This window comes from Homo sapiens, chromosome 19, assembly GCF_000001405.40.
Source record: "Homo sapiens chromosome 19, GRCh38.p14 Primary Assembly".
NCBI classification, from domain to species: domain Eukaryota; kingdom Metazoa; phylum Chordata; class Mammalia; order Primates; family Hominidae; genus Homo; species Homo sapiens.
The window spans coordinates 11,623,376-12,128,002 of NC_000019.10; the positions used below are offsets into that span (position 1 = coordinate 11,623,376).

Genomic DNA, 504,627 nt, shown 5'->3' on the forward strand with positions numbered 1-504,627 from the left:
ATCCTGGATTATCAAAGTTTTCATTTGTAAGTCTCCTATCCCATGCTGTAAGTCTCGACCCCATAAATTGATGGCTATATTTGCAACATAAGGCTGCAAAGTCCAGAGCAAGCTTAAAGTTGTAAAAGTTCTTTAATAAATAAACAGAGTAACCTGATAGGACGGGCGCGGTGGCCCACGCCTGTAATCCCAGCACTTTGGGAGGCCGAGGCGAGCGGATCACGAGGTCAGGAGATCCAGACCATCCTGGCTAACACAGCGAAACCCCGTCTCTACTAAAAATACAAAAAATTAGCCGGGCGCGGTGGCAGGTGCCTGTAGTCCCAGCTACTCGGGAGGCTGAGGCAGGAGAATGGCGTGAACCCGGGAGGCGGAGCTTGCAGTGAGTGGAGATCGCACCACTGCACTCCAGACTGAGCGACAGAGCGAGCCTCCGTCTCAAAAATAAATAAATAAATAAATAAACAGAGTAACCTTAGCTCTCTGAGTGCTAGTAAACTCAGATCGAGTGATTGAATTATGTGGTCTCTACTAGCCTGCTGCTTTTCCATGTTTACCAGACCCATCAGTAAACCGTGTTAAAGCCTTAGGTATGGGGGAGTGAAATACCGCTTCGAATTGCCTTTTACTTAAACGAATCCTGATGATATGAGGGTCATAACTTAGCATTTGGACTGCATTAATCATTAAGATTGCTAGCTGAAATAGTAATAAGTTTAAAAAGAAAATCTGAACGCGTCTCTAGAAGCAGAGACTTAAATGATATACTTTAACCATGTGCTTAAAACCACGGGCGGAATAGCTTAAATCTTGTAATTGAGTTTTTGGGCTGACCAAGTTTATGGACTTTAATCTGGCAAACAGTCTTGAAAACAGTGACTCACTGGCTGGGGAACTCAATTTAGGACTCTTTTAGCAAGTACAAATCACACTATCTGTAATCAGTGGGTAAGACAGTCATTCATGCATAAGTTTTCACTACACTTACAACTTTTCTTCACTTTCTGAGAAGGACACAACATTTTTACCTTCTAATTTGACAAATATCATTTAATTAGGTTTAAAGTTCTCCTTTAAAGGGTAATGTGTGGTTTTACATGCCTAGCTTTTAATTACTCATTAATGAATTCGTGGGCCCTCTGTAATCTCTTTCCCTTCAGAGGTTACTGTTTTACTTAAATTGAATTTGGAAAGCTACCTTAGGGGTAGGAGAGAGATAACAGTGGCCATTATTAGAAAAGAGGTTTTTCAAATTCTTACATTTTACTTAAATCTTAGCAGAGAATCATAGTCTGGGACGTACGTAACACATGAACTTTTGCTATGGGCTGCTCACAGAGCCAGAGGGCTGCGGTGCAGGTCCTTGGCGGCGGCCGCATTGTACTTGCTCAGGTTTTGCCTGTGTCTGCGCCGCTCCCTCCCTCCTTTGCCGGGGGTGGGGCATGCTGCCAGCCTGGGCGGACCTTGTGGGCTTGGTCGCTGCCAGCTTTTCTGCTGCTGAACCTTCTATTCCGCCCACCGCTTGCTTGGTCGCGCGGTTTCGGCTTCTAATGCCTTTTTTCTTTCTTTTTTTTTGAGACGGAGTTTTTGCTCTTGTTGCCCAGGCTGGAGTGCAATGGCGCGATCTCGGCTCACCGCAACCTCCGCCTTCCAAGTTCAAGCGATTCTCCTGCCTCAGCCTCCCGAGTAGCTGGGATTACAGGCACTTGCCACCACGCCCGGCTAATTTTGTATTTTTAGTAGAGACAGGGTTTCTCCATGTTGCTCAGGCTGGTTTCGAACTCCCGACCTCAGGTGATCTGCCCACCTCAGGTGATCTGCCCGCCTCAGCCTCCCAAAGTGCTGGGATTACAGGCATGAGCCACCTCGCCCGGCCTTTCTTATCTTTTTACAGACATACACCTGCTTGCCTTGCCGATTTTGCATTACTGAGCAGGTTAAGAGCTCTCCTTCTAATGCTGCCTGCTCAAGACAGGGACTGATAGCTGTAGCGTATCCTCTGTCCTTTTTCCTATCTATTGGAGGAGGAGGCTTAGGTAAGACCTCTGTTTCCTCTTTGTTATTTTTGGCCCAGTGATATTGGGGCTGAGGGAAGAGAAGGTGATAAGGCAGGTGACGTTTTCTCCTCCTTCCTCTTTTTAGGCTCTTCTGTGTGTAAACTGAGCCAGGACTGCTCTAATTAAAGCCCATAACGTTAAAGATTTTACTGGGACCTGATGCCTTTGCACCTGATGTTGTTCAAGATTTCTCCCCACTCATTCCCAGAGTTCTAAGCCTAGCGTTCCTTCTTCCGGGAACCATGGGCTTATGTACTCCATTATTGACCACACTAGTTTTTAATTCCTTCAACAACTTAAATTCTAGTGGGGTGTGTTCATGAATAAACTGCTGTGGATTATTTGAATCGGGCCTTACGGAAATAGGAAAAGTGCAAGGTCCTAAGGGCTCTCCAGCTATGGCAGCAGAGCATAAAGTTGTTTGTTTTGGGGTCTCTATTTCTGCTACTGAAGGAGGCAGTACAGATGTTTCTGCGATTGGAGGAGGCGGTATAGGCCAATTTTTATCCTCCCTCACCTGTTTTTTATTTTCAGTTGGCGCTGTGGGTGGGACAACAGATTCTTTCAGATTTTTAGACTCAGCCTGCTGTCCCGCAGAATAATAAGGAGCTAATGGCAGAAGTACAGTATGAACTAAACTCCAAGTGGAGAAAACTGAAGAATCAACTTTAAAACCTTTTTGATGAGCCTGTTTTAATCCTTCTCCTGCTCTGTCCCAATTTTCCGCATCAAGAGTGCCTGCCTGTGGAAACCATGGGTGATGCGTGAATAACCATTTGTGGCTTCTGCAGGAGGTTAGTTAGTGCCTGCGAATTAACCTGAGCTCCAGACTGTCTCAACAGAAACTTAAGCAAGTGCACATAATGTTTTTCTTCAGTAGACAAATTCTTCCCCTTGTTAACCTGATTCAGAAAACTTCCCCTTCCCAGTACTTCTTTAAAGCACTGCCCCCAGTACTTCTTTAGGGCACTGACCTTACATACGCTATCGGCAGACTCATCCCGGAGTCCCCGTGCGTCTTGTCAATTTCAGTTCCTCTACTCCAGCAGACCTTCTTCGTTCACGTCCTCATAGTCCCGTGTTTGGACTGCCGCCTGTTCGAGTGCCACTTATAGAGCTTCCGATCCTGTCGCTGTTTGGGGTGCCACTGTGTAACCTGCACGGACCTAGGGGGACTGAACAAAGGGGGGCGAACGTGGGAATAAAAGACAAGAGACAAAAGAGTATATTTGGAAGAAGGGATGGGGGCAGCACCTTGCCTCTAGTGGACAAGGGCCCCGAGCTTTACACAGTCCTCCGTATTTATTAGGCCAAAGGGATAGTGAGAAAAGAGGGAGTGATTGTCGGGTAATTGTCAGTTGGCCGTTTGGTTCTGTTTGGTTCACAGCAGGCTTGTGAGACTGCATCCTTTGGACAATAGGCACTAATTTTCTCAGTAGATAACTTCAAGGAGCCCGGTGCCAGGGAGTGATGTCCCTCAGCAAACCTTTTGGTGGCAGGGCAGTGTGAGTTTGCCCACAACCTGCATTCATGATAAACAGTTTGCTGTTTGATCATATAGACTCCTGCGGAATGCTGAGTTTGTCGTGTCCCAGCGGCCTTTGGCTCCCTGCACTGACCATCATGGAGAAACCCCGCCTCTACTAAAAATACAAAATTAGCCAGGTGTGGTTGCGCATACCTGTAATCCCCGCTACTTGGGAGGCTGAGACAGGAGAATCGCTTGAACTCTGGAGGTGGAGGTTGCGGTGAGCTGTGATCACGCCATTGCACTCCAGCCTGGGCAAAAGCGAAATTCTGTCTCCAAAAAAAAAAAAAAAAAAAAAAAAAAAAAAGAAAGAAAGAAAGAAAAGAAAAGAAAAAAGAAAAGCAACGCTGCAGTTTGTAAGTTTCAACAATTTAGAATTAAAAGTTATTTTGGCAATCTAGGACTCATTCTTCATTCTGGCTGCAGACAGAGCTATGGATAGGGAATGTCACACATATTTTTAAGGTTATGTTGTCTTTTATGTTAAATGGATAACATTTCCACTTTGCGTTTCCATATGCAATGGAAGGCCAAGGCAGCAGAATCCCTTGAGGCCAAGACTTCAAGACCAGCCGGGCAATATAGTCAGACTGTGTCTCTACAAAATATTTTTTAAATTGTTTATATAATTTATGAGATTCCAGTGTCATGCTGTCAGCTAATATTAGGAAATTAGTAGGTGTGACTATGGTATTCTGGTTATGAGAAATGCTTCAATTTATTTTATTTTATTTTTTTTTTGAGACGGAGTTTCGCTCTTGTTGCCCAGGCTGGAGTGCAGTGGTGTGATCTCAGCTCACTGCAACCTCCGCCTCCTGGGTTCAAACGATTCTCCTGCCACAGCCTCTCAAGTAGCTGGGATTACAGGCATGCGCCACCAGGCGCAGCTAATTTTTGTAGTTTTAGTAGAGACGGGTTTCACCGTGTTGGCCAGGATGATCTCCATCTCTTGACCTCGTGATCCGCTCGCCTCAGCTTCCCAAAGCGCTGGGATTACAGGCATGAGCCACCGCGCCCAGCCTTTTTTTTCTTTTCTTTTCTTTTTTTTTTTTTTTTTGAGACGGAGTCTTGCTCTGTCGCCCAGGCTGGAGTGCAGTGACGCGATATCCGCTTACTGCAAGCTCCGCCTCCCGGGTTCACGCCATTCTCCTGCCTCAGCATCCCGAGTAGCTGGGACTACAGGCGCCCGCCACCACGCCCGGCTAATTTTTTGTATTTTTAGTAGAGACGGGGTTTCACCGTGTTAGCCAGGATGGTCTCGATCTCCAGACCTCGTGATCTGCCCCCCTCGGCCTCCCAAAGTGCTGGGATTACTTACATGCTTGAGCCACCGCGCCCGGCTTTTTTTTTTTTAACAGTCTCGCTCTGTCACCCAGGCTGGAGTGCAGTGGCGTGATTTCGGCTCACTGCAACCTCCGCCTACCAGATTCAAGCGATTCTCGTGCCTCAGTCTCCTGAGTAGCTGGAATTATAGGCGTGTGCCACCACTCCTGACTAATTTTTGAATTTTTGGTAGAGATGAGGTTTCACCATGTTGGCCAGGCTGGTCTCAAATTCCAGACCCCATGTGATCCGCCTGCTGTGGCCTCCCAAAGTGCTGGGATTACAGGTATGAGCCACTGTGCCCAGCCTCAGAAGTGCTTCCGTTCTTGAGATGTGAAAATTGCCTTTTTAGATATACGTTAAAAAAAAAAAAATAGAGATGGAGCCTTAGTATGTTGACCAGGCCGGTCTGGAACTCCTGGCATTAAGCGATCATCCCATCTAGGCCCCCCATAGTGCTAGGATTACAGGCATGAGTAACCACACCTGAGATGTTTTATATTTGCAGTTTTTAATAAAGCAAAGTCAAAAAGAACAATTTTTAGGATAAATGACCTTAGGTTGAAAACATTTTTATTTTCAAGGAAAAATTTGTGAATTCATTCCTGTACCAAAAAATTACATCCAGTTCATTTACTACAGCATGAAATTTTATTGAAAAGAACTTAATAATTTCAAATGTGAGCAGAGGTTATTTTATTCTTTCCTTTCACTTACTGTCTGTCTCCCTGAGTTTCTTTCTTTTTTTTTTTTTTTTTTTTGAGACAGAGTTTCACTCTTGTTGCCCAGGTTGGAGTACAATGGCGTGATCTTGGCTGACTGCAGTCTCTGCCTCCTGGGTTCAAGCAATTTTCCTGCCTCAGCCTCCCGAGTAGCTGGGATTACAGGCATGCACCACCATGCCCGGCTAATTTTGTATTTTTAGTAGAGACGGGGTTTCTCCATATTGAGGCTGGTCTCGAACTCCTGACCTCAGGTGATCCTCCCGCCTCAGCCTCCCAAAGTGCTGGGATTACAGGCGTGAGCCATCACACCTGGCTGGATCTTTTACCTACCATATAGGTAAAACCATGGTCAAAAGTGATACAGAAGCAGGAGGAGCAAGATGGCCAAATAGAACCCTCCAGTGATTGTTCCCCCAACAAGAACACCAAATTGAACAGCTATCCACACAAAAAGTAACTTAGGCTGGGCGCAGTGGCTCACACCGGTAATCCCAGCAGTTTGGGAGGCTGAGGCAGGCAAATCACGAGGTCAGGAGTTCAAGACCAGCTTGGCCAATATGGTGAAACACCGTCTCTAGTAAAAAATACAAAATTAGCTGGGCATGGTGGTGTGCACCTGTAATCCCAGCTACTCAGGAGGCTGAGGCAGGAGGATCGCTTGAACCCGGGAGGTGGAGGTTGCAGTGAGCCGAGATCGTGCCACTGCACTCCAGCCTGGGTGACAGAGTGAGACTCTGTATCAAAAAAGAGAAGAAGAAGGAGACGGAGAAGGAGAAGAAGAAGAAGAAGAAAGGAGAAGAAAGAGGAGAAGAAGAAGAAGAACCAAACATCAGCTGTGCAATCACAGTGCCTGGTCTTATATTAAGTAAAGAGGCACGGAAGAGGGTGGGAAAGCAGCCTTGAATTGCCTATGCCACCACTTTCCCATCCTCTCGCAGAGGCCAAATGGCATAGAGAGTGAATCTGTAAGCTTGGGAGAGGGAGAGCGCAGTGATTGTGGCACTTTGCATTGGAACTCAGTGCTGCCCTGTCATTAGCAGAAAGCAATATGGGGCAGAACTCAGCCAGTGCCCATGGAGGGAGCGTTTAGATCAGCCTTAGCCAGAGTTGAATTGTCCATCCCAATTGCCAGAACCTGAGTTCTGGCAAGCCCTGTCACCGTGGGCTAAAATGTTCTGGTGTCCTGAAGAAACTTGAAAGGTAGTCAGGATCACAAGGACTGCAATTCCTGTGTAAGTCTTGGTGTTGGGTGGGCTTGGACCCAGCGGACTTGGTGTGCACATGACCTAGTGAGACACTAGCTGGGGTGGCAAAGGGAATACTTGTGCCACCACTCTCCTGACCCCAGGCAGTACAGCCAGCAGCTCAGGGAGAGACTACTTCCTTCTACTTGAGAAGAAAGGGGAGAGTAAAGAGGACTTATATTGCAACTTGGATGCAAGCTCAGCAACAGTATAATAGGGCACCAGGCAGAGGCGTGAGGCCTCTATTCCAGGCCCTAGCTCCTGGACATTTCTAGATACACCCTGGGCCAGAAGGGAACCTACTGCCTTGAAAAGAAGGACCCAGTCCTGGCAGAATTCATCACCTTCTGAACCCCTGGGCCCTGAGTGATCAGCAGGGGTAGCCAGGCTGTACTTGTATGGGCCTTGGGTAAGACTTAGAGCTGTACTGGCTTCAGGTGTGACCCAGCACCTTTCTACCTGTGGTGGCTATGGGGAGAGATTCCTGCTGCTGGAGGAAAGGAGAGGGAAGAATAGGCCAGGCGCAGTAGCTCATGCCTGTAATCCCAGCACTTTCAGAGGCTGAGCCCAGGAGTTCAAGACAACATGAAAAAATCCCATCTCTACAAAAAATACAAAAGATTAGCCAGGTGTGGTGGTATGCACCTGTAGTCCCAGCTACTTGGGAGGCTGAGGTGGGAGAATCACTTGAGCCCAGGAGGTCAGGGATGCAGTGAGTCAAGATGGCACCACTGCACTCCAGCCTGAGAGACAGAGCAAACCCCTGTCTCAGAAAAAAAAACAAAAAAAAATTTCTGTACAGCAAAAGAAACAGTCACAGTCAACAAAGTGAAGAGACAACCCACAAAATGGGAGAAAACATTTGCAAACAATCCATCTGACAAGGGATTAATAAACAATATAGAGGGAGCTCAAATACCTCAATAGGAAAAAAAGTCTAATAATTCAAATTAAAAATGGGCAAAATATCTGAATAGACATTTCTCAAAAAAAGACATAAAAATGAAAATCAGACATATGAAAAGGTGCTCCACATCATCAGAGAAGTGAAAAGACAACAGCAATACCACATCATCTCACCGCAATTAAAATGGCTTTTATCCCAAAGAGAGGTAATAACAAATGATGGCAAGGATGTGAAAAAAAGAGACCCTTGTACACTGTTGGTGGAAATGTAAAATACTAAGCCACTGTGGAGAACAGTTTGGAGGCTCCTCAAAAATCTGGAATTAGAACTACCCTATGATCCAGCAATCACATTGCTAGGTGTATTCCAAAAAGAAAGGAAATCAGCATATCGAAGAGCTTTCTGCACTCTGATGTTTATTGCAGCACTATTCACAATAGCCAAGATTCAGAAGCAGCCTAAATGTTCATCAAAAGATGAATCGATAAAGAAAATGTGATACATATTGGCTGGGTACGGTGGCTTACACCTGTAATCCCAGCACTTTGGGAGGCCGAGGCAGGCGGATCACGAGGTCAGGAGATCGAGACCATCCTGGCTAACATGGTGAAACCCCGTCTCTACTGAACATACAAAAAAAATTAGCCGGGCGTGGTGGAGGGCACCTGCAGTCCCAGCTACTCAGGAGGCTGAGGCAGGAGAATGGCGTGAACCCAGGAGCCGGAGCTTGCAGTAAGCCGAGATCGCACCACTGCACTCCAGCCTGGGTGACAGAGTGAGACTCCATCTCAAAATAGAAAAGAAAAGAAATGAAAAGAAAATGTGGTACATATACATAGTGGAGTACTATTCAGCCATGAAAAAGACTGAGATCCTGTCATGTGCGACATCATGGATGGAACTGGAAGTCATTATGTTAAGTGAAATAAACCAGGCACGGAAAGGCAAACTTCACATGCTCTCACTAATTTCTGGGAGCTAAAAATAAAACAATTGAACTCATGGAGATAAAGAGCAGAAGAATGGTTACCAGAGGCTAGGAAGGGTAGTGGAGGAGGCAGGAAAATAGGGGTGGTTAATGGGTAGAAAATTATACTTAGAATGAATAAAATCTAGTATTTGATAGCACACAGGGTGACTACAGTCAACAATAATTTATTTTACATTTAAAAATAAAAGAGTATAATTGGATTGTTTGTAACACAAGGAAACAATAAATGCTTGAGGTGATGAATACCTGATTTATCCTGATGTGATTTGATATGGCTTGGCTGTGTCCCCACCCAAATCTCAACTTGAATTCTGTCTTCCAGAATTCCCAGGTGTTATGGGAGGGACCCAGGGGGAGGTAATTGAATCATGGGGGCTGGTCTTTCCCATGCTATTCTCACAATAGTGACTAAGTCTCACAAGATCTGATGGATTTATCTGGGGTTTCCGCTTTTGTTTCCTCCTCATTTTCTCTTGCCACCACCATGTAAGAAGTGCCTTTTGCCTCCCACCATGATTCTGAGGCCTCCCCAGCCATGTGGAACTGTAAGCCCAATTACACTTCTTTTTCTTTCCAGTTTTGGGTATGTCTTTATTAGTAGCTTGCAAATGGACTAATACAGTAAATTGGTACCAGCAGTGGGTTGTTGCTGAAAAGATATCCAAAAATGTGGAAGTGACTTTGGAACTGGGTAACAGGCAGAGGTTGGAACAGTTTGGAAAGCTCAGAAGACAGAAGATGTGGGAAAGTTTGGAACCTCCTACAGATGTGTTGAATGGCTTTGACAAAAATACTGATAGTGATATGAACAAGAAGATCCAGGCTGAGGTGGTCTCAGATGGAGATGAGGAACTTGTTGGGAACTGGAGCAAAGGTGACTCTTATTATGTTTTAGCAGAGACTGGTGGCATTTTGCCCCTGCCCTAGAGATTTGTGGAACTTTGAACTTGAGAGAGATGATTTAGGGTATCTGGAGGAAGAAATTTCTAAGCAGAAAAGCATTCAAGAGGTGACTAGGTGACCTGGGTGCTGTTAAAAGCGTTCGTTTTAAAAGGGAAACAGAACATAAAACTCTGGAAAGTTTGCAGCCTGATGATGCGGTAGAAAAGAAAAACCCATTTTTAAAGGAGAAATTCAAGCTGGCTGCAGAAATTTGCCTAAGTAGCAAGGAGCCAAATGTTAATCCCCAAGACCATGGGGAAAATGTCTCCAGGCCACATCAGACACGTTTACACAGCCCTTCCCATCACAGGCCCGGAGGCCCAGGAGGAAAAAGTGGTTTCACGGGCCAGGCCCAGGGTCCCCGTGCTGTGTGCAATGTAGGGACTTGGTGCCCTGTGTCCCAGCCACTCCAGCCGTGACTGAAAGGGGCGAACGTACAGCTTGGGCTGTGGCTTCAAAGGGTTGAAGCCCCAAGCCTTGGCAGCTTCCGCATGGTGTTGAGCCTGCAGGTACAAAGAAGTCATGAACTGAGGTTTGGGAACCTCCACCTAGATTTCAGAAGATGTATGGAAACACTTGGATGTCCAGGCAAAAGTTTACTGCAGAGGTGGGGTGCTCATGGAGAACCTCTGCTAGGGCAGTGCAGAAGGGAAATGTGGGGTCAGAGCCCCCCCTACAGAGTCTTTACTGGGGGCACTGCCTAGTGGAGCTGTGAGAAGAGGGCTACCATCCTCCAGACCCCAGAATGGTCGATCCACTGACAGCTTGCACTGTGCACCTGGAAAAGCTGCAGACACTCAACACCAGCCCGTGAAAGCAGCTGGGAGGGAGGCTGTACCTGCAAAGCCACAGGGGCAGAGCTGCCCAAGACCATGGGAACCCACCTCTTGCATCAGTGTGACCTGGATGTGAGACCTGGAGTCAAAGGAGATCATTTTGGAGCTTTAAAATTTGAGTGCCCTGCTGGATTTCAGACTTGCATGGGCCCTGTAACTCCTTTGTTTTGGCCAATTTCTCCCCTTTGGAATGGCTGTATTTACCCAATACCTGTACCCCCATTGTATCTAGGAAGCAACTAGCTTGCCTTTGATTTTACAGGCTCATAGGCGGGAGGGACTTGCCTTGTCTCAGATGAGACTTTGGACTGTGGACTTTGGGATTAATGCTGAAATGTGTTAAGACTTTGGGGTACTGTTGGGAAAGCATGATTGATTTTGAAATGTGAGGACATGAGATTTGGAGGGGTCAGGGGTAGAATGATATGGTTTGGCTGTGTCCACACCCAGATCTCAGCTTGAATTATATCTCCCAGAATTCCCACATGTTGTGGGAGGAATCCAGAGGTAGTAATTGAATCATGGGGGATGGTCTTTCCCCTGCTGTTCTCATAGTAGTGAGATGGGTTTATCAGGGATTTCTGCTTTTCCTTTTTCCTCATTTTCTCTTGCCGCTGCCATGTAAGAAGTGTCTTTTGCCTCCCGCCATGATTCTGAGGCCTCCCCAGCCATGTGAAACTGTAAGTCCAATTAAATATCTTTTTCTTTTTTTCTTTTCTTTTCTTTTCTTTCTTTTTTTTTTTTTTTGAGATGCAGTCTTGCTCTGTCACCCAGGCTGGAGTGCAGTGGCATGATGTCAGCTCACTGCAACCTCCGCCTCCCGGGTTCAAGCAATTCTTCTGCCTCAGCCTCCTGAGTAGCTGGGACTATAGGCTTGCACCACCATGCCTGGCTAATTTTTGTATTTTTAGTAGAGACGGGGTTTCACCATCTTGGCCAGGCTGGTCTCGAACTCCTGACCTCATGATCTGCCCACCTCAGCCTCCCAAAGCGTTGGGATTACAGACGTGAGCCACCGTGCCCGACCAACATCTTTTTCTTCCCAGCCTCAGGTATGTCTTTATCAGCAGTGTGAAAACGGACTAATACATGGTTATTACACATTGTATGCCTGTATTAAAATATCTCTTGTACCCAATAAATATATACACCTACTATGTACCCCCCCACACACAAAAGATAGCGTTCTTTGTGTTTTTAAATAGGTTTTGCCTTAAAGTCTAGTCAAGTATGATAATGGCATATCCACTCTTGTTCTCTTTTGGTTACTATTTGCGTGGAATACCTTTTTACCTCTGTATTAGGCTTTTCTTGCTTTGCCATAAAAATACCTGAGGCTGGATAATTGATAAAGAAATGTTTTATCAACTCATGTTTCTGCAAGCTTTATAGGAAGCATGGTGCTGGCATCTGCTCAGGTTCTGGGGAGGCCTCAGAGTTTTTACTTTTGGTGGAGGGTGAAGCCGGAGCAGGCCTCTCACGTGGCAAAATAGGAACGAGAGAGAGAGGTAGAGGGGAGGTGCCACACACTTTCAAACCACCAGACCTTGTGCGAACTCAGAAGAAGAGCTCACCTATCACTAAGGGGATGGCCCAAGCCATTCATTAGAGATCTGTCCCCATGATCCAAACACCTCCCACCAGGCCCTGCTTCCAACCTTGGGGATTGCAATTCAATGTGAGATTTTGCGGGGATGTACATTTAAAGTATATCATCTTCCATTCCATTTCGAGTATTTTTTGTCTTGGGGTATAAAATGAGTGTCTTGGTCATGCATTATGGCTCATGCCTGTAATCCCAGCATTTTTATTTTTTTAAGACGGAGTCTCGGCCGGGCGTGGTGGCTCAAGCCTGTAATCCCAGCACTTTGGGAGGCCGAGGCGGGCGGATCATGAGGTCAGAAGTTCAAGGCCGGCCTGACCAACATAGTGAAACCCTGTCTCTACTAAAAATACAAAAAATTAGCCGGGTGTGGTGGTGTGCACCTGTAATCCCAGCTACTCAGGAGGCTGAGGCAGGAGAATCGTGTGAACCCGGGATGCAGAAGTTGCAGTGAGCCGAGATTGTGACATTGCACTCCAGCCTGGGCGACAGTGGGAGACACTGTCTCAAAAAAAAAAAAAAAAAAAGATGGAGTCTCACTCTCGCCAGGCTGGAGTGCAGTGGCGTGATCTTGGCTCACAGCAACATCCGCCTCCCAGGTTCAAGTGATTCTCCTGCCTCAGCCTCCTGAGTAGCTGGGATTACAGGCTCGCGCCACCACACCCAGCTAATTTTTGTATTTTTAGTAGAGATAGGGTTTCACCATGTTGGTCAAGATGGCCTCGATCTCTTGACCTCGTGATCCACACGCCTCAGCCTCCCAAAGTGCTGGGATTACAGGCGTGAGCCACCGTGCCCGGCCATTCCTAGCATTTCTGGAGACTGAGGTGGGAAGACTGCTGGAGGCCAAGACTTCAAGTTCAGCGTGGGCAACATGGTGAGATCTTGTGTTGAGAAGAAATTTTTTAAAATTTACACAATTAATGACATTTTAATGTCATTCTATCAATCAATATTAGGTAAGTATTAGGTGTGACTGATATTCTGGATATGTATAAAATTAACTCAATATTTGAGATATGAAAGCTGCCAGGGCCAGGCGTGGTGGCTCACACCTGCAATCCCAGCACTTTGGGAGGCTGAGGCAGGCGGATCACCTGAGGTTAGGAGTTTGAGACCAGCCTGGCCAACATGGTGAAATCCCATCTCTACTAAAGATACAAAAAATTAGCCCAGCATGGTAGCATGCACCTGTAATCCCAGCTACTGGGGAGGCTGAGGCAGGAGAATCGCTTGAACCCAGGAGGTGGAGGTTGCAGTGAGCTGATATCGTGCCACTGCACTCCAGCCTGGGCAACAGAGTGAGACTCTGTCTCAAAAAAAAGAAAAGAAAACTGCCTTTTATTTTTAATTTTTTGTATTTTTATTTTTGAGACAGAATCTCACTCTGTCACCCAGGCTGGAATGCAGTGGCTCAATCACTCATCACTGCAACCCCAACTGATTCTGGGCTCAAGTGATTCTCCTGCCTCAACCACCCTAGTAGCTGGGACTATAGGCACATGCCACTACGCCTGGCTATTATTTAACTTAATTTTTTTTGGGGGGGGATGGAGTCTTGCTCTGTCACCTAGGCTGGAGTGCAGAGGCGTGAACTTGGCTCACTGCAACCTCTGCCTCCTGGGTTCAAGCAATTCTCCTGCCTCAGCCTCCCAAGTAGCTGGAATAACAGGTGGCCACCACCATGCCTGGCTAATTTTTGTTTTGTATTTTTAGTAGAGATGGAGTTTCACCATGTTGGCCAGACTGGTCTCAAACTCCTGACTTCAGGTATCCACCCACCTCAACCGCCCAAAGTGCTGGGATTACAGGCATGTGTCACCGCACCTGGCCCCGCCAATGTTTTTAACTTAAATTTTCATACTCATGCACGTAACTCCACATTCTCCTCTATTCACAGGCCCTGATAATCTCTATTCTACTTTATCCCTTTATGAATTTGACTATTCTAGGCACCTCATATAAGTGAAAGTATACAATATTTATTCTGGTGTCTCTGGCTTATTTCACTTAGCATAATGTTTTCAAGTTGCATGCATGTGTTAACGTGTCAGTAATTCATTGCTTTTTTGTGCCTGAAAATATTCTATTGTAGGGATAAATCACCCTTTGCTCATCCATTTGTTTGTTGATAAACATGTGGGTTTTTTCCACAGTAATATTCTGAATAAGGCTGCTATGAAATTGGTGTACATGTGTCTCTGTGTGTTGTGCTTTTGATTTTTTAGGATATATACCTAGGAGTTGAATAGTCACAGGGGAATTCTAAATTCACCTTTTTAAGGAACAGCCATACTGTTTTACACAGTGGCTGCAATGTTTTACATTCTCTACATCAGTGCACAAGGATTCCCGTTTCTCCATGTCCTCATCCACACTTATTATAATTTTTTTTTTTTTTTTTGAGACGGAGTCTCACTCTGTCGCCCAGGCTGGAGTGCAGTGGCACAATCACAGCTCACTGCAGCCTTGACTTCCCTGGCTCAAGTGATCCTCCCACTTGAGGATCACTGGGACCATAGGTGCTAAGATGGGACTACCGGTCTGACCCCTGCTTTCCATCGTGGCCTGAACTAGATTTCTAGATTTTCAGGTTTACTTTGGGATGCCCTTAGCCGAGAGGGGAATCCTTCAGTTTGGGAGAGAGGGGTGGGCTTTGAATTTTATTTTTGGTTTACACATAGAATAGCTGGAGTCGGAGTGTGATTTGATATATGTAGAAAATCTGTTAAGGTCAAGACCCATTGGATTACCTTATGGAGAAAAGGTTTATGAATTTGACAATTTATGTCAGTCAGTACCTTAAACTGACTCCAGGTGAGTTTCCTGCTGGTGAAAATGAAGGTCTGGGGCTGGGCGCGGTGTCCTTGTCTCTACAAAAATACCAACATTAGCCAGGCATGATGGCGGGTGTCTGTAATCCCAGCTACTCTGGAGGCTGAGGCGGGAGAATCCCTTGAACTCGGAAGGCGGAGGTTGCAGTGAGCGGAGATCGCGCTATCGCACCCCAGCCTGGGCGACAGAGCGAGACTCTGTCTCAAAAAAAAAAAAAAAAAAAAAAAAAGAGAGAATATGATGAAGGTCTGGAAGGAGAGAGTGTTGCCACACTATGCAGACAGGACAGGAAGGCATGTTGAGAGCCTAGAGTTAAATCCTTCAGTGTTCAGGCCTCATCACCAGGTTCTGATCGGTTCTGGGGCTCTGTTTCAGCAGTCAGAACCTGGCTCCCAAGAATCTGTTTAACCTCCTGAATAGGGGGTTTCCTGCTGAACAGTGGCTGAAAAACTGCTTCTCTGAGCTAGTTCATGTTTTTGCTTTTCTTCTCTTTTGATTCCTTCATAGAATATTGCTGCCATATAATTCCAGTTTTTCCACACATTTAACAATTTTATTCCATTGTTGCTGTGTTTTTATTTTCTTGGTGAAAACGAGTAGACTCCAGGGCGCGGTAGCTCACGCCTGTAATCCCAGCACTTTGGGAGGCCGAGGGGGGCGGATCACGAGTCAGGAGATTGAGACCATCCTGGCCAACATGGTGAAACCCCGCCTCTACTAAAAATACAAAAATTAGCTGGGGGTGGTGGCGCGTGCCTGTAATCCCAGCTACTCAGGAGGCTGAGGCACGAGAATCGCTTGAACCCAGAAGGCGGAGGTTGCAGGGAGCCGAGATCGCGCCACTGCACTTCAGCCTGGCGACAGAGCGAGACTCCGTCAAAAAATAAAATAAAAAATAAAAAAATAAGACTGAGAGATCAGGTGGGAGAAAGGCTTGGTCATGCAGCCAGCAGCTTCATCCCAAATTCCTGATCCCTGGAGGACATCAGACCCCCTCTCCTACTGCAGTGTGGCCTGTGTGGCCTCGGCTCCCCTTCTGCTCCGAGGCCAGGGGATGTCTCCACTGGACAGTGAGTCTGGGATTCCCTGCACACAGTTGTGACCCCCCAGTCCCGGAGGAAGAAGCAGGAAGGGCTCGCAGACTATTGGCAGGAATTCTTCTTAAATGCAGATATTCCCCGGGAGGGGTCAGGTCACTGCCCAGGGAGGAACCCCCCCTCCCCCGCCCGCCCCATGCCAAGAGCTGTGTCTGCAACCTGTTCATCTGGCTCCACTCAGCACTGGGAGATCACTTCTTCTGTCGCTCAGTGCCTAGGGGGCGGGACCTGGAGTACTATCCAATCAGAGCCGCTGGGCGGGGCCGTGAGAACTGTCAATCAGGCGTCCAGGAGGCTGGAGGATGCGAGGTTGAAAAAGCCCGCGGCGTCTTCTCTGTCACCCGCGCTCGGCTCCCTGCTCGGTCGGGCTGGAACCTGTACTGGCAGCCGGAGGTGTAGGTAGGAACCGGAATACCTCGGAAGCCGGGAAATGGTGAGTGTCCGAGGCCGGGGTTCCCGAGACAGGGTACAGCTGGTTGTAACCGACCGGAACCGGCTGTGGCGGGACCCAGACCTCCTCGCTGTTGTCTCTGGGGTCTGAGGACCCGAGTGCCCTGGCCCAGCTCGGTCCTCGGTCCTCTCGGCCTCAGGGTGGGGCTGGGCCTGCAGCCAGGACTCCGGGCGTCCTGTCCGGTCCCCGCGCGGCAACTGCGGCCCAGGTTCCGGAGTCCTCTCTGGGCAGCTCCGCGTCCGCAGCCCCGCGTCTCCCTAGATTGTGCGGGGACACGGGAGGGTCATGGGGGGAATCCTCCTCGGGTGTGGGGTTCATGTGGAAGGAGCAGCGGTCTGTGGGGTCCCCAGTTCCTCCTTTGTCTCCAAGGGGCTCGAGTTTTTACTGAGATATCCAGATATATGCGAAGCAGGGTCTCAAATCCGCAACTGTGATCCCTGGCCTAGCTTCTCCTAGGGCTGCCAGCAAATCCCTGGATTTCCAGATCCCGCTCCGCGTTTTAGAGCTGGCCTCCTCTTCAGTTCACCACAACAATGTCAACTCTTCGTCCCCCAGGCTTTGTTTCAAACATAGCCATATATATGTGTGTGTGTGTGTATATATATATATGTGTATATATATATATATGTGTATATATGTATATATGTGTGTGTATATATATATATATATATATATATATATTTTTTTTTTTTTTTTTTTTTTTTTTTTTTTTTTGTGACAGAGTCTCGCTGTGTCGCCCAGGCTGGAGTGCAGTGGCGCAATCTCGGCTCACTGAAACCTCCGCTTCCTGGGTTCAAGCGATTCTCCTGTCTCAGACTCCCGAGTAGCTGGGATTACAGGCGCCCGCCACCACGCGCGGCTAATTCATGTATTTTTAGTAGAGACGGGTTTTCACCGTGTTGGCCAGGCTGGTCTCAAACTCCTGACCTCAGGTGATCCACCCTCCTCAGCCACCCAAAGTGCTGGGATTACAGGCATGAGCCACTGCAACCGTCCTCACACGTTTTTCATGTATATATGAATTATATATATATTAAATATATATATATAATTTTTTTTTTTTTGGTGGAGACGGAGCCTCACTCTGTTGCCCAGGCTGGAGTGCAGTGGCACGATCTTGGCTCACTGCAACCTCTACCTCGCGGGTCTCCTGCCTCAGCCTCCCGAGTAGCCGGGACTGCAGGCGCGTGCCACCATGCCCGGCTAATTTTTGTATTTTAGTAGAAACGGGGTTTCACCATGTTGGCCAGGCTGGTCTTGAACTCCTGACCTCAGGTGATCCGCCCGTCTAGGCCTCCCAAAGTGCTGGGATTATAGGTGTGAGCCATGGCGCCTGGCCACACGCAATATTTTAATAGGCTTTTTTTTTTTTAAGAGGGCAAAATATGGCTCTTTTTGTAAAGATTTGTTGTGTGTTTGTGAACATTTCACACTTGAGGAAGCGGAGAAAAAGCACCTGACACTTGCTGTAAACAATCTTTATGCCTCTCCTCCTTTTATCTGCCCGAGGCACGGACACCTTCTGAGAATGTCTTTGGGTTGAGGTTTATCTTTGGAAACTTTACAGGGCGATGTGTCCTCAACTCACCCTCCATCTTATCCTGGTCCTGGGTTTCAGAACTGCCTGGGGCTGACTGAAGATGCCCACAGCTACCATGTTTCTTGGAGGGTGGGTCACTCCTCCCAGAGGACAACCTGAGGCGTGGAGTTGGGGCTTCCCAGGAGAGGAGCTAGGTGCCCTGGGGTGGGAGAAGTCCCCTGGTATTCCCCTCCTTAAAAAGCTAATCCTGGGCCAGGAACAGTCTCTCACACCTGTAATCCCACCATTTTGGGAAGCCTGTAATCCCACCACTTTGGGAAGCCGAGGCGGGTGGACCCCTTGAGTCCAGGAGTTCGAGACCAGCCTAGGCAACATGGCGAAACCCCGTCTCTACTAAAAATACAAAAAAACTAGCCGGGTATGGTGGTGCGTGCCTCTAGTCCCAGCTCCTGGGGAGGCTGAGGTGGGAGGATCACCTGAGCCAGGGAGGTCAAAGCTGCAGTCAGCTGCGATCGCACCACTGCACTCCAGCCTGGGCAACTGGAGTGAGACCCAGTCTCAAAAAAAAGCTCTAATCCCCTGGGACACTCAGCTTTTCTTCCCCAAATCCAGATTCCATTCCTTGGGGACACTTGGCTCATCAGCCAGTTGGATGGTGGTATTGAAGGGACAGGACAGAAATGATTCCTGTTTTCTGGATGCTCTCAGCATAGTTAAGGGAGAAAACTATTCCTAAGGACAGGAAAACCCACCCCACTGAGATGGTGCAAGAACCTGAAAAGCAAAATGCACTTTAGGAACACAGGGGACGCACAATGTGTCGTCTCCTGGGAGGGTGGTCACTGAGCACTTCAGTGAGCAGGATGGGGATGGGGGATGCCCCTGGTGACAGGAGGATACGATGTGACACTTGAGTTAGACTTGTCTGTGTTCTAGGTCCTTACTGTCTCTCTCTGGGCTTGTCACCTTGCAAAGATTGGTTCACCTATTTCAGCTGCAGATTAAATCTCTACTTTTGGAAGCTTTTCAACTATCTTTTGGTTATCAATTTCTAGTTTAATATGATTTGATTGCATACTTTATAGCATTTCTGTTCAATTTGTTAAGGCATATTTTATGCTTCCAGTGTAGTTTACTGTGGTGAATATTTCATGTGAACTTGAGAGGAATGTGTATTCTGCTGGTGTTGAATGAAGGATTCTATAAATACATATTAATTAAATGCAGTTGATTAATTGATACAGTTTGGCTGTGTCCCCACCCAAATCTCATGTTGAATTGTAGTTCCCATAATCCTCACCTGTTGTGGAAGGGACCTGGTGGAGATAATTGAATCATGGGGGTGTTTTTCCCCATCCTGTTCTGGTGATAGTGAGTTAGTTCTCAAGAGATCTGATGGTTTTATAAGGGGCTTCCTTCTTCGCTGGGCACTCGTTCTTCTCCTTCCTGCCACCATGTGAAGAAGGACGTGTTTGCTTTCCCTTCCGCCATGATTGTAAGTTTCCTGAAGCATGTCTTTATTAGCTGAATGAGAACGGACTAATACATTATTGATGCTGTTGAGTTTAGCTATATCATTAGTGATTTTTTTGTTGTATTGACCTATTAATTATGGATAGAGGTGAACTGTTGGCTTCCAACTATAATTTTGGATTTGTATATTTTGTCTTATAGTTTTATGTTTTTGTCTTGTATCTTGATGTTATATTTTATGGGCATACATATAAGTAATAAAGATTATTATACCTTATGTCTTTTTTTTTTGAGACAGGGTCCCCATCTGTCTCCCAGGCTGGAGTGCAGTGGCACAATCACAGCTCACTGCAGCTTTGACCTCCCAGTGCCCAGGCTCAAGTGATCCTTCAGCCTCAGCCTCCTGAGTAGCTGGTACTACAGGCATGTACCACGATGCCTAGCTAATTTTTGTTTTTTTTTGTTTTTTTTTTGTAGAGACAAGGCTTCGCCATGTTGCCCAGGCTGGCCTCGAGCTCCTGGACTCAAGCATTCTGCTCACCTTGGCCTCCCAAAGTGCTGGGATTACAGGTGTGAGTCATTGCGCCTGGTCCTATTATGTCTTCTTGCAGGATTGACCTCTTCACTGTTACAAAATCTCTTTTACAAGGCAATGATGGTCCGGCGTGGTGGCTCACACCTGAAATCCCAGCACTTTGGGAGGCCAAGGCAGGTGGATCACCTGAGGTCAGGAGTTCGAGACCAGCCTGGCCAACACGGCGAAACCCTGTCTCTACTAAAAATACAGAAAATAGCCGGGTGTGGTGGCAGTCACCTGTAATCCCAGCTACTCGGGAGGCTCAGGCAGGAGAATCACTTGAACCTGGGAGGTGGAGGTTGCAGTGAGCCGAGATTGCACCATTGCACTCCAGCCTGGGCAACAGAATGAGACTCTGTCTCAAAAAAAAAAAAAAAAAGCAAGCCCAAGGCAATTATGAGGAAAATTCCTTGCCATTTTCCTTGATCTAAAATGTGGTTTGTCTGAGTTTTATAAAACTATTGCACATTTCTTTTGATTAGTGTTAGAATGGCTTATCTTTCTTCATACCTTTTTATTTAATCTATTCACTTCTTTTTGTTTGAAATGATTTTCTTGTACACATTACTGAGGCTTGTTTAATCTACTATGTCAATCTGTGTCTCTTTTTTGTGTATATAAGTAACAGACATTTAAAGTGGTAATTGATATAATTGTATTAATATGTATATATGTAATTGTTCTCTGTTTGTTGTACTTGTTTTCTTCTTTCTTTCTTTCTTTTTTTTTTTTAGACGGAGTTTCATTCTTGTTGCCCAGGCTGGAGTGCAATGGCGCGATCTCAGCTCACCACAACCTCTGCCTCCCACATTCAAGCGATTCTCCTGCCTCAGCCTCCCGAGTAGCTGGGATTACAGGCATGTGCCACCATGCCCAGCTAATTTTGTATTTTTTAGTAGAGACGGGGTTTCTCCATGTTGGTCAGGCTGGTCACAAACTCCCGACCTTAGGTGATCTGTCCACCTCGACCTTCCAAAGTGCTGGGATTACAGGCATGAGACACTGCTCCCGGCCTCGTTTTCTATTTTTAAAACTTTCTCTTTTTCTACCTTCTGTAGTTTTTGCTTGTTTGTTTGTTTTTTTGAGATGGAGTCTCGCTCTGTTGCCCAGCCTGGAGTGTAGTGGCGTGATCTCATCTCACTGCAACCTTCACCTCCTCCTGGGTTCAAATGATTCTCGTGCCTCAGTCTCCCGAGTAGCTGGTATTACAGGCGTGCGCCACCATGCCCGGCTAATTTTAATAATTTTAGTAGAGACAGGGTTTCGCCATGTTGGCCACGCTGGTCTTGAACTCTTGACCTCAAGTGATCCATCTGCCTCGGCCTCCCAAAGTGCTGGCATTACAGGGGTGAGCCACTGTGCCTGGTAGTAACTTTTTCAAAGTATGTTTACAGAGATGTATTCCCTGTCCTCTCTAGTCAATGAAGGCTCTGTTCCTTTAACTTGTGTTCATCTAGTGTTTTGAGAGAGGTTTCCTGAATGCTAGGAGCTAAAATAAAACAGACCTGGCCGGGTGCTGTGGCTCATGCCTGTAATCCCGGCACTTTGGGAGGCCAAGGCGGGTGGATCACCTGAGGTCAGGAGTTCGAGGCCAGCCTGGCCAACATGGCGAAACCCTGTCTCTACTAAAAATACAAAAATTAGCCAGGCGTGGTGGTGGGCCCCTGTAATCCCAGCTACTGGGGAGGCTGAGGCTGGAGAATCACTTGAACCTGGGAGGCAGAGGTTGCAGTGAGCTGAGATCTTACCACTGCACTCCAGCCTGGGCAGCAAGAGCAGAACTCTGTCTCAAAAAACAAACAAACAAACAAACAATCAAACAAAAAGAGGCCCAAACCTGACTTCTTCCAGGCTTTGTGGATGGCTTTGTCGTGCAGCATTCCTTGAACACTCGGCCTGAGTTTTGTTTGTTTTTTTTTTTTTTTTGAGACGGAGTCTCGCTCTGTCACCCAAGCTGGAGTGCAGTGGCGTGGTCCTGGCTCACTGCCAGCTCTGCCTCCCGGGTTCACACCATTCTCCTGCATCAGCCTCCTGAGTAGCTGGGCCTACAGGTGCCCGCCACCACACCCGGCTAAGTTTTGTAGTTTTAGTAGAGACAGGGTTTCACCGTGTTAGCCAGGATGGTCTGGATCTCCTGACCTCTTGATCTGCCCGCCTCAGCCTCCCAAAGTGCTGGGATTACAGGCGTGAGCCACCGCGCCCGGCCGACTGTTTAAAACTCTGCGTTAGCCTCCAATTTCTGCTGAACTGAGCCTAGAGATCAGCCAGTGCCGAAACTTAGGGCCTCCTCAGGTTTTTTCTAGAAATGTGTTATTTCCTGGGCAGACGTGAGGCTTTCTCAATTCCCCAGGATACCAAAGTGCTTTTGATTAGCCTAATTTCTGAAGCTAATTTTCTCTCCAGATTGTTTTCCTGGGTCTTAGATGGTCTATTCTGTCTCAGTCATAGACTGTTGTTCCAGATGGTTGCAGGCTTTTTGTTGACAATATTTTTATGTAGTCCCTGCCAATTTTTGACCCCAGTTAGGCTTTAGTGTAGTTGAAACAGAGAAGAGAGCCTTATTTCAGACTTTTCGTAGGCCCAGGAGAAATTGGAGTATATGAAGATAATATTTGCAAATAAATATAATATTTGCAAATAAGATGGTAGAATAGGTCACCGCACCTGGCCTGTTCTACATTTTCACTTACCTTTTTCTCTTTGTTCATCTTTCTGTCAACAGTGTGGTGTGTTGAATATTATAGTTTCAAAATCCTTCATGTGTGTTAGGTAAGCTGTCACTTTCTGGTTTAGAAGATTTTTAGCATTTTTAGACATTTGTTACCTCCATTAGTTTTGTTTAAGTAGCTTTTATTGACTACTAACAGGTCTGTTTTAATGATTTAAGGAATTTCATAAATATTCATGAGAGATGACACCTTGGTGACATGCAGTTCTTTTTTTTTTTTTTTTTTTTTTGAGATGGAGTCTTACTCTTGTCGCCCAGGTTGGAGTGCAATGGCGCAGTCCCAGCTCACTGCAACCTCCACTTCCCGGGTTCAAACGATTCTCCTGCCTCAGCCTCCCGAGTAGCTGGGATTATAGGCACCTGCCACCACGCCCGGCTAATTTTTGTATTTTTAGTAGAGATGGGTTTTCACCATGTTGGCCAGGCTGGTCTCGAACTCCTGGCTTTGTGATCTGCCCACCTCGGCCTCCTGAAGTGCTGGGATTGCAGGTGTGAGCCCCTGCGCCTGGCTGACAAGCGGTTCTTTAGAAGAACGTGTACAATCTTTATCCATCTTTCATTCTCCTTTGATGTTACCTAGTATTTAAAAATTTTCCTTTAGGATGATGAAATACATTTCATTAACCTTACGTTACACTTCATTAAATTTAGTTTACGGAAAACCGGTTGCCAGCTTCCAGGTGTTCTCTTATTGTAATCACATAGAATGGGCTAAATCCCCCAAGTAACAAGTGTTGACAGAACATATGAAATGTTACGTACCAAGGTCACTCAGACACTTAGTACCCAGAGTTTTTTTTTCATGGCCATCTTAGTCTGTTTTATGTTCATTAGAATAGAATGCCTGAAATTGGGTAATATACAAGAAATGATATTTGTTTTGTACAATTCTGGAGTTTGGGAAGTCTAAGGGCACGGTGGCACATCTGGTGAAAGCCTTGCTGGTGGGGACTCTTCACTATCTGAGGCAATGGAAGAAGGGTATTCCTAGGGGAGGGGGTGCTAGCTTAGGGGTCTCTTCCTCTTCTTCTGAGGCCACCAGTCTTACTCCCAGGATATCTCATTTACTCATTAACCCTTTCATCCATCAGTGAATGAACCCATTCATGAGGCAGAGCCCTCATGACATAGTCACCTCTTCAAGGCCCCACTTTTGAATACTGACACCTTGGGGATAAAGTTTCAGTATGAGTTTTGGAGGGGACAAACATTCAAACCTAGCAGTGACTGATCAGGTATGCTTCTCTGCTGATTATATCACAAAATTTCAAACTCTCAGAAGGATGATGGAAATTAAGCAAATACCATATTATTTACTTATTTATTTATTTTTCAATTTAATTTGAGACAGGGCCTCGCTCTGTCACCCAGGCCGGAGGTCAGTGTCACACTCATGGCTCACTGCAGCCTCTACCTCCTGGGTTCAAGCAATCCTCCCAGCTCAACCTCCCTAGTAGCTGGGACTACAGACATGCGCCATTATGCCTGGCTAATTTTTGTATGTTTTGTAGAGATGGGGTTTCACCATGTTGCCCAGGCTTGTCCTGAACTCCTGAGCTCAAGCAATCCACTCGTCTCAGCCTCCTAAAGTGCTGGCATTACAGGTGTGAGCCACTATGCCCAGTGGCAAATATCATATTGTTTTAATAAATAGTTGAGGCACACAGCTCCTTTTCTTTGTTATGCTGGTGCAGCTCTCCTTAAATCTAGCTCTGAGATACCATCATAGTTCAACTTTCTAAATAAACGTGTGTAGGGATATGTTGTCTTAGAGCTGCTAATATTGTCTCTTGTAGACAACACATAGTAGGACTTTGTCACGAGAGTTAGTATAGACCCACTAGACAGAAAGACACTAGAGGTGATCTGGGCAGCATATCTCAACTCCCTGAAATCATGAATGAGAGGCTTGTCCGTATTGGCTATTACTTTACTGAATGTGTTCAATTCTAGCATCAGAATTGCTGTGCTGGAGAAAATGAGTATAGACAGAGGATAAGAGTCTGATGACCAAATCATTGAATAAATGTTTGGAGTCTATAGCATTGTGTGAACTTCCTCTAGAGTGTAGCTTCCTAGTGCTGTCAGCCTGAACCTTCCTCCTCTGCCATGTGGGATGTTTCAGGACTCAATGATCTTTGAGGATGTGGCTGTGAACTTTACCCAGGAGGAGTGGGCTTTGCTGGATCCGTCCCAGAAGAAACTCTACAGAGATGTGATGTGGGAAATCATCAGGAACCTGATGTCTGTAGGTAAGGATGACATCATTTCTTCACTTAGTCAATTACAGAACAAGTGTTTCTTGGTCATCTACACTGCTCAATGATTTGAAACATGGTAGGGAATACAGTAGACTGGCCTGATGCAGTGGCTCACGGCTGCAATCTTAGCACTTTGGGAGGCCAAGGTGGGTGGATCACTTGAGGTCATGAGTTCGAGACCAGCCTGGCCAACATGATGATACCCCGTCTCTACTAAAAATACAAAAATTAGCCACGCGTGGTAGTGCACGCCTGTAGTCCCAGCTACTCAGGAGGCTGAGGTGGAAGAATTGCTTGAACTTGGGAGGCAGAGGTTGCAGTGAGCCAAGATTGTGCCACTGCACTCAAGCCTTGGCCACAGAGCAAGACTCCATCTGAAAAAAAAAGGAATACCGTAAGGCCGGGCATGGTGGCTCACACCTATAATCCCAGCACTTTGGGAGGCCGAGGTGGGTAGATCATGAGGTCAGGAGATTGAGACCATCCTGGCTAACATGGTGAAACCCCATCTCTACTAAAAATACAAAAAAAAATTAGCCGGGTGTGGTGGCGGGCACCTGTAGTCCCAGCTACTCGGGAGGCTGAGGCAGGAGAATGGCGTGAACCCAGGAGGCTGAGCTTGCAGTGAGCCGAGATAGCGCCACTGCACTCTGGCCTGGGTGAAAGAGCGAGACTCCGTCTCAAAAAAAAAAAAAAAAAAAAAAAAGAATACAGTAGACCCTTGAACAAAGTGGGTGTCAGAGACTCTTAACCTCTGCACAGTTGATGATCTGGTTTTAACTTTTGACTCTATAAAATGTTAACTGTTGGCCGGGTGCAGGGGCTCACACCTGTAATCCCAGCACTTTGGGAGGCCGAGGTGGGTGGATCCCTTGAGGTTAGGAGTTTGAGACCAGCCTGGCCAATGTGAAACCCCATCTCTACTAAAAATACAAAAAATTAACCAAGCATGGTGCCAGGCACCTGTAATCCTGGCTACTCAGGAGGCTGAGACAGGAGAACTGCTTCAACCTGGGAGGTGGAGGTTGCAGCGAGCTGAGATCATGCCACTGCACTCCAGTCTGGGCAACGAGAGTGAAACTTCGTCTCAAATAAAAAGAAAAAAAGCTAAATGTTAATAGCCTATTGTTGACTGGAAGCTTTATCAGTAACATAACCAGTCAATTAATACATATTTTGTGTGTTGGTGTGTATGTGTAAGTGTATATTAGGACAGTGTCTCACTTTGTTACTCAGGCTGGAGTGTAGGGGCATGGTCATAGCTTAATACAACTTAGAACTCCTGGGGTCAAGCAATCCTCCTGCCTCAGACTCTTGAGTAGCTAGGATTGTAGGCAAGTGCCACCATGCTGGGCTGATTTTTAAATTATTTTTTGTGGAGATGGAGGTCTTGCTATGTTGCCCAGGCTGGTCTCAAACTCTTAGCCTCAAGCAGTCCTCCCACCTCATCCCTAAGTGCTGGGATTATAGGTATAAACCACCATGCCTGGTCTGTTTGGTCTATTATATATGGTATTCTTATAATAAAGTAAGCTAGAAAAAAGAAATATTATCAAGAAAATCATAAGGAAGTGAAAACATATTGACTTGATTAAGTGGATCATCCTAAAGGAATCCTTTTCATTGTTTTCACATTGAGTAGCCTGAAGAGGAGGGGTTGGTCTTGTTCCCTCAGAGGCAGCAGAGGTTGATAAAAGTTTGCATATGAGTGGACTTGTGCCATGCAAGCCCATTTTGTTCAAGGGTCAATAATATTTTGGTGAATAAGTCAGGCATGGTCACAGTGTCCCATGAACATAGAATCTAAAATGTTTCTATAATTTTGTAATCATTTATCATGACTTTTATGGGTCTACATTTTAGGAATAAAATGGGAAGACCGGAACATTGAAGATCAGTACAAAAATTCCAGGAGAAATCCAAGGTAATTTGCACTTATAACATGAAGCTGTGTCCCTTGAGATAATGTTAGAGTGATAGGAAATTATATTTATTTACTTATGTATTCATGTATCTGAGACAAGGCTTAATCTGTCACATAGGCTAGAGTGCAGTGGCATGATCATAGCTTACTGCAGCCTTGAACCCCTGGACTCAAGCCATCCTCCTTTCTTGGCTTCCCAGAATGCTAGGATTACAGGCATGAGCCACTGTGCCCAGTGGAAATTTAAAGAACAAGCAAACAAAGTGAAGCAGCCCAGCTTCAAATTTGTTAATTTTTAGAATGTTTTCTCCAAAAATATATACTTAAATACATACACATTCATTGTTTGCAAAATAGTTGCCTTGGAAACAGTATTAAGAAATCCCATAGTGGCCGGGTGCGGTGGCTCACGCCTTTAATCCCAGCACTTTGGGAGGCTGAGGAGGGCGGATCACGAGGTCAGGAGATCGAGACCATCCTGGCTAACATGGTGAAACCCCATCTCTACTAAAAATACAAAAAAATTAGCTAGGCATGGTGGTGGGCGCCTGTAGTCCCAGCTGCTTGGGAGGCTGAGGCAGGAGAATGGCGTGAACCCAGGAGGTGGAGCTTGCAGTGAGCCGAGATGGTGCCACTGCACTCCAGCCTGAGTGACAGAGTGAAACTCCGTCTCAAAAATAAAATAAAATAAAAAAATAAAGAAACCCCATAGTGGCCAGATGTGGTGGTTGATGCTTGTAATCCCAGTACTTTGGGAGTCTGAATGGGAAGATTGCTTGAGCCCAGGAGTTTGAGACCAGCCTGGGCAATGCAGTGAGAACTCATCTCTACAAGAAATAAAAAAAATCAGCCAAGCCTGGTGGCGCATGCCTGTAGGCCCAGCTACTTGGGAGGCTGAGGTGGGAGGACTGTCTGAGCCTGGAAGGTGGAGGCTGCAGCGAGCTGTGGTCATACCACTGCATTCCAGCCTGCGCAACAGAGTGAGACCCTGTTTCAGGAAAAAAAAAAAAAAAAAAAGAATAAGAAAAAAGAAACTGCCTAGTAACATCACTGTTTTGATAATAGCTGTAATAGAGCCCCTTTGCAGAGAATTCAGTCCACTCACTGTCAGACACTTCAGACAGAACATAAAGCCTACATTTCTCATGATAATGTAAAATATGCAAATCAAATGCTTGCTAATATAAAATTATTTATCAACAAATTCTTTGTAATGTGCTTCTTATTTTTTATAGAAATCATATGGCAGAGAGACTCTGTGAATGTAAAGATGGTCAATGTGGAGAAACTTTCAGCCTGATTCCAGATGGTATAATGAACAAGAACACTCTTCCTGGGGTAAAACCATGTGAAAGCAGTGTGTGTGGAGAAGGCAACGTGGATCATTCATCTCTGAATTGCTACATCAGAGCTGACACTGGACACAAACCGTATGAGTGTCAGGAACATGGAGAGAAGCCACATAAATGTAAGCAGTGTGTAAAAACCTTCAGCTGCCTCCACTCCTTCCAAACACATGAAAAGCCTCACACAGGAGAGAAACCCTATGATTGTAAGGAATGGGAAAAAACCTTCGATTCTCCCCAAACCGTTCGAAGATACAGGGTAGTGCACAGTGGAGATGGACCTTATAAATGTAAGTTTTGTGGGAAAGCCTTTGATAATCTCAGTTTATATCTCACACATGAAAGATCTCATACTGGACAGAAGCCATATGAATGTAATGAATGTGGGAAAGCCTTTGGTTTTCCCAGCTCCTTTCATAGACATGAAAGAATGCACACCGGGGAGAAACCATATGAATGTAAGCAATGTGGGAAAACCTTTAGTTGTTCCAGTTCCATTAAAAAACATGAAAGAATCCACACTGGAGAGAAGCCCTATGAATGCAAGCAATGTGGGAAAGCCTTCGCTTCTTCCAATTCCTTTCAGTATCATGAAAGGACTCACACTGGAGAGAAACCCTATGAATGTAAGCAATGTGGGAAAGCCTTTAATTGTTCCAGTTCCCTTAGAAAACATGCAAGAATTCACACTGGAGAGAAACCCTATATATGTAAACAATGTGGTAAAGCTTTTAGATTTCCCAGTTCTATTAAAAATCATGAAAAGACTCACACTGGAGAGAAGCCCTATGAATGTCAGGAATGTGGGAAAGCCTTCAGATATTCCAGTTCACTTCGAGTACATAAAAGAATTCACACTGGAGAGAAGCCGTATGAATGTGAGGACTGTGGGAAAGCCTTCAGTCATCCCACGACCTTTCATAGACATAAAATTACCCACACTGCAGAGAAACCTTATGAATGTCAGGAATGTGGGGAAGCCTTCCGTTATCCTGTTGCTTTTCGTAGACATAAAATTACCCACACTGCAGAGAAACTTTGAGTGTAAGGAATGTGGGAAAGCCTTCTGTTATCACAGTTCCCTTCAAAGACATGAAAGGACTCACAACGGAGAAAAGTTGTGTGGATATAAAAAATGTAAAGCCGGCTGGGTGCGGTGGCTGACGCCTGTAATCCCAGCACTTTGGGAGGCCAAGGCGGGCGGATCATGAGGTCAAGAGATTGAGACCATCATGGCCAACATGGTAAAACCCCATCTCTACTAAAAATACAAAAATTAGCTGGGCGTGGTGGCATGTGCCTGTAGTACCAGCTACTTGGGAGGCTGAGGCAGGAGAATTGCTTGAACCTGGGAGGTGGAGGTTGCAGTGAACCGAGATTGTGCCACTGTACTCCAGCCAGGTGACAGAGTGAGACTCCGTCTCAAAAAAAAAAAAAAAAAAAGTAAAGCCTTCCACTATTCCAGTACCTTCTGAAACCATGAAAGAACTGACACTTGAGAAAAACAATGATGTTAGGAACATGGGAAACCTTTCCTTTCTCTCTCAATCGTTTGAAGGCATATGGTGTGACATGCTGGCGATAGACCTCATAACTGTAAGGAACATGGAAAACGATTCTTGTTTTCCATGCTCCTTGTTTATTTTAGATACATGAAAGAATTTACTCTGGAGAGAAACTATGAGTGTAAAAAATGTGGTAACGCCTTGTGTAGTTTCTGTTTCTCTGAAATACTGTCATGTCCTGGTATTCTCAGGGGATTAGTTGCAGGCACCCCGCTCCCCACTTCAGAACATCTAAATCTGAAGATGCTCAAGTGCTTTATATAAAATGGTGTATTTTCCTAGAACCTAAGCACATCCTCTTGTACACTTTAAATCATCTCTAGGTTATCCATACTGCCTAATGCATTGTAAACGATATAAAAATAGTTGTTTCATTGTGTTATTTAGGGAATGCTGACAAGAAAAAACATCTGTAGATGTTTAATACAGATAACCATCACATGCCCACCTCCATAGTACAGGCCCACCTCATAGTATATGTCAGCTACAATGAAACATTTTCTTTTTTTTTTAAAAAACGTTTTGGATTGGTTTCATTTAATGGCCTCAAAAACACGTGTTAACATTCTCCAAATCCTTGGTTCTTCTCTCCTGATAACCCTCATGTGATGATTGCTCTGTGGTTCCTAAAGCTGCAGTGTGTTGAGGTGCTTAGATATGTGGCAGTGTAGATAAGTCAGGGGACATCAGTTTAACTTGAATTTTCTTTTTTTTTTTTTTTGAGATGGAGTCTTGCTCTGTCACCCAGGCTGGAGTGCAATGGTGTGATCTCGGCTCACTGCAACCTCCACCTCCTGGGCTCAAGTGATTCTCCTGCCTCAGCCTCCCAACCAGCTGGGATTACAGGTGCCCGCCACCACACCCGGCTAATTTTTGTATTTTTAGAAGAGATGGGGTTTCACCATGTTGGCCAGGCTGGTCTTGAACTCCTGACGTCGTGATCTGCCCACCTTGACCTCCCAAAGTGCTGGGACTACAGGAATGAGCCACCCTGCCCGGCCAGAATTTTCTTTCAGGACATCAGGAGGATCCTCTGCTGGAAGAACCAACATCTGATTGCAGATGTTGCCTCTTTGGTGGAAGGTCAGTAACACAAATCTTGGATCTGTGGTGTTTGAGGGCTGAAAATATTTAAGCATCGAACTTTCAGTCCTTTTTTTTTTTCTTTTTTTTTGAGATGGAGTCTCTGTCGCCCAGGCTGGAGTGCAGTGGCACGATCTCAGCTCACTGCAACCTCTGCCTCCCAGGTTCAAGCGATTCTCCTGCCTCAGCCTCCCAAATAGCTGGGATTACAGGCGCACACCACCATCCCCAGCTAAATTTTGTATTTGTAGCAGAGACAGGGTTTCATCATGTTGGCCAGGCTGGTCTTGAACTCCTGATCTCTGATGATCTGCCCACCTTGGCCTCCCAAAGTGCTGGGATTATAGGCGTGAGCCACCGCACCCTGCTGAAGTTTCAGTCTTCATAATTGCAGATGCTTTAGTTGGAAACGTTGTCATAGGAAAAGCTGTTTTTTCTTTCTCTTTGAATCATCAAACACATCTTGCAATGGTTTTGGCCATGTTATCTCTGGTGACCTGGAAGCGACTTTGATATTAAGCTTCAGAGTATGCTGAAACAAGTCAAGACTTTTGGTGATGTTAGGATGGTAAGCATGTATTTTGCATGTGAGGTCATAAATTTAGGGAGCAGGTAGAAAATTATTGCTTTATTTGTCCCCTGAAATTCATATTATTATTATTTTTTTGAGAGAGTTTTGCTCTTGTTGCCTAGGCTGGAGCGCAATGGCACAATCTTGGCTCAATGCAACCTCCACCTCCTGGTTTCAAGCGATTCTCCTGCCTCAGCCTCCCAAGTAGCTGAGACTGTAGGCATACGCCACCGTACCCGGCTAATTTTTTGTATTTAGTAGAGACAGGGTTTCACCATGTTGGTCAGGCTGGTCTCCAACTCCTGACCTCAGGTGATCCATGCACCTCGGCCTCCCAAAGTGCCGGGATTATAGAGATGCGCCACCACGCCCAGCCCTGAAATTCATATTTTGAAACCTTACTCCCTAATGTATGGAATGAGGAGATAGGATGCCTGGGAGGTAATTAGGATTACTTGGGATCATGAGGGTAGAGTTCTCAGGAATGGGACTATAAGGTTCCCTAGAGAGCTTGCATTTGCTCTCTATTATGTGAGGACACAATGAGATGAAAGCCTTCTTTGAACAAGGAAGCTTGCCCTTACCAGGCACTGAATCTACTATCACTTTGATCTTGGAGTTCACAATCTCCTGTATACTGAGGAGCAAATGTTAGGTGTTTAATACACCCAGCTTATGTCATTTTGTTTTAGGAGCCCCTGGTGGATAAAGCACAACCCCATTAAAAAATAGGTGAAGGAGTTGAATAGACATTTCTCTAATGAGGATGTACAAATAGACAATAATTACATAAAGAAGATGTTCAGCATCACTCATGGTTTAGGGACATGCAAATCAAGAGCAAAATGACATCTATATCCCCTCACCCTCATTAGTTTGCTTCTGTCCAAGAACAAAATAACATGCTGGCAACGATGTGGAATAGTGAGGACCCTTGTACACTATTGATGGAAATGCAAAATGTCACAACTACTTTTGAAAACTATATGGCAGGCCGGGTGCGGTGGCTCATGCCTGTAATCCCAGCACTTTGGGAGCCTGAAGTGGGCAGATCACCTGAGATTGGGAGTTGAAGACCAGCCTGACCAAGATGGAGAAACCCCATCTCTACTAAAAATACAAAAAAATTAGCCGGGCATGGTGGCCCATGCTTGTAATCCCAGCTACTCAGGAGGCTGAGGCAGGAGAATCACTTGAACCCGGGAGGCGGAGGTTACAGTGAGTGGAGATCGCGCCATTGCACTCCAGCCTGGGCAACAAGAGCGAAAGTCCATCTCAAAAAAAAAAACAAAAAAACAAAAAAAAAAACAACTGTGTGGCAGGTAATCAATACATTGAAAAAATGGAAATAACATCCACCATTTTTCCCTTCTGGGAATATAAGCAAAAGAATAGAGACGGGGGCCTGAAATGGGTATTTGTATACATGGTATAGCAGTATAACTTACCAATAGGGAAAATGTGGAAGCAACTCTCTTGTATATTGACAGATGGATGAATAAGCAAAAGGTAGTATATGCATAGGATAGACTATTACTCTGCCTTCAAACGGAAGGGTGACCTGACAAATGCTACAGCATTGATGAACTTGGAGCACATTATGCTAAGTGAAATAGTCCATTCATATAAAGACACACCTTATAAGGTCGAGTCACTTGATTTTTTACAACCTGTCTCCAGACATGGGCTCCTTAAACTCCAGACCCAAAATGTTTTTGCTTATATGAGGTACTCAGAGGAGTCAAATTCATAAAGAAAGTAGAATGGTGATTGTGTGGAATAGGGGAAGTGGGTAATGGAGACTTATGATTTAATGGCATAAAGTTTCAATATTGCAAGATGAAAAGGGTTCTGGAGATAGATGGTGGTGATGGCTGCACACCAATATGAACGTACTGAAAGCCAGTAATTCTACACTTAAAAATTAAGATGGGCCGGGCACAGTGGCTCACGCTTGTAATCCCAGCACTTTGGGAGGCCGAGGTGGGTGGATCACCTGAGGTCAGGAGTTGGAGACCAGCCTGGCCAAAATGGCAAAACCCCGTCTCTACTAAAAATACAAAAATGAGCTGGGCATGGTGGTGCATGCCTGTAAGCCCAGTTACTCAGGAGGCTGAGGCAGGAGGATCTCTTGAACCCGGGAGGCTGAGGTTGCAGTGAGCTGAGATTGTGCCACTGCACTCCAGCCTGGGAGACAGAGCAAGACTCCATCTCAACAACAACAACAAAAAATTGTTAAGATGATAAATTGTATTTTTTCTGTATTTTAGTACCATTAAAATACGTGGGATTGGTCAGAGTGGTGGATAGGGAAAGGACGCAAACCTTCTGAGAGGTTGGAAGGTTCTGCAGAGCCCTGGGGGAGAATAGCTGAAGGTGGCTGTTCTATAACCCTGAGGCAGAGGGCATGGAGTAGGTACAAGGGAGTGTGGGGGAATTTATCTTAAACAGGCTTGTTTACTTGTGTTGACCAGGAACTGACCTTTCATCATCCCTGTGCCTGACGTTCCCTGAAAGGGGAACAATAAGTGTTAATTACCTACAGGTTGTGTTGGCTCCAGGTTTTTGGCATTGTGCCTAGACTGAATAAAAGCAAGCAGCTCCAGCTTCTTGGGGCTGCTTTCTGGCCACTAGAGCCAGGCAGTCACCTAGTTGCTGTTACACTGAATACCTGTGTCTGAGTCCTCATTTCATCCGTTGGCCAGGGTCTGCAGGACAGACCCGGCATTAAAAGAGTGGGGAGCCACAGTAGTGCAAAGACCCCACTGGACCACCAACATACCAAGCAGTTCTTGGTTCAATCCCTCCTTGTCCTCAACACTGTTTTTCCATTTTCCTTGTCCATAAAGGACCTGTTTCCACATGCTTGCTTTGACTCTGATGTCACCTTTAGAGTTGATGCTCAGGCATAGCTCACTTAACTGCCTCACCTTTTCTCTCCTGATCTGGTTGTTGATGGCTGTTGTGAGACATTGGTTGTTGCCTTTTTAGTTTAAAAGGATTCAAATGACACACAGCAATGGAGATGCAGTATATGGCAATTTATTGCAAACGAAAAAGTATTTTGAAAGTTAAGTGCAGAACAGACAGTATGCCCTGAGAGAGAGAGGAGGATTCAGGGCAGGCTGCTCATAAGGATGAGACAGCAAACAGTGGCACTAGGGAGACTTTTTAAAAAAATTTTAATAGTTAGATTTCAGCTCTTTTGAGTGGTTTCAAGTCTGCTGTGGAGGAAGGGGGTAGGGGGAAGGTGGGCATAGCCCGAGAGGCAACAGACTCCAGAACATTCCAGACACAGTCCTTCAGAGGCTGGCTAGTATTAAGGAAAGTGGTTAGGTTTGTGAGGTGAAACAGTGGATGCTTGTGGCTTTTCCGCAGTGTGTGCAGTCAGGCCAGCTTGACTTGGAGGAAAGCCATTCAACACAAAAATGGCACCACAGTTACCCTGGAGGTAACTGTGAAGCACAGGGTTTGAGCCACCTCCATCATCCTCAGGGCACTGTGTGTTTCAGGATACTCTGTGGCACTGCTTTCTTTTCTTTTCTTTTCTTTTTTTTTTTTTTTTTTGGACGGAGTCTCGCTCTGTCGTCCAGGCTGGAGTGCAGTGGTGCGATCTCGGCTCACTGCAAGCTCCGCCTCCCGGGTTCTCGCCATTCTCCTGCCTCAGCCTCCCGAGTAGCTGGGATTACAGGCGCCCGCCACCGCGCCCAGCTAATTTCTTTTTGTATTTTTAGTAGAGACGAGGTTTCACTGTGTTAGCCAGGGATGGTCTCAATCTCCTGACCTTGTGATCCGCCCGCCTCGGCCTCCCAAAGTGCTGGGATTACAGGCGTGAGCCACAGCGCCTGGCCGAGAGACTCCTTTTATGGGAATCTTACATGATTATTCATAAGGGGCTGGGAAGAGGTGTTACTAGTAAGCACATTCTGGGTGGTCTTCTGGGTGCACATGCACAGTAGCTGCCCATTCTTGTTCATACGTCACATCTCATTAGCATCTTAAATCTCCACCCAGGGATGTGGTTTTTACTATTATAATGAGCAAAGGGTCAATCTGAAGACAGGTAAAATAAAAATACGCGTGCTCCCTACAGGGGAAATTCCCTACTGGAGAGAGCTTTGCTTGAATGAGCTTGACTACAATGCGAATGCTGAGGCTTATTGTGTTGACTGTACGATTGCCAAGTCTCCAGGACATGGTTACTTCCTTGGCTACCTATCCTGTCTCATGGTCCTCAGTCACTTCACACCCATGATGTATGCTAACACCCTTCGGTTATCTGTTTAGAAGGGATAATTATTATTTTTTTCTTTTTGAGACAGAGTCTCGCTCTGTTGCCAGGCTGGAGTGCAGTGGCACGATCTCAGCTCCCTGCAACCTCTGCCTTCTGTGTTCAAGCAATTCTCCTGCCTCAGCCTCCCGAGTAGCTGGAACTATAGGCATGTGCCACCATACCCAGCTAATTTTTGTATTTTTAGTAGACGAGGTTTCACCATGTTGGCCAGGATGGTGTCGATCTTCTGACCTCGTGATCCACTCGCCTCGGCCTCCCAATGTGCTGGGATTACAGGCATGAGCCACCGCGCCCAGTCTAGAAGTTATAATTTTAACTTTCCCTGAAGAACACTCATAAACATAAGTTAAGGATTGCAATGTTTTGTTCATGAACAAATCTTCCAGACTGTGAGAATTAAGCAAGATAAACTGAAAATAATAATAATGCGATACAGATTTTCCTAACTACAGAAAATTGAGGAAACATACTACAAAATGTGGAATGACTGACCTTTAATTCTACCTGGGCTGGAGGTTCAAGAAATGGACAGAAGGGGTCACTACATGCACAGGAAAGAATTTCCTAATTTTACCAGTAGAGCTGATGTTGAAGGAGAAATATGTGCTGTAACAAGAGAACTTCAAAGTAGGATGAATGAAGGAAATCTTACCCCCCTAATAATATGGAATTTATGCAGAATCAATTTTTACTTCAGAAGGTCAGTAAATTCTGCTTTCATCCAATGTCTTTACATGTAGAATTATTTTTCATTATCATTGTTCTTACCTTTTGTAGTGATTACTCTGTTGTTTATCAAGTAAATGATAACCCGTTACCATCAGCATCACTTTTCTTGTGATATATAGCTAACTTTCAGTGATGTACAAAAATATTTATCAACTATAGCTTTCATATTTTTGCATTCTTGGGGTATTTTGTTACATGTATAACAACTCTTGAGATTCCACACATAACAATACATTCTTAGGATTATTACTTTGCCATTGGTAGTCACTGGGTTTGTCCACTTCCTGTATGGTGTTATTTGCAAATGAAATACACACATACTACATTTTTATATGTGGTAGGTCCAACAACCTATCAACTGATTATTTTACAGGTGAAGAAATACACATTTAGTCTGTCTTTTATAGTTATAATATTCTTTAATAGTCATCTTTGTTTTCTCTTGTTTTTTGCCATCATTTGATGTCAGACTGAAGAACTTTCTTTGGTCTTTCTTGTAAGGCTTGTGTGCTGGAAATAAGTTCTCTTAGTATGTATGCTTAAACCTGGGAAAGTCTTTGTTTTGACTTCTGATTTGAATGTGAGCTTTGGTGGATATAGAAATGTTCTATTATATATGTTTCAGAGCAGAGGAATAGCATCTAACTAAAAGCAAATATGTCTATTTCACCCAAACACTTATCATTACACTAGTTTATATAAGTTAATGTCAAAAAACAATGAGCAATAAATAGGAATAGGATGGAAGAAGGAAATATTGTGATTGAAGATGAAACCGTTGTTTGGGAAAGTAAAGACAAAACAACTGGAAAAAAATTTTAAGCTGGGGAAGGAGGCAATTTGCTGTGTATGGAGCAAACATACTATTGAATTAAAATCACATTTCTTGAAAATGTATATTAATTTCTAAGAATAGCACTAATACCCTATGCCGTATCTGTGGAAAGGTATGAGTATTTCCTGATGAAATGACCTGAGTGTCACCTCTATAGATTTATATATAACTTTGATGGATTGAAGGTTCCTCATCCCAGTCCTCACTGTAGAGAAATGGTTTAAATATAAGTAATTCAGGAATCTGATCCAAATTAACTCGTGTATAATATTCCAGAAAAATTCACAACATCAAAGAAATGTTTTGAAATTTATACTTTTTTTTCTGACAGAGGGCCTCACTGTGTCACCCAGGCTGGAGTGCAGTGGTGTGATCTCACCTCATTGCAGCCTTGACTTAGTGGACTCCAGAAAGCCTCTTGCCTCAGCCTCCCAAATAGCAGGGACTACAGGCATAGGCCATCACACCTGACTCATTTTTTAATTTTAATTTTTTTTTTTGGTAGAGACAGGGTCTCACTATGTTGTCCAGTCCAGGCTGCCTCAAACCCCTGGGCTCAAGCAATCCTCCCAACTCAGCCTCCCAAAGTGCTGGGATTATAGGCCATTGCTCCCAGCTTATTTTTTATTTATTATTATTATTATTATTATTTTTTTTTTTTTGAGACAGAGTCTCACTCTTTTGCCCAGGCTGGAGTGCAGTGGCGCTATCTCGGCTCACTGCAAGCTCCGCCTCCCGGATTCACTCCATTCTCCTGGCTCAGCCTCCCGAGTAGCTGGGACTACAGGCGCCCGCCATCGCGCCCGATTGAGGTTTTGTATTTTTAATAGAGACAGGGTTTCACCGTGTTAGCCAGGATGGTCTCGATCTCCTGACCTCGTGATCCGCCCACCTCGGCCTCCCAAAGTGCTGGGATTACACGCGTAAGCCACCGCGCCCGGCCTATTTTTAATTTTTTTTAGTCATGGTTTAGCTTGATCACCCAGGCTGTTCTAAAACTCCTGGGCTCAAAAGATCCTTCCCGCCTCAGCCTCCCTCTGGGGTAGCTGGGACCACAAGTACTTGCCAACTCACCCAGCCTTTTATTATCAGTGCCTAATGCTTAAGGAGGATGTGGGCTACCTTTTACTTTCAGATAAAAAACATTGAGGTGAGATAATTCTGTTAATTTTTTTTAACACAAAGGTTCATAACTTGAATAGGTAGTTTCTTGCCTAAATCATTTAATTAAAAAATTTCGTTTTCATTTTGTAGTCTCTTGGATCTTGGAGTTGATTGAAATGTATTTTTAATAGCCAAGTAGATTCACTTTTATATGGTTTTAAAATTGTTGTGTATATAAGGGGCATTTGAAACATTAGATTTTTGTATTTGCTGTGACTTTCCTACTGGCCAGTGTGCCAGGTACCGGATATCCTCCGGGAACTGCAGGCAGGCCCGTCTCTCTTTCACGGGTGAGAGCCGCAGCCTACTCTTGGCGGAAGCGGAAACCCTTTCCTCCATCACGTTTCGCCCATTCCAGGCCAGAAGCAGGCCCCGCTCCTTGCTGCTCGCCTGTGAGCATATTTCGTCGAATCCCGGCTGGGCGGCTTGGTCGCAGTGTGCCTGTGCTGGGCCCGGAGCGCGTTCATCGCCCACAGCCGCTCCAGTTCTTGCGAGTGGTTGTTCCTGCACGCCAGGAGCCGTGGGCCGGGCCATCAGGCCATACAAGTGCTGCGAAAGCGGCCTCGCCTTCGGCTGCATCATCTCGGGGATGTTTCACTTGTCTCTTCTCCCAGTTCCAGCCCCAGCCCCTCGAACTCACCGGGTCTCCACAGCACACTCTGATCAATATCCCACAGGTGAGGAATATAAAATACTCTTTATAAAGTGGAAGCTAGTAAGTCGTTCTTTTCAAACTTTCACAAGAAACTACAGATCTTTTTAAAAGATTCTGATTCAGCAGGTCATTGGGGAAGGCCTGATCCTCTGCATTTCTGACTCGGTCCCCAGTGTCGTCCATGCTGCTGGTCCGCGGACCGCAGTTAGAGTGCTGAGGTAGTAATAGACCTGGTTAGGCAGGCAGGCAGGCAAGGGACTGATCCCATGGAGCCTGGTGGGCCGTATTAAGGACTTTTATTGGATTTCGAGCAGAGAAGCGACGTTTGGGTTGTGTTTTAAGAAGCTACAGAACAAGTTCTGCCAAAGTGGAAGCAAAGACAGGTTACCCACTCCTCTTTTGCCTCCTCGCCTCTTGCCTCGTCGCGGGTGAGCTATGACTATCTGGGGCAGTGGTGCGCCGGGGGTAAAAGTATTTACCAAGACAATTGTAGGTAAAGGAAGGCAGGTTTATCGGAGAAAGTATGAAAATTCGTTGCGAGGCAGCAACAGGCAGGTCAGCAGAAGAGAAGCTGAATGCAGGGAAACAGGCTTGCTGAGGATTTTATGGACTGGAACTTTGGCTGATTGATAACGCCAAGGCAGCAGGGGGCTAATTTGCATTTTTCTGGCCGCTGTGGTGTTTGATAAATTGAAGCGTTTGTTGATAAGCAGGAAGTTTGAGTTATGTATGTTATCTGAGCAGGAGGGCCATATGTCCTGGGCCATAAAGCAGACCTATAACTTATCTGCCTCTTTTTGTTTATATGTCCTGGACCATGAAGAAAGGCAGATTTGTAGCTTATTTACTTTATCTCTTTGCTTTCTGCGGCTCTCGCCAGCCTGATTTTTTTCTCCCCTAATTAGGACTCTGCGTGCCTGATTGCTTTTCTCTGCCTTCCTTACTTGCAACTCCCAAGGTCATGTGTCCGTGAGAGTGGACCTAACTCAGCCGCTAACTCAGCCTCGAGCTACACAAAAAAGGGACTGGACTGGGCTAAGGCTTCAAAAAAGGGTGGGCCTTGGGTAAGATGTTCCAGCTGGTCCAGCACCCTCCTGTCCCATTTCCCAGGCCCTGGCAGTCCAGAATTGAGTAAAACATACTGAGATAACCCTCCACTGGTGAACCTGGAGGAAGATCCATCCTGTAGGAGGTGAGAGCCTGGGAAAGGACATCACTATGGAGGGAACTGAAGTTGGGGTGGAGGTCGGTGGATGGGGTATTGGAAGTGGCTTGAGACCAGGAGATGAGTTTAAAGTCCTCAGGTGCCTGTGGGTAAAGTTCTGACAAAGGAACCAGGAAGAAATAAGAGTCAGATGATGAAAAGGATCAGGACTGGGGGAAAAAACAAGGACCCAACCTGGTGATCGGGATTAAACAATTATTCTGGGCAGGCAAGGGCAAGAAATAGATAATAAACTGGAAAAAGAAATCGCTGGTGTAGGAGGGATATCAGCTGAGAAGAGTTGGTCCAAGGCTCTTGGTCTACACTCCACATCCTGTGGGGTGCACCTGGTGGGCAACTAGGAGAGAAGAAGGGCCCGACGTCCAGTAAGGGAATCAGAATGTGAATGCCGTATTGCTGTGGGGAAGGATCACAGGCCACCTGGAGCCACCTAAGTGAAAACCAGGGTCAGTGCCTGGGGATGGAAGGATCTGAATGGAAACTCACTTAAGGCCAGGTGGGGTGACCTGAGTAGCAAACAGGTAAAAGTTGGGTAGGAGGACCTGATTTGGATGGGGCTGCTCACTGTGATGTCTATGAAGCTATCATTCCAGCTGCTGTCCACCTAGGAGCAGTTGGTCAGTACAGTCAGCTGCGTGTTCCCATCTTGTGTATGAGGGCAGTACTGAAGGCTGCCCTTCATGCCTGCCTTGATCACTGGCAGGAGACAGAGGACGTGGAAGTATGGGTTGTTTGGGGGGATGGTGCCTATGAGGAAGGTCTGATCCCAAATCTAGAGAATGGGAGGGTGGGATGTATCATGGAGGGTCAGGCCGGGGGTCTGGAGGATATCATGTCCTAAATGCAGATGTTCTCTGGGTCTCAGGTCCCTGCTACCAGCCCAGCCTGGTGAGGCTCCAGATGAGTCAATAACCCTGGCTCAGGAGAGCTGGTGTAGGATCTGTTAGGCCAAGGGGTCTGGCTTCCTTACTACCTCCCACTTCTACCTCTGTAGAAATGTCTGTCTCCAGCATCATGTCAAAGCAACTGATGACTTCCCTACCCCAGGCATCACTGAGCTAAACTGGGTGGCAGGAAGGTGATCACCACCTAAGTACTATCTTTTTTTTTATTTTGTATTTTGAGACAGAGTCTCACTGTGTTGCCCAGGCTGGAGTGTAGTGGCTCCATCTTGGCTCACTGCAAGTTCCACCTCCCAGGTTCACGCCATTCTCCTGCCTCAGCCTCCCGAGTAGCTGGGACTATAGGCGCCCGCCACCATGCCTGGCTAATTTTTTGTATTTTTAGTAGAGACGGGGTTTCACCATGTTAGCCAGGATGGTCTCGATCTCCTGACCTCGTGATCCACCTGCCTCGGCCTCTCAAAGTGCTGGGATTACAGGTGTGAGCCACTGTGCCTGGCCCACCCAAGTAGTATCTTATCCCTTCTCTCCTTTTCATCCCAGCCTGTGCCCACTGATCGCTTGGTTACCGGTCCCATTATCCACTCCAGCTCCTGGTACTTCTCTTCTGGGTACAGCTGAACCACCTGGGAAGAGCAAGCTAAGAAGTTCTGGTGCCCCCCTTGCAGCAAGGCTATCAGTGGGCACAAGAGGATGGGGGGATGGGCTGGAGTAAGCCCTACCCAGAGCAGGAGGGAGCCCCACACAGTTCTCCCTCAGCTGTTAACTTCCTAGAGACCCACCTCACAGTCAAGAGCACCAACGGGCACTCCTCCCTCCACTCCCCTTACTGGGGCACCAGTTTCTTTCCACCCCAGGTGTTCACTATCCCCGTTATTTCAATTCTCATGGCTCACAGGAAGAAATAGGTATATTGTACTGAGATTTTTCTTTCTTTTTTTTTTTTTAAAAAAAAAAGACATTTATTCAGCATCACGATCAGACTATTACATTTAGCAATCAACAGCATGGGGTGCAAAAAGAAATCTACGTTAAAACCCTTTGTTGGAATGCTTTACACTTTCCACAGAACAGAAACTAAAATAACCTGTTATACAATTAGTCACAAATACAGTCCTCGAGTTTTTTGCCCATACACATGAGTATTTGTCTAAAACATGTCTTCTTTGTAGCAGCTAGGCCCTGCCACCACTGTGCTTGGCTGAGTTCACAAATCTATTGTAACCTGTAGCTTCCCTGTCACTTCTCTGGCTCTCCTCTCCTGCTAAGCTTTGTTTCCTAATTAAAATCTTCTGCCACTGCCATAGCTACTGCTGCTGCTGGAACCGCCATAGCCACTTGGTTTCGTGGTTTTGCAAAGTATTGGCCTCCACCGCCATAGGGGCCAGAGCTTCTGCCTCCAAAATTTCCTCCCTTCATGGGTCCAAAATTTGAAGACTGATTGTTGTAATTGCCAAAATCATTGTAGCTTCCACCACCTCCAAAATTGCTTCCATCATTACCAAATCCATTATAGCCATCCCCACTGCCACCATATCCACCACCACCATGGCTGCCACCAAAGCCACCACGACCACTGAAGTTTCCTCCACGACCGAAGTTGTCATTCCCACCGAAACCACCTCCACGACCACCACCAAAGTTTCCAGAACCACTTCGACCTCTTTGGCTGGATGAAGCACTAGCCATCTCTTGCTTTGACAGGGCTTTTCTAACTTCACAGTTGTGGCCATTCACAGTATGGTATTTCTGAATGACAGTCTTATCCACGGAGTCATGGTCGTCAAAGGTTACAAAGGCAAAGCCCCTTTTCTTGCCACTGCCTCGGTCAGTCATGATTTCAATCACTTCAATTTTTCCATACTGTTCAAAATAATCTCTTAGGTGATGTTCTTCAGTGTCTTCTTTAATGCCACCAACAAATATCTTTTTCACAGTTAAGTGGGCACCTGGTCTTTGAGAATCTTCTCTGGAGACAGCTCTCTTTGGTTCCACAACTCTTCCATCCACCTTGTGTGGCCTTGCATTCATAGCTGCATCCACCTCCTCCACAGTGGCATACGTGACAAACCCAAAGCCCCTGGAGCGCTTGGTGTTTGGATCTCTCATTACCACACAGTCCGTGAGCGTTCCCCATTGCTCAAAATGGCTCCTCAGGCTCTCATCAGTTGTTTCAAAGCTCAACCCTCCAATGAAGAGCTTCCTCAGCTGTTCGGGCTCTTTAGGAGACTCTGACTTAGACATGACGGCAGGGTGAAGAGAGACTTTAACGATGCTTCTTCGGCGGTGTCCACGGGCAGAAAAGCGAGATTTTTCTAAATGACATAAAAATATGTATTCGTGAAACAGTCTTTTCAAGATAAGGATCCCATCCATCGGACTCAAACATTACCCGCTGGTCCTTGGTAATCTTGCCCCACCCTAGTGCTTCTTCTCTCTCAGCCACCCCTGATGGAATCCTGCAGTTTGTACTGTTCTGTGTCAGGCATCTTTCACTCAGCATAATTGAGCTTCATCCAATAGTTCTTTATTGTACATGAATAATATTCCATCTTCAGAGGAAGCAAAATTTATTTCTCCAGCTGTTGATGGATATTTGGGTTAATTTCAGTTTTTGGCTATTAAGAATTAAACATATGAATATTCACATACCAGTGTTTGTAAGAACATATGATATTTCTTTTTTGTTTGTTTGAGACAGCCTCGCTCTGTCACCAGGCTGAAGTGTAGTGGCGCAATCTTGGCTCACTGCAACCTCCGCCTCCCAGGTTCAAGCCATTCTCCTGCTTCAGCCTTCTGAGTAGTTGGGACTACAGGTGCGTGCCACCACGCCCAGCTAATTTTTGTATTTTTAGTAGAGGTGGAGTTTCACTATGTTGGCCAGGCTGGCCTTGATCTCTTGAACCTCGTGATCCGCCCACCTCAGCCTCCTAAAGTGCTGGGATTACAGGCATGAGCCACTGTGCCCAGCTGATTATTTCTTTAGAAGATTTTATTTTATTCTACCTAGGAATAAAATGGCTGGGTGTTGTGACAGGTGTATGTTTAACTTCTTAGGAAACTTCCAAACTGTTTTCCAAGTGGCTGTTCCATTTTGTATTCCCACCAACGTCATAAGAGTTCCAGTTGCTTCGCATTGTCACCAACATTTGATATAGCCAATCTTACTAATTTTAGACTCCCAAATATGTGTAGTGGTATTAGAATTGTGGCTTAATGCCAGGCACAGTGGCTCACGCCTGTAATCCCAGCACTTTGGGAGGCCAAGGCGGGCGGATCACGAGGTCAGGAGATCGAGACCATCCTGGCTAACACGGTGAAACCCCATCTCTACTAAAAATACAAACAATTAGCCAGGTGTGGTGGTGGGCGCCTGTTGTCCCAGCTACTCCGGAGGCTGAGGCAGGAGAATGGTGTGAACCTGGGAGGCGGAGCTTGCAGTGAGCCGAGATAGTGCCACTGCACTCCAGCCTGGGTGACAGATCGAGACTCCACCTCAAAAAAAAAAAAAATTGTGGCTTAAGTTTGTGTTTACTTAATGAATGATGATGTTGAATGATATTTCATGTTTTTATTTGTCACTGAAAAATATTCTGTGGTCAAGTATTAATGACATTGATTGTTTTCAGATTATTAGTTTTTGAGAGTTCTTTATATATTCTGGATATAATTGCTGCATCAGATTATGGTTTGTATGTATTTTCTCCCATCTACGGCTATTCTTTAAAAATCCTTAGCAGTCTCTAGGCCGGGAGTGGTGGCTCATGCCTGTAATCCCAGCACTTTGGGAGGCCAAGGCGGGCAGATCACTTGAGGTCGGGAGTTCGAGACCAGCCTGACCAACATGGAGAAACCCCATCTCTACTAAAAACACAAAATTAGCCAGGCATGGTGGCACATGCCTGTAATCCCAGCTACTCGGGAGGCTGAGGTAGGAGAATCGCTTGAAGCTGAGAGGCAGAGGTTGCGGTGAGCCGAGATTGCGCCATTGCACTCCAGCCTGGGCAACAAGAGCAAAACTCCGTCTCAAAAAAAAAAAAAAAAAATCCTTAGCAGTCTTATGCCTATAATTCCAGTACTTTGGGAGGCCAAGGCGGGCAGATCACTTGAGGTCAGGAGTTCGAGACCAGCCTGGCCAACATGGTGAAACCCCATCTCTACTAAAAATAGAAAAATTAACCAGGCATGATGGTGTGTGCCTGTACTCCCAGCTACTTGGGAGGCTGTGGTGGGAGAATTACTTGAACCTGGGAGGCGGAGGTTGCAGTGAGCCGAGATCATGACACTGTACTCCAGCCTGGGTGACAGAGCGAGACTCTGTCTCAAAAAAAAAAAAAAAAAAAATTCCTTAACTGTATCCTTCACAAAGCAAATTTTTATTTTAATGAAGTTTAATTTCTCAATTTTTAATGGATTCTGCATCTTTGTCATATGTATGCAATTGTAACGTAACCCAAGGTCAAATAATTTCACCCACATTTTCTTTACATTTTATAGTTTAGATTATACATTCAGTTTTGTGATCCATTTTGAGTTAATGTTTGTATATAGTGCAAGACACAGATCTACAGTCTTTACTTTTTGCATATGCATATTCTATTTTTTAGCATTATTTGTTGAGAAGAGAAATTTTGACTCAATTGTTCACTTTGATTAAAAAAAACTACTGGACCACATGTGTAGAAATGTTACTGGAACATTTATTCTGTTCCATGGATATATTTGTCTACTTGCCAAAGACATTGTCTTGATTAGGATTGCTAAATTTTCTTTGTTTTTTTTTCAGAATTATTTGGCTATTTGTTTGGTTATTTCAGGTACTTTTCACCTTTTTTTTTTTTTTTTTTTTGAGATGGAGTTTCACTCTTGTTGCCCAGGCTGGACAACAACGACAACGCGATCTCGGCTCACCGCAACCTCCGCCTCCCGAGTTCAAGTGATTCTCCTGTCTCAGCATCCCAAGTAGCTGGGATTATAGGCATGCGCCACCATGCCCAGCTAATTTTGTGTTTTTAGTAGAGATGGAGTTTCTCCATGTTGGTCAGGCTGGTTTCAAACTCCCGACCTCAGGTGATCCTCCTGCCTCGGCCTCCCAAAGTGCTTGGGATTACAGGCATGAGCCACCACGCCCGGCCTTCATCATAATTTTATAACTTCATAATACATTGTTCTTTTTCTTTTTCTTTTTTAAAAGATTCAATGATTTTTTTTAAAGCAATAAAAAATAGTAAAAAACCCTTTGTGTTTACTGAAGTGGTTATCATTTCTGGTCCTCTTCTTTCTTTCCGGATTTCCACTTGGCTTCATTTTTCTTTGCACCCATGCAGTTTAGGGATGTCTCTTATGGAGCAAGTATGCTGATTACAAACACTTTCACTATGGCTGAATTAATAATTTATTTTCCCTTCATTTGGAAAGATATTGTTTGCTGGATATAGGATTCTCAGTTGATATACTTGTTCTTTCATTACTTTAAGGTAGTTGTTCTATGGTCTCCTGATCTGCGCTGTTGCTGGTAATAAGTATGTAATGAATCCTATCTTTGGTTCAGTGTAGTTAATGTGTCTTTTTCCTGTTGCCTTAAAGCTATTTTAATTGTTCTTGCTGTGAAGTAGTTTACTGATGATGTGCTTGGTGTAGATTTATATACATATATGCTCATGGTTTGTTGAACTTTTTTGATTTCTGGGTTTATAATTTTCATCCAGTTTGGCAAATGTGAAACCAGTATTTGTTGAAATATTTTTTGTCATGCTCTTTCCTCTGCCAAAGAGTCTTGTTATTTGCATATTATGTCACTTGTAATTTTCCCACTACACAGCTCACTGATTTTCTGTTTTTTGTTGTTGTTGTTTTTTTTGCTGGGTGCTTCATTTGGGATAGTTTCTACTGCTAGGTCACAAGGTTCACTCGTCTTCTTCTCTGCAGTATCTGATTTGCTGTTTATTCCACTCAGTGTAATTTGTTATCCCAGATGTTGTTTTCATGCCTAGTAGCTTGAATCATGTTTTTTTCTTTAGTTTTTAGATTGTTTGGAGGTAAAATATACTAACAGAGAATTTGCCATTTCGATCATTTTTAAAATGTGCCATTTAGTTGTAGTAAATAAATTTACGATGTGGTGTAACCAACGCAGCTATTGATCTCTAGCATTCTCTCATCACTCTAAACAGAAATTGGGTACTCATTAAACACGTCCCCAGTCTCCCTTCCCCCCAGCTCCTGATAATGTCTATCCTACTTTCTCTATGAATTTGGCTATTCTAGGCACCTCATATAACGGGAAGGATACAATATTTGTCCTTGTGCTGGGCATGGTGGTTTATGCCTGTAATCCCAGCACTTTGGGAGGCTGAGGCAGGCAGATCACGAGGTCAGGAGTTCGAGACCAGCCTGACCAACATGGTGAAACCCCGTCTCTACTAAAAATACAAAAATTAGCCAGGTATGGTGGTGTGCACCTGTAATCCCAGCTACTCAGGAGGCTGAGGCAGGAGAATCGCTTGAACCTGGGAGGCAGAGATTGCAGTGAGCCAAGATCACACCACTGCACTCCAGCCTGGATGACAGAGTGAGACTCTGTCTCAAAACAAAACAAAACAAAAAATTTGTCCTTGTGTGTCTGGCTTATTTCACTTAGCATAATGTTTTCCAGGTTCATTCGGGTTGTATCATGTATGAGGAATTCATTGCTTTTTCTGTCTGAATGATACTTCATTGCACGGAGAAACCACACTTTGTGTGTCTACTCTAAACACTTTTCTTTTTTTGTAAAGATTTTAAAAATATATTTAAAAACTAGTTTGAGAGTAATTGAATTAAATCATTGACTGGAAGAGTTGTTTCTACAGTAATATTTTGGCTACTGTGAATTAAGATGGCTATGAAATTGGTATACATGTGTCTGTGTAAGACCCTGCTTTTACTTCTTTTGGGTATATACCTAGAAGTGGAATTGCTGGTGTAAAGAGTAATGGATGTTTCCCTTTTCTTTTTTTCTTTTTTCTTTTTTTTGAGACGGAGTCTTGCTCTGTCACCCAGGCTGGAGTGCAGTGGTGCGATCTTGGCTCACTGCAAGCTCCGCCTCCCGGGTTCACACCATTCTCCTGCTTCAGCTTCCCGAGTAGCTGGGACTACAGGCGCCCGCCACCAGGCCTGGCTAATTTTTTGTATTTTTAGTAGAGACGGGGTTTCACCATGTTAGCCAGGTTGGTCTCGAACTCCTGACCTCATGATCCACCCGCCTCAGCCTCCCAAAGTGCTGGGATTACAGGCATGAGCCGCTGTGCCTGTCCTGTTTTTGTTTTTGTTTTTGAGATGGAGTTTCGTTCTTGCTGCCCAGGCTAGAGTGCAATGGCGTGATCTCGGCTCATGGCAACCTCTGCCTCCCGGGTTCAAGTGATTCTCCTGCCTCAGCCTCCCGAGTAGCTGGGATTACAGGCATGCACCACCACGCCCGGCTAATTTATTTTGTATTTTTAGTAGAGACGGGGTTTCTCCACGTTGGTCTGGTTGGTCTCAAACTCCCGACCTCAGGTGATCCACCCACCTCGGCCTCCCAAAGTGCTGGGATTACAGGGGTGAGCCACCACACCTGACCTTCCTTTTAAATTTTTAAAATGTTTGCTTCATATATTTTGGGCCTCTGTTATTTAGTGCAATTATATTTATAACTGTTATATATTCTGTATGATTTGAGCCTTTTATAGTGCTCTTCTTTGTGTCTTTTAACAGTTTTTGACTTAGTCTATTTTGTGTGACAATTGTATAGCCACCCCTGCTCTCTTTACATTACTATTTGCATGGAATATCTTTTTCTTTCATTCTCTTTCAACTGACTTGGGTATTGAGATCTACAATGAATGTGCTGTAGACAGGATACAATTTGATCATATTTTAAAGATTCATTCTCCCTGCCTCTGTCTTTTGTTTGGCAAGTTTATTCCATTTAATTACCGATAACGAAGGCATTATGTCTGCCATTGTACTATTCGTGTTCTGTATGACTAATAGCTTTGTTTTTCATAAAATACGAGGAATTCCTTATGTTTTCAAAATCAGTGTCTAGTTTCTTGGCTTTTGATTGGAAACTTTTATTAACACTTAAAGGAGGGAGCATAGCCACACTCTGCAGAGGGGACAAGAGGGCAAGTTGAACTCCCAGAGCTGAATCCTTATGTATCTTGCCTCATCACCATGACTTGGTAATGAGGCAGGGACACTCTGGGGACCCATTTCTTTTTCTTATCTTTTTTCTTTTTTGAGACAGAGTTTTGCTCTTTCGCCCAGGCTGGAGTGAAGTGGCACAATCTTGGCTCACTGCAACCTCTGTCCGCTCCCCCCGCCGCCCCACCCCGGGTTCAAGCGATTCTCCTGCCTCAGCCTCCTGAGTAGCTGGGATTACAGGCGCCCACCATCATGCCTGGCTAATTTTTGTATTTTTAGTAGAGACGGGGTTTCACCGTATTGGCAAGGTTTGTCTCGAACTCCTGACCTCAGGTGATCCATCCGCATTGGCCTCCCAAAATGCTGGGATTACAGGTGTGAGCCACCGCACCCGGCCTCTGGGGACCCATTTCAACAGTCTGGCACCCATGGTTGGGAATATGTTTAACCTCTAAATTGGGGTTTTCCTGCTGAACTGCGTCTGAAAGACTGCTTCTCTGAGCTAGCTCATGTTTTTGCTTTTTCTCTCTATTGATTCCTTTATAGAATATTGCTGTCATATAAGTCCAGCTTTTCCGTGAATTTAACAGTTTTATCCTGTTATCGATGTGTTTTTATTTTCTTGAAAATAAGCAGATTGAGACATCAGATGGGAGAAAGGCTTGACTATGTCGCCAGCAGCCTCATGCCAAATTCCTGATTCCTGGAGGACAGAGCCCCCCTCCTGCTCCAAGGCCAGGAGATGGCGCCACTGGACAGTGAGTCTGGGATTCCTAGCACACACTTGTGATTGCTGGTCCAGGAAAAAGAAGCAGGAAGGGCCATTAGTACAATCAGTCAGGAAATTCTGCTTAAGTGCACATTTCTCCCCAGGAGAGTCGGGTCACTGCACTGGGAGGAAGCCCGCCTGCCAAGGGCTGTGTCTGGAACCTGTTCATCGCGCTCCACTCAGCACAGTGAGATCGCCTCTTCTGTTACTCGGTCTCCAGGGGGCGGGACCTGGAGCCGTATCCAATCAGGGCCATGGGGTGGGGTCGTGAGAACTGTGGATCAGGCGCACTGCAGGGAGGTGGGTGCGCGGCATCTTCACCCCTCTAAATGCGGCTCCTACTCTGTAGCTGACAGACACCCACAGACGTGTCTGTAGCATCCTCTGTCACACTGGGACCCGTACTGGCAGCAGGAGCCGTAGGGAGGACTGGGACACCTGGAAGCCAGGAATTGGTGAGTGTGCGGGGCTGAGGGTCCCGAGACTAGGATGGGACTGGTTGGAACCGGCAGGAATAGACCGTGGCGGGACCCGGGCCTCTTCGTAGTTGACTCTGGGTTCTGAGACCCAAGTCCCCCTGGCGCACCTCGGCCCTGGTTCCTCTCAGGCCGCAGGGTGGGGCTGCGACGGCAGCCGAGACCCCTAGCCGTCCGGTCCAGTCCCTGTGCAACTGACTGTGGCCCCAGGCCCAGCGCCCTCTCTGGTCAGCTCCGCGCCCGCTGCCCCAGTCACGCCCGCTGCCTCCGTGTCTCCCCAGATTGTACGGGGGCCACTAGAGGGTCATGGGGGAAATCCTGCCTCGAGTATGGGGTTCGTGTGAGAGGAGCTGTAGGCTGTGGGGTCCCCAGTTCCCTCTTTCTCACCAGGGGCTTTTGTATTTTATCTGAGTTTCCCAAATATACGCGAAGCAGGGTCTCAAATCCGCGACTGTGGTCCCTAGGCTACCTTCTCCTAAGGCTGGCAGCAAATTTGGGATTTCCTGATCCCTTTCCGCATTTTATAACACGGATTTCCTTTAGTTCACAACAGTATCACTTCTTCGTCCTCCAGGCTATGTTTCAAACACAGGCAGTATTTTAATCGTCATTTTTTTAGAGGGCAGTATATGGCCGTTTTAAAAATATTTGTTTTGTGTTTGTGAACGTTTCAGAGAAAAACCACCTGACACTCCGCTGTAAACAATCTTTGTGTCTCTTTTTATCTGCCCTAGGCACAGACACCTTCTGAGAATGTCTTGGGTTGAGATTCCCCTTTGGAAACTTTACAGTGATGCGACCTCAGCCCACCCTCTGCCTTTTCCTGATCCTGGGTTTCAGGACTACCTGGGGCTGGCCCAAGATGCCTACAGCTGCCAAGTCTCTTGGGAAAGTCTAGTGAATATCAGCCCCTAGGTCGTTCCTCCCAAAGAGCCTGAGGTGTGGCGGTGAGGCCTCCCCAGGGAGCAGCTGGATGCTATGGGGTGGGACCAGTCTCCTATATCATTATTGTAAAAAACTAATCCCTTGGGACACGCCTTTTCTTCTCCAACCCGTTTCCATTCCTTGGGGACACATGGCTAGTCAGCCAATCAAATTCTGGTATGGAGGAAACCAAATTATTTCTGTCCTGTAATCCTAGCACTTTGGGAGGCCAAGGTGGGTGGATCACCTGAGGTCAGGAGTTCAAGACCAGCCTGGCCAACATGGTGAAACCCCGACTCTACTAAAAATCCAAAAATTAGCTGGGCGTGGTGGTGCACCCTTGTAATCTCAGCTACTCGTGAGGCTGAGGCAGAATTGCTAGAACCCGGGAGGTGGAGGTTGCAGTGAGCTGAGATTGCGCCACTGCACTCCAGCCTGGGCGACAGGGCAAGACTCCGTCTCAAAAAAAAAAAAAAAAAAAGAAGAAATGATTTCTGTCCTCTGGATTCTCTCAGTCTAGTGAAAGAAGAAAACCACCCCCAATGAGTTGTTGCAAGGACCTGAAAAGCACACAGTTGAGTGTCTTCTGGGAGGGTGGTCACTGAGCACTTCAGGGAGCAGCTTGGAGGTGGGGGGATGTCCCAAGTGATAGGATGATGTGACCTGACACTTGAGTCAGACACTTGAGTGTTTCAGGTCAGCACTGCCCCTCCCTGGGTTTATCACCTTGAAAAAATTGGTTTACTCATTTCAGCTTCAGGTTTTTTTTTTTTTTTTTGAGACGGAGTTTCACTGTTGTTGCCCAGGCTGGAGTGCAATGACGCGATCTCGGTTTGCCGCAACCTCCGCCTCCCAGGTTCAAGTAATTCTTCTGCCTCAGTCTCCCAGGTAGCTGGGATTACAGGCATGTGCCACAATGCCCACCTAATTTTGTATGTTTAGTAGAGATGGGGTTTCACCATGTTGGTCAGGCTGGTCTCGAACTCCCGACCTCAGGTGATCTGCCCACCTCAGCCTCCCAAAGTGCTGGGATTACAGGCGTGAGCCACCATGCCCAGCCATCAGCTTCAGTTTTTTTTTTTTTTTTCTTTTAGGATTGCTTTTATGAGCTAGGCATATTTGTATGGGAAGGGGGAATTTTTTTTTCTTTTTTTAGTATTTATTTATCATTCTTGGGTGTTTCTCGGAGAGGGGGATTTGGCAGGGTCATAGGACAATAGTGGAGGGAAGGTCGGCAGATAAACAGTTGTGAACAAGGGTCTCTGGTTTTCCTAGGCAGAGGATCCTGCGGCCTTCTGCAGTGTTTGTGTTCCTGGGTACTTGAGATTGGGGAGTGGTGATGACTCTTAACGAGCATGCTGCCTTGAAGCATCTGTTTAACAAAGCGCATCTTGCACTGCCCTTAATCCATTTAAACCTGAGTGGACACAGCACATGTTTCAGAGAGCACGGGGTTGGGGGTAAGGTTATAGATAACAGCATCCCAAGGCAGAAGAATTTTTCTTAGTATAGAACAAAATGGAGTCTCCTATGTCTACTACTATCTACACAGACACAGTAACAATCTTATCTTTCTTTTCCCCACATTTCCCCCTTTTCTATTCGACAAAACTGCCATCGTCATCATGGCCCGTTCTCAGTGAGCTGTTGGGTACACCTCCCAGACGGGGTGGAGGCCAGGCGGAGGCGCCCCCCCACCTCCCAGACGGGGCGGCTGGCCAGGCGGGGGCTGCCCCCCACCTCCCTTCCTCCTGGACAGGGCAGCTGGCTGGTCGGGGGCTGCCCCCCACCTCCCTCCCGGACGGGGCAGCTGCCGGGCGGAGACCCTCCTCACTTCCCAGACGGGGCAGCTGCCAGGCAGAGGGGCTCCTCACTTTCCCAGACAGGGCAGCTGCTGGGCGGAGGGGCTCCTCACTTCTCAGACGGGGTGGCCAGGCAGAGACGCTCGTCACCTCCCAGACGGGGTGGTGTTCAGGCAGAGACACTCCTCAGTTCCCAGACGGGGTCACGGCCGGGTAGAGGCGCTCCTCACATCCTAGACAGGGCAGTGGGGCAGAGGCGCTCCCCACATCTCAGACGATGGGCGGCAAGGCAGAGACGCTCCTCACTTCCTAGATGGGATGGCGCCGGGAAGAGGCGCTCCTCACTTCCCAGACTGGGCGGCAGGGCAGAGGCGCTCCTCACATCCCAGACCATGGGCGGCCAGGCAGAGACACTCCTCACTTCCTAGATGGGATGGTGGCCGGGAAGAGGCGCTCCTCACTTCCCAGACTGGGCAGCCGGGCAGAGGGGCTCCTCGCATCCCAGATGATGGGCGGCCAGGCAGAGACGCTCCTCACTTCCCAGACGGGGTGGCGGCCGGGCAGAGGCTGCAATCTCGGCACTTTGGGAGGCCAAGGCAGGCGGCTGGGAGGTGGAGGTTGTAGCAAGCCCAGGTCACGCCACTGCACTCCAGCCTGGGCAAGATTGAGCACTGCGTGAGCGAGACTCCGTCTGCAATCCCGGCACCTCGGGAGGCCAAGGCGGGCAGATCACTCGCGGTCAGGAGCTGGAGACCAGCCCAGCCAACACGGCGAAACCCCGTCTCCACCAAAAAATACAAAAACCAGTCAGGCGTGGTGGCGCACGCCTGCAATCCCAGGCACTCGGCAGTCTGAGGCAGGAGAATGAGGCAGGGAGGTTGCAGTGAGCCGAGATGGCGGCAGTACAGTCCAGCCTCGGCTCGGCATCAGAGGGAGACCATGGAAAGTGGGAGACGAGGGAGAGGCTCAGCATCAGAGGGAGACCGTGGAAAGTGGGAGACGAGGGAGAGCAGCTTCAGTTTTTTAATAACTGTAAAATGCACTATATTATTAGAGATGGATGGAGAAGTTAAAGTATTTCCAAACATGCCAGAAGAAGGTAGGTTTTGGTAGGTTTTAGGAAAAAAAAAGTCTAGTCTTGTATTCCCTTATAAAAATTCTTATTTTTCTTCCCAGAGCCTGGGTAGTAAGTTTCTCAGCTCCTTTTTCTATTGGGTGATTTCAAATGGAATTCTAGGCCTTAGCATGAAAATACTACCAGGGAAAAGAAATAGGGAAAAAAACCTCTCTTCCATTTTGGTTACAGAAAAAATGAGTTGTTTTCAAAAGAAAGTGTGGTGGATTATACTGGTGAATTACAAAGATGTTCCATAACCTCAGTTCTTCTCCTTCTCAGGTTGAAGAATTTGTGACCGTGGATAAGTTCGTTTCCTGTTATGTGAACTTGGCAGATTAATGCTAAATCCTGTGGGACAGCATTTAGCAACACCTAAAAAAGTACTCAATTATGATTTTTTGTGTACTAAATGATTATGGAAATACTAATTCTGTGTGGAAAGAACACACTCAAAGGGCTTTTTCTATTCTTTCAATAACAACAATCAACACAGAAGACTTTTGTGACCAAAAGCGTGGGTTTTCTCCCTACCAAAAGGCAAGCAGTGTATCCTGCAGTGGACAGCAACTGGGTCTCTTCCAATTCAGTTTTGACATTCTCTACCCTGGAGATAGTTTCAGAGCCCATAGGTTGATGGCTCAGTCCCCACATCCCTCCCTCCCTGCCTGCCACTCCCTACCATTCAGGTATCAGTGGTAAGTCTGGACCAATTATAACCCACAGGTTTCAAGTTGGAGTTCTTGTGCTCTCTTTGGGTTTAACTTGCTATTGTGGCTTGCAGAACTCAGGGAAACACTTACTCATCTTCACAGTCTTCTTTCATTTCTTTTTTTGTAGAGATGGAGTCTCTCTATGTTGCCCAGGCTGAACTCCTGGCCTCAAGTGATCTTCCCATCTTGGTCTCCCAAAGTGCTGGGATTACAGGTGTGAGCCACCATACCTAACTCTCAGGTTTCTTTCTTTTTATTTTTTTTTTTTGAGACAAGAGTCTCACACTCTGTGGCCCATGCTGGAGTGCAGTGGTGCGATCTCAGCTCGCTGTAACCTCCACTGCCCGGATTCAAGCTATTCTCCTGCCTTGGCCTCCCGAGTAGCTGGGATTATAGGTGCACACCACCACGCCTGGCTAATTTTTGTATTTTTAGTAGAGACGGGGCTTCACCATGTTGGCCAGGCTGGTCACGAGCTCCTGACCTCAAGTGATCCACCCACCTTGGCCCCCCAAAGTGCTGGGATTACAGGCACGAGCCACTGCACCCAGCCAAGGATATTTTAAAGGATACAAATAAACATCCAGGTGAAGAGATACATAGGGTGAGGTCTAGAAGGGTCTTGAGCACAGTAGCTTCTGTCTCTGGGGTTAGGGTGTGCCACCCTCCCAGCTGATGGATAAGTTCTTGTTTACCTTCCTATAAGCCTGCATGTGTTGAGCTGTCTGGGAGCTTTCTGAATCCTGTACTCTGGGGCCTTTTCTTGAGACCTCATTGGATAGGCATGATTCATAACTATGTAGAAATTAGCTGGACAAAAAAGGTAGAATCTAATACTGATAGACTGAATGGGAAAATCCACCAAGCCCTGTCTGTTCAGATTCTTTTTGGCTTCTCTATGTAGCATTCCTTCCTCCAGGGTATGAGACAGGACCCCTTCTGAAATGAGCGTCTGATGACCCACAATCAGAAAAGCTGGGAAGATTAGACTCCTTCCTTGGGCAGGTGAAGGACAGCAGGAGGTCAGTGAGAGAAATTCTGTCTTCTCAGTCCTGCCTCTGAAGCCTACAGTGCCACAGCACTATAACAGGGGCTGTGACAGTTACGAGCCAGGAAAAATGCAAAAATTAGCCAGGTGTGGTGGCGCATGCCTATAAACCCAGCTACCCGGGAGGCTGAGGCGGGAGAAGTGCTGGAACCAAGGAGGCGGAGGCTGCAGTGAGCCGAGATTGTGCCACTGCACTCCAGCCTGGGTGACAGTGTGACTTGGTCGAAATTAAAAAAAAAAAAGTTCCACATATCCCTAGGGCAGAGGCACACTGCAGCCAAGCTCTTTGCTAAGGAAAAACAAAAGTGACCTGTGCTTCAGTTCCCAATAAATACTTATAAGTATTGTCCTTTCCATCTGAGACCTCCTCAGCCTGAACTTTATATCACTATCAGCATTTTGGTCACAACCATTCAGCAAGCCTCTACAAAGTCTCAAACTCCCTCATCTTCCTGTTGTCTTCTGAGCCCTCCACACTCTTCCAAACCTCTGCCTGTTAAGAAGTTCCAAAACCAATTCCACATTTTCAGATATCTTGATAGCAATGCGCCACTTCTCAGTACCAATTTTCTTGTATTATTCCATTCTTGCAGCATGATAAAGAAATACCTGAGACTGGGTAATTTATAAAGAAAAGAGGTTGAATTGGCCCATGATTCTGCAGACTGCACAGGAAGCATGGTACTGGAAGGATGGCATCTGCTCAGCTTCTAGGGAGGCCTCAGGAAACTGACAATCATGGTGGAAGGCAAAGGGGGAGCAGCAGTTCACACGGCCAGAGAAGGAGCAAGAGAGAGCAGGGCAAGGTGCCACAGACTTTTAAATGACCGGTTCTCACAAGAACTTACCATCTCAAGAACAGCACCACAGGGATAGTGCTAAACCATTCATGAAGGACCACCATCCAGTCACCTCCCACAAGGCCCCACCTTCAATATTGGGAATTACAATTCGACATGAGATTTGGGTGGAGATTCAAATCCAAACCATGTCCTTTTGCTTTTTTCTGTTTTGTTTGTGGAGTAGATTTTTCTCCATCCCTTTACTTTGAGCCTAAGGGTGCCATTGCATGTGAGATGGGTCTCTTGAAGACAGCATACCATTGGATCTTGCTTTTTTATCCAAGTCACCACTGTGCCTTTTAATTGGGGCATTTAGCCTGCTTACATTCAAGGTTAGTATTTATATGTGTAGATTTGATCCTATCATGTTGTTAGCTGGTTATTATGCAGACTTGTTTGTGTGGTTGTTTTATAGTGTCACTGGTCTATGTATTTAAGTGTGCTTTTGTGGTGGCTGGTAATGGTTTTTTCTTTCCATATTTAGCACTCCCTTCAGGACCTCTTGTACAGATGTTCTCTTTCATTGTAATCACACAGGATGGGCTATGTCACCCAAATAACATGTGGTGGTGATTAACATGTGAAATGTTACCTGCCAGGGTCACGCATTACAGACTCTGTGCCCAGAGTATTTTTTCATGGCTCTTGTTTTCTGTTAGTTGTAATAGAATACCTGAAATTTGGCTGGGCGCGGTGGCTCGTGCCTGTAATCCCAACACTTTGGGAGGCTGAGGCAGGTGGATCATTTGAGACCAGGAGTTTGTGACCAGCTCAGCCAACATGGTGAAACCCCATCTCTACTGAAATATAAAAACAAAGCCGGGCATGGTCATGCATGCCTGTAATCCCAGCTACTTGGGAGGCTGAAGCATGGGAATTACTTGAACTGGGAGGTCGAGGCTGCAGTGAGCCAAGATTGCCCCCCCTGCATTCCAGCCTGTGCAACAGAGCAAGACTGTTTCCAAAAACAAAAAAAAACAAAAAACCCTGAATTTGGGTTAATATATAAAAAATACTTATTTTGTACAATTCTCAAAGTTTGGAAATCCAAGGGCAAATGGGGTACATCTGGTGAAAGCTTCTTGCTCTTTACTGTCTGAGGCAGTGGAGATCACTAGGCACGGGGGCTGATTGTGCTAACTCTGGTCTCTTTCTCTTCTTACAAGGCCACAAGTCTTATTTGTAGGATAACCCATTCATTCATTACCTCTTCAATTCGTCAGTGGATTAATCCATTCATGAGGCAGAGCCCTCATGCCTCTTAAAGGGCCCTGCTTTCAGTACTGACACATTGGGGATCAAATTTCGTTATGAGTTTTGGAAGGGGAAATTATTCACACTTAGCAAGGGCTGATTAGGTACACTGCTTCTGCTGAAAATACCACACTCTCAGAGGGAAAATGGGAATTAGGCAAATACCATATTGTTTGCATAAGTAGTTAAGGCACACACAACCCCATTTATTAGTTATGTTGGTGCAGATCTTCCCAAATCTAGCCCCTAGATACCATCAAAGTTCAACTTTCTAAATAAACGTGTAAGAATATGCAGTCTCAGAACTGCTAATTTGTCTCTTATAGACAGTATGTTTGGGACTTTCTCATGAGAGGTAATACTGACCCACTATACAGAGAGACACTAGAGGTGATCCAGGCAGCATATCTCAGTCTCTGAAATCACCAATGAGAGGCATGTCCTTGTTGGCTGTCACTTTACTGAATATATTCAATTCTAGCATCAGAATTGCTGTGATGGAGAAAGTGAGTGTAGACAGAAGACAAGAGGCTGACCAAGTCATTGAATAAATTTTTGGAGTCCACAGCATCGTGTGAACTTCTGAAGTGAGTATAGATTCCTAATGCTGTTGGTCTGAACCTTCCTCCTCTGCCATGTGGGATGTTTCAGGACTCAGTGACCTTTGAGGATGTGGCTGTGAACTTCACCCAGGAGGAGTGGGCTTTGCTGGGTCCTTCCCAGAAGAATCTCTACAGAGATGTGATGTGGGAAACCTTCAGGAACCTGATGTCTGTAGGTAAGGGTGACATCATTTCTTCACTTAGTCAATTATAGAACAAGTGTTTCTTGGTCTTCTGCATTGCTCAATGATTTGGAACATGGTAGGGAATACAGCAGACCCTTGAACAAGGTGGGGGTTAGAGACTCTGATCGTCCACACAGTCTGTTAGGTGCCTGTGAATTTAGAGTCCCTAAAGAGTTAACTACTAATAGACTGCTGTTGACCAAAGCTGTATTGATAACAGAAAGTCAATTAATACATTTTGTATGTTTGGTATATATCTATATACATATATATGGCCAGGTGTGGGGGCTCACACCTGTAATTCCAGTACTTTGGGAGGCTGAAGTGGGAGGATTGCTTGAGCTCAGGATTTTGAGACTGGCTGTAGCAATGAAGTGATACCCTGTCTGTATAAAAAATAAAAAAAGTAGCCATGGATGGTGGCACACCTGTGTTCCTAGCTATTCAGAAGGTTGAGGCAGTAGGTTCGCTTGAACTGGGGAGGTTGAGCTTGCAGTGAACCATGATTGCACCACTACAGTTTAGCCTGGGCAACAGAGTGAGTCCTTGTCTCACTCTGTGTGTGGCTGGGCATGGTGACTTGCGCCTGTAATCCCATCACTTTAGAAGGCTGAGGCAGGTGCATCACTTGATGTCAGGAGTTTGAGACCAGCCTGGCCAACGTGGTGAAACCCCATCTCTACTAAAAATACAAAAATTAGCTTGGTGTGGTGGCATGCACCTGTAATCCCAGCTACCTGGGAGGGTAAGGGAGGAGAATCACTTGAACCTGGGAGGCAGAGGTTGCAGTGAGCCAAGACCACGCCACTGCACTCTAGCCTGGGCAAGAGAGAGAGACTCCGTCTCAAAAAAAAAAAAAGTGCGTATGTGTATATATGTTTAAGACAGGGTCCCTTGCTAGGTCTAGAGGCGAGTGCCACCATCCCCAGCTAATTTTTGTATAATTTTTTTGTAAGGTGGAGGGTCGTGAACTCCTGGCCTCAAGCATTCCTCCTCCCTAGCATCCCAAAGTGCAGGGATTACAGGCATGAGCCACCATGCCAAGCCTGTTTGGTATGTTATGTACTGTATTCTTATAATACAGTAAGCTTTTCTTTTGAAAAGGTTATCAAAAAAATTAGAAGAGAAGATATGTTGACTTTAGTAAGTGCAAGTAGATTATCAAGGTGTTCTTCCTTGGTTGTCTTCATATTGAGTAACCTGAGCAAAAAAGGAGGGTTTGGTCTTGCTCTCTTAGAGATGGCAAGAGCTGATGAAAATGTGCATGAGTGAACTGTGCAGTTCAAAACCATGTTGGTCAAGGTTCAACTGAACTTTGGTGAATAAATCAGCCATGGCCACAGTGTCCCATGAACATAGAATCTAATAATTTTTCTATAATTTTGTAATAACTTATGATGACTTTTATGGGTCTGCATTTTAGGAATAAAATGTGAAGACCAGATCATTGAAGATCAGTACAATAATTCCAAAAGAAATCTAAGGTCATTTGCACTTACAACCTAGAGCTATGTCCCTTAAGATATTGTTAGAATGACAACAAATGTTAAAAGCAAGCAAAGAAAATGAAGCAGCCCAGCTTCAAATTCATTCATTTTTAGAAAAAATTTTCCAGGCTGGGCATGGTGGCTCACACCTGTAATCCCAGCACTTTGGGAGGTCAAGGGAGGCAGATTGCTTGAGCCCAGGAGTTCAAGACCAGCCTGGGCAACATGGTGAAACTCCATCTGTACAAAAATCTAAAAGTTAGCCAGGCATGGTGGCATGCACCTGAGGTCCCAGCTACTAGGGAGGTTAAGGTGGGAGGATGGCTTGAACCCAGGAGGTCAAGGCTGTGATGAATCGTGAACATGCCACTGTACTTCAGCCTGGGTGACAGAGTGAGACCTTGTCTCCAAAAAAAAAAATAACTATTTTCCAAAAACAATATACTTACACAAGACATAAATATCCAGTGTTTTCAAAATAGTTGCCTTGGAGCCAGTGTTAAGAAATTGATTATGAATATCAATGTTTTGATAATAAGTGTAATGCAGCCCTTTTGCAGAGTATTCAGTCCATTGATGTTTACACAGTTCAGACAAGCCAGAAAACCTACTTTCCATCATAATGCAAAATATGTAAATCAAATACCTACTAATGAATATAAAATCATTTATAAACCAGCCCTTGGTATTGTGCTTATTTCTCACAGAAGTCATATGGTAGAGAGAGTCTGAAGGTAAGGAAGATGGTCAATGTGAAGAGATCTTCAGCCTTGTTCCAAATGGTATAGTGAAGACGACTTTTACTGGAGTCAAATCATGTGAAAGCAGTGTGTGTGAAGAAGGCAATATGGATCATTCATCTCTTAATTGCTGCATCAGAGCTGACACTGGACACAAATCAGATGAGTGTCAGCAACATAGAAGCCACATAAGCAGTGTGTGAAAACCTTCAGCTATTGCCACTCCTTTCAAACACATGAAAGGCCTCACACTGGAAAGAAACTCCATGTAAGAAATGTGGAAAAACCTTCATTTCTGTTCAAACCTTTTGAAGATACATGGTAATGCACAGTGAAGATGAACCTTATAAATGTAAGTTTTGTGGGAAGGCCTTTGATAATCTACATTTATATCTTACACATGAAAGAACTCACACTGGAGAGAAACCCTATGAATGTAATAAATGTGGGAAAGCCTTCAGTTGTTCCAGTTCCATTCGAAAACATGCAAGAATTCACACTGGAGAGAAACCCTATATATGTAAACAATGTGGCAAAGCCTTTAGATATTCCAGTTCTATTCGAAATCATGAAAACACTCACACTGGTGAAAAACCCTGTGAATGTAAGCAATGTGGGAAAGCCTTTAGTTATTCCAGTTACTTTCGAATACATGAAAGAATTCACACTGGAGAGCAGGTGTATAAATGTAAGGAATGTGGGAAAACATTCACTTATCCCAGTGCCTTTCATAAACATAAAAGTACCCACACTTCACAGAAACTTTATGAATGTAAGGAATGTGGGAAAGCATTTGATTGTTTTAGTTCCTTTCATAGTCATGAAGGGGTTCACACTGGAGAGAAACCCTATGAATGCAGAACGTGGAAAAGCCTTCAGTAGTTCTAAGTACTTAAAAATACATGGAAGAACTCACACTGGAGAGAAGTCCTATGCAGTAAAGAATGAGGGAAAGTATTTTATTGTCTCAGTCCCCTTCAAAGACATGAAAGGACTCACATCAGAGAAAAGTTGTATGAATGTAAAAAATGTGATAAAGCCTTCCATTCGTCCAGTACTGTTAGAAACCATGAAAGAAGTCACATTTAAGAAAAACACAGTGATGTTAGGAATATGGGGAACCTTTCCTTTCTCTTCCAGTCTTTGGAAGGCACAGGGTATGACACACTGGTGACCTTATAACTGTAAGGAGTGTGGATAAGTATTTATTAGTCCTTGTGTGTTTTAGATACATGAAAGAATTTACTCAAAAGGAAACTCTATGAATGTAAAGAATGTGGTAAAACCTGTGTAGTTTCAGTTTCTCTTGAATAAAGTCATTTCCTGGTATTCTCAGGGGATTGGTTCCAGCACCCCTTGAGAATATATAATTTTGCTCAAGTGCTTTACAGAAAAGTGTATTTGCCTATAACTAGGCAATCCTGTATACTTTAAATCATCTCTAGATTACTTATAATACCTAATGCATTGTAAATGCTATGAAGACAACTGTTTTATTGTATTTAGGGAAGTATGACAAGAAAAAACATCTGTACATATTCAGTACAGACACAACCACCATACGGCTACCTACCTAGTACACATCATCTACAATATAACATTTTCTTTTTAAAAAACAGTTATGGATTGGTTTCATTAAATGACCTGCAAGCGTGTGTTAACCTTCTGTAAAACCCTGGTTATTTTCTCCTGGTAGCCCACACATGATGATGATGAGGATGATGGTGATTGCTCTGTGGTGCCTAAAGTTGCAACATGTTGAGGTGCCAAGATATGTGGCAGTGTCGATAAGCAATGAGATGTCAATTAAACTAGAATCATCTGACAGGACATTAGAAGTATCATCTATGTTGGAGGTACCAACTTCTGACTGCAGATGTTGACTCTTTCATCAATAATACAAATGTTGGATCTACGGAATTTGAGGGTCAAAGATATTTAAGCATTGATGGTCCCACAGATTCTAGTTGGGGACATTATCAAGGATGCAGTTTACCCAGAGCGATTAACCCTAGTGGAGGAGCTAGATTAGGAAAGTTTCTGGGGTCATGGTTAAGTCTAGGTTCTACTTGGAATGGATATCTAACCAGAAATCTTTCTTGTATCATTAGTAGAGTTGCCCATTTCACCACCGAAGCCATCAGGACACAAGAGAAGTCTCTAGGTTCCCTTGCCTGCATGGCCCTAGACAACCACATTGCAGCTATCTCCCTACTTTACAGGGTAGTGTCTGTGCTAACCCTTGCTTCTGCATCTGGGTAAAATACTTCCAGTCAGACTGAATTGGGAACATATAAGATCTTAAAACCAGCCAAATCTCTGAAAGGGACACCTTCAGAAACCCTCCTGTCTAGACTTACTGGGTTACATTTCCAATTTCCAGATATTTTCAGCTGGCTCTTCCCCTGGTATAGGATTTCTTCTCCATTCTGCCCTACAAGTCTCAATGATCCTATTTAAAATATGCATTTGGCTCCTCTTTAAAATTGTTCTATCTTGTTTCAACAGATGCCTCCAAGAGACCCCCACTAGGTTCTTGCTGACCTAATACTTGAGATTTTAAACTCACTCCAGCTGGCCACTGAAACCAACTTAACCCAAGAGATTTTGGCTAAAATTTAACAGGTTCCTGAGAACCTCTTATAAGTAAATGGCTATAGTTGCCCAACTGGCCACTGCCCTGCCATTAGGATCCCTGCATGGGATGGACCCACAGCAGGTCACTGGTACCATGATAGAACACACACAAAAACTTATGAATGCTGTCTGTGGACGGGTTAGAGTCAGTCCTTCACACTGGCTAACTGGGCCTAAGTTTTAAAAAGAGCTAAGCCGCCACTTGTTAACTAGGGGTCACAAGCACTGTGAGTTTCCTGAAAACCAACACCTTTTTAACTTTGGGGGCTCACCTGAGCTAGTCAATCAGAGCTCAGCTGTATCAACCAATCAGAACTGAGTTTCAAGTTTCAGATCTTCATTTGCATAAAAGCACTTGACTAGGAACCCAGATGGGAACTTTTGCTATAAAACCTAAGCTTTCCCTTGTTCTCTGGAACAAATAATGTTTAGGTTGCAAACTCCTTATGCCTTTTCCCCAGAACTATGTAGAAATAACGCCTTCTAAAATGTGATCTTGATACCAGGGAACTCCTTTTTTTTTTTTTTTTTTTTTTTTTTTTTGAGTCGGAGTCTTGCTCTGTTGCCCAGGCTGGAGTGCAGTGGCGTGATCTCAGCTCACTGCAAGCTCCGCCTCCCAAGTGGCTGAGAGACAGGTGCGCACCACCACGCCCAGCTAATTTTTTGTCATTTAGTAGAGATGGGGTTTCACCCTGTTGGCCAAGATGGTCTCAATCGACCTGACCTTGTGATCTACGTGCCTCGGCCTCCCAAAGTGCTGGGATTACAGGCGTGAGCCACCGCACCTGGCTGATACCAGGGAACTCCCAGAGCAAAGCACTAAATACTTTCATTCCTCTAAGGTCTATGACTCTAATCAGCAGAAAGTAGTTAGAGCAGTTATCATTCCTTTTCCTTCAAGACTTAGGAATGAACATAATAGGAGGGATTTGTAACCACAACAGATTATGTGGTACAACTTCTATATAACAAAGCTGAGTTTTCAGTTGCCATGGACCCAACACTCAAGGTCACATAATCTGAGCATGCCCAGATGAACCAAATGTGTAACCATGGGTGGAACCTATATGCTTGGACTGAGGTGTGGAGATTAAAGTAAAAAGTAGATGCTGGGCACGGTGACTCATGCCTGTAATCCCAGCACTTTGGGAGGCTGAGGTGGGTGGATTGCCTGAGCTCAAGAGTTCAAGACCACCCAGAGCAACATGGTAAAACCCTGTCTCTGTGAAAGATACAAAATATTAACCAGGTGTGGTGGCGCACACCTGTAGTCCCAGCTACTTGGGAGGCTGAGGCAGAATTGCTTGAGCTCCAGAGGTGAAGGTTGCAGTGAGCGAGATCATGCCACTGCATTCCAGCTTGGGCTACAGAGTGAGGCTCTGTCTCAAAAAAAAAAAAAAAAAAAAGATACCACATGGTGGAATCTAGGATCTAATCAGGTTGGGCCCCGGTATCATCCCATGGCAGGATCCAATCGAGTCACATTAACCTGGCATGAGATCATTGCAAGATGCAGTGAGTTCATGTCTTATTACCCCACGCTTATAAAACTTGCCAAAGCCCCCAGCTCAGGGAGACATATTTGAGCATTTCTTCCTTTCTCCTTGCCAGTCAAACTTGTAGTAAAGCTTTTCTTTCTTCAAAAGCTGGTGCCATGCTATTGGCTTGTGTGTACATCTGGAAGTGAGCCAATTCACTACTTGCTAACATAACAAAGAATCAGCAACTGTGAAGATGAAACAATTAAAATTATCCAGTCTGGGCCAGGCGCGGTGGCTCACACCTGTAATCCCAGCACTTTGGGAGGTCCAGGTGGGTGGATCACCTGAGGTCGGGAGTTCGAGACCAGCCTGACCAACATGGAGAAACCCTGTCTCTACTAAAAATACAGAATTAGCTGGGTGTGGTGGTGCATGCCTGTAATCCCAGTTACTTGGGAGGCTGAGGTAGAAGAATAGCTTGAACCAAGGAGGTGGAGGTAGCAGTGAACCGAGATTACGCCATTGCACACCAGCCTGGGCAACGAGAGTGAAACTCCATCTCAAAAAAAAAAAAAAAAAAAAAGAAAGAAAAAAATTACCAGTCTGTGGAAAAGAAAGAGGAAAGAAATTGAGAGAATGTGTTACTAGTATACCTGCCTTGCCAGTCATGTTAAAGTTCTTCAGAGCGAAGGAAACTGATACAGGTTAGGAAAGCAGATGTTTCAGAAATAAAACTTGTTAGAAAATAATTAAATGAGGGCACAAATATGATTATCTTTTCTTCTCCTTCATAGATAAATGTTTGTTCAAATGAATATCAACAATGTATTGGGTGGTTATAGCTTCTAACAGGTCAAATGCGTGACAGTGATATTATATGGGATTGGAAAGAGGAATTCAGAACACTCTTAACATATTGGCACTACCCCAGACACCAGTATAGTGTTATTTGAAAATGAAAGTCCATTAGTTGCAAATGTATACTGCAAACTATGGAATTCACTAATAAAATTTAAGAAACAAGTAGACTTACTACACTAATAGAAGCAAGCAAATGGAATCATATAGAACGCTCAATTAAAAGGCAGAAAAATAGAGCAAGTAGAAAAAAAGCACAAGTACAACAAACAATATATATGAACATATTAATCTATGTCAATTACCACTTTGAATGTGTATTTTTTTTTTTTTTTGAGATGGAGTCTCGCTCCATCGCCCAGGCTGGAGTGCAGTGGTGCCATCTCGGCTCACTGCAAGCTCCGCCTCCCGGGTTCACGCCATTCTCCTGCCTCAGCCTCCCGAGTAGCTGGGACTACAGGTGCCCACCAACACGCCTGGCTAATTTTTTATATTTTTAGTAGAGACGGGGTTTCACCATGCTAGCCAGGATGGTCTCAATCTCCTGACCTCGTGATTCATCTCAGGAAGACAAGATGGGTGGATCACTTGAGCCCAGGAGTTCTCAAGACCAGCTGAGCAACATGGAGAGACCCTGTCTCTACAAAAAATAAATACAAAAATTAGCCAGGCATGGTAGCACACGCCTGTAGTCCCAGATGAGGTGGGAGGATTGCTTGAGTTCGGGAGGCACAGGTTGCTGTGATCACACCACTGCACCCCAGCCTGGGTGCCAGAGACCCTGTCTCGAAAAATAAATAAATAAATAAATAAACCAAAAAACCTGATTTATCTGAATTTAATATAGCCGTTCCATACTTTTGAGTAGGGCTAGAATGGCATATATTTCACCATACCTTTCTATTTAAGGTATCTGTGTCTTTCTGTTGAAAATGGTTATCTTTTACACATTGCTGGGCCTTGTTTTTAATTCTACTCTGCCAGTGCCTGTCTTTTTTACTGGTGTATATAGATAATACACATTCAGGCCGGGCGCGGCGGCTCATGCCTGTAATCCCAGCACTTTGGGAGGCCGAGGTGGGTGGATCAACTGAGATCAAGAGTTTGAGACCAGCCTAACCAACATGGTGAAACCCTGTCTCTACTAAAAATACAAAAATTAGCCGGGTGTGGTGGCATGCACCTGTAGTCCCAGCTACTCAGGAGGCTGAAACAGGAGACCATGGAATATTCACCAAGGCAGACCACATAGCATAAAACATACCTTAACAAATTTAAAAAAATCAAATTCCATAAAATACGAAATCAAACCGTATTAGCATTAAACTAGAGATCAATAGCAGAAGCATAGTTTAAAAGCCTCCAGAAAGTAAAGATTTAAACCACAAACTTCTAAACTATGCAACAGACAGAATTCTCCAGAGATACTTAAATATTCCAAAAATTGAAAAAAACTTTTAGCAAAATTTGTAGAATACAGCAAAGGCAGTGCTTAGAGAGCTATTTAAATAATTAAATGCAAACTCTTGAAAGTAAAGATCTAAAAAACAATGCTGTAAATTCCACCCCAGGAAACTAGAGAAAGAAGAGCACGATAAATGTAAATTAAGGAGAGGAAAACAACGAGAGAAGATATTAATGAAATTGCAAACAGGAAATCAATGGAAAACATCAACAAATCCAAATCCTGGTTTTCTGAAATGAATAAAATTGATAAACACCCATGCTAACTCACAAAAGGGTGGGCATCTCTAAGATTTCCATGAACATTAAAAGAACCATAAAGGAATATTAACTCCATGCCCATAGATCTGATAAATTACAAGATGAGGCCGGGCGCGGGGTGGCTCACGCCTGTAATCTCAGCACCTTGGGAGGCCGAGGCGGGCGGATCACGAGGTCAGGAGATCAAGACCATCCTGGCTAACACAGTGAAACCCTGTCTCTACTAAAAAAAATACAAAAAATTATCCGGGCGTGGTGGCTGGCACCTGTAGTCCCAGCTACTCGGGAGGCTGAGGCAGGAGAATGGCGTGAACCTGGGAGGCGCAGCTTGCAGTGAGCCAAGATGGCGCCACTGCACTCCAGCCTGGGCGACAGAGCGAGACTCCGTCTCAAAAAAAAAAAAAAAGTAAATCTGAGATGAGTTACAGATGTCTTCAAGGTGACAAATCCATGGAGGTGCAGTGCTGACTGAAAACAGACAAGTCTGACTCAAGTATCAGGTCAGGTTCTCCTATCATCTGAGACATACCCCTTCCCATGCTGCTCACTGAAGTGCTGAGTGACCGCCCTCCCAGGAGACACTGCACTGTGTGCTTTTGAGGTTCTTGTACCACATCATTGGGGGGTGGGTTTTCCTTTCCTTAGGGTTAGTTTTTACCCTTCACTATGTGGCAGGCCAGAGTCTCACTAACACAGGCTTCCATAACAACTGTTTCAGCACTGAGTGGTTAAATATTAAAAGTCGAGAGAGCCGATGCCTCTAAACAAAGGCTGGAATGTAACAAAAGCCCAACAAGAGTTTTGCCCAGGCCTTTCCTGGGCCTTGAAGCATGACAAGATAACGAAGGAATTCCTTTTTTTTTTTTTTTTTTTTTTTTTTGGAGACGGAGTCTTGCTCTGGGACTATAAGTGCATGCCACCATGCCCAGCTAATTTTCGTATTTTTAGTAGAGATGGGGTTTCACCATATTGGCAAGGCTGGCCTTGAATTCCTGACCTCAGGTGATCCACCCAAAGTGCTGGTATTACAGGCGTGAGCCACCGCGCCTGGCCCAGAAAACAGCGTTTTGATTGAATACTATGACTTAAGAAATGTACACAAACACTCGATTCTAATGGGTATTTTTCCCTAGAAGGGTATGGATTAGCAATTCTGAAACTATTTTACATGTTAGAATATATGTTGTTATGTTATCTACAATATATGTTGTAGATAATTAGTGCCTGTTTCTCACTGGAGTTGAAAAAAGTAAAAGAAATAAAGGGACACTGCTAGAATGAACCCAGTGGTGCTAGAAATACAGCACCAGGGAAAAAGAATGTTTAATGTTGCTGTGAACTGAGGAGATGAAATCAGAGTCACAAAATGCAGGGAAAGAGCTTAAAAACCAAGGGATTTTAAGCCCTCGGAGGAGTTAGTTGAGGGAAGAGAGTGGTGGATTAGAAACCCTGATTCCCAAACCTTTGGAAGATGCAGAGGGATACCACTTGCCATTTAGGAATGTGAACTCAAAAGTATCTGAGACATGTTTCAATTTAGAAAGTTTATTGGCTGGGCGTGGTGGCTTACGCCTGTAATCCCAGCACTTTGGGAGGCAGAGGCAGGTGGATCACCTGAGGCCCAGAGTTCGAGACCAGCCTGACCAACAGGGAGAAACCCCGTCTCTACTAAAAATACAAAATTAGCCAGGCGTGGTGGTGCATGCCTGTAATCCCAGCTACTCGGGAGGCTGAGGCAGGAGAATCACTTGAACCCGGGAGGCAGAGGTTGTACCGAGCCAAGATGGCACCACTGCACTCTAGCCTGGGCAAGAAGAGTGAAACTCCATCTCAGAAAAAAAAGTTTATTTTGCCAAGGTTAAGGACACATCCATGATACAGCCTCAGGAGGTCCTGACCACATGTGTCCAAGGTGGTTGGGGTACAGCTTGCTTTTATATTAATACATTTTGGGGAGACATAATACATCAGTCAATACATGTAAGAGGTACATTGGTTCTACTTGGAAAGGAGGGACAACACAAAGTGGGCGGGGGAGGGGTCTGGTTCCCAGGTCACAGGTGGATTTTCCCATAAATGGTTGTGGAGACCAAAGTTTCATAATGCAGATGAAGCCTCCAGGTGGCAGGCTTCAGAGAGAATAGATTGTAAATGCTTCTTATCAGACTTAAGTTCTGTGTTGATGTTAATACTGATAGGCTTTTCCTGGGTTCCAAAAGGGAGGCAAATATAATGGGGCACGTCCAGCTGATACAGTTTGACTGTGTCCCCATCTAAATTGCATCTGGTATTGTAATCCTTTCGATTTAGGCTATTGCGCCACAGAGCCTGCTTGCAGGAATTGTAATCCTATTTGTAATCCCCATATGTTGAGGGAGGGACCTGCTGGGAGGTGATTGGATCATGGGGGTGGTTTCCCCCATGCTGTTCTCCTGATACAGTGTTCTCACGAGATCTGGTTACTGGATAAGTGTCTGGGCTCCTCCCTTCTCTCTCTCCCTCTCCTCCCTTCTCTCTCTCCCTCCTGCCACCCCGTAAGACGTGCCTTGCTTCCCCTTCTGCCATGATTGTAAGTTTCCTAAGGCCATGTGGAACAGTGAGTCAATTAAAAACTTTTTTTAAAAATAAATTACCCAGTCTCAGGTAGTATCTTTCCAGCAGTGTGAGAACAGACGAATACACAGACCACCCTTCCATGATGGCCTGAACAAGTTTTTCAGGTTAATTTTGTAGTGCCTTCGCCGGGAGGAGGGATCTGTTCAAAATGACTGGGGGGCTTAGAATTTTATATTTGGTTTAAAAAAGGAATAAAGGAATAAAGAAGGAACTGGGGACCCCGGACCGTAGCTCCTTCCACGCATGAACCCCGCACACGAGTCGGGATTCCCCCCATGACCCTCCCGTGGCCCCCGCACAATCTGGAGAGACGCGGGGCTGCGGGCGCGGAGCTGCCCAGAGAGGACTCCTGCCCGGGCCCGCAGTCGCCGCGAAGGGACGGGACAGGACGCCCGGGGTCCCGGCTGCCAGCCCAGCCCCACCCTGCGGCCGAGGGGACCGAGGGCCGAGCTCCGCCAGCGGTACTCCGGTCCACAGAGCCCGGAGTCGCTGGCTGGGAGGCCGGGGACCCGCCACGGCCAGTTCCAACCAGCCCCTCCTCCCGTCTCGGGATCCCTGGCCCCTCACGCTCACCATTTTCCGAATTCCTCCGTGTCCCGGGGGCCTCTCTGCGGCTCCCACGACCAGTGCAGGTCCCTGTGTGACAGAGGCTGCCGCAGACTCTCCAGAGTGCCTCTCAGCGACAGAGACAGGAGCCCAGCGAAGTGGCGTGTAGAAGACGCCGCGGGCTTTTTCAATCTCGCACCCTCTTAGCTGAAGTGCGCCTGATTGACAGTTCCCACGACCCCGCCCCACGGCCCTGATTGGATAGTGCGACAGATCCCGCCCCCTGACGACTGAGTTACAGAAGCGATCTCACGCTGGGGAGTGGAGACTGATGAACGAGTTCTTGACACAGCCCTTGGCAGGGCGGGCTTCTTCCCTGCGCTGTGACCTGACCCCTCCCAGGGGACATCTGCATTTAAGCAGGATCCCCCATCTGTACTCAGTGTGACCTTCCTGCTTTTTCCTCCTAGACTGGGGATCACAAGTGTGTGCAGGGAAACCCAGACACATTGTCCAGTGGAGCCATTCCCTGGCCTCGGAGTAGGAGGAGAGCCGAGGCCATACGGGCCACACTGCAACAAGAATAAGGGCTTAGGCTGGGCGTGATAGCTCATAGCCGTAATCCTAACACTTTGGGAGGCCGAGGCCGGTGCATTGCTTGAGCCCAGGAGTTCGAGACCATCCTGGACAACATAGTGAGAGCCTGTCTCTACAAAAAAATACAAAAATTAGCCTGGAATGGTGGCCTGTACCTGTAGTCCTAGCTACTCGGAAGGCTGAGGTGGGAGGATCACTTGAGCCTGGGAGGTCAAGGCTGCAGTGAGTCAAGATCGTGCCACTGCACTCCAGCCTGGGCGACAGAGTGAGACACCATCTCAAAAAAAAAAAAAAAAAAAAAAAAAAAATAAGGGCCCGATGTGTTCCAGGGATCAGGAATTTTGGATAAGTCTGTTGGCTGCATGGCCAAGCCTTTCTCCCACCTTATCTCTCAATCTACTGATTTTCAGCCAAGGAAGTAATAACATGCCAACAACGGAATAAAATCATTAAATGTATGGAAAAAGTGGAATCACATAGTAGCAATATTTTATAAGGAAATCGAAAGACAAGAAAAGCAAACACTCGAACTAGTTGAGATAAGTAGCCTGCTGCACCCACAGTTCACAAACCTGCAGTCAGAAGGTGATACACGTTCCCAAGCTTGTGAGTCAAACTCTGATGAGGCAGGGGCACTTAAAGATTTAACTCTGGGAACTCAACGTGGCCTCCTACTCCTTCTCCAGAGTGTGGAAATGCTCCTTCCTTCAAGACCTTCATTTTCTTTCTTTCTTTTTCTTTTTTTTTTTTTTTTTGAGACGGAGTCTCTCTCTGTCGCCCAGGCTGGAGTGTAGTGGCGTGATCTTGGCTCGCAACCTTCGCCTCCCGGGTTCAAGCGATCCTCCTACCTTAGCCACCCAAGGAGCTGGGACTACAGGCATGTGCTACCACGCCCAGCTAATTTTTTTTTTTGAGACACAGTCTCGCTCTGTTGCCCAGGCTGGAATGCAGTGGCACGATCTCGGCTCACTGCAACCTCCGCCTCCCAGGCTCAAGCAATTCTCCTGCCTCAGCCTCCCGAGTAGCTGGGACTACAGGCGCACGCCGCCATGTCCGGCTAATTTTTTGTATTTTAGTAGAGACGGGATTTCACCGTGTTGCCCAGGCTGGTCGCGAACTCCTGAGCTCAGGCAATTTGCCCACCTTGGCCTCCGAAAGTGATGAGATTACAGGTGTGAGCCACTGCACTCGGCCCACTAATTTTTATATTTTTAGAGAGACGAGGTTTTACCATGTTGGCCAGGCTGGTCTTGAATTCCTGACATCGGGTGATCCACCCACCTCAGCCTCTCAAAATGTTGGGATTACAGGTGTGAACCACCGTGCCGGCCAAGACCTTCCTTTTTGCCAGCAGGAAACTCTCATCTAAAAATCAGTTTAATGCATTGACCTATATAAACTGTCAAATTCATAACTCCTTTTCCAGAAGGCAATCTAATGAGTCTTTAAGTCTGACCTTCACAGATTTTCCTCCTATATACAAATGACAGCCTGCCTCCTGTGACTCTGTGCATGCCCAAGGCAAAGCACTTGAATGTACTGAGATCTTCAATATTTACAAAAGAAGATGGTCAGATTAAAATATTCTGTCTATGCCCTCAATGAGCAGGTAGTATAACAGGTTAGAGAGGACAAAATCAAATAAAATGGACATGGAACTTACCCATGATATCACAGTCTATCCTGGAGGATTTTTGTGGTTGTTTTGTTTTGTTTTGGAGACAGGGTCTCTGTGTCACCAAGGCTGGAGGGCAGTGAGTGGTGTGATCCCAGCTCACTGCAGCCTCAAGCTCCTGGGTTCAAGCCATCCTCCCACCTCAGCCTCCCAAGGAGCTGGAACTGCAGGCGTGCACCACCAGCTTGGCTAATTTAAAAAAATTTTTTGAGGTAGACACGGCGTGGCGGGGGGATGGGGGAGTCTCACCATGTTGCCCAGGCTGGTCTTGAACCCCTGGGCTCAAGCAACCCTCCCCCCTCAGCCTTCCACAGTGCTGGGAATACAGGTGTGAGCCACCGTGCCTGGCGATGGTTTCTAAAAAGCACTTTGCTTCAAAGGATTTAGAGAGCCACAGGTGGGTTCATCTGGGGCCAGTTAGACTGCTTGAAAAGGAAAGCTATTTATGCAATCTGCAGCTGCCTAGGAAATGGCCCCAAAGTTCCCAGAGTTACAGTCTCAAAAAGGACGCAACCCCCTAGCTGCATCTACATGTGGGTTTCCCGCTTTCCAGGGCACTGCAGCTTCTCAGAATCCACAGTCCTTAGCTGTTCTGAGCAGCTGGAGGCCATCCGCAAGGGTAGGCAGGATGCCCAGCTCCATTCTCCTCCCTTTGTAGGCTTAAGACTGGTGTCAGCTTAAAGTCACTGTCCTCAGGCTCTGCTGCCCACTCCAGGTTTTTAGGGCTCCGAAAACAATGATCCTCAAAACAGGTCTCAGAAGCAGAAGTTTTTCTCTGACCTTCTCTTGCCCTCCTGTCTCTCAGTCCCATTCTCCACCAAGGGTAGCCATAGAAGCTAGAATCCCTCTTCCCCAAGGCAGGTCATAGAATCCAGAACCCCTATTCCCCAAGGGCAGCCATAAAATGCAAACAGATAACTTTCCCTGTGCCTTCCTTTGGAAAAACTGGTCACAAAGAATTTATCTGACCTACCTTATTTGACTGTAGGTCATAAGACTGTCATTTAAGAGAGGATTCTGGCCAGGTGCGGTGGCTCACACCTGTAATCCCAGCACTTTGGGAGGCCAAGACAGGTGGATCACGAGGTCAGGAGATCAAGACCATCTGGCCAACATGGTGAAACCCCGTCTCTACTAAAATACAAAAAATTAGCTGGGCATGGTGGCACGCGCCTGTAGTCCCAGCTACTCGGGAGGCTGAGGCAGGGGAATGGCTTGAACCCAGGAAGCGGAGGTTGCAGTGGGCCGAGATCGCGCCACTGCACTCCAGCCTGGAGACAGAGTAAGACTCCGTCTCAAAAAAAAAAAAAAAAGATTCTGTCTCATACCTAGAAGGAAGGAATGCTACTCAGAGAGACCAAGAAAAATCTAGACAGACAGGCCTTCTGGGTTTCCTCACTCAGTCTGTTAGCATTCAATCATACCTTTTTTGTTCAATCAGGTTTCTTCATAGCTGTTCACACATTGTTAAACCCAAGCACAAAAATGTACAACTTACCCTGTATCTCTGAGTCTTCATTCTGAAGGCTCCTGTGTATATACATTAAATAAAATGTGTATGCCTTTTCTCCAATTAATCAGTCTTTTGTGAGTTGATTTTTCAGTGCAACATGAGAGGGTAAAGGAGAACTTTCCCCATGGCCCCTACAAGGTTATTCACCTGCCTTTCACTGATAAGTTAAATGAGACAAAGACCCTCAATCCCACTGTTTGAATAAGAAGCCAGCAGACTCCTGGGTTTTCTCCTATGTTTATATATAAAGTAGAGGAAGAAAATTCTAAGATATTTTATATGGGTTAAAAAAAAAAAAAAGCCTGGAGTCCGGGTGCGGTGGCTCACGCCTGTAATTCCAGTACTTTGGGAGGCTGAGGCGGGCGGATCACAAGGTCAGGAGATCAAGACCATCCTGGCTAACACGGTGAAACCCCGTCTCTACTAAAAATACAAAAAATTAGCCGGGCGTGGTGGCGGGCGCCTGTAGTCCCAGCTACTTGGGAGACTGAGGCAGGAGAATGGCGTGAACCTGGGAGGCGCAGCTTGCTGAGATCGCGCCACTGCACTCCAGCCTGGGCGACAGAGTGAGACTCTGTCTCAAACAAAACAAAACAAAAAAACCCTGAAAATGGTTGGCTATGGTGGTTCAAGCCTGTCATCCCAGCACTTTGGGAGGCAGATCACTTGAGGCTAGGAGTTCAAGACTAGCCTGGCCAACATAGTGAAACCTTATTTCTACTAAAAATACAAAATTAGCCGGGCATGGTGGCCCATGTCTGTAGTCCCAGCTACTCGGGAGGCTGAGGCATGAGGATTGCTTGAACCCAAGAGGCGGAGGTTGCAGTGAGCCAAGATTGTGCCACTACACTCCAGCCTGGGTGACAGAGCCAGACTCTGTCTCGAAAAAAAGAAAAAAAATTAAAAACCACCTGGATATAATTATTCCTTTGAGAAAACAAACTGTTATTTTCCTCCTAACAGTTGTATAAAACAACTAATCAGGCTGGGCACGGTGGCTCACGCCTGTAATCCCAGCACTTTGGGAGGCCAAGGTGGGCAGATCACTTGAGGTCAGGAGTTCAAGACCAGTCTGGTCAACATGGTGAAACCCCATCTGTACTAAAAATACAAAAATTAGCAGGGTGTGGTCGTGCATGCCTGTAATCCCAGCTGCTTGGGAGGCTAAGGCACGAGAATCACTTGAACCTGGGGAGGTGGAGGTTGTAGTGAGCCGAGATTGAGCCACTGCACCCCAGCCTGGGTGAAAGAGCGAGGCTCTGTCACAAAACAAAAAAAACAAAAACACACACACGCACACGCACACACTAATCAAAAGTGAACTCTCCCCTTTTTCCTCTGTTTCAGCAGCTCCCCAACCTTCACAGTTCATGGTTGTCATCACGTGCTCTGTACCTGGTAATGGACATGTTCAGTTTACCCATCTGAAACTCTCAACCCCACTCCATCACCACTGACCCATCCAATCATTTCTGCAGCTAAATTCTAAGCATTGTATAAATACCTCTTCCCTTTCAGCAGTCCAGCTGGCCCAGGTTGAATCCACCTGTGGCTCTCTCATTTCCCTCAATTTCAATTATTCATTTGAAACTATCTTCCAGGATCGACTGTGATATCTTGTATGATGACCACATTCCCTTTATTTGCTTCTGTTCTTCCTAACCCATGTCGCCACCTGTTCATTGAGGGCACAGACAGAATATTCTAAGCTGACTATCACCTGCTGTAAATTCTGGAGTCTCAGCACAACCTGGAGAAATCCACAGCCCAGAGAGGATGTTAATGCCATCCTTACCACAAGAGGGAGCTTCTTATTTTCACTTCTGGAAAATGGCTAAAAACAGAATTTTGGAGTTTTACATAGCACAATATAGATGATAGAAGTAAAGGTAACACCATTCAATTTTGTTTCATTTTCTTTCTTTTTTTTTTTCTTTGAGACAGGGTCTCACTCTATTGCCCAGGCAGGAGTGCATTGTCACGATCACAGCTCACTGCAGCCTCAACCTCCTGGGCTCCAGTGATGCTCCTGCCTCAACCTCCAGTTAGCTGGGACCACGGGTGTGTACCACCATGCCTGGCTTATTTTTTAAAAAGTTATTTGTAGAGGTAGGGGTCTCACTATGTTGCCCAGGTGGTCTTGAACTCTGGGCTCAAGTGGTCCTCTTGCCTCGGCCTCCCAAAGTGTTAGGATTACAGGTGTGAGCCACTGTGGCCAACCTGGTTTCATTTTTATGATTTAACTTTTCCTAGGTTAAAAAAGCAAATAAGTCCATGCACAGTGGCTCACCTCTGTAATCCTAGCACTTCGGGAGGTCGAGGCTGGAGGATCACTTGAGCCAAGGAGTTTGAGACCAGCCTGGAGCCTGGGCAACCTAGTGACACCCTGTCTCCACCAAAGAAAGAAAGAAAGAGAAAGAGAGAGAGGGAGAGCAAAAAAGTCTGTGAATCTTAACTGAATTTCTCTGAATATGAGAAGTGCAAGGAAATATCTCTACAAACGGAAAGATGTAGGAGTAACTGAGGTGGTACAAAGGATTCTCTCTGAGATGGTGACATTTACTGTGAGACCTGAAATAATATATTAGGGCAGTAAAACGTTAGGGCAGAGGATTCAGGGAAGATGGCAGAGTAGCAAGCATAAAAAAGCTTTCTCAGGCCGGGCGCAGTGGCTCACGCTTGTAATCCCAGCACTTTGGGAGACTGAGGCGGGCAGATCATGAGGTCAGGAGTTTGAGACCAGCCTGACCAGCATGGTGAAACTCCGTCTCTACTAAAAATACAAAATTTAGCTGGGCATGGTGGCCTGCACCTGTAATCCCAGCTACTTGGGAGGCTGAGGCAGGAGAATCGCTTGAACCCGGGTGTCAGAGGTTGCAGTGAGCAGAGATTGCACCACTGCACTCCAGCCGACAGAGCGAGACTCCATCTAAAAACAAAAGCAAAAACAAAAACAAAAACAAAACCAAGCTGTCTCAGCCGGGTGTGGTGGCTCACAGCTATAATCCCAGCACTTTGGGAGGCTGAGGTGGGCAGATCACCCGGGGTCGGGAATTCGAGACCAGCCTGACCAATGTGGAGAAACCTCATCTCTACTAAAAATACAAAATTAGCCGGGTGCGGTGGTGCATGCCTGTAATCCCAGCTACTTGGGAGGCTGAGGCAGGAGAATCGCTTGAACCCGGGAGGCAGAGGTTGCGGTGAGCCGAGATCGCACCATTGCACTCCAGCCTGGGCAACAAGAGCGAAACTCTGTCTTAAAAAAAAAAAAAAAGCTGTCTCCCCACCTAGACAACCACTGGACTGACAGAATCATCTGATGTAGCAATGTTATAACTGTGGAGGCTATTGAAGCTTTGCAACTTCCATAAAAAGGATTAGACAGTAAACTATGGCTAATTGTGGTCATTTTATCACTTAGCACAATACAAGCTATCATCCCCACCCTTACCCCTGTTGCAGGCAGCTGCACATGGAGTGTTTTCCTCTAATTTGGCCTCGGGATCTCTCTCAGAAGCGTGGCTATAAACTTTAGTGCTGGCCAGGCGGGGTAGCTCATGCCTGTAATCCCAGCACTTTGGGAGGCCGAGGCGGGCGGATCACAAGGTCAGGAGATCAAGACCATCCTGGCTAACCTGGTGAAACCCAGTCTCTACTAAAAAAAATACAAAAAATTAGCCAGGCATGGTGGCGGGCGCCTGTAGTCCCAGCTACTCAGGAAGCTGAGGCAGGAGAATGGCGTGAACCCGGGAGGCAGAGCTTGCAGTGAGCCGAGATTGCACCACTGCACACCAGCCTGGGCCACTGAGTGAGACTCTGTCTCAAAAAAAGCAAAAACAAAAACAAACAAAAAGAACTTTAGTGCTGCATTGACGGGGCTCCAGGACACTTGGTTGTGGATATTTACAGTGTGACTTTCATGGGGTCTAATATTTAAGTGTTAACCCATAACCAAATGTCCTTCACAGGAAACTTGATTATACTGGCAGATGCCCTTATGGTTCTACCTCTGCCAAGTTAATCTCTACCAAGATAGCCAGATACCCACTCTCTACAGAGCCCTGACCTGGTAATAAGCTAGACATAGGTGTGGCAGTCAGGTGAGACGTGTGAGACAGCATCAGGCAGGCCAATATATGCACTGTGGGAGTTTCAGAAGGAGAAGAGACAGAGAAAGGTCAGGGGAGACTATTTGGAGAAATAATAGCTGCAAATATTCCAAATTAGATAAAAGCCATGAATGAATGCTGTCATCCAAGAAGCTCAATGAACTCCAGGTAGGATGAATGCAAAGAGAAGGACATGAAGACATATTATACTCAAATTGTCAAAGCCAAACATAAAGGGAGAACCTTGAAGGCAGCAAGAAAGAAGTGAATCATCACATATAAATGATCTTTCATAAGATCATCAGCAGATTTCTCATCAGAAGCGCTGAAGGCCAGAGGTAGTGGGCTGATGTATTCAAGGTACTTAAAAAAAAATGGCCACGGTGGCACATCCCTGCAGTCCCAGCTATTCCGGAGTCTGAAGTGGGAGGATCAGTTAAGGCCCAAGAGTTCAAGGCCAGCCTAGGTAACATGGCAAGACTCCATCTCAGAAACAAAGACAGCCAAGAATCCAATATCTGGCAACATTGTCTTTCAAAAGTGAGGAGGAAATTAAGGCATGCTCACATGAACAAAAACTGAGGTAGTTTTGTTCTTTTTGTTTTTGCCATTAGATGTACCCTGTGAGAAACGCAAAAGCCTTCTACAGGTTGAAATAGAACACTGGACAATATCTGGAAGGCGTAAGCCCAAATAAAGATCTCAGTAGAAACAAATGCATGGACAATTATAAATGCTAATATTATTGTACAATAATTGTGAACTCCAGTTTTTGTCTTTACATAATTGAAGATACAAATCCATTAAAAATTATTAGTCTAAAAGCTAGCATTTTAGACTTGGCTTTTGAACTCTATATTTTGTTTTTTTACACAGTTTAAGAGACTAATAAAAAAGAAACTAGGTTGGGCGTGGTGGCTCACGCCTGCAATCCCAACACTTTGGGAGGCTGAGGCAGGCAGATCACGAGGTCAAGAGATTGAGTCCATCCTTACCAACATGGAGAAATCCCATCTCTACTAAAAAAAGAAATACAAAAATTAGTTGGGCGTGGTGGCGCACGCCTGTAATCTCAGTTACTTGGGAGGCTGAGGCAGTAGAATCACTTGAACCCAGGAGGCGGAGGTTGCAGTGAGCCGAGATTGCACCACTGCACTGCAGCCTGGAGACAGAGAGAGACTCCGTCTCAAAAAAAAAAAAAAAGAAAGAAAGAAACGAATGCACCGAAAATATGTTTGCGTTTTTGAATACATAAAGTATAAAGATGTAAATTTATGACACCAAACTGAAAGGGGTGTGAACAGGCATGCCATGGAGCATTGTATTTGCATGCTATTTATGTTAAATTGGCATAAATTTAGAATGTTATGGCCTTAGGATGGTAAACGCAATCCCCATGGTAATTAACAGAGCAGTAGTGTATACACAAAAGGAAACAATAAAGAAATTTAAATGTTTCACTACAAAAAGCAATTAAAAGCAAAATAATGCAGAAATGCATGAAATGAGAAGAAAAAAGCTACAAGGCATATTGAAAACAAATAGGAAAATGACAAAACCAAGTCCTTTCTTATCAGGAATTACTTTATCTATTTATTCATTTTGAGACACAGTGTTGCTCTGTCGTCCAGGCTGGAGTGCAGTGGTACGATCTCGGCTCACTGCAACCTCTGCCTCCTAGGTTCAAGTGATTCTCATACCTCCAAAGTAGCTGGGATTACAGGCATGCAATTCTCCTGCCTCAGCCTCCCAAGTAGCTGGGATTACAGGCATGCGTCACCACACCCGGCTAATTTATTTCTATTTTTAGTAGAGACAGGGTTTCACTGTGTTGGCCAGGCTGGTCTGGAACTCCTGGCCTCAAGGGATCTGCTCACTTCGGCTTCCCCAAGTGCTGGGATTACAGGCGTGAGCCGCAGCGCCTGGCAATGTGAGTTAATTTTAGTGTATAATGTGAGAAAGGTTCTCAGTTCATCTTTCTGCAGGTCAATATCCCATTTTCCCAGCACATTGTTGAAAACCCATTCCCTATGAAAGCATCTTGGCCCATTTGTTGAAAATCAATGAGCCATAAACAAAGAGTGTCTTAGTCCATTTGTGCTGCTATCGTGGAATACCACAGACTGGGTAATTTATAAAGAATAGAAATTGACTTTCTCACAGTTCAGAAGGCTTAGAAATCCAAGAAGACACTGGCATCTGGCTTCAGCATTGCTGCATTCTCACAGGGTGGAAGACAGGAGGGCAAGAGAGGGCAAATTGCATTCATCAAACCCTGTATAATGCCATTAATCTATTCACGAGGGCAGAGTCCTCATGATCTAATCACCAAAAGGCCCCTCCTCCCAATAGTGTTGCAGTGGGAATTAAGTTCTGACTTATAAATTTTAGAGAGTACACAAATATTTAAACCATAGCTAAGGGACTCTCAATTCTGCCCTGCTGGTCTATATAGCTGACAATTTGCCAGTAAGTCTGGTTACTTTACTACCCACCCTGATGCTGAAGCATCCCATTCCGTCCCACATGATAGTCATGCAGGCATAGAAATGGTTCTAAAGCCGCAAGAGCATCCCTTAGACAACCTAGATGTACTTCTATTTTAGGATACATCCTGTAAAAGAAATTTTCTGAAGAACATAATAATGGGTCATGCCATGGTTGCTCCACATGAAACGCTCGGGGCACTGTCTTCACTCACTGTAAAATCAGCCCAAGGACTGAACTCATAGCTCTTAGGAAAGCTTGCACATTGGCAAACAAGAAAACTGACACAGAGAGTAAGCTTCCACACCCACAATCTCAGCTACTCAGGAGGCTGAGGCAAGGGGATTCTTGAGGCCAGGAGTTTGAGGCCAGTTTGAACCACACAGCCAGATTCCACCTCAAAAAGAAAAAAGAAAAAGAAAACGGCTACAATTTACACGGATACCAGATACGCTTTGGGAGTCTTTCATGCAGTGGACACAGTCTCAAAACCTGGAGGATTTACAACTTGTTCTGGTTACTTATTACCTATCATCTATTACCAATGGACATGTAATACATGCACTATTACAGGCTATTCATCTCCCTCCCAAAGTGGCTACTGTTCACTGTTCAGTCCATATTAAGGAGACTTATCCTATGTCTTTCAGGAATGATAGGGCTTAAATACTGTTAAATAGAAAGACAGACATGTACCCCTTTATCCTTTCTCCCCCCAATTTATAAGCCTGCCTTTTTTTTTTTTTTTTTTTTGAGGTGGGGTCTTGCTCTGTCACCCAGGCTGCAGGGCAGTGGCATGATCACAGCTCAGTGCAGCCTCAACCTTCCAGGCTCAAGTGATCCTCCAACTTCAGCCTCCAAAGTAGCTGAGATCACAGACATGTGCCACCATGCCCAAATAATTTACTTTTTTATTTTTATTTATTTATTTATTTATTTTTATTTTTATTTTTTTTGAGACAGAGTCTCGCTCTGTCGCCCAGGCTGGAGTGCAGTGGCGCGATCTCGGCTCACTACAAGCTCCGCCTCCCGGGTTCACGCCATTCTCCTGCCTCAGCCTCCAGAGTAGCTGGGACTACAGGCGCCCACCACCACGCCTGGCTAATTGTTTGTATTTTTAGTAGAGATGGGGTTTCACCGTGTTAGCCAGTATGGTCTCGATCTCCTGACCTCGTGATCTGCCCACCTTGGCCTCCCAAAGTGCTGGGATTACAGGCGTGAGCCACCGCGGCCGGCCATTTTTTTATTTTTTGTAAAGGCTGTCTTTAACTCTGGTTGATATTACTATCAGGTAAATGTCCCATAATCTGAAGGAGACCAATAGATACAAAAGAGAGACAAACAATTGTTGGAGAGATTATATATGCCTCATGATTAGTAATTATAGTAACTTGTTAACAATTGTCATTGTTAATGAAAATCAGATTATACCAAACATACTCCTTGTAGCCCCTTTCTCTCTCTCTTTTTTTTTTTTTTCTTTTTTTTGAGATAGAGTTTCACTCTTATTGCCTGGGCTGGAGTGCAATGGCACGATCTCAGCTCATTGCAACCTCCGCCTCCTGGGTTCAAGCAATTCTCCTGCCTCAGCCTCCCAAGTAGCTGGGATTACAGGCATGCGCCACCACGCCCGGTTAATTTTTTGTATTTTTTAGTGGAGACAGTGTTTCTCCATGTTGGTCAGGTGGTCTCAAACCCCCTACCTCAGGTGATCCACCCGCCTCGGCCTCCCAAAGTGCTAGGATTACAGGTGTGAGCCACCATGCCCGACCAGCCCCTTTCTTTTGATATTTTGCTTTGCACTAATCTCCTACCAGCTGGGACATTTACAGAGATAGGAAATAGTTAAGAAAATTAAAAAAAGAAAAAAAAAGAAAAAAAAGAAAAGAAAACTGGCTGTGCCCTGGCATTTACAAAATTTCTGACCCAATTATTTCTCACAACACTACTTACTTGTAAATCTCACACAACACTGCTTACTTGTAAATCTCACACAATTTCATTCCCATGTATATATTCAAGAGAATTGAGGGCAGGGACTCACACAGACACATGTATTCTAATTCTATAGCAGCCTTATTCACAGTAGTCAAAATGTGATTGTGGAAACCCACATGTTTATCAACATATAAATGGATGAGAACAGTGTGTTTTAACTATACAATGGAAAATTATTCAAGCACTAAACAAGAATTTCTGATATGTGCCACCACATGGATGGATCTTGGAAATATTATGCTAAGTGAAATTAGCCAGATATAGAAGCACAAATACTGTATGCTTTCACTTATATGAGGTGCCTAGCATAGTCAAATTCACACAGAGAGAAAATAGAATAGAGATTATCAGGACCTGGGGGTGGGAGAGAATAGGGAATTATGTGTATGTATATGGGATGCTAAGTAGAAATAGCAAGTGGTATGGTAACATGTATAGTATAATCCCATCCAGTATGTATTTTAGTTTGTACCAGCATTGAAGAAGGGTCTTCCAGATGGACAGTCCCAGTGGTTACACTTGCCATAGGCAACAATGCCCCTGGGCCACATCTTGGAAGTCTATTTGAATTACATTTCAATGCAATTTATTCTTATGAATACTCTAATGAAACAGCTCTTATCAAGGCACCCAGTGACCAAACACTTGTCAAAATCTACGTCAACCCTGTTTCCTTGTCTTATTCAAACTCTCAGTTACCTGTGACAGAGTTGGCCACTCTCTCATCTTTAGATACTTTCTTCTGGAGGCTTCCAGGAGAGGACATCCACCTGTTACTCCTCCTGCCTCACCAGCCTGCCCAGTCTCTTCCAGGCTCTTCCTCCTGCTAACCTCAGGGGTTGCCAGCACTTGGACTCCTCTTGAGCACTCAATTTTTAAATTTATTTTTTATTTTTATTTTTGAGATGGAGTCTCGCTCTGTTGCCCAGGTTGAAGTGCAGTGGCACTATCTCGGCTCACTGCAACCTCCACTTCCTGGGTTCAAGCAATTCTCCTGCCTCACCCTCCCAAGTAGCTGGGACTACAGGCAAACGCCACCAAAGCCGGCTAATTTTTGTATTTTTATTAGAGATGGGGTTTCACCATATTGGCCAGGCTGGTCTCGAACTCCTGACCTCATGATCTGCCTGCCTCGGCCTCCCAAAGTGCTGGGATTACAAGCGTGAGCCACTGCACCTGGCTGAGCAGTCATTTTCTGTTATAATTCGCTCCTAACTCTGAAACCAGTTGGCCTGTTCTGGACCCGGGGCTTCAAATAACTTCCGCATGATAATATTCTCAACATTCCATCCAGATCTCCCTTGCAAGCTCCAGACTCCCAGGTCCAGTGGCCTGCTGAAAAATCTTCCCTTGTTTGGCTCAAATATGTCATGGCTGAACATGAAACGTAACCCTTGACTTCCCCTCCTGTCAACTCCCCTGAGCCTTGTTCCTCTGAGTAAGAGGCAGCACCCAGGAGCTCTGAACAGTAGGACACATCCTTGACTCTTCTCTCTTTTCACATCATCAGAAGTTCTACAGGAGCTACCTCTGCCTGGTTCACTCCCACTCAGGTTTCAGGTTTTAATTTGAGCATCAGTCCCCACACCAGGGAAGCCTCCACTAACCTCTCAGACTCGTTTGGGAACCCCCTCCATCATCATATGCTCTCAGATCCACACACCCTTCTGTACTGCACTGAACACTATCAGCACCGGTCCTTTATGTTTATGTCCAGACTCCACTAAATAGTGGGAATGGTAGGGCCTTTCTCTACCATCCCACCCAGCTCCAAAAACACTGCTCAGGTTCATATCTAGATTTCGAAATACACAACCTTCTGTTAACATCCACTAACACTAGCCAAGTCCAGGCCAGCACGACCTATCTTGCAACTACTACTGTGGTTTTCAAACTGGTCTTCCAGCTCCCCTCTAGCATCTTTTTTTCCCAACCAAGAGAAGGAGTAAACTTCTTCAAACACTAATGAAAACTGCTGCTTTGCTCAAAATCCAGTAACTGTCTATAACATGGCGACAAGATCCCATGTGATCTGGCCCCTGCCTACCTATTGAAGCCCATCTATTATTACCTTGGCACTCTAGCTGTGGTCCAAGGATCAACAACACAGATGACACCTGGAAGCAAGTTAGGAAGGCAGACTTTCTTTCATTTTTGAGACAGAGTTTCGTTCTTGTTGCCCAAGCTGGAGTGCAATGGCAAGATCTCGGCTCACTGCAACCTCCACTTCCCGGGTTCAAGTGATTCTCCTGTCTCAGCCTCCCGAGTAGCTGGGATTACAGGCGTGCACCACCATGCCCGGCTAATTTTTTGTATTTTTAGTAGAGATTGGGTTTCACCATGTTGGCCAGGCTGGTCTCGAACTCCTGACCTCAGGCAATCCACCTGCCTCGGCCTCCCAAAGTGCTGGGATTACAGGCGTGAGCCACTGCGCCCGGCCAGGAATGCAGACTTTCATGCCCTACTCTTAATCTGCTGAGTCAGAAGCTGAATTTGAAGATCCATATTTCCTGTGAAAGTTTGAGAAGTACATCTCATAAGCTTCCCCCTCCACCTGATTCAGCCCTAAGGGTATTGCATATTCCTCACCACTGAGGTATTTGAATCAACAAAATGTCTTAGGTGGCGTAGACCCAGGAGGGCTGCAAAATGCTTGGGCTTGAACTGGGAGAGGACACTAGAGAGACAGTCCCAAGAAGACCATGCGGCCACGGCCGAGCCTGCCTTTCCAGCACTGCCATGGCATGTCCCACTGCTCCTGAAGTACAGGAATGGCCACTCATGGGAACTGACCGGGAGTGACTGTGTGCGCAGTCAGCAACACACTGAGGCTGGAGTGCTTGTAGCAGGATGAGCCGCAGACGAAACCCCTCAGACATCACGTTAAAGAAGGAAGGGCTTTATTCAGCCAGGAGCATCGGCAAGACTCACATCTTAAAAACCGAACTCCCCGAGTGAGCAATTCCTGTCCCTCTTAAGGGCTCACAACTCTAAGGGGGTCCGCATGAGAGGGTCGTGATTGATTGAGCAAACAGGGAGTACGTGACTAGGTGCTGCATGCACTGGCAATTAGAACAGAACAGAACAGGACAGGGATTTTCACAGTGCTTTTCTCTTCAATGTCTGTAATCTACAGATAACATAACCGATTAGGTCAGGGGTAGATCTTTAACTACCAGGCCTAGGGTGAGGCGCCGGGCTGTCTGCCTGCGGATTTCATTTCTGCCTTTTAGTTTTTACTTCTTCTTTCTTTGGAGGCAGAAATCGGGCATAAGACAATATGAAGGGGTGTCTCCTCCCTTCTGCTCACACACTGAGGCTGGAGTGCTCGCACCCTGCTACCCATGTGCTCACCCTGGGATTCGGGGAAGCATGCACACAGGCAAGCAGGAAAAACACGAGGATCCTGGAAGGGGATGGGCAGAACGTGATGGAGGAGAGAGGTTTCTGCTTCCTCCAAGGGCCAAAAGTCACTGTCTGACATGTGAACGAGATACTCTAACAGAGTTCGGGGTTGGGGTAGGGGCAGATACCCAGTACCTGCTACAAAAGGCCAGTAGTAAAGTCACAACAAATACCAAAATGTCATGTTTCAAAGGCTCTTTAGATAAGCATCGATTTTAAAACCATATAAGAATTAAACTTGTTGCCAGGCAGCATGACTCATGCCTGCAATCACAACACTTTGGGAAACCGAGGCGGGAAGATGGCTCGAGGCCAGGAGTTCAAGACCAGCCTGAGCAAGATAGCAAGACCTCATTTCTCCAAAAAAAAAAAAAAAAAAAAAAAAAAATTAGCTGAGTTTGGTACCATGCACCAGTAGTCTTAACTACTTGGGAGACTGAGGCAGGAGGATGTCATGAGCCCAGGTGCTCAAAGCTGCTGTGAGCTATGATTACACCACTGCATTCCAGCCTGGATAACAGAATAAGATGCGATCTCTAAAAATTAAAAAAAAAAGAATTAAATCTACTTGTCTATTACACATAAACTTCAAGCAACTCAAGGATCCAAGAGAATACAAAATTGAAAGAAAAATTTTATCAACTGACTTTACCAAAACAAACCCACCACCTATTCAACTTATGAAAGCTCTTTTTAAAATCAACTTTTATTTTAGATTCAGGGAGTACACATGCAGGTTTGTTACTTGGGTATTTTGCATGATGCTGAGGTTTAAAGTATGATTGATTCCATCACCCAGGTAGCGAGCATAGTTCCCAACAGGTGGTTTTTCAACCTTTCACCTCCCTCCCTCCCCCGTCTACTAGTCCCCAGTATGTATTGTTCCCATCTTTATGTCCATGTTTACTCAATGTTTAACTCCCCCCTTTTTTTTTTTTTGAGATGGAGTCTCGCCCTGTCACCCAGGCTGGAGTGCAATGGCACGATCTTGGCTCACTGCAACCTCCACTTCCTGGGTTCAAATGATTCTCCTGCCTCAGCCTCCCGAGTAGCTTGGATTACAGGCACCTGCCACCACGCCCAGCTAATTTTTGTATTTTTAGTAGAGACAGGGTTTCACCATGTTGGCCAGGTTGGTCTTGAACTCCTGACCTCGTGATCCACCTGCTTCGGCCTCCCAAAGTGCTGGGATTACAGGCGTGAGCCACTGCACCCAGCTGTTTAACTCCCATTTCTAAGTGAGAATATGTGGTATTTGGCTTTCTGTTCCTGTGTTAATTTGTTTAGGGTAACAGCCTCCAGCTGCATCCATGTTGCATCAAACGACATGATTTTATTCTTTTTTTTTTTTTTTTTGAGACAGAGTCTTGCTCTGTTGCCCAGGCTGGAGGGCAGTGGCACAATCTCGGCTCACTGTAACTTCCACCAGGTTCAAGCAATTCTCCTGCCTCAGCTTCTCGAGTAGCTGGGACCACAGGCATGCACCACCACAGTCGGCTAATTTTTGTATTTTTACTAGAGACGGGGTTTCACCATGTTGGCCAGGCTAGTCTCGAACTCCTGACCTCAGGTGATCCACGCCTCCCAAAATGCTGGGATTATAGGTGTGAGCCATTGCCCCTGGCTGATTTTTTTTTTTTTTTATGGTTGTGATGAACCTTTGTGTAAAGAAAATTTACAAAGATATCTCACATTAATTTTTTAATATAAGACTTAGGAATCCAGAGTGAAGATCTATTTTGTCAATGAGCCACTGATAAAGACAATATTTATGTATTTTATAACATTTCTTTGATGTGGCAAATTTTCTGGAACATTATACATGAGTAAATTTGGTTAAGAATTTCCTGAATTACTTACGTACATTTACCTCCAGTCGTGTGAGGATGAGGAGCCTTCAAGCCAACAAAGTTGTAGACCTATATCCATGGAAGTGACGAGCAGGTCATTTCATCAGGAAACTCTCACACTTGTCAGCAGATAGATGCTGCACATGGAATTAGTTCTATTCCTCAGAAATTTATATATATTTGTAAGAAATGTGATTTAAATTCAATACTATATAGTTTATGTTATTGTGTACACAGCATATGTTTACTCCATAAGCAGGACCTTGACTCCATTATCAGGTTTAATACTTTTCCAGGTGTTTTGTTTTTAGTTTCCTGGGCAAATAGTGCTATCATCTCCAATCACGATACTTGCTTCTTCCATCTGGTTCTTCATAGTGATCTTTTTTTTTTGTTTTTGTTTGGAGACTGAGTCTCGCACTGTCACCCAGGCTGGAGTGCAGTGGTGCAATCTCAGCTCACTGCAAACTCTGCCTCCCGGGTTCAAGCGATTCTCCCACTTCAGCCTCCCAAGTAGCTGGGATTATAAGCGGCCGCCACCATGCCTGGCTAATTTCTGTATTTTTAGGAGATATGGGGTTGCACCATGTTGGCCAGGCTGGTCTTGAACTCCTGACCTCAGGTGATCTGCCCGCCCCGGCCTGCCAACATAATGATCATTTTTTGACAGTAAGTACTATAGACTACCGTAATAATAAGTGGGGTTAAACAGACATATTTGCTTTCATTAGATTCTGTTCCTCCTTTCACTGGGAAGCCTCTCACCTACCGGTTCCTCATCGTGCTGTGCTCTGAAACATACCTTAATGAAGAATCTGATATCCAAAAAATTCATCTTCAAAATGGAAGACAAAAGAAAAACTATCCCAGGCTTAAAATATATATATTGAGAGAATGTGTTCCTACTACACCAGACCTACAAGAAAGATCAAAGGAGGGTCTTCAATTTGAAATTAAAAAAAGTCAAAATCCACAGGGAAAAACAAAGAGCACCATTAGAGATTATGTAAGTGGGAACGACAAATGGTATGTGTATTTCTTCATCTTTCTTCTCGTTATAGATTTAAAAGGCAACTGTGTAAAATAATAAGTAGTCAATGGATTGTTGGGCCTACAACATAGAAGAATGTAACATGTGCATTATATTTACAAATGAAACCATAAAAAAGTGAGCTAACTAAATGACTACCAAAGCAAAGTAGAAAGAATGTATTGTTGGATGTGTAAACCTAAGGATTGTTACACATGCAACAAAATACCCCAGAAAGGCAAAAAATATAATAGGGCTTTAGAGGATAAATATGTTTGTATATCACTGGAATTTATCCATAGATCACTGGAAAATTGACCCTGATTGGGATAAGTTATTTACATGATAAACACTTGAGTAAACACTACAGAACCTCAAGTCATCCTACATTGTAAAGACGTATTGGATGAAAGCAGAATTTACTGTCCTTCCTAAATTAAAAATGGACACTACATACATTCTATAACATTATGAGGACAAGATTTCCCTCATTCATCCAACTTGGAAGTTTCCATGTTATATTACATATTTCCCCTTCAACATTCACTCTACAATTAGAATCAGAAAATTGTTTCTTGTGCAGGTCGTGATCTCTCTATATCCATTTCTTGAACTTCTAGCCCAGGTACAGAATTACATTTCAACGATCCCTTATTTTGCATTATATGTTCTCAAAAAATTTTTTTTTTTTGAGACAGAGTCTCGCTCTGTCACCCAGGCTGGAGTGCAGTGGCGCAATCTCGGCTCACTGCAAGCTCCGCCTTCTGGGATCACGCCATTCTCCTGCCTCAGCCTCCCGAGTAGCTGGGACTACAGGCGCCTGCCACCACGCCCAGCTAATTTTTTGTATTTTTAGTAGAGACGGGGTTTCACCGTGTTCGCCAGGGTGGTCTTGATCTCCTGACCTTGTGATCCACCCCCCTCGGCCTCCCAAAGTGCTGGGATTACAGGCGTGAGCCACCAGGCCCGGCCTCCCTGACTTTTTTTATGGTGCAAAAATACACATAAAATAAAATTTACCCTCTTTTTTTTTTTTTTTGAGAAGGGGTCTCACTCTGTCACCAAGTTGGAGTGCAGTGGCACGATCTCTGTTCACTGCAATCTCTGCCTCCTGGGTTCAAGCAATTCTCCTGCCTCAGCCTCCCCAGTAGCTGGGACTATAGGCGTGCGCCACCACACCCAGCTAATTTTTGTATTTTTAGTATAGATGGGGTTTCACCATGTTGGCCAGGATGGTCTCGATCTCCTGACCTTGTGATCCCCCTGCCTCGGCCTCCCAAAAGTTCTGAGATTACAGGCATGAGCCACTGTGCCTGGACAAAATTTACCCTCTTAACCCTATTCATGAGGGCCCTACCCTCATGGTCTCATTTCATCCTAATGTCCTCCCAGAGATCCCATCTCCTCATTCCATACATTAGAGAGTAGTCTTTCAACGTATGAATTTCAGGGGACAAATAAACTCAATAATATTGTAATCTCCACCCCAATGTATTTCCTCACATGCAAAATACATTTATTCCATCCCAACACCATCAAAAGTCTTGACTCATTCTATCATTAACTCTGAAGCCTAAAATCAAAGTCTCATTTAAATAGCATCTGAATCAGATAAGGGTGAGAGTCAATGTAACATTCATGCTGAGCCAACATTCTTCTCCAGATGTAAAATCAAATCAGTTGTGTACTTTTAAATTATAATGGTGGAACAGTTATAAGATAAACAATGCTATTCCGAAGGGGAGCCATATAAGGGGTGGAAGAGTGACAGTTCCCAAGCAAGTCCAAAACCTGGAAAGGTAAACTTCATGAGATTTTTTTTTTTTTTTTTGAGATGGAGTTTCGCTCTTGTTGCCAAGGCTAGAGTGTAATGGCGCGATCTCAGCTCACTGCAACCTCTGCCTGCCGGGTTCAAGCGATTCTCCTGCCTCAGACCCCTGAGTAGCTTGGATTACAGCCATGTGCCACCACGCCTGGCTAATTTTGTATTTTTAGTAGAGATGGGGTTTCTCCATGTTAGTCAGGCTGGTCTCGAACTCCCAACCTCAGGTAATCCGCCCGCCTCGGCCTCCCAAAGTGCTGGGATTACAAGTGTGAGCCACTGCGCCCGGCCAGGATCTTAAGGCTAAATAATAATCCCTTTTCATTCAATACTCTGCCCTCAAGGAATTGTGACACAGCAATTGTGTCCCAGCATCTCTGTTAGACATGGATCAAACCCAAATAGCGTTTGATGGCACTGCATCCACACTTCTGGGTTTAGCTCATCTTGTTTGTGGAAACTCCAAAATGTCCCCTACTGTTGATGCTCAGGAGGCAGCCTTCATGACCTCTAAACAGCTACTGGGATCCTTCTTCTCTTGTCTCTAAGAATACCATGCATTCAGCTCTATGGATGGTTCCTGTAAAATCATACAGGTCCAACAACTTTCATTTTTTCCTGTGACCTTCACTTTCAGTTCAAAGGGGCTATTTTACTGCTGAGGTGGCTAAGTCCATGGTTAACAAGAATACCACTCTTCCTATCAAAAGGTCTTGGACACACCCTTGGTGCTGTCTTCCCAGCATGCCTTTTCATCTTTGCGATAATTGTTTTCTAAACATTTTCATTTCAATTTCTCAATTTCTTCTTGCTTAATAATTCCATCTCCAACATTTTTCTCTACTCACATTTTATTTATTTATTTATTGAGACAGAATCTCACTCTGTCGCCCAGGCTGGAGTGCACTGTTGCGATCTCGGCTCACTGCAACCTCTGCCACTTGAGTTCAAGCGATTCTCCTGCCTTAGCCTCCCGAGCAGCTGGGATTACAGGCATGTGACACCACATCTGGCTAATTTTTGTATTTTTAGCAGAGACAGGGTTTTACCATGTTGGTCAGGCTGGACTCGAACTCCTAACCTCAAGTGGTCTGCCTGCCTCAGCCTCCCAAAGTGCTGGGATTACAGGTGTGAGCCACCGCGCCCGGCCTCTCCTCACATTTAGTATATGCAGTCAAGAGGATCCAAGTTGTTTTTTTTTTCCTTTTTTTTTTTTTTTGAGACAGAGTCTGGCTTTGTCACCCAGGCTGGAGTGCAGTGGCGCAATCTCGGCTCACTGCAAGCTCCACCTCCTGGGTTCTCACCATTCTCCTGCCTCAGCCTCCCGAGTAGCTGGGACTACAGGCGCCCGCCACCATGCCCGGCTATTTTTTTTGTATTTTTAGTAGAGACGGGGTTTCACTGTGTTAGCCAGGATGGTCTCAATCTCCTGACCTCGTGATCCACCTGCCTCGGCCTCCCAAAGTGCTGGGATTACAGGCGTGAACCCACCACGCCCGGCCCAGGTTGTTTTTTTCAACACTTCTAAGAAATATTGTCAGCTCAATATCAAGTTTCATCACTTCCTAGTTCTAGTTTCCCCAAAACAGTAGCACCGGAGTACAATGCACCAAGTTCTTTGCCACTTTCTGCAACGGTTCATCTTTTCTCTATTATGCAGTAATATTGTCCTCAATTCTGAGACCTCATTAGTATTGCCTTTATTGTCCATATATCCACCAAAATTTTGTACATGATTTTTTATGTGCCCTAGTAAGATGGAAGCTTTCTCTATTCCTCTTTTTATTTTATTTTTTTAGAGAAGGGGTCTTGCCACACTGCCTAGGCTGGTCTTGAACTGCTAGGCTCAAGCGATCCTCCTGCCTCACCCTCCCAAAGTTCTGGCATTATAGGCATGAACCACCATACCCCGCCTGCCTGTCCTCTTTTGTGAGCTCTTACCAGCGTCCAAAGACAAAATTACAACAAATTTAGGTACTGGCAGATTTAGTGTCTGATGAGGGCCTGTTTTCTGATTCACAGACAGCTGTCTTTTTTGTTTATTTTTTGAGGCAGAGTCTCACTCTGTCACCCAGGCTGCAGTGCAGTGGTGTGATCACGGCTCACTGCAGCCTCGGCTTCCCTGGGCTTGGGTGATCCTCCCACCTCAGCCTCTTAAGTAGCTGGAACTACAGGCGTGTGCCACCATGCCCAGCTCATTTTTGTATTTTTTGTAGAAATGGGGCTTTATCATGTTGCCCAGGCTGGTCTTGAACTCCTGGGCTCAAGTGATCTGCCCACCTCAGCCTCCCAGAGTGCTGGGATTACAGGCATGAACCACCAGGCCTAGCCTCATAGATAACTATCTTAATGTATCCTCCAAGGCAGAGAGCAAAAAAGCAAGCTGCTGGGCGGACTCACAATAGGTAACCAATTTCATTATTGAGGCTCCACTCTCATGGTCTAATCCAATCTGTATTATATTCCAAAGAAGACGTTCCCTAATCTGTCACGTTAGGGAAATGGATTAGAATGAGTGGATTTTATGAAGACATTTATTCCCTAACAGGTGGTATGCTTTTTGTTGTTGACTTTTTAGAGTTCTCTAAGCAGTCTGCATATTAATTTCTTGTCAGATACATGATTTGGAAATACTTTCTCTCATTCTATGGGTTGTCTATTTTGATGCCGAAAGTTTAAAAATTCCATATATTTCCATTTATTCTCTTATGGGTCATGCCTTTGGTGTCATATCTAGGAAATCATTGGAAAATCCAGGTTCATAAAGCTTTTGCCTTATACTTTTTTTTTTTTTTTTTGAGACGGAGTCTCACTCTGTCACCAGGCTGGAGTGCAGTGGCGCGATCTCAGCTCACTGCAACCTCTGCCTCCTGGGTTCAAGTGATTGTCCTGCCTCAGCCTCCTGAGTAGTGGGATTACAGGCATGAGCTACCATGCCCGGCTAATTTTGTATTTTTAATGGAGACGGGGTTTCTCCATGTTGGTCAGGCTGGTTTCAAACTCTTGAACTCAGGTGATCTGCCAGCCTTGGCCTCCCAAAGTGCTGGGATTACAGGCGTGAGCCACCGTGCCTGGACAGGGAAGGGTACATTTTCATTCTGTTGCATATGGATGTGCATTTTTCCCCAGCATCATTCTATGGAAATACTGTCCTATCCTCCATTGTATCGTCATAGTACGCTTGTCAAAAATTGTTGGACTCACTATGCAAACGTGTATTTCTGTGCTGTCTATTTTGTCACAATGGTCTATTTCTTTGTCAGTATGCTGATATTAAATTTTTTTATTAGTATAAATTTGCTCTAAGTTTTGAAATCAGGAAGTGTCAATCTACCAACTTTGCTCTTGTTTTTCAATTTTATTTTTTATTTATTTATTTTTTTGAGACGGAGTCTCGCTCTGTCGCCCAGGTTGGAATGCAGTGGCGCGATCTTGGCTCACTGCAAGCTCCACCTCCCAGGTTCAAGCCATTCTCCTGGCTCAGCCTCCCGCCCGAGTAGCTGGGACTACAGGTGCCCGCCACTGTGCCCGGCTAATTTTTTGTATTTTTAGTAGAGACGGGGTTTCACCGTGTTAGCCAGGATGGTCTGGATCTCCTGAACTCGTGATCCGCCCGCCTCGGCCTCCCAAAGTGCTGGGATTACAGGCGTGAGCCACTGCACCCGACGTTTTTCAATTCTTGTTTTGTATATTCAGAGTCCCTTAAGATGCCATATGTAAAACAATGGAAAAATGGGTCCTAAAAACTAATCAAGTGGTCAAAGCTATCCCTAAAAGGCTAGCAGGGAGCAAAAAGTGCTATTTCTCAATGAGAAAATAAAAATCTTAGAGAGATGTTTTGAAAAATGCCATGTCACTTTTGAAAGTGGGCCACATGGTAAGAACAAACTAAGCATTCACACACTAAAGCAGAAAGAAGCTGAAATTCTTGGAAGTCTTAGAGCTGCCTCTACAATGGGAAAAATGACCCCTCTGCTTCATGATAAACTGAGTAAAAAGACTGAGAAAGCATTAAGTATGTGGCTAGAGGACACATCGCTGAACAACATCTCTTTTGATAATAAAATAAAGTGGGAAAAAACAGCCTCTATAAATACCACTGTGAGAAGGCTGAGGAGAGCAAGGAAAAGGAGTTTCAGGCCAGTATTGTCTGGCTGGGCTAGCTACATAAAGCGCCAGAGCCTCAAAAATTTAAAGACCACAGGAGAATTGACACTGGCTTATGCCAAGGCAATATTAGCATTCCCAGCAGAGCTCACAAAACTCATAAAAAGGAAGTCTACCTTCCAGAGCAAGTCCTCCATTCCAATGAATTGGGCAAGCCCTAGAAAAAGAAAGCGGTCCAGTGGTACCTACATCCATGACTGCCAAGGAGGCCCTGGGGCTCAGGGCCTGGAAAGATCACCTACTCTGGTGCAGTGTGGCAATGTGGCAGGTCACAAGAACAAGCCAGGCCTTGGCTACTGAGCAAACAATCCCTAGGTCCTTTAGAACCAAAGCAAAACTTGCCTGCCTCCTTTCTGGCAAAAATATAAGAAGGCTTGGGTGATGATCATCTTGTCCTTGGAATGGTTCTACCAAGGCTTCATTCCTGATGTGAAGAAATATCTTGAAGAGAAGGGGCTGCCACTCAAGGTCCTTCTCATAATTGACAATGTTCCTGGCCATCTCCAATCTCTCTACTTTGCCACAAAGAATGTGGAAGTGATGTCCCTGCTGCCTAACACTACATCACAGTGAAAGCTACTCAATCAAGGCATAATCAAGTAGATCCTGACCTTCGGGAGGATTCATGCCATCCTGATGCTAACTCTGACTGTACCATAGTGGATTTATGAAAGCACTTCACAATTGCACATGCAACTGTCCTTATTGCAGAGGCTATAGATGTCCCAGAGCTCAAGAAACTCAAAGCATGCTGGAAGCCATTATGGAGTGAGGGAGTCAATAATTTTAGGGGCTTCCCCACTATTGATGCAGTAGTTAGGAATATCTTAAATACTGCAAGGGGAGTTGGTAAGAAAGGCTATCTCTGACAGGATTGAAGACGATGTTGAGTAACACACAGAAGGGCATAAATTCTTACAACAAGGAACTCAAAGATCTGCTCAAATGCTCTATAGATTGATGATGATAATGATGACTTAAAAAAGGTAGTGCCACAGATTTGGACACTTGAAAAATTTGCAGTAGTTTTTTTTATTTTTTTTGAGACGGAGTCTCGCTCTGTCTCCCAGGTTGGAGTGCAGTGGCGCCATCTCGGCTCACTGCAAGCTCCGCCTCCTGGGTTCACACCATTCTCCTGCCTCAGCCTCCTGAGTAGCTGGGACTACAGGCGCCTGCCACCATGCCCAGCTATTTTTTTGTATTTTTAGTAGAGACAGGGTTTCACTGTGTTAGCCAGGATGGTCTCAATCTCCTGACCTCGTGATCCACCTGTCTCAGCCTCCCAAAGTGCTGGGAATATAGGTGTGAGCCACCTCGCCTGACCTGCAGCAGTTTTTCAATAGGCAAAACTGTTAAGAAAGTTCATCATCCTCAAGTAAGATCCTTCGATGGAACAAAGCCTCCATGTCACCCATGGAATAACATGCCAACAAACAGTGCAAGATTTTTTTGATGACTCAAAAAAAAAGAAAAAAAGAAAAACTAGCTTCCTACACTTCTCACTAAGCACCTGCAAATATAAACACAGAGCCTTCCATGGTTAAGGATCTGCAGCCCTGAAGCTGAACAGATCTTGACATTAGTATTATTTGGCCTCCTCCAACAAGTCAACATCTGCATCAGAACCTAGTTCTTTGAACACTGATGATCATCCTGATATTCTGTCAAGGTTCAAGTTAGCCTGATGTCTCCTGCTTGTCTATAATGCTACAACACATGACAATGTTAGGCACCATCCAGCAATCATCATCATCATCATTATACTTGGGTTATCAAGAGAGAAGCAGGATTTTGATAAGTGTTGACATGCTCATTCAGGTCACAAAACAAAAGCAATCTGTGAATGTTAAAACAAATTTTAATGTTCTGGGTGACATATACCACGTAGGTGGGCCTGCAATGGTTGTGTCTGCATCGAACATGTAGAGACTATTTTTCTTGTCATGATTCTCTAAACAATACAATCAAACAACTATTTACATAGCTTTTACAATGCATGAGGTATTAAAAGTCATCTAGAGATGATTTACACAGTATACTGGAAGATATGCATAGGTTACATGCAAATATGCCATATAACAAAGGACTTGGCATCTGTGGATTTAGAGGGTGCTGGAACCAATCCCCTGCAATATATTGGGGGATAACTGTATTTAAAAAAATTGAAACTACTTAAGGCTTTATCCCATGTTTACATTCATAGGGTCTATCTCCAAAGTGAGTTCTTTCAAGTTTCTGAAATTAAAGTACTGAATGTTTTCCCACATTCCATACATTTAGAGAGTATCTTTCCAGTGAGTCCTTTTATGTCTATGCAAGGAACGGAGAGAACTCAATGCTTTCCCACATTCCTTACATTCATACAGCTTCTCTCCAGTGTGAGTTTTTTCATGTCCTCGAAGGAAACGGGAACGAGTGAAGGCTTTACCACATTGTAGACATTCATAGGGTTTCTCTCCAGTGTGAATTCTTTCATGTCGTAGAAGGCAAGTGAGCCAAGAGAATGCTTTTCCACATTCCTTACATTCATATGGCTTCTCTCCAGAGTGAATCCTTTCATGGACTTTTAAGTTACTGAAATGACTGAAGGCTTTTCTACATGTTTTACACTCATAAGGTTTTTCTACTGTGTGGGTCCTTTTATGTTGAGAAAGGTATTTGAAACAACTGAATGCTTTCCCACATTCCTTACACTCATATGGCTTCTCTCCAGTGTGAGTTGTCTCATGATTTTGAAAGGAAGAGAGATCACTAAAGGCTTTCCCACACTGACATTTATAGGGTTTCACTCCAGTGTGAGTTGCTTCATGTCTTCGAAGGGAACCGGCAAGACTGAAGGCTTTACCACATTGTTTACATTGATAGGGTTTCTCTCCAGTGTGAGTCCTTTCATGTCTTTGAAATAAACTGGGACAACCAAAGGCTTTCCCACATATCTTGCATTTCTGGGGTCCATCTCCTGTGTGTGTTATCATGTGACTTCGAAAGCTCGAGCTATGAGATAACACTTTCCCACACTGCTTACATTCATAGGGTTTCTCTCCAGTGTGAGTAGTTTCATGATTTCGAACTGAACTAGGACAATCAAAGCCTTTCCCACATATCTTACATTTATGTGGTCCGTCTCCAGTGTGCCTTATCATGTGTCTTCGAAAGCTTGTGTGATGATAAAACGTTTTCCCACATTGCTTACATGCATAGGGTTGTTCTCCCGTGTGAGTCCTTTCATGTAGTCGAGTGTAATAGTAACAGCTGAAGGCTTTCCCACATTGTGTACATTTATAGGGTTTCTCTCCGGTGTGAGTTCTCTCATGTCTTAGATAGGTACTGTAATCAGGAAAGGCTTTGGAACACTGCTTACATTCATACGCTTTCTCTCCCGTGTGGATTCTTTCATGTCTTAGATAGGAACTGTAAAAAGGAAAGGCTTTAGAACACTGCTTACATTCATACGGTTTCTCTCCAGTGTGTGTTCTTTCGTGCAAATGAAATAAACTGGGCCAAACAAAGGCTTTCCCACACAACTTACATTTATAAGGTCCATCTCCATGGTGTGCCGCCATGTGTCTTCGGAGGTTTCCAAGAGAACTAAAGGTTTTTGCACATTCTTTACAATCGAAGGGTTTCTTTCCGGTGGGGGGCCTTTCATGTGTCTGGAAGGAGTGCTGATGACTGATGGCTTTCCCACGTTGTTTATGTGTATATGGCTTCTCTCCATATTCCTGATGCTCACATGATTTGTGTCCAGTGTCAACTCTGATGTTGCAATTAAGAGACGAATGACCCAAGACGACTTCTCCACACTCACCACTGTCACATGGATTTACTCGAGGAGTGTTCTTGTTCACAATACTATCTGGAATCTGGCCAAAAGTTTCTCCACATTGACTGTCATCTTTAATTTCACATGTATGACTTCTGTAACAAATAAGAAATATATTACTAAAGGTTTGTTTATAAGTGATTTTCTATATATTGAAGTACTAGATTTATATTTGTAACATTATCATGCAAAGTACAGGCTTCATCCCCTGTTTGAATGTGAAGTGACAGTGCTGTGTAAGATGGTCCCATCACAGCTATTAGCAAAACAGTGATATTCACATGGAGATTCTTTCTTTCTTTCTTTCTTTTTTTTGAGACGGAGCTTCACTCTTGTTGCCCAGGTTGGAGTGCAATGGCACAGTCTCGGCTCACTGCAACCTCTGCCTCTCGGATTCAAGCAATTCTTCTGCCTCAGCCTCCCAAGTAGCTGGGATTACAGGCATGCGCCACCACGCCCTGCTAATTTTGTATTTTTAGTAGAGACAGGGTTTCTCCATGTTGGCCAGGCTGGTCTTGAACTCCCGACCTCAGGTGATCCACCCGCCTTGGCCTCCTAAAGTGCTGGGATTACAGGCGTGAGCCACCGCTCCTGGCCCACATGGAGATTCTTAATACCATTTCCAAGGGAACTATTTTGCAAAGACTGAATAGCTATGTCACATTTAACTATATGTTCCTCGGGAAAATTTTTTTTTATAGAGATGGGGATCTCACTATGTTGCCCAGGCTGATCTCAAACTCCTAGGCTCAAGTAATCCTCCCACCTTGGCCTCCCAAAGTGCTGGGATTACATGTGCGAGTCACTGTGCTTGGTCAGAAAAAGAATTATTGGAATGAATAAATTTAAGCTGGGCTTGTTCATTTTCTCTGCTCGTTTTTAAAATTTTCTTATCATTCTATGAACCACTGCAGGGACATAGCTTTCTTTTGTGGGTGCAAATTACCTTAGATTTCTCTTGGCATTTTGGCACTGATCTCCAATGTTCTGGTCCTCCCATTTCATTTCTAAAAGGTAGACCCAGGAAAATCACTAAAAATGTTTACAAAATTATAGAAAAACTCTAAGATTTTACGCGTACTGCAATCATGCATGATTCATTCACCAAAGTACATGTGACTCTTCAACAACACAGGTTTGAACTGCACAGCTCCACTCATACATGAATGTTCTTCAGTCTCTGCTACCCCTGGGACAGCAAGACCAACCCCTCCCCTTCCTCAGCCCACTCAGTGTGAAGACAACAAGGGTGAAAACCTTTATGAAGATCTACTTCCACTTAATGAATAGTAAATATAGTTTCTCATCTTTTTTTTTTTTTTTTTTTTTGAGACAGAGTCCCGCTCTGTCGCCCAGGCTGGAGTGCAGTGGCGCGATCTCAGCTCACTGCAAACTCTGCCTCCCAGGTTCACGTCATTCTCCTGCCTCAGCCTCCCGAGTAGCTGGGGCTACAGGTGTCCGCCATCACGCCCGGCTAATTTTTTTTGTGTTTTTAGTAGAGACGGGGTTTCACCATGTTAGCCAGGATGGTCTCGATCTCCTGACCTCATGATCTTCCCGCCTCGGCCTCCCAAAGTGCTGGGATTACAGGTGTGAGTCACCGCACCCGGCCAGTTTCTCTTCTTATGATTCTCATCAACATTTTCCTTCCCAAGCCCACTTTACTGTGACAGTACAGTATGTAATACATATGACATACAATATATGGATTAATCTAATGTTTATGTTATCCATAAGTGGGCCAGTCAACAATAGGTTATTAGTGGTTAAGTTGCGGGGGACAAAAAAAGTTATTAGAGGATGTAAGACTGTTTGAGGGGCTGACACCTCTAAACCCTGTGTTGTTCAAGGGTCAACCATATCCTCTTTCCATATTTCAAATCATGAACAGCGTTGATGGCCAGGAAACAAATGTCTCTAATTGACTAAGTGAAGAGATGATGTCATCCTTACCTATACAGTCCAGGTTCCTAATGGTTTCCTGCATGACATTTCTGTAGAGACTCTTCTGTGATGGACCCAGCAAAGCCCACTCCTCTTGTGTGAAGTTCACAGCCACATCTTCAAAGGCCACTGAGTCCTGAAACATCCCACATGTGCAGAGGAGGAAGGTTGAGATGGACAGCACTGAGAATCCATACTCACTGCATAAACTTTGCATGATGCTGTGGTTTCCAAGCATTTATTCGATGACATAGTAAACCCACTCTTATTTTGTCTACACTCACTTTTTCCCACAAAGCCATTGTGATGCTTTAGTTGAATGTGTTTGGTAAAGTAACAGTCGAATAGGAACCTGCCTCTTGTTGGTGAGTTAAGTGAGTGAGTCTTATTGCCTGCGTCACCCCTGATGTCTATTTCTACAGCGGTCTGTGTAGTTCTTATCATGACAAAGTACAACTACCTATTGTGTAGAAGAGTTACCACTCCCAGTCCTGAAACTGCATATCCTGACAAATGCTCATTTGCAAACTTGGATCTTTCATGGTGTCTAGGCACCGGATCCCACTAATGTAACTAATAACAGAGGCTGAGTGTGCCTAAACTGTTTATGCAAAATATAGGGGCCAGGCATGGTGACTTAGGCCTGCAATCCCATCACTTTGCAGGGCCAAAGTGGAAGGATCACTTAAGAACAGGAGTTTAGGACCAGCATGGGCAACATAGTGAGCCCTTTTCTCAACAAAAAATAAAACTAGGTCTGACTCAGTGGCTCATGCCTATAATCCCAGCACTTTGGAAGGCCAAGACAGGTGGATCACTTAAGCCCAGGAGTTTGAGACCAGCCTGGGAAACATGGTGAGACCTTGTCTCTATAAAAAATACAAAAAAAAAAAAAAAAAAAAATAGCAAGATGTGGTGGCGCATGCCTGTAGTCCCAGCTACCCAGGATGCTGAGGTGAGAGGATCACCCAAGCGCAGGAGGTTGGGGCTGCAGTGAGCCGTGATCATGCCGCTGTACTCCCTCCAGCCTAAGCAACAGAATGAGATCCTGTCTCAAAAAATATAATAAAAGTAAAAAACAAAAAATAAAAAATACATATATATATATATATATATAAATTTTTTTTTAACTTAACTCCTATTCCCCCTCTGAGAGTTTGGAAGTTTGTTACATGATCAGCAGAGAGAGAATACCTGTTAGCCACAGCACAAGTTAGAATGCTTGTGCTCTCCAAAACTCATGCTGAAACTTCATCCTCAATATGACAATAATGAAATGTGGGGCTTTAAGACTTGATTGGATCTTGAGGTACTAATCCATTCATAGATTAATGGCTTAATGAATAAATGGGGTATCTCAGGAGTAGGCCTAGTGTCCTTAAGAGACGAGGAAGAGACCTGAATTAACACTGGGCCCCTGGCCATGCGATACCCTGTGCCACCTAGGGACTCTGCAGAGTCCCCACCAGCAAGGAGGCTCTTACCAGATGCTAAGCCTTGACCTTGGGCTTCTCAGTCTCCAGAAGTATAAAAAAATAATGTTTGTTTGTTTTTATAAATTACCCAGGCTCAGGTAATCCTGTTATAAGTAACAAAAACCAGACTAAGACAGTTATGAAGAAACACTCTGGACACTGGATCACTACTGACGGACCCTAGTAGCTAACGTTTCACGTGTTTGGTTGCAACTTGTTACATGGGATATTTAGCCCATCCTATGCAATTACACTAAGAGAGAACATTTGGAAACTGGCAACTGGTTTCCATTAGACCAAATGTAGTTAAGCGTGACAAAAGACTAATAAAAAATATCTCACTATCTCAATGGAAAAATTACACATTTTTCATTGGATAATGACAAAGGAGGAGGAAAGACAGGGAAAGATTGCACATGTTCTAACAAAAAACTCAGTGTCACCTCTCATGATTATCTATAATATTTCCTAAATTCCTAAAGAGACTTTTAGCAGTCAACAAAGATTATATTACCAAATCTAATAAAAGTCACAAATATCTGAAAAGGTTAAAAACCTAACCGGCAGGGTGTGGTGGCTCACGACTGTAATCCCAGCACTTCGGGAGGCCTAGGGGGGCGGATCAAAAGGTCAGGAGATCGAGACCATCCTGGCCAACATGGTGAAACCCCGTCTCTACTAAAAATACAAAAAAAATTAGCTGGGTGTGGTGGCGCACCTGTCATCCCAGCTACTCAGGAGGCTGAGGCAGGAGAATCGCTTGAACCTGGGAGGCGGATACTGCAATGAGCCAAGATCATGCCACTGCACTCCAGCCTGGAGACAGAGTGAGACTCCATCTCAAAACAAACAAACAAACAAAAAACAATAACAACAAAAAAAGAAACCGCCCAAAAAAACCTTCTAACCAAGAAAGTTACAGCTTTCCAAAAACAGATAAAGGATTTTTAAACTATAATATTCGGCATCCTATACTATTAACAGGGAGATAAACAAACAGAAAAAGGAAAGCAAAAAATGGTTGAAAAGCTTTGTGGAGTTTTTATTTGCCCTTGTCCCAATCCCTCCTCACATCAGAGCCCGTCTTGAAGACAGCAGACCAAGTTTTCAATGTGGATCCCTAGAGACAGCAGATCAGGTCTTACTTGCAAATTATTGCCTTTGTATTTTCCAGTTGGTACAAGGACTATCCAAAGGTCTGAAACAGGCTCTCTTTTCTTTCTTTCTTTTTTTTTTTTGAGACGGGAGTCTCGCTCTGTAGCCCAGGCTGGAGTTCAGTGTCTCGCTGCAAGCTCCGCCTCCTGGGTTCACGCCATTCTCCTGCCTCAGCCTCCCAAGTAGTTGGGACTACAGGCACATGCCACCACGATTAGCTAATTTTTTTGTATTTTTAGTAGAGACGGGGTTTCACCGTGTTAGCCAGGATGGTCTCGATCTCCTGACCTCGTAATCCGCCCGCCTCGGCCTCCCAAAGTGCTGGGGTTACAGGCGTGAGCCACAGCGCCCGGCCAAGACTCTCTTTTCCATTTAATCAGTGATGGAACCCAATCAGGGTCAAACATGGCAAGAACTGCTTCAAAATGTTGCAAAATACACAGAAAGCCTTCAACCACCTGGAACAACAGATTACGGTTAAGACGAACAGCAGACCTACTAAGTCTTGGGAAGAAAAGCTGGAGATAAAATTTCCTTCAGAAATTAGGGTACTGAAAAGCACACAGGTATATTATGGCATACTTTTCTTATACTACCTGATCTAACAGATACAAATTTGTTTGAAATAATACTAGCAATGTATTGGGTAGTAACAGCTTCCGATAGGGCAAATGAATAACAGTGTGTTATATGGGATGGGAGGATGGAATTTGGAACAGTAAGTAATACCAGCACTACTCCCAAAGCCAGTATAGCATTATTTGAAACTGAAGGTCCATTAGTTATAAATGGTATACTACAAACTATAGGGAATTCACTAATAAAATTTAAGAAACAAGTAGACTTACTATACTAATAGAAGCAAGCAAATAGAATCATATAGAATGCTCAGTTAAAATGAAAGCAGAAAAAGTGGAGAAGTTGAAAAAACAGTCAAGTATAAGAATAGAAAACAATTGACATATGTACATATTAATCCAATTATGTCAATACCACTTTGAATGTGTATATCTACATATACCAGTTAAAAAGACATGGACTGGCTGAATAGAATTAAAAAAACAAGGCTGGAAGGGCACAGTGGCTCACGCCTGTAATCCCAGCATTTTGGAATGCTGAGGCGGGCACATTGCTTGAGGCCAGGAGTTTGAGACCAGCCTGTCCAACATGATGAAACCCCGTCTCTACTAAAAATACAAAAAAATTAGCCAGGCGTGGCAGTGCATGCCTGTAATCTCAGCTACTTGGGAGGCTGAGGCATGAGAATCACTTGAACCCGGGAGGCGGAGGCTGCAGTGAGCCGAGATTGTGCCACCTCATTTCAGCCTGGGCAACAGAGCAAGACTCTGTCTCAAAAAAAAAAAAAACAACAAATAAAACAAGGCCCAGCAATGTGTACATGAAAACCATTTTAAACTGAAAGATGCAAATACATTAAATATAAAGGTATGGAGGAATATATGCCATTCTAGCCCTAATCAAAAGAAATATGGACTAGCTATTTTAAATTTAGATAAATCAGGTTTTAGGTCAAGGAAAGATACAGGGGATGAAGAGATTTCATAAAGATAAAGAAGTCAGTTATACAAGAAGACATAATAATCATTAATATCTATGCTCATAAAACAAATCATCAAAATACATAAGGCAAAACTTATAAAACCACATAGCAAAATACACATGTACTAGATGGCTTCCCAGTACCTACTGGCTTTCAATGTGTGCTAACCTCTTCTTTCTGGGATCTCTAAATAATACATAGTTTCTGTTATTTCTTGCATTTTGTTGAGTTGCTTCCTCTGTGTCTTACCTGACCAATATACCTGAATCTAATTTCTACCCAGTCAGGGCTTTCTTTGTAAGATTATTTTGGCAGTGGCTATCTTGGTAGTAATAAAAGAAAAACTGGTCAGACAATGGGCCATAAGGTGTCTACCAGGAAAAACAAGTTTCCTCTAAGACGGAAACTTGGTCACTGGTCTGATATTTAGGCATTAGGTCACCTTGTACTATCCTACAAGTTACGTTTGGAAGGCTTTCAAATTAACCTGTTTGGGGAGGTCTTATGATCCAGGGCTTATATCTTGTCCCTGAGTAAAGAATCTTTTTTTTTTTTTTTCCTTTGAGACGGAGTTTCGCACTTGTTGCCCAGGCTGGAGTGCAATGGCATGATCTTGGCTCACTGCAACCTCTGTCGCCTGGGTTCAAGTGATTCTTCTGCCTTGGCCTCCCAAGTAGCTGGGATTACAGGCCTGTGCCATCATGCCCAGCTAATTTTGTATTTTTAGTAGAGACAGGGTTTCACCATGTTGGTCAGGGTGGTCTCAAACTCCCGACCTCAGATGATCCGCCTGCCTCGGCCTCCCAACGTGCTGGGATTACAAGTGTGAGCCACCGTGCCTGGCCGTTTTCTTATGTAAGAAAATAAAGTAGATCCCAAAGGAAGGGACTCAGAAATTCAACTCTGAAAATTAAGAAGAAGAGTTGTGCGTGACTTATGCCTGTCATCCCAATACTCTGGGAGGTTGGAGTGGGAGGACTGCTTGAGTTTGAGAACAGCCTAAGCAACATGGCAAAACCTCATCTCTACAAAAAATTTAAAAATTAGCCAGGGATGGTAGCATGTGCCTGTAGTTCCAGCTACATAGGAGACGAAGGCAGGAGGATTGTTTGAGCCCAGGAATCTGAGGCTGTGGTGAGCCATGATCCCAGAACTGCACTCCAACCTGGGTGATAGTGCAAGACCCTGACTTAAAAATTAATTAATTAATTAATGAGAAAATGGCTGAAAATTATTTCACAGTAGATGAAAGGCCATACAGAAAAAATGCTCAACACCGATGTTAATCAGTAAAAAGCAACATCTAATCACATGGAGATAAATATTTATAAGGAATAAACACACATGCACACATGGTCTGCCAGTTAATCCATACATGCCAACGGGTTTTCCTAGCACATTTAAATTTATCCATAATCCACAACCCAGCACATTTCCCCCTATATGTACAAAATGTATAAAGTGTTAGCATTTGGGGACAAAAACAAAGATGACATTGTCAACAAAGTCCAGCAAAAATGAAACAATTCAAGTCCTATGAGCCGTGGAATATGAGAGTGAAGTGGGTGACCCACACCTCAGACAGCAGCATGAATCAAACAGACTGAGGCAAAGAAACTAAAAAAAAAAAAAAAAAAAAACCGCCCGCAGCCGGGTGAGGTGGCTCACGCCTGTAATCCCAGCACTTTGGGAGGCTGAGGCGGGTGGATCACCTGAGGTCGGGAGTTCGAGACCAGCCTGATAAATATGGAGAAACCCTGTCTCTACTAAAAATACAAAATTAGCCAGGCGTGGTGGTGCATGCCTGTAATCGCAGCTTCTCGGGAGGCTGAGGCAGGAGAATCGCTTGAACCCGGGAGGCAGAGGTTGCGGTGAGCCGAGATCACGCCATTGCACTCCAGCCTGGGCAATAACAAGAGCAAAACTCCATCTCAAAAAAACAAAAAAACCTTTTCAGCATCATATTAATGGAATATTAAGTGTAATATTAATTAACTGAAAACTCAGAAGAGAGAAAACTATGCATCTGGATTCATACATGATAAACATATACTGAATAACAGTCAGTCGGTTTAAGGCTCTGACCTGTGGTGCCTCTGACTTCTGATAACAAAGGTGTGCCGTTCGCTGAACACCAACCAATTCTCCAGCAATAACTGGGTGTCCAGTAGTTCAATTCTTATACCACCCAGAATTAACACAGATCCCATAAGTTTCTTGCTAGAGGGCTCAGTCCCACAACAGGCCCCCACTGCAGATGTCATTTGTAAGCCCCAGGAACTAACCTTTTAACCAACTGTGTATAAATACAACAGCACCATCCTCTGGTTCAATAACTGGCTAAAGGCCAGGCGCAGTGGCTCACGCCTGTAATCCCAGCATTTTGAGAGGCTGAGGCAGGTGGATCACCTGAGGTCAGGAGTTCGAGACCTGCCTGGCCAACATGGAGAAACCCCACCTCTACTAAAAATGCAAAATTAGCCATGCATGGTGGCGCATGCCTGTAGTCCCAGCTACTCGGGAGGCTGAGACAGGAGAATCGTTTGAACCCGTGAGGCAGAGGTTGCGATGAGCCGAGATCGTGCCATTGCACTCCAGCTTGGGTAACAAGAGTGAAACTCCGTCTCAAAAAAAAAAAAAAAAAAAATTGGCTAAAATAACTCATGAAACTCAGCAAAACACTAGTAACTTAAGGTTACTAGTTTGTTATAAAGGATTTCTCAACAACAGCCAAATGGAAAAGAGGTATTCAGCAAGGGAAAGGGCAGGGATGGTTAAAGGTTTCCCTTTTTTTTTTTTTGAGATGGAGTCTCGCTCTGTCGCCCAGGCTGGAGTGCAGTGGTATGATCTCGGCTCACTGCAAGCTCCGCCTCCCGGGCTCACGCCATTCTCCTGCCTCAGCCTCCCGAGCAGCCGGGACTACAGGCAACTGCCACCACGCCCAGCTAATTTTTTTGTATTTTTAGTAGAAACGGGGTTTCACCGTGTTAGCCAGGATGGTCTCGATCTCCAGACCTCATGATCCGCCCGCCTCAGCCTCCCAAAGTGCCGGGATTACAGGCATGAGCCACCGCGCCCGGCCATTTTTTTGTATTTTTAGTAGAAACGGGGTTTCACCGTGTTAGCCAGGATGGTCTCGATCTCCAGACCTCGTGATCGGCCCGCCTCAGCCTCCCAAAGTGCCGGGATTACAGGCGTGAGCCACCGCGCCCGGCCATTTTTTTGTATTTTTAGTAGAGACGGGGTTTCACGGTGTTAGCCAGGATGGTCTCGATCTCCTGACTTCGTGATCTGCCCACCTCGGCCTCCCAATGTGCTGGGATTACAGGCGGGAGCCACCGCGCCCGGCAAAGCTTTCCCTCTTGACACCACCTTCCTAGCGCATCCACGTGTTCACCAACCTGGAAGCTGTCCCGATGTCTTTGTTCAATAAATTTTATTCAACTTAATTTCTAGCCTCCCTCCCTTTCCTGGGGTCAGAAGATGGGGCTTAAAGTTCCAGTCCTGTCATCATGTGTTTGCTCTTTCAGGTCACCAGTCCCCATCCTCAAGTTAGTTACCTAGTGACCTCATGCTGAGTCACCTCATTAGCATAACTTCACCTAAGGTCTGACAAGAGCTGGGAATAACAAAACACATTCCCATCACTCGGAAAAATCCAAGGAGTTTAGGACTACTTTGCCAGGACCTAGAAATAATGACCAAGGCGGGTGCAGCCGCTCACGCCTGTAATCCCAGCACTTTGGGAGGCTGAGGTGGGCAGATCATGAGGTCAAGAGATCAAGACCATGCTGGCCAACATGGTGAAACCCCGTCTCTAATAAAAATACAAAAATTAGTTGGGCGTGGTGGCACGCGCCTGTAGTCCCAGCTACTCAGGAGACTGAGGCAGGAGAATAGCTAGAACTCAGGAGTCGGAGGTTGCAGCGAGCTGAGATTTCGCCACTGCACTCCAGCCTAGCGACAGAGTGAGACTCCATCTCAAAAAAAAAAAAAAAAAGAAAAAGAAAAAGAAACAATGACCAAATATGTTTTAGGCTGGGCATGGTGACTCACGCTTGTATTCTCAGCACTTTGGGAGGCCGAGGTAGGAGAATCATCTGAGGTCAGGAGTTCAAGATCAGCCTGGGCAACATGGCGAAACTGTCTTTACAAAAAATACAAAAATTGGCTGGGCGTGGTGGTGCACGCTTGAAGTTCCAGCTACTTGGGGGGCTGAGGCAAAAAGATTGTTTGAGCCCAGGAGATGGAGGTTGCAGTGAGCCGAGATCATGCCACTGCACTTCAGCCTAGATGGCAGAACAAGACTCTGTTTCAAAAATTAAAAAGGACCAAATATTTTTAAAAATTATATCACAGACCCAAATAAACTCTCAGATTCATAAACCCTTTGTCCAGCAGGCAGAACCAAAAGGTGTCTTTCTCTAAGTCAGCCCCAACAGACTTTCAAATTTGTACAATATTCTGATTAAACAAACACAGTGAATGTAAAACCAGACTTCTAATAATGTTGAATTTAACCCCAGCTCTGTAATCCTGGTTAATAGCTAGAATTAAATAAATCACCTTAGGCCAGGTGAGGCGGCTCACATCTGTAATCTCAGTACTTAGGGAGGCCGAGGCAGCCGGATCACTTGAGCCCACGAGTTCAAGACCAGCCTGGGCAACATGGTGAAACCTCATCTCTATGAAAAATACAAAAATTAGCCGGGCCTAGTGGTGCATGCCTGTAGTCCCAGCTACTGGGGAGGCTGAGGTGGGAGGATCGCTTGAGGCTGGGAGGCGAGGTGGAGTTTTGTAGTGAGCTGAGATCATGCCACTGTACTCCAGCCTGGGAAACAGAGTGAGACTCTGTCTCAAAAAAAAAAAAAAGAAAGAAAGAAAAGAAATCACCTCAGTCTTCTACCACCTAAGTCCTGTGTGTTCTGAACAAACAGCTGAATGCAGTGTAACACTCTCCGCATTGCTTCGACTATGCCCCCTTTTTAAACCTGTAACAAGACCAAAAACCCCACCAAATTCCCACTTTGCCTCAGAAATGATTAGCTGAACAATTCTGTCTTCACCAACCAGGCTGCACAAAATTAATGTAGAGCAAACTTTCCTTAAGTTTCTCTTCCTCCTGCTGGACTCAGTCTGAGCCAGCACACAATTCCTCTCATTTATTTATTTTGAGATGGAGTCTTGCTCTGTCACCCAGGCTGGAGTGCAGTGGCACGATCTCAGCTCACTGCAACCTCCACCTCCCGGGTTCAAGCGATTCTCCTGCCTCAGCCTCCTGAGTAGCTGGGACTATAGGCGTGTGCCACCACACCTGGGTAATTTTTGTATTTTTTAGTAGAGATGGGGTTTTGCCATATTGGTCAGGCTGGTCTTGAACTCTTGACCTCAGGTGATCCACCTGCCTCAGCCTCCCAAAGTGCTGGGATTACAGGCGTGAGCCATGCGCCCATCCACAATCCCTCCTTTTTAACCTCTCCTAAGAACTGACTGAAGTCAAGGTGAAACATTCTGTGATGTAGGATCTGATTTTCACCTTCCATCTTACTCTCTCTCCTACCTTCTAGATTTCTAATATTGTTTGCTCTTCACTTTGAAAAGCAATTTTCTGGCTGGGCATGGTGGCTTATTCCTGTAATCCCACCACTTTGGGAGGCCGAGGTGGGCTGATCACTTGAGGTCAGGAGTTCGAGACCAGCCTGGCCAACATGGTGAAACCCCGTCTCTACTAAAAATATAAAAATTAGCTGGGCGTGGTGGTGGTCACCTGTAATCCCAGCTACTCAGGAGGCTGAGGCAGGAGAATCACTTGAACCTGGGAGGCAGAAATTGCAGTGAGCTGAGATCACGCCACTGCACTCCAGCCTGGGCAACAGAGCGAGACTCCATTTCAAAAAACAAAAAAAAAAAAAAAAAAAGAAAAGCAATTTTCTGCCTAAACTTTGAGATTCTTGTAGATCTTATAGTTGGTAGTTTTCTCCTTTTGCAATATGCTTTTAGAGTGAAGTCACTTCTTGCCCAAATCCAGATTTATTTTACTTGAGAATGTCTAGCAACAGTGCCACAACAGTAACAAAGACCTCAGACAGGGCATCACACCACATGTCTCTGCCTGTGGATCTCCAACTTTCCAGTGCTCTGCAGCTTCTCTCAGTATAAAAGGCTCCTCCCATGTTTGGAATGAACAGGTTGGGACACCTGCCAGGGAGGTTCCCCAGGAAGAACCAACTCAACTGGGTCTTCAATGACCTCCCTTTGCAGGCTCCAGATTGACCTTAGCTCAGAGTCAGTCGCCTCAGGCTTCTCCACCCCAGTCAAGGCTACTCACTTACCCTTACATGCCTTACATGGGTATTTAAAAAAAAAAATACCCATGTGTGATGAATCCAGTAAAATCACTCCAATCCAGCATTTATGTTTATAGGAGGGAAGAAAACCACAACGCATCTATATTTTATAGCTTAATAGAAAAAGCACAAGTATCTATCCGTTTCAGAAAACAAATGTCATTAATTTATCATTTTCCATAATAATAAATCATTTAGTAAATGAATAATGATATTTGAGTTCTTTAGCTGTTGGAAAGTCCTGTCCCACAGAATTTAGCATTAGTCTGTCAAGTCCACATAACAGGAACAGAATAGTTATCCACTGTCTCAAATTCTCCACTCTACAAAGGAGACGAACTAACATTTTGGTAAATCTTTATAATTCATCAATATATCCACCACACTTTCTTGCAAAAATGTATTCATTTTTCTGCAGTCATAAAGGAAAAGTTTTTCCCAATTTCTGTTCACTGCTAGGCCCTGAAATTCCGTTTGAAATCATCCAATAAAAAAACAGACCTGAGGCTGGGCACGGTGGCTCTCTCCTATAATCCCAGCAGTTTGGGAGGCCAAGGCAGGTGGATCACTTGAGGTCAGGAGTTCGAGACCAGCCTGGCCAATATGGTGAAACCTCGTCTCTACTAAAAATACAAAAGTTTTAGCTGGGCATGGTAGCATACGTCTGTAATCCTAGCTACTCAGGAGGCTGAGGTGGGATGATTGCTTGAACCCAGGAGGTTGAGGCTGCAGTGAGCCAAGATCCCACCACTGCACTCCAGCCTGGGTGACAGAGCGAGACTCCGTCTCAAAAAAAAGTAAATAAAAGTTTTAAAAAGAAATAAAATATAGGACTAAATATGTAATGAGTTTGCTGAAACCCAACTTGTTCTTGTCTCTTTGAACATACTTTATCTTCTTTATTAAGCTCTAATGATAAAATGCATTTTGCAGTTAATAAAAAGCTGAAATGAGTGAACAAATCTTTTCAAGATGACAAATGCAGGGAGGGGCTGACTGGAACACAGACAAATCTGACTACTTTAGTGTCAGTTCAGGTCCTCTTATCACTTGGGACATCTCCCACCCCAGTGCTGCTCACTGAACTGCTGAGTAATTACCCTCCAAGGAGAAGCTCCCTCAATACCGCCAACCAGCTGGCTCATCAGCCATGTGTCCCCAGGGAATGGAAACTGGGGTGGGGAAGAAAAGCTGAATGTCTTAAGGGCTTTGCTTTTTGAGGAACAGTATACCAGGAAACTCCTCCCACCCCACGACATCCAGCTGCTCCCCTATAAGGTCCCACCCCCCACCTCTGGCTGTCCTCTGGGAGGAGTGACTCAAAGCTGATATTCACTAGACACTACAAAAGACTTAGCAGCTATGAGCATCTTGGAGCAGCCCCAAACAGTTCTGTAACCCAGGACCAGGACACCATAGAGGGTGGGCTGACAGATCACCCTGTGCCATTTGCAAAGAGGAACCTCGACTGAAAATATTCGGGTATCTCTGTGTAGACAAGATAAAGGACAGCCACACATGCACTATTTTTTTTTTCTTTTTCTTTTTTCTGAGACGGAGTTTCACTCTTGTTGCCCAGGCTGGAGTGCAATGGCGTGATCTTGGCTCACCGCAACCTCCGCCTACCGGGTTCAAGCAATTCTCCTCCCTCAGCCTCCCAAGTAGCTGGGATTACAGGCATGAGCCACCACCCCGGCTAATTTTGTATTTTTAGTAGAGACGGAGTTCCTCCATGTTGGTCAGGCTGGTCTCGAACTCCCGACCTCAGGTGATCCGCCAGCCTTAGCCTCCCAAAGTGCTGGGATTACAGGCGTGAGCCACCGCGCCCGGCTTTTTTTTTTTTTTTTTTTTTTTCACACTGGAGTCAAGTGGTTATTCTTTGCTTCCTCACATGTGAAATGTTCACAAACACAAAAACACATCTTTTAAAAAGAGCCATACATTGCTATGTGAAAAGAAAGTGACAATTAAAATAATGCCTCTGTTTGAAATATTGCCTGAGGGACAAAGAGTTCATAAAGTTGCTGGGAATTGATGAGAGACAGTTAGCCTGGGGAAGGCTCTGAAAACCAAGAGATTTGCTGCCAGCCCTAGGAGGAGTTAGGATGAGGGGATAGGGTGGTGGATTTGAGACCCTGCTGCCCACATCTTTGGAAGACTCGGAGGGAAACCGGTCACCTTTGGGAAGAAAGAAGGGACTGGGGAACCCACAGATCACAGCTTCTCTTCCAAAGCACAAAGCCCACACACACGAGTCTGGATTCTGCCTGGTGACCCTCCGTTGTCACCGTGCAGCGTCCTCACCGGGTTCACAGGAACTGCGAGCCAGGCTGGAGGCGAGATTGCAGTTAGATATTAACCAGGTGCCCTCAGCCCCGCTGCCTCACGGGGCCGCCTCCCTGAGAGTCAGGTCACAGCAGACGCTGACCGCCGGCTTCCTCATCGTGCCCGGGGATAAGATCTCTTGAGAGTTGCTCACGGGTCGCCTCAGTTCTTTCTCGGATCCTGAATTGCAGCGGAAAGGCTGGCGCCAACCAGGCTGAAGACCCCACAAGGGAACCCACTCAGCAGAATGCGGTTTCTTCACCTCCAGTCCCAGGAGTCACCTCTCACTTCTCCACCAACCAGCGACCCCACACTCCAGCCGTCCCTGTCCACACCTCTAAACACCCCATCCCCAAACCTCTCAGGGAGGCGGATCTGGGGTGTCCTCCCCTCTCCCCCATTAAACTGTTTCTGCTGCAGCCTTCGGCGTCTCGGTGCAGTGACTCGGGCCGTGAACCTGTGCCGGTTACAACTGCACAATCTGGGGAGACGCGGAGCTGCGGGCGCGGAGCTGCCCAGAGAGGGCGCCGGGGCCGGGGCCGCAGCGGCCGAGCAGGGACGGGACAGGACGCCCGGGGTCCCGGCTGCCGCCCCAGCCCCATCTTGCGGCCCAGGGGACCAAGGGCAGAGCTGCGCCAGGGGCACTGGGATTTGCAGACCCCGGAGTCGCCCAGGGCGAGGCCCGGGTCCCCTCACGGTCGGTTCCGGCCGGTTCCAACCTGCCCCTTCTTTGCCTCGGGACGCCGGGCCCCGCACACTCACCATTTCCCAGCTTCCAGGTGTCCGGGTGTCCTCCTTAAAAGCCAGTGTGGGTCCCAGCGCGACAGACGCTGATACAGACCTTCCAGGGCGTCTCTCTCTCAGCGCCAGAGCCAGGACTCAGAGCGCAGGGGCGTGGAGAAGACTCCGCGGGCTCTTTGAACGTCGCACCCTCCTCCCTGCAGCGTGCCTGATTGACAGTTCTCACAATCCCCGCCCCCTCATCCCTGATTGGATAGTGCTCCAGGTCCCGCCCCTTGGTGGCTGATTGACAGAAGAAGCGATCTCACAGTGCTGAGTGGAGCCGGATGAACAGGTTCCAGGCACGACCCTTGGCAAGGCGGGCTTCCTCCCAACGGAGTGACCTGACCCCTCCCGAAGTGACGTTTGCATTTTAGAATTTCCTGATTGTATTCAGTGGGTTCTTCCTGCTTTTTCCTCCTGGACAGGGACTCACAAGTGTGTGCAGGGAATTCCAGGCTCCCTGTCCAGTGGAGCCATTCCCGGACCTCGGAGCAGGAGGGGAGCCCGGGGCACACAGGCCACCCTGCAGCAGGAGGGAGGGCCTGATGTCCTCCAGGGATCAGGAATTTGGGATGAGGCTGTTGGCGACGTTGCCAAGCCTTTCCCTCACCTTATCTCTCAATCTACTCATTTTCAGCCCAGAAGATAAAAACAGGACAACAAAATAAAATAGTTGAGTATGTGGAAAAACTGGAATTATATGGCAGCAATATTTCATAAAGAATCAAAAGAGAAGAAAAGCAAAAACTTGAACAAGCTCAGAGAAGCAGCCTACTGCACTCACAGTTCACAAGCAGACCCCCTTTCAGGAGGTCAAACATATCCCCAAGCTGGGAAGCCAGGCAATGATTCCTAAAATGGAGCTCCGGGGTGGATCAGAAGCTGGTGATAAGGGAGGGACAATTAAGAATTTTACTCTGAGGTCTCAAAATACCTGTCCCCTCTGCACAGCGTGGAAATGCTCCCTCCTTATGCCATTAAATGTTAATGAATTAAACGCTCCAATCAAAAGCCAAGACATCACACTTTGAATTTGAAAACATTAGCCTTTCTCCATATGTTTATGAAGTAAAAATACTAGACTTAAAAGCGTTATGGCCGGGCGCGGTGGCTCACGCCTGTAATCCCAGCACTTTGGGAGGCTGAGGCGGGTGGATCACCTGAGGTCGGGAGTTTGAGACCAGCCTGACAAACATGATGAAACCCCGTTTCTACTAAAAACGCAAAATTAGCCGGGTGTGGTGGCACGCTCCTGTAATCCCGGCTCCTCAGGAAGCTGAGGCAGGAGTATCGCTTGAACCCGGCAGGCAGAGGTTGCAGTGAGCCGACATCACACCACTGCACTCCAGCCTGGGCAACAGAGCGAGGAAAAAAAAAAACTCCATCTCAAAAAAAAAAAAAAAAAAGCGTTATGAACTAGAAGCTGGTAGCCATGGCTAAATAGAAAGGAGCTGAACATGAGATGTCAATAGATGAAATGAAATCTTCAATCAACTTCTAGAAACTATAGCATTTTCTGCCAGGACAAATGGGCACGTTTAGAAAATGAATGAAAAAAATGACGTCTGAGTATAACCTAATGCATAAATGATACTGTTTCCTTAAAAAAAAATAATAAGCACACACACAGACACACACACACACACTCCCACAGTCTATTATGCTAGAAACTGCTCTCTGAAGGATAAACTACTATTTTATGAAATGCTCCACCCCTCACTCCTCACATTAACTGCTCCTGGAACAATGTTCTATTTATTTGTTTCCACACATATTAAAAGAGGGCACAATGTATCAAACTAACTGATTGTCAGGGGTTTATATACAGATTCTGTATATTTTTACAAATGGCAACAAGTAAGTAGTTGATTTCTGCAATGATTTAAATACATATAAAAGCTTCCAGACAAAAATAGCTGTTCGCATTACCATGATGAAGGAAAAATCAACAATGGTGAGACCCACACCCCCTCCCCCAGAGAAAGTATAAAAGAAATCCTAAGAGAAGCTAGAAAGCCCAAAATTTGTATGTGCAAGTTTAAACACAATATAGAAAGTATTGCTGTTAGTTTCCTCACAGTCAGTTCTATGGCAACACCATGCTTTTCTGAGTTAGGATGTTTATTTCTGAGTTTGTCTTTTTTTTTTTTCTGAGATGGAGTTTTGCTCCTGTTGCCCAGACTGAAGTGCAATGGTGCAATCTCGGCTCACCGCAACCTCTGCCTCCGGGTTCAAGCAATTCTCCCACCTCAGCCTCCTGAGTAGCTGGGATTGCAGGCATGCGCCACCACATCTGGCTAATTTTATATTTTTAGTAGAGACAGGGTTTCTCCATATTGGTCAGGCTGGTCTCAAACTCCTGACCTCAGGTGATCTGCCTGCCTCGGCCACCCAAAGTGCTGGGATGACAGTTGTGAGCCACTGCACCCGGCTATTTCTGAGTTTTTTAAAAGAAAAGGAAACACAACTCCTTCCCCAACCCTCTGTCACGAAGATATCCTCTAATATCTGCTGCTAAATGTACCATTTCAGTGTGAGTTAACTTTAATGCATGCAGTAAGGAGCTCAGTTCGTGTTTCTGAAGGTCAATATTCAACTTCCTTAGTAGCTTGTTGAAAAGACTTTCCCCTTTAATTTATCTTGGCCTATTTGTTGAAGATTAATTAACTATCCATGAAGAGTGTCTTAGTCCATTTGTGCTGCTATAATGAACTACTGCCAAGTGGGCAATTTATAAAGAATATTAATTAGTTTTCTCGTAGTTCTGGATGCTGGGAATTCCAAGATAAAGGTGCCAGCACCTAGGGAGGGCCTTCTTACTGCATCTTCTGGAGGGAAGGAACACTGCATCCTCACAGGGCAGAAGACAGAAGGGCAAGAGAGGGCGAGCCCCATCCATCAAACCCTTTATAGTGGCATTAGTCTATTCATGAGGGCTCTGCCAAAAGACTAAAAGTCCCCAACTCCCAAAATTGTGGTGCTGGGGATTGAGTTCTCACCTATGAATTTTGAGGGGACACAAACATTCAAATGATAGCAAAGGGGGTTATTTCCGGACTCTCAATTCTGTCATATTATTTCTGACATCTTCCCAGTAAGTCTGGCTACTATACTACCTACCTGATGATGGAGAGCCCCACCCCATTCCTGACAGTCAAGCATGACACATGACTGTCATGCACAGATAGAAACGGTCCTAAAGCCACAGGAAGATCTCCTAGACACCTCCTTGGATGACCTAGACTTACTATCATTTTGAGAAGGCCTCTCTTAACACAATTGTAGGGAAAACATAGTAACTGGTTTTGCCATAATTTCTCCACATGAAACAATTGAGGCATACTCTTTACTCACTGTAAAATCAGCCTGAGCCTCTAGCTCATTGCTCTTACTAGATCTCGAATGTTGGCAAAGGGGAAACTGCCACCATTGACAATGATTCCAGATATGCTTTGGGAGTCTTTTTTGCCATTGGCACAATCTGAAAATCCTTTGCATTTACAACTTGTTCTGGTACACCCATTGCCAATGAACATACATAACTGGGGCACTATTACAGGTTGTTCACCTCTCTACTAAAATGGCTATTGTTCACTGTCTAGCCCATACTAAGGAGACTTCTACTACATCTCTGGGCATTAAAAGACTGCTAAACAAGGCGGGGCACAATGGCTCACGCCTGTAATCCCAACACTTTGGGAAGCTGAGGCAGGTGGATCACCTGAGGTCGAGAGTTCAAGACCAGCCTGGCCAACATGGAGAAAACCCATCTCTACCAAAAATACAAAATGAGCCGGCATGGTGGCGCATGCCTGTAATCCCAGCTACTTGGGAGGCTGAGGCAGGAGAATCACTTGAACCTGGGAGGTGGAGGATGCAGTGAGCTGAGATCTCAACATTGCACTCCAGCCTGGGCAATAAGAGCGAAACTCCATCTCAAAAACAAAACAAAACAAAACAAAAAAAGACTGCTAAACAGGAAGCCAAAAATGGCACCTTATCTCCGCTGAATTCACAAACCTGCCTTTAGCCTTGATTTATGTTATCAAGTAAAAGCTCAATAATCGGAAAAACATCAATAGGTACAAAGGGGAGACAACTATTGCACAGATTATACGTTAGGCCAATCACACTGTAGCTCCTTTCTTTTGATGTTCTGCCTTGTGCTAATCTTCCACTGGATTGGACATGGACGCAAATGATGGATACTTAATAGTCTAAAAGGCAACTGGCTCTGTCTGCCTTGGCATGCACAAAATATCTGACCCAATTATTTCCCAGTGTGCTGCTTGTAAACTTGCCCAATTGCTGGATGAAACCAACATACCTCAGAGAATCCTCCAATGCCCATGCTGCCCCTCACAATATTCCAGATGGATTAGCTTCTCTCCAGCTTGAGGCCATTCCCATTGTTTGGTGGTTGTCTGCATGTTTAATGGATGGGCTCAGTGCTGTACAGCTACACATGCTCATGTATGAATGGTGAAGTAATTAATAACTGAAATTATTTCTCATTTTGGCATGCCTTTGTAGGCTGAATCAGACCATGGAAGTAATTATTATTATTATTATTATTATTATTATTATTTTATTTTTTATTTTTTTTTTTGAGATGGAGTCTCGCTCTGTCACCTAGGCTTGAGTGCAGTGGCACAATCTCGGCTCACTGCAAGCTCCGTCTCCTGGGTTCACGCCATTCTCCTGCCTCAGCCTCCAGAGTAGCTGGGACTACAGGTGCCCGCCACCACGCTCGGCTAATTTTTGTATTTTTAGTAGAGACGGGGTTTCACCGTGTTAGCCAGGATGGTCTCGATCTCCTGACCTCGTGATCCTCCCGCCTTGGCCTCCCAAAGTGCTGGGATTACAGGCGTGAGCCACTGTACCCCATGGAAGTAATTTTATAGCTGATATAAAACACATTCTTCCAAAAACTATGGAGGACTTATTAAAATTTTACACCATCCTTAATCATCAGGGCAAATGTAAAAATCTAAACATACAGGGCAAGAGGGGCTTTAGGGTAATATCTGTCAGAACACAGGATATCAATGGCCAGAAGAAGAAAATATGAGCTGACACTTTGCTGGGTGGAACATTATGATGTACCCCTGCCTGCCATCAAAATAAGAGCCATTGTCATTCAAAATAAGAACCATGTTTTATATATAAGAGCTATGAATTCATGTAAGCCATGTCAAACTTGACATGTATCAGCATTTCAAGGACAATTGGAAGACCATTTCTACAGGTAACCACCAAGGAAGATCGTCAGAGCCAATTCCCAGGCTCCAGAAATAAATGGCATCACAAAATATAGATAAAAACAAACAAACAAACAAAATGACCTGACTCAAAATAAACAAAGGACTTGAAATAAAGTTGTTTGGCCAGGCACCGTGGCTCACGCCTGTAATCCCAGCACTTTGGGAGGCTGAGGCAGGCGGATCACCTGAGGTCGGGAGTTCGAGACCAGCCTGACCAACATGGAGAAACCCCATCTCTACTAAAAATACAAAAATTATCCAGGCGTGGTGGCGCATGCCTGTAATCCCAGCTACTCAGGAAGCTGAGGCAGGAGAATCGCTTGAACCTGGGAAGCGGAGGTTGCGGTGAGCCGAGATCATGCCATTGAACTCCAGCCTGGGCAATAAGAGCGAAACTCCGTCTCAAAAAGGAAAATAAATAAATAAACAAAGTTGTTCAAAGAAGTTATATAAATGACAATTATGTACATGAAATGATGGTCACCATCATTGATCGTTAAGGAAATGCAAATCAAAACCACAATGAAATTCCAATTCACACCCATTAGCATGGCTATTATACAGCCAATGTGGGAGAAGACGGAAGAAATGGCAACTCTTTTGCATTGCTGGGGAGAATGTTAAATACTGCAGCCACTGTGTAAAACAGGATAAGTATTCCTGACAAAGGTGAACTTAGAATTTCTCTGTAACCCAGCCATTCAACTCCTAAGTATACACCCAAATAAATAGAAATCAGAAACACACATGGACACACGTAACCCAATTTCATGGCAGCCTTATTCACAATTCCCAAAACAGTATTGTGGATATAACCCATACGTTCATCAGCCTATGAGTGAAGAAGCAAAGTGTGGTTTACCCATAAAATAGAATGTTCAGGCATAAAAAACTGAATCACTGGTACATTCTGCTGCATGGAAGAACCTTGAAAACATTTTGCTAAGTGAAATAAGTCAGACACAGAAGGACAAATATTGTAGGCTTTTACTTAGAATACCTAGAATAGTCAAATTCATGGAGCAAAAAAGTAGAAGAGAGATTATCAGGGCCTGACAATAAGGTGGAATGAGGAGTTCTTTTATTTACTGGGTGATGAGTTTCTATGTGGAGTGATGAAAAGTTCTGGAGATAGCTGCAGTGGTCACACTGAGTCATAAATGTATTTAGTGCTACTGAATTGCACACGCGGTTGCTCACACCTGCAATCCCAGCACTTTGGGAGGCCAAGGCGGGCAGATCATGAGGTCAGGAGATCGAGACCATCCTGGCCAACATGGTGAAACCCCGTCTCTACTAAAAATACAAAAATTAGCCGGGCGTGGTGGTGGGTGCCTGTAATCCCAGCTACTCAGGAGGCTGAGGCAGGAGAATCTCTTGAACCTGGGAGGCAGAGGTTGCAGTAAGTTGAGGTCGCGCCACTGCACTCCAGCCTGGCTACAGAGTGAGACTCCTCCTCAAAAAAAAAAAAAAACATTTCAATGGCAAATTTTATGTTAGTATGTGTTACTTCAACACAATTTATAAATGAAAGACAAGACACAATTCCAGTTATTAGAGATGAACGTAACTATATCTGGGATAAAAACATACACTGGATAGGACTGTGCATATTGGTATCTACCTGTAGCTACTCTGGAGTCTGAGGTGGCAAGATCACTTGAACTTAGGAATTAAAATCCAACTGTGGCAACATAGCCAGACCTCACCTCTAAAGAGAATAATAATAAAATAATAATAATACACTGGCTGAAGCCACATATGGTGGTTCATTTCTGTAATTCCAGCTACTTGGGAGGATGGTGTGGGAGGATCCCTTCAGGCCAGGAGTTCAAGACCTGCCTGGGCCACATAGTGAGACCTTGTCTCTAAATAAATTTTAAAACTTAGTACAGTGTGGTGGTGCATGCCTGTTGTCCCAGCAACTTGAAGGCTGAAGTGGGAGGATCACCTGAGCCCAGGAATTTGATGCTTCAGTGAGCATGATCACATCACTGCATACCAGCCTGGGTGAGAGAGCAAGACCACAACTTAAAAAAAAAAAAAAAACCAGAGAGAGAGAGAATAGCAGTAGAAAGTATTTAAAATGAAACACCAATCAAAAAAATGACCAAAAAATATGAACAGAACATCAGTGAGCTGTGTGGTGGTGACTACACAGCTACAAGTAACCTTTTTTTTTGAGACAGAGTCTCACTCTGTCGCCAGGCTGGAGTGCAGTGGCGTGATCTTGGCTCACTGCACCCTCCGCCTTCCAGGTTCAAGCAGTTCTCTGCCTCAGCCTCCTGAGTAACTGGAATTACAGGTGCCCACCACCACACCTGGCTAATTTTTGTATTTTTGGTAGAGACAGGGTTTCACCATCTTGGCCAGGCTGGTCTTGAATTCTTGGCCTCATGATCCACCTGCCTCGGGCTCCCAAAGTGCTGGGATTACAGGCGTGAACCACCGCACCTGGCCAACATGTAACTTTTAAAAAATGATCAGAGGCCGGGTGTGGCTCACGCCTGTAATCCCAGAACTTTGGGAGGCCAAAGCAGGTGGATCACCTGAGGTCAGGAGTTCAAGACCAGCCTGACTGACATGGTGAAACCCCGTCTCTACTAAAAATACAAAATTAGCTGGGTGTGGTGGCACGTGCCTGTAATCCCAGCTATTTGGGAGGCTGAGGCAGAAGAATTGCTTGAACCCAGGAGGTGGAGGTTGCAGTGAGCTGAGATCACGCCATTGCACTCCAGCCTGGGCAACAAGACGAAACTCTGTCTCAAAAAAAAAAAAAATCAGACTGTCAACAATCAGTTGTGTGATGGGACAACTACAAGGACTCCTAAAAAGGCAGGAGGAAACATAGAATAAAAATTTTTGTTAAAAATATATCAGCCATGGCCAGGTGCAGTGGCTCACTGCACTTTGGGAGGCCAAGGCGAACAGATCACTTAAGGCCAGGAGTTCGAGACCAGCCTGGCCAACACGGTGAAACCCCATCTCTACTAAAAAATACAAAAATTAGCCAGGTGTGGTGGCGCATGCCTGTAATTCCAGCTACTCCAGAGGCTGAGGCATGATAATCTCCTAAACCTGGGTTGTGGAGGTTGCCAGTGAGCTGAGATTGTGCCACTGCACTCCAGCCTGGGTGACAGAATGAGATGCTGTCTCAAAAAAAAAAAAAAAAATCAGCCACACATTTTCCAAATTGGATGAAAACTATAAACCTTGAAATACAAGAAGCTCAACAAACCACAAGCACAAAATGTATGAAAAAAATCTACACCAAGACACATCATCATCAAACTGCTGAAAGTCAGAGATAATGAAAAAATTTTAAAACTGGAGAAAAACGACACCTTAACTATAGAGACACAAAGACTGATTACATACTTATCATCAGAAACAGTCCAAACCAGAAGACCAGAGAAAAATTTTTAAGAAACTAAAAAAACAAATATGTCAACCAAGAATTCTATATTCAGCAAATATCTTTCCAAACAAAGAGAAAATAAATACTTTACTCAGTCATGCTAAAAGTGTTTGTAATCAGCATACTTGCTGATTGTCAATTGAATTCCCAGAGCAGAAGAAAAATGTTACCAGATGGAAATCTGTGAAGAATGAAAAGCATCAGAAATGCTAACTACTTGAGTAAATACAAAGAAGTTTTTACTACTGTCTATTTTTAGAATAAAAGATCACTGAATTTGTAAAAGAAAAAAAAGTTGGGGGAAAGCATGGGAAAAAATGGGGGAAGCATTTATCTTTTGGCTTACAAACAATCCAATTTTATGCTGTTAATTATTTTAAGTGCATAACTAGATTATTGTTAACTATAATCATCCTGTTATGTTATCAAACAGTAGGTATTATTTAATCTTTCTATTTTTGTGCCCATTAACTGTCCCCACCTCTCCATCACCACCCCACTAGTCTTCCCAGCCTGTAGTAACCATCCTTCTACTTTCTATCTCCATGAGTTCAATTGTTGTGAATTTTAGATCCACAGATGAGTGAGAATATGCAATGTTTGTATTTTTGTGCCTGGCTTATTTCATTTAACATAATGATCTCCAGTCACATCCATTTGTTGCAAATGACAGGATCTCATTCTGTTTTTTTAAGGGAAAATAAATTTATTAAGAAAGTGAAGGAATAAAACAATGGCTACTCCATAGGTAGAGCAGCCTTATTTTTTATGGCTGAATAATACTCCATTGTGTATGTGTAGCGTATTTTCTTTATCCATTTATCTGTTTATGGACACTTAGGTTCCAAATACTAGCTATTGTGAACAGTGCTGCAACAAACATGAGAGTGTAGATGTCTCTTGAATATACTGATTTCCTTTCTTTTGGGTATATACCCAACAGTGGGATTGCTGGATCATATAGTAGCTCTATTTTTCATTTTTTGAGGAACCTCAAAAATGTTCTCCATAGTGGTTGTACTAATTTACATTCCCACCAACAGTCCATGATGGTTCCCTTTTTCTACCTCCTCTCCATCATTTGTTATTGCTTGTCTTTTGAATATAAGCCATTTTAACTGGAGTGAGATGATATCACACTGTAGTTTTGATTTGGATTTCTCTGAAGATCAATGTTGTTGAGCACCTTTTCATATGCCTGTTTACCATTTGTATGTCTTCTTTTGAAAATGTCAGGCTGGGCCGGGTGCAGTGGGTCATGCCTGTAATCCCAGCACTTGGGGAGGCCGAGGCGGGCAGATCATGAGGTCAGGAGATTGAGACCGCAGTGAAACCCCGTCTCTACTAAAAATTAAAAAAAAAAAATTAGCCGGGCGCAGTGGCAGGCGCCTGTAGTCCCAGCTACTTGGGAGGCTGAGGCAGGAGAATGGCATGAACCTGGGAGGCAGAGCTTGCAGTGAGCCGGGATCCCACCACTGCACTCCAGCCTGGGTGACAGAGCGAGACTCTGTCTCCAAAAAAAAAAAAAAAAGAAAATGTCAGGCTGGGTGTGGTGGCTCACACCTGTAATCCTAGCACTTTGGGAGGCCTAAGCGGGTGGATCACCTGAGGTCAGGAGTTCAAGACCAGCCTGACCAATATAGTGAAACCTCTACTAAAAATACAAAAATTAGCCAGGCATGGTGGCTTGCGCCTGTAGTCCCAGCTACTTGGGAGACTGAGGCAGGAGAATTGCTTGAACCTGAAAGGCAGAGGTTGCAGTGAGCTGAGACTGCGCCACTGCACTCCAGCCTGGGTGACACAGCAAGACTCCATCCCAAAAAAAAAAAAAAAAAAAAAAAAGGCTATTCAAATGTTTGTCCCATTTTTTATTGGATTATTAGATTTTTTCCTATAGAACTGTTTGAATTTCTTATATGATGTGGTTATTAATCTCTTAACAGATGAGTACTTTGCAAATATTTTCTCCCAATCTGTGTATTGTTTCTTCACTTTGTGGATTGTTTCCTTTACTGTGCAGAAGATTTTTAACTTGATGTAATCCCATTTGTTCATTTTTGCTTTGGTTGCCTGTGCTCATCAGGTATTACTCAAGAAATCTTTTCTCAGACCTGTGTCTTGGAGAGTTTCCTCATTGTTTTCTTGTAGTAGTTTCCTAGTTTGAGGTCTTAGATATAAGTCTTTAATCCATTTTGATTTTATTTTTGTGTGTGGTGAAAGGTAGGGGTCTAGTTTCATTCTTCTGTATATAAATATCCAGTTTCCACAGCACCATTTATTGAAAAAACTGTCTTTTCCACAGTGTATGTTTTTGGCACCTTTGTCAAAAATGAGTTCACTGTGAGTGTGTAGATTTGTTTCTGGATTCTCTATTCTGTTCCAATGATCTATGTGTCTATTTTTATGCCAGTACCATGCTGTTTGGATTACTATAGCTCTGTAGTATAATTTGAAGTCACGTGATGTAATTCCTCCAGTTTTATTCGTTTCACTTAGGATGACATTTGCTATTCTGGGTCTTTTATGGTCCCATATAAATTTTAGAATTTTTTTTTCTATTTCTGTGAAAATTGTCCTTGGTATTTTGATAGGGATTGCACTGAGTCTGTAGATTGCTTTGGGTAGTATGAACATCTTAAAAATATTGATTTTTCCAATCCATGAACATGGAATATCTTTGCATTTTTTTGGTGTCCTCTTCAATTTCTTTCATCAATGTTTTTATAGTTTTCATTATAGAGATCTATCACTTCTTTGGTTAAGTTCATTCCTAGGTATTTAATTTTATCTGTGGCTATTATAAATGGGATTACTCTTTGGATTTCTTTTTCAGATTGTTCTCTGTTGGCATACAGAAATGCTACTGACTTTTGTATGTTGATTTTTTTATCCCACAACTTTACTAAATTTGTTCACAGCTCTAATAGTTTTTTATAGTCTTTGGGTTTTTCCAAATAAAAGAACATATCATCTGCAAACAAAGATAATTGGATTTCTTCCTTTGCAATTTGGATGCCCTTAATTTCTTTCTTTCTGTCTTTCTTATTATCTGCTCCAGCTAGGACTTTCAGTACTTTGTTGAATAACAGCAATGAAAGTGGCATCTTTGTCATGTTCTAGATCTTAGAGAAGACTCAATTTTTTCCCCATTCAGTATGATATTAGCTGTGGGTCTGTCATATATGGCTTTTATTATGTTGATATATGTTCCTTCTAAACCCAATTTTTTGAGGGCTTTTATCATTAAGGGATGTTTAATTTTATCAAATGCTTTTTCAGTATTAATTGAAATGATTATTTGTTTTTTGTCCTTCATTCTACTGATATGATGTATTCTGTTGATTGATTTAAGTATGTCAAACCAACCTTGCATCCCAAGGATAAATCCCACTTGGTCATGATGAATAATCTTTTTCATGTATTGTAGAATTCAGTTTGCTAGTATTTTATTGAGGATTTTTGCATCAATCTGATCAGAGATATTGACCTGTAGTTTCTTTTTCTGATGTTTTTTCTAGTTTTGGTGTCAGAGTAATACTGGCCTTGTAGAATGGGTTTGGAAGAATTTCCTTCTCTATTTTTTTTGGAGTTTGAGTAGGACTGGTATTAGTTCTTCTTTAAATGTTTGGTAGAATTCACCAGTGAAGCCACTGGGTTCTGGCCTTTTTTTTTTTCCTGGGAGAATTTTTATTACAGCTTCAATCTCATTACTTGTTATTGGTTTGTTCAGGTTTTGGGTTTCTTCATGGTTCAATCTTGGTAGGTAGTATGTGTCTAGGAATTTGTTCATTTCTTCTAGATTTTCCAATTTATTGGCATATAGTTGCTATAGTAGCCACTAATGATCCTTTGAATTTCTGTGGTATCAGTTGTAATGTCTCCTTTTCCATATCTTATTTTATTTATTTGGATCTTCTCTCTTTTTTCTTAGTGTGTCTAAAAGTTTGTCAATTTTGTTTAATGTTTCAAAAAACTAACATTTTGTTTTATTGATCTTTTGTGCTGTTTTCATTTCAATTTCATTTATTTCTGCTCTGATATTTATTATTTATTTTGTTCTACTGATATTGGATTTGGTTTGCTCTTGCTTTTCTAGTTTGTTAAGATGCATTTTGTTTATTTGCAGTTTCACTTTTTTGACTTATAGTTTATAAACTTATAGCTATAAACTTCTCTGTCAGTACTGCTTTTGCCATATCTCATAGGTTTTGGTATGTTGTGTTTCCATTAGGATTTTTTTCTAGAAAGTTTTCAAATTTTCTTCTTAAAGTCTTTTTTGACTCACTGGTCATTCAGGAGCATATTCTTAATTTCCATTTATTTGTCTAGTCTCCAAAATGCCTCATTATTGATTTTTAGTTTTATTGCATTGTGGCCAGAGAAGATGCTTGATACTATTTTAATTTTTTGAATGTTTTAAGACTTGTTTTTTGACCTAACATATGGTCTATTTTTTTAGAATAATCCATATGCTGAGGGAAATAATGTGTATTCTGCAGCCATTTGATGAAATGTTCTGTAAACATCTATTAGGTCCATTTGGTCTACAGTGCAGACTAATTCTGATGTTTCTTTGTGGGTTTTCTGTCTAGAAGATCTGTCCAATATTGAAAGTGGGGAGTTGAAGTCTCCACTATTATTGTATTGGTGTTTATCTCTCTCTTTAGCTCTAATAATATTTCCCTTATATATCTGGGTGCGCCAGTGTTGGGTGCATATGTATTTAAAATTGTTATATCCTCTTGATAAATTGATCCCTTTATCATTATATAGTGACCTTCTTTGTCTCATTATAGTTTTTGTCTGGAAATCTATTTTATCTGATATAAGTATATCTACTCCTGGTCTTTTTTTGTTTCCATTGGCATGTCATATCTATCTTTTTCCACTACTTGATTTGCAGTCTATATGTGTCTTTACAGGTGAGGCATGTTTCTTGTAGGCAACAGATCATTGGATTTTGCTTTTTTATTCATTTAGCCAGTCTATGTCTTTTTATTGGAGAGTTTAGTCCATTTACATTCAATGTTATTTTTGGTAAGGATGGACTTAATCCCGCCATTTTTTCATTCGTTTTCTGGTCTTCTCTTCCTTCTTTCATTTTTTCCTGTCTTCCTTTTTGTGAAGGTAATTTTTTTCTAATGGTAGAATTTAATTTCTTGCTTTTTGTTTTTTATGTATCTGTTGTACCTTTTTTAAAATTTAAGGTTACCATGAGGCTTGCAAACACTATCTTAGAACCCATTATTTTAAACTGATGACAACTTAACAGTGATTGTATAAACAAACAAGAGAAAAGAAAACTCATGAAAACTCTACACTGTCCCACACTTTAAAACTTTTTGTTGTTTCTATTTATATCTACTGTACTGCCCATGTCTTAAAAATTATAGTTATTATTTTTTGAGTGATTCATCTTTTAGTTTTTCTACTTAAGATTAGGACACACACCACAATTACAGTATTATAATATTAATATTTTGTGTTTTTCTATGTACTTACTACTACCAGAGACTTTTTTCTACCTTCAGAGGATTTCTTATTGCTCATTAACATCCTTTTCTTTCTAACAGAAAAACTCCCTTTAGTATTTCTGGTGGGATAGTCTGGTGTTCATGAAATCCCTTAGCTTTTGTTTGTCTTGGAAAGCCTTTGTTTCACCTTCATGTTTGAAGGCCATTTTCACCAGATATACTACTTTAGGGTAGAAGTTTTTTTCTTCAGCACATTTAAAATATGGCCATGCCACTGTCTCCTGGCCTGTAAGGTTTCCCTTAAAAAGTCTTCTGCCAGACATTGGAATTCCATTGTGTTTTATTTGTTTCTTTTCTCTTGATGCTTTTAGGATCCTTTCTTTATACTTGACCTTTGGGAGTTTGATTATTAGATGCCTTGAGGTAGTCTTCCTTGGGTTAAAACTGCTTAGTGTTCTACAACCTTCTTGTACTTGGATATTGATATCTTTCTCTAGGTTTGGAAAGCTCTCTGTCATTAAATCTTTGAATAAACTTTCTACCCCTATCTCTTTCTCACCCTCCTCTTTAAGGCTAATAACTCCTAGATTTGCCTTTTTGAGGCTGTTTCCTAGATCTCATAGGTGTGCTTAATTCTTTTTTATTCTTTCTTTTGTCTCCTCTGACAGTATTTTCAAATAGCCTATCTTCAAGCTCACTAATTCTTTCTTCTGCTTGATTCATTCTGCTGTTAAGATGCTATGATACATTCTTCAATATGTCAATTGCATTTTTCAGCTCAAGATTCCTGCTTGATTCTTTTTTTTTTTTTTTCGAGACAGTCTCACTCTGTCACTCAGGCTGGAGTGCAGTGGTGCGATCTCGGCTCACTGCAAGCTCCACCTCCCGGGTTCACGCCATTCTCCTGCCTCAGCCTCCTGAGTAGCTGGGATCACAGGCACCCGCCACCATGCCCAGCTAATTTTTTGTATTTTTAGTAGAGACAGGGTTTCACCGTGTTAGCCAGGATGGTCTTGATCTCCTGACCTCGTGATCCACCTGCCTCAGCCTCCCAAAGTGCTGGGATTATAGGCGTGAGCCACTGCACCCAGCCTCATACAAGAGTTTTGATTAATTCACATAGTTGCCAGCATTTGTTATTTTGTTGTTCTTAGGTAGTAGCAAAATAATGAAGGTGAGGGTGTGTGGATGTCATTGCTGTTTTGATTTGCATTTCCCTAACCATGAGAGAGAGATGTTGAACATCTTTATGTGATTATCACCTTTTGTATGCTTCATTAGAGGAATGTCTATTCAATTCCCTAACATATTTTTCAACGTAATTGTATTTTACCCAGCATGGGCTGCTGAAATAAAATACCAAGTATTGAGGGTATTAACCCACCAACTTTTAATTCTCACTGTACAAGAAATTATTAAGTAAGTCCAAGGTCAACGTAATGGCAGATTCAGTGCCTGATAAGGGTCTGCTTCATGGTACAAGCAAGGCTGTCATCTCATTGAGTTCTCATATGGTGAAGAGCAAAAGAAAGCTACCTAGGGAATCTTATAAGCCCATTCATAAGGGACTACCCTCATGATCTCATCTAATTCTAACTACCTCCCTGAGATCCCATATCTTCATTCCATACATTAGGAAGTAAGGCTTCAACACTTGAATTTCAGGAGACAAACTCAATAATTTTCTACCCTGCCTCCCCAAATTTATATCCCTACATGCAAAATACATTTATTTCATTTCAACAGCATCGAAAGTCTTGAGTCAGTCCACGATTAGGTGTAAAGCCTAAACTCAAACTCCATTAAATATCATCTGAATCAGATATGGGTGAGAGTTGAGGTAACATTCATCCTGAGGCAACATTCTTTTCCAAATGTGAGCCTTAGAAAACAAACCGGTTGTGTGCCCTAGTGTTGAGACAGGCTTAGGAAAACACTTCTATTTCAAAGAAGAGAAATATGAAAGGAGGAAGTGGTGACAGTTCCCAAGCAAGCCAAAAACCCAGAAGGTAACCTTCATATAAGAATAATCCTCTTTGGGCCAGGCATGGTGGCTCACGCCTGTAATCCCAGCACTTTGGGAGGCGGAGGCGGGCGGATCTTGAGGTCAGGAGATCGAGACCATGCTGGCTAACACGGTGAAACCCCATCTCCACTAAAAATACAAAAAATTAGCCTGGCGTGGCGGTGGGTGCCTGTAGTCCCAGCTACTCGGGAGGCTGAGGCAGGAGAATGGCGTGAACCCGGGAGGCGGAGCTTGCAGTGAGCCGAGATCGCACCACTGCACTCCAGCCTGGGAGACAGCGAGACTCCGTCTCAAAAAAAAAAAAAAAAAAAAAAAAAAAAGAAGAAGAATCCTCTTTGACTCAATATTCTGGAAAAGAGATTGGTGGGAAAGGCTCTCTGACATGATCAAGGATGACTGAAAAACTTACACAAAAGCAAAGACAAATCTTTACTAACAAGGAACTCAAAAGATCTTCTGAAATCCTCTACAATGACAACAATAATGACATTATGATGATGTAGAAGATTTAAAAGATGCAGAGCCATTGATTGGGACCTGAACGCATTGCAGCAGTTTTTCAACAGGCAGAGGTGTTAAAGATTATTATCCTCAAGTAAGATCCCTCAGTGGAGCAAAGTCTCCACCTCACCTGAGTAATTACAACATGCCTACAAACACAGTAGATGATTCAAAGAAATAAAGGAATAAGATTCTTATAACAACATTTCTAACTAAGCATTTGCATATATGAAGACTGAACCCTCAGTACTTATAGATCTTCAGCCCTCAAGCCAAACAGATCCTGACTGTATTATTTAGCCTCCTCCAAAGAGTCAACATCTGCAATCAGAACCTTGTTCTTATAACATAGATGATTGTTCGGATGTTCTGTCAGAAGATTCCATTTAACCTGATCTCTCACTACGTATCTACAATACCACATGTCTAGCCACCTCAACAAATCACAGTGTTAGGCACCATACAGTGATCATCATCACTATCACTATACCTGGGTAATCAAGAGAGACAAACTAGGATTTTGCTGAATATTAACATACTCTTTCAGGTCAATTCTCAAAAGGAATCTGTGTGTATTGAAGGAAATTGTAACTTTCTGGCTGACATGTACTATTTAGGGAGGCCTGTGATGGTTGCCCTGTACTGAATAAGTATAGACTTTTTCTCAATAATTCCCTAAGCAATATAATAACTATTTACATAGTATTTACAATGCATGAAGTATTATAAATAATCTAAAAATGATTTACAGTGTGCAGGAGGATGTGCATAGGTTACATGCAACTATGTCATTTTTAAAAAGGGACTTTAGCATCTGTGGATTCAGGTATCCTTGGGAGGTGATAGAACCAATCTCTTGAATATATCAAGAGATAACTATATTCAAAATAAATGGAAACTACTTAAGTCTTTATAACATCTTTATATTCATAGGGCTTATCTCCAATGTGAATTCTTCCTCATATCTTAAATAAAATAAGATTAGCGAATGCTTCTCCCACATTCCATACATTTAGAGGGTTTCTCTTTAGTGAGTCCTTTTATGTCCATTAAAGTAAGTGGGAGAACTGAATGCTTTTTCACATCCCTTACATTCATACAGCTTCTCTCCAGTGTGAATTTTTTCATGTATACAAAGGGAACTGGAAAAACTGAAGGCTTTACCAAATTGCGTACAATCATGGTTTTGTTTCCAGTGAGTTCTTTCATGCCTTAGGAGGGAAAAGGACAAAAACAAAATGCTTTCTTACACTCCTTACGTTCATGGAGTTTCTTTCCAGTGTGAGTCCTGTAATGATTTCAAAAAGAACAGACATCGCTAAAGGCTTTCCCACATTTACATTTACAGTGTTTCTCCCCAGTGTGTGTCCTTTTATGTCTTTGTAGAAAACTGGAAGAATCAAGGGCTTTCTCACATACCTTGCATGTCTGAGATCCATCTCCGGTGTGCGTTTTCATGTGTCTTTGAAAGCTTGTGCATGAAAGAAGGCTTTCCCACATTGCTTACATTTATAGGGTTTCTCTTCAGTGTGAGTTCTTTCATGTCTTTGAACTAAACTGAGATAATGAAAGCTTTTCCCACATATCTTACATTTATGATTTCTACTTCCAGTGTATGTTCTTGTGTATATTTGAAAGCCTCTGAGATGATAAAATGCTTTTACACATTGCTTACCTTCATAGGGTTGTTTTCCAGTTTGAGCCTTTTCAAGTATTTGAGTGTAACAGAAACCACTGAAGGCTTTCCCACATTGTTTGCATTTATAAGGTTTCTCTCCAGTGTAAGTTCTTTCATGTCTTTGAAATGGTCTGTGAGAATTGAAGCCTTTCCCACATATCTTACATTTATGAGGCCTATCTCCACTGTGCATTCTCATGTGTGTTTGAAAGCTTCTGAGACGATTAAGTACTTTCTCACATTCCTTACAGTCACTAAGTTTCTTTCCAGGGTAAGGCCTTTAATGTATTCAAAGGAAGTGGCAATAACTGGAGGCTTTCTCACATTGTTTATGTGTATGTGGCTTCTCTCCATATTCCTGATACTCATGTGGCTTGTGTTGAGCATGAGCTCTATGGTAGCAATTAAGATGAACGACCCATGCTGACTTCTCCACACACACTGCTTTCACGTGGTTTTGCTCAAGGGAGACTTTTTTTTTTTTTTGAGACGGAGTTTCATTCTTGTTGCCCAGGCTGGAGTGCAATGGCTGATCTTGGCTCACTGCAACCTCTGCTTCCCAGGTTCAAGGGATTCTCCTGCCTCAGCCTCCCGAGTAGCTGGGATTACAGGCATTGTGCCACCACGCCCGGCTAATTTTGTATTTTTAGTAGAGACGGGGTTTCTCCATGTTGGTCAGGCTGGTCTCGAACTCCCAATCTCAGGTAATCTGCCTGCCTCAGCCTCTCAAAGTGCTGGGATTACAGGCGTGAGCCACCGAGCCCGGCCTCAAGGGAGATTTTTGTTGTTCACAATACCACCTGGAATGTGGCTGAAAGTTTCTCCAAATTATCTACCTCCTTTACTTTTACAGAATCAGTCTACCATATGATATCTGTAAAAACAGAGAAGTACAATTACTACAGGTTTGTTTATAAGTGTTTTTTATATATATTAATAGGTCTTAAATTTACATTGTTGACATTATCATGCAAAGCTTAGGTGTCATGCCCTGTTTGAACATGAACGGACTGAATGCTGTGCAAGATAACTCAACTGTGGCTATCATCGGAACAGTAATATTCACGTGGGAATTCTTAGTACTGTTTTCCAAGGAAATTATTTTGCAGACACACTTAACAGCTATGTCCCATTTAAGTATGTTTTTGAAGAAAATTTTCTAAGAGTGAATAAATTTAAGCCAGGATTATTCTTTTTTATTTATTTATTTATTTATTTATTTTGCTTGTTTTAAAATTTTCCTGTCTTTTTTTTTAGACGGAGTCTTGCACTTTCGCCTGAGCTGGAGTGCAATGGCATGATCTCGACTGACTGCAACGTCCTCCTCCCGGGTACATGCGATTCTCCTGCCTCAGCCTCCTAAGTAGCTGGGACTACAGGTTCACACCACCACGCCTGGCTAATTTTTTGTATCTTTAGTAGAGACAGGGTTTCACTATGTTGGCCAGACTGGTCTCGAATTCCCGACCTCCTGAACTGCGCCCCACCCCCCCACCCTTTCAAAGTGCTGGAATTATAGGTGTGAAAAATTTCCTGTCACTTTAAGAATTATTCCAAAGACATATCTTTCTCTTCCTAGGGCAAATTACCTTAGATTTCTTCTGGGAATTTTGTACTAATCTTTAATGTTTTGGTCTTCCCATTTCATTCCTAAAATGTAGACCCAGAAGAATCACTATATATTATTATAAAATTACATTGAGGCCGGGGGCGGTGGTTCACGCATGTAATCCTAGCACTTTGGGAGGCCGAGGTGGGTGGATCGTCTGAGCTCAGGAGTTCGAGACAAGCTTGGGCAACACAGTGAAACCCCGTCTCTACTAAAAAATACAAAAAAATATTAGCCGGGCATGGCGGCGTGCGCCTGTAGTCCCAGCTACTCGGGAGGCTGAGGCAGGAGAATCAGTTGAACCCAGGAGGCAGAAGCTGCAGTGAGCCAAGATCGTGCCACTACACTCCAGCCTGGGTGACAGAGCAAGACTCCATCTCAAAAAAAAAATAATAATAAATAAAAATAAAATTATATTAAAAATGTAAGATTTTATGTAGACTGCAGTTATGGATGATTTATTCACCAAACCACAGTTGACTCTTCAACAACACAGGTTTGAACTGCATAGATCTCCTTACATACAAATTTTCTTCAGTTTCTGCTACTACTGAGACAGCAAGACCAACCCCTCCTCTTATTCAGCCTACTCAATGTGAAGACAATAAGGATGATAACATTTATGATGCTCCACTTCTACTTAATGAAATAGTAAATATAGTTTTTTCTCCTTGTGATTTTCTGATTAACATTTTTCTCTGCCTTAGTTTATTGTGAGAAAACAATATGTAATGCATATGACATATAAAATATGTGTTAATTGAATGTATATCTTACCAGTAAGGTTTCTGGTCAACAGTAGGCTATTAGTAGTCAAGTTGCGGGGGAGAAAAAAGTTATTTGAAGATTTGTGACTGCATTGAGGGCTGGTGCCCCTAATCCCTGCATTGTTCAAGGGTCAAACGTATTTCTTTTATATTCTAAATCTTTGAACAGCATTGGTGACGAAGAAACAAATATTCGTAATTGACTAAGTAAAGACATGATGTCCCCCTTACCTATACAGTCTAGGTTCCTGATGGTTTCCCGTAGCACATCTCTGTAGAGACTCTTCTATGATGGACCCAGCAAAGCCCACTCCTCCCAGGCAAAAGATCAAAGCCACATCCTCAAAGGCCACTGAGTCCTGAAACACCCGACACGTGCAGAGGAGGAAAGCTGAAACTGACAGCACTGGGAATCTGTACTCACTACATAAATGTCACATGATGCTGTGGTGTCCAAACATTTATGCAACGACACGGTAATCCAACTCTTACCCTCTTTCTAAACTCATTTTCTCCCAGAATGCAATTCTAATGCTAGAATTAAACGTGTTTGGTAAAATAACAGTCGAATTATAAAATGCCACTCCTTGGTGAGTTAAAGGAGTGACATTTATTGCCTAGATCACCCCTAATATCTATGTGTACAGGATGTTTGTAATTCCTGATGTGACAAAGTCCTCCTACCTAATGGGCAGAAGAGTTAACATCAGCTGTCCTGAGACCGCATATTGTTACAAATGCTTGCTCACAAAGTTGAACCTTTCACTATATCTAGGAACTAAATTTAGTTAGGGGGCTTCACCAACATAAGCGATAATGGAGGATGAGTGTCCCTAAACTATGTAAAAAATATGGTATCTGCTGAACTCCTATGTTCCCTCTGAGAGTTCAAACTTTTGTGATATGCTTGGCAGAGGGAGCATACCTGATCATTCACTACTAGGTTTTTTGCTTGTTTTTGTTTTTGTTTTTGTTTTTTTTGAGACAGAGTCTTGCTCTGTCTCCAGGCTGGAGTGCAGTGGCGCAATCTCGGCTCACTGCAACCTCCGCCTCCTGGGTTCAAGCGATTCTCCTGCCTCAGCCTCCCGAGTGGCTGGGATTACAGGCGCACACCACCATGCCCAGCTAATTTTTGTATTTTTAGTAGAGACAGGGTTTCACCATGTTGGCTAGGATGGTCTCGATCTCTTGACCTCGTGATCCACCCACCTCAGCCTCCCAAAGTGCTGGGATTACAGGAGTGAGCCACCGCGCCCGGCCATTCACTGCTAGGTTTGAATGTTTGTCCCCTCCAAAATGCTTGTTGAAACATAATCGCCAATGTGGCACTAATGAAAGGTGAGGCCTTTAAGAGGTGAGTAGATCTTAAGGGTTCAGACCTCATAAATAAATTAATCCATTCATGAATTCATGGCTTACTGAATTAATGAGTTATCTCAGGAGTGGGACTGATGGCCATATTAAAAAAGAAGGGAACCTGAGCTACCACATTCAGCCCATTCTCCATGTGATACCTTCAACCACCTAGAAACTCTGCACAGCCCCCATGACCAAGAAGGCTTTCACCACATGAAGCCCTCTTACTTGCTAGGTTCCAGAACTATAATAAATAATTTTTTTTGTTGTTTTTTGGCTTTTCTTTTTAGATGGACTCTTGCTTTGTTGCCCAGATGGGAGTGCAGTGGCACGATCTCGGCTCACTGCAACCTCTGCCTCCTCCTGGGTTCAAGCAATTCTCCTGTCTCAGCTTCCTTAGTAACTGGGACTACAGGTACATGCTACCACACTTGGATAATTTTTGTATTTTTAATAGAGACAGGGTTTCACTATGTTGGCCAGGCTGGAAGAAATATTGTTTTTTAAATAAATTACTCAGCTTCTACTATTCTGTTATAAGCAACAGAAAACATACTAGGATAAGCATGAAAAAACCACTCACCACTGGGTCTCTTATGAGCTTTTTTTGGTAGATAACATTTCCCACATTTTGTCACAACTTGTTACTTAAAGGATAAAGCCCATCCAATCTGAACACATTATAGGAGACTATTTGGAAGGTGGCATCTGCTTTCCTCTAGACCAAATTCAGTTAAGTATGACAAAAGACTAATGAAAGATGTCTCACTATCCCAATGGGAAACTTACGCTTTTTATTGGGTAATAACAAAGGATAATAAAGAAGGAAAAAGATTGCACATGTTCACTCCTGTAATCCCAACACTTTGGGAGGCTGAGGCGAGTGAATCACCTGAGGTTGGGAGTTCAAGACCAGCCTGAACAACATGGAGAAACCCCATATCTACTAAAAATACAAAAAATTAGCCGGGCATGGTGGTGCATGCCTGTAATCCCAGTTACTCGGGAGGCTGAGATAGGAGATTCGCTTGAAGAACCTGGGAGGCGGAGGTTGCGGTGAGCCGAGATCGCGCCATTACACGCCAGCCTGGGCAACAAGAGCGAAACTCCATCTCAAAAAAAAAAAAAAAAAAAAAAGGAAAGAACTCAATATCACCTCTCATAAATATCTATGCTAGTCCCTAAATCCCTAAAACAGTTGTTTTAATAGTGAACAAAAATTGCATTAGCAAATCTAGTAGGAATCACAAATGTCTAAAAGTGAGAAAAATGTTGGAACAGAAACATGAAATCTTGCCTGAAATACATAAAGGATTCAAGGGTGAAATATGCAAGACACTATACTATTAATCGAGAGATAAACAAATAGAAATAGGAATGTGAATAATGGTAGGAAAGCCTAGCAGAGTTTTTAAAGTTTCTTCTTATTCTAATCTCTCCTCCACTTCAGTGACAGTCTTGAGGACAACAGCCTAGGTTCCCAGTGTGAGATCCTGGTCACTGATTCTAAAGAGAGCAGATCAGATTTAATGTGCAAATTATTGCCTTTGTATGTTACAATCTGTTTTGGGCCTTTCCAAAGGTCTCAAACAAGGCTGTCTTCTCTGTTTCATCTATGTTGGAAGCCAATTAGAATAAACACTAGCAGGAACATCTTAAAAATTTTACGAAAAACATAAAAAGCCTGCAACCACATTGGACTATAGATTATGATTAAGACATACACTGACCAGCTAATGGCCAGGAAGAAAAGCTGGAGAGAAAATTTCCCTCAGAACTTGGGATATTCAAAAGCTCCCAAATTAGCCATGGTGGCATGTCCCTGTAGGCTCAGCTATTTGGGAAGCAGATGCAGAAGGATCACTTGAGCCCAGGAGTTCGAGGCTGTAGTGAGCTATAATTGTGCCACTGCACTCCAGCCTGGGTAACAGAGCAAGACCCCATATAAATAAATAAATAAATAAATAAATAAATAAATAAATAAATAAAATTAATTAATTACTTATTTAAAATAAAATAAAGCACCCAGTTATAGGAGGTAGTTTCCTGAGACCTGGAAGAAGAAAAAAAAAAAAAGCACCAGGGTATACTGAGGAATTAAGCCCCATGCAGTCAAACGACAGAAAAACACATTTTCACAAAAGACCCAAGACCATCGTTTTCAGATGTGGCAGATCTTGAGGCTTGGTTAAACAGAAAGAGAAGGGTGAAGCAGAGCTTTAAGCAGCTGGGCTAAGGATTCGAGGAATTCTCCAGCTCAGATCCATCCACAGAGACTGACAGAGGTCAATTTTTTGCTTGTTTCATTTTCTCTTTTTCTTTCAGTTTCTGGCATTGTCAGAACACTGGGTGAATATAAGCTAAAGGGACAGAGACCTCAGTGACTACACTGGACAGGGAATACAGTCTCTATAAATACACTTCTGAAATAAACAAGATTACCAAACAAATAAGCAATTACAGCCTTCAGCGAACATAAATCGCATAAAAAAGAAGGGGGAGAATTTGATTTACAGAGTTACTCTTATTATAATATTCAAATGTCTAGTTTTAACCTTTATTTTAGGTTCCAGGGTACATATGCAGTTTTTTTATATAGACAAACTTGTGTCATGGGAGTTTGGTGTATAGATTATTTCATCACCCAGGTACTAAGCATGATACTTGATAGTTATTTTTTCTTATCCTTTTCTTCCTCCCACCCTTAAGTATGCCTCAGCGTCTGTTGTTCCCTTCTTTGTGTTCACATGTTCCCATTATGTAACTCCCACTTATTAAGTGAGAATATGTGATATTTGGTTTTCTGTTCCTGTGTTAGTTTGTTAAGGATAATAGCCTCCATCTCCATCCATGTTTCTGCAAAGGCATGATCTTGTTCTTTTTTATGGCTGCATAGTATTTCTTGGTGTATATGTGCCAAATGTGCTTTATTCAGTCTACTGTTAACAGGCATTTAGGTTGATTTCATATATTTGCTATTGTGAGTAGTGCTGCAATGAACATAGGTGTGCATGTGTCTTTATGGTAGAATGATCCATATTCCTTTGGGTATGTGGATCCAATACCCCAGTAAATGGGTATTGGATTGCTGGGTCAAACGGTAATTCAGTTTTTAGTGCTTTGAGGAATCACCACGCTGCTTTCCATAATGGTTGAACTAACTTAAACTCCCACCAGCAGAGTATAAGCATTCCCTTTTCTCCACAACCTTCCCAGCATCTGTTATTTTTTGACTTTTTATTAATGGCCATTCTAACTGGTGTGAAATGGTATCTCATTGTGGTTTTGATGTGCATTTCTCTAATGATTAGTGATATTGGGCATTTTTTTTTTCATTTGCTTGTTGATTACATGCATGTCTTCTTTTGAAAAGTGTCTTTAATCCATCTTGAGTTGATTTTTGTATATGGTTTAAGAAAGGGGTTCAGTTTCAATCTTTTGCATATGGCTAGCCAGTTATCCCAGCACCATTGATGAGTCCTTCCCCACTGCTTGTTTTTGTCAGCTTTGTGAAAGATCAGATGGTTGAAGGTGAGCAGCATTATTTCTAGGCTCTCTATTCTGTTCCATTGGTAATGTGTCAGTTTTTGTAAAAATACCTTACTGTAGCCCTGTAGTATATAGTTTGAAGTCTGGTAGCATGATGCCTCCAGCTTTGTTCTTTTTGCTTAGGATTGCCTTGACTATTTGGGACTTTTTAAGTTATTTTTTTCCAAGAACTAAGTCTTGCATTTGCTAATCTTTTGTATGTTTTTTTTTTTTTTTGTATCTCAATTTCCTTCAGTTTAGCTCTGATTTTGGTCATTTTAGCTCTGATTTTGGTCATTTCTTGTCTTCTGCTAGCTTTGGGATTGGTTTGCTCTTGCTTCTCTAGTTCTTCTAGTTGTGATATTGGGTTATTAATTTCAGATCTTTCTTTTTGATTTGGGCAGTTAGTGCTATAAATTTCCATCTTAACACTTCTTTAGCTGTGCCCCAGAGATTCTGGTATGTTGTATCTTTCTTCTCAGTTTCCAAGAATTTCTTGATTTTGGTGTTAATTTCATTATTTACTCAGAAGTCATTCTGAACCAGGTCATTTAATTTTGATATAATTGTATGGTTTGGGGAGATTTTCTTAGTCTTGATTTCTATTTTTATTGCACTGTGGTCTGAGAGTGCAGTTGGTATGATTTTGTTTGCTTGTTTTTTTAATTTGCTGAGGGTTATTTTATGTCTGATTATGTTACTGATTTTAGAGTATGTGCCATGTGGTGAGGAGAAGAATGTATAATCTGTTGGTTTTGGGTGGAAAGTTCTGTAGATGTCATATCCATTTGGTCAGGTGTTGGTGGAAGGCTAAGGAGGAGCAAAGGCAAATGTTACATGGCGGCAGGCAAGAGAGCATGTACAGGGAAACTGCCCTTTATAAAGCCATCAGATTTCATGAGACTTATTCACTATCACGAGAACAGCATGGGAAAACCGCCTCCATGATTCAATTACCTCCCACTGGATCACTCCCATGACATGTGGGGATTATGGGAGCTGCAATTCAAAATGAGATTTGGGTGAGTAAGTCTCATGAGATCCGATGGCTTTATAAAGGGCAGTTCCCCTGCACACGCTCTCTTGCCTGCCGCCATGTAACATTTGCTTTTGCTCCTCCTTTGCCTTCCACCATGATTGTGAGGCCTCCCCAGCCATGCTGAACTGTGAGTCAATTAAACCTCTTTTTCTTCGTATCACCATGGGTGCCAGCTCCCAGTTAATAACGCTTTTTTTTTGTTTGTTTTTAAATAGAGATGGGGGTTTCACCACATTGCCCAGGCCGGTCTTGAGCTCCTGAGCTCAAGCAATCCACCCACCTCAGCCTCCCAAAGTGGTGGGATTGCAGGCATGAGCCACGGTGCCTGGCCTCATAATGCTTTTATATCTGGTATTCTTCATAAAAATATGAAGATGAATGTTTTCAAATTCAAAGTCTAATGTCTCAGCCTTTGATTGAAGCATTTAATTCAATAACATTTATAGGCTTGATGGAAGGAGCATTTCCACGCTGTGTTTAGGAGACAGGAGGGCAAATTGAACTCCCAGAGTTAAATCCATTAGTGCCCCTGACTCATCCCCAGGTTCTGATCCACCCTAGGGCTCCATTTCAGGAATTATCGTCTGGCCTCCAAGCTTTGGAATATGTTTGGCCTCCTGAAAGTGGTTGACTTGTGAACTGTGTGTGGATGCAGCAGGCTGCTTATCTGAGCTAGTTCAAGTTTTTGCTTTATAAAATATTGCCGCCATATAATTCCAGTTTTTCCACACATTTAACAATTTTATTTATTTCTTTTTTCTTTTTTCTTTTTTTTTTTTTTTGAGACGGAGTCTCCCTCTGTCTCGCCCACTCTCTCACTGCAGCCTCTGCCTTCCAGGTTCAAGTGATTCCTCTGTCTCAGCCTCCTGAGTAGCTGGGACTACAGGCGTGCGCCACCACATCCGGCTAATCTTTGTATTTTAGAGACGGGATTTCACCATGTTGGCCAGACTGGTCTCGAATTTCTGACCTCAGGTGATCCACCTGCCTCAGCCTCCCAAAGTGCTGGGATTACAGGTGTGAGCCACCACGCCCGGCTTTGTTGGGGTGTTTTTATATTCTGCACTGAAAATTAGTAGATTGAGACATAAGGTGGGAGAAAGGCTTGGCCTGTGCAGCCAACAGCCTCATCCAAAACTCCTGATTCCTGGAGGACATCAGCCCCTCCCTTCTGCTGCAGTGTGGCCTGGGCTCCCTTCCTGCTCTCAAATCAGGGGATAGCTCCACTGGACAGTGAGTCTGGAATTTCCTGCACAGACTTGTGGGTCCCTGTCCAAGAGGAAAAAGGAGGAAGGTCAGGACATACTGCCTAAATGCAAATGTCCCCTGGGAGGGGGTCAGGTCACAGCGCAGGGAGGAAGCTAGTCCTCTCAAGGCCTGTCTGGAATCTGTTTATCAGGTTCCACTCCGCTGCCCGAGATCGCTTCTTCCGTTACTCAGTGCCCGGGGGAGGGACCTGGCGCACTATCCAATCAGGGCCGCGGGGCGGGGTCGTGAGAACTGTCAATCAGGCGCACTGACCGGAGGAGGGTGCAAGGTTCAAAGAGCCCGCCGAGTCTTCTCCACGCCCCTGCACTGGGCTCCGGGTTCTGTCACTGAGAGACGCCCTGGAACGTCTGTGGCAGCTTCTGTCTCGCTGGGACCCGCACTGACAGCGGGAGGCAGAGGGAGGAACCTGGACGCCGGAAGCCGGGAAATGGTGAGTGTGTGAGGTCTGGTGTCCCGACGCGTGAGAGGAGAGACTGGTTGGAACCGGCCGGAACCGGCTGTGGTGGCACCAGGTCTTCCCCGCCGGCGACACCCTGGCGCAGCTCGGCCCTCGGTTCCCTCGGCCGCACGATGGGGCTGGGGCGGCAGCCGGGACCCCGGGCGTCCTGTCCCGTCCCTGCGCGGCCACTGCGGCCCTGGCCCTGGAGGCCTGTCTGGGCAGCTCCGCGCCCGCAGTCCTGCGTCTCCCCAGATTGTGCGGCTGTAACCGGCACAGGTTCGCGGCCCGAGTCACTGCACCGAGACGCCGAGGGCTGCAGCAGAAACAGTTTAATAGGGGGAGAGGGGAGGACACCCCAGATCCGCCTTCCTGAGAGGTTTGGGGATGGGGTGTTTAGGGGTGTGGACAGGGGCGGCTGGGGCGTGGGGTCGCTGGATGGTGGGGAAGTGAGGGGTGACTCTTGGGACTGGAGGTGAAGAAACCGCATTCTTCTGCTGAGTGGGTTCCCTTGTGGGGTCTTCAGCCTGGTTGGCGCCAGCCTTTCCGCTGGAATTCAGGATCTGAGAAAGAACTCAGGCGACTCTTGAGCAACTCTCAGAGATCTCATCCCCAAGCACAATGGCGAAGCCGGCGGTCAGCATCTGCTGTGGCCTGACTCTTGGGGAGGCGGCCCCGCGAGGCAGCGGGGCTGAGGGCACCTGGTTAATATCTAACTGCAATCTCGCCTCCAGCCTGGCTCGCAGTTCTGTGAACCCGGTGAGGAGGCTGCACGGTGATGACAGGTCACCAGGCAGACTCGTGTGTGGGGTTTGTGTGTGGGAGGAGTTGTGGTCTGTGTGGTCCCCTGTCCCTTCTTTCTTCCCAAGGGTGACCCGTTCGCCTTCGAGTCTTCCAAAGATGTGGGCAGCAGGGTCTCAAGTCCACCACTGTGTTCTCTCATCCTAACTCCTCCTAGGGCCGACAGAAAATCCCTTGGCTTCCAGAGCCTTCCTCAGGCTTTCTCTCCTCAATTCACAGCAACTTTATGAACTCCTTGTCCCCCAGTTTATTTTTCAAACAGAGGCTAGTATTTTAATTGTCATTTTGTTTATACATAGCAATATATGGCTCTTTGTAAAAGGTTTTGTGTTTGTGAACATTTCACATGAGAGGAAGCAGAGAAAAACCACCAGACATTTCGCTGTAAAAAAAATGAATATTAATAAATAAAATCTTTGTTACTGTCCTCCCTTCATCATCCCTAGACAGAGACACCTTTTGAGAATGTCTTTGGATTAAGTTTCCTCTTTGGAAACGTTACAGAGTGATGAGTCCCCAGCCCATCCTCTATGGTTTCCTGGTCCTGGGTTTCAGAGCTGCCTGGGGCCACCCCAAGATGCCCACAGCTGCCAAGTCTCTTGTAGTGTCAAGTGAATATCAGTCCCTTTGTCACTCCTCCCAGAGGACACCCTGAGGTGGAGATGGTGGGACCTTGTAGGGAAGCAGCATGATGCCCTGTAGTGGGAGGAGTCTCCTGGTATACCCTTCCTCAATAAGCTACTTCCTTAGAACACTCAGCTTTTCTTCCCCCATCCCTTCCTTGGGGATATATGGCTGGTCAGCCAATTGGATGGTGGTATTAAGGGGACAGGACTGAAATGATTCTTCCCTTCTGATGTTCTCAGACTAATGAAGGGAGAAAACTATCCCTAAGGACAGGAAAACCAACTCCACTGAGGTGGTGCAAGAACCTGAAAAGCTAACAATGTAGTGTCTCCTGGGATCATGGTTATTGAGCACTTCGGTGAGCAGCATGGTGATGGGGGATGTTCCAGGTGATAGGAGGACCTGACTTGACACACTCTGCACCCATAGGGAGGTGGTGAAAGGAGATGATGGTATAAGGGATGCATATGGATCAACCAAATTGAAGAACTGGGAGAAGATAGAGAACTAGAAACTGTGTCAAGGGTCATAAAACCCCTTTTTTGGTATGGAAAAACGAAACCACACTCAAAATGGAAGCTGAGGTAACAAACTGAGTAAAAATTAATGAAAACTGGAAAGTCTATAGTTAGTTGATCATTGTATATGGAGATGCTGGGCAGAAGATGGATTATTCTCCTGTAGGTAACCATTTGTCTCCATCATTTCTGTTGAAGTGTCCCTCATTTGTATCACTGCCTGGCAATACCTGCTGTGTCATAGGTTCTTGTACCTTAAGTAGATGCTCTTGTTCCAGAATTTGCCATTTTTCATTGGTTTATGTATCCATCAGTCTGCTAATATCATACTCTCCTGATTACTATAGTCTTCAAAGCCTTGATGTGTGGTAGAGAAAGACCCTTCCTAACTTAGTCCTTTGGGTTGCTATAACAAATTTACCATAGACTGCATGCCTTACACAACAGATATTCATTTCTCAAAGCTATAAAGGCTGAGAATTCAGTTTCAAGCAGCAGGTCAGTTGTCTACTAAAGGACTCTTTTTTTTTTTATTTTTTATTTTTGAGATGGAGTCTTGCTCTGTTGCCCAGGCTGGAGAACAGTGGCATGATCTCAGCTCACTGCAACCTCCGCCTCCTGGGTTCAAGTGATTCTCCTGCCTCAGCTTCCCAAGTAGCTGGGACTACAGGCACATGCCACCACCCCAGCTAATTTTTTGTATTTTTAGTAGAGACGGTGTTTCACCATGTTAGCCAAGATGGTCTCGATCTCCTGACCTCATGATCTGCCCACCTCGGCCTCCCAAAGTGCTGGGATTACAGGTGTGAGCCACCGTGCCCAGCCTGGGCCTCTTTCTTGATTTGCAGATGGCATTCTTCCTGTTATGCCCTCACATGGTGGAGATATGTCTGTAATGTCTGTCTAGTTTTGGTGTTAAGGCAGTTGTATTAGTCCATTTTCACACTGCTATAAAGAACTACCAGAAAAGAGGTTTAATTGACTCACAGTTCCTCATGGCTGGGGAGGCCTCAGGAAACTTACAATTGTGGCGGAAGGGGAAGCAGGCACTTCTTACATGGTGGCAGGCAAGACAGCATGTGAAAGAGGAACTGTCAAACACTTATAAAACCGTCAGATTTCATGAGAACCCACTATCACAAGAACAGCGTGGGGGAAACCGCCCCCATGATCCAGTCACCTCCCACAGGTCCTTCCCTTGATACATGGGGATTATGGGGATTACAGTTGAAGATTAGATTTGGGTGGTGACAAAGAGCCAAACCATATTATCAGTGTTGGCCTTACAACATGAATTAGAAAGTGTTCCCTCTGCTTGTATTTTCTGAAAGAGATTATAGAGAATTGGTGTCATTTCTTCCATAAGTGTTTTCCAGAATTCAACAGTGAAACCATGCTGGCCTGTTCCTTTTTCTTGGGACTTTTTGTTTGTTTGTTTGCTTGAAGTGGAGTTTTGCTTTGTTGTCCAGGCTAAAGTGCAGTATCATGATCTCACTGCAACTTCTGCTCCCTGGGATCAAGTGATCCTCCCACCTCAGCCTCCTGAGTGGCTGGAACTCCCACTACAGCCTCCTGAGTGGCTGGATGTGCCACCCCATCCTGCTAATTTTTTGTGTTTTCTGTAGAGATGGGGTTTCACCATGTTGCCGAGGCTGGTCTTGAACTCCTGGGCTCAAGCAGTCTGCTGATCTTGGCCTCCCAAAGTGCTGGGATTACATGTGTGAGCCACCACGCCTAGCCTACCACTGCACTATAGCCTGGGTGACAGAACAAAACTCTGTTTCAAAAAAAAAAAAAAAAATTGAATGCAATCTCTAGAAAGCAAAGATATATAACCAATGCTTAAAAACCTTCCACTTTAGGAAACTAAAGAAAGAATAGCAGGATACATGTAAATCGAGCAGAGGAAAATAACAATGAGAGAAGGTATTAATGAAATAGTAAGCAAGAAATCAGTAGAAAACATTAACAAACCAAAAGCTGGTTCCTTCAAAAGATCAATAAAATGAATAAGCCCATAGGCAAGCTAACTCAGAAGAAAGGGGGGTTATGATTACTCATCTTGTGTACATTAAAGGACCTCAAAGGAGTATTAGGAACAACTGCATGCCCACATAGTTGATAAATTACATGGAATGGACCAATTCCTTGAATGACACAAGCTACCAAAACTCACAAAAGGAGAACTAATTAATATGAAAAGGCTTATAACTATTGAAGAAATTCAATCAATAAATAATAAAAGTCCCAGGCTGTGGGCAGCAAGCCACCCAGGCGCCGAGGCAAGAGACCGAGGACACGAGCTGTTCCAGTATAATAAAATATAAAACAAGAATAGTTATACCAGATATAGATCTTAGATATGATTATATATGAATATCATTAATCATTAGTTGGCAGTAATTACTCTTTATTCCAATATTATAATAATCCTCACTCTATAATCATAACCTACGAAAAACCAGGCCATACAGAGATAGGAGCTGAGGGGACATAGTGAGGTGTGACCAGAAGACAAGTGTGAGCCTTCTGTTATGCCTGGACAGGGCCACCAGGGGGCTCCTTGGTCTAGCAGTGACGCCAGCGTCTGGGAAGACGCCCGTTGCCAGGCGGTCCGTGGTCTAGCGGTAGCAAAAAGTGTCAAGGAACACCCACTACTTAGCAGACCGGGAAAGGGAGTCTCCTTTTCCCCGGGGGAGTTTAGAGAAGACTGCTCCTCCACCTCTTGTGGAGGGCCTGACATCAGTCAGGTTTGTCCGCAGTTACCTGGAGGCGTAACCATCTCCCTGTCATGCTGTGCTTCAGTGGTCACACTCCTAGTCTGCCTTCATGTTCCATCCTGTACACCTGGCTCTGCCTTCTAGATAGCGGTAGTAAATTAGTGAAAGTACTAAAAGTCTCTGATATGCAGAAATAATGGCGTAAGCTGTCTTTCTCTCTGTCTCCTCTCCCTCTCTGCCTTGGCTGCCAGGCAGGGAAGGGCCCCCGTCCAGTGGACATGTGACCCACGTGACCTTACCTATCATTGGAGATGACTCACACTCTACCCTGCCCCTTTTGCTTTTGTATCCAATAAATAACAGTGCAACCAGACATTTGGGGCCACTACTGGTCTCCGCACATTGGTGGTAGTGGTCCCCGGGCCCAGCTGTCATTTCTTTTATCTCTTTGTCTTGTGTCTTTATTTCTACGCTCTCTCGTCACCGCACATGGGGAGAAACTCACCGACCCTGTGGGGCTGGTCCCTACACCAGGCCAGGCTGGGTGCACTGGTAGGCTAGGCATGGTGGCTCACATGTGTAATCCCAGCACTTTTAGCTGCTAGCATTCAGGAAATCTATCAGAATACTGGATGAACACAAGCTAAGGGAACAGAGACTTCAGTGACTACACTGGACAGAGAATACAGTCTCTGCAAACATACTCTGAAAATGTTACTAAACAAATGAATAATTAAAACCTTCCACAATCCCAGCACTTTGGGAGACCAAGATTGGCAGACTGCTTGAACCCAGGAGTTCAAGACCAGCCTGGGCAACATGGTGAAACCCCATCTCTACAGAAAACACAAAAAATTAGCAGGATGGGGTGGCACATCCAGCCACTCAGGAGGCTGTAGTGGGAGTTCCAGCCACTCAGGAAGCTGAGGTGGGAGGATCACTTGATCCCAGGAAGTAGAAGTTGCAGTGAGATAATAACACTGCACTTCAGCCTGGACAACAAAGCAAAACTCCTCCTGGGTTCACACCATTCTCCTGCCTAGCTCCCGAGTAGCTGGAACTACAGGCGCCTGCCACCACGCCCGACTAATTTTTTGTATTTTTAGTAGAGACAGGGTTTCACCTTGTTAACGAGGATAGTCTCAATCTCCTGACCTCGTGATTCGCCCGCCTCGGCCTCCCAAAGTGCTGGGATTACAGGTGTGAGCCACTGCGCCCGGCCTGCTTTCAATTCTTTACATTTCCTTCTAAGCACATTCTAAAAATTTTGCTATGATATACTCTTTTTTTATCAACATTGCAATATTTACATTTGCTTGAGAATTCTCTTTGACGCTTTTATAGTTGAGAGGCTTGTCACTTAAATCTCCAGGTTTTTAGGCTTTTCAAGTATGTTTCTGTTATTTATTGCTACTTTAATTATAATATAGTTTGATCGCATATTTTATAGAATTTCTATTTTTAAAAATGTGTTCAAGTGTGTTTTATGATTCAGAATATGGTCTATCTTGGTATATACTTCATGAGGGCTTGAAAATAATGTGTAGCCTGCTGGTGTAAAATGAAAGAATCTGTAAATACACATCAATTAAATCTAGTTGATTAATAGTATTCTTGAGTTCACATGTATCATTAGTGATTTTCTGCCAAACTGATCTGTCAATTATTGAAAGAGGTGAGTTGTTTTTCTCCAACTATAGTTGTAGATTTGTGTATTTTGTCATGTGGTTTTATAAGTTTTTGCCTTATGTATTTTCATGATCTGTGTTTATGGGCATAAATGTTAAGGATTATTATGTCTTGTAGGATTGATCTCTTTATCATTATGAAATATCTCCATCGTGTGTAATTTTTTTGACCTAAAATCTTATTTGTCTGAATTTAGTATCAGTGTTCCATATTTCTTTTGATTAGGGCTAGAATTGCATATATTTATCCAAACCTTTCTATTTAAAATGGTTTTCTTGTGCACATCGATGGGCCTTCTTTTTCATTATACTCTGCCAGTCCCTGCCTTTTTTACTGTTGAATATAGGTAATACACATTCTATGTCATAACTGATGTAATTGGATTAATATCACATATATGTTATTGTTTTCCATTTATTGTACATTATCTGTTTTTTTCCACTTTCTCCTTTCTGCCTTCTTTCATTTTGACTGAGCATGTATATGATTCCATTTGCTTGCTTCTATGAGTATAGTAAATCTCTTTGTTTCTTAAATGTTATTAGTGAATTCACTAGAGTTGGTAGAATACTATTCACAACTAATGAGCCTACAGTTTCAAATAACACTATACCGGCTTCAGGGGTAGTGCTGATATAACAAAGTATTCTGAATTCCTCTATTGTATTGCCCAATACATTGCTGATATTATTATGTTGAACAAACCTGTATCTATTATATTAGATCAGATAGGTATAAGAAAACTAAAGAATTTCAAATGTCTTCATTTAATTCTAAGAGTCTTCGTGTGTGGGTGTGTGATCCAAATTTCTAATCTATTTAATTTTTCTTCTCTCCGATGAACTTCTTTTAACATTACTAGCAAGACAGTTGTATCAATCATACATTCTATCAATTTCATTCCTTTTTTTTCTCCTTAGTCTAAATAACTTCAATTGTTCTATCTTCATTTTAGCTGATTTTTTACTTTGGTTGCTCACATCTGTTGAACATCTATAGAGAAATTTTCATTTTAGATGTTGTGCTTTGCAGTTGCATAAATTAAATATGGTCCAATTTCTAATTTTGTATTGATATGATTTTATTCATACATCCCTTTTCTGGTTTTCTTTTAGTTCTTTGTTCATAATTGCCTTTACCTCATTGAACATATTTAAGACAGTTGCTTTAAAGTTTTTATTCAATAAGTCTAATGTCTGAGGTTCTCAGAGATGGTTTATCTAAATTAAATTTTTTTTCCATTGATGAGCTATATTTTTATTCTTCTTTATAGTCTTTATGGATTTTTTGTGTTGTAAAGCAGACATTTGAATGTTATAATCTGGAAATCAGATTCCCTTCACTGTTTGCCCTTCTGGTTTGTGGAAGGTTTTAATTATTCATTTGTTTAGTAACATTTTCAGAGCATGTCTGCAGAGACTGTGTTCTCTGTCCAGTGTAGTCACTGAAGTCTCTGTTCCCTTAGCTTGTGTTCATCCAGTATTCTGATAGATTTCCTGAATGCTAGCAGCTAAAAGTAAAAAAGACATGCCAAACAAAAAGCTGACCTCTTCCAGTCTTTGTGGATGGGTCTGTGATGTAGTATTTGGTGAACACTTAGCCAGACTGCTTAAAACTCTGCTTTAGCCTTACCTTTCTGTTTTACCAAACTGAGAGATGATGCAGAGCTGAAAATGAGGGCCTCCCCAGGTCTTTTGTGAAAATGTGTTTTTTCCAGTGCATGCATTTCCAGTACATGCATTCTCAATTCCCCAAAACACTGGAGTGCTTTTGAATGCCCCCTTTTTTTTGAGATGGAGTCTCGCGCTGTCGCCCAGGCTGGGGTGCAGTGGGGCAATCTCAGCTCACTGCAAGCTCCGCCTCCTGAGTTAATGCCATTCTCCTGCCTCAGCCTCCCGAGTACCTGGGACTACAGGTGCCCACCACCACGCCCGGCTAATTTTTTGTATTTTTAGTAGAGACGGGGTTTCACCGTGTTAGCTAGGATGGTCTCGATCTCCTGACCTCGTGATCCGCCCACCTCGGCCTCCCAAAGTGCTGGGATTACAGGCATGAGCCACCGCGCCCAGCCTTTTTTTTTTTTTTTTTGTGACGGAATCTTGCTTTATCGCCCAGGCTGGAGTGCAGTGGCTCAATCTCGGCTCACTGCAACCTCCGATTCGCAGGTTCAAGCGATTCTTGTCCCTAAGCCTCTCGAGTAGCTGGAACTACAGGTGCCCGCCACCACACCTGACTAATTTTTGTATTCTTAGTAGAGACGGGGTTTCGACATGTTGACCAGGCTGGTCTCAAACTCCAGACCTCAGGTGATCCACCTGCCTCAGCCTCCCAAAGTGCTGGGATTACAAACGTGAGCCACCACGCTCAGCCTGAATGCCCTAATTTCTGAGGGAAATTGTTCTCTCCTTTTTTATTCCCAGGACTTAGATGTTCTACCATATGTCTTAATCATAATTTGTTGTCCCAGTTGTTTGAAGGTTTTTTATGTATTTTGCAACAATTTGAAGCAGTTCCTGCCAAGCTTGACCTAATTAGGCTCCATCATTGATTAAATAAAAAAGAGAACTTTCTTTCAGACCTTTGGATAGTCCACAGATGGATTGAAAAATACAAAGGTGCAATAACTTACAAATAAGATCTGATCTGCTCTCTCTAGGGATCCACATTGGAAATTTGGTCTGCTGTTTTCAAGACTGGTGCTGATGTGAGGAGGGATTGGGACAAGGACAAATAAAAACTCCACAAAACTTTCCTACTATTTGTCACCTTCCTTATTCTATTTGTTTATCTCTGTGTTAATAGTACAGGGTACTGAATATAATATATTCACCATACTTTATCTGTTTTTGGAAAGCTGTTGCTTTCTTGGTTAGAAGGATTTTAGCATTTTTAGATGTTTGTGACTTCTATTAGATTTGGTCATGTAATTTTTAATGATGACAAAAAGGTCTGTTTAGGGATTTAGGGAAATATTATAGATATTCATGAGAGATGACATTGAGTTTTTTTCTAAGAACATATGCAATCTTGGCCCTTCTTTTCTTCTTTGACATTACTTAATAAAGTTTAATTTTTCCATTGGGATGGTAAAATATCCTTATTAGTCTTTTGTCATACTTAACTACATATGTTCTACAGTAAACCAGTTGCTAGCTTCCAAATGTTCTCTCTTAGTGTAGTCACATAGCACAGGCTAAATCCCCCAAGGCACAAGGGTCACTCATTACAGACACAGTGACCAGAGTGTTTTTTCCCTTTTTTTTTTTTTGAGGCGGAGTTTCTCTCTTGTTGCCCAGGCTGGAGTGCAATGGCGCAATCTCGGCTCACCGCAACCTTCGCCTCCCGGGTTCAAGCAATTCTCCTGCCGCAGCCTCCTGAGTAGCTGGGATTACAAGCATGAACCACCATACCGGGCTAATTTTTTGTATTTTTAGTAGAGACAGTGTTTCTCCCTGTTGGTCAGGCTGGTCTCGAACTCCTGACCTCAGGTGATCTGCCTGCCGCGGCCTTCCAAAGTGCTGGGATTACAGGTGTGTGCCACTGTGCCTGGCCTCAGAGTGTTTTTTTCATGGCTTAGTCTGTTTTTTGTTGCTTATAACAGAATACTTTAACCTGGGTAATTTATAAGAAATGATATTTATTTTTTACACTTCTGGAGGGTGGGAAGCCCAGCATCAAGGCTGGGCATCTGGTGAGAGCCTTCTTGCTGGTAACTCTCTTTTGCACAATAGGTAGTAGGACTTTGTCATGACAAGAACTGCAGACCCACTGTAGAAATAGAAATGAGGAGTGATTCAGGCAATAAGACTCACTTTCTTAACTTACCAACAAGAGGCGTGTTCCTATTCAACTGTTACTTTACAAAACATGTTCATTTCTAGGATCAGAATTGTGTGGGATAAAATGAGTGTAAAGAGAGAATAAGAGTGGGTTTACCATGTTCTTGAATAAATGCTTGGAAACCACAGCATCATGTGAAGGTTATGAAGTGAATTTACATTCCCAGTGCCTTCAGTTTTAATATTCCTCCTCTGCACATGTGAAATATTTCAGGACTCAGTGGCATTTGAGGATGTGGCTATAAACTTCACCTGTGAGGAGTGGGCTTTGCTGGGTCCATCACAGAAGAGTCTCTACAGAGATGTGATGCAGGAAACCATCAGAAACCTGGACTGTATAGGTAAGGATGTCATCATGTCTTCACTTAGTCAATTAGAGACATTTGTTTCTTGGTCATCAATGCTGTTCAATTATTTGAAATATGGAAGGGTATATAATTGGCCCTTGAACCAGCCACCCAAGCAGTCATACATCTTCTCCCGCACAACTTAACCACTAGTAGCCTACTGTTTACTGGCAGCATTACTGGTAACATAAACAGTTGATTAATACATGTATTATATGTCATATGTATTACATGCTATATATTCTCACAGGAAAGTAAGCTAGAAAAGGAAAATATTCATTAGGAAACCATAGGTAAGTGGAACATTATTTAGTATTCATAGAAAATACAACATTACAAAGTTTTCATTCTGATTGTCTTTACATTGAGTAGACTGAATAAGAGGAGGGGTTGGTCTTGCTGTCTCAAGAGTAGCAGAGACTGAAGAAATTCATATGTAAGTAGACCTGTGCAGTTCAAACCTGTGTTGAAGACTCAGCTGTAGTTTGGTGTGTGAATCATGCATGATTGTAGTGTACATAAAATCTTACAGTCTTTCTATAATTTTATAATAATTTATAGTCATTTTTCTGGTTCTAACTTTTAGGAATGATATGGCAAAATCATGATATAGAAGAAGATCAGTACAAAGATCTCAGAAGAAATCTAAGGTAATTTGCACTCACAAGAGAAAGCTGTGTCCTTGAAGTGATTCATAGTATGCCAGAAATTTTATTTTATTTTGTTTGTTTTAGAGACAGTGTCTCACTTTGTTGCTCAGGCTGGAGTACAGTGGTATGATCATAGCTCGCTGTAGCCTCGGACTCCTGTGCTCAATGGTCCTCCCATTTCAACCTCCTGAGTAGCTAGGGTTACAGGCATGCACCACCACATGTGGCTACATATTTAGTTTTTGTAGAGATAGAGTCTTGCTGTGTTTGACCAGACTCATCTCCAGCTCCTGTCCTTAAGCGTTCCTCCTGCCTTGGCCTCTCAAAAGGCAGGTATTGCAGGCATGAGCCACTGTGACCAGCCCAAAATTTTAAAAAGAAGCAAGGAAAATTAACAAGCCCACCTTAAATTTATTTATTCTTAGAAAATTTTCTTCAAAAACATATACTTAAATGTGACATGGCTATGGCTATTCAGTGCCTGCAAAATAGTTCCCTTGGAAACAGTATTAAGAATTCCCATATGAATGTCACTATCTTCAAAACAGCTGGGGTTGAGTTACCTTGTACATCATTCTGTCCATTCATGTTCAAAGAGGGCATGAGACCTACACTTTGCATGATAATGTTAGAAATGTAAATCCAGGCCAGGTGCGATAGCTCACACCTGTAATCCCAACTATTTGGGAAGCTGAGGCAGGAAGACTGCTTGAGCCCAGGTGTTCAATCAGCCTGGGCAACGTGGCAAGACGCCCTTTCTACAAAAAATACAAAAATTAGCTAGGCATGGTGGCCTGTGCTTGTGGTTTCAGTTACTTGGGAGGCTGAGACAGGAAGGTTGCTTGAGCCCAGGAGGTCAAAGCCGCAGTAAGCCCTGTTCACATTACTATACTCCAGCCTGGGCAACAGAGCAAAACCCAGTTTCAAAAAAAAAAAAAAAAAAAGAAAAAGAAAAAGAAAGGCTGGGTATGGTGGCTCACCCTTGTAATCCCAGCACTACAAGAGGTCAAGGTGGGCAGATTGCTTGAGCTCAGGAGTTCAAGACTAGCCTGGGCAACATGGTGAAACCTCGTCTCTATAAAAAATACAAAAATCTAATCTCAGCATTTTGGGAGGCTGAGGTGGGCAGATCACGAGGTCAGGAGATCGAGACCATCCTGGCTAACATGGTGAAACCCCGTCTCTACTAAAAATACAAAAAATTAGCCAGGTGTGGTGGCAGGCGCCTGTGGTCCCAGCTACTTGGGAGGCTGAGGCAGGAGAATGGTGTGAACCCGGGGGAGGTAGAGCTTGCAGTGAGCCGAGATTGCGCCACTGCACTCCAGCCTGGGCAACAGAGCGAGACTCCGTCTCAAAAAAAAAAAAAAATCAGCCATGTGTGGTGGCTTATGCCTGTAGACCCAGCTATTTGAGAGGCTGGGGTGGGAGGATGGTTTGAGTCCGGGAGGTGGAGGTTGCAGTGAGCTGAGATCACACCACTACACTCCAGCCTGGGCAACAGAGCGAGAACCTGTCTCAGAAAAAAAAAAGAAAAGAAAGAAAGAAAAGAAATGTAAATCCAATACTTATTAATACAAAATCATTTATAAACAAACCTTTACTAATGTACTTCTTATTTTTTACAGATGTCATATGGTAGAGAGAGCCTGTGAAATTAAAGATAATAGTCAATGTGGAGGACCCTTTACCCAGACTCAAGACAGTATTGTGAACGAGAAAATACCTGGAGTAGATCCATGGGAAAGCAGTGAGTGTACAGACGTCCTCATGGGTCGTTCATCTCTTAATTGCTACGTTAGAGTTGACAGTGAACACAAACCATGTGAGTATCAAGAATATGGAGAGAAGCCATATACACATACACAATGTGGGACAGCTTTCAGTTATCAGCCCTGCTTTCAAATACATGAAAGACCTCAGCATGGAAAGAAACTCTATGATTGTAAGGAATGTGCAAGCTTCAGTTCTCTTGAAAACCTTCAAAGACACATGGCAGCACACCATGGAGATGGACCTCGTATATGTAAGTTGTGTGGAAACGCCTTTATTTGGCCTAGTTTATTTCATATGCTTAGAAGAACTCACACTGAAGAGAAACCATATGAATATGAGCAGTGTTCTACAGCGTTTCCTGCTTATAGTTCCACTCTAAGACATGAAAGAACACACAGTGGAGAGAAACCCTATCAATGTAAACAATGTGGGAAAGCCTTCAGTTGTTCCTGTTACACTCAACTATATGAAAGGACTCACACTGGAGAACAATCCTATGAATGTAAGCAATGTGGGAAAGCATTTTATCATCTTGGAAGCTTTCAAAGACACATGATAGTGCACACTGGAGATGGGCCTCATAAATGTAAGATATGTGGAAAAGGCTTTCTTTCTCCCAGTTCAGTTCGAAGACATAAAAGAACTCACACTGGAGAGAAACCGTATGAATGTAAGTATTGTGGGAAAGCATTCTCTGATTGCACAGGTTTTCGAAGACACATGATAACGCACACTGGAGATGGACCTCATAAATGCAAGGTATGTGGGAAAGCCTTTGATTCTCCCAGTTTATGTCGAAGGCATGAAACAACTCATACTGGGGAGAAACCCTATAAATGTGAATGTGGGAAAGCCTTTAGTGATTTCTATTACTTTCGAAATCATGAAACTACTCACACTGGAGAGAAGCCATATAAATGTAAACAATGTGGAAAAGCCTTCATTTGTTGCACTTACCTTCAAATACATGAAAGAATTCACACTGGGGAGAGACCCTATAAATGTAAACAATGCGGAAAAGCCTTCAGGTCTTCCAATTACATTCGAGTACATGAAAAGACTCACACTGGAGAAAAGCCCTATGAATGTAAGCAGTGTGGAAAAGCACTTTCTCATCTGAAAAGCTTTCAGAGACACATGATAATGCACACTGGAGATGGACCTCATAAATGTAAGATATGTGGGAAAAGCTTTGATTCTCCCAGTTCATTTCGAAGACATGAAAGAATTCACACTGGGGAGAGACCCTATAAGTGTAAACTATGTGGGAAAGGCTTCAGGTCTTCCAGTTACATTCAACTACATGAAAGGACTCACACTGGAGAGAAACCCTATGGTTGTCAGCAATGTGGGAAAGCATTATCTGATCTCTCAAGCTTTCGAAGACACATGATAACACATACTGGAAATGGACCTCATAAATGTAAGATATGTGGGAAAGGCTTTGATTATCCCAGTTCAGTGCAAAGACATGAAAGAACTCACACTGGAGAGAAACCCTATGAATGCAAGGAATGTGGTAAAGCCTTCAGTCATTCAAGTTACTTACGAATACACGAAAGAGTTCATACTGGAGAGAAGCCGTATAAATGTAAGGAATGTGGGAAACCATTCCATTGTCCCAGTGCCTTTCATAAACATGAAAGGACCCACAGTATGGAGAAACCCTATAAGTGTAAAGAATGTGGGGAAGCATTTCATTGTATCAGTTCCTTTCATAAACATGAAATGACTCACTAGAGAAAACCCCTATGAGTGTTGAACATGTGAGAAAGCCTTAAGTACTTTCAGCTTCTTACAAATACATAAGAGACTCACACTGAAAAAAGTTGTATGAATATAAAAATGTACTAAAACCTTCCATTTTTTTCAGTACCTTTTGAAAACATGACCAAACTCATACTTCAAAAATATATATATAATGAATGTGAGGAATATGAAAAAACTTTCTTTGTCTAGCAAACTTTCAAAGGTGGTTATTATAACATACTAGCAATGGACCTTACTACTGTAAGGAATGTAGAAATGCATTTACTAGTCCTAATTCATTTCAGTTACATGAAAGATTTCAAACTGCAGAGAACCACTATGAATGTAAACAATGTGGTAAAGCATTTAGTAGCTTCAGTTTCTTTTGAATACAGTCTTCTCTAGTTTCTGAGGTGAATTGATTCCAGCACCCTCAGGAATACCTATATTCAGAGATATTCAAGTCCCTGATATTAAAAACAGCATATTTGCATATAATCTAGGCACATTTTTCTGTATATCTTAAATCATTTCTAGATTACTTATAATACACAATGCATTGTAAATTCTGTATAAGTTGCTTTTGTATTATTTAGGGAATCATGACAAGAAAAAAGTCTACATGTTCAGTACAAATACAACTGTCATTCATTGTCCTAAGTACGTGTACATGTCAGCAACAATGTCAGGATCTGTGGAGTTTGCGAGTATAAGATCTTTAAGTGTTGAAGGTTTCATCTCCATAATTGCAGCTGCTTTAGCTACAAATATTATAGGAAGCTGTTCCTTCTTTTTCTTTACATCACCAAACCTTCCAGTGGTTATAGGCATTTTGTTATCCTTCAAGTGACCTGGAGCCTTTGTTGCATGACAGGATTGTACCTGAAGATCACATTCTTTAACAATTGGACCTACTGAATCTGTAAAACTACTAGAAGAAAACATATTGAAAATACTTCAGGACATTGGTTTAGGCAAAGATTTTATGGCTAATACCTCAAAGCACAGACAACAAAGATAAAAATAGACAAATGAGACTATCTTACACTAAAAAGTAGCTGTGCAAAGTAAAGGGAACAACAAGAGTGCAGAGAAAACCTGTTGAATATGAGAGAATATTTGCAAACTATGCGACAAGGGACTAATATCCAAATATACAAGGAACTCAAACATCTCAACAGCAAAAAATATAAATAATCCCATTAAAGTGGGAAAAGGATGTGAACAGACAGTTCTCAAAAGAAGACATGCAAATGGCCAAAAAGTATATGGAAATATGTTCAACATCACTAATGATTAGGAAAATGCAAATTGAAACCACAATGAGATACTCTACTTAGAATTGTTCTTACTAAAAAAGATAAAAAACAACAAATGCTGATGAGGATGTGGAGAAAAGAAAACTTTCACTGTTGGTGAAAGTATAAATTAGAACAACTACTGTGGAAAACAGTATGTAGATTTCTCAAAAACCTAAAAATAGAACCACCACATGATCCAGCAAACCAAGTATAACCACAGGAAAAGAAATCAGTATATCAAAGAGATACTTGCACTTGCATATTTATCACAGCACTATTCATGATAACAAAGATATGGAATTAACCTAAGCATCCATCAGTGGACACAGGGATAAAGAAAATGTTTATGTACACAGTGGAATACTATTTGGCCATAAAAAAGAGTAAAATGTTATTGCTAACAACATGGATGGAACTTGAGGTCATTATGGTAAGTGAAATAAGCCAGGCACAGAAAGACAAATACCACATGTTCTCACTTATATGTGGGAGGTGAAAAACTTCACCTCATGGAGATAGGGAATAGAATAAGTTATCCGGGGCTGAGAAGGGGAAATGAAGAGAAATTGGTGAATATGTACAAATTTCCATTTAGATCAAAGGAATAAGTTCTGATGTTAGAAAGCATACTAGAGTGAACTATAGTTAGCAAAAATATATTGCATATTTCAAAGTAGTTGGAAGAGAGGACTTGAAATGTTACCAACACATAGAAGTGGTAAATACTCAAGATCATGGATACCCCAAATACGCTGACTTGACCATTACACATTCTATGCATGCAAGAAATGCTCATGTGTACCTTATATATATGTAAAATATGTATCAATAAAAGAAAATATATAAGATAGTTTTAAAATAACACTATTGTCAGGTGTCTGTGGGCTGAGGAACAGCCTAAGGTGTAAACTTAAGTTCTTCTCAGGTCTTTTCTTAGTTGCACCTGTCCCTGGGCATGTGTGGTAACTGTCTAATTTTCTCTGCATGTATGGTTATTTTTGCACAACCTAATCTTCAGTGGCTCTCAAAAGGAGAGGAATAAAAGCATTAAGGGAAAAATAAAAGGCACCAGCCTGGAAGTCACTTCAGATGGAGGGGAAGGGCCTTCAAAAAATGGAGAGAGATGCAGCAGCAACAGTCACCACCACTTCTTTGTCTGTAACTCTGTGATCAGAAGCAACAATTATCAAGCAGTGCGCAGATCCCCAATATTTGGAAGACAGGTCCTTTTTGTCCACCCTGGCCCCCCAAAACTGCATGCAGACTGCTGTTAGAACTTATGCATAGCTACCTGTCATGGAGCTGAGGAGGGGGAATGAGTCAGGGCTGCTGACTCAACTAAGAGTTGAAATTGACCGAAATTAACCCAATTTTATTAGCCAATTATTTCCCTGGAAGCTGCAAGCTTTTAATAGTATCCGCAGTTTCAAAATAGCTACATGAGTTGGATTCTGCCAATGCAAATCCAGGTGGGGGATACAGATTCTTCATGCTTTTTATTCTGCCATCTTCCTTGAATCCTCTGACCTGACTTTTTATACTAATACATTACTTCAGGTCCCATCCCACATGTCACCTCCTCAGCAAGTCTTTCTGTCACCTCAGTTACTCCTTTCCATATATACATTTTTTTTAATACACTTTTCAGAGTCAGGGAAATCCGATTAGGTTCACAGACTTTACTGCTTTCTTAACAACCTATGAAAAGTCAAATCATATAAATGAACCAAACTGAATAGTGTCACTGTTACTTTTATGAAGTGTTATCCCGTAGATTTAAAAAAAAAGAAAGAAAGCCGGGCGCGGTGGCTCACGCCTGTAATCCCAGCACTTTGGGAGGACGAGGAGGGTGGATCACCTGAGGTCAGAAGTTCAAGACCAGCCTGGTCAACATGGTGAAATCCCGTCTCTACTAAATATACAAAAATTAGCCGGGCGTGGTGGCAGGCGCCTGTAATCCCAGCTACTCGGGAGGCTGAGGCAGGAGAATCGCTTGAACCCGGGAGGCAGCGGTTGCAGTGAGCCGAGATCGCACCATTGCGCTCCAGCCTGGGCAACAAGAGCGAAACTTCGTCTCAAAAGAAAAAAAAAACTGCTTTGCACCGATTTGCAGAAAAAGAGACAACGAACTCCCTCTCGTGGTGAGGATGGCATTAACATCCACACATAACTCCTTTAGGGTGTGGATTTCTGAATTGTGCTGAGATCTCCAGAATTTACAGCAAGTGATGGTCAGTTTAAAATATTCTGTGCCTTCAATGAAGAAGTAGTGTAGCAGGTTAGGGAGAAGAGAAGCAAATAAAATGGATGAGGTCCTCACTTAGTATATCACAATCTCTCCTGGAAGACTATTTATTTATTTATTTTTTTGAGACGGAGTCTCGCTTTGTCACCCAGGCTGGAGTGCAGTGGCGTGATCTCGGGTCACTGCAAGCTCCGCCTCCCGGGTTCACACCATTCTCCTGCCTCAGCCTCCCGAGTAGCTGGGACTACAGGCGCCCGCCACCACGCCCAGCTAATTTTTTGTATTTTTAGTAGAGACGGGGTTTCACCGTGTTAGCCAGGATGGTCTCGATCTCCTGACCTCGTGATCCACCCGCCTCGGCCTCCCAAAGTGCTTGGATTACAGGCATGAGCCACCGCGCCCGGCTCTGGAAGACAATTTCAAATGAATAAATCAAGGAACATGAGAGAGCCACAAGGGAGTTCAACCTGAGTCCAGTTAGACTCCTTGAAAGGGAAAGCTATTTACAGAATACTTCGGATTTAGCTGCGGAAATGATTTGATGGGTCAGTGGTGGTGGAGTGAGGTTGAGACCATTTAAAATAGGTGACGTAAACATGTGAAACCTCAGACACAGAGCCCTTGGTGTTAACCATGATCTGTTGAAAGTCAGAAGAATGAAGCAGAGGGAATTGTTGGAAGCTCACATTTGATTAGCTTTTTTACATATAACATGTGTTGACAAGGCCGGGAGCGGTGGCTCACGCCTGTAATCCCAGCACTTTGGGAGGACGAGGAGGGTGGATCACCTGAGGTCAGGAGATCGAGACCATCCTGGCTAACACGGCGAGACCTCGTCTCTACTAAAAATACAAAAAATTAGCTGGGCGTGTTGGCGGGCGCCTGTAGTCCCAGCTACTCGGGAGGCTGAGGCAGGAGAATGGTATGAACCCAGGAGGTGGAGCCTGCAGTGAGCCGAGATGGCGCCACTGCACTCCAGCCTGGACAACAGTGCGAGACTCCATCTCGACAACAACAACAACAAAAAACAATGTGTTGACGTAGAAATTATTTATTGATGTATTTTTCTCAAACTAATAATTATTTTGAAGGGTTTTTTTTCCACCATGTAAACATAACCAACTCCCAGGAGCTTCCATGTGTATATGCTTAAATGTATAATATGTGTAAAAGTTCTATCAGACTTAAATCATCCATTTATCACACTTTAAACACCTATGAATGACCAGCCTGGGCAACATACCAAGACCTAATTTCTACCAAAAAAATTTTCTTTCTAATGATCCAGGCATAGTGACATGTACCTGTAGTCCTAGCTACTCCAGAGGATGAGGTGGGAGGATTGCTTGAGCCTAGGAGGTTGAGGCTGCAATGATCCGTGATGGCATCACTGCACTCCAGCCTGGGTGACACAGTGAGACCCTGTCTCAAATAGAAGAAAATGTCAAATAAGATGAATGTGATTGCTTAAACTCTTCCACACAGAAGAATTTATCAAGATGGTCTTCAGAGGTATATCATGAGGAAGCAGTACAGTGCAATGAGGAAAAAACAACAAAAAACAAGTGAAGGGGGCAGAAGACCTCAATTCTACTCTTTACTCTCTCTAGATGTGAAACAACCTTGGGCAAGTCACTGCGCCTCTTTGAGCCTGTTATTTCATCTGTAAGAAGCTGAGATAATTAATATATCATAGATAATGTAGTGTTCTCAGTAGAAACTGAAACAGCACTCTGAGATCAAACTCATTAATATTCCTACAACAAAATGAGTAAATACTTGAAACAGAACAAAACAGCCAATAAATAGCCTCTTATTTCTTGATGTCAGGTTCATGCCTACCTTACAAAATAGAGTTGTCAGAGCTTTTTGGTTCGTAGAACTGAAGAAAAGGGACTGTAGACTCATGGAAGTGTCTAATGTCAGAAAGCCAGATATGTCAAAGATGAATTTCTGAAATTAAAACATTTTATTTGGGAAGAAATACTTGTAATTCAGGGCATACACACAGACCAAGTGGTCTTTGGTATGTCTTAAAAACAGAGAACATTGGAGGTTTCATGAAAAGGAGAAGTGTTACATATGGTTCTTCAAGAAAGTTCATTGGCACTAGTAAGGTTTTTGGGAGTTGGAAAGTTCTGATCGGGAAATGATGGCAATGAGTAAAACTATTCTTAGAGCCACAGCAAGTTGTTTCAGTAACTATTAGATAAAACCGGTTTCAGGATACAACTGGCTGTTTCAGCAGCTTGGCAGAGAATGACATGCTTGGAGCATTGGTACGTGCCCTGAGTGCTTTTCCCCCTTGGCCTGTTGACTCTTATAGTTGAGTTTGGCAAGAATGACCCAATTTATGTGATCAACATTCAGTTTGCTAATTCACAACAAAACAATTTTCTGCCACTCCATGACTAATGTTTTTAAATAGCCCTCAGCCTTTGGCTTGAACTTACCAAAGGACTTTTCAAACTAAACCATGTCCACTCTTTTTTTTTTTTTTTTTTTTTTGAGACAGTCTCGCTCTGTCGCCCAGGCTGGAGTGCAGTTGTGCAATCATGATTCACTGAAGCCTTGACCTCCTAGGCTCAGGTGATCCTCCTGCCTCAGCCTCCTGAGTAGCTGAGACCACAGGTGCATGCCACCATGCCCAACTAATTTCTATAGAGACAAAGTTTTGCAGTGTTGCCCAGGCTGGTCTCAGACTGCTGGGCTCAAGCAATCCACCTACCTCAGCCTCTCAAAGTGCTAGGATTACAGGCATGAGCCAAACATTTAAAGAACTAATACCAATCCTACTCAAATTATTCTGAAAAATAGAGGAGGAGGCCAGGTGCGCTGGCTCACACCTGTAATCCCAGCCCTTTGGGAGGCCGAGGCAGGCAGATCACGAGGACACGAGTTCGAGACCAGCCTGACCAACATGGTGAAACCCCGTCTCTACTAAAAATACAAAAATTAGCCAGGTGCGGTGGCACGTGCCTGTAATCCCAGCTACTCAGGAGGCTGAGGCAGGAGAATCGCTTGAACCTGAGAGGCAGTGGTTGCAGTGAGCTGAGATCACACCACTGCACTCCAGCCTGGGAGAAAGAGCAATACTCCACCTCAAGAAAAAAAAAATAGAGGAGGAAGGAATACTTTCAAACTCATTCTGAGTCCAGTATTACCCAGATACCAAAACCAGGCAAAGACACATTAAGAAAACTATAGGTCAATATCCCTGATGAATATTCATGCAAACATCCTCAACAAAATACTAGCAACCGAATTCAACAACACATCAAAAAGATAATTTATCATGACCAAGTGGGATTTATCCCAGGGATGCAAGGATAGTATGTGATACATCATATTGACAGAATGAAGGACAAAAACTATATGATCATTTTAATAATGCTGAAAATGCATTTGATGAAATTTGACATCCCTTTATGATAAAAAAAACCTTCAAAAAAACCGAGTATAAAAAGAATATACCTCAACATAATAAAAAGTCATATATGACAGACCCACAACTAGTATACTGAATGGAGAAAAACAGCCTTTCCTCTAAAATCTGGAACAGGACAAAGATGCCCACTGTCACCACTGTTATTCAACTTGGTACTTGAAGTCCTAGTTAGAGCAATCAGATAAGAGAAAGAAATAAAGGGCATCCAAACTGGAAAGGAAGAAGTCAAATTATCCTTCTTTGCAGATCACATGATCTTATATTTGGGGAAAACCTAAAGACTTCACAAAAAAACTACTAGAACCAATAAATTCAGTAAAGTTGCAGGATACGAAATCAACATATAAAAATCAGTAGCATTTCTTTCAGAACAAGGATCACTGGGAGAAAAAAAATAAAAATTAAAAAGCCAAAAATGAATAGCATTTCTATATGCTAACAGTAAACAATCTGAAAAAGAAATCAAGAAAGTCCTCTTTACAATAGCTACAAATAAAATACCTAGGAATTAATTTAACCTAAGAAATAAGTGAAAGATCTCTACAATGAAAACCATAAACCATTGATGCAAGAAATTGAAAAGGACAAAAAATGGAAAGATATTCCATGTTCATGGATTGGAAGAATAAATATTGTTAAAATGTGCCTACTACCCAAAGCAACCTACAGATTAAATACAATTCCTATCAAAATACCAAGGACATTCTTCACAGAAATAGAAAAAATAATCCTGAAATTTATATGGAACCACAAAAGACCTGGAATAGCCAAAGCTATCCTGATCAAAAAGAACAAAACTGGAGAATCACATTACTTGACCTCAGATTATACTACAGAGCTATAGTAACCAGAACAGCATGGTCCTGGCATAAAAACAGATACATAGACCACTGGAACAGAATAGAGAACCTAGAAATAAATCTATACATTTACAGTGAACTCATTTTTGACAAAAGTGCCAAGAATGTACATTGGGGAAAGGACAGTCTCTTTAGTAAATGGTGCTGGGAAAACTGAATGTTCATATGCAGGAAAAAGAACCTAGACCCCTATCTCTCATCATATACAAAAATCAAATCAAAATGATTAAAGGTTTAAACCCAAGACCTCAAGCATGAAACTACTGAAATAAAACATTGAGGAACGTCTCCAGGACATTGGAGTAGGCAAAGATTTCTTAGGTAATACCCCACAAGCATAGGCAATGAAAGCAAAAATGAACAAATGGGATCACATCAAGTTAAAAAAGAAACAACATAGTAAAGGAAACTGTCAACAAAGAGACAACCCATAGAATAGGAGAAAACACTTGCAAACTATCTATCTGACAATAGATTAATATCCAGGATATATAAGGAGTTCAAATAACTCTATAGAAAAAAATGTAATAATCTGATTTTAAAATGGGCAAAAGATCTGCATAGACATTTCTTAAAATAAGACATACAAATGGCAAACAGACATATAAAAAAGTGCTCAACGTCACTGATCATCAGAGAAATGCAAATCAAAACTACAATGAGATATCATCTTACCTCAATTAAAATAGCTTTTACCCAAAAGACAGGCAATAACAAATGCTGTGAGGATGTAGAGAAAAAGGAACCCTTGTACACTGTTAGTGGGAATGTAAATTAGTACAACCACTATGGACAACAGTTTGGAAGATTCTCATAAAACTGAAAATAGAGCTACCATACAATTCAGCAATCCCACAGCTGGGTGGGATTGGAAATCAATATATCAAAGAGAAGGAAAGGAAATCAGTATATCAAAGAGATATTTTCACTCCCATATTTATTTATTACAATAGCAAACATATGGAATCAACCTAAGTGTCCATCGATGATGATTGGATAAAGAAAATGTGTTATATATACACAATAGAATACTATTCAGCTATAAAAATAATGAAATTATGTCATTTGCAACAACATGGATGTAACTGAAGGTCATTATGTTAAGTGAAATAAGCCAAGTGCAGAAAGACAAACTTCACATGTTCTCACTTATTTGTGGGAGCTAAAAATTGCAACAATTGAACTCATAGAGATAGAGAGTAGAAGGATGATTATCAAAGGCTGAGAAGGGTAGAGGGGGTGGGGAATGGGAATGGTTAATGGATATAAAAAAAAGAGAAAGAATGAATAAGACCTAGTATTTGTTAGCACAACAGGCTGACTATAGTAAAAAATAATTTAGTTGTACATTTTAAAATAACTAAAAGAGTATAATTGGATTGTTTGTAACACAAAGGGTAAATACTTGAGGTGATGACCCCATTTACCCTGATGTGATTATTATGCACTGCATGCCTCTTTCAAAATATCTCATGTAACCCATAAATATATACACTTACTATGTACCCACAAAATTAAAAATAAAAAAGGAAGTAAAAAAATGTAAATTTTATTCATATAAGTTTATGTAAGGCCAAGGCACAGTGGCTCACCCCTGTAATCCTAGCAGTTTGGGAGACTGAGGTGGGTGGATTGCCTGAGCTCAGGAGTTCAGCCTGGGCAACACGGTGAAACCCCGTCTCTAGTAAAATAAAAAAAATTAGCCGGGTGTGGCGCCTGTAGTCCCAGCTACTTGGGAGGCTGAGGCAGGAGAATCACTTGAACCCAGGTAGCAGAGATTGCAGTGAGCCGAGATCCCACCATGGCACTCCAGCCTGGGTGACAGAGCGAGACTCCATCTCCAAAAAAAAGAAAAAATTTATGTAGTACTAGTGTAATTTTGTAACATGGATATATTTGCATAGTGGTGAAGACAGGACTTTGAGTGTATCCATCACTGGAAAAAAGTACATTGTATTCATTAAGTAATTTCTCATTGTCTCCTCCCTTCCCACTCCCCACCCTTCTAAGTCTCCACTGTCTATTATTTCACACTCTATGTTTATGTGTGCACATTACTTAGCTCCCACTTATATGTGAGAACACGCGGTGTTTGTCTTTCTATGTCTGAGTTGTTTCACTTAAGATTGGGCCTCCACTTCTATTCATATTGCTGCAAAAGATATAATTTTATTCTTTTTATGGCTGAATAGTATTCTATTGTGTATATATAACACATTTTCTTTATCCAATCATCTATTGATGGACACTTAGGTTGATTCCATCTGTTTGCTATTGTGAATAGTGCTGTGATAAACATACAAGTATAGGTAGCTTTTTGAAATAATGATTTCTTGTTTTTTGGGTAGATACCCAATAGTGGGATTGCTGGATCAAAGGGTAGTTCTATTTTTAGTTCTTTGAGAAATCTCTATACTGTTTTCCATAAAGATTGTACTAATTTACATCCCCATCAACAGCATATAAACATTCCCTTTTCTCTGCATCCTCACCAACATCTGTTATTTTTTCCTCTTTTTAATAATAGCCATTCTGACTGGCGTAAGATGGTATCTCATTTTGGCTTTAATTTGCATTCCTCTGATGTTAGGGATGCTGAACATTTTTTCATATGCTTGTTAACTATTTTGTATGTCTTCTTTTGAAAAATATCAGCTGGGCATGGTGGCTCACGCCTGTAATTCCCACACTTTGGGAGGCCAAGGCAGGAGAATTGCTTGAGGCCAGGAGTTTGAGACTAGCCTGGGCAACATAGTGAGACTCTGTCTCTCTCTCTCTTTTTTTTTTTATTTTTTGAGATACAGTCTCACTCTGTTGCCCAGGCTGGAGTGCAGTGGCACAATCCCAGCTCACTGCAACCTTCGGCGCCTGGGTTCAAGCGATTCTCCTGCCTCAGCCTCCTGAGTAGCTGCGATTACAGGCACGTGCCACCATGCCTGGCTAATTTTTGTATTTTTAGTAGAGATGGGGTTTCACCATATTGGTTAGGCTTGTCTCGAACTCCTGACCTCATGATCTGCTCACCTCAGCCTCCCAAAGTGCTGGGATTACAGGCGTGAGCCACCACACCCGGCCCAACCCTGTCTCTTAAAAAAAAAAATTAACTGGGTGTCATGGCATGTGCCTGTAATCCCAGCTACTCAGAAGACTGAGGCAGGTGGATCTCTTGAGCCCAGGAATTTGAGTGAGCTAATATTGTACCAGTGAATTCTAGCTTGGGTGACAGAGGGAGACACTGTCTCTGAAAAAAGAAAGGAAAGGAAAGAGAAAGAAGAAAGAGAGAAAGAAAGAAAGAAGAGTGAGAGAGAAAGAAAAGAAAGAAAGAAGAGAGAGGAAGGAAGGAAGGAAAAGAAAAAGAAAGAGAGAAAGAAAAGAAAGAAAGGAAGGGAAAGGAAAAGGAAAGGAAAGGAAGGAAGAAGGAAGGAAGAAAGGGGGAGGGAGGGAGAAAAGAAAGGAAGGAAGGAAAAATGTCTATTTATGTCCTTAGACCACTTTTTACTTTTTTTTTTTATTTTTTTTGAGACAGAGTCTCTCACCCAGGCTGGAGTGCAGTGGCATGATCTCAGCTCACTGCAACCTCTACCTCCCAGGTTCAAGTGATTCTCCTGCCTCAGCCTCTTGAGTAGCTGGGATTACAGGCACCTGCCACCACACCCGGCTGATTTTTGTATTTTAGGTAGAGATGGGGTTTCACCATGTTGGCCAGACTGGTCTCAAACTCCTGACCTCAGGTGATCCGCCTACCTCGGCGTCTCAAAGTGCTGGGATTACAGATGTGAGCCACCATGTCCAGCCTTTACCACTTCTTAATGGGGTTGTTTTTGTTGTTGTTGAGTTGTTTGAGTTCCTTGTATATTCTGGATATTAGTGTTTTGTTAATATATAGTTTGCAATTAATTTCTCCCATTCTTCGGGTTATTTGTTCACTTTATTGATTATTTATTTTGCTGTGCAGAAGCTTTTCCATTTACTTAAGTCACATTTGTCTATTTTGTTATTGTTGCCTGTGCTTTTGAGGTCTTAATCCGGCATTTTTTGCCTAGACCAATGTCCAGAAGAGAATTCCTTAGATTTCCTTCTAGTATTTTTATAGTTTTGGGATTTACATTTAAGTACATTTTGAATTGATTTTTGTATATGGAGAGAGATCAGGGTCCAGCTTCATTCTTCTCCGTATGGCAATCCAGTGTTCCCAGCACTGTTTATTGAAAAGGGTGTCCTTACCCCAATGTATGTTCTTGTTGACTTTGTAAAAAACCAGTTGGATGTAAATATGTGGATTTTGTTCTAGGTTCTCTATTCTGTTTCATTTATTTCTGTGTATATTTTTATACCAGTAACATGCTGATTTGATTGCAATAGCCTTGTAGTATAACTTGAAGTTAGGTAATGTGTTGCTGTCAGAGGCATTCGAACCAGAGCGACTCCATTCTGAGGGCTAGGAAAGTGAGGCTGGGAATTGCTGGGCTTCATTCCCAGAAAGTTAGGCATACCTCGCTTCTAGGTGTTTACAGTTAAAGGAACAAATTAATAATGTTTACCAAGACCCAGACTTGGTAGTGTCCAGATATCCCAATATCTGGAGAACAAAGGCATTTCTAATTTTGCTTTAAAGATAATAATATCAATTCTTGCAAAATATAGTAATTAAGAAAATTAATCCTTTATCATGGACCCTTATAGCAGAGCACATCTGCCCATATATACAAGCATCATTGTACCTAGGGTGGATGCGTTCCTCCTCTTACTTACAGAAACATCCAACTCTTTCTGGGGAGTAGCTGTTCTTTCACCACTTTACTTTCTTAATAAACTTGCTTTTACTTTGCACTGCAGACTTGCCTTGAACTCTTTCTTGCAGGAAATTCGAAAACCCTCTCTTGGGGTCTGGATTGGGACCCCTGTCCTGTAACATTGCCTCCAACTTTGTTCTTTTTGTTTAGGATTGCTTTGGTTATTCGGGCACTTTTTTGGTTCTATATGAATTTTAGGATTGTTTTTCCTAATTATGTGAAAACTAACATTGGTATTTTGATAAGAATTGCATTGACTCTGTAGATTGCTTTGGGAAGTATAGTCATTTTAATGATATTAATTCTTTCTGAATAATTAATGAAATTAATTCTTCTGATATTAGTTCTTTCCATAAGCATGAAATGTTTTTTCCATTTGTTTGTGTCATCTGTAATTCTTTAATCAGTGTTTTATAGATTTTTTCTTTTTGTAGAGGCCTTTCACCTCCTTGGTGCAATATATTCCCATGTGGGGTGGGGTGTTATTTGGTAGCTCTCGTAAGTGGTATTGCTTTCTCGATTTGGTTCTCAGCTAGATTGTTGTTGCTGTATAGAAACACTGCTGACTTTTGTACACTGACTTTGTATCCTGAAACTCCTGAATTAATTTAACTAATCTAAGAGATTTTTGGTGGAGTCTTAAGCGTTTCTAGATGTAAGATTATATATCACTGAACAGGAATAATTTGACTTCCTCTTTTCCAATTTGCATGTCTTTTATTTCTTTCTCTTGCCTGATTGCTCTGGCCAAGACTTCCTATACTAGGGTTGAATAAGAGTGGTGAAAGTAGGCATCCTTAATCTTGTTCTAGTTTTTATCATTCAACTATTTCCCCATTCAGTATGATGTTGGCTGTGTGTTTATCATGTGTGGCTTTTATTATTTTGAGATATGTTCATTCTGTACCTAGTTTTTTGAGCTTTTATCATGAAGGATGCTGAATTTTATCAAGTGTGTTTTCTAAATCTATTGAGATGATCATATGGTTTTTATTCTTCATTCTGTTTTTGTGATGTGTTACATATATTAACTTGTGTGTGTTGGACCATTTTTGCATTCCTGGTATAAAACCTACTTTATCATGCTGTATTATCTTTTTAATGTGCGGTTGGATTCAGTTTGCTAGTGTTTTGTTGGGGATTTTCACATCCGTGTTCATCGGGGATATTGGTCTGTAGTTTTGTTGTTGTGTCCTTGTCTGTTTTTGGTATTAGGATGTTACTGGCCTCATAGAATGAGTTAGGGAGATTTCCCTTGTCTGTGATTTTTAGGGACAGTTTCAGGATTATTAGTATAGTTCTTTTTGTATGTTTGGTATAATTTTTTTAATGTTGATTTTTAAATTTTTATTTTTTTACTTAGAGATGGGATCTTGTTATGTTGGCCAGGGTGGTCTCAAACTCCTGGCCTCAAGCAATCCTCCTGTCTCAGGCTCCACAGTGCTATGATTACAGGCATGAGCCACCACATCTGGCCTATTTGGTACAATTTTGGTATAAATCTGTCTGGCCCAGAGCTTTCATTTTTGGGAATTTTTTTATTGCTGATTCAATATTGCTACTTATTATTGGTCTATTCAGGATATCTGTTTCTTCTTGGTTCAATCCTGGGAGGTTATACGTTTCAAAAAAACCTATAGGTTTTCTAGGTTGTGAGCATATAGTTGTTCATAGTAGTCTCTGATGGTATTTCTGTGGTATTGGTGTAATGTCTTCTTTTTCAATTCTGGTTTTGTTCATTTGAATCTTCTTTTTTTTCTTGGTTAGTCTAGCCAGCAGTTTATTACTTTTGTTGATATTTTCAAAGAACCAACTTTTTGTTTCGTTTATCATTTGTGTTGTTTTTTAGTCTTGATTTTGTTTAATTCTGCTCTGATCTTTGTTATTTCTTTTCTGCCAACTTTGGATTTGTTTTGTTCTTGTTTTCCTAGTTCCATGGGGTACCATGTTAGGTTGTTAATTTGTTACTTTTTTGACAGAGGCATATAATTCTATAAACTTCCCTCTTAGCATGACTTTTCCTATATCCCAGAGGTTTTGATATGTTGTGTTGCCATTTTTGTTCATTTCAAACAAAATTTTTATTTTCTGTTTTTATTTCTTCTTTGACTCAGAGATCATTCAGGAGCACATTGTTTAATTTCCATGTATTTATACAGTTTTCAAAGTTCCTCTTGGTATTGATTTTTAGTTTTATTCAGCAGTCTGAGAAGATGCTTGAAATGATTTTGACTTTAAAATTTGTCGAGACTAGTTTTGTGGCCTAACATATGGTCTACCTTGGAGAATGTTTCACGTACTGATGAGAAGAATGTATATTCTGCAGTTGTTGGGTTCTGTAAACGTCTGTTAGCTCCATTTGGTCCAAAGTCCAACTTAAGTCCAATTTTTTTGTTGATTGTCTGTCTTGATGATATATCTACTACTGTGTGTGAGGTGCTGAAGTCCCATACTATTATTGTATTGCTATCTATATCTTTCTTTAGGTCTAGAAATATTTGCTTTATTAATTTGGCCTCTCCAATGTTGGATGCATATATATTTAGTATTACTATATTATCTTGCTGAATTGATTCTGTTATCAGTATCTCATGATCTTCTTTGTCTTTTTGTACTGTTTTTTATTTAAAGTCTATTTTATCTGATACAACTATCACAACTCTTGCTGAAGCACAGTGGCGAGATCATAGGTCACTGAAGCTTCAAACTCCTGGGCTCAAGATCTTCCCACCTCAGCCTCCCGAGTAGCTGGGACTACAGGTTCAGGACACCACGCACTGCTAATTTTTAAATTTTTAGTACAGACGAGGTGTGGCTCCGTTTTCCAGGATGATGAACTCCTGGGTTCAAGCAGTCCTCCCGCTTCAGCCTCCAAAAGGGTTGGGATTATAGGCGTGAGCCCCCGCACCCTGCCTGCAAGTCTTTTAATTCACTTCAATTATCTTAGAATTTTCCTTCCCCACTTTATACATACGTACAGTGGAACTGAGGGTGTTTGTCTCAGGTAACCGATCAATGAAGTGAATAACCTGTAGGGGGCAGCAGAGCCTAAGGCCAGTGACACCCTGCTGAGGCCAGTCTGGAGCCGGCAAAGGGAGGGAAAGGGAGCTCCCCTGGGTGTTTCCCGGGCAGCCTGCCCTCTACTGCAGGTGGCCTCCAGCTGCTCAGAACAGCTGCGGAAGGAATGTGGATCCTGAGAAGCTACAGAGCCCTGGAAAGCAGGAGACTCACGTGCAGGTGCACTTTGTGTAGGGGGGTTGGGGGGAGGTTCTGTCCTTACTGGGGCTGTACCTAGAGCCTAGGGACGTTTTGCGGGGGCAGTGTTTGGTTTTTACGTGCAAAGGGTCCCGGCGACAGACTGTAATTTGTACATACAAAGATAATCTGTGAAGATCAGGCTCAGTAAGATTTGTCTGACATGTCACCTGGAGAAAGGGTTTGTGAAGGTAATAGTTTACTTAGGTTAGAAGCTTAAACTGACCCCAGGTGAGAACTTCTGCTGGTGAAAATGAAGTCTAGGGGGAGGAAGCGGTTCCATATTCAGGGGTGGGACGGGGGGAGTGTGAGGAAGTCTCATCCCCAATTCCCGCCCTGTAGAGGACACCTGCCTCTCCCTCCTGGTGCAGTCTTGCCTGGCCTGGCCTGGCCTGGATTTCCTTCCTGCTATGAGGCAAAGGAATGACTCCATTGAACACCGAGTCTGGAATTCCCAGCACACATTTCTGAAAGATCGAGGAAGCTAACAGTGCCCCTTCTAACAATAAGTAGCAAGTTTGGCTGAAATGCAGATAGCCAACGACCAGGGCGCAGGGAGTGAGCTTAGCCTTAGAAAGGCTGTAGCTAGGATTAATCAGCCGGGCTCTGCAGGGCTCCGTTACCCAGGGCTTACCCTGTCACTCAGGGCTGAGGGGCGGAGCCTGGAACCCCATCCAATCAGGGGCCCTGGGACGGGGCCCTGCCAACTGTCAATCCGGGGAAGCAGAAGGCCGCACTCAGAGTCTCTGCACTCCTTTGTTGCTGGGGTCCGTTGCGTTCTGCATCCAGTCCTTGCTGCTCCGAGAGGCCCCAGGTGCCTCCGCCACGGCTCCTGTGACGCTGTCACCTGCGCTGTGACCTGCTCCGGAGTCATAAAGAGGACGCCGGGACACCAAGAAGCAGGGAAATGGTAAAGTGCCCGGCCTAGCGTCCAGATACGTGGAAGAGGGGCTGGGTGGAACCAACAGGATCCTGCTGTGGCGGGACCCAGGCCTCCGCTCGGGCGACCCCGGCGATTGGGACCCGCGTCCCCCATGGCGTGGCTTGGCCCTCGGTCCGCTCGGCCGCCAGGTGGGGCTGGGCCCGCAGCTGGGACCCCGGGCGTCCTGTCCCGTCCCTACGCGGCGACTGCGGCCCCGGCCCCGGAGTCCTCTCTGGGCAGCTCCGCGCCCGCAGCCCGGCGTCTTCCCAGATTGTGCGGGGGCCACGGGAGGGTCATGGGGGGTCGGATGTGTCCCGCCTTTCTTCTGCTAAAAATTAAACTGAGGCTCTGTTAACAGTTAAAGAGTTTGTTGGAGCAACAGCGATTCCGAGTGAGAAACACCCGGTCATGGCTTGTGATTGAAGAAAAGGCTTTTATAAGTTGCATGAGGAGGCAAACAGGATTAAATACTTGATTAGTTACAGTGATGCTGTCGCCGTATGTGGACTTGTCAACCTGAAATAAAAGAATCAGATTCCAGTTTTTTAAAGTTTACTCAAGCAAGAAGCTGGGAATGGCCCATTTGGGAAAACACAGGATCCACGGAAATGGGCTCAGTGTTTCAAATTTAAAAGTTTAAGTTCTTGCTTATATAGGCAAGAAATTTAACAGGATTACAACGTTTTTTATACAAGGCTAGTTTGTGAGGCACAACAATTTAATCAGAGTTTGGCCCGCCCCCCTCCCCCCGCCCCCATAGAGCTTTTTTTTTTTTTTCTTTACATTTGGGTTTCATTTCCTTTCCAATTTAAAAGAGTATATTTAACATTCCAGCGTAAGGCAAGGTGATGCCAGCGTGGACAACATGGCGAGACCCCGTCTGTACAAAATATTTTAAAAAATTAGTCGGGTATGGCCGGGCGCGGTGGCTCACGTCTACAATCCCAGCACTTTGGGAGGCCGAGGCGGGCGGATGACGAGGTCAGGAATTCGAGACCATCCTGGCCAACATGGTGAAACCCCGACTCTACCAAAAATACAAAAATTAGCTGGGCGTGGTGGCACGTGCCTGTAATCCGGCTACTCGGGAGGCTGAGGCAAGACAATCGCTTGAACGCAGGAGGCGGAGGTTGCGTGAGCCGAGATGGTGCCACTGCACTCCAGCCTGGCGACAGAGCGAGACTCTGTTAAAAAAAAAAAAAATTAGTCAGGTATGATGGCCGCTTCTGTAGTTAGTCTGGAGGCTGAGGCAGGAGAATTGCTTGAGCCCAGGAGGTGAAGGCTGCATCAACGACAGTATTGAATTTACAGCTAATAGGCAAGGTGAGGGAGAGGATGGAAGTTGGTTTAGTGTCAAGAATTAGGGAAGAGATTGTCAAACGTAGGGAAAAGGGACTTGATTGGATATCAGGTTTGGGGGAATTTTCTCTAAACTCCCTTAGAAGGGTTTTTGCTACCACAGGGCTCTGCAGGAAAAGGCCAAAGTCTACTCAAGAAGAGGGGGGCTCTGAGGAGCCTGACTAGTTTGATCAAAGAGGGAGTTTTTGGGACCCCTCTCCCAGCCTAGTTCTTCCCAGGTATGACAGTAAATCCCTAAATTTCTGGTTTTCTCCTCACATTCAAAAACACCAACTTCCCCTCGCCAATTGACATCCTTATCAATTATGTGTTTCCCATGCTACATTTGAAACAGCTGCCATATTTTATCATTTTTCCACAGACAAATGAATAGCACTATTTAAAAATGTTATCAACACCTCTGAAAATAAGGAAAACTTTTTTTTTTTTTTTTTTTTTGAGACAGTCTCACTGTGTCTGTTGCCCAGGCTGGAGTGCAATGGTGCTATCTTGGCTCACTGCAACCTCGGCCTCCTGGGTTCAAGCGATTCCCCTGCCTCAGCCTCCCAAGTAGCTGGGATTACAGGCATGTGCCGACATGCCCGGCAGATTTTTGTATTTTTAGTAGAGACACGGGAAAGAAAACATTTTTTAAAAATTTTAGTCCAGGCACAGTGACTCACTCCTGTAATCCCAGCACTTTCAGAGGCCCAGGTGGGAGGATTGCTTGAGCCTAGGAGTTCAAGACCAGAGTGGGCAGGGCAACATAGCAAGATCTCATCTCTACTGAAAACAACCAAACAAAATAGCTGGGCATGGTGTCATATTCCTGTAGTCTCAGCTACTATACTCGGGAGACTAAGGCGGGAGGATCGCTTGAGCCCCGAAGATCCAAGGCTGCAGTGAGCCTTGAGGGCACCACTGCACTCCAGCCTGGGAGACAGGGTGAAAATTTTCCTCAAAAAAACAAAAACTTTAGGGCTTGGCATGCTGGCTTACACCTGTAATCCCAGCACTTTGGCAGGCCGAGGTGGGAGGATCACTTGAGTCCAGAAGTTTAAGACCAGCTCAGCAACATAGAGAGACCCCGTCTCTATTAAATAAATAAATAAAATTTTAAAAAGAAAAAAATTATATTTTGTTTATGAATATTTTTTATGAGAGGAAACTATTCAGTAACTACCCAAAATGACATTGGGTAAAACTCCATGGCTGATTCTTGACATTGATCATCTTTTCATGTGTTTGTTGGCCATTTGTGTATGTCTGGGAGAAATGTCATTAAAATCCATTGCTTGGCTGGATGTGGTGGCTCATGCCTATAATCTCAGCACTTTGGGAGGCTGAGGCGGGTGGATCATGAGGTCAGGAGTTCAAGACCAGCCTGGCCAACATAGTGAAACCCTGTCTTTACTAAAAATACAAAAATTAGCTGGGCATGGTGGTGCATGCCTATAGTCCCAGCTACTCAGGAGGCTGAGGCAGGAGAATTGCTTGAACCTGGGAGGCGGAGGTTGCAGTGAACCAAGATCGCGCCATTGCCCATATTTTAGTCAATTAGTTTTCCTTTTTGGTACAATAATTTTTCTAGTTAATTACAATAAGAAAAACCTTAAAAATTTTACTAGCTCAAGCATTTTAAGTGTACCATTGAGTTAGTTTGACAATTTTATATAACTTCTCTAAGATGAGTCATACTGCATTTTTCTTTTTCTGACTGGTCTTTTGCAGTTAGCTTAGTATCATGAAGTTTCATGCCTGTTGTAGTATGGGACAGGATGTCATTTTATAAGAATAAATAATATCCTGTTGTATATATATATACATTTTCATTATCCATTCATCCATTGATTGGCATTTAGGTTGATCTACCTGTTGGGTGTTGTGAACAATGGATTTCAATTCATTTTATTTTATTTTTTATAGAGATTGGATCTCACTCTGTTGCCTAGGCTGGTCTCAAATTCCTGGGCTCAATTGATCTTCCTGCCTCAGCCTCCTGAAAGTGTTGGGGTTACAGGCATCAGCCACTGTACCCAGCCATCGATGGTTTTCAAATATTTCTTTGAGATCCTACTTTTAATTCTTTTGAATTGAATATAATTCGACCTAAAAGTGGGTTGCTGGAACATTTGGTAATTTTGTTTTTAATTTTTGAGGCACTGCCATACTGTTTTTCATAGCTAAGCCATTTTACAATCCCTTGGACAGTGTACATAGGTTCCAGTTTGTCAGCATGCTCATCAAAGCTTTCCATTTGGCATGTTTGATGTGTTTTTTATAGTTGAATTATGGAAATTCTTTATATTTGCTGAAAATTAAGACCATACCAGATATATGACTTACCAACATTTTCTCCAAATTGATGAGTTTTCTTTTCCCTTGTTGATAGTGTGTTCCCTTGCACAAAAGTTCTTAATTTTCATAAATCACATTACCTTTTTGTTAAGACTGCCCCCTCACAGAGTTTTTACCTCTAAACCTTGTCCCCATTCAGCCTTCAGCACTTCATCAATTACAATTTATGTTGTCTTACCCCAGTATTATTTCCCATAATGGTTTTGGTCATGGGTTTCTGTTTCAGTTAGTTATGACTCTCTTAATCAGTTGGGTTGGTGAGATCCCATGCAAAATTCGGTTTTTGTTTGTTTTTGGATTTGCCTGTGCTGTTTGAATGAGAATCAAATCCACTTTCCAGATACCATCAAAGGTTAAACTTTGTGAACACACATTTTCAAGTATATGTAGTCTCAGGACTGCTGTTGTGAGCTTTTTCTCTGCACATGAATTAGTAGGACTCTGTTACAAAAGATGCTACACACCCAATGTACAGAGAGACATTGGGGTACCTAGGAAACACATCTTTCTCTCCGGATTCACCAAAAAGAGACATTTTCCTATTCTTTTTTTTTTTTTTTTTCCAAGATGGACTCTCACTCTGTTGTCCAGGCTGGAGTGCAGTGGCTCTCTCTTGGCTCACTGCAACCTCTGCCTCCTGGGTTCAAGTGATTCTCATGCCTCAGCCTCCCTGAGTAGCTGGGATTACAGGCGCCTGCCACCACACCCGGCTAATTTTTGTATTTTTAGTAGAGATGGGGTTTTGCCACATTGGCCAGCCTGGTTTTGAACTCCTAATCTCAGGTGATCTGCCTGTCTTGGCCTCCCAAAGTGCTGGGATTACAGGCGTGAGCTACCATACCTGGCCATAAATTTGTTATTTTGGAATAATTTTAGATTTATAGAAAACTTGCAAAGATAATCTACAAAGTTCCCATATACCCGTCACCCATTTTCTTCTAATGTGAGCATCTTACATAACCATGGTCCAACAAAACTAAGAAGTTATCATTTGTATATTACTATTAATGAAATTCCAGATTTTCAACAGTTTTTCCACTAATATCCTTTTTCTATTCCAGGACCCAATCCAGTATACCCCACTGTATTTAGTTCTCATGTCTCCTTGATCTGCTTTGTGACAATTTCTCAGTCTTCCCTTGTTTTTTAAAATCACTTTGACAGTTTTAAGAGTGCTGGTCAGGTATTCCATAGAATGTTCCTCAATTTGGAATTTTTCTCATGATTAGACTGGAGTTAGGTGTTTTGCAGGAGAATGCCACAAAGGTGAAGTGTCCAGGCTCATCACTTGATACACCTGGTGACAGTAACCTTGATCACTTGATTGAAGCAGTGTTTGTCAGGTTTCTCCACTTTAAAGTTACTATTTTTACCCCTTTCCATACTCTGTTCTTTGGAAGTGAGTCACTAAGTCCAGCACAGGTCCAAGGGAGGAGGGCCAATTCAGCTCCATAGTTCTGGAGGCTGGGAAGTCTAAGATCAAGGCACGCCAGGCACGGTGGCTTACGCCTGTAATCCCAACACTTTGGGAGGCCAAGGTGGGCAGATGACGAGATCAGGAGTTTGAGACCAGCCTGACCAACATGGTGAAACCCCGTCTCTACTAAAAATACAAAAATTAGCTGGGCATGGTGGTGCGTGCCTGTAATCCCAGCTACTCAGGAGGCTGAGGCAGGAGAACTGCTTGAACCCGGGAGGCAGAGGTTGCAGTGAGCCAAGATCGCGCCACTGCACTCCAGCCTGGGTGACAGAGTGAGGCCCCATCTCAGACAAAAAAAAAAAAAAAAAAAAAAAAGATCAAGGCACTGGCAGGTACCATGTCCAGAGGGTCCATTCCTCATGAACTCCATCCTCTTGCTGTGTCCTCACGTGGCAGAAGGCTACATTTTCCTATTCTGCTGTTGCTTTACCCATAGTTACACTCTGGCATCAAAGTTGCTGTTTGAGAGGAAGTGAGTGTAGACAGGGGAGTAAGAGGTCTGATGACAGAGGCAGGGAATAAATGTTTGGAGTCCACAGCATCATGAGAACTTCTTGGGAATAGAGTCTAGGCCCCCAGTGCTGTCACTCTCACCCATCCTCCTCTACACATGTGAGATGTTTCAGGACCCAGTGGCCTTTGAGGATGTGGCTGTGAACTTCACCCAGGAGGAGTGGGCCTTGTTGAATCCTTTCCAGAAGATCTCTACAGAGATGTGATGCAGGAAACCTTCACGAACCTCATCTGTATAGGTAGGGGTGACAATATTACCTCCCTCAGTGAATTGTAGAACATATGTTTCTAGTTCATCAGTGCTATTCAGGGATTTGGAATATGGATAGGCAATCCTTCGATGAACAAATCAGGCATGGCTGCAGTGTCCCATAAACATGGAATCTAATGATTTTTAAATAATCTTATACTAATTCAGGACTATTTTTTAGGGAAAAAATGGAAAGACCAGAACATTGAAGATCAATACAAACATCCCAGGAGAAATCTAAGATAATTTACACTCACAAGACAAAGAAATGTCTCTAAAGAAAATCTCAGATTGTCAGAAATTGTTAAAAAGAAGCCAACAAAAGAAATAAGCTCAGCATAAAATGTATTTATTCTTAGAAAGTTTTCTCGAAAAACATATATTTCAATGTGATATAGAGGTTTAATGTTCATAAAATAGCTTACTTGGAAATAGTATTAAGAAACCTCAGCTGGCCGTGGTGGCTCACGCCTGTAATCCCAGGACTTTGGGAGGCCAAGGTGGGCGGATCACCTGAGGTCGGGAGTTCAAGACCAGTCTGACCAACATGGACAAACCCTGTCGCTAGTAAAAGTATAAAATTATCCAGGCGTGGTGGCACATGCCTGTAATCCCAGCTACTCGGGAGGTTGAGGCAGAAGAGTCGCTTGAATCCGGGAGGTGGAGGTTGCAGTGAGCTGAGATCACGCCATGGCACTCCAGCCTGGGCAACAAGAGCAAAACTCCGTCTCAAAAAAAAAAAAAAAAAAAAAAGAAACCTCATGTAAATATTCTTTTTTTGATGATAGATATAGACAGGCCATCTTGTAGAATGTGTGATCCATTCATGTTTAAACAATTCAGACAGGGCAGAAAGTCTACACTTCATGGGATAATGTTAAAAATGCAGCTGGACATGGTGGCTCATGCCTGTAATCCCAGCACTTTGGGAGACCAAGGCAAGAGGACCACTTGAGGTCAAGAGCCCAAGATCAGCCTGGGAGACACAGCAAGACTCTATCTCTACCAAAAATAAAAAATTAGCTGGGTATGGTGGCACACACCTGTAGTCCAACTTTCTGGGGAGTCTGAGGTGGGAGGATCACTTGAGCCCAGGCGGTGAAGGCTGCAGTGTGTTATGATCACACCACTGCACTCCAGCCTGGGTAACAGAGTGAGACTTTGTACCAAAAAAACAAAAACATTAAAAATGCAAGTGTAATACTTATTAACAAATATTAAATCGCTTATAAACAGACCCTTAATTATGTGCTTGGCATTTTTCACAGAAATTTTATGGGAGAGAGACTCTTTGAGAGTGCAGAAGGTAGTCAGTGTGGAGAAACTTTCACCCAGGTTCCGGAAGACATGCTGAACAAGAAAACTCTTCCTGGAGTAAAATCATGTGAAAGTGGTACATGTGGAGAAATCTTCATGGGATATTCATCCTTTAATAGGAACATCAGAACTGACACTGGACACCAACCACATAAGTGTCAGAAATTTTTAGAGAAGCCATATAAACATAAACAACGTAGGAAAGCCTTGAGCCATAGCCACTGCTTTCGAACACATGAAAGGCCTCACACTAGAGAGAAACCTTTTGATTGTAAGGAATGTGAAAAATCTTTCATTTCTCCTGCAAGCATTCGAAGATATATGGTAACGCACAGTGGAGATGGACCTTATAAATGTAAGTTTTGTGGGAAAGCCTTGGATTGTCTCAGTTTATACCTTACCCATGAACGAACTCACACTGGAGAGAAACGATATGAATGTAAACAATGTGGTAAAGCCTTCAGTTGGCACAGTTCTGTTCGAATCCATGAAAGAACTCACACTGGGGAGAAGCCATATGAATGTAAGGAGTGTGGGAAATCATTCAATTTTTCCAGTTCCTTTCGCAGACATGAAAGGACACACACAGGAGAGAAGCCGTACAAATGTAAGGAATGTGGGAAAGCCTTCAATTGTCCCAGTTCTTTTCACAGGCATGAAAGGACTCACACAGGAGAAAAACCCTATGAATGTAAACTATATGGGAAAGCATTATCTCGCCTTATAAGCTTTCGAAGACACATGAGAATGCACACTGGAGAGAGGCCTCATAAATGTAAGATATGTGGGAAAGCCTTTTACTCTCCCAGTTCATTTCAAAGGCATGAAAGAAGTCACACTGGAGAGAAACCCTACAAATGCAAGCAATGTGGGAAAGCCTTCACTTGTTCCACTTCGTTTCAATATCATGAAAGGACTCACACTGGAGAGAAACCCGATGGGTGTAAGCAATGTGGGAAAGCCTTCAGATCTGCCAAGTACATTCGAATACATGGAAGGACTCACACTGGTGAGAAACCCTATGAATGTAAGCAATGTGGGAAAGCATTTCATTGTGTCAGCTCCTTTCATAGACATGAAAGGACTCACGCTGGAGAAAAACCTTATGAATGTAAGCATTGTGGGAAAGCCTTCACTTGTTCCATATATATTAGAATACATGAAAGAATTCACACTGGAGAGAAACCTTACCAATGTAAGGAATGTGGGAAAGCCTTCATTCGTTCCAGTTACTGTCGAAAACATGAAAGAACTCACACTATTAATATATGAGAGAAATGCTATTTTTTAATTTTTATTTTAATAGAGACAGGGTCTCACTATCTTGTCCAGGTTGGTCTTGAACTCCTGGCCTCAAGCATCCCTCCCAGCTTGAAGTGTCAATAAAGGAAGGCAATAAAATGTAGAGATGGAGTTAGGTGATGCCACGCTGGGATTCACTGGTGGCCTATCTTACATATGATTTCGAAGGCAGACATGAGGAAGGCCTTAGTCACATTTTAGAGCCAGCCAAATTCACATGGGCTGTGTGGCCCCCTGATTCTAGCCCATTTTCCTGATTCTCTGGCTTGTCAATCAAGAGTATCCTCCAAATCTCTTGACTTTCCTTTTTTCAGAGGTGTAGGTTTCCAAAGATGTCCCCAGAAGCTCCACATTCAAGTTCTATCTACAGTTTGGTTTTTCTTTAAGTATTGTAATGTACATACCAGAGAGATAATGCAGACTGTCATGGGTGGGGAATGTTCTCTGATGCTCAACTCCCCTAGTCTGCAGATTGAGTTGGTAGGAGGTGTGATTTGTTTACATGCACCTTTGTTCCTGCTGGTAGTGACCTTGTTCTTGATTCAGCCTGACAGCTACTATGCTGCCATCAGAACCAACTTGATGAGAGCTCTGCTGCCCTGTGCAGTGACTGGTCTCATCCAGGACTCTCATGTGAGAAGGAACACCTTGCTCTGGTCAGGAAATGTCCAGTGTTTCCTGTTATCCACAGGAGAATGTAATGCCTCAGTTCATTTTCAGTTATCTTTGATTATATGTGATTGACAATGTGTATTTTTGAGGGAGCAAAGATTTCTGTACATATTTCTTAAAAATAGTTTATTCAGCTGGGTGCAGTGGCTCATGCCTGTAACCCCAGCACTTTGGGAGGCCGAGGTGGGCGGATCACGAGGTCAGGAGTTTGAGACTAGCCTGGCCAACACAGTGAAACCCCATCTCTACTAAAAGTACCAAAGTTAGCCGGGTGTGGTGGTGGATACCTGTAATCCCAGCTACTCGGGAGGCTGAGGCAGGAGAATCTCCTGAACCTGGGAGGTGGAGGTTGCAGTGAGCCAAGATCACGCCACTGTACTCCAGCCTGGACAAGAGAGCAATACTCTGTCTCAAAAAAAAAAAAAAAGGTTTATTCACTGTTTTTCAGTTGTGTACTTGCAAATGTTTTTCTCTTTTTTTTGTATACTGAGAAGCTCTATTAAAATATCCCTTGTCAACATGGATCAGATCAAATGTATACTGTTACCAAATTATTTGTTTGATATTGTGAATCAATATCACCATGTGTATAAACCTCATTTATTTCCTGATGTAAATTATACATTTCATGCATATCTACTTATAATTTTTACCTTTTTTTTTTTGAGACAGGGTCTTGCCTTTTAACCCAGGCTGGAGTGCAGTGGTGCAATCATAGCTCATTGCAGCTCTGAGCTCCTGGGCTTAAGTAATCCTCCTGCCTCAGCCTCCTGAGTCGCTGGGACTACAGGTGTGCACCATCATGCCTGGCTAATTTTTTTTTAATTTTTAGTACTGAGGAGGTCTTGTTATGCTCCCCAGGCTAGTCTCCAACTCCTGGGCCAAAGCAATCCTCCTGTCTCAGTCTTCCAAAGTGCTGAGATTATAGGCGTGAGCCACTGTTCCCAGCCACAATTTTTATCTTGACCATAATTTGTCATTCTTTTATAATCCCCGAAGTTAAATCTTGCTGTTATGGTGCTGTGTTGCCCAAAACCACCAGTACTAAAAAAACTGTTGTCAAAGAGGATGTAATAAATTGTAGTAATAAATATGACCACAAGCCATAAATGACTGCAGGACATACCAATAAGAGGGTTCTCTGTAGAATTTCTTACAGGATTTCTGTTTTAGGTGCATTGTTCTCTATTCAAGGAGGTGAGTCATTTTTGTATATTGGATGCTGTCAGGATGTGAACTTAATTGTACCACTGCTAATCATAGTAGTTCTCACCTAGAAGGAGAAAGAATGGATTGGAGGTAAACCTAATTGAAGACAATTGCTGGTCAGTCCATTATGAGAAGAGGGGAACTGGAATTTTTGGTTATTTTTATGATTTGAAATATGTTTTCTTCTATCCCATCTAGGGACGTGGTTACAGAATGCCCTCGTTTTTGTCCTGCTCCATCATGGTCACTGAGGAGCACTGCTTCACACTGCAGGTGTCTGACATGGCTTAAGATTTGGCCTTGTGGTGAGGGGAGGCAGCTCCCAGACTTGTGGACCTGTTTTTGCTTTACTTATTCTCCAAAACCTAAGATATTTCTTAGAGTGTATGAACACTGTTCCACAAAATGCTCCAGTTAAAAATATATAAAATCACTTACTCCTTAGGAAGCTGTATAATACTTTTAAAGAAATTCCTTACTGAGTCAAGTGTGGTCAATATATTTATGTAACTGTCTGAATGCACGCCTAGGAAGGATGAAAGTCAGTATCACTATTCCAACCAAGCCTTTCTTGCTCAGATAATATGCTCTTGATGCACCCCTCTTTTTTCTTTTTGACACAGGGTCTCATTCTATCACCCAGGCTATGTGGAGTGCAGTGGCGTGATCTCGGCTCACTGCAATCTCCACCTCCTGGGCTCAAGCGATCCTCCCACCTTAGCCTCCCAAGTAGCTGGGACCATGCCCAGCTAATTTTTGTATTTTTTTTTTTAGAGACAAGGTTTCACCATGTTGCCCAGGCTGATCTCGAACAGGAGTTCAGCAACCCTTTTATGCCACACTGTAGAGTAATAGGCAACATGGAAAAGTTAGTTTTATATATTATGCAGTGGCATGGACCAATCCAATCACTTTTTTGAAGTGCCAGCCAAACTCTTCTTCAGAGAAGCCTGTTTGAAACCCCCTAGAGTCAAAACCTGGTACCACAGGACAGAGCAGCAATGAGTGACCAACCCCTGACTCTATGTGCAGATGACACATCCATCCCCAGATTAGGTATCAACATAAGTGAAAGGTACTGTCATTGCCTGTCATTTTTTTTTTTTTTGAGATGGAGTCTCACTTTGTCACCCAGGCTGGAGTGCAGTGGCACGATCTTGGCTCACTGCAACCTCTGCCTCCTGGGTTCAAGCTATTGTCCTGCCTCAGCCTCCCAAGTAGCTGGGATTACAGGTGCCCGCCACCACACCCGGCTAATTTTTGTATTTTTAGTAGAGACGGCGTTTCACCATGTTGGCCAGGCTAGTCTTGAACTCCTGACCTTGTGATCCACCTGCCTCGGCCTCCCAAAGTGCTGGGATTACAGGCGTGAGCTACTGCACCCAGCCCATTGCCTATCAGTTTTTATAGAGTGTCGCTTAGATCAAGAAAGAGATGGTAATACAGAGTTAGGTGTGTCTGAAACCAAACACGACCTCATCCTTCTCCCTTGAAGGCCAAATGCACTCTGAGAGTTTGGTTAGAGTACAAACAACGCCACCAACTTCACTCCAGATGTGATTTTCTACAGGAGGCGGGCACTGTGTTGGGATGGCCAGTGAAGGTAAGGAACACTAGAGGTGCAGGTTTAGGTGATGAACAGGACACAGCCTGGACATTATTAGCCTTGACTATGGAGGTGTCTTGATGTTTCTCAAATTGAGACCAGTCTGGCCAACAGGATACTGAACTGGTTTTCGATGGAAAAATTCATCTGTATAGGGATCTATTCGCTTCCTTTAAGTTTCAGTTTCGTTATGTGGCATTTAGCATGAGTGACTCCATTTTGGTCTGATCTGGTTTCTAAGTGCCTAGTGCAGAAGCTCAGTCCAAAACAATGGCCTCCCATAATGTTCATTTTAACATTTTCTTTATACTAATACATTATATCAGGTCACCTCAAATGTCACCTCCACAGAGGGTTCTTCCTCTCACCTCAGTTAGTCCTACTTCTTTCCATTCAGTTTTTTGTTACACTGCACTTTTTAGGATCTGGGAAATCTAATCAAAGTTCACAGGGTTTATTGCTTATTCTTTTTCTTTTTCTTTTTCTTTTTTTGAGACAGAGTCTCTCTTTGTCGCTGCCCAGGCTGGAGTGCAATGGTGTGATCTCGGCTCATTGCAACCTCCACCTTCCAGGTTCAAGCGATTCTCCTGCTTCAGCCTCCTTAGTAGCTGGGATTACAGGCATGCACCACCACACTCAGCTAATTTTTGTATTTTTAGTAGAGATGGGGTTTCACCATGTTGGCTAGGCTGGTCTCGAACTCCCAACCTCAGGTGATCCACTCACCTCAGCCTCCCAAAGTGCTGGGATTACAGGCATGACCACTATGCCCAGCCAGGTTCATTACTTTTTAAAAATCAATCTATGAAAAATTAAATTGGCCAGGCATGGTGCCTCAGAACCTGTAATCCCAGCACTTTAGGAAGCTAAAGTGGGAGGGTCACTTGAGGCCAGGAGTTGGAGAGCAGTCTGGGCAACACAGTGAAACCCCATCTGTACAAAAAATACAAAAATTCGCTGGGCTTGGTGGCGCACACCTGTGGTCCCAGGCTCTACTTGGGAGGCTGAGGTGGGAGAATTGCTTGAGTCCGGAAGATCAAGGCTGCAGTGAGCTCTGTTTGCACCACTGTACTCCAGCCTGGGTGACAGAGGGAGACCTTGTAAAAAAAAAAAAAGAAAGAAAGAAAGAAAGAAAGAAAGAAAGAGAGAGAGAGAGAGGGAGAGAGAGAAAGAAAGAAAGAAAGAAAGAAAGAAAGAAAGAAAGAAAGAAAGAAAGAAAGAAAGAAAGAAAGAAAGAAGAAAAGAAAAGAAAAATCATGTAAATGAAACCAAATTCAGTGATGTTACCTTAACTTTTTTTCTTTTTTCGGGTAGAGACAGGGTCCCACTATGTTGCCCAGGCTGGTCTCAAACTCCTGGCCTCAAGCGATCCTCCTACCTTGGCCTTCCAAAATGCTGGTATTACTGGTGTGAGCCACCACACCTGTCCTACCTTTATTTCTAATAACTGATATGCCTTACATTAAAAAGTCTTTTAGAAAACACCTTTGAGCCATTTTCCAGATAGGGGAAGTCAATGAAGCTCCCTCTTGTGGTGAGGGCGACTTTAACATCCACACATCCTGTCTGGGGGACTGGATTTCTGAGTTGTGCTGAGACTTAAGAGTGGAAAAAAAGTCTACTCTTTTTCCTCTGCTCTCACACAACACGGAATACTTCTGTGACCAAATGCAAATATTTGAGAAGTGTCCCCCACATGCCAAGCAAAGCATCAATTCTGCAACTGACTCCAGCTCGATGTCTTCTAGTTCCAACACTTTCTACCTTTACATAAGGTACAAAACTGCCTCAGAAATCATCTGACCATGTGTCCCGGTTTGCCAGTGATAATCCTTGATAGTACCTGTTGTCCCAACATAGTTTTTCATAGCACCTCATCTTGCCATGGTTATCTGTGTCTGAACAATGAATATGTATGAATACTTTCACACATAAGCAAAATTAGGTTTATTAAATGAAGTTTCCAGGAATGTTCAAATTTCAACACCTGATTTACCTTATCACAAGTTATGGCTGTGCTAATTTCTCCAGGAAATATTCACAGAATATTGAATTTATCATTGTAAGGTGTGGAGCAATGAAGATGCCCAAGAGGCCAGGCGCACACCTGTAATCCCAACACTTTGGGAGGCTGAGGCTGGAGGATCACTTAAGCTCAGGAGTTTGAGATCAACCTGAACAACCGAATGAGACCTCATCTCTACCAAAAATAAAAAACTAGCCAGGCATGGTGGCAGGCACTTGTAGTCCCACCTACTTAGGAGGCTGAGGTGGGAGGATTGCTTGAGTCTGGGAGGTTGAGGCTGCATTGAGTAGCCATCGCACCACTGCACTCCAGCTTGGGCGACAGAGTGAGACCCCGTCTCAAAAAAAGATGGCTAAAACATAATTTTTTTTTTTTTGAGATGGAGTCTCACTGTGTCTCAGGCTGGAATGCAGTGGCACGATCTTGGCTCACTGCAAACTCTGCCTCCCGGTTCAAGCAATTCTCCTGCCTCAGCCTTTCAAGTAGCTGGGATTACAGGCATGCGCCACCATTCCTGGCTAATTTTTGTATTTTTAGTAGAGATAGGATTTCACCATGTTGGCCAGGCTGGTCTTGAACTCCTGACCTCGTGATCCACCTGCCTCAGCCTCTCAAAGTGCTGGGATTACAGGCATGAGCCACCGCGCCCGGCCTGCCTAAATCATAATTTCTATGACAGAATTTCTCATTTACAGCTTCCCCTGAGACCATCTTTCATTTCAGTTAACCCTGCTCCTTGGGGGTTATATGTGAGATAAAAGTGCCATGCTATATCATGTTCCCTGGCTCAGTCCTACACAGCATGTCCTGAAAAATGGGTCTTCAGTCACTGTCAATGCACCAGGGATAGATATACATAGTACTGAGAGCCTCTAAATCTTTAATAAGTTCTGGCTTGGTTAGCTCCCTTACAAGGAAAACCTTGCTGGAGTCCATAGCAGTGTGAGGAAGCCTTGGCCATGCCTCATCCCATTTCCCGCACGCTGGAAGACATCTGCCTCTCTCTCCTGGTGCAGTCGTGCCTTGCCTGGTCTGGGCTCCCCTCCTGCTCTGAGGCAAGCGTATCTCTCCATTGAACACTGAGTCTGAAATGCCCTGCACACACTTGTGATCCCGTGCAGAAGGAAGGAGCAGGGACAGCCCCTTGAATGAGGAAGCTAACAGTGCCTCTTCTAACAATAAGGAGCAAGTCGCCTTGAAATGCAAATATCTGATGACCAGGGCTCAAGGAAGGCGCTCGCTTAGAGAGGCTGTTCGCTTAGAGAGGCTGCTCGCTTAGAGAGGCTGCTCGCTCAGAGACGCTGTGGCCAGAACAAGTCAGACATGATCTGCAGGACCCGGTTACCCAGGGCTTCTGCTGTCACTCAGCACGGAGGAGGCGGGGCCTGGCGCCCCATCCAATCAGGGGTGCTGGGGCGGGGCCCTGTCAACTGTCCATCCGGGGAAGGGGGAAGGGACAGTCGCCCTCCGTCCATTCCTTTAGTGCTGCGCCGACAGCGGTCAGGATCTCGGCTTTCTTGCTTCGAGAGGGACTAGGTGCCTCCACCAGAGCTTCTGTCGCTCTGTAACCTGCACTGTGACCTACACTAGTCGCGGGAGCCACGCAGAGGACGCCGGAACACCCTGGAAGCCGAGAAATGGTGTGTGTGAGGGGGCTGGCGTCCGGGCGACTGGGAGAGGGGCTGGAATCGGCCGGAACCGGCTGAGGCGGGACCCGGGCCTCCACGCGGCGACTCCGGGGTCGTGGACGCGAGTCCCCTCGGTCGCAGGGTGGGGCTGGGCCGGCAGCCGGGACCCCGGGCCTCCTGTCCCGTCCCTTCACGGCGACTGCGGCCCCGGCTCCGGAGCCTAATCTGGGCAGCTCCGCGTCTCCCCACATTATGCGGGGGCCACGGGAGGGATATGGGGGGATCCCGCCTCGGATATGGGGTTTGTTAGAAACAAGTGCCCGGTGCCGCAAAGAAAACCAGCATCTAGGCAGAAAATTCCTCAGCAAAGCAAATTTATTTCTACACAAGGGTGCAGCTTGCGCCAGTCACAAGAGCACAGCGAGCGGGGTAGGGCAGGGGTTTTTCTCCTTAACGCAGTTTCTAGCACTTCTGTGTCCTTTCCTCATTGGCTAGGGTTGGACCTCACAATCTAAACTAACTCGATAGGCTAAGGTTTAAAATTAAATAGGGTCTGGCCAGGCGCGGTGGGTCACGCCTGTAACCCCAGCACTTTGGGAGGCCGAGGCAGGCGGATCGCGAGGTCAGGAGATCGAGACCATCCCTGGCTAACACGGTGAAACCCCGTCTCCACTAAAAATACAAAAAAATTAACTGGGTATGGTGGCGGGCGCCTGTAGTTCCAGCTACTCGGGAGGCTGAGGCAGGAGAATGGCGTGAACCCGGGAGGTGGAGCTTGCAGTGAGCCGAGATCGCACCACTGTACTCCAGCCTGGGCAACAGAGCGAGACAACTGGGCAACTCCGTCACACACACACACACACACACACACACACACACACACACACAAATTAAATAGGGTCTATGAGACGGGAAGGAACAGGGACTGTCCGTTACTAGGCGGGAAGGCGTATCTGGACTTGTCTGGGCGCGGCAAAAGCGGGAAGGTTGTTTACAGAACAGGTAGCTAGGAGACAAGGAAGTCGGTCTCAAGAAACAAAGAACAGCTTACTAAAGCTTTTAGAAAAGTAATTTATCATCTCTGACAGGTTCGTGTGGGAGGAGTAGCGGTCTTTGGGGTCCCCAGTGCCCACTTTTTTCTGTTAAAAATTAAACTGAGGTACGTTAACAATTAAAGAGTTTAGGGCCGGGCGCGGTGGCTCACGCCTGTAATCCCAGCACTTTGGGAGGCCGAGGCGGGCGGATCAGGAAGTCAGGAGTTCAAGACCAGCCTGGCCAACATGGTGAAACCCCATCTCTACTAAAAATACAAAAATTAGCTGGGCATGGTGGCGCGTGCCTGTAATCCCAGCTACTTGAGAGGCTGAGGCAGAAGAATTGCTTGAACCCAGGAGGCGGCGGTTGCAGTCAGCCAAGACGGCGTCACTCCAGCCTGGCAACAGAGCCAGACTCCATCTCAAAACAACAACAACGATTCACGAATGAGAAACACCCAGTCCTGGCTTGTGGTTTGTCAACGGAAAAAGCCAAGCTATGTAAAATAAAGAAGTTTATTAGGAGCCGAATAGGAGAGCCGTTGGCCGAGGGAAACACAACCCCAAGCAGCCTGGAGTAAGTGGTCCCGAGGCAGCTCAAGACAGTTTGGTTTTATTCATTTCAGAGAGACAGGAATTGCAGGGAAAATCATGAATCAGTGCCTGGAAGGTGTAAGTTCCATTGGCAGAAAGGGTGGGACCTGTGGAAGGGGGGTTAGAAGGCACAGGTAGTTGAGGGATTCTGTAGGTGGCAGCTGGTTGAGAGTGTTGAATCTTTGTCTAAAGTTTGGAGGAGGTAGGAAGGAATGCTGAAGGAAGGGGGTCTGTTATCTGCCACTTCATTCCATCCCAGCCAAAAAACAGACCTGTTTCTCGAGATTTTATGAATTCTAAGGCGTAACTTTACCTTTGCCTTGCGTGGCCTTAGGTCTTGTTTGTAATTTGGTATCTTGTTGCCACAAGGAGTCTGTTTTTCCAGTCAGATAATGTCTGTTTTTACATGAATGTGCGTCAGTTGCTGCATGTAAACTCCTAAAGGGAGAGGGTATAAGGAGACCTGTCTCACCTCCCATCCTGTCATACAGAGGCACTCAATTTTCAGGGTTTTTTGGGGGTTCCCTTGGCCAAGAGCCAGTCACTTCACTTAGCTGGGAAGGTACTTTGTTTTTGTTTTTGTTTGAGACAGAGTCTCCTGTAGCCCAGGGTGGTGTGCAGTGGCTCTATCTTGGCTCACTGCAACCTCCACCTTCCGGGTTCAAGCGATTCTCCTGCCTCAGCTTCCCGAGTGGCTGGGATTACAGGCATGTGCCACCACACCCGGCTAATTTTTGTATTTTTAGTAGAGATGGGGTTTCACCATGTTGGCCAGGCTGTTCCTGAACTCCTGACCTCAAGTGATCCACTGGCCTCGGCCTCCCAAAATGCTGGGATTACATGTGTGAGCCACCTCACCAGGCCAGAAGGTATGTTTTTATTTTTAGTTTACAGGTTGAAGGCTGGACTTTTATAAGGTACATGAGGAGACAAACCAGATAAATGCTTGATTGGTTGCAGAGATGCAGTCACCTTATTTGGACTTGTCAACCCGAAATAATCGAAAGTTTCAGATTTCAACTGGAAGAGTTTATTCAAGCAAAAAGATAGCAATGGCCCATTTGGGAAAAACACAGACTCCAGAGAAATGGACTCAGTACTCCAAAATTGGAAGTTAAGTTCTTGCTTATATTACTGGGAAAAGAGGTCCTGATCAGATCCCAAGAGAGTTCTTGGATCTCATACAGGAAGGAATTCAAGACGAGTCGGAAAGTACAGTGCAAAGAGAGTTTATTGAAAGCTACTCTGGGCCAGCATGATGGCTTAGGCCTGTAATCTAAGCACTTTGGGAGGCCGAGGTGGGAGGATCACTTGAGGTCAGGAGTTTGAGACCAGCCTGGGCAATATAGTGAAACCCCATCTCTTCCAAAAATAACAAAAATTAGCCGGGTGTGGTGGCCTGCACCTGTAGTCCCAGGTACTCGGGAGGCTGGATGGGACAATCACTTGAACCCGGGAGGCAGAGGTTGCAGCCCAGCTGAGGACACGCCACTGCACTCCAGCTTGGGTAACAGAGTGAGACCCCATCTCAAAAAACAAAAACAAAACAAACAAACAAGACAGAGTTCAAGACCAACGTGGCCAACACAGTGAGACCCTGTCTCTATTTAAAAAAAAAAAAGGAAAGAAAGAAAGAAAGCCTCTCTTACAGAGTAGGGCATCCTCCTAAAGCAAGTGGAGGAACGTACTGTCTAAGTTTTTCTTATGTAGGGATCTTGTCTATGTAAAAGACTAAACTGAGCTGTGCCTACGTGCATGTGGGCTGACAGCGTCACAAAATTTATTACTCTGTTGATTTAAAGAAAACTATCCTTTACATTTTAGTGCATACAAGTGCATTAAAACATAACTATAATTATCAGGCCAGGTGTGGTGGCTCACGCCTGTAATCCCAGCACTTTGGGAGGCCGAGGTGGGCGGATCACTTGAGATTAGGGGTTCGATACCAGCCTGATGAAACCCTGTCTGTACTAAAAATACAAAAAAAAATTAACTGGGCATGGTGGCATGTGCCTGTGATCCCAGCTACTCGGGAGGCTGAGACAAGAGAATTGCTTGAACTTGGGAGGTGGAGGTGCAGTGAGCCGTGATTGTGCCATTGCACTCCAGCCTGGGCAACAAGAGTGAAACTCTGTCTCAAAAAAAAACCAAAACGAAACAAACAAAAAAAACTATAATTATCTTGAAAGCACATATTATTATGGGTATTGGGACATCAGGACATTCTGTTGTTGTGGGAGTGTAAGGATACTTGCAGGCATCTTCAGGCTGTCTCCTTCATGGGAAACATTTTGTGATCATGGGTTGCGACTGGCAAGGAGTGTTTCTTGTTAGTCTCAAGATGGAGCTGAACTTAAATTGGTGTGTTACTCTGGCTCCCCTAGGCACCTGCTTCCCTAACACTTATATAGGCGAAAGGCAAATAAATATAACAGGATTACATTTTCCATAGAAGGCTGATGTATGAGGTACAACAATTTAATTATTATTATTATTATTATTATAGACAATATCTTGCTCTGTGGCCCAGGCTGGAGCAGTGGTGCGATCATGGCTTACTGCAACCTTGACCTCCCCGGCTCAAGCACCTCCGCCTCCCAAGTAGCTGAGACTATAGTCGCCCACCAGCACACCTGGCTAATTTTTTATTTTTTACAGAGGTGGGGTCCCAATACATTGCTCAGGCTGGTCTCTAGCTCCTGGCCTCAAACAGTCTTCCTTCTTTGGCTTCCAAAATAGCTGAGATTACAGGCGTGAGCCACTGCACCTGGCTAACAACCTAATTCATTATGGTTTTTTTTCCCCCAGAGCTTGTTTTCTTTAAAGCTCGTTTTTATTTCCTTTTCAATTTAAGAGTGAATTTAACATTCCAGCTGAAGACAGTGTGATAGCCATGAAGTCTTTGTGTGAGAAAGTTAAGAGGGAAGTTAGTCTACTACAGAGATCAGTAGTGAAGAGAGGCCCTGTGGGATGGCTCACACCTGTAACCCCAGCACTTTGGGAGGCCAAGGCAGGTGGATGGCTTGATCTCAGGAGTTCAAGACCAGCCTGGGCAACATAGTGAGACCCTCCCCCCCATCTCAATTATGAAAAATCATATTAAATTTTAAAAAAATAGTGATGAGGGAAAGGGTCTTTCCTGTTTTCCCTCAGTCATTTACAACATTTTACAAAACAGTATAGGTAAGAAAGAAGGCGAATCTGTAATCAGGGAAAGGAGGGTTCCAACTGGCTATGTAAAAGCTGTGTGTCAGGTGACTCAACTCCATGATCACATTGCTTAAAGATAATTTAGAGATTAAATTTTTTAATTACTTGTGTTTTGTTTGTTTGTTTTTTTGATTTTTTTTGAGACACAATCTTACTCTGTCACCCAGGCTGGAGCGCGGTGGCACCATCTGGGCCCACCGCAGCCTCTGCCTCCTGGGTTAAAGTAATTCTCCTGCCTCAGCCTCCCAAGTATCTGGGATTACAGGTGCGTACCACCACACTTGGCTAATTTTTATATTATTAGTAAAGGTGGGGGTTTCACCATGTTGGCCAGGCTGGCCTCGAACTCCTGGCCTCAAGTGATCCGTTCGCCTTGGCCTTCCAAAGTGTTGGGATTACAGGAGTGAGCCACCATGCCTGGCCTGACTTACTTGTTCACACAGCCTATATAGGTAGAAGATTTCTAGTCATGTAATCACAGGTTAATTGGTGGATTATGCCTGATTAAGCATAAATTTCATTTCCCTATAAATTAGTAATTTTCAAGTGTTTTATTTAAATTTGATTTTAGTGTCCTTAGGTAGGACCTTAGAATACTACACACAGTTTGGTCTCATTGCTTCTTATTTAAATTTTTTCACACTTTCCAGGGTGAGTGGTTTCCCACTACAATTTCCAAATATACGGGATGCAGGGCCTCAAATCCTCCACCCTCATACCACAGCCTGACTCTTCAAGGGCTTGCAGTGAAATCTGTGTCTGAACATTTCACATGAGAGGAAAGCAGAGAATAACCACTAGACATTTTCCCGAGAAAACCTTTCTGCCTCTCCTCCTTTTATCTTTCCTAGACACAGTCACCTATCAGGATGTCTTTGGGATGAGGTTCCTTTGTGGAAACTTTACAGGGTGATGTGTCTTCCATACACCCTCGTATCCTTTTTGTTTGTTTGTTTTTGAGACAGAGTCTCACTCTGTCGCCCAGGCTGGAGTGCAGTGGCGCGATCTCGGCTCACTGCAAGCTCCGCTTCCCGGGTTCATGCCATTCTCCTGCCTCAGCCTCCCGAGTAGCTGGGATTACAGGCACCTGCCACCACGCCCGGCTAATTTTTTTTGTATTTTTTGTAGAGACGGGGTTTCACCGTATTAGTCAGGATGTTCTCGATCTCTTGACCTTGTGATCCGCCCGCCTCGGCCTCCCAAAGTGCTGGGATTACAGGCGTAATCCGGCCACTGTGCCCGGCCCTACACCCTCCTGTCTTTTCCAGGTTTCGGGTTTTAGAACGGCCTGGGGATGACTCAAAATCCCCACGACTGCCCTGTCTCCTGGAGGGTCTAGTGGCTATCAGTGCCTAGGGGAGTGGAGCCTCCTGAGGGAGCAGCTGAATGAATAATAGTGGAGGAGATGCCTGGTATGCTCTTCATCTACATAACCAATACTTGGGGTGCTCAGCTTCTCTCTCCCAACTCCAGTTTCCATTCATTGGAGACACATGACCGTCAGCCAATTGGATGTTGCTATTGAGGAAAAGGAGAAATGATTCCTATCTTCTGGATTGTCTCATCTCTGAAGAGAGAACTCAGAGAACTCCCAAAAGACAAGGAAAGGCCACTTCAACGGGGTGGAGCAATAGCCTGCAAAGCAAAATATACATGGGGGTACACAGGGGACACAATGCCGTGTTGGTGGGAAATAGTCAATTAGCACTTCTCCTTTCCTCTATGTGAAATGTTCAGAGAATCACCACCAGACACTTTCCTGTCAAAATATGCATGCTTCTCCTCCATTCATCTGTTCTGGAAACAGATTTTATCAGATTGTCTTTTGGTTGAGGCTCCCCTTTGGAAACTTCAAAGGGTGTTATGTCTTCAGCGCACTCTCCTATGTTTTCTTGGTCCTGGGTGGCAGAATTGGGGTGACCTAATATGCCCACAGTTGCCATGTCTCTTGGAGGGTCTAGTGAGTATCAGCCGGAGTCACTCCTCCCAGGGGACAGACTGAGGTAGGAGAATGGGGACTCCCAAGAGAGCAGCTGAATGCCTTGTGATGGAAGGAGACTCCTAGTATACTCTGCATCTAGATAGCCAACCCCTCGAGATGCTCAGCATTTCTTTCCAAACCCCAGTTTCCTGAACTTGGAGACCTATGGCTGGTCAGCCAGTTGGATGGTGCTATTGAGAGAAAAGAGAAATGCTTCCTGTCCTCTGGATTGTGTCAACTGTGAAGGGAGACAAAACCCCAAAAAACAAAGACCACCCCAGCAGGGTGGACCAGTAGCCTGCAAATCAGAATATGAAAGGGGGCACACAGGGGGGTATAGTGCAGTGTTGGTGGAAAGTAGTCATTGAGCGCTTCGGTGAGCAGGATGGGGGTGGAGAGATGTCTCATGTGATAGGGTGACTGTGCTGACACATGAGTCAGACATCACTGTGTTCCAGCCAGCACGGCCCCTCTGTGGGCTTGTCCCTTGTAAAGAATTGTTCATAGATTGCAGCTTGAGTGTTTCAAATTAACTTTACATTGCATTTGTCACTAGAACCAAATCCAAGAATGATTGCGTAGGTCAGTGAGACACAGAAGAGGCAACTCAACAAAGCCCATGACATACAGTGCATGGCTCACAATCCCAGGAGATGAGGGCAGCACAGCTGCAGAGCAACACAGAGTGGGGGGAACATCCAGGATGCACATTCAACCAGTAGGTGGGGAGCAAGACAGACAGGGACCTGTGGGCCAAAGCGTTTCTTGGGGTCTAGGGAATTGACCAAGGAGGTGTCTCTTGGGGAGTTGTTTCTGGTGGATTTAGAGCAAGCAGGCACTAGTTCTGTGAAGTCGCACTGTGATTAAGAGGTGGTCTGTACCATCCATGTGGGGTGTAAGGGTCAGTGGTACAAGTCAAATTGGTTATATCTAGCTGTCCCACAGGGAGGTGGTCACCAGAATGCAGTTGTGTAATAAATATATGTGAGTTGACCACATGGAGGAACTGGGAGAAAGTGGAGAACTAGAAACTCTGTTGAGTTTGAATAAAGTTTTCTTCCGTTATGAGAAAGTTAAATCCTTAAAGAAAATGCATGCTAAGGTAACATATAATTATAAGAACTCAGTATAAGAGGCAACTCTAGAATTAATTAAATTATTGTATATGGAGATGACAGGTAGTGGATTGATTATTCTCCTGTAGATAACCATTTGTCCCTGCTTTTTCTGTTAAGTGTTCACCACTTGTATCATTGGCTGGCAATACCTGGTTTGTCATAGTTTCACATTACCTTAAACAGATGCCCAGACTGGGCACAGTGGCTCATGCCTTTAATCCTAGCACTTTGGGAGGCTGAGGCGGGTGGAACACCTGAGATCAGGAGTTCAAGATCAGCCTGACCAATATGGTGAAACCCTGTCTCTACTAAAAATACAAAATTAGCCAAGCGTGGTGGTACATGGCTGTAATCCCAGCTACTCAGGAGGCTGAAACAGGAGAATCACGAGAACCTGGGAGGTGGAGGTTGTAGTGAGCCAAGATCACACCATTGCTCTCCAGCCTGGGCAACAAGAGTGAAACTCCGTTAAAAAAAAAAAAAAAAGATGCCCTGGTTTCACAATTTGCTTTTTCCATTGGTCTATCTTTGTCTCTCTGATAATACCATTTTCTCTTAATTAGTATAGCATTCAAAGCTGCAGTGTTTAGTGGGTATATTGCCTGTCTATCTTAGTCATCTTGGGCTGCTATATCAAATTACCATAGACTGGGTGACTTAAAGAATAAACATTTCTTTCTGGCAGTTCTTGAGGTTGTGAAGTCCATGTTCAGGGAGCTGGCAGATCTAGTGTCTGGTAAGGGCCCACTTCCTGGTTTTGCAGATGGTCATCTTCTTGTGTTTCTTCATGTGACAGAGGAGAGGAAGCCGGCTCTCCTGTGTCTTCTCATAAGAGCACTAATCTCATTCAGAAAGGATCGACTCTTATGCTGTCATCTAATCCTAATTACTTTTCAGAGATGTCAACTTCTAATACTATATTGGGGGTAGGTTATTAATATGTGATTTTTTTGGAGTGATGCAAATATTCATGCCGTAACACCCCCCCAACCATACTCTATAGAGCATCTTGGCTATTCTTAGTCATTGTGTTATATTTCAGTTTTTAGAAGTAGTTTTTCCTTAATTTTAGTGAAAAAAACAAACTGCCTTGTAAATTTCATGGACTAAAATATAACTGTAGTCATATTTCAGAAACGTTACATCATAGTGCTATTTAATCTCCTTTTAAGGACACATGACATTTTTTCATTTATTTCATTTTATATTGATGTTTTTCAGTGTAGACTTTTTGCATAATAATCATTTTATATCCTTCCTGAGACTTTTTTGGACTTGAAGAAAATTAGTTTTAATAGAAATTAGTGGCTGGGCGTGGTGGCTCATGCCTGTAATCCCAATATTTGGGAGGCCGAGGTGGGTGGATCACCTGAGGTCAGGAGTTTGAGACCAGCCTGACAAACATGGAGAAACCCTGTCTCTACTAAAAATACAAAATTAGCCAGGCCTGGTGGCACATGCCTGTAATCCCAGCTATTCGGGAGGCTGAAGCAGGAGAATCACTTGAACCTGGGAGTCCAAGGTTGCGGTAAGCCAAGATCACACCACTGCACTCCAGCCTGGGCAACAAGAGTGAAACTCCATCTCAAAAAAATAAAAAAAAAATGAAGAGATTATTCCAGTGTCGGCAACATGGCAAACTTTGCCTATACAAAAAATTACCTCGTCATTGTGATGTGTGCCTGTCGTCCCAGCTACTCAGGAGGCTGAGGTAGAAGGATCTGTTGAGCCTAAGAGTTCGAGGCTGCAGTGAGCTATGATTGCAACACTACACTCCAGCCTGGGCAACAGAATGATACCCTGTTTCAAAAAAAAAAAAAAAAAAAGAAAAGAAAAGAAAAAAGAAAAAAATTAGTTTCAATAGGATATGCTGTCTTTTAAAAATTACATTCAGCAACTTGTTGCTGATAATTAAAATTCGCTGAGATTTATTTCTGTATAGAGTGTGCATTCTAGAAACTTACTAAAAATATTATGTATGCACAAAATACATAAAAGAATTGCACAATGAATTCAAATAATGATGGAACCAGTATTGGGAATAAGATAACTGCCTTACTTTTCCTTATACTTTCTCAACCTGGGTATGCATCCTCATCAGTGTGTTTTATTTTTGCATGTTTTTTATGCAAATGATAACCGATATGTGATATTTTATATCGGATTTTATTTTAACTCAGTTATGAACCTTATATGGAATGATAGTTAATTCACTTTCTTATTTAATGGATTTTATTATTTAGAACAGTGGTTGTTTCCCCAAAACATTGGGCAGATAATCCACAGAGTTCCAGCATTTTTATTCCAGGCTCATAGTTCCCCCCACCACCCTTTTTTTTTTTTTTTTTTTGAGATAGAATCTTGCTCTGTTGCCCAGGCTGGAGTGCAGTGGCATGATCTCGGCTCACTGCAACCTCCGCCTCCTGGGTTCTAGCAATCCTTCTGCCTCAGCCTCCCGAGTAGCTGGGAATACAGGCGCACACCACCACACCCAACTAATTTCTGTATTTTTTAGTAGAGAGAGGGTTTCACCATATTGACCAGGCTGGTCTCAAACTCCTGACCTTGTGATTCGCCCACCTCAGCCTCCCAAAGTGCTGGGATTACAGGCGTGAGCCACCGTACCCAGCATAGTTCCCCCTATTCTAAACATCTTGACTGGCCAGGTGCTGAGCCTTATACCTGTAATCCTACCACTTAGGTAGGCCAAAGCAGCAGGACAGCTTGGACTCGGGAGTTGGAGGCCAGCCTAGGCAACATAGCAAGACCCTGTTTCCAAAAATAAAAAAAATAAAAAATAATAAAAAATAAAAAATAAAAACTGTTTGAAACCAAAGAAACCATATTGACTTTGTGTAGTGTATCCTGCAACTGATGCAAGAATATATTACATGTGAACATGATGGAAATTGAAGAAGCCAATGTTATTATTACCTAAAGTCCATCTTTTACATTAGGCTTCACTCTTTGTGTTCTGTGGTTTAAGACAACTATGTGTCATGTATCCACCATCACAGTCTTATAGAGAAGTGTTTTACTGCCCTCAAAATCCCCTGTGCTCCTTCTAATCATACCTCTCCCCTCCCTCTTTTGCCACCCCTATTTATCCCTGGCAACAAATGATGATGTTCCTGCCTCTAGAGTTTTGCATTTTCCAGAATATCACATATTTGGAATGATACTGTAAGTGGCCATTTCAGACTTGCTTCTTTCATGTAAAAATATGCTTTGAAGGTCTCTAAATACCTTTGTTGCTTGACAACTCATTTATTTTTTATTTTTCTTTCTTTATCTAAAGATTTTTGTTTTGTGAGAGACAGGGTCTCAAACTCCCCAGCTCAGGTGATCCTCCCGCCTCAGCTTCCCAAAGTGCCTGAATTCCACTTGTGAGCCACCATGTCCGGCCACTGATTTTCTTTTTTTTTTCTTTTCTTTTCTTTTCTTTTTTTTTTTTTTTGAGACAGAGTTTCACTCTTCTTGCCCAGGCTGGAGTTCATTGGTGCAATCTTGGCTCACTGCACCCTCCACCTCCCAGGTTCAAGCAATTCTCCTGCCTCTGCCTCCCGAGTAGCTGGGATTACAGGCATGCACCATCACGCCCGGCTGATTTTGTATTTTTAGTAGAGACGGGGTTTCTCCATGTTGAGGCTGGTCTCGAACTCCTGACCTCAGGTGATCCACCCGCTCGGCCTCCCAAAGTGCTGGGATTACAGGCGTGAGCCACCGCACGCGGCCAGGGCCACTCATTTTCTTTCATCACTGAATAACATTCTATTGTACGGATGTTACCATAGTTTGTTTCTTTATTCACCTGTTGAAAGGCTCATCTTGAGCCTGGTGTCACGCCTCATCCCTGAGTTCCCAGCACATGGGAGACTGAGATGAGATTGCTTAAGGCCAGAAGTTAGAGAACAGCCTGGTAGATACCGTGTGAGACCTTATCTATTTTTTTTTTTTAAGACTCACCTTGTTTGATTCTAGTTTTTGGCAGTTATGAGTAAGGCTGCTAAAAACGTTTGTGGGAGGACTTTCGTGTGGACATCAGTTTTTAGTTCATTTGAGTCAATATGTAGGAATGAGACTACTGAATCAGTAAGACCATGCCTATTTTCTTCAGAGCTCCGCAGACTGTCTTCCAAATTGGCTGTAGAATTTTCCATTCACATCCCTAGTGAAGGAGAGTTCACTGTCTCCAGCATTTGGAAGTGTCAGTGTTTTGGATTTTAGCTACTCCACCAGGTATTTGCTGGTGCTTCATTGTTGTTTTCCTTTTTTAATTTTTTTTCCTTTTTTTTTTTTTTTTGGAGACAGAGTTTCAAATCTTGTTGCCCGGACCGGAGTACAATGGTGCGATCTCAGCTCACTGCAGCCTCTGCCTCCCGGGTTTAAGCGATTCTCCTGACTCAGACTCCCGAATAGCTGGGATTACAGGTGTATGCTGCCACACATGGCCACTGTTTGTATTATTAGTAGAGACAGAGTTTCACTGTGTTGGCCAGGCTGGTCTCAAACTTTTGACCTCAGGTGATCAACCTGCCTCAGCTTCCCAAAGAGCTGGATTACAGGCATGAGCCACTGCGCCCGGGCTGTTTTCATTTGCTCTTTAATAACATGTAATGTAGAGCATCCTGTCATATGTTTGTTTGCCATAATTACATTCTTTAGCGGGAGGTATACTTGGAAAGATTGGGCTTTTTTTTTTTTTTGAGACTGAGTCTGGCTCTGTCACCCAGGCTGGAGGGCAGTGGCGTAATCTTGGCTCACTGCAACCTCTGTCTCCCGGGTTCCAGTGATTCTCCTGCCTCAGCCTCCTGAGTAACTGGGATTACAGGCTCATGCCACCAGGCCCGGCTAATTTTTGTATTTTTACTAGAGACGGGGTTTCACCATGTTAGTCAGGCTGGTCTCAAACTCCTGACCTCGGTGATCCACCCGTCTCTGCCTCCCAAAGTGCTGGGATTAAGGCATGAGCCACCGCACCCAGCGTTTTGCTTATTTTTTGATTGGTTGGTTTTTTTCTTATAGAATTTTAGGAGTTCTTCATACCTTTTGGGTACCAGTTCTTGATCAGATAGCTGTTCTGCAAATATTTTGTCCCAGTCTGCCGCCTGTCTTTTTATTCTGTTAACAGTCTTTTCCAAAACATTTTTGTTTTGAATGAAGTCCAATTTATTGATTTTCTCATTCACAGATCATGCTTTTTGTGTTGTGTGTGAAATCTTATTGCCAAATCAAGGTCGTCTTGGTTTTGACAAGTGTGAAATTGTGAGTTTTGCATTTTCCATATAAGTAAACGATTCATTAGGAAGTAGTTTTGTAAAAGGTGCAGTTCTGTGTCTAATTCATTTCTTTGCATTTGCTAATTCAGGTGTTTCAATACCATTTGTTTTGTGCCACCATGTCTAATTTTTTATTTTATTATGGAGACGGGTATCTCCTTATGTTGCCCAGGCTGGTCTCGAACTGCGGGGCTCAAATGATCTGTCCGCCTTGGCCTCCAGCTTGCATTTTTAATACACGTCTTTATAGTAGATTTTTCTGTGTTCCTAGTGCCTCTCTTGTCATCTTATGGAATCTTCTCTTATATATTTAGTTTATTGAGTGTTTCTAATCATCAGGAGATATTAACTTATTTATGCTGGAGGTTGCACTTTTTTGAATTGCCGACGTGTGAAAAATCAGACTTTGGCCATGACCTTGAGCAGTAGGATATAAATAACTCCCACATGCTTAGCGTTCCAAAAATGGAACACTAGGCATAAATTGGTTAAGGCTTGTCAGATGCCTTTTCTGCCTCTATTAAGGACATTCTTGTGGTGTTTTGTTTGTTTGTTTAAAGATAGAGTCTCACTCTGTTGCCCCGGCTGGAGTGCAGTAGCGCAATCTCGGCTCACTGCAACCTCTGCCTCCCAGATTCAAATGATTCTCCACGTCCCAGTCAAGTGACTGGGACTACATGTGCCACCACGCCTGGCTAATTTTTGTATTTTTTAGAGATGGAGTTCCACCACGTTGGCCAGGCTGGTCTCAAACTGCTGACCTCAAGTGATCTTCCCACCTCAACCTCCCAAAGTGCTGGGATTATAGGCATGAGCCACCATGCCTGGCTGCTACCATGATTTATTATCATTACTTATCTTAAAACAAAATGTAAAACTTATCAGCTTAAGAAATTTTACATGTACAGTTGAGATAGTTTGACAAATCTACATAAGTTCTCTAAGATGAATTCTATTGTATTTTGCTTTTTTCAATTATCCCGAGGTGTCATGCATGTTGTAGTTTAGTCCAAGATGTTATTTTTTCTTTTTCTTTTTTTTTTTTTTTGAATCAAGTTTCACTCTTGTTGCCCAGGCTGGAGTGCAATGGTGCAATCTTGGCTCACCACAACCTCCACCTCCCAGCTTCAAGCAATTCTCCTGCCTCAGCCTCCTGAGTAGCTGGGTTTACAGGAAAGCGCCATTACACCCGGATAATTTTGTATTTTTAGTAGAAATGGGGTTTCTCCATGCTGGTCAGGCTGATCTTGAACTCCAACCCTCAGGTGATCTGCCTACCTTGGCCTTCCAAAGTGCTGGGATTACAGGCATGAGCCACCACGCCTGGCTAAGATGTCATTTTCTAAGAGTAAATAATATCCCATTTTATGTATATGCTTACCACATTTTGTTTTTACATTCAGCCATCAATGGATATGTGGGTGGCTGCATTGCTCATTACTGCCACCTCAGGAAGGTCGTATAGTGGTTAAATCTGTGCTTATGATACCTGGGTATCTCTTAGGAGTTTCTTGTTTGCCCTCTTGTGTACATACGGTGCCAGGTTTTGCTTAGGAATGTCCCCTTTGCCCTATCAGCATCTATCTAGCTACATTCTGACAGGATAACTGCAAAGTGAATGATTCCTGGGCATCATAATGGAAGTTTCTTTCTACCTAGGTGATTCCCCTCCTCTCTGCTTATATCTAGCATGCCTGATTTGGGTGGTCCCTGGGGGTGTGGGATTTCCCAGGGGCTCCCCCTCCTGCTCTTTGCTACCTACATGCTTCCTCTGACAATATCATCAAAGATTACACTTTGAGAACAGGCATTTTCAAGGATACACAGCCTCAGGACTGCTAATGTTAACTTTGTTTTGCCTATGAATTCGTAGGACTCTATCATGACAGGTGCTACAGACCCACAGTCCAAAGAGACATTAGGGACAGCCCAGGCAACCCGCTTTTCTCCCTGGGTTCGGTAAATACATTTCCTATCCTGCTGTGGCTTTAGCCCTTGTTCAGTTCTAGCATCACAATTGCTTTATGAACTAGCCAGGTGTGGTGGCACATGCCTGTGGTCTCAACTACTCAGGAGGCTGAGGCATGAGAATTGCATGAACCCAGGAGTAAGAGGTTGTAGTGAGCCAAGATGGTGCCACTACACTCCAGCCTGGGTAACAGAATGAGACGCTGTCTTAAAAAAAAAAACAACTGCTAGCTGGGCATGGTGGCTCATGCCTGTAATCCCAGAACTTTGGGAGCCTGAGGCAGGCAGATCACCTGAGGTCGGCAGCCTGACCAACGTGGAGAGACTCTGTCTCTACTAAAAATACAACATTAGCCAGGCATGGTGGCATATGCCTGTAATCTTAGCTACTCAGGAGGCTGAGGAAGAAGAAGTGCTAGAACCCCGGCAGTGAGCCGAGATCATGCCATTGCACTGCAGCCTGGGCAACAAGAGTGAAAAAAAAAACAAGTTGCTTTGTGGAAGAAAGTAAGTATACACAGGGAGAAAGAGATCTGATGACCAAAGCAGGGAATACGTGTTTGGAGTCCACGGCATCCTGAGAACTTCTTGGGAATAGAGTCTAGGCCCCCAGTGCTGTCACTCTCACCCATCTTCTTCTACACATGTGAGATGTTTCAGGACCCAGTGGCTTTTAAGGATGTGGCTGTGAACTTCACCCAGGAGGAGTGGGCTTTGCTGGATATTTCCCAGAGGAAACTCTACAGGGAAGTGATGCTGGAAACTTTCAGGAACCTGACCTCTTTAGGTAAGGATGACAATATTCCTTCCCTCAGTCCATTAGTGAACCAGTGTTTCTAGCTCATTAATGCTGTTGAGTGATTTAGAACATAGACAGGAAATACTTTGATGAATAAATGAGGTATGGCTGCAGTAAATCATGGGCGTAGAATCTAATAATTTTTTCACAATTTTATACTGCCTCAGGACTATTTTTTCTGTGTCTGTATTTTAGGAAAAAGGTGGAAAGACCAGAACATTGAATATGAGCACCAAAACCCCAGGAGAAACTTCAGGTAATTTGTACTTACAAGACAAAGCAGTGTCTCTCTAGACAATCTTAGAATATGACAATATATTAAAAATAAGTAAAACAAAGAACTAAGTCCAGGATCAAATTCATTTATTTTTAGAATATTTGATCAAAAAACATATATGTAAATGTGACCTAGGCTGTGGGCTCACTCCTGTAATCCCAATCCTTTGAGAAGTGGAGATAGGAGGATAGCTTGAGGCCAGCAGTTCAAGAACAGCCTGGGCAACATAACGAGACCACATATCAACAACAGCAAAAAATTAGCTGGGCATTGTGGTCTGTAGTCCCAGCTACTCAGGAGGCTGAGTGAGGCAGGAGGATCACTTGAGCCAGTAAAGGCTGCAGTAAGCTATGGTGATATCACCACACTCCAGTGTGGGCAACAGGATAAGACCCTGAAACAAAAGAAAAATGACACAGAGTATTTAGTATTTTAAAATAGTTTACATGGGAAGAGTATTAAGATACCCCATATAAACAGTTTTTTAAATAATAGGTATGGCTGGGTCACCTTGTAGAATATGTTGTCCAGTCACCTTCAAACAATTCAGACAGGGCAGAAAGCCTACACTTTGATGGAGAGTGTTAAAAATGCAAGTGCAATACTTGTTGATTAATATAGAAGTACTTATAAACAAACCCTTCATAATATGCTTCTCATTTTTGACAGGAGTCTCATAGAAGAAAAAGTCAATGAAATTAAAGATGACAGTCATTGTGGAGAAACTTTTACCCCAGTTCCAGATGACAGACTGAACTTCCAGGAGAAGAAAGCTTCTCCTGAAGTAAAATCATGTGAAAGCTTTGTGTGTGGAGAAGTTGGCCTAGGTAACTCATCTTTTAATATGAACATCAGAGGTGACATTGGACACAAGGCATATGAGTATCAGGAATATGGACCAAAGCCATGTAAGTGTCAACAACCTAAAAAAGCCTTCAGATACCGCCCCTCCTTTAGAACACAAGAAAGGGATCACACTGGAGAGAAACCCAATGCTTGTAAAGTATGTGGAAAAACCTTTATTTCCCATTCAAGTGTTCGAAGACACATGGTAATGCACAGTGGGGATGGACCTTATAAATGTAAGTTTTGTGGGAAAGCATTCCATTGTCTCAGATTATATCTTATCCATGAAAGAATTCACACTGGAGAGAAACCATGTGAATGTAAACAGTGTGGTAAATCCTTTAGTTATTCTGCTACCCATCGAATACATAAAAGAACTCACACTGGAGAAAAGCCTTATGAATATCAGGAGTGTGGGAAAGCATTTCATAGTCCCAGATCCTATCGTAGACATGAAAGGATTCACATGGGAGAAAAGGCTTATCAATGTAAGGAATGTGGAAAAGCATTCACGTGTCCCCGTTATGTTCGTATACATGAAAGGACCCACTCTAGGAAAAATCTCTATGAATGTAAGCAGTGTGGGAAAGCATTATCCTCTCTTACAAGTTTTCAAACACACGTAAGATTGCACTCTGGAGAAAGACCTTATGAATGTAAGATATGTGGAAAAGACTTTTGTTCTGTGAATTCATTTCAAAGACATGAAAAAATTCACAGTGGAGAGAAACCCTATAAATGTAAGCAGTGTGGTAAAGCCTTCCCTCATTCCAGTTCCCTTCGATATCATGAAAGGACTCACACTGGAGAGAAACCCTATGAGTGTAAGCAATGTGGGAAAGCCTTCAGATCTGCCTCACACCTTCGAGTGCATGGTAGGACTCACACTGGAGAGAAACCGTATGAATGTAAGGAATGTGGGAAAGCCTTCAGATATGTGAATAACCTTCAAAGTCATGAAAGGACACAAACACACATAAGAATACACTCTGGAGAAAGACGTTATAAATGTAAGATATGTGGGAAAGGCTTTTATTGTCCCAAATCATTTCAAAGACATGAAAAAACTCACACTGGAGAGAAACTCTATGAATGCAAGCAACGTTCAGTAGTTCCTTCAGTAGTTCCAGTTCCTTTTGATATCATGAAAGGACTCACACTGGAGAGAAGCCCTATAAATGCGAGCAATGTGGGAAAGCCTTCAGAGCTGTGTCAATCCTTTGAATGCATGGTAGGACTCACCCTGAAGAGAAACCCTATGAGTGTGAGCAATGACGGAAAGCCTTCAGATCTGCCCCACACCTTTGAATACGTGGTAGGACACACAATGGAGAGAAGCCCTATGCATGTAAGGAATGTGGGAAACCCTTCGGATCTGCCCAGAACCTTCGAATTCATGAAAGGACACAAACACACATAATGCACTCTGTAGAGAGACCTTATAAATGTAAGATATGTGGGAGGGGCTTTTATTCTGCCAAGTCATTTCAAATACATGAAAAATCTTACACTGGAGAGAAACCCTATGAGTGTAAGCAATGTGGGAAAGCCTTTGTTTCCTTCACTTCCTTTCGATATCATGAAAGGACTCACACTGGAGAGAACCCCTATGAGTGTAAGCAATTTGGGAAAGCCTTCAGATCTGTCAAAAATCTTCGATTTCATAAAAGGACACACACTGGAGAGAAACCCTGTGAATGTAAGAAATGTAGAAAAGCATTCCATAATTTCTCTTCTTTGCAAATACATGAAAGGATGCACAGAGGAGAGAAGCTCTGTGAATGTAAGCATTGTGGGAAAGCATTCATATCTGCCAAGATCCTTTGAATACATGCAAGAACACACAATGGAGAGAAACCCTATGAATGTAAAGAATGCAGAAAAGCATTCAGCTTGCCTACTTCCTTTCATAGACATGAAAAGACTCACACTGGAAGGAAACACTATGAATGCAAGCAATGTGGCAAAGCTTTCACTTCTTCCAGTTCTTTTCAATATCATGAAAGAACACACTAGGGAGAAACCCTATCAATGTAAGCAATGTGCAAAAGCCTTTATTTCTTCCACTTCTTTTCAATATCATGAAAGGACTCACATGGGAGAGAAACCCTATGAGTGTATGCCAAGTGGGAAAGCCTTCATTTCTTCTAGTTCCCTTCAATATCATGAAAGGACTCACACTGGAGAGAAGCCCTATGAATATAAGCAATGTGGGAAAGCCTTCAGATCAGCCTCGCACCTTCAAATGCATGGAAGGACTCACACTGGAGAAAAACCCTATGAATGTAAGCAGTATGGGAAAGCGTTCAGACCTGACAAGATTCTTTGAATACAGATAATGAATGTAAACAATTAACTGTTTATAATAACTGTATACTAACAAATGATATTCTTTTTAAATAAGAAGCTATAATATCCCATTGGTGTCATGTATTAGATCAGCCTTATACTGTTAAATTGTTATTATTTGGACATTGTGAGTCAGTATAACCATGTGGATAAAATGCCAGACATCTTTTTATTCGAAAATTTTACTTTTCATGCTTCTGTACTTACATTTTTATCTCAACCTTAATTTTTCTTTCTTTTTTTTTTTCCCCCAGAAAGAATCTCACTCTGTCACCCAGGCTGGAGTGCAGTGGCATGATCTCAGGTCACTGCAACCTCTGCCTCCAGGGTTCAAGCAATTCTCCTGCCTCAGTCTCCTGAGTAGCTGGGACTACAGGCATGCGCCACCATGCCAGGCTAATTTTTTGTATTTTTTAGTAGAGACGGGGTTTCACCATATTGGCTAGGCTGGTCTCAAACTCCAGACCTCATGATTTACCCACCTCGGCCTCCCAAAATGCTGGGATTACAGACATGAACCATCATGCCCAGCTGCAACCCTAATTTTTCATTCAGTCATAATACCAATAGTTATCTCATGCACCTCTGAGTGCCTTCTTCCCCAAAACCAGCAGTGCCATACCTGCTGTCAGCAAGGGTGTAATATACCATAGTGATAAATATGACCAAAAGCCATAAATGACTGTGAGATGTATGAGAATTACAAGTCACATTAGTAAGAAGAGAAAAATTTTGGTCATGTTTATGATTTGAAATACGTTTTCCTCTATCACATTTAAAAATATAGTTACAAAATGCCCTTGTTTTTGTCCTGATTCATCATGGTCACTGAGGAGCATCGTCTCATATGCCTGGTATGTGACACGTGTCTCTCCAACAATAAAAGACTTGGCCTTGGCTGGGCATGGTGGCTCACGCCTGTAATCCCAGCACTTTGGGAGGCCGAGGTCAGGAGTTAGAGACCATTCTGACCAATATGATCAAACCCCGTCTCTACTAAAAATACAAAAGTTAGCAGGGCGTGGTGGCATGCTCCTGTAATCCTAGCTATTCAGGAGGCTGACATAGGAGAATTGCTTGAATATAGGAAGCAGAGGTTGCAGTGAGCCGAGGTTGCACCATTGTACTCCAGCCTGGGCAACAAGAGTGAAACTCTGTCTTAAAAAACACAAAAAAAGACTTGGCCTTAGGGCCGAGTGCGGTGGCTCACGCCTATAATCCCAGCACTTTGGGAGGCCGAGGCGGGCGGATCACTAGGTCAGGAAATGGAGACCATCCTGGCCAACACAGTGAAACCCAGTCTCTACTAAAAAATACAAAAAATTAGTGAGGCGTGGTCTCAGGCTCCTGCAGTCCCAGCTACTTGGGAGGCTGAGGCAGGAGAATGGTGTGAACCTGTGAGGTGGAGCTTGCAGTGAGCCAAGATCGCGCCATTGCACTCCAACCTGGACGACAGAGCAAGACTCCATCTCAAAAAAAAAAAAAAAAAAAAAAAGACTTGGCCTTGTGGTGAGGGGAGGGCATCTGTAAACTCCTGGACCTGTTTTTGCCTTACTTATTCTCTAAAGACTAAAATATTTCCTAAAATGTACAGGCACTGTTTACCAGAAAGTACCTTAGTTAAAACATATAAATTTGTTTATGCCTTATAAAGCTATATTTTTTCAAATTGCTTTACTGAGTCATAGGAGGCTAATAAATTTGTGTAAATTGTCTAAATACAAGCCTGTCTTATATTTCTCTGATAATGTGCTGCTGATAATGTGCTGCTGAGGCTAACTTTCTCTGATAATGTGCTGCTGAGGTTAACTTGTCAACAGCCTGCTTATCTCAGCAGTGTAAAGTTAACAGCAACATGGAAAAGTTTCTTTTATATATTATGCAATGGCATAGAGCAATTCAGTCACTTCCTTTAAGGTTCCAATGAAGCTGCTCTTTAGGAACGCTTATTTCAAACTCCCTAAGGTCAAAATCCAGGCACCACAAGATGCAGCATCAGCCACTGACCAAACCCTGTCTGTGTGTGGAGATGACACACCCAGTCCCAGATAATGTATCCACACCAGTGAAGGGTGGAGTCGTTGATTGTCAGATCACACAAAGTGACTCAGAGCAGGGAAGACAGGGCAGTGAAACCTGATCAGGCACAGTGGCTCACACCTGTAATCCCACCACTTTGCTAGTCCAAAGCGGGTGGATCACTTGAGGTCAGGAGTTCAAGACAAGCCTGGTCAACATGGTGAAACCCTGTCTCTACTAAAAATACAAAAACTAGCTGGGCATCGTGGTGTGTGCCTGTAATCCCAGCTAATCAGGATGCTGAGGCAGGAGAATGGCTTGAGCCTGGAGACAGAGGTTACAGTGAACTGAGATCACACCATTGCACTCTCCAGCCTAGTCGACACAGCGAGACTCTGTCTCCAGAAGAAAAAAAGAAAGAGTTGGATGCACCTGAATCCAACCCCTGCCTCATCCTTCTCCCTTGAAGGCCAAATACACCCTGATACTTTTCACCAAAGAGTAGAAACAACACCATTCACTTGACCCCAAATGTGACTTTCCACAGGATGCAAACACAGTGTTGGAATGGCCAATGACAATGACAATGAAAATGCAGGCTGAGGGTGATGAACAGGACACACTGGAGAGCCTGACATCGGCCTAGACTATGGGGGTGTCTTGATGCTTCACAAAGAGCCCAAGGAGCACCCCAAAGAGGACACTGGAGCACAGGCCCAAAGGGTGTTCACATGCCAGGAAGGCCACTAATTTTGAAAGTCAGGGACATTGGTGCCTGCTTGAGTCCTGATGCTTTATCTATAACATATGCTTTTCTGCATCTGGTTAGACAAGGAAATCTGAAATTTTTGTTTCAGCATTTAGAAATAAGTTATTTAAGCAATCCTCACACTCATGGTTTATTCTGGAACTACCTTCAGACACACAGCTACAGATAGGGTATATAATGAGTATTTCCAAGGCTACACTCTGTAGGAAAAAACTTCATGAAGTCAGTGGGACCCTCTCATGGGAGGGTTTTAAGACCCACAATCAAAAAGGTGGGGAAACATTAGAGTGGAAGGAGGGCAGCAGAAGGTCAAGGACTTTCCCGGAGGCCTAACATACCCAACATTATTACCCTAGATGAAAACCAAATACATATCCTAACACCACATACTCTCTTCAATGTTTAACAGACAAAATGAAATGTATTCAAAGCTAAGCTTCCAGAATTCCACTTTACGCTATTAATGATGTTTTAATATCCCTCAATGTGTTGATATTAGGACATTTTTAAATATGAATACCATTTTCTGGTTATATATGGAAAATATCTTGATTTCTGAGATACAAAAATGCTCATTTTTAGATATACATGGTCTTGCACTTTTTTTATAAAATAAGGTGAAAAGACAGGAAAAATTTTTTCAGATCATGGAACTTGGATTAATAGGAGAAGAGTCATACAAATTTATTTAACATGTATATATGGGAGCCTTCAGAATGAAGACCCACCCAACAATAAGACAAAAAAGCTTATATTACCATTCTGAGGCCAAGAAAGAATGCAGACTTGGCTGGCCAAAAAATCCCGGGTTTGGTGGGTAAGTCAGGTTTAATGGCAAGACAGATTAGGGAAGAGGAAAGGAAGAAGCTTACCTCCTGTGTAGCTAAGGAGACCTTGTTATGTAGATGAAGGCTCCCTCATAGAGAATAGGTGGGAAATGCTGCTTTTCAGACTTTTATTTAGACTTTTAAGTAATAGGGACAGGATTATGCTATGTTGCCCAGGCTGTTATCTAATTCTTTTTCTCAAGCAATCCTCCCAGCTCAGTCTCCGAAAGTGCTAGGATTACAAGCATGAGCCGCCATACCCAGACAGGGTTTGTTCCCTTGTAAAGAATTATTTGTTGCTGGACACAGTGGCTCACAGAGGCCAAGGAAGGAGGATCACTTGAGCCCAGGAGCTCAAGACCTGCCATGGCAACATGACAAAACCTCTTCTCTACAAAAAATACAAAAAATTAGCTGGATATGGTGGCACGTACCTGTACTCCCAGCTATCCAGGAGGCTGAGGCAGAAGGATAACCTGAGCCTGGGAGATTGATGCTGCAGTGAACTGTGATTGCAGCACTGCACTCCGGCCTGGGCCACAGAGTGAGAGCCCTTCTAAAAAAAAAAAAAATATATATATATATATATATATATTTGTTCACTTATTGCAGCTTCAGATTTTTAAAATTAATTGTAAATTGCATTTTCACTACAGCTGGAAAAATAAGAAAATTTTGCACAGAGCCAAGATAAAAATAGATGTCAGAAATAAATCATTAGTCTTATATAGCATTTGTTTCAAAAAAAAAATTTTTTTTTTTTGAGACAAAGTCTCGCTCTCTCACCCAGGCTGGAATGCATTGGTGTGATCTCGGGGCATTGCAACCTCTGCCTCCTGGGTTCAAGTGATTCTCCTGCCTCAGCCTCCTGAGTAGCTGGGATCACAGGCACGTGCCACCACACCTGGCTAATTTTTGTATTTTTAGTAGAGATGGGGTTTCACGATATTGGCCAAGCTGGTCTCGAACTCCTGGCCTTGTTATCCACAAGCCTTGGCCTCCCAAAGTGCTGGGATTACAGGCGTGAGCCACCGCACCCAGTCTCAAAATTCTTAATTTTTTTCTTCTTCAGATGTGGTGTAGTACATTTCTTAAGTCTGTCCTTTTTTGTGGATGATTTCTTTATTTCTTTTTCTTTCTTTCTTTCCTTTTTTTTTTTTTAAGATAGGGTCTGGCTTTGTTGCCCAGACTGGGATGAGGTAGCACAATCTCAGCTCACTGCAATCTCCATCTTCCAGGCACAAGCTATCCTCCCACCTCAGCCTCCGTAGTAGCTGAGACCACAGGCACACACCACTACACCCAAAGTGCTGGTATTACAAGTTTGAGCCACAGTGCATGGCCATTTTTGGATGATTTGTAACAGAGTTTCAGGGCATAGCGTTGAGAATGCTGATTGGGAAAAGAAATAGAGAAAATCTTTTATTACAGCTTGAGAAAATGAATAATCTTCCACAATAAAGTATAGTAGATAAATTGGTGAATTACAAAGATTCAGCAAAATACCAGTCCTCCTTTGCAGGTTGGGGAACTTGTAATGGTGGATAACTCTTCTTCTTCCTGTTATCTGTGGGGTAAGACCTGGCTGGCAACTGTTGTCATATGTTTGTGTTCACATATGATTAATGTGTAGTATGTGCTTTGTTATCATGGAAATAATAATGAAATAATATTGTGCACCTTAATAAGATAATAAGATTCAGAGAATATGATTAAATGCTGAGTTTATCTGAGCACATAGTTTGAGGATAGCCACTGGGGAAACAGATATCCTGAAGAGTGGGGTCAGTGCTCCAACACGGGGAATTTGAGTCTTCTCTTCTATAGGGCAAAATGAAGCTTAACAGGGTGACATTTTCCATACAAGGCCGGTGCACACATTTCAGTGATTTGATAGGTTGCAGCTACCAAATTTCAAGGATGATTGCTTTAACTTTTTTTTTTGGATGGAGTCTTGTTCGGTCGCCCAGGCTGGAGTGCAATGGCGCAATCTCAGCTCACTGCAACCTCCACCTCCCGGGTTCAAGCAATTCTCCTGCCTCAGACTCCTGAGTAGCTGGGATTACAGGCACGTGCCACCATGCCCGGCTAATTTTAGTATTTTTAGTAAAGACGGAGTTCACCATGTTGGTCAGGCTGGTCTCAAACTCCTGACCTCATGATCCGCCTGCCTCGGCCTCCCAAAGTGCTGGGATTACAGGTGTGAGCCACTGCAGCCGGCCTGCTTTAACTTTTTGTAAGGAGGGGTAGTGGTCTCAAAAGGATCCTACCTCTGGCACTTCTCTGTCTTTTCTAATCATTTACAGCCTAAGAACAAGGAAGAGAATCTTTTTGACATGCACAGGGAAGGAGCAATTACATAGTAGTGTAAACACATTTCTCAATATGTTTATTGACTGAAAGGGTTAGATACTTTTATTTTCCCTGATGAGGATGAAAGGTAAGTGCCTTATAAATTCCTGCCTGCCTGTAAACATAAACTGAGTTTGAGAGATTTTGCTGGATTCTTCAAACAGTGGGTATTTTCTCATTGAAACAGAGGCCTGAGTCCAGGGACTGCAAGCTAAGGCCAATGACAAGCCTACAAAGAGAGGTCATTGAAAGCTCACACCAGGCGCATTGGCTCACACTTATAATCCCAGCACTTTGGGAGGCCAAGGTGGGCAAATCATGTGAGGTCGGGAGTTCGAGACCAATCTGGTCAACATGACGAAATCCCATCTCTACTAAAAATACAAAAATTAGCCGGGTGTATTGGCTCACGCCTGTAATCCCATCCCTTAGGAGGCTGAGGCATGAGAATCGCTTGAACTCGGGAGGCGGAGGTTACAGTGAGCTGAGATCATGTCATTGCATTCTAGCCTGGGCGACAGAGCTAGACTCTGTCTCAAAGGAAAAAAAAAAAAAAAAGAAAGCTCACTTGGTTCTTCCCCTGCAGGTGCCCCAGCTACTCACATTGACCATGGGAGGAGCCCTTTATACTGAGAGAATCTGAGATCCTTGGAAAGCTAGGGATCCACAGGCAGATACGGTAGTCAGTGATGCCCTCCACAAGTGATAATTTTTGTCATGGGGCTTTTCCTAGACATTTGTAGTGAAACAAATGTGAGTTTAGGTAAGAAATAACTTTTAATTCTAGACCTTGAAGCCAGCTTGTCCTGCGGGTTGAGCACGGTGGCTCACGCCTGTAATCCCAGCACTTTGGGAGGCCCAGGCAGGTTGATGATGAGGTCAAGAGATTGAAACCATCCTGGCCAACATGGTGAAGCCCTGTCTGTACTAAAAATACAAAATTTAGCTGGGTGTAGTGGCACATGCGTGTAGTCCCAGCTACTCAGGAGGCTAAGGCAGGAGAATCGCTTGACCATGGGAGGCGGAGGTTGCAGTCAGCCGAGATCATGCCACTGCACTTCAGCCTGGTGACAGAGCAAGACTCTGTATCAAAGAAAAAAAATAAAGACGTCAGCTTGCCATTAGGAGAGGTCATAAAAGGAGTCTAGGTACTGAACTTGTAAGTAAAAAAAAATTTTAAATAAGGCCAGGCCCAGTGGCTCACACCTGTAATCCCAGCACTTCAGGAGGCTGAGGCAGGCAGGTCACCCCAGGTCAGGAGTTCAAGACCATCCTGGCCAACATGGAGAAACCCTGTCTCTACTGAAAATAGAAAAATTCGCTGGGTGTGGTGGCGGGCGCCTGTAGTCCCAGCTACTCGGAAGGCTGAGGCACAAGAATCGCTTGAACCCGGGAGGTGGAGGTTGCAATGAGCCAAGATCACGCCATTGTAATCCAGCCTGGGTGGAAGAGCTAGACTTCGTCCCCCCGAAAAATAAATAAATAAATAAATAAATAAATGGGGTTGTATATAGGCTTAGAATGGGTCAGTCAGAAATTCAGGGGCCACTGGTCGTGGTGGCTCATGCCCATAATCTCAGCACTTGGGGAGGCTGAGGTGGGCAGATCACTTGAGGTCAGAAGACAAGTGTGGCCAGCATGATGAAAACCCATCTCTACGAAAAGTATAAAAATTAACTGGGCATGATGGCACACACCTGTAAACCCAGCTACTCTGGCGACTGAGGCATGAGAATCACTTGAACACCAGGGAGGCGGAGGTTGCAGTGAGCCAAGATCATGCTACTGCACTCCAGCCTGGGCTACAGAACAAGACTGTCTCAAAAAAAGAAAAAAGTTCAGGGACCTGGAGGTAGGAGAGAAACTGAAGCATGCTTTGGTTAATAGATATTTCGTTCTGACTGATCACTAAAGACAAAGCTATTCACCTAATGGTTTGTGAGGTAAATACTGGAATGTCTAATCTGTATCTGGTTTGTCATAGGTAACAAACGTGGCACAATCTAAGTCATAATGCGAAGGGTGTTTCATTGCAGTAAGGTGCTCTTGCACAACACAAAGGGTGGGGGATTCTTTTTTTTTTTCTTCTTTTTTTTTGAGACAGAGTCTCGCTCTGTTGCCCAGGGTGGAGTAGAGTGGCGCAGTCTCGGCTCACTGCAACCTCTGCCTCCCAGGTTCAAACGATTCTCCTTGCTCAGCCTCCTGAGTAGCTGGGACTACAGGCACATGCCACCTCACCCTGCTCATTTTTGTGTGTGTTTTTAGTAGTGACGGAGTTTCACCGTGTTGATCAGGCTGGTCTCAAAGTCCTGACCTCAAGTGATCCACCTGCCTCAGCCTCCCGAAGTTCTAGGATTACAGGCATTAGCCATTGCACCTGGCCACATTTAAGAATTTTATTTTATGATTTGGGTGTTAGGATTTTAATTAGCTGGTTGGAAACTTAGTGAATAGTTTGATAATGTTTGAAGAAGGAAAATGAGTTCTTGAAATAAGCTGTTTTATGCCAAGTCAAAATAATAAAAATATGAATACTCAGACACATACCACCCCAAAAAATAAATAGGCCTTGGGCATTTCTGGTGTGTCTCACTTATTTTTGATACGCAAAGGTGACCAAAGTTTTGATTCTTTTCGTTATTCTTTGTAGCTTTGTCATCTCTTTGTCACAAAGCAGAATTTTGCCACTTTTGAATTTTTAGTAACAGAATATTACCATTAATACACCATTAGTATTATGCTGAGAGGGTGTCTTTCTGGTTTTCTTGCCTGAGCCTGTTGCAAACATGCTGCTCCGTGAAGTTGTGGGTCACGTAATTGACTTGCCCATTCCACTACTTAATGGCACTTGAGTTGGTTCAAGTTTATCTTTTGATCTTATTGACAATGCTCTTCTTGTTTTTATTCCTAATTGGAAATACAACAGAAATTTTTACACATTGGGAAACAATTGCTGGGTTGTAGATTATGGATAAATTCAAATTTACTAGGAAATGTGGATAGAGTATGAATGTAACTTATGAGTTAACCATCTCACCTTTCATGCATGTGTCTTTATTCTTGTGATTTGCCAACACTTTGAATTATCTAACTCACTTTTTGTTGCCCGTCTACTCTTAGACAGAATTTCTGTGTTTCTTTTTGCTTTTTACTTGCTGCCGTTGGTTGAGCATTTTTCTTATATGATCTTTCATCTTCTGTGTAGCAGATTCCAGTCATCCTCTTACATTTGACTAATTTGTAGGGTTTTTTTTTCCTTTTTTCTTTTTTTTTAATTTGAGACAGTCTTGCTCTGTAGCCCAGATGGAGTGCAGTGGTCACTCACTGCTCACTGTAGCATCAGGCTCGTGGGCTTGAGCAATCCTCCCACCTCAGCTTTCTGCCCAGTTAATTTTAAAAAATTTTTTTGTGGAGACAGGGATCTCACTGTTTTGCCCAGGCTGCTCTCGAACTCCTGGGCTCAATCAATTCTCCTGCCTCGGCCTCCCAAAGTGCTGGGATTGCAAATAGGAGCCACCACACTCAGCAATGAGGGTTTTTTTTTTTGTTTTAAACAAGATATCCGTACATGTTTCTGACCAATATTTTATTTAAAATCTTTAAGAACTACATATTAACAAAGGTTATTCTGTTTTTCATTTTCTGTTTTCCATTTTCATTATGACTACTTGTTTTTCTTTCTTATTCTCATTTTTTTCCTAGATCATTACAATAATTTTCCATGTAGTGGCCCTGGCATGCATTTTGATCCTTCATGCAATCATACAGCTACCTCGATGTCCATTCTCTCTGCCATTCTGAAATTGGACCTCACTCCTTTTTGACTCTAGCTCTCCATCTGCTATGTGATAAAGTCCTGTCTTGTGATGGTTACTATGGGACTGAATGAAGAAGGGCAGATGCAGAAATAAAGACAAAAGATCTATGTTAAAGAAGGGATCAGGGGGCTCCTTGCTTCTAGTGAGCAAGGGCCCTGAGCTTCTATAGCCCTTTGTTTTTATTGGGTAGAAAGAGCAGGGAGGAGGAGGTAATGGTTGGTCAGCTGCTTGATTTATCACAGGTTCACATGATTACTTTCTTTGTACAACAGGCTTCAGATGTGCCTGTAGATAATCACAAGAAACACTGCGCTTGGGGAGTAACTGCCCTCAGCATTCTTTCTGGGTGGCAGACGTAGTTTGTCAGTTTGCCAACAAGCTGCATTCATGAGAAGAGTTTGCTGTTTGCTCATTAGCCTCCAGTGGTATACTGAGTTGATCAGGACCCCCATTCTTTCAGCCTCCAACACTGTCTGATTACATTGTTTCCAAAGCCTCTTTTATGGACTTCTGTTTACCCCTTGGCGTGTCCTGCATTTACTCTCCTCAAAATGTGTACTTAGAGGCCGGGTGCGGTGGTTCATGCCTGTAATCCCAGTACTTTGGGAGGCCAAGGCAGGAGGATCCCTTGAGCCCAGGAGTTTAAAACCAGCCTGGGCCACACTGGGAGACCCTGTCTCTAAAATAAAATGTATACTTACAAGCCCTAAACCCCAACAGGGTCATATTTGGACACAGACCTTTTAGGAGATCACATACATTTATAAAGGAGAGCCCTCATAATGGGATTAGTAAGAAGAGAGAGAATTCTCTGTTTCTCCAGCATGGGAGGACAAAGCAAGAAGGCATCTAGCTGTAAGCCAGGAAGATAGCCTTCACTGGGAACAAAATTGCTGGCAGCAAGATTTTGGACTTCCCGCACTCCAGAATTGTGAGAAACAAATGTTTGCCGTTTAAGAAACTGAGTCCATGGTATGAGTCCATGGTATTTTGTTATACCAGCCTGAGCTAAGTCACCCCAAGAGTCCTCACATTAACCATATACTGTCGTACAAGTGCTGCATTTGGATCTACCTGGAATGTCTCCAAGTCTTCTACTTTTCCTCTTGGACCCATTGTGAGAATAGGTTTTGCTTCATAGGCAACTGCTGGTGATAGTAGTGATAGCCCATAACAACTAGGGAGTTAAAGAAACTTCCTTTCTCTCTCTCTCTCTCTCTGTTTTTGAAATGGAGTTTTTGCTCTTGTTGCCCAGGCTGGAGTGCAATGGCACGATATCGGGTCACTGCAACTTCTGCCTCCTGGGTTCAAGTGATTCTCCTGCGTCAGCCTCCCGAGTAGCTTGGATTACAGGTGTGCACCACCACGCCTGGATAATTTTCGTTTTGTTAGTTACAGACGGGGTTTCACCATGTTGGCCAGCTTGGTCTCGAACTCTTGACCTCAGGTGATCCACCTGCCTTGGCCTCCCAAAGCGCTAAGATTACAGGTGTGAACCACTGTGCTCGGCCTCTTTTATATGTGTGTGTATATATATATATTCTCTTTTTTAATAAAAGTAAATAGAAACTAGGTCTTACTATGTTGCCCAGGGTGGTCATAGCCCAAGATTTTGGGCTCAAGCGATCTACCCGCCTCGCTCACCCAAAGTGCTGAGATTAAGGCGTGAGAAACTGTGCCAGGCCAAATGAAAGAAACTTAGTGGGAGGCCTGGCACAGTGGCTCACACCTGTAATCCCAGCACTTTGGGAGGCTGAGGCGGGTGGATCACTTGAGCTCAGGAGTTCAAGACCAGCCTGGACAGCATGTTGAAACCCTGTCTTTACTAAAAATACAAAAAATTAGCCGAGCATGGTAATCCCATTCTCACAGTCATAGAAAGGTTCTTTTTTAAGGATTCTACCTACTTGAGAGCATCATATACTGCCAGCACTTGTTCACTTCAAGAGTGTCTGGTTTCATCTCTATGACATAATTACAACCAAAATCCTAAAGGAACTGATTTACCACACTGTGTTTGCCATAAGGCCCAATTTGTACCTGCAGCAGCAGCTGTATCATCCCAACTCACAGCTCTACCCTCTAAAGGTGTGCCTGAGGCTTGTGATCCAGTCCATAGGGAAATATCACTACCTGCTGTGTTTTATAATTGGACCATCCAAGGGTTGTCAGGGTTTTCCCAGAGAGTTTTGTGGGATTTTTTTTTTTTTTTGAGACCAGGTCTTGCTGAAGTTAGTATGGCAGCATACTAACACATTAACCTGTCGAAAGCTTCCTGCAGAGCTGTGTCCCAGTCTCAAAGTGCCCCTTTCTAATAATTCTATATATTGGTATCAAACTTTGGGCTAAGTGTCAGATAAATGCTCTCCAATAATCCAAAGACCAACAAATGTCTGGATTTCTTTTTTCTTTTTTGTTTTTTAAGAGACATAGTGTGGTTCTGTTTCCCAGGCTGGAGTGCAGTGGTGGGATCATATAGCTCACTGCAGAAACTCCTGGGATCAAGGGATCCTCCTGCCTCAGCCTCCCAAGTAGCAGGGAATAAAGGCACATGCCACCATGCCCAATTGTTTATAAATTTTTTTGTACAGATGGAGTCTCACTGTATTTTCCAGGCTGTTCTTGAACGCCCAGGCTCAAGTGATTCCCCAACCTCAGCCTCCCAAAGTGCTGAGATTACAGTCATGAACCAATGCACCCAGCCCTGAAAAGGAAATATTTCGAATGGAAATTCAAAGGGAGAACATCTAATGTTCAAGTTGATGTCTATAGAGCAGTTAACGGGAACTATCATTTAGGGTCTGTGGGATTCTAGGACACTAGGTATGAAACAAATATGAGGAAGGTCAGAGAACAAGCTGACTTAATGATTAATGCTGAAGGTGCTGCCAGCTTGGTTTAAGTTTTCCTCCTCCCTTCCTCCCTGATGAATTTGATAAAGTTTAAAGGGATGGTTTCACCAGGGGCCTTTTACATTGACAGCAAGGAGGTCATCCGCCTGGTAAATCCTCAGTAGTCCAAGCCTCTTACATGGCTAGAATGATCCAGTCCATAAGGAAACGTCACCACCCTCTGTGTTTTACAATTAGACCATCCAAGGGGGTCAGGGTTTCCCCAGGGAATTTGGTGGGATTTTTTTTTTTTTGAGACCGTGTCTTGCTGAAGTACAGTAGCCTGATCAAAGCTCACAGCAGCCTCAAACTTTGGGGCTCGAGTAATCCTCCTGCCTCAGGCTCCTGAGTAGCTGAGACTAAGGGTACACACCACCTCTCCAGGCTAATAAAAAAAAAATTATGGAGATGGGAGTGTCTCACTTCACTGCTCAGGGTGGTCTTCAACTTCGGGCTTCAAGTGATCCTCCCACTTTGGCCTCCTAAAATGTTGGGATTGCAGGTGTAAGCCATGGCACCCGGCCTCCCAGGCTGTTGTTGAAAGGTCTTTGCAATCTCTAAGAGTTCTGCAGCAGTTTATTCCCTGACAGTGAGAGTCTCATCCTTTCACCCCATTTTGCAGCAGTAGTTGGGTGTTCACTTTTCTTTCCATAAGGAAGCGAGCTTGCCAGTGACCCTCATCCCCCTCCTCATCGATGACTTCTTTGTCATCAGAGCCTTCCTCTTCATAAATTCCCACGGAATCCAAGTTTTCACGTCCCAAATTATGATAGCCACAGGCCCTCACCAGCTGCCATAGCACCCCATTTCATGGAAGCCACCTGACTCTTCTTTGAGCATCCTGTCCCAGGAGCCCCCATCTGTGCTCTCCCGGGCTCCAGGCCCTAGAGCCGCGCTGCTGCAGAGCCCAGTTCCCAGGGCTGCTCCCTCCACGTATCCACATCCATCTCCAGCTTTCCACCCTTTCTCTGACCAGACAGGCCTGGAGGTGCTGCAGTGTCAGTGACCGTGGGTCCCTCCGCTGCCACCTCCACCGCGATCTGGAAGTCTTTTAAATGTACTTAAGTTATCTTAGAATTTTCCTTCCCCACTTTATACATAAACATAGGAGGAGAGCAGGGACTCTGCTGGTGTCTTATTCACACAATGGGATTGAGGGTGTTTGTGTCATGGAACTGATCAATGGGGTGAGAAGTAGCTGAATAACCTGCAGGGGCAGCAGAGCCCGAGGCCAGTGACTCCACGCTGAGGCCAGTCTGGAGCCTGCAAAGGAAGGGAAAGGAGCTTTTCCTGGGGGCTTCCTGGGCAGCCCGCCCTCCCCTACAGGTGGCCTCCAGCTGCTCAGAGCAGCTCCAGAAGGAGTGTGGATTCCGAGAAGCTGTAGGGCCCTGGAAAGCAGAAGACCTTCGTGCAGACGCATTTGTGGGGTTCTGTCCTTTCTGGTGTTGTACCTCTGGAGCCTGGGGCTGTCTTCTGGGCAGGGTTTGGGGTTTGACATACATGGGGTCGCTGGAGTCAGAGTTATTTGTATATATAAAGAAAATGTGTGAAAATCAGGCTAGAGACACAATTGTTTGGTGGCGTCACCTGGATAAAAGGTTTATGAGGTTGACAGTTTATTTAGGTCCGAAGCTTAACCCCAGGTGAGAGTTTCCTGCAGGTGAAAATGAAGATCTGGAAGGACGGAGCATTTTCATACTGTGAGGAGGGGATGGGGGTGTGTGAGCAAGTCTTGGCCATGCCTCATCCCCAATTCCGGCCCGCTCGAGGAAATATGCCTCTCCTCCTGGTGCAGTCTTGCCTGGCCTGGTCTCGGTTCCCCTGCTGCTCTGAGGCAGGAGATGGCTCCTGTGGACACTGAGTCTGAAATTCCCTGCACACTCCTGTGACCCCGTGCAGAACGAAGGAGCGGGGACAGTCCTTTGAGTGAGGAAGACGCTAGTGTTCTCTTCTAACAATAGCAAGTTTGGCTGAAATGCAACTATCCAATAACCCGAGTGCAGGAAGCAGCTCGTGTAAGCTTAGAGAAGCTGTTGCTAGAATCTGTCAGTCTGGCTCCGCAGGGCCTGATACCCAGGGCTTCCGCTGTCACTTAGACGTGGGGGGCGGGGCCGAACATTCCATCCAATCAGAGGCACTGGCTCGGGGCCCTGCCCACTGTGCATCCAGGCACGGAGGATGTTGCATTCCTGCCGTCACCTTTGTCGCTGCGAGGGCGGCGGTTGGGATCTGGCCTTTCCAGCCCCGAGAGGGACCTAGTGCCTCTACCCAGATTTCTGTCGCTCTGTCACCTGCGCTATGCCCTGCTTTACTCACAGGAGCTGTAGAGAGGACCCCGGTACATCTGAAAGCCGGGAAATGGTGCGTGTGCTGGCCGGGAGTGGTGCGATGGGGGAGGGGCTGCCTGGAACTGGCGGGACCCGGGCCTCCCTGTGGGCGACTCCGGGGTCTGGGACCGAGTCCTCCTAGAGCTGCTCGGCCCTCGGTCCCCGCGGCCGCTGGATGTGGGTGGGCCGGCAGCCGGGACTCCGGGCGTCCTGTCCCGTCCCTGCCCGTCGACTGCGGCCTTGGCCCCGAAGCCCTTTTGTGCAGCTCCGCGCCCGCAGCCCGACGCCCCAGCTTGTGCGGGGGCCACGGGAGGGTCATGCGCGGATTTCGACTCGGGTGTGGATTTCGTCCGTAGGAGGAGCAGCGGTCTGTGGGGCCCACAGCCTCCACTTTCTCCTGTTAAAAATTATACTGAGGTACGTTAACAAAAAGTTCATTTGAGGAAACAGCCATTCACGAATGAGAAACACCCGGTCCTGGCTTGTGGTTTGTCAACGGAAAAAAAACAGACTATGTAAAATACAGAAGTGTATTCAGAGCCGAGTAGGAGAGACCTTGGCCGAGGGAAACACAACCCCAAGCAGCCTGGAGTAAGTGGTCCGGAGGCGGCTCAGGACAGTTTGGTTTTATTCATTTCAGAGAGACAGGAATTGCAGGGAAAATGATGGATCAAGGCTGGAAGGTGTAAATTCCATTGGCAGAAAGGGTGGGACCTGTGGAAGGGGGGTTAGGAGGCACAGGTGGTTGAGGGATTCTGTAGGTGGCAGCTGGTTGAGAGTGTGAAGCTTTGTCTAAAGTTTGGAGGAGGTAGGAAGGAATGCTGAAGGAAGGGGGTCTGTTATCTGCCACTTCATTCCATCCCAGCCAAAAAACAGTCCTGTTTCTCTAGATTTTATGAATTCTAAGACGTAACTTTACCTTTGCCTTGCGTGGCCTTAGGTCTTGTTTGTAATTTGGTATCTTGTTGCCACAAGGAGTCTGTTTTTCCAGTCAGAGAATGTCTGTTTTTACATGAATGTGCGTCAGTTGCTGCATGTAAACTCCTAAAGGGAGAGGGTATAAGGAGACCTGTCTCACCTCCCATCCTGTCATACAGAGGCACTCAATTTTCAGGGTGTTTTGGGGGTTCCCTTGGCCAAGAGCCAGTCACTTCACTTAGCTGGGAAGGTACTTTGTTTGTTTTTGTTTTTGTTTGAGACGGAGTCTCCTTCTGTCGCCCAGGCTGGTGTGCAATGGCTCGATCTCGGCTCACTGCAACCTCTGCCTTCTGGGTTCAAGGGATTCTCCTGCCTCAGCCTCCTGAGTAGCTGGGATTACAGGCACGCACCACCACCCCCAGCTAATTGTTGTATTTTTAGTAGAGATGGGGTTTCACCATGTTGGCCAGGCTGTTCTCAAACTCCTGACCTCAAGTGATCCACCCCCCTCGGCCTCCCAAAGTGCTGGGATTACAGATGTGAGCCACATCGCCATGCCAGAAGATATGTTTTTATTTTTGTTTTACATGTTTAAGGCTAGGCTTTTATAAGGTACATGAGGAGACAAACCAGATAAATGCTTGATTGGTTGCAGAGATGCAGTCGCCTTATTTGGACTTGTCAACCGGAAATAATCAAAAGGTTCAGATTTCAGTTGGAAGAGTTTATTCAAGCAGAAAGATAGCAATGACCAAAACACAGACTCCAGAAAAATGGACTCAGTACTCCAAAATTGGAAGTTATGTTCTTGCTTATATTACTGAAAAAAGAGGTCCTGATCAGACCCCAAGAGAGTTCTTGGATCTCACACAGGAAGGAATTCAAGACGAGTCACAAAGTGCAGTGCGAAGAGAGTTTATTGAAAGCTACTCTGGGCCAGCATGATGGCTTAGGCCTGTAATCCAAGCACTTTGGGAGGCCCAGGCGAGAGGATCACTTGAGCTCAGGAGTTCGAGACCAGCCTGGGCAACTTAGCGAAACCCCGTCTCTTCCAAAAATAAGAAAAATTAGCCGGATGTGGTGGCCTGTGCCTGTAGTCTCAGTTACTCAGGAGGCTGAGGTGGGACAATCACTTGAACCTGGGAGGCAGAGGTTGCAGCCCAGCCGAGGATGCGCCACTGCACTCCAGCCTGGGTAACAGAGTGAGACCCCATCTCAAAAAACAAAAACAAAACAAACAAACAAAAAAGAGTTGAAGACCAACCTGGCCAACACAGCGAGACCCTGTCTCTATTTAAAAAAATAAAAAAGAAGAAGAAGAAGAAAGAAAGCTTCTCTGTTACAGAGTAGGGCATCCTCATACAGCAAGAGGAGGAATGTACTGTCTTAAGTTTTTCTTATGTAGGGATCTTGTCTATGTAAAGAATAAACTAAGCTGTGCCTACCTGCATGTGGGCTGACAGCATCACAAAATTTATTACTCTGTTGATTTAAAGAAAACTATCCTTTACATTTTAGTGCACAAGTGCATTAAAGCATAACTATAATTACCTTGAAAGCACATATTATGGGTATTGGGGTATTGGGACATCGGGACATTCTGTCGTTGTGGGAGTGTAAGGATACTTGCAGGCATCTTCAGGCTGTTTTCTTCATGGGAAACATTTTATGACTATGGGTTGTGACTGGCAAGGAGTGTTTCTTGTTAGTCTCAAGATGGAGCTGGTTGGTCTTTCTCTGGCTCCCCTAGGCACCTGCTTCCCTAACACTTATATAGGGAAACGGCAAATAAATATAATAGGATTACATTTTCCATAGAAGGCTGATGTATGAGGTACAATAATTTAATTTTTTTTTTTTTTTGAGGCAATGTCTTGCTCTGTGGCCCAGGCTGGAGCAGTGGTGCCATCACGGCTTACTGCAGCCTTGACTTCCCCATCTTGAGCACCTCCGCCTCCCAAGTAGCTGAGACTATAGTCGCCCACTACCACACCTGGGTAATTTTTAATTTTTTATGGAGGTGGGGTCTCGATACATTGCCCAGGCTTGTCTCTAGCTCCTGGCCTCAAACAGTCCTCCTTCTTTGGCCTCCACAAGTCTTGGGATTGCAGGCGTTAGCCAGTGCACCTGGCTAACAACTTAATTTGTTATCGTTTGCTTTTTTCCCCCAGAGCTTGTTTTCTTTTCTTTCTAGCTGGTTTTTATTTCCTTTTCAATTTAAAAGAGTGAATTCAACATTCCAACTGAAGACAATGTGATAGCCATGAAGTCTTTGTGTGAGAAAGTTAAGAGGGAAGTTAGTCTACTACAGAGATCAGTAGTGAAGAGGGGCCCAGTGGGATGGCTCACACCTGTAACCCCAGCACTTTGGGAGGCTGAGGCAGGTGGATGGCTTGATCTCAGGAGTTCAAGCCTGGGCAACATAGTGAGACCCCCCATCTCAATTGTGAAAAATCATATTAAATAAATTAAAAATAGCAAAGAGGGAAAGGGTCTTTCCTGTTTCCCTTCAGTCATTTACAACATTTTATAAAACAGTATAGGTAAGAAGGAAGGCGAATCTGTAATCAAGGAAAGAGGTGTTCCAGCTGGCTATTTGAAAGCTGTGTGTCATGTGACTCAACCCCATGATCACATTGCTTCAAGACAGTTTAGAGATGCACCAGCTTAAATATTTGAATTACTTGGTTGTTTTTGTTTGTTTGTTTGTCTTGAGACGGGGTCTCACTCTGTCGTCTAGGCTGGAGTGCAGTGGTGCAATCTCAGCTCACTGCAGCCTCCACCTCCTAGGTTCAAGTAATTCTCCTGCCTTAGCCTCCCAAGTAGCTGGGATTACAGGTACATGCCACCATACTCGGCTAATTTTTGTATTTTTAGTAAAGACAGGGTTTTATCACATTGGCCAGGCTGGTCTCCAACTCCTGTCCTCAAGTGGTCCACCCACCTTGGCCTCCCAAAGTGGCGGGATTACAGGTGTGAGCCACCATGGCTGGCCTGACTTACTTCTTCCAACAGCCTATATAGGTAGAAAATTTCTAGTTATGTAATCAGAGGTTAATTGGTGGACTGTGCCTGATTAAGCATAAATTTCATTTTTCTATAAATTAGTAATTTTATTTATTTATTTTTTTTGAGACGAAGTTTCACTCTTGTTGCCCAGGGTGGTGTGCAGTGGTGCAATCTCGGCTCACTGCAACCCCTGCCTTCCAGTTTCAAGCGATTCTCCTGCCTCAGCCTCCTGAGAAGCTGGGATTACAGGCGCCTGCCACCACGCCTGGCTAATTTTTGTATTTTTAGTAGAGACTTGGTTTCACCATGTTGGCCAGGCTGGTCTCGAACTCTTGACCTCGTGATCCACCTGCCTTGGACTCTCAAAAGTGCTGGGATTACAGGTGTGAGCCACCACGCCTGGCCTAAATTAGTAATTTTCAAGAGTTGTATTTCAATTTGATTTCAGGGTCGTTAGGTACCACGGACCCTACTGGATTGAACAAAGGAGGACGAATGCGGGAATAAAGACAAAGGCAAAAGAATATGTTTGGAACAAGGGGTCAGGGGGCTTCTTGCTTGTAGTGAACGTGGGCCCCGAGCTTCTAGCACCCTTCATGTTTACTGAGTAAAGGGGATAGAGAGAAGCGGGTGGTTGTAGGTCAGCTACTTGATTTAGAGCAGGCCTGCATGACTGCATTTTTCAAACAATAGGCTCCAGATGTCCCAGTAGATAACCTCAAGCAGCACAGCACCAGGGAGTGATTGTCCTCAGTATACCTTCTGGCAGCAGAAGCAGATGTGAGTTTGCCCACATTCTGCATTCATGATAAACAGTTCACTGTTTATCATATAGCCTTCAGTGGAAAGCTGAGTTGGTCACAACCTTTGGGCCTTGGGCTCCCAACATCTCTCCCTTTCTGTTTATGCATTAATTGAATGAATGTAAGGCCAGGTTGGGCAGCTCTCATTTTCTGATTGGCGGTCCATCTGATTTTACAGACTATGAACAAAAAACAGAGACTAAACAACATCATTCCAATAACTATATATGAGATGTTAATATAGTGCTTTAGATTGGTCCAAATATTGAGGCTCTCTAGGCCTTGCAGGAATTCACTCCAGACTTCTAAGGAAGGCTGAAACTCTTGAGTTTGCTTATTTAAGTCAAGAATTTTGTTTTGCAGTTCACCAATATCAAAGGTCCCGTGGATGCTCACTTTGGTTGTATTCTAAGTTGTTTACACAAATATGAGTGGCATTAAGATGACAGCACAATTGCTGTTGCAATTGTAAGCTTTGTGCTTGTTCCCCTAACCATAGAACTATGGATTTCAACATTGCCACTTCAGTTTGTAACTCAGTGTTAATTCTATTATGAAGTAGCCACACTTGGTTGGCTGTATGCATCCAGTTCTGCACGTACTGAACTGTTTGAATAGAACTATGCAAAGTGATGGAGTACATCACAACAGAAGTTTTTGGTGTGACCAAGGAAACAATAGCCAAAATTATCATGCCTAAGGCTCTACGGGCACGATGAGTAAGCTGAGTTAGAAGAAGTTTCACAAAGTGCAAAGCAGGGGTGGCAGCCCAAGGCTTGGACAGATTAATGGGAATCCATAGCCCAGGGATGCAACCCAAAATCATCAAAGTAGAGATATTATGTGTTTGTGGCCAGGCACAGTGGCTCACGCCTGTAATCCCAGCACTTTGGGAGGCCAAGGCAGGTGGATTACAAGGTCAGGAGTTCGAGACCAGCCTGGCCAACATGGTGAAACCCCGTCTCTACTAAAAATACAAAAATTAGCCAGGCATGGTGGCGGGCACCTGTAATCCCAGCTACTCAGGAGGCTGAGGCAGGAGAATTGCTTGAACCCAGGAGGCAGAGGTTGCAGTGAGCCGAGATCGTGCCACCGCACTCAAGCTTGGCAACAGAGCAAGGCTCTGTCTCAAAAAAAAAAAAGAGATATTATGTATTTGCAATGTGCTATGATTAATGTAGTGATATAACTGACAAGATTTACAGGTCAATTGGGTATTGTTTACCTGGAGCTAATCCTTCTTAGCTGCCAAAAAGACATAAGGATTAAAAACACAAACCGTAAACTGAGTGGTGATATTCTTTACAAGTGTAGCATTAAAACTGTGTTGCTTACTATTGCTATTATTGGATAGTATCCCAACCCCGATGCTGCCATTCATAAATGAAGGTGCTGCCTTCCATAACGTCTTTTGGATTGGTCCTTGCCTGCCTGGATAATGCCACTGAGGAAGAGGTGAGCTAAAGCCTGCTCCACACCAAGCAATCTGGGCAGCAGACTGGGATTGGATCCCGGTGTGGTATAAAGAAGAAGTATTAAAAGCTTACCACCAATGCCAGCCAAGTTTGTGCCATGATTTCTAATTTTCATCTTTTCCATGTAGTTGACCTTTAGGTCCCCAATCCACAATGTCTGCAGTTAACATAGATTGTTTTCTATGGGCCAAGACTCTGGGTCCATGGAGGGGGGTAGGAACTATGGAAGGGAATCCATTCCATATAGTCAGCACAGGTGGGGCGACTGGGCCGGGAATGGTTGGTTAGCACACCAGTTACATTAATGGAACCAAAACATAATAAGTACATGACTTTTCCATAGTGATTCCACCATGCTTGAGCTTGAATTATAAGACAGCTACTGTTGAGTGACATCTCTGTGGTGATACACAAAGGGAGTCCTTCTAGTGGGGTGGTATAATTGATGACATTGTTCTAAGAGTCTAACTGTTCTATGCCATGGGGAGTTAGGGGTCCTGGAGCCCACGGTCCCTGATCATGATAGATTTCAGAAAGAGCGTCACTCCAAAGTATAGGCCGTACTGCTGGGGGATTGGGAACATATGCCCAATATGTTTTTACCTCTGTACAGGGAAAACATACTGCACAGGACATTATGGCTGACAGGCCAAGAACATGGCATCAGGGGTTTTTGCCTGTCCCTGACGCTCCAGTAGTTTCTCAGCTTCTTGCATGGTTTTCTTGAGTTGTCCCCAGGTTATGGGGGTTGATGTCGTTGTGACTCCGGTCAGCCTTCTCTCCGTCTTCACACTCAGGCTCAGCTGGCTCATGGGTTGTACCGGAGGGACCAAGCCCATTGTTGGCCACCATGGGTCCCTCCAGTTTCCCGTTCCATGGTGGCACGCACCTTGAGGGCACTCACATGGTGTGTCCATCTCCTGTAGAAACACAAGCATACCTTCATCCCCATGTCAGTAAATCCACCGGACCTTTCCATTGTCCTTCTTCCAGGGATTTCCATAACACTTTCAGATAAACTTTCCTCTTTTCCTCTAACACTTGCCAATGTCTTTCTGCTGGAGTCTTACCATCCAGACCAGGAGTCAAACAATTTAAAGTAAATAAGGCTAAATGTAATTTTATTTGAGGTGGTAGCTGGTCTCCTATACCCCCTTTCTGTTTTTTCAACATGCATTGTAATGTTTGATGTGCCCACTCTATAATGCCTTGTCCTCAGGGATTGTAAGGTATTCCTGTTTTGTGGGTGATTGCCCATAACTGTAAAAAGTTTTGAAAAACATGGCTAAGTATAAGCAGGTCCATTGTCCGTTTTTAATTGTTTAGGGATCCCCATATGAGCAAATGATGACCGACAATGTCACCGCACATGAGCAGCTGTCTCGCCTGTTTGGCATGTAGAATGCAGCATATGAGATTAAGTGTCTATAGTTACATGAACATAGCTAAGCTTGCCAAAGGCTGCTATATGTGTAACATCCATCTGCCAAATTTCATTTGGAGCCAAGCCTTGTGGATTGCATCCTTCCACAGGTATAACACCAGGGACATGCTGACAAGTGGGACAGGCTTGCGCCATAGTTCGAGCCTGGCTGTGAGGCAGGTGAAACATACGAGTAAGGGCGAGGTGTTTTGAGGCAGTATTGCCTGAGAAGTTTGAGCTTGTTGAAATACAGAACAAACCAGTTTATCTGCTCTATCATTACCTAGAGATAGTGGTCCAGGGAGTTGTATGTGAGAGCAAATATGAGAAATATGTAAAGGAGCAGCATGAGAGCGAACAGCTTGTTGAAGTCTTAGAAACAAGCTAAGCAGTTCTGGCTCTAGTGTGCTTTTAATTGTAGCAGTTTCTATGCGACTGGCTACATTTACGACATAGGCTGAATCACAGACAATGTTAATGGGAGTTGAAGCTGTGAGCTCTAAAACTAGAATGACTGTAATTAACTCTGAGCGTTGAGCTGAAAGTCCAGAGATCCTTATTGTCTGAGTATGTTTAGGTCCCAACATAGCTGCACGCCCTTTGGAAGAGCCATCGGTAAAATAGGCCTGACCACCTGGAATAGGCTCGTGATGAGTAATCACAGGGAAGATAAAATAATAGACATTATAAAATTGTAAAACTTTGTCCGATGGAGAGTGGTTGTCTATTATTTCCACAAAATCTGCAAGAGCAATTTGCTACACAGTCGATATTTCCCATGCTGTGGCCTGTTGTTGGGAATCCAAGGAAACAATAATTGCGTCTGGATCATACCCCATAAGCACTTTTAATTTATGCCTACCTATAGTCACAAGTTGTGTAATTAAAGGAAGATAGGCTTGCAAGGTTTTAACTGTTTGATTAGGTAGAAAGAGCCATTCTATTACTGATACAGACTTGTCTAAGCACTGGCCCAGGAGTCCTGTTGGAGAATGAGGGGTATGAAGAATAAGCAAAGGCTTTTGCGGCTACAGCCATGAGGCATGTCTCTGCTGAAGCATCTGTTCTACAAGTTGCAACTCAGCTTCTGCCTCTTTGGTCAATTGCTGCGGGGAAATCTAATGAAGAATCTCCTTGCAGGGTTTGATAAAGATGTTTGAGTCGATAAGTTGCAATACCTAGCATTGCGCACAGCCAATGAATATCCCCTAACAACTGTTGAAAATCATTTAAAATCTGTAACCTGTCTTTATGGAGAACTACTTTCTGAGGCCGAACACTTCTTTCAGTAACAATAGTGCCTAAGTAATGGTATGGGGAAGTTGCTTGTACTTTCTCTGGACCAATTTTGAGATTCCATTTAGTCAAAGCCTGCTTCCTTTCTCTGAATAACTGATGTAAGATTTGATCTGTAGGAGTGGCCAAAAGAATGTCATCCATGAAATGAATGATGTGAGCAGTAGGAAACATATTCAGAGTCTCCTTCAATGTTTGTCCTACAAAATGCTGACAGCGTAGGACTGTAAAGCATGTCTTGGGGTAAAACTTTCCTTTGATAAAGAGAAACAGGTTCTCTTGGATGAATAGAAGGCACAGAGAAGGCAGATCCAGGCTTATCCTTCTCGTGTAAGGGTATAGTAAAGAAAGGTCTATGCCGGGCGCAATGGCTCACGCCTGTAATCCCAGCACTTTGGGAGGCCGAGGTGGGTGGATCATGAGGTCAGGAGATCAAGACCATCCTGCCTAACATGGTGAAACCCCGTCTTTACTAAAAATACAAAAAAAAAAAAAATTAGCCAGGCATGGTGGCAGGCACCTGTAGTCCCAGCTACTTGGGAGGCTGAAACAGGAGAATGGCGTGAACCCGGAAGGCGGAGCTTGCAGTGAGCCGAGATCGCACCACTGCACTCCAGCCTGGGCGACAGAGCGAGACTCCATCTCGGAAAAAAAAAAAAAAAAGGGGGTCTATTGCTACAAGAGGCCAGTCTCTAGGAATGACGGCTGCAGATGGCAAGCCTTGTTGTAATGCACCCATCAGTTTAATTTGTGCATTAATAGCTCTCAAATCATGCAGCAGTCGCCATCTTCCTGACTTCTTTGGAATTACAAACACTGGTGAATTCCAGTGGCTAACCGACTCCTCTTTATGGCCTGCATCCAGTTGCTCTTTTTCTACTGCTGAAGTTGAGTTAGTTTCTCCTGTGATAGGGGCCATTGATCCACCCACACAGGTTTGTCACTGAGCCATTCTAATGGTAAGGCAGTAGGTGAAGGAGAAGTATCAATGACCCCCATCAGAAATCCTGACTCCTAGCCCTTTTCTATCTGTTTGCCCACTTATTGATATAGGATCAGGGTTTCCCTGTAGGGACTTTTCTAAGCCTTTTCTGCTCTGATATCCCATTTTAGGGTTTGACCCTTGGCTCTTTTTAGATTTGTCAACTACTAAATTAGCCATTGCTTGACCTAACATTGTAGAATGATAAAGCTCAGTTCCTACATCCTGAGAAGCTCTGAGAAAATTTCCCAACTCTTCTGTATACTTCACAGGTGCTAGTGCACATTTACAATCTACGTTTGCATTCTCAAAAGCTAAAGTTACGGTTTGCATCTCTGCAGCCATGGTATGAGGAATCTGTTTCTTCACTGCCTCTTGTAATCTTTCAAGAAAATGTGCACAGGGCTCCTGCAACCCTTGCGTGATATGTAAAAAGGATTGTACTGGAACCCCTTCCTCTGGAATTGTGGCCCAGGCACATTTAGCAGCCAGTGCACACTGCTTATAAGCAGCGTCTGGGAGTGCCATTTGATGTTCCAGGTCTGAATAAGGGCCATTACCCAACAGCATATCCTCTGTAATGTCTCTATGTCCAGTAGCATGATTCTGTCTAGCCTGGTCTGCACACATTTCTTCCCAATTTAAATTCCGTGTTAGGTATGCGCTAGCAGACAAACAAATCTGAGCCAAATGCTTTACATCAAAGGGTATAAGGCGCATAGCACCAAAAAGAGATTCTGGTAATCCTAAAGTAAATGGGCTCTGTACTCCATTATTAACTACACTAGCTTTTAATTCCTTCAACAACTTAAACTCTAGTGGGGGTGTGTTCATGAATAAACTGCTGTGGATTATTTGAATCGGGCCTTATGGAAATAGGAAAAACGCAAGGTCCTAAGGGCTCTCCAGCTATGGCAGCAGAGCATAAAGTTGTTTGTTTTGGGGTCTCTATTTCTGCTACCGAAGGAGGCAGTACAGATGTTTCTGCTATTGGAGGGGGCGGTATAGGCCAATTTTTATCCTCCTTCTCCTGTTTATTATTTTCAGTTGGTACTGTGGGTGGGACAAAAGATTCTTTCAGATTTTTAGACTCAGAATATGATTCCAGCTGTCTAGCAGAATAAGAAGGAGATAACGGCAGAAGGACAGTATGGACTAAACTCCAAGTGGAGAAAACAGAAGGATCAACTTTTAGACCTTTTTGATGAGCCCATTTTAATCCTTCACCTGCTGTGTCCCAATTTTCCACATCGAAAGTGCCTGTCTGCAGAAACCATGGGTTATGCATAATAACCTCCTGCAGCATCTTAGTGTCTGAGAACTAACCTGAGCACCAGACTGTTTAAGTAAAACTTTAAGCAACTGCACATAATGTTGCTCCTCAATCCCAGCACTTTGGGAGGCCGAGGCGGGTGGATCATGAGGTCAGGAGATCAAGACCATCCTGCCTAACATGGTGAAACCCCGTCTTTACTAAAAATACAAAAAAAAATTGTCTCTTGCTCCTCAATAGACAAATACTGCCCCATGTTACCCTGATTCAGAAACTTCCTGTTCCCAGTACTTCTTTAGAGCACCTACCTTATATTGCTCCCAGTACCTCTTTAGGGCACTGATCAGTATCTCTTTAGGGCACTGACTTTATATCAGCTGCCGGCAGATATCCTGGGGTCCCCATTTGTGTGGTGAATTTCATTTCCTCTGCTCCAGCAAGCTTTCTTCGTTCACATCCTCAAGTCCCTGTTCACGGCCGCCGCTTTGCCATGAACCCTACTATACTGAACAAAGGAGGACGAACGCGGGAATAAAGACAAAGACAAAAGAATATGTTTGGAAGAAGGGGTCGGGGGCACCTTGCTTCTAGTGAACAAGGGCCCTGAGCTTCTAGTGCCCTTCGTATTTATTGATTAAAGGAGATAGAAGGGGGTGGTTGTAGGTCAGCTGCTTGATTTAGAGCAGGCCTGCATGACTGCATTCTTTGAACAATAGGCTCCAGATGTCCCAGTAGATAACCTCAAGCAGCACAGCGCCAGGGTGATTGTCCTCAGTGTACCTTCTGGCGGCAGGTGCAGACACGAGTTTGCCCACATTCTGCATTGATGATAAACAGTTTACTGTATGATCATATAACCTCCAGTGGAATGCTGAGTTGGTCACGACCCTCAAGTCTTTGGCTCCCAACCCTTAGGTAGGACCTTAGGACACTACACACGGTTCGGCCTCATTGCTTCTTATTTAAATTTGTTCATACTCTCCAGGGTGACTGGTTTGTCCCTGCATTCTCCAAATATACGGGATGCAGGGCCTCAAATCCTCCACCCTCATACCACAGCCTAACTCTTCAAGGGCTTGCAGTGAAATCTGTGTCTGAACATTTCACATGAGAGGAAAGCAGAGAATAACCACTAGACATTTGCCTGAAAAATCCTTTCTGCCTCTCCTCCTCTTATCTTTCCGAGACACAGACACCTTATCAGGATGTCTTTGGGATGCGGTTCCTTTCTGGAAACTGTACAGGGTGATGTGTCTTCAGTACACCCTCCTATCTTTTCCTGGTTTTGGGTTTTAGAACTGCCTCGGGCTGACTCAAGTTCCCCACAACTGCCATGTCTCCTGGAGGGTCTAGTGGGTATCAGTGCCTAGGGGAGTGGGGCCTCCCAAGGGAGCAGCTGAATGCCTTATGGTGGCAGAGATGCCTGGTATACGCTTCATCTAGATAACCAATTCTCTGAGTTCTCAGCTTCTCCCTCCCAACTCCAGTTTCCATTAATTGGAGACACATGGCTGGTCAGCCAATTGGATGTTGCTATTGAGGGAAAACAGAAATGATTCCTGTCTTCTGGATTTTCTCAACTGTGAAGAGAGAAATATCCCAAAAGAAGAGGAAAGGCCACTTCAACAGGGTGGAACAATAGCCTGCAAAAGCAAAATATACCTGGGGGTACACAGGGGACACAATGCCATGTTGGTGGGAAATCGTCATTGAGCGCTTCTCCTTTCCTCTATGTGAAATGTTCAGGGAATCACCACCAGTCACTCTCCCGTAAAAGTATGTGTGCTGCTCCTCCTTTCATCTATCCTGGAAACAGACATCAGATTGTCTTTTGGTTGAGGCTCCCCTTTGGAAACATAAAGGAGTATTGTGTCTTTAGTGCACTCTCCTATCTTTTCTTGGTCCTGGGTGGCAGAAATGGGGTGACTTGCTTCTTTCATGTAAAAATATGCATTGAAGGTCTCGCAATAACTTTGTTGCTTGACAACTCATTTAGTTTTTATTTTTATTTATTTATCTAAAAAATTTTTTTGTTTTGTTAGAGACAGGGTCACAAACTCCCAAGCTCAGGTGATCCTCCTGCCTCAGCTTCCCAAAGTGCTGGGATTCCACTTGTGAGCCACCATGTCCGGCCACTCATTTTTTTGCATCACTGAGTAACATTCCATTGTACGGATGTTACCATAGTTTGTTTCTTTATTCATCTATTGAAAGGCTCATCTTGAGCCTGGTGTGATGCCTCATCCCTGAATTCCCAGCTACATGGGAGACTGAGGTGAGAAGATTGCTTGAGGCCAGCAGTTAGAGACCAGCCTGGTAGATACAGTGTGAGAACTCCTCTATTTTTTTTTTTTTAAGACTCACCTTGTTTGATTCTAATTTTGGCAGTTATGAGTAAGGCTGCTAAAAATGTTTGTGGGAGGACTTTTGTGTGGACATCAGTTTTCAGTTCACTTGGGTCAATATGTAGGAATGAGACTACTGAATCCATAAGACCGTGCTTATTTTCTTCAGAACTCCACAGACTGTCTTTCAAATTGGCTGTAGAATTTTCCATTCACATCCCTAGTGAATGAGAGTTCACTGTCACCAGCATTTGGAAGTATCAGTGTTTTGGATTTCATCTACCGCAACAGGTATTTACTGTTACCTCATTGTTGTTTTCTGTTGTTTTTTTTTTTCTTCTTTTGGAGACGGAGTTTTGCTCTTTTTGCCCAGGCTGGAATGCAATGGCGTGATCTCAGCTCACTGCAGCTTCTGCCTCCCCAGTTCCAGTGATTCTTCTGCCTCAGCCTCCCAAGTAGCTGGGATTACAGGCATGTACCGCCATGCCCAGCCAATTTTTGTATTATTAGTAGAGATGAGATTTTACCTTGTTGGTCACGCTGGTCTCAAACTCCTGACCTCAGGTGATCCACCTGCCTCGGCCTCCCAAACTGTTGGATTATAGACATGAGCCATCGTGCCCAGCCTGTTTTCATTTGCTCTTTAATAACATGTAATGTAGAGCATCCTGTCATATGTTTGTTTGCCATAATTATGTTCTTTAGAGAGAGGTATGCTTGGAAAGATTTTGCTTTTTTTTTTTTTTTTTTTTTGAGTTGTAGTCTGGCTCTCTGGCCCAGGCTGGAGTGCCGTGGCACAGTCTCGGCTCAGCTCACTGCAACCTCTGCCTCCCAGGATCAAGTGATTCTCCTGCCTCAGCCTCCCGAGTAGCTGGGATTACAGGCTCATGCCACCACGCCCAGCTAATTTTTGTATTTTTAGTAGAGGCGGGGTTTCACCATGTTAGCCAGGTTGGTCTCAACCTCCTGACCTCAGTGATCTACCCTCCTCAGCCTCCCAAAGTGCTGGGATTACAAGCATGAGCCACCATGCCCGGCCTTTTTATTTTTTGATTAGTTGGCTTTTTTCTTATAGAATTCTAGGAGTTCTTCATATCTTTTGGGTACCAGTCCTTGATCAGATAGGTGTCCTGCAAATATTGTGTCCCAGTCTGCCACCTGTCTTTTTATTCTCTTAACAGACTCTTTTCCCAAACAGAGTTTTATTTTGAATGAAGTCCAATTTATCGATTTTCTCACTCACAGATCATGTTTTTTGTGTTGTGTGTGAAACCTGATTGCCAAATCCAAGGTTGTCTTGGTTTTCACAAGTGTTAAGTTCTAGAAGTTGTGAGTTTTGCATTTTCCATTTAAGTAAATGATTCATCAGGAGGTAGTTTTGTAAAAGGTTCAGTTCTGTGTCTAATTCATTTCTTTGCATTTGCTAATCCAGGTGTTTCAGTACCATTTGTTTTGTGCCACCATGTCTAATTATTTATTTTATTATGGATACAGGGTCTCACTATGTTGCCCAGGCTGGTCTCGAACTGCGGGGCTCAAATGATCTGTCCGCCTTGACCTCCGGTTTTGCATTTTTAATACTTGTCTTTATAGTAGATTTTTCTATGTTCCTAGTGCCTCTCTTGCGATCATATGGAATCTTCTCTTGTATATTTAGTTTATTAAGTGTTTTTAATCATGAGGAGATATCAACCCATTTATGCTAGAGGTTGCAATTTTTTGAATTGCAGACGTGTGAAAAATCAGACTTTGGTAATGACCTTGAGCAGTAGGATACAAATAACTCCCACATGCTTAGCGTTCCAGAAATGGAACAGTGGGCTCAAATGGGTTAAGGCTTGTCACATGCCTTTTCTGCCTCTATTAGGACATTCTTCTCATTTTTTGTTTGATTTGAGATGGAGTCTCACTCTGTCGCCCAGGCTAGAGTGCAATGGTGGGATTTTGGCTCACTGCAACCTCTGCCTCCCGGGTTCAAAGGATTCTCCCACCTCAGCCTTCCAAGTAACAGAGAATACAGGCACTCGCTGCACGCCTGGCTAATTTTTGTGTTTTTAGTAGAGATGGAGTTCCACCATGTTAGCCAGGCTGGTCTCACACTGCTGACCTCAAGTGAACCACCTACCTTGGCCTCCTAAAGTGCTGGGATTGCAGGCATAAGCCAACACGCCTGGCTGCTACCGTGATTTGTTATCAATACTTACTATAAAACAAAACTTAAAAATTATCAGCTTAAGGAATTTTACATGTACAATTGAGATAGGTTGACAAATCTATGTAAGTTCTCTAAGATGAATTCTGTTGTATTTTGCCTTTTGCAATTATCCTGATGTTTCATATATGTCGTAGTATGGGCCAAGATATTGTTTTCTTTCTTTCTTTTTTTTTTTTGAGATGCAGTTTCACTCTTGTTGCCCAGGCTGGAGTGCAATGGCACAATATTGACTGACCCCAACCTCAAGCAATTTTCCTGCCTCAGCCTCCTGAGTAGCTGGGATTACAGGCATGCGCCACCATGCCCGGCTAATTTTGTATTTTTAGTAGAGACAAGGTTTCTCTATGTTGGTCACACTGGTCTTGAACTCCCAACCTCAGGTGATCTGCCCGCCTCCACCTCCCAAAGTGCTGGGATTACAGGCATGAGCCACCGCACCAGGCCAAGATGTTATTTTCTAAGACTAAATAATATTCCATTGTATGTATATGCTTACCACATTTTGTTTATCCATTCAGCCATCAATGGATATGTGGGTGGCTGCATTGCTCATTACTGCCACCCCAGGAAGGTCGTATAGTGGTTAAATCTGTGCTCATTACACCTGGGTATCTCTTAGGAGTTTCTTGTTTGCCCTCTTGTGTAATTACGGTCTTGTTTTTTTCAGTAATGTCCTGTTTGCCCTTCTTATCAGCATCTATCTAGCTACATTCTGACAGGATAACTGCAAACTGAATGATTCCTGGGCATCATAATGGATGTTTCTTTCTACTTAGGTGTCTCCCCTCCTCTCTGCTTATATCTAGCATGCCTGTTTTGGGTGGTCCCTGGGGTTGTGGGATTTCCCAGGGGCTACCCTTCCTGCTCTTGGCTAGATATCTGCCTTCTCTAACAATGTCATCAAAGATTACACTTTGGGAACAGGCATTTTCAAGGATACACAGCTTCAGGACTGCTAATGTTAACTTTTTTCTGCATATTAATTCATAGTACTCTGTTATGACAGGTGCTACAGACCCACAGTCCAAGGAGACATTAGGGACAGCCCAAGCAGCTGACAGAGCGATACACTATCACAAAAAAAAAAAAAAAAAAAAAAAAAAAATTGCTGTCTGGGTGTGGTGGCTCATGCCTGTAATCCTAGCACTTTGTGACTCTGAGGCAGGTGGATCACCTGAGGTTGGGAGTTCGAGACCAGCCTGACCAACATGGAGAAACCCTGTCTCTACTAAAAATACAAAATTAGCCGGGTATGCTGGTGCATGCCTGTAATCCCAGCTACTCGGGAGGCTGAGGCAGAAGAAGCACTTGAACCCCGGCAGTGAGCCGAGATTGCACCATTGTACTCCAGCCTGGGCAATAAGAGTGAAATTCTGTCTCAAAAAAATAAAAAAAAAAATTGCTTTATGGAAGAAAGTAAGTATAGACAGAGAGAAAGGGATCTGATGACCAAAGCAGGGAATAAATGTTTGGAGTCCACGGCATCCTGAGAACTTCTTGGGAATAGAGTCTAGGCCCCCAATGCTGTCACTCTCACCCATCCTCCTCTACACATGTGAGATGTTTCAGGACCCAGTGGCTTTTAAGGATGTGGCTGTGAACTTCACCCAGGAGGAGTGGGCTTTGCTGGATATTTCCCAGAAGAATCTCTACAGGGAAGTGATGCTGGAAACTTTCTGGAACCTGACCTCTATAGGTAAGGATGACAATATTCCTTCCCTCAGTGCATTAGTTTACCAATGTTTCTAGCTCACCAATGCTGTTGAGTGATTTGGAACACAGACAGGAAATACTTTGATGAATAAATGAGGCATGGCTGCTGTAAATCATGGGCATAGGTCTAATAATTTTTTCACAATTTTATACTGCCTCAGGATTATTTTTCTGTGTTTGTATTTTAGGAAAAAAGTGGAAAGACCAGAACATTGAATATGAGTACCAAAACCCCAGGAGAAACTTCAGGTAATTTGCACTTATAAGAGAAAGCAGTGTCTCTCTACACGATCTTAGAATATGAGACTATGTTAAAAATAAGTAAAACAAAGAACTAAGTCCAGGATCAAGTTCATTTATTCATACAATATTTTATCTAAAAATATATATTTAAATGTGATCAAGGCTGAGGGCTCACTCCTGTAATCCCAGTCCTTTGAGACATGGAGATAGGAGGATAGCTTGAGGCCAGCAGTTCAACAACAGCCTGCGCAACATAACAAGACCACATATCAACAACAGCAAAAAATTAGCTGGGCATTGTGGTATGCATCCGTAGTCCCAGCTACTCAGGAGGCTGAGACATGAGGGACATGAGGATCACTTGAGCCCCCAGGAGTTAAAGGCTGTGGTAAGCTATGATGATACCACTGCACTCCAGGGTGGGCAACAGGACAAGACCCTGAAACAAAAGAAAAATGACACAGAGTATTTAGTATTTTAAAATAGTTTACATGGGAAGAGTATTAAGAAGCCCCATATAAACATTTTTTTAAATAATAGGTATGGCTAGGTCACCTTGTAGAATGTGTTGTCCAGTCACCTTCAAACAATTCAGACAGGGCAGAAAGCCTACACTTTGATGGAGAGTGTTAAAAATGCAAGTACAATACTTGCTGATTAATATAAAATTACTTATAAACAAACTCTTCATAATTTGTTTCTCATTTTTGACAGGAGTGTCACAGAAGAGAAAGTCAATGAAATTAAAGAAGACAGTCATTGTGGAGAAACTTTTACCCCAGTTCCAGATGACAGGCTGAACTTCCAGAAGAAGAAAGCTTCTCCTGAAGTAAAATCATGTGACAGCTTTGTGTGTGAAGTTGGCCTAGGTAACTCATCTTCTAATATGAACATCAGAGGTGACACTGGACACAAGGCATGTGAATGTCAGGAATATGGACCAAAGCCATGGAAGAGTCAACAACCTAAAAAAGCCTTCAGATATCACCCCTCCTTGAGAACACAAGAAAGGGATCACACTGGAAAGAAACCCTATGCTTGTAAAGAATGTGGAAAAAACATTATTTACCATTCAAGCATTCAAAGACACATGGTAGTGCACAGTGGGGATGGACCTTATAAATGTAAGTTTTGTGGGAAAGCATTCCATTGTCTCAGTTTATATCTTATCCATGAAAGAACTCACACTGGAGAGAAACCGTATGAATGTAAACAATGTGGTAAATCTTTTAGTTATTCTGCTACCCATCGAATACATGAAAGAACTCACATTGGAGAAAAGCCTTATGAATGTCAGGAATGTGGGAAAGCATTCCATAGTCCCAGATCCTGTCACAGACATGAAAGGAGTCACATGGGAGAGAAGGCTTATCAATGTAAGGAATGTGGAAAAGCATTCATGTGTCCCCGTTATGTTCGTAGACATGAAAGGACCCACTCTAGGAAAAAACTTTATGAATGTAAGCAGTGTGGGAAAGCATTATCCTCTCTTACAAGTTTTCAAACACACATAAGAATGCACTCTGGAGAAAGACCTTATGAATGTAAGACATGTGGGAAAGGCTTTTATTCTGCCAAGTCATTTCAAAGACATGAAAAAACTCACAGTGGAGAGAAACCGTATAAATGCAAGCAATGTGGTAAAGCCTTCACTCGTTCCGGTTCCTTTCGATATCATGAAAGGACTCACACTGGAGAGAAACCCTATGAGTGTAAGCAATGTGGGAAAGCCTTCAGATCTGCCCCAAATCTTCAATTGCATGGTAGGACTCACACTGGAGAGAAACCGTATCAATGTAAGGAATGTGGGAAAGCTTTCAGATCTGCCTCACAACTTCGAATCCATCGTAGGATTCACACTGGAGAGAAACCCTATGAATGTAAGAAATGTGGGAAAGCCTTCAGATATGTCCAGAACTTTCGATTTCATGAAAGGACACAAACACATAAGAATGCACTCTGGAGAAAGACCTTATAAATATAAGATATATGGGAAACACTTTTATTCTGCCAAGTTATTTCAAACACATGAAAAAATTCACACTGGAGAGAAACCCTATAAATGCAAGCAATGTGGTAAAGCCTTAATTGTTCCAGTTCCTTTCGATATCTAAAAGGACTCACAGTGGAGAAAAACTCTATGAGTGTAAGCAATGTGGGAAAGTCTTCAGATCTGTCAAGAACCTTTCAATTTATGAAAGGACACACACTGGAGAGAAACCCTATGAATGTAAGAAATGTGGAAAAGCGTTCCATAATTTCTCTTCTTTTCAAATACATGAAAGTTGCACAGAGGAGAGGCGCCCTAAGAATGTAAGCATTGTGGGAAAGCATTCATATCTGCCAAGATCGTTTGAATACATGCAAAACACACACTGGAGAGAAACCTATGAATGTAAGGAATGCAAACAAGCATTCAATTATTTTTCTTCCTTGCATATACATGAAAGGACTCATACGAGAGAGAATCCGTATGAATGTAAGGATTGTGGGAAAGCATTCAGCTTGCTTAATTGCTTTCATAGACATGTAAAGACACACCAGAAGGAAACCCTATGAATGTAAGCAATGTGGCAAAAGCTTTCACTTCTTCCAGTTCTTTTCAATATCATGAAAGGACTCACACTGGGGAGAAACCGTATCAATGTAAGCAATGTGGGAAAGCCGTCAGATCAGCCTCAAGACTTCAAATGCATGGAAGCACTCACACTTGGCAGAAACTCTATGAATGTAAGCAGTATGGGAAAGCCTTCAGATCGGCTAGGATTCTTTGAATACAAATAATGAATGTAAACAATTAACTGTTTATAATAACTGTATACTAACAAATGTTATTCTTTTTAAATAATTAAGAAGCTATAATAAAATATCCATTGGTGTCATGTATTAGATCAAGCTTATAATGTTACATTGTTATTATTTGGATATTGTGAATCAGCATTACCTGGATTAAATGCCAGGCATATTTTTCCTCATGTAAACTTTACTTTTCATGCTTATGTACTTTAATTTTTATTTCAACTGTAATTTTTCTTTTTTTTTCCTTTTGCTTTTTCTTTTTCTTTTTTTTTTTTTTTTTTTTTTAGAAAGAGCCTCACTCTGTTGCCCAGGCTGGAGTGCAGTGGTGTGATCTTGGCTCACTGCAATCTCTGCTTCCCAGGTTTGAACAATTCTCCTTCTTCAGCCTTTTGAGTAGCTGGGACTACAGGCATGCACCACTTCACCCAGCTAATTATGTGTATTATTTAGTAGAGACGGGGTTTCACCATATTGGCCAGGCTGGTCTCGAACTCTGGACCTTGTGATCCTCCTGCCTCGGCCTCTCAAAGTGCTGGATTTACAGACATGAGCCACTGCGCCCAGCCTCAACCCTAATTTTTCTTTCACTCATAATACCAAAAGTTATCTCATGTATCTCTGAGTACCTTCTTGCCCAAAACCAGCAGCGCCATACCTGCTGTCAGCAAGGGTGTAATATACCATAGTGATAAATATGACCAGAAGACATAAATGACTGTGGGATGTATGAGAATTACAAGTCACATTGGTAAGAAGATAAAAATTTTCGTCATGTTTATGATTTGAAATATGTTTACTTCTATCAGTTTTAGAAATACAGTTACAAAATGCCCTTGTTTTTGTCCTGGTCCATCATGATCACTGAGGAGCATCATCTCATATGCCTGATATGTAACATGTGTCTCTCCAACAGTAAAAGACTTGGCCTTGGCTGGGTGTGGTGGCTCACACCTGAAAACCCAGCACATTGGGAGGCTGAGGCAGGCAGATCACCTGAGGTCAGGAGTTCGAGAACACCCTGACCAATATGATGAAACCCTGTCTCATCTAAAAATACAAAACTTAGTCAGCCATGGTGGCATGCTTCTGTAATCCTAGCTAGTCAGGAGGCTGAGAAAGGAGAATCACTTGAATCTGGCAGGCAGAGGTTGCAGTGAGCCGAGATCCCATCATTGCACTCCAGCCTAGTCAACAAGAGCGAAACTCTTTCTGAAAAAACAAAAACAAAAACAAAAACAACTTGGCCTTGTGGTGAGGGGAGGTCAGCTATAGACTTCTGGACCTGTTTTTGCCTTACTTATTCTGTAAAGACTAAAACATTTTCTAAAATGTATGGGCACTGTTAACTAGAAGGTACCTTAGTTAAAATATATAAATTCATTTACGCTTTATAAAGCTATATTTTTTTCAAATTGCTTTACTGAGTCATAGGAGGCTAATAAATTTGTGTAAATTGTCTAAATAAAAGCCTTTCTTCCTCTGATAATGTGCTGTTGATGCTAACTTGTCAACAGCCTGCTTATCTCAGCAGTGTAAAGTTAACGGTAACATGGAAAAGTCACTTTTATATATAATGCAATGGCTAGAACAATTCTGTCACTTCCTGTAAGGTCCAGTGAAGCTGCTCTTCAGAAACAGTTATTTAAAATCCTTATAGTCTAAATCTAGGCACCACAGGATGCAGAATCAATCACTGACCAAGCCCTGTCTGTGTGTGGAGGTGACACACCCAGTCCCAGATAATGTATCCACATCAGTGAAGGGAGGAGTCATTGATTGTCGGATCACACAAAGTAACTCAGAACAGGGAAGACAGGGCAGTGAAACCTGGCCAGGCATGGTGGCTCACACCTGTAATCCCAGCACTTTGGGAGGCCGAGGCAGGTGGATCACTTGAGGTCAGCAGTTCAAGACCAGCCTGGCCAACATGGTGAAACCCTGTCTCGTCTAAAAATACAAAAAAATAGCTGGGCATCATGGTGTGTGCCTGTAATCCCAGCTACTCAGGAGGCTGAGGCAGGAGAATCGCTTGAGCTTGGGAGGTGGAGGTTACAGTAAACTGAGATCACACCATTGCTCTCTCCAGGCTAGTCGACAGAGCGAGACTCCATCACACACACACAAAAAAAGTTGGGTGCACCTGAATCCAACCCCTGCCTCATCCTTCTGAATTGAAGGCCAAATGCACCCTGATACTTTTCACCAAAGAGTAGAAACAACACCATTCACTTGACCCCAAATGTGACTTTCCACAGGATGCAAGCACAGTGTTGGAATAGCCAATGACAGTGACAATAGAAGTGCAGGGTGAGGGTGATGAACAGGACACACTGGAGAGCCTGACATTAGGCTAGATATTGGGGTGTCTTGATGCTTCACAAAGAGCCCAAGGAGCACCCCAAAGAGGACACTGGAGCACAGGCCCAAAGGATCTTCGTATGCCAGGAAGGCCACTAATTTTGGAAGTCAGTGATGTTGGTGGGTTTAGCTTTGGGAAAAGAAATAGGGAAAATCTTTTCTTACAGCTTGAGAAAAATGAATAAACTTCCACAACAAAGTATAGTAGATAAATTGGTGAATTACAAAGATTTAGCAAAATATCAGTCCTCCTTTGCAAGTTGGAGAACTTGTAACAGTGGATAACTCTTCTCTTCCTATTATTTGTGAGGTAACACCTGGCTGGCAACTGTTGTCATATGTTTGTGTTCACATGTGATTAATATGTAGTATGGGCTTTGTTATCATGGAAATCATAATGAAATAATATTGTCCACCTTAATAAGATAACAAGATTCAGAGAAGATGATTAAATATTGAGTATTTCTGAGCACAAAGTTTGAGGATAGCCACTGGGGAAACAGATATCCTGAAGAGTGGGGTCAGTGCTCCAACACGGGGAAGTTGAGTCTTCACTTCTGTAGGGCAAAATGTAGACGCTTAACAGGGTGACATTTTCCATACAAGGCCAGTGCACACATTTCAGTGATTTGGTTGGTTGCAGCTACCAAATTTCAATGATGATTGCCTTAACTTTTTGTAAGGAGGGGTAGTGGTCTCAAAAGGATCCTACCTCTGTCACTTCCCACTCTTTTCTAATCATTTACAGCCCAAGAACAACAAAGATAATTAATCTTTTTGATATTCACAGGAAAGGAGCTATTACATGGTAGTGTAAACACATTTCTCAATATGTTTATTGACTGAAAGGGTTAGATACTTTTACTTTCCCTCATGAGGGATGAAAGGTAAGTACCTTATAATTTCCTTCTAGCCTATAAACATAAACCGAGTTTGAGAGATTTTGCTGGATTCTTCAAACGCTGGGTATTTTCTCATTGAAACAGAGGCCAGAGTCCAGTGACTGCAAGCTAAGGACAATGAGAAGCCTACAAAGAGAGGTTATTGAAAGCTCACGTCAGGCGGTGACTCACACCTGTAATCCCAGCACTTTGGGAAGCTGAGTCGGGCAGATCATCTGAGGTCGGGAGTTCGAGACCAACCTGGCCAACACAGCAAAACCCATCTCTACTAAAAACACCAAAATTAGCCAGGTATAGTGGCTCATGCCTGCAGTTCCCAGCCATTCAGGAGGCTGAGGCACGATAATCGCTTAAACTCTGGAGGCAGAGGTTACAGTGCACCAAGATCGTGCCACTGCACTTCAGCCTAGGTGACAGAGCGAGACTCTGTCTCCAAAAAAAAGAAAAAAAAAAAAAGCTCTCACTTGGTTCTTCCCATGGTGCCCCCACTGCAGGTGTACCAGCTACTCACGTTGACCATGGGAGGAGCCCTTTATAATAAAAGAATCTCAGAATCCTGGAAAGCTGGGGATCCACAGGCAGATGCAGTAGTCAGTGATGCCGTGCGCAAGTGATAATTTTTGTCATGGGGCTTTTTCTAGACACTTCTAGTGAAACAAATGTGGGTTTAGGTAAGAAATAACTTTTAATTCTAGACCTTGAAGTCAGCTTGTCATTAAAAGAGGTCATTTAAAAAAAAAAAGTCTAGGTACTGGACTTGTAAGTAAAAATAAAAAGATTAAATACCTAAAATGGGGTTGTATATAGGCTTAGAAGGAGTCAGTCAAAAATTCAGGGGCTGCTGGGCGTGGTGGCTCATACCTGTAATTCCAGCACTTTGGGCAGATCACTTGAGGCCAGGAGTTCAAGACCACCCTTGAAACATGGGTGAAACACCCAGCATAGTGAAACACCATCTCTATAAAAAAATACAAAAATTAGCTGGGCATGATGGCACACACCTGCAACCCCAGCTACTCCGGAGAATGAGGCATGAGAATCACTTGAACCAGGGAGGCAGAGGTTGCAGTGAGCCAAGATCATGCTACTGCACTCCAGCCTGGGCTACAGAACAAGACTCTGTCTCAAAAAAAGAAAAAAAAAAAAAAAAAAAAAAAAAGTTCAGGGACCTGGAGGAAGGAGAGAAACTGAAGCATGCTTTGATTAATAGATATTTCATTTTGACTGATCACTAAAGACAAAGCTATTCACCTAATGGTTTGTGAGGTGAATACTGGAATTTCTAGTCTGTGTCTGGTTTGTCATAGGTAACAAACGTGGCATCATCTAAGTCATAAGGGGAAGGGTGTTTTGTTGTAGTAAGGTGCTCTTGCACAACACAAAGGATGGGGGATTTCTTGAATCACACCTCTTTTCAGGATGACCCACCCACCCCCATCTCCTTTTCACACCCCTTACTCTCTTTGATTTGGCTGCTCCTGAGTTGTATCCTTCATAATAAGTTGGTAAATGTAAGTGAACTGTGGGTAGTTCTATCAAATTATGGAACTTGAGGAGGCTGTTGTACAGGACCCAGGTCTAGATGCAGTTGCTGAGAAGTACAGGTGGCCCCTGGGGCTTTGAGTGGCATCTGCTGAGTGGGGCTGTGTTGGGTGAGCCAGGAACTCATGGAGTCTCTGCTAACTCTGGGTGGCTTCTGAATTGAGTGGTTGCATGACTGCTTAGTGCTGGAGAATTCGCTGGTGTTCAGCAAGCACCACACATTTGGTGTCAGAAAAAAAGACAGCATAGGTCAGAACCTTCCACTGACTCACAGTGAGCGAGTGGTCTTTGGTGGGCATTGAGACCCCGGTGGAAGGACTGTGTCCACACTGTGGGGAGGGGCCAGCAGGGTGTGTGTGGAAGTCCCAGAAGTAATTTTCTGGCTGCTCACATTTCCCTCACACACTACCTAAGAGTGGGCCAGCCTGGCCTGTGTCTCCACAGTCCCAGTGGTTCCTAAGCTTGGGAATGTGTAACTATTGGAGTGTGGGTTTCCTTGTGAGCTGTGGGTGAGGCAGGCTGCCTACCTGAGCTGCCTCCCTTTTGTTTCTTTTACAAAATCTTGCTGCCATGGAATTGCTCTTTCCCCACGCCTCTGAGAATTTATTTTATTTTATTTACTTATTTACTTTATTTATTTATTTATTTTTCACACAAAATCTCACTCTGTCGCTAAGGCTGGAGTGCAGTGGCGCAATCTCGGCTCACTGCAACCTGTGCCCTCCAGGTTCAAGCGATTCTCCTGGCTCAGCCTTCCAAATAGCTGGGACTACAGGCATATGCCACCACACCCTGCTCTTTTGTGTGTGTGTGTGTGTGTGTATTTTTAAAGTTATGGCAAGTTTTCACCGTGTTGACCAGGCTGGTCTCAAAGTACTGACCTCAAGTTATCCACCCACCTCAACATCCAAAGTTCTGGGAATAAAGGCATGAGCCACTGCACCTGGCCACATCTAAGAATTTTATTCTATGATTTGCATGTTAGGATTTTAATTAGCTGGTTGGAAACTTAGTGAATATTTTGATAATCTTTGAAGAAGGAAATCGAGTTCTTGAAATAAGCTGTTTTGTGCCAAGTCAAAATAATAACAATATGAATACTCAGAGACATATCACCCCAAAATGGATAGGCCTTGGGCAGTTCTGGTGTGTCTCCTTGGTCTCACTTATTTTTCGTATGCAAAGGTGATCAAAGTTTTGATTCCTTTTGTTATTTTTTGTAGCTTTGTCATCTCTTTGTCACAAAGCAGAATTTTGCCACCTTTGAATTTTCAGTAACATAATACTACCATTAATACACCATTAGTATTATGCTGAGAGGGTGTATTTCTGGGTTTTTCCCTGAGCCTGTTGCAAACATGCTGCTGTGTGAAGTTGTGGGTCATGTAATTGACTTGCCTATTTCCCTGCTTAATGGGACTTGAGTTGGTTCAAGTCTATCTTTGTTCTTATTGACAATTCTCTTCTTGTTTTTGTTCCTAATTGGAAATACAACACAAATTCTTACATGTTGGGAAAAAATTGCTGGGTTGTAGATTATGAATAAATACAAAATTACTAGGAAATGTCGACAGAGTATGAATGTAACTTATGGATTAACCATCTCACCTTTCATAGATGTGTCTTTATTCTTGTGATTTGCCAACACTTTGAATTATCTAACGTACTTTTTATTGCCCATTTACTCTGAAACACAATCTCTGTGTGATTACGTATTGCTTTTTACTGGTTGCCATTGGTTTAGCATTTTTCCTATATGATCTTTCATCTCCTGTTTAGCTGTTTCCAGTCATCCTCTTACATTTGACTAATTGGTAGTTATTTTTCTTTCTTTTTTTCTTTTTTTGTTAATTTGACACAGCCTTGCTCTGTAGCCCAGCTGGAGTGCAGTGGTCACTCACTGCTCCCTGCAGCATCAAGCTCCTGGGCTTGAGCAATCCTCCCACCTCAGCTTTCTGCCCAGCTAATTAAAAAAATTTTTTTGTAGAGACAGGGGTCTCACTGTTTTGCCCAGGCTGCTCTTGAACTCCTGGGCTCAATCAGTCCTCTGCCTTGGCCTCACAAAGTGCTGGGATTGCAGACATGAGCCACTATGCTCAGCAATAGGGTTTTTTCTTTTTTTTAAACCATGTTTCTGACCAATATTTTATTAAAATCTTTAAGAACTGCATGCTAACAAAGGTTATTCTGTTCTGTTTTTCATTTTCTGTTTTACATTTTCATTATGATTACTTGTTTTTCTTTTTTATTCTCATTTTTTCCTAGATAATTACAATACTTTTCCATGTAGTGGCCCTGGCATGCATTTTCATCCTTCATGCAATCATACAGCTACCTCGATGTCCCTTCTCTCTGCCATTCTGAAATTGGACCTCACTCCTTTGTGACTCTTGCTCCCCATCTGCTATGTGATAAAGTCCTGTCTGATTACATCGTCTCCAAAGCCTCTTTTTGGACTTCTGTTTACCCCTTGGCATGCCCTGCATTTACTCTCTTCAAAATATATACTTAGAGGCCGGGTGCGGTGGCTCACGCCTGTAATCTCAGTACTTTTGGATGCTGAGGCAGGAGGATCCCTTGTGCCCAGGAGTTTAAAACCAGCCTGGGTCACATAGGGAGACCCTGTCTCAAAAACAAAATTTATAGTTACAAGTCCTAAACCCCAACAGGGTCATATTTGGACACGGACCTTTTAGGAGATCACATACATTTATAAAGGAGGGCTCTCACAATGGGATTAGTAAGAGAGAGAGAGAACTCTGCCTCTCCAGCATGTAAGGACAAAGCAAGAAGGCATCTAGCTGCAAGCCAGGAAGATAGCCTTCACTAGGAACAAAATTGTTGGCAGCAAGATTTCAGACTTCCCAAGCTTCAGAACTGTGAAAAACAAATTTCTGCTGTTTAAGAAACTGAGTCCATGGTACTTTGTTATACTAGCCTGAGCTAAGTCACCCCAAGAGTCCTCACATTAACCATATACTGTCGTACAAGTGCTGCATTTGGATCTACCTGTAATGTCTCCAAATCTACTTTTCCTTTTGGACCCATTGTGAGAACAGGTTTGCCTCATAGACAACTGCTGGTGATATTAGTGATAGCCTACCAACTAGGGACTAAAAAGAAAGTTTTTCTTTTTTTTTTTTCTTGCTTTTTTTTTTGAGATGGAGTTTTTGCTCTGTTACCCAGGCTGGAGTGCAATTATGCAATCTCGGCTCACTGCCAGTTCTGACTCCCAGGTTCAAGTGATTCTCCTGCCTCAGCCTCCCAAGTAGCTGGGTTTACAGGTGCGTGCCACCACATCCAGATAATTTTTGTACTGTTAGTTAGAGATGGGGTTTCAACATGTTGGCCAGGTGGTTCTCGAACTCTTGACCTCAGGTGATCCACCTGCCTTGGCCTCCCAAAGCACTAGGATTACATGCATAAACCACCACACTCGGCCTCTCATTCATATGTGTGTGTATATTCTGTTTTTAATAAAAATAGAGACTAGGCCTATGTTGCCCCGTGTGGTCATAGCCCAAACTTTTGGGCTCAAGCGATTTACTCACCTCAGCCACCCAAAATGCTGGGATTAAGGCATGAGAAACTGTGCCAGGGCAAATGAAAGAAACTTAGTGGGAGGCCAGGCACGGTGGCTCACACCTGTAATCCCAGCACTTTGTGGGGCTGAGGCGGGTGGATCACCTGAGCTCAGGAGTTCAAGACCAGCCTGGACAACATGGTGAAACCACATCTCTACTAAAAATACAAAAAAATTAGCTGGGCATGGTACTCCCATTCTCACAGTCATGCAAAGGCTCTTTCTTAAGGATTCCACCTGCTGGAAAGCATTATATACTGCCTGCACTGACTCAAGAGTGTCTGGTTTCATCTCCATGTCATAATTACAACCACAATCCTAAAGGGACTGATTTACCACACTGTGGTTGCCGTAAGTCCCAAATTGTACCCTCAGCAGCAACTATATCATCCCAAGTCACAGCTCTACCCTCTAAAGGTGTGCCTGAGGCTTGTGCCTGCCATACTAACACATTAACCTGTCCAAAGCTTCCTTCAGAGCTGTGTCCCAGTCCCAAAGTGCCCCTTTCTAAAACATTGGGCTAAGTGTCAGATAAATGCTCTCCAATAATCCAAAGACCAACAAATGTCTGGATTTTTTTTCTTAAGAGAAATAGTATGGCTCTGTTTCCCAGGCTGGAGTGCAGTGGTGGGATCATAGCTCACTGTAGAAACTCGGGCTCAAGGGATCCTCCTGCCTCAGCCTCACAAGTAGCTGGGAGTAAAGGCACATGCCACTATGCCCGGCTGTTTTTAAATTTTTTGTACAGATGGAGTCTCACTCTATTGCCCAGGCTGTTCTTGAACTCCAAGGCTCAAGTGATCCTCCCACCTCAGCCTCCCAAAGTGCTGAGATTACAGTTATGAACCAATGCACCCAGAACTCAAAAAGGAATATTTATAAGGGAAAATATCTAATGTTCAAATTGTTATGTATAGAGCAGTTAACGGGAACTATCATTTAGGGTCTATGGGATTCTAGGACACTAGGTATGAAACAAATATGAGGAAGGTCAGAGAACAAGCTGACTTGATGATTAATGCTGAAGGTGCCGCAAGCTTGGTTTAAGTTTTCCTCCTCCCATCCTCCCTGATGAATTTGATAAAGTTTAAAGGGATGGTTTCACCGGGGGCTTTTTCCACTGACTGCAAGGAGGTGATCCCGCTTGGTAAATCTTCAGTAGGCCAAGCCTCTTACGTGGCTAGAATGATCCAGTCCATAAGGAAATGTCACCACCTGCTGTATTTTACACTTTGACCATCAAAGGGGTACAGGGTTTCCCCAGGGAGTTTGGTGGGATTTTAATTTTTTGTTTGTTTGTTTTGAGACAGTGTCTTGCTGAAGCGCAGTACCCAATTATAGCTCACAGCAGCCTCAAACTTTGGGGTTCAAGTGACTCTCCTGTCTCAGCCTCCTGAGTAGCTGAGACTGTAGGTACACACACTTCTCCTTGGTAATTAAAAATTTTTTATGGAGATGGGAGGGTCTCACTTCACGGCTCAGGGTGGTCTCCAATCTCGGGCTTCAAGCGATCCTCCCACTTTGGCCTCCCAAAATGTTGGGATTACAGGCGTGAGCCATGGCACCCGGCCTCCCAGGCTGTTGTTTGAAGGTCTTTGCAATCTCTAAGAGTTCTGCAGCAATTTATTCCCTGACAGTGAGAGTCTCATCCTTTGACCCCATTTTGCCGCAGTAGCTGAACGTTCACTTTTCTTTCCATAAGGGGGCGAGCTTGCCAGTGACCCTAATCCCTCTCCTCATCGATGACTTCTTTGTCATCAGAGCCTTCCTCTTCATAAATTCCCACGGAATCCAAGTTTTCACGTCCCAATCGGGCTTAGTTATGATAGCCACAGGCCCACACCAGCTGCCACAGCACCCCTGTCCCATGGAAACCGCCTGACTCTCTTCTCCCCAAGCGTCCTGTCCCAGGAGCCCCCATCATCTCTGCTCCCCCGGGCTCCAGGCCCTAGAGCCGCGCTGCTGCAGAGCCCGGTTCCCAGGGCTGCTCCCTCCATATATCCACATTCATCTCCAGCTCTCCACCCTCTCTCCAACCAGCCAGGCCCGGAGGTACTGCAGTGTCACTGAACGTGCGTCCCTCAGCTGCCACCTCCACCACGATCTGGAAATCTTTTAAATGCACTTAAGTTATCTTAGAATTTTCCTTCCCCACTTTATACATAAACATAGGAGGAGAGCAGGGACTCTGCTGGTGTCTTATTCACACAATGGGATTGAGGGTGTTTGTGTCATGGAACTGATCAATGGGGTGAGAAGTAGCTGAATAACCTGCAGGGGGCAGCAGAGCCCGAGGCCGGTGACTCAACGCTGAGGCCAGTGTGGAGCCTGCAAAGGAAGGGAAAGGAGCCTTTCCTGGGGGCTTCCGGGCAGCCCGCCCTCCCCTACAGGTGGCCTCCAATTGCTCAGAGCAGCTCCAGAAGGAGTGCGGATTCCGAGAAGCTGAAGAGCCCTGGAAAGCAGAAGACCCACATGCACACGTATGTGTGGGGGTTCTGTCCTTTCTGGTGTTGTACCTCTGGAGCCTGGGGCTGTCTTCTGGGCAGGGTTTGGGGTTTGACATGCATGGGGCCACTGGGGTCAGATTTGTAAGATACAGTGAATTTCTTTAAGTTTTTCTTTAAAGATTTAGCCTGCTAACTTCCTCGTCTTTTGTTCTCAAACTCAACTTTCCTGTTCCTCCTTGCCCCTAGTTACTTTAAAACAGCCTACCCCGTTCCCATCAGCTCTAATCAATAACTCACATCTGTTCCCTTGGTTACCTGTACCCATTGTTCCCCCAAAACTGCACATCTCACATGCTCCACCTCTGTACCTCACATCCCCCTCCCCTTCTATATTTAGAAAAATATGTACAAGCAGCCAATCGGGTCAGCTCAGACTGTGCGGTCCGACCCCAGCCCATGGGGGAGTAACACAGAGATAGGGACCGCATTAAGGATAAAAACCTCCTGGTCTCCTTTGTTCTCTGTGCTCTTGTGATCTTGATTGACGTGAGTGGCACCCTTCTGCAGTAGTAAATTGCCTTGCTGAGAGAATTAAAATTTTGCCTGAGTGCTGGTTTTACTTCACGGCACCAAGCTTTTATTCCGGGAGCATTTTATATCCAACAATTCTAGGGGATCGTCCGAGATCCCCATGCTCCTTTTGGAAGAGTTCTTCAGTCACCCTACCCTGGGGAGACGCGTCCCACTGCCCCATTGCGGTGGCCTCAGGGACAGGAGATCGAGACCCACCCATTTTGACGAATAAACCCGGACTCTCAGCAACGCGGGGAAGAGAGGCTTGCAATACCGCAGCGACCAGGTAAACTCTGTGCACAGACCAAGGTGGGAAACGTTGCAGGGGCAACAAAGTAATTCTTTGGTAGTCGGAGGGGTGTGTCAGGGCATTCTGGGGGTTGAAAGTGCATGAATGGTAACAAGCACTACTGCTGTGCGGAGCGAGTGAGTCCAATCTGCGGTTCTGTGGTCACCTCACACGGCTTAGGGCAGCCCTGCGGGGGTCCTGTCACAGGTTTATACGGACCTGCCATCAATGCTAAGAGGAACCTGAAACAAACCTGCGAGGGAAGCGGCCAGAGTGGATGAAGCGAAAGAAGGGTGCAAGGAACCTCCAGCAGGTGGAGCTAAAGGATAGTGGAATTGAGCCTTAGCCACACTTCCAGTGAGGGATAGGCAAAAGACCTCCTAATATGAGGGGTTGAGCCACAAGGAACCCCCCAAATAGGCAAGAGATCCTTAATTTGAGAGGCTGAGCCACAAGGAACCCCCAAAATAGGCAAGAGATCCTTAATATGAGGGGTTGAGCCACAGCAAGCCCCCCTAGGCAAGAGATTCCTATCACGAGGGATTGAGCCTAGCCAGGACCCAGTATAGGAAATATTACAAGCAAAAAAGACAAAGTTAGCAACAAAGATATCCCCCCTAATAGTCCCCTAGGTCTCATGTTAAAACATTAGAAAGATAATGAAAAGACTAAACATAAGAAAAAGCAATTAGTGATAAAATATTGCTGTTCCATTTAGACTCAAGAACGAATCCTTGAACCCTTAGTTTTCTGGCCAGAATTTAAGTCGAATGAGGGATGGATTTGTGAACTTCTAATAGAAAATGTTGCTAGTAGAAGACCTGCCTCCTGAGAAGAAACAAATTATGCCCTATGTTAGTTGCAAGGAGTTGTCCTTTCCCCTCCTCCAAGGATTGAAAGGAGCAAGTCAAAAACTAATATTTGGAGGAAAATGAGTTGTACATGTGCCCTATTAAGATAGAACCATCTTTAATGAAAAAGACAGTGAAGGAAGGGGCTTGGGGGATCCTAGCAAAAAGAACAACTCGCAAGATCCCCTAGACCATTCCCCACCTAATACCCAACCCTTCCCCTCAGGCATCGCCCAGTAAGTCTGTTCTTCCCCAGCCTAAGTCCCTCTCCCCTAAAGAACTCCAAGCTCCTAATTCACCAGATGGCTTTTGCCAGGCTAGCAACATGAAGGATCTGCCGCAACATGTTGTCAGCGTTGTCTGGCCCATAGTGCACCCCTGCAGCGGCAAAGCCCATGCTCCTGCCCACTGGCTGGTCCAAGGTCCTGGCACTGTATTGACGGCAGCTCTGCATGACATGCGAGCCAGGCCCCAGCCTATGCCCCATGCAAACTACATTATAGGATATCTGCCTTACTTTGCTGAGGCTAAGTAATACGGGGCTTCAGCGATGGCTCCAAGCAGCCTGGCATCCCCGCAGCTAAGTTTCCTGAGCAAGAAGTAGATAATCTTTCAGCGGATATATCCACTAGCATTTATTATAGTCAGGCCAGTGTTAAAAGTGAAAATATCCACCAGAAAAGAACTCTGATTCTTTAAAGTCACCTATGTTAAAATGTACCACCAAAAAAGAATTACATGTGTATAAATATGAGGCTATTCTGTTAAAAATGATAGTTTAATGTTACTAGTAATTTGCTTAACCTAACAAGTTTCTTAACGAAAGATCCAAATCTAAAAAGGAAGCACACATGTTTAGATTTAACTGATTACCATACAAATGTCCGGCCAAACTTAAGAGAAACCCCCTTCAAAAATGATTAAAGGAAAAAGGATTCAACAGATGTTCAATAATAAATAGAGAAGTTCCTAGAGAAATAAAATTTAAAAATTGTTTAATAGTTTACCCAAATTTGTAAGCTGTTTGCACTTAGTCAAGCTTTAAAGTAACTGCAAAGGAACCATCTATACTAATCTATATTGATTCTAAATACACCTTTATCGTGGCTCATACATTTAGAAAATTTCAGACAATAATAAAGGTCAAAGCCTTGTTCATGAAGAGTTAATAACCCAAGTGTTAAATAACCTTCAGTTACCAGAAAAAAAAAAAAAGCTATTTTCCACGTCCCCAGGCACCAAAAATCCTATCTTTCAAGAGTTAAGAAAATAACCTAGCAAATCAGATAATCCGAACCAGCTGCCGTTTCTCCTGTAGGCACTGAAGGGAATTCAAATGTTATTTAAACCTCTTATGAAAGAAGTCCTATCCCACCTAAATTAGAGGACCCATTAAAGACCTCAAGCTATGTATAGCACAGTTAAAGTTTATATGTGTATGAAAATGTACATCCTTAGCCAAACAAGTCTAGAAACTTAGTTGCCATAACTCAAATGTCTTCTGTCTTCCTATTAATCCAAACTACCTCTCAAAGCAATCCACTGCCAACATTCCTACATACTTGGTTTATCTTCCACTTTCTCTTCCCTCAAAACTCACAATTTTCCAGTACAGGTGCGGCTCCTGGAGTTCCCAGTGCGTCAACACCGGCCTGAGGAGCTGGCCTAGTACTTCCCACCATTGAAACTGCAGTCTGGACAGCAGAGAAAGGATAGACCCATCACACCCGAGTCAAGAAAGCACCGCCACCCCCAAAGTCGTAGGCCATTATTCCAGGGGAAAACCCCCTCAAACTAAAGCTAAGAAAAATTTAACCTCTTACATCTATTCTATTACTCTTTCTTCTTTTCCCCTTCCAATGCTGACCACCTTGTCATTAATGTAACTCAATCAAACTCACCCCAAGTTATCACGTTTAATGCTATGTCTAGTCATACCCTGTAAAGATCTCCAAAGTCAAAGACAAGTCTCAGCCTCAGAAAAGTATCTCTGCCCCTTTAAGGTGAAAGGCCCCCCCTACCAAGACTCTTGTTCCTTAACAAATATAAGAAAACAAGTCTGTCATAGCTAGAATGATGTCCTATGGACAACCAAATGTCAAGGCTAGACCTCATCAGCAGGTGGCTGTATATCCTTAAAACCATACATTCATTTCACTAAAAAAAGCACCTCCCCAATTGCCAGTATAATCAATGTAATCCCATACAAATTTCCACCTCTACTGACCCTAAACCTACTTTAAGTCACTTCTATGGAACAGGAGCCAACTTGGCCAGCACAGACCTCATAAGATCTTTCGAAATGCGTTTTATTAATCCTTCATTCTCTTCACCCCCTTCCTTCTCTTCTCCTTCTAAGCTTTCTTCTAATCAGACTGCCACCTGTTTTCTACCTAATGATACTACTAAAGTAAATATTGTAGAAGTAAAAGATTTAAGACAAACCCTAGCAATTAAAACAGGATATCAAGATGTAAATACCTGGTTGGAATGGATTCAATATTCCGTCCGCACATTGAACAAAAGCAATTGTTACGCTTGTATGCATGGCAGACTAGAGGCCCAGACTGTTTCCTTTCCACTAGGATAGCCCTTCAGCCGACCAGGCATAGGCTGTATGGTAGCTCTTTTCCAAAATTCCACAGCCTGGGGCAACAAATCATGCCAAGCTCTCTCTCTGCTATATCCCGAAGTCCAACAACCTGCAGGCCAGCCCCCAAAGGCCATTCAGCTTCCTTCTCCTGACGTCAATTTCACCTCATGTCTCTCACGACGAGGGGAGAATCTGGCGTTCCTTAGAAGCTTAACAAGATGCAATAAGCTTAAGCCCTTCCAAAAACTTACCCATCAGTCTGCCCTTAGTCATCCTCAAGCAGATGTATGGTGGTATTGTAGTGGACCTTTACTGGATACTCTGCCAAGTAACTGGAGCGGCACTTGCGCTCTTGTCCAATTGGCGATCCCTTTCACACTGGCATTTCATCAACCAAAAAAAAAGAAAAGCCACAACACCAAAAAATAAGAGAAGCCCCTTATAAGTCTTTTGACTCTCAAGTTTACATAAAGGCCATTAGAGTCCCATGGGGAGTGCCTAACAAGTTCAAAACCTGAGACCAAATAACTGCAAGATTTAAACCCATATTTCCCCGAATAACTATTAATAAAAATGTAGCTTCGATAAATTACATCTATTATAATTAGCAGCAGTTTATGAATTACACCAAGGATCTTATCAAAAAACAGCTGACCAGTTAAGGCCTACTAGCCAAATAGCTTAAGAAAACAGAATCACTTGACTGGGCGCGGTGGCTCATGCCTGTAATCCCAGCACTTTGGGAGGCCAAGGTGGGCGGATCACAAGGTCAGGAGATCGAGACCATCCTGGCTAACATGGTGAAACCCCCGTCTCTACTAAAAAATACAAAAAAAGTATCCGGGCGTAGTGGCGGGCACCTGTAGTCCCAGCTACTGGGGAGGCTGAGGCAGGAGAATGGCGTGAACCCGGGAGGCAGAGCTTGCAGTGAGACAATATGGTGCCACTGCACTCCAGCCTGGGCCACGAAGTGAGACTCCATCTCAAAAAATAAAAACCAGAATGGCTCCAGACATGTTATTAGCCAAAAAAGGTGGAGTTTGTGTTATGATTAAAACCCAGTGTTGTACCTTCATTCCAAACAACACTGCCCCCAGTGAGAGCATAACAAAGGCCTTGCAAAGACTTACCGCTTTATCCAATGAATTAGCTAAAATTTCTGGAGTCAATGACCCTATTTCAAGATGGCTAGGAAAGTAGTTCAGTCAATAAAGAATCATAGCCTCAATACTTATTTCTTTTACAGTCGTAACAGGTGTACTTATTCTTGTTAGGCGTTGTGTCATACCATGCATCCGTAGGCTAATACAAAGGATTGTACGAACAGCATTTACTGAAACCTCCCTTAGTTCTCCTCCACCTTATTCAAGTAAGCTTTTCCTTTTAAAAGATCAAATCAAACAGCAAAGCCAAAACACGTTAAAAAAGTTTAAAGAGAAAAAATCATAAGAAAATTAAAAGGGAGGAATTGTAACATACAGTAAATTTCTCTGAGTTTCTTTTTTTTTTTTTTTTTGAGACGGAGTCTCACTCTGTCACCCAGGCTGGAGTGCAGTGGCGTGATCTCGGCTCACTGCAAGCTCTGCCTCCTGGGTTCATGCCATTCTCCTGCCTCAGCCTCCCGAGTAGCTGGGACTACAGGCGCCCACCACCACGACTGGCTAATTTTTCGTATTTTTTAGTAGAGACGGGGTTTCACCATGTTAGCCAGGATGGTCTCGATCTCCTGACCTCGTGATCTACCCGCCTCAGCCTCCCAAAGTGCTGCGATTACAGGCGTGAGCCACCGCGCCTGGCCTCTCTGAGTTTCTCTTCAAAGACTTAGCCTGCTAACTTCCTTGTCTTTTGTTCTCCAGCTCAACTTTCCTGTTCCTCCTTGCCCCTAGTTACTGTAAAACAGCCTACCCCCTTCCCGTCAGCTCTAATCAATAACTCACATCTGTTCCCTTGGTTACCTGTACCCATTGTTCCCCCGAAACTGCACGTCTCACACGCTCCATCTCTGTACCTCACGTTCCCCTCTCCTTCTATATTTAGAAAAATACGTACAAGTAGCCAGTCGGGTCAGCTCAGATTGTGTGGTCGAACCCCAGCCCATGAAGGAGTGACACAGAGATAGGGACCGCATTAAGGATAAAAAAACCCCCGGTGACCTTTGTTCTCTGTGCTCTTGTGATCTTGATTGACACAAGTGGCACACTTCTGCAGAAGTAAATTGCCTTGCTAAACAAATGAAACTTTCCCCTAAGTGCTAGTTTTACTTCGTGGGACCAAGAATTTATTCCTAAAGCATTTTATATCCGACAGAGATATTCATATATATAAAGAAAATGTGGGCCAGGCGCGGTGGCTCACGCCTGTAATCCCAGCACTTTGGGTGGCCGAGGCGGGTGGATCACTTGAGGTCAGGAGTTCAAGACCAGTCTGGTCAACATGGTGAAACCTTGTCTCTACTAAAAATACAAAAAATTAGCCAGGCGCGGTGGCATGTGCCTGTAATCCTAGCTGCTGGGGAGGCTGAGGCAGGAGAATCACTTGAACCCAGGAGGCGGAGGTTGCAGTGAGTGGAGATTGCACCACTGCACTCCAGCCTGGGGGGACAGAGCGAGGCTCTGTCTCAAAAAAAAAAGAAAAGAAAATGTGTGAAGATCAGGCTAGAGACAGAAATGTTTGGGAGCGTCACCTGGATAAAGGGTTCATGAAGTTGGCAGTTTATTTAGGTCAAAAGCTTAACTTAACCCCTGGAGAGAGTTTCCTGCTGGTGAAAATGAAGATCTGGAAGGAGGAAGCATTTTCACACTGTGAGGAGGGGATGGGGGTGTGAGAGCAAGTCTTAGCCATGCCTCATCCCCAGTTGCGGCCCGCTCCAAGACATATGCCTCTCCTCCTGGCGCAGTCGTGTCTGGCCTGGTCTCGGTTCCCCTGCTGCTCTGAGGCAGGAGATGGCTCCTGTGGACACTGAATCTGAAATTCCCTGCACACTCCTGTGACCCCATGCAGAACGAAGGAGCAGGGACAGTCCCTTGAGTGAGGAAGACGCTAGTGTTCTCCTCTATCAATAGCAAGTTTGGCTGAAATGCAAATATCCAATAACCAGAGTGCAGGAAGGAGCTCGCCCTTGGAAAAGCTGTGGTCAGAATCCGTCTGTCTGGCTCTGCAGGGCCCGATACCCAGGGCTTCCGCTGTCACTCAGACATGGGGGGCGGGGCCTAGCATTCCATCCAATCAGAGGCATTGTGGCGGGTCCCTGCCCACTGTTCCTCCAGACACTGAGGGGGTCGCATTCCTTACCTCACCTTTGTCCCTGCGCGGGCTGCGGCTGGGATCCGGTCTTTCCAGCCCCGAGAGGGACCTGGTTCCTCTGCCCAGGCTTCTGTCACTCTGTCACCTACGCTATGCCCTGCTGTAGTCACAGGAGGTGTAGAGAGGACCCCGGGACATCTGAAAGCCAGGAAATGGTGCGTGTCTGGGGCCGGGTGTCGTGAGACGGGGGAGGGGCTGCCTGGACCGACCGGAACCGACTGTGGCGAGACCCTGGCTTTCCTGCGGGCGACTTTGGGATCTGGGACCGAGTCCTCCTGGAGCCGCTCGGCCCTCGGTCCCCTCGACTGCTCGGTGTGGCTGGGCCGGTAGCCGGGACACCAGGCGTCCTGTCTCGTCTCTGCGCGGCGACTGCGGTTCCAGAGCCCTCTATGGGCAGCTCCGCGCCCGCAGCCACGCGTCTACCCAGATTGTGCGGGGGCCACGGGAGGGTCATGTGGGTGATCCCGACTCGGGTGTGGGGTTCGTGCTTGGGAGGAGCAGCGGTCTGTGGGGCCCCCAGTGTCCACTTTTTCTCCTGTTAAAAATTAAACTGAGGAACGTTAACAAAGAGTTCATTTGAGCAAACAGCGATTCACGAATGAGACACACCCAGTCCTGGCTTGTGGTTTGTCAACGGAAAAAGCCAAACTATGTAAAATAAAGAAGTTTATTCGGAGCCGAATAGGAGAGACCTTGGCCGAGGGAAAAACAACCCCAAGAAGCCTGGAGTAAGTGGTCCCGAGGCGGCTCAAGACAGTTTGGTTTTATTCATTTTAGAGAGACAGGAATTGCAGGGAAAATCATGAATTAGTGCCTGGAAGGTGTAATTTCCTTAGGCAGAAAGGGAGGGACCTGGCCGGGCACGGTGGCTCACGCTTGTAATTCCAGCACTTTGGGAGGCCAAGGCGGGCGGATCACCTGAGGTCAGGAGTTCAAGACCAGCCTGGCCAACATGGTGAAACCCCGTCTCTACTAAAAATATAAAAAAGAAACTAGCCGGGCGTGATGGTGGACGCCTGTAATCCCAGCTACTCGGGAGGCTGAGACAAGAGAATTACTTGAATCCAGGAGACAGGTTGCAGTGAGCCCACACAGTGCCACTGCACTCCAGCCTCAGCACAGAGTGCGACTCTGTCTCAAAACAAAAACAAAAACAAAAAACAGAAAGGGCGGGACCTGTGGAAGGGGGGTTAGAAGGCACAGGTGGTTGAGGGATTCTGTAGGTGGCAGCTGGTTGAGAGTGTGAAGCTTTGTCTAAAGTTTGGAGGAGGTAGGAAGGAATGCTGAAGGAAGGGGGTCTGTTATCTGCCACTTGATTCCATCCCAGCCAAAAAACAGACCTGTTTCTCTAGATTTTATGAATTCTAAGGTGTGACTTACCCTTGTCTTGCGTGGCCTTAGGTCTTGTTTGTAATTTGGTATCTTCTTGCCACAAGGAGTCTGTTTTTCCAGTCAGATAATGTCTGTTTTTACATGAATGTGCGTCAGTTGCTGCATGTAAACTCCTAAAGGGAGAGGGTATAAGGAGGCCTGTCTCACCTCCCATCCTGTCATACAGAGGCACTCAATTTTCAGGGTTTTTTGGGGGTTCCCTTGGCCAAGAGCCGGTCACTTCACTTACCTGGGAAGGTACTTTGTTTTTGTTTTTATTTAAAACAGAGTCTCCTTCTGTCACTCAGGCTGGAGTGCAATGGCTCAATCTCGGCTCACTGCAACCTCCACCTTCCGGATTCAAGCAATTCTCTAGCCTCAGCCTCCTGAGTAGCTGGGATTACAGGCACGCACCTGAAGGGGGCCTGCCCCTCCACCCCTGTGGGTGTTTCTTGTCAGGTAGAGACAAGAGACTGAGTAAAGAAATAAGACACAGAGACGAAGTATAGGGAAAGAACAGTGGGCCCAGGGGACCGGCGCTCAACATGCGAGGACCTGCACCGGCGCTGGTCTCTGAGTTCCCTCAGTATTTATTGATCACTATTTTTACTATCTTGGCGAGGGGAGTGTGGCAGGACAACAGGGTGATGGTGGGGAGAAGGTCAGCAGGGAATCATGTGAGCAAAGGAACCTGTATCATGAATAAGTTCAAGGAAAGATACTGTGCCTGGATGTGCAGGTAGGCCAGATTTATGTTTCACTTTATGCAAATATCTCAGTGTAGCAAAGAGTAACAGAGCAGTATTGCTGCCAGCATATCTTGCCTCCCACAGGGCGGTTTTCTCCTATTTCAGAATAGAATGAATGGTCGGCTTTACACAGAGACATTCCATTCCCCGGAACGAGCAGGAGACAGAAGCCTTCCTCTTATCTCAACTGCAAAGAGGCCTCCCTCTTTCACTATTCCTCCTCAGCACAGACCCTTTAGGGGTGTCAGGCTGGGGGATGGTAAGGTCTTTCCTTTCCCACGAGGCCGGATCTCAGGCTGTCTCAGTGGGGGAAAACCTTGGACAATACCCAGGCTTTGTTGGGCAGAGGTCCCTGCGGCTTTCCGCAGTGCACTGTGCCCCTGGTTAACCGAGAATGGAGAATGGTGATGACTTTTACCAAGCATACTGCCTACAAACATATTGTTAACAAGGCACATCCTGCACAGCCCTAAATCCATTAAACCTTGATTCAATACAGCACAGGTTTCTGTGAGCACAGGGTTGGGGCTAAAGTTACAGATTAACAGCATCTCAAAGAAGAACAATTTTTGTTAGTACATACCAAAATGGAGTTTCTTATGTCTTCCTTTTCTATGTAGACACAGTAACAATCTGATCTCTCTTTTCCCCACATGCACCACCACGCCTGCCTAATTTTTGTGTTTTTAGTAGAGATGGGGTTTCACCATGTTGGCCAGGCTGTTCTCGAACTCCTGACCTCAAGTTACCTACCTGCCTCGGCCTCCCAAAGTGCTGAGATTCCAGATGTGAGCCACCTCGCCAGGCCAGAAGATAGATTTTTATTTTTAGTTTATAGGTTGAAGCCTCAGCTTTTATAAGGTACATGAGGAGACAAACCAGATAAATGCTTGATTGGTTGCAGAGATGCAGTCGCCTTATTTGGACTTGCCAGCCCGAAATAATTCAAAGGTTCAGATTTCAGTTTGAAGAGTTTATTCAAGCAGAAAGATAGCAATGGCCCATTCAGGAAAAAAAACAGACTCCAGAGAAATGGACTCAGTACTCTAAAATTAGAAGTTAAGTTCTTTCTTATATTACCAGGAAAAGAGGTCCTGATCAGACCCCAAGAGAGTTCTTGGATCTCACACAGGAAAGAATTCAAGACGAGTCACAAAGTGCAGTGAGAAGGGAGTTTGTTGAAAGCTACTCTGGGCCAGCATGATGGCTTAGATCTGTTTTCTAAGCACATTGGGAGGCCGAGGCAGGAGGATCACTTCTAGTCAGCAGTTCGAGACCAGCCTGGGCAACATAGGGAAACCCCATCTTTTCCAAAAATAACAAAAATTAGCCGGGTGTGGTGGCTTGCACCTGTAGTTCCACGTACTCGGGAGGCAAGCGTTCAAGACCCAGCTGGCCAATGCAGTGAGAGCCTGTCTGTATTAAAAAAAAAAAAAAAGAAAAGAAAGAAAGGAAGGGAGGGAGGGAAGGAAGGAAGAAGGAAGGAAGGAAGAAAAAGGAAGGAAGGAAGGAAGAGAGTGATTCTCTGTTACAGAGTAGGGCATCCTCATAAAGCAAGTGGAGGAATGTACTAAGTTTTTCTTAGGTAGGGATCTTGTCTATGTAAAGACTAAACTAAGCTGTGCCTACCTGCATGGGGGCTGACAGCATCACAAAATTTATTACTCTATTGATTTAAAGAAAACTATCCTTTACATTTTAGCACCCAAGTGCATTAAAACAACTATAATTATCTTGAAAGCACATATTGTTATGGGTATTGGGACATCAGGACATTCTGTTGTTGTGGGAGTGTAAGGATACTTGCAGGCATCTTCAGGCTGTTTTCTTCATGGGAAACTTTATGATCATGGGTTGTGACTGGCAAGGAGTGTTTCTTGTTAGTCTCAAGATGGAGCTGAACTTAAATTGGTGTTTCTCTGGCTCCCCTAGGCACCTGCTTCCCTAACACTTGTATAGGGAAAAGGCAAATAAATATAATAGGATTGCATTTTCCATAGAAGGCTGATGTATGAGGTACAATAATTTAATTTTATTTTTTTCTTTGAGCGAATGTCTTGTTCTGTGGCCCAGGCTGGAGCAGTGGTGCGATCATGGCTTACTGCAGCCTTGACCTCCCTGGCTCAAGCACCTCAGCCTCCCAAGTAGCTGAGACTACAGTCGCCCACCAGCACTCCTGGCTGATTTTTTTTTTTTTTTTTTTTTTTGTATGCAGGTGGCATCTTGATATGTTGCCTAGGCTGGTCTCTAGCTCCTGGCCTCAAACAGTCCTGCTTCCTTGGCCTCCAAAAGTGCTGCGATCACAGACGTTAGCCAGTGCACCTGGCTAGCAACTTAATTTGTTATGGTTTGCTTTTTTCCCCCAGCGCTTGTTTTCTTTTCTTTCTAGCTGTTTTTTATTTCCTTTTCAATTTAAAAGAGTGAATTCAACATTCCAGCTGAAGACAATGTGATAGCCATGAAGTCTTTGTGTGAGAAAGTTAAGAGGGAAGTTAGTCTACTACAGAGATCAGTAGTGAAGAGGGGCCCAGTGGGATGGCTCACACCTGTAACCCCAGCACTTTGGGAGGCTGAGGCAGGTGGATGGCTTGATCTCAGGAGTTCAAGACCAGCCTGGGCAACATAAGTGAGATGCCATCTCAATTGTGAAAAATCATATTAAATAAATAAAAAAAAAGTGAAGAGGGAAAGGGTCTTTCCTGTTTCCCTTCAGTCATTTACAACATTTTACAAAACACTATAGGTAAGAAAGAAGGCGAATCTGTAATCAGGGAAAGGAGAGTTCCAGCTGGCTATGTGAAAGCTGTGTGTCATGTGACTCAACCCCATGATTGCATTGCTTCAAGATAGAGATCCACCAGCTTAAATATTTGAATTACTTTGTTGTTTTTGTTTGTTTGTTTGTTTTGAGACAACTCTGTGGCCCAGGTTGGAGTGCAGTGACATCATCTCAGTTCACTGCAGCCTTTGCCTCCTGGGTTCAAGTAATTCTCCTGCTTCAGCCTCCCAAGTAGCTGGGATTACATGCATGTGCCACCGCACATGGCTAATTTTTGTATTTTTAGTAAACACGGGGTTTTACCACGTTAGCCAGGCTGGTCTCCAACTCCTGTCCTCAAGTGGTCCGCCCACCTTGGCCTCCTGAAGTGGTGGGATTACAGGTATAAGCCAGCTTTCCTGGCCTGACTTAGGTAGAAATTTTCTAGTTATGTAATCAGAGGTTAATTGGTGGATTCTGCCTGATTAAGCATAAATTTTGTTTCCCTATAGATTAATAATTTTGAAGAGTTGTATTTAAATTTGCTTTCAGGGTCTTTAAGTAGGACCTTCGGACACTGCATACAGTTCGGTCTCATTGTTTTTTATTTAAAATTTTCCACAATCTCCAGGGAGACTGTTTTCCCCTGGCATTTTCCAAATATATGGGATGCCGGATCTCAAATCCTCCACCCTCATACCACAGCCTGACTCTTCAAGGGCTTGCAGTGAAATCTGTGTCTGAACATTTCACATGAGAGGAAAGCAGTGAATAACCACTAGACATTTTCCCGAAAAATCCTTTCTGCCTCTCCTCCTTTTATCTTTCCTAGACACAGTCACCTTATCAGGATGTCTTTGGGATGCGGTTCCTTTCTGGAAACATTACAGGGTGATGTGTCTTCAGTGCACCCTCCTATCTTTTCCTGGTTTTGGGTTTTAGAACTGCCCGGGGCTGACTCAAGATGCCCACAACTGCCATGTCTCCCGGAGGGTCTCATGGGTATTAGTGCCTTAGGGGAGTGGGGCCTCCCGAGGGAGCAGCTGAATGCCTTGTGGTGGAGGAGATGCCTGGTATACTCTTCATCTACATAACCAATTCTTGGGGTGCTCAACTTCTCTCTCCCAACTCCAATTTCCATTAATTGGAGACACATAGACAGTCAGCCAATTGGATGTTGCTATTGAGGAAAAAGAGAAATGATTCCTGTCCTCTGGATTGTCTCAACCGTGAAGGGAGAAATATCCCAAAAGACAAGGAACAGCCACTCCAACATAGTGGAGCAATTGCCTGCAAAGCAAGATATGCATGGGGGTACACAGGGGACACAATGCAGTGTTGGTGGGAAATAGTCATTGAGCACTTCTCCTTTCCTCTCATGTGAAATGTTCAGAGAATCACCACCAGACACTCCCGTGTGAAAATTTGTATGCATCTCCTCCTTTCATCTATCCTAAAAACAGAGATCTTTTTTTTTTGAGACAGAGCCTTGCTCAGTCGCCCAGGCTGGAGTGCAGTGGCACGACCTCGGCTCACTGCAAGCTCCGCCTCCCGGGTTCATGCCATTCTCCTGCCTCAGCCTCCTGAGTAGCTGGGACTACAGGAGCCTTTTAGTAGAGACAGGATTTCACCATGTTAGCCAGGATGCTCTCTATCTCCTGACCTCGTGATCCACCCGCCTTGGTCTCCCAAAGTGCTGGGATTACAGGCATGAGATACCCCACCTGGCCTAAAAACAGAGATCTTATCAGATTGTCTTTTGGTTGAGGCTCCCCTTTGGAAACTTCAAAGGGTATTGTGTCTTCAGCACACTCTCCTATGTTTTCTTGGTCCTGGGTGGTAGAATGGGGTGACCTAATATTCCCACAGCTGCCATGTCTCTTGGAGGGTCTAGTGAGTATCAGCCCCTGAGTCACTCCTCCCAGGGGACAGACTGAGGTAGGAGAATGGGGACTCCCAAGAGAGCAGCTGAATGCCTTACGATGGAAGGAGACTCCTAGTATACTCTGCATCTAGATAGCCAACCCCTCGAGATGCTCAGCTTTTCTTTCCCAGTCCCAGTTTTCGTAAGTTGGAGACACATGGCTGGTCAGCCAGTTGGATGGTGCTATTGAGGGAAAGGAGAAATGATTCCTGTCCTCTGGATTGTGTCAACTGTGAAGGAAGACAAAACCCCAAAAGACAAGGAAAGCCCACCCCAACGGGGTGGACCAGTAGCCTGCAAATCAGAATATGAAATTGAGGTTCACAGCGGGGCATAGTGCGGTGTTGGTGGAAAGTAGTCATGAGCGCTTCGGTGAGCAGGATGGGGGTGGAGAGATGTCTCATGTGATAGGGTGACCTGTGCTGACACATGAGTCAGACATCACTGTGTTCCAGCCAGTATTGCCCCTCTGTGGGCTTGTCCCTTGTAAAGAATAGTTCATAGATTGCAGCTTGAGTATTTCAAATTAACTTTACGTTGCATTTTTCACTAGAGCCAAATCCAAGAATGATTGCATAGATCAGGTAAGACACAGAAGAGGCAACTCAACAAAGCCCATGACATACAGTGCATGGCTCACAATCCCAGGAGATGAGGGCAGCACAGCTGCAGAGCAACACAGAGTGGGGAGAACATCCAGGATGCACATTCAACCAGCAGGTGGGGAGCAAGACAGACAGGGACCTGTGGGCCAAAGCGTTTCTCAGGGTCCAGGGAATTGAACAAGGAGACGTCGCTCAGGGAGTTGTTTCTGGTGGATTTAGAGCAAGCAGGCACTAGTTCTGTGAAGTCATACTGTGATTAAGAGGTGGTCTGTACCATCCATGTGGGGTGTAAGGGTCAGTGGTACAAGTCAAATTGGTTATATCTAGCTGTCCCACAGGGAGGTGGTCACCAGAATGCAGTCGTGTAAGAAATATATGTGAGTTGACCACATGGAGGAAATGGGAGGAGGTGGAGAACTAGAAACTGTTAAGTTTGAATAAAGTTTTTTTCCGTTATGAGAAAGTTAAATCCATAAAGAAAATGCATGCTAAGGTAACATATAACTATAAGAACTCAGTATAAGAGGCAACTCTAGAATTAATTAAATTATTGTATGTGGAGATGATGGGTAGTAAACTGATTATTCTCCTGTAGATAACCATTTGTCGCTGCTTTTTCTGTTAAGTGTTCACCACTTGTATCATTGGCTGGCAATACCTGGTTTGTCATAGTTTCACATTACCTTAAACAGATGCCCAGACTGGGCATGGTGGCTGACGCCTGTAATCCCAGCACTTTGGGAGGCTGAGGCGGGCGGAACACCCGAGGTCAGGAGTTTAAGATCAGCCTGACCAATATGGTGAAACCCTGTCACTACTAAAAGTACAAAATTAGTCAAGCGTGATGGTGCATGGCTGTAATCCCAGCTACTTGGAAGGCTGAAACAGGAGAATCACGAGAACCTGGGAGATGGAGGTTGCAGTGAGCCGAGATCACACCATTGCTCTCCAGCCTTGGCAACAAGGGCGAAACTCCATTAAAAAAAAAAAAAAAAAAAAAAAAAAAGATTCCCTGGTTTCACAATTTGCTGTTTTCCATTGGTCTATCTTTCCATCTCTCTGATAATACCATTTTCTCTTAATTAGTATAACGTTCAAAGCTGTGGTGTTTAGTGGGTATATTGCCTGTCTATCTTAGTCATCTTGGGCTGCTATATCAAATTACCATAGACTGGGTGACTTAAGGGATAAACATTTATTTCTGGCAGTTCTTGAGGTTGTGAAGTCCATGTTAAGGGAGCTGGCAGATCTAGTGTCTGGTAAGGGCCCGCTTCCTGGTTTTGCAGATGGTCATCTTCTTGTGTTTCTTCATGTGACAGAGGAGAGGAAGCCGGCTCTCCTGTGTCTTCTTATAAGAGCACTAATCTCATTCAGAAAGGATCGACTCTTATGCTGTCATCTAATCCTAATTACTTTTCAGAGATGTCAACTTCTAATACTATATTGGGGGTAGGTTATTAATGTGTGATTTTTTTGGAGTGATGCAAATATTCATGCCGTAACACCCCCCAACCATATTCTATAGAGCATCTTGGCTATTCTTAGTCATTGTCTTGTATTTCGGTTTTTAGAAGTAGTTTTTTCTTAATTTTAGTGAAAAAAACAAACTGCCTTGTAAATTTCATGGACTAAAATATAACTGTAGTCATATTTCAGAAACGTTACATCATAGTGCTATTTAATCTCCTTTTAAGGACACATGACATTTTTTCATTTATTTCATTTTATATTGATGTTTTTCAGTGTAGACTTTTTGCATAATAATCATTTTATATCCTTCCTGAGACTTTTTTGGACTTGAAGAAAATTAGTTTTAATAGAAATTAGTGGCTGGGCATGGTGGCTCATGCCTGTAATCCCAATATTTGGGAGGCTGAGGTGGGTGGATCACCTGAGGTCAGGAGTTCAAGACCAGCCTGATGAACATGGAAAAACCTTGTCTCTACTAAAAATACAAAATTAGCCAGGCCTGGTGGCACATGCCTGTAATCCCAGCTACCTGGGAGGCTGAGGCAGGAGAATCACTTGAACCTGGGAGGCCAAGGTGGCGGTGAGCCAAGATCACGCCATTGCACTCCAGCCTGGGCAACAAGAGTGAAACTCCATCTCAAAAAAATAAAAATAAAAATAAAAATAAAGAGATTATTCCAGCATCGGCAACATGGCAAACTTTGCCTATACAAAAAATTACCTCGTCACTGTGATGTGTGCCTGTAGTCCCAGCTACTCAGGAGGCTGAGGTAGAAGGATCTGTTGAGCCTAAGAGTTCGAGGCTGCAGTGAGCTATGATTGCACCGCTACACTCCAGCCTGGGCAACAGAATGAGACCCTGTTTGAAAAAAAAAAAAAAAGAGTCAGGTGCGGTAGCTCACGTCTCTAATCCCAGCACTCTGGGAGGCCGAGGCGGGTGGATCACAAGGTCAGGAGATCGAGACCATCCTGGCTAACATGGTGAATCCCCGCCTCTACTAAAAATATAAAAAATTAGCCGAGCGTGGTGGTGGGCGCCTGTAGTCCCAGCTACTCGGGAGGCTGAGGCAGGAGAATGGCATGAACCCGGGAGGCGGAGGTTGCAGTGAGCCAAGATGGCGCCACTGCACTCCAGCCTGGGTGAGAGAGTGAGACTCCATCTCAAAAAAAAAAAAAAAGAAAAGAAAAGAAAAAAGAAAAAAATTAGTTTCAATAGAGTGTGCTCTTTTAAAAATTATATTTAGCAGACTGTTGCTGATAATTATAATTCACTGATAGTTATTTCTGTATAGAGTGTGCATTCTAGAATCTTACTAAAAATATTACATGTGCACAAAATACATAAAAGAATTGCACAATTAATCCAAATAATGATGGAGCCAGTATTGGGAATAAGATAACTGCCTTACATTTTTTTATACTTTCACAACCTGGGTATGCATCCTCATCAGTATGTTTTATTTTTGCATGTTTTTCATGCAAATGATAACCAATATGTGATATTTCATATTGGATTTTATTTTAACTCAGTTATGAACCTTATATGGAATGATAGTTAATTCACTTTCTTATTTAATGGGTTTTATTATTTAGAACAGTGGTTATTTCCCCAAAACATTGAGCAGATAATCCACAGAGTTCCCGCAGTTTTCTTCCAGGCTCATAGTTCCTCCTGGCTTTTTTTTTTTTTTTTTTTTTTTGAGACAGAATCTCGCTCTGTTGCCCAGGCTGGAGGGCAGTGGCATGATCTCGGCTCACAGCAACCTCCGTCTCCCGGGTTCTAGCAATTCTTCTGCCTCAGCCTCCGGAGTAGCTGGGAATACAGGCACACACCACCACACCCAACTAATTTTTGTATTTTTAGTAGAGAGAGGGTTTCACCATATTGACCAGGCTGGTCTCGAACTCCTGACCTCATAATTCACCCACCTCAGCCTTCCAAAGTGCTGGGATTACAGGCGTGAGCCACCACGCCCAGCATAGTTTCCACTGTTTTAAACATCTTGACTGGCCAGGTGCTGAGCCTCATACCTGTAATCCTACCATTTAGGGAGGCCAAAGCAGGAGGATAGCTTGGACTCAGGAGTTGGAGGCCAGCCTAGGCAACATAGCAAGACCCTGTTTCAAAGAAAATAATTGTTTTAAACCAAAAAAACCATATTGACTTTGTGTAGTGTATCCTACAACTTATGCAAGAACATATTACATGTGAACATGATGAAAATTGAAGAAGCCAATGTTATTATTACCTAAAGTCCATCTTTTACATTAGGCTTCACTCTTTGTGTTCTGTGGTTTAAGACAACTACATGTGTCATGTATCCACCATCACAGTCTTATACAGAAGCGTTTCACTGCCCTCAAAATCCCCTGTGCTCCTCCTAATTCTATCTCTCCCTTCCCTCTTTTGCCACCCCTATTTATCCCTGGCAACAAATGGTGATGTTCCTGCCTCCGTTTTGCATTTTCCAGAATATCACATATTTGGAATGATGCTGTAAGTGGCCATTTCAGACTTGCTTCTTTCATGTAAAAATATGCATTGAAGGTCTCTCGATACCTTTGTTGCTTGACAACTCACTTATTTTTTATTTTTCTTTCTTTATCTAAAGATTTTTGTTTTGTGAGAGACAGGGTCTCAAACTCCCCAGCTCAGGTGATCCTCCTGCCTGAGCTTCCCAAATGCCTGGATTCCACTTGTGAGCCACCATGTCCGGCCACTCATTTTCTTTCATTACTGAGTAACATTCCATTGTACAGATGTTACCATAGTTTGTTTCTTTATTCATCTACTGAAAGACTCATCTTGAGCCTGGTGTGATGCCTCATCCCTGAGTTCCCAGCACACGGGAGACTGAGGTGAGATTGCTTAAGGCCAGAAGTTAGAGAACAGCCTGGTAGATACAGTGTGAGAACTTATCTATTTTTTTTTTTAAAGACTCACCTTGTTTGATTCTAGTTTTTGGCAGTTATGAGTAAGGCTGCTAAAAACATTTGTGGGAGGACTTTTGTGTGGACATCAGTTTTCAGTTCATTTGAGTCAATATGTAGGAATGAGACTACTGAATCAGTAAGACCATGCTTATTTTCTTCAGAGCTCCACAGACTGTCTTCCAAATTGGCTGTAGAATTTTCCATTCACATCCCTAGTGAAGGAGAGTTCACTGTCTCCAGCATTTGGAAGTGTCAGTGTTTTGGATTTTAGCTACTCCACCAGGTATTTGCTGGTGCTTTATTTTTGTTTTCCTTTTTTTTTCCCTTTGGAGACGGAGTTTCGTTCTTGTTGCCCAGACTGGAGTACCATGGTGTGATTGAGCTCACTGCAGCCTCTGCCTCCCGGGTTTAAGCGATTCTCCTGACTCAGACTCCCAATTAACTGGGATTACAGGTGTACGCCGCCATGCATGGCTGCTGTTCGTATTATTAGTAGAGACAGGGTTTCACCATGTTGTCCAGGCTGGTCTCAAACTTTTGACCTCAGGTGATCCACCCGCCTCAGCTTCCCAAAGGGCTGGATTACAGGCATGAGCCACTGCACCCGGCCTGTTTTCATTTGCTCTTTAATAACATGTAATGTAGGGCATCCTGTCATATGTTTGTTTGCCATAATTACATTCTTTAGGGGGAGGTATACTTGGAAAGATTGGGCTTTTTTTTTTTTTGAGACTGAGTCTGGCTCTGTCACCCAGGCTGGAGGGCAGTGGCGTGATCTCGGCTCACTGCAACCTCTGTCTCCTGGGTTCCAGCGATTCTCCTGCCTCAGCCTCCTGAGTAACTGGGATTACAGGCTCACGCCACCAGGCCCAGCTAATTTTTGTATTTTTACTAGAGACGGGGTTTCACCATGTTAGTCAGGCTGGTCTCAAACTCCTGACTTCGGTGATCCACCCGTCTCTGCCTCCCAAAGTGCTGGGATTAAGGCATGAGCCACCGTAACCGGCCTTTTGCTTATTTTTTGATTGGTTGGTTTTTTTCTTACAGAATTTTAGGAGTTCTTTATACCTTTTGGGTACAAATCCTTGATCAGATAGGTGTCTTGCAAATATTTTGTCCCTGTCTGCTGCCTCTCTTTTTCTTCTTTTAACAAAGTCTTTTCCAAAACATTTTTGTTTTGAATGAAGTCCAATTTATCGATTTTCTCATTCACAGATCATGCTTTTTGTGTTGTGTGTGAAACCTTATTGCCAAATCCAAGGTCGTCTTGGTTTTCTCAGTGTTACGTTCTAGAAATTGTGAGTTTTGCATTTTCCATTTAAGTAAATGATTCATTAGGAAGTAGTTTTGTAAAAGGTGCAGTTCTGTGTCTAATTCATTTCTTTGCATTTGCTAATTCAGGTGTTTCAATACCATTTGTTTTGTGCCACCATGCCTAATTTTTTACTTTATTATGGAGACAGGGTCTCCTTATGTTGCCCAGGCTGGTCTTGAACTGAGGGGCTCAAATGATCTGTCTGCCTTGGCCTCTGGGTTTGCATTTTTAGTACATGTCTTTATAGTAGATGTTTCTATGTTCCTAGTGCCTCTCTTGTCATCTTATGGAATCTTCTCTTTTATATTTAATTTATTGAGCATTTTTAATCATCAGGAGATATTAACTTATTTATGCTGGAGGTTGCACTTTTTTGAATTGCCGACGTGTGAAAAATCAGACTTTGGCCATGACCTTAAGCAGTAGGATATAAACAATTCCCACATGCTTAGCGTTCCAAAAAGGGAACACTAGGCATAAATTGGTTAAGGCTTGTCAGATGCCTTTTCTGCCTCTATTAGGACATTCTTATGGTGTTTTGTTTGTTTTAAGAGTCTCACTCTGTTGCCCCGGCTGGAGTGCAGTGGCGTGATCTCGGCTCACTGCAACCTCTGCCTCCCAGGTTCAAATGATTCTCCCATGTCAGCCTTTCAAGTAACTGTGACTATAGGCATGTGCCACCATGCCTGGCTAATTTTTGTGTTTTTTTAGAGATGGATTTCCACCATGTTGGCCAGAGTGGTCTCAAACTGCCGACCTCAAGTGATCCGCCCACCTTAACCTCCCAAAGTGCTGGGATTACAGGCATGAGCCACCATGCCTGGCTGCTACCATGATTTGTTATCATTACTTATCTTAAAACAAAATGTGAAACTTATCAGCTTAAGAAATTTTACATGTACAGTTGAGATAGTTTGACAGATCTACATAAGTTCTCTAAGATGAATTCTATTGTATTTTGCTTTTTTCAATTATCCTGAGGTTTCATGCATGTTGTAGTATAGGCCAAGATGTTATTTTCTTTTTTTTTTTTTTTTTTTTGAATCGGAGTTTCACTCTTGTTGCCCAGGCTGAAGTGCAATGGTGCAATCTTGGCTCACCGCAACCTCCTGCCTCCCGGGTTCAAGCAATTCTCCTGCCTCAGCCTCCTGAGTAACTAGGTTTACAGGCATGTGCCGCCATGCCCGGGTAATTTTGTATTTTTAGTAGAGACGGCATTTCTCCATGCTGGTCAGGCTGATCTCAAACTCTGTCCCTCAGGTGATCTGCCCGCCTCAGTCTTCCAAAGTGCTGGGATTACAGGCGTCAGCCACCATGCCCGGCTAAGATGTCATTTTCTAAGAGTAAATAATATCCCATTTTATATATATGCTTACCACATTTTGTTTTTCCATTTAGCCATCAGTGGATATGTGGGTGGCTGCATTGCTCATTACTGCCACCTCAGGAAGGTGGTATAGTGGTTAAATCTGTGCTTATGACACCTGGGTATCTCTTAAGAGTTTCTTGTTTGCCCTCTTGAGTACATACAGTGCCAGGTATTTTTTAGGAATGTCCCCTTTGCCCTGTCAGCATCTATCTAGCTACATTCTGACAGGATAACTGCAAAATGAATGATTCCTGGGCATCATAATGGAAGTTTCTTTCTACCTAGGTTATTCCCCTCCTCTCTGCTTATATCTAGCATGCCTGATTTGGGTGGTCCCTGGGGGAGTGTGATTTCCCAGGGGCTCCCCCTCCTGCTCTTTGCTACCTACATGCTTCCTCTGACAATATCATCAAAGATTACACTTTGGGAACAGGCATTTTCAAGGATACACAGCCTCAGGACTGCTAATGTTAACTTTTTCTGCATATTAATTCATAGGACTCTGTCATGACAGATGCTACAGTCCAAAGACCCACAGTCCAAAGAGACATTAGGGACAGCCCAGGCAACTCACTTTTCTCCCTGGGTTCGGTAAATACATTTCCTATCCTGCTGTGGCTTTAGCCCTTGTTCAGTTCTAGCATCACAATTGCTTTATGAACTAGCCAGGTGTGGTGGCACATGCCTGTGGTCTCAACTACTCAGGAGGCTGAGGCATGAGAATTGCATGAACCCAGGAGTAAGAGGTTGTAGTGAGCCACGATGGTGCCACTACACTCCAGCCTGGGTAACAGAACGAGACGCTGTCTTAAAAAAAACAACTGCTGGCCAGGCCTGGTGGCTCACGCCTGTAATCCCAGCACTTTGGGAGGCTGAGGCAGGCGGATCACCTGAGGTCAGCAGCCTGACCAACATGGAGAAACCCCGTCTCCACTAAAAATACAACATTAACCAGGCATGGTGGCACATGCCTGTAATCTTAGCTACTCAGGCTGAGGAAGAAGAAGTGGTAGAACCCCGGCAGTGAGCCGAGATCACGCCATTGCACTCCAGCCTGGGCAATAAGAGTGAAAATCTGTCTCAAAAAAAAGAATTGCTTTATGGAAGAAAGTAAGTATACACAGGGAGAAAGAGATCTGATGACCCTTGGAGTCCACGGCATCCTGAGAACTTCTTGAGAATAGAGTCTAGGCCCCCAGTGCTGTCACTCTCACCCATCCTCCTCTACACATGTGAGATGTTTCAGGACCCAGTGGCCTTTGATGATGTTGCTGTGAACTTCACCCAGGAGGAGTGGGCTTTGCTGGATATTTCCCAGAGGAAACTCTACAAGGAAGTGATGCTGGAAACTTTCAGGAACCTGACCTCTGTAGGTAAGGATGACATATTCCTTCCCTCAGTCCATTAGTGAACCAGTGTTTCTAGCTCATCAATGCTGTTGAGTGATTTAGAACATAGACAGGAAATACTTTGATGAATAAATGAGGTATGGCTGCAGTAAATCATGGGCATAGAATCTAATAATTTTTTCACAATTTTATACTGCCTCAGGACTATTTTTCTGTGTCTATATTTTAGGAAAAAGTTGGAAAGACCAGAACATTGAATATGAGTACCAAAACCCCAGGAGAAACTTCAGGTAATTTGTACTTACAAGACAAAGCAGTGTCTCTCTAGACAATCTTAGAATATGACAATATATTAAAAATAAGTAAAAGAACTAAGTCCAGGATCAAATACATTTATTTTTAGAATATTTGATCAAAAAACATATATATAAATGTGACCTAGGCTGTGGGCTCACTCCTGTAATCCCAATCCTTTGAGAAGTGGAGATAGGAGGATAGCTTGAGGCCAGCAGTTCAAGAACAGCCTGGGCAACATAACGAGACCACATATCAACAACAGCAAAAAATTAGCTGGGCATTGTGGTCTGTAGTCCCAGCTACTCAGGAGGCTGAGGCAGGAGGATCACTTGAGCCAGTAAAGGCTGCAGTAAGCTATGATGATATCACTGCACTCCAGTGTGGGCAACAGGACGAGACCCCTAAATAAAAGAAAAATGACACAGAGTATTTAGTATTTGTAAAATAGTTTACATGGGAAGAGTATTAAGAAGCCCCATATAAACAGTTTTTTAAATAATAGTTATGGCTGGGTCACCTTGTACAATGGGTTGTCCAGTCACCTTCAAACAATTCAGACAGGGCAGAAAGCCTACACTTTGATGGACAGTGTTAAAAATGCAAGTTCAGTACTTGTTGATTAATATAAAATTACTTATAAACAAACCCTTTGTAATGTGCTTCTCATTTTTGACAGGAGTCTCATAGAAAAGAAAGTCAATGAAATTAAAGATGACAGTCATTGTGGAGAAACTTTTACCCAGGTTCCAGATGACAGGCTGAACTTCCAGGAGAAGAAAGCTTCTCCTGAAATAAAATCATGTGACAGCTTTGTGTGTGGAGAAGTTGGCCTAGGTAACTCATCTTTTAATATGAACATCAGAGGTGACATTGGACACAAGGCCTATGAGTATCAGGAATATGGACCGAAGCCATGTAAGTGTCAACAACCTAAAAAAGCCTTCAGATATCACCCCTCCTTTAGAACACCACAAAGGGATCACACTGGAGAGAAACCCTATGCTTGTAAAGAATGTGGAAAAACTTTTATTTCCCATTCAAGCATTCAAAGACACGTGGTAATGCACAGTGGGGATGGACCTTATAAATGTAAATTTTGTGGGAAAGCCTTCCATTGTCTCAGTTTATATCTTATCCATGAAAGAATTCACACTGGAGAGAAACCATATGAATGTAAACAATGTGGTAAATCCTTTAGTTATTCTGCTACCCTTCGAATACACGAAAGAACTCACACTGGAGAAAAGCCTTATGAATGTCAGCAATGTGGGAAAGCATTTCATAGTCCCAGATGCTATCGTAGACATGAAAGGATTCACACGGGAGAGAAGGCTTATCAATGTAAGGAATGTGGAAAAGCATTCACGTGTCCCCAGTATGTTCGTATACATGAAAGGACCCACTCTAGGAAAAAACCCTATGAATGTACGCAGTGTGGGAAAGCATTATCCTCTCTTACAAGTTTTCAAACACACATAAGAATGCACTCTGGAGAAAGACCTTATGAATGTAAGATATGTGGGAAAGGCTTTTGTTCTGCCAATTCATTTCAAAGACATGAAAAAACTCACAGTGGAGAGAAACCCTATAAATGCAAGCAATGTGGTAAAGCCTTCATTCATTCCAGTTCCCTTCGTTATCATGAAAGGATTCACACTGGAGAGAAACCCTATGAGTGTAAGCAATGTGGGAAGGCCTTCAGATCTTCCTCACACCTTCAATTGCATGGTAGGACTCACACTGGAGAGAAGCCCTATGAATGTCAGGAATGTGGGAAAGCCTTCAGATCTATGAAGAACCTTCAAAGTCATGAAAGGACACAAACACACGTAAGAATACACTCTGGAGAAAGACCTTATAAATGTAAGCTATGTGGGAAAGGCTTTTATTGTCCCAAATCATTGCAAAGACATGAAAAAACTCACACTGGAGAGAAACTCTATGAATGCAAGCAATGTGGTGAAGCCTTCAGTAGTTCCAGTTCCTTTCGATACCATGAAAGGACTCACACTGGAGAGAAACCCTATAAATGCAAGCAATGTGGGAAAGCCTTCAGAGCTGCCTCAGTCCTTCGAATGCATGGTAGGACTCACCCTGAAGATAAACCCTATGAGTGTAAGCAATGAGGGAAAGCCTTCAGATCTGCCTCACACCTTTGAATGCATGGTAGGACACACAATCAAGAGAAACCATGAATGTAAAGAATGTGGGAAACCCTTCAGGTCTGCCCAGAACCTTCGAATTCAGTAAAGGACACAAGCACACATAAGAATGCATTCTGGATAGCTGAACAAAAGGCAGCAGAAACTTCTGCAGACTTAAATGTCCCTGTCTGACAGCTTTGAAGAGAGTAGCAGTCCTCCCAGCATGGAGTTTGAGATCTAAGAATGGACAGTCTGCCTCCTCAAGTGGGTCCCTGATCTCCAAGTAGCCTAACTGGGAGGCACTTCCCAGTAGGGGCCAACTGACACCTCATACGGCCGTGTGCCCCTCTGTGACGAAGCTTCCAGAGGAAGGATCAGGCAACAACATTTGCCGTTCTGCAATATTTGCTGTTCTGCAGCCCCTGCTGGTGATACCCAGGCAAACAGGGTCTGGAGTGGACCTCAAGCAAAATCCAACAGACCTCAGCTGAGGGTCCTGACTGTTAGAAGGAAAACTAACAAACAGAAAGGACAACCACACCAAAACCCATCTGTACATCACCATCATCAAAGACCAAAAGTAGATAAAACCACAAAGATGGGGAGAAACCAGAGCAGAAAAGCTGAAAATTCTAAACATCAGAGCGCCTCTTCTCCTCCAAAGGAACGCAGCTCCTCGCCAGCAATGGAACAAAGCTGGACTTTGACTTTGACGAGCTGAGAGAAGAAGGCTTCAGATGATCGGTAATAACAAACTTCTCCAAGCTAAAGGAGGATGTTCGAACCCATCACAAAGAAGCTAAAAACCTTGAAAAAAGATTAGACAAAATGGCTAACTAGAATAAACAGTGTAGAGAAGACCTTAAATGACCCGATGGAGCTGAAAACCATGGCACGAGAACTATGTGATGCATGCACAAGCTTCAGTAGCTGATTCAATCAAGTGGAAGAAAAGGTATCAGTAATTGAAGATCAAATGGATGAAATGAAGTGAGAAGAGAAGTTTAGAGAAAAAAGAGTAAAAAGAAATGAAAAAGCCTCCAAGAAATATGGGACTATGTGAAAAGACCAAATCTATGTCTGATTGGTGTACCTGAAAGTGACAGGGATGGAACCAAGTTGGGAAACACTCTTCAGGATATTATTCAGGAGAACTTCCCCAACCTAGCAAGGCAGACCAACATTCAAATTCAGGAAATACAGAGAACGCCACAAAGATACTCCTCGAGAGGAGCAACTCCAAGACACATAATTGTCAGATTCACCAAAGTTGAAATGAAGGAAAAAATGTTAAGGGCAGCCAGAGAGAAAGGTCGGGTTACCCACAAAGGGAAGCCCGTCAGACTAACAGCGGATCTCTTGGCAGAAACTCTACAAGCCAGAAAAGAGTGGGGGCCAATATTCAACATTCTTAAAGGAAAGAATTTTCAACCCAGAATTTCATATCCAGCCATACTAAGCTTCATAAGTGAAGGAGAAATAAAATCCTTTACAGATTCAAATGCTGAGAGATTTTGTCACCACCAGGCCTGCTGTAAAAGATCTCCTGAAGGAAGCACTAAACATGGAAAGGAACAACCGGTACCAGCCACTGCAAAAACATGCCAAATTGTAAAGACCATTGAGGCTAGGAAGAAACTGTATCAACTAACGAGCAAAATAACCAGTTAACATCATAATGACTGGATCAAATTCACACATAACAATATTAACCTTCAATGTAAATGGGCTAAATGCTCCAATTAAAAGACACAGACTGGCAAATTGGATAAAGAATCAAGACCCATCAGTGTGCTGTATTCAGGAGACCCATCTCACGTGCAGAGACATACATAGGCTCAAAATAAAGGGATGGAGGAAGATCTACCAAGCAAATGGAAAACAAACAAAAAAAGCAGGGGTTGCAATCCTAGTCTCTGATAAAACAGACTTTAAACCAACAAAGATCAAAAGAGACAAGGCCATTACATAAAGGTAAAGGGATCAATTCAACAAGAAGAGCTAACTATCCTAAATATTTATGCACCCAATACAGGAGCACTGAGATGCATAAAGCAAGTCCTTAGAGACCTACAAAGAGACTTAGACTCCCACACAATAATAATGGGAGACTTTAACATCCCACTGTCAACATTAGACAGATCAATGAGACAGAAAGTTAACAAGGATATACAGGAATTGAACTCAGCTCTGCACCAAGAGGACCTAATAGACATCTACAGAACTCTCCACCCCAAATCAACAGAATATACATTCTTCTCAGCACCACATCACACTTATTCCAAAATTGACCACATAGTTGGAAGTAAAGCACTCCTCAGCAAATGTAGAAGAATAGAAATTATAACAAACTGTCTCTCGGACCACAGAGCAATCAAACTAGAACTCAGGATTAAGAAACTCACTCTAAACCACTCAAATACATGGAAACTGAACAACCTGCTCCTGAATGACTACTGGGTACATAACAAATGAAGGCAGAAATAAAGATGTTCTTTGAAACCAATGAGAACAAAGACACAACATACCAGAATCTCTGGGACACATTTAAAGCAGTTTGTAGAGGGAAATTTATAGCACTAAATGCCCACAGGAGAAAGCAGGAAAGATGTAAAATTGACACCCTAACATCACAATTAAAAGAACTAGAGAGGCAAGAGCAAACACATTCAAAAGCTAGCAGAAGGCAAGAAATAACTAAGATCAGAGCAGAACTGAAGGAGACAGAGACAGAAAAAACCCTTCAAAAAATCAGTGAATCCAGGAGCTGTTTTTTTGAAAAGATCAACAAAATTGATAGACCGCCAGCAAGACTAATAAAGAAGAAAAGAGAGAAGAATCAAATAGATGCAATAAAAAATGATAAAGGGGATATCACCACCGATCCCACAGAAATACAAACTACCATCAGAGAGTACTATAAATACCTCTATGGAAATAAACTAGAAAATCTAGAAGAAATGGATAAATTCCTGGACACATACACCCTCCCAAGACTAAACCAGGAAGAAGTCGAATCCCTGAATAGACCAATAACAGGCTCTGAAATTGAGGCAATAATTAATAGACTACCAACCAAAAAAAGTCAAGGACCAGATGGATTCACAGCTGAATTCTACCAGAGGTACAAAGAGGAGCTAGTACCATTCCTTCTTAAACTATTCCAATCAATAGAAAAAGAGGGAATCCTCCCTAACTCATTTTATGAGGCCAGCAACATCCTGATACCAAAGCCTGGCAGAGACACAACAAAAAGAATTTTAGACCAATATACCTGATGAACATCGATGCAAAAATCCTCAATAAAATACTGGCAAACCAAATCCAGCAGCACATCAAAAAGCTTATCCACCACGATCAAGTTGGCTTCATCCCTGGGATGCAAGGCTGATTCAACATATGCAAAGCAATAAACGTAATCCATCATATAAACAGAACCAAAGACAAAAACCACAAGATTATCTGAATAGATGCAGAAAAGGCCTTCGACAAAATTCCACAGCCCTTTATGCTAAAAACTCTCAATAAACTGGGTATTGATGGGATGTATCTCAAAATAATAAGAGCTATTTATGACAAACCTACAGTCAATATCATATACTGAATGGGCAAAAACTGGAAGCATTCCCTTTGAAAACTGGCACAAGACAGGGATGCCCTCTCTCACCACTCCTATTCAACATAGTGTTGGAAGTTCTGGCCAGGGCAATCAGGAAGGACAAAGAACTAAAGGGTATTCAAGTAGGAAAAGAGGAAGTCAAATTGTCCCTGTTTGCAGATGACATGATTGTATATTTAGAAAACCCTATCATCTCAGCCCAAAATCTCCTTAAGCTGATAAGCAACTTCAGCAAAGTCTCAGGATACAAAATCAATGTGCAAAAATCACAAGCATTCCTATACACCAACAACAGACAAACAGAGAGCCAAATCATGAGTGAACTCCCATTCACAATTGCTTCAAAGAGAATAAAATACCTAGGAATCCAACTTACAAGGGATGTGAAGGACCTCTTCAAAGAGAACTACAAACCACTGCTCAACGAAATCAAAGAGGACACAAACAAATGGAAGAACATTCCATGCTCGTGGATAGGAAGAATCAATATCATGAAAATGGCCATACTGCCCAAGGTAATTTGTAGATTCCATGCCATCCCCATCAAGCTACCGATGACTTTCTTCACAGAATTGGAAAAAACTACTTTAAAGTTCATATGGAACCAAAGAAGAGCCCACATTGCCAAGACAATCCTAAGCCAAAAGAACAAAGCTCAAGGCATTAGGCTACCTGACTTCAAACTATACTACAAGGCTACAGTAACCAAAACAGCATGGTACTGGTACCAAACAGAGATATAGACCAATGGAACAGAATAGAGCCCTCAGAAATAATACCACACATCTACAACCATCTGATCTTTGACAAACCTGATAAAAACAAGAAATGGGGAAAGGATTCCCTATTTAATAAATGGTGCTGGGAAAACTGGCTAGCCGTATGTAGAAAGCTGAAACTGGATCCCTTCCTTACACCTTATACAAAAATTAAATTCCAGATGGATTAAAGACTTAAATGTTAGACCTAAAACCATAAAAACCCTAGAAGAAAACCTAGGCAGTAACATTCAGGACATAGGCATGGGCAAGGACTTCATGATTAAAACACCAAAAGCAATGGCAACAAATGCCAAAATTGACAAATGGGATCTAATTAAACTAAGGAGCTTCTGCACAGCAAAAGAAACTACCATCAGAGTGAACAGGCAACCTACAGAATGGGAGAAAATTTTTACAATCTACCCATCTGACAAAGGGCTAATATCCAGAATCTACAAAGAACTTAAACAAATTTACAAGAAAAAATCAAACAACCCCGTCAAAAAGTGGGCAAAGGATATGAACAGACATTTCTCAAAAGAAGACATTTATGCAGCCAACAGACACATGAAAAAATGCTCACCATCACTGGCCATCAGAGAAATGCAAATCAAAACCACAATGAAATACCATCTCACACCAGTTAGAATGGCAATCATTAAAAAGTCAGGAAACAACAGGTGCTAGAGAGGATGTGGAGAAATAGGAACACTTTTACACTGTTGGTGGGACTGTAAACTAGTTCAACCATTGTGGAAGACAGTGTGGTGATTCCTCAAGAATCTAGACCTAGAAATACCATTTGACCCAGCCATCCCATTACTGGGTATATACCCAAAGGATTATAAATCATGCTGCTATAAAGACACATGCACACGTATGTTTATTGTGGCACTATTCACAATAGCAAAGACTTGGAACCAAACCAAATGTCCATCAATGATAGGCTAGATTAAGAAAACGTGGCACATATACACCATGGAATACTATGCAGCCATAAAAAATGATGAGTTCATGTCCTTTGTAGGGACATGGATGAAGCTGGAAACCATCATTCTGAGCAAACTATAACAAGGACAGAAAACCAACACTGCATATTCTCACTCATAGGAGAGAACTGAACAATGAGAACACTTGGACACAGGGAGGGAAACATCACACACCAGGGCCTGTCATGGGGTAGGGGGAGGGGAGAGATAGCACTGGGAGATATACCTAATATGAATGACAAGTTAATGGGTACAGCACACCAACATGGCACGTGTATACATATGTAACAAACCTGCACATTGTGCACATGTACCCTAGAACTTAAAGTATAATAATAATAATAATAAAAGAATGCACTCTGTAGAAAGACCTTATAAATGTAAGATATGTGGGAAAGGCTTTTATTCTGCCAAGTCATTTCAAATACATGAAAAATCTTACACTGGAGAGAAACCCTATGAGTGTAAGCAATGTGGTAAAGCCTTTGTTTCTTTCACTTCCTTTCCATATCATGAAAGGACTCACACTGGAGAGAAACCCTATGAGTGTAAGCAATGTGGAAAAGCCTTCAGATCTACCTCACACCTTTGAAAACATGGTAGGACTCACACTGGAGAGAAACCCTATGAATGTAAGCAATGTGGGAAAGCCTTCAGATCTGTCAAAAATTGTTGAATTCATGAAAGGACACACACTGGAGAGAAACCCTGTGAATGTAAGAAATGTGGGAAAGCGTTCCATAATTTCTCTTCTTTGCAAATACATGAAAGGATGCACAGAGGAGAGAAGCTCTGTGAATGTAAGCATTGTGGGAAAGCATTCATACCTGCCAAGATCCTTTGAATACATGCAAGAACACACAATGGAGAGAAACCCTATGAATGTAAAGAATGCAGAAAAGCATTCAGCTTGCCTACTTCCTTTCATAGACATGAAAAGACATTGGAAGGAAACCCTATGAAGGCAAGCAATGTGGCAAAGCTTTCACTTCTTCCAGTTCTTTTCAATATCATGAAAGAATTCACACTGGGGAGAAACCCTATCAGTGTAAGCAATGTGCGAAAGCCTTTATTTCTTCCACTTCTTTTCAATATCATGAAAGGACTCACATGGGAGAGAAACCCTATGAGTGTATGCCATGTGGGAAAGCCTTCATTTTTCTAGTTGCTTTCGATGTCATGAAAGGACTCACACTGGAGAGAAGCCCTATGAATGTAAGCAATGCAGGAAAGCCTTCAGATCAGCCTCACACCTTCAAATGTATGGAAGGACTCACACTGGAGAGAAACCCTATGAATGTAAGCAGTATGGGAAAGCATTCAGACCTGACAAGATTCTTTGAATACAGATAATGAATGTAAACAATTAACTGTTTGTAATAACTGTATACTAACAAATGTTATCTTTAAATAATTAAGAAGCTATAATAGTAAGGCCGGGTGCGGTGGCTTATGCCCGTAATCCCACCAGTTTGGGAGGCCAAGGCAGATCACGAGGCCAGGAGATCGAGACCATCCTGGTTAACATGGTGAAACCCTGTCTCTACTAAAAATACAAAAAATTAGCCAGGCGTGGTGGTGGGTGCCTGCAGTCCCAGCTACTCGGCAGGCTGAGGCAGGAGAATGGCATGAATCCAGGAGGCAGAGCTTGCAGTGAGCCAAGATTGCGCCACTGCACTCCAGTCTGGGCGACAGAGTGAGGCTCCGTTTCAAAAAAAAAAGCTATAATAAAATATCCCATTGGTGTCATGTATTAGATCAACCTTATACTGTTAAATTGTTATTATTTGGACATTGTGAGTCAGTATAACCATGTGGATAAAATGCCAGGCATCTTTTTTTTTTCGGAAATTTTACTTTTCATGCTTATGTACTTACATTTTTATCTCAACCCTAATTTTTCTTATCTTTTTTTTTTTCCAGAAAAAAATCTCACTCTGTCACCCAGGCTGGAGTGCAGTGGCATGATCTCAGGTCGCTGCAACCTCTGCCTCCAGGGTTCAAGCAACTCTCCTGCTTCAGCCTCCTGAGTAGCTGGGACTACAGGCATGCACCACCACGCCAGGCTAATTTTTTGTATTTTTTAGTAGAGACAGGGTTTCACCATATTGGCCAGGCTGGTCTTGAACTCCAGACCTCATGATTCGCCTGCCTCGGCCTCCCAAAATGCTGGGATTACAGATATGAGCCATCATGCCCAGCCGCAACCCTAATTTTTCATTCAGTCATAATACCAACAGTTATCTCATGTACCTCTGAGTGCCTTCTTCCCAAAAGCCAGCAGTACCATACCTGCTGTCAGCAAGTGTGTAATATACCATAGTGATAAATATGACCAAAAGCCATAAATGACTGTGAGATGTATGAGAATGACACGTCACATTAGTAAGAAGAGAAAAATTTTGGCCATGTTTATGATTTGAAATATGTTTTCCTCTATCACATTTAGAAATATAGTTACAAAATGCCCTTAGTTTTATCCTGATTCATCATGGTCACTGAGGAGCATCGTCTCATATGCCTGGTATGTGACATGTGTCTCTTCAACAGTAAAAGACTTGGCATTGGCTGGGCATGGTGGCTCACGCCTGTAATCCCAGCACTTTGGGAGGCCGAGGTCAGGAGTTAGAGACCATTCTGACCAATATGATCAAACCCCGTCTCTACTAAAAATACAAAAATTAGCGGGGTGTGGTGGCATGCTCCTGTAATCCTAGCTATTCAGGAGGCTGACGCAGGAGACTTGCTTGAATATAGGAGGCAGACGTTGCAGTGAGCCGAGGTCACACCATTCACTCCAGCCTGGGCAACAAGAGCGAAACTCCGTTTCAAAAAAAAAAAAAATGACTTGGACTTGTGGTGAGGGGAGGTCATCTGTAGACTCCTGGACCTGTTTTTGCCTTACTTATTCTCTAAAGACTGAAATATTTCCTAAAATGTATGGGCACTGTTTACCAGAAAGTACCTTAGTTAAAACATAAAATCATTTATGCCTTATAAAGCTATATTTTTTCAATTGCTTTACTGAGTCATAGGAGGCTAATAAATTTGTGTAAATTGTCTAAATACAAGCCTGTCTTTCTCTGATAATGTGCTGCTGAGGCTAACTTGTCAACAGCCTGCTTATCTCAGCAGTGTAAAGTTAACAGCAACATGGAAAAGTTTCTTTTATATATTATGCAACGGCTTAGAACAATTCAGTCACTTCCTTTAAGGTACCAATGAAGCTGCTCTTCAGAAACGCTTATTTAAAACTCCCTAAGATCAAAATCCAGGCACCACAAGATGCAGCATCAGCCACTGACCAAACCCTGTCTGTGTGTGGAGGTGACACACCCAGTCCCAGATAATGTATCCACATCAGTGAAGGGTGGAGTCGTTGATTGTCAGATCACACAAAGTGACTCAGAGCAGGGAAGACAGGGCAGTGAAACCTGGCCAGGCACAGTGGCTCATACCTGTAATCCCACCACTTTGCTAGTCCAAAGCGGGTGGATCACTTGAGGTCAGGAATTCAAGACAAGCCTGACCAACATGGTGAAACCCTGTCTCTACTAAAAATACAAAAACTAGCTGGGCATCGTGGTGTGTGCCTGTAATCCCAGCTAATCAGGATGCTGAGGCAGGAGAATGGCTTGAGCCTGGAGACAGAGGTTACAGTGAACTGAGATCACACCATTGCACCCTGCAGCCTAGTCGACACAGCGAGACTCTGTCTCCAGAAGAAAAAAAGAAAGAGTTGGATGCACCTGAATTCAACCCCTGCCTCATCCTTCTCCCTTGAAGGCCAAATACACCCTGATACTTTTCACCAAAGAGTAGAAACAACACCATTCACTTGACCCCAAATGTGACTTTCCACAGGATGCAAGCACAGTGTTGGAATGGCCAATGACAATGACAATGAAAGTGCAGGCTGAGGGTGATGAACAGGACACACTGGAGAGCCTGACATTGGCCTAGACTATGGGGGTGTCTTGATGCTTCACAAAGAGCCCAAGGAGCACCCCAAAGAGGACACTGGAGCACAGGCCCAAAGGGTGTTCATATGCCAGGAAGGCCACTAATTTTGGAAGTCAGTGACATTGGTGCCTGCTTGAGTCCTGATCCTACAAAGAGTGACCATTGAAAGCTCACACCAGGTGGGGTGGCTCACGCCTGTAATCCCAGCACTTTGGGAGGCCGAGGTGGGTGGATCATCTGAGGTTGGGAGTTTGAGACCAACCAGGCCAGCATGGCAAAACTCCATCTCTACTAAAAATACAAAAAGTAGCTGGGTGTAGTGGCTCACGCCTGTAATCCCAGCCAGTTGGGAGGCTGAGGCACGAGAGTAGCTTAAACTCACAAGGCGGAGGTTGCAGTGTGCTGAGATCGCGCCATTGCACTTCAGCCTGGGTGACAGAGCGAGACTCTGTCTCCAAAAAAGAAAAAAAAAGCTCACTTGGTTCTTCCCCTGATGCCCCCACTGCAGGTGTACCAGGTGTACCAGCTACTCACATTGACCATTGGAGGAGCCCTTTATACTGAGAGAACCTCAGAGCCCCGGAAAGCTAGGGATCCACAGGCAGATGCAGTACTCAGTGATGCCCTCTGCAAGTGATAGTTTTTGTCTTGGGGCTTTTTCCAGACATTCTAGTGAAACAAATGTGGGTTTAGGTAAGAAATAACTTTTAATTCTAGACCTTGAAGCCAGCTTGTCATTAAAACAGTTCATAACAAAAAAGTCTAGGTACTGAACTTGTAAGTAAAAATAGAAATATTAAATAAATATCTTAAAAGATATTAAATAAATACATAAAATGTGCTTGTATATAGGCTTAGAAGGGGTCAGTCAAAAATTCAGGGGCCGCTGGGCAGATTGGCTCATGCCTGTAATCCCAGCACTTTGGGAGGCTGAGGCAGGCAGATCACTTGAGGTCAGGAGTTCAAGACCACCCTGGCCAGCATGGTGAAACACCATCTCTATGAAAAATATAAAAATTAGCTGGGTGTGGTGGCACACACCTGTAACACCAGCTACTCTGGTGACTGAGGCATGAGAATCACTTGAACCAGGGAGGCGGAGGTTGCAGTGAGCCAAGATCATGCTACTGCACTCCAGCCTGGGCTACAGAACAAGACTGTCTCAAAAAAAGAAAAAAGTTCAGGGACCTGGAGGAAGGAGAGAAACTGAAGCATGCTTTGGTAGATAGATATTTCATTTTGACTAAAGATCACTAAAGAGAAAACTGTTCACCTAATGGTTTGTGAGGTAAATACTGGAATATCTAGTGGGTGTCTGGTTTGTCATAGGTAACAAACGTAGCACCATCTAAGTCATCATGGGAAGCTTGTTTCATTGTAGTAAGGTGCTCTTGCACAACACAAAGGATGGGGGATTTCATGAATCACAGCCATTTTCAGGATTGCCCACCCACCCCCATCTCCTTTCCACACCCCTTACTCTTTTTCTATCCATGTCTTTGATTTGACTCGTCCTGAGTTGTATCCTTCATAGTAAGTGGGTAAATGTAAGTGAACTGTGGGTAGTTCTATCAAATTATGGAACTTGAGTAAGGTGTTGTACAGGACCCAGGTCTAGATGCAGTTGCTGAGAAGTACAGGTGGCCCCTGGGGCTTTGACTTGCATCTGCCAAGTGGGGCTGTGTTGGGTGAGCCAGGAACTCATGGAGTCTCTGCTAACTCTGGGTGGCTTCTGAATTGCATGGTTACATAACTGCTTAGTGCTGGAGAATTGATTGGTGTTCAGCAAGCACCACACATTTGATGTCAGGCAAAAAGACAGCATAGGTCAGAACCTTCCACTGACTCACAGTGAGCGAGTGGTCTTTGGTGGGCATTGAGACCCTGGTGGAAGGACTGTGTCCACACTGTGGGGAGGGGCCAGCAGGGTGTGTGTGGAATTCCCAGAAGTAATTTTCTGACTGCTCACATTTCCTTCACACACTACCTAGGAGTGGGCCAGCCTGGCCTGTGTCTCCACGGTCCAAGTGGTTCCTAAGCTTGAAAATGTGTAACTATTGGAGTGTGGGTTTCCTTGTGAGCTGTGGGTGAGGCAGGCTGCCTACCTGAGCTGCCTCCCTTTTGTTTTTTTACAGAATCTTGCTGCCATGGAATTGCTCTTTCCCCACGCATCTGAGAATTTATTTATTTGTTTGTTTGTCTATTTTTCAGATAGAATCTCACTCTGTGGCCAAGGCTGGATCAGTGGCGTGATCTCGGCTCACTGCAACTTGCCTCCCAGATTCTCCTGGCTCAGCCTCCTGGGTAGCCGGGACTGCTGGCACAAGCCACCACACCCTGCTTTTTTTTTTTTTTTTTTGAGACAGTCTTGCTCTGTCACCCAGGCTGGAGTGCAGTGGCAGGATCTCGGCTCACTGCAACCTTTGTCTCCTGGGCTCAAGCAACTGTCCTACCTCAGCCTCCTGAGTAGCTGGGATTATAGGCACCTGCAACCACACTCAGCTAATTTTTGCATTTTTAGTAGAGACGGTTTCACCATGTTGTCCAGGCTGGTCTCGAACTCCTGACCTCAGGTGATCCACCCGCCTCGGCCTCCCAAAGTGCTGAGATTACAGGCATGAGCCACCATGCCCAGCCTATCTCTTGATCTTATTGACAATGCTTTTCTTGTTTTTATTCCTAACTGGAAATACAACACAAAGTTTTACACATTGGGAAATAATTGCTGGGTTGTAGATTATGGGTAAATTCAAATTTACTAGGAAATGTCAGTACAGTATGAATGTAACTTATGAATTAACCATCTCACCTTTCATGCACGTGCCTTTATTCTTGTGATTTGCCAACACTTTGAATTATCTAACTCACTTTTCGTCGCCCATTTACTCTTAAACAGAATCTCTGTGTGATTATTTATTGCTTTTTATTTGTTGCCATTGGTTGAGCATTTTTCTTATATAATCTTTCATCTTCTGTGTAGCAGTATCCAGTCATCCTCTTACATTTGACTAATTTGTAGTTATCTCTCTTTTTCTCCTCGTTTTCTTTTATTTTAATTTGAGACATCCTTGCTCTGTAGCCCAGCTGGAGTGCAGTGTTCTGGTCACTCACTGCAGCATCAAGCTCCTGGGCTTGAGCAATCCTCCCACCTCGGCTTTCTGCCCAGCTAATTTTCAAAAATTTTTTGTAGAGACAAGGGTGTCACGGTTTTGCCCAGGCTGGTCTCGAACTCCCGGGCTCAATCAATCCTCTTGCCTCGGCCTCCCAAAGTGCTAGGATTGCAGACATGATCCACCATGCTCAGCAATTAGGGTTTTTTTTTTAAAACCAAGATATCTGTACATGTTTCTGACAAATATTTTATTTAAAATCTTTAACAACTGCATACTAACCAAGGTTATTCTGTTTTTCATTTTCTGTTTTCCATTTTCATTATGATTACTTGTTTTTCTTTTTTTTTTTTTTGAGACGGAGTCTCGCTGTGTCGCCCAGGCTGGAGTGCAGTGGTGCGATCTCCGCTCACTGCAACCTCCGCCTCCCGGGTTCACGCCATTCTCCTGCCTCAGCCTCCTGAGTAGCTGGGACTACAGGCGCCCGCCACCACGCCCGGCTAATTTTTTGTATTTTTAGTAGAGACGGGGTTTCATCGTGTTAGCCAGGATGGTCTCAATCTCCTGCCCTCGTGATCCGCCTACCTTGGCCTCCCAAAGTGCTGGGATTACAGGCGTGAGCCACCGCGCCTGGCCCCTTGTTTTTCTTTTTTATTCTCATTTTTTCCTAGATAATTACAATACTTTTCCATGTAGTGGCTCTGGCAGCATTTTCATCCTTCATGCAATCATACAGCTACCTCGATGTCCCTTCTCTCTGCCATTCTGAAATTAGACCTCACTCCTTTGTGACTCTTGCTCCCCATCTGCTATGTGATAAAGTCCTGTCTGATTACATCGTCTCCAAAGCCTCTTTTTGGGCTTCTGTTTACCCCTTGGCGTGTCTTGTATTTACTCTCCTCAAAATATATACTTGGAGGCCAGGTGTGGTGGCTCACTCCTGTAATCCCAGTATTTGGGAGGCCGAGGCATGAGGATCCCTTGAGCCCAGGAGTTTAAAACCAGCCTGGGCCACACAGGGAGACCCTGTCTCAAAAACAAAACTTATACTTGCAAGCCCTAAACCCCAACATGGTCATATTTGGACACGAACCCTTTAGGAGATCACATACATTTATAAAGGAGGGCTCTCACAATGGGATGAGTAAGAAGAGAGAGAGAACTCTGTCTCTCCAGCATGTGAGGACACAGCAAGAAGTCATCTAGCTGCAAGCCAGGAAGACACTCTTCACTAGGAACAAAATTGCTGGCAGCAAGATGTTGGACTCCCGAAGCTCCAGAACTGTGAGAAAAAAATTCTGCTGTTTAAGAAACTGAGTCCATGGTATTTTGTTATACCAGCCTCAGCTAAGTCATCCCAAGAGTCCTCACATAAATCATATACTATCGTATATGATATCGTGCTGCATTTGGATCTACCTGGAATGTCTCCAAATCTTCTACTTTTCCTCTTGGACCCATTGTGAGAATAGGTGTGCTTCATAGGCAACTACTGGTGATAGTAGTGATAGCCCATAACGACTTGGGACAAAAAAGGAACTTTTACTTTTTTTTTTTTTTTTTTCTTCCTGAGATGGAGTTTGTGCTCTGTTGTCCAGGCTGGAGTGCAATGGCGTGATCTCAGCTCACTGCAACTTCTGCCTCCTGGGTTCAAGCGATTCTACTGCCTCTGCCTCCAGAATAGCCAGGATCACAGGTGTGCACTACCATGTCCGGATAATTTTTGTATTGGTAGTTAGAGACAAGGTTTCACCATGTTGGCCAGGCTGGTCTTGAACTCTTGATATCAGGTGATCCACTCACTTTGGCCTCCCAAAGTTCTTGGATTACAGGCGTGAGCTACTATGCTCGCCCTGTTTTATGTATATAAATATGTGTGTGTGTATTTCTCTTTTTAATAAAATAGAGACTAGTTCTCACTATGTTGCCCAAGGTGGTCATAGGCCAAACTTTTGGGCTCAAGCAATCTACCTGCCTCGACCACTCAACGTGCTGGGATTAAGGCATGGGAAACTGTGCCAGGCCAAATGAAAGAGACTTAGTGGGAGGCTGGGCGCGGTGGTTCACACCTGTAATCCCAGCACTTTGGGAGGCTGAGGGGGGTGCATCACCTGAGCTCAGGAGTTCAAGACCAGCCTGGACAACGTGGTGAAACCGCATCTCTACCAAAAATACAAAAAATTAGCCGGGCATGGTAGTCCCATTCTCACAGTCACAGAAAGGTTCTTTCTTAAGGATTCCACCTGCTGGAAAGCATTATATACTACCAGAACTTGTTCAATTCAAGAGTGTCTGGTCTCATCTCCATGTCATAATTACAACCAAAATCCTAAAGGGACTGATTTACCACACTGTGGGTGCCATAAGGCCCAATTTTTACCCTCAGCAGCAGCTGTAACATCCCAAGTTACAGCTCTACCCTCCAAAGATGTGCCTGAGGCTTGTGCCTGCCATACTAACATGTTAATATGTCCAAAGCTTCCTGCAGAGCTGTGTCCCAGTCCCAAAGTGCCCCTTTCTAATAAGTCTATATATTGGTCTCAAACATTGGACTCAGTGTCAGATAAATGCTCTCCAATAATCCAAAGACTAACAAATGTCTGGATTTCTTTTCTCCTTTTTTTTTTCTTTAAGAAACATAGTATGGCTCTGTTTCCCAGGCTAGAGTGCAGTGGTGGGATCATAGCTCACTGCAGAAACTCCTAGGCCCAAGGGATTCTCCTGCCTCAGCCTCCCAAGTAGCTGGGAATAAAGGCACATGCCACTATGCCCGGCTGTTTTTAAATTTTTTGTGCAGATGGAGTCTCACTATATTGCCCAGGCTGTTCTTGAACTCCAAGGCTCAAGTGATCCCCCTACCTCAGCCTCCCAAAGTGCTGAGATTACAGTCATGAACCAATGCTCCCAGCCCTGAAATGGAAAATTTCTTTTGTTTGTTTGTTTGTTTGTTTGTTTGTTTTTTGAGACAGAGTCTCACTCTGTCATCCAGGCTGGAGTGCAGTGGCATAATCTCGGCTCACTGCAACCTTCCAACTCCCGGGTTCAAGCGATTCTCTGCCTCAGCCTCCTGAGTAGCTGGGATTACAGGCACCTGCCACTACGCCCAGCTAATTTTTGTATTTTTAGTAGAGACAGGGTTTCACCATCTTGGCCAGGCTAGTCTTGAACTCCTGACCTCAGGTGATCCACCTGCCTCGACCTCCCAAAGTGCTGGGATTACAGGCATGAGCCACTGCGCCCGGCCCTGAAATGGAAATATTTCAAAGGGAAAACATCTAACGTTCAAGTTATTATCTATAGAGCAGTTAACAGGAACTATCATTTAGGGTCCATCGTGAGGCAGAAATTTAAAAATAATAAGTACTGAATTTATTTACTCCAAGAAAAGTAAAAGCTAAGGCCCAGAGTGTGGCAAGGCAAGGGTTAAAAAGAAAAAAGAAAAGCACAAGTTTTCCTCTGCCTAGCAGCTCACTTCCAGGACCTTATCAAGAAGATAACGATGTCCAAATAGCCAAGGCCAAAGGAATGGGCTCCAGACACCCCTCCCTTCCAGAGCAATGTTGAAGGAAAAAAAAAAAAGAGACAGATTCTTTTACTGTTACTCTTTTGCAAGTCTTCTTAAGCATTATTATGTTTTACAAATGTCTGTATTTAGCCAGTTCTTGTTTTTCTTTCAATGCAGCTACAAGGACACTGGCTATGCAAGGTCATAAATTATGTTATGCTATAGATTACATGACCTGTCACTGTATGATTAACTGCTTTTGTTTGGCATCTGTAAGACAGCGTATAAAAACCCCACTTTGTCTTCGTTCAGTCCTCAGCTTTTTGGATATGAATCGTCTGAGCCAGTGCGTACCTAAAATATAAACAAATCCTCCTGTACTCCATATTGGTCTCTCCTTCCTCAGTTTACCACAACAATGGGATTCTAGGACACTAGGTATGAAGCAAATATGAGGAAGTTCAGGGAACAAGCTGACTTAATGATTAATGCTGAAGGTTCTGCAGCTTGGTTTAAGTTTTCTCCTCCCATCCTCCCTGATGAATTTGATAAAGTTTAAAGGGATGGTTTCACCAGGGGCCTTTTCCATTGACTGCAAGGAGGTCATCCGCCTGGTAAATCCTCAGTAGGCCAAGCCTCTTATGTGGCCAGAATGATCCAGTCCATAAGGAAATACCACCTGCTGTGTTTTACAATTAGACCATCCAAGGGGGTCAGGGTTTCCCCGGGGAGTCTGGTGGGCTTTTTATGGGTTTTTTTGTTTTTGATTTTTTTTTTTTTTGAGACAGTGTCTTGCTGAAGTTCAGTAACCTGATCACAGCTCACAGCAGCCTCAAACTTTGGGGCTCAAGTGATCCTCCTGCCTCAGCCTCCTGAGTAGCTGTGATTACAGGTACACACCACCTCTCCTGGCTAATTAAAAAATAGATTTATGGAGATGGGAGTGTCTCACTTCACTGCTCAGGGTGGTCTTCAACTTCGGGCTTCAAGTGATCCTGCCACTTTGGCCTCCCAAAATGTTGGGATTGCAGGCATGAGCCATGGCACCTGGCCTCCCAGGCTGTTGTTGAAAGGTCTTTGCAATCTCTAAGAGTTCTGCAGCAGTTTATTCCCTGACAGCGAGAGTCTCATCCTTTGATCCCATTTTGCAGCAGTAGTTGGGTGTTCACTTTTCTTTCCATAAGGAAGCAAGCTTGCCAGTGACCCTCATCCCCCTCCTCATCGATGACTTCTTTGTCATCAGAGCCTTCCTCTTCATAAATTCCCACGGAATCCAAGTTTTCACGTCCCGATTGGGCTTAGTTATGATAGCTACTGGCTCACACAAGCTGCAACAGCACCCCGTCCCATGGAAGCCACCCGACTCTCTCCTCCCTGAGTTTCCTGTCCTGGGAGCCCCCATCTCTGCTCTCCCGGGCTCCGGGCCCTAGAGCCGCACTGCTGCAGAGCCCAGTTCCCAGGGCAGCTCCCTCCACCTATCCACATCCATCTCCAGCTCTCCACCCTCTCTCCCACCAGCCTGGCCTGGAGGTGCTGCAGTGTCATTGACTGCGAGTCCCTCAGCTGCCACCTCCACCGCGATCTGGAAGTCTTTCAAATGCCCTTAAGTTATCTTAGATTTTTCCTCCCCCACTTTATACATAAGCATAGGAGGAGAGCAGGGACTCTGCTGGTGTCTTATTTACACAATGGGATTGAAGGTGTTTGTCTCGCGAAACTAATCGATGGGGTGAGAAGTAGCTGAATAACCTGCAGGGGGCAGCAGAGCCCAAGGCCAGTGATTCCACGTTGAGGACAGTCTCTGCAGCCTGCAAAGGGAGGGAAAGAGAGTTTCCCTGGGGGCTTCGCGGGCAGCCCACCCCCTTCTACAAGTGGCCTCCAGCTGCTCAGAGCAGCTCCAGAAAGGGTGTGGATTCCGAGAAGCTGCAGAGCCCTGGAAAGCAGAAGACCCATGTGCAGACGCATTTGTGGCGTCTCTGTCCTTTCTGGTGTTGTACCTCTGGAGCTGTCTTCTGGGCAGGGTTTGGGGTTTGACATGCATGGGGTCGTTGGGGTCAGAGTTATTTGTATAGATAAAGAAAATGTGTGGCCGGGCGCGGTGGCTCACGCCTGTAATCCCAGCACTTTGCGGGGCCGAGGCGGGCGGATCAAGAGGTCAGAAGATCGAGACCATCCTGGCTAACACGGTGAAACCCCGTCTCCACTGAAAATACAAAATATTAGCCGGGCGTGGTGGCGGGCGCCTTTAATCCCAGCTACTCCGGAGGCCGAGGTAAGAGAATGGCGTGAACTCGGGAGGCGGAGCTTGCAGTGAGTCGAGATCGCACCACTGCACTCCAGCCTGGGCTACAGAGCAAGACTCCGTCTCAAAAAAAAAAAAAAAAAAAGAAAGAAAGAAAAGAAAATGTGTGAAGATCAGGCTAGAGCTAGAGACAGAATTGTTTGGTGGCGTCACCTGGATAAAGGGTTCATGAAGTTGACAGTTTACTTAGGTCAGAAACAAAACCTGGTGAGAGTTTCCTGCTGGTGAAAATGAAGATCTGAAAGGAGGAAGCATTTTCACAAGGGGATGGGGGTGTGTGAGCAAGGCTTGGCCACGCCTCATCCCCAATTCCGGCCCGCTCGAGGACATATGCCTCTCCTCCTGGTGCAGTCGTGCCTGGCCTGGTCTCGGTTCCCCTGCTGCTCTGAGGCCAGCAGTTGGCTCCTATGGACACTGAGTCTGAAATTCCCTGCACACTCCTGTGACCCCGTGCAGAACGAAGGAGCGGGGACTGTCCCTTGAGTGAGGATGACGCTAGTGTTCTCTTCTATCAATAGCAAGTTTGGCTGAAATGCAAATATCCAATAACCAGAGTGCAGAAAGCAGCTCGCCCTTAGAGAAGCTGTGGCTAGAATCCGTCAGTCTGGCTCTGCGGGGCCTGATACCCAGGGCTTCAGCTGTCACTCAGATGTGGGGGGCGGGACCTAGTATTTCATCCAATCAGAGGTGCTGGGGCGTGGCACTGCCCACAGTTCATCCGGAAATGGAGGGGGTCGCTTTCCTCACCTTCCTCGCTGCGCGGGCGGCGGTTGGTAACCGGTCAGACCAGCCCGAGAGGGACCTGGTGCCTGTACCCAGGCTTCTGTCGCTCTGTCGCCTGCGCTATGCCCTGCTGTAGTCACAGGAGCTGTAGAGAGGACCCCGGTACATCTGAAAGCCGGGAAATGGTGCGTGTGCGGGACCAGATGTCGTGAGACGGGGGAGGGGCTGCCTGGAACAGGCGGGAACCGGCTGTGGCGGGACCCGGGCCTCCCTGTGGGCGACTCCGGGGTCTGGGACCGAGTCCTCCTTGAGCAGTTCGGCCCTCGGTCCCCTTGGCCGCTGGACGGGGCTGGGCCAGCAGCCAGGACCCGGGCGTCCTGTCCCGTCCCTGCGCGGCGACTGCGGCCGCGGCCCCTGCCCCGGAGCCCTCTCTGGGCAGTTCCGCTCCCGCAGCCCCGCGTCTCCCCAGATTGTGCGGAAGCAACGGGAGGGTCATGGAGGCATCCTGACTCGGGTGTGGGGTTCGTGCGTGGGAGGAGCAGTGGTCTGTGGGGCCCCCAGTCCCCACTTTCTCCTGTTAAAAATTAAACTGAGGTACGTTAACAATTAAAGAGTTCATTTGAGCAAACAGCGATTCACGAATGAGAAACACCCCGTCCTGGGTTGTGGTTTGTCAACGGAAAAAGCCAAACTATGTAAAATAAAGAAGTTTATTCAGAGCCGAATAGGAGAGACCTTGGCCGAGGGAAACACAACCCCAAGCAGCCTGGAGTAAGTGGTCCCGAGGCGGCTCAAGACAGTTTGGTTTTATTCATTTCAGAGAGACAGGAATTGCAGGGAAAATGATGAATCAGTGCCTGAAAGGTGTAAGTTCCATTGGCAGAAAGGGTGGGACCTGTGGAAGGGGGGTTAGAAGGCACAGGTGGTTGAGGGATTCTGTAGGTGGCAGCTGGTTGAGAGTGTGAAGTTTGTCTAAAGTTTGGAGGAGGTAGGAAGGAAGGGGGTCTGTTATCTGCCACTTGATTCCATCCCAGCCAGAAAACAGACCTGTTTCTCTAGATTTTATGAATTCTGAGGCGTGACTTTACTTTTGCCTTGCGTGGCCTTAGGTTTTGTTTGTAAGTTAGTATCTTCTTGCCACAAGCAGTCTGTTTTTCCATTCTATCTATTTTTACATGAATGTGTGGGAGAGGGTATAAGGAGACCTGTCTCACCTCCCATCCTGTCATACAGAGGCACTCAATTTTCAGGGTTTTTTGCGGGTCCTGTTGGCCAAGAGCCGGTCACTTCACTTAGCTGGAAAGGTACTTTGTTTTTATTTGAGACGGAGTCTCCTGTCGCCCAGACTGGAGTGCAATGGCCTGATCTCGGCTCACTGCAACCTCCACCTTCCGGGTTCAAGTGATTCTCCTGCCTCAGCCTCCTGAGTAGCTGGGATTGCAGGCATGCACCACTATGCCCTCCTAATTTTTGTATTTTTAGTAGAGATGGGGTTTCACCATGTTGGCCAGGCTGGTCTCGAACTCCTGACCTCAAGTGATCCACCCACCTCAGCCTCCCAAAGTGCTGGGATTACAGATGTGAGCCATCTCGCCGGGCCAGAGGTATGTTTTTATTTTTAGTTTACCAGTTTAGGGGTAAGCTTTTATAAGTTACGTGAGGAGACAAACCAGATAAATGCTTGATTGGTTGCAGAGATGCAGTTGCCTTATTTGGACTTGTCACTCCGAAATAATAGAAAGGTCAAGATTTCAGTTGGAAGAGTTTATTCAAGCGGAAGGATAGCAGTGGCCCATTTGGGAAAAACACAGACTCTAGGGAAATAGACTCAGTACTCCAAAACTGGAAGTTAAGTTCTTGCTTGTATTACCAGGAAAAGAGGTCCTGATCAGACCCCAGGAGAGTTCTTGAATCTCACACAGGAAGGAATTCAAGACGAGTCACAAAGTGCAGTGAGAAGAGAGTTTATTGAAAGCTACTCTGGGCCAGCATGATGGCTTAGGCCTGTAATCCAAGCACTTTGGGAGGCCAAGGTGGGAGGATAACTTGAGGTCAGGAGTTCGAGACCAGCCTGGGCAACATAGTGAAACCCCATCTCTTCCAAAACTAGCAAAAATTAGCCGGGTGTGGTGGCCTGCACCTGTAGTCCCAGGTGTTCAGGAGGCTGATGTGAGAGAATCACTTGAACCCCAGAGGCAGAGGTTGCAGCCCAGCCGAGGATGTACCACTGCACTCCAGTGTGGGTAACAGAGTGAGACCCCATCTCAAAAACCAAAACAAACAGGAAAGAGGTCAAGACCAACCTGGCCAACACAGCGAGACCCTGTCTCTATTTAAATAAATAAATAAATAAATAAATAAATAAATAAATAAATAGAAAAGGAAAAAGAAAGAAAAAGCTTCTCTGTTTCAGAGTAGGGCATCCTCATACAGCAAGTGGAGGAACGTACTGTCTTTAAGTTTTTCTTATGTAGGGATCTTTTCTATGTAAAGAATAAACTACCTGTGCCTATGTGCATGTGGGCTGACAGCATCACAAAATTTATTACTCTGTTGATTTAAAGAAAACTATCCTTTACATTTTAGCACCCAAGTGCATTAAAACATAACTATAATTATCTTGAAAGCACATATTGTTATAGGTATTGGGACATCAGGACATTCTATTGTTGTGGGAGTGTAAGGATACTTGCAGGCATCTTCAGGCTGTTTTCTTCATGGGAAACATTTTGTGATCATGGGTTGTGACTGACAAGGAGTGTTTCTTGTTAGTGTCAAGATGGAGCTGAACTTAAATTGGTGTTACTCTGGCTCCCCTAGGCACCTGCTTCCCTAACACTTGTATAGGCAAAAGGCAAATAAATGTAACAGGATTATGTTTTCCATAGAAGGCTGATGTATGAGATACAACAATTTTTTTTTTTTTTGAGACAGTATCTTGCTCTGTGACCCAGCCTAGAGCAGTGGTGCGATGATGGCTTACTGCAGCCTTGACCTCCCCAGCTCAAGCACCTCCGCCTCTCAAGTAGCTAAGACTACAATTGCCCACCAGCACACCTGGCTAATTTTTTATTTTTTACAGAGGTTAGGTCTCGTTATGTTGCCCAGGCTGGTCTCTGGCTCCTGGCCTCAAACAGTCCTGCTTCCTTGGCCTCCAAAAGTGCTGGGATTACAGATACAGATATCAGCCACTGCACCTGGCTAACAACTTAATTCGTAATGGTTTACTTTTTTCCCCCAGAGCTTGTTTTCTTTTCTTTCTAGCTGGTTTTTATTTCCTTTTCAATTTAAGAGTGAATTTAACATTCCATCTGAAGACAATCTGATAGCCATGAAATCTTTGTGTGAGAAAGTAGTCTCTGGGCCGGGCGCGGTGGCTCACGCCTGTAATCCCAGCACTTTGGGAGGCCGAGGCGGGCGGATCACGAGGTCAGGAGATCGAGACCATCCCGGCTAAAACGGTGAAACCCCGTCTCTACTAAAAATACAAAAAATTAGCCGGGCGTAGTGGCGGGCGCCTGTAGTCCCAGCTACTTGGGAGGCTGAGGCAGGAGAATGGCGTGAACCCGGGAGGCGGAGCTTGCAGTGAGCCGAGATCCCGCCACTGCATTCCAGCCTGGGCGACAGAGCGAGACTCCGTCTCAAAAAAAAAAAAAAAAAAAAGAAAGTAGTCTCTGTAGTCTTACTACAGAGATCAGTAGTGAAGAGGGGCCTGGTAGGATGGCTCACACCTGTAACCCCAGCACTGTGGGAAGCCAAGGCAGGTGGATGGCTTGATCTCAAGAGTTCAAGACCAGCCTGGGCAACATATTGAGACCCCATCTCATTTGTGAAAAATCATATTAATATAAGTTAAAAAAAATAGTGGAGAGGGAAAGGGTCTTTCCTGTTTCCCTTCAGTCATTTACAACATTTTACAAAACGCTATAGGTAGGAAAGAAGGCGAATCTGTAATCAGGGAATGGAGGATTCCAGCTAGCTATGTGAAAGCTGTGTGTCAGGTCACTCAACCCCATGATCACATTGCTTCAAGATAATTTAAAGATCTACCAGCTTAAATTTTTGAATTACTTTGTTGTTTTTGTTGTTTGTTTTGAGATAGGGTCTCACTCTGTCACCCAGGCTGGAGTGCAGGCGCGATCTCAGCTCACTGCAGCCTCCGCCTCCTGGGTTCAAGTAATTCTCCTGCCTCAGCCTCCCAAGTAGTTGGGATTACAGACATGTGCCACCACACTCAGCTGATTTTTGTATTTTTAGTAAAGACAGGGTTTTACCACACTGGCCAGGCTAGTCTCAACTCCTGTCCTCAAGTGATCCACCCACCTTGGCCTCCCAGAATGGTGGGATTACGGGTGTGAACCACTGCGCCCGGCCTGACTCATTTGTTCAAACAGCCTATGTAGGTAGAAAATTTCTAGGTATGTAATTCCAAGGTAATAGGTAAATTGTGCCTGATTAAGCATGAATTTTATTTCCCTATACATTAGTAATTTCTGAGAGTTGTATTTAAATTCGATTTCAGGGTCCTTAGGTAGGACCTTAGGACACTACACACAGTTCAGTCTCATTGCTTGTTATTTAAATTTTTCCACACTTTCCAGGGCAACTGGTTCCCCCTTATATTTTCCAAATATATGGGATGCCGGATCTCAAATCCTCCACCCTCATACCACAGCCTAACTCTTCAAGGGCTTGCAGTGAAATCTGTTTCTGAACATTTCACATGAGAGGAAAGCAGAGAATAACCACTAGACATTTGCCTGAAAAATCCTTTCTGCCTCTCCTCCTTTTATCTTTCCTAGACACAGACACCTTATCAGGATGTCTTTGGGATGAGGTTCCTTTATGGAAACTTTGCAGGGTGATATGTCTTCAGTACACCCTCCTATCTTTTCCAGATTTTGAGTTTTAGAACTGCCTGTAGCTGACCCAAGACCCCCACAATTGCCATGTCTCTTGGAGGGTCTAGTGGGTATCTGTGCCTAGGGGAGTGGGGCCTCCCAAGGGAGCAGCTGAATGACTAGTGGTGGAGGAGATGCCTGGTATACTTTTCATCTAGATACCCAGTTCGTGGGTGCTCACCTTCTCTCTCCTAACTTCAGTTTCCATTAATTGGAGACACATGGCCAATCAGCTAATTGGATGTTGCTATTGAGGAAAAACAGAAATGATTCCTGTCCTTTGGATTGTCTCAACTGTGAAGAGAGAAATATCCCAAAAGACAAGGAAAGGCCACCCCAACAAGGTTGTATTTAGCTGTCCTACAGGGAGGTGGTCACCAGAATGCAGTTGTGGAACAAATATATGTGAGTTGACCACATGGAGGAACTGGGAGGAGGTGTAGAACTGGAAACTCTGTTGAGTTTGAGTAAAGTTTACTTCTGTTATGAGAATGTTAAATCTATAATCAAAATGCATGCTAAGGTAACATATCAATATAAGAACTCACTATAACCGGCAACTCTAGAATTAATTAAATTATTGTATATGGAGATGACAGGTAGTGGATTGATTATTCTCCTGTAGATAACCATTTGTCCCTGCTTTTTCTGTTAAGTGTTCACCACTTGTATCATTGGCTGACAATACCTGGTTTGTCATAGTTTCACATTACCTTAAATAGATGCCCAGACTGGGTGTGGTGGCTCACGCCTGTAATACCAGCACTTTGGGAGGCTGAGACTGGCATATCACCTGAGGTCAGGAGTTTGAGACCAGCCTGACCAATATGGTGAAACTCCATCTCTATTAAAATTCAAAATTAGCCAAGCATAGTGGTGCATGGCTGTAATCCCAGCTACTCGGGAGGCTGAGGCAGGAGAATCACTTGAACCTGGGAGGTGGAGATTGCAGTGAGCCGAGATTGCGCCATTGCTCTCTAGCCAGGGCAACAAGAACAAAATTCCGTCTCAAAAAAAAAAAAAACAACATAGATGCCCTCGTTTCACAATTTGCTGTTTTCCATTGGTCTATCTTTCCATCTGTCTGTTAATACCACTTTCTCTTAATTAGTATAGAGTACAAAGCTGCAGTGTGTAGTAGGGATAGTGCCTCTCTATCTTAGTCATCTTGGGCTGCTATATCAAATTACCATAGACTGGGTGACTTAAAGAATAAACATTTATTTCTGGCAGTTCTTGAGGTCATGAAGTCCATCTTCAGAGAGCTGGCAGATCTAGTGTCCAGCAAGGGCCCGCTTCCTGGTTTGCAAATGATCGTCTTCTTGTGGTTTCTTCACATGACAGAGGAGAGGAAGCCGGCTCTCCTGTGTCTTCTTATAAGAGCACTAATCTCATTCAGAAAGGATTTACTCCTATGCTCTCATCTAATCCTAATTACTTCCCAGAGATGTCACCTTCTAATACTATATTGGGAGTAGGTTATTAATGTATGATTTTTTTGGATTGATGCAAATATTCATGCCATAACACCTCCCAACAATATTCTATAGAGGATCTTGTCTATTTTTAGTCATTGTCTTCTATTTCAGTCTTTAGAAGTACCTTTTTCTTAATTTTAGTGAGGGAAACAAACTGCACTGTAAATTTCATAAAATATAACTGTAGGCATATTTCAGAGAGGTTACATCATAGTGATACTTAATCTCCTTTTAAGGACACATGGCATTTTTCCATTTATTGCATTTTATACTGATGTTTTTCAGTATAAACTTTTTGCATAATAATCATTTTTTATCCTTCTTGAGACTTTTTTGGACTTCAAGAAAATTAGTTTTAAAATTAGTGGCCAGGCACGGTGGCTCGCGCCTATAATCCCAACACTTTAGGAGGTCAATGCATGCAGATAGCCTGAGTTCAGGAGTTCAAGATCACCCTGACGAGCATGGAGAAACCCCATCTCTACTAAAAACACAAAATTAGCCAGGCGTGGTGGCAGAGGCCTGTAATCTCAGCTACTCAGGAGGCTGAGGCAGGAGAATCGCTTGAACCTGGGAGGTGGAGGTTGCAGTGAGCCAAGATCCCAAGATCGTGCCATTGCACTTCAGCCCAGGCAGCAAGAGTGAAACTTTGTCTCAAAAAAAAAAAAAGAAAGAAAATAAATTAGTCCAGCCTGGGCAACATGGCAAACCTTGTCTATACAAAAACTTACCTGGTCATGGTGATGTGCGCCTGTAGACCCAGCTACTCAGGAGACTGAGGTGGAAGGATCTGTTGAGCCTAGGAGTTCAAGGCTGCAGTGAGCTATGATTGCACCACTACACTCCAGCCTGGGTAACAGAACGAGACCCTGTTTCAAGAAAAAAGAAAAGACACAAAAAAATTAGTTTCAATATGCTATGCTGTTGTTGCTGATAATTAAAATTCACTGAGATTTATTTCTGTATAGAGTGTGCATTCTAGAAACTAACTAAAAGTATTACATATGCACAAAATACATAAAAGAGTTGCACAATGAATCCAAATATTGATGGAGTCAGTACTGTGAACGATAACTGCCTTACTTTTCTTTATACTTCCCCAACCTGGGTACCCATCCACATCAGTATATTTTATTTTTGCATGTTTTTTATGCAAACCAATATGTGATTTTTTTTTTTTTTTTTTTTGAGACAGAGTCTTGCCCTGTCGCCCAGGCTGGAGTGCAGTGGCGTGATCTCGGCTCACTGCAAGCTCCGCCTCCCGGGTTCACGCCATTCTCCTGTCTCAGCCTCCCAAGTAGCTGGGACTACAGGCACCCGCCACCCCGTCCGGCTAATTTTTTGTATTTTTAGTAGAGACGGGGTTTCACCGTGTTAGCCAGGATGGTCTCAATATCCTGACCTCGTGATCCGCCTGCCTCAGCCTCCCAAAGTGCTGGGATTACAGGCGTGAGCCACTGCACCCGGCCAATATGTGATATTTTATATTGGATTTTATTTAAACTCAGTTATGAACCTTACATGGAATGATAGTTAATTCACTTTCTTATTTAGTTGATTTTATTATTTAGAACAGTGGTTGTTTACCCAAAACATTGAGCAGATAATCCAGAGTTCCCTCATTTTTCTTCCAAGCTCATAGTTCCCCCTATTTTAAACATCTTGACTGGCCAGGTGCTGTGCCTCATACCTGTAATTCTACCACTTAGAGAGGCTGAAATGGGAGGATAGCTTGGACTCAGGAGTTGGAGGCCAGCCTAGGCAACATAGCAAGGCCCTGTTTCAAAAAAAAAAAAAATGTTTTAAACCAAGGAAACCATATTGACTGTGTGTAGTGTATCCTATAATTGATGCAAGAATATATTACATGTGAACACGATGAAAATTGAAGAAGCCAATATTATTATTACCTAAAGTCCATCTTTTACATGAAACTTCACTCTTTTTGGGCTGTGGTTTAAGACAACTACGTGTGTCATGTATCCACCATCACAGTCTTATACAGAAGCGTGTCACAGGCCTCAAAATCCCCTGTGCTCTTCCTAATCATAGCTCTCCCCTCCCTCTTCTGCCACCCCTATTTATCCCTGGCAACAAATGATAATGTTCCTGCCTCGGTTTTGCATTTTCCAGAATATTAAATATTTGGAATGATGCTGTAAGTGGCCATTTCAGACTTGCTTCCTCGATGTAAAAATATGCATTGAAGGTCTCTCGATACCTTTGTTGCTTGACAACTCATGTATTTTTTATTTTTATTTATTTATCTAAAAAAAATTTTGTTTTTGAATGGTGTGAACCCAGGAGGCGGAGCTTGCAGTGAGCTGAGATGGCGCCACTGCACTCTAGCCTGGGTGACGGAGCAAGACTCCATCTCAGAAAAAAAAAAAAAAAAAATTTGTTTTTGTTTTGTTAGAGACAGGGTCTCAAACACCCCAGCTCAGGTGATCCTCCCACCTCAGCTTCCCAAAGTGCTGGGATTCCACTTGTGAGCCATCATGTCCGGCCACTCATTTTCTTTCATCACTGAGTAACATTACGTTGGATGGGTGTTACCATAGTTTCTTTATTCACCTACTGAAAGGCTCATCTTGAGCCTGGTGTGATGCCTCATCCCTAAATTCCCAGCTACATGGGAGACAGAGGTGAGACGATTGCTTGAGGCCAGGAGTTAGAGAACAGCCTGGTAGATACAGTGTGAGACCTCATCTATTTTTTTTTAAAAAAAGACTCACCTTGTTTGAGTCTAGTTTTTGGCAGTTATGAGTAAGGCTGCTAAAAACGTCTGTGGGAGGACTTTTGTGTGGACATCAGTTTTCAGTTCATTTGGGTCAATATTGTAGGATTGAGACTACTGAATCAGTAGGACCATGCTTATTTTCTTCAGACCTCCGCAGACTGTCTTCCGAATTGGCTGTAGAATTTTCCATTCACATCGATAGTGAATGAGTGTTCATTGTCATTGGCATTAGGAAGTGTCAGTGTTTTGGATTTTAGCTACTGCACCAGGTATTTGCTGCTGCCTCATTGTTTTCTTTTTTTTCTTTTTTTCTTTGTTTGTTTGTTTGTTTGTTTGGAGATGCAGTTTCGCTTTTGTTTCCCTGGCTGGAGTGCAATGGCGCAATCTCAGCTCACTGCAGCCTCTGCCTCCCAGGTTCAAACGATTCTCCTGACTCAGCCTCCAGAGTGTCTGGGATTACAGGCGTGCGCTGCCTCTCCTGACCAATTTTTGTATTATTAGTAGAGATGAGGTTTTACCATGTTGGCCAGGCAGGTCTCAAACTCCTGACCTCAGGTCATCCACCTGCCTCGGCTTCCCAATGTGCTGGATTACAGGCGTGAGCCACTGCGCCCGGCCTGTTTTCATTTCGCTCTTTAATGACACGTGATGTAGAGCATCCTGTCATATGTTTGCCATAATTACAGTCTTTGGTCGGGTGCGGTGGCTCACGCCTGTAATCCCAGCACTTTGGGAGGCCAAGGCGGGTGGATCAGGAGGTCAGATCAAGACCATCCTGGCTAACACTGTGAAACCCCGTCTCTACTAAAAATAGAAAAAATTAGCCAGGCATGGTGGCGGGCGCCTATAGTCCCAGCTACTGGGAGGCTGAGGCAGGAGAATGGCATGAACCCGGGAGGCGGAGCTTGCAGTGGGCCGAGATGGCACCACTGCACTCCAGCCTGGGCGACAGAGCGAGACTCCGTCTCAAAAAAAAAAAAAAAAAAATTACTGTCTTTGTGGGGAGGTATACTTGGAAAGATCTTGTTTTTTTTTTTTTTTTTTTTTGAGACTGTGTCTGGCTCTGTTGCCCAGTCTGGAGTGCAGTGGTGTAATCTCGGCTCACTGCAACATCTGCCTCCCAGGTTCAAGTGATTCATCTGCCTCAGCCTCCAGAGTAGGTGGGATTATAGGCTTACACCACCAGGCCCAACTAATTTTTGTATTTTTAGTTGAGACTGGGTTTCACCATGTTAGGCTGATCTCGAACTCCTGACCTCGATGATCCACCCACCTCAGCCTCCCAAAGTGCCGGGATTATAGGCATGAGCCACTGTGCCTGGCTTTTTGCTTCTTTTTTGATTGGTTGTTTTTTTTCTTATAGAATTTTAGGACTTCTTCATACCTTTTGGATACCAGTCCATCACCAGATAGGCGTTCTGCAATTATTTTGTCCCAGTCTGTCACCTTTTTATTCTGTTAACAAAGTCATTTCCAAAACAGACAGTTTTACTTTGTTTGTTTTGTTTTTAAATTATACTTTAAGTTCTAGGGTACATGTGCACAACGTGCAGGTTTGATACATAGGTATAACATGTGCCGTGTTGGTTTGTTGCACCCATCAACTTGTCATTTACATTCGGTATTTCTCCTAAGGCTATCCTCCTCCCAGCCCTCCAGCCCCTGACAGGCCCCGGTGTGTGATGTTCCCTGCCCTGTGTCCGAGTGGTCTCATTGTTCAGTTCCCACCTATGAGTGAGAATATGCAGTGTTTGGTTTTCTGTTCTTGTGATAGTCTGCTGAGTATGATGATTTCCAGTTTCATCCATGTCCCTGCAAAGGACATGAACTCATCCTTTTTTATGGCTGCGTAGTATTCCATGGTGTATATATGCCACATTTTCTTAATCCAGTCTATCATTGGTGGACATTTGGGTTGGTTCCAAGTCTTTGCTATTGTGAATAGTGAATATTGCTTTATAGTAGCATAATTTATAATCCTTAGGGTATATACCCAGTAGTGGGATTGCTGGGTCAAATGGTATTTCTAGTTCTAGATCCTTGAGGAATCGCCACACTGTCTTCCACAATGGTTGAACTAGTTTACAGTCCCACCAACAGTGTAAAAGTGTTCCTATTTCTCCACATCCTCTCCAGCACCTGTTGTTTCCTGACTTTTTAATGATTGCCATTCTAACTGGCGTGAGATGGTATCTCATTGTGGTTTTGATTTGCATTTCTCTGATGACCAGTGTTGATGAGCATTTTTTCATGTGTCTGTTGGCTGCATAAATGTCTTCTTTTGAGAAATGTCTGTTCATGTCCTTTGCCCACTTTTTGATGGGGTTGTTTGTTTTTTTCTTGTAAGTTTGTTTGAGTTCCTTGTAGATTCTGGATATTAGTCGTTTGTTGGATGGGTAGATTGCAAAAATTTTCTCTCATTCTATAGGTTGCCTGTTCACTTTGATGGTAGTTTCTTTTGCTGTGCAGAAGCTCTTTAGTTTAATTAGATCCCATTTGTCAATTTTGGCTTCTGTTGCCATTGCTTTTGGTGTTTTAGTCATGAAGTCCTTGCCCATGCCTATGTCCTGAATGGTATTGCCTAGGTTTTCTTCTAGGGTTTTTATGGTTTTAGGTCTAACGTTTAAGTCTTAATCCATCTTGAATTAATTTTTGTGTAAGGTGTAAGGAAGGGATCCAGTTTCAGCTTTCTACATATGGCTAGCCAGTTCTCCCAGCACCATTTATTAAATAGGGAATCGTTTCCCCATTTGTTGTTTTTGTCAGGTTCGTCAAAGATCAGATGGTTGTATATGTGTGGTGTTATTTCTGAGGCCTCTGTTATGTTCCATTGGTCTATATATCTGTTTTGGTCCCAGTACTGACAGTTTTACTTTGAAGTCCAATTTATCGATTTTCTCATTCACAGATCATGCTTTTTGTGTTGTGTGTGAAACCTTATTGCCAAATCCAAGGTTGTCATGGTTTTCACAAGTGTTACGTTCTAGAAGTTGTGAGTTTTGCATTTTCCATTTAAGTAAATGATTCATTAGGAGGTAGTTTTGTAAAAGGTGAAGTTCTGTATCTAATTCATTTCTTTGCATTTGCTAATCCAGGTGTTTCAGTACCATTTGTTGTATGCCACCATGTCTAATTATTTATTTATTTTATTACAGAGACGGGGTCTCCCTATGTTGCCCAGGCTGGTCTCGAACTGCTGGGCTCAAATGACCTGTCTGCCTTGGCCTCTGGTTTTGAATTTTTAATACATGTCTTTATAGTAGATTTTTCTTTTTTTCTTTCCTTTTTTTTTTTTTTTTGAGACAGAGTCTCGCTCTGTCACCCAGGCTGGAGTGCAGTGGCGCCATCTCGGCTCACTGCAACCTCCACCTCCCAGGTTCAAGCCATTCTCCTGCCTCAGCCTCCCGAGTAACTGAGACTACAGGTGCCTACCACCACGCTTGGCTAATTTTTTGTATTTTTAGTAGAGACGGGGTTTCACCATGTTAGCCAGGATGGTCTCGATCTCCTGACCTCATGATCTGCCTGCCTCAGCCTCCCAAGGTGCTGGGATTACAAGTGTGAGCCACCGCACCTGGCCTATAGATTTTTCTACGTTCCTTGTGCCTCTCTGTCATCTTATGGAATCTTCTCTTGTATAGTTCATTGAGTGTTTTTAATCATGAGGAGATATTAACCCATTTATGCTGGAGATTGCAATTTTTTGAATTGCAGATGTGTGAGAAATCAGACTTTGGCAATAACCTTGAACAGTAGGATATAAATAACTCCCACATGCTTAGCGTTCCAAAAATGGAACACTACTCATAAATGGGCTAAGGCTTGTCAGATACCTTTTCTGCCTCTATTTATTCATTCTTGTCGTTTTTTGTTCGTTTGGAGACGGAGTCTCACTCTGTCATCCAGGCTGGAGTGCAGTGGCATGATCTTGGCTCACTGCAACCTCCATCTCCCAGGTTCAAATGATTCTCCTGCCTCAGCCTCCCAAGTAACAGGGACTACAGGTACACACCACCACACCTGGCTGATTTTTTTTTAATATTATATTTTAAGTTCTAGGGTACATGTGCACAATGTGCAGGTTTGTTACACATGTATACATGTGACATGTTGGTGTGCTGCACCCATTAACTCGTTATTTACATTAGGTATATCTCCTTATGCTATCCCTCTCCCTTCCCCCTACCCCATGACAGGCCCCGGTGTGTGATGTTCCCCTCCCTGGGTCCAAGTGTTCTCATTGTTCAGTTCCCACCTATGAGTGAGAATATGCGGTGTTTGGTTTTCTGTCCTTGAGATAGTTTGCTCAGAATAATGGTTTCCAGCTTCATCCATGTCCCTACAAAGGACATGAACTCATCCTTTTTTGTGGCTGCATAGTATTCCATGTGTATATGTGCCACATTTTCTTAATCTAGCCTATGACATCTGGGTTGGTTCCAAGTCTTTGCTATTGTGAATGGTGCCGCAATAAACATACATGTGCATGTGTCTTTATAGCAGCATGATTTATAATCCTTTGGGTATATACCCAGTAGTGGGATGGCTGGATCAAATGGTATTTCTAGTTCTAGATCCTTGAGGAATCACCACACTGTCTTCCACAATGGTTGAACTAGTTTACAGTCCCACCAACAGTGTAAAAGTGTTCCTATTTCTCCACATCCTCTCCAGCACCTGTTGTTTCCTGACTTTTTAATGATTGCCATTCTAACTGGTGTGAGATGGTATCTCATTGTGGTTTTGATTTGCATTTCTCTGATGGCCAGTGATGATGAGCATTTTTCCATGTGTCTGTTGGCTGCATAAATGTCTTCTTTTGAGAAGTGTCTGTTCATGTCCTTTGCCCACTTTTTGATGGGGTTGTTTGATTTTTTCTTGTAAATTTGTTTAAGTTCTTTGTAGATTCTGGATATTAGCCCTTTGTCAGATGGGTAGATTGTAAAAATTTTCTCCCATTCTATAGGTTGCCTGTTCATTCTGATGGTAGTTTCTTTTGCTGTGCAGAAGCTCTTTAGTTTAATTAGATCCCATTTGTCAATTTTGGCTTTTGTTGCCATTGCTTTTGGTGTTTTAGTGATGAAGTCCTTGCCCATGCCTATGTCTGAATGGTATTGCCTAGGTTTTCTTCTAGGGTTTTTATGGTTTTAGGTCTAACATTTAAGTCTTTAATCCATCTTGAATTAATTTTTGTATAAGGCGTAAGGAAGGGATCCAGTTTCAGCTTTCTACATATGGCTAGCCAGTTCTCCCAGCACCATTTATTAAATAGGGAATCGTTTCCCCATTTGTTGTTTTTGTCAGGTTCGTCAAAGATCAGATGGTTGTATATGTGTGGTATTATTTCTGAGGGCTCTGTTCTGTTCCATTGGTCTATATCTCTGTTTTGGTACCAGTACCATGCTGTTGCGCCTGGCTAATTTTTGTATTTTTAGTAGAGATGGAGTTCCACCACGTTGGCCAGGCAGGTCTCAAACTGCTGACCTCCATAATTGCACCTGCCTTGGCCTCCTAAAGTACTGGAATTATAGGCATGAGTCACCACACCTGGCTGCTACCATGATTTATTATCATTACTTATTGGAAAACAAAACTTAAAACTTACCAGCTTAAGGAATTTTACACGTACACTTGAGATAGTTTGACAAATCTACATAAGTTCTGTAAGATGAATTCTATTGTATTTTGCTTATTGCAATTATCCTGAGGTTTCACGCATGTTGTAGTATGTAACAAGACGTTTTCTTTTTTTTTTTTTTGAGACAGCAGGCTGGAGTTCAGTGGCACAACCTCGGCTCACCGCAGCCTCTGCCTTTCAGGTTCAAGCAATTCTCCTGTCTCAGCCTCCTGAGTAGCTGGGATTACAGGCATGTGCCACCACACCTGGCTAATTTTGTATTTTTAGTAGAGACAAGGTTTCTCCATGTTGGTCAGACTGGTCTCCAACTCCAACCTCAGGTGATCGACCTGCCTCGGCCTCCAAAAGTGCTGGGCTTATAGGCATGAGCCACAGTGCCCGGCCAAGATGTTATTTTCTAAGTATAAATAATATTTCAATGTATTGTGTCCGGAATTGGTGGGTTCTTGGTGTCACTGACTTCAAAAATGAAGCCGTGGACCCTTGCGGTGAGTGTTACAGCTCTTAAGGTGGCGTGTCTGGAGTTTGTTCCTTCTGATGTTTGGATGTGTTCAGAGTTTCTTCCTTCTGGTGGGTTTGTGGTCTCGCTGGCTCAGGAGTGAAGCTGCAGACCTTCGTGGTGAGTGTTAACAGCTCTTAAGGCAGCGCGTCTGGAGTTCTTCGTTCCTCCTGGTGGGCTCGTGATCTCGCTGGCTTCAGGAGTGAAGCTGCAGACCTTTGTGGTGAGTGTTACAGCTCATAAAAGCAGCGTGGACCCAAAGAGTGAGCACTAGCAAGATTTATTGCAAAGAGCAAAAGAACAAAGCTTCCACAGTGTGGAAGGGGACCCGAGTGGGTTGCCACTGCTGGCTCAGGCAGCCTGCTTTTATTCTCTTATCTGGCCCCACCCACATCCTGCTGATTGGTATAGCCGAGTGGTCTGTTTTGACAGGGCGCTGATTGGTGCGTTTACAATCCCTGAGCTAGACACAAAGGTTCTCCACGTCCCCCCCAGATTAGCTAGATACAGAGTGTTGACATAAAGGTTCTCCAAGGCCCCACCAGAATAGCTAGGTACAGAGTGTCGATTGGTGCATTCACAAACCCTGAGCTAGACACAGGGTGCTGATTGGTGTATTTACAAACCTTGAGCTAGATACAGAGTGCCGATTGGTGTATTTACAATCCCTGAGCTAGACATAAAGGTTCTCCAAGGCCTCACCAGAGTAGCTAGATACAGAGTGTCGATTGGTGCATTCACAAACCCTGAGCTAGACACAGGGTGCTGATTGGTGTGTTTACAAACCTTAAGCTAGATACAGAGTGCCGATTGGTGCATTTACAATCCCTGGGCTAGACATAAAGTTTCTCCACGTCCCCACCAGACTCAGGAGCCCAGATGGCTTCACCCAGTGGATCCTGCACCAGGGCTGCAGGTGGAGCTGCCTGCCAGTCCCGCGCCATGCGCCCGCACTCCTCAGCCCTTGGGTGGTTGATGGGACTGGGTGCTGTGGAGCAGGGGGCGGCGCTCATCGGGGAGGCTCGGGCCGCACAGGAGCCCATGGAGGAGGTGGGAGACTCAGGCATGATGGGCTGCAGGTCCCGAGCCCTGCCCCGTGGGAAGGCAGCTAAGGCCGGGTGAGAAATCGAGCGCAGCACCGGTGGGCTGGCACTACTGGGGGACCCAGTACACCCTCTGCAGCCGCTGGCCCAGGTGCTAAGCCCCTCATTGCCCAGGGCCAGCAGGGTCGGCCGGCTGCTCCGAGTGCGGGGCCGCCAAGCCCACGCCCACCCAGAACTCCAGCTGGCCCGCAAGCGCCGCGCGCAGCCCCAGTTCCCGCTCGCGCCTCTCCCTCCACCCCTCCCTGCAAGCTGAGGGAGCCGGCTCCCGCCTTGGTCAGCCCAGAAAGGGGCTCCCACAGTGCAGCAGTGGGCTGAAGGGCTCCTCAAGTGCCGCCAAAGTGGGAGCCCAGGCAGGGGAGGCGCCAAGAGCGAGCGAGGGCTGTGAGGACTGCCAGCATGCTGTCACCTCTCAGTATGTATATACTTACCACATTTTGTTTATCCATTCAGCCGTCAGTGGATATGTGGGTGGCTGCATTGCTCATTACTGCCACCCCAGGAAGGTTGTATAGTGGTTGAATCTGTGCTTATTACACCTGGTATCTCTTAGGAGTTTCTCGTTTGGCCTCTTGTGCACTTAGGGTGCCAGGTTTTGCTTAGGAATGTCCCCTTTCCTTTGCCCTTCTTACCAGCATCTATCTAGCTGCATTCTGACAGGATAACTGCAAAGTGAATGATTCCTGGGCATCATAATGGATGTTTCTTTCTACTTAGGTGTTTCCCCTCCTCTCTGCTTATATCTAGCATGCCTGTTTTGGGTGGTCCCTGGGGGTGTGGGCTTTCCCCTGGACTTCCCCTCCTGCTCTTGGCTAGCTATCTGCCTTCTCTAACAATGTCATCAAAGATTACACTTTGGGAACAGGCATTTTCAAGGAAACACAGCCTCAGGACTGCTAATGTTAACTTTTTTCTGCCTATTAATTCATAGGACTCCGTTATGACAGGTGCTACAGACCCACAGTCCAAAGAGACATTAGGGACAGCCCAGGCAGCTCGTTTTTCTCCCTGGATTTGTAGCAGGACAAGCCGCAGACAAAACCTCTCAGACACTGGGTTAGAGAAGGAAGTGGCTTTATTCGGCCAGGAGCGTCAGCAGACTTGCGTCTTAAAAACCGAGCTCCCAGAGAGAGAGAAATTCCTGCCCCTTTTGAAGGCTTACACAGGGATCCACATGAAAGGATCGTGATCAATTAAACAAGGATGGAGTGTGTAATTGGGGCTGCATGCATCGGTAACAGGACAGAGCAGAACAGAAAGACTTTCACAGTGCTTTCTCATACAATGTCTGGAATCTATAGATAATACAAGTGGTTAGGTCAGGAGTTGATTTTTAACTACCAGGCCTGGGGTGTGGCACCGGGCTGTCTGACTATTGATCTCATTTCTGCCTTCCTTTAACTTTTGCTTCCTCTTTCTTGTTCTGAGGTATGAGACAATAAGAGAGGTGGTCTCCTTCCTTATTCCCCCCTTTGAGAATCTCACTTATTAATGGGAGTTCTCACTTTCATCCTTACTACCTAGGTCTTCCTGCAAGACAGATCAATAGTGGTTAATGTAATACACTTGTGCTGAAACATTTTGGTGGACCAAGGTAGTGACAAAGCTTCTCATTATTTGAAGGAGCACAGGTAGCAAGCAGGGGAGTAACAAGCAGGTTTCTATTATTATTATTATTTCTATTATAAGTGTTTTAAATCCTCCTAGTGCTGGAAACCATTTTCCAAATACAGATTTAGGATTAAACCCATGCCAAAGCTGTACAGGCACATGTGCCAACTTTGTTATGTCCTTAACTATGTTTTTGACTACTTGCCCTTGATTATTTATATGCAGACAGCAATTGGTTAGGTTAAATTTTCCATAGACCCCTCCTTTAGCTGCTAGCAAGTAGTCTAGGGCCAGTCTATTTTGATAGATAGCATTTTTCATCTGGGTTTCTTACCGGGCTAAAACAGTTAAAGCTCTGCCAGTTTTAGTAGTGATTATTTCTAAGATAGCTTGTAACCATATGATCCGGTTGAGCATGTAAATGGGGGTCTCTTTTTTTTCTGTTTTAGCTATTTTTTTTACTTCTATTACCTAGAAAAGAACTAGTTTTTAAATCTTATTTCAAAGACTGTGATCATGGGAGGCTCAGATGGGTTATGGTACACATCAGGTCGGGCATTTCCTGGGTTACACACTTTGTACTGAGTGGTGTTATACAGGCAAGTTCCTTTTAAAGTTCCTAGGCATTCATAATAACTAGAAAACCGAAAGATTGTTTTAACTTGTTGCCCTACCTCAGTAACCTGATGAATACACTGGGAACAATCTTCCATGTGGGGAAAATCAGTTGAAGTCCTTATTCTACAAGTCCAAATTTTAAGGAGAATAAGTCCCATGATGAGTTTCCTCATGCTTTGGCCGCACATAGACCAGTCAGCTTCCAGGTGTGACAGGAGCAGGGCTTGTCGTCTTTTTCAGAGTCACTTTGCAGGGGTTTTCCAGGTTTGGTCCTGCCTCCCAGGAGCTGCAGGTTTTACATGACTGTGGTGGATCCAGGCCGGGATTCCCTCTACCTTCACGGTGGTGTGAGTGGTCTGTGGTCCCTTCCACCATGGGCACAAGGGGGCTACATTCCAGTCCTTGATCCACACTCTATTACCTGGGGAGAAAGGGTGAACTGGGGAGAATAAGCTAATGGGGCGTTTCTCGTTTACCTAGGCTGAGATTGTTCGTGTAATTTTTCGTAAGGCCTGTAGCTGTCGCTGTAACTTAATTTCACCTAATTCTCAGGGAGTGCCTGGAAGTCCCCATACTATGGGAGGAGGGCTATGATATAATATTTCATAAGGGGAATATCCTGTTTTTCTAGAAGGGGTAAATTTAATCTTAATACCACAGGGAGAGCTTGTACACACTTTAATCCTGTTTCTTGACACACTTTCCCTAAACTATTTTTGATAGTCCAATTCATCCACTCCACCTTTCCGGAACTCTGAGGTTGGTAGGCAGCATGCAGTATCCATGTGATCCCCAATACCTTTGCTGTCTTCTGTACCAAGTCAGCCACAAACGCTGGCCTGTTATCTGAGCCAATTCGTAAGGGCAGTTCAAACCTAGGAATAAGATCTTGAAGAAGCACACGGGTTACTTCACCAGCTTTCTCAGTTCGCGTTGGATAAGCTTCCACCCACCCAGAGTATGTACACACAAGAACTAGTAAATACTTGTTATCTTCACATTTTGGCATTTCTGTGAAGTCTACCTGCAGATCTTCAAAGGGGGCTGCTCCATAAGCTTGTATGCCAGCCGGGACGGTTGGACCCTGCCTTGCATTGTGTTGTTGGCAGGTAATACATCGCTGTGCCACTGTTTCAGCAAGGGCTGATAAATGTGAGATGTAGAAGTACCGGCTTAACAACTTTTGAAGTGACTCCTGGCCTAGATGGGTGGTTTTATGCACAGCCAGTATGACTGTGGCTCCCAGCAGCTGTGGCACAGCTACTCTCCCATCCAGTAACCACATCCATCCTTCTTCCATCACCTGTCCTCCCTCTGCCTGGAGAAAGTCCTTTTCTTCTTTAGAATAAGTGGGTACAAGGTAGGCCACTGGCCTTGGCCAGGGCCCCACAGTCTGGGTTAGAACTCCAACTGCCTTTTTTTCTTTTTCTGACACAGTGTAAAAGGCTTTGTTAGATTAGGTAGCCCCAGGGCTGGGACTGACATAAGTTTTTCCTTTAACTCATGAAAGGCTCACTGTTGTTGGGATTCCCATTCAAAAGGTTCCCAGCACCCCTCTTTGTGACCCCATATAGAGGTTTGGCCAGTACTGCAAAGTTTGGGATCCACAGTCTGCAGAACCCTACTGCTCCTAAGAATTCTCTCACCTGCCTTCTGGTTTTAGGTTGCAATAGGCTGCAGATGACCTGCTTTCTTTCTGAGCTTGATTGACCAAGCACAAGTCCTGTACTGGCCTGTAGTTCTTGGTCCCTGGCTTGGGAACAGGCAGGAGGGTAGTGTTCCATGGAGACTGGCAAAGGACTATAATTCCAAAGGCTCTCAAGTGCTTGAGGTGGACCTGGATTCCTTCAAGAGCTTCTCTAGGGAACCGGGTACTGTTTTTGCCTGACCGGCTGGGCCCCAGGCTTAACTTCTGTAGGTACGGGGGTTTGGTTGACTGCCAGCCCTGGAGGGTTGTCTTCTGCCCACACCTTTGACCATCACTTAGCCAGAGCTGGTCTTATCTCTTGACCTGGCTCGGTTAAGAAAAGTCTTCATTCCTCCTCCTGGGGGACAGTAAGGGCCATGATGACTCCCTTTCCGGGTAACTTTAGCTGTAAAAGAGCTGTGCTCTGTAAGAGAGATGGTGGCTCTCAGCTTGCTAAGCAAGTCCCTTCCCAGCAAGGGCAAGGAGAAGTCGGGCATGTACAAGAACTGGTGGATTACTTCATGTACCCCTATAGTACAAGTGCAGGGCAAGCAGAAAGCTTGTTTTGCCGAGACTCGTGTGGCTTCGATTATATCAATAGTCTTTTTGGATAAGGGGGTGACCGGGGTGGTTACTACTGAATATTCAGCACCAGTATCGACAAGAAACTCTATGTCCTTGTCCCTGACTGTCATCCTGACCATGGGCTCGTTAGGGGCACCTGAGCCTGGTCCCCCTTAGTCCAGTAGCCCTTCTGCCAGATTAAACAAGGCCCTTTCATCCTTGCCTGAGACCTCTGGCTTGGAGCCATTTTGTTTCTTCTTTAACTGGGGGCACTTGTCTTTCCAGTCTTAGATCGTAAATGAGCTGCCAAGGGAGGGGTTTCTCCCGCAGCTTCACATTCTCTCTTGTCTGTTCTGGGTGGTCTAGGGGTGTATCTGTCCAGAGGAGGCACAGGTGCTGTGGGCTCAGGAGTGGGGAGTCTCTCTTCTAGGTAAGGACGGGGGGCATTGCTGTGCCATTTCCTGCCATGGGTCCTCTGACATTGGGTCAGATAGAACTTTAGGAGCTGACTTCCCTTGGCGGGTGGGGAGAGATCCCTCATTGGCTATCTGTCCCTTTGCCACTAACACTGCTGCTGCCTGTCCTCTCAACCACTGTGGGGGGTCTAAAACCAGCTGTAACTAAGTGTCTGTGTACAGGAACTTGTCTGGATACCCTGGCTTACAGGTAATCTTGTGCCATACCTTTGAAATAAGGGACCTATCCAGGCTTCCTTCTGATGGCCAACCCACCTCTAATGCTGGCCAGTCTGTCTCACACAAAGTTCTAAGTTTTCCTGGTGTTATAGTAACTCCATAGTCTCCCTTAAATCCCTTTTTGAAATTTTTTATAACATAGTTCCTAGTGGGGTGGGCTTACTTTGTGTCTGACCCATTTTTCTTTCGAGACAAGACAACACTCACACTACAAGAGGGAAAGGGTAAAGGTCACTCACGCGTGGTGGTACATGCCTATAATCCCAGCTACTCGGGAGGCTGAGGCAGGAGAATCGCTTGAACCCCGGTGGTGAGCCAATATCACGCCATTGTACTCCAGCCTGGGCAACAAGAGTGAAACTCTGTCTCAAAAAATAAATAAATAAATAAATTGCTTTATGGAAGAAAGTAAGTATAGATGGAGAGAAAGGGATCTGATAACCGAAGCAGGGAATAAATGTTTGGAGTCCACAGCATCCTGAGAACTTCTTGGGAATAGAGTCTAGGCCTCCAGTGCTGTCACTCTCACCCATCTTCCTCTACACATGTGAGATGTTTCAGGACCCAGTGGCCTTTGAGGATGTGGCTGTGAACTTCACCCAGGAAGAGTGGACATTGCTGGATATTTCCCAGAAGAATCTCTTCAGGGAAGTGATGCTGGAAACTTTCAGGAACCTGACCTCTATAGGTAAGGATGACAATATTCCTTCCGTCAGTGCATTAGCAAACCAGTGTTTCTAGCTCATGAATGCTGTTGAGTGATTTTGAACATAGACAGGAAATACCTTGATGAATAAATGAGGCATGGCTGCAGTAAATCATGGGCACAGAATCTAATAATTTTTTCACAATTTTATACTGCTTCAGGACTATTTTTCTGTGTCTGTATTTTAGGAAAAAAATGGAGTGACCAGAACATTGAATATGAGTACCAAAACCCCAGAAGAAGCTTCAGGTAATTTGCATTTCCAAGAGAAAGCAGTGTCTCTCTGCACAATCTTAGAATATGAGAATATGTTGAAGAGAAGTAAAACAAAGAACTAAATCCAGCATCAAATTCATTTCTTCTTAGAATATTTTCTCAAAAAACATATATTTAAACGTGACTGAGGCTGAGGGCTCACTCCTGTAATCCCAGTCCTTTGAGAAGTGGAGATAGGAGGATAGCTTGAGGCCATCAGTTCCAGAACAGCCTGTGCAACATAACGAGACCACATATCAACAACAGCAAAAAATTAGCTGGGCATTGTGGTGTGTATGCATCGGTAGTCCCAGCTACTCAGGAGGCGAAGGCAGGAGGATCACTCGAGACTTCAGGAGTTAAAGGCTGCAGTAAGCTATGATGATATCACTGTACTCCAGCATGGGCAACAGGACAAGAACTGGACTCAAAAGAAAAATGACATACAGTATTTAGTAATTGTAAAATAGTTTACATGGGAATACTATTAAGAAGCCCCTTATGAATATTTTTTTAAACAATAGGTATGGCTGGGTCATCTTGTAGAACATGTCCAGTCACCTTCAAACGATTCAGACAGGGCAGAAAGCCTACACTTTGATGGACAGTGTTAAAAATGCAAGTGCAATACTTGTTGATTAATATAGAAGTACTTGTAAACAAACCCTTCATGATGTGTTTCTCATGTTTTACAGGAGTCTCATAGAAGAGAAAGTCAATGAAATTAAAGAAGACAGTCATTGTGGAGAAACTTTTACCCAGGTTCCAGATGACAGACTGAACTTCCAGGAGAAGAAAGCTTCTCCTGAAGTAAAATCATGTGACAGCTTTGTGTGTGCAGAAGTTGGCATAGGTAACTCATCTTTTAATATGAGCATCAGAGGTGACACTGGACACAAGGCATATGAGTATCAGGAATATGGACCAAAGCCATATAAGTGTCAACAACCTAAAAATAAGAAAGCCTTCAGGTATCGCCCATCCATTAGAACACAAGAAAGGGATCACACTGGAGAGAAACCCTATGCTTGTAAAGTCTGTGGAAAAACCTTTATTTTCCATTCAAGCATTCGAAGACACATGGTAATGCACAGTGGGGATGGAACTTATAAATGTAAATTTTGTGGGAAAGCCTTCCATTCTTTCAGTTTATATCTTATCCATGAAAGAACTCACACTGGAGAGAAACCATATGAATGTAAACAATGTGGTAAATCCTTTACTTATTCTGCTACCCTTCAAATACATGAAAGAACTCACACTGGGGAGAAGCCCTATGAATGTAGCAAATGTGATAAAGCATTTCATAGTTCTAGTTCCTATCATAGACATGAAAGAAGTCACATGGGAGAGAAGCCTTATCAATGCAAAGAATGTGGAAAAGCATTTGCATATACCAGTTCTCTTCGTAGACATGAAAGGACCCACTCTGGGAAAAAACCGTATGAATGTAAGCAATATGGGGAAGGCTTATCCTATCTTATAAGTTTTCAAACACACATAAGAATGAACTCTGGAGAAAGACCTTATAAATGTAAGATATGTGGGAAAGGCTTTTATTCTGCCAAGTCATTTCAAACACATGAAAAAACTCACACTGGAGAGAAACGCTATAAATGCAAGCAATGTGGTAAAGCCTTCAATCTTTCCAGTTCCTTTCGATATCATGAAAGGATTCACACTGGAGAGAAACCCTATGAGTGTAAGCAGTGTGGGAAAGCCTTCAGATCTGCCTCACAGCTTCGAGTGCACGGTGGGACTCACACTGGAGAGAAACCCTATGAATGTAAGGAATGTGGGAAAGCCTTCAGATCTACCTCACACCTTCGAGTGCATGGTAGGACTCATACTGGAGAGAAACCCTATGAATGTAAGGAATGTGGGAAAGCCTTCAGATATGTGAAGCACCTTCAAATTCATGAAAGGACAGAAAAACACATAAGAATGCCCTCTGGAGAAAGACCTTATAAATGTAGTATATGTGAGAAAGGCTTTTATTCTGCCAAGTCATTTCAAACACATGAAAAAACTCACACTGGAGAGAAACCCTATGAATGCAACCAATGTGGTAAAGCCTTCAGATGTTGCAATTCCCTTCGATATCATGAAAGGACTCACACTGGAGAGAAACCCTATGAGTGTAAGCAATGTGGGAAAGCCTTCAGATCTGCCTCACACCTTCGAATGCATGAAAGGACTCACACTGGAGAGAAACCCTATGAGTGTAAGCAATGTGGGAAAGCCTTCAGTTGTGCCTCAAACCTTCGAAAGCATGGTAGGACTCACACTGGAGAGAAACCCTATGAGTGTAAGCAATGTGGGAAAGCCTTCAGATCTGCCTCAAACCTTCAGATGCATGAAAGGACTCACACTGGAGAGAAACCCTATGAATGTAAGGAATGCGAAAAAGCATTCTGTAAATTCTCTTCTTTTCAAATACATGAAAGGAAGCACAGAGGAGAGAAGCCCTATGAATGTAAGCATTGTGGGAATGGATTCACATCTGCCAAGATTCTTCAAATACATGCAAGAACACACATTGGAGAGAAACACTATGAATGTAAGGAATGCGGAAAAGCATTCAATTATTTTTCTTCCTTGCATATACACGCAAGGACTCATATGGGAGAGAAGCCATATGAATGTAAGGATTGTGGGAAAGCATTCAGCTAGCCTGGTTCCTTTTATGGACATGAATAGACTCACACTGGAAGGAAGCACTATGAATGCAAGCAATGTGGCAAAACTTTCACATTTTCCAGTTCTTTTCGATATCATGAAAGGACTCACACTGGGGAGAAACCCTATCAATGTAAGCAGTGTGGGAAAGCCTTCATTCCTTTTACTTCTTTTCAATGTCATGAAAGGACTCACACGGGAGAGAAACCCTATGAGTGTATTCTAGTTCCGTTTGATATCATGAAAGGACTTACACTGGAGTGAAACCCTATGAATGTAAGCAATGTGGGAAAGCCTTCAGATGTGCCTCGCACCTTCAACGGCATGGAAGGGTTCACACTTGGGAGAAACTCTATGAATGTAAGCAGTATGGGAAAGCCTTCAGATCTGCCAAGATTCTTTGAATACAGATAATTAATGTAAACAATTATCATAAGTATACTAACATGTTATTCTTTTTAAATAAGAAGGTATAATAAAATATCCCATTGGTTTTATGTATTAGATCAAGCTTATAATGTTACATTGTTATTATTTGGACATTGTGAGTCAGTATTACCATGTGGATAAAATGCCAGGCATCTTTTTCCTCATGGAAAGTTTACTTTTTGCACCGGGCACAGTGGCTCACGCCTGTAATCCCAGCACTTTGGGAGGCCAAGGCAGGCGGATCACGAGGTGAAGAGATCAAGACCATTCTGACCAACGTGGTGAAACCCTGTCTCTACTAAAAATACAAAAATTAGCTGGGCATGGTGGCGCGCACCGGTAGTCCCAGCTTCTCGGGAGGCTGAGGCAGGAGAATCGCTTGAACCTGGGAGGCGGAGGTTGCAGTGAGCAGAGATCACACCACTGCACTCCAGCCTGGCAACAGAGCAAGACTCCATCTCCAAAAAAAAAAAAAAAAAAGAAAGAAATTTTACTTTTCATGCTTATGTACTTATTTTTTATCTCAACCCTAATTTTGCTGGTTTTTGTTTTTTTTTTTTCTGATAGTCTCATTCTGTCGCCCAGGATAGAGTGCAGTGGCGCAGTCTCAGCTCACTGCCACCTCCGCCTCCTAGGTTCAAGTGATTCTCCTGCTTCAGCCTCCTGAGTAGCTGGGACTACAGGCGTGCCCCACCTCACCCAGCTAGTATTCGTATTTTTTTAGTAGAGATGGGATTTCACCATATTAGCCAGACTGGTCTCAAACTCCGGACCTCGTGATCTGCCCACCTCGGCTTCCTAAAGTACTGGGATTACAGACATGAGCCACTGGGCCCGGCCTCAACCCTAATTTTTCATTCACTCATTATGCCAAAAGTTATCTCATATACCTCTGAGTGCCTTCTTCCCCAAAACCACCAGTGCCATACCTGCTGTCAGCAAGGGTGTAATATACTGTAGTGGTAAATATGACCACAAGTCATAAATGACTGTGGGATGTATGAGAATTACAAGTCACATTAGTAAGAAGAGAAAAATTTTGGTCATGTTTATGATTTGAAATATGTTTTCTTTTATCACATTTAGAAATATAGTTATAAAATATTCTCTTTTTTTGTCCTGATCCATCATGGTCACTGAGGAGCATCGTCTCATATGCCCGGTATGTGACTTGTGTCTCTCCAATGGTAAAAGCCTTGGCCTTGGCCAGACACTGTGGCTCACGCCTGTAATCACAGCACATTGGGAGGCTGAGGCAGGCGGATCACCTGAGGTCAATACTTTGAGACCAGCCTGACCAATATGATGAAACCCCATCTCTACTAAAATTACAAAAATTAGCCAGGTGTGGTTGCATGCTCCTGTAATCCTAGCTAGTCAGGAGGCTGAGACAGGAGAATCGCTTGAATCTCGGGGGAGGGCAGAGGTTGCAGTGAGCCAAGATGGCGCCATTGCACTCCTGCATGGGCAACAAGAGTGAAACTCCATCTCAAAAAAAAAGACTTGGCCTTGTGATGAGGGGAGGTCAGCTCTAGACTCTTGGACCGGGTTTTGCCTTACTTATTCTCTAAAGACTAAAATATTTCCTAAAATGTATGGGCACTGTTTACTAGAAAGTACCTTAGTTAAAACATACAAATTCATTTATGCCTTATAAAGCTATATTTTTTCAAATTGTTTTACTAAGTCATAGGAAGCTAATACAGTTGTGTAAATTGTCTGAATACAAGCCTTTCTTTCTCTGATAATGTGCTGTTGATGCTAACTTGTCAACAGCCTGCTTATCTCAGCAGTGTAAAGTTAACAGCAACGTGGAAAAGTAACTTTTATATATTATGCAATGGCATAGAACAATTCAGTCACTTCCCTTAAGGTACCAATGAAGCTGCTCTTCAGAAACCCTTATTTAAAAAACACTGTCAAAATCCAGGCACCAAAGGATGCAGCATCAATCATTGACCAAACCCTATCTGTGTGTGGAGATGACATACCCAGTCTCAGATAATGCATCCTCATCAGTGAAGGGTGGAGTCATTGATTGTCAGATCACACAAAGTGACTCACAGCAGGGAAGACAGGGCAGTGGCAGAGATGGGGGCACCTGACCAGGTGCAGTGGCTCACACCTGTAATCCCAGCACTTTGGGAGGCTGAGGCAGGTGGATCACTTGAGGTCAGGAGTTGAAGACCAGCCTGGCCAACATGGTGAAACCCCATCTCTACTAAAAATACAAAAATTAGCTGGGCATCGTGGTGTGTGCCTGTAATCGCAGCTACTCAGGAGGCTGAGACAGGAGAATCACTTGAGCCTGGGAGGCAGATGTTACACTGAACTGAGATCACGCCACTGCACTCTCTAGCCTGATCAACAGAGCGAGACTCCATCACACACACACAAAAAAAATTAAAAAAGAGTTGGGTGCACCTGGATCTAACCCCTGTCTCATCCTTCTGCCTTGAAGGCCAAATGCACCCTGATACTTTTCACCAAAGAGTAGAAACACCACCATCCACTTGACCCCAAATGTGACTTTCCACAGGATGCAAGCACAGTGTTGGAATAGCCAAAGACAGTAACAATAGAAGTGCAGGGTGAGGGTGATGAACAGGACACACTGGAGAGCCTGACATTGGCCTAGACTACGGGGGTGTCTTGATCCTTCACAAAGAGCCCAAGGAGCAACCCAAAGAGACACTGGAGCACAGGCCCAAAGGGTGTTCATATGCCAGGAAGGCCACTAATTTTAGAAGGCAGTGATGTTGGTTCCTGTTGGAGTCCTGATCCTTTATAACATATGCTTTTCTGCATCTGGTTAGACAAGGAAATCTGCAATTTTTGACTTGCAGCATTTAGAAATAAGTTATTTTAGCAATCCACACACTCGTGGTTTATTCTGAACTAACTTGAGACAAACAGCTACAGATAGGGAATATCATGAGTATTTCCAAGACTAAAACTCTTCACAAAGTCAGTGGGACCCTCTCATGGGAGGGTTTTAAGACCCACAATAAAAAAGGTGGGGAAACATTGAGTGGAAAGAGGGCAGCAGGTCAGGGGCCTTCCCCAGAGGCCTAACACACCCAACATTACCCTGGATGAAAACAAATACATACCATAACATCACACTTTCTTCAATGTGTAACAGAGAAAATGAAATGTATTCAAAGGTAAGCTTTCAGAATTCCACTTTACACAATTAATAAGGTTTTAATATTACTCTGTGTTGATGTTAAGGAATTATTAAATATGAACAGCATTTTCTGGTTATATATGGAAAATACCTTGATTTATGAGGTATGAAAATGCTCATTTTTACGTATGCATGTTTTACTTTTGTGCTTTTTTTATAAAACAAGGTGAAAAAACAGGAAAAAAATTTCAGATCAAGGAAGTTAAGCAGATTAATAGGAGAAAAGTTATACAAATTTATTTAACATGTATATATGGGAGCCTTCAGAATGAAGACCCACCCAACAATAAGACAAAAACTTATATACCATTCCAGGGTAGGAAAGAATGCAGATGTGGCATGGCCAAAAAATCCCAGGTTTGATGGGTAAGTCAAGTTTAATAGCAAGACAGATTCTGCAAGAGGAAAGGAAGAAGCTTGGCTAGCAAAGCAGACCTTTTTATGCAGATGAAGGCTCCCTCAGAGAGAATAGGTGGGAAATTCTGCTTTTCATTCAGACTTTCATTTAGAATTTTAAGTAATAGAGTCAGGATTATGCTATGTTGCTTGGGTTGCTCTCTAATTGTTTGTCTCAAGCAGTCCTCCCAGCTCAGCCTCCCAAAGTGCTGGGATTCGAGGCATGAGCCACCATGCCCAGACAAGGTTTGTCTCCTTATAAAGAATTATTCATTGCTGGGCACAGTGGCTCACATCTGTAATCCCAACAATTTGGGAGGCCAAGGCAGGAGGATCACTTGAGCCCAGGAGCTCAAGACCAGCCACAGCAACATGACGATTCCCTCTCTCTACAAAAAATACAAAAAATTAGCTGGATGTGGTGGCACATACCATATCCAGGAGGCTGAGGCAGAAGGAGAACCAAAGCCTGGGAGGTTGATGCTGCAGTGAGCTGTGATTGTGCCCCTGCACTCCAGCCTGGGTAATTGAGTGAGGGCCTTTGTTAAAAAACAAAAAACAAAAAAAATTGTTCACTTATTGCAGCTTCAGATTTTTTTTAATGAATTGTAAATTGCATTTTCATTACAATTGGAAAGATAAGAAAATTTTGCACAGAGCCCAGATAAAGACAGATTTCAGAAAAATATCATTTGTCTTATATAGAGTTTGTTTCAAAAAAATTTTTTTTTTTTTTTTTTTTTTTTTGAGACAAAGCTTTACTCTTGTTGCCCAGGCTGGAATGCAATGGCTCAATCTTGGCTCACTGCAACTTCTGCCTCCCAGGTTCAAGTGATTCTCCTGCCTCAGCCTCCTGAGTAGCTGGGACTACAGGCGCATACCACCATGCCTGGCTAATTTTTGTATTTTTAGTAGAGACTGGATTTCACCATATTGGGTAAGCTGGTCTCAAATTCCTGACCTTGTGATCCGCCCACCTCGGCATCCGAAAATGCTGGGATACAGGCGTGAGATACCGTGCCCAGCCTGAAAATTCTTGTTTAATTTTTTTCTTCCTTAGAGGCCGTGTAGTACATTTCTTGGTCTATCCTTTTTCGTGGATGATTTCTTTTTCTTTCTTTCTTTTTTTTTTTTTTTGAGACAAGGTCTGGCTCTGGTGCCCAGGCTGGAATGCAGTGGCACAATCTCAGCTCACTGCAGCCTTCATCTTCCAGGCTTAAGCTATCCTTCCACCTCAGCCTCCCTAATAGCTGAGACCACAGGTGCACGCCACCATGCCCAAAGTGCTGGGATTACAGGTGTGAGCCACCGTGCCTGGCCATTTATGCATCATTTCTAACAGTTTCAGGGCTTAGCTTTGGGAATGCTGCTTGGGAAAAGAAATAGGGAAAATCTTTTATTACAGCTGGAGAAAAGGAATAAACTTCTACAACAAAGTATAGTAGATAATCAGTGAATTACAAAGATTCGGAAAAATATCAGTCCTCCTTTGCAGGTTGGAGAACTTGTAACGGTGGATAACTCTTCTCTTCCTGTTATCTGTGGGGTAAGACCTGGCTGGCAACTGTTGTGATATGTTTATATTCACATATGGTTAATGTGTAGTATGTGCTTTGTTATGGAAATCATAATGAAGTAATAATGTCCACCTTAATAAGATAATAAAATTCAGATAATATGATTAAATATTGAGTTTATGTGAACACAAAGTTTGAGGGTAGCCACTGGGGAAACACATCCTGAAGAGTGGGGTCACTGCTCCCACTCTTAACTGGAGAAGTTAAGTCTTCACTTCTGTAGGGCAAAATGAAGATGCTTAATAGGGTTACATTTTCCATACAAAGCCAATGCATATATTTCAATGATTTCATTGGTTGCCGCTTGCCAAATTGCAGCTTACCAAATTTCAAGGATGATTGCTTTAACTTTTTGTAAGGAGGGGTAGTGGTATCAAAAGGATCCTACCTCTGGCACTTCTCAGTGTTTTCTAATGACTTATAGCCCAAGAACAAGGAAGAGAGTTAATCTTTTTGACATGCACACGGAAGGAGCAATTACATGGTAGCGTAAACACATTTCTCAATATGTTTATTGAGTGAAAGGGTTAGATACTTTCCCTGATGAGGGGTGATAGGTAAGTGCCTTATAATTTCCTTCCAGCCTATAATAAACCGAGTTTGAGAGATTTTGCCGGATTCTTCAAACACTGGGTATTTTCTCATTGAAACAGAGGCCTGAGTCCAGTGACTGCAAACTAAAGCCAGTGAGAAACCTACAAAGAGAGGTCATTGAAAGCTCACACCAGGCGCAGTGGCTCACACCTGTAATCCCAGCACTTTGGGAGGCCAAGGCAGATGGAGCATCTCAGGTAAGGAGTTTGATACCAACCTGGCCAAAATGGCGAAACCCCATCTCTACTAAAAATACAAAAATTAGCCAGGTGTAGGGGCTCAAGCCTGTAATCTCAGCCATTCGGGAGGCTGAGGCATGAGAACTGCTTGAACTCGGGGCGGAGGCTGCAGTGAGCCAAGATCACACCATTGCACTTCAGATTGGATGACTGAGCAAGACTCTCCAAAAAAATAAATAAAGCTCACCTGGTTCTTCCCATGGTGCTCCCACTGCAGGTGTTTTCAGCTGCTCAAATTGACCATGGGAGGAGCGCTTTATACTGACAGAACCTCAGATCCCTGGAAAGCTAGGGATCCACAGGCAGATACAGTACTCAGTGATGCCCTCCGCAAGTGACAGTTTTTGTCATGGAGCTTTTCCTAGACGTTTCTAGTGAAACAAATGTAGGTTTCAGTAAGAAATAAGTTTTTTTTTTTTTTTTTTGAGATGGGGTCTCGCTCTGTCGCCCAGGCTGGAGTGCAGTGGCACGATCTCAGCTCACTGCAACCTCCACCTCCCGGTTTCATGCCATTCTCCTACCTCAGCCTCCCGAGTAGCTGGGACTACAGGCGCCCGCCACCATGCCCAGTTAATTTTTTCTATTTTTTTTAGTAGAGATGGGGTTTCACCATGTTAGCCAGGATGATCTCAATCTCCTGACCTCGTGATCTGCCTGCTTCGGCCTCCCAAAGTGCTGGGATTACAGGCGTGAGCCACCGTGCTCAGCCAAGAAGTAACTTTTAATTACCTTAATGACCCTGAAATCAGCTTGTCATTAGGAGAGGTCATAAAAAGAGTCTAGGTACTGAACTTGCAAGTAAAAATAAAAATATTAAATAAATACATAAAGTGGGGTTGCATATAAGCCTAGAAGGGATCAGTCAAAAATTCAGGGGTGGCTGGGTGTGGTGGCTCATGCCTGTAATCCCAGCACTTTGGGAGGCTGAGATGGGCAGATCACTTGAGATCAGGAGTTCAAGACCACCCTGGCCAGCATGGTGAAACACCATCTCTATGAAAAATATAAAAATTAGCTGGGTGTGGTGGCACACACCTGTAACACCAGCTAGTCTGGTGACTGAGGCATGAGAATCACTTGAACCAGGGAGGCGGAGGTTGCAGTGAGCCAAGATCATGCTACTGCACTCCAGCCTGGGCTACAGAACAAGACTGTCTCAAAAAAAGAAAAAAGTTCAGGGACCTGGAGGAAGGAGAGAAACTGAAGCATGCTTTGGTAGATAGATATTTCATTTTGACTAAAGATCACTAAAGAGAAAACTGTTCACCTAATGGTTTGTGAGGTAAATACTGGAATATCTAGTGGGTGTCTGGTTTGTCATAGGTAACAAACGTGGCACCATCTAATTCACCATGGGAAGCTTGTTTCATTGTAGTAAGGTGCTCTTGCACAACACAAAGGATGGGGGATTTCATGAATCACAGCCATTTTCAGGATTGCCCACCCACCCCCATCTCCTTTCCACACCCCTTACTCTTTTTCTATCCATGTCTCTGATTTGACTCGTCCTGAGTTGTATCCTTCATAGTAAGTGGGTAAATATAAGTGAACTGTGGGTAGTTCTATCAAATTATGGAACTTGAGTAAGGTGTTGTACAGGACCCAGGTCTAGATGCAGTTGCTGAGAAGTACAGGTGGCCCCTAGGGCTTTGAGTGGCATCTGCTGAGTGGGGCTGTGTTGGGTGAGCCAGGAACTCATGGAGTCTCTGCTAACTCTGGGTGGCTTCTGAATTGAGTGGTTGCATGACTGCTTAGTGCTGGAGAATTCGCTGGTGTTCAGCAAGCACCACACATCTGGTGTCAGAAACAAAAGACACCATAGGTCAGAACCTTCCACTGACTCACAGTGAGCGAGTGGTCTTTGGTGGGCATTGAGACCCCGGTGGAAGGACTGTGTCCACACTGTGGGGAGGGGCTACAAGGGTGTTAGTAGAAGTCCCAGAATTAATTTTCTGGCTGCTCACATTTCCCTCACACACTGCCTAGGAGTGGGCCAGCCTGGCCTGTGTCTCCACAGTCCAAGTGGTTCCTAAGCTTGGGAATGTGTAACTATTGGAGTGTGGGTTTCCTTGTGAGCTGTGGGTGAGGCAGGCTGCCTACCTGAGCTGCCTCCGTTTTGTTTCTTTTATAGAATCTTGCTACCATGGAATTGCTCTTTCTGCATGCATCAGATCATTCATTCGTTTGTTTGCTCATTTATTTATTTATTTATTTTTCAAACAGAATCTCACTCTGTCGCCCAGGCTAGAGTGCAGTGGCGTGATCTCGGCTCACTGCAACCTCTGCCTCCCAGGTTCAAGCGATTCTCTTTGCTCAGCCTCCCAAGTTGCTGGGACTACAGGCACATGACACCACACCTTGCTCATTTTTGTGTGTGTTTTTAGTAGTGACAGGGTTTCACCATGTTGACCAGGCTGGTCTCAAAGTCCTGACCTCAAGTGATCCACCTGCCTCAGCCTCCCAAAGTTCTGGGATTTCAGGCATGAGCCATTGCACCTGGCCACATCTGAGAATTTTGTTTTATGATTTGGGTGTTAGGATTTTAATTAGCTGGTTGGAACCTTAATGAGTAGTTTGGTAACCTTTGCAGAAGGAAATAGTTTTTTAATAAGCTGTTTTATGCCAAGTCAAAATAATAACAATATGAATACTCAGACACATACCACCCCAAAAAATAAATAGGCCTTGGGCAGTTCTGGTGTGTCTCCTTGGTCTCACTTATTTTTGATATGCAAAGGTGATCAAAGTTTTGATTCTTTTTGTTATTCTTTGTATCTTTGTCATCTCTTTGTCACAAAGCAGAATTTTCCCACTTTTGAATTCTCAGTAACATAATGTTACCATTAATACACCATTAGTATTATGCTGAGAGGGTGTGTTTCTGGGTTTTTTGCCTGAGCCTGTTGTAGACATGCTGCTCTGTGAAGTTGTGGGTCATGTAATTGATTCTCTTATTTCGCTGCTTAATGGGACTTGAGTTGGTTCAAGTCTATCTTTTGATCTTATTGATAGTACTCTTCTTGTTTTTGTCCCTAATTGGAAATAATTGCTGGCTTGTAGATTATGGATAAATTCAAATTTACTATGAAATGTCGATAGAGTATGAATGTAACTTCTGAATTAACCATCTCACCTTTCATGCACGTGTCTTTATTCTTGTGATTTGTCAACACTTTGAATTATCTAACTCACTTTTTGTTGCCCATCTACTCTTAAGTAGAATCTCTGTAAGATTATGTATTTTTTCACTGGTTGCCATTGGTTGAGCATTTTTCCTATATGATCTTTCATCTTCTGTGTTGCAGTTCCCAGTCATCCTCTTACATTTGACTAATTTGTAGTGTTTTTTTTTTCTTTTTTTTTTTTTTAGACAAGAGTTTGGCTCTGTTGTCCAGGCTGGAGTTCAGTGGCGTGATCTCACCTCACTGCAACCTCTGCCTCCTAGGTTCAAATAATTCTCGTGCCTTAGCGTCCCGGGGCGCATACCACCACCCCCAGCTAATTTTTGTATTTTTAGTAGAGATGGGGTTTCACCATGTTGGCCAGGATGGTCTCAATCTCTTGAACTCGTGATCTGCCCGCCTTGGCCTCCCAAAGTGCTGGGATTACAGGCGTGCGCCACTGCGCCCGTCTCTTGTTTTCTTGTTTTTAATTTGAGACAACCTTGCTCTGTAGCCCAGCTGGAGTGCAGTGGTGTGGCCACTCACTGCCCACTGCAGCATTAAGCTCCTAGGCTTGAGCAATCCTCTCACCTCAGCTTTCTGCCCAGATAATTTTTAAAAGTTTTTTGTAGAGACAGGGGTCTCAGTGTTTTGCCCAGGCTGGTCTCAAACTCCTGGGCTCAATGAATCCTCCTGCCTTCGCCTCCCAAGGTGCTAGGATTGCAGACATGATCCACCACGCTCAGCAATGAGCGGTTTTTTTTTTTTTTTAAACCAAGATATCTGTACATGTTTCTGACAAATATTTTATTTAAAATCTTTAACAACTGCATACTAACCAAGGTTATTCTGTTTTTCATTTTCATTATGACTACTTGTTTTTCTTTCTTATTCTCATTTTTTACCTAATTAAAATAATTTACCATGTAGTGGCCCTGGCATGCATTTTGCTCCTTCATACAGTCATACAGCTACCTCGATGTCCCTTCTTTCTGCCATTCTGAAATTGGACCTCATTCCTTGACTCTTGCTCCCCATCTGCTATGTGATAAAGTCCTGTCTGATTACATTGTCTCCAAAGCCTCTTTTATAGACTTCCATTTGCCCCTTGGCATGTCTTGCATTTACTCTCCTCGAAATATATACTTAGAGGCCAGGTGTGGTGACTCACACCTGTAATCCCAGCACTTTGGGAGGCCGAGGCAGGAGGATCCCTTGAGCCCAGGAATTTAAAACCAGCCAGCGCCACAGAGGGAGACCCTGTCTTAAAAACAAAATTTATATGTACAAGCCCTAAACCCCAACACGGTCATATTTGGACACGACGAACCTTTTAGGATATCACATAACATTTATAAAAGAGGGCCCTCATAATGGGATTAGTGAGAGAGAGAGAGAACTCTGTCTCTCCAACATGTGAGGACAAAGCAAGAAGGCATCTAGCTGCAAGCCAGGAAGATAGCCTTCACTAGGAACAAAATTGCTGGCAGCAAGATTTTGGATTCCCCAAGCTCCAGAACTGTGAGAAACAAATTTCTGCTGTTTAAGAAACTGAGTCCATGGTGTTTTGTTATACTAGCCTGAGCTAAGTCACCCCAAGAGTCCTCACATTAACCATATACTGTCATACAAGTGCTGCATTTGGATCTACCTGGAATGTCTCCAAATTTTCTGCTTTTCCTCTTGGACCCATTGTGAGAATAGGTTTGCTTCACAGGAAACTGCTGGTAATAGTAGTGATAGCCTAACAGCTAGGGACAAAAAGGAAACTTTCTTTTTCTTTTTCTGAGATGGAGTTTGTGCTCTGTTGCCTAGGCTGGAGTACAATGGCGCGATCTCAACTCTCTGCAACTTCTGCCTCCTGAGTTCAAGGGATTCTCCTGCCTCAGCCTCCAGAGTAGCTGGGATTACAGGTGCGTGCCACCACATCTGGATAATTTTTGTATTGTTAGTTAGAGATGGGGTTTCACCATGTTGGCCAGGCTGGTCTCGAACTCTTGACCTCAGGTGATCCACCTGCCTCGGCTTTCCAAAGTGCTAGGATTATAGGCGTGAACCACCACGCTTGGCCTCTTTTACACACACACACACACACACACACACACACACACACATATATATTGTTTTCTTTTTTAAATAAAAATAAATAGAAACTAGGTCTCACTATGTTGCCCAGGGTGGTCATAGCCCAAGATTTTGGTCTCCAGCGATCTATCTGCCTTGGCCACCCCAGTGCTGGGATTAAGGCGTAAGAAACTGTGCTCGGCCAAATGAACGAAACTTAGTGGGAGGACGGGCGTGGTGGCTCACACCTGTAATCCCAGCACTTGGGAGGCTGAGGGGGGTGGATCACCTGAGCTCAGGAGTTCAAGACCAGCCTGGACAACATGGTGAAACGCTGTCTCTACTAAAAATACAAAAAATTAGCCGGGCATGATACTCCCACTCTCATAGTGAGAGAAAGATTCTTTCTTAAGGATTCTACCTGCTGGAAAGCATTATATACTGCCAGCACTTGTTCAATACAAGACTTTCTGGTTTCATCTCCATGTCCTGTTTCCCAGGCTGGAGTGCAGTGGTGGGATCATAGCTCACTGCAGAAACTCCTGGGCTCAAGGGATCCTCCTGCCTTAGCCTCCCAAGTAGCTGGGAATAAAGGCACATGCCAACATGCCCGACTGTTTTTAAATTTTTTTGTACATATGGAGTCTCACTATATTGCCCAGGCTGTTCTTGAACTCCCAGGCTCAAGTGACCCCCCCCCACCTCAGCCTCCCAAAGTGCTGAGATTACAGTCATGGACCAATACTCCCAGCCCTGAAACAGATATATTTCAAAGGGAGAACATCTAATGTTCAAGTTGGTATCTATAGAGCAGTTAACCGGAACTATCATTTAGGGTCTGTGGGATTCTAGGACACTAGGTATGAAACAAATATGAGGAAGGTCAGAGAACAAGCTGACTTAATGATTAATGCTGAAGGTGCTGCAAGCTTGGTTTAAGTTTTCCTCCTCCCATCCTCCCTGATGAATTTGATAAAGTTTAAAGGGATGGTTTCACCAGGGGCTTTTTCCATTGACTGCAAGGAGGTCATCCTGCCTGGTAAATCCTCAGTAGGCCAAGCCTCTTATGTGGCGGAATGATCCAGTCGATGAGGAAATATCACCACCTGTTATGTTTTACAATTAGACCATCCAAGGGGGTCAGGGTTTCCCCAGGTAGTTTGGTGAGAGAGAGAGAGAGTGTGTGTGTGTGTGTGTGTGTGTGTGTGTTTTGAGACAGTGTCTTGCTGAAGTGCAGTAGCCTGATCATAGCTCACAGCAGCCTCAAACTTTGAGGCTCAAGTGATCCTCCTGCCTCAGCCTCCTGACTAGCTGAGACTATAGGTACACACCACCTCTCCAGGCTAATTCTAAACAAAGATGTATGGAGTTGGGAGGGTCTCACTTCACTGCTCAGGGTGATCTCCAACTTCTGTCTTCAAGTGCTCCTCCCACTTTGGCCTCCCAAAATGTTGGGATTACAGGCGTGAGCCATGGTATCCGGCCTCCCAGGCTGTTGTTGAAAGGTTTTTGCAATCTCTCAGAGTTATGCAGCAGTTTATTCCCTCACAGTGATACTCTCATCCTTTGACCCCATTTTGCAGCAGTGGTTGAGCGTTCACTTTTCTTTCCATAAGGGGGTGAGCTTGCCGGTGACTCTCTTCCCCCTCCTCATCAATGACTTCTTTGTCATCAGAGCCTTCCTCTTCATAAATTCCCACGGAATCCAAGTTTTCACGTCCCAATCGGGCTTAGTTATGATAGCCACAGGCCCACACCAGCTGCCACAGCACCCCCGTCCCATGGAAACCGCCCGACTCTCTTCTCCCCAAGCGTCCTGTCCCGGGAGCCCCCATCTCTGCTCTCCCGGGCTCCGGGCCCTAGATCCGCGCTGCTGTAGAGCCCAGTTCCCAGAGTAGCTCCCTCCACCTGTCCACATCCAGCTCCAGCTCTCCACCCTCTCTCCAGGCCTGGAGTTGCTGCAGTGTCACTGATCAGGGGACCCTCAGCTGCCACCTCCACCGCGATCTGAAAGTCTTTTAAATGCACTTAAGTTATCTTAGAATTTTCCTCGCCCATTTTATACATAAACATAGGAGGAGAGCAGGGGTTTGAGGGTGTTTGTCTCATGGAACTGATCAGTCGGGTGAGAAGTAGCTGAATAACCTGCAGGGGGCAGCAGAGCCCCAGGCCAGTGACTCCACGCCGAGGCCAGTGTGGATCCTGCAAAGGAAGAGAAAGAGAGATTCCCTGGGGTCTTCCCGGGCAGCCCGCCCTCCCCTACAAGTGGCCTCCAGCCGCTCAGAGCAGCTCCAGAAGGAGTGTGGATTCCGAGAAGCTGCAGAGCCCTGGAAAGCAGAAGAGACGTGCAGACGCCTTTGTGGGGTTCTGTCCTTTCTGGTGTTGTACCTCTGGAGCCTGGGGCTGTCTTCTGGGCAGGGTTTGGGGTTTGACACGCATGGGGTCGCTGGAGGCAGAGTTGTTTGTATATATAAAGAGAATGTGTGAATATCAGGCTAGAGACAGAATTGTTTGGGGGCGACACCTGGATAAAGGGTTCATGAAGTTGACAGTTTATTTAGGTCAGAAGGTTAAATTAACCCCAGGTGAGAGTTTCCTGCTGGTGAAAATGAAGATCTGGAAGCAGGGAGCATTTTCACACTGTGAGGAGGGGATGGGGGTGTGTGAGCAAGGCTTGGCCATGCCTCATTCCCAATTCCGGCCCGCTCAAGGACATGTGCCTCTCCTGATGCAGTCGTGCCTGGCCTGGTCTCGGTTCCCCTGCTGCTCTGAGGCCAGCAGATGGCTCCTATGGACACTGAGTCTGAAATTCCCTGCACACTCCTGTGACCCCGTGCAGAACGAAGGAGCGGGGAAAATCCCTTGAGTGAGGAAGACGCTAGTGTTCTCTTATATCTGTAGCAAGTCTGGCTGAAATGCAAATATCCAATAATCAGAGTACAGGAAGCACCTCGCCCTTAGAGAAGCTGTGGCTAGAATCCGTCAAGTCAGTCTGGCTCTGCCGGGCCTGATACCCAAGGCTTCCGCTGTCACTCAGAAGTGAGGGGCGGGGCCTAGCATTCCATCCAATCAGAGGTGCCGGGGCAGGGCCCTGCCCATTGTTTATCCAGGCACAGAGTGGGTCGCATTCCTGTCCTCACCTTTGTCCTTGCGCAGCCGGTGGTTGATATCCGCTGTATCCATCCCCGAGAGGGACCTGGTACCTCTACCCAGGTTTCTATCGCTCTGTCTCCTGCGCTGTGCCCTTCTGTAGTCACAGGAGCTGTAGAGAGGACCCCAGGACATCTGAAAGCCAGGAAATGGTGCGTGTGCATAGCCGGTTGTCCCGAGACGGGGTAGAGGCTGCCTGGAACCGGCCGGAACCGGCTGCGGCGGGACCCGGGCCTCCCTGCGGGCGACTCCAGGGTCTGGGACCGAGTCCTCCTGGAGCTGCTCGGCCCTCGGTCCCCTCGGCCGCTGGATGGGGCTGGGCTGGCAGCCGGGACCCCGGGTGTCCTGTCCTGTCCCTGCGCGGTGACTGCGGCCCCGCCCCGGAGCCCTCTCTGGGCAGTTCCGCGCCCGCAGCCCCGCGTCTCCCCAGATTATGCGGAAGCCACGAGAGGGTCATGGGGGAAATCCTGACTCGTGTGTAGGGTTCGTGCGTGGGAGGAGCAGTGGTCTGTGGGGCCCCCAGTTCCCACTTTCTCCTGTTAAAAATTAAACTGAAGTACATTAACAATTAAAGAGTTCATTTGAGCAAACAGCAATTCAGTAATGAGAACCACCCAGTCCTGGCTTGTGGTTTGTCAACTGAAAAAGCCAAACAATGTAAAATAAAGTTTATTCGTAGCCAAATAGGAGAGACCTTGGCAAGGGAAACACAACCCCAAGAAGCCTATAGTGAGTGGTCCCGAGGCGGCTCAAGACAATTTGGTTTTATTCATTTCAGAGAGACAGGAATTGCAGGGAAAATCATGAATCAGTGCCTGGAAGGTGTAAGTTCCATTGGCAGAAAGGGCGGGACCTGTGGAAGGGGGGTTAGAAGGCACAGGTGGTTGAGGGATTCTGTAGGTGGCAGTTGATTGAGAGTGTGAAGTTTGTCTAAAGTTTGGAGGAGGTAGGAAGGAATGCTGAAGGAAGGGGGTCTGTTATCTGCCACTTGATTCCATCCCAGCCAAAAAACAGACCTGTTTCTCGAGATTTTATGAATTCCAAGGCATGACTTACCCTTACCTTGCGTGGCCTTAGGTCTTGTTTGTAATTTGGTATCTTCTTGCCACAAGGAGTCTGTTTTTCCAGTCAGATAATGTCTGTTTTTACATGAATGTGCGTCAGTTGCTGCATGTAAACTCCTAAAGGGAGAGGGTATAAGGAGACCTGTCTCACCTGCCATCCTGTCATACAGAGGCACTCAATTTTCAGGGTTTTTTGGGGGTTCCCTTGGCCAAGAGCCAGTCACTTCACTTAACTGGGAAGGTACTTTGTTTGTTTTTGTTTTTGTTTGAGACAGAATCTCCTTCTGTCGCCCAGGCTGGAGTGCAATGGCTGGATCTCGGCTCACAGCAGCCTTTGCCTTCTGGGTTCAAGCAATTCTCCTGCCTCAGCTTCCTGAGTAGCTGGGATTACAGACATGCACCACCATGCCTGGCTAATTTTTGTATTTTTAGTAAAGATTGGGCTTCACCATGTTGGCCAGGCTATTCTCAAACTCCTGACCTCAAGTGATCCACCTGCCTCGGCCTCCCAGTGTGCGGGGATTACAGATGTGAGCCACCTCGCCTGGCCGCAAGGTATGTTTTTAAGTTTGCAGGTTGAAGACTGGGCTTTTATAAGGTACATGAGGAGACAAATGAGATAAATGCTTGATTGGTTGCAGAGATGCAGTTGCCTTATTTGGACTTGTCACTCCGAAATAATCGAAAGGTTCAGATTTCAGCTGGAAGAGTTTATTCAAGCAGAAAGATAGCAATGGCCCAAACAGGAAAAACACAGACTCTAGAGAAAAGGACTCAGTCCTCCAAAATTGGAAGTTAAGTTCTGGCTTTATATTACCAGGAAAAGAGGTCCTCATCAGACCCCAAGAGGGTTCTTGGATCTCACACAGGAAGGAATTCAAGACAAGTCGCAATGTACAGTGTGTAGAGAGTTTATTGAAAGCTACTCTGGGCCAGCATGATGGCTTAGGCCTGTAATTCAAGCACTTTTCAAGGCCAAGGCGGGAGGATCACTTGAGGTCAAGAGTTCGAGACCACCCTGGGCAACATAGCGAAACCTCTTCTCTTCCAAAAATAACAAAAATTAACTGGGTGTGGTGGCCTGTGCCTGTAGTCGCAGGTACTTGGGAGGCTTAAGTGGGAGAATCACTTGAACCCAGGAGGCAGAAGTTGCAGCCCAGCCGAGGACTCGCCACTGCACTCCAGTGTGGGTAACAGAGTGAGACCCCATCTCAAAAAACAAAAACAAAATAAACAAGAAAGAGTTGAAGACCAACCTGGCTAACACAGCAAGACCCTGTCTCTATTTTGTTTTTTTTTGAGACGGAGTCTCGCTCTGTTGCCCAGGCTGGAGTGCAGTGGCGCGATCTCGGCTCACTGCAAGCTCCACCTCCCGGGTTCACGCCATTCTCCTGCCTCAGCCTCCCGAGTAGCTGGACTACAGGCACCCGCCACCACGCTCGGCTAATTTTTTGTATTTTTAGTAGAGACGGGGTTTCACCGTGTTAGCCAGGATGGTCTCAATCTCCTGACCTCGTGATCCACCCACCTCGGCCTCCCAAAGTGCTGGGATTACAGGCGTGAGCCACCATGTCCGGCCCCTGTCTCTATTTTTAAAAAAAGAAAAAAGAAAAAGAAGGAATGTTCTCTGTTACAGAGTAGGGCATCCTCATAAAGCAAGTGGAGGAACATACTGTCTAAGTTTTTGTTATGTAGGGGTCTTGTCTATGTAAAGACTAAACTAAGCTGTGCCTACGTGCATGTGGGCTGACAGCGTCACAAAATTTATTACTCTGTTGATTTAAAGAAAACTATCCTTTACCTTTTAGCACACAAGTGCATTAAAACATAACTATAATTATCTTGAAAGCACATACTATTATGAGTATTGGGACATCCGGATGTTCTGTCGTTGTGGGAGTGTAAGGATACTTGCAGGCATCTTCAGGCTGTTTTCTTAATGTCAAACATGTTATGACCATGGGTTGTGACTGGCAAGGAGTGTTTCTTGTTAGTCTCAAGATGGAGCTGATTGGTCTTTCTCTGGCTCCCCTAGGCACTTGCTTCCCTAACACTTATATAGGCAAAAGGCAAATAAATGTAACAGGATTACATTTTCCATAGAAGGCTGATGTATGAGGTACAATAATTTAATTTTTTTTTTTCTTTGAGACAATGTCTAGCTCTGTGGCCCAGGCTGGAGCAGTGGTGCGATCATGGCTTACTGCAGCCTTGACCTCCCCAGCTCAAGCACCTCAGCCTTCCCAGTAGCTGAGAGTACAGTTGCCCACCAGCACACCTGGCTAATTTTTTGTATTTTACAGAGGTGGGGTCTCGATATGTTGCTCAGGCTGGTCTCTTGCTCCTGGCCTCAAACAGTCCTCCTTCCTTGGCCTCCAAAAGTGCTGGGATTATAGACATGAGCAAATGCATGTGGATAACAACTTAATTTGTAGTGGTTTGCTTTTTTCCCCCAGAGCTTGTTTTCTTTTCTTTCTAGCTGGTTTATATTTCCTTTTCAATTTAAAAAAGTGAATTTAATATTCTAGCTGAAGACAACATGATAGCCATGGAGTCTTTGTGTGAGAAAGTTAAGAGGGAAATTAGTGTACTATAGAGATCAGTAGTAGAGAGGGGCCTGGCGGGATGGCTCACACCTGTAACCCCAGCACGTTGGGAGGCCGAGGCAGGTGGATGGCTTGATCTCAGGAGTTGAAGACCAGCCTGGCAACATAGTGAGACCCCATCTCAATTGTGAAAAATCATATTAAATTTAAAAAGACAGTGACAAGGGAAAGGGTCTTTCCTGTTTCCCTTCAGTCATTTACAACATTTTACAAAACACTATAGGTAAGAAAGAAGGCAAATCTGTAATCAGGGAAAGGAGGGTTCCAGCTAGCTAGGTGAAAGTTGTGTGTCATGTGACTCAACCCCATGATCACATTGCTTCAAGATGATGTAGAGATTCATCAGCTTAAATTTTTGAATTACTTGGTTGTTTTTGCTTGTTTGTTTGTTTTGAGACAGGGTCTCACTCTGTCGGCTAGGCTGGAGTGCAGCGGCGTGATCTCAGCTCACTGCAGCCTCTGCCTTCTGGGTTCAAGTAATTCTCTGGCCTCAGCCTTTCCAGTAGCTGGGATTACAGGTGCGTGCCACCACACTCGGCTAATTTTTCTATTTTTAGTAAAGACAGCGTTTTATCACGTTCGCCAGGCTGGTCTTGAACTTCTGTCCTCAAGTGGTCCATCCACCTTGGCCTCCCAAAGTGGTGGGATTACAGGTGGGAGTCACTGCACCGGGCCTGACTTACTTGTTCACACAGCCTATATAGGTAGAAAATTTCTAGTTATGTAATCAGCGGTTAATTGGTGGATTGTGCCTGATTAAGCATAAATTTCATTTCCCTATACATTAGTAATTTTCACGAGTTGTATTTAAATATGATTTCAGGATCCTTAGGTAGGACCTTAGGACACCTCACACAGTTTGGCCTCATTGCTTCTTATTTAAATTTTTTCACATTCTCCAGGGCAACTGGTTTCCCCTTACATTTTCCAAATATATGGGATGCAGCGTCTCAAATCCTCCACCCTCATACCACAGCCTAACTCTTCAAGGGCTTGCAGTGAAATCTGTTTCTGAACATTTCACATGAGAGGAAAGCAGAGAATAACCACTAGACATTTGCCTGAAAAATCCTTTCTGCCTCTCCTCCTTTTATCTTTCCTAGACACAGACACCTTATCAGGATGTCTTTGGGATGAGGTTCCTTTCTGGAAACTTTACAGGGTGATGTGTCTTCAGTACACCCTCCTATCTTTTCCTGGTTTTGGGTTTTAGAATTGCCTGGGGCTGGCTCAAGATCCCCACAACTGCCATGTCTCCTGGAGGGTCTCATGGGTATTAGTGCCTTAGGGGAGTGGGACCTCCCGAGGGAGCAGCTGAATGCCTTATGGTGGAGGAGATGCCTGGTATACTCTTCATCTACATAACCAATTCTTGGGGTGCTCAGCTTCTGTCTCCCAACTCCACTTTCCATTAATTGGAGACACATGGCTGTTCTGCCAATCGGATGTTGCTAATGAGGAAAAACAGAGATGATTCCTGTCCTCTGGATTGTCTCAACTGTGAAGAGAGAAATATCCCAAAAGACAAGGAAAGGCCACTCCAACAAGGATGTATTTAGCTGTCCCACAGGGAGGTGGTCACCAGAATGCAGCTGAGTAAGTCCCATATGTGAGTTAACCACATGGAGGAACTGGGAGGAGGTGGAGAACCAGAAACTGTTCAGAGTTTGAGTAAAGTTTTCTTCTGTTATAACAACGTTAAATCCATAAAGAAAATGCATGCTAAGGTAACATATAAATAAAAGAATTCACTGTAACAGGTAACTCTAGAATTAATTAAATTATTGTATATGGAGATGATGAGTAGTAGATTGATTATTCTCCTGTAGATAACCATTTGTCCCTGCTTTTTCTGTTAAGTGTTCACCACTTGTATCATTGGCTGGCAATACCTGGTTTGTCATAGTTTCATATTACCTTAAATAGATGTCCAGAGCAGGTGCAGTGGCTCACACACTTTGGGAGGCTGAGGCTGGCAGATCACCTAAGGTCAGGAGTTTGAGACCAGCCTGACCAATATAGTGAAACCCCATCTGTACTGAAAATACAGCATTAGCTGAGCATGGCAGCGCATGGCTATAATCCTAGCTACCTGGGAGGCTGAGGCAGGAGAATCGCTTGAACCTGGGAGGTGGAGGTTGCAGTGAGCCGAGATCCCGCCTTTGCCCTCCAGCCTGGGCAAGGAGAGTGAAACCTCATTTCAAAAAATAAAAAAAAAACTAAAAAACTAGATGCCCTGGTCTCACAATTTGCTGTTTTCCATTGGTCTGTCCTTCCATCTCTCTGTTAATACCATTTTCTCTTAATTAGTGTAGAGTTCAAAGCTGCAGTGTATAGTAGGGATATTGCTTCTCTATCTTAGTCATCTTGGGCTGCTACATCAAATTACCATAGACTGGGTAACTTAAAGAATAAACATTTGTTTCTGACAGTTCTTGAGGTTGTGAAGTCCATGTTCAGGGAGTTGGCAGATCTAGTGTCTGGTAATGGCCCGCTTCCTGGTTTGCAGATGGTCATCTTGTGGTTTCTTCACATGACAGAAAAGAGAGGAAGCTGGCTGTCCTGTGTCTTCCTATAAGAGCACTAATCTCATTCGGAAAGCATCTACCTTTATGCTCTCATCTAATCCTAATTAATTCCCAGAGATGTCAACTTCTAATACTATAGTGGGGGGTAGGTTATTAATGTGTGATTTTTTTAGAGTGATGCAAATATTCATGCCGTAACACCCTCCAACCATATTCTATAGAGCATCTTGGCTGTTCTTAGTCATTGTCTTCTATTTCAGTTTTTAGAAGTACTTTTTTCTTAATTTTAGTGAAAAAAACAAACTGCCTTATAAATTTCATGGAATAAAATATAACTGTAGTCGTATTTCAAAGAGGTTACATCATAGTGTTATTTAATCTCCTTTTAAGGACACATGACATTTTTCCATTTATTGCATTTTATATTGATGTTTTTCAGTGTAGACTTTTTGCATAATAATCATTTTATATCCTTCCTGAGACTTTTTTGGGCTTCAAGAAAATTAGTTTTAATAGAAATTTGTGGCCGGGCGCGGTGGCTCACGCCTCTAATCCCAACACTTTGGGAGGCCAATGTGGATGGATAGCCTCAGTTCAGGAGTTTGAGACCAGCCTGACAAACGTGGAGGTTTCCATGTCTACTAAAAATACAAAATTAGCCAGGCGTGGTGGCAGAGGCCTGTAATCCCAGCTACTCAGGAGGATGAGGCAGGAGAATCGCTTGAACCCAGGAGACAGAGATTGCAGTGAGCCAAGATGGTGTCATTGCACTCCAGCCCAGGCAACAAGAGCAAAACTTTGTCTCAAAAAAAAAAAAAAGAAAAGAAAAGAAATTAGTCCAGCCTGGGTAACGTGGCAAACTTTGTCAATACAAAAACATACCTGGTCATGGTGATGTGTACCTGTAGTCCCAGCTACTCAGGAGGCTGAGGTAGAAGGATCTGTTGAGCCTAGGAGTTTGAGGCTGCAGTGAGCTATGATTGCACCACCACACTCCAGCCTGGGCAACAGAATGAGCCTGAGACCCTGTTTCAGAAAAAAAAAGGGAAGAAAAGAAAAAAGAAAAAAATGAGTTTCAATAGAGTATGTTGTCTTTTAAAAATTACATTCAACAGGTTGTGGCTGATAATTGAAATTCACTGAGATTTATTTTTGTATAAAGTGTGCATTCTAGAAACTTAGTAAAAATATTACATATGCACAAAATACATAAAAGAATTGCACAATGAATCCAAATAATGATGGAGCCAGTATTGGGAATAAGATAATTGCCTTACTTTTTATACTTTCACAACCTGGGTATGCATCCCCATCAGTATATTTTATTTTTGCACATTTTTTATGCAAATGATAACCAATGTGTGATATTTTATATTGGATTTTAACTCAGTTATGAACCTTACATGGAATGATAGTTAATTCACTTTCTTATTTCATTGATTTTATTATTTAGAACAGTGGTTGTTTGCCCAAAACGTTGAGCAAATAATCCACAGAGTTCCCACATTTTTCTTCCAAGCTCATAATTCCCCCTGTTTTAAACATCTTGACTGGCCAGATGCTGTGCCTCATACCTGTAATCCTACCACTTAGGGAGGCTGAAGCAAGAGGACAGCTTGAACTGCAGTGTTGGAGTTCAGCCTAGGCAACATAACAAGACCCTGTTTCAAAAAAAAAAAAAATCATTTTAAACCATATTGACTGTGTGTAGTATATCCCACAATTGATGCAAGAATATATTACATGTGAACACGATGGAAATTGAAGAAACCAATATTATTATTACCTAAAGTCCATCTTTTACATTAAACTTCACTCTTTTTGTTCTGTGGTTTAAGACAACTACATGTGTCTTGTATCCACCATCACAGTCTTATACAGAAACGTTTCACTGCCTTCAAAATCCCCTGTGCTCCTCCTAATTCTATCTCTCCCCTCCCTCTTTTGCCACCCCTATTTATCCCTGGCAACAGATGATGATGTTCCTTCCTCTAGAGTTTTGCATTTTCCAGAATATCACATATTTGGAATGATGCTGTAAGTGGCCATTTCAGACTTGCTTCTTTCATGTAAAAATATGCCTTGAAGGTCTCTCGATACCTTTGTTGCTTGACGACTCATTTATTTTTTATTTTTATTTATCTAAAAAAATTTTGTTTTGTGAGAGACAGGGTCTCAAACTCCTCAGCTCAGGTGATTCTCCCACCTCAGCTTCCCAGAGTGCTGGGATTCCTCTTGTGAGCCACCACGTTCGGCCACTCATTTTCTTTCATCACTAACATTCCATTCTATGGGTGTTACCATAGTTTGTTTCTTTATTCACCTATTGAAAGGCTCATCCTGAGCCTGGTGTGATGCCTCATCCCTGAATTCCCAGCATATGGGAGACTGAAGTGAGAAGATTGCTTGAGGCCATCAGTTAGAGACCAGCCTGGTAGATACAGTGTGAGACCTTGTTAATTTTTTTTTTTTTTTTTTAAAGACTCACCTTGTTTGATTCTAGTTTTTGGCAGTTATGAGTAAGGCTGCTAAAAATGTTTGTGGGAGGACTTTTGTGTGAACATCAGTGTTCAGTTCATTTAGGTTAATATGTAGGATTGAGACTACTGAATCAGTAAGACCATGCTTATTTTCTTCAGAGCTCCACAGACTGTCTTCCAAATTGGCTGTAGAATTTTCCATTCACATCCATAGTGAAGGAGAGTTCACTGTCTCCAGCATTTGGAAGTGTCAGTGTTTGGGATTTAGGCTACCCCACCAGGTGTTTGCTGGTGCCTCATTGTTTTCTTTCTTTCTTTCTTTCCTTCTTTCTTTTCTTTCTTTCTTTCTTTCTTTCTTTCTTTCTTTCTTTCTTTCTTTCTTTCTTTCTTTTCTTTCTTTCTTTCTTTCTTTCTTTCTTTCCTTCCTTCCTTCCTTCCTTCTTTCTTTCTTTCTTTCTCTCTTTTTTTTTGTTTTTTGTTTTGTGTCTAGTTCTTGTTACCTAGGCTGGAGTGCAATGGCATGATCTCAGCTCACTGCTGCCTCTGCCTCCCAGGTTGAAGCAATTCTCCTGACTCAGCCTCCCAAGTAGCTGGGATTACAGGCGTGGTCCTCCACTCCTGATAAATTTTTGTATTATTAGTAGAGATGACATTTTACCATGTTGGCCGGGGTGGTCTCAAATTTCTGACCTCAGGTGATCCACCCGCCTTGGCCTCCCAAAATGCTCAATTATAGGTGTGAGCCACTGCCCCTGGCCTGTTTTAATTTACTCTTTAATAACATGCAATGTTGAGCATCCCGTCATATGTTTGTTTGACATAATTACATTCTTTAGGGGGAGGTATAGTTGGAAATATTTTGCCTTTTTTTGGGCGGGGGGGTGGGGTGTAATCTGGCTCTGTCGCCCAGGCTGGAGTGCGGGGGCATGATCTCAGCTCACTGCAACTTCCACCTCCCAGATTCAAACAATTCTCCCACCTCAGCCTCCCAGGTAACTGGGACTACAGGCACATGCCACCACACCTAGCTAATTTTTGTATTTTTAGTAGAAATGGAGTTACACCATGTTGGCCAGGCTGATCTTAAACTGCTGACCTCAAGTGATACGCCTGCCTTGGCCTTGCAAGGTGCTGGGATTACAGGCATGAGCCACCACACCTGGCTGCTACCATGATTGATTTTCATTACTTACTGTGAAACAAAACTTAAAACCTATCAGCTTAAGGAATTTTACATGTACAGTTGAGATAGTTGGAGAAATCTACATAAGTTCTCTAAGATGAATTCTATTGTGTTCTGCCTTTTGCAATTATCCTGATGTTTCTTGCATGTCATAGTACGGGCCAAGATGTTATTTTCTTTTTTTTTTTTCTCGTTGAGACTGAGTGTTACTGTTGTTGCCCAGGCTGGAGTGCAATGGTGGAATGTCAGCTCACCACAACCTCCGCCTCCCGGGTTCAAGCGATTCTCCTGCCTCAGTTCTCCTGAGTAGCTGAGATAAAACGCATGTTTAGTAAAGATGGGGTTTCTCCATGTTGGTCAGGCTGGTCTCGAACTCCCAACCTCAGATGATTTCCGCCCCACCCACACCCCCCAAAGTTCTGGGATTACAGGTGTGAGCCACTGCACCCGGCCAAGATGTTATTGATTTTTTTTTTTATTTTATTATTATTTTTTGAGACAGAGTCTTGCTCTGTCGCCCAGGCTGGACTGCAGTGGCGCAATCTCGGCTCACTGCAAGTTCCGCTTCCCGGGTTCACGCCATTCTCCTGCCTCAGCCTCCCGAGTAGCTGAGACTACAGGCGCCCGCCACCGCGTCCAGCCAATTTTTCGTATTTTTAGTAGAGACAGGGTTTCACTGTGTCGATCTCCTGACCTCGTGATCCGCCCGCCTCGGCCTACCAAAGTGTTGGGATTACAGGCGTGAGCCACCGCACCCCGGCCTTTAAGATGTTACTTTCTAAGACTAAATAATATCCCATTGTATGTGTATGCTTACTACATTTTGTTTATCCATTCAGTCATCAGTGGATATGTGGGTGGCTGCACTGCTCATTACTGCCACCCCAGGAAGGTTGTATAGTGGTTAAATCTATGCTTATTACACCTGGATATATACACCTGGATATAAACTGGAGTTTCTTGTTTGCCCTCTTGTGTACTTACAGTGCCAGGTTTTTCTTAGGAATGTCCCATCTGCCCTTGTTATCAGCATCTATCTAGCTACACTCTGACAGGATAACTGCAAACTGAATGATTCCTGGGCATCATAATGGATGTTTCTTTCTACTTAGGTGTCTCCCCTCCTCTCTGCTTCTATCTAGCATGCCGGATTTGGGTGGTCCCTGGGGTGTGGGATGTCCCAGGGACTCTCTCTCCTGCTCTTGGGTAGCTATCTGCCTTCTCTAACAATGTCATCAAAGATTACACTTTGGGAACAGGCATTTTCAAGGATACACAGCCTCAGGACTGCTAATGTTAACTTTTTTCTGCATATTAATTCATAGGACTCTATTACGACAGGTGCTACAGACCCACAGTTCAAAGAGACAGTAGGGACAGCCCAGGCAGCTCCCTTTTCTCCTTAGATTCAGTGAATGCACACATTTTCCCAACCCACTGTGGCTTTACCCCTTGTTGAGTTCTAGCATCACAATTGCTTTATGAACCAGCCGAGCATGGTGGCACATGCCTGTGGTCTCAGCTACTCAGGAGGTTGAGTCATAAGAATTGCATGAACTCAGGAGGAAGAGGTTGTAGTAAGCCAATATTGTGCCACTGCACTCCAGCCTGGGCAGCAGAACAAGACTCTGTCTCAAAAAAAAAAAAAAAAAAAAAAAATTGCTGGCCAGGTGTGGTGGCTCATGCCTGTAATTTCAGCACTTTGGGAGGCCGAGGCTGGCGGATCACCTGAGATCAGGAGGTCAAGACCAGCCTGACCAACATGGAGAAACCCTGTCTCTACTAAAAATACAAAATTAGCCGGGTGTGGTGGCGCATGCCTGTAATCCCAGCTACTCGGGAGGCTGAGGCAGGAGAATCGCTTGAACCCCGGTCATGAGCCAAGATCGCATCATTATACTCCAGCCTGGGCAACAAGTTGTTGTTTTGAAAATCCATCTCAAAACAACAACAACAAAAATGCTTTATGGAAGAAAGTACAGAAAGCGAGAAAGGGATGTGATGACCAAAGCAGGGAATAAATGTTTGGAGTCCACGGCAACTTCTTGGGAATAGAGTCTAGGCCCCCACTGCTGTCACTCTCACCCAGCCTCCTCTACACATGTGAGATGTTTCAGGACCCTGTGGCCTGTGAGGATGTTGCTGTGAACTTCACCCAGGAGGAGTGGGCTTTGCTGGATATTTCGCAGAGGAAACTCTACAGGGAAGTGATGCTGGAAACTTTCAGGAACCTGACCTCTATAGGTAAGGATGACAATATTCCTTCCCTCAGTCCATTAGTGAACCAGTGTTTCTAGCTCATGAATGCTGTTGAGTCATTTGGAACATAGACAGGAAATACTTTGATGAATAAATGAGGCATGGCTGCAGTAAATCATAGACATAGAATCTAATAATTTTTTCACAGTTTTATATTGCTTCAGGACTACTTTTCTGTGTCTGTATTTTAGGGAAAAAGTGGAAAGACCAGAACATTGAATATGAGTACCAAAACCCCAGGAGAAACTTCAGGTAATTGGCACTTAAAGAGAAAGCAGTGTCTCTAGATGATTTTAGTATATGATAATATGTTGAAGAGAAGTAAAACAAAGAACTAAGTCCAGTATCAAATTCATCTCTTCTTAGAATATTTTCTCAAAATCATATATTTACATGTGACTAAGTCTGAGGGCTCACTCCTGTAATCCCAATCCTTTGAGAAGTGGAGATAGGAGGATAGCTTGAGGCCAGCAGTTCAAGAACAGCCTGGGCAACATAATGAGACCACAAATCAACAACAGCAAAAAATTAGCTGGGCATTGTGGTATGCATCGTAGTCCTAGCTACTCAGGAGGCTGAGGCAGAAGGATCACTCAAGCCCCCAGGAGTTAAAGGCTGTGGTAAGCAATGATGATATCACTGTACTCCAGGATGGTCACAGGATGAGACCCTGACTCGAAAGAAAAATCACACAGAGTATTTAGTACTTGTAAAATAGTTTACATGGGAATAGTATTAAGCCCCTTATGAGTATTTTTTTAAACAATAGGTATGACTATGTCACCTTGTAGAACATGTTGTCCATTTACCTTCAAACAATTCAGCCAGGGCAGAAAGCCTACACCTTGATGGACCATGTTAAAAATGCAAGTGCAATACTTGATTAATACAAAATTACTCATAAACCCTTCATAATGTGCTTCTCACTTTTGACAGGAGTCTCATAGAAGGGAATGTCAATGAAATTAAAGAAGACAGTCATTGTGGAGAAACTTTTACCCAGGTTCCAGATGACAGGCTGAACTTCCAGGAGAAGAAAGCTTCTCCTGAAGCAAAATCATGTGATAACTTTGTATGTGGAGAAGTTGGCATAGGTAACTCATCTTTTAATATGAACATCAGAGGTGACATTGGGCACAAGGCATACGAGTATCAGGACTATGCACCAAAGCCATATAAGTGTCAACAACCTAAGAAAGCCTTCAGATATCACCCCTCCTTTAGAACACAAGAAAGGAATCACACCGGAGAGAAACCCTATGCTTGTAAAGAATGTGGAAAAACCTTTATTTCCCATTCAGGCATTCGAAGACGCATGGTAATGCACAGTGGGGATGGACCTTATAAATGTAAGTTTTGTGGGAAAGCTGTCCATTGTCTCAGATTATATCTTATCCATGAAAGAACTCACACTGGAGAGAAACCGTATGAATGTAAACAATGTGTTAAATCCTTTAGTTATTCTGCTACCCATCGAATACATGAAAGAACTCACACTGGAGAAAAGCCTTATGAATGTCAGCAATGTGGGAAAGCATTCCATAGTTCCAGTTCTTTTCAAGCACATAAAAGAACCCACACTGGGGGAAAGCCATATGAATGTAAACAATGTGGCAAATCCTTCAGTTGGTGTCATTCCTTTCAAATACATGAAAGAACTCACACTGGGGAGAAGCCCTGTGAATGTAGCAAATGTAATAAAGCATTCCGTAGTTACAGATCCTATCTTAGACATAAAAGGAGTCACACGGGAGAGAAGCCTTATCAATGTAAGGAATGTAGAAAAGCATTCACGTATCCCAGTTCCCTTCGTAGACATGAAAGGACCCACTCTGCGAAAAAACCTTATGAATGTAAGCAGTGTGGGAAAGCATTATCTTATAAGTTTTCAAACACACCTAAGAATGCGCTCTGGAGAAAGACCTTATAAATGTTAGATATGTGGGAAAGGCCTTTATTCTGCCAAGTCATTTCGAAGACATGAAAAAACTCACACTGGAGAGAAACCCTATAAATGCATGCCATGTGGTAAAGCCTTCAATCTTTCCAGTTCCTTTCAGTATCATGAAAGGACTCACACTGGAGAGAAACCCTATGAGTGTAAGCAATGTGGGAAAGCCTTCAGATGTGCCCCACACCTTCGAAGGCATGGTAGGACTCACTGGAGAGAAACCCTATGAGTGTAAGGAATGTGGGAAAGCCTTCAGATCTGCCTCACACCTTCAAATTCATGAAAGGACACAAACACACATAAGAATACACTCTGGAGAAAGACCTTATAAATGTAAGACATGTGGGAAAGGCTTTTATTCTCCCACGTCATTTCAAAGACATGAAAAAACTCACACTGCAGAGAAACCCTATGAATGCAAGCAATGTGGTAAAGCCTTCAGTAGTTCCAGTTCCTTTTGGTACCATGAAAGGACTCACACTGGAGAGAAACCCTATGAGTGTAAGCAATGTGGGAAAGCCTTCAGATCTGCCTCAATCCTTCAAATGCATGCTGGGACTCACCCTGAAGAGAAGCCCTACGAGTGTAAGCAATGTGGGAAAGCCTTCAGATCTGCCCCACACCTTCGAATCCATGGTAGAACTCACACTGGAGAGAAACCCTATGAGTGTAAGGAATGTGGGAAAGCCTTCAGATCTGCCAAGAACCTTCGAATTCATGAAAGGACACAAACACACGTAAGAATGCACTCTGTAGAAAGACCTTATAAATGTAAGATATGTGGGAAAGGCTTTTATTCTGCCAAGTCATTTCAAATACCTGAAAAATCTTACACTGGAGAGAAACCCTATGAGTGTAAGCAATGTGGGAAAGCCTTTATTTCTTTCACTTCTTTTCGATAACATGAAAGGACTCACACTGGAGAGAAACCCTATGAGTGTAAGCAATGTGGAAAAACCTTCAGATCTACCTCACACCTTCGAAAACATGGTAGGACTCACACTGGATAGAAACCAAAGCAGGTGAATCACCTGAGGTCAGGAGTTCAAGACTGGCCTGATCAATATGATGAAACCCCTGTCTCTACTAAAACTACAAAAATTGGCCAGGCGTGGTGGCCTGCTTCTGTAATCCTAGCTAGTTGGGAGGCTGGCACAGGAGAATCGCTTGAATCTGGGGGGCAGAGGTTGCAGTGAGCCAAGATTGTGCCATTGCACTCTAGCCTGGGCAACAGGAGCAAAACTCCGTCTCAAAAAAAAAAAAAAAAAAGACTTGGCCTTGTGGTGAGGGGATGTCAGCTCTAGACTCCTGGAGCTGTTTTTGCCTTATTCTCTAAAGACTAAAATATTTCATAAAATGTATGGGTGCTGTTTACCAGAAAGTACGTTGGGTAAAACATAGAAATTCATTTATACCTTAGAAAGCTATTTTTTTCAGGTTGGTTTAGTGAGTCACAGGAAGCTAATAAATTACAATAATAATGTAAATTGTCTAAATACAGCCTTTTCTTTCTCTGATAATGTGCTGTTGATACTAACTTGTCAACAGCCTGTTTATTTCAGCCATGTAAAGTTAATGGCAACATGGAAAAGTCACTTTTATATGTTATGCAATGGCATGGAAAAATTCATTTTCATTAAGGTTCCAATGAAGCTGCTCTTCAGAAACGCTTATTTAAAACTCCCTAAGGTCAAAGTCCAGGCATCACGGGATGCAGCATCAATCACTGACCAAACCCTGTCTGTGTGTGGAGATGACATACCCAGTCCCAGATAATGTATCCACATCAGTGAAGGGTGGAATCATTGATTGTCAGATCACACAGCATGATTCACAGCAGGGAAGACAGGGCAGTGACAGAGGTGGGGGCACCTGAGCAGGTACGGTGGCTCACACCTGTAATCTTAGCACTTTGGGAGGCCAAGGAGAGTGGATCACTTGAGGTCAGGAGTTCAAGACCAGCCTGGCCAACATGGTGAAACCTTAAGAAATAGATAAATTAGCTGGGCATCGTGGTGTAATCCCTGTAATCCCAGATACTCAGGAGGCTGAGGCAGGAGAATCGCTTGAGCCTGGGAGGTGGTTGTTACACTGAACTGAGATCACACCATTGCACTCTCCAACCTAGTCGACAGAGCAAGACTCTGTCTCAAAATGAAAAAAACAAGAGTTGGGTGCACCTGAATCCAACCCCTGCCTTATCCTCCCTTGAAGGCCAAATACACCCTGACACTTTTAACCAAACAGTAGAAACAACACCATCCACTTGACCCCAAATGTGACTTTCCACAGGATGCAAGCACAATGTTGGAATGGCCAATGACAGTGACAATGAAAGTGCAGGGTGAGGGTGATGAACAGGACACACTGGAGAGCCTGACATTGGCCTAGACTATGGAGGTGTCTTGATGTTTCACAAAAAGCCCAAGGACCAACCCAAAGAGACACTGGAGCACAGGCCCAAAGGGTGTTCATATGCCAGGAAGGCTACTAATTTTAGAAGGCAGTGATGGTGCCTGTTTGAGTCCGGATGCTTTATAACTTCTGCTTTTCTGCATCTGCTTAGACAAAGAAATCTGCAGTTTTTGAGTTTCAGTGTTTAGAAGTAAGTTATTTTAGCAATCTACACACTTGTGGTTTATTCTGAGCTAACTTCAGACACACAGCTACAGATAGGGAATATCACGAGTATTTCCAAGGCTAAAAGTCTTCATGAAGTCAGTGGGACCCTCTCATGGGAGGGTTTTAAGACCCACAATCAAAAAGGTGGGGAAACATTAGAGTGGAAAGAGGGCAGCAGGTCAGGGGCCTTCCCCAGAGGTCTAACACACCCAACATTATTACCCTGGATGAAAACCAATACATATCATAACACCACACACACTCTTCAATGTTTCACAGACAAAATGAAATGTATTCAAAGCTAAGCTTCCAGAATTCCACTTTACACAATAAGGTTTTAATATCACTCTGTGTTGATGTTAGGCAATTACTAAATAGCATTTTCTGGTTATCTATGGAAAATACCTTGATTTCTGGGATATGAAAATGCTCATTTTTAGATATGCTTGTTTTTGAACTTTTTTTAATAAAATAAGGTGAGAAAACAGGAAAAAAATTTTCAGATCAAGGAACTTAGGCGAATTAATAGGAGAAAAGTCATACAAATTTATTTAACATGTATATATGGGAGCCTTCAGAATGAGGACCCACCCAACAATAAGACAAAAAAGCTTACATACCATTCTGAGGCCAGGAAAAATGCAGACTTGGCATGGCCAAAAAAATTCCAGGTTTGGTGGGGAAGTCATTTTTAATGGCAAGACAGATTATGCTAAAGGAAAGGAAGAAGCTTGGCTAGCAAAGGAGACCTTGTTATGTAGATGAAGGCTCCCTCAGAGAGAATAGGTGGGAAATGCTGCTTTTCAGACTTTTATTTAGAATTTTAAGTAATAGAGTCAGGATTATGCTGTGTTGCCCAGGCTGTTCTCTAATTCTTTGTCTCAAGCAGTCCTCACAGCTCAGTCTCCCAAAGTGCTAGGATTCCAGGCATGAGTCACCATGTCCAGACAGGGTTTGTCCCCTTGTAAAGAATTATTCATTGCTGGGCACAGTGATTCACAGTGACGTCTGCCTGGCATCTGCCTGTAAAGGAAGCATGGCACCAGCATCTGCTCAGCTTCTGGTGAAGGCCTCAGGAAGCTTTCAATCATAGCGGAAGGTGAACGGGGAGCAGGCAGTCACATGGCGAAAGCAGGAGTGAGACAGAGAGAGTGGTGTAGGAAGGTGCAGCTCACTAGAACTCACTGATTATCACAAAGACAGCAACAAGCCATGAGAGAAACAAGCCATAGGTCCCCCTGACCCAAACAACTCCCATCAGGACTCACCTCCAACACTGGGGATTGCAGTTCCTCATGACATTGGGTGGGAACATACATTCAAACTATCACGTGACAATATTACTTCCCTCAGTTTATTAAAGAACAAGTGTTTCTAGCTCTTCAGTGCTGTTCAGTGATTTGGAATATGGACAGGGAAAACTTTGATAAATCAGGAATGGCTGCAGTGAGCCATGAACATAGAATCTAATAATTTTTAAACTAATTTTATAATAGCTGGGCATGGTGGCTCATGCCTGTGGTTCTAGCACTTTGAGAGGCCAAGGTGGGTGGATGACTTGAACCCAGGAGTCTGAGAACAGCCTGGGCAACATGGTGAAACCCTATCTCTACAAACTTTTTAGCCAGGATGGTGACATGCACCTGTAATCCCAGCTACTTGAGAGGCTGCAGTAGGAGAATCACCTGAACCCAAGAGGTTGAGGCTGCAGTGAGCTGTGATCATGCCATTGCACTCCAGCCTGGGTGATAGAGTGAGACCCTCATCTCCAAAAAAAACCCCATAATTTTATAATCAGGACTATTTTTTATGGATCTGTATTTTAAGAAAAAAATGGAAAGACCAGATCATTGAAGATCAGTACAAAAATCTCAGGAATAATCTAAGGTAAGTTTCCCTCACAAGATAAAGCATTCTCTCTCTAGAAAATCTTATACTGCCTGAAAATGTTTTGGTTTTTTTGGAGACAAGAGTTTCACTCTTGTTGCCCAGACTGGAGTGCAATGGCTCAATCGCGGCTCATCGCAACCTCCGCCTCCCAGGTTCAAGTGATTCTCCTGCCTCAGCCTCCCAAGTAGCTGGGATTACAGGCGCCCACCACCACGTCTGGCTAATTTTGAATTTTTAGTAGAGATGGGGTTACTCCATGTTGGTCGGGCTGGTCTCGAACTCCTGTCCTCAGGTGATCCGCCTGGCTTGGCCTCCCAAAGTGCTGCAATTACAGGCGTGAGCCATTGTGCCCGGCTGAAAATGTTTAAAATATGCAAATAAAAGAAATAAGACCAGCATCACATTTATTTACTCTTAGAAAATTTTCTCTAAAAACATAATATTTAAATGTGACATAGGCTAGGCACAGTGGCTCACACCTCTACTCCCAGCCCTTTGGGAGACCAAAGCCAGATGATTGCTTGAGGCTAGGAGTGAGACCAGCCAAGGCAACATGGTGATACATCACCTCATTAACAAAAAATGTTAGCTGCGCATGGTGGCACTTGCCTGTAGTTCCTGCTATTTGGGAGGCTGAGGCAGGAGGATGGCTTGAGCCCAGGAATTCCAAGCTACCATGAACCATGCTCAATTAGACCCCTGCCTTATCACAAGGACAGAGGGCTTTCTGTATCCTAAGGTTCTTGCCTTGGTATACTGGAAGAATTGTATCACACGTGGGCTTGGAGAATGAGTGCAAGTTTTTTCTTTTTTTTTCTGAGAAAGGGTCTCACTCTTGTCGCCTAGGCTGGAGTGCAGTGGCCTGATCTCGGCTCACTGCAACCTCCACCTCCCAGGTTCAGGTGATTCTCCTGCCTCAGCCTCCTGAGTAGCTGGGATTACAGGCACCTGCCACCATGCCCAGCTAATTTTTGTACTTTTAGTAGAGATGGGGTTTTGTCATGTTGGCCAGGATGGTCTGCAACTCCTGACCTCAGGTTATCCCCCCATCTACGCCTCCCAAAATGCTGGGATTACAGATGTGAGCCACTGCGCCCGGCCGAAAATGCGAACTTTCTCCTTTGGGTACTACCATTTTGGTGGGCATCAGATCCATGCCCGAGCTCTGTGGGCGCTGCTGCCTCTCTCCACCTCAGGCACCACATCCCAGGAGCCCCAATCCCACTGCCTGGCTTGTGCTTTAGAACAGCTGCTGCTGCAGGGCCCTCAGCTGCCACTACCAAGTTGCGATTTAGAAGTCTTTTAATGCATTTAAATATCTTAGAATTTGTCTTCCCCACTTTATACACACAATCATGAGGAGAGCAGGGACTCTATTGGTGTCTTATTCACACAGTGGGATTGAGGGTGTTTGTCTCATGAAACTGATCAATGAAGTGAGAAACAGCTGAATAACCTACAGGGGGCAGCAGAGCCTGAGGCCAGTGTGGGCCTGCAAAGGAAGGGAAAGGGAGTTCCTTGGGGGCTTCCGGGGCTCCCCGCCTTCCCCTGCAGGTGGCCTCCAGCTGCCCAGAACAGCTGCAGAGAGTGTGGATTCTGAGAAGCTGCAGGGCCCTGGAAAGCAGGAGACCCACGTGCAGGTGCGCTTAGGGGGTTCCATCCTTTCTGAGGTTGCCCTTCTGGAGCCTGGGGCCATTTTCTGGGAAGTGTTTTGGTTTTGACATGTATAGGGTCGCTGGGGTCAGAATGTAATTGTTACATATGAAGAAAATCTGTGAAGGTCAGCCTCAGTGAGACTTGTTGGGTTTGTCTTATAACAGGGTTTATGAAATTGACAGTTTATTTAGGTCAGAGCTTAAATTATCACCAGGTGAGAGTTTCCTGCTGAGGAAAATGAAGATCTGGAAGGAGAGAGCATTTCTACACTGTGAGGGGGCGCGGAGTGGGGGTGAGGGGAGCGAAGATGAGGATGCTTTGGCTTTGCCTCATCTGCATTTCTGGCTCTCTGGAGGACATCTGCTTCTCCCTCCTGGTGTGGTCATTCTTGGCCTGGTCTGGGTTCCCTTCCTGCTCTGAGGCAAAGGGGGTGGCTTTGTGGGGGCAATAGGCCCTTGGTGTCTGTCCTAAAGGTTTGCTGAAAACTCATTGACATGAGGCAGTTGGAGTAACTCTGAAAAGGCATACAAATTTATTTAGTGTATACACACAAGAGCCTTCAGAATGAAGACTCCCCAGCAATAACACAGAAAAGCTTATATACCATCCTGAGGACAGCAAAGAATGCAGACTCATTATGGTCCAAAAATCACATGTTATGTTGGCAAATCGGATGTAGTGGCAAGACATCTTCTGAGAGAGGGAAAGAAAGGGGCTTGGCTAGCAAAGATGGACTGTTATATAAATGAAGCCTCTCACAGAGAGAAGAGAAATGCTTCTTTTCCAACTTTTTAACATTTTTCTTTTTATTTGGATACTTAAATAATGAAGGTGGGAGTCTCCCTGTGTTGACCAGGCCTTCAACTCCTTGCTTTAAGGCAGGGATGTCCAATCTTTTGCCTTCCCTGGGCCACACTGAAAGAAGAATTGTCTTGGGCCACACATAAAACAAAGCTGATGAGCTAAAAAAAAAAAAAGAAAAAAGAAAAAAGAAAAGAAAGAAAAAAAATCGCAAAAAAACTGTATTTTTTTTTTTTAGCCAGAGTCTCACTCTGTCGCCCACACTGGAGTGTAGTGGTGTAATCTTGGCTCACTGCAACCTCCACCTTCGGGTTCAAGCGATTCTCCTGCCTCAGCCTCCTGAGTACCTGGGACTACAGACGCCTGCCACCACACCTGGCTAATTTTTGTATTTTTAGTAGAGATGGGGTTTCACATATTGGCCAGGCTGGTCTTGAACTCCTGACCTTGTAATCTGCCTGCCTCGGCCTCCCAAAGTGCTGGGATTACAGGCGTGAGCCACAGTGCACGGCAGAAAATCGCAAAAAAAATTTTTAAATATTTTAAGAAAGTTTACTAATTTGTGTTGGGCTGTATTCAAAGCCGTCCTTAGCCCGCAGGCCATAGGTTGGACAAGCTTGCTTTAAGGGATCCTCCAGCCTCGGCCTCCGGAATTGCTGGGATAGGAGGCGTGAGTCACGGCTTCCTACCTGTGTTCAGGTTTTAAAGACGTCAGACCCCGAATCTCTACTAGTTCCAGTGAAGGGAAATAAGCAGGGAGGAGGCCATGGCTTTGTTAACGGAGATTCTCCGCAGATGCGCATTTTCCTCCCAAAGGCACCTTTGCAAGACCACACTGTTGGCCAAGCGGCCACGATTTCAAAATATGTCAAAGGAGTAACCGGGCGCGGTGGCTCACGCCTGTAATCCTAGCACTGTGGGAGGCTGGGGCGGATCGCTTGAGCTCAAGAGTTCGAGACCAGCCTGGCTGAAACCCCGTCTCTACTAAAAATACAAAAATTAACAGGGGTGGTGGAGCACACCTGTAGTCCCAGCTACTAGGGAGGCTGAGACAGTAAAATCGCTTAAACCCAGGAGGTGGAGATTGTCGTGAGCCAGGATAGCGCCACTGCACTCCAGCTTGGGTGACAAAGTGAGACCCAGTGTCAAAAAAAAAAAAAAAAAAAAGTCAAATATATTTTGGAGTAAAAAAATTTAATTTCCTTCACCTCCGTTGGACTCTTGAGTCTGGAATTCCCTACACACATTTGTGACCCTGTGCAGGACGAAGGACCCCATTGAGTGAAAAAGACAACAGTGTCCCTTATAGCAGTTAGGAGCAAGTTTGGCTCAAATGCCAGTATCCGAAGAGCAGGGAGCTGAAAGTGAGCCCATTTAGGGAACCTGCGGCTGGAATAGCAGCGACCGGCTCTGCAGCGCCCTGTTACCCGGGGCTTCTGCTGTCACTCAGGGCTGAGGGGGCGGGGTAGGATGCCCTATCCAATCGGGGTGCTGGGGCGGGGCCCTGCCAACTGTTTAATCCGCCGGAAGGAGGGCGCAGCATTGCCGGTCTTCTCATTGCCTGGCTGCTAGAGGAAACCCGAAGTCGGGATTCTTTCTTTCCTGCTCTGAGAGGGACCAGGTCCCTCCTCCGTAGCTTTTGTCTCTCTATTGCCTGCGCCGTGTCCTGGACTGCTCACGGGAGTTCTGCAGGAGACGCCGGAATATCTGGAAGCTGAAAAATGGTGAGTGTGCGGAGCCGGAAACCCCGAGGTGGGTTTGGGGGTTAGGGGACGGTCTAGTCAGAACCGCGGAATCGGAACGCGGGCCTCCATGTTGCGACTCGGGGGTCTGAGGCCCGAGTTCCCCTGGCGCAGCTCAGCCCTGGGTCCCCTTGGCCTCAGGGTGGGTCTGGGCGGCAGTCGGGACCCCAGGCGTCCTGTCGTCCCTGCTCGGCGACTGGGACCCCTGCCCCGGAGCTCTCTCTGGGGAGCTCTGCGCCCGCAGCCGCGCGTCTCCCCAAATTGTGCGGAAGTCGTGGAGGGAATCCCGCCTCGTGTGTGGGGTTCCCAGTCGCACGTTTCTTCTGTTAAAAATTAAACTGAGACACTGTTAACAAGTAAAGAGTATTTTGGGTAAACAGCCAATCATGAAGGAGAAACACCGGGTCATGACTTGTTAACGGAAAAAAAAAACCAAACAGTAAAATAACTTAAAGAAGTTTTATTTTGACCTGGCGTGGTGGCTTACACCTGTAGTCCTAGCACTTTGGCTGGCCGAGATGGGTGGGTCACCTAAGGTCAGGAGTTTGAGACCAGCCTGGCCAACAAACCCTATGTAGGGTCCAGCCCTACTGGGCCTGTGGGTTTTTTTCCTCGTGTGCGGAGACAAGAGATCATAGAAATAAAGACACAAGACAAAGAGAAGAAAAGACAGCTAGGCCGGGGGGACCACTACCACCTAGGTGCGGAGACCGGTAGTGGCCCCGAATGCCTGGCTGCGCTGTTATTTATTGGATACAAGACAAGGGGGGAGGGTAAGGAGTGTGAGTCATCTCCAATGATAGGTAAGGTCATGCGAGTCACGTGTCCGCCAGACAGGGGGCCCTTCCCTATTTGGTAGCTAAGGCGGGGAGAGAGGACAGCTTATGTCATTATTTCTTCTATGCATTTCAAAGACTTTAGTACTTTCACTATTTCTGCTGCTGCTATCTAGAAGGCAGAGCCAGGTGTACAGGGTGGAATATGAAAGCGGACCAGGAGCGTGACCGCTGAAGCACAGCATCACAGGGAGATGGTCAGGCCTCCGGATGGCTGCGGGTGGGCCTGGCTGATGTCAGGCCTTCCCCGAGAGGTGGTGGAGCAGAGTCTTCTCTAACTCCCCCGGGGAAAGGGAGACTCTTTCCCAGTCTGCTAAGTAACGGGTGCCTTCCCAGGCGCTGGCGTTACCGCTAGACCAGGGAGCCCTCTAGTGGCCCCGTCCAGGCGTAACAGAGGGCTCACACTTGTCTTCTGGTCACTTCTTACCGTGTCCCTTCAGCTCCTATCTCTGTATGGCCATGTTTTTCCTAGGTTATAATTGTGGAAGAAATATAATTATAATATTGGAATAAAGAGCAATGCTACAAACTAATGATAATGATATTCATATATAATCATATCTATAATCTATTTCTAGTATAACTATTCTTTTTCTATATATTTTCTTTATTATACTGGAAACAGCTTGTGCCTTCGGTCTCTTGCCTTGGCACCTGGGTGGCTTGCCGCCGACATCTCCCCCGTTTTTATTGACTAGGATCGTCATCGCCATCATTGCTTGTCGCTGACTTCGGACTTGTCCTCGGACTCCTTGGAGACATCTGCAGACTAGAAGTAGACAACATAAACATACCAATATTAATAATGCCAGTGACAACAATGATCCTCCGAGGGGTTTGATCCATTTAAAGGGATTAAGATCAGACAATCTTTTAGTTATTCCCTCAAAAATGTCTGAGCCAGGGCAGTAGTTAAATGAGACTGTGAGGCCTCAAAAATTTGTTCTTTAAGTTTTGAAATATTTAAGGTTAAATTATCATCCTATTCTAAATGATGAGGTTATTGAACAATTATGAAAATGTTGCCTAGATGCTTGGGATAAGATTCAAGATGATGGCAAAGTATGTCCATCTTTTATGCCCGTCAGACAGGGACAACATGAACCCTATGCAGACTTCATTGCCCATCTTCAAGACGCAGTAGAAAAAGCTATCCCTGATAGCCATGGCCAATGACTTCTTGTAGAACTTATGGCTTATGATCAAGCAAATCCAGATTTCTTCTCCTTATCACTGTTTAGGAATGCAGCTAGAAGCTAGAAGACAAGAATTAAGCCCCACGATGGTCACTTCTCATCGTGTCCCTTCAGCTCCTATCTCTGTATGGCCTGGTTTTTCCCAGGTTATAATTGTAGAACAAAGATTATTATAATATTGGAGTGAAGAGCAATGCTACAAACTAATGATTAATGATATTCATATATAATCGTATCTATAATCTATTTCTAGTATATTCTTATTCTATATATTTTCTTTATTATACTGCAACAGCTTGTGCCCTCTGTCTCTTGCCTTGGCACCTGGGTGGCTTGCTGCCCACAACCCCGTGTCTAAAAATACAAAAATTAGCTGCGCATGGTGGTGGGTACCAGTAATCCCAGCTACTCCGGAGGCTGAGGCAGGAGGATCGCTTGAACCCGGGAGATGAAGGTTACAGTGTTATGAAAGACCTTGGCGGAGGGAAACAACCCCAGGAAGCCTCGAGTAAGTGGTCCCGAGGCAGCTCATGACAGTTTGGTTTTATTCATTTCAGGGAGACAGGAATTGCAGGGAAAATCATGACTTAGTGCTTGGAAGGTGTGAGTTCCTTTGGCCGAAAGGCGGGACTTGTGGTAATGGGGTTAGAAGGCACAGGTGGTTGAGGGATTCTGTGGGTGGCAGTTGGTTGAGAGTGTGAAGTTTTGGTCTAAAATTCAGAGGTGGATAAAAAGGAACAAACTAATGGCATTTGCAGCAACCTGGATGGAATTGGAGACTATTCTAAGTGAAGTAGCTCGTTAAAATGGAAAACCAAGCATCACTTATGTTCTCACTCATAAGTGGGAGCTAAGCTATGAGGATGCAAAGGCATAAGAATGATACAATGGACTGTGGGGACTGGGGAGGATGGGAAAGGGTGGGAAGGTGGGTGTGAGGGATAAAAGACTACACATTGGGCCGGGCATGGTGGCTCACGCCTGTAATCCCAGTACTTTGGGAGGCTGAGGCGGGCAGATCACCTGAGGTCAGGAGTTCGAGACCAGCCTGGCCAATATTGGGAAGCCCCGTCTCTACTAAAAATACAAGTGTTAGCTGGGTGTGGTGGCACGTGCCTGTAGTCCCAGTTACTCGGGAGGCTAAGACAGGAGAACTGCATGAACCCAGGAGGCACAGGTTGCAGTGAGTCGAGATCCTGCCACTGCACTCCAGCCTGGGCGACAGAGCGAGACTCCATCTCAAAAACCAACAAACAAAAAACCCAAAAACCGAAAGACTACAAATTGGGTTCAGTGTATACTGCTCCAGTGATGGGTGCACCAAAATTTCACAAATCACCACTAAAGAACTTACTCATGTAACCATATACCACCTGTTCCCCATAAACCTATGGAAATATGTATATATATGTATTTAAATTTTTAGAGGCGGTAGGAAGGAATGCTGTAGGAAGAGGGGCTGTTATTTGTCACATGATTCCATCCCTGCCCACGAAACAGGCCTGTGTCACCAGATTTTATGAATTCTGAGACATGAATTACCCTTTTCCTTAAGTCCCTTTAGATGGTGTTTGTAATTTCATGTCTTACTGCCACAGAATCTGTTTTGTGAGTCTGACGATGTCTAATGAACATGAATGTAGATCAGTTGCTGTGTATATATTCTAAAAGAGAGACAGTATAAGGAGGCTACTCCGATCTTCCCGTCACAGCGGGGAACTCCATTTTGAGAGTTTTTATTGGTGATCTTGGCCAAGAGCAGGTCAGTTCACTTAGTTGTTGGTGGGGGAGCTGCTTAATTTTGTTAACAGCTTATAGGTTGGAGGACAGGCTTTTATAATGTGAAAGGAAAATAAAACCTCAGGACCCCAATTTTTATACCAAAAGGAAAATATTAAGCTAAAAGCTGAGTCAAGCAAGAAGTTGCCTTTCTTTTTGTTGCTAAGTGAATAGCTACAGATAAAAAGTTATATATCTTGGACTGGGCACAGTGGCTTACGCCTGTAATCTCAGAACTCTGGGAGGCTGAGGCAGGCGGATCACTAGATCAGGAGTTCGAGACCAGCCTGACCAAAATGGAGAAACCCTGTCTCTACTAAAAATACAAAACTTAGCCAGGCATGGTGGCCTGTGCCTGTAATCTCAGCTAATCAGGAAGCTGAGGCAGGAGAATCACTTGAACCTGGGAGGCAGAAGTTGCAGTGAGCCACGATCGAGTCACTGCACTCCAGCCTGGGTGACAGAGCGAGACTGCATCTAAAAAAAAAAAAAAAAAAAGTTATATATCTCCACAGGAAACTGTGTATCTCAAGTAAAGTGTTGATTTACTGGGTGAGACACAAATACCTAACTGACTATTCTCTTGCCTGCTTCTTTCCTGTTGCAGTATGTGGATTACATACTAACCCTCCCTCTTACCTATCCAGCACACTTTTCCCCTTTATATATTGAAGTCCTCAAAATTGTCCTTGGAGAAAGTCACAGACTGTTGCTGTGATTCCGTGTTGATTTCTTCTGGGTCTATTCTTAACCTTGGGAAAATAAACTTCTAAGTTGATCCAGAAGCATCTCCAATATTTTTGGTTTACAATATGTTGCATGAGGAGCCAAACCATATTAAATACTAGATTGTTTACAGTGATGCAGTTGCCTTCTTTGGACTTGTCAACTTGAAGTAGTTGAAAAGATCAGATTCCAGTTTTGAAGCATTTATTCAAGTAGTAAGCTGAGAATGGCCTATTTGGGAAAACACAGACTCCAGAGAAATGGCTCAGTGCTCTGAAGTCAGATGTTAAATTCTTCCCTATATAGGCAAAAGGCAAAGAAATTGAACAGGATTACATTTTCCATAGAAGGCTGATGTATGAGGTACAACAATTTAATTTGTTACAGTTTGCTTTTTTTCTCCTAGGCCTTTATTTTCTTGACAGCTGATTTTCATTTCCTTCCCAATTTAAAAGAATGAGTTTGGCCAGGTGCAGTGGCTCATGCCTGTAATCCTAGCACTTTGGGAGGCCATGGTGGGTGGATTGCCTTAGCTCAGGAGTTTGAGACCAGCCTGGGCAACACGATGAAGCCCCATCTCTACTAAAATACAAAATTAGCTGGCTGTGGCGACGTGCACCTGTAATCCCAGTTACTTGGGATGTTGTGGGAAATAAAGGACTAGAGAGACTGATACAAGGAACGGGAGAATTGTTCATTTAAGGTACGCACCGGCTCAGTGGATTCACATCTAAAAAGCTGAGCACTGAACAAAGACTGAGCGAGGTTTTCATAAGCAAACTTACAGAAGCAAAATAAAAGTAATCATACAGTGATAGGTCACGTAATCTATAGCATAGCATAACTTGTGGCCTTGCATAGCTGGTGGCCTTGTAGCTGCATTTAAAGAAAAACAAGAACTGACTAAATACAGACTTCTTTCCTTTTTTTTTTTTCCTTCACCTTCGTTCTGGAGGGGGGATGTCTGGAACCTATTCTTTTGGCTTTGACTTCTCAAACAGCATTATAACTGTCTTTGAAGTGAGCTTGCTAGGCAGAGGAAAACTTGTTCTTTTCTTTTTAACCTTTGCCTTGCCTGTTACTTTTCTTGGAGTGAATGAATGCATATTTATTTTTTAAATTTCTGGCTTAGGGAGGCTAAGGTAGGAGAATTGCTTGAACCCAGGAGGTTGCAGTGAGCCGAGATCGTGTTATTGCACTCCAGCCTGGGTAACAGAGCAAGAGTTGGTCTCAAAAAAAAAAAAAAAAAAGAGTGAGTTGAACATTCCAGCTTAAGACAGTGTGATAGCCATGAAGTCTTTGTGTGAGAAAGGGTAAGATGAAAGTTCATCTACAATGGAGATCAAGAGTGAAGAGGGAAGGGGTCTTCCCTGGCTCCCTTCAACATTTACATGTCAACATTGACATAATTTTATGAAACAATATGGGTAAGAATGAAGACAAAAAGGCAAATCCACAGTCTGGGAAAGGAAAGTTCCAGCTGCCTGTCATGTGACTCAATGCCACCTTAATCACATTGCTTTAAGGCTCAAGATAATTTAGAGATGGAACAGCTCACATTTTTGGCTTTAGTTTCACAGACTGTACAGGTAGAAAATGTTCTGGTTATGTAATCAGGTTAATTGGGGGATTTTGGTTGGTTAAGCCTAAATTTCATTTCCCTATAAATTATTATTTTATCAGAATTGTATTTGAGTTGTATTTCAGGGTCCTTAGGTAGGTCCTAGGGCACTACACACAGTTCAGTCTTACTGTTTCTCATTTATTTATTTATTTATTGTTTTTTTGAGACAGGGTTTTGCTCACTGCAACATCTGCCTCCTGGGCTCTGGGTGCGAGCAGTCCTCCCACCTCAGCCTCCTGAGTAGCCAGGACTGCAGGCATGCACCATCACACCTGACTTAATTGTTGTATTTTTTGTAGATGCCAGGTTGTCCAGTCTAGTCTCAAAATCCTGAGCTCAAGTGATCCATCAGCCTCTGTGTCTCACCCAAAGTGCTGGGATTACAGGCGTGAGCCACAGTGCATCGCCTCATTTAATTTTTTTTTTTTTTTTTTTTTTTTTTTTTTTGAGACTGAGCCTAGCTCTGTTGCCCAGGCTGGAGTACAGTGGTGTGATCTCGGCTCACTGCAACCTCCGCCTCCCGAGTTCAAGTGATTCTTCGGCCTCAGCCTCTCTAGTAGCTGGGATTACAGGCACACACCACCACGCCCCACTAGTTTTTGTATTTTTAATAGAGACTGGGTTTCACCATGTTGGCCAGGCTGGTCAAGAACTCCTGACCTCAAGTGATCCAACCACCTCGGCCTCCCAAAGTGCTGGGATTACAGGCGTGAGACACCGCGCCCGGCCTATTTAAATTTTTTAGCACTCGCCTTGGGGACTGGTTTCCCCCACATTTTCCAAATAGATTGGATGCAGTGTCTGCTATTCTCCACCCTGTGTCCGAGGCTAACTCTTCAAGGGCTTGCAGTAGAAATCCTAAATGTTCAGTTTCTCTCCCGCGTTTCCAACATCAACTCCATTCTCCAGTTCACAATATTATCAACTATTTCTTCTTTATAGTACAACATTGTATTTATTCATCCCGTTTAAAACAGATGCAGTGTATTTTAATTGTTTATTATTTTATCACAGAGCAATAGATGATTCTTTTTAAAGTATTTGTTTGCTATTTCTGAAAATTTCACATGAGAAGAAGGCAGAGAAAAATCACCACACATCTCAGTGAACAAAACCTTTGTGCCTCTCCTTTTATTTTTCCTAGGCACAGACATCAGGATGTCTTTGGGTTGAGGTTCCTTTTTGGAAACTTTACAGAATGATCTGTCTTCCGTTCCCCCTCCAATTTTTCCTGGTCCTGGGTTTCAGAACTGCCTAGGCTGAGCCAAGATACCCACCACTGCCATGTCTCTTGGAGGGCCTAGTACATATCAGCCCCTGAGTCATACCTCCCAGAGCACAGCCTGAAGTAGAGGAGTGGGGCCTCCCAAGGGAGTAGCTGAATGCCTTGTGGTGGGAGGAGACTCCTGGTATAATCTTCATCTAGATAACCAATCCCCTTGGGGTGCTCAGCTTTTCTCCCTCAACCCCAGTTTCCATTATTTGGAGATACATGGCTGGTCAGCCAATTGGATTTTGCTCCTGAGAGGAAAGAGAAATGATTCCTGTCCTCTGGATTGTCTCAGAAATGTAAAGAAAGAAAACTTTTTTTTTTTTTTGCCTTTCCCATGCATACTGAGGGAGAAAACTCAAAACGTGTGGGAGAAAACAAAACAAACAGAAAAAGTTGGTGCAAAAGTAATTGAAAAGTAATTGTGCTTTTTGCATTGTTGAAATTTGCTGTTTGATATTGGAATACATTCTTTTTTTTTTTTTTTTTTTTTTTTTTTTTTTTTTTTTTTTTTTTGAGACAGAGTCTCGCTCTGTCGCCCAGGCTGGAGTGCAGTGGTGCAATCTTGGCTGACTGCAAGCTCCGCCTCTCGGGTTCACACCATTCTCCTGCCTCAGCCTCCCGAGTAGCTGGGACTACAGGCGCCCAACACCACGCCTGGCTAATTTTTTTGTATTTTTAGTAGAGATGGGGTTTCACTGTGTTAGCCAGGATGGTCTTGATCTCCTGACCTTGTGATCCGCTGCGTCGGCTTCCCAAAGTGCTGGGATTACAGGCGTGAGCCACTGCACCTAGCCTTCTTCTTTTTTTTGACAGAGTCTTGCTCTGTTGCCCAGGGGCATGATCTCTGCTCACTGCAACCTCTGCCTCCCAGGTTCAAGTGATTATCATGCTTCAGCCTCCTGAGTAGCTGGGATTACAGGCATGCACCATCATTGCCAGCTAATTTTTGTATTTTTAGTAGATTTGGGGTTTCACCATGTTGGCCAGGCTGGTCTCCAACACCTGACCTCAAGTGATTCTCCCACCTTGGCCTCCCAAAGTGCTGGGATTACAAGTGTGAGCCACTACACCTGGCGCCAAAAATCTTAATGATCTTGGACTTAGGAAAAAGATTCTATGACATGACACCAGGAGCCCTAGGATCAGAGAACAAGTATGTCATTTAGACTACATCAGAATTTAAAACTTTTGTGCATCTGGCCAGGAATGGTGGCTCACACCTGTAATCCCAGCACTTTGGGATGCATAGGTGGGTGGATCATGAGGTCAGGAGTTCAAGACCAGCCTGGCCAACACGGTGAAACACCGTCTCTACTACAAATAGAAAAATTAGCTGAGCGTGGTGTCACGCGCCTGTAATCCCAGCTACTCAGGAGACTGAGGCAGGAGAATCGCTTGAACCCAGGAGGTGGAGGTTGTAGTGAGCCAAGATCACGCCACTGCACTCCAGCCGCGGCAACGGAGCAAGACTCCGTCTAAAAACAAAAACAAAAAACTTTTGTGCTTCAAAAAACACCATCAAGAAATTGAAGCCTGTGTGGCCATGCCACCCTAAACGCATCTGTTTGGCATAGCTAAGCGGGATTGGGCCTGGTTAGTAAATGGATGGAGAATGCCTGGGAATACTGGGTGCTATATGCTTTGAAAAAAAGAAGAAGAAGAGGGTGGGGAATTTGACAAGAGAATTCCCCAAATGAGAGAAAACCTTCCATATTGAAAATCTGGTCATTCCCCTTCATGACATAGGGTAGAGGCTGTATTGGTAGCCAGCACTCTGAGGCATCGTGGCCCATTACTGCAGGAAATGAACTCTACCCCGCAGTTCTCTCTGGCAGTGGTGTGCCCACAGTCCCCCAGTCTCTCCCAGTTTATGGGGTGACAACAAAGTGGTCATCCGGAGAGAAATCTGACCTTGTGTTTGGATTTGTGAGTACAGACACTCTTCAGGACACCCTCCTTCCTCCCCAAAGAAAGGAAGCTTTTTATCACCAACCATTCCAGTCATAGGAAGCAGGGTCTGAAGTCTAAGTCCTTATTCCATGCAAAGGGAGATTGCACTGAAAACTTGTTAAAAATGTCAAGGAAGGCTTCATTCAACACAATTGCAATATGTGTCAGGAGAACTGTAATATGGGAAAGAGATTGAACTCAATCTGGAATGCATCAAGAGAATTATAGCTAAAGAGTAGGGTGAGGGAGAGGATGGAATTTGGTTAGGTGTCAAGAGTTGGGAGACTGATTAATTATCATAGATGGGGGAAATGGAACTTGATTAGATACCAAGTTTGAGGGCATTCTAAGCTCTAAGTCTGGTCAAGAAGAGGGTTCTGAGGAGCCTGACTCAACTTTGGTCAAGGAAGGAGTCCTTGAGATTCCCCCAGCCTAGTTCTTGCTAGGGCTGATGATAAATCCTTAAATTTCTGGTTTCCTCCCCACGTTCCAGAACACCCATTTCTTCTCTCTAGTGGACATTATCAACTATGTGTCCCCAGTGATACATTTGAAACTGCTGCAATATTGTTTATTTTTTGACAGAGCAATAAGTGGCTCTGTGTAAGTTTGAGACAGTCTCCCTCTGTCGCCCAGGCTGGAGTGCAGTGGTGCAATCTTGGCTCACTGCAACCTCCACCTCCTGGGTTCAAGCTGGTATCCTGCCTCAGCCTCCTGAGTAGCTGGATTACCTATGTATGCCACCACACTGGGCTAATTTTTTGTATTTTTAGTAGAGACAGGGTTTCACCATGCTGGCCAGGCTGGTCTTGAACTCATGACTTCAAGTGATCCACCCGCCTCAGCCTCCCAAAGTGCTGGAATTTACAGGTGTGAGCCACCGCACCTGACCTCTGTGTAAATTTTTAAATTTTGTTTATAAATATTTTTCATGAGTGGAAAACACTCAATAACCACTCAACTACATTGTGTAAATCCTTGTGCCTAATGACTCCTGATGTCGACCATCTTTCGCGTGCTTACTAGCCATTTGTATGTATCTTGCAGAAGTGTTATTCAGATACTTTCCCATCTTTTAAGGAATCAGTATTTTTTTTTTTTTTTTTTTTTTTTTTTTTTTTTTTTTTTGGTGAGACAGAGATTTACTCTTGTTGCCCAGGCTGGAGTGCAATGGCGCGATCTCGGCTCACCGCATCCTCCGCCTCACAGGTTCAAGCGATTCTCCTGCCTCAGCCTCCTGAATAGCTGGGATTACAGGCATGTGTCACCACGTCCGGCTAATTTTGTATTTTTAGTAGAGACGGGGTTTCACCGTGTTGCCCAGGCTGATCTCGAACTCCTGACCTCAGGTAATCCACCCGCCTCCGCCTCCCAAAGTGCTGGGATTACAGGCATGAGCCACTGCGCCCGGCCAGGAATTAGTTTTTTACTTGGTACAATAATTCATTATAGTTAAGTATTGTAAGAAATCTTAAAATGTACCAGCTGAAGGAATTTTACATGTACAGTTAAGATAGTTTGACAAATCTACTTCTCTAAGATGAATAATACTGTATTTTTATTTTTGTGACTGGCTTTTTGCGATTAGTATACCATTGCTTATACCATGGAACAGGATGTTATTTTCTAAGGCTAAATAATATTCCATTGTATGTATATGCTTACCACATTTTGGTTATCCGTTCAGCCATCAATGGACATTGATGGATTGATCCACCTCTTGGCTATTGTGAATCATGGTTTTCAAATATCTCTTCAAGATCCAGTTTTCAATTTATTTGAATTGAATAAAAATAGACCTGGAAGGCCGGGCGCAATGGCTCATGCCTGTAATCCCAGCACTTTGGGAGGCCGAGGCGGGCGGATCATGAGATCAGGAGATCGAGACCATCCTGGCTAACATGGTGAAACCCTGTCTCTACTAAAAATACAAAAAATTAGCCAGGGGTGGTGGCGGGTGCCTGTAGTCCCAGCCACTTGGGAGGCTGAGGCAGGAGAATCGCTTGAACCCGGGAGGCGGAGCTTGCAGTGAGTCACAGTGAGCCAAGATCGCACCATTGCACTCCAGCCTGGGCGACAGAACGAGACTCCGTCTCAAAAAAAAGGACCTGGAAATGGGTTGCTGGAGGATAACATTTTTTAAATTAGCTTTTGAGTACCACCATACTGTTTTCCATAGAGGTTGAACCATTTTACATTCCTTTGGACAGAACACATGAGTTCCAGTTTTTCAACATTCTTTCCAAAACTTTATATTTGGGGTGTTTGAATTTTTTTCTTTGTAGTTGAGTGTAGGAGTTGATTATATTTTCTGAATATTAAGACCTTGCCAGATGCATGACTTGCTTATATTTGCTCCAATGTCATGGTGATACCGACGTGTTGGGAAGGGAAGAGCGTGGTCCCTTTAAATAATACAGAAGTGGGTAAGGGAAGTGCTGGGTAGAGGAGGGTGTGATCCCTGGCTAGGGCTCCACCCCCACAGACCTAGGTGAGGACAGTTATTTCCTGCCCAAATGTTGCATTTCCCAAGACCACCCTGGCCCACCATGCCCCATTCTGGGCCTATAAAAACCCCAGACCCTAGTGGGCAGACACACAAGCAGCTGGTTGTCAAGAGGAGCACGCCAGCAGAAGAGCACACTGATAGGCACTGGCACACCAGCAGGCCATCAGCTGGCGGATGAGGCAGTCCATCAACTGGCGGGGCTGGTGGGACAAGGCAGAGTTTGGCTGAGCCAGGGCCGTTGAGCAGCCCAGCTCCCAGGAAGACCATCTCGCTTCTGGCTCCCCTATCACTTCCACTCAATAAAACTATTCACTCATTCTCCAAGCCCACGTGTGATCTGATTCTTCTGGTACACTAAGGCAAGAACCCGGGATACAGAAAGCCCTCTGTCCTTGCGACAAGGTAGAGGGTCTCATTGAGCTCATTAACACAAGCTGCCTATAGGCAAACTAAAAGACCACCTGTAACACACGCCCCCCACTGGGGCTTCAGGAGCTGTAAACATTCACCCCTTGACACTGCTGTGGGGCTCCACTGCTGTGGGGTCGGAGCCCCACAGCCTGCCCATCTGTATGCTCCCCTAGAGGTTTGAGCAACGGGGCACTGTAGAAGCAAGTCACACCCCATTGCACACCTGCTAGGGGAACAAGGGAAACTTTCCCTTTTCGGTAGGGTGCCTTTTCCCTCTGTTTGTAGTGTCGTCTCATGGGCAAAAGTTTTAAATTTTGATAAACATTTGCTTTTTGTTAAGACTGAGCTCCCTGGAGGTTTTACCTCTGAACCTTGTCCCCATTCAGCCTTCAGCAGTTCATCAATTACAATTTAAGTTTTTCTACCACAATACTGTTTCTCACAAAGGTTTCTGCTCTTCAGTTTTTGATTTAGTTAGTTATGACTCATCAATTAGGTTGGTTGAGTCCCTTGCAAAAATCGAGTTGTGGTTTTTTTTGTTTTTTCTTTCTGCTAATTGAGTCAGAACAAATTCTCCCTTTCAGGTATCCTCAATGGTTAAACTTTGTGAACAGGCATTTTCAAGGAAACACACTCTCAGGACTGCTAATGTTAACATTTTTCTGCATATGAATTCAGAGGACTTTGTTATGACAGGCGCTGTAGACACACACTACAGACAGACATTAGGGACAGCCCAGGCAGCGTGCTTTTCTTTCTGGATTCACTGAAAAGACATTTCCTGTTCTGCTGTTGGTATTGCTTAGTTCAGTTTTAGCATCAGAATCGCTTTATGGAAGAAAGTGGGTATACACCAAGTGATAACCAAGTCATGGAATAAATGTCTGGAGTCCACAGCATCATGGGAACTTCTTAGGAATAGAGTCTAGGCCCCCAGTGCTGTCAGTCTCACCCATCCTCCTTTACATGTGTGAGATGTTTTAGGACTCAGTGGTCTTTGAGGATGTAGATGTGAGCTTCACCCAGGAGGAGTGGGCTTTGCTGGATCCTTCCCAGAAGAATCTCTACAGAGATGTGATGCAGGAAACCTTCGGGAACCTGTCCTCTATAGGTGAGGGTGACAATATTACTTCCTTCCTTCAGCGAATTAGAAAACATGGTTTTTTTTGTTTTTTTTTTTTGAGACGGAGTCTTGCTCTGTCGCCCAGGCTGGAGTGCAGTGGCGCAATCTCGGCTCACTGCAAGCTCCGCCTCCTGAGTTCATGTCATTCTCCTGCCTTAGCCTCCCGAGTAGCGGGGACTACAGGCGCCCGCCACCGTGCCTGGCTAATTTTTGTATTTTTAGTAGAGACAGGGTTTCATTGTGTTAGCCAGGATGGTCTCGATCTCCTGACCTCGTGATCCGCCCCCCTCGGCCTCCCAAAGTGCTGGGATTACAGGCGTGAGCCATCGCACCCGGCCGAGAACGTGTTTTTAGCTCATTAATGCTGTTCCACGATTTGGAAATATGGACAGGGAATATGTCAGTGAATAAATGAGGCACGGATGCAGTGTACCATGAACATAGAATATTATTTTTATTATAGCTTTATACTAATTAAGACTATTTTCCTGGTTCTGTATTTTAGGAAATAAATGGAAAGACCAGAATATTGAAGATCACTACAGAAATCTAAGGTAATTTACACTTACAAAATGAAGCAATGTCTTTCTAGAAAATCTTAGAATGTGAGACTATGTTTAAAAAAAAAAAAAAAGGCTGGGCGCGGTGGCTCACAGCGCATTTTGGGAGGCTGAGGCAGGCGGATCACAAGGTCAGGAGATCGAGACCATCCTAACACGGTGAAACCCCGTCTCTACTAAAAATTAGCAGGGCATGGTGGCACGTGCCTGTAGTCTCAGCTACTCGGGAGGCTGAGGCAGGAGAATTGCCTGAACCTGGGAGCAGAGGTTGCAGTGAGCCGAGATCTCGCCATCGCACTCCAGCCCGGGCGACAGAGTGAGACTCTGTCTCACAAAAAAAATAAGAAAAGCAAATGAAGGAAATAAGCCCAGCATCAAATTTGTTTATTTATTAGAATAATAATTATTTTTTCTTTCTGAGACAGAGTTTCACTGTTGCCCAGGCTGGAGTGCAGTGGCATGATCTCGGCTCACTGCAACCTCTGCTTCCCAGATTAAAGCAATTCTTGTGCCTCAGCCTCCTGAGTGGCTGGGATTACAGGAGGGCGCTACCACCCCTGGCTAATTTTTGTATTTTTAGTAGAGACAGGGTTTCATCACCTTGGCCAGGCTGGTCTTAAACTCCTGGCCTGAAGTGATCTGCCTACCTCGGCCTCCCAAAGTGCTGGGATTACAGGCATTAGCCGCCGCGCCTGGCCACTTTTTCTTTTTCTTTTTCTTTTTTTTTTTTTTTTTTGAGATGGAGTCTTGCTCTGTCGCTCAGGCTGGAGTGCGATGGCCCAATCTCGATCTCCTGACCCTGTTGATCTGCCTGCCTTGGCCTCCCAAAGTGCCGGATTACAGGCGTGAGCCATCGCGCCTGGCTGCCACATTTATTTATTCTTAACACATTTTATCTAAAATCCTATATTTCAGTGTGACATAAACTGGGCACAGTGGGTCACACCTGTAATCCAACTATTTGGAGGTAGAGGTGGAAGGATTGCTAGAGGCCTGGAGTTTGAGAACAGCCTGGGCAAAACAGCAAGACTTCATAACAACAAAGAAGTAGCTAGACGCTGTGGCATGTACCTGTAGTTCTAGCTGCTCAGGAGGCTGAGTCAGAATCACTTCAGCCCAGGAGTTTGAGGCTGCTGTAAACCACAGTGATGCCACTACACTCCAGCCTGGGCAACAGGATGACCCCCATTCAAGAAAAATGATAGAGGTTTAGTATTTGTAAAGTACTCTATGGGAAAATAGTATTAAGAATTTCCAGGCCAGGCACAGTGGCTCATGCATGTAATCCCAGCACTTTGGGAGGCCAAGGTGAGTGGATCACGAGGTCAGGAGTTCGAGACCAGCCTGGCCAGTATGGTGAAACCCCGTCTCTACTAAAAATGTAAAAATTAGCCGGGCATGGTGGTACTCAGCTGTAGTCCCAGCTACTTGGGAGGCTGAGGCACAGCCTCAATCTTGAACCCGGGAGGCGGAGGTTGCAGTGAGCCGTGCGTGCCACTGCACTCCAGCCTGGTCAACAGAGCGAGACTTTGTATTAAAAAAAAAAAAAAAATTTCTATATAGGGTCAGGCATGGTGGCTCACACCTGTAATCCCAGCACTTTGGGAAGCAGAGGCAGTTGGATCACTTGAACCTGGGAGGCGTTCTGGAGGTCAGGAGTTCGAGACCAGCTTGGCCAACATGGTGAAACCCTGTGTCTGCTAAAAATACAAAAATTAGCCGGGCCTCATGGCACATGCCTGTAATCCCAGCTACTCTGGAGGCTGAAGCAGGAGAATCGCTTGAACCTGGGAGGCGGAGGTTGCAGTGAGCCGAGATCACGCCACTGCTTCTTGCTTTAAAAGAAGAGTAAAGACAAGAGTGTTGGACCAGTATTGCAGTTCTGTAGTATCATTTCTTATAAAAAACAAAACAACAATAATTTATCAAAATTGGCATATAAAGACTGACAACATTCTAATAAAGGCACAAATTTCTTTTTAATACTTGTTTCAGGCTCTTTATTCTCTTTATAAGTTAACTAATCTATTTTCTTCAAACTTCTGCATTAGTTCTTTAAAATCACAACACTTAGCAAGCTGACTTTTTTAATGTGCTCAATACAAATACTTGTGAACTTTTAATATGTTGAGTGCTTTCATTGTGATAACTGGATCTCCATTTGATATTTTCATTTATATAACTCATTTGCAGTCTGAAAATTTTTAGTGCCAGTCCCTGAATATATCATTGAAAGTTAATTTTCTTTGCATTTTAAAATATCTGGATTATGAAGAAAAAGTGATGAAAATAAATTAAAACTGAATTACCTTAAAAAAAAACAAAAAAAAAAGACCAAGCGTGGTGGCTCATGCTTGTAATCCCAGCACTTTGGGAGACTGAGGCGGGCAGATCACCTGAGGTCAGGAGTTCCAGACCAGCCTGACCCACATGGTGAAATCCCATCTCTACTAAAAATACAAAAGTAGCCAGGCGTGGTAGCGTGCACCTGTAATCCCAGCTACTTGGGAGGCTGAGGCAGGAGAATTGCTTGACCCTGGGAAGTGGAGGTTCCAGTGAGCCAAGATCATGCCACTGCGCTGTAGCCTGGGCAATGAGAGTGAAACTCTGTCTCAAAAAAAAAAAAAAAAAAAAAAAAAAAAAAGAATGTCACTTTCTGACAGGCCCAGGAGCCTCAAGTTATCTTGGGACCTTGACAGGAGGAAAATTCACTCAACTCATACAGGTATTTGCAGGCATAGATAAGTCTGTGGCTGGGCTTCAAGGCTTTAAAAAGTACAATCTGAGATTCCTTAGTGAACAAAGTTTCAGCAAAGCCAATTTTTAAAAAGAGTTTAGTCTCAGAACTAGGAAATTGGCTAAAAAGATATGGGACAAGATATTTAAATTTGCCTTTTTCTGTCTATCCCAATCTAACAACCTCTGACCCAAATCTCTTGCTGCTAATGACCCCATGTCTGATTGGTTTTCAGAGCTGCTTTTTTTTTTTTTTTTTTTTTATACTTTAAGTTTTAGGGTACATGTGCACATTGTGCAGGTTAGTTACATACATATACATGTGCCATGCTGGTGTGCTGCACCCACTAACTCGTCATCTAGCATTAGGTATATCCCCCAGTGCTATCCCTCCCCCCTCCCCCCACCCCACAACAGTCCCCAGAGTGTGATGTTCCCCTTCCTGTGTCCATGTGTTCTCATTGTTCAGTTCCCACCTATGAGTGAGAATATGCGGTGTTTGGTTTTTTGTTCTTGTGATAGTTTACTGAGAATGATGGTTTCCAATTTCATCCATGTCCCTACAAAGGACATGAACTCATCATTTTTTTATGGCTGCATAGTATTCCATGGTGTATATGTGCCACATTTTCTTAATCCAGTCTATCATTGGTGGACATTTGGGTTGGTTCCAAGTCTTTGCTATTGTGAATAATGCTGCAATAAACATGCATGTGTCTTTATAGCAGCATGATTTATAGTCCTTTGGGTATATACCCAGTAATGGGATGGCTGGGTCAAATGGTATTTCTAGTTCTAGATCCCTGAGGAATCGCCACACTGACTTCCACAATGGTTGAACTAGTTTACAGTCCCACCAACAGTGTAAAAGTGTTCCTATTTCTCCACATCCTCTCCAGCACCTGTTGTTTCCTGACTTTTTAATGATTGCCATTCTAACTGGCGTGAGATGGTATCTCATTGTGGTTTTGATTTGCATTTCTCTGATGGCCAGTGATGGTGAGCATTTTTTCATGTGTTTTTTGGCTGCATAAATGTCTTCTTTTGAGAAGTGTCTGTTCATGTCCTTTGCCCACTTTTTGATGGGGTTGTTTGTTTTTTTCTTGTAAATTTGTTTGAGTTCATTGTAGATTCTGGATATTAGCCCTTTGTCAGATGCATAGGTTGCGAAAATTTTCTCCCATTTTGTAGGTTGCCTGTTCACTCTGATGGTAGTTTCTTTTGCTGTGCAGAAGCTCTTCAGTTTAATTAGATCCCATTTGTCAATTTTGGCTTTTGTTGCCATTGCTTTTGGTGTTTTAGACATGAAGTCCTTGCCCATGCCTATGTCCTGAATGGTAATGCCTAGGTTTTCTTCTAGGGTTTTTATGGTTTTAGGGCAAACGTTTAAGTCTTTAATCCATCTTGAATTGATTTTTGTATAAGGTGTAAGGAAGGGATCCAGTTTCAGCTTTCTACATATGGCTAGCCAGTTTTCCCAGCACCATTTATTAAATAGGGAATCCTTTCCCCATTGCTTGTTTTTCTCAGGTTTGTCAAAGATCAGATAGTTGTAGATATGTGGCATTATTTCTGAGGGCTCTGTTCTGTTCCATTGATCTATATCTCTGTTTTGGTAACTGTAGCCTTGTAGTATAGTTTGAAGTCAGGTAGTGTGATGCCTCCAGCTTTGTTCTTTTGGCTCAGGATTGACTTGGCGGTGCGGGCTCTTTTTCGGTTCCATATGAACTTTAAAGTAGTTTTTTCCAATTCTGTGAAGAAAGGCATTGGTAGCTTGATGGGGATCGCATTGAATCTGTAAATTACCTTGGGCAGTATGGCCATTTTCACGATATTGATTCTTCCTACCCATGTGCATGTAATGCTCTTCCATTTGTTTGTATCCTCTTTTATTTCCTTGAGCAGCGGTTTGTAGTTCTCCTTGAAGAGGTCCTTCACATCCCTTGTAAGTTGGATTCCTAGGTATTTTATTCTCTTTGAAGCAATTGTGAATGGGAGTTCACTCATGATTTGGCTCTCTGTTTGTCTGTTGTTGGTGTATAGGAATGCTTGTGATTTTTGCACATTGATTTTGTATCCTGAGACTTTGCTGAAGTTGCTTATCAGCTTAAGGAGATTTTGGGCTGAGATGATAGGGTTTTCTAAATATACAATCATGTCATCTGCAAACAGGGACAATTTGACTTCCTCTTTTCCTACTTGAATACCCTTTAGTTCTTTGTCCTTCCTGATTGCCCTGGCCAGAACTTCCAACACTATGTTGAATAGGAGTGGTGAGAGAGGGCATCCCTGTCTTGTGCCAGTTTTCAAAGGGAATGCTTCCAGTTTTTGCCCATTCAGTATGATATTGGCTGTGGGTTTGTCATAGATAGCTCTTATTATTTTGAAATATGTCCCATCAATACCTAATTTATTGAGAGTTTTTAGCATGAAAGGTTGTTGAATTTTGTCAAAGGCCTTTTCTGCATCTATTGAGATAATCATGTGGTTTTTGTCTTTGGCTCTGTTTATATGCTGGATTACATTTATTGATTTGCATATATTGAACCAGCCTTGCATCCCAGGGATGAAGCCCACTTGATCATGGTGGATAAGCTTTTTGATGTGCTGCTGGATTCGGTTTGCCAGTATTTTATTGAGGATTTTTGCATCAATGTTCATCAAGGATATTGGTCTAAAATTCTCTTTTTTGGTTGTGTCTCTGCCCAGCTTTGGTATCAGAATGATGCTGGCCTCATAAAATGAGTTAGGGAGGATTCCCTCTTTTTCTATTGATTGGAATAGTTTCAGAAGGAATGGTACCAGTTCCTCCTTGTACCTCTGGTAGAGTTCGGCTGTGAATCCATCTGGTCCTGGACTCTTTTTGGTTGGTAAGCTATTGATTATTGCCACAATTTCAGAGCCTGTTATTGGTCTATTCAGAGATTCAACTTCTTCCTGGTTTAGTCTTGGGAGAGTGTATGTGTCAAGGAATTTATCCATTTCTTCTAGATTTTCTAGTTTATTTGCGTAGAGGTGTTTGTAGTATTCTCTGATGGTAGTTTGTATTTCTGTGGGATCGGTGGTGATATCCCCTTTATCATTTTTTATTGCGTCTATTTGATTCTTCTCTCTTTTTTTCTTTATTAGTCTTGCTAGCGGTCTATCAATTTTGTTGATCCTTTCAAAAAACCAGCTCCTGGATTCATTAATTTTTTGAAGGGTTTTTTGTGTCTCTATTTCTTTAAGTTCTGCTCTGATTTTAGTTATTTCTTGCCTTCTGCTAGCTTTTGAATGTGTTTGCTCTTGCTTTTCTAGTTCTTTTAATTGTGATGTTAGGGTGTCAATTTTACATCTTTCCTGCTTTCTCTTGTGGGCATTTAGTGCTATAAATTTCCCTCTACACACTGCTTTGAATGCGTCCCAGAGATTCTGGTATGTTGTGTCTTTGTTCTTGTTGGTTTCAAAGAACATCTTTATTTCTGCCTTCATTTCGTTATATACCCAGTAGTCATTCAGGAGCAGGTTGTTCAGTTTCCATGTAGTTGAGCAGTTTTGAGTGAGATTCTTAATCCTGAGTTCTAGTTTGATTGCACTGTGGTCTGAGAGATAGTTTGTTATAATTTCTGTTCTTTTACATTTGCTGAGGAGAGCTTTACTTCCAAGTATGTGGTCAATTTTGGAATAGGTATGGTGTGGTGCTGAAAAAAATGTATATTCTGTTGATTTGGGGTGGTGAGTTCTGTAGATGTCTATTAGGTCTGCTTGGTGCAGAGCTGAGTTCAATTCCTGGGTATCCTTGTTGACTTTCTGTCTCATTGATCTGTCTAATGTTGACAGTGGGGTGTTAAAGTCTCCCATTATTAATGTGTGGGAGTCTAAGTCTCTTTGTAGGTCACTCAGGACTTGCTTAATGAATCTGGGTGCTCCTGTATTGGGTGCATATATATTTAGGATAGTTAGCTCTTCTTGTTGAATTGATCCCTTTACCATTATGTAATGGCCTTCTTTGTCTCTTTTGATCTTTGTTGGTTTAAAGTCTGTTTTATCAGAGACTAGGATTGCAACCCCTGCTTTTTTTTTTTTCCATTTTCTTGGTAGATCTTCCTCCATCCTTTTATTTTGAGCCTATGTGTGTCTCTGCACATGAGATGGGTTTCCTGAATACAGCACACTGATGGGTCTTGACTCTTTATCCAATTTGCCAGTCTGTGTCTTTTAATTGGAGCATTTAGTCCATTTACATTTAAAGTTAATAGTGTTATGTGCGAATTTGATCCTGTCATTATGATGTTAGCTGGTTATTTTGCTCGTTAGTTGATGCAGTTTCTTCCTAGTCTCGATGGTCTTTACATTTTGGCATGATTTTGCAGCGGCTGGTACCGGTTGTTCCTTTCCATGTTTAGTGCTTCCTTCAGGAGCTCTTTTACAGCAGGCCTGGTGGTGACAAAATCTCTCAGCATTTGCTTGTCTGTAAAGTATTTTATTTCTCCTTCACTTATGAAGCTTAGTTTGGCTGGATATGAAATTCTGGGTTGAAAATTCTTTTCTTTAAGAATGTTGAATATTGGCCCCCACTCTCTTCTGGCTTGTAGGGTTTCTGCCGAGAGATCTGCTGTTAGTCTGATGGGCTTCCCTTTGAGGTTAACCCGACCTTTCTCTCTGGCTGCCCTTGACATTTTTTCCTTCATTTCAGCTTTGGTGAATCTGACAATTATGTGTCTTGGAGTTGCTCTTCTCGAGGAGTATCTTTGTGGCTTTCTCTGTATTTCCTGAATCTGAACGTTGGCCTGCCTTGCTAGATTGGGGAAATTCTCCTGGATAATATCCTGCAGAGTGTTTTCCAACTTGGTTCCATTCTCCCCATCACTTTCAGGTACACCAATCAGACGTAGATTTGGTCTTTTCACATAGTCCCATATTTCTTGGAGGCTTTGCTCGTTTCTTTTTATTCTTTTTTCTCTAAACTTTCCTTCTCGGTTCATTTCATTCATTTCATCTTCCATTGCTGATACCCTTTCTTCCAGTTGATCGCATCGGCTCCTGAGGCTTCTGCATTCTTCACGTAGTTCTCGAGCCTTGGTTTTCAGCTCCATCAGCTCCTTTAAGCACTTCTCTGTATTGGTTATTCTAGTTATACATTATTCTAAATTTTTTTCAAAGTTTTCAACTTCTTTGCCTTTGGTTTGAATGTCCTCCCGTAGCTCAGAGTAATTTGATCGTCTGAAGCTTTCTTCTCTCAGCTCGTCAAAGTCATTCTCCGTCCAGCTTTGTTCCGTTGCTGGTGAGGAGCTGCGTTCCTTTGGAGGAGGAGAGGCGCTCTGATTTTTAGAGTTTCCAGTTTTTCTGTTCTGTTTTTTCCCCATCTTTGTGGTTTTATCTACTTTTGGTCTTTGATGCTGGTGATGTACAGATGGGTTTTTGGTGTGGATGTCCTTTTTGTTTGTTAGTTTTCCTTCTAACAGACAGGACCCTCAGCTGCAGGTCTGGTGGAGTACCCTGCAGTGTGAGGTGTCAGTGTGCCCCTGCTGGAGGGTGCCTCCCAGTTAGGCTGCTCGGGGGTCAGGGGTCAGGGACCCACTTGAGGGGGCAGTCTGCCTGTTCTCAGATCTCCAGCTGCGTACTGGGAGAACCACTGCTCTCTTCAAAGCTGTCAGACAGGGACATTTAAGTCTGCAGAGGTTATTGCTGTCTTTTTGTTTGTCTGTGCCCTGCCCCCAGAGGTGGAGCCTACAGAGGCAGGCAGGCCTCCTTGAGCTGTGGTGGGCTCCACCCAGTTCGAGCTTCCCGGCTGCTTTGTTTACCTAAGCAAGCCTGGGCAATGGTGGGCGCCCCTCCCCCAGCCTTGCTGCCGCCTTGCAGTTTGATCTCAGACTGCTGTGCTAGCAATCAGCGAGACTCCATCGGGTAGGACCCTCCGAGCCAGGTGCGGGATATAATCTCGTGGTGCGCCATTTTTTAAGCCTGTCGGAAAAGCGCAGTATTCCGGTGGGAGTGACCCGATTTTCCAGGTGCCGTCCGTCACCCCTTTCTTTGATTAGGAAAGGGAACTCCCTGACCCCTTGCGCTTCCTGAGTGAGGCAATGCCTCGCCCTGCTTCGGCTCGTGCACGGTGCACACACCCACTGACCTGCGCCCACTGTCTGGCACTTCCTAGTGAGATGAACCCGGTACCTCAGATGGAAATGCAGAAATCACCCGTCTTCTGCGTCGCTCACGCTGGGAGCTGTAGACCAGAGCTGTTCCTATTCGGCCGTCTTGGCTCCTCCTCCTTTTTTTTTAAGATTGAGTTTTGCTCTTGTTGCCCAGACTGGACTGGAGTACAGTGGCGGGGTCTCAGCTCACTGCAACCTCTGCCTCCTGGGTTCAAGTGATTCTCCTGCCTCAGCTTCCTGAGTAGCTCCAATTACAGGCACCCGCCACCACACCCAGATAATATTTTGTATTTTTAGTAGAGATGGGGTTTTATTATGTTGGCTAGGCTGGTCTCGAACTCCTGACCTCAGGTGATCCACCCACCTTGGTCTCCCAAAGTGCTGGGATTACAGGCGTGAGCCACCATGCCTGGCCGGTTCTCAGGGCTTTTTACCTGTATCCCTCAGAGCTTAAGATCAATTCTACAAAGGCTTCTGAAGCTAAGACTTTCACTCTTTATCCTGGGACTCATTATTTACCTTATAGTTCACTGTTCTGTGCTAAAACTATAGTATGCTGTTTGCATAAATATTAATACTGTACTAAAACTATAGATGAGAATACTAATGCCTTTGTCATGCAAGCCTTCGAACCCCAACCCAGCCTATGTGAGCATGCTCAGATGGCTGCAAAGTGGTTCCACTCACACTTTGGGGTAAGCACCTACCCCCACTACATCCCCTGTCAGCAGGAAGAAGTTAAAGTGGTCTTCATCCTTTTTCCATCCTTATAGCCCACACCTTAAGAATAAGGTGTTATGAAACCCAAAGGGAGAGATTGAAACTACCTTTACAAAAATTATAAATGAGACAGTTAGTACAGTGAAAAGAGATCTGACGTGACTCCACCTTACTTTTTTTTTTTTTTTTTGAGACAGAGTCTTACTCTGTCGCCAGGGCTGGAGTGCAGTGGTATGATCTCAGCTCACTGCAACCTCTGCCTCCCAAGTTCAAGAGATTCTCCTGCCTCAGCCTCCCAAGTAGCTGAGAATACAGGCACCCGCCACTAAGCCCAGCTGATTTTTTGTATTTTTAGTAGAGGCGGGGTTTCACCATGTTGGCCAGGCTGGTCTCGAACTCCTGACCTCGTGATTTGCCCACCTCAGCCTCCCAAAGTGCTGGGATTACAGGCGTGAGCCACCACACCCGGCCGGCTCCATCTTGCTTCTAACCTCCAAGCTGTCCTTGTTCATTCCTGGGCATAGGCCAAACTAACCTTGGGAGGGAATTTAGCTTATAGTTTAACTCTGAAACGAAATTGAAGATAGCCCTTCCCCCTCCGCCCCCCAAAAAATTTTGCTCTTGGACTGTTGGCATATTTCTGAATGCTTTCAGGTCCCAGTGTAATCCCAGCACTTTGCGAGGCCTAGCCAGAAAGATCACGTTAGCTCAGGAGTTCCAAACCAGTTTAGGCAACATAGGGAGTCCTCATCTCTACAAAAAAAAAAATAATAAAATTAGCCAGGAGTGGTGGTGAATACCTGTAGTCTCAGCTACTGGGGAGGTTGAAGTGAGAGGATCGCTTGAGCCCAGGAGTTGGAGGCTACAGTGAGCCATGATGGCATCACTGTACTCCAGCCTGGGCAACAGAGTGAGATCTTTCCCAAACACACAACAAACAAAGCATAACAGTTTTTTATTTTTTTGAGACACAGTTTCACTCTTTTTGCCCAGGCTGGAATGCAGTGGCGTGATCTTGGCTCACTGCAACCTTCACCTCCTGGGTTCAAGTGATTCTCCTACCTCAGCCGCCCTAGTAGCTGGGATTACACGTGCACGCCACCACACCTGGCTAATTTGGTATTTTTAGTAGAGATGGGGTTTCACCATGTTGGCCAGGCTGGTCTCAAACTTCTGACCTCAGGTGATCCACCTGCCTCAGCCTCCCCACGCACTGGGATTACAGGCATGATCCACCGTGCCTTCGGGGAGGCCAGGATTTGAACCTTTATCTTCCTGGTCCTTCTTGCCTAGGGCTCAGCAGTAAAAGCCTTTCTTTCTAGCCCATCAAACCTCAGTGTAAATATCTAGTTTTCCTGGGCAACATGAGTGGACCTCAGTTCTGTTCTACTTTTTTTTTTTTTTTTTTTTTTGAGCAAGACACTCAGTCACCCAGGCTGGAGTGAAATGACACAATCACAGCTCACTGCAACCTCCACCTCCTGGGTTCAAGGAATTCTTGTGCCTCATCCTCCTGAGTAGCTGAGGCTACAGGTGTCTGCCACTATGCCCAGCTAATTTTTTTTTTGTATTTTTAATAGAGATGGGGTTTCATCATGTTGCCCAGGCTGCCTCCTGAGCTCAGGCAATCCACCCAGGTTGGCCTCTCAGTGTGCTAAGATTATAGGCATGAGCCACCGCACCTGACCCACATTTCTTTATAATAGTGAATTTCTTTATAATTGTGAATTCCAGTATGCTTTGGCGAAAAGGGTTTTTTTTTTTTGTTTTTTTTTTTTGAGAAGGAGTCTTGCTCTGTCGCCCGGGCTGGAGTGCAGTTGCGTGATCTTGGCTCACTACAAGCTCCACCTCCCAGGTTCACGCAATTCTGCTGCCTCAGCCTCCCAAATAGCTGGGACTACAGGTGCCTGCCATCATGCCCGGCTAATTTTTTTGTATTTTTTTTTAGTAGAGATGGGGTTTCATCATGTTAGCCAGCATGGTCTTGATCTCCTGACCTCGTGATCCACCCATCTCGGCCTCCCAAAGTGTTGGGATTACAGGTGTGAGCCACCGTGCCCACCCCGGTAAAGGGTCTTAAAATGTATCTTCCCTTGCTGCAGAAGCTATTTTGAAGTGCCATATTTTTCATTAAGCATTAAGTAGAGAACATCAGGATAAATTAGTAGGATCATCAGTATTACATGAAACATTAGATTGCTGAATGAATTGCATAATTTAACTAGAAACACTTTATTCTCAAGTAGAAAAGTTGTTTGCTTTGGAGAATTTAATCATCTGTTACTTGTTCATAAATATTCCCCCGAAGGGCTCTGACCTCTCCCTCCAGTGTGAGCCTAATTCCTAAAACTGAATAATTATTTGCTGCTGCCTGTTTCACAAACACACATGGATGGGTCAGATGTGTCTCCTTTTCCTCAACCTTATATGAAGGAAGGAGCATCTGAGCACAGCACAGAAATGATCCAAACCAAGCTACTGTGAAGTGTAAAGAGAGCAGCATGGCTTTTCCAAACAGGACAGCATCACAAACCCTCCCAAGGGTACAAGGAGAGCAGTTAGAACAGAAGGAAAGGTGACCCGCAGACTGTTAGGACTGGTGAAAATGATTCATTGAAAATCTAAGAAAGAACTCTTGTCTTTGGAGCCCTGTGCCCATTTCTCTGGAGTGTGTCTTTTCCTGAATGGCCATTCCCAGCTTTTCACTTGAATAAACTCTTCACAACTCAGTCCTACGTTTTTGCATGATGTGAGGTTGACGGGACACACACCCAATACCCATGGACTCTATGCTCCCTGCCACCACCTTCCTCTTCCCTCCTGGCCTGCACAAATGTCCAGGATCCAACCCTTCACTCTGAATCCCCCAAACTCCCTGACTGGACCCAGTCATGCTGGATCCCTCAGCAGACCCATACAACTTAGAAACTCTCCCCTGTCCCCCAAACCTGGCTTGACTCTCGTGCCCTCCTCAGGCACCTTTACCCTCAGCTTGAACTGGCCTCAGCCATGATTTGAACTTCACCCTGTGCTCCTTCATGCTCCACACCTACCTCCCTCAGGTGCCATTGCCCCCAGCAGTCCTGGACCTAAGGACATCACCATGTCTCCGGCATTGCATCCTGGGAGCCCTCACCTTTTCCCACCTCTCCCTGGCCTTTAAAGTCATTGCTGCTGTGAGACCCAGACCACCATTTTGTTCCAGTAGCCCCCTGCCCACCCATTCTCCCTCTGTGACTTCTCTGCGCTGCCCAGCAGATGCCATTGTATCCCAGCCACGGATTTCTCAACTGCCATTACCACCAACTGGAAGTCTTTTTATTTATTTATTTAATTTTTATAACAGAGTCTCACTATGTTGCCCAGGCTGGTCTTGAACTCCTGGGCTTAAGCAGTCCCCCCACCTCAGCCTCCTAAAGCCTGGGGTTATGGGGTGTCTATGCAGTGAGCCCTTCCATGCACTTGAAGTTGTGAAGAACATCTAAAGACTTTACCACATTGGTTACATTTATAGGGTTTCTCTCCAGTGTGAGTCCTTCCATGCCTTCGAAGGTTTGAGGGACATCCAAAAGCTTTCCCACATTGCTTACATTTATACGGTTTCTCTCCAGTGTGAGTCCTTCCATGCATTTGAAGTCGCGAGGCACATCCAAAAGACTTCCCACACTGCTTACATTCATAGGGTTTCTCTCCAGTGTGAGTCCTTCCATGCATTTGAAGGTGTGAGGCAGATCCAAAGGCTTTCCCACACTGCTTACATTCATAAGGTTTCTCTCCAGTGTGAGTCCTTCCATGAATTTGAAGCTGTGAGGCAGATCTGAAGGCTTTTCCACATTGCTTGCATTCATAGGGTTTCTCTCCAGTGTGAGTCCTTCCATGATATCGAAAGGAGCTCGAACAGTTGAAGGATCTGCCACACTGCTTGCATTCATAGGTTTTTCCTCCAGTGTGAGTCCTTTCATGTCTATGAAATAAACTGGGCAAACTGAATGTTTTCCCATAACCCTTACATTCATACGGCTTCTCTTCTCTGTGCATCCTTTCATGTATTTGAAAGAAAGAGAAATTACTAAATGGTTTTCCACATTCCTTACATGCATAGGGTTTCTCTCCCGTGTGAGTCCTACCATGTGTTTGAAGGAGTGAGGCAGATCTGAAGGCTTTCCCACATTGCTTACACTCGTAAGGTTTCTCTCCAGTGTGAGTTCTTTCATGATATCGGAAGGAACTGGAAGAATTAAAGGCTTTACCACATTGGTTGCATTTATAGGGTTTCTCTCCAGTGTGAGTTTTTTCATGTGTTTGAAGTGAACTGGGAGAATAAAAGGCTTTCCCACATATCTTACATTTATGAGATATCTCTCCAGTGTGCATTCCCAAGTGGTTTTGAAAGCTGGTAAGATAAGATAATACTTTCCCACAATGTTTACATTCATAGGGTTTTTTCCTAGAGTGGGTTCTTTCATGTCTGCGAACAGAACTGGGACACTTGAATGCTTTTCCACATTCCTTACATTCATATGGCTTCTCCCCCGTGTGAGTTCTTTCATGTATTTGAAAGGAATGGGAAGAGCTGAAGGCTTTCCCACACTGTTTACATTCATATGGCTTCTCCCCAGTGTGAGTTCTTTTATGAGCATGAAGGCATGTGGAACTATGGAATGCTTTCCCACATTCATTACATTTATAAGGCTTCTCCCCAGTGTGAGTTCTTTCATGTATTCGAAGGCTACTAGAATGACTAAAGGCTTTACCACACTGTTTACATTGATATGGTTTCTCTCCAGTGTGAGTTCGTTTGTGGATAAGATACAAACTGAGAAACATCAAGGCTTTCCCACAAAATTTACACTTATAAGGTCCATCTCCACGGTGCATTATCCTGTGTCTTTGAAGGTTTGAATGGGAAATAAATGTTTTTCCGCATTCCTCACAAACATAGAGTTTCCTTCCACTATGAGCCCTTTCATGTGTCTGAACAGAGGAGAGACAGTTGAAAGGTTTTTTACAGTATTTACATTTATATGGTTTCTGTCCATATTCTTGATACTCATATGCCTTGTGTCCAGTGTCATCTCTGATGTGCCTATTAAGAGATGAATGAGCACTGCCTACTTCTCCATACACACTGCTTTCGCATGATTTTACTCCAGTAGTTGTTTTCTTCAGCATGTCATCTGGAACCTGGGTCAAAATTTCTCCATGCTGATGACCTTCTTTACTTTCAAAGAGTCTCTCTCCCACAATTCTGTGAACAATAAGAAGTACATTATAATGGGTTTGATTATCAGTGATTTTATATTCATTCACAAGTATTGCACTTGCATTTTTTCTCTTTTTTTTGAGATGGAGTCTCACTCTCTTGCCCAGGCTGGAGTGTAGTGGTGCGATCTTCGCTTACTGCAACTTCCACCTCCTGAGTTCAAGCAATTTTCCTGCCTCAGCCTCATAAGTAGCTGGGACTACAGGTGCATACCACCACACCCAGCTAATTTTTTGTATTTTAGTAGACGGGGTTTCACCATGTTGGCCAGACTGGTCTTGAACTCCTGACCTCAGGTGATCCACCTGCCTCGGCTTCCCAAAATGCTGGGATTACAGGCATGAGCCACTGTGCCTGGCCTGCACTTCCATTTTTAACATCATCCAGCAAACTGTAGGCTTTCTGCCCTGTCTGAATTGTTTGAATATGAACGGACCACAGGCTCTACAAGATGGCCCAGCCATATCTATTATCAAAAAAGATGATAGAAGGCTTCTGAATACTGTTTTTTGGTTTTTTTTGTTTTGTTTTGTTTTTTTGAGATGGAGACTCACTCTGTTGCCCAGGCTGGAATGCAGTGGGGCAAACTTGGCTCACTGCAACCTCCCCCTCCTGGGTTCAAGCGATTCTCCTGCCTCAGCCTCCCAGGTAGCTGGGATAACAGGTGTCCACCACGATGCCTGGCTAATTTTTATATTTTTAGTAGAGATGGGGTTTCACTATGTTGGCCAGGCTGCTTTTGAACTCCTGACCTCAAGTGACCCACCCTCCTCGGCCTTCCAAAGTGCTGGGATTACAGGCGTGAGCCACCACGCCTGGCGTCTCTGAGTACTATTTTAAAGTAAACTATTTTACAAATACTAAATATCTGTCTTTTTAAATTTGTTTTTTGGGTCAGGGTCTCACACTCTTGCCCAGGCTGGAGTGCAGTGATGCCATCATGACTTAGTATGGCCCCAACCTCCTGGGCTCAAGTGATCCTCCAGCCTGAACCTCCCAAAGGGCTGAAATATAGTCCTGGGCCATTGTGTCAAGCCTACATCACACTTCAATATGTGTTTAGAGAAAATTTTCTAAGAATAAATAGATTGAAATTGTGCTTATTTCTTTTGTTTCCTTTTTTTTTTTTTAACATTTTCTCCCATTCTAAGATTTTCTAGAGACACACGTCTTTGTCATGTGAGTGCAAGTTACCTTAGGTTTCTCCTTAGATTTTCGTACTCTACATATATGTTCTGGGGTTTCCATTTTTTCCCTACAACACACAACAAGGAAAATAATCTTGAATTAGTATAAAATTATTAAAAAATTACATGATTCTATGTTCATGGTACACTGCAAGCATGCTTCCTTTATTTATCAAATATTCCCTGTCCACATTGTAAATCACTCAACAGCATACATGAGCTAAAAATACTTGTTCTCAGAAAAAAAAAAAAACTTGTTGTCTCATTTACTGAAGGAAGTAATGTTGTCACCCTTACCTATAGAGGCCAGGTTCCTGAAGGTTTCTTGCATCACATCTCTACAGAGATTTTTCTGGGAAGGATCCAGCAAAGCCCACTCCTCTTGGGTGAAGGTCACAGCCACATCCTCAAAGGCCACTGAATCCTGAAACATCTCACATGTATAGAGGAGGATGGATAAGACTAACATCACTGGGAAGCCTATACTCTATTCCCAAGAGGTTTCCATGATGCTGTGGACTCAAAACAATTATTCCATGACCATCAGACCTCATACTCTCTGTCTACACTCAGTTTCTTCCATAAAGTAATTCTGAGGCTACAACTGAACCATGTGGTAAAGCAACAGTAGAATAGGAAAATGTGTATTTTTGGTAAATCCAGAAAGGTGTGCTGCCTGGGCTGCCCCTAATGTTTGTTTGTAAAGTGGGAGTACGGCACCTGCCATAACAAAGTCTTCCAAATTCCTGTGCAGAAAAAGTTAACATTAGCAGTCCTGAGGCTGCATATCCTTGAAAAAAAAATGCCTATCGACAAAGTTTAACCTTTGATGTTATCTAGAAAATGAATTTTGTTCTGAGTGCTGCAGCAGAAACAAAAACCAAAAAACTGGATTTTACAAGGGGTCTTATCAATCTAAATGATGAGTCATAAATAACTAAAACAAAAACTCATGAGCTCTACACTCATGAGCTCATGCCACTGCACTGCAGCCTGGGCAACAGAGTGAGACTCGGTCTCAAAAAAATAAAATTAGCCAGGTATGGTGGTGCGTGCCTGTAATCCCAGCTACCCAGGAGGCTGAGGCAGGAGAATCGCGGGAATCCAAGAGGCAGAGGCTGCAGTGAGCCAAGATCACACCACCACACTCCAGCCTGAGTGACAGAGCAAGACTCCATCTTAATAAAAAAAAAAAAAAAAAAAAAAAAATTTCCAGGCACCTAGTCTCAACAAAAAGGCAAACATTTATCAAACTTTTAAAAACTTTTGTGGCCAGGCATGGTGGCTCATGCCTGTAACCCCACCACTTTGGAAGGCTGAGGCAGGTGGATCACCTGAGGCCAGGAGTTGGTGACCAGCCTGGCCAACATGGTGAAACACCGTCTCTACTAAAAATACAAAAATAAGCCAGGCATGGTGGTATGCACCTGCAATTCCACTACTTGGGAGGCTGGGGCAGGAGAATCACTTGAACCCAGAAGTTGGAGGTTGCAGTGAGCTGAGATCATGCCACTGCACTCCAGCTTGGGCAACAGCAAGACTCCATCACAAAAAAACCACTTTTGTGCATGAGATGACACCATCAACAAAGGGAAAAGGGACTCCTTGTGCTCTGTTTAAAGGATAATAAATGGCTCAGCTTCTATGGAAACAGTACAGTAGTGCCTAAAAAAATAAAATTACTGTATTTTCCTGTATCCCACTTTTGGGTCTAGTTATATTAAATTTGAAAAAATTGAAAACTGAACCTTGAAGACATATTTGAAAACCACTCTTCACAAAATCAAAGAGCCAGATCAATCCACATGTCCATTGATGGCTGCATGCATAATGAAAATATGCTAGGCATATATATACATTGAAATATTAATCTTATAACATCCTGTCTCATGCTACAACAATCACAAAACTTCAGGATACTATGGTAATTGCAAAAAGCTAGGCACAAAAAGAAAATTACAGTATAATTCACCTTAGATGAGTTATGTAGTGTTGTGCAACTATACACTTAAAACTGCTTAAGCTGGTAAAATTGAAGTTTATTATTTTACAATAATTAAAAATAATAAATCACAGTACCAAGTAAAAAAACTAATTGATATTGATTAAAAGATGGGCATAGGCCAGGTATGGTGGCTCACACCTGTAATCTTAGCACTTTGGGAGTCCGAGGTGGGCGGATGACTTGAGGTCAGGGGTTCAGGACCAGCCTGGCCAAAATGGTGAAACCCCATCTCTACTAAAAATACAAAAATTAGCCGGGCATGATGGCACATTCCTGTAATCCCAGCTACTCAAGAGGCTGAGGCAGGAGAATCACTTGAATCTGGGCAGCAGAGGCTGCAGTGAGCCGAGATTGTGCCACTGCACTCCAGCCAGGGCAAGAGAGCAAGACTCTGTCTCAAAAAAATTTTAAAAAAAAAAAGCAAAAGTATTTGAATGACATTTCTGCAATACATAGAAATGACCAATAAGTATATGAAGTGGTGCTCAACATCAGGAGTCAACAGGCATAAGTATTTTACACAGTGTAGTTTCAGGTGGTTATTGAGCACTTTCTCTCATGAAAAGTATTCATAAAATAATAAAATTTTAAATATAGCCATTTATTAAAGTAAAAAATAATAATTTAAATACTGCAGCTGTTTCAAGTGTATCATGAGAAACACATAATTGAAGACGTCCTTTCGAGAGAGGAGTGAGTGTTTTGGAATGTATCGAGGAAAGCAGAAATTTAGGGATTTATTGTCATTCCTAAGAAGAGCTGGCTGAGCGCGGTGGCTCACGCCTGTAATCCCAGCACTTTGGGAGGCAGAGGTGGCCGGATCACCTGGGGTCAGGAGTTCGAGACCAGACTGATTAACATGGTGAAACCCTGTCTCTACTAAAAACACAAAAATTAGCTGAGTGTAGTGATGCGCGCTACTGGGAAGGCTGAGGCAGGAGAATCGCTTGAACCAGGGAGGCGGAGGTTGCTGTGAGCCGACATTGCGCCATTGCACTCCAGCCTGGGCGACAGAGCGAGACTCTGTCTCAAAAACAAAAATATAAAAAAAAAAAAACAGCACTAAGCTACAGGGGTCTTAAGGACTCCTGCTTTACTGTTTTTTTTTTTTTCTTTTTTTTTGAGACAGAGTAGTCTCACTCTGCCACCCGGGCTGGAGAGCAGTAGCACAATCTCAGCTCACTGCAACCTCTGCCTCCAGGTTCAAGCAATTCTCCTGCCTCAGCTTCCCAAGTAGCTGGGATTACAGGCACCCACCACTATACCCGGCTAATTTTTTTGTATTTTTAGTAGAGACGGGGGTTTCACCATGTTGGCCAAGCTGGTCTCAAACTCCTGACCTCGTGATTCACCCACCTCAGCCTCCCAAAGTGCTGGGATTACAGCTGTGAGCCACTGCACCTGGCCAGGACTCCTTCTTTGACCAAACTTGATCTCACAGCCCTCTTCTTGTCTAGGCTTTGGCCTTCTTCTGCAGAGCCCAGTTATAGCAAAAAGCCTTTTAAGGCAGTGCACAGAGAATCTCTCCCACCAAAACTTAGTATTTCCAATCAAGTTCAATTTCCCTCACTCATGATAATCCATCAACTTTCTCTTCCCTAACTGCTGACACTTCACCAAGTTCCATCCTTTCCCTCGCCTTGCCCTGTAATATAGGAGAGAGATTAAACTCAGGGAGACAGCCTATTACGTGTCGTGAGAACTGTAATATAATATACAGAACTGTAATCTCCATATTATAGTTCTCATGACACATATTACAATTGTGCTGAATAAAGCCTTCCTTGATATTTTAAACACATTTTCAATACAATCTCTCTTTATAAGAGATAGGGACTTAGACTGGAGACTCTGCTTCAGAAATCTAGAATGCATAAGGGATAATAGGCTCTCTCCCTGTGGGGAGACAGCTGAGACTACCTCCCACTCACAAAACCAAAACACCAGGTCAGATTTCTCTCCTGAAGACCACTCCCTGCTGTTATCCCATAAACTTAGTAAGATAGGGGACTGTGGGTGCACTATTTCCCAGACAGGGTACTAGGGTAGAGCTTACCTCCTGCAGTGATGATGCAGGATGCCTGGCGGTACTGGCTGCCAATTCAACCGTCACGCTGTGATAGAGACTTAGGTGTTGGGAACAGGCCCCCAAATCTGGCCATAAACTGGCTCCAAAACTGGCCATAAACAAAATCTCTGCAGCACTGTGACATGTTCGTGATGGCCATGACACCCACAATGAAGACTGTTGGTTTACCGGAATGAAGGCAGGGAACACCTGGCCCACCCAGGGTAGAAAACCACTTAAAGGTGTTCCTAAACCACAAACAATAGCGTAAGTGATCTCTGCCTTAAGGACGTGTTCCTGCTGCAGATAACTAGCCAGAGCCCATCCCTTTGTTTCAGCCCATCCCTTTGTTTCCCAAAAGGAATACTTTTAATCTATAATCTACAGAAACAATGCTTATCACTGGCTTGCTGTCAGTAAATATGTGGGTAAATTTCTGTTCGTGGCTCTCAGCTCTGAAGGCTGTCAGCCCCCTGATTTGCCACTCCACACTCCATATTTCTCTGTGTGTGTCTTTAATTCCTCTAGTGCCCCTGGGTTAGGGTCTCCATGACCGAGATGGTCTTGGCAAGTGGTGTACATGTGTGGGTCTTGAACCCAGGTCAAAGTGTCACCGGAGTAACAGTTGGAGAATGTGGAACTAAGCTGGAGGACACCCGAGTACTCTAAAGCAATGCCCGTGGTAAGAAGGGGAGCTTGGAAGCATCAGGGTAACAAAGGGACAAGTGTGGGCTCTGGTTCCTTCCATCTTGTAACCTTTTCACACTGATGAGGAGGAGGAAGGAAAGTAACAGAAGAGATGACAGAGCAGGTTTGTTTGCCAGCTAAAGCTAAAGTGGCAAAGGAGGAAGAGTCCATCCCTACCCTTCTGCACCCCCTCCTTATTTTGAAGAAAAAGAGTGGCCTGACCCACCAGATCTTTCTTTTCTGGAGGACACTGGACAAAAAGTAGTTTCCCCAATGAGTGTTCGAGCAGCACCTTGAGCAATGGCTCTCAGTTCTATTCAGGCAGGAATTCACCAAGCTACAAGAGAGGGTGATATAGAGGCTTGGCAGTTCCCTGTTAGGATACACCCCCCAGATCAACAGGAAAATACTATAGCTACATTTGAGCCTTTTCCTTTTAAATTTGGGAAACACCATGAGGGGCCTGTCCCGGGCCCCATTCCAAACCAAGGCATTTCCGGCTGAGGCCATTCCCTAACCCTTGTACAATATCTATCCCCCACCACAGCCAGTAGTGCCACGGTAGATTTATGCTGCACAAAAGCTGTGAGTCTTCTGCCTGGGGAACCCCCACAAAAAGTTCCAACAGGGGTCTGTGGACACTTGCCAGTAGGGACAATCAGATTACTTCTAGGTAGATCTAGTTTAAATTTAAAAGGAGTGCAAGTACATACAGGAGTCACTGATTCAGATTACAATGGGAAATTCAAATTGTTATAGCTACTTCTGTTCCCTGGAAAGCAGAGCCAGGAAAGCACAACTCCTGATTGTGCCATATGTGGAAATGGGGAAAAGTGAAATTAAACGAACAGGAGGATTTGGAAGCACAAATAAACAAGGCAAAGCAGCTTACTGGGTGAATCAAAGTATTGATAAATGTCCTACCTGTGAAATAACTATTCAGGGAAAGAAATTTAAAGGATTGGTAGATACAGGAGCAGACATTTCCATCATTTCTCTACACCACTGGCTGTCCGCATGGCCAATTCAACCCACTCAATTTAACAGAGTTGGAGTTGGTAAAGCCCCTGAAGTATATCAAAGAATCTGTATTTTGCATTGTGAAGGGCCCAATGGACAACCTGGGACTATTCGATCAATTGTAACTTCTGTACCTATAAATTAATGGGGGAGAGATTTTACTGCAACAATGGGGAGTACAAGTTCTAATTCCAGAGCAATTATATAGCCCTGAAAGTCAACATATGATGCATGAAATGGGGTATGTCCTAGGAAAAAAATTGCAGGGTTTGAAGGAACTGCTCCAAGCAGAAAGACAAAGTTCCCACCAAGGTTTAGGGTATCATTTTTGATGGTGGCCATTGTTAAGCCTCCAGAAACTATACCTTTAAAATGGTTAACAGATAAGCCAATTTGGATAGAACAATGGCCGCTAAGTAAAGAAAAACTGGAGGCTTTAGGGGACTTAGTTACTGAACAATTAGAAAAAGGACACATAGCTCCAACATTTCCCCCTTGGAATTCTCCAGTCTTCGTAATTAAGAAAACATCAGGTAAACGGAGAATGTTAACTGACTTAAGAGCCATTAATTCAGTTATATAACCTATGGGGACATTACAGCCAGGACTGCCTTCTCCTGTGGATTCCAAAAAATTGGCCTTTAATTGTCATAGATTTAAAAGACTGTTTCTTTACTATCCCTTTAGCTGAGCAAGACTGTGAACGGTTTGCATTTACAATTCCTGCAATAAACAACCTGCAGCCTGCTAAGCATTTTCACTGGAAAGTGTTGCCATAAGGCGTGTTAAACAGTCCAACAATTTGCCAGACTTATCAATTGAAAACATTAAATGACTTTCAAAAAGTACTAAGGGATATCAACTGGATACAACCTGCTCTAGGCATTCCTACCTATGCTATGAGTAATCTGTTTTCTATCCTTAGAGGAGATCCTAGTCTCACTAGGCAATTAACAAAAGAAGCTGAGGCAGAGGTACAGCTGATTGAAAAGTAAGTCCATAAAGCTCAGATAAATAGAATAGATCCAGAGAAGACTCTAGATTTGCTAATTTTTTCAACTCAGCATTCACCTACTGGTGTTATTGTCCAAGAGCAGGACTTAGTAGAATGGCTTTTTCTTCCACATACTAACTCATGGACTCTTAACTCCTTATCTGGATCAAATCGCTACTATGATAGGAAATGGGAGAACTCGGATTGTTAAATTACATGGATATGATCCTGGAAAAATTATTGTCCCTCTCACAAAGACACAAATACAGCAAGCTTTTATAAACAGTCTTACTTGGCAAACCCATTAGCTGACTTTGTGGGTATTCTCGATAATCATTTTCCTAAAAGAAAACTATTTCAATTTTTGAAATTAACTAATTGGATTCTCCCTAAAATAACTAAATTTAAACCAATTGAAGGTACTGAAAATGTCTTCACAGATGGGTCTAGTAATGGTAAAGCTTCTTATTCCAGCTTGAAAGGTAAAGTTTTTCAGAAGCCCTGTACTTCGGCTCAAAAAGCAAGAGCTTGTAGCTGTAAGTGAGGTATTGACTGCTTTTGATATGCCTATTAATGTGATTTCTGATTCTTTGTATGTGGTTCATTCCACACCATTAGCTGAAAATGCTCAGTTGCCATTTCATACAGATGAACAACTGATGACTTTATTTACCCAATTGCAAACAGCAGTTAGAAATAGAATACACCCTTTTTACATCACTCACACTAGGGCTCATACACCTCTTCCAGGACCTTTAACTGAAGGGAATCAAATGGCTGATGGCCTAGTTGCTACTACAATATCTAATGCCAGACACTTTCACAATTTAACCCATGTTAATGCCTCTGGTCTCAAATGCAGATACAGCATTACCTGGAAAGAAGCTAAAGCTATTATTCAGTGATGCCCAACTTGCCAAATGGTGCATTCCTCATCTTTTATAGGAGGAGTTAATCCTCAAGGATTGGAACCTAATTCTCTTTGGCAAATGGATGTCACACATGTTCCCTCGTTTGGGAGACTAGCTTATGTACATGTATGTGTGGACACCTTTTCTCAGTCTGACTGGGTTACATGCCAAACAGGAGAGTCTTCTGCCTGTGTTAAACGTCACCTTTTGCAGTGTTTTGCAGTGATGGGCATTCCAGCTTCTATTAAAACAGATAATGCCCCAGGCTATACTAGCCAAGCTCTAGCTACATTTTTCTCCATATGGAATATTAAACACATTATTGGCATTCCATACAATTCTCAAGGATGAGCCACAGTGGAAAGAATGAATCTGTCCCTGAAACAGCAGTTGCAAAAGCAAAAAGGGGGAAACAGGGACTACAGGACACCCCATATGCAACTGAATCTAGAATTATTGACTTTAAATTTTTTGAGCCTGCCTAAAGGCCAGATGCTATCAGCAGCTGAACAATATCTACAGAAACCAGCTGCAAAGACAGAAGCAGAACAACTGGTTTGGTGGAGAGATCTGATAACAAAAAGTTGGGAAATAGGTAAAATAATAACTTGGGGTAGAGGTTATGCTTGTGTTTCCCCAGGATGAAATCAACAGCCAATCTGGGTGCCATTGAGACATCTAAAGCCTTACTATGAGCCAGATACCCAGGAAGAGGTTTTGGGAGGATCCCAAAGACTCCCTGGTTGCAGCCATGTCAAGACTGATGCTGAGGAGGACCCCAACTGTCACGAGCAACAACTGCCTGGGGACAGATCAAGAAGCTGTCACAGATGGCAGAGAAAAACCTGAGAAAAGCGGGACAACCAGTCACAATGAGTAATTTAATGATAGCTATGACAGTGGTGATCACCATTGCCATGAGTATTCCTTCAACAAGGGCTGACACAGAGAACAATTACACTTATTGGGCATATTTATCAATCTTGGCTGGCAATAATGCCTGGATGTGATCACTCTATGACACAGTTACACATGCTTTCTGGTCTCAGTATTTACCATAATAATCTGCTCCTATAATTGAGGCATACTGCCCTCAAAAAACTATTTGTAAACAGGATTGGACCTGGTCAGAAAAAATGAACGTACTTGTTTGGGAAGATTGCATTGCAGAACAGGCAGAGGTGCTGCACAACGATTCCTATGGAGTCATTATTGATTGTTCCCCTAAGGGGATGTTTAGCTTGAATTGCACCTCTCAGTCTGCCTGCCATGGCCACACTATGTTCAGCTGGTCTGAACAAAATGGTCAGATGGTAGAAATGATAAGAAGTATGGCAAGAGTTCCTATTATCTGGAAACATGGTGGTATAGTGGCACCTCAACCTCAAATGATATGGCCTGCTGTAGGAGCTAAACATAAGGATTTGTGGAAACTATTAATGGCTCTTAATAAGATCAAAATTTGGGAAAGGATAAAAAAGCATCTAGAAGGACACTCTAGAAACTTGGATATTGCAAAATTAAAAGAACAAATATTTAAAGCATCCCAGGCACACCTGACCTTAATGCCAGGAACTGGAGTGCTTGAAGGAGCTGCAGATGGATTAGCAGCTATTAACCCATTAAAATAGATAAAAACACTTGGAGGCTCTGTGATTTCAATGATGATTGTGCTTTTAATCTGTGTTGTCTTTGTATAGTCTGCAGATGTGGATCCCAACTCCTGCGAGATGTAGCTCACCATGATAAAGCCACCTTTGCTTTTATTGTCTTGCAAAAACAAAAAGGGGGAACATGTTGGGGACAGGCTCCCAAATCTGGCCATAAACAAAATCTCTGCAGCACTGTGACATGTTCATGATGGCTATGATGCCCACACTGAAGGTTGTTCATTTACTGGAATGAGGGCAAGGAACACCTGGCCCACCCAGGGCGGAAAACTGCTTAAAGGTGTTCCTAACCCACAAACAATAGTATGAGCAATCTGGGCCTTAAGGACATGTTCCTGCTGCAGATAACTAGCCAGAGCCCATCCCTTTGTTTCACATAAGGAATATTTTTAGTTAATCTATAATCTACAGAAACAATGCATATCACTGGCTTGCTGTCAATAAATGTGGGTAAATCTCTTTTCATGGCTTTCAGCTCTGAAGGCCGTCAGCCCCGATTTGCCACTCCACATTCTATTATTTCTCTGAGTGTGTCTTTAATTCCTCTAGCACCACTGGGTTAGGGTCTCCATGACCAAGCTGGTCTTGGCACTTAGGCTTCAGCTGATATAGATATATGTCAGGACCAGGTATAGAATTTGCATGTCTTTCTTCCATTTGGTGAATTCTCTTGCAATTTCTGTTTTTTAAGGCTATAGCAACCAGTATTCCCAGGAATTCTACAAACCATGTACTAACCTGGCCTGAACCTGCTTAGCTGCTAAGATCAGGTGCATTCAGAGTGGCATGACCATATACTCTTTTATCTTTTTTTGTTTTTTTCAATTTTGTTTTTTTGAGACAGGGTCTCACTCTGTCACTTAGTCTGGAGTGCAGTGGTATGATCATATTTCACTGTGGCTTCAATCACCTGGGCTCAAGTGATCCTCCCACCACAGCCTCCCCAGTACATAGGACTGAAGTACCATAGGAAGAACTGTGACCTAAGAAAAAACAAGTGGGACCCATGTAGATTATCTGCTCAATGTTATGGTCAAATGACTACTGCTATAAAAAACAAAATCCATTAATCAAGAAAGTGAACTACCATTCCATGGAAGGTTCGTTACTAAGTAAAAATAAAATATGATATAAAATATCACATATCTGATATCAACTGCATAAAAAAATGTAAAAATAAAATATACTGATAGGGATGCATACCCAGGTTATGAAACTATGAAGAAAATAAGAAAACAATAATTATCATTCGCAATACTGGCTCCATCAATATTTTGGTTCACTGTGAAATTGTTTTATGTGTTTTGACCATATGTAATATTTTTAGTTTCTAGAGTGGAAACTCTGTGCAGAAATAACTATCAGTGCACATGGAAATACCAGCAACAACCTACTGAATATAATTTTTAAAAAGACAACATAGCCTGTTAAACAAATTTGTATTACAGTTAATTTTCTTTTTAAAAATGTTTTTATTATTTTTGTTTTGTTTAGGGACAGGTTCTTGCACTGTCACCCATGCTATGGTGCAGGGGCATGATGACAGCTCACTGTAGCCTTGACTTCCCAGGCTCAAGCTATCCCTACCTTCCTGAGTAGATGATAATACAGGCTCCTGCCACCACACATGGTGAATTTCTTAATTTTTGTGAAGACGGGGTCTCTTTATGTTGTCCAGGTTGGTCTCAAACTCCCGGGCTCAAGCCATTCTCCCACCTTGGCCTCCAAAAGCAATTAATTTTCTTGAAGTCCCAAAAAGTCTCAGAAAGGATATAAAATTATTATTATCCAAAAAGTACCCATGGAAAGATATCAATGGAAAATGTAATAAATGTAAAGATGTCATATGTCCTTAAACACACACTGATTATCACTGTGATGTAATCTCTCTGAAATACATCTAGTATTTTATTATATTCCATGAAATGCATAGGCAGGTTTGTTTTTTCATTAAAATTAAGAAAAACTACTTCTAAACACTGAAATAGAAGACAATGACTAAGAATAGCCAGCATAAGCTGGGTGTGGTAGCTCACACCTGTAATCCCAGCACTTTGGGAGGTGGAGGTGGGCGCATCACCTGAGGTCAGGAGTTCAAGACCAGCCTAGCCAACATGGTGAAACCCCTCTCTACTAAAAATACAAAAATTAGCCTGGCATGGTGGCATGTGCCTGTAGTCCCAGCTACTCGGGAGGCTGAGGCAGGGAGAATTACTTGAACCCGGGAGGCGGAAGTTGCAGTGAGCTGAGATTGCACCACTGCACTCCAGCCTCGGTGACAGAGCAAGACTCTGTCTCAAAAAAAAAAAAAAAAAAAAAAAAAAAAGCCAGGATGTTGTATAAAATATGACTAAGGGATGTTAATGACATAAATGTTTGCATTTTCCCACTCCAAATCATACAGTGACACCCTAACCTGTAATACGATGGAATTAAGATGGCATCTCTGAGAAGTCATTAGAATTAGATTAGAGCATGAGAGTAGATCCCTCGTGAATGGGATTAGTACTCTTATGAGACACAGGATAGCTTGTTTCCTCTTTCTCTCTGTCATGTGAAAAAATAAAAAAATAGCTGGCCGGGCGCGGTGGCTCACACATGTAATCCCAGCACTTTGGGAGCCTGAGGTGGGTGGATCACGAGGTCAGGAGTTTGAGACCAGCCTGGCCAAGATGGTGAAACCCTGCCTCTACTAAAGAATACAAAAAATTAGCTGGGCACGGTAGCAGGCACCTGTAATCCCAGCTACTCGGAAGGCTGAGGCAGGAGAATTGCTTGAATCCCAGAGGCAGAGGTTGCAGTAAGCCGAGATCGCACCACTGCACTCCAGCCTGGGTGACAGAGCAAGACTCCATCTCAAAAAAAAAAAAAAAAAAAAAAAAATAGCCATCTGCAAACCAGGAAGCAGGCTCTTACCAGGCACCAGATCTGTCAGCACCTTGAACATGGACTTCATAACTTCCAGGCTTCCAGAACTGTCAGAAAGAAATGTTTATTTTTTTATTTTTTTATTTTTTTGAGACGGAGTCTCACCGTCACCAGGATGGAGTGCAGTGGCATGATCTCAGCTTACTGCAACCTCTGCCTCCCAGGTTGAAGTGATCCTCCTACCTCAGCCTCCTGAGTAGCTGGGACTACAGGTGCGCATCACCAAGCCCAGCTAATTTTTTCTATTTTTAGTAGAGACAGGCTTTCACCATGTTGGCCAGGATAGTCTCGATCTCTTGACCTCGTGATCCACCTGCCTCAGCCTCCCAAAGTGCTGGGATTACAGGCGTGAGCCACCATGCCCGGCCTAGAAATTATTCTTTAAGTCACCCGGTTTATGGGAATTTGATATAAAAGCCCAAGATGACTAAGATAGATAGGCACTAGCCCTAGAATACATCACAGCTTTGAGATCTATACTAATAAAGAGAAAATGATATTAACAGAGAGATGGAAATATAGACCAATGGAGAGGGTCCATGGGTACAAAAACACAGAAAAAATGAATAAGACTAAGCATTTGCAAGCACAACAGGTTGACTATAGTAAAAAATAATATATTGTACATTTTGAAATAACTAAAAGAGCTGGGCATACTGGCTTATGCCTGTAATCCCAGCACTTTTGGAGGTGGAGGCAGGATTACTTGAGCTCAGGAATTCGAGACAAGCCTGAGCAACATGGTGAAACCCCGTCTCTATGAAAAATACAAAAATTAGCTGGGTGTGGTGGAAAACACCTGTAGTTCTAGCTATTTGGGAAGCTGAAGCAGGAAGATCACTTGAACCTGGGAGGTGGGGGTTGCAGTGGTGTGGCTGGCTCACGCCTGTACTCCCAGCACTTTGGGAGGCTGAGGTGGGCAGATCACGAGGTCAAGAGATTGAGACCATTCTGGCCAACACGGTGAAACCCCGTCTCTACTAAAAATACAAAAATTAGCTGGATGTGGTAGTGCGTGCCTGTAGTCCCAGCTACTTGGGAGGCTGAGGCAGGAGATTTGCTTGAACCCAGGAGGCGGAGGTTGCAGTGAGCAGAGATTGCGCCACTGCACTCCAGCTTGTTGATAGAGTGAGACTCCATCTCAAAAAAAAAAAAAAAACAAAACAAAAAAAAAAACAAAGCAGCTGACCAACATTCATGTTAAAATAGATATCAAGCCAGGCACAGTGGCTCACACCTGTAATCCCAGCACTTTGGGATGCCAAGAAGGGGCGGATCACTTGATGTCAGGAATTCAAGATCAGCCTAGCCAGCATGGCGAAACCCCTTCTCAACTAAAAAAAATACAAAAATTAGCTGGGCGTGGTGGCAGTCACCAGCTACTCAGGAGGCTAAGGCACAAGAATCGCTTGGACCCAGGAGGTGGAGGTTGCAGTGAGCCAAGATCGTGCCACTGCACTCCAGCCTAGGCAACACAGTGAGACTCTGTCTAAAAAATAAAGTAATATCAAAAGACAAAACAGACTCTTTGTGGAAATAAGACACGAAATCTTGGCAATACAGGAAGACCTCATCCCTACAAAAAATAACTAGCTGGGCAGAGTGGCATGCACCTGTGAGCCCAGCTACTCGGGAGGCTCACGATGATTGCTTGAGCCCAGGAGGTCAAGGCTGTAGTGAGCTGTGATCACACCAGTACACTCCAGCCTGGGTGACAGCAAGACCCTTTAAAAAAAAAAAAAAAAAGTCCTCCATCCTGCAAAGAACTGTTTTTTTTTTTTCTTTCTCTTTTTCTTTTTTTTTTTTTGAGATGGAGTTTCACCGTTGCCCAGTCTGGAGTGCAGTGGCGCAATCTCGGCTCACCGCAACCTCTGCCTCCCAGGTTCAACCAGTTCTCCTGCCTCAGCCTCCCGAGTAGCTGGGACTACAGGCTTGTGCCACCATGCCCGGCTTTTTTTTTGTATTTTTAGTAGAGACAGGGTTTCACCATGTTGGCCAGGATGGTCTCGATCTCCTGACTTGGTGATCTGTGCGCCTCGACCTCCCAAAGTGTTGGGATTACAGGCGTGAGCCACCACGCCTGGCCAGAACTGATATTTTGGGTACTCTTTGTAATTCACCAATCTACCATACTTTCTTGTGGAAATTATTTCATTTTTCTCCAGTTAAAATAGTAAACTTTCCCTATTTTTCTCCAGTAGCATTCCTAAAACTAGTCCCTATAACATCATTGGAAATCACCCACAACAAAAGGATACACCTGAGAAATGTACTACACTGCCCGCAGAGAAGAAAAAAACATATTAAGAAATGGAATATAAGACTAAATAGCGATTTTTTTTTTTTTTTTGAGATGGAGACTCGCCCTGTAGTGCAGGCTGGAATACAGTGGTGCAATGTCAGCTCACTGCAGCCTCCACCTCCCAGGTTCAAGGGATTCTCGTGCCTCAGTCTCCCTAGTAGTTGGGATTATAGGCATGCACCACTATACTCAGCTAACTTTTGTATTCTTAGTTGAAACAGGGTTTCATCATGTTGGCCAGGTTGGTCTTGAACTCCTGACCTCAGGTGATCCACCTGCCTTGGCCTCTCAAAGTGCTGGGATTACAGGTGTGAGCCACTGCATCCAGCCATTTTTCTGAAATCTACCTCTTTCTGGCCTGTGTGTAAAATTTTCTTATTTTGCAAGGTCTAGTGAAAAATGCAAATTACAATTAATAAAAAACCTGAAGCTGCAATAAGTGAACAATTATTTACAAAAAGACAAACCCACAGAGGGGCAATGCTGACTAGAAAGAACACAGTGATGTTTGACTCAAGTGTCAGGCCATCCTATCACATGGGACATTTCTCTGTGCCCATCCTGCTCACTGAAGTGCTGAGTGACTATTTTCCAACAACACTGCACTGTGCCCCTGTGTGCCCCAAGTGCATTTCCTTTTTTTTTTTTCCCCTCTCTTGAGACAGAGTCTCACTCACTTGCCCAGGCTGGAGTGCAGTGGTGCGATGTCCGCTCATTGCAGAATCCACCTCCCAGGTCCAAGCAATTCTCAGGCCTCAGCCTCTGGAGTAGCTGGGACTACAGGTGTGTGCCATCACACCTGGCTGATTTCTTTTGTATTTCTAGTAGAGCCAAGGTTTCACCATATTGGCCAGGCTGGTCTCAAACTCCTGGCCTCAAGTGATCTACCCACCTCAACCTCCCAAAGTGTTGGGATTATAGGCATGAGCCACTGCACCTGGCCAGTGCATTTTCATTTACGAGGCTGAGGCAGGAGAATGGCATGAACCCGGGAGGTGGAGCTTGCAGTGAGCAGAGATTGTGCCACTACACTCCAGCCTGGGCGACAGAGCGAGACTCCGTCTCAAAAAAACAAAAACAAAAAACGGGCCAGGCGCAGTGACTCACACCTGTAATCCCAGCACTTTGGGAGGCCAAGGCGGGTGGATCACAAGGTCAGGAGATCAAGACCATCCTGGCTAACACAGTGAAACCCCGTCTCTACTAAAAATACAAAAAATTAGCCAGGCGTGGTGACGGGCTCCTGTAGTCCCAGCTACTTGGGAGGCTGAGTCAGGAGAATGGCGTGAACCCGGGAGGCGGAGCTTGCAGTGAGTAGAGATCGCGCCACTGCACTCCAGCCTGGGTGACAGAACAAGACTCTGTCTCCAAAAAAAAACAAAAACAAAAACAAATAGTTGATACTACAAATTGAAGAAGGAGAGTTGGTGTCTGCAAATTTTAGAAAGGAACTGAAATTTTAGTATTGTACTGCAAGCTCTCCAGAGGTAGGCCAGGGTCACAGGGTGGAGGGTTTGAGATCTCACTTCCCATATATTTGGAAAATGCAGAGAAGTACCAGTTAACTGGGGAGTGTTGAAAATTTTGAATAAGAAGTAATTAAACTTAATGCCTATAGTACTCTAAGATCTTGGCCAAGAACATGGAAATCAAATTCAAATGCTATTCATATAAAGTACTAACTTATGTGACGGTATGTGGCCTGAGAAAACAATAACAAGTTACTAATTTATTGGGAAATGAAATATGGGCTTAACCAGGTACAATTGGTCGAGTAACCTCTGATTATACAACCAAAAATTTTCCACTGTATGGTCTGTGAAAATAAGTAATTCAAAAATTGAAGCTGTTGGAACTCTAAATTATCTTGAAGTTTAAAGTAATGTGACTCTGGAATTGAGTCACCTGACACTGGAAAGAGCCAGCTGGAACCCTCCCACACTTGACTACAGATTAACCATCAGACAGGCTTCACTATACCTGGACAGGCCTCATTATACCCGCTTCCTTTAGGAGTTTCCACATAGCCACTGACCCACCTTCATGTTAAAACAGACATCAGCCAACTGGAAACACAGACTCTCTGTGACAATAAGAAACCAAATTACAAACAAGACCTAAGGCCATGCAAGGCAAGAGGTAAGTCAAATCTTAGAATTCACAAAATCTAAAGAAACAGGTCTTTTGTTTTGGGTGGGATGAAATCATATGACAGATACCAGACCCTCTTCACTTAAGCAATCCTTCCTACCGCCTCGAAGTTTTAGACAAAGCTTCACACTCTCCACCAACGGCCACCTTCAGAATCCCTCAACCACCTGCACCTTCTAACCCCCCTTCCACAGGTCCCGCCCTTTCTGCCAAAGGAACTTACACCTTTCCAGGCATTGATGCATGATTCTCCCTGCAATTCCTGTCTCCCTGAAATGAATAAAAACAGTCTTGAGCCGCCTCGGGACCACTTACTTCAGGCCTCCTGGGGTTGTGTTTTCCTCAGCTGAGGCCTCTCCTATTCGGCTCTGAATAAACTTCTTTAAGTTATTTTACACAGCTTGGCATTTTCCGTTAACAAATTACAAGCCAGGACTGGGTGTTTATCATTCAGGAATCTCAAAGGAACTCTAATTATTAATATATTTTTTAAAACCTATTCTGAGAAGCAAAACTATAATTGTTAACGTGTCTCAGTTTAATTTTTAAGAGGAGAAAGGCGCTACTGGGGACCCCACAGCCCACCCTCCTCCTACACAAACCCCCACACCCGAGGCGGGATCCCCCCATGACCCTCGCGTAGTCCCCGCACAATGTGGGGAGACGCGGGGCAGCGGGCGCGGAGCTGCCCAGAGAGGGCTCTGGGAACTGGGTGACAGTCACCGCGCAGGGACAGGACGAGACGCCCGGGTCCCGGCGGCCGGCCCAGCCCCACTGTGGGGCCAAGGGGACCAAGGGCCGAGCTGTCCCACGGGAAATCGGGTCCCAGACCCCGGAGTCGCCGCGGGGAGGCCCGGGTCCCACCACAGCCGGTTCCGGCCGGTTCCAACCAGCTCCTCCCCCGCCTCGGGACCCCTGGCCCGCACGCTCACCATTTCTTGCCTTTCAGGTGACTCCCACGACCAGTGCGGGTCACAGCACAGGCGACAGAAGCTATGGCAGAGGCACCTGAACCCTCTCGGAGGGGAAAGCCAGGCTCCCAACCTCAGCTCGCCGCCTGGAGCCGGGAACCGAGGAGAGCAGGGCCTTCGCCCTCCCCGATGGACACTCGGCAGGCCCCGCCCAGCGCCCCTGATTGGACGAAGCGCCGGGCCCCGCCCCCTCAGCCGTGAGTGACAATAGAAGCCCTTGGTAACGGGGCTCTGAAAACGGGTTTGACCGGATCCAGCGATAGATTCTTTAAGCCAGAGGTCTGTAACCTTTTTAGCACCAGAACCGGTTTCGTGGAAGACAGTTCTCCTACGGGGGCAGATAGTTTCGGAATGAAACTTCCACCTCAGATCAGGCATTTTATCCTCATAAGGCGAACCCAACCTAGATCCCTCGCATGTGCAGCTCACAATAGGGTTCGGGCTCCTATGACAGACTAATGCCTCTGCTGATCTGACAGGAAGCATATCTCTGGCGATAATGCCCGCTGGCTCGCCCGCCAGCCGCTCACCTCCTGCTGTGCGGACTGGTTCCTTACAGGCCATGGACCGGGGGTTGGGGACCCCTGCCATAGAGTACTGTTGAATAGAAACTTTAGCTCGTCCGGCGGTGGGCTGGGGGGGTGGGGGTAGCTCATGCCTGTAACCCCACCACTTTGGGAAGCCAAGGCAGGCAGATTGCTTGAGCCTAGGAACTTAAGCCCAGCCTGGGTAACATAGCAAAACCCCGCCTCTACAAAAAATACAAAAATTAGTCGGGCGTGGTGGTACATGTTTGCAGTCCCAGCTACTCGGAAGGCTGAAATGAGAGGATCGCCTGAGCCCAGAGAGGTCGAGGCCACAGTGAGCTGTGATTTTACCAGCCTGGATGTCAGAGTGAGACCCTGTCTCCGAAAAAAAAAAAAAAAAAAAAGACAGGGAATTGCAGTGGAGTTTAATATACATAGAGCCGGCTAAATGAAAGAGAAGAGTTTTATTTTTATTCAATTCTGTCTCCCTAAAAAATGGGAGGCTAGGTTTTGTTTTTTTGGTTTTTTTTTGAGACGGAATCTCTCTGTCGCCCATGCTGGAGTGCAGTGGCGCAATCTCGGCTCAGTGCAACCTCCGCCTCCCGGGTTCAAGCGATTCTCCTGCCTCAACCTCCTGAGTAGCTGGGATTACAGGCATGCGCCACCATGCCCGGCTAATTTTTGTATTTTTAGTAGAGACGGGGTTTACCATGTTGGTCAGGCTGGTCTCAAACTCCTGACCTCATGATCCACCCGCCTCGGCCTCCCAAAGTGCTGGGATTACAGGCCTGAGCCCCCGCACCCGGCCGAGGCTAGGGTTTTAAAGATAATTTGGTGAGCAGAAGGCTGGAAAATGGGGAATGCTGATTGGTCGCGAAAAGGATATCACAGGAAGTCTCAGCTGTCTTCTTGCACTGAGTCAGTTCTTGGCTAGGGGCCACTGGAGCAGGTGAGCCAGTTTATTGGTCTGTGTGATGCCAGCAAATTTATCAGAATGAAGGGTCTCAAAAATACCTCAAACACCAATCTTAGGTCTTACAACAATAATATTATCCACAGGAGCAAGTGAGAAGGTTGGGAATCTTGTGTACTCTGGCCGCATATTTCCTGAACCATAATTTCTAATCTTGTGGCTAATTTCTTAGTTTTACAAAGGCAATCTGGTTCCCAAGCAAGGAGACAATTTCTTTACGGAAGCGGCAGTTATGACTTTTGCTTTAAAGCTAAACTAAACTCCTTCCAATATTAGTAAGACCTATACCCGGGAATGAACAAGGGTAGCTTGGAGGCTAAAGAAAAGATGGAGTTCGCTTAGATCTGATCTCTTTCACTGTCATAATTTTCTCACTGTTATAATTCTTGCAAAAGGGTTTTCAGATGTAGAGTCATACTTTTAGCTCCTGGCAACATTTATGTTGGAACTCTTATACAGCAACTAAATCACTGGAACAGGATAATTGGTTGAGGATTTACTAACTGCTCCATCAGGTGGAAGTGGCACTCCTTACTAATTTACCTGAAAGCACTATTTCCTGAGCCATGGAGACTGAGTATAGCAATGATATGTGATCTAAAGAAGTTCCCACTCTGCTTCTTCTCTGCAGTGAAGTCCTGCCAGGCACGTTACTACTTCCACTGCCACTTTTTCCTCCTCCAAATGTGGCTAAGCAATTACTTCCCTTATGGAAGACTGTACAAAGATGAAAACATGGCTAGGTTGATGGGGTCACTCTGAGACAAGGTAGACTTATGTTATACTTTTTGCAAAGGTGACTTCAGATATGGAATCATAATTTTAGCTGCTGGCAGCAATGATGTTGGAATTCATATACAGACACTAAATGACTGGAAAAGGACAATTGGTTGAAGGTTTACTAATTGTTCCCTCAAGAGGAAGTGCCATTCCCTATTGATTTAATTGACAGCACTATTTCCTCAGCCATGGAAACTGAGTACAGCAATAATATGTGATCTAAAGAACATTCCACTCTGAGGGCCAGATGCAGTGGCTCATGCCTATAATCCCAACATTTTAGGAGGCCAAGGCAGGCAGATCACGTGAGGTCAGGAGTTAAAGACCAGCCTTGCCAACACAGTGAAACCCCATCTCTACTAAAATCACACAAATTAGCTGGGTGTGGGCTGGGTTTGGTGGCTCACACCTGTAATCCCAGCACTTTGGGAGGTCGAGGTGGGCAGATCATCTGAGGTCAGGAAATCAAGACCAGCCTGACCAACATGGAGAAACTCCATCTCTATTAAAAATACAAAATTAGCTGGGCATGCTGGCACATGCCTGTAATCCCAGGTACTCGGGAGGCTGAGGCATGAGAATTGCTTGAACCTGGGAGGTGGAGGCTGCAGTGAGCTGAGATCGCGCCACTGCACTCCAGCCTGGGTGACAGCGTGAGACTCTATCTTCAAAAAAAAAAGGCTGGGCGCGGTGGCTCATGCCTGTAATCCCCACACTTTGAGAGGCCGAGGCGGGTGGATTACCTGAGGTCAGGAGTTCAAGACCAGCCTGGCCAACATGGTGAAACCCCGTCTCTACTTAAAATACAAAAAATTAGCCGGGCGTGGTGGTATGTACCTGCAATCCCTGCTACTCGGGAGGCTGAGGCAGGAGAATTGCTTGAACCTGGGAGGCAGAGGTTGCAGTGAGCCGAGATCGCACCACTGCACTCCAATCTGGGGGACAAGAGCGAGACTTCGTCTCAAAAACAAAACAAAAAAAAAAAACTTTCTACTCTGCTTCTTCCCTCTGGTAATGTTCTGCCAGGTACATTAGTACTTCCAGACACTTTTTCCTCCTCCAAAGGTAGCTAAGCAATTGTTATTTCCCTCATGGAAAACTAAGTATAAATGGGAATATAGCTAGACCAATGAGGTCATGCAGAGGCAAAGGAGACTTATGTTGTTTATCAAGTTTTCTTTTCAGTACCTTAATTTTCACTTCTATTTGTTTAATTTTTTATTTTTTTGGAGACAGAGCCTCACTCTGTCATCCAGGCTGGAATGTACTAGCGTGATCTCAGCTCACTGCAACCTCTACCTCCCGGGTTAAAGCAATCCTCTTACCTCAGCCTCCTGAGTAGCCGGGACCACAGGCCCGTGCCACCATGCCTGGCTAATTTTAGTGTTAGTTTGTAGACACAAATTCTCACTATGTTGCCCAGGCTGGTCTTAAACTCCTGGGCTCCAGCAATCTGCCCACTTTGACCTCTCACACAGTGCTGGGATTGATTACAGGCCTGAGCAACCATGCCCGGCCTTCATTTCTACTTTTTGATTATTTTAAAATTTATTTATTTTTCTTTATTTTTAGAGACAAGATCTTCCTACCTAGTCCAGACTGGGGAACAGTGCAGCATTAAACTAATCCTCCTGACTCAGCTTCCTGACAAGCAGTGACCATAGACACATGCCACCACACCTGGATATTTTACAAAATTAACAGTACCTAAATATGGCCGGGCAGGGTGGCTCACTCCTGTAATCCCAGCACTTTGGGAGGCCGAGGCAGGTGGATCACCTGAGGTCAGGAGTTCGAGACCAACCTGGACAACATGGTGAAACCTCGTCTCTACTAAATATACAAAAATTATCTGGGCGTGGTGGCGGGCACCTGTAATCCTAGCTACTCAGGAGGCTGAGGCAGGAGAATCACTTGAACCCGGAAGGCGGAGGTTGCAGTGAGCCAAGATCATGCCACTTCACTCCAGCCTGGGCAACAGAGCAAAACTATGTCTTAAAAAAAAAAAAAAAAAAAAAAAAAAACTGGCCAGGCGCGGTGGCTCACGCCTGTAATCCCAGCACTTTGGGAGGCCAAGGCTGGCAGGTCAGGAGGTCAGGAGTTCGCGACCAGCCTGGCCAACATAGTGAAACCCCGTCTCTACTAAAAGTACAAAAAAATTAGCCAGGCGTGGTGGTGGGGGGCCTGTAATCTCAGCTACTTGGGAGGTTGAGGCAGGAGAATTGCTTTAACCCACGAGACGGAGGTTGCAGTGAGATGAGATTGTGCCATTGCACTCCAGCCTGGGTGACAGAACGAGACTCTGTCTCAAAAAAAAAAAAAAAAAAAAAAACTGGCCAGGCGCGGTGGCTCACGCCTGTAATCCCAGCACTTTGGGAGGCCGAGGCGGGCAGATCACGATGTCGGGAGATGGAGACCATCCTGACTAACACGGTGAAACCCCGTCTCTACTAAAAATACAAAAAATTAGTCAGGCGTGGTGGCGGGCGCCTGTAGTCCCAGCTACTCGGGAGGCTGAGGCAGGAGAATGGCGTGAACCCGGGAGGCGGAGCTTGCAGTGAGCGGAGATGGCGCCACTGCACTCCAGCCTGGGGGACAGAGCAAGACTCCGTCTCAAAAAAAAAAAAAAAAAAAAACAGGCCGGGAGTGGTGGCTCACGCCTGTAATCCCAGCACTTTGGGAGGCCAAGGCAGGCGGATCGCAAGGTCAACAGATCAAGACCACCCTGGCCAACATGGGAAAACCCCGTCTCTACTAAAAATACAAAAATTAGCTAGGTGTGGTGGCGCATGCCTGTAGTCCCAACTACTTAGGAAACTGAGGCAAGAGAATCCCTTGAACCAGGGAGACGGAGGCTGCAGTGAGCCAAGATCACGCCACTGCATTCCAGGCTGGCGACAGAGCAAGAGTCCATCTCAAAAAAATAAATAAATAAAAGTATAAAATTTAGCTAAACATGGGGGCACACGCCTGTAGTCCCAGCTACTCAGAAGGCTGAGGCAGGAGAACTGCTTGAACCCAGGAGGTGGACGTTGCAGTGAGCCGAGATCACGCCACTGCACTCCAACCTGGGTGACAAGAGCGAGACTCTGTCTCAAAAAAAAAAAAAAGAAAGAAATTCCACATACCAAACTAGTCCCAGGAATAAATATGCAATTTATTAAACAAGAAAATAACAGCCTAACACAATAGCCAAAAAAGTTAAAATTTCAGAAATATTTGTTTTCCCATGAAAACTAGATAGCCAGTCATGGTGGCTCATGCCTGTAATTTCAGCACGTTGGGAGGCCAAGGCAGAAGGACTGTTTGAACCCAGGAGTTCTAGAGTACCGTGGACAACATAGGGAGACCAGGTCTCTACAAAAAATTAAGAAATTAGATGGGTGTGGCCGGGCGCGGTGGCTCATGCCTGTAATCCCAGCACTTTGGGAGGCCAAGGTGGGCAGATCGCAAGGTGAGGAGTTTGAGACCAGCCTGGCCAATATGGTGAAACCCCATCTCTACTAAAAATACAAAATTAACCGGGCGTTGTGGCACATGCCTGTAATCCCAGCTGAGATTGTGCCACTGCACTCCAGCCTGGGCGACAGAGCGAGGCTCCGTCTCAAAAAAAAAAAAATATATAGAAAAGAAAAGAAATTAGATGGGTGTGGGCCAGGCGCGGTGGCTCACGCCTGTAATCCCAGCCTTCTGGGAGGCCGAGGCGGGCGGATCACAAGGTCAGGAGATCGAGACCATCCTGGCTAACACGGTGAAACCCCTTCTCTACTAAAAAATACAAAAAATTAGCCGGGTATGGTGGCGGGCGCCTGTAGTCCCAGCTACTCGGGAGGCTGAGGCAGGAGAATGGTGTGAACCCAGGAGGTGGAGCCTGCAGTGAGCCGAGATCGTGCCACTGCATTCCAGCACTCCAGCCTGGGCGACAGAGCAAGACTCTGTCTCAAAAAAAAAAAAAAAAAAAAATTAGATGGGTGTGGTGGCTCACATTTGTAGTCCCAGCTGTTCGGGAGGCTGAGATGGGAGGATCCCATGGGCCTGGGAGACATAGGCTGCAGTGAGCAGTGATCAAGCCACTGCACTCCAGCCTAAGTGACAGATGGAGACTGTCCCAAACAAAACAAACTAAGCAGAAAAACTAAGGATAGCACCTTCGAATTTGTCCCTAAGTTGTCAAAGTCTTGGACCCCCACTGAAGGAATTCCCTGGTACTTAGACACCAGATAAAGCAGAAGTGAAGACTGCACTCTAATTATCCTCCTTTGTTTTAGGTTTCTTCCTGAAGGACTTGTGAAAAGTCACTTCCTCTACTTTTTTTTCTGCTGACCCCCAAATTTTAAACAAAGCTTTTCTTCCCTAAGGAATTGCAAATCAGAAAATCTTTAAACTGTAAGCCCCAGCTTTAAAATATCCCACCCTTTCAAGCATAAACCAATGAGTAATCTCCATGTATTCATTTGTTATTTTGCCTGTAGCATCTACATTCCTAAAACTTACCCCTGCTTCTAAAAATCCCTGCCTGCAATCCAGTGGGGGAGGTCAGGATTTAAGACTTTGGCTGGGCGCAGTGGCTCACGCCTATAATCCCGGCACTTTCGGAGGCTGAGGCGGGCGGATCACAAGGTCAGGAGATCAAGACCATCCTGGCTAACATGGTGAAACCCCATCTCTACTAAAAATACAAAAAAAAAAAAAAAGACTTTATGCCTGTGTGGTCCTCCTTGATTGGGACTCTGCAATAAAAGGCTTTTTCCACATCACTTCAAACCCCAGTGTAAATGCCTGGCTTTCCAGGGCAAGGCAACTGGATCACAGTTCTGTCCTCAACCCCTGGGGCTCTGGTTGCAAGGCTGGAAATAGACAGGCTTTCTCCCACATCTTTCTCACTTTCATGTAGGAAAGAAGTAGTTTCCTTCTTTAAAATCAAAACTGTTTTATCCTCAGGATATGTACCTGCACGGACATCATAAAGTTAACTTTTCAGAATATGTTTATCAGCCAGGTAGAGTGGCTTACAGCTATAATCCTAGCACTTTTGGAAACTAAGGTGGGAGGATTGCTCATGACTAGGTGTTCACAACCAGCCTGAGCAATGGAATGAGAACCTGTCTCTATGAAAGGAATGAAAAATGAGCTAAGAATGGTGATACCTGTCTGTAGTCATAGCTACTCAGAAGGCTAAGGCAAGAGGATCATTTGAGCCCAAGAGTTCAAGGCTGCAGGGAACTGTGATTGCACCACTGCACTTCAACCTGGGTGACAGAGGGACACCCTGTCTCCCAAAACACACACACACACACACACACACACACAAATACATATATACATCTATGTATGTATGTAAATATCCTATATATTTTCCTTATGCATTTTAAATATAGTTATATGTTAAAATATACATGCATATTTATATACAAAATATAAATATGTATATTTCATCTTATTTATTTATTTATTTATTTATTTTTGAGATGGAGTTTCACTCTTGTTGCCCAGGCTGGAGTGCAATGGCACAATCTCGGCTTACTGCAACCTCTGCCTCCCGGGTTCAAGCGATTCTCCTGCCTCAGCCTCCCAAGTAGCTGGGATTACAGGTGCCTGCCACCACACCTGGCTAATTTTGTATTTTTAGTAGAGATGGGGTTTCTCTATGTCGATCAGGCTGGTCTCGAACTCCCAACCTCAGGTGATCTCCCTGCCTCCACCTCCCAAAGTGCTGGGATTACAGGCATGAGCCACTGTGCCTGGCCTATTTTATTTTATTATGTAATAGAGATAACGTCTCACCATATTGCCCAAGCTGGTCTCAACCTCTTCAGCTTAAGCAATCCTCCTGCCTTGGCTTCCCAAAATGCTGAGATTACAGGTGTCTCTGCAGTGAATCCTTCCGTGCATTTGAAGTTCTGAGTCCCATCTAAGGACTTTACCATATTGCTTACATCCATAGAGTTTCTAGCCAGCGTGAGTCCTTACATGCTTTTGAAGGATTGAGGCAGATCTAAAGGCTTTACCACATTGCTTACACTCATAGGGTTTCTCTCCAGTATGAATCCTTTCATGGTAGAGAAAAGAGTTGGAAGAAATGAAGGCTTTCCCACACTGTTTACATTTATAGGGTTTCTCTCCAGTGTGAGTCCTTTTATGATAGCGAATAGAATTAGAAGAAATGAAGGCTTTTCCACATTGCTTACACTCATAGGGTTTCTCTCCTGTGTGAGTCCTTTCATGCATTTTAAGTTGTGAGGCAACTCTAAAGACTTTACCACATTGCTTACATCCATAGGGTTTCTCTCCTGTGTGAGTTCGTATGTGCTTTTGAAGGACTGAGGCAGATCTGAAGGCTTTCCCACATTGCTTACACTCATAGGGTTTCTCTCCAGTGTGAGTCCTTTCATGATAGTGAAAGGAATTGGAAGAAGTGAAGGTTTTCCCACATTGTTTACATTCAAAGGGTTTCTCTCCAGTGTGTGTCCTTTCATGTATTCGAAGATCCTTGACAAAACTGAAGGCTTTCACACATTTTTTACATTCATAAGGTTTCTCTCCAGTGTGAGTCTTTTCATGATAGCGAAAGGAAGTGGAAGAAATAAATCCCTTACCACATAGCTTACACTCATAGGGTTTCTCTCCAGTGTGTTTTCTTTCATGTACTCGCAGGTACTTGACAGATCTGAAGGCTTTCCTACATTGTGTACACTCATAGGGTTTCTCTCCACTGTGAGTCCTTTCATGATATTGAAAGGAACTGGGACAATTGAAGGCTTTATCACATTGCTTGCATTTATAGCGTTTCTCTCCAGTGTGACTTTTCTCGTGTCTTTTTAACGAACTGGGAGAAAAAAAGGCTTTCCCACATATGTTACATTTATGAGGTCTCTCTCCAGTGTGCATTCTCATGTGTGTCTGAAAGCTTACAAGATAAGATAATGCTTTCCCACACTGCTTACATTCATAGGGTTTTTTTGCAGAGTGGATTCTTTCATGTCTACGAACAGAACTGGGAAAACTGAATGCTTTCCCACACTGCTTACATTCATAGGGTTTTTTTGCAGAGTGGATTCTTTCATGTCTACGAACAGAACTGGGAAACCTGAATGCTTTCCCACATTCCTTACATTCATAAGGCTTTTCCCCAGTGTGAGTTCTTCCATGTATTGCAAGGCTACTGGAATAACTAAAGGCTCTGAGGTGCCTATTAAGGGATGAAAGACCTATGCCGATTTCTCCACACACACTGCTTTCATATGATTGTACTCCAGGAGTTTTCTTCTTCAGTGTGTCATCTGGAACCTGTGTCAAAACTTCTCCATGCTGATGACTTTCTTTACTTTCAGAGAGTCTCTCCCCTATAAGTCTTCTGTGAACAATGAAAGCACATTATAATGGGTTTATCACTAATTTTAATTCCTTTGCAAGTATTACACTTGCATTTTTAACAGTGCCCAGCAAAGTGTAGGCTTTCTGTCCTGTCTGAACATGAATGGAACACATGCTATACAAGATGGCCTAGCCAGGCCAGGCATGGTGGCTCACGCCTGTAATCCCAGCACTTTGGGAGGCCGAGGAGGGTGGATCATGAGGTCAGGAGATCGAGACCATCCTGGCTAACATGGTGAAACCCTGTCTCTACTAAAAAATACAAAAAATTAGCCGGGCGTGGTGGCAGGTGCCTGCAGTCCCAGCTACGGGGAGGCTGAGGCAGGAGAATAGTGTGAACCCGGGAGGCAGAGCTTACAGTGAGCCGAGATCACACCGCTGCACTCCAGCCTGGGTGACAGAGCGAGACACTGTCTCAAACAAACAAACAAAGATGGCCCAGCCATATCTCTTATCAAAAAAGATAATATTGATACAGGGATTTTAAATGCTTTATTTATTTATTTATTTATTTATGAGACCAAGTCTCACTCTGTCGTCAGGCTGGAGTGCAGTGGCACCATCCTGGCTCACTGCAACCTCCGCCTCCCAGGTTCAAGCGATTCTCCTGCCTCAGCCTCCCAAGGACTACAGGCACGCACCACCACGCCCAGCTAATTTCTCGTATTTTTAGTAGAGACAGGCTTTCACCATGTTGGCCAGGATGGTCTCAATCTCTTGACCTCATGATCCACCCACCTCAGCCTTCCAAAGTGCTGGGATTACAGGTGTGAGCCACCATGTCCAGCTTTTACATGCTATTTTAAAGTAGACTATTTTATAAATACGGTCTTTGTCTTTTTGTCTGTTTAGTTTTGAGTCAGGGTCTCACCCTGTGGCCCAGGCTGCCCTCCAGTGATGCCATCATGACTCAGTGCAACCTCAAACTCCCAGGTTCAAGCGATCTTCCATCCTGACCTCCAAAAGGGCTGGATTATACACATAAGCCATGTCACACTTTATATGTTTCTAGGGAAGCTTTTCTAAGAATAAATACATTGGAACTAGGTTTGTTTCTTATGCTTGCTTCTTTTTAACCTTTTCTTCCATTCTAAGATTGTATACAGAGACATTGTTTTCTCTTTTAAGTGCCAGTTACCTTAGGTTTCTCCTAGGATTTTGGTGCTCATCTTCAATGTACTGGTTGTTCCATTTTTTTCCTAAAATGCGGACCCAGAAAAATAGTCCTGAATTAGTATAAAATTATTTTAAAAAGTTACTTGATTCTATGTCCATGGCTCATTGCACCTGTGTCTCATTTATTCAAAGTATTCCCTGACCATATTCCAAATCACTCAACAGCACTGATGAGCTAGAAACACCTGTTCTTTAATTCACTGAGGGAAGTAATACTGTCATTCTTACCTATGGAGGTCAGGTTCCTCAAGGTTTCCTGCATCACTTCCCTGTAGAGATTTTTCTGGGAAGGATCCAGCAAAGCCCACTCCTCCTGGGTGAAGTTCACAGCCACATCCTCAAAGGCCACCGAATCCTGAAATATCCCACATGTGGACAGGAGGATGAGTGAGGCTGACAGCACTGGGTTTCTATACCCTATTCCTAGGAAGTTCTCAGGATGCTGTGGTGTGTGGACTCCAAACATTTATTCCATGACTTGGTCATCAGATCCCTTACTCTGTCTACACTCACTTTCTTCCATAAAACAATTTTGATGCTAGAGTTGAACTCTGGATGGGGTAAAGCAACAGCAGAATAGGAAAAATGTGTGTTTCTGGTGAGTCCAGGGAGAAAGTCGTGCTGCCTGGACTGCCCTTAATGTCCGAAGTGTGGATCTGCAGCACCTATCTTAACAAACTCCTTTGAATTTCTGAGCAAAACAAATTTAACGTGAGCAGCCCTAAGCCTGCATATTCTTGAAAACGCCTGTTCACAAAGTTGAACCTTTGTGATGACTAGAAAGTGGGTTTTCTTCTGATTCCAGTAGCAGAAGCCAAAAACAAAAAAACTGGGTTTGGCAAGGGGCTTTATTAATCTAACTGATAAGAGAGTCTGGCCAGGCACGGTGGCTCATGCCTATAAATCTCAGCACTTTGGGAGGTGAAGGCGGGCGGATCGCCTGAGGTCAGGAGTTTGAGACCAACCTGGCCAACATGGCAAAACCCCGTCTCTACTAAAAATAATAAAATTAGCCAGGCATAGTGATGGGCTCCTGTAATTCCAGCTACTTGGGAGACTGAAGCAGGAGAATCACTTGAACCCATGAGGCAGAGGTTGCAGTGAGCCAAAAACGTGCCACCACACTCCAGCCTGGGTGACAGAGCCAGACTCCATCGGTTAAAAAAAAAAAAAAATTCTAATTGATAAGAGAGTCATAACTAACTAAAACAAAAACTCACAAAAAGAAACCTTTCTGGGAAACTGTATGTAGATAGAAAAACCTAAACTGGGCTGGACACAGTGGCTCATGCCTATAATTCCAGCACTTTGGGAGGCCAAGGCGGGCAGATCACCTGATGTCAGCAGTTCAAGACCAGCATGATCAATATGATGAAACCCTGTCTCTACTAATAGATAATCCCAAGTGTTGGTAAACCACAAAAATAAAGACACACACATGAAAGGCTAGATGGTTGATCCATACATACACTCTACTGGCATTATCTTTCAAATTGGAATTTATCCATAATATACAACCCAGTGACTTTTCCCCCAATATGTGAGAAATTTATGTTCCATTTTCATATGGCAAAGAAAACCAACCATGACATTGTCACCAAGGTCAAAAACTAAACTGTAAACCCAAATCCCATTAAGCAGTGAAATGCATAAGTAAACTGGGCAACCCATGACTCAACACAGTGGCATGTTTGCAACAGAATGAGGCAAAAAGTCAGAAACAAACCCTTTTGGTATAACATGAAAGGTACATTAATTGCAATACTAAGTTACTGGAAACTCCAAACAGCCAAAATTCTACTTTGTGATAAAAGAAAATATGGCAGGCCTGGGCTGGGCGCGGTGGCTCATGCCTGTAATCCCAGCACTTTGGGAGGCCGAGGCGGGTGGATCACGAGGTCAGGAGATTGAGACCATCCTGGCTAACACCGTGAAACCGCATCTCTACTAAAAATACATAAAACTAGCCGGTCTTGGTGGCGGGCGCCTATAGTCCCAGCTACTCGGGAGGCTGAGGTAGGAGAATGGCATGAACCCGGGAGGCGGAGCTTGCAGTGAGCCAAGATCGAGCCACTGCACTCCAGCCTGGGCGACTGAACGAGACTCCATCTCAAAAAAAGAAAAAAAAAAAAGAAAAAATATGGCAGGCCTGGCACAGTGGCTCACACCTGTAATCCCAGCACTTTAGGAGGCAGGCACAGATGGATCACCTGAGCTCAGGAGTTCGAGACCAGCCTGGCCAACCAGGTGAAACCACGTCTCTACTAAAAATACGAATATCAGCTGGGCATGGTGGCAGGCGCTTGTAATCCCAGCTACTTGGGGGGCCGAGGCAGCAGAATCACTTGAACCTAGGAGGTAGAGATTACAATGAGCCAAGATCGTGCATTGCACTCCAGCTTGGGCAACAGAGCAAGACTCTGTCTCAAAAAAAAAAAAAAAGAAAAGAAAAAGAAAAGAAAAGAAAGAAAGGCTGGGCGCGGTGCCTCAGCACTTTGGGAAACTGAGGTGGGCAGATCACAAAGTCAGGAGTTTGAGACCAGCCTGGCCAATATAGTGAAACTCCATCTCTACTAAAAATATAAAAATTAGCTGGGTGTGGTGGTATGCACCTGTAGTCCCAGCTACTCGGGAAGCTAAGGCAGGAGAATCGCTTGAACCCAGGAGGCAGATGTTGCAGTGAGCCGAGATCACGCCACTGCACTCCAGCCTGGGCGAGAGGCAGCTCCGTCTCAAAAAAAAAAAAAAAAAGATAATACAGCTACAAAGAATAACAAAAAGAAGGCTGGGTGCGGTGGCTCATGTCTGTAATTCCAGCACTTTGGGAGGTGGATCACCTGAGGTCAGGAGTTCAAGACCAGCTCAGCCAAAGTGGTGAAACCCCATCTCTACTAAAAATACAAAAATTAGCCAGGTGTGGTGGCAGGTGCCTGTAATCCCAGCTACTTGGGAGGCTGAGGAAGGAGAATCGCTTGGACCCAGGAGATAGAAGTTGTAGTGAGCAGAGATGGTGTCACTGCACTCCAGCCTGAGCGACAGAGCGAGACTCCCTCTCAAAAAAAAAAAAAAAAAAAAAGAATAACAGGCCGGGCACAGTGGCTCACACCTGTAATCCCAACACTTTGGGAAGCCAAGGCGGGTGGAGCATGAGGTCAGGAGTTCAAGACCAGCTTGGCCAACCTAGTGAAACCCCATCTCTACTAAAAATACAAAAATTAGCCAGGTGTGGTGGCGCATGCCTGTAATCCCAGCTACTCGGGAGGCTGAGGCAGGAGAATCACTTGAACCTGGGAGGTGGAGGTTGCAGTGAGCTGAACTCACGCCATTGTACTCCAGCTTGGGCAACAAGAGCGAAACTCCATCTCAAAAAAAAAAAGAATAACCAAAAGAATCAAAATTTTGACCACCTTTGTGTGCCATAGTTAGATGACATCAAAGAAACACACCAGAACTGCCCAAGGACTATTCATTTTCCTGGGTGGTGTTCCCAAGTATATTCTTACTGACATGGCATCCAATTTTAAAACATCCAATTTTGGCCGGGTGCGGTGGCTCATGCCTGTAATCCCAGCACTGTGGGAGGCCAAAGCAGGCAGATCACCTGAGATCAGGAGTTTGAGACCAGCCTGGCCAACATGGTGAAACCCTGTCTCTACTAAAAATACAAAAATTAGCCAGGTATGGTGGCATGCACCTGTAGTCCCAGCTACTTGGGAGGCTGAAGCAGGAGAATCGATTGAACCCGGGAGGTGGAGTTTGCAGTGAGCCAAGATTATGCCAGTGCACTCCAGCCTGGGCGACAGAAAGAGACTCCGTCTCAAAAGTAAATAAATAAATAAATAAGAAGCAATTAAACTGAACTGGCTATAGAACACTAAGACCCTTCACAAGCATACTGAAGCCAAATTCAAATCCAATTCACATAAATTTCTAATCTGTGGCCTGAGGAAACAATATCACTAATGACTAATTTATAGGGAAATGAAATTTAGGCTTAACCAGGCACAATAGGTCAATTAATCTCTGATTACATAACCAAAAGTTTCACCTGTACAGAATGTGAAAATAGGTGATTCAAAAATTTAAGCTGCTGGAACTCTAAATTATCTTGAGGTTTAAAGGAATGCCATTCTGGGGTTGAGACACCTCACAGGCAGCGGTAACAGAGCCAGCCAGGGAACCTTCCATTCCCTGATTACAGATTAGCTTTCTTTCTTACCTATATTGTTTTGTAAAATATTTTAAATGACAAGCAAGTCAGGAAAGACCCCTTCCCTCTTAAGGATTGATTTCATTATAGACTAACTTCCCTCTTACTTTTCTTACACAAAGACTTCATGGCCATCACATCTTCTGAAGCTGGAAATGTTAAATTCACTTTTTTAAATAAGAAAAGAAATGAAAACCGGCCGCGCGCGGTGGCTCACGCCTGTAATCCCAGCACTTTGGAAGGCCGAGGTGGGTGGATCACGAGGTCAGGAGATCGAGACCATCCTGGCTAACACGGTGAAACCCCGTCTCTACTAAAAAATACAAAAAAATTAGCCGGGCGCGGTGGCGGGCGCCTGTAGTCCCAGCTACTTGGGAGGCTGAGGCAGGACAATGGCGTGAACCCGGGAGGCGGAGCTTGCAGTGAGCAGAGATCGCGCCACTGCACTCCAGCCTGGGTGACAGAGTGAGACTCCGTCTCAAAAAAAAAAAAAAAAAAAAAAAGAAAAGAAAAGAAATTAAAACCCCTTGCAAAGAAAATTTTAAAGTCCTGGGCCGGGCGCGGTGGCTCACGCCTGTAATCTGATACAGGAGAATCGCTTGAACCGGGGAGGCGGAGGTTGCAGTGAGCCGAGATTGCGCCATTGCACTCCAGTCTCGGCAACAAGAGCGAAACTCCGTCTCAAACAAACAAACAAAAAAACCTGTAACTAAATTGTATAATTAATTTAGTTGTACTAATTAGTTGTATTAAATTAATTGTACAATTAATTTAGTTGTACTAATTGTTGCGATAATTAAATTTCTTTGTTTTTTGCCTATATAAGAAGGAGCTTAACTTTTTTTTTTTGAGACAGTCTCATTCTTTCACCATGGCTGGAGTGCAGTGGGGCATTCCACTGTAATCCCAGCACTTTGGGAGGCCGAGGAGGGTGGATCACGAGGTCAGGAGTTCGAGACCAGCCTGGCCAATATCATGAAACCCCGTCTCTACTAAAAATACAAAAATTGGCCGGGCGCAGTGGCTCACGCCTGTAATCCCAGTACCTTGGGAGGCCGAAGTGGGCGGATCACAAAGTCAGGAGGAGTTCAAGACCAGCCTGGCCAATATGGTGAAACCCGTTTCTACTAAAAATACAAAAATTAGCCGGGCGTGGTGGCTGGCGCCTGTAGTCCCAGCTACTCGGGAGGCTGAGGCAAGAGAATCGCTTGAACCCGGGAGGCGGAGGTTGCAGTGAGCCGAGATGGCGCCACAGCACTTCAGCCTGGGGCGACGGAGCGAGACTCCGTCTCAAAAATATAAAAATCTGGTAAAATAAAAACAGGTCTTTTGGGGAAGGGGGCGGGGACTGGGATGGAATAACGTGGCAGATAACAGCCCTCCTTCCTACAGCCTCCAAATTTTAGACAAAGCTTTACACACTCTCAACCAACTGCCACCTACAGAATCCCTCCACCACCTGTGCCTTCTAACCCCGCTTCCATGTGTCCCGCCTTTCGGCCAAAGGAACTTACACCTTCCCGGCACTGATTCATCATTTTCCTGCAATTCCTGTCTCCCTGAAATGAATAAAACCAAACTGTCAGGAGCTGCCTCGGGATTGCTTACTCCAGACTTCGCGGGGTTGTGTTTCCCTCAGCCGAGGTCTCTCCTATTCGGCTCAGAATAAACTTATTCTACACGATTTGGGTTTTTCCGTTACCAAACCACAAGCCAGGACTGGGAGTTTCTCATTCATTAATCGCTGTTTGCTAAAATAAACTCTCATTTTTTAACAGTGCCTCAGTTTAATTTTTAACTGGAAAAAAAAAGGAACTGGGGACCCCACAGCCCACAGCTCCTCCCACACGAACCCCACACCCGAGGCAGGATCCCCCATGACCCTTCCATGGTCACCGCACAATCTGGGGAGACGCGGGGCTGCGGGCGCGGAGCTGCTCAGAGAGGGAGCCGGGGCCGGGGCCGCAGTCGCCGCGCAGGGACCGGACAGGACGCCCGGGGTCCCGGCTGCCGGCCCAGCTCCACCCAGCGGCCGAGGGGACCGAGGGCCGAGCTGCGCTAGGGGGACTGTGTCTGGAGCCCAGAGTCGCTGCAGGGGGGCCCGGGCCCCGCCACAGCGGGTTCCTCTCGGTTCCACCCAGTCCCTCCTTTCGCCTTGGGACTCCCCAGCACCGCATGCTCACCATTTCCTGGCTTCCAGGTATTCTGGCGTCCTCTCTAAAGGTCCCGTGAACAGTGCAGGTCACAGCGCAGTCGACAGAGCAACAGCAGCTACGGCGGAAGTAACTGGTCCCTCTCGGAGCAAGAAAGCCCCAGACCTTAACTAGCGCGAGCAGCCCTAGGAGTGAAGAGAGCGGGAATGCAACCTCCCCTTCCCTGGAGGACAGTGGCAGGGCCCCGCCCTAGCGCCCCTGATTGGATAGGGGTCTAGACTCCGCCCCCTTCCCTGAGTGACAGCAGAAGCCCCGGGTAACTGGGCGCTGCAGAGCCGAAGCGACTGGTTCTGGCCACACTTTCCAAGGTCAGCTCCCTCCCTCCCTCCCACCTTTACTTCGAATATTTGCCTTCGGCCAAACTTGCTCCGAACTGCTAGAAGGGACACTGTTGTCTTCCTCACTCCGTGGGCCGTCCCTGCCCCTTCATCCTACACGGGACACAAGTGTGCAGGGAATTCCAGATTCAGTGTCCACAAAATGTGAAAGACATTAAAATATTTTGCCCCAAGATATTGCCCTGCCAAAATATATTTCTTTGACAGTTTTGAAATGGCTGCTGCTTGGCCAGCAAACAAAAGGTGGCCTTGCAAAACTGTCTTTTGAGGGGGAAATTTACATTTGTAGAGAATCTCCGTTAATGAAGCACTGCCAGCTCCCCCGTTCTTTTCCTTTCCCTGATCTAAAAGCTATTGAGAGTTTGACACCTTTAAAATCTGAAGAGAGGTAGCACATGGTGACTCATGTCTATAATCCCACCACATTGGCAAACTGAGGCGGAAGGATCCCTTGAAGCAAGGAGTTTGAGGCCAACATCATCAACACAGCGAGATCCCTGTCTTTCTTTCTTTTTTTTTTTTTTTTTTAGACAGTCTCGATCTGTCGCCCAGGCTGGAGCACAGTGGCACGAGATCTTGGCTCACTGCAACCTCCGCCTCCCAGGTTCAAGCGATTCTCCTGCCCCAGCCTCCCAAATAGCTGGGATTACAGACATGCGCCACCACGCCCCGCTAATTTTGTATTTTTAGTAGAGACGGGGTTTCTCCATGTTGGTCAGGCTGGTCTCGAACTCACGACCTCAGGTGATCCGCCCGCCTCGGCCTCCTAAAGTGCTGGGATTACAGGCGTGAGCCACCTCGCCCGCCGATCCCTGTCTTTATTATTTAAAATTTTTTTAAATGGCCGGGCGCTGGCCGGGCGCAGTGGCTCACGCCTGTAATCCCAGCACTTTGGGAGACCGAGGTGGGCGGATCACGAGGTCAGGAGATCGAGACCATCCTGGCTAATACGGTGAAACCCCGTCTCTACTAAAAATACAAAAAAAAAATTAGCCGGGCGTGGTGGTGGGCGCCTGTAGTCCCAGCTACTCGGGAGGCTGAGGCAGGAGAATGGCGAGAACACGGGAGGTGGAGCTTGTAGTGAGCAGAGATCGCACCACTGTACTCCAGCCTGGGCCACAGAGCAAGACTGTGTCTCAAAAAAACAAAACAAAACAAAACAAAAAACCAGTGGCCGGGCGCAGTGAGACCAGGTCTCTACCAAAAAGATAAGTAAATAGATTAGGGCCAGGCATGGTGGCTCATGCCTGTAATCCCAGCACTTTGGGAGGCCGAGGTGGGTGGATCACTTGAGGTCAGGAGTTTGAGACCAGCCTGGCCAACTTGACGAAATCCCATCTCTACCAAAAATATAAAAATGAGCTGGGTTTGGTGGCACACACCTGTGATCCCAGCTATTCGGGGGGCTGAAGCAGGACAATTGCTTGAACCCAGAAGACGGAGGTTGTAGTGAGCAGAGATTGCACCATTACACTCGAGCCTAGGTGACAGAGTGAGACCTTGTCTCATAAAAAGGAAAAAAGTCTATTCTCTGGGGGAGACATCATCTACGTAACAGTCCACCTCTAGCCAAGCCTCTTCCTTTCTCAGTCTACTAAGCTGTCTTGCTACTAAACCTAATTTACTGACCTCAGGTCGCTATATAATCTTCTCTGTCTTATAGCTGGGTGTGTCTTCATTCTGAAGGTTCCCATGTATACATGTTAAATACATTTGCATGCCTTCTTTTCTATTAATCAATCTGCCTCAGATCAATTAGTTTTCAGCAAACCTTTAGGACACGAAGAGTCTATCACCCCCACAAAGCCATCCCCTTGTCTCAGGGCAGGAGGGGAACAAGGCCATGTATGACTGCTCCAGGAGGGAGAGACAGATCTCCTGCAGTGGGGCAAGAATCGGGATGAGGCATGGCCAAGGTTTCCTCACATACACCCATCTTCTCCTCACAGTGTGGAAACTCCCCCTCCTCTCCACACCTTCATTTTCATTAGCGGGAAACTCTCACCTGGAGTCAGTTTAATCTTATTACCAGAAAGGGGTACCAATCCAGACCCCAAAAGAGAGTTCTTGGACCTCATGTAAGAACAAATTCAGGGTGAGTCCATAAAGTAAAAGCAAGTTTATTACAGAAGTAAAGAAACAAAAGAATGGCTACTCCATAGACAGAGCAGCAGCATGGTCTGCCTGACAATGTATACTTATAGTTATTTCTTGATTATGTGCTAAACAAGGGGTGGATTATTCATGAGTGTTCTGGGAAAGGGGCAGGCAATTCCCAGAACTGAGGGTTCCTACCTCTTGTTATACCACATAGGGTAACGTCTGGATATTGCCATGGTATTTGTAAACTGCCATGGCGCTTGTGGGAGTGTTTGTTAGCATGTTAATGCTTTATAATTAGTGTATAATAAGTAGTGAGGACCACATAAGGTCACTTTCTTTTCTTTTCTTTTTTTTTTTGAGACAGAGTCTCACTCCCTCGCCCAGGCTGGAGTGCAGCAGCGCAATCATAGCTCGCTGCAGCCTCTCTGCCTTCCTGCAGCCCCTGCCTCCCAGGCTCAAGCAATCCTCCCAGCTCAGCCTCCTGAGTAGCTGAGACTACAGCCACAGGCCACCACAATCAGCTAATTTTTGTATTTTTTGTAGAGATGGGGTATCACTGTGTTGCCCAGGGTGGCAGAGGTCACTTTCGTCGCCAACTTGGTTTTGGTGGGCTTTGGCTGGTTTCTTCAGCGCATTCTGTTTTATCAGTGGGGTCTTTATGACCTGTATCTTGTGATACCAGTCCTGCCGACCTCCTAGCTCATCCTGTGACTAAGAACGCCTAATCACCTGGGAATGCAGCCCAGTAGGTCTCACCCTTATTTTACCCAGCCCCTATTCAAGATGGTTTCACTCTGCTTCAAACACCCCTGACATTATGACTTAAATAAAGTCAACTTTATAAACCCTTTGTTCATAACACAACCCAAACAATTTGTTCTCTGAGGCTGACCTTCACAGATTTGCTTCATATATATCAATTACAGTCTGTCCCCAGCGACCCTGTGCATGCCAAAACCAAAACACTGCCCAGAAAATAGCTCCAGGCCTGAAGGTACCTCTGAAAGGTACAACCCCAGATAGGACAGAACCCCCGAGCGCATCTGCACGTGGGTCTTCTGCCATCCAGGGCTCTGCAGCTTCCCAGAATCCACACTCCTTCTGGAGCTGGAGGCCACCTTCAAGGGAGGGCGGGCTCCGGGGGAAGCCCCCAGGAGTTTGCAAAAGGAGCCCCCTTTCCCTCCTTTTGCAAACTCCAGACTAGCCTCAGCGGGGAGTCATTGGCCTCCGGCTCTGCTGCCCCCTACAGGTTATTAAGCCGCTTCTTACCCCATTGATCAGTTCCTAGAAACAAACACCCTCAATCCCAGTGTGTGAATAAGACGCCAGCAGAGTCTCTGCTTTCCTCCTGTGGTGCTTTTTTTTATTTTGTTTTGTTTGTTTGTTTGTGACGGAGTCTCGCTCTGTCGCCCAGGCTGGAGTGCAGTGGCGCGATCTCGGCTCACTGCAAGCTCCTCCTCCCGGGTTCAGGCCATTCTCCTGCCTCAGTCTCCTGAGTAGCTGGGACTACACAGGCGCCCGCCACCACGCGCGGCTAATTTTTTTTTTTTTTTTTTTTGGAGACTGAGTTTCACTCTTGTTGCCCAGGCCGGAGTGCAGTGGCGCGATCTCGGCTCACTACAAGCTCCGCCTCCCGGGTTCTCGCCATTCTCCTGCCGCAGCCTCCCGAGTAACTGGGACTACAGGTGCCGGCCACCGCGCCCGGCTAATTTTTTGTATTTTTAGTAGAGACGGGGTTTCACTGTGTTAGCCAGGATGCTCTCGATCTCCTGACCTCGTGATCCGCCCGCGTCGGCCTCCCAAAGTGTTGGAATTACAGGCGTGAGCCACCGCGCCCGGCCTCCTCCTGTGCGTTATGTATGACATAAGGAAAAACAGGCTGGGTGCGGTGGCTCATGCCTGTAATCCCAGCACTTTGGGAGGCCAAGGCGGGCAGATCATGAGGTCAGGAGTTCGAGACCAGCAGCCTGGCCAACATAGTGAAACCTCGTCTCTTCTAAAAATACAAAAAATTAGCCAGGCGTGGTGGCAGGCGCCTGTAGTCCCAGCTACTTGGGGGGCTGAGGAAGGAGAATCGCTTGAACCCGGGAGGGAGAGGTTGTGGTGAGCCGAGATCGCGCCACTGCACTCCAGCCTGGGCAACAAGAGTGAAACTCAGTCTCAAAAAAAAAAAAAAAAAAAAATTAGCCAGGCGAATAGCTTGAACCTGAGAGGTGGAGGTTGCAGTGAGCCGAGATGGCACCACTGCACTCCATCCTGGGCGACAGAACGAGACTCCATCAGAAAGAAAAGAAAGGAAGGAAAAAAAGAAGGGAAGGGAAAGGGACAGGAGGGGACGATAGGGGAGGGGAGGCGGTCGGGAGGGATGTGCAGCCCAGGAGGAGAAGGAAGGGGGCCAGGGAGGCTTAGTCAGTGGGCGGTGGGTGTGTGGGTGTGTGTCCTGTCAGCTTCACATTGTCCAAAGGATCAGAATTCAGTTGTGAGTTTATGAAAGTGAAAAGCAGGGAATGGCCTTTCTGGAAAACACATACTTCAAAGAAATGGGCTCAGTTCTTTCTTACTCAGATTTTGAACAACTCATTTTCACAACCCCAAACCCTCTGCAGGTCACATTTCCTCCTCTCATTTTGGTCTTGGCCTGAACCCTACCTGCTCTCCTTGCACCCTTGTTCCCAGCAAACCGAGGATTGGGCTGCTTATTCTCTGTGCCCAATAATGAGATGCAGATGAACTGGGAAAGAAGAGTTGCTTGCTTTATTTATTTTTTTTATTTTTTTGAAATGGAGGCTTGCTCTGTCTCCCAGGCTGGAGTGCAGTGGCGCGATCTTGGCTCACTGAACCTCCACCTCTCTGGTTCAAGCGATTCTTGTGCCTCACTCAGCCTCTCGAGTAACTGAGATTACAGGCATGCACCACCACGCCTGGCTAATTTTTGTATTTTTAGTAGAGACGGGGTTTCACCATGCTGGCCTCCAACTCCTGGCCTCAAGTGATGTGCCCGCCTGGGCAGCCCAAAGTGCTGGGATTACAGGCGTGAGCCACCGTGCCTGGCCTAGGTTTTTAACGGTATTCCTAAGGAAACACAAATCATGGCATGAGTGTGTCCTCTCTAGAAAAAGAATTAAATACAATGGTTGAAGTAAGAGTAGAAACTCCACCTTGGAGTCTTCTCCCTTAATGTGACACAAACATCATAGGTGAGTCTTCCAGACACGATTCCGCCACAACTTTTTTTTTTTGAGGCAGAGTTTTGCTTTTGTTGTCCATGCTGGAGTGCAATGGCACGATTTCCACTCACCGCAACCTCTGCCTCCTGGGTTCAAGCGATTCTCCTGCCTCAGCCTCCCAAGTATCTGGGATTACAGGCATGCACCACCATGCCCAGCTAATTTTTGTATTTTTAGTAGAGACAGGGTTTCTCGATGTTGGTCAGGCTGGTCTTGAACTCCCGACCTCAGGTGATCTGCCTGCCTTGGCCTCCCAAAGTGCTAAGATTACAGGCGTGAGCCACTGCACCCGGCCTCCCCCACAACTTATTACAGGCTGCCAAAGAGTCAGGCAAAACAGTGCTGGCATCCTCTTTTTCTCTGAAAAATGTGTGCTATCCCTCCCCTTGGCCTCTCGCCCACCCTACTCCCCGTCTTTGCTTTCTTCCTGTCCCCTCATTGTGTCCAGCCAGTGCCATTGTGTCCAGACCGTGGGTTCCTCAGTGGCCATTGCCTCCACCACCATGATATGGAAATTTTTTCTTAATTAATAGAGATGTGGGCTCACTATTTTGCCCAGGCATTTCTTGAACTCCTGGGTTCAAGTGATCCTCTGGCCTCAGCCTCCCAAACCGATAGAATTATGGGCGCAAGCCACCATGCCCAGCCTAGAAGTCTTTTAATGCATTTACATTTTCTTAGAATTTTCCTTCTTTACTTTACATACACACACAGGAGGAAAGCAGGGACTCTGTTGGTTTCTTGGGTTTTTTGTTTGTTTGTTTGTTTGTTTGTTTGTTTGTTTGAGACAGAGTCTTGCTCAGTCGCCCAGGCTGGAGTGCAGTGGCGCAATCTCGGCTCACTGCAAGTTCCAGCTTCCGGGTTCACGCCATTCTCCCGCCTCAGCCTCCCGAGTAGCTGGGACTACAGGCACACACCACCACACCTGGATTTTTTTTGTATTTTTAGTAGAGACAGGGTTTCACCGTGTTAGCCAGGTCGATCTTCTGACCTTGTGATCCGCCCGCCTCGGCCTCCCAAAGAGCTGGGATTGAGCACTTTGCCAGGTGTGAGCCACTGCGCCCGGCCGGTTTCTTGTTTTTAAAAGATGAGGTTGAAGATCTTTTTGTCTGATCATGGAGGTGAAATGCAGGTGAATAACCTGCAGGGGGCAGCAGAGTCTGAGGCCGGTGACTCCACGCTGAGGCCAGCCTGGAGCCTACAAAGGGAAGAAAACGGAGCTCCCCTGAGGGCTTCCCAGGCAGCCCTCCCTCCCCAGCAGGTGGCATCCAGCTGCGCAGAGCAGCTGCAGAACGGCTGTGGATTCTGAGAAGGTGCAGAGGCCTGAAAAGCTGGAAACCTTAGTGCAGATCCCCTGGGGGTTCTGTCCTTTCTGGGTTTGCCTGTCTGGAGCCTGGGGCCATTTTCCGGACAATGCTTTGGTTTTGATATGTGTAGGGTCACTAGGGTCAATAGTGTAATTTGTATATATGAAGAAAATGCGTCCAGGCACCCTGGCTCTTGTCTCTAATCCCAACACTTTGGGAGGGCGAGGTGGGTGATTAGGTTGAGCACCGGAGTTCAAGACCAGCCTGGGCAATATGGTGAGACCCCATCACTACAAAAAATACAAAAATTAGCTGGTTGTGGTGGTGAATGCATGTATCCCCAGCTACTCAGGAGGCTGAGGTGGGAGGAACGATTGAGCCCTGGAGGCTGCAGTGAGCTGTGATCGCACCACCACACTTAAGCCTAGGTGACAGTGAGACTCTGTCTCCAAAAAAAATGTGTGGTAAGTCAGGCTCAGAGACAGAATTGTTTGGGATGTTGAGAAAGAGTTAATGAAGTTGACAGTTTATTCAGGTCACAAACTTAAACTCACCGCAGGTGAGAGTTTCCTGACAGTGAAAATAAAGTTCTGGAAGGAGAGAGCATTTTCACACTGTGACGAGGAATGTGGATGTGAGAAGGCCTTGGCCTTGCCTCATTCCAAATTATCTTGACCTGCAGAACATCTGTCTCTCCCTCCTGATGTAGTCTTGCCTGGCCTCATCTGGGCTCCTCTCCTACTCTGAGGCAAGGGGATAGCTTTGATGGAGCGATAGGCTCTTGACCCCCAAAACATTTGCTAAAATATCGTTGACATAAAGCTGATTAATATGAGAAAGGCATATGAATTTATTTACCATGTATACAGGGCTGCCTTTAGTAAGAAGACCCACCCAACAATAAGATAGAAAAGCTTATATACCATCTTGAGGCTGTTACTAAGGGAGGAGACCACCCGTCATATTGTCGTATGCCCAATTTCTGCCTCCAAAGAAAGAAGAAGTAAAAACTAAAAGGCAGAAATGAAATCCACAAGCAGACAGCCCGGCGCCTCACCCTGGGCCTGGTAGTTAAAGATGGACCCCTGACCTAATCAGTTATGTTATCTATAGAGTACGCACATTGTATAGAAAAGCACTGTGAAAATCCCTGTCCTGTTCTGTTCCGGTCTAATTACCGGTGTATGTAGCCCCCAGTCACGTACCCCCTGCTTGCTGAATCGATCACGACCCTCTCAAGTAGACCCCCTTAGAGTTGTGAGCCCTTAAAAGAGACAGGAATTGCTCACTCAGGGAGCTCGGCTCTTGAGACAGGAGTCTTGCCGATGCTCCCTGCCCAGTAAAACGCGTCCTTCTTTAACTCCGTGTCTGAGGGGTTTTGTCTGCGGTTTGTCCTGCTACATTACCAGAAAGGGGTCCTAATTCAGACTCCGGGAGAGAGTTCTTGGTTCTCATGAAAGAACTCAGGGTGAGTCCTTAGAGTAAAGTGAAAGCAAGTTTATTAGAGAAGTAAAATCTCAGGCCAGGAGCGGTGGCTCATGCCTGTAATCCTAGCACTTTGGGAGGCTGAGGCTGCCAGATCACCTGAGGTCAGGAGTTCAAAACTAGCCTGGGCAACACGGTGAAACCCTGTCTGTACTAAAAATACAAAAAAAATTAGCCAGGCATGGCTGCATGTGCCTGTAGTCCCAGCTACTCGGGAGGCTGGGGCAGTGAGGTGGAGGTTGCAGTGAGCTGAGATTGCACCACCACAATCCAGCCTGGGCAATAGAGGGATACTCCATCTCCAATAAAAAAAAATGAATTGGGTTTAACATTAATAAAATATCAGTAATAATTATAATTTTTATGTGAAATTACTGTGTGTCACAGAAATGACCAGACCTTAATAATGGATGTTCTTCGCCGGGTGCAGTGGCTCAAAGTGCTGTAATCCCAGCACTTTGGGAGGAAGAAGTGGGTGGATCACGACGTCAGGGATTCAAGACCAGCCTGGCCAACATGGTGAAACCCTGTCTGTACTAAAAATACAAAAAATTAGCTGGGTGTAGTGGTACATACCTGTAATCCCAGCTACTCAGGAGGCTGTGGCAGGAGAATTGCTTGAACCCAGGAGGCAGAGGAGATCTAGACCATCCTGGCTAACACGGTGAAACCCCCTCTCTACTAAAAATACAAAAAAAAAATTAGCCGGGCGTGGTGGCAGGCGCCTGTAGTCCCAGCTACTCGGGAGGCTGAGGCAGGAGAATGGCGTGAACCCAGGAGGCGGAGCTTGCAGTGAGCTAAAATCGCACCACTGGACTCCAGCCTGGGTGACAGAGCGAGACTCCGTCTCAAAAAAATAAAAATAAAAATAAAAACCCGGGTGGACAAGAAACAAAAAATAAAAAGAATTTTAAAACTGTAAAACTGTTGTTGAGTACTAATGTGCTCATAACTATTGAGCAGAACAGAAGTTTATGACATAGACTGAACTAAGGGAAGACTAAAATAATCTTTTTATAGCTTTTTGTTTAAAATATTGCTAATTCTTTTGTTTTTCAAAGTCCAGAAAAACTTTTTTTTTTTTTTTTTTGAGATGGAATCTCACTTTGTCACCCAGGCTGGAGTGCAGTCACTCAATCTCAGCATCTCGCTCACTGCAACCTCCACCTCCCAGGTTCAAGTAATTCTCCTGCCTCAGCCTCCAGAGTAGCTGGGATTACAGGCACCCGCCACCAGGCCTGGCTAATTTCTGTATTTTTTAGTAGAGACTGGGTTTCGCCATGTTGGCCAGCTGGTCTTGAGCTCCTGACCTTAGGTGATCTGCCCGCCTTGGCCTCCCAAAGTGCTGGGATTACAGGCGTGAGCCACCGTGCCTGGCCATAGGTATCACTTTCTTTACGGCCCAGAACAAATAGCCCTCCTAAACAAATAATGTACATAACTCACAAATTTCTTGCTTACCATCAAAAACCTTGATTTATCAAACATTTCAGGTGACAAAACAATGCAAGTTCCCAAGTTGCATTCTATAAAATCTCTAGCAAACCTTTGTTTCTTTGCAGCCGGCTCCCTTCTGCTGGTTCTGCCTGTTGCCTTCTTGCAAGGTACTTTCATATTTTCCTTAATAAATCTGCCTTTTTTTTTTTTTTTTTTTTTTTTTTTACCTACAACTGTCTTGGTAAATCCCTTTTTTTTTTTTTTTTTTTTTTTGAGATGGAGTCTTGCTCTGTTGCCCAGGCTGGAGTGCAGTGGCACAATCTCGACTCACTGCAGCCTTTGCCTCCCGATTCTCCAGCGATTCTCCTGCCTCAGCCTCCTGGGTAGTTGGGATTACAGGCGCCCACCACCAAGCCCGGCTAATTTTTGTATTTTTAGTAGAGATGGGGTTTCGCCACATTGGCCAGGCTGGTTTCAAACTCCTGACCTCAGGTGATCCGCCCGCCTCGGTCTCCCAAAGTGCTGGGATTACAGGTGTGAGCCACATCGCCCGGCCAGTCTTGATAAATTCTTTTACCCTTGCGCCACTGGCCCAGATAGTAGCCACTCACCCACAACATAGATGAAGACTCCCACAGAGAGAATGGATGCAAAATGCTTCTTTTAAGAATTTCTGGCCGGGCACGGTTGCTCACGCCTGTAATCCCAGCACTTTGGGAGGCCGAGACGGGCGGATCACGAGGTCAGGAGATCGAGACCATCGTGGCTAACACGGTGAAACCCCGTCTCTACTAAAAGCACAAAAAATTAGCCAGGCATGGTGGCAGGCGCCTGTGGTCCCAGCTACTCGGGAGGCTGAGACAGGAGAATGGCGTGAACCCGGGAGGCGGAGCTTGCGGTGAGCCGAGATCGCGTCACTCACTCCAGCCTGGGCAACAGAGCAAGACACCATCTCAAAAAAAAAAAAAAAAAAAAGCAAAACCAGAATTTCTTACTTATTTTGTTTTTTGGTCTCACTCTGTTGCCCAGGCTGGAGTGTACTGGTGCAATCACAGCTCACTGCAGCCCTCGACTCCTGGGCCAAAGTGATTCTCCTGCCCTGGCCTCCTAAAGTGCTGGTATTACAGGCCCCAGCCACCTTGCCTGGCCTCTTTCCAGACTTTTTTTGTTTTTGTTTTTTTTGAGACGGAGTTTCATTCTTGTTGCCCAGGCTGGAGTCCAGTGGCATGATCTCGGCTCACTGCAACCTCCGCCTCCCAGCTTCAAGTGATTCTCCTGCCTCAGCCTCCCACATAGCTAGGATTACAGGCGTCCGCCACCACGACTGGCTAATATTTTGTATTTTAGTAGAGATGTGGTTTCACCATGTTGGCCAGGCTGGTCTCGAACTCCCGACCACAGGTGATATACCCGCCTCGGCCTCCCAAAGTGCTGAAATTACAGGCGTGAGCCGCCGCGCCCGGCTTTCCAGACTTTTAAAAGTGTCAGACTCTCAATTTCTCCCGGATCAGGGAAAGGGAAAAGGGGAGAGGGGGCATGGCTTCACTAATGGAAATACTCCATAGACGCAAATTTCACCCCCCAGAAGACAGTTGTGCAAGGGCAAAGCTGCAGCCATTCGAAATTGCCAAATAAATATATTTTGGAATAAAATATTTTAATTGCTTTCACCTCTATTAAACATAGAGTCTGGAACTCCCTGCACACACTTATGACACTGTGCAGGACGAAGAAGCAGGGACAGACCATTGACAGAGCCACTTCTAGTAATTAAGACGAGCAAGTTTGGCCGAAATGCAAATTTTCAAAGAGCAGGGCGTAGAGAGGGAACTTGACCTTGGACTGTGGCTTGAAGCGGTCAGTCCTGCTCTGCTTGGCCCTGTTACCCAGGACTTCTGCTGTCACTCAGGATGCAGGGGGCGGGGCCTGGCGCTCCACCCAATCAGAGTCGCCGGGGTGGGGCCCGGCCAACTGTTTATCCGCGGGTCACATTGCCGTTCGCCTCAGTCTTTGGCCCCTCCCGCCGGGTGAGGTTGGCACCCCGTTTTTCCTGCTCTGAGAGGGACCGGTTGCCACCGCCATACTTCTGTCGCCCTGTCGTCTGTGTTGTGACTGCTTTGGACGTGGGAGTCACCTGAAAGCCAGGAAATGGTGAGTGTGAGCCCCCGCTGGGAGTCCCGAGACTTGGGGGAGGGTAGGCGGAGGCTGGTTGGAACTGGCTGGAACCGGCTGTGCCGGGACCCGGACCTCCCCGCGGCGACTCGAGGTCTGGGGCCCGAGCCCCGCTGGCGCAGCTCGGCCTTCGGTCCATTCGGCCGCCGGGTGCGGCTGGGCCGGCAGCCGGGACCCCTGGGCGCCCTGTCTCGTCGCCGCGCGGCGACTGCGGCCCCAGCCCGGGAGCCCTCTCTGGACAGCTCCGCGCCCGCAGCCCGGAGCCTCTCCATATTGTGCGGGGCCACGGGAGGGTCATGGGGGCAATCCCGCCTTGGGTGTGGGGCTCGTGCGGGAGGAGCTGCGCTGTGAGGCCCTCAGTGCCCCCTTTCTCCTGTTAAAACTTAAACAGGCCCGGTGCTGGGAATAGAGGCGTGAGCCACCGCGCCTGGCCTAGCGTGGAGAACTTGTGACAGCGGATAAATGTTTTCCCTGCTGTCTGTGGCTTAGAGCTTGGCAACTGCTGTCGTGTTTTTGTTCACATCATGATCAATGTGTACTAGATGCTTTGTTGTTGTAATCGCCTGAGGGGTTCTTCCTGCCTGTGCTGCAAAAAGAAAGACCAGGGCATTGCAGTAAAGAAAATGTTTGACACGAGATGGACCACGCAACGCCGAAGACGGAGACAGAGTTAGCACTCAAATCAGTCTCCCCGAAGGCTTATAGTTAGGGATTTTTCTTTAATATTTTTTTCTTACAATTTTTTTTTTTTTTTTTAAGACAGAGTCTCGCTCTTTTTTGCCCAGGCTGGAGTGCAATGACACGATCTGGGCTCAGTGCAACCTCTGCCTCCCGGATTCAAGCGATTCTTCTGCTCAGCTTCCCTAGTAGCTGGGGTTACAGGCACGCCACCACGCCCTGCTGATTTCTGTATTTTCAGTAAAGACGGGGTTTCACCGTGTTGGCCAAGGTGGTCTTGAACTCCTGACCTCAGGTGATCCGCCCGCATCGGCCTCCTAAAGGGCTAGGATTACAGGCGTGAGCCACCTGGCCCGGCTAAAAATTGTTTTTTAAACAAGGTCTCACTCTGTCGCCCAGGTTGGAGTGCATGGCGCGATCACGGCTCACTGCATCCTGGACCCACCTGAGCAGCAGCTCAGGTGATTGTGCTGCCTCACCCTCCCGAGTAGCTGGGACTACAGGCGCAGGCGGCTAATTTTTGTATTTTTGGTAGAGATGGGGTTTCGCCATGTTGCCCAGGCTGGTCTTGAACTCCTGGGCTCAAGCGATCTGCTCACCTCGGCCCCCCAAAGTGCTGGGTTTACAGGTGTGAGCCACCGAACTCGGCCAGGGGTTTTTCAAAGGCAGAATCGGGGAAGAGGTGGTGGGAAATGGTCCTCCTGAGTGCTGAGTTGCTTATAGAGGAGCAGGGTTGGTGGGCCTGAGTGGAGCCATGGGTGTCAGACAAGCAAAAAACCTGAAAACACTTATCTGCAGAAGTATCTTGGGACCAGTCTATACCATAGCAAAATTCAGGCTCCTCATCGCTCCCCACTCTGTTCCCCCCGCCCCGACTCATGGTTTTTCATTAGCTTTAGGAAGGCAGTGTTTAAGGAAGAGCTATTATCATTTAAACTATAACATAAATGTCTTCTTTTTTTTTTTTTTTTTTTTTTTTGTTGTTGTTGTTGACGGAGGCTCCCTCTGTCGCCCAGACTGGAGTGCAGTGACGCGATCTCGGCTCACTGCAAGCTCTGCCTCCCGGGTTCACGCCATTCTCCTGCCTCAGCCTCCGGAGTAGCTGGGACTACAGGCGCCTGCCACCAAGCCCGGCTAATTTTTTGTGTTTTTAGTAGAGACGGGGTTTCAACGTGTTAGCCAGGATGGTCTGGATTTCCTGACCTCATGATCCGCCCACCTCGGCCTCCCAAAGTGCTGGGATTACAGGCGTGAGCCACCTCGCCCGGCCAAATGTCTTCTAAAGTTAGCTCAGCCTAAGCCTAGGAGTAATTAAGGCAGCTTGAAAGGTAAAGACAAGAGAAGCAGTTGGCTAGATCTCTTTGACTGCCATAATTTTTTCAGTGTTACAGTTTTTGCAAAAGTGGTTTCATTATCATGGAAATAGTAATAAAATAATATTGTCAACTTAAAAATAATGAGATTTCCATAAAAAATTAGCTGGGTGTGGTGGTACGCTCCTGTAGTCCCAGCTACTCCGGAGGCTGAGGCAGGAGAATCACTTGAACCCGGGAGGTGGAGTTTGCAGTGAGCTGAGATCGCGCCACTGCACTCCAGCTTGGGCTACAGAGTGAGACTCCCTCTCAAGTAAAATAATAATAATAATGAGATTTCCCTGGAGGCCAGTCAGTCAAGGCTGCACCGAACCGTGATCACACCACTGCACTCCAGTCTGGGTGACAGAGTGAGACCCTGTCTCAAAAATAAGAAAATTAGGCCGGGTGCAGTGGCTTACGCCTGTAATCCCAGCGCTTTGGGAGGCCGGGTCGGGCAATCACCTGAGAAGTTCGAGACCAGGCTGGCTAACATGGTGAAACCCCGTCTCTACTAAAAATATAAAAATTAGCCAGGTGTGATGGTGGTGCATCTATAATCCCAGCTACTGGGGAGGCTGAGGCAGGGGAATTGCTTGCACCTGGGAGGCGGAGGTTGCAGTGAGCTGAGACCACGCCATTGCACTATAGCTTGGGCAACAAGAGTGAAACTCTGTCTCAAAAAAAAAAAAAAAAAAAAAAAAAAAGGCCGGGCGCGGTGGCTCACGCCTGTAATCCCAGCACTTTGGGAGGCCGAGGTGGGTGGATCACGAGGTCAGGAGATTGAGACCAGCCTGGCACACACAGTGGAACTCCGTCTCTACTAAAAATACAAAAAATTAGCCGGGCGTGGTAGTGGGCACCTGTAGTCCCAGCTATCAGAGAGGCTGAGGCAGGAGACGTGAACCCAGGAGGTGGAGCTTGCAGTGAGCCGAGATCGCGCCACTGCACTCCAGCCTGGGCCACAGAGCGAGACTCTGTCTCAAAAAAAAGAAAGAAAGAAAGAAAGAAAGAAAGAAGGAAAGAAGGAAAGAAGGAAGGAAGGAAGGAAGGAAGGAAAGAAAATTAAAAATTAATTTAAAAATAGCCAGGCATAGTGCCTCACACCTACATCCTAGCACTTTAGGAGGCCAAGGTGGGTGGGCGAGGGGTTGTGGGATCCTTTGAGCTCAGGAGTTTGAGACCAGTCTGGGTAACATGGTAGAACCTCATCTTAACAAACTGCTTAAAAAATAGCCAGGCATGATGGTATGTGTCTGTAGTACCCAGCCACTTGGGAGGCTGAAGTGGGAGGATGGCTTGAGCTGAGAGGTGGAGGCTGCAGTGAGGCATGATCATGCCACTGGACTTCAGCCTGGGCGACAGAGCAAGAAACTGTCTCAAAAAATAAAAATAGAGATTCAAAAAATATGGTTAAAGGCTGGGTGCGGTGGCTCACGCCTGTAAACCCAGCACCTTGGGAGGCTGAGGCGGGCAGATCATGAGGTCAGGAGTTCGAGACCAGCCTGACCAACATGGTGAAACCCCGTCTCTATTAAAAAAATATATACAAAAATTAGCCGGGCATGGTGGTGGGCGCTTGTAATCCCAGCTACTCAGGAGGCTGAGGCAGGAGAATTGCTTGAAACCAGAAGGCGGAGGTTGTAGTGAGCCAAGATCGTGCCACTGCACTCCAGCCTGGGCAACAAGAGTGAAACTCCGTCTCAAAAAAAATAAAAAATAAAATAATTTAAAGTTCTAATGGCTTCAGGTTGGAATTATTGACTTCCACAAATGTGTGTATTGTCTGAAATGATTAGATACTTTTGCTTTCCATTTTGTGGTACGAAATGCAAATGCCTTATAATTTCCTTTCCATGTGTAAACCTGAACCTGAGTTTGAGGGATTTTGCTAGATTCTTCAAACACTGGGTATTTTCTCATTGAATCAGACCTGAGCCCAGTGACTGCAAGCTAAGGTCAATCAGAAGCCTGCAAAGAGGTCATTGAAGGCTCACTTGTTTCTTGCTGGGGAGCCTCTCCTGCAGTGTCCCAGCTGCTCACACTGACCCAGCTGCTCACACTGACCATGGGAGGAGCCCTTTATTCTGAGAGAATCTCAGAGCCCTGGAAAACTGAGGATCCACAGGCAGATGCAGCGGGTCAGCGATGCCTTTCTGAGGCTAGTTGTCCTAAGGTTGTTTCTAAACATTTTTAATGAAACAGATGTGGATTTAGGTAAGGAATGACTTTTCTTTTTATTCTTTTATTCCTTTTTTTTTTTTTTTTTTTTTGAGACCAAGTCTTGCTCTGTCACCCAGGCTGGAATGCAGTGGTGTGATCTCGGCTCACTGCAACCTCTGCCTCCTGGGTTCAAGCAATTCTCCTGTCTCAGCCTCCTGAGTAGCTGGGATTACAGGCGCCCAGCACCATGCCCGGCTAATTTTTTGTATTGTTAGTAGAGATAGGGTTTCACCATGTTGGTCAGGCTGGTCTCAAACTCCTGACCTCAGGTGATCCACCCACCTTGGCCTCCCAAAGTGCTGGAATTAACAGGGGTGAGCCATCGCGCCCAGCCAGGAATGACTTTATTCTAAAGGAGAATTGAAATAAGGAAAAGGGAGAAAGTATAAGATCTGTAAGCATCTCAAAGTTAGCCCAAAAAGGAATTTTTTTTTTTTTTACAGAGAGGAGAAAACAAGGTTAGGAAGAAGGTGAGAGTGGGAGGTCAGGATACAATTTCATTCGTTAATAATTTGTATTTTAGGCCAGGTGCGGTGGCTCACACCTATAATCCTAGCACTTTGGGAGGCCGAGGTGGGTGGATCACCTGAGGTCAGGAATTTGATACTAGCCTGACCAACATGGTGAAACCCCGTCTCTACTAAAAATACAAAAATTAGCCAGGCGTGGTGGCACGTGCCTGTAGTCCCAGCTACTCAGGAGGCTGAGGTAGGAGAATCGCTTGAACCCAGGAGGCGGAGGTTGCGGAGAGCCAAGTTTGCGCCAACTGCACTGTAGCCTGGACAACAGTGAGACTCCGTCTCAAAAAAAAAAAAAAAAAAAGAGGCCGGGCGCGGTGGCTCATGCCTGTAATCCCAGCTCGCAGGGAGGCAAGAGGCGGGAGGATAGCTTGAGCCCAGGAGTTCGAGACCTGCCTGGGCAATATAATGAGACCCCGTTCTCCACAAAAAGGAAAAAAAAAAAAAGACAAAAATAAAAATAAGCGTAAAAAAAAAAAAAAAAGAAACTGAAGCATGTGTGGTCATGCCACGCTGAACACATCTATTCTCTGTAGCTAAGCAGGGTTGGGCCTGGTTAGTAAATGTATAGAAAATGCCTAGGAATACTGGCTGTTTTATGCTTAAAAACAAAAAAAGAAAGGATTTCACAAGATAATTCACCAAATGGAAGAAAAACTTCTATATTGAATATCTGGTCCATCTTCTTCTTCACATAGGATGGGGGATGAATTGGTAGCCAGCACTCTGAGGCATCCTGGCCCATTACTGCAGGAGGTGAACTCTACCCTGTAGTCCTCTCTGGCAGTGGTGCAACCACAGTCTCCAATCTCATCCTGTTTATAGGGTGACAACAAGAAGTGGTCATCAGGAGAGAAATCTGACCTGGTGTTTTGGATGTTTGAGTAGGAGGTACTCCCAAGAAATCCATCTTCCTCCCCACCAGAAGAGAACTTCTTATCACTAATGCATTGCAGACATATGAATTAGGGTCTCAAGTCTAAGTCTTTATTCCTTGTAAAGAGAGATTACACTGAAAACTTGGTAAAAATTTCAAGGAAGGTTTTATTCAGCACAATTGCAATATGTGTTGAATAAAGCCTTATTTTTTGCCTATATGTTATAGGACAATTTAATATGGGAAAGAAATTGAACTCAACCTGAATGCATCAACAAGACAATTATATCTAAAGAGCAAGGTACCGTAGAGGATGGAACTTGGTGAGGTGTCAAGAGTTGGGGAAGAGAATATTAATAAATTATCATAGATGAGGGAAACAACTTGATTAGATATCAAGTTGGGGGGCATTCTCTCTAAACTCTCTTATTAGGATTTAGCTATAACTGGGCTCTGCAGGACAAACACAAAAGCTAGTCAGGAAGTGGGCTCCGAGGAGCCTCACTGAAGTATGATCAAGGAAGGAGTCCTTGAGATCCTCCCAGCCTAGTTCTTGCTAGGGCTGATGATAAATCCTTAAGTTTCTGGTTTCCTCCCCACGTTCCAGAACACTCCCTCATTTCCCCTTTCCACTGGACATCATTATCAATCATGTGTCCCCCATGATACATGTGAAACTGCTGCAGTATTTTAATTGCTTACCATTTTTTTCCACAAAGCAATAAGTGGTGGGTATATTCAACCCATTTTCCATGTGCCCCGAGAATACTCTTGTCTCTAATCCTAATGTAACATCATATACGTTTTTGTTATATTAGGATTAGAAACAAGTTCTGTTTAGAAATTTTATTTTCACATTGAAAGTCAATCAGATTTGCTTCAGCTTTAAAGAGTATGCTTGTGTAAAATTCAATGAATGCTGGCAGCAAGCTGCACTTTTTTTTCTAAATGGGAAATGGGTTAAAAATGTATTACTTTATGAATACTGTTCATGAGAGGAAAGCACTCAATAACCACTAAAAACTACATTATATAAATCCTTGTGCCTGATGACTCCTGGTCCACTGACGTTTTCATGAGCTTCTTGGCCCTTTTCATATATCTTGCAGGAATGTCATTCAGATACTTTCCCTATCTTTCAATCAATTAGGTTTTTTTTTTTTTTTTACTTGGTACAATAATTTATTATTGTAAAAAAATTAACATTTATTAGCTTTAGGAATTTTACATGTACTGTTGAGTTAGTTTGTCAAATCTATATAACTCGTCTAAGATGAATAATACTGTATTTTTGTGACTGGCCTTTTGCAATCAGTATAGAATCCTGAATTTTTTTTCTTTTTTTTTTTTTTGTTTGTTTGAGATGGAGTCTCACTCTCTCACACAGCCTGGAGTGCAGTGGCATGATCTTGGCTCACTGCAACCTCTGCCTCCTGGGTTCAAGCTGTTCTCTGCCTCAGCCTCCCAAGTAGCTGGGATTCCAGGCATCCACCACCATGCCCAGCTAATTTTTGTATTTTTAGTAGAGATGGGGTTTCACCATCTAGGCCAGGCTGGTCTTGAACTCCTGACCTCGTGATCCACTCTGCCTCGGCCTCCCAAAGTGCTGGGATTACGGGCATGAGCCACTGCATCCAGCTGAATCCTGAATTTTCATGCTTTTTGTAGCATGGGACAGAAAGTTATTTTGTAAGACTAAATACTATCCCATTGTAAGTACATGCATACCACGTTTTCTTTATCCATTTAGCCATCAGTGGACATTTGGATTGATCCATCTCTTGGCTATTGTGAACAGTGGTTTTCAAATATTTCTTCAAAGATCCAACTTTCAATTTATATGAATTGAATATAAATAGACCCAGAAATGGGTTGCTGGAAGAAAATTTTTTTTTTTTTTGCTAGTTTTTCAGGCACCACCATACTGTTTTCCATAAAGATTGAGCCATTTTGCAATCCTTTGGTCAGAGCACATGGGTTCCAATTTCTCAACGTTTTTTCCAAACTTTATATTTGAGGTGGTTTGATTTTTCTTTTTTCTTTTTCTTTTTTTTTGAGATAAAGTCTCAGTGTTGTTGCCCAGGCTGAAGTGCAATGGCGCGATCTACGCTCACTGCAACCTCCGCCTCCCAGCTTCAAGCAATTCTCTGGCCCCAGCCTCCTGAGTAGCTAGGATTACAGGCACCCACCACCATGCCTGGCTAATTTTTTGTATTTTTAGTAGAGACAGGGTTTCACCATGTTGACCAGGCTGGTCTTGAGCTCCTGACCTCAGGTGATCCACCCACCTCGGCCTCCCAAAGTGCTGGGATTACAGGCATGAGCCACCGCGCCTGGCCTTGATTTTTCTTTTCTTTTTAGTTGAATGTAAGAATTCATTATATTTTCTGAATATTGAGACTTTTCCAGATATATGACTTTCCAATATTTGCTCCAGCATCATGGGGTGCCTTTTCCATCTGTTTATGGTGTCCCCTCATAGACAGAACTTTTAAATTTTGATAAATATTTGCCTTTTTGTTAAGAGTGGGTGCACTGGAGTTTTTATCCCTGAACTTTGTCTCCATTCAGCCTTCAGCATTTCATCAATTACAATTTAAGTTTTCCTACCACAGTCTGCTTTTTTTTTTTGAGACAGAGTTTCGCTTTTGTTGCCCAGGCTGGAGTGCAATGGTGCGATCTCAGCTCACCGCAACCTCCGCCTGCCAGGTTAAAGCAATTCTCCTGCCTCAGCCTCCCGAGTACCTGGGATTACAGGCATACACCACCACGCCCAGCTAATTTTGTATTTTTAGTAGAGACAGGGTTTCTCCATGTTGAGGCTGGTCTCGAACTCCTGATCTCAAGCGATCCGCACGCCTCAGCCTTCCAAAGTCCTGGGATTACAGGTGTGAGCCACCGCGCCCGGCCCACAGTACTGTTTTTCACAAAATTTCTATTCATGAGTTTTTTATTTAGATAGTTCTGCCTCTCTTATCAGTTGGGTTGGTTGAACCCCTTGCAAAATCCAGTTTTTTTTTTTTGCTTTTGTTGTCTGCTGCTTCAATCAGAATAAAATCCCCCTTCCAGGTAATCTTCAATGGTTAAACTTTGTGAACAGGCATTTTCAAGGATATATAGCCTCAGGACTGCTAATGTTAACATTTTCTGCAGGTGAATTTAGAGGACTGTGTTATGACAGGTGCTATAGACCCATGCTACAAACAGACATTAAGAGCAGCCCAGGCAGCGCACCTTTCTCCCTGGATTCCATGAAAAGACACATTTTTCTATTCTGCTGTTCGTTTATTGCTTAGTTCTGTTCCAGCATCAGAATTGCTTTAGAGAAGAAAGTAAGTGTAGACAGAGAGTAATGGGTCAGATGACCAAGAAATAGAATAAATGTTTGGAGTCCACAGCATCATGGGAACTTCTTAGGAAGAGGGTATAGACCCCCAGTGCTGTCAGTCTCACCCATCCTCCTCTATACATGTGGGATGTTTCAGGACTTGGTGGCTTTCGAGGATGTGGCTGTGAACTTCACCCAGGAGGAGTGGTCTTTGCTGGATCCTTCCCAGAAGAATCTCTACAGAGAAGTGATGCAGGAAACCTTGAGGAATCTGGCCTCCATAGGTAAGAATGACAGTATTACGTCCCCCAGTGAATGAGACAAGTGTTTCTAGCTCATTAATGCTATTCCTTGATTTGGAATATGGACAGGCAATACTTTGATGAATAAATGAGGTATGGCTCTAATGTCCCGTGAACATAGAATCTAATCATTTTTTCATAATTTTATTTTAATTCAGGATTCTTTTTCTGATTCTGTATTTTAGGAGAAAAATGGAAAGACCAGAACATTGAAGATCAGTACAAAAATCCCAGGAATAATCTAAGGTGATTTAAACTCACGAGACAAAGCAATGTCTCTCTAGAAAATCTCAGAATGCGAGAATATGTTAAGAAGAAGCAAATAAAGGAAATATGCCTAGCATTAAATTTATTTACTCTTAAAATATTCACTCTAAAAACCTACATTTAAATGTGATCTAGGCTGGGCACAGTGGCTCACACCTGTAATTTCAACTGTTTGGGAGTTGGAGGTGGGAGGATTGCTAGAGGCCTGGAGTTTGAGAAGAGCCTGAGCAAAATGGCGAGACTTCATCTCAAACAAAGAACTAGCTATACATTGTGGCATATACCTGTAGTCCTAGCTACATCGAAGGCTGAGGCAGGAAGATCACTTGAGTCCAGGAGTTCAAGGGTGCTGTGAACCATGATGATGCCACTGCACTCCAGCCTGGGCTATATGGTGACCCTGACTCAAGAAAATGATATAGAAGTTTAGTATTTGTAAAATAGTCTACATGGAAATATTATGAAGAATTCTCATATGGTGTTTTTCTTTTTTAAACATATGATTTTTAAAAATAATACGTATAGATAGGCCATCTTATAGCCATATGGTCCAGTCACCTTCCAACAATTTAGACAGGGTAGAAAGCCTACACTTTCCTGGATAATGTTGAAAGTGCAAGTTCAGTGGGGAGGGATAGCATTAGGAGATATACCTAATGCTAAATGACGAGTTAATGGGTGCAGCACACCAAATGGGACATGTATACATATGTAACAAACCTGCACGTTGTGCACATGTACCCTAAAACTTAAAGTATATTAATAATAAAATAAAATAAAATAAAATAAAATGCAAGTGTAATCCTTGTTAATAAACATCAAATCACTTATAAACAAACCTTCAATAATGTGTTTCTCATTTTTCACAGAAGTCTTCTGGGAGAGAGAGTTGATGAAAATACAGAAGAAAATCATTGTGGAGAAACTTCTAGCCAGATTCCAGATGACACACTGAACAAAAAAACTTCTCCTGGAGTAAAATCATGTGAAAGCAGTGTGTGTGGAGAAGTCTTCGTGGGTCATTCTTCCCTTAATAGGCACATTAGAGCTGACACTGCACACAAGCCGTCTGAGTATCAGGAATATGGACAGGAGCCATATAAGTGTCAACAACGTAAGAAAGCCTTCAGATGTCACCCCTCCTTTCAAATGCAAGAAAAGGCTCACACTGGAGAAAAACTCTATGATTGTAAAGAATGTGGAAAAACCTTCATATCCCATTCAAGCATTCAAAGACACATGATAATGCACAATGGAGATGGAACTTATAAATGTAAGTTTTGTGGGAAAGCCTGCCCTTGTCTCAGCATATATCTTATACATGAACGAGTTCACACTGGAGAGAAACCATATAAATGTAAACAATGTGGTAAAGCCTTTAGTTATTCAACTTCCCTTCAAATACATGAAAGAACTCACACTGGAGAGAAGCCTTATGAATGTAAGGAATGTGGGAAAGCATTCGGTAGTCCCAATTCCCTTTATGAACATAGAAGAACTCACACTGGAGAGAAGCCATATGAATGCAAACAATGTGGAAAAGCCTTCAGATGGTTCCATTCCTTTCAAATACATGAAAGAACTCACAGTGAGGAGAAGGCTTATGAATGTACCAAATGTGGGAAAGCATTCAAGTGTCCCAGTTATCTTTGTAGACATGAAGTGACCCACTCTGGGAAAAAGCCCTGTGAATGTAAACAATGTGGGAAAGCATTATCTTATCTTAACTTTCAAAGACACATGAAAATGCACACTAGAATGAGACCTTATAAATGTAAGACTGTGGAAAAGCCTTTGATTCTCCCAGTTCGTTTTGAAGACATGAAAGAACTCACACTGGAGAGAAACCTTATGAATGCAAGCACTGTGGTAAAGCCTTCAATCGTTCCAGTTCCTTTCACTATCATGAAAGGACTCACACTGGAGAGAAACCCTATGAATGTAAGCAGTGTAGTAAAGCCTTCATTTCTTCCACTTCCTTTCGATATCATGAAAGGACTCACACTGGAGAGAAACCGTATGAGTGTAAGCAATGTGGGAAAGCCTTCAGATCTGCCTCACACCTTCAAATGCATGGAAGGACTCACACTCAAGAGAAACCCTATGAATGTAAGCAGTGTGGTAAAGCCTTCATTTTTTCCACTTCCTTTCGATATCATGAAAGGACTCACACTGGAGAGAAACCCTATGAGTGTAAGCAATGTGGGAAAGCCTTCACATCTGCCTCACACCTTCAAATGCATGAAAGGACTCACACTGGAAAGCAACTGTATGAATCTAAACAATGTGAAAAAACCTTTGGATCTGTCAGAAACCTTCAAATTCATGAAAAGACACACCCTGGAGAGAAACCCTATAAGGAATATGGAAAAGCATTCAACAATTTCTCTTCCTTTCAAATACATGCAACAATGCACAGAGGACAGAATGCCTATGAATGTAAAGAGTGTGACAAAGCATTCATATCTGCCAAGATCCTTCGAGTACATGCAAGAACACACCCTGGAGAGAAACCCTATGAATGTAAGGAATGCGGAAAAGCGTTCAATTATTTTTCTTCTTTGCGTATACACAAAAGGATGCACACTGGAGAGAAACCATATTAATGTAAGGATTGTGGGAAAGCATTCAGTTTGCCTGGTTCCTTTCGTAGACATAAAAGGGCTCACACTGGAGTGAAACCGTATGAATGCAAGGAATGTGGCAAAGCCTTCACTTCTTCTGGTTCCTTTCAGTGTCATAAAAGGATTCACACTGGAGAGAAACCCTATGAGTGTAAGCAGTGTGGTAAAGCCTTCATTTCTTCCACTGCCATTCGTAGACATGAAAGGACTCACACTGGAGAGAAACCCTATGAGTGTAAGCAATGTGGAAAAGCCTTTATTTCTTTCAGTTCCATTCAGTACCATGAAAGGACTCACACTGGAGAGAAACAGTATGAGTGTAAGCAGTGTGGTAAAGCCTTCATGTCTTCTACTGCATTTCAGTATCATGAAAAGACCCACACCAGAGAGAAACACTATGAATGTAAGCAGTGTGGGAAAGCCTTCATTTCTTCCGGTAGCCTTCGATATCATGAAAGGACTCACACTGGAGAGAAACCCTATGAATGTAAGCAGTGTGGTAAAGCCTTCAGATCTGCCACTCAACTTCAGATGCATAGAAAGATTCACACTGGCGAGAAACCCTATGAATGTAAGCAATGTGGGAAAGCCTACAGATCTGTCTCACAACTTCTGGTGCATGAAAGGACTCACACTGTAGAGCAACCCTATGAATATAAGCAATATGGGAAAGCCTTCAGATTTGCTAAGAACCTTCAAATACAGACAATGAATGTAAACAATTAAATGTTTATAGCAGCTGCATACTAACATGTTATTCTGTATTTTTTTTTTCTTTTTGAGACAGAGTCTCGCTCTGTCACCCAGGCTGGAGTGCAGTGGCGTGATCTCAGCTCACTGCAAGCTCCACCTCCTGGGTTCACGCCATTCTCCTGCCTCAGTCTCCTGAGTAGCTGGGACTACAGGTGCCTGCCACCACACCCGGCTGATTTTTTGTATTTTTTAGTAGAGACGGAGTTTCATCGTGTTAGCCAGGATGGTCTCAATCTCCTGACCTCGTGATCTGCCCGCCTCAGTCTCCCAAAGTGCTGGGATTACAGGTATGAGCCACCGTGCCCGGCCGTTATTCTCTATTTTTTGTTGTTGTTTGAGATGAGTCTTGTTCTGTTGCCCAGGCTGGAGTGCAGTGGCATGATCTCGCCTCCGGGTTCAAGCAATTCTCCTGCCTCAGGCTCCTGAGGAAAAAGATTCCTAGGATTACAGGTGTGCACCACCACACTTGGCTAATTTTTATATTTTTAGTAGAGATGAGGTCTCACCCTATTGGCCACACTGGTCTTGAACTCCTGACCTGAAGTGATCCACCTGCCTTAGCCTCCCAAAGTGCTGGGATGACAGGCATGAGCCACTGCACCCAGCTGTTATTCTCTATTTAATTAATTGAGAAGCCATAATAAAATATCTCAGTGCCATCATGCATTAGATCAAGTTTATGTTACCACATTATTTTTTGGACATTGTGAGTCAATATTACCAAGTGGACAAAATCCCAGGCATCTTTTTCCTCATGTAAATTTTAATTTTCATGCTTATATACTTAGAACATTTATCTTGGTCCTAATTTTTTGTTCATTCATAATACCAAAAGTTATCTCATGTTCTTCAGAGTGACTTTGTGCCATATCCCACAGTGGCATACCTGTCTTCAAAGAGGGTATAATTCACAAAAGGACTTACACTAGAGGAAAACCCTATGAATGTAAGCTGCGTGGGAAAGCATTTTCTGATCTGAGTGGCATTGAAACCCACATGGTATTGCACATGACAGATAGGCCTCTCTCCCCGTTCATTTCTTTTTTTTTGAGACGGAGTCTTGCTCTGTCGCTGAGGCTGAGAACAGTGGTTCCATCTCTGTTCACTGCCACCTCCACCTCCTGGGTTCAAGTGATTCTCCTGCCCCAGCCTCCCAAGTAGCTGGGATTACAGGTGACCGCCACCACGCCCAGCTAATTTTTGTATTTTTAGTAGAGACGGGGCTTCACTATGTTGGCCAGGTTCGTCTCGAACTCCTGACCTCAGGTGATCCACCTGCCTCAGCCTCCCAAAGTGCTGTGCATACAGGCATGAGCCACTGCACCCGGCCTTCTCCCCATTCATTTTCAAAGACATAAAAGGATGCACAATAAAGAGAGACCCTCTGAATGCAAGCAATATGGAAAAGCATTCCATTGTATCAGATCCTTTTGTAGCCATGAAAGAACTCGCTGAAGAGAAACCCTGTAAATGAAGGGAATGTGAAAAGCCTTCATTCCTGAAATGAAGCAATTCATACTATTAATATATGAGAGAAATCCTATTATAAGAAATTGATTGCTGTGCACGGTAGCTTACCTGTAATTCCAGCACTTCCAGAGGCTAAGGCAGGTGGATCACTTGAGGTCAGGAGTTCAATACCAGCCTGGGCAACATAGTGAAACCCTGTCTCTACCAAAAATACAAAAATTAGCCAGGCATGGTGGCGCGTGCCTGTAGTCCCAGCTACTCAGGAGGCTGAGGCAGGAGAATCACTTGAACCCAGGAGCTGGATGTTGCAGTGACCCGAGATTACGCCACTGTACCCCAGCAGAGTGAGACTCCATCTGAAAAAAAAAGCAAGGGGCCGGCACGGTGGTTCACGCCTGTAATCCCAGCACTTTGGGAGACCAAGGCAGGCAGATCACCTGAGGTCAGGAGTTCGAGACCAGCCTGGCTAACATGGCAAAACCCCATCGCTACTAAAAATACAAAAAATTAGATGGGCATGGTGGCACATGCCTGTAATCCCAGCTACATGGGAGACTGAGGCAGGAGAATTGCTTGAACCTGGGAGGCGGAGGTTGCAGTGAGCCAAGATCACAGCATTGCACTTCAGCCTGGGCAACAAGAGTGAAACTCCATCTCAAAAAAAAAAAAAAAAAAAATTGAGGAAGCATTCAGTTGTCCCACTTCCTTTCAAACAGGAAGAGACACTAGAGAGAAACCCTCTGAGATAACTGACTGTTGAATTAAGAAGAGAGGCCTGGCCGGACACAGTGGCTCACGCCTGTAATCCCAGCACTTTGGGAGGCTGAGGTGGGCGGATCACGAGGTCAGGAGATCAAGACCATCCTGGCTGACACGGTGAAACCCCGTCTCTACTAAAAAATACAAAAAAACTAGCTGGGCGTGGTGGTGGGCGCCTGTAGTCCCAGCTACTCGGGAGGCTGAAGCAGGAGAATGGCGTGAATCCAGGAGGCAGAGCTTGCAGTGAACCGAGATCGCGCCACTGCACTCCAGCGGCGACAGAGCAAGACTCCGTCTCAAAAAAAAAAAAAAAAAAAAGAGAAGTCTGACAGGACAATAAAATTTAGAAATGGAGTTGGAGGATGTCATAATACAATTCACCAGTGTCCTATCTTACATGCAATTTCAAAGGCAGACAAGAGGAAGTCATCAGTCACATTTTAGAGGCACCAAACAGGTGCCACATCCATACAGGCTGACTCCCTGCTCCCAGCCCATTTTTTCCTGAATCTTTGGCTTGCCAATCAAGAATGTCCTCAAAATTTGCTCAGAGGTGTGGGCCTTTGGGTAAAGGTGTCTTCAGAAGCTCCACATTAAAGATCCATCAGTGGTTAAGGGCAAATTGAAGAGAAATAAAGACTAAGATATTTTTTTAAAAGACTGAAAGAATAGAACAATGAAAAAGCCCCATCTGTAATACAGTTTTTCTTTTTCTTTTTTTTTGAGACAAGGTCTCTCTCTGTCACCCAGGCTGGAGTAGAGTGGCATTATCCTGGCTCATTGCAATCTGGGCCTCCTGGTTTCAAGTGATTCTGGTGTCTCAGCCACCTGAGTAGTCAGGATTACAGGTGCACACCACCACGCATGGCTAAATTTTTGTATTTTTAGTAGAGATGGGGTTTCACCATGTTGAGCAAGCTGGTCTTAAACTCCTGACCTCAAGTGATCCGTCTGTCTTGGCCTTTCAAAATGCTGGGATTATAGGCGTGATCCACTGTGCCTGGCCTGGTGTTTCTTTAGGTATAATGTCTTTACCAGAGAGCTAATGCAGACTGTCATGGGTGAGATTGTTCTCTGATGTTCAATTCCCCTACTTTGTATATTGAGTCAGTATGAGATGCGATTTGTTTGGCAAGCACCTTTGTTCCTGCTGTTACTGACCCTTATCTTGTAGCCTCACAGCTACTATGCTTTTGTCCAGTCCAACTAGATAGGAGCTTCTTCCTCTGCTGCAGTGACTGGTCTCACCCAGGGCTTTCAGGAAGGTGAGAATAAGCACCTTCCTCCTCCCAGGAAGTTTTGAGTTTCCTGTGTTTCATTTCTGAATGTAATGTCTCCATTTATTTTCAATTATGTTTGATTATATTTGATTAAAAACAATAATTTTTTTGGCAACCAAGATTTCTGTACATGTGTCATAGAAATAGTTGAACTTTTCCACAACTGTATACTGACAAACATTATTCTTTCTTAATTAATTCAGTAGCTATATTAAAATATGTATTAGATCAAGTTCATAATGTTGCCAAGTTATTGGTTGGACATTGTGAGTCAATATTACCATGTGAATAGAATGCCAGGCATGCTTTTTCTCATGTAAAAAAATTTTACTTTTTATACTCACTTATATCCTTAAATTTTTTTGTTGTTTGTTTGTTTGTTTTTTTTGAGACGGAGTCTCACTCTGTCGCCCAGGCTGGAGTGCAGTGGCATGATCTCGGCTCACTGCAAGCTCTGCCTCCCGGGTTCACGCCATTCTCCTGCCTCAGCCTCCCAAGTAGCTGGGACTACAGTTGCCTGCCACCACGCCCGGCTAATTTTTTTGTATATTTTTTTTAGTAGAGACAGGGTTTCACCGTGTTAGCCAGGAAGGTCTCAATCTCCTGACCTTGTGATCCACCCACCTCGCCCTCCCAAAGTGCTGGGATTACAGGCGTGAGCTACCGCGCCTGGCTATCCTTAAATTTTTTATCTTAGTCCTAACTTTTCTTTTTTTCTTTTTCTTTTTCTTTTTTTTTTTTTTTGAGACGCAGTCTCGCTCTGTCGCGCAGGCTTGAGTGCAGTGGTGCGATCTCCACTCACTGCAACCTCTGCCTCCTGGGTTCAAGCGATTCTCCTGCCTCAGCCTCCCAAGTAGCTGGGGTGACAGGCGCCGGTCACCACACCCGGCTAATTTTTGTATTTTTAGTAGAGATGGGGTTTCACCATGTTGGTCAGGCTGGTTTAGAATTCTTGACCTTGTGACCCACCTGCCTTAGCCTCCCAAAGTGCTGGGATTACATGGGTAAGCCACCACGCCCAGCCTCTTAGTCCTAACTTTTCATTCATTCATTGTACCAAAAGTTAACTCAATGTTCTCAGTGACGTCTTGCCAAAGACCACCAGTACCATACTTGTTGTCAAAGAGGGTGTAATATAGTAATAAATATGATCAAAAGCCATAAATGACAGTGAGATATATGAGAATTACAAATGAGTCACATTACTGAAAAAAATTTGCTCAGTTTGATAATTTGAAATATGTTTTCTTCTATACTATTTTGAGACATGGTTACAGAGTGTCCTTGTTTTGTCTTGATCCGTCATGGTCACTGAAGAGCATTGTCTCACATTGCAGGTGTATGACATGTGTCTTTCCAATGGCATAAGACTTGGCCTTGTGGCCGGGCGTGGTGGCTCATGCCTATAATCCCAGCACTTTGGAAGGCTGAGGCGGGTGGATCACCTGAGGTTGGGAGTTCGAGACCAGTCTGACCAACATGGAAAAACCCCGTCTCTACTGAAAACGCAAAAATTAGTCGGGTATAGTGGCACATGCCTGTAATCCCAGCTACTTGGGAGGCTGAGGCAGAAGAATCACTTGAACCCAAGAGGTGGAGGTTGCAGTGAACTGAGGTCACGCCATTGCACTCCAGACTGGGTAACAAGAGCAAAACACCGTCTCAAAAAGCAAACAAAGAAAAGACTTGGCCTTGTGGTGAGAGGAGGTAGCTCCTGGACTTCTAGACCCATTTTTGCCTTATCTTTTTTTTTTTTTTTTTTGAACTACTGAGCAGCTGGGATTACAGGCACTCGCCACTACACCCAGCTAACTTTTATATTTTTAGTAAAGACAGGGTTTCACTATGTTGGTCAGGCTGGTCTTAGACTCCTGACCTCAGGTAATCCACTCACCTCAGCCTCCCGAAGTGGTGGGATTACAGGCGTGAGCCACCACGCCTGGCCAAAAAATATGCATATTTTAAATATGCATATTTTATTTTTGTATTTTTTCATGAAGGAAGGTCAAATAACAAAACAGGAAAAATCCTTTTTAAGATAAGTGAACTTTAAATTTTCCTCAAAAAAACTTATAATTCACACCTGACCCAACATTTCATCATCCAGTTTTTGTTTTGTTTTGTTTTTTTGAGATGGAGTTTCGCTTTTGTTGCCCAGGCTGGAGTGCAATGCCACGATGTTGGCTCACCACAACCTCCACCTCCCACGTTCAAGCGATTCTCTTGCATCAGCCTCCTGAGTAGCTGGGATAACATGTCTGTACCACCACACCTGGCTAATTTTGTATTTTTAGTAGAGATGAGGTTTCACCATGTTGGTCAGGCTGGTCTCAAATTCCCAACCTCAAGTAATCCGCCCACTTCAGCCTCCCAAAGTGCTGGGATTACAGGCATGAGCCATCGTGCCCAGCCTATCATCCAGTTTGTTTGCAGTATCACAATGTTTTATTCAGAAACATTTACTAAATTTGGGCCAGACACGGTGGTTGTTCAGGCTAGGGTATAATGGTGGGATCATAGCTCACTGCATCCTTAACTCTTGGGCTCAAGTGATTCTCTCGCCTCAGCCTCCAACATATGTGGGACTACAAGCATACACCACCATGCCCAGGTAACTGTTTTGTTTTTTTTTTTAAGATGGAGTCTACACTGGCACAGTCTCTGCTCACTGCAACCTCCACCTTCTGGATTCAAGCGATTCTCCTGCCTCAGCCTCCCAAGTAGCTGGGATTACAGGAAGCTGCCACGCCACCATGCCTGGCTCATTTTTGTATTTTTAGTAGAGATGAGGTTTCACCATGTTGGCCAGGATGGTCTCAAACTCCTAGCTTCAAGTGATCCATCCACCTCGGCCTCCCAAATTACTGGGATTACAGGCGTGAGCCACCATGTCCTGCCAGATTTTAAAAATTTTCTGTGGAGATGTGATCTAACTGTGGTCCCAGGCTGCTCTTTAACTTTTAGCCTCAAGCAGGTCTCCTCCCTCAGCCTCACAGTGCTAGGATTATAGGCTTGAGCCATTTCAAACAGCCAAATTTAACTTTTATTGTGGTGTTGAAAGGAATTTTGTATGTACTTTCTTCTTTTTTTCTTTTTTTTTTTTTTTGAGACGGAGTCTGGCTCTCTCACCCAGGCTATAGTGCAGTGGTAAGATCTTGGCTCACTGCAGCCTCCATCTCCCAGGTTCATGTGATTCTCCTGCCTCAGCCTCCCAAGTAGCTGGGATACAGGTGGCCAACACGACACCTGGCTAATTTTTCTATTTTTAGTAAAGACATGGTTTCACCATGTTGGCCAGGCTGGTCTCGAACTCCTGACCTCAAGTGATACACCCATCTGGGCTTCACAAATTGTTGGGATTACTGGCATAAGCCACCACACCTGGCATTTGTATATGCCTTTCTTGTATTACTTTGACCATGGTAGGACATATACAATAGGCAAATGATATAAAAGGCCAAGGCGGGCAGATCACAAGGTCAGGAGTTCGAGACCAGCCTGGCCAATATGGTGAAACCCCGTCTCTACTAAAGATACAAAATTAGCCGGGCGTGGTGGTGGGCGCCTGTAATCCCAGCTACTCGGGAGGCTGAAGCAGGAGAAACCCTTGAACCTGGGAGGTAGAGGTTGCAGTGAGCCAAGATCATGCCGGTGCACTCCAGCTTGGGAGACAGAGCGAGACTCCATCTAAAAAAAAAAAAAGGTTAAATTTAATTTTTGACAATCACTTTAACACACAACTTAGGTTTATATGGAAAGAGAACTATGACCACTTGTGAACAAGTAACTGGTAAGTAAGATGGAATTATGGCTTCTGTGTGATACTCTATTGTTAGGCAAGCACAAGCTCCTTATAAAAGCCCTCATATATGTAAATGCATCAAATATCATGTGACTACTTGGTTTCCTAAGGACAGTTTATTATTCCTTTATCCCAGTATAATTTTGCATAGTCATCACTCTCTTTGTTATGGGTATCTATACTTAAAGAATAAATATATATGAGTTATCTACACATGAGCTAAATGAGGTTTTGTAAATTGAATGATATTTTTAGGAAAGTGTTGGACTTTGTCAATTACCATGCCTGATATCAATGTGTCTTACCTGACTATATCACTCCTAAAAATTTCACTGCGGGCCGTGGTCCCTGGATTTCCTGAGGGTTGATTGCCCATCCCCATTCCTGTAGACGAGCACACAATGGTATAAGACTTTCCTGTAACACATTACAGTCTTCAGAGGTTAACGTGATGTCATCAATATAATGAAACCAGGGCCAGGTCAGATGGCTCATGCCTGTAGTCCCAGTGACTCAAGAGGCTGATGCATGAGAATCACTTCAGCCCAGGTGTTCAAGGCTGTAGCGAGGTATGACTGCATCACTGCACTCTAGCCTGAGTGACACAGCAAGACCCACCCTGTCAAAATAAATTAGATAGATAGATAAAATAATAAATAATGAAATAAAAAAATATATAAAATTAAACCATGAAAGATGACAGGAATGGGAACAAAGACAAGCCTCTAGCCAACATTCTGTGACAAATCCTAGGACTTTGGAGATAACCCTGGAGCAACCCTTGAATGGCAGCCGACTCACCAGGGCATCTTTCTGGACTTCCATGGATTAAAACACACTCCACCATAGCATCTACTAATGTGACAGTCTTCTCTCTATTTTGGGGGACCAGTAAGTGGAGAGCTGAACATGAACCCTTTTATTCCAGTAGCAGCCTGGCAGGGTAAAAGCAAATTGGTCTTGTGATTATTTAGAGAGAGGAATGCTGAAAAAAACATTAGCTAAATCTAACGCACTGTGATGCATCCCCAGCAGGGACACTATGTGATCAGCTACCTGAGTAATAGGAACTACAGGATGTATGGTTGGGGGTTACCTTGGTCAATTCCTGGTAATCTGCAGTCATCCACCAGGTACTGTTTGGTTTGTGTTCAGGCCAGAGAGACTGTTAAAATGAGTTTGAGCTGGGTGGATAATGTGTCCACTTACCAGTGCCTCAATAGTTGCACTTATTTCTTTTTTTTTTTGAGACGGAGTCTCATTCTGTCGCCCAGGCTGGCGTGCAGTGGTGTGATCCCGGCTCACTGCAAGCTCCACCTCCCGGGTTCACGCCATTCTCCTGCCTCACCCTCCCGAGTAGCGGGGACTACATGCGCCCACCACCGCACGTGGCTAATTTTTTTTTTTTTTTTTTTGTATTTTTAGTAGAGACGGGGTTTCACCGTGTTAGCCAGGATGGTCTCGATCTCCTGACCTCGTGATTCACCCACCTCGGCCTCCCAAAGTGCTGGGATTACAGGTGTGAGCCACCACACCCGGCCTAGTTGTACTTATTTCATCATGTCCTCCACAGCCCCCCCGCCCAAAATAATTTGTACTATTATTTATTTATTTATTTATTTATTTATTTATTTTTGAGATGGAATCTTGCTCTGTCGCCCAGACTGGAGTGCAGTGGTGGTATCTCGGCTCACTGCAATCTCCTCCTCCCAGGTTCAAGCTATCCGCCTCCTGGGTTCAAGCTATCAGCCTCCCGAGTACCTGGGACTACAGATGTGCGCCACCACACCCAGCTAATTTTTGTATTTTTAGTAGAGATGGGGTTTTGCCATGTTGGCCAGGCTGGTCTCGAACTCCTGACCTCAGGCAATCCACCCACCTCAGCATCCCAAAGTGCTGGGATTACAGGCGTGAGTCACTGAGCCCAGCCTAATAATTTGTACTCTTTAAACTTGACAACTCGCCTAGGAGCAGAAAGCTGTTCAGGTTCCCATTTTGCCTGTCCTTGAGAACAGCCTTTACTACAGCACGTTCAAGCTGAATTCTCCCACTCAAGTTTGCGAAGTCTTTCCTAACAGAATATCCATGCCTAAAATGTTTTCTAAAATAGGGGTAATAAATGCCATATATGGGTTGGGGAGCTTCCCAATACCTAGATGTATTAAAGTCCTTTTTATCTGAGTCATTTGTCCTCTATAATCATCAGTGTCAGGCCACTGTTCAGGATTTGTTTCTGGATTTCCAGAGATGAAAGTACATTCCACCCTGTAATAGGATTACAGACTATTACTAAGGTAATAATCTTTTTATTTGGGGGGGCAACAAGAAATGGTGAGCTTGATATGGGACCTCTGGTTTCCACCTATTGCTTGAACATGGGGTTGACCTTGCCCCAGTCCTAATCTCTGAGCTATGGTGGAATCCACTCCTGGTAGAGTGGGACGATCAAATGAAAGATTGAGTCATCTTCCTATTCTTCCATAGAGGCAGAAGGGAAGGGATGAAACTGCAGTTTAGGCTGTAGTTTCTACCATAAGGGTACTAATAAAGTCTTAGGTTGTTTGTCTGTTTCTCTTCAGGGTGTTTCTGCCCCCAACAAATTATGCCACATTTGCTCATGGGTGACTCCTATTGGTCCCTTTCCCTATCTCCCCTTTTCTTTCTGTTGATTTTTCTTTTTTCCCTTTGTTAGCCCTTGTTGGATTACCGAGTTTACCCTGTTCCTGAGTTTCTAAATTTCTCCAAATCTGCAGTGCTTCTCCCACATCATATACACATTGTCCCACTATAGGACTCGAGAAAGATAGCAAAGGGCCATGCCATTCCTCTGGTGCACCCTGTAGCATTTTTTAAATCTGGGCAGTACAAACTGCTTTACTGGTCCCATGGAAAGCCACTCCTAGATGGCTTGCCTCCTTCCTCAACCTCCAAGAAGCCCCAGGGTTACAGAATCACCAGGTTCATATGCACACTGTGCAGTAACAGACCAATACACTGAGACAGCAAGATTTGCAGCACAGAAAGAGTTTAATGATCATGGGGTGACCCAGCAAGCAGATGAGAGGGGCCCTCAAATCCAACTCCTCAAAAAGTTCTGGGCTGGATTTTTTGTTTTTTGGACTAGTCAATTGAAGCAGTGGGAATGGAGGAGAAACAAAGACATCTGTAACTGGTTGTGATCAATTAGTTGTAAACACCACTGCACTTGGACCCACACTAGGCTGGGATTTTTAAGGGGATTGTGGCATGCAAGAGGCTGAAAAATTGAGGTGGTTGATTGAAGTACAGGCAATGAAATCATCAGGATGTGAAAACTACCTTCTTTGGTGAGTCAGCTACTACTGGGGTCCTTCAGAGCAGCTGAAGTCAGTAGTTTCACTGTTATGCAGGACCTGAAATAATATCTCAAAGGGAAAAATTAACATTTTTTAATGTTCAAGTTTTTATCTATAGAGCAGTTAAGGGGAATTATCATCTAGGGTTTACAGGATTCTAGGACGCTAGGCATCAAACAACTATGAAGGGGGCCAGGCATGGGGGCTCATGCCTGTAATCCCAGTACTTTGGGAGGCTGAGGCAAGCGAATTGCTTGATCCCAGGAGTTTGAGACTATTCTGGGTAACATAGTGAGACCCCATCTCTATTTCAAAAAAATAAAAAAAAAATTTGGCGGGGGGGTCAGAGAGCAAGCTGACCTAATAATTAATGCTGAATGTGCAGCAAGCTTTGTTTATTTCAATTTTCTCCCTCCCTCCATCATTGATTAATTTGACAAAATTTAAAGGGATGGCTTCATCAGCATTTCTTCCGTTGACTGCTAGGACGTCATCTCTTCTGGTAAATCTTCAGCAGGCCAAGCATCTCTTATGGGTAGAATGATCTAGTCCATAAGGGAATACCATCACACTGTGTCCCACAATTGGATGATCCAAGTGGTCCCGGGAATCCCCAGGTAGGATGGTTTCATTTCTTTTTTTTTTTTTTTTGAGACAGTGTTTCACTCTGTTGTCCAGCCTGGAGTGCAATGGTGCCATCTCAGCTCACTGTAACCTCCACCGCCTCCTGGGTTCAAGTGATTCTCCTGCCTCAGCCTCCCAAGTAGCTGGGATTACAGGTGCCCACCACCATGTCCAGCTAATTTTTTGTATTTTTAGTAGAGATGGGGTTTCACCATGTTGGCCAGGCTGGTCTTGAACTCCTGACCTCAGGTGATCCACCCGCCTCGGCCTCCCAAAGTGCTGGGATTACAGGTGTGAGCCACTGCGCCCGGCCTTTTTTTTTTTTTTTTTGAGACAGAGTCTTGCTCCGTCTCCCAGGCTGGAGTGCAGTGGCGCAGTCTCGGCTCACTGTAACCTCCACCTCCCAGGTTCAAGCGATTCTACTGCCTCAGCCTCTGGAGTAGCTGGGACTACAGGCGCCTACCACCACACCCGGCTAATTTTTTGTATTTTTAGTAGAGACGGGGTTTCACTGTGTTAGCCAGGATGGGCTCAATCTCCTGACCTCGTGATCCATCCACCTTGGCCTTCCAAAGTGCTGGGATTACAGGTGTGAGCCACGCCCGGCTTGGTTTCATTTTGTGGCCCAGGCTGGAGTACAGTGGCCTGATCCTAGCTCTCTGCAGCCTCGGACTACTGGGTTCAAGTGATCCTCCCACTGCAGCCTCTTGAGTAGCTTGGGACTACAGGCACAGGCCACCTTGCCAGGCTAATTTCTCTCTCTCTCTTTTTTTTTTTTTTTGAGATGGAGTTGCGCTCTTGTTGCCCAGGCTGAAGTGCAATGGCACGACCTCAGCTCACAGAAATCTCCGCCTCCCAGATTCAAGAGATTCTCCTCCCTCAGCCTCCCGAGTAGCTGGCATTACAGGTATGTGCCACTATGCCTGGCTAATTTTGTATTTTTAGTAGAGACGGGGTTTCTCCATGTTTGTCACACTGGTCTGGAACTCCCGACCTCAGGTGATCCGCCTGCCTCAGCCTCCCAAAGTGCTGTGATTACAGGCATGAGCCACCGCGCCCGACCTTCTTTTTGTTTGTTTGTTTGTTTGTTTATAGAGACAGGGTCTCACTCTTTTGCCCAGGCTGGTCTTGCTCTGGTCAGGCTGTCTCCAACTCCCAGCTTCAAGCGATCCGCTCCCCTTGGCCTCCCAAACTTCTGGGATTACAGATGTGAGCCATGGCAACTGGCCTTCCAGGTATTTATTGAAAGGTTTTGCAACCTCTGATTGTTCTGCAGCAGTATATTACCTGACAATGAGAGTCCCCTGCATCCTTTCACCCCATGTTGCAGAAGTTGCTGCGCTTTCCCCTTTTGTTTGCATAGTGGGACAAGCATGTCAATGATCCTCATCCTCCTCTTCATCAATGACTTCTTTGTCATCAGTCTTCCTCTTCATAAATTGCCAAGGAATCCAAGTTCTCACATCTCAATCGGGCTTACTTATGATAGTAGCAGCTGTCATAAGTCTGCATCAGCTCCCACAGCTCCAGGCTCCATCAAGCCTGACTCCTTTTTCTTCCCCACAGTCATTTCCCAGAAGCCCCCAGCTCTGCTTGCCAGGTGCCTTAGGCTGTACAGCTGCACTGCTGCTGAGTCCAGGCAGCTATCTGTCCCTGCAGCCCCTTCCCCAACCCATTCCCAGCCCAGCCCCACTCCACCACTGGTATCTCTAGTGTCCCTGACTGCTAGTGCCTCAGCCACCGCCGCCACTGCGATTTGGAAGTCTTTTAATGCAGTTAAATTATCTTAGTTTTTTCTCTCCCAGTTTATATGTACATACAGAAGGAAAGCAGGGATTCTGCTAGTGTCTTATTCACACAGTGAGATTGTAGATGTTGGTCTGGTGGACGTGATCAGTGGGGGAGAGAAGTAGGTGAATAACCTGCAGGGGGCAGCAGAGCCCAAGACCAGCCTGGAGCCTGCAAAGGGAAGGAAAATGAGCTCCCTTGGGTGTTTCTGAGCAGCTCCAGGAGTGGATTCTGAGAAGCTGCAGAGCCCTGGAACACAGGAGACCCAAGTGCAGATGCATTTGGGGTGGCGGACAGGGGGCATGCAGAGGGGGAGGTGTTCTGTCATGTCTGAGGTTGGACCTCAGGAGCCTGGGGCCATTTGGAGGGCAGTGTTTTTGGTTTTGGCATGCATAGGGTCACTGGGTTCAGGCGGTAATTTGTATATATGAAGAAAATCTGTGAAGGTCAGTGTGCGAGAATTGTTTGGAACATCACCTGGTGAAAGGGTTTACGAAGTTGACAGTTTATTTAGGTTAGAAGCTTAAACTGACTCCAAGGGATAGTCTCCTGCTGTTGAAAATGAAGTTCTGGAAGGAGGGAGTGTTCCCATACTGTGAGGAGAGATGGTAGATGTGTGAGGAAGCTTTGTCCATGCCTCATCCCCTACTCCTGTCCCCCTGGAGGACATCTGTCTCTCTTTCCTGGTCTAGTCGTGCCTGGCCTGGTCTCGGTTCCCCTCCTGCTCTGAGGCAAACAGATCGCCCCAGCAGACACTGAGTCTGGAATTTCCTGCATACACTTGTGACCTGATGCAGGAGGAAGGAGCAGAGAAAGCCCATTGAGTGAAGGAGAGGTCAGTGCCCTTTCTAAAGTTCAGGAAAGAGGCCAGGCGCGGCGGCTCACGTAATCCCAGCACTTTGGGAGGCCGAGGCGGGCGGATCACCTGAGGTCAGGAGTTCGAGACCAGCCTGACTAACATGGTGAAACCCTGTCTCTACTAAAAATAACAAAAATTAGCTGGGCGTGGTGGCAGGTGCCTGTAATCCCAGCTACTCAGGAGGCTGAGGCAGGAAAATCGCTTGAACCCGGGAGACAGAGGTTGCAGTGGGCCGAGATCGCGCCATTGCACCTTCAGCCTGGGCGACAAGAGCGAAACTCCGTCTCAATTAGTTAATCAATCAACCAATCAATCATATATATATATGAAGTTCAAGAAAGTTTGGCGGAAATGCAGATATCCAAGGATCAGGGCACAGGGAGGGAGGTGGGCCTTAAAGAGGAAGTGAATAGAACCAGTCTGGCTCTGCAGGGCCCCGTTATCCCGGGCTTCTGCTGTCACTCAGGGCTCTGAAGGCGAGGCGGGGAGCACGGTCCAATCAGGAGCGCCGGGGCGGGGCCCTGCCAACTTTTTTCGGGGAAGGAGACGGCTGCAAGCCCGCGGTCTCTTGTTGCTGTGCTAACGACCGTTGGAACCCTCTTTCTGGCTCTTGGAACGCTCGGCTCTGAGAGGCTCCAGGTTTCTCCGCCAGAGCTCCTGTCGCTCTGTCAGTTGCGCTGTGTTCCTCTCTAGTCACAAGAGCCTTGGGGAAGACAGTTGGAAGCTCAGACATGGTGAGTGTGTGGGGCCAGGCGTCCTGAGACGGGGGCGAAGGGCTTCTTAGAACCTGCTGGAACCGGCTGTGGCGGGACCCGGGCCTCCCCGCGGCGACTCCGGGGTCTGTGGGGCTGGGCCGGCAGCCGGGACCCGGGGCATCCTGTCTCGTCCCTTCGCAGCGACCGCGGCCCCGGACCCGGAGCCCTCTTTGGGCAGCTCCGCGTCTTCAGCCGCGGGTCTCCTCAGATTGTGCTGGGCCATGAGGAGGATCATGGGGGGAATCCCGTCTCGGGTGTAGGGTTCTTGCGTCAGAAAAGCGGTGGTCTGTGGAGTCCCCAGTCGTCTTTTCTCCTCTTAAAAGTTAAAATGGCCGGGCGCGGTGGCTCACCTGAGGTCAGGAGTTCGAGACCAACCTAACATGGAGAAACCCCGTCTCTACTAAAAATACAAAATTAGCCTGGCGTGGTGGCGCGTGCTTGTAATCCCAGCTACTCGGGAGACTGAGGCAGGAGAATCGCTTGAACCCTGGAGGCGGAGGTTGCGGTGAGCCGAGATCCCGCCGTTGCACTCCAGCCTGGGCAACAAGAGTAAAACTCCGTCTAAAAAAAAAAAAAAAAAAAGAGGCACTGATAAAAATTCAAGAGTTTGTGCAAATGGGAATTCATGAATGAGAATCACGCAGTCATGGTTTGTGGTTTGTTACCAGAAACATTTGGAAATATTGCAGTTGAGTTGGATTTCAGTGCCCTTAGGTAGGACCTTAGTGCACTACACACACTTCAGTCTGTTTACTTGTTTAAATTTTTTCACGCTGTCCACATGGACTGGTTTCTCCCTCCATTTTCCAAATCTGTGGGATACAGGGTCTCACACCCTCCCCGCTATGACCCCAGCCTAACTCTTTAAAGGCTTGCGGTAGCATCTTACATTTTCAGTTCCCTTCCCACATTTCCAAACATTAACTCCTCTTCTCCAATTCACAGTATTTTCAACTATTTGTACTTTTTTTTTTTTTTAAAGATGGAGTCTCACTCTGTCACCCAGGCTGGAGTGCAATGGTGTGATCTCGGTCGCCGCAACCTCCGCCTTCCGGGTTCAAGCGATTCTCTTGCTTCAGCCTCCCAGAGTAGCTGGGATTAAAGGCGTCCACCACTATGCCCGGTTAATTTTTGTATTTTTAGTAGAGACAGGGTTTCACCAGGTTGGCCAGGCTGGTCTCAAACTCCTGACCCCAAGTGATCCACCCGCCTCGGCTTCCCAAAGTGCTGGGATTACAGGCGGGAGCCAGCGTGTCCGGCCTATTTGTTCTTTATTGTACAATATATTCATCCTTTCCTTCAAATAGATGAAGTATTTTAATGGTGTTTTTTTTTTTTTAACAGAGAAATATGATTCCACAGGACAATGAAAACCCACCCCAACAGGGTGAAGCAAATCAAAATGTATGTGGGGTACACAGTGCAGTGGGGAATGACACAATACAGTGTTGATGAGAAACTGTCATTGAGCACATCAGTGAGCAGGATAGCAGTGGGGTTTTGACAACACAAATGTCATATACCCACCAGTTTTGTTTTTGGTTTTGTTTGTTTTTGGTTTTGTTTTGAGACAGGATTTCGCTCTTGTTGCCCAGGCTGGAGTACAGTGGCTCGATCTCGGCCCACAGCTGCCTCTGCTTCCTGGGTTCAAGCAATTCTTCTGCCTCAGCCTCCTGAGTAGCTGTGGTTACAGGTGCGCGCTACCATTGCCAGCTGATTTTTGTATTTTTAGTAGAGATGGGGTTTCACCATGTTGGCCGGGCTTGTTTCGAACTCTTGACCTCAGATGCTCCACCTGCCTTGGCCTCCCAGAGTGCTGGAATTACAGGTGTGAACCACCACACCTGGCCCACCAGTCTTATTTATTTATTTATTTATTTATTTTTTGAGATGGAGTCTCACTCTGTTGCCCAGGCTGGAGTGCAATGGCGTGATCTTGGCTCACTGCAATCTCCGTCTCCCGGGTTCAAGTGATTCTCCTGCCTTAGCCTCCCAAGTAGCTGGGATTGCAGGTGCCTGCGACCACGCCTGGATAATTTTGTATTTTAGTAGAGTTGGGGTTTCACCACGTTGGTCAGGCTGGTCTTGAACTCCCGACCTCAGGTGATCTACCCGCCTTGACCTCCCAAAGTGCTGGGATTACAGGCGCGAACCACTGCGCCCAGTCTATACCTGCCAGTCTTACACAGAAGAGTTTCACTGCCCTAAAAATCCTTTGTGCTTTGTGTAGCCATCACACTCCCCTCCCTCTCTTCCACTAACCCCTTAATCCCTGGCACAACCGATGATTTTATTGCCTTTAGAGTTTTGCCTTGTCCAGAATGTCATGTACTTGGAATCATGTTGTAAGTAGCCATTTCGGCCTGTTTGTTTCACGTAAAAATACGCATTTAAAGTATCTTTGTGTCTATGTGGCTTGATAACAGATTTATTATTTCTTTATTTTACAAAATTTTAAAGAGATGGGGTCTCACTATGTTGCCCAATGTGGTTGGCGGATCACGAAGTCAGAAGTTCGAGACCAGCCTGGCCAACATAGTGAAACCCCGTCTCTATAAAAATACAAAAAAATTAGCTGGGCATGGTGGCAGGCACCTCTAATCCCACCTACTCAGGAGGCTGAGGCAGGAGAATCGCTTGAACCCGGGAGGCGGAGGTTGCAGTGAGCTGAGATCGCTCCATTGTACTCCAGCCTGGGTGACAAGAGTGAAACTCCATTTCAAAAAAATAAATAAAAAATAAAATAAAAAATAAAAATTACATTTGGCCAGGCATGGTGACTCATTCCTGTGATCTCAGCACTTTGGGATTTACCCTATACCTATTTGGGCACACAAATCCTGTAACTGGGGGTAACCCCCTTAGGGAGTGAGGAGAATCATGGAAGTTAGGAGTGGTCATTTATTACATATGTGGATAATAATAATGTTTTGTGTATATTAGGTTAAATAGTATAAACATTGTAATTGCTAGATTTACATAAATTGATAGGTTAGGATTGTGAAAGAAGGATTAGATGTTAAAATTGTGATTATTCAATTTGTTGTGAGCAATTGCCAAATAGGCCAAGATATTTCACAGCTGTGTTTGGTTAAGGTCCCCTTAACCAATCTCCCATAGTGTTGCAATCTCCCATAGTATGTTTAAGTCTGTTGATGAGTAGACTTGAAATAAAATGGAGATCAGTGCTAGTTTTTGTCATGTAAGTAGAATTACACTTGATATTAGTGAGACCCCTTGCATTACTTCAGAAGTGAAAGGGGGATAGTCCTAATTTTATCACCAGTGCTGTGATAATTATAAGGGATGCTATTTGGTTTAGGGCTTTTGTGATTGTTCATTGTCTGGAGTATATCATATTGTTGATGATAGCTACTAGGATCTACTAGTATTAGAGATGCAGTTGCTTATGTAAGGAAATACTTTGGTGGTGGCTTCTGTGGAGCAGGCACTTTTTCAGTTAGAATGGGGATAATGGCTAGCATATATCTAACCTCATTCAGATTAGGAGCCAGTGTAAGTCCATTATTATAATCAGAGTCTCTGTGAAAATAATATAAAGAGAATAGTGAGGAGATGTAGGGGATGAATTTGAATAGGAAGGATATAAACATTTTCAAGGTATGGGCTGGGTAGCTTATTTAGCTTACCCTACTGTAGGATATGGTGTCCTAGGTACCATGGAGAATCTGGAATTCTCAGGAGTGGGTTCAGTTCCTACAGTTCTAGTAATAAGAGGGTTTAAACCTCTATAATTTATTATATTAAAGTAACCATTCTATCATACATATTTTTTATGTTTGTGGTGGGATACTAGATATTAGGATGGGCATTGAGATATATGCACAGGACTCATGTCTGGGGTAAACAGTTTTTTCACAGAAGATGCTTAAGTTGGGCATTTGGTCGGTGGGGACCCACGCGGGTTCAACATGCATATCGAGAAGTGTTATTTCTGTTTGGGGCCCATCTACCCTGGCCATGGCATTATGTTCTTCTGCAACAATTGCAAGGTGTTCAGATTTTGTAAATCTAAATGTCATAAAAACTTTAAAAAGAAGTGCAATCCTCACAAGGTTAGGTGGACGAAAGCATTCCAGAAAGCAACTAGTAAAGAGCTTACAGTGGACAATTCATTTGAATTTGAAAAACATAGAAATGAACTTATCAAATATCAGCAAGAGCTATGGAATAAAACTATTGATGCAATGAAGAGAGTTGAAGAGATCAAACAGAAATGGCAAGCTAAATTTATAATGAACGGATTGAAGAAAAATAAAGAGCTACAGAAAGTTCAGGATATCAAAGAAGTCAAGCAAAACATCCATCTTATCCTAGCCCCTTTTGCAGGCAAAGAGAAGCAGTTGGAAGAGAAAATGGTATAGCATTTACAACAGGATGTGGACATGGAAGGTGCTTCTTAAAAATCTCTGTAACCATTTCTTTATGTACATTTGAAAAAGCCCCTTGGAGAATTAGAACTGCTAAATTCTTAGTTTATTTTTTACATAAGGTCACTCAAATGAAAAGTAATTAAAATATATTTTTCCTACATTACTGTCTACAAGACATCAGATATTACGGATGTTAGATTGCATCTCAGTGTTAAATTTTCACTGACAGATGTACTTATGTAAAAATCATGAAAATTCTGCTTATAACTATAGAAGTGAATTGTGGATTTAAATGGTTATGCTGTTTGGATAATGGCACGCGGCGCATTTCTGTAATAACTGATGGCAAAAATTCATGGCTAGTGATGTACAAAATAAAATATTAGTTAGAGTAAAATAATTCACTTAAAGTTATAGAAGGGGAATACAACAAGGAACTAACAATTGTATGACAGTGTCAAATATTATTTTGATTTTAGTATTTACTGTTTTGGTTTATTTGCATCTTAGAAGAGCATAATGGCATTGTTTGATGAAGCCTCATTATGCTGGACTGTTTTGACCTGTTTAATTGTTCTGATAGGTAGTTGTAGATATTGGGGATGAGAACTGAACAATCTTTGCCTGAAATGGCACTGCTCTCTAGAATTTCCACTTTGGAGAATACTCAGAACTTGTGATTCCTGGTAGAACAACTTTTTTTCTAGACTAGCAACTATCTAGAAGCAGAGGAATCTCATTGCCTTTTAAAATCTATTATGTGGTTTTCTTTTAAAAAGCTCTTGTTTTTGGAAAGTAGAATTTAGGGGAAAACATCTGTTCATTATTTGCATGTAAAACCAGTTTAAAAGTAAGAAAAAAAAGAACATGCATAAGTTGATCATACCAAAATCATGGGTATGATACCTGAAACCTGAATTCATAAGAATAAAATTGTTTTTTACTTTCTTTCTTTTTTTTTTTTTTTTTAGTTGGAGTCTTGCTCTGTCACCCAGGCTGGAGTGCAGTGGCGCAATCTCAGCTTACGGCAAGCTCCGCCTCCCGGGTTCATGCCATTCTCCTGCCTCAGCCTCCCGAGTAGCTAGGACTACAGGCGCCCGCCACCACACCCGGCTAATTTTTGTATTTTTAGTAGAGACAAGGTTTCACCGTGTTAGCCAGGATGGTCTCGATCTCTTGACCTCGTGATCTGCCCACCTCGGTCTCCCAAAGTGCTGGGATGACAGGCGTGAGCCACCATGTCCAGCTGTAACTTAGAACTATTTAAAGAGGCAAAGGCATAGGAGAATAAAGGAAGGAAGAAGTAACTCGTGGAATGTTGCGAAAGGAAAAACACGTTTAAGGAAGAGGAACAGGCTATGACTTAATGTTTGCTTGGACCAGTATAAGCATGCCAGGGCAAGTATTTAGGCTAACTTGTGGGAGTTAAGAATATAAAGTTGCCAAGACCAGCTTGGCTGGGGAGACGCTAACCCAGCAGCGCTAGAGGAATTAAAGACACCACACACACCAAAATATAGAGGTGTGAAGGGGGAAATCAGGGGTCTCACAGCCTTCAGAGCTGAGAGTCTTGAACAGAGATTTATCCACATATTTATTAACAGCAAACCAGTCATTAGCATTGTTTCTATAGATATTAAATTAACTAAAAGTATCCCTTATGGGAAACAAAGGGATGAGCCGAATTAAAGGAATAGGTTGGGCTAGTTAACTGCAGCAGGAGCATGTCCTTAAGGCACAGATAGCTCATGCTACTATTTGTGGCTTAAGAATGCTTTTAAGCGGTTTTCCGCCCTGGGCGGGCCAGGTGTTCCTTGCCCTCATTCTGGTAAACTCACAACCTTCCAGTGTGGGTGTTAGGGCCATTATGAACATGTTACAGTGCTGCAGAGATTTTGTTTATGGCCAGTTTTGGGGCCAGTTTATGGCCAGATTTTGGGGGGCCTGCTCCCAACATGTCCCCTTTCTTTGATTTGCAAATCAATAAAAGCAAGGGCAGCTTTGTCACAGTGAGCTACTTCTCGCAGGAGTCAGGATCCACGTCTGCAGACTATACAAGGACAACACAGATTAAAAGCACAGTCATCATTGAAATCACAGAACTTCCAAGTGTTTTTATCCATTTTCAGCTCCTTTTAAGCACTCCAGTTCTGGCATTAAGGTCAGCTGTGCCTGGGATGCTTTAAATATTTGTTCTTTTAATTTTAAATCCTTATATTAAGCTCCTACAATGCACCATATCATTTGAGGTTGAGGTGCCACTATACCGCCATGGTTCCAGATAATAGGAACTTTTGCCATACTTCTTATCATTTCTGCCATCTGACCGTTTTGTTCAGATCAGCTGAACATAGTGTGGCCGTGGCATGTAGACTGAGAGGTGCAGTTTAAGCTAAACATCCCCTTAGGGGACCAATTAATAATGATTCCATAGAAATTGTTGTGCAGCACCTCTGCCTGTTCCGCAATGCAATCTTCCTAAACAAGTACGTTCATTTTTTCTAACTGGGTCCGATCCTGTTTACAAATAGGTTTTTGAGGGCGGTATGCCTCAATTATAGGAGCAGATTTATTACGGTAAATACTGAGATTAGAAAGCATGTGTAACTGTGTCATAGAGTGATTGCATCCAGGCATTATTACCAGTCAAGATTGATAAATATGCCCAGTAAGTATAATCATTCTCTGTGTCAGCCCTTATTGAAGGAATACTCAAGGTAGTGGTGATAACTGCTGTCATAGCTACCATTAAATTATTCATTGTGACTGGTTGTCCCGCTTTCCTCAGGTTTTCTTCCGCCATCTGTGACAGCTTCTTGATCTGTCCCCAGGTGGGTGGCTGTGTTCGATGGGTGTTGCTCGTGACAGTTGGGGTCCTCCTCAGCGTCAGTCTCTACATGGCTGCAACCGGGGAGTCCTTGGGATCCTCTCAGAGTCTCTTCCTCAGCATCTGGCTCATGATAAGGTTTCAGGTGTCTTGATAGTACCCAAATCGGCTATTGATTTTGGTCTAGAGAAACACAAGCATAATCTCTACTCCAAGTTATTATTTTACCTATTTCCCAACTTTTTGTTACTGAATATCTCCACCAAATCAGTTGTTCTGCTTCTTTCTTTGCAGCTGGTTTCTGTAGATGCTGTTCAGTTGCTGATAACATCTGGCCTTTGGGCAGGTTCAAAACATTTAATGTTAATAATGCTACGTTCAGTTGTATCTGTGGGGTTCCATATTCTCTATTTCCCCCTTTCTGCTTTTGCAACTGCTGTTTTAGGGAAAGATTCATTCTTTCCACTATGGCTTGTCCTTGAATTGTATGGGATATCAGTAATGTGTTTAATATTCCACATAGAGAAAAATGTAGCTAGAGCTTGGCTAGTATAGCCTGGGGCATTATCTGTTTTAATAGAAGCTGGAATGCCCATCACTGCAAAACACTGCAAAAGATGACGTTTAACACAAGCAGAAGACTCTCCTGTTGGCATGTAGCCCAGACAAAGTGAGAAAAGGTGTCCACACATACATGTGGGCACCAAACGAGGGAATATGTGTGACATCTATTTGCCAAAGAGAGTTAGGTTCCAATCCTTGAGGATTAAATCCTCCTGTAAAAGATGAGGAATGTACCATTTGGCAAGTTGGCATCGCTGGATAATAGCTTTAGCTTCTTTCCAGGTAATGCTGTATCTGTGTTTGAGGCCAGAGGCATTAACATGGGTTAAATTGTGAAAGTGTCTAGCATTAGATATTGCATTAGCAACTAGGCGATCAGCCATTTGATTCCCTTCAATCAAAGGTCTTGGAAGAGGTGTATGAGCCCTAATGTGAGTGATGTAAAAAGGGTGCATTCTACTTCTAACTGCTGTTTGCAACTGGGTAAATAAAGTAATCAGTTGTTCATCTGTATGAAATCGTAACTGCGCATTTTCAATTAACTGTGTGGAATGAACCACGTATGAAGAATCAGAAATCACATTAATAGACATATCAAAAGCAGTCAATACCTCAGTTACAGCTACAAGCTCTTGCTTTTTGAGCTGAAGTATAGGGCGTCTGGAAAACTTTACTTTTTGAGCCAGAATAAGAAGCTTTACCATTACTAGACCCGTCTGTAAAACAATGAAAATGCTTAGCAGGCTGCAGGTTGTTTACTGCAAGAATTGTAAATGCAAACCATTCACAGTTTTGCTCAGCTAAATGGATAGTAAAGAAACAGTCTTTCAAATATATGACTATTAAAGGCCAATTTTTTGGAATTATAGTAGGAGAAGGCAGTCCTGGCTGTAATGCTCCCATAGGTTGTATAACTGAATTGATGGCTCTTAAGTCAGTTAACATTCTCCATTTACCTGATTTTTTTCTTAATTATGAAAACTGGAGAATTCCAAGGGGAAAATGTTGGAGCTATGTGTCCATTTTGTAATTGTTCAATGACTAATTTCTCTAAAGCCTCCAGTTTCTCTTTACTTAGCGGCCATTGTTCTACCAAATTGGCTTATCTGTTAACCATTTTAAAGGTATAGGTTCTGGAGGCTTGACAATGGCCACCATCAAAAATAATACCCTAATCTTTGGCAGGAACTTTCTTTCTGCTTGAAGCAGTTCTTTCAAACCTTGCAAATTTTTTTCTAGTCCCATACCAGGGACATACCCCATTTCATGCATTGTATGTTGACTTTGAGGGCTATATAATTGTTCTGGAATTAGAACTTGTGCTCCCCATTGTCATAAATCTCTCCCCCATAAATTTACAGGTACAGAAGTTATAATTGGTTGAATAGTACCAGGTTGTCCATCAGGCCCTTCACAATGCAAAATATAACTACTTTGATATACTTTAGGGGCTTTACCAACTCCAACTATGTTAAATTGAGCAGGTTGAATTGGCCACGTGGACGGCCAGTGCTGTAGAGAAATGACTGAAATGTCTGCTCCTGTATCTACCAAACCTTTAAATTTCTTTCCCTGAATAGTTATTTTCACAGGTAGGATGTTTATCAGTAATTTGATTTACCCAATAAGCTGCTTTGCCTTGTTTATTTGTGCTTCCAAATCCTCCTGTTCGTTTAATTTCACTTTTCCCCATTTCCACATACGACACAATCAGGAGCTGTGCTATGTGCGCTCTCCTGGCTCTGCTTTCCAGGGAACAGAAGTAGATACAACAATTTGAATTTCCCATTATAATCTGAATCAGTGTCTCCTGTATGTATTTGTACGTCTTTTAAACTTAAACTAGACCTTCCTAAAAGTAATCCTATTGTCCCTGCTGGCAAGGGTCCGCAGACTCCTGTTGGGACCTTTTGCGGGGGTTCCCCAGGCAGAAGGCTCACAGCTTTTGTGCAGCATAAATCTACTGCAGCACTACTGGCTGTGGGGGGGTGGACAGACATTGTACAGGGGTGAGGGAATGGCCTGAGCTAGAAATGCCCCGGTTTAGAATGGGGCCCTCATGGCGTTTCCCGAAATCGGGTTCCCTTCTTTATCAAACTTAGGATGACATTGGTTAACCCAATGTTTTCCTTTTTTACATTTTGGACATATTTCAGAATCAGCAGTTTTCTTTTCTCCCCATCTGGCGGCCTGACTCGCTGATTTTTTTCTACATTCTTTTTTAGTATGACCATGCTTCCCACAGTTAAAACAAGCTCCAGGAAGTGGAGTATTTCCTTTATCCACTCTCAGTCCTGCCATTGCCTATGCCAACAAAGTAGCTTTATGTAGATTATCTCTGATATCATCACAGGCCTTGATAAAATCAACTAAATGTGCTTTCCCTCTGATAGGTCACAGAGCAGCCTGGCAATCGGGATTAGCATTGTCGAAAGCTAATAACTGCAACACTATATCCTGAGCAGCCAAATCTGCAATCATCTTTTTAAGAGACTCCTGTAACTGAGCTATAAAGTCAACGTATGGTTCTTTGGATCCCTGTTTTATAGCACTAAAGGAAGGGTATTGTTCTCTACCTGAAGTGATTTTTTCCCAAGCTCTAATGCACACTCCTCTAAGCTGTTCTATGGCATCATCCCGCATGACCAGTTGTGCATCTAAACCAGCCCAGCCTCCAACCCCCAAAAGTTGGTCTGCAGTTACATTAATTTGAGTTTGGGCCTGGGCATTGCGAGCAGCCTGAATGGAAGCTTCATCTGCCCACCAAATTTTAAATTTTAAGAACCGAGCAGGAGTTAGACAAGCTCGAGTAAGAGCATCCCAGTCAGTAGGTATCATCCAACTGGAAACAGCAACATTCTTTAACAGTCCCATTATAAAAGGAGAACCTGGTCCATACTGATGTATAGCTTTTTAAAATTCTTTGAGTAATTTAAAAGGAAAAGGCTCAAATGTAGCTGTAATATTTCCCTGTTGATCTTGGGGGGTGTATTCATTCTAACAGGGAACTGCCAAGCCTCTGTATCACCCTCTCCTCTAGCTTGCTGAATTCCTGCCTGAATAGAACTAAGAGTGGTCACTCGGCGCTGCTCAAACAGTCACTGGGGCAACTACTTTTCGCCCAGTGTCCTCCAGAAAAGAAAGATCTGGAGGGTCTTTTTCTTGAAAATAATAAGGAGGGGGTACAGAAGGGTAGGGATGAATCTCTCCCTCCTTTCCTGCTTTAGCTTTAACTGGCAAATAAACCTCGTCTGTAACCTCTTCTGTTACTTCATTATTCACTCATTCCTCCTCATCATCAGTGTGAAGAAGTTCCAAGGTGAAACGAACCAGACCCCATACTTGTCCCATTGTTACCCTGAGGCTTCCGAGCTCCCCTTCTTACTCACCATGGGGATTGCTTTAAGAGTACTCGGGTGTCCTCCAGCTAGTTTTCCGTTCCAACCATTGCTCTGGCGACCCTTCAACCTGCATTCAAGCCCCCATGAATGGACGCCACTTGCCAAGACCAGCTCAGTCGGGGAGACCCTAACCCAGCGGCGCTAGAGGAATTAAAGACACCACACACACCGAAATATAGAGGTGTGAAGTGGGAAATCAGGGGTCTCACAGCCTTCAGAGGTGAGAGCCCCAAACAGAGATTTACCCACATATTTATTAACAGCAAACCAGTCATTAGCATTGTTTCTATAGATATTAAATTAACTAAAAATATCCATTATGGGAAACAAAGGGATGGGCCAAATTAAAGGAATAGGTTGGGCTAGTTAACTGCAGCAGGAGCATGTCCTTAAGGCACAGATAGCTCATGCTGTTATTTGTGGCTTAAGAATGCCTTTAAGCGGTTTTCCGCCCTGGGTGGGCCAGGCGTTCCTTGCCCTCATTCCAGTAAACCCACAACCTTCCAGTGTGGGCGTTAGGGCCATTATGAACATGTTACAGTGTTGCAGAGATTTTGTTTATGGCCAGTTTTGGGGCCAGTTTATGGCCAGATTTTGGGGGGCCTGCTCCCAACATAAAGTATATTGATGTTTTTTTTATTACAGCTAGTATATATTTAAGAATGTTAGTATAGGATTTTGAATAAATTTTGTTTTTAAGAGAAGTTATAATTTAATTAGATGGGGAGGAAAGTCTTTGAAGAGGAACCTCTACTTTACTTTTTATAAAGTGATTCTCCTGCTCAGTCTCCCCAGTAGCTGGGATTACAGGCATGTGCCACCACGCCTGGCTAATTCTGTGTTTTTAGTAGAGACAGGGTTTCTCCATGTTGTTCAGGGTGGTCTCAAACTCCTTACTTCAGATGATCTGCCCACCTCAGCCTCCCAAAGTGCTGGGATTACAGGCGTGAGCCACCATGCCCAGCCTGTAGTGGTTCTTTAATGAGCAGCTTTATTGCTTTGGCAAAAGGTTGGAATAATCCATATGAGCCTATGATGTTAGGTCCCTTACAGAGTTGTATGTAACCTAAACTATTCATTCAACAAATGTTAAGATTGCTGTAGTGAGAATGGTGGGAAATAAGTAGGAGAAGGTTAATTATAAACTTATTGTTAAGAAGAAGGATTAGTTTACTTTGACTAGTACGTCTTAGTCAAAATCATTTTGAGGTTATATTTTGCTCTGAGGTCACCTCAACTAAAATTTTTAGTTCATTGGATACAATGTTAATACCTGTTAAGTTAGGTTAATTATTGGATATATGGACTAATAAATTTAAGTTCCGTAGAGTCTTCTCATCATATTTAAGTATTTCTGCCTCTTCACAGATAGGTCAATTGCACTGATTAAGAGACAGCTAAACCCTCATGTGACCAGTCTTGCAAGTCTCTGTTTCGGGAACAAATGATTATGCTATGCCTGTACAGTCAAGATACTGGCACCATTAAACATGTCACTGGGCAGGCAGTGCCAGTTTTTGGTGATGTTTTTGGTAAACAGGCAGGGTTTGGTTTTGCTGAGTTCCTTTTATTTTTTAAAATCTTTCTTTAGTGCTTGCCTTTGTTGGCTTAACAATTTGGAGAAAATAATTAGTTTATAGGTTTGCTTAGTTATATTGAGTTTTGTTAACTGTCAGTGGATCATCCAAATATGATGGTAACTATGCATTTTTATACATATTTTATTTATTTATTTATTTATTTATTTATTTGAGACGAAGTTTCACTCTTGTTGCCCAGGCTGGAGTGCAGTGGCGCCATCTTGGCTCACTGCAACCTCTGCCTCCCGGGTTCAAGCAATTCTCCTGCCTCAGCCTCCCAAGTAGCTGGGATTACAGGCATGAGCCACCATGCCCAGCTAATTATGTATTTTTACTAGAGATGGGGTTTCACCATGTTGGTCAGGCTGGTCTCGAGCACTTGACCTCAGGTGATCCGCTTGCCTCAGCCTCCCAAAGTGCTGGGATTACAGGCGTGAGACACTGTGCCCAGCCTTTATACATATTTTATAGTAGGTTGTAGAAGTTCCCTCGTATTCCTGATTATTTCTATTTTGAAGGAGTGTTGAGGTTTGTCACTTTTTTTTTGCATGTGTTTAGATTGTGGTTTTTGATGTTGATTCTGTAACTACTGTGTATTGCATAAGTTGATTTTTGAAATGTAAGCAATGTTGCTTCCATGAATTAAATTCCACTTTGTCATGGAGTACAGATGTTGTCATATATGGGTGGATTCTCTTTGCAATTATATTGCTCCGGCTTTGTGTGTTAACATTTAAAGAGATATTCATGTATAGTATTATAGTCTAGCATTATAATATGCATATATATACACATTTATATACATGCACACATAAAGTATATATAGTATATAGTCTAGTTATGATAGATAACATAAATATTATATATAACTTGTAATGTGGTATATAGCTGTTGTATATAAATGGCATTATAGTAAACAACTTAATGAATTATGACATTATAGTATATAAAATTGATATAGTTTTAGTCTCCAGTGTATAGTGGGTTTCATTTCTATGTCAGCCTGCAGAATTATTCAAATACCACATTCTCATCCTCCCACGGGAACAAAGGAAAATCTTACCCTCTTGATGCTACAGTGTGCCATTCAAAAATATTCGTGATCATGGATTTAGGAAAGATTCTATGATATGACAATACAAGCACTAGGAACAAAGAAAAAGTATGTAATTGAGACTGCATTGAAATTTTAAACTTTTTTGTGTTTCAAAGGACACCACACCAGGAAGACATTGAAAAGCATATAGCCATGCCAGCCTGAATGCACCTGATCTTTTTTGATCTCAGTTCCTGCCAGGATTGGGTCTGGTTATTACTTATATGAGAGTAATACTGGGAATACTGAGTGCTGTACACTTTAAAAAAAGAAAAGGGGCCGAGCGCTGTGGCTTATACCTGTAATCCCAGCACTTTGGGAGGCTGACGCGGGAGCTCAGGAGTTCAAGACTGGCCTCAAAAACACGGTAAACCCCATGTCTACCAAAAATACAAAAAATTACCTGGGAGTGGTGGTGCACGCCTTTGGTCCCAGCTACTCATGAGGCTGAGGTAGGAGGATCATTTGAGCCTGGAAGGTGGAAGTTGCAGTGAGCTGAGATGATGCCACTACACCCCACCCTGGGCGACAGAGCGAGACTCTGTCTCAAAACAAGGTAGAGAAACTTGATGAATTATCATGGGTTGAGGAAATGGAACTTGATTGAATATCAAGTTTTGGGGGGATTCTCCCTGAACTCCCTTAGAAGGATTTTTGATGTAACTGGGCTCTGCAGGAGAAGGACAAAACGGGTCAAGAAGAGGGCCTAAGCAGCCTGACTCATGTTTGGTCAAGGAAGGAAGAAGTCCGTAAGACTCCCGTAGCTGGCTCTTTTTAGGAAGGACAATCCCTAAATATTTGATTTCCTCGCTATATTCCAAAATACCCGCTTTCCCTCTCTAAAGGACATCTTCAATTATGGATCCACCCTGACATATTTGAAAGAGCTGCAGTATTTTAATTGATTTTTATATTCCCACAGAGCCATATATGACTCTCTTTAAAATTTTATTATGTTGGCTGGGTCCATTGGCTCACGCCTGTAATTCCAGCATTTTGGGAGGCCAAGGCGGGCGGATCATGAGGTCAGGAGATCAAGACCATTCTGGCTAATATGGTGAAACCCCATCACTACTAAAAATATAAAAAAAAATTAGCTGGGTGTGGTGGCAGGTGCCTGTAGTCCTAGCTACTTGTGAGACTGAGGCAGGAGAATGGGTGTGAACTTGGGAGGCGGCGCTTGCAGTGAGCCGAGATCATGCCATTGTACTGTAGCCTGGGCAACAAGAGCAAAACTCCATTTCAATAAAACAAAACAAAAAAACCCACAAAAATTAGCTGGGCATGGTCGTGGGCACCTATAATCCCAGCTACTCGGGAGGCTGAGGCAGGAGAATTGCTTGAACCCAGGAGGTGGAGGTTGCAATGAGCCAAGATTGTGCCATTGCACTCCAGCCTGGGTGACAGAGCAAGACTCTGACTCAAAAAAAAAATAAGTACACCTAATAATTCCTGATGTTAAGCACCTTTTTTATGTGTGTTGTGGTCATTTGGATTTATCTTGGAGAAATGTTATTGGACTACATTGCCTATCTTTTTTTTTTTTTTTTTTTTTTGAGACAGAGTCTCGCTGTCTTGCCTCGGCTGGAGCACAATGGCATGATCCTGGCTCACTGCAGCTTCTGCCTCCCAAGGGGCTGGGATTATGGGTGTCTACCACCACCCCCAGCTAATTTTTGTATTTTTAGTGTAGATGAGGTTTCACCGTGTTGCCAGGCTGGTCTCGAACTACTGACCTCAAGTGATCTGCCCGCCTCGGCCTCCCAAAGAGCTGGGATTAAGCTGTGAGCCACTGCACCCAGCCCATTGCCCATGTTTTGATCAAGTAGTTTTATACTTGGGACAGTAATTTGTTTATTTATTATTTTTTTTGAGACGGAGTCTCACTCTGTTGCCGGGCTAGGGTGCAGTGGCCCAATCTCGGCTCACTGCAACCTCTGCCTCCCAGGTTCAAGCAATTATCCTGCCTCAGCCTCCCGAGTAGCTGGAACCCTGGGTGTGTGCCACCACACCCAGCTAATTTTTTGTATTTTTAGTAGAGACAGGGTTTCACTGTGTTAACCAGGCTGGTCTCGATCTCCTGACCTCATGATCCACCTGCCTCGGCCTCCCAAAGTGAATTTATTATTTTTAATTACTATAAAATAAAATTACATTTTATTAGCTTAAGCAATTTTAAGTGTACAGTTTACTTAGACAGCTCTGTGTAACTTATCTAAGATGAATCATAATCTGTTTTGTGTGTGACTACCATTGTGTAATTTCTATAGCATCGTGAATTTTCATGTATGAAGCATGGGACAGGGTGTTATTTTCTAAGATTAAATAATATTTCATTGTATGTAGATGCCTACCACATTTTTGTTATGCATACAACCATCAGTGGACATGTGGATGGATCCAGCTCTTGGCTATTGTCAACAGTGGTTTTCAAATATGTCTCCATGATCTGGTTTTCTACTTTTTTTTTTTTTAATTCAGTATAAATAGACCTACAAGTCAGCTATTGGAAGATATGGTAATTTTGTTTGTTTGTTTGTTTTTTTTGAGACTGAGTCTCACTGTCGCCCAGGCTGGATGGAGTGCAGTGGCGCAATCTTGGCTCACTGCAACCTCCGCCTCCCAGATTCCAGCAATTCTCCTGCCTCAGCCTCCCAAGTAGCTGGGATTACAGATGTGTGCCACCACACCCGGCTAATTTTTGTACTTTTAGTAGAGACGGGGTTTTGCCATTTTTGCCAGGCTGGTCCCAAACCCCTGACCTCAGGTGATCTGCCCTCCTTGGCCTCCCAAAGTACTGGGATTACAGGCATGAGCCACCATTCCTGGCCATGATTTTGTTATTTTTAAAGGCACTATCATACTATTTTCCAGAAGGGCTGAGCCATTTATAATCCTTGGGACAGAGCACATGGGTTGCCTTTTCCCTCTGTGAATGGTGTCCTCTCATAAACAAAAGTTTGTTTTGTTTTTGTTTTCAGACAGAGTCTCGCTCTGTCTCCATGCTAGAGTACAGTGGCACGATCTCAGCTCACTGCAACCTCCACCTCCTGGGTTCAAGTGATTCTCGTGCCTCAGTCTCCCGAGTAGCTGGTGTTACAGGTACGTTCCACCACACCCAGCTAATTTTCTTATTTTTAGTAGAGACGGGTTTCACCATGTTGCCCAGGCTGGTCTCAAACTCCTGGCTTCAAGTGATTTACTCGCCTCAGCCTGCGATAGTGCTGGGATTACAGGCATGAACCACCACGCCTGTTCACACAAACGTTTTTATGTTTGATAAATATTTGCCTTTTTGTCACGATTTGGCACCCTGGGGTTTTTACCTCTCAATCTTGTTGACATTCAGCTTTGAGCAATTCAGTTACAATTTAGGCTTTACTACCCAAGCAGAGATTCCCAGAATCGTTTCTTCTCATGAGTTTGGTTTTTTTTTAGTTATTTATAACTGTCTTATTAGTTAGATTGATGGGCCCCTCGCAAAATCCAGTTTTTTGTTTGTTTCTGTTGCTGGTATTTAGAACGAAATCTACTTTCTAGATATCATGAAAGTTTAAACTTGGGAACAGACATTTTCAAGGATACACAGCCTCAAGACTCCTCATGTTAACTTTTTTCTGCATGCGAATTTACAGGACTTTGTTACAGCAGCTACTACAGATCCACACTACAAATAGACATTAGGGGCAGCCCAGAAAGCACATCTTTCTGTGTGGATTCACCGGAAACTCATACATTTTCCTATTCTGCTGTTCCTTTACCCCATGGTTAAATTGTAGCATCGGAATTGCTTTATGGAAGAAAGTGAGTATAGGCAGCGTAAGAGGTCTGATGACCAAGTCATGAAATCTTTGGAGTCCATAGCATCATGAGAACTTCTTGGGAATAGGGTATAGATGCCCAGTGATATCAGTCTCACCCATCCTTCTCTACACATATGGGATGTTTTAGGACTCAGTGGCCTTTGAGGATGTGGCTGTGAACTTCACCCCAGACGAGTGGGCTTTGCTGGATCCTTCCCAAAAGAATCTCTACCGAGAAGTGATGCAAGAAACCTTGAGGAACTTGGCCTCTATAGGTAACGGTGACAATATTACTCCCTCAGTGAATTAGAGAAGTGTTTCTCATTCATCAGTGCTGTTGAGTAATTTGGAATATGGACAGGCAATACTTTGATGAGTAAGTGAGGCACGGTTGTAGTGTATCATGAACATAGAATCAAATAATCATTTCATAATTTTATACTAATCCAGGCCTGTGTATCTGCGCCTGTATTTTAGGGAAGAAATGGAAAGACCAGAACATTGAAAATGAGTACAAAAATCCCAGGAGCAACCTAAGGTAATCTGCACTCACAGGACAAAGCAGTGTCTCTAGAAAATTTTAGAGTGGGAGGAAATGTTAAAAAGAAGGGAACAAACAAAAAAGCTGAGTTCCATTATATTTATTCTTAGAATATTTTCTCTAAAAACATGCATTTATTTGTGACACAGGCTGGACACCATGGCTTATGCCTATAATCAACCCTTTGAGAGGTTCAGACCAGAGGATTGCATGAGCCCAGGAGTCTGAGGCTGCACTGAGCCATGATGACATCATTAGACTGTAGCCTGGGCAACAGGGCAAGATTCTCAGAAACAAAATTAAAAGACAAAGAGTTTTTGTATGTGTACAGTAGTTTACATGGAAATCGTATTAAGCTCCATATATTTTTTGATAATAGATACGGCTGGGCCATCTGGTAGACCATGTGGTCCATTCATGTTCAAACAATTCAGACAGAGTAGAAAGCCTACACTTTGCTGGATAATGTTAAAAATGCAAGTGTAAGACTTGTGAATGAATATAAAATCACTGATAAACCCATTAAATGTGCTTTTCATTTTTCACAGAGGTCTTATGGAAGAGAGACTCTTTGAAAGTGAAGGTCATCAGCATGGAGAAATTTTGACCCAGGTTCTGGATGACATGCTGAAGAAGAAAACTGGAGTAGAATCATGTGAAAGGAATGTGTGTGAGGTCAGCATGGGTCATTTATCCCTTAATAAGCACACCAGAGCTGACACTGGACACAAGCCATATGAGTATCAGGAATATGGACAGACGCCATATAAATGTACATACTGTAAGAAAGCCTTCAGCTGTCTCCCCTACTTTTGCAGACATGTAATTGCACACACTGGAGAAAAACCCTATGAATGTAAGGATTCTGCGAAGACATTTAGTTTTTCCATTTATTTTCATAGTCATAAAAGAGCTCACTCTGGAGGGAACCCCTATGAATGTAAACAATCTGGAAAACCCTTTGGATGCGCCTCAGAACTTCAAATGCATGCAAGGACTCAGTGTGGAGAAACCTTACAAATGTAAGAAATGTGAAAAAGCATTTAATAACTTATCTTCCTTTCAAATACATGAAAGAATGCACAGAGGAGGGAAGTATCATGCCTGTAAGGGTTCTGGGAATACATACCGTTTTTCTGGTTTCTATCATAGACATAAAATGCCTCATGCTGGCGGGAAGTTTTATGGATGTAAGAAATGTGGGAAAGCCTTTATTAGTTTCTGTGCCTTTCGATACCATCAAAGGACTCACACTAAAGAGAAACCCTATGCGTGTAAACAATGTGGGAAAGCCTATATTTCTTACACTTCTTTTCAATATCATCAGTTGAATCACACTGGAGCGAAATGCTATGAGTGTAAGCAGTGTGGCAAAGGCTTCGATTTGCCCAATTCCATTCGATATCATGAAATGACTCACACTGGGGAGAAACCCCATGAATGTAAGCAATGTGGGAAAACTTTCAGATGTGCCTCAAGCCTCCGAATACATGGAAGGACTCACACTGGGGAGAAACCCTATGAATGTAAACAGTGTGGTAAAGTCTCTCGTTATTGGAGCGGCCTTCAGGTACATGAAGTAACTCATATTGGAAAAAAGCTTTATGAATGTAAGGAATGTGGGAAATCATACTATAGTTCTGGTTCCTTTCTAAATCATAAAAGGATCCACACCAGGGAGAAGTCTTATGAATGCAAGGAATGTGGGAAAGCATTTGGTAATCCCATATCCTTTCAAAAACATGAAGGGAGTCACAGAAAATGGAAGCCTTATGAATGTAAGGAATGTGGGAAGGTATTCAGTTTTTCCAGTTCCCTTCGGAGACATGAAAGGACACACACTGAAAAACTCTGTGAATGTAAACAGCATGGGAAAGGATTTTTTCATAGAAGCTGTCCTAGACACATGAAGATAGACACTGGAGAGATACTTCATAAACGTAAGATACGTGGAAAAGTCTTTCATTCTCCTAGTTCATTTCAAACATGTGAAAGATCTCACACTAGAGAAAAACGCTATAAATGCAAGCAATGTGGAAAACCCTTCATTTATTTCAATGCCTTTCAACGTCATCAAAGGAGCCACACTGGAGAGAACCCCTATGAGTGTAAGCAATGTGGGAAAGCCTGTATTTCTTCCACTGCTTTTCAGTGTCGTGAATTGAGTCACACTGGAGCAAAACGCTATAAGTGTAAGCAGTGTGGCAAAGGCTTCAATTTGCCCAGTTCCATTCGATATCATGAAATGACTCACACTGGAGAGAAACCCTATGAATGTAAGCAATGTGGGAGAGCTTTCAGATCTGCCTCACACCTACGAACACATGAAAGGACTCACATTGGGGAGAAACCCTATGAATGTAAACAGTGTGGTAAAGTCTATCGTTACTGGAGTGGCCTTCGAATACATGGACTAACTCATATTGGAAAAAAGCCTTATGAATTTAATGACCGTGGGAAATCATTCTATAGTTCCAATTTCTTTCTAAATCATAAAAGGGTCCACACTAGAGTGAAGACATATGAATGCAAGGAATGTGGGAAAGCATTTGATAATCCTACATCCTTTCAAAAACATGAAGGGAGTCACAGAAAAGGGAAGTCTTATGAATGTAAGGAATGTGGGAAGGTATTCAGTTTTTCCCGTTCCTTTCGTAGATATGAAAGGGCACACACTGGCGAAAAGCCCTGTGAATAAACAATGTGGGAAAGGATTTTTCATATCTTCTGTGGAGCTTTGAATGCATGAAAAGACAGACTACAGAGAAATGCTAAATGTAAGGCGTGTATAAAAGCATTTAGTAATTTCTCTTCCTTGCTTATACATGGAAGGATGCACACTGGAGAGAAGCCATATGAATGTAAGAATTGTGGGAAAGCCTTCACATCTGCCAAGAGCCTTCAAAATCATGGAAGGACACACACCGGAGAGAAACCATGTGAATGCAAGCAATGTGGCAAAGCTTTCATTTGTTCCAGTTCCTGTCAGAGACATGAAGAGACACATTCTGTTAATATGCATTCAGTTATCCTAATTCCTTTGAAACACAGAAAAAGAGTAGGGAAAGGACCTCTGAGATAACTGTTTTCTGAGTTGAGAAGAGCTACTTGTGAATGGACAATTAAATCTAGATGTATTTAGATCTGATACAATTCATCTGTAGCCAACCTTTTTTTAAATTTTTTTATTTTTTAGATGGAGTCTTGCTCTGTCGCCCAGACTGGAGTGCAGTGGCACGATCTTGGCTCACTGCAACCTCCGCCTCCTGGGTTTAAGCAATTCTCCTGCCTCAGCCTCCCAAGTAGCTGGGATTACAGGTAACCGCCATCACGCCTGGCTAATTTTAGAGATGGAGTTTCACCATGTTGGCCAGGCTGGTCTCAAACTCCTGACCTCAAGTGATCCACCCACCTCGGCCTCCCAAAGTGCTGGGATTACAGGCGTGAGCCACTGCGCCCTGCCACCTATAGCCAATCTTAATGAGATTTCATAGGCACAGACAAGGAAGGTTATCAGTCACATATTAGAGGCACCACACAGGGAGAGCAGTGTGTGGCCACATGCTTCAGCCCATTTTTTCTGATTCTCTTGCTTGCAAATTAAGAGTATTCTCCAAATCACTTGACTTTCCTTTTCTCAGAGTTATAGTTCTCCAGAGATGTCACCAGATGATTCACATTAAAGGTACATTTCCAGTTGACTTTTTTATTTCAGATATTAGTAAATGATTACCAGAGAACTAATTCAAACTGTCATGGTTGGAAATACTCTGATGCTCAACTCCCTAATCTATAGAGTGAGTTAAGGTCTATACTCTTTTGCAAGCATTGTTCTAGTGGCAGTGACCCTGTTCATGATTCAGCCTGACATTTACTATGCTGCCCTGAAAACCAACTAGATGGGAGCTTGTTTCTCTCTGCATTGTGTAGTGAGTGGTGTCACCCAGGACTTTCATGTGAGAAAAAGCACCTTGCTTTTAATCTGGGAATTTTGAGTGTTTTTTGTAATGCCTCAGTTTATTCTTATTTATGGTTGATTATATGTGATTTAGAACACTTGCTATTTATGTCTGATCCCACAAATCAGCACTCACTTTATTTGCAAAGCACCAAATTTCGTGTAAGAGGTGTAGTAATTGGGAATGTGAAGCTAAGTTACATTCTTTCTCTTTATTTACATGTCTCCCTTTCTATAGGCCTCTTTTTCCCCCCCTTTTTGAGACGGAGTCTCTGTCGCCAGGCTGGAGTGCAGTGGCGCAATCTCAGCTCACTGCAACCTCCGACTCCCTGGTTCAAGCAATTCTCCTGCCTCAGCCTCCTGAGTAGCTGGGATTACAGGCATGCACCACCACGCCCAGCTAATTTTTATATTTTTAGTAGAGACAAGGTTTCACCATGTTGGCCAGGAAGGTCTTGATCTCCTGACCTCGTGATCTGCTCACTTTGGCCTCCCAAAGTGCTGGGATTACAGGTGTGAGCCACTGTGCCCTGCCTCTATAGGCTTCTTAAACCATTTACTCAAGGCATATGTCAGACCCTGGTCAAAGTAATACAAAAAAGGTATATACAAAAATTGTGTTAACTCCAAAAGGTGGAATGTAACTCTTTGAGAACTACTCCAATAAGTAAACTCAGGTATTATACACATATAGGAAGGAGAACTGTTGCCACTGGTGAATTGTTCGTAGCTTTCACTCTCCTCATGGGTATTCATTTTTAAAGAAAGTCTCCCTCTGTCACCCAGGTTGGAGAGCAGTGGTGCAATCATAGCTCACTGTAGCCTTGAACTCTTGGGCTTCTCCAGCCTCAGCCTTCTGAAGTAGCTGGGACCACAGGTGCTTGCCACCACACTTGGCTAATTTTTGTATTACTGGTAGAGATGAGGTTTTGCCATGTGGCCCAGGCTGGTCTTGAACTCCTGTGCTCAAGCAGTCTTTCTGTCACGGCTTCCCAAAGTGCTGGGATTATAGCTGTGAGGCATTGTGCCTGGCTCTGCCTCAGCCTCTTCAGTAGTTGGAAGTACAGGCACAGGCCACCTCGGCTAGCTAACTTTTAAAATTATTTAATAATTTGTCTTTTAATAGCTTTTGTAGACAGTCTTACTCTGTCACGCAGGCTGGTGTGCAGTGGCAGGATCATGGCTCACTGCAGCCTCGACCTCCCTGGGCTCCGGTGATCTTCCTATCTCAGTCTCTCAAGTGGCTGGGACTACAGGCATGTGACACAACACCCAGGTAATGTTCGTATTTTTTGTAGTTACAGGGTTTTGCCTTGTTGTTCATTCTGGTCTCAAACTCTGGGTTGCTAACAATCCTCCCACCTTGGCATCCTGTAGTGCTGGGGTTACAGGCTTGAGCTATGGCACTCGGCCTCCCAGGTAGTTGTTGAAAGGCCTGGCCTGAGGCCAGGCGCGGTGGCTCACGCCTGTAATCCCAGCACTTTGGGAGGCCGAGGCAGGCGGATCACCTGAGGTCAGGAGTTCGAGACCAGCCTCAACATGGAGAAACCCCATCTCTACTAAAAATACAAAATAACCGGGAGTGGTGGTGCATGCCTGCAATCCCAGCTACTTGGGAGGCTGAGGCAGGAGAATTGTTTGAACCTGGGAGGCGGAGGTTGCAGTGAGCCGAGATTGCGCCATTGCACTCCAGCCTGGGCAACAACAGCAAAACTCCGTCTCAAAAAAAGAAAAAAAATGAAAGGCCTGGCCTGCCAATGGTTCGAGTGGCCTCTCCCCCCACCCATCCACGGTCCCTCCCTTCAGGTACCACTGCAAATTTGCAGAGGGTAACAGAGGCTGAGGCCAGTATGGAGGCTGCAGAGGGAGGGAAATGGAGCTCCCATGGGTGCTTCCTGGGCGGCCCAACCTATTCTGCATGTGGCCTCCAGCTGTTCAGAGCAGCTCCAGGAGTGTGGATTCTGATAAGCCGCAGAGCCCTGGAAAGCAAGAGACTATGTGCAGATGTCCTTGGCAGGGCGCTGTCCCTTCTGTGGTTGGACCTCTGGAGCCTGGGGCCATATTCGGGAACAGTGTTTTGGTTCTGACATGCATAGGGTCCCTGGGGTCAGACGGTAATCTGTATATATGAAGAAAATCTGTGAAGGTCAGGTTTGGAGACAGAATTGTTTGGGACCTCACCTGCAGAAACAGTTTATGAAGTTGACTATTTAGCTCAGAAGCTTAGACTGTCACCTGGTAAGAGTTTCCTGCTGGTAAATGTGAAGGTCTGGAAGGAGGGAGCATTTCCACACTGTGAGGAGGGGATGGGGGAGTATGAGAGAAAGCCTTGGCTATGTCTCATCCTCAGTTGCCACCCCCTGAAGGACACCTGCCTCTCCCTCCTGGTCCAATCATGCCTGACCTGGTCTTGGTTCCTCTCTGACTCTGAGGTGACGAGATTGCCCTGCTGGACACTGAGTCTGGAATTCCCAGTACACACTTGTAACCCCAATGGAGAAGAAAGGAGCAGGAACAGCTCTTTGAGTGAGGAAAAAGATAGTGCCCTGTCTAAAATTCGGGAGCAAATTTCACTAAAATGAAAATATCCAATGACCAAGTTGTAGGGAGGGAGCTGGCCCTTAGATGGTGGCTAGAACCCCTCACTTCTGCTCCCCAGGTCCAGTTACCCAGGGCTTCTACTGTCACTCTGGGATGAGGGGATGGGGGCCTGGACCTCTGTCCAATCAGGAGTGCTGGGGCGGGGCCCTGCCAACTGTCTGTCCTGGGAAGGTGGGGACGCATTCCCGCTCTCACCTTGGTGACCTTGCCTACTGAGATTGGGATCCAGTCTTTCCCGCTGTGAAAGGGACCAGGTCCCTACACCACAACTGCCGTCGCTCTGTCGCCTGCACTGTGACCTGCACTAGTCACGGGAGCCCTAGAGAGATAAGCCAGGACGCCTGGAAATGGTGAGTGTTTGGGGCCAGCTACCCGAAACCCGGCAGGGGCTGGGTGGAAACGGCCAGAACCGGCTGTGACGGGACCCCAGGCCCCCTGCAGGCGACTTCAGGGTTTGGGACCCGAGTTCTGGCACATCTCGGCCCTCAGTCTCCTCGGCCGCAAGGTGGGGTTGTGCCAGCAGCCGGGACCTTGGGCGTCCTGTCCCGTCCCTGCCTGGTGACTGCGGTCCCGGAGCCCTCTGTGGGCAGCTCCGCCCCCGCAACCTCGCGTCTGTGCGGGGGCCACACATGACATAAGGAGAGTCCTGCCTTGGGTGTAGGGTTCGTGTGGGAGGAGCTGCGGTCCCTGGGGCCCCCAGTACGTTTTTTTCCTGTTAAACTGGGCCGGGGGTGGTGGCTCACGCCTGTAATCCCAGCACTTTGGGAGGCCGAGGCAGGCGGATCACGAGGTCGGAAGATCGAGACCATCCTGGCTAACATGGTGAAACCCCGTCTCTACTAAAAATACAAAAAACTAGCCGGGTGTGGTGGCGTGCGCCTATACTCCCAGCTACTCGGGAGGCTGCAGCAGGAGAATGGCGTGAACCCGGGAGGCGGAGCTTGCAGTGAACCGAGATCACGCCACTGCACTCCGGCCTGGGCGACACAGCCAGACTCCGTCTCAAAAAAAAAAAAAAAAAAAAAAAAAGGGAGCTTCTGGGTTGCTGAACACATGGCGAGGCTGGGATGGTGGGACACCCAGAGAGAGCAGGGAGGCTCTGTATCCCCCTACTCCACATCTTGCTCTATCATCCTCATCTGGCTGTTCAGCTATATCCTTTGTAATGTCCTTTACAATATATAGGTAAACAAAAAATTAAACTGAGGCACTGTTAAAAATTAAACAGTTTGAACATATGGTGATTTATGAATGAGAATCACCCAGTCGTGGTTTGTGGTTTGTTATCGAAAAATTTAGAAGAATTGCATTTTAGTTGTGTTTCGATTCCTTAGGTAGAACCTTAGTGCACTACAAACACTTTGGTCCAATTGCTGCTCTTAATTTCTTCACACTGCCTATGGGGACTGGTTTATCCCTGCATTTTCCTCATCTATGGGATACAGGGTCTCAAATCCTCAACCCTGTGACCCCAGCCTAACTCTTGTAGTAATGTTAGGAAATTTTCAATTTCTTCCCCAAATCTCCAAACGTTAACCCTTTTTCTCCAATTCACAGTATTATCAACGATTTGTTCTTTATTGTAGAGTATATTTCTTCATCCTTTCTCTCACATCGATGCAGTTTTTAATGGTTATCATTTTTTCACAGGGTCCATGGATGACAATTTAAAAATATTTGTGTTGTTTCTGAACATTTCACATAAGAGGAAAGTAGAGAATAATCATGTTACACACCAGTGAAAAAACCCTTATTTTATTTATTTATTTTATTTTTTTTTGTGAGACGGAGTCTTGCTCTGTTGCTCAGGCTGAAGTGCAGTGGTGCAGTCTCAGCTCATTGCAACCTCTGCCTCCTGGGTTCAGGCGATTCTCTTGCCTCAGCCTCCCGCGTAGCTGGCATCCACCACCACGCCCAGCTAATTTTGGTATTTTTTAGTAGAGACAGGATTTCTCCATGTTAGCCAGGCTGGTCTTTTAACTCCTGATCTCAGGTGATCTGCCCACCTCGGCCTCTCAAAGTGCTGGGATTACAGGGGTGAGCAACTGCACCCGGCCCACTGATGTATTTCAAACAGGTTACCTTATGGTGATATTCAGTCTTTATTTAAGGATATATGACATCTTTCCATTTATTACCCTTTACTTTGATGTCTTTCAGTATATACTTTTTGCATAATAATTATTTTATATCCTTCCTGAGAATTTTAGGGATTTCAAGAAAGTTAATTGTGGTTGCAGTGGCTCATGCCTATAATTCCAGCACTTTGGGAGGCCAAGGCAGGCAATTCACTTGAGGCCAGGAGTTCAAGACCACTCTGGGCAACATGGCAAAACCTTGTCTTTACTAAAAATATTAACATAAAAATTAGCAGCCGGGTGCGGTGGCTCACTCCTGTAATCCTAGCACTTTGGGAGGCCAAGGCAGGAGGATTGCCTGAGCTTAGGAGTTCAGGACCAGCCTGGGCAACACAGTGAAACCTCATCTCTACTAAGATACAAAAACTTAGCCAGGCGTGGCTGTGTGCGCCTATAATCTCAGCTACTTGGGAGGCTGAGGCAGGAGAATCACTTGAGCCCGGGAGGCAGAAGTTACAGTGAGCCGAGATCACGCCACTGCACTCCAGCCTGGGAGACAGAGGAAGACTCCGTCTCAAAAAAAAAAAAAAAAAATTACATTCAACGAGTTGTTGCTGGCAATTCAACATGCACTGAGATTTATTTCTTTATAGAGTTTGCATTGTAGAAACTGAAAATATTGCATATGCACCAAATACATAAAACAGTTCACAATGAACCAAAATACTGATGGAGCCAGTATTGTAAATTATAATTTCCTTATGTTTCTTCATAGTTTCACAACCTGTATGTGTGTATATATGTGTATGTGTCTCTGTGTGTGTGTGTGTGTATATATATATATATATTTTTTAATTTTTTGTATTTTTAGTAGAGACAGGGTTTCACCGTGTTAGCCAGGATGGTCTCGATCTCTTGACCTCATGATCCGCCCGCCTCAGCCTCCCAAAGTGCTGGGATTACAGGCGTGAGCCACTGCACCCGGCCTTATTTTTTTATTTTTTAAAAAGTACTTTATGGATGGGGGTTATCACTATTTTGCTCAGGGTTTTCTGGAATTCCTAGTCTGAAGCAATCCTCTTGCCTTGTCTTTCCAAAATAGTTAGATTACAGGCATGATACACCATGCCTGGCCACTAATTTCTTTTTTTTTTTTTTTTTTTTTTTTTTTGAGACGGAGTCTCGCTCTGTCACCCAGGCTGGAGTGCAGTGGCACGATCTCGGCTCACTGCAAGCTCCACCTCCTGGATTCACGCCATTCTCCTGCCTCAGCCTCCCGAGTAGCTGGGACTACTGGCACCCACCACCACTCCTGGCTAATTTTTTTTTTTGTATTTTTAGTAGAGACGGGGGTTTCATCGTGTTAGCCAGGATGGTCTTGATCCGCCCGCCTTGGCCTCCCAAAGTGTTGGGATTACATGGGTGAGGTACCGCACCTGGCCACCTGGCCACTAATTTCTTTTTTTTTTTCTTTTTTTTTTTTTTTTTTTTTGATACGGAGTCTCCTCTGTCACCCAGGCTGGAGTGCAGTGGCGGGATCTCGGCTCACTGCAAGCTCCGCCTTCTGGGTTCACGCCATTCTCCTGCCTCAGCCTCCCGAGTAGCTGGGACTACAGGCGCCCGCCACTGCGCCCAGCTAGTTTTTTGTATTTTTAGTAGAGACGGGGTTTCACCGTGGTCTCGATATCCTGACCTCATGATCCGCCTGCCTCGGCCACCCAAAGTGCTGGGATTACAGGCGTGAGCCACCGCGCCCGGCCTTCTTTTTTTTGTTTTTTTTTTTGAGACGGAGTTTCACTCTTGTTGCCCAGGCTGGAGTGCAATGGCACGATCTCGGCTCCCTGCAACCTCTGCCTCCCAGGTTCAGGCGATTCTCCTGCCTCAGCCTGAGTGTCTGGGATTACAGGCGCACACCACCACACCTGGCTAATTTTGTATTTTTAGTAGAGACGGGGTTTTGCCATGTTGGTCAGGCTGGTCTTGAACTCCTGACCTCAGGTGATCCACCTACCTCAGCTTCCCAAAATGCTGGGATTACAGGTGTGAGCCACCGCACCCGGCCACTAATTTCTTTTTTTTTTTTTTTTTTTTCTTTGAGACGGAGTCTCACTCTTTTTGCCCAGGCTGGAGTGCAATGGTGCAATCTCAGCTCACTGCAACTTCCGCCTCCTGGGTTCAAGCGATTCTCCTGTCTCAGCCTCTCAAGTAGCTGGGATTAAAGGCGTCCACCACCACGCTCGGCTAATTTTTTGTATTTTTAGTAAAGATGAGGATTGTGGCCAGGCTGGTTCCGAACTCCTGACCTCAAATGATCCACCCGCCTTGGCCTCCCAAAATGCGAGGATTTCAGGTGTGAGCCACTGTATCTGGCCACTAATTTCTTTTTATCACTGAATAATTTATTGAAAAGTTCATCTTGAGCTGGGCTTGGTGCCTTATGCCTGAATTGCCAGCTATATGGGAAGCTGAGGTAGGAGGATTGCTTGAGGCCAGAAGTTGGAGATCAGCCTGGTAGATACAGTGAGATCCCCCATGTCTTGGGGAAAAAAAAATTTGCTCATCTTGTCTGACTTTAGTTTTTGGGAAATATGGATAAGGCTGCTGAAAACGTCTTTGTGAGGACTTTTCTGGGGACATGAGCTTTCAATTCATTGGGGTCAATATGTAGTAGGGTTACTGATGAATCATGTGGTAAGACCATGCTTATCTTCAGAGCTCACCAGACTGTCTTACAGAGTGACTGTAGAATATTCCATTCACATCAACAGTGAATGGGAGTTCCTGTGGCTTCCCTTTTTTTTTTTTTTTTTTGAGATGGGGTCTCGCTCTGTTGCCCAGGCTAGAGTGCAGTGGTGCGATCTTGGCTCACTGCAACCTCCACCTTCTGGGTTCAAGCATTCTCCTGCTCAACCTCCCAAGTAGCTGGAATTACAGGCACTCGCCCAGCTAATTTTTGTATTTTTAGTAGAGATGAGTTTCACCATGTTAGGCAGGCTGGTCTCAAACTCCTGACCTCAGGTGATCCACCTGCCTCAGCCTCCTAAAGTGCTGGGATTACAGGCGTGAGTCACTGTACCCAGCCTGCCTATCTTTAATCAACTAGTTTATTTCATACAATAATCAATCATTATTATAAAAAACATAAAATTTACCAGCTTAAACAGTTTGATGTATACAGTTGAATTAGCTTGAGAACTCTACATAACATCTAATATGAATTATACTTATTTTTTTTTTGGCTACTGGCTTTTTACAATTATAGCATCCTGTCTGAGGTTTCATGCATGTTGCAGCAGGGGCCAGGATGTTATTTTCCAAGACTGAACAATATCCTGTTGTATTTATATGCTTACCATATTTAGGTTATCCATTTAGCCTCTCAGTGGGTATGTGCATTGGTCCACCTCTTAGCTATTGTGAAAAATGCTTTTCAAATATGTCTTCAAGATCAGGCTTTACATGGCAACAGCAGACTCTGGGGATTACTTGAGATAGGAGAAAGGGAGAAGGGCAAGTGTTGAAATACTACTGGGTACTATGCTGTGTACCTGGGTAACAGGATCATTTGTACTGCAGAGCTCGAAATCTGAAAGTGCTGGAATTACAGGCATGAGCCACCATGCCCAGCCCTGTTCTTTGGTTTTTAAAATTCAAGTAGACGTTGGGCACAGCAGCTGGCTATAGTGTTAGCTTCTTGAAAGGCTGAAGTGGAAAAATCGCCGTAGCCCAGGGATTGGAGGATTTAGTGCACCATGATCTCACCTGTGAATAGCTACTGCACTCCAACCTGGGTTACATAGCAAGACTCTGTCTCTAAAAAAAGGAAAAAAAAAGCCAGGCGCAGTGGCTCATGCCTGCAATCCCAGCACTTTGGGAGGCCAAGGCAGGTGGATCACCTGAGGTCAGGAGTTTGAGACCAGCCTGGCCAACATTGTGAAACCCCATCTCTACTAAAAGTACAAAAAATTAGGTGGGTGTGGTGGCAGGTGCCTGTAATCCCAGCTACTCGGAAGGCTGAGGCAGGAGAATCACTTGAACTTGAGAGGCAGGGGTTGTGGTGAGCCAAGATCGCGCCATTGCACCCCAGCCTAAGCCACAAGAGCGAGACTCCTTCTCAAAAAAAAAAAAAAGATTCTAATTGTTTCTTTTACATTACTGATTTGAACTAATGAAAAAAAAGTTTAAAGTTTGTTAAACAATAAAAGTGAATTTGATTTAGAATTCTGACTGAGGACTATAGGCAAATATCCATAACCTGGGAGCAGTTCCGTCTCACTGCTCCTATGCAGTATTTTGGTTCAGCTCATGTATAGATGGTGAGGATTCATTATGTGAAAAATCACATCTAAGTTTGGGTGCAAGAGTACATCTGGCCATAGTTCAGAGAGGCATAATCACTAACCCCATCAGATATTATCTTATGTGTTACAAAATTAGCTAATTTCTCAGACCAAACCCCACTTTGAATGATTGCCCTCATTACTCATTTGGGTCCTGGAGGTCCACATTCTTTTGTTTTTTTTTTTTTTTTTTTTTTTGAGACGGAGTCTCGCTCTGTTGCCCAGGCTGGAGTGCAGTGGCACGATCTCAGCTCACTGCAAGCTCCGCCTCCAAGGTTCACGCCATTCTCCTGCCTCAGCCTCCCAAGTAGCTGGGACTACAGGCGCCCGCCACCACGCCCAGCTAATTTTTTTATTTTTAGTAGAGACGAGGTTTCACCGTGTCAGCCAGGAGGGTCTCGATCTCCTGACCTCGTGATCCGCCCACCTCGGCCTCCCAAAGCGCTGGGATTACAGGCGTGGGCCACCGCGCCTGGTGGAGGTCCACATTCTTTACCTACCCTGCCGTGTGGCCCCGGAAGCTGACTTCCAAGTACCACAGCAGTCAGGTTCCCATAGCCTCTGGCTTTCGGTTGGCCCAGTTCATGGGAGGTGCTGCCAGGAAAGCAGGTAATAGGAGAGAAAATCAGGATCTCTAGTCCATTGGCTGCCACCCTGCTGTCCTGAGAGGTTGGCAGTCATCCTTTCCTCTGCTCCTGCTGAATGGCCCTCTACTAAAGCTCAGGGTGTTCCTGGGGTCTCATAACAGCTCTGTCTTGTCTCTGCCTCAGGCCTAGTGATGTGCTTTGCTCCCTGCTGTTGGTGGACTGCTCCTCTTGTGGGTATATCACAGGCTCCCTGTAATGCTATTGGTTCTGTATTTTAAATAATAATTTCTCTCACTTAACTACACTTTTGAGTGTTACACTCTTCCTTCCTGATCTATGTCCAAAACAGAAGTCTCAATAACATGCAAAGATGCAGTGTGTTAAGCAAAAGTGGAAGATAACGAGACCATTTCAGGTAGATTCATATGCTGCAGTCCTACAATGGTGTATGGTTAACATAGGAAAATGAGGCCATTGGGGTGACTTAGCTCAGGTTGTGCTAATGAAATGCCATGGGCTGAGCTTCTCAAACAGCGACATTATTTTTTATTTTTTAAACATTTCTCCAGCATGAGATATCTAAAATCTAGCTGCCAGGCAATATGATTCCTGGTAAAGACCAAGTTCCTGGCTGGGATATAGACACCTTCTTGCTATACCCTCATATGGAAGAAAGAGTGAGTGTTTTCTCCCTCTCTCTTCCCGCCCGCCTTGGCTTTCCAAAGTGTTGGGATTACAGGTGTGAGGCACTGTGCCCAGCCTTCGTTGGAAGTCACTAATGCCACCATTAGAGTCCAACCTTGTGACCTTATGTAACCCGAATTATTTCCTTAAGTGCTCATCTTCAAATGACATCATGTTGGGGTATAGAGATTCAAAGTATGAATTTGGTGGGTGACTAAATTCAATACACAGCAAGGGTACAAGAAAGAAGTTCATAAAAGGGGCTTTGGACCCATGCATGCAGATCTGACTGTACAGATTGCCAGATGGTGAGCATGTTCAATGGAGAGAGGTCACAGATAGCTATATATTAGCATGTAGGGGCCAGGGGCAGTGGCTTATGCCTGTAATCCTAGCACTTTGGGAGGCCAAGGTGAGCAGATCACTTAAGGTCAGGAGTTTGATACCAGCCTGGCCAATATGGAGAAACCCCATCTCTCCTAAAAATACCAAAAATTAGCCAGGCGTGGTGGCACATGCCTGTAGTCCCAGCTACTCAGGAGGTTGAGACATGAGAATCGCCTGAACCCGGGGTGGGAGAGGTTGCAGTAAGCCGAGATTGTACCACTGCATTCCAGCCTGGGCGACAGAGTGACACTCTGTCTCAAAAAAAAAAAAAAAAATACACACACACACACACAAAACAGACTGGGCACGGTGGCTAACACCAGAAGTCCCAGCACTTTGGGAGGCGCAGTCAAGCGGATCACCTGAGGTCAGGAGTTGGAGACCAGCCTGGCTAACATGGTGAATGAAACCCTGTCTCTACTAAAAATACAAAACAATTAGTCAGGCATGGTGGCACTCACCTGTAATCCCAGCTACTTGGGAAGCTGAGACAGGAAAATCAATTGAATCTGGGAGGCGGAGGTTGCAGTGAGCCGAGATCACGCCATTGCACTCCAGCCTGGGCGACAAGAGCAAAACTCCCTCTAAAAAAAACCACAAAAACAAAAACTTATGCTGGGACAAAAGTCATGATCAAGGACTGTTCTTGGGAAACCAGAATATATGGTTAGATAATTTTTTTCTTTTTTTCTTTTTTTGAGACAGTCTCGTTCTGTCACCCAGGCTGGAGTGCAGTGGTGCGATCCTGGCTCACTGCTTACCTCCGCCTCCCAGGTTCAAGCGATTCTCCTGCCTCAGCTTCCTCAGTAGCTGAGACTACGGGTTTGTGCCTGGCTAATTTTTGTATTTTTAGTAGAGACAGTGTTTTGCCATGTTGGCCAGGCTGCTCTCAAACTCCTGACCTCTGGTGATTGCCTACCTCGGCCTCCCGAAGTGCTGGGATTACAGGTGTGAGCCACTGCACCCAGCCTGGTCAGATAACTTCTGAGACAGTTTTGTACTTTTATGAGGGTAGGTAATGTGGGAAATGCATTAGAGCAGCAGTCCCCAACCTTTTTGGCACCAGGGACCAGTTTCGTGGGAGAAAAGTTTTTCACAGAGGAGGGTGGGGAGATGGTTTTTGGATGAAACTGTTTCACCTCAGCTCATCAGGGATTAGTTTCTCATAAGGAGCATGCAACCTAGATCTCTCACATGTGCAGTTCACAATAGGGTTATCAACCCAAGAAAATCTAATACCACTGCTGCTCTGACAGGAGGCAGAGCTTAGGCAGTAACGCTCACTCGCTTCTGCTTACCTCCCGCTGTGTGGCCTAGTTCCTAACAGGCCATGGACAGGTACCCGTCTGTACCCGAGAGTTGGGGACACGTGAATTAGAGGACACTCAGGTGGTGTTCAGTGGAGAATGGATGGCTTGTTTGCTGTGTGAGAAAATCTTCCACATATTTGGTCATAGAGATATTGCATTGTGTGAATGCACAGGAAAAACATTTTGAGTTTTTCCACTCTTAGATCCCTGTGCAATTTTGAGAAATCCAGTCACAACAGTGTGTGGATGTTAATGCCGCCCTTACCACAAGAGGGAGCTTCATTGACGTTGCCTTTCTGGAAAATGGTTCAAAGGACTTTGTTGGAAATTCTACTCTACTCTACTCTACTGTATTTATGTTATGTTATGTTGTTATGTTATGTTATGTTATGTTATGTTATGTTATGTTATGTTATGTTATGTTATTTTAGAGACAAGGTCTTGCTCTGTTGCCCAGGCTGGAGTGCAGTGTTGCAGTCTCAGCTCACTGCAACCTCTGCCTCCCAGGTTCAAGTGATTCTCCTGCTTCAGCCTCCCGAGTAGCTGGGATTACAGGTGGCCACCACCCCAGCCGGCTAATTTTTGTACTTTTAGTAGAGACAGGGTTTCACTATGTTGGCCAGGCTGGTCTAGAACTCCTGACCTCAAGTGATCCGCCCGCCTTGGCCTCCCAAAGTGCTGGGATTATAGGCATAAGCCGCCGTGCCTGGCCCCTGAAATACTTTTTAATATAGGGTGTAAGCCAGGCGCGGTGGCTCACATCTGTAATACAAATACAAATACAAAAATTAACCAGGTGTGGTAGTGCGTGCCTGTAATCCCAGCTACTCGGGAGGCTGAGGCAGGAGAATTGCTTGAACCCAGCAGGTGAAGGTTGCAGTGAGCTGAGATCGCACCACTGCACTCAAGCCTGGCGACAGAGCGAGACTCTGTCTCAAAAAAAAAAAAAGTGTGTAACAGTTGGTGAAAAGGTTCAAAAAAAAAAAGAAAAGAAAAGAAAGGTGACACTTAAATTTACATGACTTTTTTTTTTTTTTTTTTGAGACAGCGTCTTGCTCTGTCACCCAGGCTGGAGTGCAGTGGCACAATCTTGGCTCAATGCAAGCTCTGCCTCCCAGGTTCATGCCATTCTCCTGCCTCAGCCTCCTGAGTAGCTGGGACTACGGGCGCCCGCCACCACGCCCGGCTAATTTTTTGTATTTTTAGTAGAGACAGGGTTTCACCATGTTAGCCAGGATGGTCTCGATCTCCTGACCTCGTGATCTGTCTACCTTGGCCTCCCAAAGTGCTGGGATAACAGGCGTGAGCCACCGCACCCAGCCTACATGACTTAACTTTTTACCTTGTTAAACAGAGAGCA

At 44.3% G+C, this 504,627-nt stretch overlaps 11 protein-coding genes, 2 long non-coding RNA genes and 14 pseudogenes across 69 annotated transcripts, besides 48 other annotated features; 17 read left to right on the top strand and 10 right to left on the bottom strand.

The window, feature by feature from the left end:
• Positions 263 to 763: an enhancer, noted in NCBI's record as "H3K4me1 hESC enhancer chr19:11734453-11734953 (GRCh37/hg19 assembly coordinates)". NCBI's record gives its function as "activates a minimal SCP1, AML or CMV promoter by ChIP-STARR-seq in naive H9 embryonic stem cells {active_cell/tissue: H9 hESC(naive)}" and the evidence as "EXISTENCE:reporter gene assay evidence [ECO:0000049][PMID:30033119]".
• Positions 16,297 to 16,386: a silencer, noted in NCBI's record as "silent region_10125". NCBI's record gives its function as "represses an Ori minimal core promoter by ATAC-STARR-seq in GM12878 lymphoblastoid cells {active_cell/tissue: GM12878}" and the evidence as "EXISTENCE:reporter gene assay evidence [ECO:0000049][PMID:35858748]".
• Positions 24,973 to 28,785, top strand: ZNF887P (zinc finger protein 887, pseudogene; annotated as a pseudogene).
• On the bottom strand, positions 42,361 to 43,714 carry HNRNPA1P10 (heterogeneous nuclear ribonucleoprotein A1 pseudogene 10; annotated as a pseudogene). The gene has a single exon (NR_002944.2). The product of NR_002944.2 is annotated as a heterogeneous nuclear ribonucleoprotein A1 pseudogene 10 (transcript).
• Positions 43,715 to 50,622: 6,908 nt separating this feature from the next.
• On the top strand, positions 50,623 to 63,194 carry ZNF833P (zinc finger protein 833, pseudogene; annotated as a pseudogene). The gene is made up of 3 exons (NR_028594.1): positions 50,623 to 50,801; positions 59,171 to 59,297; positions 61,501 to 63,194. The product of NR_028594.1 is annotated as a zinc finger protein 833, pseudogene (transcript).
• Positions 50,941 to 51,498: an enhancer, noted in NCBI's record as "H3K4me1 hESC enhancer chr19:11785131-11785688 (GRCh37/hg19 assembly coordinates)". NCBI's record gives its function as "activates a minimal SCP1, AML or CMV promoter by ChIP-STARR-seq in primed H9 embryonic stem cells {active_cell/tissue: H9 hESC(primed)}" and the evidence as "EXISTENCE:reporter gene assay evidence [ECO:0000049][PMID:30033119]".
• Positions 70,630 to 70,774: a transcriptional cis regulatory region, noted in NCBI's record as "candidate enhancer chr19.1989 targeted for multiplex CRISPR interference". NCBI's record gives its function as "positively regulates ZNF700 gene expression with high confidence in K562 cells {active_cell/tissue: K562}" and the evidence as "EXISTENCE:mutant phenotype evidence [ECO:0000015][PMID:30612741]".
• Positions 71,535 to 71,594: a silencer, noted in NCBI's record as "silent region_10126". NCBI's record gives its function as "represses an Ori minimal core promoter by ATAC-STARR-seq in GM12878 lymphoblastoid cells {active_cell/tissue: GM12878}" and the evidence as "EXISTENCE:reporter gene assay evidence [ECO:0000049][PMID:35858748]".
• Positions 71,705 to 71,754: a silencer, noted in NCBI's record as "silent region_10127". NCBI's record gives its function as "represses an Ori minimal core promoter by ATAC-STARR-seq in GM12878 lymphoblastoid cells {active_cell/tissue: GM12878}" and the evidence as "EXISTENCE:reporter gene assay evidence [ECO:0000049][PMID:35858748]".
• Positions 97,890 to 115,571, bottom strand: ZNF823 (zinc finger protein 823). Of its 6 annotated transcripts, XM_024451586.2 has the most exons (5): positions 115,442 to 115,571; positions 114,659 to 114,893; positions 101,826 to 101,952; positions 100,819 to 100,879; positions 97,890 to 99,967 (listed from the first exon to the last, which is right to left on the bottom strand). In XM_024451586.2, exons 3-5 carry the CDS (start codon positions 101,857 to 101,859, stop codon positions 98,326 to 98,328), a joined length of 1,737 nt encoding a protein of 578 aa, XP_024307354.1. In that variant the 5' UTR covers positions 101,860 to 101,952; positions 114,659 to 114,893; positions 115,442 to 115,571; the 3' UTR covers positions 97,890 to 98,325. The 6 variants fall into 6 exon arrangements, with proteins under 6 accessions (XP_024307354.1, NP_001073962.1, XP_016882430.1 ...); NM_001080493.4 differs by lacking the exon at positions 114,659 to 114,893; XM_017026941.2 differs by lacking the exon at positions 100,819 to 100,879.
• Positions 114,945 to 115,074: an enhancer, noted in NCBI's record as "active region_14031". NCBI's record gives its function as "activates an Ori minimal core promoter by ATAC-STARR-seq in GM12878 lymphoblastoid cells {active_cell/tissue: GM12878}" and the evidence as "EXISTENCE:reporter gene assay evidence [ECO:0000049][PMID:35858748]".
• Positions 115,145 to 115,294: a silencer, noted in NCBI's record as "silent region_10128". NCBI's record gives its function as "represses an Ori minimal core promoter by ATAC-STARR-seq in GM12878 lymphoblastoid cells {active_cell/tissue: GM12878}" and the evidence as "EXISTENCE:reporter gene assay evidence [ECO:0000049][PMID:35858748]".
• Positions 115,465 to 115,544: an enhancer, noted in NCBI's record as "active region_14032". NCBI's record gives its function as "activates an Ori minimal core promoter by ATAC-STARR-seq in GM12878 lymphoblastoid cells {active_cell/tissue: GM12878}" and the evidence as "EXISTENCE:reporter gene assay evidence [ECO:0000049][PMID:35858748]".
• Positions 115,555 to 115,749: a silencer, noted in NCBI's record as "fragment chr19:11849745-11849939 (GRCh37/hg19 assembly coordinates)". NCBI's record gives its function as "represses an EF-1alpha promoter that drives an FKBP-Casp9 reporter gene in an ReSE screen in K562 erythroleukemia cells {active_cell/tissue: K562}" and the evidence as "EXISTENCE:reporter gene assay evidence [ECO:0000049][PMID:32094911]".
• Positions 143,625 to 160,703, top strand: ZNF441 (zinc finger protein 441). Its single transcript, NM_152355.3, has 4 exons — positions 143,625 to 143,821; positions 154,236 to 154,362; positions 154,955 to 155,018; positions 156,644 to 160,703. Exons 1-4 carry the CDS (start codon positions 143,819 to 143,821, stop codon positions 158,529 to 158,531), a joined length of 2,082 nt encoding a protein of 693 aa, NP_689568.2. The 5' UTR covers positions 143,625 to 143,818; the 3' UTR covers positions 158,532 to 160,703.
• Positions 143,786 to 143,885: an enhancer, noted in NCBI's record as "active region_14033". NCBI's record gives its function as "activates an Ori minimal core promoter by ATAC-STARR-seq in GM12878 lymphoblastoid cells {active_cell/tissue: GM12878}" and the evidence as "EXISTENCE:reporter gene assay evidence [ECO:0000049][PMID:35858748]".
• Positions 143,956 to 144,095: a silencer, noted in NCBI's record as "silent region_10129". NCBI's record gives its function as "represses an Ori minimal core promoter by ATAC-STARR-seq in GM12878 lymphoblastoid cells {active_cell/tissue: GM12878}" and the evidence as "EXISTENCE:reporter gene assay evidence [ECO:0000049][PMID:35858748]".
• Positions 144,546 to 144,655: a silencer, noted in NCBI's record as "silent region_10130". NCBI's record gives its function as "represses an Ori minimal core promoter by ATAC-STARR-seq in GM12878 lymphoblastoid cells {active_cell/tissue: GM12878}" and the evidence as "EXISTENCE:reporter gene assay evidence [ECO:0000049][PMID:35858748]".
• Positions 153,800 to 154,262, bottom strand: LOC124904639 (uncharacterized). The gene is made up of 2 exons (XR_007067141.1): positions 154,119 to 154,262; positions 153,800 to 153,950 (listed from the first exon to the last, which is right to left on the bottom strand). It is a non-coding gene; the product is annotated as an uncharacterized LOC124904639 (long non-coding RNA).
• Positions 157,936 to 158,136: a silencer, noted in NCBI's record as "peak3359 fragment used in MPRA reporter construct". NCBI's record gives its function as "represses an SCP1 promoter by STARR-seq MPRAs in K562 erythroleukemia cells {active_cell/tissue: K562}" and the evidence as "EXISTENCE:reporter gene assay evidence [ECO:0000049][PMID:32103011]".
• Positions 174,140 to 174,309: a silencer, noted in NCBI's record as "silent region_10131". NCBI's record gives its function as "represses an Ori minimal core promoter by ATAC-STARR-seq in GM12878 lymphoblastoid cells {active_cell/tissue: GM12878}" and the evidence as "EXISTENCE:reporter gene assay evidence [ECO:0000049][PMID:35858748]".
• Positions 174,403 to 174,914: an enhancer, noted in NCBI's record as "H3K4me1 hESC enhancer chr19:11908593-11909104 (GRCh37/hg19 assembly coordinates)". NCBI's record gives its function as "activates a minimal SCP1, AML or CMV promoter by ChIP-STARR-seq in naive H9 embryonic stem cells {active_cell/tissue: H9 hESC(naive)}" and the evidence as "EXISTENCE:reporter gene assay evidence [ECO:0000049][PMID:30033119]".
• Positions 175,140 to 175,239: an enhancer, noted in NCBI's record as "active region_14034". NCBI's record gives its function as "activates an Ori minimal core promoter by ATAC-STARR-seq in GM12878 lymphoblastoid cells {active_cell/tissue: GM12878}" and the evidence as "EXISTENCE:reporter gene assay evidence [ECO:0000049][PMID:35858748]".
• ZNF491 (zinc finger protein 491) lies at positions 175,148 to 185,128 on the top strand. Of its 3 annotated transcripts, none has more exons than XM_047438144.1 (3): positions 175,148 to 175,352; positions 180,122 to 181,292; positions 182,572 to 185,128. In XM_047438144.1, the coding sequence occupies exon 3, from the start codon at positions 182,579 to 182,581 to the stop codon at positions 183,890 to 183,892; it is 1,314 nt and encodes a 437-aa protein (XP_047294100.1). In that variant the 5' UTR covers positions 175,148 to 175,352; positions 180,122 to 181,292; positions 182,572 to 182,578; the 3' UTR covers positions 183,893 to 185,128. The 3 variants fall into 3 exon arrangements, with proteins under 3 accessions (XP_047294100.1, NP_689569.2, XP_005259787.1); NM_152356.4 differs by having other exon boundaries at positions 181,167 to 181,292; XM_005259730.5 differs by lacking the exon at positions 180,122 to 181,292.
• Positions 175,250 to 175,409: an enhancer, noted in NCBI's record as "active region_14035". NCBI's record gives its function as "activates an Ori minimal core promoter by ATAC-STARR-seq in GM12878 lymphoblastoid cells {active_cell/tissue: GM12878}" and the evidence as "EXISTENCE:reporter gene assay evidence [ECO:0000049][PMID:35858748]".
• Positions 188,889 to 188,998: a silencer, noted in NCBI's record as "silent region_10132". NCBI's record gives its function as "represses an Ori minimal core promoter by ATAC-STARR-seq in GM12878 lymphoblastoid cells {active_cell/tissue: GM12878}" and the evidence as "EXISTENCE:reporter gene assay evidence [ECO:0000049][PMID:35858748]".
• Positions 190,733 to 190,812: a silencer, noted in NCBI's record as "silent region_10133". NCBI's record gives its function as "represses an Ori minimal core promoter by ATAC-STARR-seq in GM12878 lymphoblastoid cells {active_cell/tissue: GM12878}" and the evidence as "EXISTENCE:reporter gene assay evidence [ECO:0000049][PMID:35858748]".
• On the top strand, positions 190,898 to 211,841 carry ZNF440 (zinc finger protein 440). 4 transcript variants are annotated; one of them, XM_047438145.1, is made up of 4 exons: positions 190,898 to 191,075; positions 204,192 to 207,034; positions 207,242 to 207,302; positions 207,993 to 211,841. In XM_047438145.1, the coding sequence occupies exons 2-4, from the start codon at positions 206,899 to 206,901 to the stop codon at positions 209,587 to 209,589; spliced, it is 1,794 nt and encodes a 597-aa protein (XP_047294101.1). In that variant the 5' UTR covers positions 190,898 to 191,075; positions 204,192 to 206,898; the 3' UTR covers positions 209,590 to 211,841. The 4 variants fall into 4 exon arrangements, with proteins under 4 accessions (XP_047294101.1, XP_005259788.1, NP_689570.2 ...); XM_005259731.5 differs by having other exon boundaries at positions 206,899 to 207,034; NM_152357.3 differs by having other exon boundaries at positions 206,908 to 207,034.
• Positions 191,233 to 191,302: a silencer, noted in NCBI's record as "silent region_10134". NCBI's record gives its function as "represses an Ori minimal core promoter by ATAC-STARR-seq in GM12878 lymphoblastoid cells {active_cell/tissue: GM12878}" and the evidence as "EXISTENCE:reporter gene assay evidence [ECO:0000049][PMID:35858748]".
• VN2R13P (vomeronasal 2 receptor 13 pseudogene) lies at positions 213,061 to 213,296 on the bottom strand (annotated as a pseudogene).
• On the top strand, positions 225,351 to 246,111 carry ZNF439 (zinc finger protein 439). 10 transcript variants are annotated; one of them, NM_001348720.2, is made up of 5 exons: positions 225,351 to 225,555; positions 225,878 to 225,938; positions 242,821 to 242,956; positions 243,162 to 243,222; positions 243,931 to 246,111. In NM_001348720.2, exons 3-5 carry the CDS (start codon positions 242,821 to 242,823, stop codon positions 245,192 to 245,194), a joined length of 1,461 nt encoding a protein of 486 aa, NP_001335649.1. In that variant the 5' UTR covers positions 225,351 to 225,555; positions 225,878 to 225,938; the 3' UTR covers positions 245,195 to 246,111. The 10 variants fall into 10 exon arrangements, with proteins under 10 accessions (NP_001335649.1, NP_001335652.1, NP_001335650.1 ...); NM_001348723.2 differs by having other exon boundaries at positions 242,830 to 242,956; NM_001348721.2 differs by having other exon boundaries at positions 225,351 to 225,938.
• VN2R14P (vomeronasal 2 receptor 14 pseudogene) lies at positions 248,247 to 248,481 on the bottom strand (annotated as a pseudogene).
• Positions 249,219 to 249,513: an enhancer, noted in NCBI's record as "tiled region #10901; HepG2 Activating DNase matched - State 8:EnhW". NCBI's record gives its function as "activates a minimal TATA promoter and a strong SV40 promoter by Sharpr-MPRA in HepG2 cells {active_cell/tissue: HepG2}" and the evidence as "EXISTENCE:reporter gene assay evidence [ECO:0000049][PMID:27701403]".
• Positions 257,946 to 258,125: an enhancer, noted in NCBI's record as "active region_14036". NCBI's record gives its function as "activates an Ori minimal core promoter by ATAC-STARR-seq in GM12878 lymphoblastoid cells {active_cell/tissue: GM12878}" and the evidence as "EXISTENCE:reporter gene assay evidence [ECO:0000049][PMID:35858748]".
• Positions 264,407 to 356,847, top strand: ZNF69 (zinc finger protein 69). Of its 8 annotated transcripts, none has more exons than XM_017027231.2 (5): positions 264,407 to 264,611; positions 280,189 to 280,324; positions 280,530 to 280,590; positions 281,274 to 281,512; positions 356,666 to 356,847. In XM_017027231.2, coding segments are annotated over exons 1-5 (501 nt in total). In that variant the 5' UTR covers positions 264,407 to 264,548; the 3' UTR covers positions 356,668 to 356,847. The 8 variants fall into 8 exon arrangements, with proteins under 8 accessions (XP_016882720.1, XP_006722937.1, NP_001308092.1 ...); XM_006722874.4 differs by lacking the exon at positions 356,666 to 356,847 and adding an exon at positions 290,034 to 291,181; NM_001321163.2 differs by lacking the exon at positions 356,666 to 356,847 and adding an exon at positions 290,034 to 291,181 and having other exon boundaries at positions 280,198 to 280,324.
• Positions 264,604 to 264,653: an enhancer, noted in NCBI's record as "active region_14037". NCBI's record gives its function as "activates an Ori minimal core promoter by ATAC-STARR-seq in GM12878 lymphoblastoid cells {active_cell/tissue: GM12878}" and the evidence as "EXISTENCE:reporter gene assay evidence [ECO:0000049][PMID:35858748]".
• LOC107985276 (zinc finger protein 440-like) lies at positions 288,389 to 289,476 on the top strand (annotated as a pseudogene).
• On the bottom strand, positions 291,951 to 292,186 carry VN2R15P (vomeronasal 2 receptor 15 pseudogene; annotated as a pseudogene).
• Positions 299,638 to 300,428: an enhancer, noted in NCBI's record as "H3K4me1 hESC enhancer chr19:12033828-12034618 (GRCh37/hg19 assembly coordinates)". NCBI's record gives its function as "activates a minimal SCP1, AML or CMV promoter by ChIP-STARR-seq in naive H9 embryonic stem cells {active_cell/tissue: H9 hESC(naive)}" and the evidence as "EXISTENCE:reporter gene assay evidence [ECO:0000049][PMID:30033119]".
• Positions 300,429 to 301,218: an enhancer, noted in NCBI's record as "H3K4me1 hESC enhancer chr19:12034619-12035408 (GRCh37/hg19 assembly coordinates)". NCBI's record gives its function as "activates a minimal SCP1, AML or CMV promoter by ChIP-STARR-seq in naive H9 embryonic stem cells {active_cell/tissue: H9 hESC(naive)}" and the evidence as "EXISTENCE:reporter gene assay evidence [ECO:0000049][PMID:30033119]".
• Positions 301,375 to 301,947: an enhancer, noted in NCBI's record as "H3K27ac hESC enhancer chr19:12035565-12036137 (GRCh37/hg19 assembly coordinates)". NCBI's record gives its function as "activates a minimal SCP1, AML or CMV promoter by ChIP-STARR-seq in primed H9 embryonic stem cells {active_cell/tissue: H9 hESC(primed)}" and the evidence as "EXISTENCE:reporter gene assay evidence [ECO:0000049][PMID:30033119]".
• Positions 301,395 to 301,444: an enhancer, noted in NCBI's record as "active region_14038". NCBI's record gives its function as "activates an Ori minimal core promoter by ATAC-STARR-seq in GM12878 lymphoblastoid cells {active_cell/tissue: GM12878}" and the evidence as "EXISTENCE:reporter gene assay evidence [ECO:0000049][PMID:35858748]".
• Positions 301,495 to 301,604: an enhancer, noted in NCBI's record as "active region_14039". NCBI's record gives its function as "activates an Ori minimal core promoter by ATAC-STARR-seq in GM12878 lymphoblastoid cells {active_cell/tissue: GM12878}" and the evidence as "EXISTENCE:reporter gene assay evidence [ECO:0000049][PMID:35858748]".
• Positions 301,732 to 327,388, top strand: ZNF700 (zinc finger protein 700). 2 transcript variants are annotated; one of them, NM_001271848.2, is made up of 4 exons: positions 301,732 to 301,898; positions 323,797 to 323,932; positions 324,139 to 324,199; positions 324,901 to 327,388. In NM_001271848.2, the coding sequence occupies exons 1-4, from the start codon at positions 301,836 to 301,838 to the stop codon at positions 326,876 to 326,878; spliced, it is 2,238 nt and encodes a 745-aa protein (NP_001258777.1). In that variant the 5' UTR covers positions 301,732 to 301,835; the 3' UTR covers positions 326,879 to 327,388. The 2 variants fall into 2 exon arrangements, with proteins under 2 accessions (NP_001258777.1, NP_653167.1); NM_144566.3 differs by having other exon boundaries at positions 323,806 to 323,932.
• Positions 301,995 to 302,194: a silencer, noted in NCBI's record as "silent region_10135". NCBI's record gives its function as "represses an Ori minimal core promoter by ATAC-STARR-seq in GM12878 lymphoblastoid cells {active_cell/tissue: GM12878}" and the evidence as "EXISTENCE:reporter gene assay evidence [ECO:0000049][PMID:35858748]".
• Positions 326,314 to 326,543: a silencer, noted in NCBI's record as "fragment chr19:12060504-12060733 (GRCh37/hg19 assembly coordinates)". NCBI's record gives its function as "represses an EF-1alpha promoter that drives an FKBP-Casp9 reporter gene in an ReSE screen in K562 erythroleukemia cells {active_cell/tissue: K562}" and the evidence as "EXISTENCE:reporter gene assay evidence [ECO:0000049][PMID:32094911]".
• On the bottom strand, positions 329,814 to 330,099 carry VN2R21P (vomeronasal 2 receptor 21 pseudogene; annotated as a pseudogene).
• Positions 340,793 to 341,746: an enhancer, noted in NCBI's record as "H3K27ac-H3K4me1 hESC enhancer chr19:12074983-12075936 (GRCh37/hg19 assembly coordinates)". NCBI's record gives its function as "activates a minimal SCP1, AML or CMV promoter by ChIP-STARR-seq in primed H9 embryonic stem cells {active_cell/tissue: H9 hESC(primed)}" and the evidence as "EXISTENCE:reporter gene assay evidence [ECO:0000049][PMID:30033119]".
• Positions 341,439 to 341,733: an enhancer, noted in NCBI's record as "tiled region #6121; K562 Activating non-DNase unmatched - State 8:EnhW, and HepG2 Activating DNase unmatched - State 4:PromP". NCBI's record gives its function as "activates a minimal TATA promoter and a strong SV40 promoter by Sharpr-MPRA in K562 cells, with weaker activation in HepG2 cells {active_cell/tissue: HepG2 | K562}" and the evidence as "EXISTENCE:reporter gene assay evidence [ECO:0000049][PMID:27701403]".
• ZNF763 (zinc finger protein 763) lies at positions 341,665 to 357,242 on the top strand. 4 transcript variants are annotated; one of them, NM_001367173.2, is made up of 4 exons: positions 341,665 to 341,836; positions 353,635 to 353,789; positions 353,996 to 354,056; positions 354,741 to 357,242. In NM_001367173.2, the coding sequence occupies exons 2-4, from the start codon at positions 353,654 to 353,656 to the stop codon at positions 355,732 to 355,734; spliced, it is 1,191 nt and encodes a 396-aa protein (NP_001354102.1). In that variant the 5' UTR covers positions 341,665 to 341,836; positions 353,635 to 353,653; the 3' UTR covers positions 355,735 to 357,242. The 4 variants fall into 4 exon arrangements, with proteins under 4 accessions (NP_001354102.1, NP_001012771.1, NP_001354101.1 ...); NM_001012753.2 differs by having other exon boundaries at positions 353,654 to 353,789; NM_001367172.2 differs by having other exon boundaries at positions 353,663 to 353,789.
• Positions 341,885 to 342,084: a silencer, noted in NCBI's record as "silent region_10136". NCBI's record gives its function as "represses an Ori minimal core promoter by ATAC-STARR-seq in GM12878 lymphoblastoid cells {active_cell/tissue: GM12878}" and the evidence as "EXISTENCE:reporter gene assay evidence [ECO:0000049][PMID:35858748]".
• Positions 364,094 to 365,036: an enhancer, noted in NCBI's record as "NANOG-H3K27ac-H3K4me1 hESC enhancer chr19:12098284-12099226 (GRCh37/hg19 assembly coordinates)". NCBI's record gives its function as "activates a minimal SCP1, AML or CMV promoter by ChIP-STARR-seq in naive H9 embryonic stem cells {active_cell/tissue: H9 hESC(naive)}" and the evidence as "EXISTENCE:reporter gene assay evidence [ECO:0000049][PMID:30033119]".
• On the top strand, positions 364,242 to 422,900 carry ZNF433-AS1 (ZNF433 and ZNF878 antisense RNA 1). Of its 4 annotated transcripts, NR_134928.1 has the most exons (4): positions 364,242 to 364,448; positions 378,399 to 378,447; positions 412,179 to 412,397; positions 422,707 to 422,900. It is a non-coding gene; the product is annotated as a ZNF433 and ZNF878 antisense RNA 1 (long non-coding RNA). The 4 variants fall into 4 exon arrangements; NR_134929.1 differs by lacking the exon at positions 378,399 to 378,447; NR_134927.1 differs by lacking the exons at positions 412,179 to 412,397; positions 422,707 to 422,900 and adding an exon at positions 402,819 to 403,819.
• Positions 364,356 to 364,445: an enhancer, noted in NCBI's record as "active region_14040". NCBI's record gives its function as "activates an Ori minimal core promoter by ATAC-STARR-seq in GM12878 lymphoblastoid cells {active_cell/tissue: GM12878}" and the evidence as "EXISTENCE:reporter gene assay evidence [ECO:0000049][PMID:35858748]".
• Positions 365,037 to 365,978: an enhancer, noted in NCBI's record as "NANOG-H3K27ac-H3K4me1 hESC enhancer chr19:12099227-12100168 (GRCh37/hg19 assembly coordinates)". NCBI's record gives its function as "activates a minimal SCP1, AML or CMV promoter by ChIP-STARR-seq in naive H9 embryonic stem cells {active_cell/tissue: H9 hESC(naive)}" and the evidence as "EXISTENCE:reporter gene assay evidence [ECO:0000049][PMID:30033119]".
• Positions 365,486 to 365,585: an enhancer, noted in NCBI's record as "active region_14041". NCBI's record gives its function as "activates an Ori minimal core promoter by ATAC-STARR-seq in GM12878 lymphoblastoid cells {active_cell/tissue: GM12878}" and the evidence as "EXISTENCE:reporter gene assay evidence [ECO:0000049][PMID:35858748]".
• On the top strand, positions 373,434 to 373,541 carry RNA5SP464 (RNA, 5S ribosomal pseudogene 464; annotated as a pseudogene).
• Positions 377,319 to 377,368: an enhancer, noted in NCBI's record as "active region_14042". NCBI's record gives its function as "activates an Ori minimal core promoter by ATAC-STARR-seq in GM12878 lymphoblastoid cells {active_cell/tissue: GM12878}" and the evidence as "EXISTENCE:reporter gene assay evidence [ECO:0000049][PMID:35858748]".
• On the bottom strand, positions 391,340 to 412,304 carry ZNF433 (zinc finger protein 433). 11 transcript variants are annotated; one of them, NM_001308351.2, is made up of 6 exons: positions 412,162 to 412,304; positions 411,453 to 411,499; positions 406,765 to 406,823; positions 394,791 to 394,917; positions 394,501 to 394,561; positions 391,340 to 393,291 (listed from the first exon to the last, which is right to left on the bottom strand). In NM_001308351.2, exons 4-6 carry the CDS (start codon positions 394,822 to 394,824, stop codon positions 391,470 to 391,472), a joined length of 1,917 nt encoding a protein of 638 aa, NP_001295280.1. In that variant the 5' UTR covers positions 394,825 to 394,917; positions 406,765 to 406,823; positions 411,453 to 411,499; positions 412,162 to 412,304; the 3' UTR covers positions 391,340 to 391,469. The 11 variants fall into 11 exon arrangements, with proteins under 11 accessions (NP_001295280.1, XP_011526030.1, XP_047294275.1 ...); XM_011527728.3 differs by having other exon boundaries at positions 394,791 to 394,926; XM_047438319.1 differs by lacking the exon at positions 406,765 to 406,823 and adding an exon at positions 411,059 to 411,161 and having other exon boundaries at positions 394,791 to 394,926.
• Positions 404,538 to 404,646, bottom strand: RNA5SP465 (RNA, 5S ribosomal pseudogene 465; annotated as a pseudogene).
• Positions 411,839 to 411,958: a silencer, noted in NCBI's record as "silent region_10137". NCBI's record gives its function as "represses an Ori minimal core promoter by ATAC-STARR-seq in GM12878 lymphoblastoid cells {active_cell/tissue: GM12878}" and the evidence as "EXISTENCE:reporter gene assay evidence [ECO:0000049][PMID:35858748]".
• Positions 411,969 to 412,018: a silencer, noted in NCBI's record as "silent region_10138". NCBI's record gives its function as "represses an Ori minimal core promoter by ATAC-STARR-seq in GM12878 lymphoblastoid cells {active_cell/tissue: GM12878}" and the evidence as "EXISTENCE:reporter gene assay evidence [ECO:0000049][PMID:35858748]".
• Positions 412,259 to 412,418: a silencer, noted in NCBI's record as "silent region_10139". NCBI's record gives its function as "represses an Ori minimal core promoter by ATAC-STARR-seq in GM12878 lymphoblastoid cells {active_cell/tissue: GM12878}" and the evidence as "EXISTENCE:reporter gene assay evidence [ECO:0000049][PMID:35858748]".
• On the bottom strand, positions 420,227 to 429,586 carry ZNF878 (zinc finger protein 878). Of its 4 annotated transcripts, none has more exons than XM_047439308.1 (4): positions 429,424 to 429,586; positions 423,259 to 423,385; positions 422,993 to 423,053; positions 420,227 to 421,831 (listed from the first exon to the last, which is right to left on the bottom strand). In XM_047439308.1, the coding sequence occupies exons 1-4, from the start codon at positions 429,424 to 429,426 to the stop codon at positions 420,430 to 420,432; spliced, it is 1,593 nt and encodes a 530-aa protein (XP_047295264.1). In that variant the 5' UTR covers positions 429,427 to 429,586; the 3' UTR covers positions 420,227 to 420,429. The 4 variants fall into 4 exon arrangements, with proteins under 4 accessions (XP_047295264.1, XP_016882685.1, NP_001073873.2 ...); NM_001080404.3 differs by having other exon boundaries at positions 420,430 to 421,834; XM_017027196.2 differs by lacking the exon at positions 429,424 to 429,586 and having other exon boundaries at positions 420,272 to 421,831; positions 423,259 to 423,854.
• Positions 429,182 to 429,231: a silencer, noted in NCBI's record as "silent region_10140". NCBI's record gives its function as "represses an Ori minimal core promoter by ATAC-STARR-seq in GM12878 lymphoblastoid cells {active_cell/tissue: GM12878}" and the evidence as "EXISTENCE:reporter gene assay evidence [ECO:0000049][PMID:35858748]".
• Positions 429,420 to 429,925: an enhancer, noted in NCBI's record as "H3K27ac hESC enhancer chr19:12163610-12164115 (GRCh37/hg19 assembly coordinates)". NCBI's record gives its function as "activates a minimal SCP1, AML or CMV promoter by ChIP-STARR-seq in naive H9 embryonic stem cells {active_cell/tissue: H9 hESC(naive)}" and the evidence as "EXISTENCE:reporter gene assay evidence [ECO:0000049][PMID:30033119]".
• On the top strand, positions 441,356 to 458,190 carry ZNF844 (zinc finger protein 844). Of its 2 annotated transcripts, NM_001136501.3 has the most exons (4): positions 441,356 to 441,501; positions 450,656 to 450,782; positions 450,986 to 451,046; positions 451,937 to 458,190. In NM_001136501.3, the coding sequence occupies exons 1-4, from the start codon at positions 441,499 to 441,501 to the stop codon at positions 453,744 to 453,746; spliced, it is 2,001 nt and encodes a 666-aa protein (NP_001129973.1). In that variant the 5' UTR covers positions 441,356 to 441,498; the 3' UTR covers positions 453,747 to 458,190. The 2 variants fall into 2 exon arrangements, 1 of the variants encoding a protein (NP_001129973.1); NR_134326.2 differs by lacking the exon at positions 450,986 to 451,046.
• Positions 441,441 to 441,530: an enhancer, noted in NCBI's record as "active region_14043". NCBI's record gives its function as "activates an Ori minimal core promoter by ATAC-STARR-seq in GM12878 lymphoblastoid cells {active_cell/tissue: GM12878}" and the evidence as "EXISTENCE:reporter gene assay evidence [ECO:0000049][PMID:35858748]".
• Positions 441,621 to 441,800: a silencer, noted in NCBI's record as "silent region_10141". NCBI's record gives its function as "represses an Ori minimal core promoter by ATAC-STARR-seq in GM12878 lymphoblastoid cells {active_cell/tissue: GM12878}" and the evidence as "EXISTENCE:reporter gene assay evidence [ECO:0000049][PMID:35858748]".
• RNA5SP466 (RNA, 5S ribosomal pseudogene 466) lies at positions 446,789 to 446,896 on the top strand (annotated as a pseudogene).
• Positions 468,738 to 468,797: a silencer, noted in NCBI's record as "silent region_10142". NCBI's record gives its function as "represses an Ori minimal core promoter by ATAC-STARR-seq in GM12878 lymphoblastoid cells {active_cell/tissue: GM12878}" and the evidence as "EXISTENCE:reporter gene assay evidence [ECO:0000049][PMID:35858748]".
• Positions 468,922 to 491,378, top strand: ZNF788P (zinc finger family member 788, pseudogene; annotated as a pseudogene). Of its 7 annotated transcripts, NR_171040.1 has the most exons (5): positions 468,922 to 469,095; positions 470,461 to 470,520; positions 486,930 to 487,056; positions 487,259 to 487,319; positions 487,871 to 491,378. The product of NR_171040.1 is annotated as a zinc finger family member 788, pseudogene, transcript variant 4 (transcript). The 7 variants fall into 7 exon arrangements; NR_171037.1 differs by lacking the exon at positions 487,259 to 487,319; NR_171041.1 differs by lacking the exon at positions 486,930 to 487,056.
• Positions 469,108 to 469,337: a silencer, noted in NCBI's record as "silent region_10143". NCBI's record gives its function as "represses an Ori minimal core promoter by ATAC-STARR-seq in GM12878 lymphoblastoid cells {active_cell/tissue: GM12878}" and the evidence as "EXISTENCE:reporter gene assay evidence [ECO:0000049][PMID:35858748]".
• Positions 473,005 to 473,734, top strand: RSL24D1P8 (ribosomal L24 domain containing 1 pseudogene 8; annotated as a pseudogene).
• Positions 483,122 to 483,239, top strand: RNA5SP467 (RNA, 5S ribosomal pseudogene 467; annotated as a pseudogene).
• Positions 491,379 to 504,627: the final 13,249 nt, after the last annotated feature.

Bases quoted from the DNA above. Each gene is read 5' to 3' on its own strand.
- ZNF823 (NM_001080493.4), bottom strand. The intron at 100,880-101,825 runs GTAAGGATGACA...TCTACCTTTTAG, and splicing joins TAGGAACCTGGACTGTATAG to AAATGAAATGGGAGGACCAG. The intron at 99,968-100,818 runs GTAATTTGCACC...TATTTGTTACAG, and splicing joins AATGCCAAGAGAAATCTAAG to AAGTCATACATGTGAAATTA.
- ZNF439 (NM_001348718.2), top strand. From the start codon at position 225,493: ATGCCCTGCTTTACTCACAGGAGCTGTAGAGAGGACCCCGGTACATCT. The intron at 242,957-243,161 runs GTAAGGATGACA...TTTGTATTTTAG, and splicing joins CTGGAACCTGACCTCTATAG to GAAAAAAGTGGAAAGACCAG. The intron at 243,223-243,930 runs GTAATTTGCACT...CATTTTTGACAG, and splicing joins AACCCCAGGAGAAACTTCAG to GAGTGTCACAGAAGAGAAAG.
- ZNF763 (NM_001012753.2), top strand. The intron at 353,790-353,995 runs GTAAGGATGACA...TCTGTATTTTAG, and splicing joins CAGGAACCTGACCTCTATAG to GGAAAAAGTGGAAAGACCAG. The intron at 354,057-354,740 runs GTAATTGGCACT...CACTTTTGACAG, and splicing joins AACCCCAGGAGAAACTTCAG to GAGTCTCATAGAAGGGAATG.
- ZNF440 (XM_005259731.5), top strand. The intron at 207,035-207,241 runs GTAAGGATGACA...TCTGTATTTTAG, and splicing joins CAGGAACCTGACCTCTTTAG to GAAAAAGGTGGAAAGACCAG. The intron at 207,303-207,992 runs GTAATTTGTACT...CATTTTTGACAG, and splicing joins AACCCCAGGAGAAACTTCAG to GAGTCTCATAGAAGAAAAAG.
- ZNF69 (XM_006722873.5), top strand. From the start codon at position 264,549: ATGCCCTGCTGTAGTCACAGGAGGTGTAGAGAGGACCCCGGGACATCT. The intron at 264,612-280,188 runs GTGCGTGTCTGG...TACACATGTGAG, and splicing joins CATCTGAAAGCCAGGAAATG to ATGTTTCAGGACCCAGTGGC. The intron at 280,325-280,529 runs GTAAGGATGACA...TCTATATTTTAG, and splicing joins CAGGAACCTGACCTCTGTAG to GAAAAAGTTGGAAAGACCAG.
- ZNF844 (NM_001136501.3), top strand. The intron at 450,783-450,985 runs GTAAGAATGACA...TCTGTATTTTAG, and splicing joins GAGGAATCTGGCCTCCATAG to GAGAAAAATGGAAAGACCAG. The intron at 451,047-451,936 runs GTGATTTAAACT...CATTTTTCACAG, and splicing joins AATCCCAGGAATAATCTAAG to AAGTCTTCTGGGAGAGAGAG.
- ZNF491 (XM_047438144.1), top strand. From the start codon at position 182,579: ATGGGAGAGAGACTCTTTGAGAGTGCAGAAGGTAGTCAGTGTGGAGAA.
- ZNF433 (XM_047438319.1), bottom strand. From the start codon at position 411,103: ATGTGGAAACTCCTAAAGGAAGCGGGTATAATGAGGCCTGTCCAG. The intron at 394,562-394,790 runs GTAAGGGTGACA...TGTGTGTTGTAG, and splicing joins CAGGAACCTGGCCTCTATAG to GGAAAAAATGGAAACCCCAG. The intron at 393,292-394,500 runs GTAACTTGCACT...TATTGTTCACAG, and splicing joins AATCTAAGGAGAAACCTAAG to AATTGTGGGAGAGAGACTCT.
- ZNF700 (NM_001271848.2), top strand. From the start codon at position 301,836: ATGCCCTGCTGTAGTCACAGGAGCTGTAGAGAGGACCCCGGTACATCT. The intron at 301,899-323,796 runs GTGCGTGTGCGG...TACACATGTGAG, and splicing joins CATCTGAAAGCCGGGAAATG to ATGTTTCAGGACCCAGTGGC. The intron at 323,933-324,138 runs GTAAGGATGACA...TCTGTATTTTAG, and splicing joins CAGGAACCTGACCTCTATAG to GAAAAAAATGGAGTGACCAG.
- ZNF878 (XM_017027195.2), bottom strand. From the start codon at position 423,496: ATGTTTGGAGTCCACACACCACAGCATCCTGAGAACTTCCTAGGAATA. The intron at 423,054-423,258 runs GTAAGAATGACA...TCCGCATTTTAG, and splicing joins GAGGAACCTGACCTCCATAG to GAAAAAAATGGAACAACCAG. The intron at 421,835-422,992 runs GTAACTGGCACT...CATTGTTCACAG, and splicing joins AATCCTAGGAGAAACCTAAG to AAGACTTATAGGGGAGAGAC.
- ZNF441 (NM_152355.3), top strand. The intron at 154,363-154,954 runs GTAAGGATGTCA...TCTAACTTTTAG, and splicing joins CAGAAACCTGGACTGTATAG to GAATGATATGGCAAAATCAT. The intron at 155,019-156,643 runs GTAATTTGCACT...TATTTTTTACAG, and splicing joins GATCTCAGAAGAAATCTAAG to ATGTCATATGGTAGAGAGAG.